General features: G+C 35.8%; 21 protein-coding genes and 1 pseudogene across 58 annotated transcripts; 15 read left to right on the top strand and 7 right to left on the bottom strand.

The window, feature by feature from the left end:
• The first annotated feature begins 29,868 nt into the window (after positions 1 to 29,868).
• LOC128212794 (transient receptor potential cation channel subfamily A member 1-like) lies at positions 29,869 to 63,181 on the top strand. Of its 2 annotated transcripts, XM_052918104.1 has the most exons (26): positions 29,869 to 30,264; positions 40,012 to 40,168; positions 42,627 to 42,802; positions 44,507 to 44,614; positions 45,387 to 45,495; positions 46,019 to 46,116; positions 46,523 to 46,570; positions 46,721 to 46,909; positions 48,645 to 48,845; positions 49,017 to 49,180; positions 50,551 to 50,715; positions 52,659 to 52,773; positions 53,307 to 53,476; positions 53,773 to 53,857; positions 54,121 to 54,180; positions 54,518 to 54,613; positions 55,197 to 55,267; positions 57,309 to 57,591; positions 57,805 to 57,894; positions 58,032 to 58,201; positions 58,521 to 58,650; positions 59,209 to 59,403; positions 59,937 to 60,005; positions 60,201 to 60,311; positions 60,659 to 60,768; positions 61,920 to 63,181. In XM_052918104.1, exons 1-26 carry the CDS (start codon positions 29,992 to 29,994, stop codon positions 62,137 to 62,139), a joined length of 3,663 nt encoding a protein of 1,220 aa, XP_052774064.1. In that variant the 5' UTR covers positions 29,869 to 29,991; the 3' UTR covers positions 62,140 to 63,181. The 2 variants fall into 2 exon arrangements, with proteins under 2 accessions (XP_052774064.1, XP_052774065.1); XM_052918105.1 differs by lacking the exons at positions 60,659 to 60,768; positions 61,920 to 63,181 and having other exon boundaries at positions 59,915 to 60,005.
• A 17,106-nt stretch (positions 63,182 to 80,287) lies between these two features.
• Positions 80,288 to 87,994, top strand: LOC128213039 (ethanolamine kinase 1-like). 4 transcript variants are annotated; one of them, XM_052918520.1, is made up of 11 exons: positions 80,289 to 80,612; positions 80,759 to 80,811; positions 81,395 to 81,560; positions 81,821 to 81,958; positions 82,142 to 82,263; positions 82,878 to 83,018; positions 83,455 to 83,597; positions 84,017 to 84,100; positions 85,800 to 85,963; positions 86,473 to 86,546; positions 87,558 to 87,994. In XM_052918520.1, the coding sequence occupies exons 3-11, from the start codon at positions 81,414 to 81,416 to the stop codon at positions 87,679 to 87,681; spliced, it is 1,137 nt and encodes a 378-aa protein (XP_052774480.1). In that variant the 5' UTR covers positions 80,289 to 80,612; positions 80,759 to 80,811; positions 81,395 to 81,413; the 3' UTR covers positions 87,682 to 87,994. The 4 variants fall into 4 exon arrangements, with proteins under 4 accessions (XP_052774483.1, XP_052774480.1, XP_052774481.1 ...); XM_052918523.1 differs by lacking the exon at positions 86,473 to 86,546 and having other exon boundaries at positions 80,288 to 80,612; XM_052918521.1 differs by lacking the exon at positions 80,759 to 80,811.
• Positions 87,995 to 90,324: 2,330 nt separating this feature from the next.
• Positions 90,325 to 100,772, top strand: LOC128214590 (N-acetylated-alpha-linked acidic dipeptidase 2-like). Its single transcript, XM_052921146.1, has 17 exons — positions 90,325 to 90,632; positions 90,821 to 91,109; positions 91,729 to 91,854; positions 92,190 to 92,376; positions 92,699 to 92,789; positions 93,072 to 93,161; positions 93,587 to 93,672; positions 93,854 to 93,973; positions 94,225 to 94,310; positions 97,193 to 97,256; positions 97,711 to 97,876; positions 98,090 to 98,180; positions 98,293 to 98,382; positions 98,738 to 98,903; positions 99,377 to 99,458; positions 99,614 to 99,706; positions 99,923 to 100,772. Exons 1-17 carry the CDS (start codon positions 90,352 to 90,354, stop codon positions 100,128 to 100,130), a joined length of 2,316 nt encoding a protein of 771 aa, XP_052777106.1. The 5' UTR covers positions 90,325 to 90,351; the 3' UTR covers positions 100,131 to 100,772.
• Positions 100,773 to 104,977: 4,205 nt separating this feature from the next.
• LOC128214243 (uncharacterized) lies at positions 104,978 to 108,577 on the top strand. The gene is made up of 3 exons (XM_052920617.1): positions 104,978 to 105,197; positions 105,714 to 105,918; positions 107,000 to 108,577. The coding sequence occupies exons 2-3, from the start codon at positions 105,742 to 105,744 to the stop codon at positions 107,318 to 107,320; spliced, it is 498 nt and encodes a 165-aa protein (XP_052776577.1). The 5' UTR covers positions 104,978 to 105,197; positions 105,714 to 105,741; the 3' UTR covers positions 107,321 to 108,577.
• Positions 108,578 to 112,548: 3,971 nt separating this feature from the next.
• Positions 112,549 to 116,118, top strand: LOC128214167 (uncharacterized). Its single transcript, XM_052920493.1, has 3 exons — positions 112,549 to 112,739; positions 113,256 to 113,460; positions 114,542 to 116,118. The coding sequence occupies exons 2-3, from the start codon at positions 113,284 to 113,286 to the stop codon at positions 114,860 to 114,862; spliced, it is 498 nt and encodes a 165-aa protein (XP_052776453.1). The 5' UTR covers positions 112,549 to 112,739; positions 113,256 to 113,283; the 3' UTR covers positions 114,863 to 116,118.
• Positions 116,119 to 119,830: 3,712 nt separating this feature from the next.
• On the top strand, positions 119,831 to 129,043 carry LOC128214168 (uncharacterized). 9 transcript variants are annotated; one of them, XM_052920495.1, is made up of 3 exons: positions 119,831 to 119,982; positions 125,228 to 125,432; positions 128,171 to 129,043. In XM_052920495.1, exons 2-3 carry the CDS (start codon positions 125,256 to 125,258, stop codon positions 128,489 to 128,491), a joined length of 498 nt encoding a protein of 165 aa, XP_052776455.1. In that variant the 5' UTR covers positions 119,831 to 119,982; positions 125,228 to 125,255; the 3' UTR covers positions 128,492 to 129,043. The 9 variants fall into 9 exon arrangements, with proteins under 9 accessions (XP_052776455.1, XP_052776454.1, XP_052776460.1 ...); XM_052920494.1 differs by having other exon boundaries at positions 119,838 to 120,014; XM_052920500.1 differs by lacking the exon at positions 119,831 to 119,982 and adding an exon at positions 121,671 to 121,905.
• A 3,778-nt stretch (positions 129,044 to 132,821) lies between these two features.
• On the top strand, positions 132,822 to 144,756 carry LOC128214170 (uncharacterized). Of its 6 annotated transcripts, none has more exons than XM_052920504.1 (3): positions 132,822 to 133,302; positions 136,963 to 137,184; positions 143,880 to 144,756. In XM_052920504.1, the coding sequence occupies exons 2-3, from the start codon at positions 136,987 to 136,989 to the stop codon at positions 144,198 to 144,200; spliced, it is 519 nt and encodes a 172-aa protein (XP_052776464.1). In that variant the 5' UTR covers positions 132,822 to 133,302; positions 136,963 to 136,986; the 3' UTR covers positions 144,201 to 144,756. The 6 variants fall into 6 exon arrangements, with proteins under 6 accessions (XP_052776464.1, XP_052776465.1, XP_052776463.1 ...); XM_052920505.1 differs by having other exon boundaries at positions 132,823 to 133,050; positions 136,959 to 137,184; XM_052920503.1 differs by having other exon boundaries at positions 132,826 to 133,302; positions 136,959 to 137,184.
• Positions 144,757 to 151,002: 6,246 nt separating this feature from the next.
• LOC128213552 (dual specificity protein phosphatase CDC14A-like) lies at positions 151,003 to 175,496 on the top strand. 15 transcript variants are annotated; one of them, XR_008257753.1, is made up of 18 exons: positions 151,003 to 151,330; positions 152,183 to 152,273; positions 152,481 to 152,556; positions 154,912 to 155,004; positions 157,934 to 158,013; positions 158,975 to 159,041; positions 159,444 to 159,506; positions 161,199 to 161,286; positions 163,856 to 164,086; positions 164,522 to 164,712; positions 164,990 to 165,112; positions 165,760 to 165,878; positions 166,919 to 167,107; positions 167,706 to 167,756; positions 169,361 to 169,412; positions 169,944 to 170,082; positions 171,210 to 171,260; positions 173,286 to 175,496. XR_008257753.1 is itself a non-coding variant. In XM_052919383.1 (17 exons), the coding sequence occupies exons 1-16, from the start codon at positions 151,282 to 151,284 to the stop codon at positions 171,219 to 171,221; spliced, it is 1,662 nt and encodes a 553-aa protein (XP_052775343.1). In that variant the 5' UTR covers positions 151,003 to 151,281; the 3' UTR covers positions 171,222 to 171,260; positions 173,286 to 175,496. The 15 variants fall into 15 exon arrangements, 12 of the variants coding, with proteins under 12 accessions (XP_052775343.1, XP_052775347.1, XP_052775341.1 ...); XR_008257752.1 differs by lacking the exon at positions 171,210 to 171,260; XM_052919383.1 differs by lacking the exon at positions 169,361 to 169,412.
• A 4,163-nt stretch (positions 175,497 to 179,659) lies between these two features.
• LOC128213554 (actin, cytoplasmic-like) lies at positions 179,660 to 183,210 on the bottom strand. The gene is made up of 2 exons (XM_052919394.1): positions 183,016 to 183,210; positions 179,660 to 180,796 (listed from the first exon to the last, which is right to left on the bottom strand). The coding sequence occupies exons 1-2, from the start codon at positions 183,142 to 183,144 to the stop codon at positions 179,792 to 179,794; spliced, it is 1,134 nt and encodes a 377-aa protein (XP_052775354.1). The 5' UTR covers positions 183,145 to 183,210; the 3' UTR covers positions 179,660 to 179,791.
• A 2,768-nt stretch (positions 183,211 to 185,978) lies between these two features.
• Positions 185,979 to 191,560, top strand: LOC128213142 (uncharacterized). The gene is given in 5 exon segments (XM_052918678.1): positions 185,979 to 187,451; positions 189,757 to 189,815; positions 190,050 to 190,246; positions 191,040 to 191,196; positions 191,199 to 191,560. Coding segments are annotated over 3 exon segments (492 nt in total). The 5' UTR covers positions 185,979 to 187,451; positions 189,757 to 189,815; positions 190,050 to 190,120; the 3' UTR covers positions 191,408 to 191,560.
• A 3,675-nt stretch (positions 191,561 to 195,235) lies between these two features.
• Positions 195,236 to 196,679, top strand: LOC128213377 (uncharacterized). The gene is made up of 2 exons (XM_052919025.1): positions 195,236 to 195,649; positions 195,876 to 196,679. The coding sequence occupies exons 1-2, from the start codon at positions 195,286 to 195,288 to the stop codon at positions 196,187 to 196,189; spliced, it is 678 nt and encodes a 225-aa protein (XP_052774985.1). The 5' UTR covers positions 195,236 to 195,285; the 3' UTR covers positions 196,190 to 196,679.
• LOC128213373 (peroxisomal biogenesis factor 3-like) lies at positions 195,647 to 442,504 on the top strand. Of its 3 annotated transcripts, XM_052919017.1 has the most exons (14): positions 195,647 to 195,650; positions 433,915 to 434,023; positions 434,951 to 435,035; positions 435,519 to 435,565; positions 435,898 to 435,979; positions 436,518 to 436,561; positions 436,692 to 436,834; positions 437,056 to 437,137; positions 438,014 to 438,068; positions 438,709 to 438,862; positions 439,698 to 439,762; positions 440,651 to 440,764; positions 441,689 to 441,785; positions 441,932 to 442,504. In XM_052919017.1, the coding sequence occupies exons 2-14, from the start codon at positions 433,951 to 433,953 to the stop codon at positions 442,028 to 442,030; spliced, it is 1,140 nt and encodes a 379-aa protein (XP_052774977.1). In that variant the 5' UTR covers positions 195,647 to 195,650; positions 433,915 to 433,950; the 3' UTR covers positions 442,031 to 442,504. The 3 variants fall into 3 exon arrangements, with proteins under 3 accessions (XP_052774977.1, XP_052774976.1, XP_052774979.1); XM_052919016.1 differs by lacking the exon at positions 195,647 to 195,650 and having other exon boundaries at positions 433,885 to 434,023; XM_052919019.1 differs by lacking the exon at positions 195,647 to 195,650 and having other exon boundaries at positions 433,885 to 434,023; positions 436,692 to 436,813.
• LOC128213374 (actin, cytoplasmic) lies at positions 201,905 to 219,928 on the top strand. 3 transcript variants are annotated; one of them, XM_052919022.1, is made up of 3 exons: positions 201,905 to 202,081; positions 202,832 to 203,573; positions 219,017 to 219,928. In XM_052919022.1, the coding sequence occupies exons 1-3, from the start codon at positions 201,956 to 201,958 to the stop codon at positions 219,754 to 219,756; spliced, it is 1,608 nt and encodes a 535-aa protein (XP_052774982.1). In that variant the 5' UTR covers positions 201,905 to 201,955; the 3' UTR covers positions 219,757 to 219,928. The 3 variants fall into 3 exon arrangements, with proteins under 3 accessions (XP_052774982.1, XP_052774981.1, XP_052774980.1); XM_052919021.1 differs by lacking the exon at positions 202,832 to 203,573 and having other exon boundaries at positions 201,919 to 202,081; positions 218,752 to 219,928; XM_052919020.1 differs by lacking the exons at positions 201,905 to 202,081; positions 202,832 to 203,573 and adding an exon at positions 217,685 to 217,892 and having other exon boundaries at positions 218,752 to 219,928.
• LOC128213380 (uncharacterized) lies at positions 227,918 to 229,660 on the top strand. The gene is made up of 2 exons (XM_052919027.1): positions 227,918 to 228,236; positions 229,046 to 229,660. The coding sequence occupies exons 1-2, from the start codon at positions 227,924 to 227,926 to the stop codon at positions 229,291 to 229,293; spliced, it is 561 nt and encodes a 186-aa protein (XP_052774987.1). The 5' UTR covers positions 227,918 to 227,923; the 3' UTR covers positions 229,294 to 229,660.
• On the top strand, positions 246,694 to 252,244 carry LOC128215083 (uncharacterized; annotated as a pseudogene).
• Positions 256,722 to 257,422, bottom strand: LOC128215085 (uncharacterized). The gene is made up of 2 exons (XM_052921808.1): positions 257,350 to 257,422; positions 256,722 to 257,192 (listed from the first exon to the last, which is right to left on the bottom strand). Exons 1-2 carry the CDS (start codon positions 257,410 to 257,412, stop codon positions 256,722 to 256,724), a joined length of 534 nt encoding a protein of 177 aa, XP_052777768.1. The 5' UTR covers positions 257,413 to 257,422.
• On the bottom strand, positions 286,305 to 320,830 carry LOC128213378 (uncharacterized). Its single transcript, XM_052919026.1, has 3 exons — positions 320,638 to 320,830; positions 287,305 to 287,429; positions 286,305 to 286,928 (listed from the first exon to the last, which is right to left on the bottom strand). Exons 2-3 carry the CDS (start codon positions 287,311 to 287,313, stop codon positions 286,305 to 286,307), a joined length of 633 nt encoding a protein of 210 aa, XP_052774986.1. The 5' UTR covers positions 287,314 to 287,429; positions 320,638 to 320,830.
• On the bottom strand, positions 323,681 to 355,433 carry LOC128215086 (uncharacterized). The gene is made up of 10 exons (XM_052921809.1): positions 355,178 to 355,433; positions 341,688 to 341,764; positions 337,223 to 337,238; positions 335,685 to 335,929; positions 334,923 to 335,068; positions 329,209 to 329,475; positions 328,796 to 328,887; positions 325,420 to 325,526; positions 325,047 to 325,167; positions 323,681 to 324,011 (listed from the first exon to the last, which is right to left on the bottom strand). The coding sequence occupies exons 2-10, from the start codon at positions 341,739 to 341,741 to the stop codon at positions 323,809 to 323,811; spliced, it is 1,251 nt and encodes a 416-aa protein (XP_052777769.1). The 5' UTR covers positions 341,742 to 341,764; positions 355,178 to 355,433; the 3' UTR covers positions 323,681 to 323,808.
• On the bottom strand, positions 410,550 to 413,530 carry LOC128213375 (uncharacterized). Its single transcript, XM_052919023.1, has 2 exons — positions 413,217 to 413,530; positions 410,550 to 412,397 (listed from the first exon to the last, which is right to left on the bottom strand). The coding sequence occupies exons 1-2, from the start codon at positions 413,390 to 413,392 to the stop codon at positions 411,494 to 411,496; spliced, it is 1,080 nt and encodes a 359-aa protein (XP_052774983.1). The 5' UTR covers positions 413,393 to 413,530; the 3' UTR covers positions 410,550 to 411,493.
• LOC128213376 (small glutamine-rich tetratricopeptide repeat-containing protein beta-like) lies at positions 420,146 to 430,909 on the bottom strand. The gene is made up of 12 exons (XM_052919024.1): positions 430,833 to 430,909; positions 429,931 to 430,062; positions 428,877 to 428,995; positions 428,317 to 428,398; positions 427,586 to 427,685; positions 427,261 to 427,365; positions 425,520 to 425,658; positions 423,943 to 424,020; positions 423,564 to 423,601; positions 422,870 to 422,941; positions 422,139 to 422,278; positions 420,146 to 421,318 (listed from the first exon to the last, which is right to left on the bottom strand). Exons 2-12 carry the CDS (start codon positions 430,028 to 430,030, stop codon positions 421,305 to 421,307), a joined length of 987 nt encoding a protein of 328 aa, XP_052774984.1. The 5' UTR covers positions 430,031 to 430,062; positions 430,833 to 430,909; the 3' UTR covers positions 420,146 to 421,304.
• Positions 442,505 to 442,916: 412 nt separating the features above from the next.
• On the bottom strand, positions 442,917 to 447,390 carry LOC128214511 (uncharacterized). Its single transcript, XM_052921015.1, has 2 exons — positions 447,252 to 447,390; positions 442,917 to 444,336 (listed from the first exon to the last, which is right to left on the bottom strand). Exons 1-2 carry the CDS (start codon positions 447,310 to 447,312, stop codon positions 443,858 to 443,860), a joined length of 540 nt encoding a protein of 179 aa, XP_052776975.1. The 5' UTR covers positions 447,313 to 447,390; the 3' UTR covers positions 442,917 to 443,857.
• Positions 447,391 to 447,635: 245 nt separating this feature from the next.
• Positions 447,636 to 462,818, top strand: LOC128214428 (mitogen-activated protein kinase 15-like). 3 transcript variants are annotated; one of them, XM_052920895.1, is made up of 13 exons: positions 447,636 to 447,777; positions 448,288 to 448,507; positions 448,795 to 448,925; positions 450,898 to 451,067; positions 451,712 to 451,851; positions 452,048 to 452,105; positions 453,099 to 453,339; positions 453,750 to 454,002; positions 454,191 to 454,288; positions 455,176 to 455,253; positions 456,329 to 456,484; positions 457,401 to 457,466; positions 459,471 to 462,818. In XM_052920895.1, exons 1-13 carry the CDS (start codon positions 447,709 to 447,711, stop codon positions 459,657 to 459,659), a joined length of 1,869 nt encoding a protein of 622 aa, XP_052776855.1. In that variant the 5' UTR covers positions 447,636 to 447,708; the 3' UTR covers positions 459,660 to 462,818. The 3 variants fall into 3 exon arrangements, with proteins under 3 accessions (XP_052776855.1, XP_052776856.1, XP_052776857.1); XM_052920896.1 differs by lacking the exon at positions 457,401 to 457,466; XM_052920897.1 differs by lacking the exon at positions 455,176 to 455,253.
• The last annotated feature ends 4,102 nt before the right edge of the window (positions 462,819 to 466,920 follow it).

Consider the following 466,920-nt stretch of genomic DNA (forward strand, 5'->3'; position numbering starts at 1 on the left):
GGGCGATCAAAGTGAACCAGGTATGTTTTGCGATGTGTTATACATGTATGTGTTGTTTCCTTTGTTATAGGTTTGCTGTTACGTTGACAGGGTTGTCATTATCAAACATACTATAAATCGCCATTCCTATATGTTGTTTAACCAGGAAAATGTTGAGTCAACATTAGGTGACTAATTATTATAATTTTTATATATATAAAGGCACTATACACAAGGTATGAGGACTATAATACATCACTTTGCACGTTGTAAAAGTTTGTTAACAGTTTGTCGCTGTCTCAGCTGACATTTTAAATAGCGCACAACGTTTTTTTTCTGTTTATAATTTGTATATTTAGCAGGGTTTGTCTACCACGTAGATACTAGTAAGTTTCAATATAGCGTCGGTATATGTATTTGTACTAATAATGTGACTTTCCCTGATAAATATACACACTATAAACAGGGAAAACCGTTATGCACTATTTGAAATGTGTAAACCAAGCTGAGACATTGACAAACCGACAAATGTCGAATGAAAAAATATTCGGTTATTATGATTCAATGCGTTGTACGCAACGATGTCAATTTTATGTAAGTTTTTAACAATTTCCTTTTTTTCTTGCAATTGTATCATCTGTTGTCTAGTCCCTTAAAACCCAGATTTATTATAGTTCGAGTGTCTCGTTATTTAGGAACTGTGTTCAATGCTAAGCATGGGACTACCGTTGATCTTTTATACTTTCTCTTTAGATAGTTCTTACGGAATTCTTATGTCAAATGAACAGGACATCTTCAGGATAAACACTTCAATGTCCTATGGATAAGTTGTCACTATATATAAAAATATGCTAGGTATTAAGTTTCTTCTATCAAGAGATCGGTGAGTTGTTGGGGAGTATTTGTAACGGAGTTTTCCAACGAAATATTTAAATGTTGATGGTTCTACAGATTTTGGTGTGAGATTTCATTTTACTGGTATAATATTGTGGAAAACATTAACGGTAGGCCATGCGTACAGTTTACAAAATATAATGGTTATTGGTAAATACAACAAATGTTTTATGACAATATGTTGCTATTTTTTTCAAAACAACACACATTTCTAATTGCAATAAATCTTTGAACTTTATCACATTCGCGTTGGTACGGTTATATCTAAGTGTTTGTCTTAGTTCTATGAAACATTCACATTCGAAAATAAAGTGAAATTCATCTTCTATAGAGTTACAAAATAAACAGAGTATTTCATAAACTGGAATAGGTGTAGGTTTGTTCCATCTACCTGTTTCTATACAAAGTCTATGTGACGAAACACGTAATTTAGTTAATGAGATTCTATACTTTTCAATATTAACAATATGTAAATATGGCTGAAATTTAAATCTATATTATATCAATTATTGTTAAACAATCATTGGTTATCCGTTTTAGCCGTGTACGATTGGATGTTAAAACCAAACTGTCACTATTTGACTTTTAAGTAACCCAATAAATATGTTTGGCTCCGAAATATCTGGTAATTATAAGAAAAGAAAAGAACAGAACAGAATAGGGACGTCTTAAGGTTTCGTCTTCGTAACTATAATATGATATACAAAAACACACTGGTGAACAAAGAAATACAAACTACGAAATAGAATTGATATACTAATCATATGGACTTGAAAAAATATGGTGAGGATAAACAAAACATTTTGTATTTCAACATTCAAAATTGTTCGTCTTAGACACCAAGCTTCCTTGATATATAAAGATATTGATTATTAATTATCGTCTGTTTTAAGTAGTTAATAGAACAAATACAGACGGAAGAAATATAATACCATCGCTAAATATATTTTCATCGAATAATGTCAAGACATGGTCAAAATCTTATAAAAAGGAATTCATATTCTATATATCTTAATTTGCAACTCAAACAGACTTTTTTTACACGTTCGATACGATTTCGGTTATATCTACATGTTTGATTTCTAAAAGGATGAACAAAAAGTCTACGGAAGAAAAGGCGTACACTTTTAGGTTAAATATTCAAATAGTCTTCACATTCAAATCTTGTTTAAAATTCTTTATACAAAAAAATCTTTACCAGTCTCGCTTAAAAACAGTCAACTAATGTCATGAAAAAACTTAACATTTGTTAAAATAACACTATTCAAAACAGCTTTTTACAATAAGATACCTAGTTATCTTTATCGTTTATACAATCAGATAATGTACATTGCGTACTACAGTATTATCACTCTTGACTACTTTGAACCAAATTGTATGATTCCAATAAATCCATGTACATAAAGAGAATATCTACCAAGCTCTCCATAACCACTAGCTGATGCATTTTTTCCCAACATTAAATACACGTTTTCAAATTGTCTAGTGGATTCTTTAAATATCTTTAGATTTGGTATAAACCCATATTTCACAAGCATAATTAAGAACAGGCACAACAAAAGCACCAAAAGGTTGACACAGTGTCTTTGGTTTGAGATAATAAATTTACATAATAATACTTTCAATGCTTTACATGCCTTATCGATTCAATGTTCCTGGTTTACAGCATAACTACCAGTGTAGTCTGGAATAGACTTTCGATCGTGTTGCTATGGTTTTTTTTTGGTTGTGGAACGAATGATTAAAGGGCATGTATCTCTGAGCATGGGGACCAATGCTCGAACATTAACAGACTCTGGAAATAGCCATACGTCCTCAAACCTGTATGATTAATGGACATTTTTAATTAAGCAGCAGTCCAGACTAAACTTTTGAGTTATCGTTTAATTCCCGGTTGCTCCGCTATGTTTGGCGTGCAAAAACAGTGATATCGTTTTTAATTGTATAACTTGAAAAGAAAATTTGCTAATACGACTGTGTCGCTCAATATGAAATGTCAGTCTATTAAGCTCTCCATAAAGTGAAAAGGAATTTGTAGAGTGTTTGACGTTTAGAACACACTTTTACAATTTTCCATGTACCCTTTTTATCACCTCCGCTCGAATATAGCCCAATACTCAATTGTATTTTAAAACAGACAAAACAAATGTAGCAGAAAGATTAAACGTTTATTCAATGAAGGAACCTGATTGTACCTGAACAGGGCCTAAAGAGAATCCATGCATTAATTTAAACTTATTCATTTAACATCGACTGTGAAACAAGTTATTGCAGCATTATATTTACATTCGCCTTGTCTTTGTATAGATAAAACTTGAAGTTCATACTGTATAACATGCAAGGAGTTATGACGTCATTGCTAATTTCACCCTTGCGCTCCGATTTGATTAGCGCGACGTCATTTAACTAATGATATACGACGTTTAATACAAAAATCAGCTATTTTTTGTTTTTTAACAAACGTATGTTTTCGGTTACATTTCTTTAAGAATAAAACTCAAATGAAGAAGATACTGCAAATGTTTAACCATAATGAATAATTATTTAAAATGTAAATATAAGTATTGATAGCGATTTCTTGCGTTTATGCTATATGATTCCAGAAGGGCTAGCGCGCTTCATGGAATTTGCTCGCTTAACATCGTATGTTGGCACGATGCTATGCGGGGATTGGTCTTGTGTTGTGGGGGAAACCTGAATACTTGAGGAAAAACCCACTAATCCCACTTGGTGACAACAAACCAAACTCACACACGCCCAAGAAATGTCCATAATTCGGTTTGAATTTGTCCCGGTTTTTGTGCGGTCCATATCTTCCTCATTCAGGGTCAGATGTAAGACTTATTTGGTAGAAGAGACCACCATAGCATGAGGATGTATCGCTCACAAGACTCCTATCACTACCTTCAAGGTCAATATCACAGCAACCTTCTGAACTTAGTATGGTCCGTTAGGCCGTCCGTTTTTGACCGGTCCATATCTTTCTCATTCTAGGTCGGATTTAATAAATGTTTGGTAAAAGACACCAACGTAGGATAGGATGTGTCGCCAATTAGACCCGTATCCATTCCTTCGAGGTCAATATCGCAGCAACCTTCTGAACTTAAAATGGTCCATCAGTCCGTCCCGTTTATAACTCGTTATCATTCATGGTCGGATTTTGAAATTATTGGCAGAAGTGACCACCATAGCATGAGGGTGTGCCGCGCACAAGACCCGTGTCCTTACCTTCGAGGGTAAGGTCATGGAAAACCTCTGCGCTTTGTATATTTTCATATAAAGGCCTTATCATAAAAGTTTGTATCCGGTCCATATTCTTTTCATACATTGTCGGATTTTAAAATTATTTAGTAGAAGTGACCACCGTATCATGAGGACATGCCACCCTGAATAATGATCTACCAACCTACAACGTCAATGTCACACCAACCTTCTGAACTTAGTTTGTTTGCTCTATAACCCATTCTGATAATAATTCGTGTCCGGTCCATCTCCTTAACATGCAATGTCGGATTCTAACAATATTTGGCAGACATGACCACCATAGCAGAAAGACATGTAACGCACAGGACCCTTGGTCCTTGTGTCAAGGTCAAGGTCACATCAACCTTCTGAACTTAGTATTTTTAAAATATAATGTTGGATGGTCGAACAGTGCATGTTTGTTTGTAATATGATATATACGCAATTCTGAATGAAATATTTATTCTGGTCTTTAAAATACTGCGTATAATATAGTATTCAGTATTGAGGATTAATTATGTGTGCCATGTGTAATGCTATTGAAGGCCTTATTATGTCCCAATCGTTTGTTTATTACTAGTAACATTGCATTATGCCAGTTGTAATTTTCTTGATGTCTTAGTATATATAGCTGTATTTTGTTCTTGCTTATACTATTTGCGCAGCGCAATACTGAGCGCATTTATCTATCCATTTATATACGGTATATTTTTCTGGTAGAATATTGCTTGAAACCGTTTAAACAAGCCAAGTGGCATAAGAAAGGGAGGGTAAGGCACAAAGTATCCAAGAACGGTTTGGCTCTCCAATCGCAGTTTTTTTGTTCTGAGACAAAAACCCGTTTATTACCTTTTATGCATGGTCAAGATAAAGCCCGGACAATGCTCATTTCAACCTTTGACCTTAAACTTTGACCTTTGAGGTTCAGACCTGAGTGTGTTGTGTACGACACTCCACCTCATCATGGTGATTCTTTATGACAAGTGTTTTGAATATCCTATAATGCATGGTTCAGATACAGCCTGGACGGACGGACAAATGCACGGACGCACACCCATACACGGAACCTCCATTGAGACAACAATGTCTCACTCAACACAAGCGGGCTTGACAATAAAACTAAAATCGACAAGACATACATAGTTTACAATTGGTACTGTGCTTCATATTTTAGGTATATTCGAAGGCAAAGGTAAATCTGAATCTTCGAATTTAAGTTTGTCTAATTGCATAGTTTTAAGATGATTTACAATTCAAAATATATAACCAATTACGATAATCATGATAACTAAATTACTATAATACATTTCATTTAATAACGCACTGTGTAATGTGATCATCGCATGTAATGCTACTAATCGTGACGTCAGCACAACAGTCGTACACCACTTAACTGAAATGTGTATTGCTTGAATATTTATAACAGGGGCGGTATTCATAAAACTTCTTAAGTCATATCCTAGCTTAAGTCACCTTCATATTTTTGTATCTTTTTAGTCATATAAAATAGAAAAAATAAGAATCCCCAAAATTTATTATTTTCATTGACATTATTGAAAAAAACACACGTTAGTGCCAAAAACACGATGAAAAATTTAAGAAATCGACTTACGTTAAGGAGTGAATTGCGGTATTGATGTCATTATCGGGGTATGAACGCAATTGGGGTGGTCAAAGTGTGTGGTGTCCGAAGGACTCCACGCGTACTTTGACCAGCCAAAGTTGCGTTAATATCCCCGATAATGACATCAATCCCGCAATTCATTACTTATATTTACACCAAAAGCACTTATAGCAACGATACATTTGATATATCACTATTTAACACTTTCTAAAATGTTGATTTATATTTTACGGCACCCGCTGAAACAATACAAACATCAACAAGATAAAAAAAATCCATGTATATTGTTATGCGATAAATTGCGATCCGAACATATCCGAAGATGTTGCGTTTATCGATTGATAAACGCAATTGCACAAAGGCAGTTCATTTTAGGAATGGAAGTTGAGGTGTAAATATTTAGGAATTGACTTAAGATGCTTTATGAACACGGCCCCTGCTATTATATAAATATTGACTGCCTTGAGGGTGAAAGTGCATATTGTCAACCTGAGGTAAATACTGTCGACCGAGGCGAAGTCGGGTAGGCGGCGTATTTGTAGCGTATTTTCAATTTTATGACGTCAGAGGTTGAATGCGGCGTAGGGTGATAGTGCGGGGTGATAGTCGAAAATATTGCCCTGGCGTTTTTACTATATGTTCTATAGAAGTGAGGTATAATAAATAATGAATATACACGTCTTCGCAGAAGACGCTGCCTAGCCATCGCTTATAGCGACAGCATCCAGCTAAACATCCTTAATTTGAAAATGTTAGCACTGCACTTTCGTATAAGTAAATTTACATCATTCGCACTGCCCACAAAAAATGGTACAGGAATTGAAAAAAATATATATATGTGTGAGCGTGTGACCGCTCGATTGACGATATTTGCTAAAAGCTCTCTGAAAGAAATCCCCTTTCCCTGAATGCTTTACTTAAACAGAACATAAAGGACCAGAACATATGTTATTACATGTTAACTTAACATTATTTTGTATTACATATACATTATTCATAAACATGTTAACCTCACATTTTTAAAATGTAATGAGCGGCATTAAGAAACTATTTTAACGAACATATGTAGAATAAACTGAACTAGTGTCTTTGGGAATCACCGAAGTACAATCTAACAAATCAAAAATACAAACGTTCGTTCAAGTGTATGTTGTACAATTGAGTGGAAAGAAAAGATTAATTGTAAACTTTGGCCGGTATTCATAAAGCATTATAAGCCATTTCCTCACTAATGTAATTTTCCTCACTAATGTTATTTTCCTAACTTAAGTCAATTTTTAAGTTCAGTCATTTCCTAACTTAAGTCATTTTCTTAATTTAAGTATATCACTTGTCATATGATATGATAACTTGATGATATAGATTCAAGATTCAAGATACAAGATTTACAGAATATCCAGAAGGCCATAGCCCATATGGACAAATAAATATACAATATAGTGTTTTCAGGTGATTCCATGTCAACAAATTACAAAACCAAACAACCAAAAAAAATAAATATAATATATACAATACATCTTTTTCATTTATTATACATTCCTTTATGCTATGATCGCTTGTACTTTTCTTTTAAACTGACTACGGAACTTTTAGGAACTCGATTTAAGTTAGGAAATGACATCAGATGATTTGTCAATACCGGTACTGCCTTTTCTCAAGCCAAATTGTGCCTCTGAAGTACCATTATTTTTTGTTTAAATCCTCTTTTTTCGCTGGTATACATGGAATGATTAATAGTTTTGAAAAAATACTTAACAAAGTAATACGTATATATAATGTGTTAATTTATATACGGATGGTCATTTTATGAGTTTCCATGGTAGCACACCAACCGGTTATATACACATCTCGTAATCTGACTCTGAGCATTGGAATAAATGCAAGTACATAAACAGACACTGGAAATTGCCAAACGTCCGCAAACCCAGATGATTGCAGGATAGTTTTTAATTTAGCGGCCCTAGGTCTTTGTGGGTTACCATGTAATTCCCGGTATTGCACTGTAATAGTTGCACTTAGAATACAATTATCTTGTTTCTCATTGTATAACTTGAGAAAATACTTGAGTGTGAATGTGAGTTCAATATATATTGGAAATCTGCCTAGCTTTCTATCACCTCCCTCTGGAAATAACCCCATACTTCTGAATTATAGTTTAATATAGACAAAACAAATGCATCAAATAGATCAAACGTAATATCAATAGGGACCTGGTTATACTGGAGTAGGGCCCTAAGATATTCATAGAGCGCAGTGCCTTCCCAGCAAGAATGCTAGCTGCCTACATAAAATATCCATCACTGGAAAATACAATATCAACAGCATCGTATCTTTGAAAAGTGTTTTTGCATTAGGTACTCTGAATTGTATTCCTTCGTCAGCAGATAGAGTTTGGATCCCTAATCACTGAAGTACTTGGGGTTGACCTATTAGTTTATCATTATTTGTTTTATTATTAAGTTTCCTCAAGTTCGTGCATACAATGATAAGATTTACCTTTTACGCTTTTAATTTTTTCAGGATTGTTGGGATAAGAGTGAGGTTTGTGCACGTTAACCGGTTTGAACCCCCAGTAAATTTACATTTTACTGACAGTTCCAAGGCGGTACCTAACAATCCTTGATAAACATACCTAGTTTTTTTATATAATATATATGCACTGTGATGTTTGTGGAGATTTGTGCTGTTGTTTCATTTTTCTTGTTTGTGATTCTTTGATTATGTGTTCTATGTCTTTGGCGTTTACCCGGTGCCATTAAACGGGGTTTATGTTTCAACTTTTGGCTACTGAGCTTGTTTCTGTAGTTTTTCTCATGAATATTGATCACTTTAAGTCCACTTAACATTTTTACCTATAAGTTTACTTTTTCTAAACAGCAGTATCTTTGTTTTTTTTCCACATTTGCTGCAATGACTACTTTAATTAGTGAAAAATGACCCCCCCCCCCCCCCGTCGTCTCTGACATAACTGCTGCGTCATCTGCAAACAGCAATACATATATTGAAATCTCATTAATTGTTAGACCTGCATTTTGGCTTTGTTGTAAATGACGTTCGATATCCTTGAGGAAGAGAGAGTAACAAGTCGGGTAGGTTATTCCCCCTGTGAGCTAATGTTACAGTCAATGAAATCAGACGAAGACCCCAAGTGTTTTATATACATTTTTACCTCGCTATACATCGACAGTAACAGGGACAAAAACTTTCCATCAATACCAAGTTTGATTAACTTTTACCCGAGACCCCCTATCAATGCAATCATATGCCTTACGGAAGTCAACAAAACAGCAATACATTTTCTTCTTCTTTTCTAATTGCCTTTGTATGATAGAGTTGAGTATAAATAGCGGACCCATCGTACTGTACTTGCTTTTAAAACCAAATTGAGCATCAGTCTGAATATCTTACTCTTTAGCGCACAATTTAGTCGGTCATTTAGTATAACTGTAAATAATGTAGCAAAACAGCTTAAGAGCGTGATAACGCGATAATTATTAGTGTCTGATGTATCTCCCCTGATGCCCATGGTCTGGGAAATAATTGGGTATTTACTATATCCTAGTGGATTAATTATAATAGGTATTGATGCCGTGAAATACTCTTTAAGTATGTTATCAAGAGAACATACTTTATTACTGCCTAATTCCTTAAAAGCATTTATAATTTCCTCTTCGCTTATTGGTTTATCTACATTATCAAACATAGTACCATTACAGGGATTAGTATCGAAATATTCCACATATTGTCTACTTTCGTCGTCTGCAAAGACAACATGAGCGCTTTCTAAATTACATGAATGCGGTACGCTAGATTTAATACTGTATCATTATTATTAAAAAAATTAGCTGTTAGCTGGTCAGGTATTGGCTTTTTATCCAATAATTTACCCAATATCACAATGTGTGAATTTTTCTTCAGTGGCTATTTTAAATGCGAGTTGGACACTATACGCCAGGGATCATTTCTAGACTTGAATCAAAATCAGGTTGAACTAATAATAAATAATCTACCACTCTTTAACCGCTTGATTTTAAAATTATCAATTCGCAATGTAAGTTTTTTCATGTTATTGCAATTGCTTATGTCACTTCCACGTGGTCTATTTAAAAACGAGGAATGTTGTTAACAATAAATTCAATGTGAGGAGGCAAGAAATGTCAGAAAACGGCGAAACATTAAAAAGGTATGTTTGTTTCTTCCTTACATTAATCGTTGAAAGACATACCTAGCTCACCGAACGCCACTTGATTTCGTCCTTCGTGGGGTAAAGTGTCTGTAATTCGTTGGTGTTGTTGTTTTTAAGAACATCCAAGGCTAATTTAGAAACGGCCTTGCAGACGACCATACATTTTGTAAAACTTGCGATCACAGTGATATAATGGCTATTTGTAACTATTTTTTATGAAAAAACATATCTTAAATACAAAATGAGATTCCTTTGCAAAGTGAAATGAAGTTTTGAAGAAAAAATGATAAATAATCAAACACTTGGAAATTTACGGCGAACGCCAACAATGTTTTAATCAACATTGACGAGATATCGCATAAAGTTTCTTAAGACTTTTGTTGCGATTTCGTTGTTATAATAGGAAGTAGGTTTTCAGTTCAAACATCTTAAACCTGAGTTTCAGATTTAGGAATGTGGTTTTTAAACTAAGCCTAAATAATTAAATAGATGTGTCACCGCGAACATGTGTATTCATAACCATTTTCTGACTGTTAGACCAAATCTTCTTACCAAAGAAATATACCTACAGCAGGGTCGACAACTTTGGTTGTTTTTATCACCTCATTTTGTAAATCTGTTTGTCAAATTTAGCGGTCCAAATTTTTGTGGTCCAAAGCTTTGAAAATTGAAAAAAGTATTTTGTTTACATTATATTTAGGATAAAGTATAAAACAACAACAACAACAAGAACAGCAAGTACTATTTTGCACATATAATAAAGAAATGTTAGCCAATATCAATTAATAAAAAACAATAACGAAAAATATATTCGTATCCTTTTTATTGAGACTGGTCACACGCAATGGTTATTTCCAATTGTCAAGGGAAAGCTCGAAAATCGTTTTATATTCACACGCATATCCGTCGTAAGTTTTAATGAAACACAGATAACATCGTATGTAATTATGTTTAATGTTTGAACTGAAATATTGTTCTGTTCTGTTCTGTCTAGGGCCCCGCAATAAAATAGACTGACGGTCTAGATTCGACCTTACGTGTTTCATTTTTCACATATCACCTCAATTGTCCCTCAAACATTTAAATCGGAATGACTTATTGGCTGCCGTTAGGGTTGTGGTGGGATACATGTTTTATCAGACTTAAACACTTTTTTCTGACAACATAGCGCTCTCTTGATTTTAAAGAAATATGTTTTACCGGTGCATATCAATTCATAACATTCGCGCTTTGTTTCATATTTTTAAGAACGTTTCAACTTATGTTTAACCTCATTTGAATTATGATAAAAGATATATATGTATTCACATTTGAGCCTATTCAGCCGCGTCTTTTTCATCGAAATTCGTCTTGTTATATAAGTGTAAAACAACTATTTGTTCCATATTTTAAATAAATATCATTTGTCCACCCAGATATGATTTTTTTGGAAAACTTTTCAAAAATACCTTTTTTATACATAACAACATTTATGGCATAAAATGCCCGCTTTTCATTCAATCTATGTGTTCTTTTCACTCCATACAAGGTTGACTATGCATGTACATATGTAACCTTGACCTTGAGCATTACATAAATATCCAGTTTGGTTTACTAAAGAAAGTAAAACTCATTATGTCGACGATGCGTATCGATACGTATCGCTTTTGGTTTGCATCGTGACATTATAATTGTTTTGCATTGATAATGTTAATATTTGTAGATTTATAGACTTGGGAAAAGTTATATGGTCTTAGGGCGTTGCCCGCGGTTTATATCAATTTATGAGGTCACGATAAATGCACACATGGATCAAAATTCAAATGAAACGCTTGCTTTTGAATGCAATATATAAAACTGTATCAAGTTGTAATAACATATATGAAATTGACTAATTGGCGAATAGTTTTAAATCAAACGCATACGGGCAGGTCAAAAGCCCGAAACTTGTGTTTGGAAAAATGACAAATTAAATGCAAACAAAGTATAGGGTTGGGAGGGGAAATAGGGTCTGTCTGGTTTGTGGAAACAAACTACTTTTTATTTCGTCTTTAAGTTATCATAGAAATGGTTCATTTCATTATCATTTTTTTTTAAATTAAAGCGAGATTAATTAGCTATCATTCAAAGGGTTCACGCTGATATTACTACCATTCGTAAACGTTTATCTTTGACAATATCTGTCACCAGGGAGACCTTATTCGCAAAAAACATCACGGATTGGGGTCGTTCGCCTTTTTTGATATATTTCGATTTGCTTCAAAAACATCATTTTGCCCTGCCTCAACACTAAATGATATATATTAGCCTTTTAGATATGTGTTGCAATTGCAAATAGCCGTTTAATCATTGTTTTCGCTGGTTATACAAAATGTGTCTTAGTCTACATTGCCGATTTGAACTTTGTTTTTAAGTGTTCTCAAATGTGTACAACACTAAGAATAACACAATGTTCCACATGAAAGCCGGAATCCATTGGCGTATGGTAGGCCTTTTTTACTATTTCTATCACCGTTAAGAACATATAAAACGACATGAATTTTATTGTGTCTAGGTCGTCCACATTTGCGGCCATGCGATATTTTCCTCCCTCACAGAATAATAACAAATCTAGTTCATAGCCTAGAAGTATGTCAGTACCTCTGTTATCCGGCTCATTTACTCGAGTATAATGATTTTTTCTGCGAGTAATATTTTTCTATACCCATTTCGATTTCCTCGAGATGATCAATATCAATATTATTTTGCGCAATACAGTTCTGTGGTGGAATGCAAAAACAACACACATTAACATCAGCATTGAAATGAAAAAGACACGGGAAATTGTTTTCCAAACTATTCAAAATTGTTGTTATTTAATAAAACTATTTATTTAGCACCGATTTCTGATGTGTAGCAGAAGTAAATATATTCCACCAAGAAAACCTGGGAAACCTTTCTATTACGTCAACCATCAGGTATTTTGCTTGAAATATAATTTTCATCTTTGTTTTTTACATTTACTACAGAGTACAGACTAGTTTAAACTGAACATCAAACAGATTCTTTTATGTATGTTTTAACATCGATATTCAGAACATTGTCGAATTTACAAACGATAACTTAACACCCGATCATTTAAAAAGTATATTATCATATGCTGCCTTCTTATATATATTTTTATTCTTTTGATACTATTATTGTCAGAGGTTACAAACTTGCATCAACATTGTATAATACGCACGTTTTTATATATAACGTGTGTCTGCCTAGATCTCCATATATACATATATATAATAGAGACAAAAAGACGGCACTTTACAGCTAATTATCTGCAAATGACTTAATGGCCTCGTTGTTTGCCTGCCTTCTTTTGTACCTGGCTCTTGGTTGACATGACCCCCATTTTTCTATACGGACTCCTATATATCTATCCATAAGTCTGACATACACTGCATCCTTCGCTTGATTCTACCTTATTGTCAAGAAATCTATTGAAATACATGAGTGTAAACAATTATACGGAGTTACTCCCTGTAGATAAAGCAGAAAGCCGTCAGACCCTGGCGTTGGACTAAGCGTGACAAAGAGCGAATATGAATATTGGACGAAATGATTCGTCGTTTTCATTTTCATCCAAAGATACGCTATTTGGGGAAAGAGTGAATGAATTGGTAGTTACAGACGATGTATTAAAATGTGTCAAAACAGCCGAACACGATCATTCGAAAAAGAAAGCCAAAAGGAGGGCGATCAAAGTGAACCAGGTATGTTTTGCGATGTGTTATACATGTATGTGTTGTTTCCTTTGTTATAGGTTTGCTGTTACGTTGACAGGGTTGCCATTATCAAACATACTATAAATCGCCATTCCTATATGTTGTTTAACCAGGAAATTGTTGAGTCAACATTAGGTGACTAATTATTATAATTTTTATATATATAAAGGCACTATACACAAGGTATGAGGACTATAATACATCACTTTGCACGTTGTAAAAGAACAGTTTGTCGCTGTCTCAGCTGACATTTTAAATAGCGCACAACGTTTTTTTCTGTTTATAATTTGTATATTTAGCAGGGTTTGTCTACGACGTAGATACTAGTAAGTTTCAATATAGCGTCGGTATATGTATTTGTACTAATAATGTGACTTTCCCTGATAAATATACACACTATAAACAGGGAAAAACGTTATGCACTATTTGAAATGTGTAAACTCAGCTGAGACATTGACAAACCGACAAATGTCGAATGAAAAAATATTCGGTTATTATGATTCAATGCGTTGTACGCAACGATGTCAATTTTATGTAAGTTTTTGACAATTTCCTTTTTTTCTTGCAATTGTATCATCTGTTGTCTAGTCCCTTAAAACCCAGATTTCGAGTGTCTCGTTATTTAGGAACTGTGTTCAATACTAAGGATGGGACTACCGTTGATCTTTTATACTTTCTCTTTAGATAGTTCTTACGGAATTCTTATGTCAAATGAACTGGACATCTTCAGGATAAACACTTCAATGTCCTATGGATAAGTTGTCACTATATATAAAAATATGCTAGGTATTAAGTTTCTTCTATCAAGAGATCGGTGAGTTGTTGGCGAGTATATGTAACGGAGTTTCCAACGAAATATTTTCGAAAAATTGGTAAATTTAGACAATGTTTGTACACTATAATGTCTTAATGTTTCAATATAATACCGTTTATGTTTTTTTATATTAAAGATCGTATAATTACCACAACTTTGCTGATAGAAATATAAGTTTCGGGATAACAATCAATGCAAAAATAGTACAAAGGTATGAGTTTTGAAAGAAAACGAAAATTGTAAACTACATGCTCTTTAAGTGAAGAAAGCAATATTGCGGTTGTTGATGGTTTTACAGATTTTGGTGTGAGATTTCATTTTACTGGTATAATATTGTGGAAAACATTTACGGTAGGTCATGCGTACAGTTTACAAAATTTAATGGTTATTGGTAAATACAACAAATGTTTTATGACAATATGTTGCTATTTTTTTCAAAACAACACAAATTTCTGATTGCAATAAATCTTTGAACTTTATCACATTCGCGTTGGTACGGTTATATCTATTTATAAGTGTTTGTCTTAGTTCTATGAAACATTCACATTCGAAAATAAAGTAAAATTCATCTTCTAAAGAGTTACAAAATAAACAGAGTATTTCATAAACTGGAATAGGTGTAGGTTTGTTCCATCTACCTGTTTCTATACAAAGTCTATGTGACGAAACACGTAATTTAGTTAATGAGATTCTATACTTTTCAATATTAACAATATGTAAATATGGTTGAAATTTAAATCTATATTATATCAATTATTGTTAAACAATCATTGGTTATCCGTTTTAGCCGTGTACAATTGGATGTTAAAACCAAACTGTCACTATTTGACTATTAAGTAACCCAATAAATATGTTTGGCTCCGAAATATCTGGTAATTATAAGAAAAGAACAGAACAGAATAGGGACGTCTTAAGGTTTCGTCTTCGTAACCATAATATGATATACAAAAACAAACTGGTTAACAAAAAAAGACAAACTACGAAATAGAATTGATATACTAATCATATGGACTTGAAAAAATATGGTGAGGATAAACAAAACATTTTGTATTTCAACATTCAAAATTGTTCGTCTTAGACACAAAGCTTCCTTGATATATAAAGATATTGATTATTAATTATCGTCTGTTTTAAGAAGTTAATAAAACAAATACAGACGGAAGAAATATAATACCATCGCTAAATATATTTTCATCGAATAATGTCAAGACATGGTCAAAATCTTATAAAAAGGAATTCGTATTCTATATATCTTAATTTGCAACTCAAACAGACTTTTTTTACACGTTCGATACGATTTCGGTTATATCTACATGTTTGATTTCTAAAAGGATGAACAAAAAGTCTACGTAAGAAAAGGCGTACACTTTAAGGTTAAATATTTAAATAGTCTTCACATTCAAATCTTGTTTAAAATTCTTTATACAAAAAATTAACTTCTTTACCACTCTCGCTTAAAACAGTCAACTAATGTCATACCAAAAAACTTAACATTTGTTAAAATAACACTATTCAAAACAGCTTTTTACAATTAGATACCTAGTTATCTTTATCGTTTATACAATCAGATAATGTACATTGCGTACTCCAGTATTATCACTCTTGACTACTTTGAACCAAATTGTATGATTCCAATAAATCCATGTACATAAAGAGAATGTCTACCAAGCTCTCCATAACCACTAGCTGATGCATTTTTCCCCAACATTAAATACACGTTTTCAAAATGTCTAGTGAATTCTTAAATATCAGTGTCTTTGGTTTGAGATAATAAATTTACATAATAATACTTTCAATGCTTTACATGCCTTATCGATTCAATGTTCCTGGTTTACAGCATAACTACCAGTGTAGTCTGGAATAGACTTTCGATCGTGTTGTTATGGGTTTTTTTTTGGTTGTGGAACGAATGATTAAAGGGCATGAATCTCTGAGCATGGGGACCAATGCTCGAACATTAACAGACTCTGGAAATAACCATACGTCCTCAAACCTGGATGATTAATGGACATTTTTACTTTAGCAGCAGTCCAGACTAAACTTTTGAGTTATCGTTTAATTCCCGGTTGCTCCGCTATATTTGGCGTGCAAAAACAGTGATATCGTTTCTAATTGTATAACTTGAAAAGAAAACTTGCTAATACGACTGTGTCGCTCAATATGAAATGTCAGTCTGTTAAGCTCTCCATAAAGTGAAAAGAAATTTGTAGAGTGTTTGACGTTTAGAACACACTTTTACAATTTTCCATGTACCCTTTTTATCACCTTCGCTCGAATATAGCCCAATACTCAATTATATTTTAAAACAGACAAAACAAATGCAGCAGAAAGATTAAACGTTAATTCAATAGGAACCTGATTGTACCTGAACAGGGTCTAAAGAGAATCCATGCCTTAATTTAAACTTATTCATTTAACATCGACTGTGAAACAAGTTAATGCAGCATTATATTTACATTCGCCTTGTCTTTTGTATCTAGATAAAACTTGAAGTTCATATTGTATAACATGCAAGGAATTATGACGTCATTGCTAATTTCACCTTTGGACTCCGATTTGATTAGCGCGACGTCATTTAACTAATGACATACGACGTTTAATACAAAAATCAGCTATTTTTTTTAAACAAACGTATGTTTTCGGTTACATTTCTTTAAGAATAAAACTCAAATGCAGAAGATACTGCAAATGTTTAACCATAATGAATAATTATTCAAAATGTAAATATAAGTATTGATAGCGATTTCTTGCGTTTATGCTTTATGATTCCAGAAGGGCTAGCGCGCTTCATGGAATTTGCTCGCGTAACATCGTATGTTGGCACGATGCTATGCGGGAGATTGGTCTTGTGTTGTGGGGGAAACCTGAATACTTGAGGAAAAACCCACTTATCCCACTTGGTGACAACAAACCAAACTCACACGCGCCCAGGGTGGGAATCGAACCCGAATCACATGGTGAGAAGCGAGTGCTCTAACCACTGCGCTAACCGGACTATGCATGCCTTGCTTGCCAGTGTGCTAGCTGCCTGCATCGTATATCCACCACTGGAAAATACAACATCCGGGTAGTTAAGCCTATCAAAATTGTAAAGAGCTTGAGCATTATAAGTCCACTCCTCATTTAATCTATACGCCCACCTGCTCTAAAGACCATTTTTAGTGTTCTGTTTTCCAAATTGGCCGTTAAATTCCATTTGCTTCAATAAATACTTCAATTCTTTAAAGCTTCTTGTTATCCCTCCCTCGGTCTGACAGCATAGCTGCGCCATCTGCAAACACAAATAACTATATTTAGATTTCATTAATTGTCAGACCTGAAATTAATTCCCCTTGAAACAAGCCAATGTAACTGTCAAAGACAGAGACCCAAAGTGTTATATGCACATTTATACCTCGCTGTACATCGCCCGAAACGGACAATAGATTCCAGTCGACACCAAGTTTAATTATCATTTACCAGAGGCACCCTTAGCAAAGCAATCATACACCTTGCGGTAGTCAATCATATGCCTCTATCTTAGATATCTTCCACAATTCTCTTGGCGTCTATTTTTTTGTACTTTTATTTTTAAAATTATATTTTCGTATGATTTATCTCTTTTAAACAAACGCAATGTCTTTAAATTCATATGATATGACTGAAAACATTTGCAATCAAACCAATCACTATGTTAAATAAATGTTACGGAGAAAGATATGGTTTGAAATTGTTATATTTAGACAACAATGTTTATAAAAAAAATGAATGATGTTTGAAAATAATTAACATCAACATTTACAGACTGTCTACTTTCATGATTAAGATTATTAACAATTATAAGACACATGACGCAAACAAACTGCACTATAAGTCAATGTAAATATGAACATGTACGTGGTAATCGATAAAACAACTAAGACTACATGGACAAGCCTAATCGTAGAAAAAAATGTAAAGAGGCACATGACAAGGGCCCAAACTGTAGCATGCAATGTTGCCTTTCTTGGTGAATTAGGTAGATCTCGGTACAAATGCAAATTGTTTTGTGTACGATATGGCATGGTTTGTATCACTTATAATGTAGGTACACGCACACATCTTTGGTGCAATTCATTAAAATTATTTAAAATATTCTTGAGGTTGTACACTTTTTAAAACTACAGATGTTGAATTCTGTTATTTGCCTTTGTTAATTGAACGCCTTAAGGATCAATAGGTTCCAAAATCGATGTATAATATCTCAAATTAACCCTAAATGGACTATTATAAGATGTTAAAAACTAATTTGAAGTAAACACAATACTTAGATTGTAGTAAGTATGATAAATATAGAAAGGTACTATCGGAATTTAAGTTAATTTCTCATTGTTTCGAAATTTAAATTGGTAGATACTGTATCGCCCAATATACACAGGATTTTACGCCACATATATAAAATAATAACTTCACCCTACCTAAATAAGTTCGCACCAGTTATTTTAAGAAGCTTTGTAGAGATGCGCGCGAGAATGTTGAAATATTTTGTTGAAGCATTGAAATTATGAGAGAAAAAAAAATCTTGCTTCTTCTTAAACAGCATTTCTTTAGATATATCATGATTTTAAGAATATGTATTCATACTATATTTGCTAAGCTCTATACTGTGTTCTCTAGAATATATGTTTAGGTATGTTTGATGTGTCTTTGCCATCATGTGTATATGTTTATAATGTTAATGGCCAATGTGCCAATTTGCCTCTTTGAAATTTGATAAAACATTTCATATTGTAGTATTGGTACAAATGATCCAATTATTGTCTATTGACCGGTTTAGTTGATCTATATATCGTCAACAGCCTTTTTAAATTCGCAGTGAAACTTCATGTATATCTGTATTGACTAATACCCTATCCATGTGCCTGTCCACATGTGCTCATTGTATTGCCACTACAAACCCAGGCTCTGGTTTTGATAGAAAATCATTAAACTCTACACGAACCCCTATATATAAATGCAAATATTTGCAATCAAGTTTATCTACATGGTTGCTTTTGCCACGGCTGCATCAATGAAGGAATATATTAAAATACATAAATAAATCTACATATTTATTCCGTGCTCAACACTGATCCTTCGGGGTGACAATAAGCTAAAATGGATTTTGAATCATCAGTTGTTAGTATAACCAGCGATTCGGGATTTGTGGAAAAAAAGATCGCATTGTTGGCAAAAGAGACACCAACACGAACCCTTTGCAAAAGCAAAACAAAACGGAAGATGATAAAGTTTAATCAGGTATGTTCTGCGTGGTGTTCAATGGTGTTGTTTGCGCTTTATTTATTTTTTTAAATTTTAAATGAGATATGATTTAGGCCGTTATTTCAACACGGTATAGAATCCTCCCATCTTTTGTCCTGATATACAAGAATATAAAAGTGTATACATTGAGTGTTTCATGTGATTTTGCAACCTAGACAAATTGTTGTTTTTTCTCCTTCTAATTAAGATTTAGATGCTGCTCATTGCCATGTAAGCCATGTTTTCAATTTGTAGTTCCTATCAAAAACCATGCAGTCTTGTTTTGGTCAAGACTAACGAAGTTCAATGATTTATTTTCAAAAACGATTGTTAAGCAACTAATAATTTATTTACGCATAGTTTAGGTTGTTTTCTTTATACACAGCCAATGTGAATGAGAAAATACTATGCATGCACGCATGCCGCGTTTAGTTGACCAGGCGTCCAGTAAAGGCAGGGTTTATCCATTGAATGTTCCTATCCGCCGTGATATTCTACAATCTGCACTTGTCAAGAGCGTGGTAATACTCTGTTATCCCTCCTCCGAAGATTCCGATGGTGGGATATAATTGCGATATATGTCCGTACTTCTGTCTATCTGCAATCATAATATATCTACTGGACAGAAATGAATGACATTAAGTATGTATAACCATAGTTGGCTGATGTACATGTAAGATTCATCTGGATTTGGTCAGTAAGAAAAGGGTGATTGCGCATATATTATTGAAAAAGCTAACCTTTGTCCATTCGGATCCATCACTATGTTAATTATCGACTAAAATTGGTGCAAAGTATGTGAATTGGATGTATCCATGGTGCGGTGGTGCACGCGCACGATCCGTCTTGATCAGGTCAGTACCAAATAGAGTAAGTGTCCATTTAGGAATGAAAAAAGGTACATTTTTCCGTCAAGAGCTAATACTGTGTACCTGAAAGACAGAAATTAATTAATCTAAAACGACATGTGTATAACTTCAGTGTGATTTGGGTGTCACTTCCACCCCTTTGGAATCTGGAATACCTCTCAAATCTTGCCCGAATCATGAATATATTTTTAAATGAATCCGGAATACCATTTAGTATCACTACATAGTGAAATGTCACAATACTGCTTGTTCTGTTTCTTTTCTTTTTCTTTTTTTTCAATTATTGAGTTGGTGTTTTCTTACTAAATAAGTTATAACACACATTCAACAAAACGAAAAGAAATGTGTAGTTCCGGTTTGAGTAGAGAAATTTTATAATTATAAGATGCGCGTAAGAGATTATAAAGACACAATGAATTATATTCCTGGTCCTAAGCAATACGTTACAATATAATGATTCTTTAACAAGAAACAAGAAAACTCTTCAAAAAAATAAATAAACGGCGATCAATTTGTCAACAATGTCATATGTGTATGAGTCAGCTGAATATACTTAACATGTGCATATTGTTTTATTTAAAAATCAAAAGTGTTATAAGTATTGCTGAGTCAAAATAAGTTTAGTTTTAAGGCAAAATTTCCTACTCAAAAATATGAATGGCAGAGTTATTTGTTTAGCTGAACATGTACATAAAGTATGTTATACAATATATATAATTATATAGTACTTTTCATGGTTAAAGCAAAATGTTTGCACAGCTAAGTAGACAAAATGGTAATCACAATTATATTTTTTTGACTTATCTGAATGATGAAAAAAGCATTGAAGTTATCTTATTTGTGTCTAGAGTGCCAACATTTATATTATTAGGATTAAAAACAGAAAACTTATATACATTAAAAATAAGTTTCCGATTCAGCAGAAGTAACTTTTCCGAACAGGAAACGGATAATTCGTCAATATGTAATTACTTGTTAATAATATCACGGACCTATAAACAGGTCCGTAATAGTTATAAACAATCCGTAATTTTGTCAACAACTCCGTTAGACTCGGCCCGCAGTTTGCATAGCTGAACACCTCGGACATTTTCCATCGAAACATCCTCGGATGTTTGCCGGCACATCGGTAGAAGAAATTCGTTGAATTTAAAATAATAGTAATCCTTAACTGAAGTTTAAATTGATTGCCAGTTAAGAGTATTATTGCACAAATAATTAAGATTCTCAAGAATAAAATCATTAAGTTTAACTGCTCTATTGAAATTACTACGCAATCTACTTGCAGCGTACTTTACCGTAAAGATTTCTAGTAGTAAACCGTATGTACATATTCCAGGTTGTTTTTAATGATATTCCGAATGAGTTGAACGAACAGACAACAAATTAATGTTTTATGGCTAAAGGCGTTTCTAATGCATAAAACATGAAATTTTGAATATAAATATGAAAAACTGCTATCTGATTTTTGTCGGCAGTCTTATATTACTGGTTCCCATGCATTTTCGCAAAAATTGTTCGGTTGTCAACACGTTCAATCTATGAGAGTGCGGCTTCAAGTGTTTAGCTGCTTCTTATTTCACTGAAATATCCGTTTTTGCACTCTATAATTGTATAATAGGCGATCCATTCTTTTTTAATTCTGTAAAGTTGTTGTCATATGCAGAAAAGCATCAATGACGCAATAAAAATGAGTAATTTAGAGCAACCTGTTCAATCCAGTTTGTACAAGGCACTGCGTCCACAACCCGTGTAATTGAAAATTTAACTCGAGTGCCAAGGTTTCAGCGCGAGTGAATGCTTTCAAACACTTGGGAAGTGGGTGACGTAACTGTTGTGTTCCATGTTGTTATGGTAACGTTCAATAACAAGCGCCCGGTATATAACCATAGTTATTGAAAGGTTAAGCTCCGTCGACTTGTTACCGTTCCGGTATGTGAGTTATTGTATAGACGAAAACAAAGAAATCATTATTCTCCCACCTAAGATAAGTAGATCCAGTAAGTTAACCATGCTAGAAATTCTTATCTTGCCCACGGGCGAAGATAAAATGCCCGTATGGAACTCCTTTTTAATGGTCACCACTTTGTAATTACCTCCCTTGTTGAAGACTGTCGTCTGTAGCATCATGGAAACCTTGTCTTGTGGCAATATTTAGAACGCTAATTAATTATTTCTCGCTTCAAATGTCACCATAATATAGTTTTCACGCACCTTTCAAGAAATAATGCTTCGCTCTCCTTAGAACTATTTAAAGACCGGTTTGACTATTAACAATCTGAATCACTGCGCGCATATCCATGACAACCACGAATTATCGCATATCCATACGCAACTATTTTCACTAAGCACCAAAGAGTTCCAGCATAAAATACTTTTTAAAAACACCCTACGCTCGGGTCGGAATGAACCTTTCTTGCACTCTCGGCCATGGAAGATACCTATAATCTAGCATGATACAAATACCGAGCGTTAACTGGTGTAAAACAATAACGTTATTTTGATATCAATGTTGTTTTTGTCTGTTTTTTGGCACTATGGTCTTGATGAGAGTGTTCTTAGTTTTGTCCGTGGGTCTTTGATTGTCAACGAAAATCCTACTGTAGTTCCCATAGTTGTATTCCCTTTTTATACCATATTCGTGTACATGAGTCTATGACCTTCTGGTTGATAAATGTTCAACCTTGTTATGTTCAATAACAAGATCAAAACATTCCACTTAGAATCTATATGGAATCCGGTGAAGAAAAATGTGTATTATATGCACTGCAGAATAAAGTGGAAAACTTTCTAAAACATTGTAATGAAAAGGAAATTATGGGGAAAAGAGACTGAAATCAAAATATTTTCCAAACCAGCATTGACTAGATCTATCGGAAAAATGACGTTTAAAAGCAGAAGAAAATTCCATATCTAATTGACATAGCTGCTGCTGGCAACAATTATTCACCAGTATCTGAAATTAACAGCGTAACGGCGTATACCGGTTCAGATAACTTATACGACCAAATGGACATTGGTTACTGGACACATATTTAATAATTTGATTTATCTCTTCCTAAGTTTTCATACGACGAAGTACAAACATGGACATTGGTTACTGGACACATATTTAATAATCTGATTTATCTCTTTCCTAAGTTTTCATACGACGAAGTACAAACATGGACATTGGTTACTGGACACATATTTAATAATCTGATTTATCTCTTTTCTAAGTTTTCATACGACGAAGTACAAACATGGACATTGGTTACTGGACACATATTTAATAATCTGATTTATCTCTTTCCTAAGTTTTCATACGACGAAGTACAAACATGAAGAAGAGTAATCCTAGTTTGCAGAGCATGGAGTCAAAGTCGATAGACATTGCAGATTATTTAGTAAACGGTGAAAGTTCATCGAAGAAAAGGTCTCGCTTTAAGTACGACGGACTGTTTTCCTTTACGCAGTCTTTTGACATACCCAGTGAAAGGCGACAGGAGAAGAAGTTGATACAAAAGGTAAGTACAATTAGCTGTTTGTGATGATGATGTAGTTTCGTATTCACGATTATTTAATTGCAAGACATACATAGCCTTTGTCAAAATAAACGTTTCTGTTCTTCAAAATATTCAAGCGTACACATGTCAAACATGTCTAAGAATAACTATGTAATTTCAGATTTCTTCCATGTCCAAACGAACGGTACAAAATGTAAAACCAGAATTTTGATTGATACCCATGAACAAAATCCCACTTTGGAATATTTTGTTACGTTTGTCTTTCATAGTTTTGCTTTCTTCACCACTCACCAATTTACCATGCATAGGTTAACAGTTTAACACGGTGTTAAGATGTTAAACGGTCTATAGCACCAAGCACGGATCTTCTGGAAAAATACACCGGCTTTATACAATTATGGTTCGAGTGGTACATACGTGGTAGATGAAATCGTCCATTTACTTGAACACTTCACACTTACAAATACAACGATTGTCAAAATAAGTTAATACAAATCTAATTTATTATCACATTAATTGGTATTCAATTTATTGTTTTAGTGTTTGCAATGCATATAAAGTAAAAAAGCGATTCTTTCACTGGGTTCGAGCCCGGCCTGTTCTTATCATGGCGAATGACAACATTTATATCACATCTGTTAAGAAAAACTTAGTATATATGTTTGCATTACATTTTTAATAGATCAGTTGACTTGTATCCATTTTAATTATTGTATGTGTATTGTATATATATTTTTTGTGTAACGTTTTTGATATTGTGAATTGAGTTTCTTAAGAATCATTTTACAAATCCGTACTTGATTTACAAAGATGTTTGAGAAATAACATCATGAAATATTTGGATTTAGTAATAATTATGTAATTGCTTTATTTGCTAATTCCTCATTTCGTCTTAGGTTTTGAAAACAGTTTTATTATGCAATATATATATGCATGAAGCCACTTGTAAACACTGTATTATATATGTATGTGTCCACATGGATAATGGTCTCTTGGATGTTTTTAAATGCATATTGGATCTTGAAATATATATCACAGTCATCTAATTAAACCCTGGTGACATGCTTTAACGATACGTTAAGTGACGTTGACCATTAAACCCTACTGACATGCTTTAACAACACGTTCATGTGATGTTGAAAATAAAAACCCTATTGACGTGCTTTGACGATGCACTCAAGTGACGTTTGCCATGAAACCCTATGCTACGCTCAAGTGACGCTGACCATTAAACCCTATTGACATGCTTTGACGATACGCTCAAGTGACGCTGACCATTAAACCCCATTGACATGCTTTGACGATACGTTCATGTGATGTTGACCATTAAACCCTATTGACATGCTTTAACAATACGTTCATGTGATGTTGACCATTAAATCCTATTGACATGCTTTAACAATACGTTCATGTGATGTTGACCATTAAACCCTTTTGACGTGCTTTGACGTTACGATCAAGCGAATTTTACCATTAAGCCCTATTGACATGCTTTGACGATACGCTCAATTGACTTGACCATTAAACCCTACGAGCATGCGTTAACGATACACTCAATTTACGTTGACCATTAAACCCTATTTACATGTTTTAACCATACGCTCAAGTGACGTTGACAGTAACACCCTTTGGGCAATAATAAAATCACGTGATATGCAAATTTCGTTTTGATGCTGTGCGCGCTATCTTAGTTTTTTTCTTTCGGTTTTGTTGCATTTTGTATTTGCGATAAATGCATTTCTTATCATCCTTGGGGTTAAAAATGTTAAGAGAAGTCATTTGGTATACACACAAAAAAAATAATATGTTAACAACACTAAACTTACTGGGACATTGACCAGGTGATACAATAGGTATAATGGCTGTTAAATATGACTGTGATAAAAGGTTTATATTGACTTCCAATTGTCTGATACGACTAGAAAATTATCGGGCGCTAGATTAGAAAACAAACAGTATGAAATCGTTAAGTGGACTACCAACTGTCCACTTTATAGCATCGATGTTGCTTTACATTTAGGCAAACAATGAACTATCGCAACCTTTTTGATGCATACTTTGTTTTCTAACGAGACATGTTAAGTTTCAATGGTTTTAATTGAATTACGGCTCATGCAATATAAAAATAAAATAAAATGACATAATTTCCGGCCAAATCCTTTATTTTATTTTAGGTCTAACTATGCTTGAACAAGTACCCCAAGTTCTTTATCTCCACAACATTTATGAAGACACGTATATCGTAGATTAAGCTGATCATAGGCAAACCTTGATTTTAATTTTATCTTCATAAATAACAAAGCGGAAGCCGGTTTACAGTATTAGCTGTACGCCGGTTTTCCAGGTGCACTCCGTCCGTGTCCGCAAGTTGCCCGCATCCAGTGCCGCTGTCCGCGTACGTGAACACGTCTGCTATTAATAATTCATAACTCAAATGTAAAAAAACAAGAACATTGCCATAAGGCGAGACATACGAAGAATTAAACTTCTGAATGTATCTGAGTTCGATTCGTACGTTTTTCCACATGGAGCATTTTTTGAAAGCCTATTTTCTAATTGCGTATCGCAATTTGTCTCTTTAAAGTTGGAAACAAATTAAGACTTTTGAAATAAAATAACTTTTTTTAAGTGTTAAATGATATTCCTACTTAGAAATACGATTTTCCGTTTCTTTTTGTTGACACATAGAATATGGTTTCCCATTTTTCAAATGCAGTCGACGAATGCTGACGGCGGATGCGAAAAGCGTGCATATGACTTATTTTTAAGACCTAGCTATCAGTAAGTTTATTGTTTATGACGAATGTACGAATTCTTCCGACGTTGCCGAACCTATTTGAGGTTGAACTATGATATTTCGTATTACCCAAACCGATAAATGTTTGCATTAGCCATGCAGGAGCGAGCCGTCCCGGTGTGATAGAAGCCTAAACGGCATATTTGGTGTATATCGTTCTCACATCTAAGAGTAAATTTGTGAATGTGTAAGGTCCTTATAATGACGATATTCTCAGAGATCTGCAGCATGAACAAAAATGATGATCTATGTTCGATGCCAAAACGAGTAAAAATTTCTAGCAATTTGAAAGAGAATACCTCATTTTGATAACATCGATACGAAGTGAATAACTGTTCGAATAGGATATGATTTACCTGTTAGTATATAAAAAACGATGTGGAATAAAATTTCGTGTAATAGACCTTTAATAGGCTAACATTCTTAAAAATAATAACTGCCAGTATGGAGTATTTAAATATATGGCCGACTTATATCGTAGCGACTTTGTTAAAATCGATGTGAAGTATCTATGAGAACGACAGTGTCGTCTATTTGGACTTTCCGATTGGGAAAATCAACGATATCAAATGTTGTTTTAACACGACAGAACGAGAACACGAGAATATAATTATTTTATTGTTCACTCAATCGTCATAAAACAATCAAAGAAAGCAGTAAACAAATGCTTCGTTTTGAAAATAAGATATTACCTTTCTTATTATTCTTTGCGGAATGAGTTTCGACGTCCCAGAACCGGTTAAAATTTCAGGGAATCGTTAACATTGCTATGGCAAATTTGTTTCTGATGGAGCACATGTTACTTTTTCAACGATTTTGAACCGTGTGTTTCTATACGTTAATTTTAGTAAAAGTGAAGATCGTATTGTGTGTTTTAATCACAGTTGTCACAATGTGAGGCATTGGGTCACTTGTAGAACTGCAATTTGTTAAATATCTGTTTAACAGAGCTTCTCCTTCTCCGAATATTCATTGCTTTAAACAGATGATGTATACTTTGTGTCGATAAAACAGTTCCTTCTTGTTGAAATGGTGGACTCTACCGTGGCTGATTTCTGCCATGTCATGTATTCGTTATTTCGCCGCGAAAATAGGATAATAAAAAAATACGCCAAGTGGCGGGGCGTAAAGAAGACAATACAAACAGATTCAAAATAACGGCGCGGAAATTTGAAATATATGTTTTTTTTCGCCTCAATTATAGGTAAATATCTCTTTTTTAGCTCTTTTTCACACTACAATTTTTTGATGACCTTGATCTTGACCTTAGATGACATTCAGAGACACCAGATGATACAATTGCAATAAATAAAGAAAAGTGTCAAAAACTAACATTAAATCGTTAAATTAACATTGGTGATGAAATTGATCGATGAAATCTTATAAAAACGATATACACTGCTGAAAATGACAACGAGTTGGCTACATCGCATATTGACAGACAAGTGTGTGAAACGATCACGTGACTTGCAAAGTGTTCTGAAAAAAATCATGTTTAAACAGGCAGGACATTCTACGCAATCTCTAAATGAGAGACTGAGCTGAGACAGCGTAAGAGGCGAAATGATTGTTGCACGTTTTCTGGAAATAATGTTAAAGGATGCATTATCGGCTACATACTAGATCGTATTAACAATGCAATAGATGTTTTGAGGAAAAACTGTATTTGCTGATCTTTGGACCATCTGGTGTCTAGTTACGTCCATTGGCAATATGTTAGAAAGCATGACATCTGTACATATCTTTCTTCAAACAGACTAGTCAATATAATTATGTTAAATAGTAATAATAATAAATTTGTGTGACCTTCCATGGGCTTAAGGGCAAATATCACTTATTCAGAAGTGCCTACGAATTGTAATTGCCTTATTTATTTTATCGACTCCTGACAGTGAATCAAAGCATGGTTATACCATCTTAGACCATTGGCTACTTTCCATATCTATAAGTTTTGAAGCTGAATGGTTAATGATTTCAAAAACTGACTGAACATGCTGAATCTACTTAATCTTTTATAATTCTTTATATTTCCATCGCATTGTTTGCACACCTACACAGGTTCGGTCACTTTATCAAATGCACAGTGGTTACGTTAATCTATTTTTCTTATATGAAATGTAACTTTTTTCTTACGTTGTCTTTTAATTTTTAGTTCACATTTGGAACTTTCTCTCCACACATGGTGTTGTGGGTCGTGAAGCACTAGAAATCAGTGTTATTTCGCGTACACACTGGTCAATTGTCTATAGAATATATAGGACATTTATTAAATAGTCTGTGACCTTAAACGGCGGCCATCTTGCTGTTGTCTTGGTTACCATGGTAATTTGCCAGCAGCCCATCCTCGTTAGAAATTTACTTCAGACACACTCAACACAAATATACCAATAAACGCTTAAAGGCGCTCAAATACCTTAAGGTGCTGTATTAATATGTAGTGTCGAAAATACCAAAAATACACAATTTGTATTTAGGCCACGCCACATGTCGTATATTCGCCCCTCCATTGGCCTTTTTCGTATTTTATTAATCATATTTTTTTATTGAATAGGTCTCCTTCAAGCTTTCACCCAGGTATGATCTAGCAAGTTGTTTATCTTTTATGGGTTTTAAAAAAATAGCCAAACTAGTTATCTTTGATTAAATCAATACTTTCACAACAAGTTGTATGTGCATAAAACAAAATAATCATGACAGAGTGTAGACGGAAGCTTTGACGCATATTCCAAATCTCACATTGGTGTTTACTATATTTATATACCATACCATAAAATACACTTTTTTAATGAGTTCATTATATGTTTGCCTGTGCTTGAATGCCTTTAAACTTACATTTCACTACCTTTGAATACAATCGGTGGTATTAGGTATTTGAATGAGGCTACACTCGATTAAAGATTTTAATGTTTTAAATAAAACAAAATCTAGAACACGTTTACCGTAGGAATAGCATACATACCTGTAAATAACAAAGACGTTCCACTTAAAATCGAGAATTAGTAATTCATAAAGATCGCATGGGATTTATTGAATCTACAAGTTTGTGATGTTAATGTGAAGAATATACGAGTAACACGGACAATATGACTTTTGAAAGGAAATTAAATTGTAACAGAGACTTAACAGATAATACAGAAGAATCTGATATTGGGTTACTGTGTAAAACCGTTCAACACTTAGACGATCACGATGCTAAGAGTGAAAATAGGCAGAAACAATCGTCTGTGAAGCGCAGGACTTGGAGCAGTAGGAAAGGCTGGAGGAAGGTGCTGAAGCGACAAGAGGCGGTCTCTCATCTTATGTCCATGCTCCACAACAACAGTTTTGATGCTATATCTATACACAAGTTGTGTGATGTGAGTTCAAAAAGTATTCATTTATTGTAATTAAACAAGGTAAGCAAACGGAATAACTATGCTGTTATGTTCGCTGTTAAACGTTTGTCAAATTGTCATTCAAATACCTTGATATTGCCGATTGCTCGCCTTGACTACTATCTTCTGCGACGTTTCTTAAATGATACGCTTTGATAGTATAAACACAACCTATTGCTGTCGGAGAGAACATTATCATGTCCATGATAAACAAATACTTTATTTTAGCTAATAGTATCTGTGAAGGTTATCAAATTACAAATAATACAACATAAGCTCATATGAACATTTGGACCGACTGACAGAACAACAGACTGGTGCTCATGCGCATATCATTCTGAACGAAAACGTCATAATTTTCTATACACTTTATTTAATTGAACACTAAGATAACTAAAGTAATTAGAACAATTAAACTGAAATTAAAAATGAAGATTTAAACAAACGTCTTAAGTCGGGAGAATCTTATTCGATTTACACTATTGTTATTATAAAAAGTTTAACGTGTGGTTATAATAATATGCACTTGAAAGAGTAATTGACTCGGTCTCGATATTGATTTTAGATAGGAAAGAAAGTTGAGAATATGTAATAAGATATGATAGAACAAAAAATGATAGTATACGTCTGTAAACCTGTCCTCACTCGAAATGCAGGGAATCGCGAGTCTGCCCCGCATAGACTGAGATTGTCTCTTTATGGAGGATATGAATTTAGTTTAAACATGTTTTATTCAACATATATATCAAATATCAGATCGCAAAACTGTATGCTTTACTATGATATATTGATATATTGAAACGAATTCAAACGTAAGCAGAGCTTAAAATATCTTCGACGATTATGAAATTGTAAACATGGCTTAAAATCAGGCATAATTATCGTGCACTCGATCTTAGGTGTAATTGTTAGTTCCCATCTAGCATAACTTGTTGAACGAAGATTTGACCCATTTTGTGAAAAATATATAAATTCAACAAACAAATATTAATACTTATGTTGATTTAAATGCATACTACATATAATTTAAACATGAATTGATAATATTGATGCCTTTAGTGTAACAATTAACTGACGTATTCCGTATCAATATGTTTTTTTACACTAGTCATTGTAGAACTGGAAGGTTCACAAATATATTTTGATTGTTCAAATAAGACGTGGCTACATGGAATATTTGTGCATCCATGGTTTACACACATTCGTTATCTTCAGTTGGAAATTCGGCCTGCGTCTTTGTTACATTACAGAATGATTCGATACTCCACCATTTAGTTATGGTTAAGATGCGACTCTAGTTTGATCTACTTCGACAATCATTCTTAATAGACATTGCAACAATACATAATTAACTACCGGCTTCTGTTGCGATCGAACACGCTGCCTATATGTCTGTATCGATGCGTTACGTTTCTTTATGATGCTTCTACGAAATAGCCTTAATCGCAAAGCTGTCACAGGATACAGAAAGCCTAATCTAGACTTATGTTCATATACTGCGTTACTGCTATGGCAATGGCTTGGTTAACCACACAGGCAACGACGTCTATCGTCGCCTATTTGTTTTGAGTCTAATAAATATGCTTGTTATAGAAGAGAACACAGTAGAGAAAGCGATTAGGACCAATAATGCCCAAGATCATATTTTTCGGAGACCTTGAACAAATATGATTTGGGACAATTATTGGTCATCATCGCCAGTCTTCAACTGTGACGTATGTGATTGACCAAAACAGGGGGAAACAAGAGAATCATATTTTCCACAGGTATTTTTTTATTTAAATTGCTATTTTTTTATTCATTTATTCAAATAGTTTTTTTTAGTCATGACGTGGATAAATTGGGAATGTATAAATAAACGAGGGCAATTTACTTTGCAACGAAGTGCCCCAGAGTGAAAAGTCTCTTATGTGCACAACTTCACATTGTCGTCTGTTCATGTTCTAAGTTTCGTTAATTTCCTACCGTGAGTTTCCAAGTAATGCTGCTTGTTTAATAATAAAGTACATAGAGTGATGACTCTGCACATATTTAAAGCTATTTGCACTGTGTACAATCGCACCATATATCCATGTGTAAAGTTTCATTCAATTTTTACAAGGAGATTCCACGTTTTAGTTTGTATAAACACTTTAAAAAAAATAACATGGAGTTAATTCCGAAACACAATTCGTGTGCACTGCTCAGCCGTGGTAATCTTCAAATGTTTCAGTTTCTATTTTTCTTTTAAACAGTTATTAAGTAATGACATGGACAAAGTTATCAGTAGTAAAATATCCAAGGGCAATTTATTTTGCAACAAATTGTCCAAGAGATATAGTTAATGTTTGAACACAACTTCACACATTGCTATTTACTATTTTCAAAATACAGTTGAAACTCGCTATGTCGAGCTCTGTTATCTCGATGTTCCGATTTATATATCGAACTTATTTTCGGTTAAGTTATAAACCTTTTGTCCGGTTATATCGAATACCAGTTATCTCGAAGTATTGCCGAGGCCCAAACGACTTCGACATAGTGAGATTTGACTTATCAAAAATCGGCTTCAAACGTGACATATGTGTTTGAAATGTGTAACAAGTGAGATCCCATTACTCCCACCTGTGGGGAATGTGATAATATTTTTCCCACCTGTGAAAATTGTGATCTTGGAAAATAATGAAGGCGTGCATCATCTTTTTAATTAGTGCTTACTGCGTAGCAAAATGTGAATTGTGCTTTTTTGAAACTATGGTCTAATGCATTGCAACAAACCTTAACTTGTTGATTTTATTTGAAATCTATGTTGTTTGTGAATATATATAAATTAGTTTATATTGATAGATTTTCTGTTCTGTTCTGATAAAAACACATTTTCAGAAACATCAACATCGCATTTAATATCACAAAACGATTCAAAAGTCTTGCATAAATTCTTATATCGAAAAAAACGCTTTTATTAATAAGCACACATACATTTTGGTGGCCATTTTATCGCAATCTCACCGAGTTATGCTCGTTAGACATCGACAGCTCTTAACCTTTTATTATTTTATGACTGACCTGTTCATAAGAGTCTTGCTCCTTTCGTTGTTCTTTTTTATGCATATAGCCATATAGCCATATAGCCAGTTTTTGGGTAAATCTAATCGACTTTAGTTATAACTAAGTGCGTACTTAACCCTGATGAGGCGATTTATAAAAAATAATGCTGATCTTTATATTGAAGGATATTATCCCTTTGATTTATGCAGCAAGCAAGTTAGTCATGTTCTGGTAATAAAATTTGGCTTCATAATTACCAAACTTATATTATTGTCTGGTTTAGCAACTCTGATTTTCTTCTTCTTATTTTTGCAAAAGGTTAGTTTTTTATGGTCATATCTTACTTCCTAAAAGGTTTGGAAGCATTTAACGTATATACTTATGATGTGATCATGAAGCATTGTTGGCTTCCGTTATGGAAGCATTTATCGTATATACTTATGATGTGATCATGAAGCATTGTTGGCTTCCGTTATGGAAGCATTTAACGTATATACTTATGATGTGATCATGAAGCATTGTTGGCTTCCGTTATGGAAGCATTTATCGTATATACTTATGATGTGATCATGAAGCATTGTTGGCTTCCGTTATGGAAGCATTTATCGTATATACTTATGATGTGATCATGAAGCATTGTTGGCTTCCGTTATGGAAGCATTTATCGTATATACTTATGATGTGATCATGAAGCAGTGTTGGCTTCTGTTATGGAAGCATTTATCGCATATACTGATGAAGGAATCATGCATTCTTGTCGAATTCTTCTTTGGAAGCGTATATCGTTTATGAAGATAATGAACGCATGTTGACTTGTCGACTTGTTAAATGGAAGCGTAACAATATTGTTTATACTAATTATGTGATCTTGTAGTCTTTTCGGCTTTAGCAGTTATACATCGACATTTTCCCAAATGAACGCCGTTTTATAATTATATAAACTGGATATATTGCCACAAGTTTTGTCGACGAACACTTTTAAAAACTTCATATCGACTTTACAATAATTTAGCACACATATAATGGTCAACTGTTTTTTGTACAAACATAAGTCGACACATCCATTTGTATATAATTAATAGATATTATGTTTCCACCATAATGTGCAATTCCTCGTCAGGTAGACATAAAACAGATCAACAAGACTACATGACAATATCATCAGTTTCTACGATATACGTTTCCATTCGTTAAAAAGATTGTACTGAAAGCATTCATTTGGACATAAAAGACTTTGAGATATTTCAGTGCTGATCTATTCTATACAAAACATCAGCTCAGCTACCTAACCACTTCTTTTAGAAATGATGTACCAAAAGTAGTTTTGTTCTTAATCCAGCTAACGAGTTTTAAATGGCGCATTCCCGTGATATGTTCAGGAACATTGAATTATTCCCAACCAATTGAAACTTAATTACAACAACATTCTAACAGCTACAAATCACACCTGGGACACTGATCTTACATCAGTACATCGTATAATATGTGTTAAATGGGAAAATTAATTAAAGCGCTCGTTTTATATGAATGATGTGTTGTCCAAATGGGCTACATCAAAACAGTATTATTCCCACCGTTGGAAAAAAAATTCCATCCTGGAAAATTCGCATTTTATATAATGATGAGTCCATTAATAAATGTTATTTCTATGACAATATGCACTTGGAAACAAGACAATACCGTCTGATTTTAACTGTTTAAATAGTAGTTATCACTTTTCAAAAATATTTCGTACAATGATATACTACTTGTTTACAACAAAGAATATGTCAAGAGTAATTCATTAACACAACTGTTTGAAAAATGACTCAACCTGTTATCTTAGGTTTTCCTTGTACCTTATTCAACCTTATTTGAAAAGAAACCGTCCTATGCATAAACACATCAAGTGGGAGTAACTCTTACACGTTTTTAGAGACTTAACACTACAGTGGCATAGAGAGAACATACGTGTTATTTTTAACGTTAAAACGACTAACATATCTCGTTAAAACGACTTACGTTTATTGTTAAAAAGACTGAGTATCTCGATTAAACGACTTACGTTTATTGTTAAAACTACTGAGTATCTCGATTAAACGACTTACGTTTATTTTTAAAACGACTGAGTATCTCGATTAAACGACATACGTTTATTGTTAAAACGACTGAGTATCTCGATTAAACGACTTACGTTTATTGTTAAAACGACTGAGTATCTCGTTTAAACGAATTACGTTTATTGTTAAAACGACTGAGTATCTCGATTAACGACATACGTTTATTGTTAAAACGACTGAGTATCTCGATTAAACGACTAACGTTTATTGTTAAAACGACTGAGTATCTCGATTAAACGACTTACGTTTATTGTTAAAACGACTGAGTATCTCGATTAAACGACTTACGTTTATTGTTAAAACGACTGAGTATCTCGATTAAACGACTTACGTTTATTGTTTAAACGACTGAGTATCTCGATTAAACGACTTACGTTTATTGTTAAAACGACTGAGTATCTCGATTAAACGACTTACGTTTATTGTTAAAACGACTGAGTATCTCGTTTAAACGACTTACGTTTATTGTTAAAACGACTGAGTATCTCGATTAAGCGACTTACGTTTATTGTTAAAACGACTGAGTATCTCGATTAAACGACATACGTTTATTGTTAAAACGACTGAGTATCTCGATTAAACGACTTACGTTTATTGTTAAAACGACTAAGTATCTCGATTAAACGACTTACGTTTATTGTTAAAACGACTGAGTATCTCGATTAAACGACATACGTTTATTGTTAAAACGACTGAGTATCTCGATTAAACGACTTACGTTTATTGTTAAAACGACTGAGTATCTCGTTTAAACGAATTACGTATCTCGTTAAAAAGTAAGTCGTTTAAATGAATTGCTAAGTAGTTTTAACGAGTTACTAAATCGTTTTAACGAAATAAAAAATAGCACGTATACTTATCAAAAACACATTTCTTTCAACTTCCCTTAATTCATTTTGCAAAGGAACCGTATTGATGTCCGTAAATATTTCAACTATTGATATATAATATGTCTTTATAAAGCAATGTTAGCCGAATACAAACGACAATCTACAAACTTAATTAATCACTGTCTTTTTATTTATACTGGTCGCTATTCACGCGCACGCCTGTCGGAAATTTTAACGATTAGAAACACAGGGTACAAACTTATGTTTGCTTTCATTCGAAGTATAATATAAAATATGTATTCATAATTAAACCTATTCAGCCGCGTATTTGGTGTCTTGCATTAACACTCGTTTGGTATATTTATGTGTGAGGCGATGCCTATGCTTGATAAAACGAACTATTTTTTGCAGTACGCACAAAATGGCATATAGAGGCATTCCAGTTATACCAATAGTATTAAACTCTTCTTGTTTAATCAATGTTCGAAGCAGGTACTAGAAACGGAGGTATTCAAACATTTAAAAACTACTTGAAAAAAAAAGAAAAATGTATTTTCCTTACTAGTTTGTCCGTATTCAGCCTCTGTCTGGAGAGTTCATAGGAAAGTCACGAGACAGGCAAACACCCAAGCGAGTTACTTCAACATTTTAATGCTATCCTATCCTTGATTAGCGCGATATCTCGACGGAATTTAACTGAAGGAACTGTCAGCTTAAGCCGTTTTGATCTAGGTGCCAGTGTCCAACTTTTACAATATAGACATAAAAACCGTTCCCTCTGCACTTGTCCCGATTCCTTTTATCGGGGGGGGGGGGGGGGGGGGATAATGCAAGAAATTCTTCTATGTGATGATGCAGCTAGTTTGTCAGAGACTAGGGAGGGCTTACAAGAATCATTGAATAGTTTCAGTATTTATTGTAGCTAATGTTATTTGACTGTCAGTGTGGAATAAAATAATATAGTTTTAAGTAAAGGTGGGTATTTAGTAGTGATGGGCAATCGGCTTGGATTTCATAATCGATTAATCGGAGACCCTGATCGATCGATTATCCGATTAATCGGCTGTGATCGGACAGTATCACAAAAGCATCATTTTCTGATGTATATATATCAATAAGGACCTTAGTTTTCATGTGTATTTTATTTCTAATGCTTCAGTCGGAAAACAGGTATTATTTCTGGCATATTGAAATATTCTAAAAATTAAAAAAATAGATATTCAAAGGTTTATGAAGTAAGGCAACATTTCATGGTGAGGTTTACTTAAGTTGATTAATAAATTAATATTATTAAAATTATTATTATATTAATATTATATTATTACCTAATTATGTTATTTATAAAATAATACGTAGTTGACCATGGCGTTTGGTTGATAATTGCCCAAGTGCGTAGAATAATTGCCCGAGGGTAATTAATTTTCACTGGGTCAATTATCAACCATGTCTTATCCTGTATGATACGTTTGTTTTGTCATTTGGACACATTTGTCAATGACTTGAACCGGTTTTGAAAATTAAATTGAAAAAAAATGAGACATAACAAATTGGTTTTGGATTAGCATTAGCTATTAGAAATAACGAGTAACTGGAAATTAAAATAGCAAAAAGTTTTCTCACGTATTTTCGGAGTTGGACGGCAAACATTTCCATTCTTCAAATATTTCTTGTTTTTACATCGACTGATCTTGACGTTCATTTTAATATGTGAGCATAGCTGGGGTCGATCTAGCCTAGTTTCATAAGAATCTGGGCTTGAATGGCCCTAACCATTTCGCTGGGATATTTTGCACTTTTTCAGCACCTGGACGACCGATTACTAGGGTAATCAAATCTTTTGAGATCGATGTTCCCCTGACCGTCTGCCAGAACGGCTAGTACACTTGGTGTCGTTGCATTCACGTAAAGCCTTGATTAAGTGTATCAAGGTTCTTTTTGTTTTAACTTAAAATTTGTGGTTTGTCTATTTTAAACTAAAATTCAAAAGTATGGGGTTATATTCAGGCGAAATAATGGAAAGAGCACATATTCAATTTAGCAAGTGGGCACTTACCGTCAAAAACTCTAAAATTTCCTTGTCTATTTATCTAGAGTAAGACAAAAAAAAACATTATATTTTGAGCGCCACATTCGTTTTATCAAGTGTTTTAAATGTTATACAATGAAAAGCGTGATAATTATTTTTCTATTCTGTAATGCGTATAAACAAATGCGTCTTGCGTTTTGGCAGGATAATACAATAAATGGCGATGACTACCTCATAAACTGAACTGCAATATTATGCCTTTGTTTTCGCAATTTCATAGGCAAATTTATTTGCTTATACCTTTATACTGTGTGGCAATGACTTATTAAAATCCTTTAAAGCCAAATACGACTTTGTTCAAACCTTCGAGAAATGCCAAGAAAAGATACAATATACACCAATTACAGATGGTAACTTGCGTCCTATGTATGCACATATACAGTATCTTTCATTTTTCACAGTAGTTTGGTCGAATAGGCTTACAATGATCAAAATGTATTTTAGGTTCCTATAATGAGATTGTATACCTATGCTATATCAATATGCAGCTGATTTCTCTATGCTGGTGGTAAAACAAACTGTTTTTGCATTGTGTGTAATATTGCGTTTAGAGGCATTCCAAAAGTATTAAACTCTCAAGATTAATCAAACTCTGAAGCAATATTATAAACGGCTGTAGTCCAACATTTAAAAACGACTTTATCACAGTTTAAAAAAGTATTGTTTTTACTACAATGTACGTAGTCAGCCTCTGATGGGAAAATTCATGGAAAAGTACTTAGGCTTAAAAGACAGGTTCAAGGTAAATCGAAATTACTTCTAGCTGTGATCATATCCTTCCTTAATAAGCTTACAAATACTCAAAACGGCCATGACTAAAAAGGTAGGCAGACAAAGAGCTCTCACTGTTGACGTCGGGGAGCTCACGCTGCTTTAGTCGCGAGTCATTTAATCGGAGTATTGAGGTGAAAAGGCTAATGATATTAATTCCAAACTAAATTCAAAAACATGAACTTATTTTATACATTGATTCAGTATGCGAATATAAATGTACTGATTACTGACCGTCACCAAGTTGACGTTTAACATACCTCTTTTTAGTTAATGTACACGGCACTTAGCAAAGCATTTCATACAGTTATAATAAGTGTGTTCTTTAATTGCAATAAGTTATTCTAGATGATGACGCACCAATTTTGTCAGAGAATACGGAGGGCATTGGAGAATCACTGAATAGTTTAAGTACTTATTGTAGTAAATGTAAGAGAAAATACTAAGGTATTGTGTAAAGAAAAGGAGGGCGTTAAGTAGAAGTGATTATTATAATCAAGCAAAAAGCTTTGAGGAATTCGTACTGATACCTTTTTGAAAATTTACAGGAGGACTCCACACACATTGACCAACCCAATTGCGTCATTTCTTAAATAGTTCTTTTATTACAAATTAAACAATCGTGGTAATTGTTTCATTCATATTCAGAGAATGTGTTGTTTTGATTCCAATAACATTGTCAAGCAATTAGCTAATAGATTTATTCAGAACAACAAAGAAAAACGACTATTTTATCAATAGTATCACGTACACATGTGTGAAGGTACCATCAGCCTTGGGTCAACGACCTAACAAACAATCTACAGGGACCACGCACGAAACCCATCACAGTCCGACTGTGCTGACAAGATACTCAAAATTAACATAACAATGCAAAGAATGTTAAATCAAATATTTCATATGTCTTTTTTTCAAGGCAGCAGCCAAGGGCAACTTGGATGAGTTCCAGCGGCTGTTTGAAGGGGACAAGACCCGACTAGAAGTAAGGGATGGCAAGGGGCTGTATCCGGTACACAAGGCAGCTGAGTTCGGCAGGATCAACATACTACAGTTCATCGTCGATCAGGGCGGAAGTAAGTGTGTTTTTCGAAATTCGAGGTTGTTGACATTGCTTCGCAATTTTAAATGACCTTTTAACTAATATGCCCATTAAATTAACCGTCCTGGTTAACAATTTACCAATGCATTTATAGTATTTCTGATATATTGAAGGATACCATCTTATTCACAACTAAAGTAACTATGAATATGTTTGAAAAAATATAGTGTGCATGTAAATATCGGAATAATATGGGATACATCAAGCCATATTTTACATAAAATCAGAACAAAACTATAGACGTATCTTTTTTCATTTTAAGTGATAATCTTAATGTTCATTGTTCACAATGTTAAGCGGTTTCATTCATAATCGATTAAAAGTATATCGGTCAATGAAAATGTAATTTCATGATTAACTCCTGGAAAAATGTTGTTCAATTTATGGACATCCAAATCAGCTAATATCATTTTCTAAGTTCATGGATACTCCTTAATCTCTGACCACGGAAAGATATTCGAGAGCTCGAAGCATGCCAATGACGATGGAATTATTGTCGAAAGTTACATGAACTCTCATGATGTTGTGCATGATTGATTTCGGCAAGGTTGCGCCACCAGAATGTTGTTGTGTAGAGCTGAAGACAATCATGTTCCCTTACTTTAATACATGTTAGGTTTTAAGAGTTTAAGTATTAACAATCGTTTTAAGTAAACATTGTATCAATGATATGAATTGTGTTGCTGAAAACATTTCAGTGTCTTATAATGTGCAGAACATTCAAGTTCATACATGCCAAGTATCATATTTTTCCACGAGTTTTCAGATATTTATGATTACAATGTTGGTAATTTCATTTAAATCTTTGGGTTTTAGATAAAATTGGAATTTTAAAAACAGATATCCTGGCAATGTATTTAAAAAAAAATGAGCATTAATAGTCAAGTGCCATTCACTTTATTTTAAGAAAATGAGCATATATTTGGATTATATTGTTTGATTAAAGTGTTTTGATTCTGAAATGTCAATTTTGTTACTTTGATAAAAGCAAGTCAGCAATTATTATACCGCATTTAATGGTGAAGACAAGAAAAGAAATTTAGTGGGAAATTGCACGTGTACACTAACTATTTGAATATCAATGAACGTGATTCATTATACGATTTGGAAGCATAAGTAATGGCTTGCTTTCAAAGCTGAACATGTGAGTTCACATAAGCTTTACAAGCCTAGCAGTGAGCTGGTGCGATTCATCACTGTGTGGTGTAGTAAACCCAAGAGTCCCTGACATTAATTTCATGACTTTTCGGCTTAAAATATTGTAGCGAAGTTTCTTTATATATATTTAACTCGCTCGCTTAATTTTTTTCTTGTTTTTATGTCAAATGCTTGCACCTAGTTTCATGTATTATAATTGGAAATAGGTGCGTTTTAAGAATGAACTTCTAAAGTGAAATAAAAGTCCTATACAAATTAGTGTCTTTGTCCTTGAAACCTAAGTACGCATTTTTCTTACTTCTTTACTTAGACAGCTTGGCAATAACATTTAATCGAGATACGATTTTCTTACATACACATGTGAAACCCTGTGGGTGCCTCCTAGCTGGGGGTGATCAAGATATTTTGTCCAACATAGAAGTAATCAGTAACGACTTTCAATGTCCTACGCAGTAGTTCGTGTAGTAACATTAGAATGATAGATAGATGTGGTTTTATTAATCAGCGGTAATATATCGTTTAAAGGAACTGATTGAAGGGCAGTTTCTTTCTCATTGCGAGGTTAGATGGTTGTGTGTGACCAATGTCGCATGCAAAAATCCCATCTATATTCCGGGAATAAGCTGAAAGAGGCAGTAATAACCAGACGGGACTAAGATTGTGGATGGAATTTGGTTCATGATTAATTATTTAACAAATAGTGGCATTAAATTGTCATCATAATTGAGGTTATTAGTATGGTTTATTCTGATATTACGGTCGACCATGATTGTTTCATTTTATTTTTAGTAACATTTGCGTAGGACTCTTTGAATTTTATGAACTTCTTTCGGCCAAATCTTTTGTTTAATGTTTTATATGACGTTCATACTTTCTACGTTTTTTTTAAAACTAAAGTATGTTTAATGAAATGCAAAGATTGAATGTTTAAACATGAGGGAGTGCGATGAAATGAATGAATGTTGAAACATGAGGGAATGCATATTACATAAATGTCATGGAAACCACTTTAGCAAACAATAGCTTCGTAGAAATGTGTGTCCCATTGCAATCATCTAGGACATTTACTTGCAAAGCTGTAATTATGGGAGTCGTTCAAATTGTAAAACTGCATTGCCGGAATCGTATCACTAACCTGCATTCAGTATATCAATAGATAGGCCGTTGTTTTATGACGATACACTTTTACAAGAAGAAGGTAGCACTTGTAGCCAATTTCCGAAAAGAAAAACTCAAACTCCACCTATTCAATTCAACTGATACTTTCCTATTAGATCTGAACGCTACAGACAAGCTTTTGAACACGCCCCTGCATGTGGCTGTGCGCACTGAACAGGTGGAAGCCGTGCAGTTTCTCCTCGCAAACGGAGCGGACCCAAGCCTCGTCAACGATGATGAAATGGCACCCATACACCTCGCCGTGGACATAAATGCTCGCAAGTCGCTCAAGGTAGGTGAATCTAGTAAGAATGTTACGATAATGATTACAAAGCGTAATTCGTTTATAGGGGCACAGTCGAACTATTGACAGTGGTCGATGTAAACGAAATAGGTTTTTCGAAATGAAATTGTTTTTATGTATGGAAAATATATATCTGGTAATTTGAATTCGTAAATTTTGAGAGCAAAATAGTGATATCGTTTCACTCGAAACAAAAAGTACATCTGATGTTAGGTATGCTCGCGTTTATGTTGTTCTGTGTCTCGTTTTGTGTCTATTTATAACTTCCGTTCAAATAGGATTTTGGTAATTTTGATTCAATCTTAAAACAATTGTTTCAAAAGTATTCCAAAATAGCTTCGTTTTAAAAAATCAAAATGTCAACTTTAAAGGTACTTTGCAGAGAGAAAACGCTAGTAGTTTTTGTCGTTGTGAAAATCATAGAAGTATTGGGGTTTAAATAGCAATGAATAATTTAAGGATTGGTATTTGCCTTTGAGGGATTTACTTTGAGTCATATATTTTTCGAAAATTCATCAGCGATGGTGAAACTTAAATGCAATTAGATTAAAATAAATGATATGTAAATAACTATAAGAATAATTCAATACGCGAAGTACACATTAACAAGGGAGACAACATTGTCAAATTCAAAATTATGTTGAAACTTCAAGAACCATTAATATCTGAGCATCTGACGTAGTAGAAATTGATCTAACTTTAGACGTCAATCTGATGTCATATAATTCCTTTATATGTTCGAGGTGTGAAGTACAGAAAATGAATTGTTTATAATATTTGTTTTGTTAAAATGTTTTGACTATAATTTGACAGCAAAGTAAACGTTTATATATCTATACACAATTATATATATATATTTAATGTTTTCAATTATTATTCATATATATATATATATATATATATATATATGAATAATAGATGAAATAGGACAATACTCCCCTTCCAAGTACAGCGTTGGACGTTTTTTTTTACAATAATTACTTTGCTCCACATTCAGTTTTATTTATTCTAAAAGTTAAGCGCATGTTTTACGTTTTCACCTCAGAATATAAACATCTTGAAAATAAGCGTAGTATTTGTCCATATTTGTCCATGATTCCTTCAGAACCTTATTTAAAGACTGTTTTAATGGTATTCAAAGTGTTGTCGCCTATTCAATAACTATATCTCTTAACAGCACGTAACTGTAATCTGTTTTTTTAACATGAACGTGTTATTAGGTTTAAATTTGAACGCAATTCTTGCGATTCCTGCAATTAATCAGTTGAACAACAATAACATGCAATTACATGTAATGCATTTCTTAAATTATTTTGTGAAATTGGAGCAATTCTCAGATGATAATACTCGTATAGTAACGACATTAAGTCATGAAAGGTTTGATCACATGTGTGCGCTTGGCGTTCATCACTGATGATTGCCTTTAGAATAATTGTGCGAGTAGGGAACGAATATAATAATAAAACTAATGATTCTTATACGCGAAAAAAATGTTTTCTTTCGCCCAACTAGCACATTGCCACATTGAATCGAACTCTATTAAATGCTCGCACCCTCATGCCATTATTTGTTTGAAGCAAAAAAAGTACCTTTAAAAGAAGTTTATATTGTCGAAAAAAATATTCTTGAAAACAATACAGTCGCTAATGCATCGTAGGATGTTACGAACGGTTTACGTTTCACTTTATGCAGGCATTGCTGGCCAGTGATAAGGTGGACTCGAATCTTCGCGGGGAAAAGGGCATGCGGGCGCTTCATTACTGTGCGTACAAAGACAGAGCCGAGTGTGCCAAAATGCTGGTAAATATTTGCACATTCAATACTTTTTTATTTAAGGAATGAATTGCGGGGTTGATGTCATTATCGGGGTATGAACGCAATTGGATTGGTCAATGTGTGTGGAGTCCGAAGGACTCCACGCGTACTTTGACCAGCCCAATTGCGTTCATATCCCCGATAATGACATCAACCCCGCAATTCATTCCTTATATTTACACCAATAGTTCATTATTTCATTCAAGAATTGTTATAAAAAAACTTCATTTCATTTAAGAAAACCTTTCAGTAATCCGTTCTTACCCATTCTGTAAATAGAACGACCCGACTATAACCGGAAACATTTTTTTCAAATGACGTCACGATAACGCGGGAAAAGATCAACCACTTGAAATCACTTTAAAACGTAAACTTGAAACACTTCTGGTACCGATATATTTAAAATATAATACACTAACACTTTTAGAAATGTTGATCTTTATTTTACGGGACCTGCAGACACAATACAACCAATAACAAGATCAATAGCTTTCATGTATATTGTTATGCAATGAATTACGATCCGAACATATCCGAAAATGTTGCAATTGCCGAAAGGCAGTTCATTTAAGGAATGGAAGTTGAGGTGTAAATATATCCTAAATGACGTCCAAGTCATTGTAATAACGTTATTATATATGGCCGAAACTGTTTTATAACAGATCTTATATTATTAATTCCTTATAGAATTTCCTCTTCTTATAAAAGTCTGCAATATGATCTATATATTATTATCATTACTGTTTTAAATTGCCAGTTGGAGAACGGGGCGAAGCCGTGTCAGAAGTGTGACAACGGTTTCTTTCCCATCAACATTGCCGGGAAGTGCGCTGCCGCAAAAACACTGGAAATCCTTATACAGCATGGTAACACAAAACGCGCACGCTCACTTGGTTTTTATACGATTTAGTTTTGTTTTATTTATTTATGAAGCTATTGTATGCGTATGATCTGTTTGAGGTGTATTTACGTCTTTTGTGGTGTTTTTTACGATGTATCTCTTAGTATACTAGTGTCGTTTGGATACATACTTGTGCCTCTAAATACTGTAAACATTTTATTTGTCCACTGGGCTTGTCTCTGTAGTTTTTTTTTGTTTATTGCGGCTGGTAATAAACATTGGTATTGCTGTATACAGCTTATCTCATTGAAAATCGTAAACAACATGCTTAAACATGTTTTGCACGTTTGAGCACTATAACTGTTTACTCTTAATATGTTTTGATAGCACGTTAAAAATCATATTTTCATTTTTATTTTCACTTTTTAAACATATATCTGTTTATGTGAATGCATACTATTTTTTCTTATAAATTATCCCCTAATGGTTTCAAATCGAACTTTGCCTAAAGATAATCAATCAAACGCCTATGTTCGTGTCATTCACAGTTGAAAAGCTCGGTTACAAGCGAGAAGACGTGCTGTCATTCACGGACAAGGAGAACAATATGCCACTACACGGCGCCGTAAACAGCGGGGATCTCAAGGTACTCGAGAACACGATACTGTCCATTAGGCGCCTAGGGAAAAACCGTTTCCACGGAATTGGACTTGTACATTTTAAACTGTACTAGTGTAGCAAGGGTTAATGATGATTGCATATATACGCCAGGGAGGGTTTGTAATTGGTCTTATTTTTTTCATCGTCAAATAAAACTGTCATGTCATAAGTAGAGCAAATTATTTTTCCATAAATACAATTTCCTGAAAGGTCAAGCGCTAAATCACTTTAGAGGTCATTGAACTAACTTTAACTTATAAATATTTATAAATTATTAAATGTAAAAAAAGTCTAAAAACCTTCTATATTTCAGTGCCACTTGGTAGTTTATGGCATAAACCACATGCTCATTAAAAACAACTAATGTTTTATATATATGCATATTTTTCCAGGCTGTGCAAGTGTGTCTTTCTGCAGGAGCACCTGTGGATGCCAAACAAGTAAGATCAGCACAGTATTTATTCTCTGCATTCCTAGTTTAATATATACCACAAGGACATACGTTATCATAATGAAGATTTACCCTTCCATGTTTGTGTTTATTTATCAAACGTGACCAATTCGTTATCGTATACGCGTACATTTAACAGGAGGACAGTTCGACGCCGTTGCACTTTGCGGCCGCCCAGGGTAGCTCCGACATGGTTCGTCTGATGCACGAGGCCCAACCTGAACGCTTCCAAACTGCCATCCACACGAAGGACATCCTCCACATGACGCCCCTTCACCGGGCCGCCATCTTTGATCACGTGTCCGTTGTCAAAGTTTTACTCGAACATGTATGTAACAGGTTTTGGACAAAAGCAAATTTGAGATTTCCTTGGACGTTATTTTTATTTTAGTTTTATCCTTTCTGATACCCGATGTACTCATATCGTGCTCGATCATTAACGGTTGATTTTTATCATTAACGAATTAATAGTATATAACCGCAGTAAAGCTCGGTTGAATATTGTTTACTCTGGTTAGCAATTCTTGGGATGGTCGAAGCGAGCGGTTTGTAAAAAAAGTTGAAAAGCGTAGTTTTCCAAAATTGTGTGAGTAAGGTAAAGAATTTACAAGTGCTAAAAGTAATTATAAAAATTTACTCTTAGTTTGAAGTTGAATTGAGTTTGAATTCTACGGTTACATACTACTGATTTGTTAATTACAACAATCAATCGTTAACGAGCGTGTCACATAACCTTTTCATTCCATTGAGTCATTGGTATTAATGTTAATTTTGATGCCTGGTGTTTCAATATCATTTTGGTAGCATTTTAAGGGATATGCGTACATATTACTCATATGTAAAATAAATGAATAAAAATACATTACAGATAAAGCTTCTATGTCTAAACAGAGTTTTAAGATACTTATATCGGTACAATATTTACATATTCTATCTCTGCACATTAAACCCATTTATATGATATAAATATAATGGTGGGACTCACCAGGAATCAAAATTTCGCATTATTGTACATCGAATTCCTCAACGTCGGCCATTAACAGCGGTAAGAGAGGAGTTTTATTTTGTAACAAACGGTATGTAATTCCGTTGATTAAGTCGATAGTTGTACAGATCATCAAGTTTGTACTTACAATCAAGGTACAATGAAAAGCAATAAAGCTGCCAAATTATGGCTACCATTCAATATCAAATTTTGTAGCTGCAAATATCTGTTGAGTGCCAGGCGTCAACATTTTGTATAATTAAACAAGGGATACCTTAAAGTCGACCATATACAGAATAACCTGCATGAGTTTGTAACAAGTAACGGGATGTTATTCCATTGATTAAGTCGATACTTGTACTGATCATCAAGGTATAATTTCAAAATACAATAAAGCTACCAAATGATGGCTACCCTTCAATATCAGATTTTGAAACCGAAAATCTTCGTTGGATGTGAATGTTGAGAGACATTTAAAAGCAAGATTTTGACGACCTTTACATATGTGGTACACATGCCAATATTTTCTCTGTATCCGATATAAAAACAAGAAGTATCTTAGATTTAAAGTAAAGACTTGCTATTGGATAAATACTTGTATAGGCAGTAGGTGATTCAGATGTCCCTCGACTTTTATAAAATACCAATATATTGCTTTTAAATCACATTTGTCAAGGTCAATTTTGATAATTTGTCAAAACCGACAGGCCGTTAAAATTCATTTGTTTCGACATGCATCTCCGACAAAAAATTAAGATGTAAAGATGTAATTTAAAAGCTCAATTTCGTCTTATCGCTTGAACTGCATAAATGTTGTGGCAGCCTGACTTCAAAAGTATTAAGTATTTGACGAAAGGATGTTTTGATATAATTAATGCATTCAGAAAACCATAGCTGTCTGGTATAACTAATGTCCAATACTGTCAGTATAAGTAACCACCGTATTAACCACCAATGAATATGCAAGAAGTATACTTACTGGTGATAATTTAAGTTTGGGTCTTTCAGCCAACTAAAATAAGTTTTACTATATAAGTATATGTCCTAAAAGTGTGTCAATCTTATTTTATTTAACAAGGGCTCAGATATCGATGCCCGGGACATCAATAACCGGACGCCTCTGATTCTCGCCTCAAACAAGGGTGGCTCCCGGACAGTGCAGCTGCTCCTGGAGGCCGGAGCCGACATCTCCTTAAAGGACAAGGAGAACCGGAACTTCCTTCACCTGGCCATCAAGAACGGCGTACCAATCAGCAATTTCGGATGCGCCATTATAACAGTGGGTTAAAATTAATATCATTATCATTGGTCGACGTCGATAACAATTTTATATGTTCAGGTAAACAGGTTTTTATTTCTTCGCTTTTCGTAAATCTGTGGATATGCAAGTTTATTTTAATGCATTATATACAGGGATGTATTAACAAAAAAAAATGCTTTTTTATGTCAGGGTCTAAAGAATCTGTTAAACGAGCGGGACGATAATGGCTGCACGCCGCTGCACTATGCCTCCCGTGAAGGTCATCTGGTTGCTATTGACGATCTTATTCGCCTTGGGGCTGTCATCAATGCCAAAGATAATGACAAAAAGTCACCACTTCATTTCGCCGCAAGGTCAGTTCTATATATTTAGCTTTACTATTAAATAAAAAAATGTCGAGTAACGGTCTGCGTTTAACAATTTAATGGAAATGTGTAATTGCACTTAATCTCGTTTGGCAACGATCCAGGTATACTTGTTAGATGACTACGTAGAAGTTGGCTTCATTATTTAGTTCATTAAATATAGCAACATAAAGTATATGTTATTTAATTTTGCTTAAACAACACTTTATCACGGAAGTTATTATTGCTTCGTGATGAAAAGGAAAAAACAACAACGTAATGTTGATGCGTTTGTAATTGTAGAATACACTTAAGGACACCTGCGACCAAAAAATCGCGAGAACGCCTCTTTGTAAAAGTCGTAAAATCGAGGTAAATCATGCGAACTTGTGTCATTCAAAACTCCAAAACTATTTGACCAAGTGTGTTGAAACGATAAGAGAATGGTGTTGAGATGAAAAAGTTGTGCACTTGGGGTTTCGTTGTAAGGAGAGAGTTAAGGCCATTTTATTAACAACATTTTGTGTCACTCTAAACTTCGAAACTATTTCACCAAGAGTCATGAAACCTTGGCGGAATGTTATTTAGGTGACGAATTTGTGCACTTGGTATTTCGTTTTCCGCCGCACATAGTAATACCGGAGTTTTGTCCCTTGAATTAACAAAAAATGGCTTTTTAAGAGTTGTTCAACTTGTGTCCCTCATAACTAGTCATACATTTACGACTTTTTTCAGGGAGGCATACATTTACGACTTTTTTCAGGGAGGTTTCAGATATTTTTAAATTGTGGAACTCATAATTTAATGCACATTTCGGGAGAGTGGACAAAATAATGGCCATTGCCTTTATGACAAACGCGGCCGGCTGGGTATCCGTGTCCTCTGTATACATTTCTAGTTATATACATATCTGGTACAATCTTTTTAAGAAAAGTAATACTGCCTTTATAAAATACATTTAGATCCGTTTGAGTGTTAATCATGATTACTTTTGAAACATATCACATGATTACATGAATGTAACTATAACGTGCAATAAATCAATTGTATGCACGTGAACCATTATTCTATTCATAAATGTATATACATGTACATGCTATGGCACGATGATCAAAATAACTATATGAACTTAAAAATACCCCATTTTTTACGAATGTGTGGATGGTCCATTCTTTAATATTTCTATAGAATCGTTTTATAGTGCGTGTTCCGTAGTTAAACATTCATCAAAATACCTTTAACATTCGTCAAAGTACTTAAACATTTGTCAAAGTATCTTTTCTGATGCATTTTGTTTATTTACCTTGCCATTCTGTGACAACGAATGCAATAGATATTCGTTTAAATTAAATATTGCATAAAGAGTCTTCTGTCCGTAGGTTCGGTCGGTTTAACACGTGTCGTCGGTTGCTGGACAGCGCAATGGGCCCTAACATCATCAATGAAACGGACGGAGACGGAATGTCACCCTTACATTTTGCCGCGCAGAACGGTCACACGAAAATCATCACCCTCCTCATGCAGAAAGGCGCGTACGTTACAAAGTAAGTGCACATTGGTGTAGTAGAGGATGTAGTTTCATATGACTTACACATTTAGTGACATGTGACCAGAAATAATGCAATTTCTCTTCAGACTTACATAATGTATCACTCTTAACAATGGTTGATCATAAAATAACTATGAATTATAGCATTTTAAGTGTGTCAGAAAATCTTGGCCCAATGGAATAAAAAGAGATGAGGAAACATGCCGTTTTCATTCCCACCCAGTACGAAATCAATACGAATCAAAATGTAACAAATTTAATCAAATAAACAGAATCAGCATGTACTGACTATATATCTCAACGACAATTGTTATTTAAGGATAGGGGAAGGAGTTCATTCCCTTCTCACAACTCTGTAATTGCGTCTCAATGCTTTATACTTATGTTGTTTACGCCTTTCCCCTTGACCTTGGTTTGAACTGTTCAAGAATGTGCCAACTGAATATTTTAGATAGCAGAATTATTCCAGGGACCTGTGCTATATGGGATTGGAATGGTGTAGCCTGTGATGAGTTGCTGTTAATCTGTATTCAATATATATTTCATGCAGGCAATGTCTATTGCTTGCTGGAATGGAAGAACCACGTATCTGCTTTAATTAAAATAAATAAAATAAAATACTTTAATTACATTCATGAAAAACCTATACTCTGCTCGTAGGCGTTGATTGAATAACTAAAAAGGTAATTGAATACAACCTCATATTTATTTTGTCAAACTACGCAATTCAAAAAAGAAAAGAAATACAAGTTTTAATTGATCGCGGAAAATTTTGACAAGACCATTATTTCTTTTAAAATATTCAAGCTCTAACTCTCTCAGTTCTCGTAAACCAGTAACCTTTGACGACTAAGTCAATAAATATTTCCCATTGAATGCTGAGTTCATTTCCCTTTGTTGTTTGTTATACTCTTGTGCGACAATATGAAGTTTATTTTAATGTCAAATCTACCCTAGAACATTCAAACTGCTAAAGGAGAAAATTCTCTGGACACTCATTTTCACTCATACTAGTATTACGTTGTATGAAATGAGAGAGAGAGAGAGAGAGAGAGAGAGAGAGAGAGAGAGAGAGAGAGAGAGAGAGAGAGAGAGAGGGGGGGGGGGAGAGAGAGCGAGAGAGAGACCGAGAGAGAGAGAGAGAGACCGAGAGAGAGAGAGAGAGAGAGAGAGAGAGGGAGAGGGAGCGAGAGAGCGAGAGCGAGAGCGAGAGAGAGAGAACGAGAGAGAGAGAGAGAGAGAGAGAGAGAGAGAGAGAGAGAGAGAGAGAGAGGGGGGGATGGGGGAGAGAGAGAGAGAGAGAGAGAGAGAGAGAGAGAGCGAGAGCGAGAGAAGAGGGAGAGTGGTCAATGCGATCAATGCGCAAATGAGATGTGTTAAGTCGTTGTCAGCACAATATTCACAAATTGCAGGGTGAAGACCTGTGACAACGTGCCTACCATAACCTAGTCATATAACAGTCACGTGAATGGGAAACAAAACACGACACTGTATTCTGTCAGCCAAGTTCTAGTTTTATTACACGCACAGGAAGTGGATACATTATCAGAACTTTATTTTATATAGAACAATACAGTAATATTTAAAGCAGCAATAAAGAAACATTAAAGAAGTCACACAAGTAGTAAACACTTAAACACAGTAACAATTAAACATACTTAATTGAAAATAATATTATTGTTCAGTTGAGATAAAGATAATTATTATCATGTTTGCTTATGAACACCACAATTTTCAAACAACAATACATCTTACTATGATTTTCGAAACCATTTTCTAAGCAGTGGTTATAATGTACCCGTGTAGTATTATCATGGTCATTGCTTCAATTGCAACTACATTGGCGAAATCCATTACCACCTTTGTCAAACGAACCATCAAGACACAAGTCTGTAGGACAAACACTGCTTAAAGGCTCACGTCACCTCTGTTTTTCAGGGACAACATGGACAACTCGCCACTACACCATGCGGCTGCGAACGGCTTCACGCGCAGTCTGAAATTACTCCTAACAGTTTATCCAAACCTTCTAGATTGTACCAATAAAGATGGGGTAGGTTAAGAAAAAAGTAGCATTTAATTCATTTCAAGAATGTTTCATTTCAAATTGAATTGGTGTCATAGCTTTTCTTGTTAGTATATGACAACCACTTGTTTGTGATTAATTTGTAATTATTCCATGTTTTGTTTACGTTTGATGTCATATATATATGTTAAAGAGTTTGTATGAGAAGTTGGGGAATAAATGGATTGTCATCGAGTTATTTCAAAAAAGGAAAAAGAAAGAGCAAAGGTCTGTTTGATTGTGTTCCTTTGTGAGTATAATGTTGACCATGCTCTTTTAGAATACTTCCTCATCACTCTGTGAGTTTGCATTTGATGTACTGCACATGGAAATTGTATACATATAGTAACATGGTTCTGTACCATAACCATTTCATTTCAACTTATTCATGAAACACTTCATTCTCACTACAAAATAAATACTTTCGACTTAACTACACCATGTGATTAGTATTCGGCAGGGAACGACGAACGTTCAAAACACATATTCAGTTAATTTTTCATTTACTTCTTACATGGTAGAGTACTGCGCTGCATCTGGCTTCCAAAGAGGACCATCCAAACGCAGTCGGGCTTTTGCTTTCACTGGGGGCTAAGATGATCACCATTGACAAGAACGATCATACATTTATGGACATCGCTCTGCAAGAGAGACATTCCGAGGTTGCTTTTGCTGTAATAAGACACGATAGGTACAGTAATTTCAATTGTTGTCTATTCAATCCATCCTCTAATTTCGAAAGAAATCTGAGCACTCTTTTATTGTGTTCACAACGTTCTTTCCCATAGCATAAATATCTGAGTTATTTCGTATATTACTACTTATGCAGACATACCTTTCATACACTTTATTCGTATATTACAATTTATGCAGATATACCTTGTCTGCATTTCATTTTAATGTGACTTATGAACATTATGTTAGATTAGTTTGTGTACAAATGACTACCAGAAACCATTTCCAAATGGAAAGACAATCTTTTTTTAGATGGGAGCAGGCACTGAAAATGTGTTCAAAGCAGTACGGAACAATAATGAACGGTTTGGTGCAATGTCTCCCGGATGTCTGTATGGTAATTGGTTTAAAATCGTCTGCATTGTTTCAAAATCAATAACAATAATATTATATATATATTTTTTTAATTTAAACTCAATATAATAATACCTTTACGTCATAAACATCATTCATCTGGTGATTTAAGTGACATCTAAACGCTTTATATAGTATTAAACTTCCTGTAATCAATTTTATATTCTTGGAGAATCATAAAGATCATGCAGATATTAGATAACTTGATTACACTTGTTTGTACCAATTTTCAATTTTAATTTCCAGGCGGCCCTAGACAAATGTCAAGTTTCATCAAAACATGACAGAAAAAGCCGCGATTTGAATGTACGTTGGTATTTGTATATAATAGTTACATCGTAGTTATGCGGTATCTTCTTATAAACGTTTAAAATCATACTTAGTTATAATTCGATTAATGGAACTATGTTTAATGAGTATGTATAAGGGTAGATTTGAATATAATGCATATATTTGTTTCGTTCTGTTGTATAGGTTATATCAATTACAATCTATTTGCCTTAACCAAATGCCATACTATTTGAATGCCCTCTTTAAAACGTAAAAAAGAAGGAAATTGTGAAGCTCAATTCAATATTGGAGTTCAATTGGCGAAACTCAAGTGTACAATTGTATGAAAAGCCCCGATGATGTTCCTTTCTAGATCCGCTACAACTTCAAGTACCTCCAGTGTCCGCTACGGTATCTGAAAGGCAAAGATAAGGACGGCCAGGATCACACACCCATGCTTGCCCTAAATGTACGAAAGTTGCACCTAGGAGCTACTGCTAAGACAAGCTTTGAATAGAATAATTAAGTTATTGCCAGTCTCCTCTTCTATATCTATGAATCATTTTAATATTTTTACCCATAAATTGCCTGTTTCGCTAACCTATACAAGACTGATACCCCAACAGTTATTATTCAAAGCAATTTGATGGATTTTTAGTCTGTTTCTGTCGTTCGGTAACGTCGTGTGTTTTATGTATGGTATCTGTTAGGCCTTAACATTGTGTCTTTACCAATAATCTTTGTGTTTGGCCACGTATTATTTGTAATAATACTTTATTGCTTATTCCGCTTCATGTTTGCATTCATTTCTCCATCACTATAATTGAATGAAAACATTTCTGATTGAATCATTCTTGAAGCATTTGAATAAAAGTCATTAGCCATTAATGGTAATTAAATGTGTTAACTTGTTCGCTCATTGAAACATTCATGTTCACCCTAACGTGAAAGCTTTGATAGTTACAATATTGGTATTAAAAGTTTATTTCAACAAATTGTTGTGTTAGATTTGACTACTTGTTATTAAAATGCACTCTAATATTATATTGTAGACAATGGTCAGACACGGGCGTGTACAGTGTTTGTCACATCCCGTCAGCGAAGCTTACCTTAACATGAAATGGTAAGTGTTTTATTCAAATCAATGTAGAGGGCATTTTATATGTGTTGCAAATCGGTACAAAGGCTTATCCTAGTACTTCAGTTACGATTAGTATATGTTTATTAAACAATTGGATAATTCGAATTTATTTATGCATAACAGGTATCAGTTTTCAATGCAGTGTTATCAAGAGTTCTTACAAATTTTTATCTCCATAATTTGAACTATTGCCCTAAATTAGGCAAACATTGTAACTTTTTTTAGCTCACCTGAGCACAAAGTGCTCAAGGTGAGCTATTGTGATCAGTCTATGTCCGGCGTCTGTCGTCCGTCGTCCGTCGTCAACAATTGGTTATAATCATCTTCTTCTCCTTAACCGCTTGGACAATTTGAATGAAACTTCATAGGAATGATCCTTGGTTGGTGCTTTTTCAACATTGTTCAAAGAAATGAATTCCATGCAGAACACTGGTTGCCATGGCAACCTAAAAGAAAATGTCAACTATTGGTTATAATCATCTTCTTCTCATAAACCGCTTGGACAATTTTGATGAAACTTCATAGAAATGATCATTGGTTGGTGCTTTTTCAAAATTGTTCAAAGTAATGAATTCCATGCGGAACTCTGATTGCCATGGCAACCTAAATGAAAAGCGTCAACAATTGGTTATAATCATCTTCTTCTCCTAAACCCCTTGGACAATTTTTATGAAACTTGATAGGAATGTTCCTTGGTTGGTGCTTTTTCAAAATTATTCAAAGAAATGAATTCCATGCAGAACTCCGGTTGCCATTGCAACCTAAAGGAAAAATTACAAAACTTTTTTGGGGAAATACTATGAAGCCTAGTGCTTAATTATTTGGTGTGTAACATTGTCGATTGGTTATCTACCATGTTTATTTGAATTATGCCCCTGGAGAAAAATTGGCCTCAGCCCGTGGACTAGAAGTGCATTATAAATACAATTTGTTAAAATCTGATAGTTATGTGAATGCTGCATACAAGGACATAGAGTATAGGTTGTCGTGTCCGGGCTGTAACTTTCTGTTGTATGGCCATAATTTAAAATGACTTGCCACATGTGTTTGACATATCAAGACGACGTGTCGCGTGCAAGACCCTGTCCCTACCTATACGGTCAAGGTCACGTGTTATTCACAATGGAATGCTGCATATATAAGTACATAGAGTATAGGTTGTCGCGTCCGGGCTATAATTTTCTCTTGAATGGACAGATTTTAAAATGACTTGCCACATGTGTTCAACATACCAAGATGACGTGTCGTTTGCAAGACCCGTGCCTTACCTCTAAGTGAAAGGTCACACTAAGTGTTTATTCACAATGGAATGCTGCATATAAGTACATGTAGTATAGGCTGTCGTGTCCGAGCGGTAACGTTCTCTTGTATGGACAGATTTCAAAATGACTTGCCACATGTATTCGACATACCGAGACGACGTGTCGTGTGCAAGACCCATGTCCCTATCTCTAAGGTGAAAGTGTTTATTCACAATGGAATGCTGAACATGAGGACATAAGAGTGAAGGCTGTCAAGTATGGGTGGTAGTTTTTTTATGTTCAGAGGCAATTTAAAATAACTTGCCATATGTATTTGACACGTAAAGGCAAGATCAACTTTTTATGTACTTGTTCATAGGACAAAGTCACATTCGGGGCATTTGTCACATATTGTGACAGCTCTTAATCAATATTCTTTGAGAAACAAGCTATATTAATAACAAAGGCTAAACTCTTTTAATCAGGTGAGCGATTTAGGGCCACCATGGCCCTCTTGTTTGATAAACTCGTACATTATAGTAAATTTAAATGGTTGGACCGCCATGTCCAAAAAACCCGGCCCCATATATCTAGAGAAGGACTAAAACATATGGTATTTTGAATAATAGTTGTATTTGCCGATAAATAAACGGGGTGCATTGACTTGTTGAAACATTTTCGGTGGCTGACAACATAATAGCACTTGCGCTCACTTCGCGGCGATCTTGCTTTATCTTCATTATAAAACTAATACAAATACAAAACACTCTTTTGAATTTCAGGCACGCCTATGGCGCATGGTTTCACATCACAAACCTGATCGTGTACGCCATATTTTTGGCCCTTGTCAATGTCTTAGTCACTACCTGTACATTCAGCCTCTCCGATGTGCCTTCGCCAACTACACAAAAGCCTACAACACAACTTCCCGCCAATTATGAACATTCCAACGTCACCAGTGATTATAATATCACATCTAATGTAACGTCAACTATCTCAATGACGTCATCGTCGTCACCACAACCATCAACGACTTATCATCCTATTAGAATTGCTTCATGTAACGTAAGTTTTATTTTTAAAGATGCGTTTTGATACAAGTAAATTGTCTATATACATAAGTTAATAAGTGTTGATAGCTATTATGTTGATGATAAATCCAGGGGAAAGTATAGTTTTGTTTCAATGTTAAGAGATAAAGCACACAACTAATTGCTTTACACATGTGGTGAATACGTTTATTGGTGCTCTTGATATAAAGTATTTAAACATTTGCAGTTTACCACCATGCACAAGATCTGCGTTTATGTGGTTTTCATCTTCTGCATCCTAAACTTTATAAAGGAAATCGTGCAGATGTTTCAACAGGTAAGTGCACGTTTTGTTTCGTCATCGTCCATGTATATATAGTAATAACATGGCCAATGTAAATGAAATCTGTTCGGTTCAATGACTTCTATTGAAGACCAAGCCATTAAGATATGTTTTGATATTTACTTTTCCAGAAGAAGAAATATTTCGCGGACATGACAAACCTGCTGGAGTGGATTCTGTACTTCACCACACTTCTCTACATAAGTCCGTTCATCTCTAATTCGGACGTCTCCTGGCAGTGGGCCGCGGGCGCGATCGCCGTATTTCTCGCCTGGTTCAACTGTCTTCTCTTTCTGAGAAGGTCTATTACTGCTTTAATTTTATAGATAAACATACTACGTTAAACATAATGATTACAAATTCGGACTTAACGATCTTTTTCAGAAGGCGGTGTAAAAAATTATGCAATTATGCTTGGTACTTATTAATATCCGATCGGCTGTTTCTTTAAAATGTTTTTATGTCATCGGTATGCTTTTGATTGGCAAGTATTTGTGTCAAACAAAACTAAACAAGTAAAAGAACAGTAATTATCTAATAATCTATCTAATCATTATCCTTCGATTGTACGTATAAATACACTATTAATCCATTTCACTAATGTCTGTATGTACACACAGGTTTGATTTCTTTGGGATCTACGTGGTGATGTTTCTGGAGATCTTGAGGACACTGATACAGGTACTCTGTGTGTTCTCCATCCTCCTCATCGCCTTTGCCATGGCCTTTTATACGCTTCTGAACGTAGAGGTATGACAACACATTCTAGATGTTAGCTGTTTAATAATCTATTAAAACTCCGGATTCATTCTTCGTTTGCAGGTGATTCCTGTATCAGATCGTAGATCTTGGATTTTGGAATTCTTGATAAATTTTGGGATAAGTGTGAGGTTATGGTACATATGAACTAGGTTAAACCATTGATTTCGAGTTTCACTGACCGTTCCAAGGCGGTAATCCTAGCGTTTATTGATGTGCGTTCGATCTGTTTGTGGTGCTTGTAGGCTTATGTCCCTGTCGTTTATGCCCTTACCTAGTGGCTCTAAACTCTACCTTAACAGCATTTAGGGACATCTGTAACGTCTCAATTTAAAACTGTCAAAGGTATGACATTCTATTGTTAATTCCAAAGCACGCGAAACTGTGGCATCATCTTGTCAAATCGGTAGACGATCTCTTATTGGTGATAAATGTGCTTCAAGAATGGTTTTGCCCAAAACCAGTATATAGTAATAAGTTTTTGGTAATATTTATTAACGAGTAAAGATGCCGGATTTGTTAATTCAGCTAACTCTTGTTTCATTTCAGGAAAATCGTGCGTTCTCCACTCCTAGTCAATCCTTGCTGCGTACAGCAATGATGATGTTGGAGCTTGACTTCATGGCGTCATTCAACGAGCCTTACACAGACGATGACGCCAGAACCCTTTACTTTGGCGGCGTCACCATACTCCTTCTCGTCACGTTTGTTCTACTTATGCCCATCCTGCTCATGAATTTACTGGTAATTTGTGGATTTTTTTGTACGCACGCAACTTTCAAGGAGCAAAACACCCTTCCAACAGGACCAAGTGAATATTAAAGATGCACTCTTATTCCCAAATAGTTTTTACCACAATTAATACAATTATTTTTATAAATCAAATAGGATAAATAAATGTCGAAAACAATGGATATTATGAAGGATACCGAGTTTAATTTGAAAGAAAGGTGCAGAAAACACGGTATTTCTACCTTATGAGACCATAGTAAATCGCAGTAAATCTTTAAGCATTCACCAATCATTTAATATTTTTGCGTTTTTAACTATTAAATACACATTTATAACATTGTTAATAGTAATTACTATTTTCTATGAATGCATTATTTAGTAAGTAGTTGAGGGTGTATCACTCAAAATTTATGTTTATTTTATATGTGTATGTATTGATTTTGAATAAGAGTGTCACTTTAAGAAATCGATGATAATTTAAGTGATTATTCTGTATGAACTATTTTTCATTTATATTCGACAGTTGTTTGTGTTTGTAATGACAGATTGGTTTGGCTGTTGGGGACATCGAGTCAGTCCAGAAGAACGCCACACTTAAGAGATTGGCAATGCAGGTAAACAAATTGGTTGTGTTCTGTATAAATTTTATTGACATTATTCAGTTTATATAAAATCTACATGTCTGATTTGTAAAATGAAGTTTAGAACACGCACAAAACGCTGGGGTAGTCATTGAATCGAATTCAAAAAATAATATATAGGCAACTGGTGGTATCAATGTAAAACCTATTTCTACACTTTCTCTTCAGGTTGAGCTTCATACGAGCCTGGAAAGGCGGCTTCCATTAAAGATTCTGGATATGGTCGACAAATCCGAGCTTGTGTACTTTCCGAACAAGTGCTCCGGACGTTTTCAAGGAGTATGTGTTTAGGAAAACTACAATTAGTAAACGAATATAGTTGCATAGATATAATAAAAATTGATCTAATACTGTTCCTAGCCTTCTGTTTAAAAAAAACACTTACCAGTTAAGTTGTCATCGTGTACAATTATAATGTTTTCTTGAGGGCCTTTTCATTAAAAATCCAACGATCGAATTCGTACAGAGCACATATTTCCAACATTAGAAGTGTATGTTTTAAACACTCCATAGGCATTGATTGCTCACAGGGTTCTTAACCAAAACGGCGCCCAAAATGTTTTTATTATTCTCCACAAAATTCATCGTTGCTAACAGGAATATTTTCATGCAATTGTACGTTTTAGATTTTGTCCAAACTGATCACGATAAGTGAATTGCCGGATGATGACTCTGGACGGATGCACCTTACCCACCAGAACCACATGTATGAGGAGCTGTACAAGCAGAAAGTCAGGTATGTGATAATGTCACAGTGCAAAGAATCACAACATCAGTTCACGGCCTCTAAACGCCAGCTCCACCACTTTACGGTGGTGCAAAGAAAAAGAGCTGTCAACACTTCCGTGGTGGAGCTGTGCCCTATGTTTACATGAACAAACGTGTGTATGGTTTATATTTTATTTAAAAATTCATTTAACGGACCTATTTCGAAAATCGGAGAATGTGGTACCGTGTAAGAACACTTCTACTGTAGGCTGGTTACTATTTCGTTTCAATATTGTGCAAAGTGTGGTGCCAGGAGCTTTTCTCCCGAATCGGACTTGTGCATATTTTGAGATCTGATAGTATAGCAAGAACATTTCGGTGCTCATTACCCCGTAAGAACATTCTCACGCATGCAAACATAACTGTTATGTATAGTACCTATGCTGGAACACAACAAAACTGATAAGCACTTCTTAAAAAGGAAAAGTGCACATATTTATAAAAGTGGTGGCGCTGTCGAGTAGTGGTGGCGCTATCGAGTATGGTTTGCGCTTGAAGTAATATAAAAAGTTAACGCATTTGGAATGAATACAAAAGTTGCTAAGTTTATCATTCATTGAACATTATGCTGGCTATGCATACTACTTGCGGAAACAAAACTCTTCGCAAACTACCTTAACCTTACTGAAAACTATTATGAAATATAAATCATACACACGTTTGTTCATGTAAACATAGGGCACAGCTCCACCACGGAAGTGTCGACATCTCTTTTTCTTTGCACCACCGTAAAGTGGTGGAGCTGGCGTTTAGAGGCCGTGTAGTTTCCTTTCGCATATCTGATAAGCTGTTGTTGTTGTTGTTGTTGTTGTTGTTGTTGTTGTGTGTGTGTGTGTGTGTGTGTGTGTGTGTGTGTGTGTGTTACATGGCTGCGACACTTTATTCAATATTAGTTAATTTTAGTTAGTTTATTAATTGATATGAACAAACAACACTCATTTGAGCGTGCGTAAATACTCCCATTAATCACAGCATTAAAAATATTTCAGCAAAATAAAAGATTTAATCTTTTTCCAATTTTATTCTTGTTTAATTCTTTCTTGAAAACATTTGTGTTTGCAATGCTCGCATCGATTGTCAGATCACAATAAATAGACACTATTTTGCCGTTGTTTTCAGAATTCGAGATATGTCATCAAAACTTAACAAACAGATGGACCTTCTACGTTTGATTGTCCAGAAGATGGAGATTCATACCGAGGACGACTTCCACGACGAGGGAAACTCTGCGACTCACTTGGACATGGACAAACCCACTCGTTGGGCGCCTGCCAAACACAACATCCTTCGCCAACAGGCAATTATGGCTCACTGGAAAGACAGCATGACTGATGATTAGATTGAAAATTATGGCATTCCGATTATAAAGATTCGAGTTTCTAATTATTAAGTAGTTGTCGTAACTATTGTGAGTATGTTGCTTAAATCGTAAGAAATCTTCATCAAAAATAAAAGTTTAATTGTTGCCAGTGTTTACAAGTGATATTATTTTGGATTTTGAAATACGTTTGTAAAAGGATGAAAGTTATTTGACAAAGTGGATTGTGACATATCCAAATCTTAACCTGTGACAATATTGTACAATGTTGTACGAAATGACTTTAAGAAGTTATGTAACAATTTAATATTTTATACATATACTTGCCATTTTACTTCAAATTTTGTATTTAAACACATCAGTAAACTCTTAAACTAATGTCTTTAAATTAAAAATCAAATTGCATTTTCAAGTTAACTCTATTAGGGTTTTAAACTCAATGATTTATTTAGAAGTTGTTGGGGGGGGGGGATCCTGTGTAATTACGTCGATGATTTTTTTAAGGTAATTTTTTAGTTCAAATATCATCATCAGTATCATTTAATTATCAGATGCCAGTTATATTTCTAGCAGTTTGTTTTATAAAATACTTCTTGGAAAACATTTAAAACAATATGTTGTTCGAATATTAAGTTTAAGGCTGCTTAGAAGAACTTTTCATAGTATTATGTTGTACTTTATAAGTTAAGCTAACATCAAGTTATTAAATGTTGTGACACCGTCGGGATTGTTTTAGAAGAAAAAAACGACCGTTACATTGTTATGTTTTTGCATGTGTTATTCTGGTTTCAGATGAACTTGTATGATATCATCATTATGTGAAATTGTAATGTCATTTATGCGATATTATCATTCTGCCAAATGGACAGTGAAAATGAGTCCCCTTTAGTACAACATGACGTTTAAAAACTGGCACGAATTTATATTTAATTCATGCAAATGTTTTCATTATATACTATGTAAGACTTTGTTAAATGTTGAACGTTTTCTTCTATTAGAAATAACCTTTATAAGACCAAATTCTGTAAATTTCGATTTTTAAATAAAACATACGAGTTGAGAATTGCTGTCATAATAATACCTAAAGAGACAATCGTGCTTGTGGTTATTGTCAAGATAATATCATATTGTGAATACCATGCTGTTTTCATATGTAAAATAACATACGGCGATGTACTTACACAAAACGTATATACAAATGTAATTGGTAAACTTTTGGCACATATTTAAATGCATACTACAAGGAGGTTCAACCTTAATTAATTTTGCGGGATTTCAATTTAGATACATATCCAGTGCGTAACAAAATAATAATAATAATAATAATAATAAAATAATAATAATAATAATAATAATAATAATAATAATAATAATAATAATTAATAATAATAATAATAATATTTTTATTTAGAGAAGGTATAAACACATTATGACAGAATTACAGGTTCAACCATAACGACATCATATTTACAATGTGGCCTTCTATGAAGACAAACAAACAAACAAAAACAAAATGCATTTGGTAAATCATAAAACATCTGCATCGCACTTATACATTCCTATACAAGAACTTTTGATGTTTTGAATATAATTATTCTATACAAATCATGTTTAATTAACGTAACAATTATTTCAATATACATCATGTACACGCCGACAGACACTCAATAAAACACAACAATTTATAAAACAACAGTTATTTCAATCTTTAAGATAATGAAAAGATGATATACCTTTTTGAAACTAACCCTATGCACATTTCAAGAGGTGCACTTTATAATTAAAAATGACGGATTATTTGGGTATTTTCTATATTTTAACATGGTAAGTTGGTTTACGTCACTGTTTTGTAATATTAATACGCCAACTCGGTGGCCAGACGTTAGTGTAAGCTCCTCTTGGTCAAAATGCCCTTCGAAAATACGATAAAACTCAATGAATCCGCGATTTTGTTTCACACTTAAACATCTGCAAAAACATTTTACGCTGAACAACCTGTATATACGCTTGAAATCAAGCCTTTTCGAAACATCAAACATCTTTCCTTCATGCTTTTCGATGGAATATGGAGTTTTATCAGTGTAATATCACCAGTGAAAATATCAATAGATACTTCCACTGCAAACTAAGGAGTGAAATATCAACTATAAGAACTACTTTTAAAATCCATTAAAGTTACTTCCCCTTGATCGAAACTAAACACGTGACTTTTATACCAGAATGTGTTACCAATTTTTTTTTTTTAAATTTAAAAAAGACTGCACAAGTTTGGATAAAGATTTATTTGGAAATAAACATCATACCATTTATTGGGAAAATGATAATCCTATTTTTCAAACGTTTTCATGAATTTTGAAGCTGAATGTTCGAACATTTGCTTTCATACAAAAATAATTTCAGACGAAAACAACTGCTCGAACATAATTACGATTTAATATTGTCGTTCAAATATCTTTTTGAACCGCTTGTCATTGTAATACGTAATACGAACTAACGATTAACAGATTGACTGATGATTTACTTACCCCATCCACGCCTCAACAACCTAGCGTGGTCTTCACTCTTTATGGATGATTGAATATTTATGTATCAAACAAATCTGAAACTAAGAAAAATGTTTTTATCCAATGATTATCCGCAATTGTTTTGCTAACACGTACGACCTTTCAATTTTTTTCTTTCTTTGAGTTTTTTTTATGAAATATAGTTTTTTCTATGACACTCATGACATAAAATACGATCTTACACTGAATCAACAAATGTCCTCTGTGTGTTTTTGGATAGTGACTTCACATTTGTTTTGATGACAACATGATTTTGATAGTATTATGACGTCACTGGTGAAAAATTGATAAAATACTGAACGTCTTAAAATAATTTTTAATAGTTTCGGTCTTTTTAAACGAAGATTTGACATTAAAACGAAGCAAAAAAACACGAAAATATTGTTTAAATGTTGGCAATAAAACAGATATTTGTTAATTTGTTTACAGCGAAGCAAATTTTTTTATGACAATTAGAAACACTAAACAATGATATAAAACACCTGTGCAATACGAATCAATACAAACATTGGGTAAAGCATGGTATAACGGCATATACCAGACAGTTCCAAAACAAGTCCATTTCAAAATGATTCATCTGTTTTGTTTAAGAAAATACACTTTCAAATCTAATTATAAATCTGCATCCTTGTAAACACCTGATCTCAAAACTTAACGAAAATATGTCGCTTAATGACTTTTATGAAAATGACTATAACATTTGTGTAAGTAAATCACAAGCGTTGAAATCCGCTTGATATTATGGGTCATATTAACCTTATTCAATGTATATGTTGTATATATTCGTATTGAATAAAGTATTTTTTGGCTTCTGTTTGCGTTGCTTTTAATGCTATTTGCTTCTGGTGTGATAGTAAATGGCTGATGAGTCAGCCTTTTTGCTACTGCGCATGTCCAACTTATTCAACGGAATTGCGCCTTTTTGGGGGGTAAATTTCCTATTTATCCGTAACACCTAATGTAGCCCTCTAATATAATTTTCTGAATTTTTAATCATATAACACACAGAACATTTATTATGTGCGTGAAGTTAGCACCGTAGCACCGTATCACCATATCACAGCGGTGTTGGGTGCTAGCACCGTATCTCCATATATTGTCAGATCAGTATACTAGTAGTATTAAGAGTCTCTTATTTCTGGATATGACACCTATAACACTGTGGGGGCAAGACCAAACCATAGGTAAAAGTTGCATGTGAATAACCTAGGATTTTAAGCCGGCAATGTTGTATTTGAATATAAGCACATAATTTGCCACATAGTCAGTAAAAAAAACACACGCCGAAACGTTGGTTTATAATTAAAAGTAAAGTATACGTGTTATTGTTTGTGTTACTCAATTAACCACATAGTCAGTAACTCATATACAGGGGAACCCTTAAAATCAGCGATGGGACCATAGCGATGAATGTCACCGTGTAGCCAAAACATGGCCATAGGGGATAGAACATGTTAATTTCCTAGGATTTCAGGCTGAATAGGCGGAATAAGGAGATGACATAGGTTCCAAATGACTATTTATCGCATAAAATGGTATAACTATGGTGCGGAAACCTCAAAATGAGCATGGAGACCATAACGACCTATGTCATCGTGTAGCCGAGGACTAGGCCTAGGTAATAGTATTTGTGAATAACCTAGGAGTTTAGACAGGCTTTGTGGTAGAGGAACATAGAATAGACCCCCAATGTCTATTTGCCGCATATTCATTAACTGGTTATGGCACGGACACTTTCAAACAAGCAAGGGGACCATATCGACATATTTCACCATGTAGCCGAGACCTAGTCCTAGTTGATAGTACATATGAATAACCTAGGATTTTAGGCAGGCTATGCGAGACATGGAAAAGGCTCCCATGCCTATTTGCCTCTTATAAATGACATGTTATGGTGCAAAAACCATAAAACGAGAAACGGGACCAAAGCGACCTATGTCACTATGTAGCAGAGACCTAGTCCTAGGTGATAGTACATATGACTAACCTAGGATTTTATACAGGCTATGTGAGATAGGGACTTAGAAAAGGCTCCAAATGTATATTTTCCTCATATCCATTACATGTTATGGTGCAGAAACCTTCAAACGAGCAAGGGGACCATAGCGCCCTATATCAGTGTGTATCTTGGACATGGAAAAGGCTCCCAATGCATATTTGATTAATATTCTTTTCATGTTTTGGTGCGGTAACCTTAAAACGAGCAAGGGGACCAAAGCGACTTATGTCACAATGTAGCAGAGACCTAGTCCTAGATAATAGTATACATGAATAACGTAAGATTTTAGGCAGGCTATGCGAGATAGGGACATGGAAAATGCCATCAATGCCAATTTGCATCATATTTATTACATGTTATGGTGCAAAAACCTTTAAACGAGCAAGGGGACCATAGCGCCCTATGTCAGTGTGTAGCTTAGACCTAGTCCTTGGTGATAGTACATATGAATAACCAAGGATTTTAAGCAGGCTATACGAGATAGGGACACGGAAAATGCTCCACATTGCTATTTGACTTATAATCATTACAAGTTATGGTTCAGAATCCTTAAAACGAGCAAGAGGACCACAGCGACCTATGTCAGCGTGTAGCTTAGACCTAGTCCTAGGTGATAGAACATATGAATTATTTAGGATTTTAGGCAGATTGTGCATGATAGGGACATGGGAAGGACTCAAAATGCATATTTTTACCTCATATTTATCAAATGTTATGTTGCAAAAAACCTTAAAACGAGCAAGGGACCGTAGCGACCTATGTCAGCTCGCTGCTTAGACCTAGTCCTAGGTGATAGTACATATGAATTATCTAGGATTTTAGGCAGGCTATGCGATATAGGAACATGGAAAAGGCCCCTTATGCCTATTTACCTCATATTCATTACATGTTATGGTTCAAAAACCTTAATACGAGCAAGGGGACCATAGCGACATATGTCAGCGTGTAGCTTAGACCTAGTACTAGGTGATAGTATATATAAATTACCTAGGATTTTAGGCAGATTGTGCGAGATAGGGACATGGAAAAGACTCCAAATGCCTATGTTTACCTCTAATTCATTAAATGTTATGTTGCAGAAACCTTAAAACGAGCACGGGGACCATAGCGACCTATGTCAGCTCGTTGCTTGAACCTAGTCCTAGATCATAGTACATACAAATAACCTAAGATATTAAGCAGGCTATGCGAGATAGGGACATGGAAAAGGCTCCACATTCCTATTTGATTTATATTCATTACACGTTATGGTTCAGAAACCTTAAAACGAGCAAGGGACAAAGCGCAGATTGTGCGAGATAGAGACATGGAAAAGACACCAAAAACCTATTTTTACCTCATATTCATTAAATGTTATGGTGAAGAAACCTTAAAAGTAGTAAGGGGACCAAAGCGACATATGTAAGCTCGTTGCTTGGACCTAGTCCTAGGTGATAGTACATATGAATTATCTAGGATTTTAGGCAGATTGTGCGAGACAGGGACATGGAAAAGACTCCAAATGCCTATATTTACCTCTTATTCATTAAATGTTATGGTGGAGAAACCTTAAAACGAGCACGGGGACCATAGCGACCTATGTCAGCTCGTTGCTTGAACCTAGTCCTAGATCATAGTACATACATATTACCTAGGATATTAGGCAGTCTATGCGAGATAGGGACATGAAAAATGTTCCAAAAGCCAATTTGCCTCACATTTATTACATGTTCTGGCGCATAAACCTTAAAATAATTAAGCTGACCATAGCGACCTATGTCAGCTCGTTGCTTAGACCTAGCCCTAGGTGATGGTACATATGAATTACCTAGGATTTTAGGCAGGCTTTGCGTGATAGGGACATGGAAAAGGATCCCAATGCCTATTTGCCTCATACTGTTACATGTTATGGTGCATTAACCTTTAAACAAGCAAGGGAACCAAAGCGACCTATGTCAGCGTGTATCTTAGACCTAGTCCTAGGTGATAGTACATATGAATAACCTAGGATTTTAGGCATGCTATACGAGATAGGGACATTGAAAAGGATCCCAATGCCTATTTGCCTCATACTGTTACATGTTATGGTGCATTAACCTTTAAACAAGCAAGGGAACCATAGCGACCTATGTCAGCGTGTAGCCTAGACCTAGTCCTAGATGAAAGTACATATGAATAACCTTTTATTTATTTATTTTAGGCATGCTATACGAGATAGGGACATGGAAAAGGCTCCACAATCCTATTTGACTTATATTCATTACACGTTATAGTTCAGAAATCTTAAAACGGGTAAGGGGACCATAGCGACCTATGTCAGTGTGTAGCTTAGACCTAATCCTAGGTGATAGTATATATGAATTACCTAGGATTTTAGGCAGATTATACGAGATAGAGACATGGAAAAGACTCCAAATACGTATTTTAACCTCGTATTCATTAAACCTTAAAAGTAGTAAGGGGACCATACCGACCTATGTAAGCTCGTTGCTTGGACCTAGTCCTAGATGATAGTACATATGAATTACCTAGGATTTAAGGCAGGCTATGCAAGATAGGGACATGAAAAATGCTCCAAATGCCAATTTGCCTCACATTTATTACATGTTATGGTTCAGAAACCTTAAAACGAGCACGGGACCATTGCGACCAATGTCAGCTCGTTGCTTGAACCTAGTCCTAGATGATAGTACATATGAATTACCTAGAATTTTAGGCAGGCTATGCGAGACATGAAAAAGGCTCCCAATGCCTATTGCCCTACATTCATTACATGTTATGGTGCAGAAATGTAAAACGAGAAACGGGACCAAAGAAACGTATGTCATCGTTAAGCCGAACCCTAGTCCTAGGTGATTGAACATATGAATTTCCTAGGATTAAAGGCAGGCTATGTTGGATGGGGACATGGAAAAGGCCCCCAATGTCTATTTGACTCATATTCGTTACATGTTATGGTTCAGAAACCTTAAAACGAGAAACGGGACCATAGCGATTAGCGACCTATGTAACCTTGTAAACGAGACCTAGTCCTAAGTGATAGTACATATGAATAACCTCGGACTTTAGGCATGTTATGCGAAAAAGGAACATGGAAAAGGCTCCAAATGCCAATTTGACCCATGTTCATTACATGTTATGTAGCAGAAACCTTAAAACGAATAAGGGGACCATACCGAACTTTGTCAACGTGTATCTTAGACCTAGTCCTTGGTGATACTAGTAGTACATATGAACAACCTAGGATTTTAGGCAGGCTATGCGAGATAGGGACATGGAAAAGGCTCCTTATGCTTATTTGCCTCATATTCATTACATGGTATGGTGCAGAAACCTTAATACGAGCAAGGGGACCAAAGCGACCTATGTTACCATGTAGCAGAGAACTAGTCCTAGGATAAAGTACATATGAAAAACCTAGGATTTTAGGCAGGCTATGTGGGATGGTGTCGTTGAAAAGGCTCCCAATGTCTATTTGACTCATATTCATTACATGCTATGGTGCAGAAACCTTAAAACGAGAAACGGGACCATAGCGAATTATTTCACCTTATATACGAGACCTAGTCGTAGGTGATAAAACATATGAGTAACCTATGATTTTAGGCAGGCTATGCGTGATAGGGACATGGAAAAGGCTCCGTATATCTATTTGCGGCATAGTCATTAATTGGTTATGTCGCGGAAAAAATAAAACTATCAAGGGGACCATATTGACCTATGACACAATGTAGTCGATACCTAGTCCTAGGTCATAGTGCATATCAATAACCTTGGATATGAGGCATGCTATGCTAGTTAGGGACGTGGAATATGCTCCCAATGCCTTTTGACCTATATTCATTACATGTTATGTTTGCCTTAAAACGAGAAACGGGACCTTAGCGACATATGTCACCTTATAGATGATACCTAGTCCTATGTGATACTACATATGAATAAACTCGTAATGTAGGAATGCTATGCGAGATTGGGGACATGGAAAATTCTCCCAATGCCTATTTGCCACATATTCATTACATGTTACAACGACCAAGTGGACCATAATGACCTATGTCAGCGTGTAGCTAAGACCTAGTCCTAGGCAGGCTATGCAGGAAAGGGACATGGAAAAGGCTACCAATGACTATTTCCCTCATATTCTGGCATTGCTATTGTGCGGAAACCTTAAAACGAGCAAGGTGACCATAGTGACTTACGTTACTGAGTAGACGAGACCTTTCCCCAGATTATGGTTTATGTGAAGATATAGGCAGGTTAAGCGGGATAGGGAAATTAAAATGACTCCCAATTCATATTTACCAAATACACAACTAAAATGGTGCGAAACCCTTAACACGAGCAAGCGCTCGAAAGGGACCTATGACACTTTGTAGCCCAGACCTCGCTTTAAGTGATAGCATCTCTGAATTACCAAGAATAATAGGCAAGTATTGAAGGAAAGTGGCATGGAATAAGCTCCAAATGCCTTAATTGCATTTATAACAAGTTAAGGTGCGAAAACATGAACACGAACAAATATACCGTAGCGACCCAAATCACAGTGTAACTGAGACCTGGCCATACACGGTCATGGAATATATGAATATCATAGGAATCTATGCAGGCTATGCGGGATAGGGACATGAAAAATGCTCCTAATGGATATTTAGTTATTTATATTCTGGCATTGTTATGGTGCAGAAACCTTACAACATGTAAAGAGATCATAGCGACCTTAGTCACTGTGTAGCCGAGACTTTACTCCAGATGATTTCATATGTGAATTAGTTAGGATTTACGGCAGATTTGCGGGAAAGGGACATTCAAAAGATTCCCAATTACTATTTAGCCAATATACAACGTTTATGGTGCGATGACATTAAAACGAGAAGGAACCTATGACACTTTGTAGCCCATAATTGGCTTGAAGTGATGGTATATGGATCAACATAGGATTTCAGGCAGGTTATGCCAGATAGGTACATAAAAAGACTCCCAATGCCTACCTGGCATTACTAACATATTATGGTGCGGACACCTTTAAACGAGAAAGGAGACCATAGCGACCGTTTAGCCGAGACCTGGCCATACTCGGTGTTGAAACATGATAATATCCTAGGATTTTAGGCATGCTGTGCGGGATAGGGACATAAAATATGCCCATTATGCATATTAGTAATTTACCCGATATTCTGGCAGTGTTATTGTGTGGAAACATTAAAACGTACATTGCGACATATGTCACTGTTAAGCCGAGACCTTGCACCAAATGATGGCATATATGAAAAACCTAGGATTGTAGGCAAGTTCTGCGGGATAGGACATGAAAAGACTCCCAATACCTAATATCCAATATACAACTGTTATGGTGCGGATGCCTTAAAACAAGCAAGCGAACCATAGGGACCATTGCCCTGTATAACCGAGACTGGTTTAAGTTGATGGGATATGTGAATCACTTAGGATTTTAGGTGATAATGCGGGATAGGGACATGAAATAAGCTCCCAACCCCTTCCTGACCCACATACTTACCCTTTATAATGCGGAACCCTTAAAACGAACAAGGGTACCATATCGACCTATATCACAGTGTAACTGAGACCTGGCCCTTGGTGAGGCCTTTTGTGAATAACCTCGGATTTTCGAAAGGCTATTCGAGATAGGGACATACATTTGGTTCGCAATGCGTGTTTATATGTGTGTATATAAATGTGCCTGTCATAGGCAATTAATTAAAAAATAAATAGGGCCAGCTATTATTTGTATTTAGGGTTACTACGGTGTTTACACCTAATTGTGTGATGTCTATTATTGCAAATATGAAAGCCATTGGATTAACAGTCTTTGAAATCTGAGTTAAAGATAAAAAATACCCCAAAATTTAAACCAAATTTTTAAAGTCGATCAAGGGCCATACTTTGTATTTAAAATACTATGGAGTAATGTAATCTAATTGTGTGATGGCCGCAAATAAGAGTGCACTTTGGTATTTAATTAAGGAATGAATTGCAGGGTTATCGGGGTATGCACGCATTTGGGCTGGTCAAAGTGCGCGGGACTCCACGCGTACTTTGATAATCCCAATTGCGTTCATATCCCCGATAATAATATCAACCCCGCAATGCATTCCTTATATTTACACCAACAGTTCATTATTTCATTCAAGAATTGTTAAAAAAATACTTCATCTCATTTAAGAAATCCTTTCAGTAATGCTTCCTTAGTAATCCTTACCCATTTTGTAAATAGAACGACCGGACTGTAACCGGAAACTTTTTTTCGAATGACGTCACAATAACGCGGGAAAAGATAAACCACTTAAAATCACGTTTAAACGTAAAATTGGAACACTTTTGGCAACAATACGTTTAAAATATAATAAATTAACACTTTCTAAAATGTGGGTTTTTTACGGTACCTGCTGACACAATACAAACAATAACAAGATCATTAGTGTTCATGTATATTGTTATGCGATGAGTTGCGATCCGAACATATCCGAAGATGTTGCGTTCATCGATTGGTAAACGCAATTGCCGAAAGGCAGTTCATTCTAGGAATGGAAGTTGGGGTGTAAATATATATATCAATATAAACAAGAAACATGAACTTAAGAGCGTATCTTTGGGTATGCGACGTGTACCCTGAAAGAAAATAATTTTGGATAATTTTAGCCCTAAAATGTGGACTTTGCTGTATAATTAGCATAAATAAAAAATCATAACAACATAACATTGACATAACAAGTTAGGGTGTGCATCGTCTTCCATGGAATCACAAAGTATGTTGCTAAAACTATAAAGGGGGTTGGGGGTACCCCAATAAGATTTGCTATTGCAGTCAGGGGCGGTCCACGATTTGATGTTTCCTAAGGATTACAACTTAGTCTTGATCTGTCTTCCCATTAAAGCATAGTATATGCTGCATAAATGAATAGGGGGGTTTGAGGGTTTTTACGCTTTAAAATTTGCCTAATTCAGTATTGAACTGTGCACTTCGGTGTAATATTTGCTTATTTATATGGAGATGAAACGTTAATTTTATGGCGTCACATTGGGCATGTGACGTCTTCCATGTTAGCCTTAAATATGTTAACCCCTAAACAAATGCGCGGCTAAAAGAATTCTAAAACATTTTGTAATACATACATTTGACAGAGGTTTTGAACTATCCCGGTATACGGTGAAGATGTTTGCCGTTACATAATGTCGTATCCCGGATAGCAATGCTAATTTGTGATAAATACATATTTATATACCTGATGTATGCTTATTAATGACAGGCTTTGATAAATTACTGCTTCAAATGGCCACATTCAGGAAATGATACTTACACATTCATAAGTTTACAAAATGTTACCATAGTTTTATATATAATTTATTCAAGAAATATATTGTATTTATGTAACATATGTAACGTTTATAGACCTAAACATAAAGATAATGCTACTTTTCTTTATCTTACAGTAAACATATTGGATACTCAACAACACTGCTTAACGAAAAACCCTCCTTTCCCCTGTAAGTAATCACTGTTTACTATCCTGTACCTCTTATACCATCCAAAATGTTACCCCTGTGTAACTTCCGTTAATATGGATACTCGGTAGCAGTCAATCATTTGGTCATCATTCGATTGTTCATCGTAAGATGCGAATCGGGGACCCCAAATTTCTATCTATATGGCATTAAAGGTAAATTTCGGCAATATCTGTCTCTAAAAAATATAAAGCTATTGTTTTTGTTGAACAGGTACTATGTTCCGACTGTTTCTTATATAGGGCCAATTTTAATTCGAAACTGTGCTAGAAACACCCTGAATTTCAAATCCGAAGCTAAGCTTTAAACCTGATGTCTGCAAGCCAGTGTTAATCAATCTCCAACGCAGTGTTCTCCAACAAGTAGAATTATAGATCACTGCATATGCCTGGAATGCATATATATTATCTTTCTAAGTGCGTTTTCTTCCCTCTCGTTTTGGTAGTTTTGACCAAACTTTTCAAAACTTTTGTTAAAATACAATAAAGTTCTTTATTTACAAATGATTTACATTTTATTTACCAAAATAACGTTTTTCTATTGGCACGGGATTTGCATGTTGTGTGCTCAAAAACCTTAGCGATGTATAAAGGAATGTTCATGTGTTCGTTCAATATGCTCAGACCAGTTTTCCCAGATCAATGGCCTATGTGAGGTTGAAGTGATTCCAAATTCCTACCACTCTGGTAATACTCATGGTAGTTGAACATACATGAATGCCTCGAATATGAGCCATCACAGCATATTGAGGCATAAGGCAATGTTCACGTGCTAAATGTGCTCAAACCAGACTTTTCCGAATACAGTGGTCTATTTGAGGTTGAAGTGATTCCAAATGTCGACCACTCTAGCATAGTGGCAATAGCCATGATTGTTTCAAGCGAACGTGTCAATTCCTAGAACATGAGCCATGAGAGCGTATTTAGCGAGTCATGCTCAACATTACACTTTTCGTTATTGTCCCCTTAGTCGAATTCTCATGTTTTATTTTCGACTACTCAAGAAAAAAGCTCCTCAGATCTCTATAGTTCATAATAGGCCCTGTACTTAGTTTATCACTACACTTTTTGTTATGGTCCCCTTAGTCAAATAATCGGGTCAGTCCGTCCCCAAAATGGCTTTTACAGCAGCAAAGTTCGATTTTCGAGCTGTATCCAAGGTAAACTTTTCAGGTCAGTTCGTCCCTATCCCGCATAGCCTGCCTAAAATCCTAGGGTATTCACATGTGCCATCACCTAGGGCCAGGTCTCGGCTACACAGTGACATAGGTCCCTATGGTCCCCTTGCTCGTTTCTGCGAGAACGAGTCTTACATGTTTCCTCGAGAATATTGCATGTCCTCTTATTGTATAGATTTGATGGTGATACGGTGCAAGCACCGCATCACCGCGGTGATATGGGGATACGGTGCTACGGTGCTAACTTCACGCACATACTTTTATTCCCAAAAAGGTCATAGACCCATCTGGCAAAACAGGTACATAATTATACAATGGCGACAAAAGTAGCAATAACGCAATAAACACAATTTATGAAAAAGAATGATATAAATAATAATAATAATAATAATAGATACATAATTATGCAGATATAGAGAGGTGCGCTAATTGTTAATATTTATCTTTATCTTCATAAGAGCACTTGATTCAGTTACTGTGTACATCTTAACAAACAAATAAATGACAATTACCACAAACCTATACACAATACATGGAATATAACGTAGTGTTTCTTAATTCAAATGCTTTAAAAATATACACACTTACATTTTTCAAAATAGCTTCATTTTCGATATTAAAAAGTTCCACTTATTAATGCATACTGGGACGTTGTCTATAATACCTAGGTAGATGTCTATTTCTGATTTCAGTATAAAATGTGCACTCTAAAACAAAATGATACTCGTCTTCTAATAAATTACAAATGGTACATATACGTTCGTTTATGGTGTTGATTGCGGTCTATTCCATCTACCTGTTTCAATGCTTAATCTGTGTGAGGATAGCCGCAGTTTAGACATAGACTTATGGAACTTTGTATTACACCAACAAATGCGGGTCTAAGCAGGACTGATTTAGAACTTCAGTCAGGATAAAACTGCTCGGACAAATGATTTGTGTGCAATGACTGAAATGCCTATGCAATAGTTAGATAACATTTTAATATTTAAGAATAGACGGAGTGGACGAAACGATCGAGCCCTTCTAAATGATTAAAAGGTTACTTCAGGTCATCTTTCTGTCTTAAAATACTACATTATTGGCTGACACATTGTCAACGCAAACTCTGACGATTGTAGGATTGTGTATAGGATGAGTGTCAGTAGGCGGACCTTTAAACGCCCGCAAAAGTTGAAATTCATAATGATTAAGCCTAGTACTTATGTACTTATTGATTGCCGTTCTTCAATTTCATTGGCTAAAAGTGTAGGTTGCTTTCTAAAAATATGTAAATATAGGTACATGTCTACATTTGGTAAATGTCAAGAAACAGAACAGAATACGTCTGATGTTATTAGAATGAGAGTAAATATAATATATTTTGAAAGGACATTTAACCAGGCAAAGTCATCTACAGGAAAACGTATTTGTATTTGTCCACATTCTACACCAGTTTTTAACATGTTTCACCGATTGAGCACCAAAAGCTATATATACAGCTAAAAAGAATATAAAATGACATCTAGTTTTTCGGAAAAGCACACCAAATTGTATGCGAACGTAATGTCATTTCTGAATTGACGTCATTGAAATTGTGTCCCAGCCCCGAGCGCACTGACTTTTGATTTTAATTCATAGCGGGCTAGACTTTCATAACAGTGAACACTTTCAAAATGTTATTTCCCTGATTGAAACAGTGAAATTTCACTTTTATTTAACTGATAAATCTATAAATCATCGGAAAGAATATAATAAATCCAGGATATTTGTTGATTTCAGGGTAAGATCGTATTTTGTTTCAGGAGTGTCAAAGAATAACATATTTTCACGAGTGGCGAAGCCACGATTGGAAATATAGTTTTTATATGATTACGAATGAAGTAAATATTACTGTCACGAGTCGTTATATAATACACAATTTTATTCAACGAGTTAAGCACATATGTAAGTAAGCAAGTCTCTGGTTAGCTTGCGGAGATACTTTCTCGACGAGTCGAATACTATTGTGTATTATATAATGGTGCGTTTCAAGTGTTTGGACCTTCCTGTCTAGGGCATAAACACCCATTCGCAAGTGCCTACACATTGCTACATGCCTTAATTGTTTTAATTGACACATGACAGTGACCCAAAGTATGGTTATAATACCACAGACCATTGGCTACTTTCCATATTTAATATATCTGTTGAAGCGGAATGGTTTGTGATTTCAAAAGCAGGCTAAACATGCTGGATCTACTTCATCTACTTTTTTGTGTACATGTTTACCGTATTGTCTGTACACCTACATCGGATTTGACCATTTAATTGAATAAACAGTGGATACATTCAACTAATTTTATTTTTCTTATACGAACCTTATTTTTGTTTGACGTTGTGTACTGTTTAGTTCACATGAGGAACTTTATCCCCATATATGGTCTTAAGGGTTGTGAAGCATTAAAAACAGTGTTACTGCTCGTGTCAATAGGTCAATTATCTTAAGAATATATACCGAATCGATTTGGTAGTCTGTGACCTCTAGTGATGAGCCGAGTACCAAAAAGCAATGCCATTTCCGGTACTACATGCATTGCAGTATAGTATCCGGAATAATTTAAAACCAAAAGTACGTCCGATCGTTTTAATTCTGTTTCTAAATAAAATGCATGTTTAGATAATATCAAATTGAAATCACAACAAAAATACTATACTTTTAACGAAGTTTGCTTTATTCTAAATTGTGATGCTATCAGTTAATTGTTTTGCGTGAATTTTCTTGGAGATCCCTTTTACAACGTCATACAGTGAAAAGGATATTTGATAGATAACATAACATGGAATTTATTAATTTGTTTGCATGCTAATGATTAGCAATTTGTAAGATATGTATGATAAAGGCATTGTGAAAATTTGACATCACCCGCTGGCTTGGTGAATAAACTGGAAATTAAAATGGTTGGGGTGCCTTTTCAAAATTTTGAATTCTGCTTACCACATGATACTTATTTTGCCATTTGGTATTGTTGAAACTGATATAAAATGTGGGTACGGGAAATATGTCTAATAAATACTCTTCTCTAGTGGAGATAATGTAGCAAAATGACAGCAAAGATAAACATGACTTTATTTAACGCATCACAGAAAAAGTTTTTTGGCCGGTCCCTTGAACATCGAGCCGACGTTATTTCGACGGTATATCATGTGTTCCAACTCGGATCGAAACATTCGACTCGAGTGCTGAAGCCGTTAACCAGACTAGCTAGCCTGGGCGTCTAGAATTATCTGTTGTCTTTCATATCGTAAATATTCCAGTTGTGTAACATTTACGTAACCAAATAGTTATCAACATTTCCCAAATGAGCACGTGCGACATCGTTTACCTCTTTTATTGACGGGTTGTTTTTTTAGTTAAATGTTGACGACAAATAACGAACAGATGGCCGGTCTTAAACATGTGATTAAACGAATAGCATTTCCATATAACTTTGGCAGCTGGTTCTGTCACGCTCATTGTAACCTGTCCTTTTCTTCTGGTACATCTGTTTTTGACAGCAACTGTAAATGACAACATCATTTAACTAAAGTCTTATTTTATACATCGCACATTGCGTGAGACTGAGTCTTGATCCTGTTTATGGTAACACGGAAAGCGTTATATGGTGGCCATGTCACCTCAACATTGTACAAACAAGTGTACGTGCCACAATCAGACGGCCACGTTTTGTTTTACAAGAAACAAGTTATAAAAACATTATAATAAGCAATATCGTTGGGACGATGTTACCCATGAGTGTTGTCTCGTGTTGTGGGGAAAACCGGAGGAAACCAATATAAAGTTTTTTTCTAGGGTTGAATGTGGTTCACCCCTGTTAAAACGTTATAGGATTTGTTGCAGTTTCGCATCAAGTTTGTCGTATTAACATTCTTATTTGCCGTTTTAAAACAGACGCACTTATATTTAACAAATGGTTAAATACCGACTAAATAAAAGGATCAAGGCAAGCACACTAATTTCGCTTTGATCAAGTTTTTGTAGTAATCTCACTTTGTAAAATCAAGTTCATGTTAGTAATTTGGCTAGATGAAAGAAGAATCTTTAAATTGTAACGCTTAAGGTTTTCGATAAAATGTGGCCTGACGTCCACACGCAACCGGAAATTCTCACTTTGCACCTCAGTGGTTTTACGTTTTGCTGGTATATTTTTCCTCGTCTTTTTCTAAGCAGTCCAATCGAGTCTTGCAATTTACATTTGATTTTCTGTTTAAAGGCAGGAACTGTCCAGCAGAAAAAAGTTCTCTAATTAGTTGGTAGATGTTCCAGTCACCACTGGTTTATTGTTGGTCCACACCAGACTGACTTTTAGGCTTATGATGTAGCTGATAGTTTCACTTCCATACGAGCATCAATTTGACCAAAATCTCTTTCACTGATGGTATTGGTAGTTTGGACTATAGCGCATTTCTCTGCAATGTTGCAAATAACATAATCCGAAATGTCCAAAAGATGATCCGTTAGATACTCAATGACACAGTCGAGTGTAATAGTTACATCACAGTAGTCACCAGAGAGAACCGCTAAAGCAATGATAGACAACTCTTTCAGCGATATATTTAAATGTAGGAAATACGTGTTCAGTAATCATGAATAATATGCTTGTTGTATGGGTCAGTGATAAACGAGTTAAACCAAATTCGGTTGTCATTCGGATATGGCCACTGCTTCAGGAAAACGTTCATGTCTTTACATTTGTGGTAGTTGCATCTTGTAGCATTGACCGAAGACTTCTTGTTCTACCTCATTGTTTTTTTCTTACCTTATCTTTTCTTAGCAGATATGAATGAATCGTTAATGGCCGTGAAAGTCGTGTCTTCGTCTGAGGTCCAGTGTTTATCACCAAACATATTCGTCTCCCGTTTCATTTTCCGGCTGGACGTAACCACACAAGAGCTTAGATTTATGAAGTTCGTTGAAGGCATAGTTTCTTAAGTGATTTTTGTTTTAGGACTTACCGGTACTTAAAATGTTGTAAATGACAACAATTAATGAATATGTTAACTTTAAACTTTTCTATTATAAGCCGTCAAAACTTCTCAGTGCTGTACCAAGTTCATTTTTTGTAACTGACAGAATATTCTAACTATTGTACAGATTATTATGGTCTGGTGGAATAATGTTAATGCTTTTGGATTCATTTTTGTGTTAAGTACAGGATATATCTTTAAGTCATATTTCAGTGTGTTTTATTTTTGTGTGTTTGTGTTTTCTTCAAGAACAGCATCAATGACAGCGGTGTGTAACATTTTATTTGATTGCTTTTTAGCTTCATTTTTTAAATATATTTTGGCATTTTCCATTATTTTCAGCTGAATACGTATTTTTCACACTATTGTTTGCTTCATTAACATTGTTTTGAAAGATATCTTTATATACTGTAGATAAAAGATTTAACTCATGCATACACTTTCATCTTGCACAACGTCACTTGAAGGTACTTATATATGTACTTGTATACGGGAAACTATGCTTCAGAATATTTTCATGGAAAATAGTAGTCCATTCTAAATGGGTTTTATTTTTACTGTAGTTTACTTTCAGCTATGCTTTCACTGTAAAGCTGTTTAATAAAGAAATTAAATCCAAATCCAGTTTCAATGTTGTTTTCCAGAATAATCAAATTAAAAACAACAACATTTCAATCTGTTTCTACCATAAGATGGAATTATCCCTTTCCACTATATACCGAATACTTCTACATGTATTGAGTGTAAATGTAGCTCGTATTCCCTCTAGAGTCCCGAGTATTTCAAGCCCACAAATACCGAGTACCAAAATCGGGGTTACAACCTCCTGTGTTTGTCAGATTTTCATTTTCATTATTTAGTTTCGATTCCTGTATTAAACTAGCAAGTTCAATAACACCCTGAATACAAAAGCTGCTATTCAGCCGCGAGTAGTGTGTAACCGAGCATGCGGTGTTAATATACATCATGTAGGTGTCAATTATTAGAGCATAATGTATATGTATGTTTGTGAACCGCATCGAATGTTAAGTTTTATGGATTGCACATCAGGCTAAAAACACATCTGAGAATGACGGGAGGATGCCTACATCACGATATTACTATTGATGTGGAACACATAAGACAAAATTATTTGTGTGATGATGTTAGAACTATCCTGAAAGGGATACATCCGGAATGGTTTACGGAGAGTATCGAACACAGGATAAAATCTAAGGTAGCTTTAAATTTTGTCATACATGAAAAACATAGAAAAATTGCTTAAATAAATACGGTACTGTATCAATATATGTCTATTAACTGACTAATACTCAATAACTGTCATCATATAACTGTACTATTTGCAAGAAACCCTGGCGTTGAGATAGCTATACTCCTCACCTTTGGCCATATTTTTTATTATTGTTATCTATATATTACAATCAACACCTATATCTTACTTGCTGACAAATTAGTTTTAAAAGTTTACATTGTAAGGTATTTAGCGGCGGCATTTCCAACCAACTGTACGGTTATTACCTGGACCAGTTGACAGAGGACGCTGTATTAATACGCATATATGGGGTCGGTACAGAACATTTCACTGACAGACCCTTGGGAAACAAAATAATTATGGTATTTATTAGACTTGATGGCGTCTATTACTTTAACTTCGCTACGTTAATCAGTTATTATTGAATTCTGAACTAGTAAATAATTACTGAACTCATTTGCCATGCATTTAACGTTCATGTCATCTTGTGCAGAATTTGAAGACTGACCATAAGTTTACATGATGTTCACTTCACCCAAATATAGATGTTACACGAACGTGGCCTTGGCCCGCCGCTTTACGCGACGTTCAACAACGGGAGTGTATACGGTTACGTTCCCGGAAAGACGCTGGACAACGACTCTTTACGGAAGCCCCACATACGCAAGTTGGTTTTGTTTAAAGTTTAATTTCGGAGCATTTGTGAAATATATTTATTCTCGATATTCGTATCAAAATCCCCGCAAAAATAACGAATGAAACAATGTTTGCGAAAGAGTTCTTGAGTCTGAAACTATTTGCTTGTGAACTTCTGGTGATGCACTACGTCCTGCAATATGTACATTATTCACGTGTTATTTCGTGGGGCTAATGCCAAAAGACACTAAAACCTTCTATATTGTAATGTCGCTTGGTCCTTCTGGCATAAACCATTAAATAAGCTTGCAAGTCAGTCCGAGCTTTAAAAGGAGTTCGACCTCAACTAATGAGTGCATATTAAGGTGTAGCTTCTTGTATCAGTACACGCACACGTAGTGCTCCAAAACATTTCTATTAATTACATATTTTAACAAATACATTATTTTTTAAACAAAATCGGTCTCGATAATACAATACAGTAATACATAGGTAAACTGTGTACACATGTTTATGCAATTTGTGTGAATCATAACATTTTACCAACTTAATGGTTAGATTTTAGTTTGAAAAAAATACAAAGTTGTAGATAGCCACCAACGTCATAATTTCAACCTCTCTTTTTTCACTTTTTTTGTGGTTCAGATTGATAGCGGAAGAGATAGTGAAGATTCAGAGTGTGACATTGGACGACCGCGACCGGAAGCCGGCTCTTTGGGACCGGATGTGGACATTTTGGGAAAACGGACCGGACAGCTCCGTCAACAATCCAGAGCAGAATGATAAGTAAGTACCTCGCAATATCTTTAATGGCAACCTAATAAAAATCGCTCTCGAGTCCGCTTTCTGTGCAGAATCCAGTACTGTGAGAGGACATGAGATAAGACGATTAGCGCAGTGGCTAGCGCACTCGCTTCTCACCAAGGCGACCAAGGTTCGACCCCTGGCCTAAGCGCAGGTGAGTTTGGTTGATGGTCACCAAGCTGGACAAAAGGGTTTTTTTCTCCGGGTACTCCGGTTTCCCCCACAACACAAGACCACACTTCACAATTGTTGTAAAATATGTATTTTTTAAATTAAAAGACGCCTGATGTGAGTCGAATTTAGACCTCTAACAGCAACAACAACAATTACATTCGAATTGAGGAAAAGAGCAGTATAATTTTTAGTTACGTTAGTTTGCGATAAAGCGAGTAATTCGATTTTGGACTTTTTCCCGCAGGCTTTGGGCCAGTATTCCGCCTAAGCACGTTCTGCTGCAAGAAATGAATGCCACCCGCGCTCACCTGGAACACGTTGATTCCCAAATAGTGTTCTGCCACAACGACCTCGTTACCCACAATATAGTGTACAACAAGGACAATGGTAGGTTCTTGACTGAAGCAAACTATTAAGGATCCAAATCGGGATACATTACTTAATGATACAAAAAAGCACTGCGGGGCCAAGGCTTGGCTGTTGTCTTTTCAGTAGATCCAAGGGCAACTCGACAATGAATTAAGCCAGAGTTCTAGGTATTGCTGTATATGTATGTTTTGTCTCCTTAAACATGTATACTTCGTTTCAATTAAATATCTAAAACGTTTTTTAGCTTTGGCAAAGGTTTACAGCATTGCCGACGACGACATTTAGCCTATGATAAATCCTCGCCTTTTTCATTCGAAAAACAGACGAGCCTGAAACGATGTTGTTGTTTTTTGTTTACCGGACTGTGTCACTCGTGTTGTTATTACTGTTTTATATGGGTGTGGTGCGGGGACATGCTTTTATTTTATTGATTTCAGAAACGGTGACCTTTATAGACTACGAATTTGCTATGTACAACCCCGAACATTACGAACTGGGCAACCATTTTAACGAGTATGCAGGTACATAGAACGTCGTATGTCTCGTAATACCTGCAATACATGCAACATTTTTGAGAAAGAACACCAAACAAAAGCATTTTTTACAAAGATACAGATAAAATGGTCATTTTCATTTAATATATCCCACAGCAGTTGTAAAAGTATTTGGTTTATAACAAAATATGACTCACTAGCTAGACTGCTAAGTTTTAGAAGTTGTTCAGTTGGTTCTTTACATTATAATTGTTTATTCTGGTAACGCCAAATGGAAGTGACACTTGCAATTAGGTGTAATAAGAATTTGTTTCTTATAACGTCTTCCAAAATTGGGGTATGTTGGTAGGTATAACCGTTTCTTTTTTTGTCTTTATTCCTATGACAGTGTGTGTATACCACGTGATAAATTACGTCATATATGCTACGTCGGAAGGCAATATTTTACTTAAAATAAAGACTTAAATCAAAGATAACTTTTCGCTTACTTCACCATTTTAAATGAAACAAAGGCCAGTCTATGCAGCTTAAGGAGCCCCACCTTTGTGTTATAACCGGAGTTTGATAAGGTGATTAGTTTCATCAAACACTTGGACAAACCTGTTTCCCAAACAATGTTTTGGCAGTGCTCCGTCAGACGGCCGTATCGTGAAAAGGTTTGTCGAAGTGTTATAAGAAACTAAACTCTCAATCAAAATTTGGTAAAAGACCGAAGGCGGGGCTCCCTAAGCTGCATAGACTGCGCTATGTTTCATTGAAAATGGTAAAGAAAATGAAAAGTTATCATTGTTTTAAGTCTTTAATCGAAGCAATATATTGCCTTCCGACGTAGCATTTATGACACAATTTATCACGTGGTATACACACACTGTATGATCTGTTTATATAATCATTCTTTATACATAAATGCATATTACCTTAAAGTTATGTTTCATACACTATATTATTACCATTTTATGTGTTTAATAAATTAACAAAAGAACCGAAAATACAAAAAAAAGAAACGAAAGTGTATCCCATAGACATTAAAAACATAAAAAAAGGAATTTCCTGTAGGCGAAAAGAACGTTTCACGCCTAGGTTGGATCATTCATTCATTCATTTTTTTCATTCATTTTATTTTATTCAAGTAAATAAAGGCCACCGGCCCAAAATACACAAAATGTACAAAAAAAACATAGTATAGTAGTTGCAACATACGATTTACACATTTATCATGTCTAACAGATGGTATACATAGATTGCTAACTTCAATATTGTATTATCATTTTCAGTAGACATTAAAGAGTAGAAATCATTTAAACTATTACCAGATGAATACCAATTGAAAAGATATTGTCTACGAATAATATCGAATTTAGGACATTGAAAGAATGCATGATATTCACAATCAATAACTGTCAAATTTTGATTCAGACAATATATACAAAGTCTCTCAACTTGTGGAGTATTTATTTATCTTCCAAGTTCCATATTCAGTTGATGGTTGGAGTAGCGAAACCTAGCAAACGCAACCTATTATTTTAATGGAATTTCCAGATGTAGGTACCTTTCTGTATTTAATAATGTTTTGTAATGTTTATAATGATGACACCTTGAGAACTCACTAATGTCGTTATGCCAGTTTTGGACGAAACAGCCATTTAACGTTGTCTAAATATCTAAACACTATCAACTCATTGACTATAGAATCACTTTATATGGACCTCTTCACTCACACTTTTAGGGCTCGAGGATTTAGACTTTAGCCGAATTCCTGACAAGGCTTATCAGATAGACTGGCTGAGACATTACCTTCAGCAGAAGGCGAAATGCCAAGGTCGCTCTCCAAATGACGTCACTGACTGTGACGTAGAAAGATGCTACGTGTTGACTAACAAGTTTACATTGGTAGGTACCGACGCGTGCTTCATTGACATAAATACTTTCAGTTGAAAGTCCTTTAAATCCAATTAAATTGCTTTGCGGTTGTTGTTTTTTCAACCTTCCCCCCCCCCAGACACTTTTAGAACATTCGGAACTCCTTGGCCATTTTCCATCGAAAAAAACAACGGATGTATGCCGAGTCTTCAGTAAAAGTAGTTTGTAAAATTGTGAATAATAGTATTAATTAAGTGTATTGTTCAAACGAGTAATTTGTATTACTAAGTTTAAATTGATTCCCAATGAAGTGTGTTATTGCATAAATGATTAAGATTCCCAAGAGCAAAGTCATTTAAAGTTTAAGTGCTAAATTGAAATTACTATGCGATCTACTTGCAGTGTAGTTAAATGTAAAGATTTCTGACATTGTAAACCGTCCATAAACATCCGAGGTTGCTTTCGATGGAAAATGGCCGGGGAGTTTTGAATGACTTTCAGAATAGTTATTTCATTTTATTTGTTTCTATACATTGCAGGCTTCCGATTTATTGTGTGGTTTATGGGCTTTGGCTCAAACAAAGCAATCCCTAATCGACTTCGGGTATTTAGAGTGAGTAATGTCTCTGATTATTACGGTTTTTATGCCCCCACCGAGTCCCCCGCACTACCCATCCACCCTTATAATGGTGGACGGAAACCAACTGGTAACACTATCTGTGTGTATGCGGATAAGACTCAAGTACCGAGTAATATTGACTCACATATTTGAACTCTGTTTAATTTATCATAACTTTGTGTCTTTACTTAAATTAGAAATATCTTGGTCGGAATATATAGTATGGAGGGGGACCAACGCCAACATTTTTTCTCACTAGAAATGATGTCTGTTGTGAATTGTTCAACAATGGGTTGTATCAAATGTATACATGCAGACACAATAAACTTCTTATACCTTTCATACAGCCAAGACATTTTACTACTGCTGGGTGTATTACTAGTAAATGAGAGCTAATGAGGCCTCTGAGACATTGCCTATTTTGGTGCACATATTCTACATCTTACAAGACACATACCTGCATACTCGTTAAAAAGATTTCACAGGGTTACACAATGGAGTCAGAAATAAGTACAATAACTTGAACAAAGCAGCAACAACCGCTGATGTTCTAAAGAGGAAGCACCTTATAGGCACAGGTGGAGGGTGGGCCACTAGCGGAAGAGCCCAATCATGAAGAATCCTTAGATTGATTAATATCCAGATAATGAAATAGATTTGTTTTCCATTATCAATGATAGAAAAAGATAAGCGAAAAGACGGCATTTATATGGACAGTGAATTAACGTCGTGAGATGGCCTTCACACGTCAACAAATGTCAATGCAGTGATTGTAATTGCCTCACGTTCTTTAACAGGAATTTCTTCACTTCATAAGAACAACCTCAGCACCTCTTTAATATGGCATTCTATCAATGTTCAGTATAGGTCGAAACGAGGTAGGGACATTGGTGTGGTTTTAAAACATTATCCATAGATGTATGCCACAAACGTACACATTTAGTCTTTGTATGAACAACTTTTGTTTCATTACACATACTAAACTTCTACTTATTTTTTCTTCAGATACGCCAAGAAGATGTTTGACCATTATTTCTCAAGAAAGGATGAACTATTCGCACTCTCGGTTCATGAGGATAAACAAGATCAAGGAATGTGCGATTTACGTTCAAAAGTGGAGAGGATTTAAGATAAACGATGTAAAAATTAGGACATATCCACTAAGTTAAATTTATTCGCTAATATGCTTCATTTGTACAGTAATTTCAAACATCTGTTTTTTTAAATCACGGTTCCGCCAGAGTCAAATAAATACTCTGAGTGAGCTTTATTTTTATTACGATGTCAGTCGTCCATATTTTTTTCTCCCACCAAACAGTTTCGATGAGGGCTTATATAGGAGTGTGCTTGTCTTGTCCGCCAGATAACACATGAAACGGTCGACGGATTCAAATATATTTTGGAATATATGTTGAACACCATACAATAAAGGTGAAACTTGACTTAAGTTTAAAAGACTGAGTATTGCGGAGTTGTTCCCTTTTCAACTTGGAATTTGCAAAAAATAGATACAGTGTCCTGACAATAACCAATGAAAGGGTTGACGGTGAACATATGTGACATTATGAAATAAAGGTCATATGTGACTTTGATTAAAAACTACTAATTTCCGACGGAGTTATGACCCCTAATCAATTTAGAATTTGCCAATATTGGAAAATATCTCGTAAAGGTGTTTACAGATTTAAATACTATTTCGTACTAGTGTTTTACACCGTCGGTCGACCTTTGTTAAAAACCACTATTTTTGCTCGGAGTAAAGTTACCTTTTAAACTTTGCAAAGGAAACAGAGATATCCGTACGATTACTTATGAAAGGGTTCACGGTTTGATCACTTGTTGGTACACCATAGTCTACATATCAAGTCTGAGTGTCTTTATAAACTTCTTATATTTAAGAAAGTCAAGACCCCTCTCCAAATCTGAACGAAAACGTATGTTACATTAAACAATGAAATGTATTAATTATTTTATCGGAATATGGCCCTTGAAATGAAGTATGTTCATGAGTTGAAATGTCTTTGAAAAACGTTTTAGGTGTCTGAAATGAAGCATCATTGACCTACGTGTGTTTGTGCAAAATCGTGCCTATTTGGAATTATAAGGTCAATAATCCATCGTCAGCTATCCGTGAACGTTAAAACCGAACCAGATCAATGTGGTTGATCTCTTCCATGTGTTCACATGCGTAACCAAACCTTGTTCGCTTGGTGAGTGAGCTTCGAGGCTGTGGACCAAAGGCGGGTAGAATATGGCTGCACAAATTCAGCAATTTTGTATCGGTGGCAAAACATAATTTTACAAACAAATTAGTTTAACTATGGCGTTGTCCAGTTTGAAAGTTTTTTCTACATTTATTACTATGACACATCAAAAAGTCTATTGTTACAGTATATTATTGTAATGCACACATTTGTTTCTGTACATGTGAACAACTATTGCGACTATCGACTTAAGTTCGCCAATCATATTTTTTCTAATACAAATTAGGTTTTCTTCCGTATTTTTGCGGAAATTTGGAATAAAGTTTTCCGTTTCGAAATACGGACACGTAGCACAGCTGCGGAATGCATATACGGACATCGTGTACATGGCTTGGACTCCACATGTCACTGTTTATTGTTTGTTGTTATACATGCGAATGTTATATCATCAACCAACTGTATTTTTAAACTTCATGACTTTGAAGTACGATTTTCCGGAGAATTCATACAACAATAAACATTTTTATCTAACCCACCACGCCTAAAATGTGTCAACAACCAAACGTGCTCTTCATTTTTTTATCTGGAAAACAAACCGTCTTTAAGCGAATCAAACTGATCTCTGACAGTGCGGGGTGATTGAATAACCATGTATCATGAAACAAACTCTCTTATATGGAAAACTGTTTTAATCAAATGTGTATTCGCAATTGTTGTGCTTACACTTTCCTAATTCCATTCAGTAAATGGCAAACAGTGTAATTTTGGCAGAAATTCACGACCTGTTCCTTTAAAAAACTTTCTTGCATTAACTGTTATAATTGGAACATTCAAAAAAATATTTACACTGTGTAATTAACTATGACAACACTCTCGAATAACTGTTTCTGCACGAGCCGGTGTAGAAAAAATGACAGCTACGTCATCAGCAATCAAAACTTTGGGTGAGGGCCGTCCAGCGGGTAGCAGCGTAGCAAACACTTTTTTACCACTCGTGAAAATACGTATGACAGTCGTGAAATAAAATACGAAATTACACTGAAATGCTACAGCGGTTGGATATTTTTTAAAAGCGTGTAGGAATTTTTTTTAATAGTTGGGGAAGGAAATCCTTACCAATCAAATGGGAATATTTGTATGTAGATGTTATACATCAGGGTGACGAGTCACTTCCAAAGGGTTCTCACATGGGTCATCATGGGTCACAACCGATGTAAACAAACAAGTAAGTGACGTTGATTTCTAAACAATTTTTTGACAGAAAAGATATGAAAATATTTCTTAGCCTATAAAAGACTTCTTCACGTTGGACCTTTTCAGATTTGCTTGTATTAAATGATGAAATCCGTTGCCAAATGTTTAACTTGACGGAATTTTGTAGAACGATGCAACGCTGAAATTTTGGCCAAGGTAAACCGTGGCTAATTACCTTTCAGGTCGGTGATAAGGATGATGTAAGCTTAATTTCGTAGTTATTTACCCGCATGATTATTGCAGTATAGGTCACACAAATAATATATATATATACATATAGATATAGTGGATAGTGGAGTCCTGTTAGGAGCTGAGTGCGTATCAAAGGTATTTCTTTCGATATGAAGGGAACTGTAACCGATTCTAAGGTGGATGGAGCTCCTTCGGCATCAACACCGTGCTGGATGATAGTTCTCGTCGTTGTATCCTTGATCATTGCTATTGCGGTAGGAATTGTGATCGGTAAGTTTGCGCTAGTCGGGGACAGGACAGATAGTTCATGTAACACCGACGATTTAGTGCTGAAAGGAGTTTCCAGGAAGCTCGTTGCTGAAGCGGACCTGGAAATATCGGATATTCTCATTAATGGCATGAGAGCTGAAAACATTCGAGACAACTTGAGGTATTCATATACTAGCTCACATGTTAAGATGACGGTGATACCCGTACAGTAAAGCATTGATCCCGGTTCGTTCTTTAGAACAGAGTTTAGCTTTTTTTCTCGACGTCAAATGATTGAAGTATAATTTATTTTTACCGTGAGTTTGCCTTTTGAAATGAAATTGCTTTTACAAGCGTTTGTTTTATCAGGATGCTAACAGAAAAGCCACATCTTGCTGGAACACAAGGAAATTACGAGTTGGCTCTAAAGATTAGGGACTATTGGGACAAAATAGGAGTTGACTCCGTTACGTTGACGCCTTACACAGTGGAACTGTCTTATCCAAATGTTTCCGACTTAAACTATGTGGAAATTGTGGATGAGAATGGCGTTTCCGTATACAAATCTGACCTGAAATTTCCGGTATTGAGGAATCAGGATAACAAGACCAACATCGTTACTCCTTTCAGTGCATATTCATCAAAGGGAGACGTCAAGGTTTGATAAAATACTTTCTATACTGTGATAAAACCACATTTGGATTCACCAAAACGGTGCAACTGTTATTATTTACATCGTTTCCTAGTTTTACCCGGTAAAATTAGACCCTTTTACCAGACTCAAAACGTTACTTTGATATGATTTTATTACTATTATGCTAAGGTATTTGACTCTTAGCAGTCTGTAAAGCAGACTAAGAGAAATATCCTAAATATTCCAGAATACGTGACAAATTTAATGACTGTATATAGACTATAGCATAAATGTCAAAGAATCTTTCCAGGACTATACTTGAAAGTTTCATATTTTAAATAGATATCATTTTGTCCATAAAATGTGATGCAAACCGTTGCATTCTCCCTCTTTTGGAACAAAGTATAAACCATCTAAAAACTTGAACTTGAGTATTTATAAATTGGTCTAAATTCAGAAAATATGGATCGTGTAGGAATTTAAAGTTATTGTCTGAGATATTAATTTAAGTGTTACATACTGAATGCATAGTAACCCAATCATAACTGTTCATACCAATACCATTTCTATAAGTAACGGTTAAACTTATAAATATGAAGTCGTTTAATTTTGCTTAAAACAAATACTTTTTTTTCTAAAACAGGGAAATATTGTGTATGTAAATTATGGGAGAGTTGAAGACTTCGACTTCCTTGAAAACAACGCTTCCGTGTCAGTGGACGGGAAAATAGTTATGGCAAGATACGGGAAAATATTTCGCGGAAATAAGGTACGTGTTGAAATAAATAACTGGCTTTTAAAGATCTTGATCTTTTTCTTTAAAAACGTATACCACAATAATATGAAAACTATAGTAACAATTTTAGCAATCAAACATTTACTGTGATTGTGTTGAAAAGTGCAATGGTTAAAGTGTTAACAGGCAATTAACGAGTAACACATCAGACAAAAGCAGATTATTATTAAATATCGTTACATAATGTTTGGATTACAGTCTTGGAACGTTCAGCGAATGAAGGGGGTCATTGTGGTGTAGGCGCTTACAAATGTAATAAATATTTGTAAAGCAATACGTAAAATTCTTCTTGTTCTTCACTGTTGTAGGTTCAGGAAGCAGAACGCCGCGGAGCCATTGGAGTCATTCTATACTCAGATCCAGGCGACATCGCAGCAGACAAAACAGACACCGTGTACCCAGACGACTGGTGGTTACCACCCTCGGGCGTTCAACTGGGTCACGTGAGAATGTCCAATGTCGGTGACCCTCTTACTCCGTTCTACCCAGCTACAGGTTTATACATATACTATGCATTTTTCTTATTGAATACACCCAATATGCTATACATAAAATAATAAGGAGCGTCTTGCGACGATTACTTACCAAATTTAAAAACAAAAACATTTTAGTTTGTGTTATATAGATTTACTAATATTATACATTTTATATGTTTCTACAGCCATGCAGTGTTAAAAGAGAATACCCATTTGATGTTTTTTTCTCAATATATTATCCAATCAAAACTTAACACATCAAGCATTGTTAATTTCGGCCGCCTTCACTACTGCAAATTAAACAAAATGTTAGCTAGCTCTTCGTTGATTATATTGTACAGCTACTGCTTACCACAAGAAGGACCCAGACGAGTATATGCCCAGCATTCCTTGTCATCCAATAGGCTATGGCGTCGCTGTGGATATTTTAAGGTGATTATCCTTTTCATTTAATTATTTTTTTTATAAAAGGTAATTGATACCCAGTCTTAAAACGTTCAGGATACTTAAATTGAAAAACATTATGAGTTATCATTTCGTTATAATAAGTTCGTAATTCTGATAAACGCTATCCTTTAAGCCAATATATTCATTCTAAAATTCTATAACTTTATAATTTATAATTTCGAAATATATGAGTGTCACAGTGGTGAAAACGCCACATCTGTATACTGGATTAAGTGGACAAACTTACTAATATTGTATCAATTACAGGAGTTTAAACGGGACCGAAGTTCCCTTTCCTTGGCGAGGAAAAATGAACACAACGTATAGATTTGGAGACAGCTTTCATAATAATGGATGGTATAAAATTGAATATTTTAGTACAGTATCTACGCCCACATATTGATGGCTGATTAACTCTTTTCGTGGCAAAATATGGAGGCCCCGGGGTGGTTTTAAATAGCAACTGATCAGTTATATGTGTCAGTGTATTCTTGATTGGTCGAATCAATGGCTCATTAATGTAATTTTTTGTCAATTATATTCAACACTTTTCTATGACAGTGAAAGTACTTTTTTCATATTTTAACATCTATCATTTAAATGTCAACGTTTCCATTTGAAAACCATCGGGTATGGCCATCTACGAGCAGTGGCCAAATGAAATTAAAACATTATTTCAAGCAAACCACACAATGAATTTTATTCGAATTGGTATAGATACTTGTTGCTGATAATGCGGCGTTGACAGTTTAGTTTATACTGCTAAATGCATTTTGTTTCAGGAAAGCTCACATACACGTTGCAACATACCCCAAACAAGCGCCACTATATAACGTCATTGGTATTATAAAAGGAGAGGTCGAACCTGGTATGTTTTATTACAGCGTATTTTCAGTCCAGTAAATAGGATTTGGTTTAACAGTACCATGTAACTATGGATACGTTACAAACATAAGTATGGCAAATTGTTCAAATTCATATGATGATATGATAATACAGTTTATGTTTCTAGAGGAATTATGATTGTACCCTTGAGAAATTCATTTCAGACCGTTACGTGATAGTCGGCGGCCAGCGTGATGCTTGGGTGTTTGGCGCCCTTGACCCGAGTAGTGGCACCGCCGTCTTTCTCGAGATGGCCAGGGTGCTGGCGGAACTCGTAACGTCCGGTAGGTTTAACTTCGCAGGCTGAAATTATTTGTACAAATAGGCTGTCACAATTGTTCGGATTCGATGCACTAGATTGTATGCCACGGGATAACCACACATTTCGTACACAAGCTATGATAATAAAATAAGGAATATTGTTACTGTCATTTGAACGAATTTATTAATCATTAAATGAGTATGGGAATTTCAACGATTCGTGAAGCCATAACAAATAAACCAAATTGTATCTTTGAAATGTTTTCCCCATTAGGTCGCTGGAGGCCTCGAAGAAGTATTGTGATGTGTAGCTGGGACGCGGAGGAATACGGCAAGATTGGTTCCATAGAATGGGTCGAGGTAAACGAAGTGTGTTCACTTCACTGAACGTTTCTCAAAGGCGTTAACCAGTATACTCTTACCAAAATACTTATACACCACCGTTGACTCCTGGTAGACAGCAATAAAACAGATCCGGAACATTGTCTTTTTCTAAAATTTTGTTACATTGGTTCCCTGTCGTGGAATCGAACCCCGGTCTACCGCGGGACAAGTGGGAAACTGTCAACTCTTTGTGAGCCGCTAAGCGGTCCAGAAAAAAAGCAAACCTGTCTAGAGATTGTAAGAATCGCATCACATAATTGGTAACGCTGTGTGCTGTTCAGTACGAATGTGTAAATACATATAAATGTATTATATTCGACCAGGTGCAATCGAGTCTCATAATAATAATAATACATGATCGTATAGTGTTGAACTTATATTGTTCCAAGAAGTCCGCGACTCGGCTGTGGCTTATAATTGTCATGTTGAGGTTTGATAAAGTTCACTGAACAATATATGGTCTCCGTCACATTGAGGGTATAACACTCTTTCTGTCAAAGGTTACGGGTTCTTTAAAAGGTTGTGTTAACGGGTATTTCAGGTTTATGTTTTAGACCGTTTTATTGTAAAGATATTTCCCCATAAATAGATGTCGATTTTCACTTGTGGTAGGCTGTTCATATTCATCATACGTGTTTATTGCATGCTTGCGTTCATACAGATTGCACGTACATCAACCTATAAATATTTATCATAGGGGATGTGTTACGTTTCTGCCTTATCTCGTCACTTTTACCCGGTCACTCGTCACGTTCGCTTTGCTGAACCGCTTTCAGAGGTGTCATCCCAGCCAGTAAACCCTAACCAATAGGACTCTAGTATACTGTAACCGAAAATACACTAGTAAACTCTTAACAGAGAATACTCATATATAATGTTAGTACGCAATATTATATTTTGATAAATGGTATGTATTGTTATTAGTTATGCTTTAATACATTTTCGTTATACCTGTGATACCTGAATATGTGTTTTTGTCTTGTATGTATTGTCTGGAAAAGTATGTAATATGCATATTGTTAATTGTTCCTGAATACGTGTAGTTGAAAACAAATATATCATATAGACTTGTTACTCGTCTATTCCTTAAACCCCGGTTACATAGCTTTTTTCAAATTATAAAAAGTGGTGTCAGTAATAATAACTACAAGGACGAGCCTAGAACCCAAAGTTTTACTTCCAGCTTGTTCAAGAGGGATAAATCGTTAGATACACTCAATGAGTGACATACAACGTCACGAGACAACAGCCACAAAGAACATAACTATTCAAAAATCGTTGAAAAATGTCGTGTATTGCTTTAACCTGAAGCATACATGGACATAGCTCAAAATCCGTCCAATATATTAACATGAAACTCGTACACACACTAACAACACACATTATCAAGGAAGTCCAATAACTCTGCATAAACTATATGTGTCGTTGTATCTTGATCTTGATCGATTGAGATATATGTACGACTGTTAGCATTCGATTGCTCTTGTTTATTAACCAGGTTTTCACATAGTGAAACCTGGTTATTAGAATGACGATAGTCGTTGTTCGGGAGGGCGGGCGGGCGGGCGGTTGGCCAGGCGGCGTCAAACTCACATATGAAACTGAATAACTTTAATTAGTGTTGACATATCTTGACCCAACTTGGTATAAAGGAAAAGTTTATGGAGACCTTTCATGGGATTGCGTTTGGGGCCCCTAGGGTCAAGGTCAAGGTCACTCTTACTAAAAATAGAAAAACGGTTGCAACTGAATAACTTTAGTTAGGGTTGACATATCTTGACCCAACTTGGTTTAAAAGAAGAATTTATGGAGAATTTTCATGGTATTGCGTTTAGGGTCCCTAGGGTCAAGGTCATTGTTACTAGAAATAGAAAAAAGGTTGAAACTGAATAACTTTAGTTAGTGTTGAAATATCTTGACTCAACTTGGTATAAAGGAAGAGCTTATGGAGATCTTTCATGATATTGCATTTAGGGTCCCTAGGGTCAAGGTCAAGGTCATTCTTACTAAAAATAGAAAAACGGTTGAAACTGAATAACTTTAGTTAGGGTTGACATATATTGACCCAACTTGGTGTAAAGGAAGAGTTTATGGAAAACTTTTGTGGAATTACGTTTGGTGTCCCTTGGGTCAAGGTCAAGGTCATTGTTACTAAAAATAGAGAAAACGGTTGAAACTGAATAACTTTTGTTAGTGTTAACATATCTTGACCCAATTTAGTATAAAGGAAGAGTTTATGGAGACCTTTCACGGGATTGCGTTTGGGGTCCCTAGGGTCAAGGTCAAGGTCTTTCTTGCTAAAATTAGAAAAACGATTGAAACTGAAAAACATTAGTTAGGGTTGACATATCTTGACCCAACTGGGTATAAATGAAGAGTTAATGGAGACCTTTCATGGGAGTGCGTTTGGGGGTCCCTAGGGTCAAGGTCAATGTCACTGTTACTTAAAATATAAAAACGATTGTAATTGAATAACTTTAGTGAGGGATGACATATCTTGACCCAAAAGGAAGAGTTTAAGGAGACCTTTCATAGGATTGCGTTTGGGGTCCCTAGGGTCAAGGTCACTATTACCAAAAATAAAAACAGACACAGACTGAAGTTCTTCTGTCAATCATTGAAAACCTGGTTTCGTCGCATTGCGGCGTTTCCTGTTTCAGTTGCTCTTAATGTAAAATACCTTGCATTGATTTTTTTAATGTTATGGTAAACAGTTTAACCTATAAAGGTAAATTTGAGAAATATTATAAACCAGGTACTGAATGTTTTTCTTAAATATCGTAGTAGTATGTGATTATTGTCTCTTTAATTAATTTTAATTGACCTTATTGTATAAATCACACCAATTTCTGTTACAGCAATATATCAAGCCACTCAGTGGAAGAGCTGTGGCATACCTAAACGTCGACACTGCTCTTGAAGGTACGAACTATGAACAATTATAAAATAAAGGTTCTAATATGAATCACGAAAACGTTTATACAATTACGAAGCATGATCATCTACATACCGCTACCTCAATATGAAAAGATATATGTACGCTTTGATAGTTGTTGAGTAGGAAGGGGATATTGTCATATTGAAAGATAATCGTACGTATTTGATCATAACAAAAACTACATTGTTCATTTCGCGTCTCATACATTGCTTAACATTAATGAGTTCATCAAATGATAACCTAGATTAAAACCGTACAGTAGATGTTAAAGAAAATAACATACCAGATAGATAGTTCCTGTATGGAAATCAAGCTGATGCACGCATGTCTGTCAGTGAAAACATGGATGTGGTGCTTAATATGCGTTTCCATCTGCTCAGTAAACAGCGGAAATGCATTATTTCATCGGAAGGTTATGTGGGTATGTTTGAATATCAGGTAATTACTCGCTGCGCGCCCTGGGTACGCCACTGCTGTATCAACCACTTTATTCGGCGGCCCAGAAAGTGCCCAATCCCAATACATCGGAAATAGCGGCTGGAAGATCAACGGTGTATGATACGTGGTTTATCACCTCACCCAGGTCGGATAAAAACGTGCCAAGGTCAGAATATCTTCATTAAAGTGAATAAACATCACGTGCGTCATGACGACATACACTTAAATTAAAACGCCAATTAAGCTCGTAACAATGATATAACAAATAATAACACTTCCGCCTATTTTTAATTCTTAGCGTTGATTTTAATGCTATAAAGCACACCGCGTATTATGTATGATACATAGTATAAGAATTTGTGTGAGGTTAATTTTACAGGATATCGCTACCCGGCTCTGGCAGTGATTATGCGCCTTTCAGAGATCGTGTTGGAATTCCCATTATGGACATTAGATATACCTGGGATAGGGTAAGTACATTAATGTACATATTGAACTATTTGTTTATAGTGCGTTTAACGTCAGGGTCCTTTTGATAGGTCCATGTTCTTTGTACGTTTATATTCATCTGATCTTTTTCAGAAAATGTGGAAGATATCCAAATGGCCTATGTATCACACTGTGTATGAAACCTTTTATCTTGTCGACCAAATCATGGACAGGGGGTTTAAGGCAAGTTGTTTGTTTAATAACAGTATTTTATCACTATCTTATTGAAAAAAGAAAGCAAGCTTTTAGCTAAGCCAACTCGCAATACACCAACATCCGCACGAAATTATTTTCCAAAACTCACATGACATTAGAAAAAATCGAATAAACACTGTTTATTTATAATTAAAATCCCGATTTCTGATTATATTTTTTGTCTTGTTGAAAAGGTCAATGCATAAACCTTATTGAAATGAGTATGCCATTTTGAGATGCAAAAAGAAATCGATTTTCCGATTAACTCTCATAGTGTCATAGGCGACATATCGCACTGCACTAGTGTGTAGTAATGAACGCGGTATCCACTGTGTCATTGCAGTACAGTCGAGCCGTTGGTCAGGTGTGGCTTGAAATGATTCGACAGTTGTCTGACGATCTCATCCTGCCTTTCAACGTTACAGACCTTGTCTCAACCGTCTCCGAACAAACCGCCAGTCTTCTTCAGCGCTTTGGGAAGGTCATGCATGAAAACGGCATACAAACAGGTCTAAAGCTTCTGTTCAGTTTAACAAAATGACGTAGAACTTAACCGATATATATATATATATATATATATATATATATATATATATATATATATATATATATATATATAGATATATATATATATATATATATATATATATATATGTATAGAGAGAGAGAGAGAGAGAGAGAGATAGAGAGAGGGGGGGGGGAGGGGGGGAGGGAGGGAGGGAGGGAGGGAGAGAGAGAGAGAAACAACCGTGTGTAGTGGAAACAACTTTTATTTGTTATATACATTTGAAACATGATAGTAATACTGTTAATCTGGACATTGCTTGCGATATGCTCGATAACAATTTTATTTGAGTTGTTTAGGTGGTGTGGCAGATGCGCCCCTCCCTCCAGCTATAAATGATAACATCACATTTTACACTGTGTTTCTTTAATAGTTATGAAACAATGCAAACATACAACATCAGTTGAACACTTTCAGAGATTTTACAAGAGGCAGTAGCTAACCTGACTGACAGCGTTAATCATTTCGAGCATGAACTACATACATTCAACAAACAAGAGTTCGTATCCCAAATCCCAAATTTTTTAACAATTTTCTCATTAACGACGTAGTAATTGTCATTGTATTTTTAAGTTTCAATTATTTATCTCGTCATAAAGATAGCTAAAATAAATTACATGGTTTACCATTAGCTGTTTATTGTTTCTTATTCAGTCCATATCTTGTTCGAAGAATAAACGACCAATTGATGAGTATTGAGAGATCTTTCATTGACCCTCAAGGCCTACCAGGGAGAAGATACAAACAGTAGGTACACGTTCTTGCCCCATATAATAGTATCTTCTTATGATACTTGATGCTGCCATTGTCACTTATTATTAATGTCATTGGGGTTATATTTCAAGGCTTTGTTCGATTGTAAAACACACTTGGTGAAAGGTAATTATCATTCCTGTTTGCTCGTTTCTTTCATGTTATGTCATAGAATCACAATAAACACAGAGTTATAAAATCTCATTTCAGCCACCTGCTGTTTACGGAGAGCAGTATGGACAACTACGCGGGGAGCAGTTACCCGGGCCTCACGGACGCCCTCACCCGCATTGTTCACGGAGAGAACGTGAAGGCGCAGTGGGATGTTGTCCACAAACACTTCTCCGTCCTGCTCTTCGTCCTCCAGTCAGCTCAGTCCGTCATTAAAGACACCACAGACTTTATGTTTAGCTATTAAGTACGTAATCCACGTACAGATTTAACTAACATCTAAAAAAATGAATTTATAAGTAAATAACATTGGACGATGAAATGAAATATGTGGTGGCTGCTGCTATTTTGAACTCTATTTTTTATCAATTGTATTCGCACATGTACATTGGAATTCATCGGATAATTTTATGATTATCCTTATATTTGTCTGTCTGTCTGTCTGTCTGTCTGTAAATAAAGTGATGACTTCAAACTGATAATATTGAAAGAGTATGTCATAAGGTATTTTAACACTTGCCTCATTTTAACAATAGTGCAAATCAATGGACTTGTTTGATAGTTTTGTTTCATGTAAAGTGGTCTTCATATTAATACCCGATACAGTAAGCGAACATAATGTGATGAAACAAATACAAACACTTGCCGAATTTACATGATCTAAAACTGACTGCAGTTGTAAGTATAAGTGCTTATGTCTTTTTAGGTATGTTATCATTATGACCCATCACAGATGTCTTGAAATACTTATCTTGAATGATTTTAAATGAACATGCATGCATTTTTGACATTGTGTGATTCATATTTATTTAAATGTAACCAGTATAAGAGGTTGTATTACAAGGTATTATTTATTGCTTGCGAATAACGTAACTAATGAATGCTAAGCACGGTCAGTTGATTTACATTATTTACCAAAGTCAATCATAATTTATAAAACACCATTTGTAAATGTTTGTATATTACGGTTATAATTTAAAAATTTAAATCAGTTAAAAAGCAATGAGTGTGTTGTTGCATCCGGGGTAACATGAAAATATTGTATCACATAAAAACCAAACACTTGAACAGAAAAATACGTTTAAAAAGAAACAGTCCTTGAACTCGTTTGCTTAGGTCATTTAAATCCATTTGTAAGTTTACCGCATATCTATAGCACCAAGCAAAGAGTGAGTAGTAGGCCACACTGTGGAAATGTTCGGGCAATTTAAGATACTTAATAAAACACACTCTTTACCTCATAACCATTAAAATTTCGTTTGATACCAGAATGTTCTTAAAGTACCATAGATGTCTGCAACATTGTTTTAAAACTCCATGGATCTTAAACCGACTGCAGTTTACATAAAATTGATAAGTATCAATATATAGCTAAGGACGAGGGCCATAATGGTCTTCCATCGCTCACCTGAGAACAAGTCTTAAAACTTTTTTTTTTTTAGAATAAATGAGTTTATTGGTTTATGGCAATGCAACTAGGGATTAAACTATGATCGAGTATTGTCAAATGTTGTAGTGGTTACGGTCATTCAAGCACAACTATTATATTTGTTTTCAAAACTGTACAAATGGTTCAAATTTCACTGCAATTTTGAAGCTTCAAGAGTAAGAAAGTAGGTCAAAAGGTCACAGTATTGCTCATCCGAATACAACGTTGACATTTGTTTGCAACTACACACGTGGTCATACTTTCCTTGCTGTAGCTTCAAAAATTGGACGGTATGTCAAAAGGTCGCATTCAAGATCATCCAAGCATAACATTGATACTTGTTTTCAAAAATATACACATGGTTCAAATTTCATTGCTGTAGCTTCAACAATATAAAAGAAGGTCAAAAGGTCAGACTCAAGGTCATCCAACCACAACATATTTGTTTTCAAAATTGTACACATGATCCAAATGTTATTGCTGTAGATTAAAATAAGAAATGACCCCAGGGTCATAATTTGGTAAAGGGTAACAGACATCAAAGGTTTGGGCTATATTTAAGTTTATAGGAAACTTGTGAACCAAAGTGCGTGGCCAGGTTTGTCACCATGGGCATAATTTGAACAAACTTGGTGGAGGACCACTGTACGATAATACATACAAGGGTCTGGCCCTAGCGCTTACAGACAAGAAGATTTTCATTTTTTTTCCTTATATAAGGATATAGAAAACTTGTAACCCTCGAGGCAGGGTCCGTTTTGATCCTAGATACATAATTTAAACAAACGTATTAGAGGATCACTAGAAAATGTGACCCAGGCCTTACAGATTTTGTCGCGAATACTTCAAATTTGTTTCCTTTCGGCTGCCATGGCAATCATTTTTTGAACAGTTTTTAAAGGGCACAATCCAAGAAACATTCAAATGAAGTTTTTACCTATATTGGATATACTATTAAGGAGGACATATCGTTTGGAGGAATTGTTGACGGACGCCGGATTCCGGACTTTGGATAAGGGAAAAGCTGAACCTGAGTACTACGTGGTCAGATGAGCTAAAACCGAATATTCAGAAATCAGTGAAATTGTAACTGAGCTTCACCTATATTGAACAAACGGTTATGGAGGACATGTCGTTTGGAGGAATTGTTGACGGACGCCGGACTCCGGACTTTGGATAAGGGAAAAGCGGTACCTGAGTACTACGTCGTCAGGTGAGCTAAAACCGAGATTTGAGAAATCAGTGAAATTGTAACCGTTTTACCAAATAGTACATCATTTGGCTGAACGAAAACATTGATAATGCATTCATTTGCAAATAAAGAAAATGGGTTGTTGTATACGTTAAAGAATGGCACAGTTCAGGAATGCTTTTATAGGTTAAAATCACCTTTATATACAGTGAATATATTGTGATGGCGTTATACAAACGAAATCTATTTCTGATTAAGGAAATGGAGAAATATATATCTCATGCTTAGCCTCACTGGAGAGTAATAGTTTCACAGATTTTCGACAGAAAGTCACAGCTCAATGTCAAACAGTGAACAGAGGGAAACTAAATCCATCAACCCAATCCAAACAGACCTTTGTCAAAGGGATTAAAGCTGACTTTTATGTAATACCCAGATAACTTTTGTGAGTGTTTTTTATTAAAACAACTGTGTGTATGTGAATTTACAATCCAGGGTCACTTTAAGGTTAGTATTGTACTTTTATGTTTTTTAATTCAAAACGTCACAGTAAAATATATTTTATCGTAAACAATATACACATCATTTTATTTTTGTTTTCTTAAAATTTGTCTCCGTTTGTAAATTAGTTTTTAAAGTTGGAATAAAACCGTGCAGAATGTTATTGTAAAAGAATGGTATTTAAAATGAATTTTCGTTTAATTAGTTGAAGTCTTTTGTTTGTTATATAAATGCTGATAAGGCTATAATCACGGATTACTCTTACTTAAACGCAAGGATATTGCTTATCCTGTATTTAATTAGGTATTTCGACATTTGGCTAGAAGTATTTAAAAGTCATGGTTCGCATTAACTTTAAAGTCAATCTTCAAACTTCAACGTCAATGATGTTCGTGGGATTATTTGATATGCACAGCTTGGTTAGTTGTTATTCAATTTTGAGGTTTTGTTCCATGCCATTAAACGACTGAATCATTTTAGCTTTCTTAATAGTTTGTTAACTGCATAAAACATTGTACAATAATAATGATATATAAGCATACAATTCAGCCAGATAATACAAACAAAGTTTCTCATTATCTCATGAGCAGAGATGATAATGGCCTTCTTGTTTCAAAAGAAAACAAACAAACTTGTTTTAAAGCCATGTTAGAAACGAATATTTTAAAGAAATATGTAAAACAAATTATTAAACGTTTACAGTTACACTATCAGGATGATAAAATCGTTGCATGAAGACATTAAATAACATCTATATATTCTACATGACTCTCGGACGTTACATTCATGCAAACTTTCGGTGTAAGCTTGACACGCGAGTACATGCCGACGTTGTCAAGGTCAATTAGTGATAATATAATTTGTTAAACTAAATATTTTCTGACAATTGTACAAAAGTATTTTCAGCGTTCATTTCTCTTCTTGTATGACTCTGCAAGAAATTAAGCTAAAATATATTTACATGATTGTTGAAGGTATTCAAAATAGTGTACTTTAGCTTTATGTTAGTTTGACTAGTGTCAAATCATATAAAAATTTCAAAGAAATATTGTGTTGAAGAGCTGCTTTCTTCGAAAACAAATTTAGAAAAAAGAACGTAACCATATTTCCGTGTCCATATATTGAGAGAATTTAGCTTTTGATATTTGAGGAATTATATTTTATGTACTCGTTCTTTTTATACTAGACAAAGGCGTCCATAAATATGCGGTCGTCATATTACATGCCAGGCTGTATGATAAATTATATTTGATTTTCATTTTAAATTTCAATAGCTTATTGATGATAAAAAATGATTAACTATCATATTTAATGCCATATAAATTTAAACATCGTACATTTCAACGATAAGGTGATAACTAGTATTCTAATACAGATACCTGTCATTATAATAAAGCCAACACAATTGAAACGGTGATGCATTGTGACTTTGCGAGTAAAAGATAATTGATACGATATCAAAGTAAAATAACGTATATTTGCGCAAGATCTCTATATCACATGCAATAAAGGAACTTATTGAATGAATCAAGGGAAATTAAATTATATATAAGAGCTAAAGTACAAGTCTTTGTAAACAATGAGCATTTGAGTGTCGATTTAAATTCCTTTACAACATAATGCATGTTTAACTATTGTTAATACAACAAGTATTTCACATGCCCCATGGCTTTTGCATGGTCCAATGCCAAAGCAAAATTCACTTCACTTGGATTAATAAATGATTTTACGAACAGTTTCAGCTTCACCATCGTTAACTGATAAGCCCCGAAAACACACTTCAGTATAATGTTTTGAAACGTCGTAAATTCTACTGATTGTAAAGTTATATACAGATGAGATTTCATTGAAAACAAACAAAGATAAAACTGTTAGATCTATAGAGTTTTAACCAATATCGGGTATATGATTAATAAATACAATACTCCTGACACGAGACGATACCAGTGCATAACAGGTAAAAGGTACAATATGAATGATGCTACTGTTGATGAGATATAAATTTTCTCAAAGTTCTTGCATCCTCGATAACTTATATCACCAGGACATCTTTTGTCATGATTCCAAACTCCACATGTGCGAGACTTCATGTGTTTGTTGAATGTTTCTCATGAATCCCTGAGTTTTGTCATAATTGATTTGCCCAGGAACAAGATATATAATTCAGTGTTTGGATATATGCTACATAAACTGTACGTATGCATTTAGTTTTTGCACAATCTAATCAGACTAAATGTGTTTCTTGTTAGTTGTATAATAACGCTTTCATTAACAAATCATTTTTTAACAACTTTGAATTAACAGATAATGTTCATTATCAGAAAAAACACACACAAATATACACGCGTACCAGAAGAGTTTAAGTGATACTTTCATTTGTTTTCGAGGAATTATTGATGTAAACGATGTGATTCATTTGGAAGATAATATTAGTGTAAATGAGAGCTTCCAGATAATTAACATTAATACCGACTTTACCCAAAATGTTCAATATGATTGATGACGTGGTACTGCAGATATTAAACATATAATAAATGATGGTATTAGAAAGCAAAGAAGTCATGTTTATGGTATAACAAAAACAAATCTTTCTAATGCCAATCACATGTTGGCCGCCATACTCGTAACACATCCTACAGTCGAACAAATAGATAGAACACACGTAAGATGCAAGATTCTTCTCGTATATTGAAAAAAAATAATTCTAGAGTGATGTAGCAGCTCGCATGATCGTCAATGGAGAATGGAATCATCCCGCTGCGACACGGAAGTTTACCCGGGACTCTGCGGTTACCAAGGAGATACGAACACTGCACACAAAAAATGTCATCCATTGGGCCTGCGTCGAACGAAAACGAGACAGAGCGTATGCATGACCTGATGAAGGCCGTCATGTGGGTTAAGCAGGAACTGGTAGGTGATTGAATTCTTGCAGACAATATCTAAAGTGTGTCGCATCTGTTATACGAATAATTAGAAAATTGAAAATTTCGAGCTCGACAGCGCCTATATGTATCGCCAGTTTTATTTCATCTCTTTCATAAACGCAATATCATCATAAATCATGGCATCATTTCAGAGTATTAAATGTTTTATAAACAAAGAGCGCATACCATATTTATACATGAATGATGTGATGATGAATCATTATTTGACTGTCTTAATAACATGAGACGATTGCGTTTAGTGCGATCGTTAAGACAAGTAATGTTCAATAAGCACCTATCCTAACTCCTATTAATTTAATTCGCATCGACGGTATTCAAAATTAAAAGTTGTTTTAGTGCCGATAACATCTAAATTCAATAACTTCAACGAGGTATGAAATCATGTCTACACTATCTATCCTGTACGCTTTTATGGGAACAAACTAAAGTTTAATGGACATACTTGAATGTCAATTATTTTACAATATTGTAAATGGATCCCTTTTATGAATCTATTAGAACAGGGGATGTGGTAATTCAGTCTTTTATAGACTTGTAATTATTCATTATGTAAAACCGGTTGGAAATAAGCAACATATGGTTGCTTTTACTGACTTGTTTACATTTTAGGTTAAAGCTTAATAGGTCTTGCCCATGGTCCTCCACTCCCTCCCTCCCTCAAACCCAAAGGCACACACGAAGAAATATAGTTTGGTGAACTGGTGTGGCAAGGCCATGTCGTATACCATATGTATGGACAATGTAGGGTTCTCATCCACAAGTAAAACATTTTATGCTGAAATGTGTATTTAGATTATGTGAGGTGAAGGTTGTTTGACCATAACTGGTAGAGGAACCCCTGTCAAGGAATTTAAAGTAAAAAAAATAAATAATATGGTAACACCTGATTCTTGTCGGATCTTGAGAAAGTTTAGAGATATCCTGTTGTGGTACATAATTGTATATTACAAAAGCATCAGCAATATCACTAACACTTTTTAAAATATCTCTTTAGAAGTAATAATATTAAACGTTTTCTCGTGACATAAACCAAGCTTTACTTTCAGGTTTTACTGCGGCAGCACGACATTCTCCTAAAACGGCAGTTCTCTGATATTCATGACACAATTAAAAGCATGTGTAAGTCGCGCCGCTACAAGGACGCCGTGTGCACGAGTAACACAAGCCTCCAGTCGACCGGGAGTACCGAGTTCGGGATGGACAACTACTCGGTGAGGTCAGCCTCCAGTGTCACTGCCCTTGACGACTCGGACGAAGAAGAGGACGAACACTGCGAACTCTTGTTCCGTCCAAGAACTTCATCCATGAAAACAACGCGAGATCTCGCCGCTCTCGCGAGAAGGCGTGGCAGCAAGGAACTTATTTAGTTAATTCTTTTAACTGTAATATATGTATATATGTATGCACATGAGTATATTCCCAAATACTGGTGTTTTTAATAACTAATTGGATGAATTAAATATATCATGTTACATGATTTGAGTGCAATCCACTTCTAACAATTAGTATGCCCAAGTTTCATGAATATTTTGTAAAGATGTGCTTTCTGGAAGGATGGAAAAATGGATATTAAGTGCTCATAGAGTGTAATGCATAACACATAGTTCCGGGGGGGGGGGGTGTCGACAAAGTAATGGCTGAAATATGAAACATTTCCATGAAATTATTATTCAATTGCTTGGATCTCCGATTGTGACTTTGCCTTTTCAGCTGACAGGAAACGTTATGCCATACGTTTGTGTGATTGAAATCCATTTAATATAACTATCAGTTTTATAATCGGAGACATGGGTTTCATACTATGAGCTCCCATTATATAGCACCGAAATCGAGTGTGACATTGATCCTTGTACTGACAACACCAATATTAAGCGCATACAAACATTAAATGGTGCCATATAATTCTGTGAAGTTTGATATGATGCCTTTTGACAGCAACAATATTGCTTAAAATTGCTTTGGACTAGATGTACCTCTAGATGAGAACCCCGAGATTAAATCATCATGATATGCGCAACACACCTTTTCATGCTGGTTTAATATTTTAATAGGTTTGACTTAAATCTCATTAAAGGTGATGTAGTTACTGCTAGGAATATGTGAACATCTTAAATGATTTTTCTTAATTATGACGGCGTCATTATGAGTCACCAAGACTATTGCAATACACAGACGAGCTTACAAAATAAGGCATTATATCTTTTACTGTCTTAATAAAGCAAGTGTTCTATGAATTAAGCAGAAGTATATGGTACTGAATACCCTCAGTGAGGACAATCATGCTGTGTCTAATGCATACGATGGATCTTGAGTGCGTTGGCAGGTTCAGACATGTGTTTTCGACAAGACACTCCAGATAGTTAATTACAAAATCTAAATCTGCAATTCAGGCAAATATCAATACACCTCTCCCTTCTCGTTATTTATATAGCATGCATATAAAAACTTGCCTTTATGCTGTATGTTTATGAAGTGACTTCTGGCTAGTAACACACAGTCACCTGTTCGAAACAAGGGTTTCCTATGGGCACTCTCTGCAGTTTTAAGACGGTGTGGTATATTTTTTGTATGTAGATCTGTGACTATGGTGTATCTGTATTTCTTTGAATGTATGTTATATGTAGTGTCATGACTGTTCGGTTTCTGTAGTTCTGTGACTATATGGTAATGTTAGCACTGTATGGTATCTGCAGTTTTAGACCTGCGTGGTATCTGTAATTTCTGGATTGTGTGGTATCTGTAGGTTAAGGGCGTCGGTGTGTAAAAGGCAGCACGTTACATACGGCAACAGCATGATACGGACTCAAAAGCGACAGAAAGTGTTTTAAACTGGAAATTTGGAATATGGAAAAAATGCATTTTTCGGTATTTTTAACATAACTGCATTACTAAACTCAATGCTATGATTTTAATTATGTCGTGGGCCATTACTTTGTTGGTCACAGCCACAAGGGATTAAACTATGATCGAGTATTGTCAAATGTTGTAGTGGTTACGGTCATTCAAGCACAACTATTATATTTGTTTTCAAAACTGTACAAATGGTTCAAATTTCACTGCAATTTTGAAGCTTCAAGAGTAAGAAAGTAGGTCAAAAGGTCACAGTATTGCTCATCCGAATACAACGTTGACATTTGTTTGCAACTACACACGTGGTCATACTTTCCTTGCTGTAGCTTCAAAAATTGGACGGTATGTCAAAAGGTCGCATTCAAGATCATCCAAGCATAACATTGATACTTGTTTTCAAAAATATACACATGGTTCAAATTTCATTGCTGTAGCTTCAACAATATAAAAGAAGGTCAAAAGGTCAGAGTCAAGGTCATCCAACCACAACATATTTGTTTTCAAAATTGTACACATGATCCAAATGTTATTGCTGTAGATTAAAATAAGAAATGACCCCAGGGTCATAATTTGGTAAAGGGTAACAGACATCAAAGGTTTGGGCTATATTTAAGTTTATAGGAAACTTGTGAACCAAAGTGCGTGGCCAGGTTTGTCACCATGGGCATAATTTGAACAAACTTGGTGGAGGACCACTGTACGATAATACATACAAGGGTCTGGCCCTAGCGCTTACAGACAAGAAGATTTTCATTTTTTTCCTTATATAAGGATATAGAAAACTTGTAACCCTCGAGGCAGGGTCCGTTTTGATCCTAGATACATAATTTAAACAAACGTATTAGAGGATCACTAGAAAATGTGACCCAGGCCTTACAGATTTTGTCGCGAATACTTCAAATTTGTTTCCTTTCGGCTGCCATGGCAATCATTTTTTGAACAGTTTTTAAAGGGCACAATCCAAGAAACATTCAAATGAAGTTTTTACCTATATTGGATATACTATTAAGGAGGACATATCGTTTGGAGGAATTGTTGACGGACGCCGGATTCCGGACTTTGGATAAGGGAAAAGCTGAACCTGAGTACTACGTGGTCAGATGAGCTAAAACCGAATATTCAGAAATCAGTGAAATTGTAACTGAGCTTCACCTATATTGAACAAACGGTTATGGAGGACATGTCGTTTGGAGGAATTGTTGACGGACGCCGGACTCCGGACTTTGGATAAGGGAAAAGCGGTACCTGAGTACTACGTCGTCAGGTGAGCTAAAACCGAGATTTGAGAAATCAGTGAAATTGTAACCGTTTTACCAAATAGTACATCATTTGGCTGAACGAAAACATTGATAATGCATTCATTGGCAATTAAAGAAAATGGGTTGTTGTATACGTTAAAGAATGGCACAGTTCAGGAATGCTTTTATAGGTTAAAATCACCTTTATATACAGTGAATATATTGTGATGGCGTTATACAAACGAAATCTATTTCTGATTAAGGAAATGGAGAAATATATATCTCATGCTTAGCCTCACTGGAGAGTAATAGTTTCACAGATTTTCGACAGAAAGTCACAGCTCAATGTCAAACAGTGAACAGAGGGAAACTAAATCCATCAACCCAATCCAAACAGACCTTTGTCAAAGGGATTAAAGCTGACTTTTATGTAATACCCAGATAACTTTTGTGAGTGTTTTTTATTAAAACAACTGTGTGTATGTGAATTTACAATCCAGGGTCACTTTAAGGTTAGTATTGTACTTTTATGTTTTTTAATTCAAAACGTCACAGTAAAATATATTTTATCGTAAACAATATACACATCATTTTATTTTTGTTTTCTTAAAATTTGTCTCCGTTTGTAAATTAGTTTTTAAAGTTGGAATAAAACCGTGCAGAATGTTATTGTAAAAGAATGGTATTTAAAATGAATTTTCGTTTAATTAGTTGAAGTCTTTTGTTTGTTATATAAATGCTGATAAGGCTATAATCACGGATTACTCTTACTTAAACGCAAGGATATTGCTTATCCTGTATTTAATTAGGTATTTCGACATTTGGCTAGAAGTATTTAAAAGTCATGGTTCGCATTAACTTTAAAGTCAATCTTCAAACTTCAACGTCAATGATGTTCGTGGGATTATTTGATATGCACAGCTTGGTTAGTTGTTATTCAATTTTGAGGTTTTGTTCCATGCCATTAAACGACTGAATCATTTTAGCTTTCTTAATAGTTTGTTAACTGCATAAAACATTGTACAATAATAATGATATATAAGCATACAATTCAGCCAGATAATACAAACAAAGTTTCTCATTATCTCATGAGCAGAGATGATAATGGCCTTCTTGTTTCAAAAGAAAACAAACAAACTTGTTTTAAAGCCATGTTAGAAACGAATATTTTAAAGAAATATGTAAAACAAATTATTAAACGTTTACAGTTACACTATCAGGATGATAAAATCGTTGCATGAAGACATTAAATAACATCTATATATTCTACATGACTCTCGGACGTTACATTCATGCAAACTTTCGGTGTAAGCTTGACACGCGAGTACATGCCGACGTTGTCAAGGTCAATTAGTGATAATATAATTTGTTAAACTAAATATTTTCTGACAATTGTACAAAAGTATTTTCAGCGTTCATTTCTCTTCTTGTATGACTCTGCAAGAAATTAAGCTAAAATATATTTACATGATTGTTGAAGGTATTCAAAATAGTGTACTTTAGCTTTATGTTAGTTTGACTAGTGTCAAATCATATAAAAATTTCAAAGAAATATTGTGTTGAAGAGCTGCTTTCTTCGAAAACAAATTTAGAAAAAAGAACGTAACCATATTTCCGTGTCCATATATTGAGAGAATTTAGCTTTTGATATTTGAGGAATTATATTTTATGTACTCGTTCTTTTTATACTAGACAAAGGCGTCCATAAATATGCGGTCGTCATATTACATGCCAGGCTGTATGATAAATTATATTTGATTTTCATTTTAAATTTCAATAGCTTATTGATGATAAAAAATGATTAACTATCATATTTAATGCCATATAAATTTAAACATCGTACATTTCAACGATAAGGTGATAACTAGTATTCTAATACAGATACCTGTCATTATAATAAAGCCAACACAATTGAAACGGTGATGCATTGTGACTTTGCGAGTAAAAGATAATTGATACGATATCAAAGTAAAATAACGTATATTTGCGCAAGATCTCTATATCACATGCAATAAAGGAACTTATTGAATGAATCAAGGGAAATTAAATTATATATAAGAGCTAAAGTACAAGTCTTTGTAAACAATGAGCATTTGAGTGTCGATTTAAATTCCTTTACAACATAATGCATGTTTAACTATTGTTAATACAACAAGTATTTCACATGCCCCATGGCTTTTGCATGGTCCAATGCCAAAGCAAAATTCACTTCACTTGGATTAATAAATGATTTTACGAACAGTTTCAGCTTCACCATCGTTAACTGATAAGCCCCGAAAACACACTTCAGTATAATGTTTTGAAACGTCGTAAATTCTACTGATTGTAAAGTTATATACAGATGAGATTTCATTGAAAACAAACAAAGATAAAACTGTTAGATCTATAGAGTTTTAACCAATATCGGGTATATGATTAATAAATACAATACTCCTGACACGAGACGATACCAGTGCATAACAGGTAAAAGGTACAATATGAATGATGCTACTGTTGATGAGATATAAATTTTCTCAAAGTTCTTGCATCCTCGATAACTTATATCACCAGGACATCTTTTGTCATGATTCCAAACTCCACATGTGCGAGACTTCATGTGTTTGTTGAATGTTTCTCATGAATCCCTGAGTTTTGTCATAATTGATTTGCCCAGGAACAAGATATATAATTCAGTGTTTGGATATATGCTACATAAACTGTACGTATGCATTTAGTTTTTGCACAATCTAATCAGACTAAATGTGTTTCTTGTTAGTTGTATAATAACGCTTTCATTAACATATCATTTTTTAACAACTTTGAATTAACAGATAATGTTCATTATCAGAAAAAACACACACAAATATACACGCGTACCAGAAGAGTTTAAGTGATACTTTCATTTGTTTTCGAGGAATTATTGATGTAAACGATGTGATTCATTTGGAAGATAATATTAGTGTAAATGAGAGCTTCCAGATAATTAACATTAATACCGACTTTACCCAAAATGTTCAATATGATTGATGACGTGGTACTGCAGATATTAAACATATAATAAATGATGGTATTAGAAAGCAAAGAAGTCATGTTTATGGTATAACAAAAACAAATCTTTCTAATGCCAATCACATGTTGGCCGCCATACTCGTAACACATCCTACAGTCGAACAAATAGATAGAACACACGTAAGATGCAAGATTCTTCTCGTATATTGAAAAAAAATAATTCTAGAGTGATGTAGCAGCTCGCATGATCGTCAATGGAGAATGGAATCATCCCGCTGCGATACGGAAGTTTACCCGGGACTCTGCGGTTACCAAGGAGATACGAACACTGCACACAAAAAATGTCATCCATTGGGCCTGCGTCGAACGAAAACGAGACAGAGCGTATGCATGACCTGATGAAGGCAGTCATGTGGGTTAAGCAGGAACTGGTAGGTGATTGAATTCTTGCAGACAATATCTAAAGTGTGTCGCATCTGTTATACGAATAATTAGAAAATTGAAAATTTCGAGCTCGACAGCGCCTATATGTATCGCCAGTTTTATTTCATCTCTTTCATAAACGCAATATCATCATAAATCATGGCATCATTTCAGAGTATTAAATGTTTTATAAACAAAGAGCGCATACCATATTTATACATGAATGATGTGATGATGAATCATTATTTGACTGTCTTAATAACATGAGACGATTGCGTTTAGTGCGATCGTTAAGACAAGTAATGTTCAATAAGCACCTATCCTAACTCCTATTAATTTAATTCGCATCGACGGTATTCAAAATTAAAAGTTGTTTTAGTGCCGATAACATCTAAATTCAATAACTTCAACGAGGTATGAAATCATGTCTACACTATCTATCCTGTACGCTTTTATGGGAACAAACTAAAGTTTAATGGACATACTTGAATGTCAATTATTTTACAATATTGTAAATGGATCCCTTTTATGAATCTATTAGAACAGGGGATGTGGTAATTCAGTCTTTTATAGACTTGTAATTATTCATTATGTAAAACCGGTTGGAAATAAGCAACATATGGTTGCTTTTACTGACTTGTTTACATTTTAGGTTAAAGCTTAATAGGTCTTGCCCATGGTCCTCCACTCCCTCCCTCCCTCAAACCCAAAGGCACACACGAAGAAATATAGTTTGGTGAACTGGTGTGGCAAGGCCATGTCGTATACCATATGTATGGACAATGTAGGGTTCTCATCCACAAGTAAAACATTTTATGCTGAAATGTGTATTTAGATTATGTGAGGTGAAGGTTGTTTGACCATAACTGGTAGAGGAACCCCTGTCAAGGAATTTAAAGTAAAAAAAATAAATAATATGGTAACACCTGATTCTTGTCGGATCTTGAGAAAGTTTAGAGATATCCTGTTGTGGTACATAATTGTATATTACAAAAGCATCAGCAATATCACTAACACTTTTTAAAATATCTCTTTAGAAGTAATAATATTAAACGTTTTCTCGTGACATAAACCAAGCTTTACTTTCAGGTTTTACTGCGGCAGCACGACATTCTCCTAAAACGGCAGTTCTCTGATATTCATGACACAATTAAAAGCATGTGTAAGTCGCGCCGCTACAAGGACGCCGTGTGCACGAGTAACACAAGCCTCCAGTCGACCGGGAGTACCGAGTTCGGGATGGACAACTACTCGGTGAGGTCAGCCTCCAGTGTCACTGCCCTTGACGACTCGGACGAAGAAGAGGACGAACACTGCGAACTCTTGTTCCGTCCAAGAACTTCATCCATGAAAACAACGCGAGATCTCGCCGCTCTCGCGAGAAGGCGTGGCAGCAAGGAACTTATTTAGTTAATTCTTTTAACTGTAATATATGTATATATGTATGCACATGAGTATATTCCCAAATACTGGTGTTTTTAATAACTAATTGGATGAATTAAATATATCATGTTACATGATTTGAGTGCAATCCACTTCTAACAATTAGTATGCCCAAGTTTCATGAATATTTTGTAAAGATGTGCTTTCTGGAAGGATGGAAAAATGGATATTAAGTGCTCATAGAGTGTAATGCATAACACATAGTTCCGGGGGGGGGGGTGTCGACAAAGTAATGGCTGAAATATGAAACATTTCCATGAAATTATTATTCAATTGCTTGGATCTCCGATTGTGACGTTGCCTTTTCAGCTGACAGGAAACGTTATGCCATACGTTTGTGTGATTGAAATCCATTTAATATAACTATCAGTTTTATAATCGGAGACATGGGTTTCATACTATGAGCTCCCATTATATAGCACCGAAATCGAGTGTGACATTGATCCTTGTACTGACAACACCAATATTAAGCGCATACAAACATTAAATGGTGCCATATAATTCTGTGAAGTTTGATATGATGCCTTTTGACAGCAACAATATTGCTTAAAATTGCTTTGGACTAGATGTACCTCTAGATGAGAACCCCGAGATTAAATCATCATGATATGCGCAACACACCTTTTCATGCTGGTTTAATATTTTAATAGGTTTGACTTAAATCTCATTAAAGGTGATGTAGTTACTGCTAGGAATATGTGAACATCTTAAATGATTTTTCTTAATTATGACGGCGTCATTATGAGTCACCAAGACTATTGCAATACACAGACGAGCTTACAAAATAAGGCATTATATCTTTTACTGTCTTAATAAAGCAAGTGTTCTATGAATTAAGCAGAAGTATATGGTACTGAATACCCTCAGTGAGGACAATCATGCTGTGTCTAATGCATACGATGGATCTTGAGTGCGTTGGCAGGTTCAGACATGTGTTTTCGACAAGACACTCCAGATAGTTAATTACAAAATCTAAATCTGCAATTCAGGCAAATATCAATACACCTCTCCCTTCTCGTTATTTATATAGCATGCATATAAAAACTTGCCTTTATGCTGTATGTTTATGAAGTGACTTCTGGCTAGTAACACACAGTCACCTGTTCGAAACAAGGGTTTCCTATGGGCACTCTCTGCAGTTTTAAGACGGTGTGGTATATTTTTTGTATGTAGATCTGTGACTATGGTGTATCTGTATTTCTTTGAATGTATGTTATATGTAGTGTCATGACTGTTCGGTTTCTGTAGTTCTGTGACTATATGGTAATGTTAGCACTGTATGGTATCTGCAGTTTTAGACCTGCGTGGTATCTGTAATTTCTGGATTGTGTGGTATCTGTAGGTTAAGGGCGTCGGTGTGTAAAAGGCAGCACGTTACATACGGCAACAGCATGATACGGACTCAAAAGCGACAGAAAGTGTTTTAAACTGGAAATTTGGAATATGGAAAAAATGCATTTTTCGGTATTTTTAACATAACTGCATTACTAAACTCAATGCTATGATTTTAATTATGTCGTGGGCCATTACTTTGTTGGTCACAGCCACAAACAAAACCCAGTATGCGAACGTCAAAGGCTGGTTAAACATATACAAATTTTAACTAAGTCAAGGGCCTTAAATTTTCTCACACTGGAGGAAACTACACAAAATTCACAAAGTGTAAACCCTCACATGTTGGTTAACATTCCTGTAAAGTTTCATCACTCTGGCCGTCTTTTCGAGATATGCGCGACACAAGATTAATTGCTCTTTATGTCATATTCTCAAAATGTTAAAGATTATAACTCAACAATGGCTAAGCAATAACAAACAGGTGCATAACTTGACGATATGCGCGACATAAAATTAATCAAGGACCATAACTCTCCACTTTTTGAGCGCAGGAATACTAAAAACACAAGAGTTATGAAGTCCCATTTCTGCCACCTGGTGCTAACAGAAAGCAGCGTTGAATTTAAAGTGACACTCTTATTTATAATCAATTCATACACATGTATAACAAACATAAATTTTGAGCGATGATCCTTCGACTCCTTACTGCATTTATGGAAAAGAATAATAACTGCTAACAAGTTTATAACCCTGTATTTTATAGCTGAAAAGGCAAACATATTAAATGATTGGTGAATGCTGAAAGATTTAGTGTGATCTTCTATTGACTCATAAGGTAGAAATACCATATTTTCTGCACATTTCATTCAAATTAAACACAGTATCCTTCGTAAGAACCATTGTTTTCGACAATTATTAATCCTTTGTGGTAAATTTAATCAATTGTTTCAAATATGGCAAATCTTATTTTGCAGTTATAGTGCACCTTTAAGAGAAGAACGTGCAGCAATTGGTGTCGCTCATATTCACTTCTCCACCACGTTATTCGTCAACCAGTCAGCAAGCCCGTCATTAAGAAAACCACATACTTTATGTCCAGATATTGGGTTTATGGACCACGCATATATTAGCTTTGAGAAATAATGGTGGACAAGGCAATGAAATATATGGTGGATATTTCCACCTTGACATCTGGTAATTGTTATCACATGTAAACGGAGCGAATCGCGTTTTATATAATAAAATAAAAAAGGAGTTTTGAACGAGATAAATCAGCGTATTGTGCTCAATCATTATCTTTATCTTAAACAAAAAGGTTTTTAAACACAAACAATACAAATGTATTACTTTAGATCGATTATATTGAACGAGTATCCCATCAAGTCTTTCAATCTATTGCCCTTTTACCTCACCACCTTTCGGAATCATTTGTGATATTATGTTATATGTGAACATGTCTTTATAATAAGCAATTATCCATATAGTACTGAAGCTCATGTGAAGAACCATACAAAGGCTTGCCGCCGAATTTGCATAATATTTTGCTCCCGCAGCAGGTGAATGCACCCTTGCACCCCATGTCTCTTCAGTTATGTCATGTGAAGTATTTACATGAACTCAAGTATCTGTTTCAAGAGGCCCGTCAAAGGCTTCTTTAGAAAGTCAACGTGCATGGCTTATTGTATTTGGCATGCGTTATAAAAATGCAAGCCCAATTTATATTTTATTTCATGGCACCAACGAAAAGAGTGCGCATTCAATTGCTGATTATTGCTTGTGAATAACGTTGCTTATGTGAGAACGGTCAGTTTATCTACGCAAGTGTACAATATATAAACCACCGACTGTATATGTTTTCTAAGGCTATAATTTACAGAAGCTATAGGCGCAATGAACAGGTGCATAGTTTGCACCCGGGGCTGCTTGAAAATAATGTATCAAATGTAGAACTAAACACTTAAGCCGAAATCGGTGTTCAAATAGAAAGAATCTTTGAACTAGTGTACTCAAGACAGTTTACTGCATATCTATAGCACCAAGCAGAGAGTGAGTAGTAGGCCACATATCGGAAATGTTCGGACATCTAAAAATACTTAATAAGACACCTTCTTTACATGATAACCATTCAAATTTTCGTTTGTTACATTAATGATTTTTCTAGTGTCATAAATGATTGGGTATTATCCCGGGAAATGGAATTTACGTATTCATAAGTAAAACCACTGCTGCAGTGAGCCATTATCGTTGTACCGAGTCGTGAATATTCATGATGAACATTGTTTACCCGCAGTGTATTCGACAATTTGAGAAATGTATCTTGTCAATATCTGTAGCGAATATTTGTTTATCGAATATATGAAATAAATAGCTACCAGCACATATAATTTCACAAAAAATCTTTAATGAATACTAACAGTTTAAGCAGACACCTCTCTATTAAACGAGTGCTTTATCGCCCTCTAATATTAAAATTTAAATGCTATGGGGCCCTACACATTTATGCTTCACAAATAACCTGAATAAAATGTACCTCCTTGCGAATGAAAAACTCACAGAATTGTTCCCATTTTGCTGTTAAGATTATCAACATTGTCTACTGTTTGAAGATTATATTTGGACATGTCAAGGTAAGGAGGTTCTAGGTTGGCGTTTGACATTTTAAAACCTTGCCGCAATGTAAATATCGTTCGGATATATTAAGGATTCATCGACGAAAAAAGGGAAAGTACTTATATTTTAAAAAGGCGGCTCGCAAACGCTTCAAGAGTTTTACCCTTTAGTTTTTATTGCATTTTGACCTCAAATATGTTTTGATTTGTGCCCCGAATTAATGGCACTGGCGTATTGTGCGTTACGGCAGCTACGCCACTGTATAAAGCGTTTCTATTTAAACTGCATGGATCTTAAGCGGATTTCGATTTCATTCCAAATGATTTTAACCATTACAAAGCTGAAGAGAAAGGAGGATTGAAGGAGTATTGCGACTTCAGTGAAATATGAAACCGTTTAACGCAAAATTTACATTCGTATACACATTTGGCTGAAATAAAAACTTGTAAATACATTCATTTGCAAATAAAAGGAAATGGGTTGTTTTGATACGTTGCAAACAAGCAAAAATTATAATTGTTGGTGTATCGTATTCGTGTAAACGTAATAGAACACTTTAGGAATGTTTTAATAAGTTTAAAGTCATGTTTATAGATATGTATTGTGATGCAGTTATCGAAACGAAAACAAATACATTAACCATGCTTAGCATTAGAGATGGGGAGTATTAGTTTAACAGGTGTTGATAGAAAGACAAAGCTAGATGTCAAAAAAGTGAACAAGAGGAGATCTAAATCCATCAACCCAATCCAAACAGACTTTTGTCAAAGGGATTAGAGCCGCTTTTATGTCATACCTACATTATTTTGTGAGTTTTTATATAAAAGCAACTTGTGCATGTGTGTTTACAATCCAAAGCCACATTAATGTGAGTTATGTCTGTGTATGTATGACTTAAAAGATCCAGTACGTTGCAAAAGAAATCATTTATCGTGAAAGTATACAAACCATTAAATTTTATTGCAGTTTTCTTACAAACCTTTTTTGAACGTGTTCTTCCATTTAAACTGGTTTACAAAGCATGCAGCATGATAGTGCACAAGTATAATATTTAAACTGAAAATCGTTTAATTAGCTTAAAGTGTTCTGTTTGTTATATAAGATCTGATAAGGCTAAAATCACGGATTACTCCTCATTAAAGGCAAGCAAAATACTTATCCGGTATTTAATAAGGTAAATATTAGGCACTGCGCTAGAATCAATTGCGATTCATGGTCCGAGTTAACTTAAAAGTCAATGAATTTCGTAGGATTTCGTAGGATTATTTTATGTGCACAGTCTTAGCCTAACGTTAGTTGTTTTACAACAATGCTATTTAAACGATTAAAGCATTGTTTGTTTCAAATTTTAGTTCATTCGATTATACAATATGCATAGCATTTACATATGACATACATGAAGAAACAAATTCTGGAGAAACTAAACAGAGATGTATCGCTTTCTTTTTTATCATAAAAACAACACTTTTTAAAAACAATATTAAAACAACTTTAAAGATATAACTGAAACAAGATATTGAACATGTACAGTAAAATATAACACTAATGATGATAAAGCGATGTATGTAAACAGCAGTAAATAACATCTTTATTTCTAATCTACACCATACTTTAACGTTATTTTTATGCAACCTTTCAGTGTCAAATGTATATAAGAGTGCATGCATTTAGTTGGCTGATATTGTCGAGTTCAATAAATGATAATAAAATTTCTAAAACTAAACCTTAAATTATTTCGGTTAATTACAGAAAAGTATTTCCTTTGTACATATATTTCTTGTGTTATGGTTTTATAAGAAGTTAAGAAGCGAGCATGAAATGCTTGTTTAAAATATTCTGAATGGTGTACAGTGGCTTCATAAAGTGTTTGGTCAGTTTCAAAAACGACATATATTAGAAAAAAATATTGTATTGAGAAGGCTGCTTCTCTGCGTATAACTTAAAGACAACACGTTACCTAATTACCGTATTTTACCGTATATCTATCTCACTCGAATTTGTGTAGTTCTTGAAAAAATAATATTGTATTTTATAAATTATGTTGATTAATGACGAAAGCTTTTTCACAATTTGTAGTCGTCGTATAACATGTCATGCTAAACTATAGATTATATTTGATTTTCATTGTAAATTTATAATAGCTCATTGTTGGAATATAAACAATTAAATGTAATATTTTAATGAATACACATAATCCCCTAACAAAAAACACGCTAATAATGCAATATAAATTAAACACAGTAAGTTTCAAAGAGTTTCGGAGATAACTAGTAATCTAATTTAGATTCATGTGATAATGAGAAAGACAACAGCATTAAAACTTTAATGCATTATGACATTGTGACGAAAAGATGATTGATATGTTATCAAAGTGAAACAACTTAAAATATATAATAGCCCAATATAACACATGAAATAAAGGAACTCATAAAAAGAAACAAGGGAATTTAAATAAAATAAGGGAACTTCACTAAAAGTCTTAGTTAATAATGGACAGTTTAATGTCGAGTTAATTTCCTTAACAAAATACTGTATTTGAAACTATTGTATATATACAACAAATAATTCATCTTTCTTGTTTTGTCATGGTCCAACGCCAAAAAGATATTCACTCAGATTCGACATTGTTAACTGATAAGCCCCCAAAACTCTTGTGTATTATTTCACCAAAAACTGATAACTATATTAGATATCATAGAAAAAAAGATTACACTGTTATATCTTTAAATTTTGAAGCAATATCAGGTATATGATTAATATACCGCTCTACTCCTGATACGAGACTGATCAGGGGAAAGAAAGTCCTAGTATAAATGATGCTCATGTCAGCGAGATATACATTTTCTTAAAGCCCTTGCAAACTCGATAACTTATATCATCACGATATCTTTTGTCATAATTCCAAACTTAACATGTGCGGTACTGCATGTGCTTGATGAGTTTTTAATGAATATTTGAGAATTTTCGAAAATAAATTCTCTGCTCATCTGTTTTTTTTTGTAATAATTGATCTGCAAAGGAACACGATTATAGAATTCATAGTTTGGATATATTCTATATGAACTGTACGTATGTATTATTTTTTGTATGACCTGAAACTTAATGATTTCTTGTTAGTTTTATAATGATGGTTTCATAAACAAATGATCTTTTAAGAAATTGTCTGTACACTCTTTATAAGTATGTGCAATTATCATTCAGATTAAAAGATTATGTTTAGAATATCAGAAAATAAACAATATACAAACGCACGAGAACAGTTCACATCCGGGATAACTGAAAATATTGAATCAAATATGAAACCAAACACTTAAACGGAAATCGGCGTTTAAATAGAAACAATCTTTGAACTAGTTTACTTATGTCACTTAAATCAATTAGTTAGAATGCATATCTATAGCACCAAGCCGAGAGTGAGTAGTAGGCCACATACAGGATATGTTCGGGCAATTAAAGCCTTACATGATAACCAGTAACCGTTTGTTTCAAGAATACTCTACTAGTTCAAAACATACATGCAACATTGTATTAAAACTTCACGGACCATAAACGGATTGTATTTTCTTTATAAAGATGCTTTGCAGCGAAAAGGGCGAATATTGGAAATTCAGTGATATTGGAAACTGTTTTTCACAAAAGTTACATAAGTATACACATTTGGTTTGGAATAAAAACATTGTAAATAAACTTATTTGCAAACAATAGAAAATGCGTTGTTTACGTTAAGGGCAAGCACACGTTATAAAGGTTGGTGGATCTTATTCGTGAAATGGAAACAGCACAGTCTAGGTATGCTTGCATTAGTTTAAAGATATCTTTATAAAATGTAATGAGTAGTTATATAAAGAAAACTATTTCTGATTAAGGACATAAAACAAATGCATACCTCATGCTTAGCCTTATAACTGGGGCGTTAATGCTTCACAGTTTTTTGATAGAAAGTCGCAGCTATATGTCAACGAGTTAACAAGAGCAAACTCAATCCATCAACCCAATCCAAACAACCCTTTGTCGAAGGGATAAGAGCCGCCTTATATGTAATACCCAGATAGATTTTGTGTGTTTAACTTGATGAAAGCAACTTTGATTATGTGACTTCACCAGCCAGTTTAAGGTGAGTTATGTGTTTCAGTAATACGGGCTTACAAAACCCGTAGATTGGAACTTTACGGGTATGATATGTTTAAACTGAAAACCGTTTAATTAGCTTGAAGTGTTCTGTTTGTGATATAAATGCTGATAAGGCTATAATCACAGATTAATCTTCATTAAACGCAAGAAAAATTCTTCTCCTGTATTTAATAAATTTGGCTGGAAGCAAATACAATTCATTGTCCGAATTAACTTTAAAGTCAATTAATTCCGTAGGATTATTTGATATGCACATACTTGGTCTAAGGTAAGTTGCTTTACATTTTTGACATTTTTTCAAACCATTGAACGAATTACATTTCTTATTTTCATTTTATTTATTTTTCCATAATACAATGTGATAGCATATAGATATAAAATAAATGCAAAAACATACAAATATAATTTTCTGGAGTAAAACAGAGATGTTAATGGCCTTCTTTTCTCCAAAAACAACAACATGTTTTGAATAAAATTAATATCAAAATAAATAATCAAAACAAAATATGGATGGTGTGAAGTTAGAATTTGAAATAATGATAAAACTCTGCTTGTAACATATTTATATCAAATCTAGATTATACTCGAACGTTAAATGTATGGAAACTTTCAGTGGAAGCTTTATAATTACAGGAGAGTATATGCATTGCAATTCTAGAGAGGTGTATTTTTTTCTTTTCTCTGCTCGTATTATTGTCCTACAGGAAGTTATGTTGCGAACATACATGATTGTTTCAAGTATTTTAAATAGTGTACAGTGGTTTCATAATATGCGTCGCTAGTATCAAATGATGTATAAATCTCAAATAACTTGAGTTTACGAGCTGCTTTCTTCGATAAAACAACAACAACTTGTTACCTAATTAGGTGTATAGATCTTAATAGTGTGTAGTTCTCGATATTATATTTTATTTTATTTTATAAGTGATTAAGGACTACGGTGTTTTTTACAAATATGTATTACCCGTATTACAAGGCGTATTTTTACACTTCATCCCAAAATTGAAAACGCTTATAATGCAATATAAATTTAAACATAGTACATTTCAAAGCTAAGCTGAAAACTAGTAATTCTAATTTAAATTCCTGTCATTATAATAAACCCAACATCATTGAAACGGTAATACATTGTGAATATGTGACGAAACGATAATGTAAACGATATCCAAGTAGCATTATAGTCCAATACCAATATAGCACATACAATAGAGGAACTTATTTAATGAATCAAGGAACTTAAATAAAATTAGGTAACTTATCTTCAAGTTTTTGTTAACTATGGACACTTTAAAAGTAGACTTAATTTCCTACACACAGTAATTTATGTTAAACTAATGTAAACATACAATAATTATATCACTCGCTGGTTTTTGTCACGATCCAATGCATATAAAGTATTTACTTGACTTAGATTGATAAACGTGTTAAAATCAGTTTAAGAATCGCCATTGTTAACTGATAAGCCATAAACACGCTTGTGTATTATTTTAGCAAAAAGGGATATTCTACAAAACACTTTTACATCTGTAAAGTTTTAAGCAACAACATATATATCATTAACATACCGCTCTTCTCCTGATGTAAGGGGAAACCAGGGTATAACAGCGGAGAGCAGTTGGAATGATGCTCATGTGGATGGTATATTCATTTTCTCAAATTTCATGCATGCTCGATAACTTATATCACCAGTCAGGACAACTTTTGTCAAGGTTCTAAACTCCACATGTGCGGGACTTCATGTGTTTGATGAATGTTTCTCATGAATCGCTGAGAATTTTGGAGAAGAAATGCTCTGTTCGTCTGATTTTTGTCAAAATTGATTTGCCTAGGAACAAGATATATAATGCACTGTTTGGATATATGCTACATAAACTGTACGTATGCATATTCTTTTGCCTAGTATACTCAGAATCAGTGTATTTCTTGTTAATTGTGTACACTAGTGACGCTTTTCTTAACAAGTTTAATATTAACAACTTATCTTTGTACAATGCAAACATGTGTAATGTTCTCAAAATTAACAGATGGTGTTTCATGAATCAGAAAAAAAATAAAATATAACGCGTACCTGAACAGTTAAAGTGGTGCTCTCATTTGCTTCCGAAGCATAGTTTGTGAAAACGAGGCTTTTTATTAAGCATATGATAATAGTGTTACTGAGAGATGCCAATGATTAATATTAACAGACGTATAGGAAAAAATGCCGGTTGCAAGACTCTTTCCTTAGTCTGATATACCTATACATTTCTTTTCCAGAAAGATGTAGCAGCTCGCATGATCGTCAATGGAGAATGGAATCATCCCGCTACGACACGGAAGTTTGCCCGGGACTCTGCGGTTACCAAAAAGATACGAACACTGCACACAAAAAATGGCATCCATTGCGCCTGTGTCGAACGAAAACGAGACAGAGCGTATTCACGACCTGATGAAGGCAGTCATGTGGGTTAAGCAGGAACTGGTATGTGATTGTGTTCTTGCCGACAATTTATACAGTATGTCGCATCTGTTATAAGCATACTTTGAGAATTCGAACTCGACAGTGCCTGTATATATCGACAGTTTTATTTCATCTAATTCCTCTATGTGATATTATCAAAGAATCCATGTCAGAGTATTATTTTTTTTATAAGCACAGGAAGCATTCCACGTATATACTTTCTTGATGATTCATTATTTGATTGTTTTAATAGCATTGGCAATTTATGTATTGCTCCACGTCAAGGTACTAAGTGATAGGCCGGGTCGATCTCGTATGGATGAAAGGAAAACGTAACACAAGCTTTGAATGAAAATAGGGCATTTATCAATGCAATAAAAGTGTTTTTACGAAATATCGTAAAATAAAACATAAGTGTCAATAGCATGTGTATAAGAACATTTCCCGAAATACATATATGGGTGGAAAAACCGCAAGTGCGATCATTGGGTTGCTTCCCGGCGACATTTAATTTTAAATAAGCACATATCCTAACTTATGTTAATTTCATTCGCATCAATGCTATTCAAAATTTAAATTGAAAGTTGTTTTAGTGCCGATAACATCTAAAATTCAATAACTTCAACGAGCTATGAAATCATGTCTACACTATCTAATTTGTACGCTTTCAGGGGAACAAAATAAAGTTTAATGGCCATCATTAGATGTCACTTATTTTACATCATTGCAAATTGAACCCGTTTATAAATCTTTTAGAACGGGGAATGTGGTAATTCAGTCTTTTATAGACTTGTAATTATTCATTATGTAAAACCGGTTGGAAATGAGCAACAGATGGTTGTTTTCACCGACTTGTTTACATTTTAGGTTAAAGCTTAAATATGTCTTGCCAATGGTCCGCCGCCCTCTCCCTTACATCCAATGGCATGCATGGAGACATATAGCTTGTTGAAAAAAATGTGGCCATACACTGGCGTATAACATATGCATGGACAAAGTTGGGTTCTCATCCACGCGTAAAACATTTCTTTCTATTTGATATATTTGGATTATGCAAGGACAAGGTATTTGACCATACCTGATACAGTAACCCCTGTAAGTGATTATAAAGTTGAAAAAGACAAAAGAAAAATATGGTAACACCTGATTATTGTCGAAACTTGAGAAAGTTGCGTGCTATTCTGTTGTGGAACGTATTCATTTTTCAAAACACTTACTGGTAGAACTGTTGCATAAATGGCATACTTTTAAAGTTAGGTTTGAAATATATCATTTATTATTTTTGACCTACTATTTTTTAATAGTTGTATATAATTTGTAATTAGCTTTCTATAATTAAAGCGCGCCAATTTTTCTTTCATGCATATAATATACATTATTTGTATTAGTTATATAGCATCCATGTTTAATATTTGTATTCATTGACGACATACTATGTATCGTATTTTTTTTTAAATATATTTGTAATTATTAGAAGATGATTAATATACCTCTCATAGTCATCACTCAGGCGCTTCTCTGCATGAGCCGATTGGATCAAATCCATACGCTGTGATCTAAGTAGTTCCACATCTAAAGTGCATATGTTTTACATAACTGTCATATGTATTCGCAGTTTATGTCAGTCAAAGTTTTATTCGTATAAAACTGAATCTTAAAATCTAATAAAATAACTGAATTAATGAATATATCGCCTATTGTAAAAATACGTGTTCTGAAAAAAACCTACCTTTTCAACATTGGGCCCTGTTACGATTCTGGTGAATGCACCGACTTGATGCTATGAATAAAGCTTTTTCTTTTAACAATACAGGTTGAATTTTTTATACTGGGTCCTTACATCTAAATGAGGTCGTGACCTTTGAATCGTGAACAAATCAGCGGAGAGTATTTACACATTCTCCATTAATATATTTGCATTATATTGAATAGTATGACTCTCGCCCTCGGATCAAGCTTTTATAAGTGTTGGTGTTATATGTGTCTGAGATCAGTGGGGTTGAGCTTTATCTCAAGACTTGTGTAATAGACCACAAAATTCAACTGAGTCCATTTGGAGTTGAAAATCATACTCAAAAGAACCAGATCGCATTAAAAATCAGTTTGTGAAACATACGTGAAATAATGTTGGTTTTTACAAAGTAAGATATGAGAGGGATATCTCCTATAAACTTGAAAATCTTAGTAATTCTTGTGTTGACCTCATTGGAACTATATTGCATATTAATTTTATAAATAAGATAATACAGGGGGATCGCTCAAGCCATTCAGCACTATAGTTGATTTGATTTTTCCTTTGAGAGTTGGAGCTATTTTTCAATTAAAAAAATGACCCCGACAACCCGATCCAACCGGTAATTTTTCATGGGTAATATTAATTTTTGTTACACCAGCTTATGTGGAAATATTATTTTCATTTATTCCTGGCACAATTGAAGTTTACAACGTTTTACAAATTTTAATGCAATATCACTCTCGCAAAAGGATCGTACAGATTTGAGCGAGATATGAAATTATGTGATGGTGTTGGTATCGTTGTTGACACATCTGGCCACATAAGCCAGATTATAGCTCTTTATGGAGCAGAACTGTCAGTGACGGCAACATTGTCACCCCTCGTTACGACTGAGTCAAGTTTTAGAAGTGTCAAGAAGATGTTCTAGTACGTATTAGTATATTGTATTCGGTTATTTAATAACCGACCGATTTTAATGATATAAAAAAGTTTTCTCGTGACATAAACCAAGCTTTATTTTCAGGTTTTACTGCGGCAGCACGACATTCTCCTTAAACGACAGTTCCGTGATATTCATGACACAATAAAAAGCCTGTGTAAGTCGCGCCGCTACAAAGGCGCCGTGTGCACGAGTAACACAAGCCTCCAGTCGACCGGGAGTACTGAGTTCGGGATGGACAACTACTCGGTGCGGTCAGCCTCAAGTGTTACTGCCCTTGATGACTCGGACGAAGATCTGGACGAACACTGCGAACTCTTATTCCGTCCGAGAACTTCATCCATGAAAACAACGCGTGATCTCGCCGCTCTCGCGAGAAGGCGGGGCAGCAAGGAACTTATTTAGTTGTAGGTAGCCGCGATTGCCTTAATTGGAATACATGAATATATGGTTGCACATGATGATATACCTCAGTATAAAAGTGTTTTGATAACTATCTAGATGTTTTAAACATGTTGCATGATTTAAATGCAATCCACTTCAGTTTCAGAACATGAAACATTCGCATAATTCTATCTTTACGAGTAGAAGGTGTTATGCATAACTGCAACATATAAACGGTACTGGAAGTGTGTGGGAACATGGGCATCATAATGTATGTTTTACTATGTGTACACATGTATATGTTGGTTTCTAGCGAACGGTGCTATAAACACGAATGCCTCGATTTTCGTGGCGTTGTTAAAATTGTGTACAGATTCTGGACTTATTTATCTGTTTTGTTTTCAAAATTTGTTGAGACAGCAAAATTGTTTGGGCGGTTTCTGATCGTGTATTGCTTACTCAAACGTTGCTTGATAATTTAGAGTAAGTTTTGATGATTGCATAATATGTTAATTATATATTATATCTAATAAATACAGCTGCCAACTGTTTTTACATAAATTATTGAAAATCGCCGTACATTCCATATGCTTACCACTTTCTGTAAAATCGTTATTATCCTTCCAGTAACAACAATTGTTTACAAATATATTTAATGAAACAACAAACAAGCATAGTATTACAAACAAACTATAGTAAATAACCGGAGAGAGGGATTTTAGAGCGGCGTATACAAATATCCAATACAATTTTTGTGAAACAAAAAGGTTACATTGGTGTTAAGATGGAAACCGAGACAAAATCGTACTGCACGGCTTAGCATTTGTGACGTCATATACCACGTGACATCTGTGCGACACAATATTAACTGCTTTATATGTCATATTCTCACAACGTACTGGGTCATAACTATGCACGTAGTTGGAAGAAGCAAACAACATGCAGATGCACAACTTCATACGCTGCGTAACATTACTGTGAAGTTACATCATATACTTTGTTCGACACATGACTGCATGGTTGAAATGCTTTTCTTACCTAAGTCAAGGGCCATAGCTTTCCGAGTCGCACACACCATCTAATGTGCAGAACTTTAAATGCTGCTTAACAGTCCTCGCAAGTCTCATTTCTCTGGCTAACATACTTTTGAAGATGCACTTTATGGTAGTTTTAACTAAATCAAGGCCAAAACTCAAAACGCACTTTTTGAGCGAAGCAATACACAAAAACTCTTTACACACAACTGCAGATCCTGGTTGGAGATGCGTTTGCAGTTTTATTACTTTGGCTCATACACCTTTGAAGAAACGCGTGGCACAAAGTTAAATTCTCTTAATGCTATTGATCCCCACTTACTAAAACACCCGATGCACAGCCTCGCATGCTGCTGAACATTCCTCTCAATATAGCTATTTCTTTGTTAGAAACCCTATACTATTTGATGTCGGACGGACGGACAAAGCCAAATCTATATTTCAGTCGGGGCATACAAAATTTTGGTGAAGAAAACGGTTAGATGATTCAAAATAAGATTTAGATAGTACTTCGTAAATCCAGACAGTGGGTGAATATCTCGAGGTAACTATTTAGAAGCTCCGTGGCCTATAATTGATCATATTCCCTTTAACAACTGTATCCATTAAACTGTTCTGGAGAAGAGTAACGCAGTCATTTAAGAATGTTTCACTTTTAAACCAGTTGCTATATCAAATATTCCAACTGTACAACTTACGGCTACTGACGGGCCTTCGAAGCATTTACACCATATTTTTATATTCTCTCGTAACGCTCAGACGCAGCAATTTATTAGGATGGCCCCTTCGATTGGGTGGAAGTGAGCAACGCTATCGTACCATAAGCTCGTCTGCTTACGACCAAGATTTGTTTAACACTTGCACAATTTAACTGTGAAGTTCATTTTTGTTTCGTGGATTCATTTTTCTTTTGATATATGACTTTTTGGTTTATGGATGCTGGGTACGTACTTTTTTGAGCCTGTGGCATTTGGCGCCCAACGTTGCTAAACGTCACGTGAAATGGTAATATTTAATTATGAGTTAACTACTCGCTGTGCGCCCTGGGTTTGCCACTGCTGTATCAACCACTTTATTTATCGATCCAGATCGACGACCGACTGTGAAACATACCGGCCGATTTCAAGGAATCTCAAATAATACACCCATTAGTCTGTTTAAATGGTAGATCAAATGTCATTTCATATATCTGGTACTCACATTTTTTAATAGTTATACGACATTTCTTAAGGGTTTGGTACATGTGCGATGACTTGGTATGTGATTTGACAGAATAGCGTTTGGAGGCTCTTCGAGTGATTATGCGCGAGAAATACACTTGGAACGAATGTCAATGCACACATTGAATTATTGCTACTACTTCGTAGTATGCCATTGGTTTAATTGGGTTACATACATATATGAGCTATTGCAGAGACATGACATACACGAAAGGACTTTAACTTCTGTTATCAGTAAAGCAAATTGACCACGCCTCTATCTTCTCTCTCTCTCGTATGCGACTACGTTACAAAGGGACATGTCGGTACACTAGCAACGGCATCGCTTGATATATTGAACATTAGTAACATAACTACGTGGCATAAGACCATAGGCATATTATTTCTTTGTTTGAACTTTTATATAATGAACAGCTTTTGTATATATATTATTTTATAGTAATATTTACTATTCCGAGTAGCTTTTTGCAGTAATCCACGTGATTTTACGTCGCATGTAAAGATAATGTTGATGGGTAATTCGGACATTTTCCAGCCGGATTTGAGTGTTTTTCAATTATCAATTTTCCGACAAATGACCAGTGCTACAAGAGCAAGCACAGGAGTACGAGTACGCAAAAGCCCATTATGAACCCATAAGGAACTATTTGCAACAAAAATGAAAAGGTGTGACGACTTGTGATAAAAAAAGTTATTCATTTGTCACATTTTTCAATATTCAAATAGTAGATGGTCTTAAGGAATGATATGCTTACGTTCACCTGAACGGGTTGGATTCCCAGGGCATCTTAGGAGGAGATTGTAAAGCAGGATGTGGAGTTCGTCCACAAACAATTTCATGTTAAGATATTGGGTTTATGAAGAACAAACAATTTCATGTTAAGATATTGGGTTTATGAAGAACAAACAATTTCATGTTAAGATATTGGGTTTATGAAGAACAACTTGAAAATTTTAAACCGCCTTTAATTGTTAAAACGTTAATAGTTTCGAGAAAAATTGCTGGACGTGCAATGTTATATTTTGTGGTTACTGCCATCTTCAACTCTGACCATTGTTTATGAATTATAATTAGAGCATGTTAAAGGGATACATCACACTTCATAAAAAGAATTGCAGCGTATTCTATTAGTTTTATGAGTATCTTTATGTTAAATGAAACGGTGATGTTGTTTCAAACACAAACGATACAAATGCATGACTTTAGACGGATTAGCCATGAAGTCTTTCAATCTATCGCCTATTCAACTCACCACCATTCAGAATCAGGATTTTGTTTGACACTATTGGAAAGTACCGAAACTTCATGTGAGAAGACATACTGTAACACTACTTTCCGCTGAATTTGCATAATATTATGCTTCCAGAGCAGGTGGCCCCTGTCTCTTCAGTTATGTCATCTGAAGTTTTACCATGAGCTCAAGGATCCGCTTGAAGAGGTCCGTAAACGACTTCTTAAGGACCTCAACGTGCATGAATTAAATGAATAAGCATGCATGTTTGAAATTCAACCGCGATTTAAGCTTTATTTCCTGTCACCATCACAAGATTTTGTATTGATTTGTATTGTTTATTGTTTGTAAAGGCACGTCGCTAATGTTAAGGATGGTCAGTTTATTAACACAAGGGTACATATTTTATAAACCTCTAGTTTATATGTTTATATATTTTACGGCCATAATTTACATAAGTTAAAAACGCAATGAACGAGTGCATTGTTTACATCGAGGATATTCGAAAAATTGTATCAAATATAAAACCAAACACTTAAGTCACAATGAAGTTTAAATAGAAACAATCTTTGAACTAGTTTACTTAAGTCATCTAAATCATTTTATCAGTTTACCGCATATCTATAGCACCAAGCAAAGAGTGAGTAGTAGATCACATGCAGGAAATGTTCGGACATTTAAAGATACTTCATAAGAAACCCTCTATACATGATAACCATTTAAATTTCGTTTGTTACAAGAATGTACTAATCGAGATCTATGCAAAATTGCATTAAATATAGATGGATCTAAAACGGATTGCATTTTCCTCTTACAAATTTATGTTTATCAATACAACGCTAAGGAACAAACGAACACAGGCAATTCAGTGAAATTGGAAACCGTTTTACACAAAAGTTACATCAGTATACACATTTGGCTAATAGAAAACATTGTAAATACATTCATTTGCAAACAAAAGAAAATGGTTTACAAGGACACGTTATAAATGTTGGTGTATCTTGTTCGTGAGAAGGAAATATAACAGTTTAGGAATGTTTTCATAAGTTTATAATCATCCTTATTATATTGTGACGGAAACTATTTCTGATTAAGTAAGTGAATAAATACATTCCTTATGCTTAGCCTTATAGCTTGGGAGTAATAGTTTCACAGGTTTTTGATAGAAAATCACAGCTAGATGTCAAAGAGTGAACAAGGGAAAACGAAATCCATCAACCCAATTCAAACAGACCTTTGTCAAAGGGATTAGAGCTGTCTTTAATGTATTACCCAGATTACTTTTGTGAGTTTTCTCGATGAAAGGAACTTGTGCATGCGACTTTACAATCCAGAGCCACTTTAAGGTGAGTTATGTCTGTGTTTGACTTAAAGGATTCAAATCGTCGCAATAAAAAATCATTTATCGCGAAAAATTAAACAAATCATTACATTGTATTGCAGTTCTCTTAAAAACCTTTTGTGAACGCCGAGTTCTTTCATTCAAACTGGTTTACAAAGCGTGCAGAATGGTACTGTATGAGTATGATATTTAAACTGAAAATCGTTTAATTAGATTGCAGTGTTCTGTTTGTAATATAAATCCTGATAAGGCTATAATCACGGATTACTCTTCATTAGACGCAAGCAAAATACTTATCCTGCATTTAATAAGGTAAATATTCGACTTTGGGCTGGAAGCAATTACAATTTATCGTCCGAATTACCTTAAAAGTCAATCATTTTCGTGGGATTATTTGGTATGCAAAGACATAGCTTAAGGTTAGTTGCTTTACCATTTTAACATTTCTTTCCATGGTAATGACTGAATGAAGCATATATATTTCTATCAAATGCTTAAGTTATTTCCATTATACCATGGTTATAGGAAATACATGTAGAATGCATGCAGATATAACAACATAATTATCCGGAGCAACACGACAGGGACATTTTTGCTTTTTTACAAAAATAGTAAAAAAAAAAGGAATATTCTAACGAAATATTTTTAAACGAAATATAACACGTGTATATTTACACTGCCATGCAGAGTCGCGTGATCAAAATGGACCAACCAACATTATAATTGTAAAATGAAACTATAAACTATGTTTGAATAAACAATTGTATAAACTGATTAAAGAAAAGGAAACATAAAATAGGAAAAAACGGGTATCTTGCACCGTTAGTACAAACCTTCGGACACATTTAATGGGTATTTAATAACTTGTCCACAAACTCGTAGGCTAAATGATTTTATAGCTTGGTTTACGAACCTTAGGACCCGATTCATCAAAGCTCAGAAAAAAATGTTTCGGAGAATGTTGTTTTGCTTATTTAAAGTATAGATGCAACTCTTTGTGAACTAAGTTCGATTTAATTTCCTTTACAAAATAGTATTATTATGTTGAACAATTGTAAACTTACAACAAATATTTCACCCCCATAGTTTTTGTCATCGTCAAATGACAAAAAGTATTCACTTGACTTGGATTGATAAATGAGTTTACAAACAATTTAGGATTCGCCATTGTTTACTGATAAGCCTTAAAACACACTTAAGTATTACTTTTGGAAACGTGGTAAATGCTTCTAATTTTTAAGTGTTGCTTCAAAAAGAGATAAAAAAATTAAATATCCTAGAAAACTAGCATAAAGATAACAGCTAATATCTGTAAAGTATGACGCATTGAGAGGGTATAATTAATATACCACACTACTCTTGATGCGAGGCGAATCCAGTTTATAACATTTTTTTGCAATCGCGATAACTTATATCACCAGGACATCTTTTGTCACGATTCCAAACTCCACATGTGCGGGACTTCATGCGTGTGTTGAACAGGGGCGTAGCTTGACGAAAGTATATGTGTAGGCCACTTTCTGAGGAGGTGGGGGGGGGGGGGGTCATGAGGGCATGCATCCCCGGGATTTCGTTTTAGCTAGGTGGTCTTGGGTGCGTTTTAGTGTATATTTCTTTGTTGTAAAAACATTAATGAGAGTAACGATATCAATATGTTTTACCTTAAATAAATGTTTTATGTAATGAACAGCGTCAAAGCGCAGTGCAAATTTCGACAAATTATATACGTAACATTAATGTCGTATGAATGTGTATTTTAGTGAAAGGAAAACGATAGATTTGAAATACCTGGTTTCCGATATATTAATTAAGTTTTTATTGCAGATATGGCTTTTTTTTCTGAAAATTGTGTAGGCCGCGGCCTACACGGCCTTTAGGAAGCTACGCCCCTGTTGAATGTTTTTCATGAATCCCTGTGAATTTTGGTAAAGAAATGCTCTGCTCATTTGATTTTTGTCATAATTTATTGCCCAGGAACAAAATATAATGCATTGTTTGGATGTATGCTGCATAAACTGTACGGATGCAATTAGATTTTGCACAATATACTCGGTTTTAACGTGTGTCGTGTTATTTTATTATGACGTTGTAGTAAACAATGTATCGTTTAACAAACTGTCTGTGCACACTATTGAGTATATGGGATAGCATTAAGATTAGAATCTCAGGTTTGAAAAAAATAAGAAAATAAACAATATACAATCGTACCAGAAGAGTTAAAGTGAAACTCTCATGTGTTTCCGAAGCATAGTTGACGAAAACGAGTCTATTCATTTTGAATATGATATAGATTAATTATCCCCCGTCGAACCGAAGTTTTTTCGGAGGGGGATATTGTTTTGGCGTTGTCCGTCCGTCAGTCCGTCCGTTCGTCCGTCCGTCCGTTCGTCCGTCCGTCCTTAACACTATTTTTCTTTCTTGAAGCATAATTATCGTGCTACGGATTGGTCTGATGATGTTCAAACTTGGTCTGAATGTCCCCCTTTATAAAATCTCGATCGCTTGTAAATAAGAGTCACATATGGGTCAAAAACTAGGTCAAATTTTAGAAAATCTTTAAAGCACACTAGAGACATCAGATTTGGTCCACGTTGCATTAAACTGAATCGGAATGTTACCTCTTAAACTAATTTAAAACTGAGTACCATGTGATAAAAAATAAGGTCACTAGGACAACTCTTAGATGTTTTGTGTGGAAGCATATCATGATATTGATTGCTCAGAATATGTTTAAACTTAGACAGAATGTTTCCATTGATGAAATCACACCGTATTTTAAAATTGGGTCGCGTGGCGTCTAAAACAAATCTTAGAAAACATCTTGATAATTTTAGACGCAATATATCTGGTCCAATATTTATGAAATTTAATCAATATGTTTTCTTTGATGAAATCAATGAGTGGTTGAAACTGTGTCACATGGAGTCATGAATTAGGTCGTTAGGTCAAATCTTCAAGAAAACTTGTAAACAAACAGAGGTAATATATCTGCTCGAATCTTCATGAAACTTATTCAAAACTTGTCTCAATGAAATCTTGGCTTAGTTTGAAAGTAGGTCACATAGGGTCAAAAACAAGGTCACTTGGCCCAATCTCAGAAAAACCTTGGGAATACTTTAGAGTCTATATTTTTGGTCCAATCTTCATGTAATCAGATTGTTTGCCTTGATAAAATAGGTGATAAGTTTGAAACTTGGTAACGTGGTGTCAAAATCAAGGTTACTAGGTCAAATCTAAATACTACATTACATACAATATTCTTTTATTTCAAACAGTTGCTTACAAACTCATATCTTATATCCAATGTTCATATCCCTATCAATCTGCAGTCGTATGGTATGTTTCGGTTGGAATATTTCACCAACAAGTCATTTTCATGCCATCAACTGTGCCTAAGTTGGCGGGGGATATCAATTCAACAAATTCACTTGCTAACATTAATACCGACTTACAAATATATGGCTTATGAGGTGGTACTGCAGATATTTAACATCCATAAACTGATTTTTAGGGAGCCAGTCAGTCATGTTTATTGTACAAAAAAAATCATTCTAATGCCAATGTAAACTTGACCGCCATATACATTGTACAACAGTCAGAGTGATAGAAAAAAACGTAGAATGCATATTTGAAAAAAAACAACAACACTGTATTTCCCAGAAAGATGTAGCAGCTCGCATGATCGTCAATGGAGAATGGAATCATCCCGCTGCGACACGGAAGTTTGCCCGGGGCTCTGCGGTTACCAAGGAGATACGAGAACTGCACACGAAAAATGTCGCCAGTATCAAAGCGGAACTCATCCATTGCGCCTGCGTCGAACGAAAACGAGACTGAGCGTATGCATGACCTGATGCAGGCAATCATGTGGGTTAAGCAGGAACTGGTAGGTGACTGTTCTTGCAGACAATTTATACAGTATGTCGCATCTGTTATACGTACAGTTGTAACCCGTTGGCTCCAACTCGCTTGACTCGAATACCTCGTTGGCTCGAACTTTCTATAAAGGAACGATTTCTTTATACTGAAAGAAAGCATTCCAGCTTGACCCGAATGTTGCGAATCTCGAGGTATTTTCGATGGTCCCTGTGAATTCGAGCCAACGAGTTTCGACTGTATTATAAGATATATAACTTTCTCTCTCGACAGCAACTATATACAATGACATTTATATTTCATCCAATCCTGTAAGTTATATCATCAGGAATCGTTCAAAACAAGTGAAACAGTATTAAATTGTTTATAAGCAAAAAACGCATACCACTTTCATAACTGAACGAGTTCTTTAAGATTCATTATTTGTTTGCCTTAAATGCATGAGAAAATTGCGTTTAATGTGATCGTTAAGTGGCTTCCCGGTGACAGGTAATATTAGATAAGCATATATCCTAACTAACAGTAATTAAATATGCATCAATGCTATTTGAAACTCAAATTAAAAATTATGTTTGTACCGATAGCATTTAAAATTCAATAACTTCAACGAGCTATGTGAAATAATGATGTTCTCTTTCATGGGAACAAAATAAAGTTTAATGGCCATAATAAAATGTGTACCATTTTACACCATTGTAACTTGAGCCCTTTCATGAATCTATTAGAAAAGGGAATGTGGTAATTTAGTCTTTTATATACAAATAATTATTAAGTATGTAAAACCGTTGGGAAATGGAGCAACAGATGGTTATTTCACTTACTTGCTTAGGCGGCTATTATAAGTTACGGGGTTAGTAGGTGACCCGATACGGGACTAACGTAACGTATATATCACGTCGACAACCTGTTTACATGTTTGAATGGTTCATTTATTCATCAAAATCGAAAAAAAAGACGCAAGATATAAATTTGGCGACCAATTATAGACAAATATGGGTTCACCGCGTGACCAGTCCTGGTTGTGTCATTTATGTTGGAGGCGTGATATAAATACATATCGGTCCAGTCGGCGTTTAGTCATGCCTACGGAGACGATGTATGATATTCACATGCAAAAAAGAATTGTTACGATCGTATTCGTGGTTCGACTAGAAACACATGCATATGACCCCTTACGCAATAGAAAGAGCATAAACACATGCTCAACAGTGAAATGGTCATTTATGAAAAATGAAAAATAAAATGTCACTCCCCGTCTCCATGTTTTAAAAAAAAAAGATAAAATTCTAACAATTAATTTATATTGGCCTTACATGTTAGGTTAAAGCTGAAATTAATCTCTCTTTTTTTCTCATTTATTTTTTACACAGAATACAAAACAATTCACATACATTAAAGCATTAATAGCATTTGAACTATTCTCTGTATTCTATGAAATTAATCTTGACCGAACCTACCAGGCAAAGATGTTGCCGTGGACCATATATTTGCACAATGTTGGGGTGTCGTCCACAAGCTAAACAGTTGCATGCGTCAAGGTCAAAGCTGAAGGGTTCATTAAGGTCATACATGTATAATGTAGTTACCATGACCATGACCATGGCTGATCGAGGAACCCCTGTCAATGAATATAAAGTCGAAAAAGACAAAAAAAGGTAACGCCTGATTCTTGTCGGTTCTGGAGAAAGTTGATGTACGTGAAGTTAGCGGCCTAGCGGCCTAGCGGCCTAGCGGCCTAACGGCGTGAAGTTAGCGGCCAAGCGGCCTAGCGGCCTAGCGGCGTGAAGTTAGCGGCCTGGCGGCCTAGCGGCCTAGCGGCGTGAAGTTGGCGGCCTAGCGGCCTAGCGGCCTAGCGGCCTAATTATTTTTTCTATGTCCAATCAATTGTTCATGCGTTTTTTTTTAAATCAATGATAAATCAAGGTTTTTTATTCATATAGTTACATAGCGGCCTTAAATTGTTATCTATTCAGAATATCTTTTTTTATCTTTTATTCTAAAACAATTTTAAAGAAGAATTTTGAGAAGGATAGGCATGTTTACATGCTTTGAAAAGCTGACTGCTTGTTCGACTTTTTGAAAAAAAGGTTGACAATCGCCTCAGAGTGATAGTCTGTGCATAAAAACAGTTAACGTATCATTGTTTTAGAAAACAATGCATGTATACATGCTTTGAAATAGGATGCCATTTTAGGCCGCCAGGCCGCCAGGCCGCTAACTTCACGCCGCTAGGCCGCTAGGCCGCTAGGCCGCTGAAGTGCCCGATCGACTTTTTTGGAAAAGAATTGAAAAACGCTTCAGAGTGATAATTTGTGCATAAAAACAGTAAATACATCATTGCTTTAGAAGAACAGGCATGTTTAATGCTTTGAAATAGCTGACTGCTTTATCGACACTTTTGAAAAAATCGCTTATAGCTTCAAAGTGTTAATTTGTGCATAAAAACAGTTAATATATCATTGTTTTAAAAGAAAATGCATGTAAACATGCTTTGAAATAGGAAACAATTTCAGGCCGCTAGGCCGCCAGGCCGCTAACTTCACGCCGCTAGGCAGCTAGGCCGCTGAAGTGCTCGATGAACTTTTAAAAAAAAATAATAAAAAACGCTTTAGAGTGATAATTTGTGCATAAAAACAGTAAATATATCATTGTTTTAGAAGATCAGGCATGTTTAATGCTTTGAAATAGCTGACTGCTTAATCGACGCTTTTAAAAAAAAAATGTTGATAATCGCTAATAGCCTCAAAGTGTTAATTTGTGCATAAAAATAGCTAAGATGTCATTGTTTTAGAAGAAAATGCATGTATTCATGCTTTGAAATAGGATACCATTTTAGGCCGCTAGGCCGCTAGGCCGCCAGGCCGCTAACTTCACGCCGCTAGGCCGCTAGGCCGCTGAAGTGCTCGATCGACTTTTTTGGAAAAGAATTGAAAAACGCTTCAGAGTGATAATTTGTGCATAAAAACAGTAAATACATCATTGTTTCAGAAGAACAGGCATGTTTAATGCTTTGAAATAGCTGACTGCTTAATCGACGCTTTTAAAAAAAAAATGTTGATAATCGCTAATAGCTTCAAAGTGTTAATTTGTGCATAAAAACAGTTAATATATCATTGTTTTAGAAGAAAATGCATGTATTCATGGTTTGAAATAGGAAACAATTTTAGGCCGCTAGGCCGCTAAGCCGCTAGGCCGCCAGGCCGCTAACTTCACGCCGCTAGGCTGCTAGGCCGCTGAAGTGCTCGATCGACTTTTTTGGAAAAGAATTGAAAAACGCTTCAGAGTGATATTATGTGCATCAAAACAGTAAATACATCATTGTTTTAGAAGAACAGGCATGTTTAATGCTTTGAAATAGCTGACTGCTTTATCGACACTTTTGAAAAAATCGCTAATAGCTTCAAAGTGTTAATTTGTGCATAAAAACATTTAATATATCATTGTTTTAAAAGAAAATGCATGTATACATGGTTTGAAATAGGAAACAATTTTAGGCCGCTAGGCCGCTAAGCCGCCAGGCCGCTAACTTCACGACGCTAGGCCGCTGAAGTGCTCGATCAACTTTTTTGAAAAATAAAATAAAAAAACGCTTTAGAGTGATAATTTGTGCATAAAAACAGTAAATACATTATTGTTTTAGAAGATCAGCCATGTTTAATGCTTTGAAATAGTTGACTGCTCAATCGACTTTTTGAAAAAAAAATATGTTGATTATCGCTTATAGCTTCAAAGTGTTAATTTGTGCATCCAAACAGTTAATATATCATTGTTTAAGAAGAAAATGCATGTATACATGGTTTGAAATAGGAAACAATTTTAGGCCGCTAGGCCGCTAGGCCGCCAGGCCGCTAACTTCACGCCGCTAGGCCGCTGAAGTGCTCGATCGACTTTTTTGGAAAAGAATTGAAAAACGCTTCAGAGTGATAATTTGTGCATAAAAACAGTAAATACATCATTGTTTTAGAAGAATAGGCATGTTTAATGCTTTGAAATAGCTGACTGCTTTATCGACTTTTTGAAAAAAAAATATGTTGATAATCGCTAATAGCTTCAAAGTGTTAATTTGTGCATAAAAACAGCTAATATGTCATTGTTTTAGAAGAAAATGCATGTATACATGGTTTGAAATAGGATACCATTTTAGGCCGCTAGGTCGCCAGGCCGCCAACTTCACGCCGCTAGGCCGCTAGGCCGCTGAAGTGCTTGATCGACTTTTTTGAAAAAAAGTTGAAAAACGCTTCAGAGTGATAATTTGTGCATAAAACAGTTAATTTTAAATTGTTTTAGAATAAAAGGTAAAGAAAAATATTCTGAATAGATAACAATTTAAGGCCGCTATGTAACTATATGAATAAAAAACCTTGATTTATCATTGTTTTAAAAAAAACGCATTAACAATTGCTTGGACATAGAAAAAATAATTAGGCCGCCAGGCCGCTAGGCCGCTAGGCCGCCAACTTCACGCCGCTAGGCCGCTAGGCCGCCAGGCCGCTAACTTCACGCCGCTAGGCCGCTAGGCCGCTAGGCCGCTAACTTCACGCCGCTAGGCCGCTAGGCCGCTAGGCCGCTAACTTCACGTACATAGAAAGTTGGGTGATATTCTGTTATGGTAAATATGCATTTACATGTACCAGAAAAGATCTTGCATGTTTTAGTGTAAGTGTGTAAGTGCAGATCTTGTATAAGTTATAAGTATGAAATTTAATCATCTATTAGTTTGGCTACACTATTTGACAATAGTATTATATCAACTAGTAAAACAGCTCTCAACAGCTCACGCATCGCCAATGGCATTTATTCGTATACACTTCCATTTTAAATTACTACCTTGTGTAATAGGTTGGTTCATACATATAAAGCATATTATGTATTATCTAAAGCATCCTTGTTCTCCTTTTATGCCCCCGAAGGTGGGCATATTAAAATCACACCGTCCGTCCGTCTGCCCGTCCGTCCGTCCGTCCGTCCGTGTGTCCGGCTCAATAACTCGTGTCCGGGCTATAACTTTCCCTTGTATGGACAGATTTTAAGATAACTTGCCACATGTGTTCCACAAACCAAGATGACGTGTCGCGTGCAAGACCCGTGTCCCTACCTCTAAGGTCAAGGTCACACTTAGTGTTTATTCACAAAGGAGTGCTGCATATAGGACATAGAGTATAGGTTGTCGTGTCCGGGCTTTAACTTTCCCTTGTATGGACCGATTTTGAAAAAAACTTGCCACATGTGTTCCACATACCAAGACGACGTGTCGCGTGCAAGACCTGTGTCTCTACCTTTAAGGTCAAGGTCACACTTAGTGTTTATTCACAATGGAGTGCTGCATATAAGGACATAGAGTATAATTTGTCGTGTCCGGGATGTAACTTTCCCTTGTATGGACAGATTTTAAAATTACTTGCCACATGTGTTCCACATACCAAGACGACATGTCGCGTGCAAGACCCATGTCCCTACCTCTAAGGTCAAGGTCACACTTAGTGTTTATTCACAATGGAGTGCTGCATATAGGACATAGAGTATAGGTTGTTGTGTCCGGGCTGTAACTTTCCCTTGTATGGACAGATTTTAAATTAACTTGCCACATATGTTCCACATACCAAGACGACGTGTAGCGTGCAAGACCCGTGTCCCTAGCTCTAAGGTCAAGGTCACACTTAGGTGTTTATTCATAACGGAGTGCTGCATATAAGGACATAGCGTATAGGTTGTCGTGTCCAGGCTGTAACTTTCTCTTGTATGGACAGATTTTAAAATAACTTGCCACATGTGTTCCACATACCAAGACGACGTGTCGCGGGCAAGACCCGTGTCCCTACCTCTAAGGTCAAGGTCACACTTAGTGTTTATTCACAAAGGAGTGCTGCATATAAGGACATAGAGTATAAGTTGTCGTGTCCGGGATGTAACTTTCCCTTGTATGGACAGATTTTAAAATTACTTGCCACATGTGTTCCACATACCAAGACGACATGTCGCGTGCAAGACCCATGTCCCTACCTCTAAGGTTAAGGTCACACTTAGTGTTTATTCACAATGGAGTGCTGCATATAGGACATAGAGTATAGGTTGTTGTGTCCGGGCTGTAACTTTCCCTTGTATGGACATATTTTAAATTAACTTGCCACATATGTTCCACATACCAAGACGACGTGTAGCTTGCAAAACCCGTGTCCCTAGCTCTAAGGTCAAGGTCACACTTAGGTGTTTATTCATAACGGAGTGCTGCATATAAGGACATAGAGTATAAGTTGTCGTGTCCGGGCTGTATAAAGGCAAGATCAACTTTTCATGTACTGACCTTGTTCATAGGTCAATGTCACATTCGGGGGCATTCGTCACATACTGTGACAGCTCTTGTTATATTTATAAACAAACCTAACATACACAAAGTGTATGTAATATATAATATTTTTACATCTGGGAGCTTGTGGTCTCAGTGTAAGGCATAAATGCTTTGTTTCTACGTGGTCAGTTTTATACATAGAATTATGACCCCCGGGTCAAACTTCAATGGGGTCAGTATTCTATCTGTGGGAGATCATTTTCTACTTGTGGGGGTCTTTTTTCTCTACGTGGTGGAGGGTGGTCATTAAATGACCCCCACCCCTCGGCCATTATTCTATGGTTGTCACGGATTAGTAGTATAGTTGGTAATGAAATGGTGCAATATTGTTTTGTTTTAATATGAAGCTTTACTTACAGATATTAATGCGGCAGCACGACATCCTCCTGAAGCGGCAGTTCTGTGATATTCAGGACACAATAAAAAGCCTGTGTAAGTCGCGCCGCTACAAAGGCGCCGTGTGCACGAGTAACACAAGCCTCCAGTCGACCGGGAGTACCGAGTTCGGAATGGACAACTACTCGGTGCGGTCAGCCTCCAGTGTTACTGCCCTTGACGACTCGGGCGAAGATGAGGACGAACATCACGAACTATTGTTCCGTCCGAGAACTTCATCCATGAAAACAACGCGAGATCTCGCCGCTCTCGCGAGAAGGCGGGGCAGCAAGGAACTTATTTAGTTGTGGGTGGCCGCAATTGTTTTAACTGGTAGACGCGTGTCAACGGTTGCAAACGATTATATACCTCAGTACTAAAGTATTCAAATAACAAAGTTGATGTATGAAACATATCATGATACATGCTTTAGTACAATCCACAGTTTCAGAAAATATATATATAGGGCTTCCCATAATTAAATCATCATTAGGAGTGTCTCGCGCAAAACTGCTAATAATAAACGTTTTGTGCATCTTGGAAGTGTGAGGAGACATGCTCTTCATTAATTTCGTTTTTATTCGTGTTCACATGTATAAGTATGGGTATTTATGTATTGACGGCGGACGGTGCTATTAACACGCATGTGTCGATGCTCATAACGCTGTTAAAATGCCGTATACAGAGTGTGATTTTGATTAGCTATTTTGTTTTCCAAATGTGTTGAGATAGCCAGCATAATTGCGTTGGCGGTTTATGATCATGTATTGCTTGTCTGATAATCTAGAGCAAGTTTTGGTGATTGTATGCATAATGTGTTCAATATATATTGATATCTAATAAAACTATTGCCAACTGTTCCATTACCAACTTCTGAAAGTCGCAGAACGTTCTATTCACGTACCACTATCTAGTGTATGTCATGTATGGTGTCATTACTGTCCTTCTTCATCCGACGGATGTCGTTCTATGTATGCATATCCGACGGATGTCGTTCTATTAATGCATATCCGACGGATATCCTTCTTCTTATGCATATCCGACGGATGGCCTTCTATTTATGCATATTCGACGGATGTCGTTCTATTTATGCATATCTGACGTATGGCCTTCTATTTATGCATATCCAACGGATGGCCTTCTATTTATGCATATTCAACGGATGGCCTTCTATTTATGCATATCCGACGGATGGCCTTCTATCTATGCATATCCGACGGATGTCGTTCTATTAATGCATTTCCGATGGATGGCCTTCTATCTATGCATATCCGACGGATGTCCTTCTATGTATGCATATCCGACGGTTGTCCTTATACTTATATATATCCGACAGATGTCGTTCTATGTATGCATGTTCGACGGGTGGCCTTATACGTTTGCATATCCGACGGATGTCATTCTAGGTATGCGTATTTGACAGATGGCCTTTTACGTATGCATATCCGACGGATGTGGTTCTATGTATGTATATCCGACAGACAACAGCAATAGTTTCCAATGGACCACTACCATCACCGATGAATACCTTGAATGCGGACATACGAGTACGATGTGACAGTCAAACGCTAATTAAGACCTTTAAGCGGCGTATATTTCGCATTGTTTGAATACAATTGGTAAAAAAATGTTAGATTGGTTATAAAGAGACTCGCTCATGTTTTTTTGTAAAAATGCCCTTTTTGCATGATGAAATAAAATGTGGCAAATCATAAGGGGTGTTAAAACTAAGAAACTGTCAGCTGGAGCCTTTCAACAAATGTTGATATATGCTCGAATATTGTGGTTTAAGTCCATGATTATGAAGAGCGGTAGTAATGCGATTCAATAAAAGGCTGAAAGGTTAAAGTTTCCTTCTGTTTGTGTATGAGTCCTTATGCGCCTGAGTTTTCTATTTTCCCTTGACTGTACCAGCGTGGTTTCGCACTCTACTTAAACAAGAATATTTGGTTTGTACTTTAAGTGCATTTTTCTGCAATGTCGGTATCAAAGAGTAATATAGTAATAATATTAGCGTTTTCAGATGCATTACCGGAAAAAATGGTGCCAAAACATGAGCGAGTCCCTTTAAGATGTAAACCGAACCATTTTTGCTGCGTCGCTTAGCATTGGTCTTAGACCACATGGTATACACACTAAAGACATAGTACCATATTCAACTATCGGTGTCTGCCTCATCGATAAATTTGACTTTACATAGCTATCTTTAGTTTAACAAAAAAGCTTTTATTACTTAATTTTACTAACCTACAACGAATTTTGACTAAGATTTCATTACAAAACGCATTATGATAAAGTTTCATAACAAATGGTGGAATAAATACATGTAGAGTGTTAACTATAGGGTTTTCGAGTATATGATATATTTACCAGCCTTTTAACCGGGCATTACCCTTATTCGACTTTGATAAAAACAAATATCATTACCAAATGTCATGAAAATTTTGAAGAGATGCGCTGTCTGCAAAAATATATATGTTCTTAAATGAGATACTGTCCTTGAGCTGAAAGCATGAACGTTGTGAACGTGTGATGTACTTTCATCACAAATTTCAGCGTTACAAATTTGACTTTGATTTAATCTATTAATAGTCAAAGAGTGATGACTAAGACATAAAACAGTTCGATGATATTTCTATTGAATCTCCAGTGTGACCTTGAAATTTGTACATAGTTCCGTTGTACATAGTTCCGTGTTGGTCCGGACTGGCTCGATGTCATGCAATTTCGCCTACGACAACCCCGGTTCAAGATATCTCTTGATCTGGGGTGTGACGTTTTAATGCGGTGAGGTCCGTGTTGGGTCCAGCTTTGGTAGCAATATTATTGCCGGAGACACGGAGTCCAGACTATAAAACCCCTTTTCAATGGCATCCAGTGTGACCTTGATCTTTAAGCTGAACGCACCAATGCACCGCATGCAATATCAGATACGAAGTATTGCTTAAACGCCTATTTAAATGGTATATTTATCTCTGAATGTTATCTTCGTGATGAGAACACAATGTTATGCGCGACACACCTACCTACACTGATCTACAATTCTAATAGGTTTGACTGAAGTCCCATTACGAGTGCCAAATTTAACCCCGACTACAAGTAATAATGCTGTGGAGAGGCGTATTTTTTGTTCATTTTTTCTTTTTGAAACATGTGATAAGGCAACAATTTAGCAGCTTGTCCTTTTCCATGTATAGGCTCAACTGTCAAAAAGAGTTTCTATGTTAGTATTTTGAAAAAGACCTTAAGACCGAAACGTCAATAAAGTGTATCCATCCAATAGTTTATGCTGCAGACAATGAAAAGTCACTAAGAGAAATAACTATGTAATTAGTCGATATATAATTAAGGTTCCTGCACACTGCATATCCATTTATCATGCTTAACAAAATTGTGTTGTTTTATCAAAATCCATTTATTGATTAAGAAGATATGCTCTTGAAATGAAAAAGTAACAAAAGGCAATTATTAAGTAATTAACTAAAAACGAGTTGTAGTTATTGTATAGTGCACTTCCTCTCATGATGCTTAACCATTATATGACGTTTTATCAAATCCCAACGTGTAGTTTGCAAGTTATGCTCCGGGCAAAAATTACAAAGGATAATAACTCTGTTTTTGGTCAAAATAGAGTTATCGTTCTTGTTTACTGCACTTCCTCCTGTGTGCTTTACAATTGTATGATGTCTCAATACATCCAATCCAATAGTATTCAAGTTACGCCCCTGACAAGAAAATGTAACATATGCTAACAACTCGACTGCTTTCTAAATTAGAGTAATGGTTATTGTACACTGCACTAGCTCTCACTATGATTTGCCATTGTTTGATGTTTTATTGGATTGAATCATGAAGTTTTCAAGTTATGCTCCGAAAAGAAAAAGTAACAGGGCATTAAGTCCGTAATTAGCAAACATAAAGTTATGGTTCTTGTACACTGCATTTCCCCTCATTATGTTCTATTATTGTATGAAGTTTAATTAAATTCCATCATGTAATGCTCCGGACTAGAAAAAAACTCGTACCGACCGACTGACATTCCAATATATCCCCTTCAAATTTCGTTTGAAGTATTGGGTTAAAAACTTCAGTAAGTGGATTGCTTCAGAGAGGACAGCCATGCTGAATATAATGCATGCGATGCGTTCAGGGTATATACATATTTCATTGACGTAAATAGACGTAACTAGACACTCCAAATAATATTCCATCACGGAACAAATTCGACAGTGGCCTTTCAACGATATGAAAACAATCTTCATCTTGATAGCAATCAAAAATTTCAATCCACCATTACAGTAAATGCCAAAACACATAAATGAATACAATTTCATGAAACCGGATGTGTCGTCGGTTTGGAGCGCTCATTTTAGTTAAATCAATTAAAATTCCAATTGTCATTGTAAAAGAAGTAAAACTTTATATTTTAAATTATTACTTTGTCCGATGATCTGTATTTGCATTTTATGTCAAAGGGACACAACTCTCTCATAATTGGGTAATGAATATTTCAGTATTTATCTGCACAATATTAACCTACACATGGTCTTTTGAACTAAGGCGATCAAACATGGCCTAGATATTAATGTGTTACCTTCTTAAAATAAAGTTGTTATTAGTATTATTATTATTATTATTGTTCCAACTAACACAGTCACCCAAGTTTCATCCGGATTTAATAAAAACAATAGAATAAAACTATTACTACGTGTGGCTCTTTGCTATCGTTTTCAACGGGAAGTTATTATTCCGGAGGAACTCCGTCATATTCATCGTCTCACAAAATAATACTTTAAGTCTTCTGATGTTATTCTAGATTTGAATAATGACTGATTTGTATTATCGTCGTAAAATAAATATAGACGACTTTATTGGATTAACTGTGTCATATTTGGGGAATGAGTGTACCCGAATAATAACGTGTTAAGTTGTTTCAAAGTAGGGCACAGTCATTTCGGCCCAGTAACCATTTCAACGGGCCCTTAGCGGTTTCTCGCGATTCCGAGTTTACCTTATAATATTGTAAAACAATCGTGAGAAACGCCTGTGGTTTTCGACAAATTATTTATGTCATTCCACGCTGATTCTTGTCTGAACATTGTTGTATTCGGTTATATTGTTCAGTGGCGGATCCAGGACTTTCTAAATGGGGGGGGGGGGCACAACTAATTATAAACATATCAAACTTTTATGATTGCATTATTTTAATCATATAATGACATGGATTTAACATTTGTCTGTTATTGTCAATAATGTTTGGCAGATCAATTGAATTAAAAATATTTACTGATCTAAGATAAACCTTTCAAATAACAACAACGATATATTGCCGGTTTGGGGAATCAAACCACGGATTAACAGGCTAAGTCGTTAACCACTCGTCCACCTGAGACACACATATTTATGCCGTAGAATAAATGCTATATAAACCTACAGTATATTGATTGCACTCAACGATACTGTATGTACTTCGGATGTCATTGTCATTTAAGTTAACTGAAGTAAAAACAACTTGACCACATATTCCAAAATGGTTTCAAACAAATTATTATGTATTAATTTACAAAGGCTCTAGCATAATTCCGAGAATTAGACGATAATAAAGGCCGAAATGGAAAGTTTCAATGCGGCAACGTTTTGAATTTGAACTTATTGCTAAATGCACGTTATGCACACGCGTATCTTGTTGACACATAATGACATTATTAAAAGCAATGACGGACATATAATGAGCACATGTTAACAGTTTAAAGCTACTTATATTTCTGATATATGATATATTCTGAAAAACAGTAAACTTACGCGTATAACTGCAACCAAATTTGTCTACTTTTGATCAGCTGTCTGTGTAAAATGCGGCGCCGATTTTTCATTATCGAATGTTCGGGCCCCGATGTCATTTTCAAGAGACTTTTTCGTGTCGTATACTATATTATAATCGATAATCAGGTTCAATTGTTTATTTGCTCAAATGCTTATATAAAATATAAATTGTGACAAAACAACTTATTTGTCAGTTATTATCAGTTAAATAAATAAATAAGTGCCCCAACAAACATTACTTGCCGGCCCGCTGGGAGGGGGGCACGGGCTGTGCCCCCGGTAGAATCGCCACTGTTGTATGAACCGTTTGCATAGCCATATGTTCATGACCTAGGAATTACTTCATCGAAGACAATGTGTAACAGTAAGGGGGTAAGAAATCTACATTTCAATATGTTAAAATAGTGTTTCAAGCCGCCTCGGCCGGGAATCGACCCTGGTCGCGCTAACCACTCGAAAAGCGAGCATATCAATATTTCTTATTGAGTCAGTTAAACAATATCAACAAGAGTGTGCGTTTTTCTCCAAATATATAGTTTCATTGAAAAAATACTGTCTCGTGAGATTTCATTATTATACTTTTAACTTATCTTTATAGTTTATAGTATATCTGTTTTAAATCTTAAAGTTGTTTTTTAAAACACACGTAACTGTTCCATTCCATTGAACAGTTGACTTGAACTGCTCCCTGTTTCCTCCTATATTGAAATCCAAAGTAAAGTTTGGTGGTTTTTCGGGTGTGTGTAGGAGAGTGGGGTGCCCTAGTGGACTTGTCGATTTGTTGAGTCCTAGCCATGATAGACATATGTTTCAAAGAATGGTTACAGTCTTATGTTAGCTATATGTATCCTTTACTATTTCTTACTTTATCAGAATGGCGTGAAGGTACACGATTTGAAAACAATTAAACTACTACTGAAACGAAAATCGTGTTTGTTACCAAAAAATACCTTTTCAATGTGTTGGTATACATGTCGCGTTGTCCACGGTGTCTAAGCGAATGTAAACATCATTTGGTGTAGAAAAATATCTTGTTAAAGTTCCTTTAGTACAGAAATGCGTTTTTGAATGTGTAAAAGTAATTAATTATATAATGCGAAGTACGAGGAAGAAAAAGGTAAATAACTTTATATTTATTTTTCTGTATTACTTTTCAGCAGTTTGCTCCCTTGTCAATTAAGTCGGACGTGATTGAACCTGATTGCTAAAGCGCTGTTTTTATTGGCTAATATTTGAATCGTCATGACGACTATTGTTATTCCTTAGACCATTGGTTAATAGCGAGTCATGTGACAAATAAACTAAACATGGCCGCTGTATACAAATATGTGAGATGACGGATACAGAAATCTCTTTTTTATTGTTTAAATTCAAAAGTGGTAATACCAAAAAATGGACGGAAATAACTAAACAAACATATTTTTAGTCGGAAGCGTGTTTTTAACAGAATCGCGTTGTGTTCTTTTGGATAGGAGGCGTAGTAAAGTTGATCATTTTGCAAACGGTTACGAAGTACTGTATTGCCACTCTATTTTGATTGTGTCTTTAAACAAATACTGAAATATGGCTGATGAACATGATATCATCGGGAGTGCTTCGGAATTCATAAAGGGTAAGAGAAGAAAAGATATAAGTTATCGAAATATTCAACTTCTAGTTGGCAAGCAAATGTTGACAGATTTGACAACGAATAGTTGGACGACCTTGGTTGTTATCGATTGTGTTTAAATATGCTTTTGACACACTGTTCATACCGCAATAAATTCATCACCAAAGCAGAAAGTTCAAATTCACTGCGAGCTGAGAAGTTAATGGTTATGCCATACTGTTTTAAATTTTGTCAAGTTCAGCCTTAGTTTATGAAACTTGTCCAAATAATAGTATGTCATTTGTGGACAGATATTTTCAACAGTTTTTAGGCAAATTCGTTAATTTTTTCATACATGACATTAAGTGTTTATTTGACTGTGCCCCCCCCCCCCCCCCCCCCCCCCCCCTGCAATTGTTTGGTAAAATTATATTTTTGCTCACAAAGTTCAACATATGGGCAAATGTGGACGCTAAACAAAATTACATAGTGGTATGGCCTTGTGCTTGTAAAATCAGCATGACTTTTTGGGCACCATCTTCCTTTAATGAATTGTCATATATAAAAAAAGGAAAGGAAATTTTATTTATGCCTCAAGGCCAAAAGTGCGTGTCATGACTATGTCTATGTGTTGTTGTTAATATATCTAAACAGTTACAGGAAATTCAGGTTAATAAGTACTAGCCCAGCTTTTTAAATCCTTGTGTATATATCTTAGTAAACCGTCTAGCCTGACTTTATACATGTATATCCCACACAAATTACAAAAAAATCTTAACTTTCAATCATTATTATATATGAAATCTATTTTGGAAAGGAAAACCATTATATAATTCAACCATAATATAATTTTAATCCTTTATCATTGTTTTGCAGATCGTTTATACTTTGCTACGCTGCGGAGTAGACCAAGATCTTCTGCACACACACATTACTTCTGCGTTGATGAAGAACTAGTCTATGAAAAGTAAGTATAAACCTTAAAGAACTTAAATAAACCATCTGTAGAATTGTTTGCAAAATGTTTTTGCTTCTTTATTTGTGTATAGCTGTTCATTCCACACGTACATTTTTGTTCCATATAAATGTACATGTACAATATTAACCAATATTAACCAAACACTTATATGATTTAAAGATCACTTATGATAGAATTACTTGTTTTTATTTCCAGTTTCTATGCTGACTTTGGACCCCTGAATTTGTCCATGTTGTACAGATATTGCTGTAAATTAAATAAAAAGCTTAAGGTAAGTTAAAGGCAGAATAATTTACACATTTAATATCCATAAACTTATAAAATTCATTGTGGGTTTATAATTCCAATTTAGGGATATCAAGTAAACTATATTAAATATTATTTATTATATTTTATCCTACAAACTTGTATAGTATTACTCTAATAAATGCACTAAAGTTGGCCCTAACCCAGACTTACATTGGTTTGTTTACATGGCCTTGACATTGTACACAGCAGTGAGCATCAGTACAGCTTGAAGTAGTGTTACGCCTCATTATCTAACCAGGTTATCTGCCTCTGGGGAAACAATTTGTCCTACCTAATCACTTTACCTGTAGCATACACAGTAAACATAGAAAAGAAACAACCATTACTTGATTGTTGGTGTTTCATACAAACTTTTCAGTGTTTTGGGTTGGTGTTCAATATCAAATACTTTATTGAGGTTTAAGGCACCATTAATATGTTTTCAGATTTATTTTATTGGTAACAAGTGCAAATGGGTGTATACCATTAAATCGTTCCCTGTAAAGTTGCTTGAAAAATTATTGATTTCATGACATGTCACCTGACTGTGAAACATGATTTTAGATAGATCATGTAAATATATGTATGATTTTGCTAAAAATAATTGATGTAAATCACTGCAACAAAATTGCTTCATATAATCAATTGGTAAAAGATCACATTCAATATGAACTGGCTGTGTGCCACCATGATCACTTTTTTACCTATTACTGGGAGATTTGTATTGATTACGCAATACAATAATTGTTAGCAGAGTGATATTAACTAACAAAAACATACTTAATATATACATGATGTTAAGGGTTACTTTACCTTTAAAGATATGTTTAATATTTTATGATGTATATCTTATTATCGTTTATTCTTTTAAATATGTCACATTTATTTACAAGTACATGGCAGTACATGTAACCGGTATATTCTTTAAAATAAATGAAATTTTCTTACATGTGACAAGCACCCTGGTCTGATATAAGGTTGGGAGAAAGTGCAATAGAAATAAGGCAACCCATTGTCTGCTGTTTCCATTTGTATATATATATATAGAAGGTGTCCACATATATTACAATAACCCGAAGCCAGGTACATGTAATGATTAACATTTATAATGCCAGGACATTTTGAGGGCTTGTTTTGGCAATAATTTCCGGCTCTATGCCTTCTGTAAAAGGTAGACGGGTTCCAATAATAAAGTCGAAGTTGCCAAGGTTCTCAAAACCTCTTATTCAAGAAAAATATCATAGTGTTAGTTAAATTCTGGCTATTTTTACACTTAAAATGGAACACATAATACTATGTTTATCTTGAAAAAAGGTGCAACTAAATGTTACATGACGTATGTGTAAGTGTTAAATATTGATTCAGACACTTAGTGTAAAATTAAAAAAAAAATGGGTAAACTAACTATTGATTCCCCATCCAAAGTGCACAAGCACTAGATCTCAAAGACTTGAAAATACCTGGAATGCTATTGTCTTTAACTAGTTATTGTAATGTTACTAACGGTTTAAGAAAAATGCATAAAACATCAATTTTGAACTTATATATATAAAAATCTGCTGTCTAATTTTTTGTCAGCAGTCTGATATAACTGGTTTCCATGGATTTTCGAAAAAAATGGCTCATTCTAAGACAATAAATAAAACAGTTGTCACAATGTTAAATTTTTGAGAGTGCAGCTTTAATGCACAAATAAGAGTGACTGACTACCAAATTTGTCAAGTTATGGTTCTGGTTAAACATAACAAAAACAATGGATAACTGTTGATGTCTGCTATATCTATTTTTTGGCTTCTTTAGCCAGTTATACTTGATGATTTTATGTATTAAACTGAAAATAGACCTGTGGTAAAGGCAATACCTACTCTGTTACATAAAACTGACCTCAGCTTTACCATTTAAGCACGTTAAATTCTACAAATGTTGATTTTACATTTTAAAATACAAGACCCTATACCCAAGGCTGTGCAAGTTATTGATGACCTTGTGACTAATAATACATATATGACATACCGGTAGTTAATTATCAATTAGTTATTTAAGTATATCAAAAGTACACATTAGTCTGTCTGGGTCATAAAAATTTGTAAAATTTATATGATATGCCAGGAGAAAAAGTATGGTGTAGTGGTATCTCTGTCATTACAACAAGGAGTATTTTCTCTTGTATTCCATTAACCATTTATTATATATGTATCTATAGTCCTTGTATACAGGGACTTGAAGTAGATTAGACTAAAATAAGAACATTCAATGATACATACAATTTATACATGTAGTTTAATGAAATAATTTATGTTTGAATTGGATCATTCATATCTTTATATGTTTTTTTCAGTCATTTTCACTAGCAAAGAAGAGAATAGTCCATTACACAAGTTTCGATGCCCGGAAACGTGCAAATGCTGCCTTTCTTATCGCCAGTTATGCAGTAAGTTTTGTCCCTGTTGTTTCAGGACTGTTTCATCTGAATGCTGTCTGAGCTTTGACTCGCACTAATTGATTTTATTGATAAAGTATATTATACATGAGTGCAAAATGACTTCATTTAGATATAATCTATCATGGTTATATATAGACCTTAACAAATGTTCGATCAATATTTGGTTAAACAGCCTATTCAGAAAAACTTGCACAAACAAGGAACTTTAACACACTTAAATGGTTGATCAGTCTGTCCATCATGGCATTGAAAAAAAATTGTACAATATAACTGAATATTACTCAATTTACATTGAGCCTAAATTTCAGAAAGTGAGTTCTTGGAAGTACAAAAACATCCAAACTTTTTAAGGAAAACTTGAAATCTTAGAAGTTGAAAATCAAAATCTGTTAACTTTAATATGGCAACATTTTCAATATCAGAAGCTTGAAGTAGTATTAATTGTTTGTATACATTGTATACAGATGGCAAGTTTAAGTTACAAATTACCGGTTACTTAATCTTTAACACAATAGTTAGACAATTCTAACTTCCATACTTCAGAGAAAAACTTCCAAATTGATGGCAAGGAAGTTTATACTTCTGTTTTTAAACTCTTAATGGAAGTGCTATATATACATATTGTTGTACAAATATGTTGAGCAGATGCCTCTGAGATATAACCCTGACATTCACTTAAGCCTTAGTGCTGCTTACCCCAAATAATAGCTAATTATTTACAATACCAGTATGTGCATATTGGTTAAATATATGATCTGATTATGCTTATGCAGTAAATGTCCTGATTCTGCTTATACATAGTGTGCTGTAGGGCATTTGTAATGTTCAAATTAAGTAACATTACCAACATTTATATAGCTTGTGTATTTTCCCAAATGTCAAAATAAATGTCCATAATCTGTTTTGAAATGGATCAGTGCACATTTAAGATAAAACTTAATCTCATCCTTTTATCCTTTCTGTCTACTTTTTACTCTATTCTTGTTCTTTTGCAACAAAATCGGAATTCATAATTTTTGTTTAAGTAATGAATTTTACCCTGTTCAAGAAAGGCCCTGACCTGCTTCCCAAATTGGTGGGAAAACTCTAATTTCAAGTAATACACCTAAAAAAAGAATCTGGTATCTGTGTCAAAGCAGTGATGATTACGAAATATTGATACTGTCAAATATAAAGGTTGATTTTCAGCCTATCAGTTTCTGCATATATTGAATATTTTTACATCTATATACATGTAGTATACAAAGCCATCATTGTCATTAAAATATGTTCCCGTTATTTGTCTCCTATTTTGAAACATTTTTTATGCCATCACTTTTAGAAATTCTATGATATTATTCAAAAAATGACTAACATTACCGTAATTTAATGCAATTGATTATACCATTATACCATGTCTTTCAAGTAAATTGCTCTTTAACTTGTTTTAGTAACTAAACTAACCATATGTTTTATACTGCTTATGTTACCTGCATTGCAGTTTTGCAGCTTCTAAGCTCACATACTGGACTTAACATATATCATTATAATATATGGTCACAGAACCATACTACCGTAAATGACCAAGCCCAGTAATAAAACATGTTGTTCCTTGTGTGAAGTTCTCTATGATATTGTGAGTTCAAGTAGTCTAATATATTGATTCTTAAACAGTATCGATTGATTTCCTTTACCATTAAATTCCAACAGATATGAGGTTTAAACCAGGCCTGCTTTACATTGTATACCGTACCATACCATGCCATTTAAGGCTTCGCTTAGTTGGTACTTAGACATGTATATAACATCAGCACTGGATGTACATACTACTAGGTCTGTATGCCTTATCAGAATGAATTCAATAATGAAGGGTGGTAATCCTTTCAAGAGTTAATCATACAGCTACATGAGCCAGTGTATACATGATAGAAGTGTTTGTACAGAAGCAAGTTAACTGTGATAAACTTCCTATCTTTTCTTCAAGTTCCAAATTAATAAAACTTTATGATCTCTGAAATGTGATAGATATATACCGTATATGTCTCAATTTAAACTCCTTTAAAGAAGAGCAAAAGTGTGAAAACATGATGTTACAAATTGATCACAACAATCGCGTTTTTAGAGCGGTGTGGGGTTTTTCAGTCCCATTCACAATGCTTAAACACACTTTTTCCCCCAGGTGTGGAAATTTCCAATTCTATGTTTTGAAAAGGAAAATAAGTTTGTTTTTATTTTATGGATCTTATTTCATTTGTTAAAAAATGACCTCTGGAAAGGCTATATTTAACAACATTCATTGATCTTTTTGTCTAATTTTATAGCTTTCATGTGATTTCTACACCAATATGTCCCACATTTAGCCAAGTTGACACATTTTTCCGAATTGGAAAGACCCCAGCCCCATGCCTATTAAAAATGCCTTATGGTGAATAAGACATGGCAGTGTACACAAAATGTATGTGGAAATGTTATATATATGTAATAAATAGGAGAGAAGGCAACTTTTATGTATGGTCCATATTTTTGCCCTCTGTTCAAAGCACTCAAACTAGGAGAATCTGGACACAACTGCATATACAGATAACCCTTTACTTCACATACTAAAATGGTACTAAAGTTCTCCATATTTATTTAAGTCACAAACAAAGGTACTTAAAAACTGGCCAAGTCATTTCACATCAGGGTTCTAAAATTCCAATATTTATTCACTGTGAAATAGCCACAGTATAGTGGTAGCATTCATTCAATATTTAATGCAAGCTTCAGAATTACTTGTACACAATGCATGCCAGCTAATGTCCATCAACGACACAAAACCATTAGTTAAATATTATTTTTAAGTGTTTATATCATTAGGTTTGTACAAACATCATCTGTTTAACTCCAATTGAGAATCATTGTGACCCTTATTATATGAGCGAGAGTTATCTTGTTTCAGATTATCTACCTGAAGAAGACTCCAGAGGAAGCCTACAGACCGCTTGTGGCCGGATCAAACCCTCCATTCCTGCCTTTTAGGTGTGTATGCTCACAGTCTTTGCATCAAAATTTTACCAAACAATCATTCTGACATCATTGTGCTTTAAGGATGATTCAATATGTAGCTCCATTCTGCACCACAATCATTCTGACATCAGTGTGCTATAAGCAGGGCTTCTAAAAACTGACAATTTGCCTGTCTGGACCGATTTTGACCACGTCAGACCAATATCAGTTACAGAAAACGGTTAAAAATTAGTCTGAAATTTGATCATTTTTGTTATATTTTTTTGGTTCAAAACAGCTAATTTAGTAAAAATTGTAAAAATCAAACCTGGTTTGTTATTCACACATCCCCGAAACACCCCAATGAAAAGTGACATGATAACCATCAGATTAACACGGTACACATGGTAGATCACTGTGGTGCCGGTTCGACGCGTGCCCGTACCGATTAAGGTCCAAACTTTTAGAAGCCCTGGCTGTAAGGATGCTTTAATATGACAAGATTGATGATGTAGAAGGGTGAGAGCAGATAGGTTCTCTTTGATTCTTTATTAAATGTCACGACTTAGATCATTTTTGCTTTCAGTTATCTTAGATAATCATATGGAATGTATTTCAGATTTAGAATCATGCTTCCTTGACAATTTGTTTATTGACTAGTTTTTTAATGAAACTGCGTTTGATGCCTATAGTGCCTTGGATTTGTCCACTGTTTGTCCATTTATGAAACATTTTACAAATTTTCAATAAGGAACTGGCTGGGTGGGGACATGTTTGCCTAGGTTATGGTCCTAAGCCCTCCTAGCTGGCAGCTTACTTTTCTTTAGGAGCCAGTTCCAGCACACATGATTGAGAACCCTGTTTTGTTAATTTTACAAATTTTCTATTTGATTACAGGAGGCAGTGTAGCCCATTTATATTTAACAATAATCTGCAGTTTTATCTTAAACATAATCATTTTTCAAAACATTTTCAAATTTGTTTTCTGTTTCAGGGATGCTTCTTTTGGTGCTTGTACCTATAACCTCACATTGTTAGACTGTTTGCATGGCTTAAATAAGGTACGGTTCGTTTCGTTTCTGTAAGAATAAACAATGTTATTAATGACTGGAGACTACAGTGTACCTATAACCATTCATTGTTAGACTGTTTGCATGGCTTAATTAAGTGCGGTTGGTTTCATTTCTGTGAGAATATTTTTTTTTTTAATAATGACTGGAGACTAACTTTTTTGCTGATCATTTATGATCATAGCTTGAACACTTTGTTTCACTGTTAAGTTATTTATGTTGAATAGTTTGTTAGGGAGTATTTGGAAAAATTGAACGGCTTTGATATTGTATGAACTGATTTGCATCTAAACATTACATTTGCTCATCACAGTAAAATGTCCATTGCAATATTGAGCAATGTGATGTGTGCCCTTGGTTTCTGCTAAGTTTTCCATTTCTTCTGTTTTTCAGGGGTTAGCAAATGGCTTTTTTAATTTTGACTCATTCGATGTAGATGAATATGAACATTACGAGGTTTGTACACACTTTTTTCTTACTCTTTTTATTTTACTTCTGTTCGGCGTTTGCATATGTACACAGTTATGTATATAAATGTAAATATCTTTCTTTGTTAATTATTCAGATTTTCATTTATATTCACTGATTATGATACGTCGGTCACACTGAGTGTTTAATAAATGGATTACTTGTATGCAGACAGAGGTTTTTCACATTAGATTTGAAGTTCATTTACATTTTGAAAACATCAACATTTTGGTTTGAATTAATGAGTAATTTGTCTGTTATCAGAGTTATCTTTTGAACAATTACATGATTTTTGAATGCTTTTTGAACCCATAATTTGTTGGTATTAATTTTAAATGTTTATGGGTAGAGCAAGAATAACTCAACTTGTATTTGTACAACGGGTACCTTAAGTGCCAAACCGGTTTATCAGACAGTTTCCATATTTTAAATGCTGATAAGCCTCACAAATCTTTATACTATATGTCTATAGCTTTAAGTGCTTACTATGGAAAACCAGACTTAATATAACACTTATAATTTTGTTTCAATTTTCTATGAGAATTTATCTCTTTGCACTCTCAAACTGTATGTATTTGTGGGAGTGTGGGTGTAGGAAGAAAAACATCCGGATGACACCATTTCACCAGCCACAACCTGTTTACAAAACATGGTTTGGAAGGTCTCCAGCTGACCTATGTTACAGCACAAACCTGGAAAAGCAATATATCTTGCTTCAAAGCCTTACTTTTGCTTTCTGTTACAGTTATATTTGTCTGATATCTTCAGAGGTTCTAGAGTTCAGGGTTAATGATTTGAGAGCTTTTAACTTCAGACTGATGTACAATTGTAAAGATTTGTTTATTATTTAGACATTTGCATCAAAATCAGTAGAAATTACATTGAAAATAAAATAAATGAATTTGGAAACAGTTTCAAAAGGGATCTCAGCGCCTTCACCATGCTTGGAACATGAATCCCTCATACTTAAAAACAGATCCCTTGGGTTTTTTTCAGAATTGTTCAGCTGTTAGAACAGTACATTGCATCTAGGACAGGCTTCTTTTTTGTTAAACTCTGCCTTTGAAATATTATTAAATGGAAAAAACTCAAATATGTGTCCTCAAAAGATGTGTGGATGACCTAAGTGCACTGTTTTTTTTTGTCCTTAAGCAAGATAAGGTTGTCCATGTCATAGCTATTTGCAGGTCTTTATTTTTTCTTTGATACTTTGTTATTATATTCTATGCTACTTTGTTTTTGTTTGTTTTTTTGTCACTAAATCAACAGGTCATTGTTAAGTTGACATTGATGGCAGACTGGTAGCTTTGAAGTTTCAGTACATTACAAATGCAGAATCCATCTCCTTTTGTGCTTGTTTCATTCTGTGTTATACAAATATAATAACATGCTCTGGAGTATTGATCATTTAAGTTTCAAAAACCAGTTGGCTAACATTTTCAGTAATTGAGGATATTTTTTTTAAATTTGTTATGAAGCAGATAGACTTCCCTGAACATCTTGTTTTCAAGGAAGTAACTTCTGCAACATAACAGCACTGCTTGGAATGACTGAACACCAAAACAAACTCAGTTTTCACAATCATTCACAATATTTTTGAAATCTGAGTTCATATTTGTATAACATTGCCATGTTTCATGTTGATATCATTTCATTCATCATCATGTTTCCCTGTTACAGAAAGTAGAGAATGGGGACTTCAACTGGATAGTGCCAAACAAATTCCTAGCATTCTGTGGACCACACCCCAAAACAAAGATTGAAAATGGTAAAGCTGAGGCGAGACCCCCTGTTGTATACATGTATTGCTGGATTGCTTCCCCCTGTTGTGGGTTGGGTTATGTGCCCCTTGATATACCGTCATGTTTATTGTAGTCATACATACACACATATAGAACTAATCATCAATCGTCCTCCAACTTGTTGCCTGTATATATATTACAATGCTTACAATAACACACAAATTGTGTTAGCTTTCTGCTTAATAGCTTTATCAAAAAATAAATACAGAATATCATTCTTAAAAAAAATATGCAATGTGAATCAAAGGTTCTTTTTGATCGGTAAATCTGTTAGACAATTATGTGGCGTGCATGCCATTTGCTTCCAGTTTCAATCGAGGCCAGATTTATGAGACCTTGAGGTAAAATTGGATGAAGGAAACTTTTCTTCAGGGTAACAATATTGTTAAACATTAGAGTTAACTTGAATTTTACTGCATTTGCTATTGAGGCAACAAATTGGATGATGACTTGCACAGAAGCTGAGTTGTAAAAAGTAATTCTTGCGGTTTGATCATTAGAGCGTGGCTGTGCATTTTATTAGAGCATGACTGTGCACATTTGTGACAGTTAATTTGGAAGGTTTATGGGTACAATAAGCTTCTGTGTAAGGCAGCATGTAGATCTAACCTTTAAGTTTTCACTTCATACCCTTCATCTTGACAATAATATGGTAGCATGCAACCTTCAGCACATTTTGAATCTTTGATCTTACATCAAACCTACATTGTCCTCTGTGTTAGGATGCATTTTCATACATGAGCATTGTGTCCTACACTGTACAGTCAGGAAGCTGCATGTTACTATATTTTGTCACCTACTTCTTTCTGTGTCATCCTCATTGCCCATGTTAACAGGAATCCAAGGCTAACCAGAGAAACCTCAACCCTAGCATCACAGGCTACATTGTACCATAAACGTATAGTAAAACCAAACTAACCTGAAAATTATTAACACTTTCTTTCCTTTCTCCCTTTATTTAACAGAGGGTAGAAAATGGAGATCTAAACTGGATCATTCCAGACAAGTTCCTTGCATTTAGTGGACCCCATCCCCGCAGTAAGATAGAGAATGGTAGGTACAGGGGCTTGTTGCCATGGTAACTGAGGATGCTGTGTCACTCACAAATCTCGCTTTCTCTCTGTCTTTTTCTCAGATCCCATACATACTGTCTTGAAGTTTGAGTTTTGCTTAAAGAATACTGAAATGTATGTTCATTGTACAGTGAAAAATAAGATATTACAATGCTAGAAATCTAAATGTGTGAACTGTTGCTCATGCTTCCAGTAATGTGTTTTTTTTTTCTTTTATGAATTACAGTGTTAGTATTTACTCTTTAAACATAAATTTATAATTTTGCTTATTGATAAAATCGCTACATGTTTGCATACAAATCCGTCATATGTGTAAAACATTTATTTTGTGAAATATGGTAGGGTTAAAAAATGCATCTTCATTAAATGTATGTTATTTTAATCCTTTTGACAGAATGTTAACTAAATAATCGACCCCACATCTGTTATGATAGATTGTTAATAGATACTAAAACATAGGTGAATCTTTTTTAAGATCTGATAAATCGGATATAAGTGAAAACTGACCTGTGCCAGTTGGAATGGAAAAGGTTGTTAAACTATGTCAACAGTAATACAACTGAAATATATTAGGTTTAATCAGTTTAGGTAAATAAACACCAGTTATCATATCTTGGATATGCTTATTTAAACTGGTTGAAATATATCATTGAGTGTTTATGAAACTATTGTGTTGATACATTTCCCCTCATGTATACATAATGCATGTAATGTACTAAAAACAGTGGTTTCTCTAGATTTGTTTACCCTTTATTATCTGTCAATTGATAATATTTTTTAAAATAAGATAAACACCTGTGCCGAAAAAGTACAAACTTGGCCAGTTTTTGTAAATGATTATAAGTCTTAACATAGAATTACATGATAATACGGAGAGCCTCGTAGTTTTTTTAGCAAATACCTTAAGGTTATTCCATACAATACATGAGGGACACAAAATGCCTCAAAACAACACAGACCAACTACACATGCACAAGACTTTAATGTTTCGTGGAGAAATGGTCACAAGCGCTGGGGGAAAAGGTCACTGACAGTACACTAGAACCGTTTTTTCCTTGGAGTGCACCCAATGTTGTTTTGTCTCTCCTGAAACAGGAAAATTAGGTCAACATAACAGGTGGTAAAGTACCCATCTTACCTGTTCAAGACAGCTGACTTTCTGGTTGAATGTATTAATGCAAGGGAAATAGTTACAGTTCTCTTCATGTACACTTGGTTTGTTGAACCTGTAAGAGTTACTCACCTTTATTTACTTTCCTGTTCTTGTTACATTTCTTGTGTTGTAAAAATATACCAGTAATTTAATATTCTATTAAGGATTTCAGAAATGTCTTCTTAAAACTAGAATTAGTGAAATATATCTAGACTTAATAACCATAAACATTTTTTCTTGTAAAAGTAAAGAAAATCTGTTATGCTTTTTATTTGACTTATTCTCACTTGCTGCATTGTTATATTACAGGGTACCCATTGCACGCACCAGAGGCGTATTTTCCGTACTTCAGAAAACACAATGTCACATCCATCGTGCGGCTGAACAAGAAAATCTACGACGCCCGCCGGTTCACAGATGCTGGCTTTGACCATTTTGATCTCTTCTTTATCGACGGCAGCGTCCCCAGTGACACAATTGTCAGGCAATTCCTAGAACTGGCCGAGAATGCTGAGGGGGGAATTGCTGTGCATTGTAAAGGTAACTATTAAACATGAAGAAAACATTCTGAATTGTCATGCATATCAGAAAGTTTATATGCCCAGCAATTGCTGCATACTTAATACACTTTCTGTAAAAGGTGTTTTTGTTCAAGATTGACTTTCATCACCTCATTACGACTGAAAACATGATATGGAACGTTTACAAGTTGGAGTTGATAACTGTCAAATGGTAGGAGTCTGCCTTTTAACCAAGTAGTTGTAAATTAAAATACACACCAGTACTGTTTCTATCCAGGAAAGGGTTGATTCATTTCAGCCTTAAGCTGTCTACACAATCAAGCAGAAATAAATTAGTGAAAAATACGTTACGAGGGTACCAGACTTTTGTTTTGGTATTAATATTTACAATGCCCTAGTCATCATCCTTGGCCACATGATTTATGTATCTACAATGCTTCATGTATCTTTACAGCTGGGTTGGGTCGTACAGGGACTTTGATAGCATGCTACATGATGAAGCACTACAAGTTCACAGCAGCAGAGTGTATCGCGTGGTGCCGAATAAGTCGGCCTGGGTCTATAATTGGGCCGCAGCAGAACTTCCTTGAGGAGAAACAGGCCTGGATGTGGATGCAGGGCGACCTTCATAGGGCAAAGGTCAAGGTGAGAAAGAGGAATCAATAATGGTATTATATCAGTACTTTAAGATATCACAGTATGTTGCTGTACAGTTTTTATAGATAATCATCATAACAAGTGTTTATAGATAGTCTGGCAGAAGACTCCTCCTAAAAGCAAGTTAAAGTTGACAATCTTGTCAAATCAGTTACCAGTTGTATGGTGACACAAGTATTAACATTGCAAACTTTCCGGAAATGAAAATAGTGCTTGGCAAAAAAAGAAAACAGATTTCATAATTCTGTCAAATGGCTGCTTGTAGGAGAGTGATCGTAAGCGTGAGCGTCACCACAGCGTGTCCAAGCTGCTTTCTGGCGTAGACGACATGCGGATACAGGACGCCCTGGATGCAGAATACGGCAATGCCTGGAGCAATGAGGATGATGTAAGTATAGAATGATCATTGAACATGAGAGGAAAATTGACAGTCACAGGTTCTATGTTGTTTTATGTTTTTACTTAACTGTGTTTATTCTGGTGTAACAGATTTAAGTATTATGTTTCATTTAACCAAATCATTTAATCTTGATTTTATAAACTAAAACATAGTTTATTATGATTATCTTTACCTTCTTGAAAAGTCCCCAAAACGATAAAAAACGATAATATAACTCAATTAAAACTAAAACAAAATTTGTAATGTTACTTTTATCCTTGTTATAAGGAACTTGATATTGTTTGAGTTGATAATAATGGCCTTGCTGTTACTGATCCAGGACTTAATTGTTTATCTTTGACATGTATGGGCTGTTTACATTTTAGGCTAGTGTAAACAACTTGTTTATACTTATTTATGTAAGCTTGATTGTGATTACAGCTGGAAGCTGATGTGAACTACTTGAATCCTTTTCTGGGGCAGAAACAAAAAATGATGTCCTTAGAGAAATCATGTGAAAGTATTCATGGTGTGGCTCTAACCCACAACCTCTTGCGGGAGAGGCGGACACCTTTACGATTGGATCTTGCCTATATTCATGGTAGTAAACCATTTCGTACTGTGATACTGTTTCATGAGAAATGTTTTGTTTACAGCGGATCTACACAGGTCCCGTCACGCGGGGAACCAGGATTGAGACCCAGGGGGACAAATTGAACCAGCTCAAGTTGTTACGAGGCAAACACACACGATCGGCCACCACTGGGGCGCTTGGGTAGGTCACAGACTGGGCTGTTTGGCCTGATATGTGGGTTCTTTTGTTGGTCGGAGATTGATTTTTCTATTGTTTGAGTGAGCAGAGCATTTTGACAACATGTTGTATGGAGAATCTTTGTGGAAATGCTGTGGTACCACCATTTAGTTATAGATTTCATATAAACCATTGAAGAATTATAATGAAACATGATTTAGTAAAGAAAATACTCTTAGATAACTGTGCTTATTTAACTCCATGCAACACAAGTATTTTAACAGCTTTGAGCAAAGTTATTGATTCTAAAACATTGAGTTTTCTTAATACTCCTAGTTTCATATGATAGGTGATTTTATTTTGTAAGAAAGTAGGACCTATTCTCACTGACCCTATGTATTTACCACTTTTTTAGTTTATTTATTTTCTGCCTTGTTATATTCATCTTAATTAACTTTTATTGAACATCAGGTTCTACTATACGTGCTGCCTTTGTCTCATTATGGTTATAAATAGCTATTCTGCAATGTGTCCAGATGTGAATTAATAAATTACTTTATCACTAAAACTGATTACCAGTATATTAGCATTATTGGGACTTCCTGTTCTTAAAATCAATAACAAAAAATGCTAGTAAAACAAGTGTGCACTGCTTTGAGAACAGCTATTTATTTGTTTATGACTCTGTTTCTATTTCATCTAACATGTTCCCATGTTTAACTGCTACTAAGAGCTCCATTATATGTAGAAGTGCTCGGAGGGACATAACAGACACTAAACCTGTGCTCAAAATCAAGGCTGCTTTGGAGAAGCACACTAGATGTTCATAAATTGTCGTCTTGTTTAAATTGAAATTGTAAATGGCTGTATAAACATTCATCTAAAGTGGCTTGAGTGTCATAAGATCCTCACTAGAACAAAAAATAACTATATCTAAGCAAAAGAAATATTCACAAAGGATACAGAAAATACACACCAAAAATCATCCTCTACCTTGATAACTAGTGAGGATGTTATAATGTTACGAGGCACGTTCCTGCATGACTCTACTCCCCGTTCCTCAGGTCAGACGATCATAAAAGCCACAAACGTTCTACCACCCAGCCGCTCCGACACTCCTCAAAAAGTGCCCATGGGTCCGTTATGTCCCCCTTGAAAGCCAGTAAAGTTAGTTCAGTGCCCAACAACCACACCAACGTAGGCTCAGTGAAGCGCAGTACGAGGCACCCCGGGACCTCACCTAGCGCCAAGAGGTCAGTACATGTTCACATGCTTTACAATTGTAATTGTTAACATGAATGGAATAATCCTCTTTTGGTTAACAATAAAAGACTACTGTGACTTTCATCATACTGTAGTTCGCTGCTGGTCAAGTACTGGGCCAACGTTTACTTTAGACTACACCTGTTTGTATTTGTTGGTTATATAAAGAACTCTGTTTTGCTGTGCCAAGTCATACCACAGTGGTTAGCTGTTGGTCAAGTACTGTCTTTATGTCTAATCCACAGCATGTAATTTTGTATAGTAGGAAAATTTGAAAAAAATCATGGAAAGCAGTATGTTTTGGCCAGGTGTTTGTTCACACAATGTGAAAAATGTATTCTGGATTTTGATCAAATATATGTCACATTTTTTTCTATTTAATTCCTAATTGTTTTAGGAATTTATCCGGTAACTAATATGTCTAAAGTTTATCGCTAGTTTCAAACAGCATCCTTAGACACCATTGTTTAATTTACTCTCTAACATGCAATAGTTTTTCAAACATGTTACTGTTTTTTCCATCATATAACCATTGTAACACAGGTAACCTATCAATGAGGTTTAAATGAGTGTTACTTACATTTTTAGAAAGCATACACACAATTATAGTTTGAGGAACACGAAAGGTGTCGCCCCTAGGTAGGCATCGAACGTTCTCTATGACACGATTGTTCAGTGTGCACCTAATTTCTCGAGCTCTAATCCAGGCAAATGCCTTCTGTAATCGGTTTCTTTTCGTTTTAATTGCAAAGTCATTTATTTTTTTGCTGCAGTCTGATTTTTGAAAGTTTCCGCTAGCCAGTGTATTAAAACTTAGTATTTTATCTACACAATGGTCAACCAGTAAAAAATAAATGCCTTTGCAGTTTAATAAAGTTTTACTAACTTTTGTTAAATTTATAAAGTTTATGTTAATAACCAACAGATGTAACAAAATTAACACAGAGCCATTAAAATGGAAAGGGTAGCCTAGCTTTTAGTAAGGTTGATAGAAAATAAAGCCTGGATTGAGCTCATTATGGTGGATTGCATATGAAGAGTCTTAGCTCAGATGTTGTTTTCCTTGCTGCATACTTATGATTTTGGCTTTGAGGAACATGATAGCTGGAAGCTTCAAGCAGCTATGTCTTCATATATCACCAAAATGTTGTCATCTTTTGTTGCCAAATTCTTGACTTGAGTTCAATCCTGCTTTCGTGAAATGATCTTCTTAAAATTATTTTTTATACAACTTCATTTTGTGATCCTTTTAGATAGATTACTAGCAAAACTTTGATAAAATGGTGACTGTAACACAGGTGCTTTTAGATATCACGAAACTTCTGTTGTATTTCCTGAGTGGCACAAAATAGAATATTAATTTGCCTTCAATTGAGGAAGAAAAACATTGAATTTAAAGTTAAGCCCAACTCAATCTTGCTGTTGTGGTAAGCTTAAGGCATGCTGTAACCACCAGTGAACTTCACTGGTCATGTAGAACGTAGTAAGAGGTGAGGGAGGCTGTGTAGTGTTGGTCACACAACCAGTCATGGGTTCGAGTACCTGCAGGGGAACATTCTCTTGTCCTCTCAAATCGAGCACTAGTACTGGTCCCTACCCAGGAATTATCCATATCAGCGTATAGCTGTCTTCATGTGCAAGTTAAGATATATTTGTATTAACTTGACTCATGTCGGCCTTGACATTTGATGGTTGGAAAATCCAAAAAATATAATGATTTCAAATTTTATGTTAGCTTTACAGCCCATGATCTTTAAATTAGAATCTGATGACTTCCAGAATATAAGCCCTTTTTTGAATTTGTTCAATCTATTATACACAGATTCTTCTATTAGTTTTTGGGTTTAAGGTGGCAAGAATTTATTTCATAGTATTAGCTGGGTGTTTAAAGAGTACTTTGTTGAATGTGTTTGTGTATGCTGTAATGAAATTCATTTGCAGTTGCATACCATAACAGAATCATTTGTTGGTGTTTTGCTAACATTGTATCTAGCTTATGTTCATGTTGTTGTTATTGTTTTGTTTAAAATTACCTCTGTTTATTTTGTACAGTAATTAGGCAATTTTATTGTGTTTTCTTCCAAGTGAATTAATGCAACAATAATATTTTCTTACCTTTGAATGGAAATCCCTTTTCATCAATTTTGAAAAAAAAATAGGCAGAATAAATAGCTCTAATTTTTTATAGAACAAGCGCATTTTAAGGTAATGGTAATTTACATCTTATGTTTTGCTTTGTCTAGGATGGACAGACTGATTACAAATTTTGTTGGAAACCCTCCTCCACTATTCTTAGCAAGTATTACTGTGCATATTTTATGTGCCGCTGTTTTTCCACTAAGTGGTGCTTTGTTTAATGCCTTATATAGCAAATGTATTGTATTGTATAGTTGTTTTTAAAAAGAAATTGCATACAGGTATGTCGTGTTTGTAATATACTTTAATTAAACATATGATAGAGCAAAATAATCCATATTGTAATGGTGTGCAGATCTGACTTGTAACTCAAATAATTGCCTCAAATGACCGTGGTTATGGGTTTAGGGAATATGTTAGATCATAGATATGTGTTAAACGTCAGTAGCCTAGTTGTTACTTTAAGTGTGTTGTTGTTTGTCAACGTTGGATTAAGCATTTGCCCAATTTCTGATTACGAAAAAATGACAGTAGATATTTAATGATAAACATACGCATTCACTCATTCTGATGTAATAAAATAAATGACTATTGAATTTCATTAAATCATTGACCAACAATACACACCAAAGTGTTGCTTTTACTATGTACCGACTAACAAATGTGTGCCACATGTTTATATTGCTGCAGTTTGAGCCACAAAGATCTCACGTACGGCCTGCGGTCAGGCTACTCGTCCATGGATTACAAAACGTCGGCCTCTCTCTATGACTCCCATGATTATTCTACGGGCACATGGCCGTACAAATATCAGTCGTATGTGACCACAGTAAGTGCCAGCGCCACGCCACTGCTCTGTATTCTACCCAGTATTTTTGTGCAGCCTTTAGACTGTATCACCCCTCTTATATTCCTCGGTGTTATAGCAGAAACAAGTATTGTAACTCTATTGTACTTACGGCACCTGTGCGTTCAAGTTATTGTTTGTGTACATTTAACTGTCTTTGTGACTGAGCAGACTTAACAAAACACTGTATCTAGGAATCTTCAAATGAGAACTGTACATCAGTAATCTAAAAAGTTTCTTTTAATTGGATACTTTGTCCGTGAATTATTGCATTAATGCTTTGTTTTTGATTCAGATCTAACTGTTGCTAGTTCACGTGTGGCTATTAACAAATTTGTTTTCAAAAGAAATTTCTTCATGAGTCTTCTACACTGAATATTTCACTGTATGTGATTGGCTAAGGTGTGCACTACAGGATGGGATTGGTGTTCTATTTATAGAAATGAATGTGTAGCACTTAATATGTTATTTGATAGATGTGTGTCATATTGTGGGAATGTTGTGTAATCTTTAGTTGATGCATAGGACAGTCGTGTGTGTGATGAATGCTTATTTAGATTTCAGATATCACTTTTTCAGATCCGCCTCAGAAAATTGCATGCTTGACATTTTCATGTTACTTTTATTTAGCATGCCTCTTTATGTCAAATTATCAGTGAAAGACTGATTTGTTAGCAAAACACCAACAAATGTAGAATTGAAGAATTCTGTTATCTTGTCTTTGGGTCTGGTGCCACATTTTGTTGTCTGTGATGTTGAATTGAAATTTTCACCGAGTTTACATCTTTTTCTGCCTTCATTGTGTTTGTATCATGATTTCATACTTTTATTTCATTATCTGAAGCAACAAGCATGTTTATCCTCAATATCATACATCCATTCCATAACTAAAACCTATCAAAAGTTTGGTTTATAAGCATGTACAAGAAGCTGTTATGAATTATAAATGGTCAACACTGAATCGTACTGTGTTATTTTTGTATAGCATGGTTTGTTATACACACAGCTTGCTCAATATTGTCATCAAGCAAGTATTTGTTGTGCTCAAGTTGTTGTATTTCATGTGTTCATCTCTCACTGTCATCATTTCATCTTCATTCTGTTCACAGTCTAGCATATGAGCGGTCCAATTTGCTGAATACTGGGGAACCAGCTCAGGGGTATGTAGGTTATACATTTAAAGTTTACATTCAGGAAAACTTGTGCTGTCTCAAATAACCTGTAATCAAGGGCACCTGCAGGATGATAGTGCTCGTCATGTAGCTTCAGTCTAACATATATCCCCTTTTTAATCGAAGGTTGAACTTGAAACTGTATTTTTCTGCTGATAAGTGATAACTAAAACCCTTTGATACAGTTTCTTATTCAGTCTTTACAGTCCTTACAAAAGTAGAATGTATCTTACGAAAGCATTGGGGAATGGTTGCTATGATAGCATTGGGAAAAGGGTGCTTTTTTTTCTCATTAAGATTACATTATTTTCTAGATTTTTTAGCAATGTAAGGGAATGGGTACAGAGGTACATAGGTAAGCCATTGATTATTTTACATGGAATGGTAGGGTGTCAGACTTCATTGAGGTAATGGAAGGCGGAAATATAGGTTACTATTTGTTGATATGCAGTTTTTCATGCAGTTTTTCATTAAAAACTGGTAAGTCCTGGCATCTCCTGGAGCCCACTTTAATTTTATAACTGCATATTAACAAGTTTACATTTACCAGCATAGTGTTTAAACTTATGTTTTGTCTACTGGCCCAGCCCCTGTATTTAACTGATATACATGATTAAAATCAATGACGTCTGACTGCTGACTTACAAAAATATAGTGCAAAATTGAAAAATATGTTGTGCTATTGGACAAAATATATTGTTGAACACTATACAGGGAAACATTGTTCGGTTGGAAATGGTATGACTTGTATGCTAGACTGGTGAGCTGCTTGTATGCCTCAATGTTCCAAGCACAGGACTTTTGAGGAAACATTATGGGATACATCATCTTGCTTCAGTGTCTTATTTGGATTAAATTTATTCTCGTGTATTAATGTGATAGCTTAGTGCAATGATTTAAACATAAAACTAGATGGCACTATCTACCTATGTAGGCATACGACCTAAGAAAGCTTACAAATGGCCTCTCAAAACCATCTAGTTTCCTTATTCTTGTCAGAATTTTGCCCTTTTAAAGCATTACAGGAATGATAAAGGACTGTGAATATTCCTGAAATCAGCAGTGAGAGCTAATTTCAGACTAATGTATAGTCCTTACATTTTTATGGCTGAATATTTACAAACAGTAAGAAACATCTTGATATGGATATTAATTGGTTTTGATGGACTTTGACAGGGGTCTTAGCTGGATTTTAAGGATTTTGTTCTGATGTCATCCCTGGAGCATATTTTACCATATTCTACCGTACAAAGGATATTACTGGATAATTGTTTAAAGGAAATGTCAGAAATTGTGAAAGATGTCTTTAACTACAAATATTACGGTCTAACTTAGTTCACTACTAGCACATCCTCATGTTCTTTCACCAGCAGTGTACATGCATGTCACATCTCTCTTCATATGTTCAGTCATATTCTGCATGTTTTCAAGTAAATAAATCCCACATATAATTAAACTTTGTATCAGAAGTATAGCTTTCTGCATGTATTATTGCACCTTAAGATAACCCAACAGCATTAAAGAGTTTATTTATCTCCTAAATACCATATAATGTATTGTCTTTTCAAGACTGACTTTCTGTTCGGAATGTTGCGTGACTTGCAAGCTTAGTATCTCAGATTTTTTAACTTTTTAACTATGTAAAAGAATATATAACCAGCCTTTAAAACACATATTTATTATAAGCCTTTAAAACAGAGATTTATAACAAGCCTTTAAAAAACAGATTTATTACAAGCATTTAAACATCAATTTGAAAAGAAGTTACAATTACTATTACAGTTTGGGATCTAAATTTTAATGTTGTTTTTTAAACTATAGAATAGACATCCAATGAAAATAGTCATTGAAGCTTAATATACAAACTTTACTTTTACCTTTACTTTAACAATACACCGGTCAGGCTACAGCTGCTATCACTGTAGCAGATATGACATGTACATGTTTAACTTTAAACCAACTTCCAAAAAATTCCATCTTAATTATTCATGCTCCTTTGTCTTGTCGTTGCAGGTCGGGGCCACATACCCGCAGTACTAAGGCTTCATTGATCCGATGACCTTCACCCTGACCAACCCTGTGTGTTACAGCCTTAAATGCTGTGTTGTATTGAAAACATTTTACACTGTGATGTGATCGTAGGCTTTATCTATGCACACACTTCAGGAAATGAAAAACTTCACTTGCGTTTTCTTTTCTTTTTTAAGTTTTCATTTTACAATAAAATCATGTTTTAATTAATCAAATTCATGTTTCTTTTTTTTTGTTTTAATTCACTTTTCATATTAACCCAATGATCTTAATGTAAAATGAAATATAGAAAAACAATTACGATGAGATGTTATTTATTGATTTTATTGGAATGTTTTCTTTAAAGAATTAATTACAGATTTCTTCATATGGCAAGTTAAAAATGTTAAAGTAAATGAAGTCTATCAACAGAAATATTTTATATTGCTTCAAAATCAAGTTCAATCTTTTACAGTTTGAGACATTGATTTTAGATATTCATATTGTCAGTCTTATGTTGTTACATTGTTTTAGAACGTATGTACATACAGAAATAGTTATTACACCCCTTTTTGAGTCATAACTGTATAATATTTACATGTTCCATGTTTGTAATGTGTATAAGAATATATACTTTTGTTTGTTAGTCTTAATTTTAAATTATTTTTAATATGTTACTTGGACTGTTTTATACATTATATTTCGACTGGTTTATTTAGAATTGATGTACAGTTAAGAGACAGACTGTGATATGCATGTCAGTAACTTTTTGTTGCTGGCATTTATAATGTTCGGAAGTGACTGATGAATTACAAGCAATATAAAACATGTTCAAAATCCTAATATATGTTTTTTTCTGCCAAAAACTCACAGCATAAAGCTCTGTACAAACTATCACAAAAGTTAACTTCAAAATTGTTACAAAGAAAACTGGTCTGTTTTGCTAATAAAGGGTATATTATGATTAATGTTATCTTTTTCATTCAAAATTGGAATTACAACTAATTATAACTTGTACAATTCTTTGAATGTGCTACAAAATTGAAATATCACTGTGAAGGTCACATTTGTTGTCATTTTGTACATAAATGAAGACATCTTTTGGTGTTTTGTACAAAGTATGTAACATATTGTCAATATTTTTTTGCATTTATAACACATGGAATAAATTTGGCCTACTAAAGTCCCAGTAAATTCCAACAATCTGGAAATGTTGATCATCAGGCATGTGTTCATTTCCTATGGAAGAAACCATGGCCACAGTTCCAGACTGGTTTTACAAATTTCTTTCTTGTGGATTGGTTACCATTAAAAACATCTATAAAGATATTTCATTTTTATATCCATGGAGGATTCTACAATATTGATAAGTGAAACTGATCAGGCCAAATATATTCAGTGTGTTAATTCATGTGCCAACAAAGGTCATAGCTAACTGATTGTCCGAGTGTGTGTTCTATTTCATGGTTTATACTATTTCAATAAAAATGAGGGTAAATATTTATAATGGAGCAGAAAACTGTCTGAATTTGGTGATAAATATATCTATAAATATGAGAACATTAATATGTATTGTAGAATAAAGTAGTAATACATAAAAACATAAGTATAACTCCTCTCATTTTATTTCATGTATATATAGGTAAGATTTGTTTCAGATCTTATCACTGTTTATACTGGCTCAGAACTATCTTAATATTGACATATCTGCAACTTGTATTGATTTCCTTTGTGTTTGAAGTTTGAATGGAAACTTGGCCTCTATCTTTGTAGTTTAATCCAGCGCTTACATCAATAAATTAAGGAAATAATGCTGTTTTAATTTAAGAAAACATTTTATACATGAATTTTACTATTTTTCGAAATGTACTTTAAACAGTTTTTCCTACTGACTTGATGTTAATGATGATTTTATTTTGATACTCTATGGCCTATACCGTTTTTTGCATGAAACGAATGTAATAAGTCATTTACTAGAAATTGTGTTTTTATGGAGTTTGTTGAAACCCTGTATAACTTTGCACAGACATGCCCATTGTAGGATTTTACGAGTTCACACCGTTTTGTTGCTGTGTTGTAAGTTCATGTATATAATGACCATGGCATGTAGAACAGAGAGGTGATTATTAATATAGCAAGTATTTCTATTTTATCCACATTTTCTTATATAGTATAAATAGTGAAATAAGCTTCTCAAAATAAAAATGATATTAGTTTCTGCGTTTTCTTGTTTCTGATTTATCTTTGTAAGTTTATCCTTTAAAACCGGTTATTAGTGTACAATTATCAGTTTACAATTGTTATAAAAGTCGCACAATGTTAGTGGAGGAGAGTGTGTTCTTTGCTGTGGACAAACATGAACTATCCAGAGGAAACCTAGTTATATGGCTTAGTGACCACCAACCAAGCACACTTGTATCACTTAGTGACCACCAACCAAGCACACTTGTATCACTTAGTGACCACCAACCAAGCACACTTGTATTGCTTAGTGACAACCGACAAAGCACACGTATGACTTGGTGACCACCAACCAAGCACACTTGTATAGCTAAGTGACCACCAACCAGGCACACTTGTATGTTTTAGTGACCACCAACCAAGCACACTTGTTTGGCTTAGTGACCACCAACCAAGCACACTTGTATGGCTTAGTGACCACCAACCAAGCACACTTGTATGGCTTAGTGACCACCAACCAAGCACACTTGTATGGCTTAGTGACCACTGACCAAACTCACTTGTATGGCTTAGTGACCACTGACCAAACTCACTTGTATGGCTTAGTGACCACCAACCAAACACACTTGTATCACTTAGTGACCACTGACCAAACTCACTTGTATAGCTAAGTGACCACTAACCAGGCACACTTGTATGTTTTAGTGACCACCAACCAAGCACACTTGTTTGGCTTAGTGACCACCAACCAAGCACACTTGTATGGCTTAGTGACCACCAACCAAGCACACTTGTATGGCTTAGTGACCACCAACCAAGCACACTTGTAAGGCTTAGTGACCACTGACCAAACTCACTTGTATGGCTTAGTGACCAGCAACCAAACACACTTGTATCACTTATTGACAACCGACCAAACACACATGTATGACTTAGTGACCACCAACCAAGAAACTTGTATGGCTTAGTGACCACCAACCAAGCACACTTGTATCACTTAGTGACAACCGACCAAGCACACATGTATGACTTAGTGACCACCAACCAAGCAGCTTGTATGGCTTAGTTACCACCAACCAAGCACACTTGTATCACTTAGTGACCACCAACCAAGCACACTTGTATGGCTCAGTGACCACCAATCAAGCAGCTTGTATGGCTTAGTGACCACCAACCAAGCACTCTTGTATCACATAGTGACCACAAACCAAGCAGCCTGTATAGCTTAGTGACCACCAACCAAACACTTATCACTTAGTGACCACCAACCAGGCACACTTGTATGGCCAAGTGACAACCGACCAAGCACACTTGTATGGCTAAGTGACAACCGACCAAGCACACTTGTATCGCTCAGTGACCACCAACCAAGCACACTTGTATGGCTAAGTGACCTTCAACCAGGCACACTTGTATCGCTTAGTGACCACCAACCAAGCACACTTGTATCGCTTAGTGATCACCAACCAAGCACACTTGTATAACTTAGTGACCACCAACACTTGTATCGCTTAGTTACCACCAACCAAGCAACTTGTATCGCTTAAGTCACCAGCACAAGCACACTTGGTTGCGGGTTATCGAAGACGCATGTGACAACTTTACATCAGCGGTCAGTGTTATAGGTTTTCTAAGATAGATGTGACAAGTGTCCATCAGCTTTTAGCGTTTTAGGTTTTCTAATATGGATGTGACGACTCTCCATAAGCGTTCAGCGTTGTAGGTTTTCTAAGATGTATGTGACTGTGACAACTTTCTATCAGTGATCAGTTTTGTAGGGTTTCAAAGAATTATGTGACATCTGTCAATCAGCTGTCAGCATTGTCGACCTTTTTATAGATAAATATGACAGCTGCCCATCAGCGGTCAGCGTTGTCGACCTTCTTAGATAAATATGACAGCTGCCCATCATTGGTCAGCATTGTAGGTTATCTTAGATACATGTGACAAATCGTTTCTCCCCATTGGCACTGAAACACTGTCAGAGTGAGCCAACATTCATCACGTTTACGAAATAACATATTTCAGGGCATTTTCAAGCTTGATCATTTAGACAACAAAAGACAACAAAGACTAATGCCACATGCTGTATGAAATACACACGTAGTGGTCAGTTGTCAGTTAAGCCGTGTTCACTCTGGTTTCAGGCTATTGAAACTTAGAAATGTCTGTACGGTATCTCACCAGAACATGTTCAAAACCTTGCATATTTTAAACATGTAATATAATCTCAAATATTAAAACTGTGTAGTCGTGCCATCAGAATGAACAACTAAACATGGAAAGAACTCTCCCCTTTGAGGCCAAGTATGGAACAGCCTCCAAAAAGAAATACGATGCTCTCAAAACTACCTGGAATTCAGAAGGCTGATCCGCACCTGGACAGGTCCCTCTGGTGAATGCTCAATGTGCAAATAATATTGTATAACTTAAGAAGTAAGAAGAAATAGGGAATAATAAGGTGTTTCACTGAATAACTTTTATCCTATGTCTCAAGGGAAATGAGTTTTGTTTTCAGTGGGATGGCCGACACCCGTCCATAGACAAGACGTTCAGTGGGATGGCCGACACCCACTCCATAGACAAGACGTTGTGGGATGGCCGACACCCACTCCATAGACAAGACGTTGCATTCAAATACTAGAAAATATTTAAGGTGACATTTTTTAATATGAATGCAATTTTTAAACTGAATAACAAGAGTTAATATATTCATGATCGTTTTAATTTACACACGAACACAGCTACTTGTGCGTGTTTTTTGGCAAGTATTGATAAGGTGTTAGGTTTCGGCATTTTCAATAAACATACTTACACAGTGGTACTGGTGCTGATGCTGTCAGGACGGTGGCCGAGCAGGGATTTGGAAGGTTGCCTGTAGGTAGGGATTGACCTAATCATAGGAGCAACCATGCCATTTGTACGCTTATGTTTCTGATAATAACAGCAAACTCTAGTGGTATTTAAAACACATCATACATTAAGTACCTCCTCTTAGCAATACATTCCAAAGATTTTTTCTACCAAGTTCAGTTAATTATAACACCTTGACCAGCTACATATCACTGTACCATGCTGTTATTCCCATGTGTGATACTACTTACAATTTTGCTGTTTTAAATGAATACGATTATCCTTAATTTACTTTATTGAAAGAACTAATTATTTTACAATATCCTTAATTTACATTATTGAACTTATTATTTTACAGTGGTAAGTTTTTGTCAACTAGAGGGACCATGCGTGTGTGGATTGCCCGTACAGCCGGGCTAAACTAGTTGATGTTATTTCTGTATGCAGTGCTCTAATCCATCTTACTTAATACTTTATGCATGATATATCAAGAAACGGCTTTTGTAAACAGTTGTTTCAATATTGTATCTATTTTAAACCATAGGCTTTTATTTCAAGGACACCATGGCGCAACTCTTTGTTGTTTGGATATGTTATGTATGTTTGTTATCCATGTCGGAAAATAGCGCATTGAGCTAAAAGTTTTTTTTGTTAACATATACCCAGCTTAAAATAAAGATTCTTGTATCTTGTGTAATACTTCGTTTGGATTCCAAGGAGTGTGACTTTGATCTTAAGTAAGTCAAGTATAGTCATAATTTATTGCAGGTATACAATTATTATACAAATGTACTAAGGAGTATTTGAGGTCGCTCTTGCTTAATAAAGGTCAACTCAATTGGTCAGTTGCCATCAAGGTTGCCAATCACATGATAGATATTGTGTGTTTGATCAACTGTTGACAATTCAGGTAACGATGGAGGTGAAATGGTGTTAACAGCCGATTGTCTATTTATTGTCCCCCATTTTGGCAAAATTTTATACCGAATTTCTAAGGATTTTTTTTAACTTGTCATAACTATCGAAGACCGCAACTCCAGATTCAGAAGGAATATTCAACAGTTACTGCTTAACAAACGGATTCAGAGTGCCCTCTCACTCCTCGTCAAGCATGGAAGACATTTATATGAAACAATATACATAAGCTTGGACATATTGGACAAGAAATGCATTTAGAGCAGCCACAGGTGTGATTGATACCCGTGGACCACCCGGAAGACGCACACTCGGACACAGGCACAACATGACAACTGAACATCATGATCCGTGGTCACATAACATGAAGTGGGAACTTTCTCCTGTTTGTTGTTGGATAAGTAGCAACAAATAAACATGGGAATGGATAACGTTTTTGTGTTTATTTTTTTATATAAAAAGTAGAGAAATACGTGTTAAAAATAACAATTGCACAGAAAGGCTACATCAAGGTACGATCACAAGCAAATTTCAAGTCAATAACCTAACACTGTAATATCTTAGAAGCATTTCCTGTGGACGATGGATGGGCCGGACTCGTCGTATTCCTGCTTGCTGATCCACATCTGCTGGAAGGTGGATAGGGACGCCAGGATGGAGCCGCCGATCCAGACGGAGTACTTCCGCTCTGGGGGAGCGATGATCTTGATCTTCATGGTGGGTGGGGCAAGCGCGGTTATTTCCTTCTGCATCCTGTCTGCAATACCGGGGAACATTGTTGAACCACCAGACAAAACGGTGTTTGCATACAGATCCTTACGGATGTCGACGTCGCACTTCATGATACTGTTGTATGTAGTTTCATGGATGCCGGCGGATTCCATACCGAGGAATGATGGCTGGAACATGGCCTCAGGGCAACGGAAACGCTCATTGCCAATGGTGATTACCTGGCCGTCGGGGAGCTCGTAGCTCTTCTCGAGCGAACTAGAGGAGGCGGCTGTTTGCATTTCCTGTTCAAAGTCCAGGGCGACGTAACAAAGCTTTTCCTTAATGTCTCTGACGATTTCACGCTCGGCTGTGGTGGTGAAAGAATAGCCGCGCTCTGTGAGGATCTTCATCAGGTAGTCGGTAAGATCTCTGCCTGCCAGATCAAGACGGAGGATGGCGTGGGGCAGGGCGTAACCCTCGTAGATGGGGACAGTGTGGGACACACCGTCACCGGAGTCCATCACAATACCGGTGGTACGGCCGGAAGCGTACAGGGAGAGTACAGCCTGGATGGCCACGTACATGGCGGGTGTGTTGAAGGTCTCAAACATGATCTGGGTCATCTTTTCCCTGTTGGCCTTGGGGTTGAGGGGGGCCTCGGTGAGCAGAACGGGGTGTTCCTCGGGGGCAACACGGAGCTCGTTGTAGAAAGTGTGATGCCAGATCTTCTCCATGTCGTCCCAGTTGGTGACAATGCCGTGCTCAATGGGGTACTTGAGGGTGAGGATACCTCTCTTGCTCTGGGCCTCGTCTCCCACATAGCTGTCTTTTTGTCCCATGCCAACCATCACACCCTGAAATACACAGAACAAAAAACGAATGTAAGTTTTATAATGAACATATATTGTACGTGTACATGTAACACGAGATATATTCCACTTATAACAACTAGCGCATTAGCGCATTCGGGGGGGGGGGGGGGGGCGCACCCGGCGCCATCCCCTTGAGGGATCATGTCAAACGCATGACAAAAGGTAACGCCTTTAAGTTACGCCCCCTGATAACGGCAACAATGCATGACTAGGTAACTTGAACCCACAAGAATGTACGAACATCACACTTCGATTGTCGCATACCAGAATCATTTTACATCCAAGTTATGAAAGGTTATGTCCAAAATGTACAACCAAGCGTTGTCAACAATCGGACAAGCGTTAACTTTTTCGGTAAATCTAAACCGTTTAAGGATGTATGGGCTTGACTTGCTATACATATCAAATACATGAATCTTTTACATCGTTGTGCGTGTACTTTTAAGGCTAATTATTGTAACTTATTTACTAGTCCTCATTTATCAGAGGGTAATATGTGATATCAAACATCATTCAAATAGTATAAGCGAACGTCAGTGCGCGGGGTGTGACCAATCAGAAACCATCGTGTAGTTCATTTCAAACTCAATTTTTCATGAATTTCTCCTTAAAACTCAACGAGTTGTGTCGCATTAAAATATATGTTTATTTAGCCTGCAGTGTTTTTATACGGTACACTGAATACTTATAACGCAACTTGTGAATCCAGTCAAAAATCATCGACATTTATCACTGCCAAGGGCTTAAACTGAGTAATTATGTTGGAATGTTGCTGATCGTGCATGGTAAAAGTTAAGGGTTATTTCATGAATGTAGATGAACGCAGGTCTGGATGATTTATTTCCGAATAAACTTGTAACCCTCGAAAAACTCAAGTGCGCGTCGTACGATACTCATTTGTATCTCGAGTTTCGTTATGAGTAATTGTATAAAAATCTACATCACTCATAAGGAACATATTGTTTTCTTTATGTTCCTTGATACGCTATAATCAGGAATGCGCAAGTTCGAAAAATGACCATATATGGGTATTTGACAAATATGGGTGTAGGATATGTTTAAAAAGTGAACATAGTCTTGGTTACGCGGAAATGTATGCACTTTAATATTAACGCTTGCATTGCGTTTGATTAAGGAAACAGTAGCAAAAAGTTCAATATAGAAATTGCCCGTTGTTTATTAATTATTCATATCTTCCGTGAATAATGAACTGACACATCATTGCATCTATATTGACATGTTCATTATTATATAGTAAAAAGATTATGATTGCCACACACACACTGATGGAGGAAAACAAAAGGAAGATAAACTCCCTTTTAAGGAAATGCTTGTTATCAACAGTTGAAGTATATTTCAATGTATTTCATACATATAAAGGCATATTGCATCCCTTGAATAGAGAGACGTTTTCTCTCTCAAACCATATATTCGCTTATCGTTGTGTAGATGAATTAAATGTAACCACTTTGAATAGGTTGTTCAAAGTTATGTCCAATTCTAAGTGAATTTACGTTCAAGTAGAATTTTTTTCAAACAAATTTTTAAAAATACAAAAGGAACCCTTTCCAAGGCTGAACCAAAATACATACATGGTTTCAGCCTGCTATACAATCAATAAAGTCTACCACGACAACATCTAGCCAATGATCAACATAAAATGCTAACTTATATACTACATTATACATAGGGCCAAAAATGGTTTAGTTAATAGGGTTACGTCCCTTTCAAAACTAGGTAAGGTAGATTGCCGTTTTTTTGTAAGGCTTTATATAAGACCGTTATTTTCATCATTGGAATATGGTGTCAATGTAATCTTCTGTACAAAGCGTTTAAGGTTGTATACTACATTTTAAAACACATTTAAAAACATTTTTTTTTTAGTTTTCCATTTTTTTTTACAAACTGACTATAAGAACGGTTGGACCTGCGTCTATTTCGTAGTTAGGGTCGGGTAACCCGAACCAAATGTTGTTGTTTTTTGCTTAGTGTAAAACACAGGGGAAGAGTGCGTTGTTTTGACACAACCATTTGACCACGCCCTTCCCCCTCCCTATTAAATTAAAATCCATGCCGAAAGTGTTTAGGTCGTGAAATATGCATGACAATATAGACTGTATTCTTAAACAACCGATCAATGCTTATACTAAATGATGCCATTTCAATAAGTAAAATAAATGAAAAACAAAATTGTTCCCTACCTGATGCCTGGGTCTGCCGACGATGGAGGGGAAGACGGCCCTGGGCGCGTCGTCTCCGGCGAAGCCCGCCTTGCACATTCCGGAACCATTGTCCACTACCAGAGCAGCAACATCACCTTCATCAGCCATTGTTATTTAATGAATTATAAAACTGACTACAACCTTACTTGAGACGTACCTTAAAGCAAGTGAACGCAGACGATATTTTACAAATAGTTATACATCCATACACTGACCCGAGTAATTATTCATATGAACTTTTTCCCTTCATCTGAAGCGCATGCTTTCCCATACTTTTTACCATATATGGTGTTGTTCTATTTATACGTGTAGCTTTTTCATTATTGACATGTATACATTATTAATACAGTGTTTTATGTTGATCACGTGACCAAAAAGCGACCAAGGGGAGAGAGATCGTATTACGAGGCAGTTAAAGTACACCAATAGCTACTTTATTACGAAAGTATCTTAAATGTGTGGATATCATCTTGTAAGAAGAGAAGAATGTTAAGCTCAGCATTTCAAGCATTTAACAGTTTCATTTGGCCAAACTTTTTTGCATGAATTGATAATATCATTCTCGACATATTTTCATTTATTTTTATATATAAACATGTATCTTCCATTTAAAAATAAGGACGTTGCATGCGAATTAAATCATACGGAGTACTTTTACCAGAATGTTTAATAAAACAAAATAATTAAATAATTCAAACTATATGTAACTGCTTGTTTATTTTAGGTAAATGTATTATAGTTATTATACATTTAAAAATACAATAAGAAATCATTCTTTTTTTACTACCATTATTATTAACGTCGATTATATTTTTTAGATCGGTGGAATGGGCCTTATTGGGGGGCGGGGGGGGGGGGGCATGCATTCTTCTTTATGTGAAAATATAAATATTGAATCTATATTTTACATTCCAGCGTTCTTCTACCAGGATGTTAGACTGTTTGCAAAACTGGAAGAGATTACATGTAGTACATAAGGAAGACAACTGTATACAGTTTTTGTTTCATTACTACGTCCGGGTTTGGAATTTTGTACTGTGTGTGGCCAAACAAATTATATTGTTGGTCATCTTTTTATGTCCAAATTTAATTGCAATAATATATGATACAAGTAGTAGTGTGTTTGAAAAGAAGTCCAACAAATAAGACTTCATGACATTCCCATTCTTCTGCAGTATTTATCAGCAGAAGAAAACAATGGACATATAAACATTACTGTACAGTGGTACGACTTGAATATCAAACTACATATTCGTATAATAACCCGTTCGAAAGCACCATATAAGGCCCGATTCAAGGGTTGTACGTTAGAGGGGGTGTATCATATAGTGGCATAACTCTTTTCTTTGCGCCCCTTCTTCAGAACCGAATTGTATTTGGTTTAAAGTGTTGACAATTTTTTTAACAATTTCTACTCCGAAATGGTGCGTTTTGAGCGTGTTAAGTTATTTTTTTTCTCTTCTATTAAATAAAAAAAGGAAACTTGGACGAATTTAGAGGGCGGATCAGCCCCCGCCCCCTCTTGGGCCCGCTAGTGCATATAATAGCGTTGGTTTAGACGTATATGTGTGTGCATAAAACAAAAACCTCATACTGATAAAATATATATCACAATTAGAAAATGAGCTTGCAATAACTTTTGAATTATACTATCGATGCATGTAAAATATCAATAAATTGGTAGAGAAACGCGCTTGTGTATCTTTACTTGAACAAAACGCAGCTCACTGTTTGGGGTAACAACAGGCAAGAGGTAGCACAAAGAGCATGCAGTTGATAGGGGAAACTTTGGGAACAGGCAGTGGATGAGGCAAAAGCGGGAACAAGAAGTGGATGGGATAACAGAGGGAATAGGCAGTGGATGGGATATCAACTAGAACATGCAGTGGATGGGGTAACAGCAGGAACACCGGAAACAGGCAATGGATGTGGTAACAGCGGGAACAAGAAGTGGATGGAATAACAGCGGGACCAGGCAGTGGATGGAGTAACAGCGGGAACAGGCAGTGGATGGGGTAACAGAGGGAACAGGCAGTGGACGGGATATCAACTACAACACGCAGTGGATGGGGTAACAGCGGGGCCAGGCAGTGGATTTAGTAACAGCGGAAACAGGCAGTGGATGCGGTAACATCAGGAAACCGCAGTGGATGGGGTAACAGCGAGACCAGGCAGCGGATGGGATTACAGCGGAAACAGGCAATGGATGCGGTGACATCGGGAACAGGCAGTGGATGGGGCAAAATTGGGACCAGGCAGCGGATGCGGTAACATCGGAAACACGCAGTGGATAGGGTAACAGCGGAAATAGGCAGTGGATGCGGTAACATCGGAAACACGCAGTGGATAGGGTAACAGCGGGAACACGTAGTGGATGCGGTAACAGCGGGAACACGCAGTGGATAGGGTAACAGCGGGAACAGGCAGTGGACGGAATATCACATAGAACAGGCATTGGATAGGATAACACCGAGAACACCGGAAACAGGCAATGGATGGGGTAACAGCGGGAACAGGCAGTGGATGGTGTAACACCGGGAACAGGAAATGGATGGGGTAACAGCGGGAACAGGCATCGGATGGGGTAACACCGGGAACAGGTAGTGGATGGGATACAACTGGGAACAGGTAGTGGATTGGGTAACACCAGGTACTGGAAGTGATTGGGGCGACACTGGGAACACGCATTTGATGTGATAACACTTTGAACAGGCAGTGGTTGTGTAACACCGGGAACATGATGTGGATGGGATAACACAGGGAACATGCAGTTGATGGAGAAACACTGGGAACAGGCAGTTAATGGTGCAATACTGGGAACAGGCATTTGGATGGCGAAACACTGGGAACAGGCATTAGATGGTGCAACATTGGGAACAGCTTATGGATGGGGAAACACTGGGAACAGGAAGTGGATATGATAACACATTGAACAGGCATCGATAGGGGTTACACTTGGCACAGACAGTGAATGGGGAAACACTGGGCACAATAATATGATGAGATACCACTTGGAACAGGAAGCGTATGGTGAAACGCCGGGAGCAGGCATTTGAAGTATTAAAACAGAGAATGTAGAGGGATTTTTTGTACTGGTATTTATTTTAAAATACCGTCATATAAAACTGAAACGTTCAGAAATGATTTACCTTGCCCTCAGGTGACTTTTGGACATAATCTTCCGTACAAGATTTACATGTAAAGGCCATTGTTGACTTGACAGTGTTTATTGTTATACTTCGATAAATATGCAATTTCTCCACTTGAAAACAACCCGACACTTATTATGGTAAATTGATCGATTAACTTCGTCACATTATTGTAATTAGATACAAGATTGATGGATATGATTCGTCATCCATCATTTTCCGTCGTAATGGACAGTTTTCCTTTAAATGACCCAAACAATACCATATTCTATTCCCTGTAATTGTCTTAACAATGTTTTGATTACACATTTCCTGTTCGAAGAATACTCTCTTAATCATCAACCACTCTCACAAACAAATGCTTATTTTCATGGACGTTATACTGTAAAGTAATACCAAAAACTCTTAAAACTGTATGAGGGCTTCAAGTGTACGTGAAATAAGATGCATTGGTATGTTTACTCCTGAATTAAGTACATGACGCATGATACATGTAAACATGTTTGCATTTACAAATGCATGGTGTATCTGTTTCATTACTACAATCTTATAATAACAGCTGAATATAAACAAAAATTAAAAAAAGTACTTATCTCTAGGGATGGAAACCGGATACGAAATCGGTATCCGGATATTCGTATCAAGTATTCGAATACTATCCGGATACTCGTATCAAATTGTTTTCATAATAAGTAAATTTCCTATCATATGTCACCCACCTTCTGTTATTTGACATTATTGTCCACTTAATTTATAATTCGTCATATGGCAATTTCACTTTTTGATTCATTCTTTCTCAGTCTTAATAATTTATAATGTTATAATCAAAGCTCAACAACTCATTTTACGTCATAAAACTCATGATGAATACCACATAAACACCTCGCGAATTTGATAGTCACTTCGGCCGAGGTGGTTGCTTGGTTACTGCCACTTGCTTTCGAGTTTGTTATTTATCAGCAGGTTTCATGTTAAATGACGCTTTGATTATTTGATAGTCGATTGTAATTTTATTTCATAACATTGTTTGATTTAATGCAATACCTACAATTTCTGCGGTGTTTTGTAATGAAGGATATAATTGCGGAAAAGATAAGAAGACAAAAAGACGACAACACTTTTACCATCCTCGGATTTTGTGAAATACTTCCAAACACTCGAAGTCAATGTTGGAGGCATATATTTCCGTAGTCGTGATACAGGAATAACGATTAATTATTCAAAACACATTTACAAGATGCGAAAGGATGGACATTTGATTGAAAAGTGAAAAGATAAACAAATTTGTATTTATTGTTTAGATAGCAATAATTTCTTCATGCATATTCATCAAAAATACGATTGGTCATTAATAGCTTTGCACGACCCTTAACTTGTGATTTGACGATCAATTCCTACGGATTAATGATCAATCCGTTTAATATCAACTAGTGCCAATTAGTGTCTATTAAGCACATCTGAGATTATAAAACAACACTTGTCATTGTATACAAGGTCATAGAACTTCACAGGGTGCTGCACAAGGACACAATATCACGCCTTTTGCAAACACCCAATTAGCAGACGATTTGTGACACATACCCGCTTCGCGACAGACACTGTTGATCACCTGAAATATTTCATCTGAAAAGTTTTATAACAATTGCTATGTCCCTGCTAAGCTATTTCATTTAAGTTTTAATTCTTAACGAATATTCGAATACCCATTTTGGTATCCGAATACTTGCGTGATATCCGGATACTCGGATATTCGCTTCCATCCCTAGTGTTCGATATCTTATCTCATATCGAACACTTTTTAAAAAACTGTTTTGTCTAGTGTTACCCCTACGTCTACTTCTACTGCTACTAGCTACTGCTACCCCTACGTCTACTGCTACCCCTACTCATACTGTTACTAGCTACTGCTACCCCTACGTCTACTTCTACTGCTACTAGCTACTGCTACCCCTACGTCTACTTCTACTGCTACTAGCTACTGCTACCCCTACGTCTACTGCTACCCCTACTCATACTGTTACTAGCTACTAGCTACTGCTACCCCTACGTCTACTGCTACTAGCTACTGCTACCCCTACGTTTAATGCTACCCCAACTCATACTGCTACTAGCTACTGCTACCCCTACGTCTACCTCTACTGCTACTAGCTACTGCTACCCCTACGTCTACTTCTACTGCTACTAGCTACTGCTACCCCTACGTCTACTTCTACTGCTACTAGCTACTGCTACCCCTACGTCTACTGCTACCCCTACTCATACTGTTACTAGCTACTAGCTACTGCTACCCCTACGTCTACTTCTACCTTTACTGCTACTAGCTACTAGCTATGCTACGCATATGTGTACTTTTACTTCTACTGCTACAAGCTACTAGCTACTGCCACCCCTACGTCTACTGCTAACCCTACGCCTACTGCTACTAGCTACTAGATACTGCTACCCCTACGTCTTCTGCTACTAGTTACTGCTACCCCTACGTCTACTGCTACTTCTACTGCTACTGTTACTAGCAACTGCTAGAGTTCTACTGCTACCAGCTACTGCTACTCATTCGTTTATTTCTACTCCTACTGCTACTAGCTACTAGCTACTGCTATCCCTACGTCTACTGCTACTACCTACTGCTATCCCTGCTTCTACTTCTATAGCTACTGCTACCCCTACGTCTACTACTACTAGCTTCTGCTATTCCCTACGTCTACTGCTACTAGCTACTGCTTCCCCTACGTCTACTACTACTAGCTTCTGCTATTCCCTACGTCTACTGCTACTAGCTACTGCTACCCCTACGTCTACTTCTACTCCTACTGATTCTTGCTACTAGCTACTGCTACCCCTACGTCTACTGCTATCCCTACGTCTACTCCTACTTCTACTGCTTCTTTCTATCAGCTACTGCTACCACTACGTCTTCTGCTACTAGCTACTGCTACCCATTCGTCTACTTCTACTGCTACTTGCTACAAGCTACTGCTTCCCTACGTCTACTGCTACCCCTACTCCTATCGCTACTAGCTAATAGTTACTGCTACCCCCTACGGCTACTTCTACCACTACTCTTACTGCTACTAGCTACAAGCTACTGGTGGTGGTGTTAGTAGTTTATACTCCGGGTCCCGGCGTGAGCACATTGAAGGGTCCCAGAGTGACAGTTCAACCACCGCACACCTATCCTGAGCGGTTAACCAGTACTAGGTGCCTTGCGAATGGTCGTAGAAAGGATTTCATAACCAATCACAACAGAAGTGACCTGGTCCGCCCGGGAATCGAACCCGGGTTGTCCGATTAACAGTCCAACGCTATACCGACTAAGCTAACCGGGCGGACGCTACAAGCTACTACTACCCCTATGTCTACTTATACTTATACGAGCGGCCCTGGTAAAAGCTTCCCTCCTCTCTTTATTCAATCATTAATGTTTTAACACGTTTTATATTGAGTGCATCCTAAAGCATTATTCATTCCTCTTAAAATTCGATATATTTTCGGGGATTCATAAATTTACAAAAGGTAAACCCTGTGTCATATCATTCATATGTATTGAAAGACCATGTCGTTCACCTTTCAGTTCGTCAGTCATCCAAGGAAGCTCTGTAAAACGCACTCTCACTCTTGCATGAAATTAAGGTATATCTCATACAAGTATATGTAGGTCGCTCTATTCACTTACTTAAAAAGAATGCTTTAATAAACGGACTCAGTCAGCGAATCTATGGAACAGATGATCTTATTGAACTGATTGGTACTACAAATCAACAGGCGTGCCAACATAACTATACATGCTGTAAAGGATTATGCCTTATTCATAACATAGTCAGCTAATTTACCGCACATATTTTACCCCGTCACATAATTATTCAGGTATATCACATTTATCCTGACCATTGGGCAGTGTGGACGAAAGTATTAATCTTCCAAAACCATAACCAACAATGGCTGATGATGATACTGCGGCTTTGGTAGTGGGCAATGTTTCCGGATTGTGCAAGGCGGGCTTCGCCGGCGACGACGCGCCCAGGACCGTCTTCCCCTCCATTACCGGAAGACCCGGGCATAAGGTAGAGAGCTGTGGTTTTTGTAACTTTAGAATTTAATTTCGCATGGATCATGCAATGGCGTAATATAAATAAGTTTAATAAACTACATACACATACTGACGAAAAAACGTGAGAGAATTTTGCCTGATTTCCTTAGAAATTATATGCAAAGCGATCTATGTGATTATTGATGCATATAACTAATATAGAATTAGGAGAATAATTTTTATTCAGAAACGATATCATACACATTAATTGTTCAAATTAGGACAACAAGACATATGATTTAAACATTTCAATTCATACAAATCATGCATTTAAAACAATCATATGAACTGACATAATAATTTTAATATTGACAAGTCCAAATATGTGGTATGATGTGATATGGACTACAGTGTTTCCGTACAAGCGTTTAAGGTAGTTCATCCATTATAAGGATACTCAGGTATACCACGTAACTTTACCAAAATTATGTAATTAACTTGTTTTTTTTGTTTTTTTGTAAAATTCGATGCTTTCTGTTTAATTACAAAAGAAATGTAGATTTTTTTTATATGCCCCTTGAAAATGATACTGTAGTTTATTTCTTTTAAATAATTGTTCACATGTTCTCAATCAACTACCTTACAGGGTTTCAAATAATAAGGCTATGGGATTTCCAGAAACAAAGCCTGTTGTTATGATGATTTTAATAATTTAAACTGAAGAAAAGTTATGAACTCGTGAAACGTTTTGATTCATTAATGAATAATATATTTAACATGCTATACGTTTTACTACGTCTGTCATTTAACTCTTCCTTATTTTTCAGGGTGTCTTGGGAGAGAAAGACAGCTATGTTGGCGACGAGGCCCAGAGCAGGGGAGGTTTCCCCACTCTCAAGTATCCCATCGAACTCGGCATTGTCACCAACTGGGACGACATGGAGAAGATCTGGCATCACACTTCCTACAACGAGCTTCGTGTGGCCTCGCGGAACACCCCGTCCTGCTCACAGAGGCCCCTCTCAACCCCAAGGCAAACAGGGAACAGATGACCAAGATCATGTTTGAGACCTTCAACACACCCGCCATGTATGTGGTCATCCAGGCGGTACCCTCCATGTACGCTTCCGGGCATATTGTGATGGACTCTGCTGTGTCCAATACTGTGCCTATTTATGAAGGCCGTACACCATAATCAGATGAGATCTGACAGGAAGATATCTTACTGACTACTTACATGTAAATAATACGACGAGTCTGGCCTCTACATCGTCTACAGGAAGTGTTTCTTACATGTCAAATTAGAACACAAGTTATTATAAGTGTAGTTTTTCTTTGTGAATAAAAAAGCTGAAAATCAATGAGCTTGGTTGTTTTGTTTTTCACAAAAAGAACTTTAGCAATGACTTTTCCTGTATGCCTTTGAACCATGAGTTATCCAAATGACCTCGATCAATGATTTCTTAAACACCTTTAGCAGAAGGTTTACCCGTTTCATATTTGAACAAGGAGTTTTAGCAATGAGTTTTCCCGAAGACCTTCAGCATAGAGTTTTCCAGAAGACCTTTAACCTAGAGTTTTCCCAAAGGTCTTTAACATTGAGTTTTCACTAAAATTTCAAACAATAACTATTTTTGGGGAATTTGATATATGAATTTCTTCACATACGTTGGCAAATGAAGTTTCTCTTTGACTTTATTATGTGTTTTCCCGAATAGTTCAGTCAATAAGATTTCCGTAATACCTCGATCGATGAGGTTTTCTGAATCCCTTATTCAATGAGGTTTCCCGAATAGTTCAGTCAATAAGATTTCCGTAATACCTCGATCGATGAGGTTTTCTGAATCCCTTATTCAATGAGGTTTCCCGAATAGTTCAGTCAAAGAGGTTTCCCTAAGGCCTCGTTCAATGAGGTTTCCTTGAGGCCTCGGTCAATGAGGTTCCCTTGAGGCCTCGGTCAATAAGGCTTCCCTAAGGCCTAGTTCAATGAGATTTCCCTAAGGCCGCGGTCACTGAGGTTTTCCTCAGGCCTCGGTCAATGAGGTTTCCCTATGGCCACGGTCAACGAGGATTCCCTAAGGCCTCGGTTAATGAGGTTTCCCTAAAGCCTCGGTCAATTAAGTTTCTATCAGGCCTCGTTCAATGAGGTTTCCCTAAGGCCTCAGTCAAGGAGGTTTCCTTGAGGCATCGGTCAATGAGGTCTCCTTGAAGCCTAGGTCAATGAGGTCTCCCTAAGGCATCGGTCAATGAGGTTTCCTTGAAACCTCGGTCAATGAGGTCTCCCTAAGGCATCGGTCAATGAGGTTTCCTTGAAGCCTTGGTCAATGAGGTTTCCCTAAGGTCTCAGTCAATGAGGTTTCCTTGAAGCCTCGGTCAATGAGGTTTCCCTATGACCACGGTCAATGAGGATTCCCTATGGCCACGGTCAATGAGGATTCCCTAAGGCCTCGGTTAATGAGGTTTCCCTAAGGCCTCGGTCAATGAGGTTTCCTTGAAGCCTCGGTCAATGAGGTTTCCCTAAGGCCTCGGTCAATGAGGTTTCCCTAAGGCATCGGTCAATGAGGTTTCCCTATGGCCACGGTCAATGAGGATTCCCTAAGGCCTCGGTTAATGAGGTTTCCCTAAAGCCTCGGTCAATTAAGTTTCCATCAGGTCTCGTTCAATGAGGTTTCCTCTAAGACATTTCATATATGCTCTTGTACTTTCCCTCTTACGTTTACCAATGAGCTTCGCCGAGACTGATCAGCGCGTTTTTCAAGTAGATTTGGACAATTATTTCTCATCAAATTTACATTAAGTTTAACCCTCTTAGACTTTGCCTGATTTATTTTCATCAAGACTATTATCAGAAAGTTTTCCTTGGGACTTTAACAATGACTCTTTCTACATGGCTATGAACAATGTGACTATTTTATACTTGTTAAATGAATTTTCTGTAAGACATTGATCAATGAGGCTTTCTTAAAACGGCAAATAAAGAGTTTTCCCTCACACTTGAGCAAGTAGTTTTCCTTCTTACCTTTGAAAATTTTTCTCTTGGGCTTTGAACAATGCGATTTATCTAAAACATTTGGACAATGAGTTTATCCTTATGACGTTGAACAAGACAAGTAGTTATCCTTCTGCACTTTGAACAATGACTTTTCTCTTAAGCTTTGCACAATGAGTTTTCTCTTAAGCTTTGAACAATGAGTTTTTCTTAAGCTTTGAACAATGACTTTGCTCTTAAGCTTTGAACAATGACTTTGCTCTTAAGCTTTGAACAATGAGTTTTTTCCTAAGCTTTGAACAATGAGTTTTTTCTTAAGCTTTGAACAATGAGTTTTTTCCTAAGCTTTGAACAATGACTTTGCTCTTAAGCTTTGAACAATGAGTTTTTTCTTAAGCTTTGAACAATGTGTTTTTCTTAAGCTTTGAACAATGACTTTGCTCTTAAGCTTTGAACAATGAGTTTTTTCTTAAGCTTTGAACAATGACTTTTCTCTTAAGCTTTGAACAATGAGTTTTTCTTAACATTTGAACAATGAATTTGCTCTTAAGCTTTGAACAATGACTTTGCTCTTAAGCTTTGAACAATGACTTTGCTCTTAAGCTTTGAACAATGACTTTGCTCTTAAGCTTTGAACAATGACTTTGCTCTTTAGCTTTGAACAATGAGTTTTTTCTTAAGCTTTGAACAATGAGTTTTCTCTTAAGCTTTGAACAATGTGTTTTTCTTAAGCTTTGAACAATGAGTTTTTTCCTAAGCTTTGAACAATGAGTTTTCTCTTAAGCTTTGAACAATGAGTTTTTTCCTAAGCTTTGAACAATGACTTTTCTCTTAAGCTTTGAACAATGTGTATTTTTTAAGCTTTGAACAATGACTTTGCTCTTAAACTTTGAACAATGAGTTTTTTCCTAAGCGTTGAACAATGACTTTGCTCTTAAGCTTTGAACAATGAGTTTTTTCTTAAGCTTTGAACAATGACTTTTTTCTTAAGCTTTGAACAATGACTTTTCTCTTAAGCTTTGAACAATGACTTTGCTCTTAAGCTTTGAACAATGACTTTTCTTTTAAGCTTTGAACAATGTGTTTTTCTTAAGCTTTGAACAATGACTTTGCTCTTAAGCTTTGAACAATGACTTTTCTTTTAAGCTTTGAACAATGACTTTTCGCTAAGCGTTTGAAACTAAAACTTTTAACCATTAGTTTTCTCAGAGATTTCGATCATCGAGTTTTTCCGTATGAACTTGACCTATACGATGTTTTGTCAAAAATATCCTAAAGGTTGTGTTGAATTAAATATATTCTGAGTGTATAAAGTACCGAAAAAACACGTTTGAGACATTCGATCATAGCATTAGCATAGCAGAGTATATGCCAAATGCCAGGTTTTATTTCAATTGCTTATATAACCTTAGACCTTCGTATCTGTAAGAATTATCTTGCAAAAAGGAACTTTCAAGGTTTATATCTGAAATCAAATAAGAATTTATCTTTTCAAAACCAGAAAAAAACAAGGTTGACCTCAATTCCATTACACCTGAATTCCTCTATCTCGCCGTCATTAAAGGGTGGACGCTTGTTTCCGTAGCATTTTCGTCTTTTCTCAAAGGCTTTTTCGTGTTTTGTACGGCAATCGAACTATGAACTGACTTTAATCTAATCGTTAAATTGTCGATTTCAAAATCTGTAAAAATAGCTGGCTTAATATGCTTGTCATACGTTCTCATACTTTTCTCTTCGTCAAATTCTCACCCCTTTCATGTTGAGGAACACGATCAAAAATTAAACATGATGATAATATTTAGTTTGAAACCCTTTTATATGATGTATACGCATAGCAGCTACTGAACAAACGAATACTATATTTTATGAATGCCTTAAAATGCAAGGTAAAATTATACAGAATGCAATAACAACGAAAACAGCGTTCTACGAACATTCTACTTTAACTTATTTTTGAATCAAGTCATTGTTACAGTATGTATCAAATCTGGACAACTACCTTGAATCGTTCATGCACGGGCTTTGACTCTGACGCGGTCAACATCTGCAAAATACTTTTGAAAACAGGAGCATTGTTAGCAAAGATGCGTCGCTCAAGGAACAAGGTTCGTGTTGTGTTTATGTGCTATTTGCTAGCGTTGGCCCAGAGCCTGGATTCAGAACCCAAATGTTCGCGGTTCGACTACGAGGAGAGGCTTTTGGAGAAGATGGTCCGACTGGAGTGGCAGTTCGAACGGCTCCAGGAGGAGTGGCGGGAGTCACGGTCCGCCATGGTGGACGGGCGGGCGAAGGTAGAAATTGCGCTGCAGGGGCACCTAGAACGCCTCGTGGACGCGGAGGAGATGGCGCGAGTCAGTGTGTCTGTGAGCGAGAGGAGGATTGAGGAAGTGATACTTAATGTTACTGAAACAGCGAACAAGGCACTTCTCAAACTGGATGAGAATATTGGTAATGGTATCAGTTGTGTTTTGGAAATCTTTGCAATGTCCTTCTTTACTTTTTGTTCGTGTTTTAACCAAAAGTAAATTATTTTCCGGCACATAATAGATATGTTTTTTCCAATGAAATCTTGTTAAGCATGATCTCTTTATGTTTAATAGCATTGCATAGCGGCCTTTACATAGAACGTACCAAATACTTTACAAAGAATCTCATGACCAAATCCTCAATATAGGCGCCGGCTACACGCCTTCTTCAGGAAAGTTCACGTCTCCAACTTCCGGTTTGTACATGTTTACAATCCAGCTTTGTGTTGAGAAGGATAGCAGTATGTATTTTGAGCTTATCAAAGGTGGCACAGACCGCCTCCAGATGTCACGAATCTACAATGCCGGCTCGAGCCAGTGTAACACGGCAGACGCCTTTGTCATGTTGGCAATGAACGAAACGGTTGCCGTCCAGGCTACATCGAGCTACTCCATTAATATTCAGACTGACGACTCAATATTCTGGAACACGTTCGCGGGAGTTCTTCTGCATCAGAGTTAGACATAATTGTTATTAGTCTCGATCTGACAGTTTATCATGAGATTACAGTGACGTAGCTAGCCCTCTTTTCATGTGTATTCACAACTGTGCTAGGATTGTCCGGGGGCATGCACCCTCGGAAAATTTTGAAAACCATGGTGCAATCTGGTGCGCTCTGGGCGATCTCAGGTGCTTTATTTAGTACAGGAAAATGGAAAGTTTTAGGATCATGAAGTCACTGCAACTTTGGCTGATTTGTCTTGTCAGAATCATGTGGATTAAGCCGCGTAGTCGCGTATAGGCAGCTACGCGCCTGGATTACTATATCATCGGAATTTCAGAACCAATACATGAAGTATAGTAGTGAAGTTAGTAATGTGTACTTGAATTGCTAGTAGCACTATTTCTTAACTGGATCTTACTTGCTTATATCGACTATCATGATAACCTTGTGATTATCTATCTACTTGCTATTATACATGTTTCGAACTTATTATATTATCAAAATAAATACTGGTGAACGAAGTATAGTTTGAGGGTTTCAATTAAAAACTAGAACAAGCTTCATGAAGCATATAATATTTTTCCTGTTTATTGTTACTTAAAACATGAAAGAGAGTAGGAAAGTAAAATGTCAGGGGCGTAGCCAGCCCTCTGTTCTTGGGATTTATAATTGTACAATGGGGCGGGGTTCGCGGGTTTGCCCCTACAGACACTTTTGAAACAATTGTGCAATCTGGTGCATTCTGGGTGTTCTGAGGTGCTTTTAAGTAGCGAAAAATGGACAGTTTTAGGATCGTGTAGTCAAGAACGCATACTGCCACTTTGATTTTTATAAAAAAAATATGTCAAAATCATGTGGATTCAGCCGCGTGCTCGCGTATATGCAGCTTCGCCCCTGAAAGTTGTAAATATTATAAATATAAGTGTTGTAAATATTGACATCTTACATCGAAAGCAAATTAATTATACACTAACCCCACTCCGCATAGAGTTTGTCAACATTGGGAGGGTAAGAACATCATAAAATAACTCTAGATTTGCATTTGTCAAAAGTGCAGTTCAGATAGACTTACCCCAACCCGTAATAAGGTGCATATAGAGAACATGTATTCAACATATAATCTTAAACGATGGACTACAGCTTCCATCGATATATCGCACATGCGACCTTATATCCATTTTCCTGTATCAAAGGTCAAGATCAGCCATGAGGGCATATAAGTATCTTTCACATGAATGAGGAGCGGATGGAAAAATCTGACCAGATGGTTCGTGTGGAAGCCGTTAACGAGGCTTTGGGTGTTAACTGCCACGCAGCGTGCCCGATGGTAGGATTTATTTCATCCGCCCTGCAGTGTTGACGCAATAGAAAACGCCATATACTAGTTCCCGATTGACGTCGCCGTTTTCAGGTTTTCATTGTTCTCACTCAATCTTTATAAATCGTTATATTTTTAATTAAGTATCTTATTCCTTTAAACTATTATTCTGAAATGACGCATAGATGCACGAAAGTCGTCTAACCCGGAGTGGGTTCTTGAGAGAAAATTCCAGGCCCGGTATAACTCGGAAACGAATGTCCTTTATGCAAGAATACTATTTCCCTGACTGGTCTCAGCCGGTCTCTGTTTGCAAAAATATAAAGTAGCTATCGGCCTTGAATTTTGAATACCGCCAAGCAAATCTATAAACCGGGTATAGGACCGAGAACCCAAAATAAAAAGGTAAGAGTTTCTTTAAGTAAATTCTTCGTGAATAATCAAGAAATTAATTAATCAATCAATCAATCAATGAGTCAAACAACCAATCAATCAATTAATCACATCTCCCACTAGAGGGCGACCTTTATGAAACGCCTCTTTCTCGTGGCCGAGTAATTAATAAAATTCGTTTATTTAATCGTTCATCGATTTTGTTAAAGTTTCATGATAAAGAAAGAAAATAAATGTGTCTTTCCCTAACATTTTTCAAGATAACACATAAACTCTTATAATGCATATTAGCAACTTATCCCGTTGTTGTGAATGTATCTTTATTTAACATGTCTGTTTAATAATAGAGAAACGTAGTAGACAACTTCTTCGGCGGTCTGGTGTTACCGATATCGCTGAGTTCACGGGTCTTACTCCCTTACTCTTACTTTTACTCTTACTTAAAACATGTTTTAAAGCTTTCACCTTTGCTTATTCTTTATAGTTTTCCGAACGACTGGCGAGTACAGACATAATGCAAATGAAACATATAAATAGTTAAAGCCAAGACTTAATTCATAAACAAAAGTTATTGTATATTTATAGTGCTTCATACATCCTATTTGACTTTTAACACTAATTACAAATAGCCTTGAATAACTTTGGTATTGTATCGCCGTTTGCAACGAATGAATAATACTGTTGAACATTCTTATTCATTTATAGTCAAGCTTACCTGCGTATCTGCAATTACTTGCATACAATAAAATATACGTATTACTATATACACATTGATTGGACGAGAGTAGTCACGTGTTTGTAATTGAAACCCATGTAATAATATTTAAAAAACGTATCGCAATATATCGTGATACAGATCTAGCGTATCGCAATATACATCGTGATACAGATCTAGCGTATCGCAATGTACATCGTGATACAAATCTAGCGTATCGCAATATACATCGTGATACAGATCTAGCGTATCGCAATATACATCGTGATACAGATCTAGCGTATCGCAATGTACATCGTGATACAGATCTAGCGTATCGCAATGTACATCGTGATACAGATCTAGCGTATCGCAATATACATCGTGATACAGATCTAGCGTATCGCAATGTACATCGTGATACAGATCTAGCGTATCGCAATATACATCGTGATACAGATCTAGCGTATCGCAATATACATCGCGAACCATTTTTGGCGTATCGTTACAACCCTTATTGTACACGTTAGCTGGATGGGACCCATTACGTGGTGTTTACTTGAGACTGATAAAAGAATATTTAAAAAAAATGCATATTTAAATTTCTTTTTTTTTTTTTGGGGGGGGGGGGGGGCACAACTACTTATAAACATATCAAAAATTTTTGAATGTATGATTATTTTAATCATATAATGACATGGAATTAACATTTGTCTTCACTGTCAATAATGTTTGTCAGATAAATTGAATTAAAAAGATATCATTTACTGAGATAAACCTTTCAAAAAAACAACAAAGATATCTAGCCGTTTTTGGGGAGGAACCAGGGTCGAAGGATTAACAGGCTAAGTCGTTAACCGCTCGTTCACCTGGGCACTCATATATTTGCTTTAAAATTAGTGCTATATAAACCTATATATTGATTGCACTCAACGATACTGTGGGTACTTCGGATGTCATTGTTATAAATTTAAGTTAACTGAAGTAAAAACAACTTGACATCCAATTCCAAAAAGGATTTCAAATAAATTATGTATTAATTTACAAAGGCTCTAGTATAATTCCGAGAACTAGACGATGATAAAGGCCGAAATGGAAAGTTTCAAAGCGGCAACGTTTTGAATTTAAACTTTTGTTAAATGCACGTCATGCACACACATATCTTGTTGGCACACAATGCAATGATGGACATATAATGTGCACATGTTAAAGCTGCACTCTCACAGATTGAAAGTTTTGACAACTTTTTTATTTTTGTCTTGGAACGAGCCAATTTTTACGAAAATGCATGGAAACCAGTTATATAAGACGTACTCCTGACAAAAAATTAAATCACAGATTTTTAAAATTCTGTTCAAAAATAATGTTTTATGAATTTTTCTTAAACCGTTAGTAACGGTCTAAGCCATAACACATTAATTTTTGAACGGAAATATGAAAATCTACGATCTGAGTTTTGTCAGCAATCTTATATCATAGGTTTGAAGATATATACGCAAAAGTTTGCTCTTTCTAAGACAAAATTAAAAAAAATGTAAAAACGGTACATCTGTGAGAGTGCAGCTTTAACAGTTTAATACAACTTATCTTTCTGGTATAGGATATATATGAAAACAGGACACTTACGCGGATAACTGCAGCCATATTTGTCTACTTTTAATCAGCTGTCTGTGTAAAATGCGGCACCGATTTTTTTATCGAATGTCCGATGTTATCGATCGGGCCCCGATGTCATTTTTCAAAATATTTTTTCGTTTCGTATACTATATTATTTATACTCGATAATCAGGTTGTTTATTTGCTCAAATGCTTATATAAAATTTAAATTGTAACAAAACAACTTATTTGTACAGTTAAATCAATAAAGATGTGCCCCAAAAAAACATTACTTGCCGGCCCGCTGGGGGGGGGGGGCACGGGCCCTATGTGTCCCCCCGGTAGATCCGCCACTGACCTACGATATAACTATATGACTATTACCAATGATTATGCAAGATTTTAAATGACAAAACTGATTTAGTCAATACTCTTATACCGAGGCTGTGATGCTTTATAAGGTTGAATATATGTACATTTCATTGTCATTACAATTCTTCCATATAAGGCCTGTTCTTGTACTGCTTTTGTAATGGTTTAAAATAGATCGGTCAATGTGCATACTTTAACTTATTTATATCGCTGACTTTAAACTAGGCGAACAACGTATAAGAATAATATCTCTTAAAGATGTAATGTATGCATTTTAATATTATCTATATATAGTATTTAAAGCTGCACTCTCACAGATTGAACGTTTTGACAACTTTTTTATTTTTTGTCTTGACACGAGGCAATTTTTTTGCGAAAATCCATGGAAACCAGTTATATAAGACTGATGACAAAAAAGTAGACCGCAGATTTTTATATTTGAGTAAAAAAAATAATGTTTTATGCATTTTTCTTAAACCGCGTTAGTAACGGTTTTAGTCATAAAACATTAATTTTCTAACGGAAATATGAAAATCTGCTATCTGATTTAGCAGTCTTTTATCATTGGTTTGCAGATATTTACGCAAAATTTGCTCTTCCGAAGGCAAAAAATTAAAAAGTTGTAAAAATGATATGTCTGTGAGAGTGCAGCTTTAACTTAACGTATGTCCTCTTAATTTATAGAAAATTCGCATGTCATAATAACTTATGTCTTCGACCATACATTATCTGTTTCACAAGGACATTCGAGTTTTCTGCAAGATTATTAATGGATCAACAGATACTTACGAATATAATTTGATCTTAATAAAGTTTATTTCTAATAGTTTCATTCCATATCCAATACTGTTACAACATGTTTTGTATTGATTGCACTTGTTACCTAGTATAGCATGCAGACTAAATCAGTTATTTGTTCTTCTTAAATTTTGATATATATTGTGGCTGTTTTTCATAAATTTACAAAAAGTACACTCTTTGCCCCGACTCATATGAATTGAAACACCATGTCCTTCATATTTTAGTCCGTCCTAATACATTTACCTCCAGAAGTCCTCCAATGAAGCCTTATCAAACGAAATCTCTCTTGCGTGAAATTAAGGACAATCTCAAGTTTTATGAAAGTTGTCCAATTTAATTACTTTAAAAGTGTACTTAAACTGACTCGATCTGCGAATCAAAAGGAAAAAAATAATCTTATTGAACTGATGGGTACCAAAAATCATCAGGCGTGCCAATATTGCCATATATGGTAAAAACGACTATGGCATATTGAACAGTAATTGGCAAAAATAGAGTCAGTCAATTCACCGCACATATTTTACCCGGTCAGATATTCAAACCGCTCACAATATTTCTGGGACTTGGGCAGTGTGGACGTGAAATATAATCTTAAAACCATAACCAACAATGGCGGATGAAGATGTTGCGGCTTTGGTAGTGGACAATGGTTCCGGAATGTGCAAGGCGGGCTTCGCCGGAGACGACGCGCCAAGGGCCGTCTTCCCTTCCATCGTCGGCAGACCCAGGCATCAGGTAGAGTGTTTTTGCATGAATTATGCAGTGGTGTAATATAAATGACATACAGATACTGACAAATGAACATTGCCTGGAATTACGCGTGATTTCTTAGAAATCATTTGCAAAACGAAACATGTACAAATGCCCAAGAAAGCTTTAAATGTGGTTAGCTTATAAAGTATATATTTTTCTTAATAATGAGATTAATTTTCGCACGGTAACTTCAGCGTTCCATAAAAAAGGGTTTTAGGTATTCATCCATTATTAGAATGCTTTGGTATATCAAATAACTTTTGTATCATACGAAATCATAAACATGTTTTTCGAATGACCAAAACTATATTATAAACTGTTTAAATCTGAAAGATTCAATATTATTCTGCTAAAGTACAAAAAACACGCTATGGGATTTGCAGTTTTCAATTAATAAAACATTGCGTATTATTATGATGACTTTCATACTTTGAACTAAGGAAAACGTGTGCAACGCGTTGACTTATTACCGAATAATATAATAAGGTCAACAAATAAATGGTTTGGTTAAGGTTACATTTTTCAAAACAGGTATGTTATGTAGGCTTTTTATATAATATTATTTCAGTAGGCGTTATGTAAAAACCATATTGATATCATTTGGGAATGGCATTGATGCGATCCTCTGTATTAATCCTTAAAGGTTATAAACTTCGTTTTTAAACACATACTTAAAATAAGCAAGTGTTTACTTCTACTTTGTTCATAATTTAACTCTTCAATTTATTTCAGGGTGTGATGGTTGGTATGGGACAAAAAGACAGTTATGTGGGAGACGAAGCCCAAAGCAAGAGAGGTATCCTCACCCTCAAGTACCCCATTGAGCACGGCATTGTCACCAACTGGGACGACATGGAGAAGATCTGGCATCACACTTTCTATAACGAGCTCCGTGTGGCCCCCGAGGAACACCCCGTGCTGCTCACCGAGGCTCCCCTCAACCCCAAAGCCAACAGAGAAAAGATGACCCAGATCATGTTTGAGACCTTCAACTCGCCCGCCATGTACGTGGCCATCCAGGCTGTACTTTCCCTGTACGCTTCCGGCCGTACGACCGGTATTGTGATGGACTCTGGGGACGGTGTGTCCCATACCGTCCCGATTTATGAAGGTTACGCTTTGCCGCACGCCATAATCAGATTGGATCTGGCAGGGAGAGACCTTACGGACTACTTAATGAAAATCCTTACAGAGCGTGGCTACTCATTTACAACAACCGCTGAGCGCGAAATCGTCAGAGATATTAAGGAAAAGTTATGTTACATTGCTCTTGACTTTGAACAAGAAATGCAAACAGCCGCCTCTTCTAGTTCGCTCGAGAAGAGCTATGAGCTCCCCGACGGCCAGGTCATCACCATTGGGAACGAGCGTTTCCGTTGCCCTGAGGCCATGTTTCAACCTTCATTTATTGGCATGGAGTCCGCCGGCATCCACGAAACCACGTATAACAGCATCATGAAGTGCGACGTCGACATCCGAAAAGATCTTTACGCCAACACAGTACTTTCCGGTGGCACCACGATGTTCCCCGGTATTGCTGACAGAATGCAGAAAGAAATAGCCTCGCTTGCCCCACCCACGATGAAGATCAAGATCATCGCTCCCCCAGAGCGGAAGTACTCCGTTTGGATCGGTGGCTCCATTCTGGCTTCCCTGTCCACCTTCCAGCAGATGTGGATCAGCAAGCAGGAATACGACGAGTCCGGCCCCTCCATCGTCCACAGAAAGTGCTTCTAACATGTCCAATTAGAACATGTGTTTTTATATTTTACTTGTGATTGAAAACAATAAACATGTAATTTAGTTGAAATATCTTCTGTAGCTTTGATATATTTTATTATTGGTTAATATTTAGAGAGATTAAAAGCCGAAAACATACCAATCATCTTGGTTTAATTGTTTTATTCCTAAAACAGTGATCTATTAGTGTTACTTAACTTGTTGATTAATGAGTTTACCTTATATTAACTGAACAATTGGTTTCCTTAGACTTTTGTCGATGAGTCATAAAACTCGTAACAATAGACTTTACATACATGACTCTGAACAATGAGTTTTACCTAAGAATTCGAGAACCTAATAACTTCAGATAACTTTGGACAATGAGCTTCGCCAATGAGCTCGATCAGTGAGTTTTTCTAACACCTTGAACAATATTTTTACCGTTTTCAAATTTAAACAATGAGTTTTAGCAATGAGTTTCCATTAGACCTTTAACATTGCGTTTTCATGTAAAACTGTAGACAATGTGTTTTTCCCGTGGAAATTCGATGCATGTATTACTCCATATACATTGGTCAATTAATTAAGATCTTTAAAATTGAGTTGTCCCTAAAGCCATAGATCGAAGCGGTTTCATCCAGTCTTCGGTCAATAAGATCTCCCTATGACTATAATTATGCAATGTGTTTCCCTGAATAGAACAGTCAAGAGGTTTCCCTAATGCCTCGGTCAATGAGATTTCCTTAATGCCACGGTAAAGAAGTTCCCTAAGGCTTCGGCCAATAAGGTCAATGAAAGTTCCCTAAGGCCTCGGTCAATGAAGTTTCCCTAATGCCTCGGTCAACAAGGTTTCAATATGACGTTATTCATTGTACCTTCCCGAAGATTTCGACCATTTTCGAGGTTTCCATAAGACCTCGGTAAATGAAGTTTCCTTAAAGCGTCGGTCAATGTAAGTTCCCTTAGGCCTTAGTCAATCAAGATTCCCTTATGCCTCGGTCAACGAGGTTTCTGAGGCATTATTCAATGTGTTTTCCCGAAGACTTCGAGCAGTGAGGTTTGTGAAATACTTTAAGCATCGTGTTTTCCCGAAAGACTTCGATCAATGCGGTCTCCTTAAGGCTTCAATTAACGTGTTCTTTCGAAGACTTCGGTCAATGAGTTGTCCGTAAGACTTTGATCAATGTGTTCTCTCGAAGCCTTCGGTCAATGCGGTGTCCGTAAGTCTTTAATCAATGTGTTCTCTCGCAGACTTCGGTCAATGAAGTGTCCGTAAGGCTTTAATCAAGAAATGTTCGTAATGACCTTTAGAACCGAGTCAAGTACTTTCATAGTTATAGTTATGCCAATGAGTTACCGTCTAAGACTTTGCTCAATGAATTTCCATTACGACTATCGAAGAGTTTCTTTGGGACGTAAACAATAAATCTTTCTACATGGTTGACATTGCTCAATGAGACTTTCTCAAAACATTGAAAAGTATGGCAGGGATTATCCACCAGATCACTCATAAAGGTTTATGACATTCCAATTTCAATTATTCTTTTGCTAATTAGATTTTAATTATTATAATGACTTAGTTAATTTGTGTAAATAAAGAGGTATTTTTAAAAATAATTTTATTTTTTGCATACGTTTTTGTATTTCGTTTGAAAAAATATATGTAATTTCCCTTGGAGTTTGTCTCGTACATTTAAATTAAACATGAAACATTAGGCAGTCAGTTTTTAAAATCAACAAACTATGTGTTAATTCGTTTGTTCTAAATTGTTTAATATATATATATATATAACATCATTAGCGCTATAAAATGCTGCTTAACATAGACAAATTAAAACAATGACGTCTGCATAAAAAAATTCAAACCAAATTTAGCATTGCGTATTCATAAGACATAGGTATAACGATATAATAAAAGCAAAATAATCAATAACACAGCTGGCAAACAAGAAAACTGCAATTCTGAAATACATCATTCGAAATGAAAAGCATGTTAGAATGTTTTAAATCACCATGAGTGATCATGAGTGATCTGGTAGATAATTCCCTCCATAGAATAATGAGTTTTGTCTTAGACTTTGAACAACTCGACTCAACTCAACTCAACTTATCTTTATTTCCACCACACGTGATGATATTCATATTATATACAATAGTAATTAATAATGACAATACTGTACAAAATAAACAGATTAGCGTTTCACTTGCAATAAATACAATTTTACAGTGCAAAAGGCATTTTGTCTCTTACGTGTTTTAAAACTTAACTGTATGTCTTAGACATTCAGACACTTATATATAAACATATACGATCGCCTCAAGAACTGTTTGCGAGTCAGCTGGTAGGTAGTCAGGAACTATAAGTTCTGCGCCAAGAAGTGCGAGAATTTTGTTTCTCCGTCCATTAATGCTAGTTCTTGGGCAAGGTTGACGCCAAGTTTTGTAAGGTCATCGATGAAACACCACCTATCCCGTTCAAGAACACTTCATTCATATACGCTGTGTATTTCTACGGTATTAACGTCTTTGTCACAGTTGTAGCATCGTTGAAGACAGTTCGTTGATATTTTGCACCAGACCTTAGCAATTAACATTCGGATGTGTTTGAAATAGTTCGTGTCAAAAATATAATATACTGTTGCTTTGGAAATATTTGGGTGTAACACTTCTTCGTCCGACATAGTTCTATCTGCCCACTGCAATGTTTCTTTAGAGCGCGGGAGACAGTTCAGAGTGGTTTTCCATTGGTGTATTGATGGTATTTGTTCAGGGTGTATTAACGCATGGTTAATAAAGTTATGAAGTCCAAAGGCACATTTAATTTACAGATGTCAGGTATAAAACCTTAACTTTTTCATCTTGGACGTACTTGAAGTATCGTCTTAAAAATATATTTTTACTAGTACATTTAGAGTCAAGGCACAGAAGTTGATGTAAAAACAATAGTTACCTATTTATATTTAATTTATAACCGAAGAATATAACTTGTAAAGTCCCAGCATGCACTCACACATATCAGATCTAGTTGTAAAGTGAAATCGCTGGATTTTCTTAACAATAAAAAGTCGGAGTCGATTGATTGTTATTATGTCACTAGCCGTAATATTACTCCACAATTCGCTACAATATAGAACAATTGGCATAATTATTTTGATATACAGGTCAACAGACACTAGTGGATTTAAACCATATGGATGGACCCCTTGAGTCATTGCGTAAAATGCATTTTTAGCTTTCTGGCATCTCGTTTCTACTGTAGGTTTACATTTCATGTTGGAAGTTTGCTTAACACCCATGTGAGTTGCCGAATTAGTCTGTGTGATAATATTGTTTCCAAACATAATCGCGGCATAAGGAGGTTCACGTTTCTTGCTGTTAACAATTACTTCAGATTTGTTCACGTTGATATCGATTCTCTATGACTGACAGTATGTATATATACGATATACATCATTCGCTGTAGGTTGAAGGGTGACAACGCTATCAGAGCTATGTCGTCTGCGTTTGAAGGGTTGTCGGCCTTTGTTGATTGTACGGTGCAGCCATGGTTATTGTTTTCTAGATCTTTTAGTAGTTAGTCCACGTATAGTAAAAAATAAAACGTGGAAAGAACGCCTCCTTGGCGGACTGATTTTCGTATAGTAATATTCTTTGAGGTATTACCGTTCATTTTCACAATACTTTTTAAGTCACGATATGAAGACATAAGGCAGATTTCACAAAAGGGTGACCATAAAGTTCCAGGCAAATATTGATTTTTAAAATTTATTGCAGATTTGTGATTTCAACATAATCTTTTACAGCAATTTCTTATCTATCATATTTTAGAACATTTGCAATGATTTATTAATGCATTTTAATAAAAAAAAGAATTTTGCATCACCATACCATTTGTGCTAGTGTTACAATATTTCCGGTAAAAACTTGTTTTTTTTTAATATTTTGATCCAAAGAAGTATTTTGTCTTGCACTAAATGGTTCATTTATCTATAAAACAGATTGTACAGACAAAAATAAAGATTGTTTTGTTTTTCTCAAATAAATTTATTGAAACAAACCCAAATTGGACAACAAGACAGAAAATATTTTCTGCAAACATAGGTTTTCTTTTTATATCAGATCAGATAAGCTATAAACATAAATAACAATAAAATACAGACCTACCACAGACTCTTTGAGCTTGATACAGTATAAAACAAACTATATCAATGATTGATAAACACAGTCAATTGATAATCACATAAAAATCATAATAATCAGACAAGATTTGACAAATTTGCGGTGTGACAGACGTACACATTTTATAACCTTCTACAGTTGAAAATAGTTTCGTTGACTCTTCATTTAAGTTTAAATGTTGTTATAATGTTTTACTCATTTGAGATTTGAATAGCCTGTTGTTACAATATAATTCTATTGCTTCTCATATAGTTCCTACTAGTTTTGTTCATGTTGATTTATAAATACACTGTTGACCTAAGTTTATATGGTGTCAGTCTGAATGACGAATCATTGAAACACTGTTCCCGCAGCAGTTTGATTAAACAATCTCGTAAAAAAATATACCAATCTGGATAGAATAACTTCCAATACGAAAAACCAACAATAGAACTAAAGATCAGACTGTTGTGTGTCTTAACGGCCTAGTTTAAGCCTTTTAAAAGTGACCCTCCCCCTTTTAAGGCCTAGTTTAAGGAATATTTGGCATGATAATCCACTGCTGTGCATCTCCTTCTAATCACACTGGTTTGACAGTAGGGGCCTATTTCCTGTGTTTACCGGTAGGTTTATCGGCTCAGGGCCATTTAGGGTCCATTTCTATCTTAAGATATCCCATACTGCGCAGCAGGATACTCAGATCAGAGATCTGATAAGACAATTAGGAAATTATGCACAAATCAATTGTAACCACGGCCCCCCAGGTCCGAGGGTATACTGGGGATAGCCGGGGAAAAGGGTCGTGTTTTTTTACTTTCCAGGTGGCCCCGCAGGGCCGTGTGGGTGTGGAGGTTTTGTCTTAGTGCCAAATTTAGCGGAGATATGGACTTATATAGAGTCTCTGGGGTGCGGGGGTCATTTGGCCGGGGTTTTACCATCAGTTCGTCCCCGCAGGCCGGGGATTTTACCCGGGTTGGCTGGACCGAAAGTCAAAGTCCCCGCTCCGTAATTCCCCAGACCTGGGGGGGGGGCGTGTGGTTACAATTGACTGGTGCATTAGATTAAGATCCATTTATAGAGGTTGTGTACAAATTCACAGTGTCATAAGAGATTGATCAGAAATCTTTACCCTGAACTGTATATGCCTACACAGTGACATGGACACTGATCAAAAGATCTTATCATAAAAAAGGCAAACGAACATCCAGAATTTTAAAACCTGTAACAAGAACCACCCGACCTGCAGTAACCTTGCATAGAATCCAACCCGACACAGCGAAAGACAATTCTTATAAAATAATGTTTAATGTAAGTAAATTGCAACTGTCAAACAATTCAAACGATTTACACATCATCTTCTTGTCTTCAAGGGTATGGTTCTGAAAAAGAAATTAAATTGTTACATACTTTCTGTTGAGATATGAGAGTATTCTAAGTTATATATGTCTGCCTCTTACACAAGAAGTCGTGGGTTTGGTTTGATCCCCACCAGGGGTACTTTCTCATTGCCTCACAAAACTAACACAATACATAATGTTTTCTACCAAGTGAGCAGATTTGATAGATTAAATTCACAGAGCTGTCTTCACAATCTGACAAACTAAAACAAAACACTCAAACGTAAATGCCATAAATTCAAACATTTTAAATTTTTAGCAACAGATCATTTTAGATACTACTTTTACTAACACTACATTCAAAAAACAGTTTTGTTTGAAAAACTAAAAGAATACAACGTCAATTATCTATTCATCAGACTCCTTCCACATGGAACAACATTTAGTTCGTCAACTTGCGCCACAATGCCACTGGTCATAATGCACCAGTCAATTGTAACCACACACCCTAGGTCGAGGGGTGGGGTTCAGGGAAAATAGAAAAGGTCTTATCAGATCTCCAGAGGTGGGGTTCAGGGAAAATAGAAATATAGGAAAAATAGGAAAATCTCCAATCTGATAAGACCTGCTGTGCAGTTTTCAATGTTTTATTATGAAAATGGACCTAAACTAGGCCTTTAACTAATTTATCGTATTTTTTATTGTATGTATATATATATATATATATATGGCACTGGCATTCAGTTAATTTAATCTGGGACAGTTTAAAATTGAATAAAAAACAGTCACTAGATTGAACAGTTTTAGAAGCACAGAAACAATGTTCTTCAACTTGTATATGCTCGGGAAGGGGGGGGGGGGGAGGGCGGGTCAATCAGGAATCTAAAAGTAACACCAGGGGAGACGTCCTTTTGTCATACAATAGCACACATTGTTCTGTCCAAAATGTAACACTAGCATTCAGGTGACAAAAATAAGGTAAAGATACAATATATAACACAAGTTTGTGTCAAAAATAAGATTTGTCTAATAAGAAACACAATGAATCACAAAATAACATACAAATATTGACTTTCATCTCAAGCATTCTCTCTTGGTGATGTCAAACTCTGCTGCTGTCCTATGTAACATTAGGGGAAAAGTCCTTTTGTCACATTAGCAAACATATTTTTGTCCCAATTACAACATAAGCATTCAATTTACTTAATTAAATTCAGATTAAGTATTAAACAGTTAAGCTTGTATCAACAGCATAAAATAAATCACAAAAAACAACAACACATAAATATGTGTTTTTATAAAAAAGAAGGTTTCTGTCCAATGTAACATTTCCAGTTATGTCCATTTGTCACGTTATCATCTATATTTCTGTCCATTTTATAACGTTTGCATTCTTAATTCTGTCCAATAAATAACGATACCAAACACAAAAGCGATATGAATTCAATATAAACTACGTACCTAATGAATGAATACTTACAAACGATAGTTTACAGACGACATTGTTGTGTTCGAATAATTGACTCTGGGAAAGTCATCAAATTTCAACGATTTTCTCGATTTATTACGCACTTGTCTTAATGCTAGCGTGACATAATGTTAACGTTACATCGAAGGACAGAATGAGCCAAACTTGGATTAAGTTTTTATCAACAGTATTCACCACTATTTTTATCATTTCAATGTCAACTGTGAACCAGTCCAATATGAAAGTAATTGCTACCCGGATGTTAACCCTCAGTCAGTGTAATTTATTCACGAATAGAAAAGGTGCTATCGTCATGCTAAAATGGGACAGAATCAATTTTGCGTAACATTAACACTTTTTTAGACCTAAAAAACTTTATGATCGGGAATGACCAATTTCTTGTTACATGCAATACTGTTTTTATCCGACAGGTAGTCTTTGTTTTCAGTGATTTAATAAAGGTGTGTTTAGGCTTAAAACAGTTAGCAGTGGATCATGTCTGCTAATGTTACACAACAATTGGCGGACAGATTACCGTAACGTTATCACCATGCGCAATTCCCGAAAATTTAAGTATTTTACGAACGAAATGCAATCATTTTAGATATATTATTGTTTTTATTAACATTTCTTGCAAACATTATTCAACAGACAAGAATGAAATACTTACCAGATGTTACTGAAAAGCATCCTCAAAAAAGTTGTATATTGGTACCGGGAAGATTTTCTATCTTTTTTGTCCTAAATGTCGGCATTTTTTTACATTTTTTTACCTTATTTAACACAATATTTTCATTATTTTAATATAAATCACTTCTATAAGGTGTTCTTAATGGGTTGGGAAAGGCAATTGCTGTATAAATGACGTTGACATGCAATTACAATAAATGAAAGAAAATGGGCCACATAATTGCCTCTTTTGTGAAATCTGCCATAAGTGTTCGTAATGCTTTTCCAACTAACCCAAATCTTCCCATCTTAAGAAAGAAGCCTTCGTGCCATACAGAGTCAAAAGCAGCCTTTTGGTCGAGCATACCTACGAATACGTCGCTGTAATGTTTTTATTTGCTGATAGATAGTTTCCTGCAGGTTGAACACCGTCGTAACACAACTAAGCTTTTTTGCGAAATCCTTGCTGCTGTTCGCATGGAAACGCGATGTGTTTATTTTTTATTTGAGTAATTGAGTCTGTTCAAAATTACTTTTTCAATTTTTTTGCTGAGACATGGGCTAAGAGTTATTAGTCTGTAACTGCTAGGATCGGTTTTAACTTTTCCCTTTCCTCTATAGATTGGAATTAGCAAACTAGTGTTCCACTCGCTCGGCGTCCTCTCATTGTACAATATGGAGTTAAATAGAACAGCACAACTATAATAATAACTTTCCCGCCATGTTTTACACGTTCGTTTAGAATATCATCGACTCCGGGGCTTTTCCTCAGTTTAAGACATTTTATTGCACTTTTAACTTCACTGTGCTGTATAGTATTAGTTATTTCTTTTGTTAGGTCATTATCTTTCTTATTCGCTAATTGTTTTAATTTTGCATTTACATATTTGTCGTTCTGTGCAAGGGGATCGGCAAATACATTTGGGAAATAAGCCTTTAAGCCTTGAATAACACGATCGTTAAAATAGGTTTACTTTTCAACAATGATTTCATTGCACACATCTAATTTCCTACCGTTTCGTTTTCGAAAGAGTTTCCAGAATATTTAACCAGTTTATAATCAAGGTCGGCGGCCTTATTGAGATCATCAATTGTCTTTTCTTCTTGTTTGCATTGTTTAGTCCGCTGGATTCGTCGGAATGTGCGTTTGGCCTCTTAAGTAGGGGTCATGAAAGTTACCTCTAGGACGACCCTCGTCTATCCATTTCCGGCGTAAGTGTCGCGCTTTGGTATGAGCCGCCTGCCTTTATTTCATCGCACCAAAAGACTTTAGCCTTCTTATTGAAGCGACTTACAGGGAATACACTACTTGCTGATCGAATTGCGTGTATTAATCCTGATAAGAAAATCAGGGCAACATTTCGAACTGTCACATAAGAGAATACAATTCAATTCATTGTCTAGGATTTGTTGATAGTACATTAAATGTTCATTTGTACACTTATTCATTCCATGCCAAGTTAATGCGAGGCGGTAGCTCTGGCTTTATAATGGACGTCGCTGCTATGCTGTAGATAATCGTGGTCAAAAGATATAATATCTGAGCTATCTGCTACGATGAGGTTATGAACAACCTTTATAGATGAAGATTACACAAGAACATGGTCGATAATCTTTCCAGTTGGAATAAAAGTGCATCAGTTGCTTTCGCTTATTGAAATCCCCGGCCAACATAACGTCCCCCACCTTGGTGTAATGTGAGAATAGCGATTGCAGCTCGCTTAAAACTGACTAATAGTACTCAATATTATTACACGAGGGCATATATACGCAAAACATATACAATGGCATTCTATCCGTACATTTATATTCAATTCCAAGTATATGATGGTTCTCTTTAAATGGTAAATGGCATTTCCAGCTATTCCACACTTAAGAGGACCATAGCCATCAACATTTTACGTCGACATAAACGAAACAGTTATAATTTATGTGAATACTATTCATGAATACAGCAGATCTAGGTTAGAGCTTGTGTTCGCTTATAAGCGCAATATCAACATTATATTTATCTAACATATTTGCTATGTCTCTGTGTTGGTAGTGGTCATGGTGTTGGGAGCGCCGATATGGCTTGCGCTATTTTAGATGTTTCTCTTTCGACTTTCATTTCCGGTTAGCTACGCCGTCCGGCCTGAAATATTCGTTGTCTGTGTTCTATTTCTTCAGGAACGTTTACTTTGGCAGATGACCCATATCGGCTCTGAAAAATGCGGATGTAGGAAACATATACGTCACTGTCCTTGTTTGCCCTTAGAATTTGAACAAACAATTTGCACTACGACTTTGAACAAACTGTTTGCCCTAAGAATTTGAACAAACAATTTGCACTACGACTTTGGACAATCAGTTTTCTCAGAAAGTTCGCATCAACGTGTTTGCCGTCATGCGATTTTTGTCCCAAAATATCCTAACAGCTTAATATATTCTTGGTCAACGAAGTACTGGAAAACAAAGACATGACAAATGCCATGTTTCAATTAAAAAACAATCATCACATACGTATCTGTAAGAACCTTTATATGTGAACTTTATTTCAGTAACACCTGAATTCCTCTATATATCACCAGCAGTAAAGGCATCTGTTAAGCATGTTCGCCCCTTTTAACGGCTATATCTAGTTTGTGATTCGAACTATGAATTGAATTAAATAGTGAAACTGCCGATATCAAAATCTCTTAAATTAGCTGGCTTAACATTATGCTTGCCATATTTTCTCATATTTTTCTCTTCCTCAAATTCTCACCACTGTCCTGTTGAGGAATACAACCGTAATAGTAAACATGTTAGTTTCCAAGAACAGTATCTTGGAATTTATGCATTCATACGTGAGGCAAAAAGGTCTATGTCAGGTATGCCCCATGTGTTACAGATATGCTTAAATATATTTACATCTAATTCCCATTCTGAATTATCGCTGAATACTCTAGATTCTCTGTCGGCTATATGCGAACATGTTAGCCAGATGTCATGTTGGACACACCATACCGATATATTAAAACTGACACTATCAGCCTTTTCAGAAACAATACCCCCATGCTGTTGACATAATTGACAGCGGTTGTATTGTCACACAGAACTTGAATATGTGACCATCAAAGTCCTGTTTAAATGCTTTGAGTGTATACAAAATTGCAAACAATTCTACGACATTGATATGATTTTGTTTCTCTACTGTTGTTCAACAGCCGCCTGTTGTTTGCATACCAAGTTTTGCACCCCAACCTTGCAAGGATGGATCAGTTTCTAGGACTTTTGTAGGGCTAGGCCGACATATTGTCCCATACTGTATGCATATATTGTCTATCCACCAGTTAAGTTCGTGTTTCATTGAATGGTTGATATACATACTTGCATTATAATTGCCCTTGTGTTTCTTCAAGGCTTCAGTTGTACTCTTTTTCAACTGCCTATAGTGCATTTCGGCTAGTTCAACGGCTGAAAAACTGGCAACCAACATGCCGATATCTTGTGCCTTTCCGTATTGACGACCAAATTTTGCACGACAAATTGTAACATGCGTCAGTAATCTTTTTCTGTCTATCTGATGGTAATGTGACATTCATTTTCTCTGAATCAATTACATATCCTAAATAGGGTATCTTTTTGCATGGGCTGAACATTGATTTCTGATGATTAATAATGAATCCAACATTTGACATGAGGCTAACTGTTGCATTAACATTTTTTAACATTCATCAAATGTATCTCCCATAAGGATGCTGTCATAAAAAACCCGAGTTAACATAGCCTTCATTCCTCAGATTTGAATATACAGAGTTTGATAATTTTGTGAACAAGCGGGGACATTTACAAAGCCCATTTGGCATACATGTTTATTGGTAAATGTTTCCTCTCCTTATGAGGCAAAAATATTGTTACTGCTCTTCAGCCAGTTGGACTCAGTAACAGACATGGCGCAAATCAACAAAAGCCATATAGCATACTTCTGTAACAAGTGTTAATGTATTTTCGAAAGTTCCCATTTTAAAATGTATGTATGAAATACATTCCTTCACTTTCTACAGATTTGTTACTAATCTATATTTTCCATTACTTTTTTCCTTGAGTAATATTGGAGAAAGTATCTGCCCTTGTTTTGGGCTCTACATTTAAAATTACGTCCATTTCAAGTATTTTTTTTCTATTTCTTTGTCAAGTATGCCCTCTTTAAGTGGTTCAAAAATTTATACTGTACGAAATTACTTTTTATATCTTAACATGTGTCTGAGTCCATGTGACAATTTTGCATAAATATTGAATCTATTATTGTAAGGCTATTCCTCGGCTCTTCCTTTTGTTTCGGCAGCCTCATAATCATACCCATCGTTGTAATTTTCAGTTTCGTCCAATCGTTTAGCGAACGTATTCAAAACCTCAGAATGTTGTTTTATTGTACTTTGAATACTATTTAATGCCGAGAGCATTTTGTCCTTAAACTGTCTGCATATTTTGTGAGATCGGCGTTTGACCATCGTAACGATTTCTTTTAGTGGTAGCTTTCCCTTTTTTCGTACTATCCGACAAATTTGCCAAACTACGCTCGGTTTTGTCAGCGTCTTTCCCTAAAACGTTGGGACCCACGTCAGCCATTTTGAAAACACGTTGACCGTGTCTCAATGTAAAAACATCCACTCCTCGAAAACCCGAAAAAAATAAAATTATTTTTTTTGTAGATAAAATGAGTTAACAGCGCACCACTGTACATATAATTTATACTCGTATAATTCCAAAAAGTCTACTTATCATTGGTACAGTATGTATCAAATCTGAATAAAAAACTACCTTTCATCATTGTTAAATGAACTTCATCCCCTGCAATTTGTTTTTGAGAACTGGGACATTATAAGCACAGATGCGTCTCTCTAGTAACAAGGTTCGTGTTGTGTTTATGTGCGTTTTTTCTAACGGCTTCCCAGGGCCTGGCTTTAAAGCCCAAATGTTCGCTGTTCGACTATGCGGAGAGACTGTTGGAGAAAATGGTCCGACTTGAGTGGCAGTTTGGACGGCAAAATGACACCAAATGAACCTTAAAGTTCGGGAAGCACTTTAGTAGTTCGTCATACTTTAAAAAGATCGAAAAAGATATTTATTCAGTTACTTTTGTAATTGTTAATTGTCATGTTATGAAATTGCTACAGTTTTTTTTTTTAAATTCGTTCCTTCTTAATTACAATGCATGAGCACCACAACCTATTTATTGGCACTACAACGTTTAGAAAATCGAGCATAGTGCACCAATTATAACAAATAAAGTTCTAACGTTTGTAACAAGGCAACCTTTAATCAATAAAAAGGCCACACACATGTAAAGAAATTGCTTAAACCTAAAGGTATGTTTACAATTCTCACACAAATCCAGATTTTTACGTTTTCAACACTGACCTCTAGCAAGTTATGCAAGTTCTAAACGATCAGATTAATTTTTTTATTGAGAACTTTTACATTTACAACAACTCATAGCCAATCCTATGTGGAACTTTATTCTCTATTTTTTTAATTTACTCGTATAAACCTCTAAAATGAAAAGTAAGAAACCATACTCACCGTTAACATCCATATTCCACTGATTGGCACTGTAACGGAAGACGCGTTGGAGCATTTTTAACACATAACAAAATGTTATGGCTCCAATGATTGCTCGTCGTGATTTCATGTTTTACAAAAATATGCGAGTTTTCTAGATATATACTTATGGATCATCATATACTTAAGAATATAAAATTATCTTAATGAGGTTTATTTTATAATATTTCATGCCATATTCACTAGTGTTTAGCATGTCTAAATATTGATTGCACCTTATAACATGCAGGCTATATCATTTACTTGTTCTACTTTAATTTCGATATATATTGTTGTTGGTTTACATAAATTGACAAAAGGTAAACTATATGCTCAGATTCATATGGATTAAAATCCCATATCGTTCATCTTTCAGTTAATCGTAATGCCTTAGGCGGTCACACAATGAAACCTTATAAAACGCACTCTCACTCTTGCATGAATTGAGGAGAATTTTATAACGATTTATGAAAGTTGTCCTTTATACTTACTTTAATAGTGTACTTAAACCGACTCATTTAGCGAATCTATGGAAAAATCATCTTATTAAGCTGACGGGTACCAAACTCATCAGGCGTGCAAACATTACCATATATGGTAAAAACGACTATGCCTAATTGAATTGGCAAAAATAGAATCAGACAATTCACTGCACATATTTCAACCGGTTACATATTCAAACCCATCACAATATTCCTGGGACTTGAGCAGTGTGGACGTGAATATTAATCTTGCAAAACCAACAATGGCTGACGATGGTGATGTTGCGGCTCTAGTGGTGGATAATGGTTCCGGAATGTGCAAGGCGGGCTTCGCCGGTGACGACGCACCCCGGGCCGTCTTCCCCTCTATCGTCGGCAGACCCAGGCATCAGGTAAAGTGTTTGTTCATGAATTATGCAGTGGTGTAATATTAATCAAATACAGCTACTGACAAATGAACGTTGCAGAGAATTTCGCGTTATTCGAAATTATGTTCAAAACAAAAATATGTGCAAATTTCTAAGTAAGCTCAAGATTTGTTCAGCTTACAATGTACTAGTATATCTTTTTCTTAGTAATTTTCCCACGGTGACTTCAGCGTTCCATAAAAGGGTTTAAGGTATTTCATCCATTATTAGAATGCTTGGGTATATCAAATAACTTTTGTATCATTTGAAAGCATAAACATGTATTTCGAATGAACAAACTATATTATGAACTGTTTTTATTTCTAAAAGATTCAATATTGCTTGATTCAAAAGAAATGTACCGGTAGTCTAAGAGCAAAAGTATGCGCCTCAGAAAAAAAGTAGTTTTGGTCATTAAATGTATATCCACATATTCTCTATCAACTTCCTATCAAAGTTTCAACTAAGATCGCTATGGGATTTGCAGTTTTCAATTTATAAAACATTGCGTATTATTATGATGGTTTTAAGACTTTAAACTGAGGAAAACGTATGAAATTGTGTAACGCGCTGAATCATTACCGAATAATATAATAAGCCCAAAAAACAAATGGTTGGATAAGAGTAACATCCATTTCAAAAACAGTAAAGGTCGGTGTGCTTTTTTATATAAATTATTTTATAAGGCTTTATGTAAGAACCATATTGATATCATTGGGTAATGGCGTTAATGTGATCCTATGTATAAATCTTTAAATGTTATAAACTACATATTAAGTCACACACTTAAAATAAGCATGTGTTTACTTCTACTTTGTTCATTTAACTCTTCAATTTATTTCAGGGTGTGATGGTTGGCATGGGCCAGAAGGACAGTTATGTGGGAGACGAGGCCCAGAGCAAGAGAGGTATCCTCACCCTCAAGTACCCCATTGAGCACGGCATTGTCACCAACTGGGACGACATGGAGAAGATCTGGCATCACACTTTCTACAACGAGCTCCGTGTGGCCCCCGAGGAACACCCCGTTCTGCTCACCGAGGCCCCTCTCAACCCCAAAGCCAACAGAGAAAAGATGACCCAGATCATGTTTGAGACCTTCAATTCGCCCGCCATGTACGTGGCCATCCAGGCTGTATTGTCACTGTACGCTTCCGGCCGTACGACCGGTATTGTGATGGACTCTGGTGACGGCGTGTCTCATACCGTGCCTATTTATGAAGGCTACGCTTTGCCGCATGCCATAATCAGATTAGATCTGGCAGGGAGAGACCTTACGGACTACTTAATGAAAATCCTTACAGAGCGCGGCTACTCATTTACGACAACCGCTGAGCGCGAAATCGTCAGAGATATTAAGGAAAAGTTATGTTACGTTGCTCTTGACTTTGAACAAGAAATGCAAACAGCCGCCTCTTCTAGTTCGCTCGAGAAAAGTTATGAGCTCCCCGACGGCCAGGTCATCACCATTGGGAACGAGCGTTTCCGTTGCCCTGAGGCCATGTTTCAACCTTCATTTATTGGCATGGAGTCCGCCGGCATCCACGAAACCACGTATAACAGCATCATGAAGTGCGACGTCGACATCCGAAAAGATCTGTACGCCAACACAGTACTTTCCGGTGGCAGCACAATGTTCCCCGGTATTGCAGACAGAATGCAGAAAGAAATATCCTCGCTTGCCCCACCCACGATGAAGATCAAGATTATCGCTCCCCCAGAGCGGAAGTACTCCGTTTGGATCGGCGGCTCCATTCTGGCGTCCCTGTCCACCTTTCAGCAGATGTGGATAAGCAAGCAGGAGTACGACGAGTCCGGCCCCTCCATCGTCCACAGAAAGTGCTTCTAACATGTCCAATTGGAACATAAGCTATTATTAGTGTATATTTTGCTTGTGATTAGAAACAATAATAATATTATAATGTTATTTGGTTGAACATTTTATGTAGCTTAGATTTTTTTATAATTGGTTAATATTTAGAGAGATTAAAACGCGAAGAAATGAATGATCAATCAACTTGGTTAATGTGTTCTTGTTTTTTTCCATAAATCTATGAGTGCTTCCATGTTGATCAATGAGTTTACCCTTTTTAACCTGAAAAGTTGGTTTCCTTAATGAGTCATAAAACTCTTAATAATAAGCTTTACATACAAAACTCTGAACAGTGAGTTTTACCTAAAACCTCGAAAACGCAAGCACTTAAGATGACATTCGAAAATGAGTTTTTCCAATGATTCCTATCTGTGAGTTTTTTTAACAAGGCGTTTTAGCATTTTGTTTCCCTAAGACCTTTAACATTGCGTTTTTGTAAAACCTTAAACAATGATTAATCCCGTGGAATTTGATATATGAATTTGTGAAGTTGAAGCGTAGCTCGTAGATCGTACATCAACATACCTCATTGACCAAAGTCTTTCGGGAAAACACAATGATCAAAGGATCTCAATGATCGAAGACTTGGTGAAAGCGCTTCGATCTATCTCTTTCGGGACAACTGAATATTAAAGATCTTCTTTAATTGATCAATATGTGGAGAAATTCAGGTGTGTGAAGTTGGCGCGTAGCTCGTATATCGTACATCAACATAAAAATAAATAAATTGGTCGACCTGGATCGTTGATCGTAGATCGACAATGCATTGTTGACCTAGATCATTAATCGTAGATCGACAATAAAACGGAAATATGAATCGGTTGAGCTGGGTCATAGATCGTAGCTCGATAAACTAAAATACATGAAATAGTGTCGACCTGGATCGTAGATCGTAGATCGACAACCTGTTATACATAAACCTATTGTTTACCTGGATCGTAGATTGTAGATCGACAACCTGTTATACAGAAATATATTGTTGACCTGGATCGTAGATCGTAGATCGACAATGCATTGTCGACCTAGATCATAACTCGTAGATCGACAATAAAAGTAAAACAACATAAAAAAACGTTGACCTGGATCGTAGATCGCAGATAGACAATGCATTGTCGACCTAGATCATAACTCGTAGATCGAAAATGCATTGTCGACCTAGATCATAACTCGTAGATCGACAATAAAAGTAAAACAACATAAAAAAATGTTGACCTGGATCGCAGATCGCAGATCGACAATGTAATGTCGACCTAGATCATAACTCGTAGATCGACAATAAAAATAAAACAATATCAAGCATATTGTTGACCTGGATCGTAGATCGTAGAACGACAATGCATTGTTGACCTAGATCATAAATCGTAGATCAACAATAAAATGGAAATATGAATCGGTTAAGCTGGGTCATACTTTTCTGTATTAGAGGTTGTCTATCTACGATCTACGATCCAGGTCAACAATATTTTATGTATAACAGGTTGTCGATCTACGATCTATGACCCAGGTCAGCAATATTTTTCTGTATTAGAGGTTGTCGATCTACGATCTACGATCCAGGTCAAAAATGTTTCATGTATTTTAGTTTGTCGAGCTACGATCTATGACCCAGCTTAACCAATTCATAATTTCATTTTATTGTAGATCTACGATTTATGATCTATGTCGAAAATGCATTGTCGATCTACGATCTACGATCCAGGTCAACAATATTTTTGATGTTGTTTTACTTTTATTGTCGATCTACGAGTTATGATCTATGTCGACAATGCATTGTCGATCTGCGATCCAGGTCAACATTTTTTTGATGTTGTTTTACTTTTATTGTCGATCTACGATTGATGATCTAGGGCGACAATGCATTGTCGATTTACGATCTACGATCCAGGTCAACAATATTTTTTATGCTATTTTACTTTGTCGATCTACGATCTACGATCCAGGTCAACCAATTTTTATAATAAACAGGTTGTCGATCTACGATCTACGATCCAGGTCAACAATATTTTTATGTATAACAGGAGGTCGATCTACGATCTACAATCCAGGTCAACAATATTTTTATGTATAACAGGTTGTCGATCTACGATCTACGATCCAGGTCAACAATATTTTATGTATAACAGGAGGTCGATCTACGATCTACGATCCAGGTCGACAATATTTCATGTACTTTAGTTTGTCGAGCTACGATCTATGGCCCTGCTCATCCTATTCATATTTCCGTTTTATTGTCGATCTACGATTTATGATCTAGGTCAACAATGCATTGTCGATCTACGATCCAGGTCAACAATATTTTAATGCTGTTTTACTTTGTCGATCTACGATCCAGGTCAACCGATTTTAATGTGTAACAGGTTGTCGATCTACGATTTATGATCCAGGTCAACAATAATTTTATGTATAACAGGTTGTCGATCCACGATCTACGATCCAGGTCGACATATTTTATGTATTTCAGTTTGTCGAGCCACGATCTATGACCCAGCTCAACCGATTCATATTTCCATTTAATTGTCGATCTACGATTTATGATCTAGGTCAACAATGCATTGTCGATCTACGATCTACGAACCAGGTCAACAATATGTTTGATATTGTTTTACTTTTATTGTCTATCTACGAATAATGATCTAGGTCGACAATGCATTGTCGATCTGCGATCTACGATCCAGGTCAACATTATTTTTGATGTTGTTTTATTTTTTATTGTCGAGCTACGATTGATGATCAAGGTCGACAATGCATTGTCGATCTACGATCTACGATCCAGGACAACAATATTTTGATGCTGTTTTACTATGTCGAACTACGATTTACGATCCAGGTCAACCGATTTCTATGTGTAACAGGTTGTCGATTTACGATCTACGATCCAGGTCAACAATATTTTTATGTATAACAGGTTGTCGATCTACGATCTACGATCCAGGTCGACAATATTTCATGTATTTTAGTTTGTCGAGCTACGATCTATGACCCAGCTCAACCGATTCATATTTCCGTTTTATTGTCGATCTACGATTTATGATCTAGGTCAACAATGCATTGTCGATCTACGATCTACGATCCAGGTCGACCAATTTATTTATTTTTATGTTGATGTACGATATACGAGCTACGCGCCAACTTCACACACCTGAATTTCTCCACATATTGATCAATTAAAGAAGATCTTTAATATTCAGTTGTCCCGAAAGAGATAGATCGAAGCGCTTTCACCAAGTCTTCGATCATTGAGATCCTTTGATCATTGTGTTTTCCCGAAAGACTTTGGTCAATGAGGTTTCGGTAAGACTTTAATTAATGTGTTCTCCCGAAGACTTCGGTCAATGAGGTTTCCGTTAGACTTTAATTAATGTGTTCTCCCGAAGACTTCGGTCAATGAGGTTTCCGTAAGACTTTAATGACTGTATTCTATCGAAGACTTCGGTCAATGAGGTTTCCGTTATACTTTAATTAATGTGTTCTCTCGAAGATTTTGGTCAATGAGGTTTCGGCTAGACTTTAATTAATGTTTTCTCTCGAAGAGTTCGGTCAATGAGATTTCGGTAAGACTTTAATTAATGTGTTCTCCCGAAGACTTCAGTCAATGAGGTTTCCGTAAGACTTTAATGACTGTATTCTATCGAAGACTTCGGTCAATGAGGTTTCGGTAAGACTTTAATTAATGTGTTCTCTCGAAGATTTCGGTCAATGAGGTTTCCGTAAGACTTTAATTAATGTGTTCTCACGGAGAATCAATCAATGAGGTTTCCTTGAGGCTTTGATTTATGAAGTTTCATAATAACCTTTTATACCGAGTTTAATACTTTCATAATTATAGTTTATTATCGTTTCCTTAAGACAGTTAATGTGTTTAATATATGGTTTCATACATTTCCTAATACGTTGACCAATGAGCTTTCCCACTACGTTGATTACCGCGTTTTTCTTTGGAATATAAACAATCGTTTCCCAGCAAATGAGCATTCAGTTTACGACCCCTACCACTGAGCTACCGTCTAATAAGAATTTGCTCACTGATTTTCCCTTAAGACTATTAAAGAGTTTTCCTTGCTACTTTAGCAATGAGATTTTATACATGGCTTTGGACACTTGCTAATTTCTGTATGACATTGAACAATAAGGCTTTTTCAAGACGTTGAATAATATGGAAGGGGTTACCCGCCAGGTCGCTCAGTATGCTTTATGACTTTTCAATTTCAAGTTTTCTTTTGTTATGCTGGATTTACGTTTTATTTAAAGAGTTAGTAAAATTCGCAACATTATAAATAAAGAGGTATTTTGAAATATTAGTTTGTTAAACGTTAATTTTATTTTTTGCTTACGTTTCTGTTTGCGTTTGTGAAAATTGATATGGTTTACCTTAGAATTTATCTAATACATTTTAATTAAACATAAAACATTAAACATAAGGCATTCATTTTATGAACTCTACAAAATATTCATTAATGTATATGTATTAAAATGTTAAACATTTAATAAGAAATGAAAACATAAGTGTCACTATATAATGCTGCTTAACATTGACAAATTAATACAATTTTGTCTGCATAACAATTTGGACATTTTCAAACAATGAAACGCGGAACAAAGTTTAGTAGAGCGTATTCATAAAACAGAGGTCGCTCGTAAATATTTTCTTTTCCCTTACGGTACGGGCGTTGCATCCACCTCAGGCGTACTGGAGATTATAACATACTATATTATCGTTTGCTCCATATTTCTAAATAAACCTGACCATGTTCATATTAGTTTTAGAGGCATTTCTAAATTTTCACGTATACACAATGTTATATTCTGACTGGTAAATTGTTTAACAAATTTTCTAAGCGAATACACCTTGACACGGTGTCAATTTTGGTCAACCTAACCCCAAGCTGACCATTATTTGTTGGTAACATGTATGAGCTCCAGGTGTACCTAACGTGCCAGTACCCACTTTTCCGGCGCCATATCACCTCCGTCTCAAAGTATTAACCACAGCCAAAATCCACACGCTGGCCTATAATAGCAAATATGTTTTTCTTGAACATTGGAGTCATTTTTTGGTCAGCCTGAACATTAAATCGGTCCTATTGGATTGTAAAAGGCGTTAGCCCAAAATGTCCCCTTCTTGTTAGTACCCGGTCTTCGGGTGTTACATCACCTCATTCTAGAAGTATTAATCCCTTCTTAAAGTAATAACCCCAAAGTTAGGCATGCTAATTTTATTCTTAAAGTGCTTTTTTTTTCATTTGTCACGTGCTTTGCGGCTTTTTTTCTAATTTGTTTGGTAATCTGCTTTTGTATCAATTTTTTTTTGCATTTTTGGATTTTAGTTCAAACTACTTTTTCAATATAAAATTCATACATAAGCACATCATCTGAATAATCTTGTAAACAAACAAAGTTTCTATTCAAAAGTGATATTTCTTATATTCTCGAATGTTTATCATGTTCTGTCTATTTAGAATCAATGTATTTGTAATAATTTAATATGATTTATTTATGTGTTTACTATTTTGCATTGATATTATTTGAATGCATTTTTTTTATCTTCCAGGTTCTGTGCTGTATTATCAATATATTATTTGATTAGCATTTTGTCGGAAAATAGGTCTGCGAGCTAGTTTTGTAATTTATGTATATTCTATGCGAAATAAATTTTCTTGCATCTTGTATCCTGCATCGTGTATCCCTATTTCGTTTAATTATTTATAAGATAACCCCCACTGATACCCTTCTCGCCTTTTTTCTGAAGTAATGTTTGGTCGTAGACAATTGAAGCATAGATAAAACATTTATTTTAACTCTTATTTAGAAGTAAATCATTTTAAATTGCAATATAGTTTTCTTATTTGCTACTACGGTAATATCATTTTTTAACACTTTGGTCATTTTTTGTATTTCGGCGTATCTAGTTTAGTTACTTATTTTTGACTGTTTCTTATTGACTGTAAACTCAGAAACGTTTATTATTTTCTACATTTTACCTGTTATCCCCCGGTGATTAAAAGGGTTAATTTTAGCGAACAAAGCTATTAAATTCTAAATTATACTTCGAAACTCTAATTGTGATATGCAATCTGCTGTTTCAAATATACAATACAAAATGTCGCCATACGACTGAAATTACCATGAATGTTGTAGTTGAAAGCCTTTTTTTTAATACTGTAAGAATAAATGTGTATATATTTTAGAAAATAAATTCAACAAAAGGAAAAAATAATAGCTAGCAAATGCAACGTCTAATTATATTTTGCATGTTTACGTATTCATGAATACTTAGAACAGTATACAATAAGTTCCCCAAATAATGCTCCCATTTTCATAAAGAGCTAGAACTATGTAACCATGCCACAATATGATAACAGCTTAATCATTAATAACACATCTGGAAAACAGGAAAACTGCAGTTCTGAAATACATCATACGAAATGAATTGCATGTTAGAATGTCATAAAACATAATGAGTGGACTGGTAAATGATCATTTCCATAAAATAATAAGTTTTCTCTTAGACTTTAAACAATGAAACAAGTTTGCCCTAGGACTTTGTACAAACAGTTTGCCCTAGGACCATGAACAATCAGTTTGCCCTAGGACTTTGTACAAACAGTTTGGCATAGGACCATGAACAAACAGTTTGGCCTAGGACCATGAACAATCAGTTTGCCCTAGGACCATGTACAAACAGTTTGGCCTAGGACCATGAACAAACAGTTTGCCCTAGGACCATGAACAATCAGTTTGCCCTAGGACTTTGTACAAACAGTTTGGCATAGGACCATGAACAAACAGTTTGGCCTAGGACCATGAACAATCAGTTTGCCCTAGGACCATGTACAAACAGTTTGGCCTAGGACCATGAACAAACAGTTTGCCCTAGGACCATGAACAAACAGATTGGCTTAGGACCATGAACAAACAGTTTGATCTAGGACCATGAACAAACAGTTTGGCCTAGGACCATGAACAAACAGTTTGGCCTAGGACCATGAACAAACAGTTTGCCCTAGGACCATGAACAAACAGTTTGATCTAGGACCATGAACAAACAGTTTGATCTAGGACCATGAACAAACAGTTTGGCCTAGGACCATGAACAAACAGTTTGGCCTAGGACCATGAACAAACAGTTTGCCCTAGGACCATGAACAAACAGTTTGCCCTAGGACCATGAACAAACAGTTTGGCCTAGGACCATGAACAAACAGTTTGCCCTAGGACTTTGAACAAACAGTTTGGCCTAGGACTTTGAACAAACAGTTTGGCCTAGGACTTTGAACAAACAGTTTGCCCTAGGACTTTGAACAAACAGTTTACCACAGGACTTTGAACAATCAGTTTTCTCAGAAAGTTCGCATCAAATACATCACCACACGGCCGAAATATCCAGCAAAGGTTTATATCTGAAATCATATTAAAGACATGCCACATAAAGAATCTGCAAATAGAAGAGTGTGCACGGGTGACCTTTAAATCAGTAACACATACATTTATCTATCTTTCACCAGCATTAAAGGCATCTGTTAAGCATGTTCGCCTGTTTTTAACGGTTATGTCATGTTTTGAGATTTGAAATATGAATTGAATTAAATAGTGAAATTACCTATTTCAAAATCTGTAAAATTAGCTGGCTCAACATTATGCTTGCCATATTTTCTCATATTTTTCACTTCCTCGAATTCTCACCACTGTCCTGTTGAGAAACACAATCATGAAATTAAACATGTTGAAAATGTTTAGTTTGAAAACCTTAACGGTAAATTTAATAACTGAACGAATCACACACACACACATTCACACACACACACACACACACACGCCCGCACGCACGCACGCACGCACGACACACACACACGCACGCACGCACACACCATCGAACAAGCAAATAATCTACTTCATGAATGCCTTTAAATGATATTAGAAATTATGTAGAACGGAACAACAACAAATAAAAAAAACAGCACGAATAATCTACTAATCATTGTTGCAGTACGTATCAAAGCTGGATAACTGCCTTTCATCATTGTTAGATGGACTTTGTCTCTGACGCCTTATCCTTTGCAAAATAGTTTTGAGAACTGGAACATTGTTAGCAAAGATGCGTCTCTCGAGTAACAAGGTTCGTGTTGTATTTATTTGCGTTTTGTTAATGATACACCAGGGCCTGGCTTCTGAGCCCAAATGTTCGCGGTTCGACTACGAGGAGAGGCTGCTGGAGAAGATGGTTCGACTGGAGTGGCAGTTTGGACGGCTCCAGGAGGAGTTGCGAGAGGCACGGGTCGCCCTGGTGGACGGGCGGACAAAGGCGGACAGTACGCTGCAGGGGCACATTGAACGCCTCGTGGGCGCGGAGAAGATGCCGCGGATCAGTGTGTCTGAGAGCGAGAGGAAGATGGAGAAAGTGATTCTTAATGTTACTGAAACAGCGAACAAGGCACTTCTCAAACTGGACAAGAACATTGGTAATGATATTAATTGTCTTTTCAAGGTCCTTCATTGCTCTTTTAAACCACAAGTTTAATTAAGGAATGAATTGCGGGGTTGATGTCATTATCGGGGATATGAACGCAATTGGGCTGGTCAAAGTGTGTAGAGTCCGAAGGACTCCATGCGTACTTTGACCAGCCCAATTGCGTTCATATCCCCGATAATGACATCAACCCCGCAATTCATTACTTATATTTACACCAATAGTTCATTATCTCATTCAATAATTGTTAAAAAATACTTCATTTCATTTATGAAAACCTTTCAGTAACCCTTTCTTACCCATTCTGTAAACAGAAAGACCCGACTGTAACCGGAAGCATTTTTTTTCAAATGACGTCACAATAACGCGGGAAAAGACCAACCACATGAAATAATTTTTAAACGTAAAATGTAAACACTTATGCCAACAATACATTTATATTTTAAAAAAAATAACACTTTCTAAAATGTTGATTTATATTTTACGGGACCTGCTGACACAGTACAAACAATAACAAAATCAATATTTTCATGTATATTGTTATGCGATGAATTGCGATCCGAACATATCCGAAGATGTTGCGTTCATCGATTGATGAACGCAATTGCCGAAAGGCAGTTCATTTAAGGTATGGAAGTTGAGGTGTAAATATCCTGATTTAAACGAACGTATATCATTGGAATATGATAATTATGTGGTTTACGTTTAATTACATGGTATAGCCGCCCCTACTTGGAACTTCAATAACTAACTGACAAAGAATCTTATCACGAAATTTGTTTATTAATTGTTTTCTTTCAGACAACCAAAAAAGCGCGGTAGTTGTGTTTCGAGCACGCAGTCCATCGAATACTGTCGTTGCCGAGAAGAATATCGTTGTTTTCTCGGAAGTCATCCTCAATATAGGCGCCGGCTACGCGCCTTCTACAGGAACGTTCACGTCTCCAACTTCCGGTTTATACATGTTCACAGTCCAGCTTTGTGTTGAGAAGGATAAGAGTATGTATTTTGAGCTAATCAATGGTGGCATAGACCGCCTCCAGATATAACGAATCTACAATGCCGGCTCGAACCAGTGTAACACGGCTGACGCCTTTGTCATGCTGGCAATGAACGAAACGGTTGCCGTCCAGGCTACATCGGGCCACTCCATTAATATTCAGAATGGCGACACAATGTTATGGAACACGTTCGCAGGAGTTCTTTTGCATCAGAGTTAATCTGCAAACAATTTGCCGTGAAATTACTTTTTAAAATAATATTATCGATTCGTAATTATACAAACATTTATTTGCTGACCATAAATGAATTATATCGTGTTAGTACAACTATAGTTTGATAAAGTGTCGGGTTATGACTTGACAGTGCTGTACATTTAATTTTACCAACGCCTTTTGCTTTTGCAGTACCAATAAACAAGTGTTTTTTTTGCTTATAAAACAATCACACTACGGAGCGGGAGGTCGTGGGTTCGCTCCCTGGCCGCGTCATACCAAAAGACGTTAAAAATTGGTACAAGTAGCTCCCTTGCCTGGCGCTCGGCATTTAAAGGGTAGTGCTTGGAAAAGTGGTGTACTCAGTACTGGTTTAACCCAGGAAAGTTGTACCCCGTGTATCGGTGCTTTACACCGAGCACGTAAAAGAACCAAGGGGTCTCTACGAAAAAGAGCTAGGGTATTGCACCCGGACTTCCTTGTATCCCACCACTGTCTCTTCAGCGTGCTGTCCCTTCAGCAAAAACAAAGGACCCCGTTGGAAATAAGTGCTTGCACTTTCACGGGTTATCCTTGACCGCAAGGTCTAAAGAAATACATACATACATACATACATACATACATACATACATACATACATACATACATACATACATACATACATACATACATACATACATACATACATACATACATACATACATACATACATACATGCATGCATGCATGCATGCATGCATGCATGCATACATACATACATACATACATACATACATACATACATACATACATACATACATACATACAATGTCTGTATTTATTACGCATCGAATTACACGTTCGTAGTAGGAGACAAACGTTGCACTTTTCAATGTTTATATTTGTGTGGTTAAATGTCATTCATATGTTGTAAATTTTTAATTCAAGTTGTTATATTATATGTTTTTATTTTCAGTTCGTATCTTCATTATAACAATATACATATTTCATCCTTGTTTTTTATTCATTCTGTTACGATAGATTTCATTGGATGAGGTATAAATAACGGTTATCGAACATCTCGACCCATTGGTTCATTGCCAATAGCGAAGTTAACAGTAATCACTACTTTAACTCCTGGAATGCAAGCAATAAAGTATTTTTGATAAACAATATATGTATCATTACGTTTACTATTCAAAATGCCAAAATGTGATAAGTGACGGGCGGAAAGACGACGACAATGCGAAAATGTACCAAGTGGCATGACAAAAATGAGAACATTCGTGGCATACGCGTTTTCGGCCTATCACTAGGCGAAATTTCGCATTTTCACATATTTCGATATCGTTTCGAACAAGAAATGGCAAAAATCAGCCACCATACATGTCATACAAGATGAGCCCATTTACTTTTAAATACGTACAACAGTTGCTCTGCCGAAATATTTAGTTCTACCAAAACACGTAGCTCTACACAAACGTTCTTTTATTAACATACACTACCAGGAGGTAGTGAATATGCATGTTTAGGTTTCTATGAAAACGACATTTGTCTAGGAATTAACACATATTACACGACTTTATACGTATACTATTTGTGTTGGTTAAACTCAAGGTCTCCGAGTAAATGTAACCATCTTTAAAGAAATGTTTATTTTAAGCCCCATTCTCTGCATAGACCAGTGCATTGTTTCCTATCTACAAATAAGGAAATAAATTTCTGTCTGATTGCCAAAGTGTACACAAAAACAATAAAACTCATTTAACATTTAGAACATAAACATTTGAATGGCCTCATGTAATGTTTACAAGGTCAGCCACAACAGCAAGTTGTTTTTATGTTGTTATATGCGAAATTATAAATCTATTGTGGGGCAGTGTACCGGGATCTGAATGCCCAGAAAACCAAACATCGAATATGGTCTCTATCAGCAGGCCGGGAGAAACAAACATGGACTAGGGTCCCAATCTGCAGGCCGGGAGAACCAAACATGGACTAGGGTCCCAATCTGCAGGCCGGGAGAAACAAACATGGACTAGGGTCCCAATCTGCAGGCCGGGAGTAACAAACATGGACTAGGGTCCTAATGTGCAGGCCGGGAGAAACAAACATGGACTAGGGTCCCAATCTGCAGGCCGGTAGAAACAGACATGGACTAGGGTCCCAATCTGCAGGCCGGTAGAAACAAACATGGACTAGGGTCCTAATGTGCAGGCCGGGAGAAACAAACATAGACTAGGGTCCCAATCTGCAGGCCGGGAGAAACAAACATGGACTAGGGTCCTAATGTGCAGGCCGGGAGAAACAAACATAGACTAGGGTCCCAATCTGCAGGCCGGGAGAACCAAACATGGACTAGGGTCCTAATGTGCAGGCCGGGAGAAACAAACATGGACTAGGGTCCCAATCTGCAGGCCGGTAGAAACAAACATGGACTAGGGTCCCAATCTGCAGGCCGGGAGAAACAAACATGGACTAGGGTCCCAATCTGCAGGCCGGGAGAAACAGACAGCGCATGGGGTCTATCTACAGGTCGGGAGAACCAAACATAAAAAGGGTCTCTATCTGCAGGCCGGGAGAACCAAACATCGAATAGGGTCCCTATCTGCAGGCCGGGAGAACAAAACATCGAATAGGGTCTCTATCTGCAGGGGGGGGGGGGGAGGAGAACCAAACATCAAATAGGGTCTCTATCTGCAGGCCGGGAGAACAAAACATCGAATAGTGTCCCTATCTGCAGGCCGGGAGAACCAAACATCGGATAAGGTCTCTATCTACAGGCCGGGAGAACCAGACATCGAAAAGGGTCCCTATTTGCAGGCCGGGAGAACCAAACATAAAAAGGGTCCCTATTTGCAGGCCGGGAGAACCAAACACGAAATAGGGTCTCTATCTGCAGGCCGGGAGAACAAAACATGAACTAGGGTCTCTATCTACAGGCCGGGAGAACCAGACATCGAAAAGGGTCTCTATCTGCAGGCCGGGAGAACAAAACATCGAATAGGGTCTCTATCTACAGGTAATGCAATTTGTACACTGGTTCTTATCGTCAAAATTCCGCGCAAATCTTCCACGTTCAATGTCAATGTCATGACGTCATTTCCGTAAATGTCATCATAGTTTACTACCATTCGGAACTCCTCGGCCATTTTTTTTAGAAAACAACCTCGGATGTATTTGGACGGTTTACACACTCAAAAAGTGGTACGTTTAAGTCCGCTGCAAGTAGATCGCGTAGTAATTTTATTTAGCAGTTAAACTTTGTGACTTAACTCATGGGATTCTTCATTATGTTTGCTATAATACAATTCAATGACAATAAATTTAAACTTAGATCAATAAATACAACTCTAAAACACTACATTTAACTAATGATATAATTCAAAATTTTACGAACTACTTCAACAGATGTACCGGCATACATCCGAGGTTGTTTTCAATAAAATGGCCGAGGAGCTCCGAATGAGTTTACTACATCCGGTTTGAAAATAGCAGCTTGTTTGTTTGAAGAGTCAAGGAAACCAAACCTGCGTCATGACGTCAACTTGAGCCGTTGAGTTATGGAGCGTCATTAAATTTTGTACAAATCAAACCACAGTACTATTTCATGTCTTGATAATTGTAAACACTGGAAAGTCGATTCTGACATAACTGTTGACGTCCATCTGGTACAAGTTTTTTCACACATCATTTTGTTAAGCATCAATATTTAATTAGTCATGACGAATTAAAATGTTCCATTTCAAATTATTATTTATTTTGTTACTAAATTTTCTAAATAAATACTGTTTAAACCAAACGAGACAGGGTAATTTTGCTCATTGTTTGGGGACCGATGCTTGGCCCCGTTCTAAATCTAAAAATTCATTGTCCCACACCCCTTCCCGCACCTCTACTTATCAGGTCAAATTTCTCTTCCAGGCTCTCCTTTGCGTATATTTAAACCGCCACTTGCGTTCACAATAAATGAAAATCTGAAATAGTCATAAAGTTTTAACATATAAGTTCATAACACTGATAAAAAATGATATAAGATAACACATAAAGTCCTTCATCTCGCACCAAGTTGGTTGGGACACTGTAGTAAAATGCTATTTATTGACGTAAAGATCTTTTTTACAGATCACATTGAACGCATAGACTTCAGGAAATGACAGTAAAAAATAGCGCAGAATGAACGCGAATAGGCACGTGCACGTATAATTTTCGCTTAAAGCATCAAAATTGAAAATCTGACCTGGAACAAAAACATTTGACGTAAAAAACCCGTAGAAAATTAATCATAGAATAACATGTTCTGATGCAAATTAATAATGTGTTCCCATACTCCTTATATTTCTAAGCTTGTAATTACTCGAAATAGACAGCACATAAAAGCACGGAGGCTTTTACCGAACGTTTGAAACTGATTTAAAAAATGGACATTGTATTAATGTAACGTACAAACGATGACAATATCGTCGTTATACATGGCATTAGATAGCAGGTCGACATCAAAGTGGGAAAGTATCTCCAGTCCAATTTCCCATGCTGTATCACATTGTATTAACAAGGTAAATCCCAGTTGCCATAAATGTTTCACTGTTTAAAGATGCACTCTTACTCCCAAATAAGCTTTACCAAAATTAATAATATTGCTTTAATATTTTAAAGAGGATGAATAAATGTGGAAAACAATGGATCTTAATAATTCTTATAAAGGATATCGAGATCAAATACAAACACGGTCCTGACGTTAGGTACAAGTATGAATTACATAGCAAGACCACATGTATAGGCACTAGGATTAAACAAAGGCACGGTCGTTGATTAAGGCACAAGAATCAATACACTAGCAAGACGCTTATTATAGGCACTAGGATCAAACACAACCACGGTCGTAATTTAAGGCACAAGTATCAATACACTAACAAGACCCTAAGTATAGGCATCAGGATCAAACACAACCACGGTCGTAATTTAAGGCACAAGTATCAATACACTAACAAGACGCTTATTATAGGCACCAGGATCAAACACAACCACGGTCGTAATTTAAGGCACAAGTATCAATACACTAACAAGACCCTTATTATAGACACTAGGGTCAAACACAACCACGGTCGTAATTTAAGGCACAAGTATCAATACACTAACAAAACACTTATTATATGCACCAGGATCAAACACAACCACGGTCGTAATTTAAGGCACAAGTATCAATACACTAACAAGACCCTAATTATAGGCACTAGGATCAAACACAACCACGGTCGTAATTTAAGGCACAAGTATCAATACACTGGCAAGACCCTTATTATAGGCACTAGGATCAAACACAACCACGGTCGTAATTTAAGGCACAAGTATCAATACACTAAAAAGACCCTAATTATAGGCACTAGGATCAAACACAACCACGGTCGTAATTTAAGGCACAAGTATCAATACACTGGCAAGACCCTTATTAAAGGCACTAGGATCAAACACAACCACGGTCGTAATTTAAGGCACAAGTATCAATACACTGGCAAGACCCTTATTATATGCACCAGGATCAAACACAACCACGGTCGTAATTTAAGGCACAGGTATCAATGCACTAACAAGACCCTAATTATAGGCACTAGGATAAAACACAACCACGGTCGTAATTTAAGGCACAAGTATCAATACACTAACAAGACCCTAATTATAGGCACTAGGATCAAACACAACCACGGTCGTAATTTAAGGCACAAGTATCAATACACTAACAAAACACTTATTATATGCACCAGGATCAAACACAACCACGGTCGTAATTTAAGGCACAAGTATCAATACACTAACAAGACCCTAATTATAGGCACTAGGATCAAACACAACCACGGTCGTAATTTAAGGCACAAGTATCAATACACTGGCAAGACCCTTATTATAGGCACTAGGATCAAACACAACCACGGTCGTAATTTAAGGCACAAGTATCAATACACTAACAAGACCCTAATTATAGGCACTAGGATCAAACACAACCACGGTCGTAATTTAAGGCACAAGTATCAATACACTAACAAAACACTTATTATATGCACCAGGATCAAACACAACCACGGTCGTAATTTAAGGCACAAGTATCAATACACTAACAAGACCCTAATTATAGGCACTAGGATCAAACACAACCACGGTCGTAATTTAAGGCACAAGTATCAATACACTGGCAAGACCCTTATTATAGGCACTAGGATCAAACACAACCACGGTCGTAATTTAAGGCACAAGTATCGATACACTAACAAAACACTTATTATATGCACCAGGATCAAACACAACCACGGTCGTAATTTAAGGCACAAGTATCAATACACTAACAAGACCCTAATTAGAGGCACCAGGATCAAACACAACCACGGTCGTAATTTAAGGCACAAGTATCAATACACTAACAAGACCCTTATTATAGACACTAGGGTCAAACACAACCACGGTCGTAATTTAAGGCACAAGTATCAATACACTAACAAGACCCTAATTATAGGTTCTAGGATCAAACACCACCACTATCGTTATTTAAGGCACAAGTATCAATACACCAGCAATACCCTAATTTTAGGCAGAAGGATCAAACACAACCACGGTCGTTATTTAAGACAGAAGTATCAATACACTAGCAAGACACTAATTTTAGGCACTATGATCAAACACAACCACGGTCGTTACTTAAGGCACACGTATCAATACACTAACAAGACCTTAATTATAGGCAAAAGGATCAAACACAACCAAGTTCGTAATTTAAGACAGAAGTATCAATACACTAACAAGACCTTAATTATAGGCAATAGGATCAAACACAGCCACGGTCGTTATTTAAGGCAAAGGTATCAATACACTAGCAAGACCCTAATTTTAGGCAGAAGGATCAAACGCAACCACGGTCGTTATTCAAGACAGAAGTATCAATACACTAGCAAGACCCTAATTTTTAGGCAGAAGGATCAAACACAACCACGGTCGTTATTTAAGACAGAAGTATCAACACACTAACAAAATCCTAATGATAGGCTTTAAGATCAAAAACAACCACGGTCGTGATTTAAGGCACAAGTATCAATACACTAACAAGACCCTTATTATATGCACCTGGATCAAACACAACCACGGTCGTTATTTAAGACAGAAGTATCAATACACTGGCAAGACCTTAATTATAGGCTTTAGGATCAAACACAAGCACGGTCGTTATTGAAGGCACAGGTATCAATACACTAACAAGACCGTAATTATAGGCACCAGGATCAAACACAAGCACGGTCGTTATTCAAGGCACAGGTATCAATACACAAGCAAGACTATAATTTTAGGCAGCAAGATCAAACACAACCACGGTCGTTATTTAAGGCACAGATTTCAATACACTAGCAAGACCCAAATTATAAGCACCAGGATCAAACACAACCACGGTCGTAATTTAAGGCACAGATATCAATACACTAGCAAGACCCTAATAATATGCACCAGGATCAAACACAACCAAGGTCGTAATATAAGGTACTGGTAACAATACACTGGCAAGACCCTTATTATAGAGTCTAGGATCAAACACAACCAAGGTCGTAATTTAAGGCACAAGTATCAATACACTAACTAGACCCTAATTATAGGCACCAGGATCAAACACCACCACTATCGTTATTTAAGGCACAGGTATCAATACACTAGCAAGACCCTAATTATATGCACCAGGATCAAACACAACCAAGGTCGTAATTTAAGGTACTGGTATCAATACACTAACAAGACCCTTATTATATGCACCAGGATAAAACACCACCACTATCGTTATTTAAGGCTTAGGTATCAATACACTAACAAGACCCTAATTATAGGCACCAGGATCAAACACCACCACTATCGTTATTTAAGGCACAGGTATCAATACCCTAGCAAGACCCTAATTATATGCACCAGGATCAAACACAAGCACGGTCGTAATTTAAGGTACTGGTATCAATACACTAGCAAGACCCTTATTATAGACACTAGGATCAAACACAACCAAGGTCGTAATTTAAGGCACAAGTATCAATACACTAGCAAGACCTTCATTTTAGGCACTAGGATCAAACACAACCACGGTCGTTATTTAAGACAGAAGTATCAACACACTATCAAGACCCTATTTTAGGCAAAAGGATAAAACACAACCACGGTCGTGATTTAAGGCACAAGTATCAATACACTAACAAGACCCTAATTATAGGCTTTAGGGTCAAACACAACCACGGTCGTTATTTAAGACAGAAGTATCAATACACTAGCAAGACCGTAATTATAGGCTTTAGGATCAAACACAACCACGGTCGTTATTGAAGGCACAAGTATCAATACACTAGCAAGACCGTAATTATAGGCACCAGGATCAAACAGAAGCACGGTCGTTATTCAAGGCACAGGTATCAATACACTAGCAAGACGATAATTTTAGGCAGCAGGATCAAACACAACCACGGTCGTTATTTAAGGCACAGATTTAAATACACTAGCAAGACCCAAATTAGAGGCACCAGGATCAAACACAACCACGGTCGTAATTTAAGGCACAGGTATCAATACACTAACAATACCCTAATTATATGCACCAGTATCAAAACCAACCACGGTCGTAATTTAAGGTACTGGTATCAATACACTGGCAAGACCCTTATTATAGACACTAGGGTCAAACACAACCACGGTCGTAATTTAAGGCACAAGTATCAATACACTAACAAGACCCTAATTACCAGCAGGATCAAACACAACCACGGTCGTAATTTAAGGCACAGGTATCAATACACTAACAATAACCTAATTATATGCACCAGTATCAAACACAACCACGGTCGTAATTTAAGGTACTGGTATCAATACACTGGCAAAACCCTTATTATAGACACTAGGGTCAAACACAACCAAGGTCGATATTTAAGACAGAAGTATCAATACACTAGCAAGACCCTAATTTTAGGCACTAGGATCAAACACAACCACTGTCGTTATTTAAGACAGAAGTATCAATACACTAGCAAGACCCTAATTTTAGGCAGAAGGATCAAACGCAACCACTGTCGTTATTTAAGACAGAAGTATCAATACACTAGCAAGACCCTAATTTTAGGCACTAGGATCAAACACAACCACTGTCGATATTTAAGGCACCAGTATCAATACACTAGCAAGACCCTAATTTTAGGCAGAAGGATCAAACGCAACCACTGTCGATATTTAAGACAGAAGTATCAATACACTAGCAAGACCCTAATTTTAGGCACTAGGATCAAACACAAGCACGGTCGTTATTTAAGACAGAAGTATCAACACACTAGCAGGACCCTAATTTTAGGCTGAAGGATCAAACACAACCACGGTCGTTATTTAATACAGAAGTATCAACACACTAGCAAAACCATAATTTTAGGCAGAAGGATCAAACACAACCACGGTCGTGATTTAAGGCACAAGTATCAATACACTAACAAGACCCAAATTATGATAGACACTAGGATCAAACACAACCAAGGTCGTTATTTAAGGCACAAGTATCAATACACTAACAAGACCCCAATTATGATAGACACTAGGATCAAACACAACCACGGTCGTAATTTAAGGCACAAGTATCAATACACTAACAAGACCCTAATTATAGGCACCAGGATCAAACACCACCACTGTCGTTATTTAAGGCACAGGTATCAATACACTAGCAAGACCCTAATTATATGCACCAGGATCAAACACAACCACGGTCGTAATTTAAGGTACTGGTATCAATACACTAACAAGACCCTAGTTATATGCACCAGGATCAAACACCACCACTATCGTTATTAAAGGCACAAGTATCAATACACTAACAAGACCCTAATTATAGGCACCAGGATCAAACACCACCACTGTCGTTATTTAAGGCACAGGTATCAATACACTAGCAAGACCCTAATTATATGCACCAGGATCAAACACAACCACGGTCGTTATTTAAGGTACTGGTATCAATACACTAACAAGACCCTAGTTATATACACCAGGATCAAACACCACCACTATCGTTATTAAAGGCACAGGTATCAATACACTAGCAAGACCCTAATTATAGGCTGTAGGATCAAACACCACCACTATCGTTATTTAAGGCACAGGTATCAATACACCAACAAGACCCTTATTATATGCACCAGGATCAAACACAAGCACGGTCGTAATTTAAGGTACTGGTATCAATACACTAGCAAGACCCTTATTATAGACACTAGGATCAAACACAACAAAGGTCGTAATTTAAGGCACAAGTATCAATACACTAGCAAGACCCTAATTTTAGGCACTATGATCAAACACAACCACGGTCGTTATTTAATACAGAAGTTTTAAAACACTAGTAAGACCCTAAATATAGGCACCAGGATCAAACACAACCACGGTCGTAATTTAAGGCACAAGTATCAATACACTAACAAGACCCTAATTATGGAACCAGGATCAAACACAACCACTGTCGTTATTTAAGGCACAGGTATCAGTACACCAGCAAGACCCTAATTATGGGCACCAGGAGCAAACACAAACACGGTTTTTATTTAAGGCACAGGTATCAATACACTAGCAAGACCCGTATTATAGGCACTAGGATCAAACACAAACACGGTTGTTATTTAACGCATAGGTTTCAATACACGAGGATCAAACACAGCCACGGTCGTTATTTAAGGCAGAGGTATCAATGCACTAGCAAGACCCTTATTATAGGCACTAGGAACAAAAACAACCACGGTCGTTTTTAAGGCACTGGTATCAATACACTAGCAAGGCCCTAATTATAGGCACCAGGATCAAACACAAGCACGGTCGTTATTAAAGGCAGAATAATCAATACATAAGCACCATTGTTATAGGCACTAGGATCAAACACAGCCACGGTCGTTATTTAAGGCGCTGGTATCAATACACTAGCAACACCCTTATTATAGACACTAGGATCAAACACAACCAAGGTCGTTATATAAGGCACAAGTATCAATACACTAGCAAGACCCTAATTATAGACACCAGGATGAAACATAACCACGGTCGTTATTTAAGACAGAATAATCACTACACTACCAAGACCCTTGTTATAGGCACTAGGATCAAACACAGCCACGGTCGTTATTTAAGGCGCTGGTATCAATACACTAGCAATACCCTTATTATAGACACTAGGATCAAACACAACCACGGTCGTTATTTAAGACAGAAGTATCAACACACTAGTAAGACCCTAATTTTAGGCACTAGGATCAAACACAATCACGGTCGTTATTTAAGACAGAACTATCAATACACTAACAAGACCCTAATTATAGGCTGTAGGATTAAACACAACCACGGTCGTTATTTAAGGCACAAGTATCAATACACTAACAAGACCCTTATTATAGGCACCAGGATCAAACACAACCACGGTCGTTATTTAAGGCCCAAGTATCAATACACTAATTATTACGCAAGACCCTAATTATTACAAGGGGGGGGGGCGTAATTTCGTTTCATGCAAATATTAAGTTCGAAAAATGTTTTATGGCAAACAAAAAGGCGGATTTAGAATGAAAAGTACCGATTCTGGTACCAACTTTTGCCTGGTAAGTGGACGTTTTCTTTAAATTTCAAAAATTGTATGCGTCCAGTATGTGGCGAAAAACATATTCTTTGATCGACATCTTAATTTGGTAGCATAACTTTTAAAATAAAAAAAAAGTTATTGAACAGATTGTGACTTAGGAGGCCATGTTTACAAATAAACGTGTCGATTTTATCCATAAGTTTTCGTATTTTCTCGGCAAATATGGCATATCTGTGCACGTTGTCACTGTGCTTGAATGTATATATTCCTATTTTCCAAACTTCATGGTTATTACTCGACTGTTGAAATCTAGTGTTTTTCCTCCAAAACCTCACAGTAAATAGCTATCTTAGACGTACTGCTAAAGAAAACTTAATGATTGTATTCACAATTAAACCTCTTTTGTTTTGAAGTGTGCATAGGAACTTTGGTATTTGTGTAGTTAATTCCATCCAAAACATGCAATGAAGTAGGGAAATAAATGTTGTTTAATTTAATACATTTTATTCATGAATTTTACTTTTTTAAGAATGTACTTATTAATTATTAATGTATTTTTCTTTCTCTAGCTGTGTTGTAAGTTCATGTATATTAAAGGCCATGGCATGCAGTACACAGACTGACAGTAGTGATAATATTAATAAAGCAAGTATTTCTATTTTATCCACATTTCCTTATATAGTATAAATTTTAAAATAAGCTTCTCAAAACAAAAATGATATTAGTTTCTGCGTTTTCTTGTTTCTGATTAACTTTGAAAGTTCTTCCTTTAAAACCTAATAGTGGATACTGATTTCTCTTACAATGATTGTGAAAATTATATCAACTACTCGCATGAAGTTAGACGAGAGTGTTATCTTCTGCTGGGGGTGGAGGTTGAAATAGGTACATGCAAATGAATCACATGTTTATTTTTTTCGCTCCGAACCAGAATTATTACCTGTTGATATGAGGTTTACAGGCCCCCAGAAATTTGGGCCGCCTCCCTGCGCCACCCCCACATCCGGTTCCTTTGACCTTAAACTAGTAGGTACCGGTTTTTCCCTGCGCCACCCCCACATCCGGTCCATTGGACCCGAAACTAGTAGGAACCGGTTTTTCACGAGCGTTCTAGTTTTTGGCCATTGATTGAGACGGGCCGGAAATAAGTACTTGAGGTTACACACCACCATTGTCATTTCCTTTATAATTCAATGTGAAATGATTATTTTTTAGACAACATTTAAAGGCATTTCGAGCGTATGCAGACTATGATAAACATAATATTCTTAAAGTACAAGCTTTAAATTACCTTTTAAGCCAATAAAAAAGGGGGGTCAAGTTATTCCTAAGAAAAATCTCTCCACTTGAAAAACAAGCTCTTAAAAATTGCACAGTCCGCCATGACAGTTCTTCCAATATGACCTTTTAACTACAGGGCAGCAGTTAATGCTAAATCTCTATTCTAAATGATAAATCAAGCAATAATAGATACTCAAGGTATAAAAGTTTCAGGAATAATGATATTTTTGATTTACAGTGTATTGAGCATTTGAAAACATGTCTATCAGTCATAAAAACATTATTTTTTATTGAGAATTTTCCACACAGCGGAAGTACATATGACGCAATGGTGACGTCATACCTTGAGAGTTTCCATGAACGTAGCTTGCACACGATACCTACGTTTTGGCACCGGAAATAAGTACTTGAAAAGGTTCGTACATGTTTTGACCTGTTCCGGGAACTGGTTCGGACCAGTTTTTTAAAAACGATTTGAGTAAGTATAAAAAAAACCTCATTTTCTAACGTTTTACCCCAGTCCAAGTTTGCATTCTACAGTCACAAGTCTACGAAAAGTAAGATTTTATTTTCATGCTTTTTCGATGTAATTATTATTATTTTATTTTTTTTCCTGAATTGTAAATGCTTAGAAATATAGCACTGGATTTGAGATATACTTGTTACAACGCGTGTAGCGTGAATAGGTTTTTTTACTGTTTTAAATATGGTTGTTAAGTTTGGGTTTTTATATTTACGAAATGGATTGTGAGCCATCTCACCTTATTCTTCAGGATAAAATGTATTATAATGCTAGACTCGCAACGTTTGAATTGTGGTCAAATCAAATAAAGCCCGATACATATTCGTTAGCTAAATCGGGGTTTGTTTACACAAAGTGTTCGGATAAAGTCAGACACCTAGTGTGTAATGTTAAGCTTCACCGGTGGCAACCAACAGATACTGCCATGAAAGTACACTTCAAATGGTCTCCCGACTGCGCATTTTTTAAAAAATGATTGGGTATGGACCTCTTCACCTATTCCTTGTTACAGCCAACGAACAAGTCTAACAGTCACCTAGAGGGGGGCTTTGTCTTTGGCGGAAAATCACAAGTGGGCGGATACAAGTTCGGATCTAAGACAGGGGCTACCTTGTTTGGCGGACGACCCTTATCAAAATAAACCAGGTATGTGACAACAGTTTTTGTTTACATAAGATATTAGACGGATTTCATGATTTATTGAAGAATGACCGTGGTATGGCACAGGGTAAACGCAAAAAACATAGAACAAAAAAGCAAAACGGAACAACAACACAAAACTCAACAAACAACACAGATCATATATTCTATGTAAAAAAACTAGGTGTGTTTAACAAGGATTGTTAGGTACCGCCTTGGAACGGTCAGTATAATAACGGGCATTTACAAGTTTAAATAATAACTTATATGAAGCCAAGTAAGAAACAAGCACATGTAAATCACAAGGTAAAACTCTATGTTAATGGCCATGATTGATGAATATTACATTAATACTGTCATTGCTGAAAAATCATAACTTGTAATAATTATTAATTATATTGTACTCCTTCAACTGAAATGCCAATGTCATCGAGTTCACTTTTTTCAATTAGTCTCCAAAGATAATGGAGTGTTTGTTAAACCCAAAGTTTATGTCACACATTGTGTTACTAAATTTTTCTCAACAAGAAGTATTTCATCAACGTATGATACGACTGGCAAATTCCACTACTCTCCAGCCATGTAAATGTCGAACAAGTGAATCAGATGGTGATACCTTGAACAATCACAAATTGAATTGTTTGATTTTTTGAAAGGATCAAAATGACAGCATAGTAAGTAACTTTCCCATGGGAGGGACTCGGGTTATGCATTTTTAATATTTGTATGAGATTCATTTTAAAATAATAAAACATCAATTGGTTATTTGCTGTACCAGGAATGTTCAATGCCATCGGACTAGTGAATGGATCACATATACAAAGCAAAGCCCTTTATTGGTATGAGTAAGACTCGTTCAACCGTATTGGGTATCACTTCATCATTGTCCAGGTGAAAAGTCATTTAAGAAATAAAACAAACTATGTGGTGTTATCAATAGCTGTTTTAGACAGAATGTAATAATATTTTTTTGTGATGTAACCATTTAACCATCGTCAATTTCATTACTGTACATGCTTATTTTTTCGGTAAATTGTTTTTGTATGGCTTGATTAATATGAGATTTTACCAGTATCTGTTCTGATCCACTTACTTAGACATTTCTTTTAAATCATGCGGAATTCCCTTATTCAACAAATTCCATTGTATACGTCATTTTCTACGTTTTTGGTTTAATGTATAAAAACACACTCACACCTGTTTCGAGTGTAAATTTTCATTTATTGGTAAATTGCATGACGTAGGATCACATATTCATATAATGGGAAACAGCATGTCATTGTCTTTTCAGATGGTCTGTGATGCCAGTTTCTCGATCCAGAATATGGTTGTTAAATCGACAGACAGCTTGCATGACCCCGATGTTCCGGAAAACATCCCTCTGCCAGAATTTAGAGAACTATAATTGAAAACAATTTACATGGAAAAATGATGGCAATGACCTGATTAAGTTCTAAATTGGAAGAACTTATCTTACTCCTCTGACTGGTTTAATCTTATGAAACCCATACAAATACACAATTTATATTTTTTACAAAAAACGTAAACGATTTTGCTGGATGAAGTTTGATGCAGCGTCTTAAACTAAAACGCTCTCTGTCTATGATTTCATGTTTGTGGTGGTGGATTATACTGCCGTTATTGCAGTGTGTCAGTGTATGTGTCTGTAAGGTCAGTTTATCTCTGTAAATGTTATTTAAAGCCATTGCTTTCAATTCGATGCTTTTTCAGTTCTATTAGTGTAAGGTATACACAACGATTTATTGCTGAAAATATTTGTGCATTAAACATAATTGTTGTTGTTTTACCGGTAAAAGCCTTTATGGGAGGAATATTTTTATGTTAATTTTAATCGTTTTCTTGCTTTTTTGATGTTTTGTATTTATTTAAATGAACAGGTGTTATTGATGGGTACTTACCTCGCGACAGTGGCTGCGCATCCCGCTGTTACCGTTTGACGCTCTGTCTGAACATACAGTCACCAGAGGGGTGAGATATCCATATCACAAAGGGTTATTGAAAGAAATTAAATAAATTTACATTATTCTTATCACATTTTAAGGTCCCGGATCACAAATAACCAATGTAATTGAAATGTATCCAAATAATAGGTCTTCAATGCTTATATATACTTCTATGTCACAGTAATTAGATATTGAAATGTTTTAGTGTGGGGTTTTTGAAAAAAAAGAGAAGATGTCACCTGATTTCAGATATGCTCATTTTGAAATGAATCATGGGAATGCACATGGTATTGTTTAACAATATTCTCCTTGTACATGTTATTGTCCATAATATGACTTCTGTACCAAATTTTAGATATAACATAGCCCTCGCAAAGACACGTGTTATCATTTAAACAACCTTTAGAGTTCTTAAAAAGCTGTTCCATTGATTGTCCTAGGTGACAGTAGCCAGGGGTTTCAATAAGACCCAAAATCAGAAAATTAAAAAAAATCCATGTCTGATTTTTAAGAAATTTTTAGGAATGTTCATAGAATTTGTAGTTAAAGTAACGCGTTTGATGTACAATTCAAAAATTTTATATTCTGTATAAAATGTGTTATATATATACTGTAGCGTATTAATACGTTCACAGTGGCAAAGCACACCTTTTGGGGATCAAACTACGTTTAGAGTACAAACCAAGATTTTTAGATAACGGATCGAGTTTGTATGAGTTTAAAAAAACTGACTAGAAGTATGTTAATAGGACGGGAACAAAGAAAACGCCTTCAGAAAATTGAAAGCTACCTTAATCAATAACTGTTTATTTACACTCCGCATCGCCGCGTGTCGCGTCGGCTCGACGCGGTGGAAGAACGCGGTAAGCAATATGCTTCAATCGCCGCGTATAGTGAAATGAGATCGAAATGATCTCCGCGGTAAGGAAAAAACGCGGCGATGTGCAAAATGAGCAAAAAACGCGAGGTTGGTAGTGTAAGTAGCTGTTGTATTACATCAGACCATTATTCTAGTAAAATGGTTCTAATTGCCGCTCATAAATACTGCTTCTTAGTTGACATTGCCCAAAGAGGGAAACTAACAAATGGTTATCGTTTACAGATTTAGATATCCATATTTTAAGCATTCAGAGTTATAGTATAAGCTTTCGTTTAAGGTTCCTGGTCAGAGGTCTAGGAATTTCAATAAATTCCTATCTTCAGGCTCAAGCACCCACCCAATCGCGTCAAATGCAAATATGGACATTATCTTAGGCTTTATCAAACGATCGAAGGAAACGCTCTCCAAGCGTTTCGGGATCAAGTTTCTGAACTTTATATACGATAATCCCATAGTTTTGATCTTCTTCATGTACAACATCGGGGATGGCATGTAAGACGCTGTTTTGTGTCCAAACATTCCGAAAATCGCTTGCATCAACATGTTCCGGACAAGTGTATGAATCTAGAAACAGCACATGAAGACGACGTTCAAAAACAAGCAACGAACTACAAAATCTTGTCCAATGTCCCTGCGCTGATTCTTGGGTTGTTTTGCGAAGCATGGAGTGACAAGCATGGAAGAAAACTCCCAAAGGTTCTACTTTCCATAGGAACAACTAAAGTAAAACAAGTAAATTGTTATGTACATGCTAGCCAATATATCTGCCACACAGACATATGTTGCCCTTTTCCTGATCGGTTCATATATATAAGGATGCTTTGGAAAATCTTCATTATTCTTAATGGCTGTTCACAGCTACGTGGTTGACACAACTGGCCCAAGTGAACGGACTAACAATCTAGGACTTCTTGGGGCAATGCGGTTCTTTGGGATGTTTATTGGAACGCTTATTGCGGGACTATTATTAGACAATACGAATGTTTTGACTACATTGTACCTACTGCACAGCATCAGCTTGTAACGCCATAATTATTATTTTGGCACTAACTGTATTAAAAGAATCAGTTTCTGCCAATCAAAGTACTGAAGCATTTCCGGGCAGAACTATATTAAAACCTGAAAATTTAAAATACCCTTTGATGGTTTTAATCAAGAAGAGAGAATTCAATATTCGGAGAGGTATATGTGCGCTGCCTTTCGTAAACGTCTTGCACCGAACATGTCTTACTGGCCTAATGGACGTGATCTTACTGTATACAAAGCTACCGCCCCTATCATGGCCTCCATCTTGGTTTGCAGAAAATGCTGCAATAGTAGTGTCTTGCTTACCACTTTACCAATTTTATCTAACGTCATTAATCTCCCCGATGCAGTTATTACCATAATTGGTCTAGCTTGTTATAGTATTCGGTTTTTCGTTCTTACCTGGAGCAAGCATACACGGATGGTTTGGACGGCAATAATAATAGGAAGTTTCGGAGGTATGATCAACTGTCCAGCGAGGTCACTTCTGAGCAACCTGGTCCACGAAGATGAAGTAAGCAAGATTTTCTATGTGCTTGGTAGTTCAGAGACGATAGCGAAATTCGTGGCATTGCTATTCACCGCGCTTTATGGGGCAACATTGGATATATTCCCAGGAATGTCATTCCTAATTGCTTCTGGACTTTATGTCACCATGTCATTTCTGTTTTTCTATATTCATTTTTCGACACGCGGTTATCTAGAAAGAGAAAACTCAGAAAATGACTCTGACAGCAGTAGCCGGTCTGATGAGTTTAAAGAAATGAATAGGAATTATATATAAATTAAACACAAAATAAAGGACAAAAGGAAAGCAGATAAAAGACGAATGCATTATATCTTTATAAAAGATAGATGTATATAACATTATGGATGTGCTTTGAAACTGATATGTAAACAATTAAAATATTGATTTTTTATGGACACGATTCTATTTAACATATGGATAAAAACAAGTTTGTGAAGTGTATAAACAAGCAACACCTGAAACAGATGTGTTAGGTTGTTTTTTTGTTTCATGACAAACGTTCTTGCCGACTAAATATACATATATACAGTCGAACCTCGTTGGCTCGAACTCACTTGGCTCGATATCCTCGTTTGCTCGAACTGGATCAAAAGGACCGATTTTATTATACTCAATGTTATAATTCCCGCTTGGCTCGAACTCCCCGAGGCTCGAGGTATTTTTGCCGGTCCCTTGGAGTTCGAGTAAACGGGGTTTGATTGTACATATATCACAGGTCAAAGATCAAAGGTCATATGATAATGAAATGACTGTTTCGTTTCCGATGTTAACCATATTGAGACGATGTGCAGAGTGCATGGAAGAACCAGCTTGGTTCTAGTTCTATGTCACACTTAGAGCTCAAAGGTCATATGACTACATTTCATGTCCAAATTCTTGAAATGGTTGCTCAGGAATGTATTGGTTACGTTGGATGTAGGTAGTGACTAAGGAAACAAGAGATTGCTCAAGAAGTTAGTGGTCGCTTAGTACGTCAATGGTTGCCAATGAGGTGATTGTTTTTAGAAAGTAAGTGGTTGCTTAACAAGTAAGTGATTGCAAAGAAGGTCATTGGTTGCTAAGAAAGAACGTGGTTGCTGGAGATCTCATTGAATGCTTAACAAATAATTGGTTAATTGGAAGGTCAGCTCGATTCCAGAGAAGATATTCAAAATTTTAAAGTATACAAGTGTAGAGAAAACCTGAATCACACTGGGCGAGGCCAGTCTTGGCATAATTTGAACAAACTTTGTAACGGACCACTAGATGAGCTTACACAGCAAATATAAACTAGCAGAGACAGGGGAAATAAGTTAAAATCATGCCAAATGAAAGTGATTCGTAACAGTCATATACAGATAAAAAAAGTATTTTTCTACTTGTTTGGAAGACCAAAAATAACTTTGGAGTTTCCATCGGGAAAGGCCTTCATGTACATGCTGAAGTTTCTAAATAACTCTCTATATTAAACCAATAAATAACTAAATAGAAAGTAGATTTTTGTTTTCGGTCGTTACTAAATAGAAATTTGGCGGTTTTATAAGCTACTTAATGGATTTTGGTTGTCAGAGAACTTCATGACTACACGTGAATCTGTCCGGTTATACAATTGGCGGAGAAATGTGCACGAACACTTAATAGTGGTATCGTATAAGAAGCAAAATGTATGAAGTGAAAACCTTGAAAGTGAAAGGAAAGGTCAATTATCTATGACCATTGTCGTAATGTCGTTTTGATTTCTTTGGGGCAGCTATCAGGGAATTGATATTTTGGCGGTTTGCGTCAGTATGAATAAATGTAGTCGTTATTCTTGATGAATCAGGTTTTCTTTTTTTTTAATTCGTGGTTCTAAGAGAAAGTTTGGATCATCTTTTCCCACTAAAAAAAGAACAGCAAATTTTAGAAAGAATCTTGTAAGAGTGACAATGTAGTGTTTGCAGTTTGTCTGACCGATTTCCACTGCAAACAATGTTTATAATGACAGATTCCACATCGGCGTCGGATAGAACCGCACGCATGCACGTTCGCATGCACGCACACACGCACACACACACACGCGCGCGCGCGCGCCTGTTTCGAGTGTAAATTCTCATTTATTTGTAAATTGCATGTTGTAGGACAACATATTCATATTACGAGATATAACATGTCATTGTCTTTTGAAATGGTCTGTGATACCAGTTTCCGGATCCAAAATGTGGTTGTGATGTGGACCGGCAGCTTGCATGACCCTGATGTTCCGGCAATCTTCTCTCTGCCATTTTTTAGAGAACGGTAATTGAAAAAAAATGCTTGCATGGAAAAATAATGGCAAACACCTGATAAAGTTGTAAATTGTCATAATTCATCTTAGTATACTCTTTTAACTAATTTAATTATATGAAACCCATACAATAACACAAAACATTCACGTAATATTACTATTGAAAAGGTCCGCTTTAGTTGTTCAACTGGACTTTTTAAAGAAAAATGTGTCATATGTCAGCGAAGGCTGGTAAAATGTTATACAATATGTTACTTAATACTTGTGAAATATGCTTTAATATGGACCGAAACATCATTATTTACCGAAACGTTATATTTTGTTAATATAACACCGCTCATAAGTAACTAGCTGTTTTATAACATAAGACCATTATTATTCTAATCGCCGCTCATAAATTTAAGTTGAAACTGCCCCAAGAGGCAACCAAACAAATTGCAATGGTTATTGTTTACAGATTTAAATATTCATATTTTAAGAATTCTGAGGTTAAGTTAACAACCGTATAAGTTTTCGTTTCAGGTTCCTGGTTAGAGGTATTGGAATGTCAATAAATTTCGAGCTGTCAGCTTAAACACCCACCCAAACGTGTCAAAACCAAAAATGGGCATTACCCTAGGCTATATCAAACGATCGGAGGAAATTCACTCCAACCGCAACTCGTTGTTGAACTGTCTTAACGGTTGCCCCATATTTTTATGTACAGCATCGGAGATGGTATATATTGGACGCTGTTTTTTTTTCAACATGTTTTCGGACATGTGTAGGGACCAATAAGCAACAACTTTCCTAGAAAACGACGTTTGAAAACAGGTCATAAACAACATAGTAAGTCCTGTCCTATTCCCATACGCTGATTCTTGGTTTGTTTTTCGTATAGAAGAAAACTCCCGTTGGTTCTACCTTTTATATGAACAACTTACGCATTTGTCTGTACATCCATAGTCAACTTTGCTCTTTCCTTGAGCGGTTTGTTCATACTTGGAAGTTTTGGTTAAGCCCAAATGATCCTAATGGATGTTCACAGCGACGTGGTTGGCATCACTTGACGAAGTAAAAATAATAACAAACTTGGACTTCTTGCAGCAATGCAGGTCTTGGGAATGTTTATTGGATCGCTATTTGGAAAATTTTATTAGACACTACGAATGTTGTGACTACCTATTGCACAAGTTTAAGTAAATTGTTTATTATTGTGACATGTGCAATTCAAACAAAGTAGTAATAATATATATACAAACATTTGCACCCGACCCGTTGGGTCTATAGGTCACCATATCTAAAGTGTAATGTAAGTAACATAAGGTATATAACATAAATTGACTAGTATCATAACATAGTTGGTATAACAGATACAATGTGAGTTCCAGGAGCGATAGAAAATGATTAAATATCACATTAAGAGTACATAATAGTTCGTCTTTTCAGGTAGGCATTTACAATATATTTTGATAGTTTCCTAAGGTATGAGGACATTAGAATGGATAATTACCTGTCAATATCATGGTCGACTAGGTGACGTGAAATTATATCGTTCAGGTGTTACAAACGTTGATCACTGATTGCATTCAAAAAGAAAATGTTCCGCGTCCTCAATATGATTTTGCTGGCATAATCTGCATATTCACAAATCCAGTGGTTCCCCAATATAACGTCCAGTTTCAACTCTCAATGGCAAAAATCCAGTACTAAATTGACATAGTAATGATATTTCATTCTTTTTCAGGTTAAGGCTTATGTATTCCTCTAATCTAAATGACGTTTTGAAGAGTCTATATGTTCGTAGTTTGGGGACGGGCTCGATTTCTCTCTTCCATACATCTGCATAATGGGAATGTATTAAGTCTTTTGCCTGAGGTAAATTCACAGCCGATATATTGTCAAACGTATTTGAAAGTCCCACTGCATAGAATATTTCCTTTATTTCTTTTGTCCAATTATTCCTATGCATATGATTGTTGTAATCAGCGTTAAACACTTTTTTTGGTAAGTCGCGTGTCATTCATTAGCACAAGCCTGTTCCAGAATCTGAACACAGAGTATCAGCGCCGGTACAAACTTGGGAGCCAACCGGTGTCACCGACCATGGCGAGTACTGGCGTAAAGCCATGAACACCAAGGAAATATCTCATGGCCCTATGTTGGACGTTGTCGATAGGATGGTACTTCTTGTAGCCCCATATCGATGAACAATCCATGATTCGAATGACGCACGAGTTATAGAGCTTTTCATATGTTTTAAAACCAAGGTCTTTCAAGTGATGTACTTTGCTGATAATGCCGCCTACCGCACGACCTGCGGCCTTACCTAACGCATCACAATTGTAGAAAAAGTCACTTTTCTCGTGAAATATGTCCCCTAGATACTTGAATCGATCGTCAGTTTCAAGAATATTATCACCAATTTTAAATACGACATCGCTTTTTTGTGATCTGCCTTGACGAAAATGCATGCACTTTGACTTTTTGCAATTAATTAAAACCCTCCAGCGCTTACACCAGCTATATACCGTGTCAAGCATAGTTTGTAGTGTTTCTGCTGTGTCACTCATGGGCGCTATATCGTTCGAATATATCAACATAGCGAGTTTGTGATCAACAACTTGTATTCCAAGGTCAAGGTCATTCACCTCCTGTACAAGGTCGTTTGCGAACACGGCGAACTATGTTGGCGACAAATTACAGCCCTGTTTCACGCCAGTAACACAGTCGAACCAGTCTGTTAATTTATCGTTGAAGCGTATGGTTGACATTGAACTTGCGTATATATTCTTTATGGAGTTGTATAGTTTCCCGTCTATTTTGCAGTGCATAATGTACCGGCCTAATGGACGTGATCTTACTGTAAACAAAGCTACCGCCCCTATCATGGCCTACATCTTGGTTATCTATGGATATCTATCAGCCGCTGACAATGGTTCAATTGTCATCTTACTAATCTTATTTAACGTCATTAAACTCCCAGTTGCAGTGATTAGAAGTATTGGCTTAGCTTGTTGAAGGTTTGGACGGCAATTACTATAGGAAGTTTAGGAGGTGTTATAAATTCTCCAGCGAGGTCACTTCTGAGTAACCTGGTCACAGAAGATGAAGCAGTCGAGTTATTTTCTTTGCTTTGTATTGGAGAGACGACAGCGAAATTCTTTGCATTCATCTTAACTGCGCTTTATGGAGCAACATTGAATATATTCCCAGGAATGTAATTTCTAATCGCTTCTTGGCTTTATGTTATTATGTCATTTCTATTCCTCTTCATTCACATTTCAACACGCGATTATCTAGAAAAAAGACTCGGAATATGATTTTGACAGAAGAAGCCTCTCTGATTAGTCAATGAAAATGAAAAGCAATTACATATTAATTAAACACGAAATAAACGATGAAAGAGAAATAAGTTGATTGACGAGTGTATTATATCTTATATATATAATAAATTAAGATACGTCGACACCGATATATACAACAATTGAAAACGATGCTATTTTCTTAACTTATCTATTTTTTCCGTGTACAAATGGTAATTGTTTTTCAATTTTGGTGTACTGTTTCATAAGAACATAATATCCATAATAAAATTGAACTATTTATTCACTAATTTGAAATTACGAAAATCAATACAAAAACGTTTGTAAACTGTATGAACATGCGACACCTCAAACATGTTTTCTTTTTGTTTTATGGAATAAGTTCTTGCCAATTAAATTATTCATATATATATATATATATATATATATATATATATATATATATATATATATATATATATATATATATATATATATATATATATATATATATATATATATATATATATATATACTATAATCATCATCATTGAGATTAGTAAATTATTTATCATTGTATCAATCACACTTTTTGCATTACATGTTAATACATAATAGAGTTCTATTAAGTCTGTTTCATTTTTTAACAACACTAACAATGCATTAATGTCGGACTAGCATTCCTCATAAACTCTTGTAAGGATGAAAGACGTGTTAAACAATATAATATAAGCGTTCGAAACTTCACGTTACTTCTCGTCACGTGACTACAATGTTGTGTCACAGATACCTCAAACAAACTTTATTATATTTTATTTCCATTTGGGTAGCATATTGTTGCGAAATTCAAATGCCAGTTGTATAGCCAGCTATCGAACGTACTCTATATAAAATACATCGTATTCCTCATAAACTCATTTATTGATAAATGGCGTATCAGCTGTCATTATTCTCACAGAAAGAAATAACAAGGGGCTTTATAGGACTTTCATTCGACGCGTTACGTCATGTCACATCATAATCAAATTGTAAGGAACTCCAAAACTATTGAACATAGAAATGGTAGTCACATGAGTATCGCTCCTGATATGTTTTTTTAATTTACATTGTCTTAGAAAGAGTACAATACCAATCAATTCAGATGAGGATGAAGGACTTGATGTTTTAGTTGAGGAGTGGACTTTTGGGGCACACAAAAGGACGTTCGGATGACGTGCAGGATGACTGCTTGTACAACTGTTTTAAATATTTATACAACATAGCATTCTTTGTTATAGCAATTTCATTTTCTTGCAGAAAAGGGTTGAAACGTTAAGTTTTTCTTATTTGTTAAATTAGATGATTTTTTTTTAAATTGTGTTTCTCTTGAGACTTCCCTTGCAGAAAAGTTGTCTAAGCTTGATTTAAAAAATACGAAAAATGCTTTCAAGACAATGACCCTGACCTAAGTGATGTGAGTTTATGCTATTCTCAACAAACCTTCCCATGTTGCTATACAATTTTGTGTAGTTTGATTAAACTTTTTAAATTTGATACGTTTCAGCCATGAAAAGACGAACAATGTGTATATATATACTTTCTATGACCACGCATGAAATCAAAAAACGATCTTATGCAGAAAATCAAACTGAAAACATGATGTTTTCACCGAAATCATTCTATTACGGACAATAGATAACAAATATTATCACGTTTCTACTTTAAACTATTCCATTTTCAGAACTTTAAGTGTTCTGTTGTCATGCGTTAAAATCGCGTGTACTGTTTTGTTGTAAATGTTTCTGTTATTTTGACAAAATTCACGAAACCTCTAAATCGTAAAAGCTTTTAGCAAAGTGAGAGGTCATATTAACTGCGAATTATATTTTAACATTATTTAATAAAAAGTATTAGTGCATACATGCACGTGTATCGACATGTGCTCATGGAGACTACCATTTCTATGACGATATATGAGAGATGCTGCAATGCACTTTTCCGGACCTTTTTCACAAATTAAGGGCTTAACATATGTGAAATGTTAAACAAATCGAAAGTGTATAAGCACCTATGAATATCAACATTTATATGGAGTTGTATGCGCAAAAGCATATTGAGGTATCTGTGACACAACATTGTGGTCACGTGACGCGAAGTATTGTGACGCTACGAACGCTAATATTATATAGTTTAATACGACTTTCATCCTTACGTGGGTTTATTAGGAATGCGAGTCCGACATTAATGCATTCGTATTGTTGTTAAAAATGGACTTAATAGTACTTTATTATGTATGGACATGTAATGCAAAAGGTGTGATTTAAACAATGATAAATAAGTTACTAATCTCAATTATGATGACAAGAACTACTGTTTCTACTCGTATAGCTTTGAATGTCATAGCAATATCAAAATTGACAATCAGCTATGAAAAGTAAGCTACAGTGATTTAAGCGTGCACTGTGGCTTTTAAATACTAAACTACTCCAAACTGTATGGACAGTTTATACGTAACGTTTATATAAAAATGTACCCGAATACTGATGATAGGTGTCCAAAATATACAGCAAATGTCCATATTTATTAAATGTGCGTGAACCGTAGTTTTTTTTGTATTAAAATAGTGTCGAAATGTTTGCATGGACCGCGTTGAAAACGCTTAGACGAGAGGAAACAGAGTTTACTGGCTATATCGCATTTTAAAAATAAAAACAAAATGTTAAAAGTAATCACTAATTATTTGCTGAAATATGACCATTGGCATCGAGCAACACTCGTTCGCATTTGTTGTAAAGTTGCAATCCTTTTGGGGTTTTTTACAGTGAGTGTATTGGATATCTTATTAACATCTTATTAACTGTATTATATTTTTTGACTATTTTTTTATTCTTGAAACCTGCAAATAATTGACCAGGTATGAAGACGGTTTACGTGTCCTTTCATCTAAGTACAAAGACTAATACTTAATTAAGTTTGATCGTAAATTTTATATCCTTTGCTGAAAAAAACAGTAACTTTTCTGGCAAGCAATACGCAATAAAAAATGTTGTAAAATATGTTTTTGCAAATGGACTCTCGCTTAAGATTTCACATCTCAAAGCAATCCATATCAGAAAATGTAAGCTTAAAACAAATTACACACAGATAAGTGGTCAAAGTATGCATTGTGTACAATCATGCACGTATATAATTTATAATACTCAGCTCTCAGAATGGGGTATTTTATTTGATAAATTATATTTGAATGAATGGTCTGACGTTAGCTCTGTTTACAGAGTTTCCAGTTCCGATGACGAATCCATTTTTGGAGTGAATGAATCCGGGTTTCATTGGTATAAACAGTCGGGGACTGTGTTAGAAGGCTTGCCGTACGAATCTTCATCTGCTTCACCTGTTAGACGGGTAGATGGAGAAGGGACTTGAATTGTTCTGTCTATCCGTTTAATGTCTTGAAAGGACGTCTCTTCATTCATATGTTTGGTAATGGGCGTTAAGGCAGACCTAGTTGCAAGCTCATTCATATGTTCTAACAGTTGCTCGCGTCGATTTTTCATTCTCAGCGCCGCCATCTCTTTTAGATACGACCTCAGCTGGCCGTCTTGCTTGTTTCGTCGTATGTGTGAGGCGATCATCACCACAATGGATAAACCGTAAATAAGCACAACTGCGACCACGTAATACAAGGCCCCGGTATCGTCATAATCTGTGGGCTGCTGCTCCACGTGGGCGGTGTATGAGTCATTCTTGGACGTCTCTATCCTAAACCGCAGGTCTCGGGTCAGGTCCATCATACGATGCTGTAATAAAGTAGCAAATGATTTTCAGAGATATACAAAAATGATCTATATAACTGCTAGGCAAAAGCGCAAATGCAAGCAAATGGCAATTACAAACATTTAGCATATATTTAGAGAATATATAAAGAACATATTTGTGGACGATCAGGATACCAACCGTTACTGTAAGCAGTTTCATAGAATGAAAAGGCTGCACGTTTTGTTCTAAATCTAAACACATTTCCTCTAGGATGTCTACTCCGAAAAAAACAAATATTGCATCATCAGCATGTTGAAACAAAATACAAAACAAAATGTAATTACAACATATAACTTCTTAATAAAATTAAATTACAGTTATTAATACCTTTGGCATTTCAAAGAGATGGTATATTTATAGATATATCCAAAATACAATGTGTCTTAATCCATGATTGAGGCCTTGCCTTCCAGATCCAACACAACGTTCATAGTAAGACACCGCAAAACAGAACTAGAAACAGGATATTAACAAGAGATCCACTGAGGCTCTTATACGCTCATCACAGCATCAGAAATTTGCATTTTTACTAGCTTAATAGAAAACATAAATTCAAAAAAACTTTTTAAACCTGTAAGGCATATGCACACACAGACCCCCCCCCCCCTTCTCCCACTCCCTTTAAAGTTTGACAAAAAACAACAAATTGAACACTTTTTGTTAGAGGGTCACAGACAACAATTTCTTGGTATTGCTACAAATCAACCAACTAGTTACTGGTTTATATCAATCCATTTACGCTATATATGTTTTGCAATCATGGCTACCAGATGCGATATTTTATGGCGACTCGTGCTGATGAGTATACATTGTTTGCGTGTCACCTAAGATCGTATACTAGTAGTTGTCGTAAAATCAGAATGACATCATGGACTCTCAAAGAGGACATAGAACTGTTTTCTAACCAGCTGTCTTTACAATCGAACAAAAAAAGTAGTTTACAATTAAAGTAAATCAGAATGGTAAAAAATCCTGTCCGGTACCATTACTGCTGTATGGAATTAAATTATTTACACAATTCAAAGTGACACTCTTATTCAAAATCAATACGTACACAGGTATAACAAACATCAATTTAGACTGATGATCCTTTAACTTCTTACTAAATAATGCATTTGTGGAAAATATCAGTTACTGATAACAACATTGTAACCGTGTATTTAATATCAGAAAGCGCAAAAATATTAAAGGATTGGCGAATGCTAAAAGATTTACTGTGGTCTACTTTAGTCTCATAAGGTAGAAATACAGTGGGTTTTTTTTTTGCACCTTCCTTTCAAATTAAACTCGATATCCTTTATAAGAACCATCGTTTTCAACATTTATTCATCATTTTTGAAATATTTAAACAATATTATTAATTGTAGTAAATCTTATTTGGGAGTAAGAGTGCATCTTTAAACCAATGGGTAATTAATGCAACTTGATTTGCGCTGAAAATGGCAACGTCGATAAGGAAGTGAAGATATTTGAAGTTGTCAACGAAATATTGACGACGGAACAATGGACAGGTGAGCTTAAAATAAAAAATAAAGGAATACGTATTACTTCTTGTGACAGATCGGAGACAGAAACGGAACATTTATGTAAACCTGAGACGTCTCGTTAAGAGCAGTTGTATATGAGTAATGGGACAATATGTCTGTGTTGCTGTGGCAACAAGTAAACTGATAAGAACATTGGATTAAACATATGATCTTTATAGGTAGGTCTACTTTACCGTGAATTATTCTAAGACATCCTATACCAATAAGCATCTCAATGGTATTCTCTTGTTTAAAGTGATGTTGGTATTGTATATCGTTACAATAGTAAAGATTTGTCCTTGAACATCGTTATTATTCGTTATCATGATACGGGTGTACTAGACCATAAATAAATGAAAATATTAATTTCGAATTAAATGCCTTGATTCACGGTCATTTCGTTTTTGTTTGCAATGCTTTCTATTTGACAGTAAAAAAATAGTTTGTAATGAATATGACAATGGGATCTTATGTACTATGCTTTTTATCGTTGTGTCAAATTTTGTTCCATTAAATGCTTACAAAATCAATGAGAAAATCGGCCAATGCCGTAAACAATCATCGTCACAGTCGAATCAAAAATTGAAACACAGTTTACATTTTAGTGTGATAACTCATCGACTCAATCCTCCCAATGGTCGGGTGACCCGAAACAATAGTTAAAGGGACTAGTTCACGGATTATTTTTGGGGGGCAAGTTTTTTTCAAACGTTGTTAAATTGAGTTTTTTTACCGAAATTCATCTAAAAATAAACAACCTCATTTTAACAGAATTTGATTAATCCAAGGAGGAAGTCGGTCATTTTAATAGCGTAACTAACGCTTTTTGGCAAAATATCTTATTTTCTGTAAAAAAATATAAATAATATAGTAAAAGTGACACTCTTATTCAAAATCACTACATACACATGTATCACAAACATCAATTTTGACTGATAAACCTTAAACTGATTACTAATCATGCATTTATGGAAAAAAAAATACTGATAAGAAGGTTGTAACGGTGTATTTAATAGCAGACAGCGCAAAATATTAAATGATTGGTGAATGCTAAAAGATTTACTTTGATCTACTATACTTCTCTATAGTCTCAAAAGGTAGAAATACAGTGTTTTATGCTCATTTCTTTCACATTAAACTCGGTATCCTTCATAAGGACCATTGTTTTCGACATTTATTAATCCTTTTTGGAATATTAACACAATGTTATTGAATGTGGTAAATCTTATTTGGGAATAAGAGTGCATCTTTAACAATATAACCTTTCTTTCATTACAAGCATGTTATTCACATTGCACAATCACATTTCTGACACTTTTAAACGTGAACGTGTCCCTTTCAGCTAATACAAGTCTTGAAATCTGAAATTTGTTTGCGGATGAGTTTTGTGCGATGGGGAATAATATTCGGGATAATTTACGACCATTATCTCATAAAGAATTAAATTCACCAGTAGATATCCATTATTCAGTCCGGTTTTGACTACGTGCGTAGAAGTGTTTCCTTCTTAAAGTAAAATAAATCTCGTTGTTTATGTATGCTATTTGTAAGAATTCAGAATTATTTTTTCCCTGTTCTTTCGTCTTTATTCGTATTCAAAGTTATAAATCGTGATGAATATTATTGAAAATTAGTTAACTTTTGCATTATAACTTGCTCACACAACATACGTAGAAACAGTTTTATCACATGTTATGCCTTATGTCCGCTTTAATATAACCATAACGTATTAAACATGTGTATATAACAATTTATCCTGCATTGTTGAAAACAAAATAATTTGAAACAAATATTGTTCCATTGGTTACATTCCAACAAGTCATACGTTTATCTTTTATATAGTTTAATGATAAAGACTTTTTTAAATAAAGTAGTTCATTTTTCATCTAAAGCTTAAGGGGCAAACGTGCTATTTCCTCTTGTATTCATACAAAAATAATTATTAAAACGCTCGCCGCTTTCTCTTTACAAACAGGAATTAACGTCATGGACATGAAACAAAAATATATGTGTTATCCTACCGGATGTGACGTCATCATCTTAAAGAAAGCATTTTTATTAATAGTTAAGCTGTATGTGGTGTTTCACTTTGATATAATTTCATAATTCACTATAAGCGTGTTTGTTGTTTTTTTAAATACGATCGGATATTGTTCATCATTTTTTTATTCCGGTTTCTACATTTCTGCAAGCATGTAGGGCAGGAAACGGCATTGCTTTGTTAGTTTATGGTGTTCGGCTCATCATCAGCGCAGTTAAAACAGGTTGGAATTTTAGGTATTGTTTATTAGGAAAAAGACGGTGCTAAAAATAATCTGACACTCGTCATCGTATAATACACAAGTCTATTCAAATCGTCCGATTTTTTTTAATAAACCTTATTCTTCGTCCAGAAATTATGTTAGTAACAATTTTCCAGAATTCGTTAAATGAGTTTATGTAATATGTGACGACTCGTTACATATCATTTATACAACATAAACCAAATAGTGAACACAATCAATACTCATACTAAAGATAACATGTCATTACAAAATATAGTTCTAAAATATACTACTATGTGTTTCCCGAGAATCAATGTGTTGTTTGGTTTTGGTTTTTTTTTTGCTTCATTTAAATGTCATTAAAATGTGCCAGTCTGAATTACCTTTAAACGGCAAATAACATCTGAAACACTTGATAATAATAAGTTTCATTGACTTTATTTTATGTTATTAATAAGGAGTTATTCACGTTATTATAATTAGGAAACGAAGCTGAAAAAAAGATGAAATACGTAACAGAAATGACATGTGATGTTTTATCTCTGATCAGAGTAGATATGTCCAATATGAACGATTGATTAATACCAGAAGATCTGCTTTGTTCCCTTCTGAATGCAGTCAAGTCCAGTCTACGCATAACTTTATGCCAAATAAATTTAAGAATACACATGTGAATTCGATGCACATTCTTAACATGTATGATTGTAACCATAGGAACTAACCGCGGATGTCTTTCCGGAAAACTGCACTCTATTTAGGATGAAAGGTTTATCATGAATACTGTTATGACTTCTGATGTTTTTATCTTGATAGTATATAAAAAAAATCGTTTGTTGACTTGTATAAGAGTCCAACTACCGATTACTATTGTATATTGACTTATAAAACAAATTCAAACAAAACATCTCTCATGCTATCACTGTGGATGTCAGTAAATGAAAAATGAAGCTGATCAATGAGGACGTCCTATTTTCTTGTAACAACATTACATTTCCCTTAGCTACATATTACATACAGAGAGAAAGACAATCTATTATAACTATCAAACTAGGTAATTCCGAAAAAAACATTTTTCGTCATGATATGGTGTTGGCAAGTGAACCTCGAAAACGTTATTTACACCACAGATGTCAATCAACAATAAAGATGTATTTATAACTTGCCACCTTATAATTTATGAACACAAATGAAATTTCTTAAGGTTTATCCTTTTCAAAAATCCTTAAGTTATAGATATTTGACAGTTGTTCCTTTATAATTCTGTCAGACAATTGTTAAGCTGCACTCTCAATTTGTCAACAAGGAAATGTCCTTTGTGTCAAGCAAACAGTAGCATTGGAGACGAATATCACTATTAACTTGAATGTATAGCTTTAAACAATAGCAAGAAGCAATTTATTGATAAAAAACTATGTTAATCCGAATGTCATCAAATTTAAATCTCTAATGTGTATGTGTAACACTCAAATGTCGAACTATAAAAAGTTGTGTCAATTTGTGAAGAAAATAGTAAAACTGTTCTAAAATGTTAATATATCTGTACAACAACGCATGTATCCGATACTCTATAACTCTCGACATATTCATACAAAGCATTGTATAACATATATCTTGTATGTTTTCTTTTTACAACAGCCTCGTTGTCATTATGTATTACTTTTTCACATGCTCATGTCATATTATAAGAACTGAGTTGTTTTGGCCACTTTTTAGTTGTTTTTTTCTTGGAATGAGCCATTTTTTTGCGTAATATCTGCACACCAGTGATATATTAAAGACTGCTGACAAAAAAATAACATCGCCGATTTTCATATTTCCGTTCGAAAATTAATGTTTTATGGCTAGAAGCGTTATTACCCGTTTAAGATAATTGCATAAAACATCAGAAAATCTGCAATCTTTTTGCCAGACGTCTTATACCATTGGTTTCCATGCTTTTTGCATTAATTGACTCATTCCAAGACAAAAAAAGGAGTCAGAACGCTCAATCTGTAAGAGTGCTGCTTTAAAGGAAAATCGCTGAGACTAAACCAGTCTTCTATATCTACAGAAAACAGTGTATACATTTCTTTCTCTGTTATATGCACACATTCCGTGATTGTTTGTATTGTCGTTTATTTTGTGAGGACCCCAATGGAATAGTTCTCTGATAAACTTATTCTAGAATCAAACTATTGATTCCTTTTGTGAATTGACTTATAAAACAAATATGAACAAAACATCTCTCATGCTCTCACTGTAAATGTCAGTGAGTGAAAAATGAAGCTGATCAATGAGGACGTCCTATTTTCTTGTAACAACATTTCCCTTATGCAAGACTTTTATGTTGTTCATTACTCTGAATCTCCATATGGTAATTGGTCTATAATGAAACCTGCCAAGAGTAAACGGTGGCAATTAGAAGCAGTCTTCGATGGAGTTGGATATCTTTTGTACAAACATGTTATCTAATAATTTGATAGTATAGTTTTTTCTATCGCAATCTACTCGAAACTGTTTTATCAAAACGGAATTGAATTTTCACTTCCATCATTGTTTCATAGTGCTCATTGTTGTATGGAAATCAGTTTCATAGAAGAAGAAGAAGGTTTATTCATCGAAAAAGTATATACAGACGATGTGTTTGAAGTAGGTCAATATGACCCCTGATCAAAACATTTCAACAAAATACTATGCAAATAACACAACGACGAACAGACATATACATGAACATTGCATTTACAAAATGGTTATTTGACTAGTGGCACATTATGGTTTAATTGCCTAACAAATGTGTAATAACTAAGTTACTAGTGAAAATATCACAAAAATAAATAATAGTGGATGTTGACCTAATGCTTCGTTTGATTACTTTTTCTTTTGGTCACATGATATTGTTTACTTCCTGGTATTTAAACAAAACACGTGGATAAACAAAAACAACAAAGGAAGACAATGTTAACAGAGAGCAAAATACATATTAATACACATCGGATATATAAAATAAATTCAGTTACCGTATATATATGTGCATTGACAAGTATTGGATATTTCAGTGAAATCTTAAACATACGTAAAATTTAAAGAGAAACGACTCATGATATGACAGTGCACACTGATGAATACTCAGATAAGTTAATACTATGTCAATCCTATAATCATAAGTGTGTTCTTATTCAGTAAAATAACAGTTCTTATTGGTATGAACGTATGTCACGTAAATATTTCTTTTACATATTTTGTTGTTTAACAGTTTTTTAGGTGAATGGTGAAAGGAATTGCTATATTGCAAAACTTGGTCATAAAATATTAAAAGAGTGTTAGTTCTTTTTTAACTTTAAGGTACAATATATCCTTTTATAAAAGCTAAAAGGTTTAGTACACGTATTTGCACTCAAACAAAAAGTGTTAAATGTTTTGGATGCCCGACACTACCCAAACGCCAATGCATTATGACACCGCAGTTACTGCTATTTTTGGGGGTAGAATGATATTTAAATACGTTGTTTATTCTTAAATTATTTTATGCGTAATACGAGTCTCATTTAAGTAATTGTTATTATTATGATCAAATACAAAAACAGAATAGAAATACTTTACTTTGTGCGGTAATAGAATGCAAGAAGCGGAGTTTTATACATTGTTGCATAACTAAGAAGCATCAATTCTGATTGGCAATGAAAAGGAAGTGTACGGTGCCATTTTGGATTTTAGTGTACACTGTCACCGTGGCTTTTCAACATTTGTTTCATTTCGAGACAAAACAAAAGCTTTTAAACTATTGCAAACTGTATGGGCAGTTTAAACGTAACGTTATATGAAGACACACCCGTACACTGATATTCACCTCAAAATATTCGCCCAAAATTCCGAGTGAATGTATTGGTCTCATTATGGTTCCAGGTGTTATTTTTTTCTTATTTTGAGCATGTTTGTAACTTTTCATCATCCGAGTATAATCCTTTTCGTTTTAAAACCTTTCAACAATACATTAATTTGTTGGCTGCTGAGTAGTTTCCAAATACATCCTTACGCCAGACAAAATGTAATAGGGGATTTAACGTTTACATATTCTGACTTGTAAACTGTACAAAGTGAAAAAATATACGACCTAACTATTCCTACCAGGTAATAAGCAATAATATGCATGGTAAAATTCTTTCGCAAATAGTCTCTCATCTCAAAACTACCCATTTTAGAAAATATAATCTATGAGTCAAATAAATACGCAAACATAAGTTGTCCTAGAATACATAGTGTACACACACGCACGTTTATGCAGTACAAGTCTTCATTCATATGCATCGCTTATTAATCGGCAAAAAAGAGAAGTGACTTCAATTGTGCTGTCCGTCCGTTTCATATCTTAAAAAGACGTCTCTTCATTGTTCAGGTTGGGTATGGGTGTTTAACCAGACTTGGTAGCAAGCTCAGAGATCATTTATAACAGTTGCTCTCGCCGGAATTTCATTTTCAGCGCTACCTTCTATTTTAGATAAGGCCTCAGCTGGCCCTCTTGCTTGATTCGCCGTGTGTGTGATGCGATCATCACCACAATGGATTAACCGTAAATAAGCACAACTGCGACCACGTAATACAAAACCCCGGTATTGTTACTGCTGCTACACGTAGGTGGTATACGAGTCGTTGATTGTTGTTCCGGGTCAGGTCCATCATACGGTACTGAAATAAAATAACAATTGCTTTGAAGTGATTTACGCCTTATACATTTTTACCGTCAAACTAGGCAAAGGCGTAAATGTAAGCAAATGGCAATTACGAAATGTTTAGCATTGAAAGTAACAGAATACTTTTCTTATATATTTGTGTTTCATCAGGATACCAGACTTTTCATGAGGCTGCAAACTCTGTTTTTAATAACAACACATCTATTTTGGATGTCTATTTATTAATACAGATCACGCATATTCAGCATGTTCACCAAACAGCAAAACAAATTGCAGTCACCACATATTACTTCTTAATATAATAGAGTACAGTTATCAAAACCTTTGACATTTTAGTAAATTTATAGATTTATCAAAATCAAATGTTTCTCTATCCCAAAAGATTGACACATTTCCTTCCAGCCACAACACAACGTTCATTAAATAAGACATCACAAAGTAAAAAGAGAGAGAGGATACCAACAAGAGATTCCATGTGACTCTTATTCGCCCAGCATAGCGTAAGAAAACACCGGACTTGTTTTAAGACCTTAATATTAAACTTTAATTCAAAAAGGCTTAGGCAAATGCACACCCCGCACCCTCATCAAAGTTAGACTAAGGACAATAATCTCAGCACATTTAAGACAGTTACATATGGTAAAATAATAAGCAAATCTAATTAAATATATGATATACATATTAGGAGCTTCTTATCTATAAATTACTCTTAGAAACCCTATACCAATTAGTATCTCAATGGTATTCTCTTGTTTTTAATAATTTTGGTATTGTATATTATTACATTATTAAAATGGTTATCATGGGCTATCATGTTTCTGTTGTACTAGTACTTCAATAACTAAATATAATAATTTCAAATGAAATTCATTTATCCACGTTGATTTCATTTTTGTTTGCAATGTGTTCTCTGTAGACAGTAAAAAAAAACACGATTTGATCGTTGTTGTGTGTCAAATTTAGTTTTATTATATTTTAAAAATGAAATGAGAAAGATGAACAAGTGTCGAGGAAAATGTCAAAATAATTCTCTAACACATTCCAACCACAATTTACATCTTAGAGGTCAACGTGCATGATATTCTCCCTTGATTCCATATAAAAACGCATGTTTAGAATACAAATTACATCTAGAATACAACCGTCTTTTTCACTGAAATTGCAGGGATGCAATAATTAAGTTAAGGGCTTTCTCATTAGGAATTCCAACTTTCGTGGATGTTTAGAGGCCAGTCTATTGCCACTCATCAGATACACACCCACTGCGTTAGGTTTAGCATTGACAATGTATCAGCTAATGAGGTTGTATTCTAAGTCAGTAAGATGACATCAAGTAATATGTTGATAAATATAAAGAATACGATATGATCTCAGTATTCACACAACCTATAAGTGGTTTGTAAAAGCGATCGTTTTATTTTTAATTCTTCGGGGTACTACATTTCTGCAAGCATGTAGCGTAGGCCTTGGCAATACTTTGTCAGTTTGTGGTATTCAGCTCATCATTAGCGAAGGTGACACAAATAGGTATTTTGGGGGATTTTTTTACTGGAAAAAAAAATGATACAGAGAATAGCACTTGTCATCTAATTGCACGAATCAATTCTAACTCGCCAAAGGCTCGCTTACTAAAATATTGTCACTGTGCATATTTTATGTGCAATATCATCAAAAATTGAAAGTAAAAACTTATAAACACCTTAGTTCCATTGTTTTAGCATTTTTAATTAAAGTTTCCTCTGCATTTTATGTCCTTTCATAGCATTCAATTCATTAACACTCGCTTGGCACAGGGCAAAACAGCCCTAAAGGCACTATATATGGGTGTTCAGGTTAAAATAGGGCTATCAATATCGGGTAAAAAATGCTGTCCCTGGTGCAACCCATGCTTTGCTTTTATTAAACGTCGCTAATGGTAGAATTCATCACCTATCTAAGACAAATGTAAGCTTAGGACAGGTTAAAATAAAATAATGGCACACTTAACGTAGAATGAACGATAACCAGCCCTCGTTAAATAAATGTGTGTTTTATCCGACAACTCCTTACATATCTTCTATACAACATATACCGTGTAGACACGTTACAGATCCTCTATACAACATATACCGTGTAGACTCGTTACAGATCCCCTATACAACATATACCGTGTAGACACGTTACAGATCCCCTATACAACATATACCGTGTAGACTCGTTACAGATCCTCTATACAACATATACCGTGTAGACTCGTTACAGATCCTCTATACAACATATACCGTGTAGACTCGTTACAGATCCCCTATACAACATATACCGTGTAGACTCGTCACAGATCCCCTATACAACATATACCGTGTAGACTCGTCACAGATCCTCTATACAACATATACCGTGTAGACTCGTTACAGATCCTCTATACAACATATACCGTGTAGACACGTTACAGATCCCCTATACAACATATACCGTGTAGACTCGTCACAGAAGCTTTATACAACATATACCGTGTAGACTCGTTACAGATTCTCTATACAACATATACCGTGTAGACACGTTACAGATCCTCTATACAACATATACCGTGTAGACACGTTACAGATCCTCTATACAACATATACCGTGTAGACTCGTTACAGATCCTCTATACAACATATACCGTGTAGACACGTTACAGATCCTCTATACAACATATACCGTGTAGACTCGTTACAGATCCCCTATACAACACATACCGTGTAGACACGTTACAGATCCCCTATACAACATATACCGTGTAGACTCGTTACAGATCCTCTATATAAAATATACCGTGTAGACTCGTTACAGATCTTCTATATAAAATATACCGTGTAGACACGTTACAGATCCTCTATACAACATATACCGTGTAGACACGTTACAGATCCTCTATACAACATATACCGTGTAGACTCGTTACAGATTCTCTATACAACATATACCGTGTAGACTCGTTACAGATCCTCTATACAACATACACTGTGTAGACACGTTACAGATCCTCTATACAACATATACCGTGTAGACACGTTACAGATCCTCTATACAACATATACCGTGTAGACACGTTACAGATCCTCTATACAACATATACCGTGTAGACACGTTACAGATCCTCTATACAACATACACCGTGTAGACACGTCACAGATCCCCTATACAACATATACCGTGTAGACTCGTTACAGATCCTCTATACAACATATACCGTGTAGATACGTTACAGATCCTCTAAACAACATAAACCGTGTAGACTCGTTACAGATCCTCTATACAACATATACCGTGTAGACACGTTACAGATCCTCTATACAACATATACCGTGTAGACTCGTTACAGATCCTCTATACAACATATACTGTGTAGATTCGTTACAGATCCTCTATACAACATATACCGTGTAGAAACGTTACAGATCCTCTATACAACATATACCGTGTAGACTCGTTACAGATCCTCTATACAACATATACCTTGTAGACACGTTACAGATCCTCTATACAACATATACCGTGTAGACTCGTTACAGATCCTCTATACAACATATACCGTGTAGACACGTTACAGATCCTCTATACAACATATACCGTGTAGACTCGTTACAGATCCTCTATACAACATATACCGTGTAGACACGTCACAGATCCTCTATACAACATATACCGTGTAGACACGTTACAGATCCCCTATACAACATATACCGTGTAGACACGTTACAGATCCTCTATACAACATATACCGTGTAGACACGTTACAGATCCTCTATACAACATATACCGTGTAGATTCGTTACAGATCCCATATACAACATATACCGTGTAGACACGTTACAGATCCTCTATATAAAATATACCGTGTAGACACGTTACAGATCCCATATACAACATATACCGTGTAGACTCGTTACAGATCCCATATACAACATATACCGTGTAGACACGTTACAGATCCTCTATACAACATATACCGTGTAGACACGTTACAGATCCTCTATACAACATATACCGTGTAGACTGGGTACAGATCCCATATACAACATATACCGTGTAGACACGTTACAGATCCCATATACAACATATACCGTGTAGACTCGTTACAGATCCTCTATACAACATATACCGTGTAGACTCGTTACAGATCCCATATACAACATATACCGTGTAGACACGTTACAGATCCTCTATACAACATATACCGTGTAGACACGTTACAGATCCTCTATACAACATATACCGTGTAGACACGTCACAGATCCTCTATACAACATCTACCGTGTTGACTCGTTACATATCCTCTATACAACATATACCGTGTAGACTCGTTACAGATCCTCTATACAACATATACCGTGTAGACTCGTTACAGATCCTCTATACAACATATACCGTGTAGACACGTCACAGATCCTCTATACAACATATACCGTGAAGACTCGTTACAGATCCTCTATATAACATATACCGTGTAGACTCGTTACAAATCCTCTATACAACATATACTGTGAAGACTCGTTACAGATCCTTTATACAACATATACCGTGAAGACTCGTTACAGATCCTCTATATAACATATACCGTGAAGACTCGTTACAGATCCTTTATACAACATATACCGTGAAGACTCGTCACAGATCCTCTATATAACATATACCGTGTAGACTCGTTAAATATCCTCTATATAACATATACCGTGAAGACTCGTTACAGATCCTCTATATAACATATACCGTGAAGACTCGTTACAGATCCTCTATACAACATATACCGTGTAGACTCGTTACATATCCTCTATACAACATATACCATGTAGACTCGTTACAGATCCTCTATATAACATATACCGTGTAGACTCGTTACAGATCAAGTGAGGGTTTGTTCTTTTCCATTCAATTGAACTTCTGAATAATTCATTGACTTATTTAAGAAAAAGGTTTTATGTTTTAAGACTGTTAAACCTCTTGAAATAGTACAATTGCAATAAAACTGAAATAGAAAATGACTTGCGTTATAGAAATGGCATTTGATGTTTTATCTCCGATCAGAGTACATTTGTTTATTATATAAAATAGCGCTTAATTCCAGAAGATCTGCTGTGTTTTCTTCTAGTTACAGCCAAGTCCATCCTACGAAAAACTCTATGCAACGGAAAAAAGAATAAAACAAATAAATATGTGAAATGTATGCTCATTCAAAACATGTAGTATTGTTACTTGGAGAAAGATTGGGGAGATTTTGGCGGAATACCCAGTTCTTGTAAAGACCACTAGAGTTGGTTGGTAACAAGAACTATACTTAATATGCATATGTTTTGTTGGTTTACATATACATTTTTTTTGTTTAGTAGCTGTTTAATATCCTGTGATATGGACCGAGGCGATATCAGTAAATAACTGTAGTCTATTAGGAGGAATGATTTTACGGACACTTGAAGTTGTTTTTTTATAGTATATAAAATTTCACTTTAATAACTCGCTTTGTTTACTCTTTATTGTGATAGCTCTCACATTAGATAATTTCATGGAAAACCATTATTTGACAGGTGTATGTTGTTGACAACTAAGCCTTGAAGACTATGAATACTGGTGGCAATCAACAATAAAGATATATTTGGGCACTCGTCATTTAATAATTTATAATTTTATTCATGGACATTGCAGTTATTTTTAAAGGTGTATTTTCAAAAGTCTATAAGCTTCCAGTAGTTGACAGTTTGTTCTTTTATAATAATTTTCTGTACCATTATCGAGTGGTTCATCAATTTTTCAAAATATCTGTGCAACCCATAACTATGAGTAGTGTTCATTAGTGGTACTGCACTGTTTGAAACATTATAATTAAGTTGAGCCATTGGTAAATAACTGCCCAGACAATTGTTAAAGGTAAATATCAATGCGACTGCTTTGTCTTCTATATCTACAGAATACAGTGTATGCAATGCTTCCCCTGTTATATGCACTAATTCCGTAATTGTATGTATTGCAGTATTCTTCTCGAAGCCTCAATGGATTTTCTTTTCTGATAATCTTATTTTAGAATCAAACTTTTGATTCCTATTGTATATTGATTTATAAACCAAATTCAAACAAAACATCTCTCATGCTCTCACTGTGAATGTCAGTGAATGAAAAATGAAACTAATCAATGAGGACGTCCTAGATTCTTGTAAAAACATTACAATTCCCTTAAGCAAGTCTTTTATATTGTTTATTACTCGGAATCTGGATATGGTAATTGGCCTATAATGAAGTCTGCCAAGAATACACGGTCGTAAATAGAAACATTTTTTGATGGAGTTAGATATCCTTTGTAGAAACCTTAACATTAAAAAATCGATATTAAATCATTTGCCAGTATTTTAATAAACAAGAAACTTGAATCACAAATTGAAAAAAAGATACAGATGTTCCTCAGTTTACCAGTTACGTTGTTTTCACATTTTCGAGATATATTTATATCTTTAACTTCAGAAATGAATTAACAATTCCCCAAGTCTTCCAAAATGTCATTGTGAATGTACAAAAAGCAGCCCGGAACAACATATGTGTATATGGTTCACACGCCTTTTAATATCATGCAATTAAGAGGTGTAAAAAATGCTTGCCAATTATTGTCAGTAAAAGTGCAGATTTTTACTCCAAAGGACATATATCCATATTTATATGAACGGCCTTTTTGAATATTTTCAGATGAGCGCATCATCTTCGGATATGTTCGGATCGCGGATAATCGTCTATTGATATAAATTGAAAAATGTTTTTCTTCTTATTGTTTGTATTGTGCCAGGAGGCCACGAACAACTTAAATCAACATTTTAAAAAAGTGTCAATTTATGATGTGTTAAATGTATTGGTGTCATAAGCGTTAATAAATTATTTAATTTATCAACTATGAAGTGATTATTTTCCCCGCGTTATTATGACGTCATATGATACACCGTTTCCGGTTACGATTGGGTCATTCTATTTACAGAATGGGTGAAAAATAATAATGAACTACTGCAGCCAATTGTATAAACAATGGTCAATATTTACCTCGGTAAGTTAAACCACAGGTAAATTCCGTGGTAATATTACCATGGCGGTAATTACGTTGTATAAAAGAAATTACCAAGGCGGTAAATTTACCAGGGTAAATTTTACCAAAATGTCCCATAATGCAATTGAGTGACGTCATTTTCCCGCACAGCTGTCAGATTGGAGGGGTTTTTTTTATAAAAAAAAAATGAACGTCCACATTCCATTTTTATAAAAAAATAATTTAAAAGGCAGGTTTAATGACAAAATTCATTAAATCAGTCCAACAAGTTACATGGTAAATATTCAACAAAACAGTAAAAAGTATTTATAAGCTACTCCCGTGGCTGATCAATAAAACACATGCAACATTGCAAGGGGTAGGTTTATTCTGAATTCAGGGATGTTACTCTTTACTTCATACAAAACAGTTTACGAATACCGCAGAAAAATGCGAACATTATTGCAAGTCATAATGACACAATATATCTGAATAAATTTAAAACAGAAATTAACTTACAATAAATGATACTTACATAAAATACAAAAAAAAATATCTTTGAATAAAATTTAATGGCATCGTCCGTTTTTCTCACGCTGACACCTAAGGAATTTATAGTCAGTTTCAACTTGTCATAGAATTTATGCACTTAGTTTCATTGAATTGATTCTCATTAAAGTGATCAATAATTCATATCTCTAATCTAATATGTACCATTGTTTCAGTATTCCATGTATTTCTTAATTAAAGCTGGGGGTCCATTGTTATTTTAAACTGAATTATTGCTGAAATTAAGAATATATGTCAGCAAACACCACTGATTCTTTTAGTGTCAATACAGACACATACTATATGTGTACTAAGTCTTGATCTTTTCTATATCTCCTTTCTCGTCATTTCTTGAAGAATTCCATTTATTAAATGCTGCATCCAACCACTTTGCAAATTTATAAGATTATTAAACTACATGCGACATTTGTATATCAGTTATGTTTATTATTAATGACCAAATGATCTTGAATCTTTTTCTTTGATCTTGTTTGTAGCATATATATATGTTTGTATAATTATGTTCCTACCCATAGACTTGCAGTAGCCTCAACTTGGCACTAAAAGTGTATATAAACTTAATGAAATTCTTTTTAGTGTCTGCTTATTTATGTCATCATTGTTTCTGTTTAAAATAGAATGAAACATGATCTCTTCAGTTATTGTCAGCACTATTTAATAATATTTTTTAACTATTTAAAAACTAAGCTGTCCCATTGTGGATGTCAAATTTAAGTGTTAGAAGTACTTACTCATATAGTCACCATATTTCCATTTTACAGGAGCATAAAGTCAATATACAAGGAGTGTAACATTTATTTTCTATTTTCATTAAACTATAAATGGTCTTAAATTAAAATCAAAGTCAATTCTTATGTAGATACCAATAACCAGAATCAGCAATGTTAAACAGCATATTATACACTAGCGGCTCCATGAAGTTCATTTTGTGATGTTTTCTTGACGACACATTTGTCATATAACCTTGGTCCTCCACTGGTAGCAATCTAAAGAAAACAAAATTATTTTGTACTCATTAAAATGATATGCTGTCTGTGAAAATCAGCTTCATATCTTAAATGGGGGGGGGGGGGGGAGGTGACGCCGTTCCCTAGAGACCAATGTTTCTATAAATTTGAAAGGTAAGTTAACAAGAGCGTCGGTAAGAGATGATGGCTTTCACAATAAACAAACCAGTTATTAATATTTTGCTTTCACTAAAATGACAATATTCTGATAATTTACAGAAGAAAAAAAAACATCTAATTATTACCTCACTGCTCTTGGTGTCTTTAATCATGTGTCTTTTATATGTTCTAACATCACACTGGCTCTGCTGGCTTTCGCTGATGAAAAGCATAAAATATTTTTTTTTATTCATTATCACAAATATAAAATGGTTGTGTACAACTGAACATAAACATGTTTATCACGGAACTGTACTAACTGTATATGCAATAGTATAATTTATATAACAAACTCAAAATATCATACATGGGTATGTTGTCATACCACAGCTGTTGTTGTTTTTTTCAAATATACAGTAAACTTTTATATTATCAATGCACTTTACAGTATTTGGTCAGCAATCACCCTATTTTGTGCCTCTATATAAAAGAAAACTGTAGAAATAGACAATAGTCTAGACTGAGGTATTTTTCATAGAAAATGACGTCATAGCTGTCATTTATTGTTCAATGTTTACAGGCGGTTTAATTTGATTGTAAATATTTATGTGCAAAATACTCAAAATATGTGCAAAGTGGGATACATTTCAACAAAGTAAGGTCGAGACCTGCAATCAAGTGTTGGTCTCGAACCATTGCATTGAATTTTGAAAGATTTTGGAATTATTTAAACGCAAAACAAGGTAATTACATTCTTAAACTTCAGATTTCTTGTGTTACTGTTTTTGTACATGAATGATGAAATTTGTTCGTGGGAATATTTTTAATGCATTAATTTGTTCACACAGTGGTTATTGGCGATTTCTTACCTCTGAATTCCTGTCTTCTATTGATATGGATGTAATGGAACAGTTTTCTATTTACGAAGTTTCAATTGTCTTTAAAATCGACAAAATGAGTTGAGAATCGAGCGTTTTTTTATGTCTGGTCGGCCATCTTGATTCTGGTAACTGAGACGGTAAATCAATTTACCCACCTCTTGGAGGAGGGTAAATATTACCGCGGTAAATAGCTTGGTAAAATCTTAATTTTGTTTTATACAATTGCTTACCGCCAATTTACCAGAAAAATTACCGCCGGTAAAATATTACCCTGGGTAAATCTGTTTATACAATTGGCTGCTGGTGTAAATATAAGTAATAATTGATGTCATCATCGAGGGTATAGATGCAGTTGGGCTGTTTGAGTCGGACTCCACAAATTTTAATCAGCCCAACTGCGTTCGACATCAATCACGCAATTATTTTCTTAAATAATGTATTATGCCTAAGTGCAGGTCTAAAAAAATAATATCACAAAAGCTCGTTGGCGTACCAAGTGGCTTGTTTGGGGTATTAATTAACAGCTCTAGCTTTATTTATATGTTGTTCCAAAAGCTATACCCTGGGATACAACAACAGTTATTCAGTCGAACCCCTTTGGCTCGAACTCCCATGGACATGCGTAAACAATCCACGGTATAAAGAAAAATGTCCTTTACATCGAACCTACGAGGAATTTAAGCCAATAAAGTTCGAGCCAACGGGGTTCGACATTAAAAGCTGTGGCTATATTTGGTTTGTCACTTTTGTCAGGTGTGCATTTAGTCTGGTCTAGACCCTGGAATTCCGAAACATATCTTTATATTGCAAGTAACGTGAAATACGGAGATTGAATCTCACCACTATTATTGTAATGACAGTATTCATTGTTTCTTGAATAGCACTTTGCATAAATGTGTTCTCATTTCGTTAAAATAAGTATTGATTAGATTTAACATATGTCACTAACATATCCCTTTCACGCATAGTGTGCTGATGTAGTTTCTTGATACTGCTACGATAAAAAGAGTGGGTCACAAAATAAAAACAAACAAACTCATTTACCTTTTAAGGCTTCAGTATATCTCACACAAGGTTTTATACACATACTGTAGTTAAGACGCCTGCCTTTGTACTAGAATCAATAAGTGCTAAACGTATGGATGCTCGATAAATTTCCAAACAGCAATGTATAATGTCTTTGCAATTATTGCTTTTAATTAAGAATATACATTTGCACATTTGAAAACAGGAAGTCAAACAAGTTTCCAAAATAGTTCTTGTTCGAAAAACTATCAACAAATAGCCACACGACTTTGTTGATTGCATAGTCTGGAACATTTTGACACAATAAAGATTTCATATCGTTGAAATGCCCTTCTGTTTGACTGCAAAATGAAATAAACATTTGCAGACAGCTGAAGATTGTGTTAATCACTCTCAAGTCAGTTTCCTGGCCGGAAACATTTTCTTTGTCATTTTTGAAAGGTTATTAGGACTAAACGTTTGTGATTGAACCACGACCTTTTGGGTGCAGTTGAAGGTATGGGGGCGAACCCAGCAGTCAAACATGAACTGTCATCTAGTCTCATGTACACACTGAATAAAAATAAAAGCGAAATAGACGACGAGCTATAGACACACAGGCCACAAGAAAAGAAGACAATTTTATTTCCGTTTGACAGTCGACATATACGAAATTTAATTTTTGATTTTAGGTAAAAGTCACCCTTAATCATTGAGATCGGTAAGTTCATACCTGAAATAAAACTGAATTATTGAGCATTTGAGCCTATACTCGACCTTGTAACCAAACACCTTTATTTGTACTTTCTAGGATGTTCATACTTTTTCCCGTGGAAACGTTTCCAATTAACCTCATATTTTTCTATCGCTGTCTTAGCTCTGTCGACCTCGTGATTCACGAGAAAAATATATGGTTTTATCAGAAACTTCAACTTTCATTGACTTTCCAACTGTGCGACATTCGTTAAAGAACGTGACATACATTCTATTTACATTTTTATGCTCTTTCCATTGTGTATCTCTCCCTGGTTTGTACAAAATGATACACTGCTACTTTCATTATTAGACTATGAGAAGACACAGCTTAAAACCGTGCTTAAGCAAGCTATGTTTGAATAAATGTAAATCTGATATAATCAGAGGAACATACTTACCCGCGTACCTGTTCCATATAACGCTAATATATCTTTTCGCTTTATTCTTACGTTTTCTAATGTTTCATCAAACAAACTAGTATTTTAGCCTAAGCATAATTCAAATTGATCCAAGATGTCATTATATGATTCATAAAGCTTGTGTTCAAAGCATTCCTCCCCCTGTGAACCAGGCTTTCCTTTCCAATATTTTAATACAAGGAAAAATTTATTGAAACGGCGTGACTCATATTTTAAACTACAATCAGTCATCTCAACGTGGTTGTTTGAAAACATACTATATTGAAAAGCACATACATTATAAAAGCATCCATTAAAAACGTATGGAAATGTCATTTGGTCATTCAACATACATGGTCTAAATATGCAAATATACAGCTTTGAAATTATATCAATGTTCCATCGAATGTTTCTTTAATGTTCTGCAGTTAAAAAAACCTGTTTTATCTTTAATTGCTGTAATAATCACTAAAAAATATCAGTTTGGATATTTCCCTAATCAGAATGACTTCGTTCCTCGTACTGCTTCATATAAAATGTAGAGTTCACAATTCTGGGATATTTATTCCCTAATAATGCACGATTCCCCCACCAACGCCAATTATACTGAATTTTTATTAAATTTTATAATAAAAAAAACATATCGTTCGTTAAAGTTATGTGTAAAATCAAAGTTTGATCGAAGACAAGTATAGTTTCTTTTGCTGCTGCCCAATTCGTACAAACAATGCTTTACTTGGTAGAGTTTTTTTTATTAAACACTGAAATTCAACAACTATGCATTTGTCGTTCATGTGAATGATAGTTTTATGGTTTGTCCATGAACTTGGTGACATATCTTCCTAAGTAACTTGTTTTTCTCTTATGTTAAACATGAGATAAATACAATCATATCAAAATATGACATGTTTATTTGAAACAAACAACAACGACAAAAACATCAAACAACATATAAACAAAACTTAATTAGATAAAATCGTTTCATGAACATAAAATGTTGTAATTTCAGTTCGGAGCAATTTGTATTCTTATGATACATTTGGTGTTGTTTTTTTCTCGTGGTACAAAAAACTGATTTCCAACTGAACTCTACAGACAATTCGGAAAGTGAATGATTTAGGTAAACGCATTCGATGCTTTAAATGCTGTCCATATCACAACATTGATCCATCGTTTTAAATGTATTGATTTAAAAACAAATTGTGCAACTTATAACTCTGAGTAATCGACAATATGTTCAGTTGTGGTACTGTCCTGTCTACAACATTATGAAATGGATGAACCACTGGTAAGTAACTGTCAGACAATTGTTAAAGGGAAATATCACTGAGACTGGTTTGTCTTCTAAATCTACAGAACACAGTGTATACATTGCTTCCCCTGTTATATGCACAAGTAACATGCTTTTGTTTTATTATCGCACACTTCGTGAGGCCGCAATGGATTTTCTTTTCTAATAGACTTATTTTAGAATCAAATTATTGATTCCTATTGTATATTAACTTATAAAACAAATAAGAAAAACAGCGCTCATGCTCTTATTGCGGATCTCAGTGAACGAAAAATGAAGCTAATCAATGAGGTTGGCGTCCTATTTTCTTGTAACAACATTACATTTCCCTTAAGCAAGACTTTTATATTGTTTATTTACGTTGAATCTCCATATGGTAATTGGCCTATAATGAAATCTGCCAAGAGTAAACGGTGGTAATAAGAAACAGTTTTGGATGTAGCTAGAAGACCTTTATTGAAACCTAAATAAAAAGAAATTACATTATTTGCCAGGATTTGGTACCTAAGAAAATTGGAAATGATACTGATAGCTGATTCAACTGGCATATGCAATGGATGAGAGATCTCTGTGCGTGACCTGTTATTGAATGGCCTTGTTCTATGACAACAAAATCATACAGTTAAATCATAGATGATTCGATTGACGTGTCTGTCGTTTTAACAGTAACGTAGTTTTCACCTACTCGAGTTAAATTTAAAACTCTTACTTCAGAAATGAATAAACAATTTCCCTTAATCTTACTAAATACCATTATGAATGTACAAAAAGCTACTCAGAGTAACATATGTTTAAATGGTCCACACACCCTTTAAAATCCTGCAAATAAAAAAAAATGTGTATAAACAGCTTGGCAATTATTGCAAGTAAAAGTGCAGGGAACGCAGCATCTCGGATATGTTCGGATCGCGTATTGATATAAATCGAAATTGATTATCTTGTTATTGTTGGTATTGTGTCAGCAGGCCACGAAAAACTTGAATCAACATTTTTAAAAAGTGTTAATTTATAATTTGATAAATGTGTTGTTGTCATTAGCGTTGATGAGTGATTTAACGTATCAACAATGAAGTTATTACTATTATTTCCCGCGTTATTATGACGTCATGTGATAAACTGTTTCCGGTTACGTTCGGGTCGTTCTATTTACAAAATGGGTGAAAACGAATTACTGCATGGTTTACTTAAATGAAATTTATTATTTCTTAACAATTCTAGAAGGAAATAATGAATTATTGGTGTTAATATACATATTAAATTATGTCATTATCGTGGGTATGCAGTTTGGCTGGTTAAAATACGCGTGGAGTCGGACTCCACAAACTCTAACCAGACCAACTGCGTTGACATCAATCACGAATTCATTCCTTAAAATATGTATAATGTTTTAGTATGGTTCTCAAAATAGTATCGCATAAGCCCGTTGACGTACCAAATGGCTTGTTTGAGCTGTAAATGAACAGCTATTGCTCTATTCATTTATTGGACCAAACGCTATACACTGGGAAACTTCAACAGTTATAAATTACCCCAATAAACATGAAGATACAGCTGAAGCTATATTTGGTAGGTCACTTTAGTCAGATTGTAACTTTTGAGTCACTCAGTTCAGACCATAGCTGGCAGTCTTGCGACTTGCTGTAAATAAGCTGACACTGACATGCATTCTGCCTACAGATGTACAAATTAAGATTGGTCTAGATCTTGGAATTCCTAACCATATCTTTATATTGAAAGAAACTCGAAATAGTTTTAAAACACGGAGTTATAATCTCACCACTATTATTGTAATGACATTATTCATTGATTCTTGAACAGCAATTTGCATATATGTGTTCTCATTCCGTTTAACACAGTGTTGATTGAAACTAACATATTCCACTAATATATTATTTCCACGCATATTGTGCTGATAAAGTTTCCTGATTTAGAAATTGCTTCCATGCAATGAGTGGGTTACAAAAAAAGTAGTTTCGTTTTCCTTTAAAGGCTTCAGCATATACCTCACAAGCATTTTCTATGGGAAATAAAGTGAAGAAGCCTTTGTACTAAACAGTTTCATACCGTTGAAATGCCTTTCTGTTTGAATACAAAATGATATAAACATGTGCAGACAGCTGAAGATGTTGTTTTTCACTCTCGAGTCCGTGTCCTGGCTAGAAACGAGTCAATTTTCCTTTTTGAGAGGTTATTATGAAGTAGCGTTTGTGATCGATCCACAATCTTTTGGATGAGGTTGAAGGTATGGAGACGAACCTAACAGCCAAACACTAAATTCCATCTTGTCTCCAGTACGCACTGAATTAAAGTCAAAGCAAAACAAACGATCAGCCATAGACATACATTACAATAGAAAAGAACACATTTTTATTTTGGTTTGACTGTCAACATATATGAAATTAAATTAATGAGAATGGCCCTTGATCATAAAAAATACATACAACATTTAAATATATAGTAAGTCCATATTTGAAATAAAAATAAAAATAGCATTTGAGCATTATACGGGATATCATTATGAAAACATAAATCTGAGTATATTAGATTTTAATGTTTTGTACATAAAACATATATTTGCTCTTCACACGACCTTGAAACCGAAAAGCTTTCTATGTAATTTCTAGGATGTTCATCCTTTATCCCGTGTTAAACTGATATGTTTCCAATTAGCCCCATTTTTCTCGATCACTATCTTAGCTGTCGACTTCGTGATTCGCGAGAAAGATATATGGCTTTATCAGAAACTTGCAATTTCATTGACTTTGCAACTCTGCGACATTCGTAATAAGACGTGCCTTAGGTTTTATACATATTTTTATTCTAGTTTCATTGCGTATTTCCCCCTGGTTTGTACAATTCTACTTTCATCATTAGACCGTGAAGACATAGCTTACAGCTCTAAAAATCGAGTGTTTAAATGACTATTAATCTGACATAACCAGGGCAAAATACTTATGCCGGTGCTGTAATACAAGCAACTCACCCGCGAACATATTTCATTTTGGTATATCTTTTCGCATTTTTCGTCCGTTTTCGAAAAAATCAGAAGCAAACTAGTATTTTAGCCTGAGGTTAATTCAAATTTATCAAAGATGTTATTATATGATTGATAAAGATCGTATTCAAAATTGTTCTCTCCAATGTTAACAAGGCTTTCCTTTCTAATATTTTTATACAAGGACAAAATTGTTGACTCGGTGTAACTTTTTTAAACATTCTTTACCGTGTTTGTTTAAAAACATACATTAAATTCACTTTATGAATGGCACCTTTAGGTTTATTCGTATTACCAATCATGGTTTAAATTGTCATTATATAATTTTGGCCTAATCTGACAGAATAGTATCAACGTCTTTTAACAAATAAAAAAAACACAATAAAACAGTTTTAACGCGAATTTATTAAATAGATAACTCCATGATAGATATTATTTAAAAGTAAAATACAAATGAATATAAAAGCATGCATATAAAACGTATGGAAATGCCATTTGGCCATTCAACATACATAGTCTAAATATGCAAATATTCAGCTTTGGAATTATATTAATGCTCAACCGAATGTTGCTTTAATGCTCTGCGGTGAAAATTTTTGTATTACTTTTCACTACTGTTATTATCAATGACAAATATCGGTTTGGATATTTTCCCTACTCGGATAGACTTTGTTCCCCGTATCGCTTCATAAAAAATGTAGCGTTCACAATTCGGATATTTTTTGCCCAAATAATGTCAAGATATTAATTCCTGAAGCGATTCTCCCCATCAACCTTAATTTGACTGACTTTTTTTATTAAAGTTTAGAATAAAAGAAATAAAACGTATGTTAAAGTTAAGTGTAAGAGCAAAGTTAAGTTCACCTATGATCACAGACAAGTATATGTCCATTTGCGGCTGCGCCAATCGTGAAAAAAATGCTTTACTTAATTAAGTTTTTTTTATTCTACACTGAAATTGAACAACTAAATTTATGATTGTGTTGTTCGTTTGCTTTATATTTTAATGGTTTGTGACCATGAACATGGTGACATATCTCCATTAGTAACTTGTTTTTCTCTTATGTTAAACTGAGATAAAAACAATCATATCAAAATATGACATGTTTATTTCCAAACAATCAACAACGACAAAAACATCGAACAACATTTAAACATAACTCAAATAGATAAAATCATTTCAAAAACATATAATGTAGTTATTTTCAAGTCGGAGCAGCTTTATATTCTTACGATACATTTGGGGCTGATTTCTCCTCGTTGTAGAATAAACTGATTTCCAACTGAACCCTACAGACAATTTAGGTAAACGCATTCGATGCTTTCAATGCTGTTCATATCACAAACTTGATCCACCGTTCTAAATTCGTTACCGTTTTTCAAACAATTTTCATATAATAATTATCGAACCTAAAAACTTATCGCTTAAGGATTGTTATGCCATACAATGCTAAACATATTTTTTTATTCGCAGAAAAGATAAACAATAGCACCAATTGTGTACAATGTTTATACATAGTATAATAGTCGCAATGCTAATATTAATGTTTACTGAATACTTAATTGACTTTATTCAGAATAAACACGTTTATGTTGAAAAGATGTATCGACGTCTTAAAACTTAACCATAAAATTGTAATAGAAATAACTTGCTTTACGAAATGACATGTGATGTTTTATCGCCGAACGGAGTAGATATGTTCAATATAAACATCGCTTGATGTCAGTAGTTCAGATGTGTTTCCTTCTGTTTGCAGTCAAGTGAAGCCTACGCAAAACTTTATGCAACAAAATTTGATTAAAGCAAATTAAAATGTGAAATGGATGCACATTCCAAACAGTAAGTATTGTAACTGGGTGGTAATTTGCGGAAATTTTGACGGAATACATAGTTTTTGTAAAGACCACAGGCTTTGGTTGGCAGCAAGAACAATACTTAATTTGCATATGATATATTAGTTAACACATACAATTGTTTTTTAAGAAGCTGTTAAATTTCCTGTGATACGAACCAACATGTTATAGTTAACTGAGGTTCTTAGGAAGTAGCGTTTGTGATCGAACCACGACTTTTAGGATGCAGTGGTACGTATGGGGGCGAACTCATCAGCCATACATAAACTGTCATGTTGTCTCAAGTACACACTGAATAAAAATCAAAGCGAAATAAAGGACCGGCAATAGACACACGGGGCAAAAAAAAAGATCACAAGTTTGTTCCGGTCTGACAGTCGACATATGCGAAATTTAATTTTTAAATTTCATTTAAGAGTGACCCTTTATCATCGAAAATAAATATAACATTTAAATAATCATGGCGATCGGTAAGTTCAGACCAGAAATAAAAATGAAAATAGCATTTGTAAACTATTATATATATGAAAAATTGTTATGGAAACATAAATATGAGTATATTAGATTTCTAGTGTTTTGTAAATAAAACAGATATTTGCGCTTTAAACAACCTTGTAATCGAAAACCTTGATATGTACTTTCTAGGATGTTCATACTTTTTTCCGTGTTAAACTGATACGTTTCCAATTAGTCGTATTTTTCTCGATCGCTATCTTAGCTGTCGACTTCGTGATTCGCGAGAAGGATTTATTGCTTTATTAGAAACTTCAACTTTCACTGACTTTGCAACTCTGCGACATTCGTAATAGAACGTGTCGTAAGTTTTATTTTTATTCTAGTGTCATTGTGTACTTTCTCCTGGTTTGTACAATGCTATTTTCATAATTAGACCATGTGAAGACATAGCTTACACCTCTAAAAGAGTTTAAATGACTATTAATCTGACATAACCAGGGCAAAATACTTATGACGGTGCTGATATGCAAGCAACTCACCCGCGAACTTGTTTCATTTCACGTTGTTATATTCAGTGGCGGATCTACCGGGGGGCAAGCAAGCAACACACCCGCGAACTTGTTTCATTTCAAGTTGTTATATTCAGTGGCGGATCTACCGGGGGGCAAGCAAGCAACTCACCCGCGAACTTGTTTCATTTCAAGTTGTTATATTCAGTGGCGGATCTACCGGGGGGCACATAGGGCCCGTGCCCCCAGAAAATATGAAATGTCATATGGCCATTCAACATACATAGTCTAAATATGCAAATACTAAGCTTTGAAATCATATCAATGCTACACCGAATGTGTCTTTAATGCTTTGGACCTTTCATTGCTGTAATCAACACTGACAGATATCGGTTTTGAAGTTATTACTTTTCAAATAGATCTTATTTTCCGTATTGCTCCATAAAAATTACGTAGCGTTCACAAATCTGTGATGATTGTTTCTCTCCAAATTAACGCCACGATTTTATGAAGCGATTCTCCCATTAATGCCGATTAGGTTTACATTATTATTAAAGGAACTACACACCGGATGATACAAGTGCAATAACAAAATCATTGAAAAATATCGTCGGTTAATGTATCTGTTCTAACTCGTGAACTTAGAAAGGTATAATATACACACTACAAACAATTTTTGAAAGGGTAGACTAAGCCGATGTAAAATGAATGTATTATCGTCTTCATACAAGCTTGTTTTGAGAATTCTAGGCTTGTTTTGTGGGAAATAAATGAATTGCCGATTTTGGGACCATGTCTAGCCACTTTAGAGTTTAGATTAAAAGAAACAAAAAAGGGTTGAAGTTAGTAGTAAGGTCAAAGTTTAGTTCAACTGTGACCACAGGCAAGTGTATTTTCTATCTCGGCTGCGCCAATCATGAATGTAATGATTTCTGCGATTTCACGATGATTATTTTTCTTTTTATCTTACAACGAAATTCAGCAACTATGCATTTGTCTTTCGTGTGAATAATATTTAAATGTTATGTGGCCATGATCATGTTTACGTATCTCCTCAGTCGCACATTTGCATATGTTAAAACATGAGATGAAAAATAATCAAATCAAAATATGACATGTTTATTTGAAACACACAACAACAAAACACCAACTGAACAACATTTAAACATAACTTAAACATATAAAAAAACAATTCATAATGACATGACAGTTTTTGGAGCTTAAGTGAATCCCAGTAGGGTAAACAACAATTAAATACTACATTTATAAAATTGTTAAATTGTTTATAATCATTTTACAATGATTCTGCCCTGCTTATGGCTTTTTCTGCTGGGAATATCCTTTTGCCAACATTGTTGGTAGTTTTAATTCGGAGAAGCTTGATATTCTTACGATACATTTCGGGGTTGCGTTTTTTTGTGGTAAATTAAACTGATGTCCAACTGAGCTCTACTGACATATCTGAAAGGTCAATGTGAATGCTTTAGGTAAACGCAATCGATGCTTTCCATATTGGCAATATCACAAACTTGGTCCACCGTTTTAAGTTCATTAATTAAAAAAAAGGTTTTTGAAACCGTTTCATATAAATTTGTATCGAACTCTGCCAAAAATAACCAATCGCTTAAGGAGTGTTATGCCATACAATTAAAAAGATATTTTTCCTTGTCAGAGAAGATAAACAATAGCACCAATCGTGTACAATGCATATACATATATATATATATATATAGTATACATTCGCAGTGCAGATATCCACGTACAGTTTATTGATACAACCTCTCTGTCCACAACGCATCAGAGAGGGGCATTTTCGTTTATAACCTGTATTTGAAAGAACGGTCTGCCGTCTGCTCTGTTTAACTTGGGAGTCAACAGTTTGGATGGCGATATCCGCGGTGTTTTTGGCGATTCCGTGTTTGGTGTGAGGGCATCCAGGTTGAGTTGGAACACTGAGTCATTGTCGCTGTAGCTTGTTTTGGAGATGTCGCGCGTCGACTCCTCATCTGCGTCACTTGGTAAGCGGGTATACAGAGAGGTGACTTGTTTCATGCTGTTTGTTCTTTTGATGTCTGTAAACGACGTCTCATCACTTTTCTGTTGGGTATTCGCTGTAAGGCCTGATTTAGTTGCAAGCGTTGTCATCTTTTCAAGCAATTGTTCCCGGCGATTTTTCTTTCTTAGTGCCGCCATTTCTTTTAGATACGACCTTAGCTGGCCGTCTTGCTTGTTTCGTCGTATGTGTGACGCGATCATCATAACAATGGATAGGCCGTAGATGAGCACAACTGCCACCACGTAATATAAGGCCCCAATGTTGTCATAATCTGTGGGCCGCTGTTCCACGTAGGCAATGTACGAGTCGTTGTTAGTGGTCTCTATCCTAAACCTCAGGTTCCGGGTAAGGTCCATCATACGGTACTGAAATATATTACAATTGTTTATAGTGACTCGTGCATGCCAGGGGATCACTTTGAAAATATTGCAAGCGAGCTGTCCGTGCAATTTGCTTCAGAAGTTGTTCTCAAAATAGAGATTGCAACGGGATTCTTTTTTAAAGTTGCCAAATGTCGCGGTCAGAGATTCACTTTTTGTTGTCAAAATGCTACCGCCAATTAAATTGAAATTATGGAAACAATTATATTTTATCTTTGCGTGAAATATTATTTGATTTCACAGTTTAATTTCTCATTTCATTTTGTATGAGTAGAGTATTTAACTAGACTCGCATTTCTTATAATGATTCGTAATTCAACCTTGATCTCAACATATCAAATGAAGTAAAGTACGGTAATACCTTTGACATTTTTCCCAGTAGATATGTCCAATATAAACGATCGCTTAATGCCACAAGATCCGTCTATTTCCTTCCCAGACAATCCCAGCCTACGCACGACTTTCACACCAAGAGACGCCACGGAACTAGAAGAGAAATAGAATAGAAATGAGGATTGTAAACGCATTTTTACATGTTTTTGTCACTGTGGGGATACATTGCGAATTTCGATATAAAAGTGTTGTTACACATGGTGCGAGCTTAATGGTTTCAATTTCTTCCGTTATTTTTTTTATCGGCGTTGAAAGGCTTTGTCTGTTTAAAGATAGTAGTGTATGTATGTATTTGTACAATAATTTAAACTTTAAATGCAGACTACAAACATACATTTTATCTAGCAAACATTATCGGATAATGAGTTTGACAAATAACATGTTTTATTGGATGAATTTATCTTCAAATTTCTTTTTGTTTTAGGGGAGGTAAGCACCTTAAGGGGAAGATGAACGCTTAATACTACATGACGTCCAGATGTATGTTGCATTAAAACACGTATGTTCTATGTCATAATTTTATAATCACTCAGGGAGAGCCATACCATGGGCTGGTTTTATAATCACACAGGGAGAGCAAACCAACGAGCAGGTTTTATAATCACACAGGGAGAGCAAACCAACAAGCTGGTTTTATAATCACACATCGAGAGCTCGTGTTAAAGAGCTGGTTTTATAATCACACAGGGAGAGCAAACCAACAAGCTGGTTTTATAATCACACAGGGAGAGCCAACCAACGAGCAGGTTTTATAATCATACAGGGAGAGCAAACCAACAAGCTGGTTTTATAATCACACAGGGAGAGCAAACCAACAAGCTGGTTTTATAATCACACAGGGAGAGCCAACCATCGAGCAGGTTTTATAATTACACAGGGAGAGCCAATCCACGAGCTGGTTTTACAATCACACAGCGAGAGCTCGTGTAAACGAGCTAGTTTTACAGTCACACAACGAGAGCTCGTGTAAACGAGCTGGTTTTACAGTCACACAGCGAGAGCTCGTGTAAACGAGCTGGTTTTACAGTCACACAGCGAGAGCATATATATATATATATATATATATATATATATATATATATATATATATATATATATATATATATATATATATATATATATATATATATATATATATATATACAAGCTAGTTTTACAGTCACTAGGGGAGAGCATATACACGAGCTGGTTTTACAGTCACTAGGCGAGAGCATATACACATGCTGGTTTTACAGCCACACAGCGAGAGCATATACACAAGCTGGTTTTACAGTCACACAGCGAGAGCATATACACAAGCTGGTTTTACAGTCACACAGCGAGAGCATATACACGAGCTGGTTTTACAGCCACACAGCGAGAGCATATACACGAGCTGGTTTTACAGCCACACAGCGAGAGCATATACACGAGCTGGTTTTACAGTCACACAGCGAGAGCATATACACGAGCTTGTTTTACAGCCACACAGCGAGAGCATATACACGAGCTGGTTTTACAGACACACAGCGAGAGCATATACACGAGCTGGTTTGACAGTCACACAGCGAGAGCATATACACGAGCTGGTTTTACAGTCACACAGCGAGAGCATATACACGAGCTGGTTTTACAGTCACTAGGCGAGAGCATATACACGAGCTGGTTGTACAGTCACACAGCGAGAGCATATACACGAGCTGGTTTTACAGCCACACAGCGAGAGCATATACACGAGCTGGTTTTACAGTCACACAGCGAGAGCATATACACGAGCTGGTTTTACAGTCACACAGCGAGAGCATATACACGAGCTGGTTTTACAATCACCCAGCAAGAGCATATACACAAAATGGTTTTACAGTCACACAGCGAGCGCTTATACACGAGCTGGTTTGACACAGCGAGAGCATATACACGAGCTGGTTTTACAGTCACACAGCGAGAGCATATACACGAGCTGGTTTTACAGTCACACAGCGAGAGCATATACACGAGCTGGTTTGACAGTCACACAGCGAGAGCATATACACGAGCTGGTTTTACAGTCACACAGTGAGAGCAAATACACGAGCTGGTTTTACAGTCACCCAGCGAGAGCATATACACGAGCTGGTTTTACAGTCACACAGCGAGAGCATATACACGAGCTGGTTTTACAGTCACCCAGGAAGAGCATATACACGAGCTGGTTTTACAGTCACACAGTGAGAGCATATACACGAGCTGGTTGTACAGTCACACAGCGAGAGCATATACACAAGCTGGTTTTACAGTCACACAGCGAGAGCATATACACGAGCTGGTTTTACAGTCACACAGCGAGAGCATATACACGAGCTGGTTTTACAGTCACACAGCGAGAGCATATACACGAGCTGGTTGTACAGCCACACAGCGAGAGCATATACACGAGCTGGTTGTACAGCCACACAGCGAGAGCATATACACGAGCTGGTTTGACAGTCACACAGTGAGAGCATATTCACGAGCTGGTTTGACAGTCACCCAGCAAGAGCATATACACAAAATGGTTTTACAGTCACACAGCGAGAGCATTTACACGAGCTGGTTTTACAGTCACCCAGCGAGAGCATATACACGAGCTGGTTTTACAGTCACACAGGGAGAGCATATACACGAGCTGGTTTTACAGTCACCCAGCAAGAGCATATACACGAGCTGGTTTTACAGTCACACAGGGAGAGCATATGCACGAGCTGGTTTTACAGTCCCCCAGCAAGAGCATATACACAAAATGGTTTTACAGTCACCCAGCAAGAGCATATACACGAGCTGGTTTTACAGTCACCCAGCAAGAGCATATACACGAGCTGGTTTTACAGTCACCCAGCAAGAGCATATACACGAGCTGGTTTTACAGTCACACAGCGAGAGCATATACACGAGCTGGTTTGACAGTCACCCAGCAAGAGCATATACACGAGCTGGTTTGACAGTCACACAGCGAGAGCATATTCACGGGCTGGTTTTATAATCACACAGCGAGAGCATATACACAAGCTGGTTTTACAGTCTCACAGCGAGAGCATATACACAAGCTGGTTTTACAGTCACACAGCGAGAGCATATACACAAGCTGGTTTTACAGTCTCACAGCGAGAGCATATACACGAGCTGGTTTTACAGTCACACAGGGAGAGCATATACACAAGCTGGTTATACAGTCACACAGCGAGAGCATATACACAAACTGGTTTTATAATCACACAGGGAGAGCATATACACGAGCTGGTTTTACAGTCACACAGCGAGAGCATATACACGAGCTGATTTTACAGTCACCCAGCGAGAGCATATACACAAAATGGTTTTACAGTCACACAGTGAGAGCATATACACGAGCTGGTTTTACAGTCACCCAGCGGGAGCATATACACGAGCTGATTTTACAGTCACACAGCGAGAGCATATACACAAACTGGTTTTACAATCACACAGTGAGAGTATATACACGAGCTGGTTTTACAGTCACCCAGCGGGAGCATATACACGAGCTGATTTTACAGTCACCCAGCGAGAGCATATACACAAAATGGTTTTACAGTCACACAGCGAGAGCATATACACGAGCTGGTTTTACAGTCACACAGCGAGAGCATATACACGAGCTGATTTTACAGTCACCCAGCGAGAGCATATACACAAACTGGTTTTACAATCACACAGTGAGAGCATATACACCAGCTGGTTTTACAGTCACACAGAGGGAGCATATACACGAGCTGATTTTACAGTCACCCAGCGAGAGCATATACACAAAATGGTTTTACAGTCACACAGCGAGAGCATATACACGAGCTGGTTTTACAGTCACCCAGCGAGAGCATATACACAAAATGGTTTTACAGTCACACAGCGAGAGCATATACACGAGCTGGTTTTACAGTCACACAGCGAGAGCATATACACGAGCTGGTTTTACAGTCACACAGCGAGACGCAATTCACGAGCTTGTTTTAATGTCACAAGAATCAAATCCTTACATACAATCAGCGAGATGCACACAACCTTACGAGACAAAAGACACGGTTAACATAAATATTGCAATATCAATAATATTAAGATAATCGCCCTTGAGCGGTTAATGACAAATCAGTCCATTTTTTAGTTGGCTTAAAAACGGATAACGAGATCTCAATCTCAGATTTGTCCCAAACATTTCAATCACTAGGTGCAAACCTAACCTCGCAATCATATAATGCATGAAATTTCAGGGACAGGGACAAGCCCAGTAGTCAAACAGTTAACGATGACCGTGTTTAGGGGCACAGAGTTCAAGAAATCAAAGACACCCAACGAGAGACAAACACCATCACAATACAAGAAGAAATATAACACAAAAGTCAATATATCGTTATTAATAACTGTTGTAAGCGCCATTGGCACCAACATAATCTATTAAGACAATTAAGTAAAAAGTAAACTCATATTAGCTTTTATTACTCATCACCCGGAGATACCAGGCACAGGAATGTTACAGCCATTTAGTGTTAACCTGACTAAATGTCAATGAACAAATGGTTCAACCATGATTAACCAGTTTCGACAATGAAAAAAATATTAATAATATGACAAAACCAGTTGTTTTCAATATGCTACGCTTCGTACATATCAATTAATCTAAGGGTGAAACCGTTTGTTATTGTTTTCATCGCAAAATAACACAAATATCGACTTTTTTTATATTTTTGACAGATGGTAAATATTCTATCTAGAAGAAAACAGTGACCCACGGTACGACATATAATTAGTTTGGAGCCAACAATTTGTTTACATGACAGATGACAGACACTCGTTGTCGTTTTTCGATACACCCACCATGCAGGTATAAACATTAAATCTAAACAATTAAGCCCGTGATTAGTGACGTCAGTTAACGGGAGACTTTAATCACTTCTGGGAATTCTTTACTGGCTTTTAGATTCACATCGCTGATTCAATAAGTAATGGAATTAACAATATGGAGTCTAGTTTTTAATCAATTAAATGAGATTCTCTATATGTTCCATAATTGTAACGGCAAATAGCACATTTACGGATAATTCACAGACGAGGAAATACAAATAGTTTGATTTATATTTCCAAGTTTAAACCTATTTTATAGCCCTATTAGAGAAAAATATAAACCTATGCAATGAGCAAGCTGAGTAAACCCGAACCTGCTGCAATCTTGTAAACTGGCACAACGAACAATGGCATACAAGGGACACATACATAGCGCTTTTCTGAAAATAAATTTCTTAAGAAACATACAAAATGACGGTTAATTATAGCTTATTTTCAGAAAAGCGCTCTGATAGTATGCGTATGTAGCGTAATTCCGGAACTGACCTCTTTTTTAATTGTGTTCCAGCCCTATTCGCGCTGGCGTTTGATCTGGAAGTGAGGGCAGGCTTAAGTTGCAAAAATCAAAATTGTGAATGTCAACAAAAGCTAATGAGCGAAAATGTAGCTTCGAAAACAAATTCAGCCACAAAACTGTATTCAATTGAAACCTAGGAATGCAAAGAGGCTGTTTTAGTGAGATCATGGACTGAAACAGTGACTGTAAAATTAAAAAGTTCCCGATTTTGTTTCTGGCCACTTCCTTGAATATTACATACTATTTGCAGAAACAAATTTTTGAAATTCCTAATGTTAAGTAATAACTTAAAAAGACAAATTCGTTTTAACATTGTTTCCGTAGTAATTGTACAGTCACTGTTTAGGTCGACATAGACAATAATAAAATCAATTGATGCTAAAGATGCGTAAAACCTTAGACCTTTTTTGACATAAGTAATTTCCCAGGTTCGCAATTAGTATTGAGTTATTGTCATTAGTTTCTGATCTTTATTTCGATGCTGACTCCGTAATTCTGGAGAAGAAAAGTGGCTTTTTGTAGAAGTCAACATTGTGAATTCCCAGTGAATTCTCTATATTGCTTATCACTTCAAGACGCTAACACGACAATGTATTAATAAATTGTTTTTATTGACTCAGTTTGTTTGCCTCTGTGTTATAGTGTTACAATGTTTTTCTCTGGTTAAGTGCATGTTAGGTGACTACTGCGACTAAAGACGTTGTTTTATAGGACACTACTGCCACTGAAGACGTTGTATTTAGGACACTACTGCCACTGAAGACGTTGTATTATAGGACACTACTGCCACTGAAGACGTTGTATCATAGGACACTACTGCCACTGAAGACGTTGTATTATAGGACACTACTGCCACTGAAGACGTTGTATTTAGGACACTACTGCCACCGAAGACGTTGTATCATAGGACACTACTGCCACTGAAGACGTTGTATTATAGGACACTTCTGCCACTGAAGACGTTGTATTATAGGACACTACTGCCACTGAAGACGTTGTATTATAGGACACTACTGCCACCGAAGACGTTGTATTATAGGACACTTCTGCCACCGAAGACGTTGTATCATAGGACACTACTGCCACTGAAGACGTTGTATTATAGGACACTTCTGCCACCGAAGACGTTGTATTATAGGACACTACTGCCACCGAAGACGTTGTATTATAGGACACTTCTGCCACCGAAGACGTTGTATCATAGGACACTACTGCCACCGAAGACGTTGTATCATAGGACACTACTGCCACTGAAGACGTTGTATTATAGGACACTTCTGCCACCGAAGACGTTGTATTATAGGACACTACTGCCACTGAAGACGTTGTATTATAGGACACTACTGCCACTGAAGACGTTGTATTATAGGACACTTCTGCCACCGAAGACGTTGTATCATAGGACACTACTGCCACTGAAGACGTTGTATTATAGGACACTACTGCCACCGAAGACGTTGTATTATATGACACTACTGCCACCGAAGACGTTGTATCATAGGACACTACTGCCACTGAAGACGTTGTATTATAGGACACTTCTGCCACCGAAGACGTTGTATTATAGGAAACTACTGCCACTGAAGACGTTGTATTATAGGACACTACTGCCACTGAAGACGTTGTATTATAGAACACTACTGCCACTGAAGACGTTGTATTATAGGACACTACTGCCACTGAAGACGTTGTATTATAGGACACTACTGCCACTGAAGACGTTGTATTATAGGACACTACTGCCACTGAAGACGTTGTATTTAGGACACTACTGCCACTGAAGACGTTGTATTATAGGACACTACTGCCACTGAAGACGTTGTATTATAGGACAATACTGCCACTGAAGACGTTGTATTATAGGACAATACTGCCACTGAAGACGTTGTATTATAGAACACTACTGCCACTGAAGACGTTGTATTATAGGACACTACTGCCACTGAAGACGTTGTATTATAGAACACTACTGCCACTGAAGACGTTGTATTATAGGACACTACTGCCACTGAAGACGTTGTATTATAGAACACTACTGCCACTGAAGACGTTGTATAATAGGACACTACTGCCACTGAAGACGTTGTATTATAGAACACTACTGCCACTGAAGACGTTGTATTATAGGACACTACTGCCACTGAAGACGTTGTATTATAGGACACTACTGCCACTGAAGACGTTGTATTATAGGACACTACTGCCACTGAAGACGTTGTATAATAAGATACTACTGCCACTGAAGACGTTGTATTATAGGACACTACTGCCACTGAAGACGTTGTATTATAGGACACTACTGCCACTGAAGACGTTGTATTATAGGACACTACTGCCACTGAAGACGTTGTATTATAGGACACTACTGCCACTGAAAACGTTGTATTTAGGACACTACTGCCACTGAAGACGTTGTATTATAGGACAATACTGCCACTGAAGACGTTGTATTTAGGACACTACTGCCACTGAAGACGTTGTATTTAGGACACTACTGCCACTGAAGACGTTGTATTATAGGACACTACTGCCACTGAAGACGTTGTATTTAGGACAATACTGCCACCGAAGACGTTGTATTATAGGACAATACTGCCACTGAAGACGTTGTATTATAGAACACTACTGCCACTGAAGACGTTGTATTATAGGACACTACTGCCACTGAAGACGTTGTATTATAGGACACTACTGCCACTGAAGACGTTGTATTATAGGACACTACTGCCACTGAAGACGTTGTATTATAGGACACTACTGCCACTGAAGACGTTGTATTATAGGACACTACTGCCACTGAAGACGTTGTATTATAGGACACTACTGCCACTGAAGACGTTGTATTTAGGACACTACTGCCACTGAAGACGTTGTATTATAGGACAATACTGCCACTGAAGACGTTGTATTATAGGACACTACTGCCACTGAAGACGTTGTATTATAGGACACTACTGCCACTGAAGACGTTGTATTATAGGACACTACTGCCACTGAAGACGTTGTATCATAGGACACTACTGCCACTGAAGACGTTGTATCATAGGACACTACTGCCACTGAAGACGTTGTATTATAGGACACTACTGCCACTGAAGACGTTGTATTATAGAACACTACTGCCACTGAAGACGTTATATTAAAGGACACTACTGCCACTGAAGACGTTGTATTATAGAACACTACTGCCACTGAAGATGTTGTATTGTTCTTGTATTTTAGGACACTACTGCCACTGAAGACTTTGTATTATAGGACACTTCTGCGACTGCAGACGTTGTATTACAGGACACAACTGCCACTGAAAAAGTTGCATTATAGGACACTACTGCCACTGAAAACGTTGTATTGTTGTATTATAGGACACAACTTGTATTGAAGGCGTTGTATTATAGGACACTGCTGCCACTGAAAACGTTGTATTGTTGTATTATAGGACACAACTTGTATTGAAGACGTTGTATTATAGGACAGTACGGCCACTGAAGACGTTCTATTATAGGACCTACTGCTACAAAAGACATTGTATAATAGGACACTATGGCCACTGAAGACGTTGTATTATAGGACACTACTGCTACTGAAGACATTGTATAATAAGACACTGCGGCCACTGAAGACGTTGTATTATAGGACACTACTGCCACCGAAGACGTTGTATCATAGGACACTACTGCCACTGAAGACGTTGTATTATAGGACACTTCTGCCACTGAAGACGTTGTATTATATGACACTACTGCCACCGAAGACGTTGTATTATAGGACACTACTGCCACTGAAGACGTTGTATTATAGGACAATACTGCCACTGAAGACGTTGTATTATAGGACACTACTGCCACTGAAGACGTTGTATTATATGACACTATTGCTACTGAAGACGTTGTATTATATGACACTACTGCCACCGAAGACGTTGTATTATATGACACTACTGCCACCGAAGACGTTGTATTATAGGACACTACTGCCACCGAAGACGTTGTATTATAGGACACTACTGCCACTGAAGACGTTGTATTATAGGACAATACTGCCACTGAAGACGTTGTATTATAGGACACTACTGCCACTGAAGACGTTGTATTATAGGACAATACTGCCACTGAAGACGTTGTATTATAGGACACTACTGCCACTGAAGACGTTGTATTATAGGACAATACTGCCACTGAAGACGTTGTATTATATGACACTATTGCTACTAAAGACATTGTATAATAAAAACACTACGGCCACTGAAGACGTTGTATTATAGGACACTACTGCCACCGAAGACGTTGTATCATAGGACACTACTGCCACTGAAGACGTTGTATAATATGATAATACTGCCACCGAAGACGTTGTATTATAGGACACTACTGCCACTGAAGACGTTGTATTATAGGACACTACTGCCACTGAAGACGTTGTATTATAGGACACTACTGCCACCGAAGACGTTGTATAATAAGATACTACTGCCATCGAAGGCGTTGTATAATAAGACACTACGGCCACTGAAGACGTTGCATTATAGGACACTACTGCTACTGAAGACGTTGTATAATAGGACATTACGGCCACTGAAGACGTTGTATTATAGGACACTACTGCCACTGAAGACGTTGTATTATAGGACACTAGTGCCACCGAAGACGTTGTATTATAGGACAATACTGCCACTGAAGGCGTTGTATTATATGATACAACTGCCACTGAAAAAATTGTATTATTGAACACTGTTGCCCACGGAATACATAGATGAACATACATGATTGATTCATTATTTGTTTGAAATAATTATAAGAAGATGTCTTCATGTCGAAAGCAGAGTAAATAACTCATTATAATTCTAGTCTTACCGATCATTTTAAATCAACTTTCGTTTATGAGGTTGACACCCACCCCACCTTGTTACCTTGGATTTTGGCTAAGGTTTGGTAGTAAATTTGGTGTATTTTTTGTAAAAGTCGTAAACATAAATGACAGAAATATAAATTAATTCTGTTAACAAATAATCTGTCAATCTGTCGTAACGTCCTAAGATGGTGTATTTTAAGCAATCTGGGCTAAGTACCAGTAATCCCGCCTTCCCAAACCTGTAGCACATTAACACCTTCAAATGTGAAGTCATGTGACTTGTGTTGTTCTACGAAGAACCGTCGCTGGTCACTCCCATGATTGGATATTCTGGTAAAATCTGATCATATTGAAATAGCATGTTTCATTTTTGGCAACACCATCAATTTGATTGAATTTACACATCATTACAAAGAAAAACAAAAAACAACAACATTTTCTTGAATTCCCAACTGATATTGCTTAAACTTCCTAGCCCCTTTGTAGCTGTGTAAAGTATGATAGCCCGCATACTTCTGAGAAATTGCTAGGCTGACACGGAAGTGTAGAAATAACATCAAAAAGGAATTACAACTTAAGTGTTACTATATTTTAGTGTGTGATGTGCTAACATTTTTGGTCACAAACTATATTCGCTTTCCCAAGTTTTCTCGCTCGCTTCCCTTGCTCATTGGTCATGTACTCATTGTATTATTTTATCCGAATAATAGTTTAACGTAGACATTCAAGACCAGAAGATTACTTTATGTCTTGCCAATGCAAGAACATACAATATCCGGATGATTCTTTCATTTAATGTGTCTTTATTTCTTTCAAGCGAGTAAAACAAAACAAAAAGTGTGGCTATTTATAGTTGAGCCATTATGGAAAGACGTATGCCCAAAGTTGCATAATGCGGACAAAGGTCGCATAATAATCTTCAATACCTACCATTGCGTTGTTAGTATCTATGGTAACATACGCGTAAAACATTTATAAGAAAAACATTCATTAGTCAATCTTAATTTTTTGTAATTGCCCTTTAAATTTATAAATGCAATGTTAGGGGTCAACATGTTCTTTTGTCAAATGAGAGGGCTGAATTCGTCATTTTTTACAAAACATATAGTTCAGTAAATCAGAAGTCAGCGCCGTTATGGATTTAACACATGTGAATCGATAGATATAAACACTGACAGGCCCATTTAGCGGATAATTTTCACAATAAAATGCAGACCACTAAAAAGTAAATGGTTATTAACATATACTTATACAAAATAAAAGGTTTTGCGACGCATGCAGTTGCATCAAACCATCTATTTTATTAGTACAAGTACATACTAACAGCGTATACCCATTACTTGCCCGAAGCATTGCCGACATAATGCATAAGGTATTTACGCTAAATTAATTCCGAAAACAATTAAACAATAGGACCACATAGACCAGCCGATCGACGGTCAGTTTCAATAACAGCTTTAAAATAAATATGTAATAAATGTAACTCATATAATGGACATTTAATGGACATGTCGATATCACTGCGTTATATTTCACTTGCAAAATGGAACCACTTGGAACAGAAATTACTATCGGAAAATGACATCTAAAGCTGGCATTGCAGTGTGGCGGTGAAATCTATGGGGATGGTAATTATTTAGTTGGCAAATGCGTTCGCAAACTCTAGTACGTATATCAGTACATTTATTTGATTAATAGGTTCCAGAAAATGTTGATAATAGCTAGCTGAATCAGCAGATGTGATGTGTTTGCGTTGTCAAATTGCTTATCCAGATTTATTTGATGATTACTTCAATAAACACAACGTTTTTGTATTTGTATAAGATTTACTCTTCTCAGTCAGTTTCCTTGCCACCACTCCAGTCGGTAACAAGCGATGAGAATACCAGTATTTCTTACTTGTCGCTCTTGTCATAAAATTTGCGTACAAGAGAGGCAAGTAAAAATATATATATATTGCAAATTTGAATCAGTTATCTATTAAGAACAAGGGTCAAGCCAACAGCTTAATCTTAGAATTCAACGAATTCATATTAATATGTTAAAAAGTAATCAGGTCATCGTCTTTTAGCTATTTAATTGTAAGGTTATTAGACGCGGCAGGTGACTATGGATGACTTAGATTGTAAGAAAAGTGAATACTCATCGATAAGATATTTATTTGAACTTTACTTATACTTTGTTGTAATGAAATAGTTTAAATGTCCGTAAACAGATAAACATCGTTATAAAATATGTTTTTTTAAACAAATGTTACTCAGACGGCTAAAACGAAATCAACAAAATTATTCGTTTCTTTTTTAATGTGACTGGTCGCCGGTCAAACACAGTGGTTATTTCCCTTTGTCAAAACGTTCCTTATTCAGGCGAATACCTGTCGTTGTCTTTAAAGGCCGTGGTGCATGACCCCAAATATCCTTCCGGACAGCCAATAAGCCTATTTCACAGAGGAGGTGTGGTTAATCTGTTTTTGAGGTGTGCTTTGGTCAGCAGTTTTGATTGTAGACATTTACATGGCTTGTGGTGTCATATGCTACTGATAGAGTGGTGCAGAATAATATGTTCATTGGTTTCTCATTTGAGAATAGATAAATAAATTTCATATACTATGACAAATACTTTCACAAGTATTTGTGTAATTATAAGCCATTTGATTATATATTTCAGCCGAGTGAAATTGCGTTTCAGCCGAGTCTCATGCATTGCGATCCTACATAAACAATCAATCCGTAAGTATATGTTTAGATAAGTCTCATTATAAATGAAATGCAGTTAGGTGTTTTAAGGTATACAATTTATTTAGTCCGTTAAATATAGTTTTTAACATTTTTTAACTTTAAAGGCTTAGCCGTGGCCAGTTTATTTGTAGCATATATCAGATAGCAAAGAACATACAGCAGAATAAAGCTACTTTAACGATTTTAATTATCCTATTAGCTGAAAGCGGAATCGTCGATACAACTAATAACGTAAAGTATGTTATCATTGAACATAAACTTTCAAGTGAATTTTGTTTATTTCCAAAACCTCATCTGTTTGTTTGAAATGTATCAAAAATAGTAACCTTTCAAATAGCGGAAACATGTTTTGAATGAATGTTAAAGTTGTATTTCTTTTCTATGGCCAGTATTGAGCGGGAATGCATGAATATTATCCGGATATTAAAGACGATCAGTATCTTCAAAGTAATGATGAATGTTCCCCTCTTCAGCTGAAAGGATGCATCAATTACCGCGTAAGATTATTACCGTAAACCCGTACACACTGTCGATGCCATTGCAAGATTGTGTATACACTATTTGAAATATGCTTAGACGAAACATCACATTGTTGATAATCGGTTAGCCTTTTCAATGGAATACCTAACCAGCAGGGGGTAAAAGAAGATAAAACTGATCATTTCATTGGAGGTATTTCGTTCCAAACCGTATGCAAGGAATCGTAAAAGATGTTTTCTTCATTGTATATCTACAGCAAATACGTTATGTTATGGTGGTTCAAACAGAAAGGTCTATGTATCTTAAATGCATCGAATGATTATTGCCCCTTAGCGAGCTTTGTTTCACGCAGAAAGTCACTCCTTTTGCAATAAGAAATGTCTGCTTAGTTATACATGTAGTCATATATTTACAAGGAACATTAGCCTCGCTTCCATTACGAAACTCGGTCTAAGTTTCCCATTGCAGTAGAGGCATAAATCCTAGATGTGGTTATCATTATCACGCAATTATCTAACCAATCCGTCTTACAAGGCATTATATTTCACGAATAGAACTGACTGAGGTTTTCTAAGCGTGTAATATTAGCTTTGATTCATGTTTATCATCCCTTCTCTTATAATTGAAGAAAATATCAAGAAGAAGTACAAATCTGTTACCTAACATTCGGAAAACAAATGAACCAATTTAATTCAATTCAATAATCTTTATTTTCACACCCCTCCATACCCATACAGACCCTATCATATACTTTGTTTATAGTCTACGTAAGGACATAATGTTAGTCAAATTACTCGTGAAATCCTGGTACCAATTTCTCGAAACATCTTAAGTCTCGTATTACAGGATCAGTAATGCTCACTATTTGTGTTTGTATTAAGGTATACTTTATATTCTCATTTTGAAAGTTTCTGTGGCCAATAAAGTGTTATATCCTTATGATTATCATGATAAACATTTTTTTATTTGAAAATCAAGTTTAGAAACTAACCTTTCTAAATGAAATAAGATGATTCTTATGAAAAAGATTTATAAAGGAATTGGTGCCTGGTCTCGCCCCAGCAGAGTTTCCAAATATAATATATACGTCATAGAATTGTTTGTTTTATTTCTGTTTCTTGAGATTCATGTAACACTAGTTTGTATCTGTTGAAATAAAGAAACAATTGGGGTACCATGAATCGCCATTAACTCAAACAAAACACTCTGGAACATAGTCTACCATGAGTAAACAAGCATTCCACCTAGAACTTAATTTAGCTTCGGTCACAAGTGATGAATAGTCACGCACGGTGTTTTGCTTAAATGCAACTGATGATGTTATCTTAATTATGGTTCTCAATAAGGTATCTCAGACAAAGTCTTGACATATCGATTTCAGTTTGTCTTATCATCTCTGGACAATAATGTTCACAGAATATTGTTAAGTTTACTTCGGCTTCAATACAGTAAGTTGTGCAACATGGTAAGATGAACCATTACTTTTGGATGGTTAACACGGTCAGCCAAATCACATCCCTAAATGTTAACGATGCATTTATAGTACTTGCAACTGTACAACCGGCAGTTTACGTATTGTAATTTGCGATTATAGACCGGGGAGTATTGAGGGTGGGGTTAAACTTTAGTGACAAGCTTATAGACCGGGGAGTATTGGGGGTGGGGTTAAACTTTAGAGACAAGCTTATAGACCGGGGAGTATTGGGGGTGGGGTTAAACTTTAGAGACAAGCTTATAGACCGGGGAGTATTGGGGGTATGGTTAAACTTTAGACACAAGCTTATAGACCGGGGAGTATTGGGGTTGGGGTTAAACTTTAGACACAAGCTTATAGACCGGGGAGTATTGGGGGTGGGGTTAAACTTTAGACACAAGCTTATAGACCGGGGAGTATTGGGGGTGGGGTTAAACTTTAGAGAAAAGCTTATCAGCCAAACGTTTTTGCGTTTTGCACTTCTGCAAAAATCACACATTACAATATAACGCATCGAAACATTTAACATGGCTGTTTAGTAGGAAAAATAAATACAACATAAACCATTACGTTACTGAGAAATTCAAACCTATATACTGTTTTTATAAAGATAAAAAACGTTGAAAGATTTATACGATTTGATTTAAATATTAATAGTTTAATGCACAACAAAGCAACATTTGAATTAGAGCATAGGCGTCATTTTGTAAAAATCCCTTGACAGATTCCTTGCTGAGCAAACACAATTTTAATGACTCAGACGTCTTTTCCTCCTCAATACAGACTAACGACATGCAACGTGAACCGTGAGCAACCGGCTATGCTTCAAATGAAGTTTTAAAGAAAATTATAACCATTGATTCATTAAATTCTGAAAATGGCCTTCAAAATGGCATCGACAGGTTTAATATTTGGTCACGCGTTTCTTGAAATAAATAAAAGATAGTGTCGCTAAAGTAGAGGACAACATTCGTTTATTTACTAACGACAATAATATTGACATTATCGCCGAAGCATCCAAAACTACTACAACTCTAGATTACTTTCGTGGTCGAATGCATAGTGAACTTTCTTTTCCATTTGGGGACAATCCCAAAATTCATGGATTAAAAAATGTAATCTCGATGTCGTCTGTTCAGTATGTTTAATACAATGTACGAAAGAAATTATTGTTTAAAGTAAAAATAACAACAGAACATGACAATAAGCGTGCAATCTGTTCAGCAAATAATGTTAAAGGTATAGCTGCTGTAGATTATTATTTTCTTTTACATTTTAAACGATTTGGTTGTTTTTGCATATTTGATTTTACACTTGAAAACGACTCAGTTGCTTATTTCGTACTTATTTCTGACACTTGTATTTAAAGGTACTTGCTTATGTTAAGGCACCATTTCTTTCCGGGCAATGCATCTGAGAACACTTATATATATAACTATTTTACTCTTTTATACCAAAGTTTCAGAAAACAAATACACTTAAAGTTAAAATAAATATTCTTGTTTTGGTGGGTGCGAACCCACGTCTTTACAGTCAGGAAAAAATAGAAAATTGACAACATCTCACGCCCACTTGGATTCAATTTTTTAGGATAACTTGACTTTTAAGCATTTTGTTGAATCCCGTAACTAACGCTTTTCAAAATCGTGTACTTCAAAAACAATATTTCAGCATATATCAACATTCGATGAATGGTTGTATCCGTCAGTTTAAGTTTTAACACTCCTAATGATCTACCACACTTTATTTCTTTATTCAAAAAAGAGCATTTTACAAAAACATGAGCGAGTCCCTTTAAAGCAAAGGACAACAAATTTCCAATCCTGTTGGAGATTGTTTGCGGATGGAAATAGCAATACAAGCTTTTGAAACATGAATAGAGGTTTACTCAGCTCTAAATCAATGATTATTTCTGAATCTTTTAAATCGAATGACTGCAAAGATGGACTTAAAAAAATATCTCGTTCAAAAGCGCTTGATATATGCAAGACGGCACTGAAACTAAAATTAAAGGCTTATGGGTATGCAACTACTTTGATTGACAGCCAACAACAAGCAGAACTGAGAATGCCAACCCGTAGTGGTTACTTAGACGCAGGATCTGATCCAGGATTTGACGTTAGAGGGGGCGTAACCCTTTTGACTTGCGCCCTTTCCTCCGAACCGAAATTTGGTTGAAAATGATTGCCTTGGGGTAATTTTAACAATTTCTAGCCTAAAATGGTGCATTTTGGGCGTATTTTATTACTATTTTCTCCTATATTGAACTTAAAAGTAAACTTGGACGATTTTAGGAGCGGCGCCGATTGCCCCCTCTTGGCGCCGCTAGTGTAACGCACCTGCAAACCGGTTTGAAATGTTGAGTGTTACCCCGTATTATTATTGAACACAACAGAACATTAAATATATATATTGAATTACTATTCGAAAGTCGTTTACAGCGGCGGTCAGGTCTTTTGATGTGTATGATCGATTTTCAAGATAAAGCCATTTCCCTAACGTCAAGACTTTTCGATGTTTCGTAACTATGAAATGATAATTTTTATCTGCAAATATTAATAAAAGTAATGAAGTTTTCATTCGTAGACATAAACACGTAATTTTGAATCCATACAACAACTATACTGTGCTATGGGGTATTATGGTGTTTCGAGCACTCAAACTCGGACTTGATTCAATGTTTATTGATTAATTTATATTCAGTTAAGGAGCTTACATTATCTTGAAGAAACTATTGTTAGTAAAATACCTTCAGATGCTAAAAATTCATATCAATATGTTTCCAAGTTCATAACGAATAGATGGTGACACCCATTCAATTGCGTGCATTGTGTTAAAGCAACAGTCAGACACCTCCAAGAAAGTGAGACAATCGTGTTTGTAAAGGCGCCTTATCTCTATGTATAAAGGCATTCATTACACCATCGTTAAGTTCCGGAACTCCTCGGCCATTTTCCATCCAAAACAACCTCGGATGTATGGAAGTACTTCAGCCCATATACATCAGGCGCTGTTTTCGATGGAAAATGGCCGACGATTTTTGATTGCGTTTGGTGCATGTTAGGCTGTGATATATCGTTAAATTATTGGCTTCTGGTGGGCTTGCCCTTGTGGTTTCCAGTATACATTCAACACTGTATTGATAGTTGTTGAAATCACTGCCGTTAATTTTTTCTATCGCGCACTAGTTGATCAGATGTTTAGATGCCTTTGATATAATCAACATGAACTGTCATTGACATATTCGTCCTTATATATCATTAACTAAAATACCATGCAATATCTATCCTTCACATTATTTTCCTACGTATAGATAGATCATTATTCCCACCATCTGTCAGTGAAAATGGCACAATTAAAGGATTCATCAGTTCATCAAGAAAAATACAGGATTCAAAGAATATTCCATTTGTTTCCTCGTAAATTTCCGCTTGCCATCCTTCTGAAGCTATGACCTTGTAGAAGCTTGTTACGAGATCTGACAATGTAGTGGAAGAAAACGGCATATATTTCAAGCTCGATTGCAGCTTGAATACAAACTATTCAAATACAGCAGAAATGGATTTGTCTTGCACATTAGAGATTTCACTACAAATATCTGAAAACAAAATGTAGTTGTTTTATATGTATATAAATAATTATATATGCGTTCTAAATGGGTCAATATATAGAATATAGAAATGCAGCCAATCATATAGAACTTGGATAAGTTGTTCACATGTTATGTTTTGGTTAGGTTTCACATTGGAATGATTTCATTGGTTAATATGATTGTCGGGATAATTATTGACTAATCAATAAACGTTCCGGCTTACTTTGAAAAGGTTAAGGGTAAATTACAAAAGTGTTACATGTGTTGTTTTTTTCTTTTTTATTAACACACATTCCATCTCATCTACATACCTACATCCATTACCGTGACCTATTTTTCCTGGGATTGCTCGCTCTTGCTAGCAGATGAACAATATGTGCCACTGTATGGCTTTTATCTGCAGGCAACAATCTGAGAAATCATATTCAGTTTATGAGGTCATATTCATTTTCTATAGAGATTACTCTGGGATAAACTAATTACTTATGGTCATAACATATAAACTTATAATGCTCAGTTTCTGGCAACGAATGCAAGTATTGGAGTTGGTTTTGCTGCAAATAACATAGATTCAGTATGAATAACTCTCCTACTTAAATGAATCACGCCGGAATTGGATATTCACCGTTATATCAGACATTGGGCGAGTACGCACCTGATAACAATCTTATGTGTATGGAACATCATCCACATTATTCATAAATTATCGCTTATTTCAATCCCTTTAAAGAAACTTTGAAGCCGTGTTTAACTTCATTCGAATTATCATAAAAATATAGATTCGCATTTAAAACTATTAAGCCGCGTCTTTGATGTCTTGCAGCAATATGCGTTGTGTTTATGAAGCATAATACTCAGAGTGAACACACAGTTCTATCTCATAGGTTGCGTAGCTACTTTTGGATGTCAAGAGGTAAAATGAAATGAAGACCTACATGAACAATCTGTATCTGAATTATATGTAATATCTTAGGCTCATTATAAATGAAATGCAGTAGTGTGTTTTTAATGTATACAATTTATGTATTCCGTTAATATTGAGTTCGTTTCAACTTTTTTAGGCTCAGTCGTGGCCAGCTTATTTGTAGCATAAAACAGATAGCATATACTAGAATAAAACATATTGAAGAAAGCGTCACTAACAACGATTATTATTATCCTTCTTATAGATAGCGAAATTGTCGACACAAATACCAACTTTGGTCAAAGGATGTTACCAATGAATATAAACTCTCAAGTGAATGTTGCTTTTTTCCTAAACCTTCGTCTCTTTATTTCAAATGTATAAAAAAACGGTAACGTTTCAAATAGCGGAAACCTGTTTTGAATGAATGTCCAAGTTGTATTTCTTTTAAAATTTACGTGTTATTCTATGGCCAGTATTGAACGGGAATGTATGGATATCATTGATCAGTATCTTCAGTAACTAATGATGAATGTTCCCCTCGTCAGCTGAAAGAATGCATCAATTATTGCGCAAGATTATAACCGTAATCCTGGCGTCAAAACTGTCCAATAAGCCATTGCAAGATTTTGCGAACACTTTTTGAAATATGCAACATCAAGTAAACGCGATATTGAGTTCCTTGTAGTTAAGTTTAGTTTATCTGGTTCAAACATTGCAAAAAAGTGCATTACTCTTAAATGTATCGAATGATTATTGAACCTTAGTAAGCTTTGTTTCAAGCAGAAAGTCACTCCTATAAATAAATGTTTGAATACAAATTGTTTGTTATCTTTTACATGTAGGCATATAATAACAAGGATCGTTAGCCTCTCTTTCAGTTACGACGAAACCCAGTCTAAGATTCCCATTGCAGTAGAGGCAGAAATCCTAGAAGTGGTTATCATTATCACGCAATTTGGATTTCGTCTAACCATTCTGTCTAACAAGGCATTATATTTCACGAATAAAACTGACTGAGATTTTCTAAGCGTGTAATATTAGCGTGTCAACATTCTTTGATTCCTGCAATCATATCTTCTCTTATAATGGAAAATGTCAGGAAGAAGTACAAATTTGTTACACAACATTCGGAAAACAATCGGAATCTTTAAAAACATCCTTATGCCATTCAAAGGCTCGAAAATAGCATTAGATCAAACTAAATTGCATGTGATTTTAACGATTTTGCTTTAAACGTAGTAATTGTTATATTTTCCCCATTCATTTTGCCTCCCTTCTTCATACCCTGCAGACTCTGTCAAATACCTTGTTTATAGTATACGTAAGGACATAATAATTTTCAAATTACTCGTTAAATCCTGGTACCAATTTGTTGAAACATTTTAAGACTCGTTTAACAGGATCAAGTTAAGCTTACAATTAGTGAGTTTATTTTGGTATACTTATATGATATTCTCATTTTAAAAATTTCTTTGACTATCAAAGTGAAATCTCTTTATAAAAAACATGATATTCAATTTTTTTTGGAAATCAAGTAAAGAAAGTAATTATCATAAATGAAATAAGATACTTCTGTTGATGAAGATTTTTCAAGGAATTGGTGATTGGTCTTGCCCTAGCAGAGTTTCCTTTTCCTTAAATAATATATATGTCAAAGAATTGCAATTACCCCAAATGAATCACTCTGGCACATAGTCTATAACGAGTAAGCAAGCATTCTACCTAGAACTCGGGTAAATTAATTTAAAATATAAAGCCTCACGGGGGGGGTTAAGACAGGGTTTCGCCATCGCTAGTATAATTGTGTGACAACATTTGGACAATTTCATAATGAGTACTTAATTCATTCAGCTTTGGTGGCAAGCGATGAACAGTCACGTACAGAGTATTGCTTCAATGCAACTGATGATGGTATCTATATTATGGTTCTAAATAATGTATCTCAGACAAAGTCTCGACATATCGATTCCAGTCTATCTTATCATCTCTGGACACTAATGTTCATAGAATGTTGTGAAGATTACTTAGGCTTTAACTCGGTTAGCTGTCGAACATGGAAGATGAACCATTATTTTTGGATGGATAGCCCGTGTAACCAAATTCCATCCCTAAACGTTAATGGGAAATTCAAAACTATTGTGTTCTTATAAAAGAAATCTGGGGAATACACGATTTTGATTGAAATATTAATAATTTAATCCACAACAACCCAACATTTGCATCTTGTAAAAATCCCCGGACAGATTTCTTGCTGTAAAAACATAACACAGTTTTAATGCCTCTGAAGTCTTTTTCTCGTCAAAACAGACTAATGACATACAACAAGCTTAAACACATTGAACAAACAATTATGCTTCAAATGAATTCAAAACCGAGTTTTAAAGAAAATTAATACCATTGATTCATCAATTTCTGAAAATGGCCTTTAGTAAAAGTCGTTGCATCGACAGATTTATTATTTGGTCCCTCGTCTAATATACACGACAGCATTATTAATTACTAACGACAATAGTCTTGACATCATCCTCGAAACATCCCAAACTACTACAACTCTAGATTTTTTTCCGTGCTCAAATGCATACTGAGCTCTTTTACCGTTCGGAAACAATCTCGAAATTCATGGATATAAGCTTTTGAAACATGAAATAGATGTGTACTAAGCTCCAATTCCATGGTTATTTTCTGAATCATTTAAAGATGGGCAAATCGAATGACTGCACAAATGGACGTAAAGGTATCACGTTCAAACTCGCTAAATCGTCATGGCAAGACGGTGCGGAATTATGCATATGGGTATGCAACTAATTTGATTGACAGCCAACAACAAGCAGAGCTGAGAATGCGAACGCGTAGTGGTTACTTAAAAGCAAGTGAAAACCGGTTTTAAATGTTGAGTGTTACCCTGCATTATTATCAAACAGAACAGAAATACATATTAAATTACAATACGAAAGTCGCTCACAGTGGCGGTCAGGTCTTTTGATCAGAATGATCGAGTTTCAGGATAAAGTCCTTTCCCTAACGTCAAGACTTTTCTATGTTTCATACCTTTGAAATAAGAAGTTTATTTGCAAATAGTAATAAAGTAGTTTTCATTCGTACATATATACACGTAATTTTGAAACCAGGCAACAACAATACTGTGCTATGGGATATTAAGGTGTTTCAAGAACTCAAACTCAGTCTTGACTCAATTTTTATGAATTAATTCATATTCAGTTAAGGAAATAGCATAATCTTGAAGAAAACATTGTTAGAACCCTCATATGTTATAAATTCATATCAATACATTTCCAAGTTCATAGCAAATAGATGGTGACACCCATTCAAATACGTGCGTTCAGTTAAAGCAACAGTCTCGACACCTCCAAAACGGTGAGACAATCGTGTTTGTAAACACGCCTTATCTCTATGTATATAGGCATTAATTACACCATCGTTAAGTTCCGGAACTCCTCGGCCATTTTCCATCGCAAAAAACTTCGGATGTATATAGAGACATACGTAAAAGTAGTTCGATATCAGTAGTTGTTAATTGTAGTGTCTAAACGTTTTATTTGTATTTCTAAGTTCAAATTGCTAGAGTTAATATTTATGCAAAAAGCTACAGAAACAAGCTCAATAGCAAAACGTCGAAGTCCATAAGTCTAACTGCTTTTAGAAATAACTACACGATCTACTTGTTAATTAGTGAAATATAAAGAATTCTGACATCATTAACCATCCATATACATAAATGGCTGTTTTCGATGGGAAATGGCCAAGGAGTTCCAATTGGGTATGTGCATGTTAGGCTTTTACATATCATTAAATTGGCCACTGGTGGGCTTGCCCCTGTGGTTTCAAGTTCACATTTCGTACTTTATTTATAGTTATTCAAATTATTGCCAGTATAAAATGCTATCGCGCAGCGCACTAGTTGATCAGATGTTTAGATGTCTTTGTTATAATCAACATGAACTGTCATTGACATTCGTCCTTATATGTCATTAACTAAAATACCATACACTATCTATCATTCACAGTGTTTTCCTACGTAAAGATAGATCATTATTCCCACCATCTGTCAGTGAAAATGGCACAATTATAGGATTCATCAGTTCATCAAGAAAATTACAGGATTCAAAGAATATTCCATTTGTTTCCGCGTAAATTTCCGCTTCCCATTTTTCTAATGTTATGACCTAGAAGAACCTTGTTAAGAGGTCTGACAATGTAGAGGGAGAAAACGGTATTATATTATAAGCTCGATCGCCGCGTCTTTCAACGTTAAATAAATACGACAGAAATGGGTTTGTCTTGCACATTAGAGTTTTCACTGAAAATATTCTGGAAAAAATCTGTAGTTGTTATATATGTTTATAAATAATTATATATATGCGTTTTAAAATGCCAATATATCGAATATAGAACTGCAGCTAATCATAATCATGTTTTGGATATGTTGTTCACTTGTTATCCTTTGGTTAGTTTGCACATTGAAATGATTTCATTGGCTTATATGTTTATTGGGATAATTATTGACCAATCAATGAACGTCTCGGCCAATTTTGAAACAAACAAAAAGTTAAGGTAAATTTGGATAAAGTTACATGTTGTTGTTGGGTTTTTTTATTTACACATGACAGTTATACCATCTCAGGCCATTGGCTACTTTCCATCTTATGGGTTTTGAAGCTGCATGGTTTGTTAATCCATAAACAGGCTGAATTTTCTGGATCTAATTGATCAACTGTTTTGTTTTCCTTTACATCTTCACCACATTGTGTGTACACTTGGTATGGTTACTTTATTCTTTACACAGCGGTAACGTTCAAGCATTTTTATATTTCTTATTAAATACGTAACTTTTTTTCTAACGTTGATATATTCTTAGAACACAAGTGACACTAGAAATCTGAGTAATATCGCGTGCAAATTGGTCAACTGACTATATAATAGATAGGAAATGTATTAAGTAGTGTCTGCCTTTAACAGTTTATTAAGCTGCCGAACTCATTGCACCATTCTTACCATATGAAGATTGCTATAGCACGCCTTGCAATGTTCTTTTATTAACAAACCATTAAGTGCCATCATTCTCCGAGACGAAGCATTCGTAAACCCTTATTTTCGAGAACACACATTCCATCTCATCATCATGCCTAAATCCATTACCGACACCTATTTGTCCTGATATCGCCCGCTAGTCGATGGACAGAATGTGACACTGTACGGCTTTTATCTGCAGGCAACAATATGAGGTAATTATTCAGTTAATGAGGTCATATACATTATCTATAGAGATTGCTCTGGATTGCTTTATTTATGGTAATAACATATAAACTTATAATGCTCAGTTTCTGGTACTTTATGCAAGCATTTAAGTGTGTGTTGTTGTTGTGTTTTTTTTTTCAAATAATAAAGTTTCAGTATGAACTTCTTTCCTACTTTAATGAATCACGCAGAAATTGGGTATCGGCCACCGTAATATTTCTTTACCCTAGGGTAACGATAAATGGAAACTACGTTTTCGATGACCGTTGTCTCCATTCTTGTTTTATACGATATACTTTTGGAATGGTATTCATGAAACATATTAATTTTCTAAATCAAGTCATTTCCCGAAGTTAAGTAGGGTACTCGTCATATGATATCATAATTAAATATTATCTTAAAAAATATTTTCTATTTATTTGATGTAACATATAAAGGATATTTGTTGACTTCAGTGTAAGATCGAATTGTATTTCACATATAAAAACACTATTTCATGAGTGGCGAAGCCAGGAGTAAGCACATATTTTTTCTCAAATTATAAATGAAATGAAAAAGAATTCTCTAAACCCGAAGGTAATCAAATACAATTTTTACACTGAAATAAAATTATGCCTATTTTCTGAGTTTAATTTGTAGGCTATATTATTGTTTGTCTAAGTACCACCTTTTTGAAAAGAGGGCTGGCTACGCTGCTACCCGTGGGACGCCCCTCGCCCATTGTTTTGATCGCCGATAACGAAGCTTCAATTTCTATACCGACTCGTGGTGAAATGGCTTTCTACAAGAGTTTTTTTTATATTTAGTAACTTACTAGCATTTTAGTTCGACCAATCTATCTATAAACATAAAAACTTTATTTATGCATCTTTGTTCCAAACAATAGCAGTGAATGCATGGATGTACTGTAACATTGAACAGAGAGACTGTTCGCCATTTACTGAATGGAAATAGGACACCAATCACTGTCATCGATCAGTCTGATAAGAGTGAAGAGTGAAGAACAGGCTTGGTTTTTAGGCGTGGTATAGTTAGAAATATCAGCTGAGTGTTGTGTAAATTTTCCGGGAAGTTCGTACTAAAAATCATATAATTTTATAGATGATATGACATCGATTTTATGTTCAAGCAGTTCTTTTCGTTTGTATTTCTTTTGTAGAAAGTAAATGTTTCAAGTCTGAGAAAATGTTGTTGAGGAATTTGTCAACAATTTAATGAACGTTGTCAACATTTGAATGTTTATTTTTGTTGTTTTGGTTAAACCAACAAACTTAAGGCCCGGTCACACCGCCCGAACTTTGTTGGAGCGATCCTTGAACGGTAGGGAGAGGGGACCGAATTTCGACAACGCTCGTCACCGCGCACAAAATGGGAAATAAATCGAAAACACGGACGTTGCCTTAGCGGTGCACCGCTGAAGCCGGCGTTGCTAAAGCGTTGGCTTAACGGTAGCGAGCGGTAGCGGGCGTTGGTTTAGCGATGACGCGAGCGTTGATAGAGCGGCGTTCTGCGCATGCGGGCGGGGGTTTAAAGTTGGTTTAGCGGCATACCGCTTTTGACTACGGAGCTGAACGGAGCTGTACTCCTCAATGATGACCTTTACCACTTCTCTGACTACCACACTGATGGTGTTGTGGGGAACCCTCCAGGCGTATTGCATGTTTCTGTAGGTGTTACCAGAGGCCAGGTGCCGTAGGGTGATTGCCACTTTGAGAACAGGTTCCAGGCTTGCTCGGTTATTGGTGTCTTGCTTGGTCAATCTGGGGGTCAGCCTCTGTACAACTTCATCAAACATGGCTGGTGGCATCCTCATGAAGTGCTGGAAGGCTCGTGGATCCTCATTCCTCAGCTCCACCATCAGCTTGTCATACAGTCCATGTTCAGGCCTTTTCAGTATCCACTGTCTGACCCACACAACTCTGTCTCTCCTTCTTCTCTCTCTTCTTCTGTCAACAGCTTGTTGCAATCTGAGGATGTTCTGATTCTGCTGCTGGACTAGTGCACCAATCATAGCAAGTCTCTCAGCATCCATGGTAGTACAGTTTTACTATAACTTTGAGCAAATTTGATGTAAATGAGGTCTGCACTCAACGGTAGCTCGATTCCAAATGGGCTCCTGGTCCATTTCTCCCCGTATTTATAGCCAAATTCTGGTCCCGCTCCGACACCTCCATACCAACGCCAAACGAAAGTTCATCACCGCAATGGATCGCTGCTTCAACGCCCGACACCGTTCCAGCAATCCCGTGTCCGCTCGTAAAACGCTTACAACCGCTCCACCAAAGTTTGTGCAACGTTTAATCACCGCCCGGGCAAAGCTGGTGAAGCAGCGGTGGTCCAGCGTTCAAGATTTCTGCGTTGGCCTGGCGGACCCAAGCGTCCACGAACTTGCGTCTAGCGGTGCCAAACTTTGACTGGGCGTTGTTAGAGCGGTGGTGAACTTTGCCGGAGCGAAAAATTGCCCGCTCCTCACCGCTCGCAATATTTTGTGCAGCTCAAAACTTTCGGAGCGGTAGGAGGGACAATAAGCGGTGGCCGAGCGTATACGGCGTTGCCTTAACGGGGGCCAACTTCTGGTGAACGGTAACGAGCGGTGATGAATTTTTTTCACCGCTCCAGGAACGTTCCAGCAAAGTTCTTGCGGTGTGACCGGGCCTTTAAGTACAAGCTACCGGGTAGTGAAGCAATGAGAAGCGTTCACGCGGTCTATATTCAACCTGCTATCAATGTCTTTATTCATAAAGATAAACAAATATACTGGCCATAACAGTGACAGGCTTTAAAACGACAATCTCATTAGAAAATAAGAATAAAAATTTTGTTGTTGTGGACAAAACGTAGCTCAAAAAGTATCATACGTTTTTTATTCGAAACGGACACAAATCGCTCTTGGTGAACAATCGAAGGAAACGGCCGTTATCTGCAGTGAACTACAATAGCATACAGGTGGCATGCGTGTTTTTTAAAGCGACAAGACACCAATTGATTGCAAGAAGGAAATAAAATGGTCAACAACTAGCATACAATTGATAAGGCTTTGCACAACACATTGAATTACATACATCGCTTACGACATGACACGATCATTCACAGTTTAACGGATTTTTCCAATTCGAAATTTAATTGGCTGGTCTATCACGTAATTCCCAGTCAATTTAGAAAAGGCGTCGGTATATGTGTCTGTATTTACTACCTGACTTTCACATGCTAAATATTGTTTAATGGCACTGGGTTAACGCCAAAGACATAGAACACAAAAACAATAGCTGATATTTCTTAAACACTTGTACAACATATTCTTTGTCGTTTCCGGAATAAAAAAAACCCAACCAACTGTAGATCAATCACCAAACTGTCATTGATAATGTTAGATTATCAGCACACATACATGAACGTTGCACAATACCGCACACTAGCAAGCAATACAAAAACATACACGGGACAAATATAAACCTATTCAGGTCACGAATATGCGTGTGTAGACCTAACTTGGTGGGGGCAGCGAAATTTCACTTCCGGAAACAAATGATCCTTTTATCTCACGAGGAGCCCGCAGGCAATCTTCGTTAAACTATTTCCATAGTATTTTAAGAAATATAATAAAATAAATAGCACACAGAGAGACAGGCCACCACGTAGACGATCAGTAAATAGCATACACAGAGACATGCCCACCACGTAGAAGATCAGTAAATAGCACCTACAGAGACATGACCAAAACGTAGAAGATCAGTAAATAGCACCTGCAGAGACATGCCCAACACGAAGAAGATCAGTAAATAGCACCTACAGAGACATGACCAAAACGTAGAAGATCAGTAAATAGCACCTACAGAGACATGCCCAACACGTAGAAGATCAATAAATAGCACCAACAGAGAAATGCCCAACACGTAGAAGATCGGTAAATAGCACCTACAGAGACATGCCCAACACGTAGACGTTCAATAAATAGCACCTACAGAGACATGCCAACACGTAGAAGATCGGTAAATAGCACCTGCAGAGACATGCCCAACACGAAGAAGATCAGTAAATAGCACCTACAGAGACATGCCCAACACGTAGAAGATCAATAAATAGCACCAACAGAGAAATGCCCAACACGTAGAAGATCGGTAAATAGCACCTACAGAGATATGACAGCACGAAGAAGATCAGGAAATAGCACCTACAGAGACATGCCAACAACGTAGAATATCAGTAGATAGCACACACAGAGGCATGCCGAACACGTAGACGATCAATAAATAGCACCTACAGAGACATGCCCAACACGTAAAAGAGCAGTAAAAAGCACTTACAGAGACATGCCCGATATGTATAAGATCAGTAAAAAGCACCTGCAGAGACATGCCAAGCCCGTAGAAGTTCAGTAAATAGTACCTACAGAGACATGCCCAACACGTAGAAGATTAGTAAATAGCACCTATAGGAACATGCCCACTATGTAGAGGATCAGTTAATAGCACCTACAGAGACATGCCCAACCCGTACACGATCAGGAAATAGCACCAACAAAGACATGCCAGATACGTAGAAAATCAGTAAAAAGCACCTACAGAGGATTGCCTAAAACGTAGAAGATCAGTAAATAACACATGCAGAGACATGCCCAACACGTAGACGATCAATAATTAGCACCTATAGAGACATGCCCAACACGTAGACGATAAATAAATAGCATCTACAGAGGCATGCCCAGCACGAAGAAAATCAGTAAAAAGCACATACAGAAACATGCCCAACACGTAGACGATCAATAAATAGCACCTACAGAGACATGTCTAACACGAGGGAGATCAATAAATAGCACCTACAGAGATATTCCAACTACGTAGATGATCAGTAAATAGCACATACAGAGACATGCCCAACACGTAGACGATCAATAAATAGCACCTACAGAGACATGCCCAACACGTAGAAGATCAGTAAATAGCACCTACAGAGACATGCCCGACATGTAGAAGATCAGTAAAATGAACCTACAGAAACATGCCCAACACGTACAAGTTCAGTAAATAGCACCTACAGGAACATGCCCACTATGTAGAAGAATAGTAAATAGCACCAACAGAGACATGCCCAACACATACACGATCAGGAAATAGCACCAACAGAGACATGCCAGATACGTAGAAAATCAATAAATAGCACCTACACAGGCATGACCAAAACGTAGAAGATCAGTCAATAGCACCTGAAGAGACATGCTCAACACGTAGAAGATCAGTAAATGGCACATACAGAGACATTCCCAACACGAAGAAGATCTGTAAATGGCACCTACAGAGACATGTCCCACACGTAGACGATCAATAAATAGCTCCTACCGAGACATGCCCAACTACGTAGAAGATCGGTAGATAACACATACAGATATATGCCCAACACGTAGAAGATCAATAAATAGCACATACAGAGACATGCCCAACACGAAGAAGATCAGTAAATAGCACCTACAGAGACATGCCCACCACGAAGAAGATCAGTAAATAGCACCCACAGAGACATGCCCAAGACGTAGATGATCAGTAAATAGCACCTACAGAATTATACTCAACACGTAGAAGATCGGAAAAAAGCACCTACAGAGACATGCCTAACACGTACAAGATCAGTAAATAGCACCTACAGAGACATGCCCAACACGTACAAGATCAGTTAATAGCACAAACAGAGACAGGCCCAACACGTAGATGATCAATAATTAGCACCTACAGAGACATGCCCAACACGTAGAAGATCGGTAAGTAGCACCTACATAGACATGCCCAACACGTAGAAGATCAGTAAATAGCATCTACAGAGAGTTGCCCACCACGCAGACGATCAGTAAATAGCACCTACAGAGACATGTCCAACACGTACACGATCAGTAAATAGCATCTACAGAAACATGCCAAACACATAGAAGATCAGTAAATAGCACCTACAGAGACATGCCAACTACGTAGATGATCAGTAAAAAGCACATACGGAGACATGCCCAACCCGTAGACGATCTATAAATAGCACCTACAGAGACATGCCCAACACGTAGAAAATCAGAAAATAGCACCTACATAGACATGCCTAACACGTAGAAGATCAGTAAAAAGCACCTACAGAGACATGCCCGACATGTAGAAAATCAATAAAAAGCACCTACTGAGACATGCCCAACACGTAAAAGCACCTATAGGAACATGCCCACTATGTAAAGGATCAGTAAATAGCACCTACAGCGACATGCGCAAAACGTACCCGATCAGGAAATAGCACCTACAGAGACATGCCAGATACGTAAAAGATCAGTAAGTAGCACCTACAGAGGCATGACCAAAACGTAGAAGATCAGTAAATAGCGCCTACAGAGACATGCCCAACACGAAGAAGATCAGTAAATAGCACCTACAGAGACATGCCCAACACGTAGAAGATCAGTAAATAACACCTACAGAGACATGCCCAACAATTAGAAGATCTGTAAATAGCACCTACAGAGACATGCCCAACACGTAGACGATCAATAAATAGCACATACAGAGACATGCCCAACACGTAGAAGATTAGTAAATAGCATCTACAGAGACATGCCCAACACGTAAACGATCAATAAATAGCATATACAGAGACATGCCCAACACGTAGAAGATTAGTAAATAGCACCTACTGAGACATGCCCAACACGTAGAAGATCAGTAAATAGCATCTACAGAGACATGCCCAACACGTAGACGATCAATAAATAGCACCTACAGAGACATGCCCAACACGTAGAACACGTAGATGATCAATAAATAGCACCTACAGAGACATGCCCCTTCAGGGACATACCCACCACGTACAAAACCAGGTAATACAACCTTCAGAGTCATGCCCAACACGTAAAAGACCAGGTAAGAAAGCCTTCAGAGACATGCCCAACACGTAGAAGATCAGGTAATAAAGTCTTCAGGGACATGCCCAACACGTAGAAGACCTGGTAAGAAAGCTTTCAGAGACATGCCCAACACGTAGAAGACCAGGTAATAAAGCCTTCAGAGACATGCCCAACACGTAGAAGACCAGGTAAGAAAGCCTTCAGGGACATGCCCAGCATGTAGAAGACCTGGTAAGAAAGCTTTCAGGGACATGCCCAACACGTAGAAGATCAGGTAATAAAGTTTTAAGGGACATGCCCAACACGTAGAAGACCAGGTAAAAAAGCCTTCAGAGACATGCCAAACACGTAAAAGACCAGGTTATAAAACCTTCGGAGACATGCCCAACACGTAGAAGATCAGGTAATAAAGTTTTAAGGGACATTCCCAACACGTAGAAGACCAGGTAAAAAAGCCTTCAGAGACATGCCCAACACGAAGAAGATCAGGTAATAAAGCCTTCAGGGACATGCCCAACACGAAGAAGATCAGGTAATAAAGTTTTAAGGGACATGCCCAACACGTAGAAGATCAGGTAAAAAAGCCTTCAAAAACATGCCAAACACTTAAAAGACCAGGTAATAAAACCTTCGGAGACATGCCCAACACGAAGAAGATCAGGTAATAAAGCCTTAAGAGACATGCCCAACACGTAGAAGACCAGGAAATAAAGCCTTCAGGGACATGCCCAACACGTAGAAAACCAGGTAATAAAGCCGTCAGAGACATGCCCAACACGAAGAAGATCAGGTAATAAAGTCTTCATGGACATGCCCAACACATGGAAGACCAGGTAATAAAGCCTTCAGAGACATGCCCAACACGTAGAAAACCAGGAAATAAAGCCTTCATGGACATGCCCAACACGTAGAAGACCAGGTAATAAAGCCTTCAGAGACCTGCGCAACATGTAGAAGATCAGGTAATAAAGCCTTCAGGGACATGCCCAACACGTAGCAGACCAGGTAATAAAGCCTTCAGAGACATGCCCGCCACGTAGCATCCAGGTACATGCCCGACAACCAGAACCATATTTTAACTTAGTGGCACTTAGATTAACAGCAAAATGACAAAAGAGATATGAAACAAGGCGCGTGTTTTCATATTAAATACAGTGTCCTTAAACAATTTCACAGAAAAATAAAACGTTGTACTGAAATAGTTTATTGCAGATGCTAAAGACATGCACTGTACAGCATTTATTGTACGCAACATGATGGGTCTAGGCTCATTCAACAGCCGTTCAAAATAAAAATAAAAATGATGTTTTAAGACTGAAAATATAGCTAAATTAGTTCAGCTTAATGTACTGTTTATTACTACAATATTTTTCCAAGACTCCAGAATCGATTTTGTCGTAGAGTAAAATATGTGAAAAATACATCCATACTGATAGTATTAATGTTGCCTGTGGCACTTACACGCTATTACATATTTTTTATATCGTATTATTCCCTATTTGTGTACGAGCTTCTCTTCAATAACAAGATTTACGATGAAAACACACGAAACAACATTATTGCCACGCAGGTGTTTTTTTTTTAAAAACCCGACTTTTAGATTACGATGTAAAGCAGCTAATTAAACTTGTCGATGTAAACAGCTATAAGTTTATATGAATAACACTGGAGTCATGAGCAGAAACCAGTATCAGAGTTCTTTGATGGACAAATGTGCCAATCTCATACCTTAGACTACTTTTAACTTTTGTTATTCAAGAGATTAGTACATACCGATTTAACTCTCCATCGACTCTGTACGTGTGTTCTTGCTCTGGTTGTTTCTTCTACGCATTCGAGGTTACAGTTGCACATTTAAAGTCAAACGTACATCCAAAACTGTCAAGCAGTTATGTCAACTCTCTCCATCCAATCAGTAAGAAAAATGCTAGAAACTCAAACCACCGTCTGTCTAACTAAATATGAAGTCCCAAAATACCGAGACGATGAAGTTTAATTCGTACTCTACGAGGAAATGCAATACTAAGCTCTATTAATTCTTGTCACAAGAAGCGGAGAAAATGGACAACAGAGAGGGAATTGCGATTTAAAACGGTATTGACAAATTGTGGGAGACAGACGCTAGCTGCTCGCAGGGTGAACAAATATCTGACAAATATCTGTCAGCTTCCATACCATTGTTTTGCTAACGTATTAGGTTTAGTAGCGAACTGAGTATTCTCCTAAAATATAGCTGGGATTTGGAAAAGCTAAGTTAAGCTAAGCATTATGTTCAAATGATGTCATGGAAACGCATAACTAGCAAAGCACTATATTGCTAAACGTTTCTCACAGTTGAAGCTAATAGTTTTAAAAGCTTTTAATGTGTTTGTTTTGTGAACATTTCAAATTTGGCTACAGGGTTTCTATACCTATATAAGTTTCATGCACATACATATCGTCATTGTTGTATTTATGATAAAAAACTCCTACCTCATGTCCACTGTATTTTAATTTGACTCGAATAAATTTTAAAATGAAAGCTGGAATGTGTCGGCAATGTTTTGTAAGGTTTCGTTCAATGAACCATTAATCACTCGTGCATTCTCCGGAGACAGTGATTTATTATCAAGAGACAGCCCTCCCGTAATATTAGTGCCCTTGGTGCCATAATGTTAGACTTTAGTAGAGACCACTCGATATGTTACCTTCCAATAACTTGATCCCCTTGAACAATTTATAAAACTTATTTCTTTAAATGGACACGGGGGGGGGGGGGGTTAATAAGTACTTAACATGAAACACTTCAGTTCTCGCCGTAGCGAGATTTACAATCATAACAAAGGGAAGTTATTGTTGATAGACGTTTGTTTTATTTCAATGATAGTTATGCGATCCTTTCACCCGGAGATACCGGAGTACTTCGGTTAATATCACAATGCAAATGCAATCTACAGAGTGCAGCAAACACGCAGCTGTACACACAGTGTACATAAATATCAAAAGAAAACTATCAATATGTAGTCGAGTTACCGGAGGGGAATCCGATTGAGTAAGCCGGTTTGCAGTCGTTCAACGTTGGACTTTCCCCCATAAAAACACGAATATTTACAATGACAAAGTATTTAGGAACCACCAGCCACAAATTGAACATCATCCTGTAAACTTAAGTTTATTCGTCTGTGTGATTTGAAAGTGCGTTGTACTCTTAGTTAATTGAAACATGTGCAGGGACGTACCTGAAGAATGTTGAAATAAACGCACGTATACTTATGTGACGTGTCTACATGTAAAGCCATTTTATCTAGTTTGATATTATACATTTGTATGTAGTGGGACACCAGACCCGTAGGATAATTTTCTAGCATATAGTAATAGAAGATCCATTTTTTAAGCATTTTGAACGCAAATGATCAGTAAATAACGCAAAATTATAAAAAGTAAAACGTTTCATGTAAAACAGGCACTAAGCATGTGATTTTCATTTCAGGTTTCAATGGGAAATCAAAATTGATTCGTACGTCCGGGCATACAGCACTATGTTTAGGTTCGCTCCTGGTGTGGTGTGGTGTGGTGTGGTATGGTAAGTTAGTGTGGTATTGAGTACTATTCATTCGTTCAACCCCATCTTCTCCCATTGAACACTTAGTTAAACCGATCGTCCCAATGCGGTAACTCCCAACATTTATTGATAACGATATTTTAAAGTTTATTCTATGTTTGTGGCAGTACCTCGATGCCATCTAGACAGTTTGCCTGCTGAACCCTCACTGCAGTATCCATTGCGTATACTTACAAAGAGGGTAATAAATTGTGCGTGATCTGAGCAAATCCATTACATCACGTTGTTCGTAAGCCTCGTTAATGGTAAAGCTTGCTTCGCGTAAAATTAACTCGTCATCGATTTAAGACAAAAGGGAGAACAGAAGACAACACAGTTTTTAACTAAAGAATTTTAATGAAAAGTGAATTCTAAATAACTATAAAATAGCACAACAATGTTCAAATAAAGAATTTCAAAAATCAACGATTAAGATTTAAAACAAAGACAACCAATAATACAATATACAACAGCTGTATACGTCGTTTATAATCATATGTAGTTCAGCGTGATGTAACAAGCTCATATGAACTGAGGTTTTTTTGTTGTTTTTTTTAAAGTTTGACAAGTAACATGTTGAAGTTATGATGCACACTTGGCACTTGATATCACGTACAGTATTACATAAATTAACAAACGTAATACCACACTTGAAAGGACTACTTTGCAATGTACGGAAGCAATATAAATGGTAACAACACAAAACACATAAGAAAACTGAGATTAATACAGCTAGTGGAATATTTATCATACAACACCTTAGTACTCGAAAAAAAACACGCTTGATGTTCTAGGCCCTATAAACGTATAATTATTACGCAATACATGGGGCATATCTTTTCAGTTAAACAAACAAAATTTAAAATCAATATTTGAAGGCCATGTATTCAAATAATGAAACACTTTACCGAAACAGACAGGGAACACCATCTGGTAAATTTCAGACAGAAAATGCTTCCAAAGCTTTATCTCGATTTTATTTGGAGGAATTGCAAAACAATGCAATAGTTATGATTGATCTTCTTGAATAAAACAGACGCATGATGTTTCATTTTTATCTTAATTTGAGATTTGGTGAACGGTAACTGTAGGAAAAGGCATTTAAGTAGACTTACTGTGGATAATATAATTTTCGGCTATGTCTTTTTTTCAAAAATATATGCTATACCAATAACACATTAAATATGTAATGAGCATCGTATTTGAATACGTATTACAGATAAGATGAAACAACAACCCTTGTTTCCTTAAGGTCATAGGGGAAACACGCATGCCAAAGGACTTTGTTTTGTTATAGATAAATAGGGGATAAATACAAAAAAATCATCACTGTCAGCTTCATTGAACGTATTAACGTTTTCTTTCTAGAACGATGGATTTGTGACGCCACTTTGTGACCAAGCTCTCTCCTTCTTATCGTTTCTAATCTGCTCTCTTCGTAGCCGGTAGAACACGTACAGGGTTACTATGACAACCAGGACCAACATGGCACCGAGAACGATAGAAAGAATCCAGAACTTATCGTTGAAACAGGTCTGTTCTCGGTTGTCATTCGGTGTATTTTGTCCTGAAAAGACGGCAGATACAGCGTGTGTGACATGTTAAATATCGAATACCGAATTAGCAGTTTACAAAAATGAGTATTAAGTATGCTTTCTTCATCTGTAAATCGACTTTAACGCCAAAGGCACTGACATAAATGAGTATGTATGAACTTATTCTTTTTTTATTCATATTAAGAAGGCTAGTTTCGAGAAAGAATGTCGGAATATCGTAATATGGTGGTGATGGCGGTCATCTTGGATTTTGGCGTCAAATTTCGACGAATTTAAGTTGAATCCAGAGCATTTTTCAGCCATAAAATACATATACACTATACCTTATATATCCATAAAAAGTCGATCAGTCCGTATATCAGCGTATTTTAATTTAAAATCCAGTTTTATGACATCAGCGGTCCATACCATGTTTTTGGCCGGTCAGGACTTCGCCAAAAATAATATGGACCACTGACGTCATAAACATTATGTGAACGACTTGCGATTTTCACAACGGCGAACAATTATCGCAAGTTAACATTCATTGATTTGTTCAATAAGCACGTTAAAAGCGCTTTCAAAATATTGAAAGGTAATATAAAATGTTCGGTAAAATATAATGAATATAACACACGAAGTTGGGCCATATGGCATTATAAGGACCGCCTAGGTACATATTCAAATTCGTCAGCTGACTGGCCGGTCCTTATAATGTCATATGGCCCTCAGTGGTGTGTTATATGTCTTTAATACCATCAGGCAAAGTTTCATAATTTTAACCCGAAGTGCTCAATTCAGTAAAGTTTTGTCACGATATAACTGGATTAATAGCCGTGACGTCATCGTCGTCGGTGCCGTAGTTACATTTATTATAACTCAACTTTCAAATGCAACTTGGCTAAAATGTCTCAAAGACAAGGCGCATCTTAAGTTAGGCCCATAACTCTGGCTTTGATTTCTTTTGAGTAATGCCCCTTGATCGACTGAGAAAAACGTTGAAACGTTCGCTCCCATTGGTACGTGATTGAATAGCCATTATTATATTGCCGTCATACAAAACATACCTTGTCCGTCTTTGCTGCCAGTTAGTGCCACTCTGACATTGAGATCGTAGGTACCGTTTACCTGGCGCTCATCTATGACGTCTACTGCACGACGTTTCCGGTTTAAAGAGGCACAGTAGGCCTGCCAAAACAACGTGTTATGGATTGGTTCTACATTGGAATTAAAATTATGCGTACCAAAATTGTCTCGAACATATTAACAGAGAATATGTTTTGAATATCTGCCTTTCGAATGTGTCTTATATAACCTTACTTATATAAATGGCTGTGCAAGATTTAAAAAACCCACAGTGGCATATCAAGCTACTGCAAAATATACCATGATCTTATAACGTACATCGCATTACTTTCTCGCTTGAAGCAACATACTTACAGTCTGATCAAAACATTTCTCTTCCGATAGTACGTAACATGCAAGTTTAAAGAATCCCCGGAAGGACAGTACGTCAGATGAGCGGAATAAGGCGACTCTGAATGTTCCTGAAACAATTAATGTATTTCGATACTGCATATTTTCTAATTCCTCTCAATAACCCTTCTGTGCTCATTACCAAACCACCCAAACTCACTACCAAACCACCAGAGCCCATTACTAATCCACCAAGGTCAACTATCAAACCACCAGAGCCTATTACCAATCCACAAAGGCCCACTACCAAACCACCAAGGCCCACTACCAAACCACCAAGGCCAACTATCAAACCATCGGAGCCCATTACCAATCCACCAATGCCCGCTACTAAACCACCAAGGCCCACAACCAAACCACCAAGGCCCACTACCAAACCACCAAGGTTAACTATCAAACCACCAGAGCCCATTACCAATCCACAAAGGCCCACTACCAAACCACCAAGGCCCACTACCAAACCACCAAGGTCAACTATCAAACCACCAGAGCCCATTACCAATCCACAAAGGCCCACTACCAAACCACCAAGCCCCACTACCAAACCACCAAGGTCAACTATCAAACCACCAGAGCCCATTACCAATCCACCAAGGCCCACTACCAAACCACCAAGGCCAACTATCAACCCACCAGAGCCCATTACCAATCCACCAAGGTCCACTAACAAATCACCAAGCCCAACTACCAAACCACCAGAGCCCATAACCAATCCCTAAAGGCCCACTACCAAACCACTAAGGCCAACTATCAAACCACCTGAGCCCATTACCAATCAACCAAGGCCACAACAAAACCACCACGGCCCACTGTCAAACATCCAGGGCCGACTGTAACATCACCAGGACCCTCTGCCAAACCACCATGTCCCACTATCAAACCACCAGGGCCAACCACCAAACCACCAGAGCCCATTACCAATCCACCAAGGCCCACTACTAATCCACCAAGCCCAACTATCAAACCACCTGAGTCCATTACCAATCAACCAATGCCCACAACCAAACCAGCGAGAGCGATAACAAAACCACCAGGGCTCACTGTCAAACCACCAGGGCCCACTGTAAAATCACCAGAACCCTCTGTCAAACCACCAGGGCCCACTACCAAACCACCAGGACCAACCACCAAACCCCCGGGGCCCACTACCAAACCACCAGGGCCAACTGCCAAACCAACAAGGCCCACAACCAAACCACCAGGGCCAACCACCAAACCACCAGGGCCCACTACCAAACCACCAGGGCCAACCACCAAACCCCCAGGGCCCACTACCAAACCACAAGGGCCAACCACCAAGCCACAAGGGCCCACCACCAAACCCCCAGGGCCCACTACCAAACCACCAGGGCCAACCACCAAACCACAAGGGCCCACTACCAAACCACCAGGGCCAACCACCAAACCACCAGGGCCAACCACCAAACCCCCAGGGCCCACTACCAAACCACCAGGGCCAACCACCCAACCACCAGGGCCCACTACCAAACCACCAGGGCCAACCACCAAACCCTCAGGGCCCACCACCCAACCACCAGGGCCCACTACCAAACCACCAGGGCCAACCACCAAACCCTCAGGGCCCACTACCAAACCACCAGGGCCAACTGCCAAACCACCAGGGCCCACTATCAAACCACCAGGGCCCACTACCAAACCACCAGGGCCAACCACCAAACCACCAGGGCCAACCACCAAACCCCCAGGGCCCACTACCAAACCACCAGGGCCAACCACCCAACCACCAGGGCCCACTACCAAACCACCAGGGCCAACCACCAAACCCTCAGGGCCCACTACCAAACCACCAGGGCCAACTGCCAAACCACCAGGGCCCACTATCAAACCACCAGGGTCCACTACTAAACCACAAGGGCCCACTGTCAAACTACCAGGGCCCACTCCCAAACCACAAGGACCCACTACCAAACAACCAGGGCCCACTACCAAACCACCAGGGCCCGCTTAATAACCACCAGGGCCCACTCCCAAACAACCAGGGCCATTAAAATTGACAAAGTGAAATTCAAAGCGATTCTTAGCCAAAAGTGATCATTTTATGAGATGGTTATTCTATTGATCATAATAAAAGGCTTACAAAATAAAATAAATAAATAAATAAATAAATAAATAAATAAATAAATAAATAAATAAATAAATAAATAAATAAATAAATAAATAAATATATAAATAAATAAATAAATAAATAAATAATTTTTCAATGCATTGTGTGAATACTTCAATATCCTATTGACATAAAAGAAAGCGTTGCTAAACTTGCATGCGTTGCAACAGCATCAAGCGCTAAAATGTTCCCTATTATATATTTTTAAAGAATGATCATTTGGTGTCTCCGAACACATCCAAGGTACCAAAAGTAGAAAGATGTTTATTGCAAGGATACATGTTTACAAGTGATATTTAAGTAGATTTTAAAGTAGAACGCGATGGTAAAGCTAAAAAAATCGTTCGGTTTGATATGCCATTGATCGAAATATTGATATATTATCAAAACAGTTAACGTGAGAGATTGTTTTGCATCGAAATGGTATAAAGCAAATCCCGTCGAGCTACGCGTTATTAGGACCGTTATTCAGCTTAATTTCGAGGGGTGACAAATGGGTTTGCTCGTTCGTCTGTTCATAGTGTTATACTTCTGTCGAAAATAGTTCCTACATACTATCGAAACCGCTTTCAATCTGTGTGTGATTCTTGATAAACTTGCCCCAGTTGACAGATGCAGTCTCATTTAAGTTATTATACTTTCGTGTTCGCATTTACAGTGACCGTTTCTGTGTGTATTGAATTTCATTGTTTATCTTATTGTTTGTATCAGAGCTGTATGCTTCGATGGCTACATAGAAAAACACTTTTGTTGCAAAGCATGCAAAACAATATCATCAAAGCGTACAGTTCGGGCATCTTACGTATTGAGGAAAACAACACACAGTGGAAAGCTTTTTGAACATAGTAGTTTAATTTAACCATGTAGATGACATTTAAGGTCGAAAACAGACGTTGTTGTAAATAAGATTTTCCAAACCTCGTGACAATATCGACCAGAAGCCGTGACAAGGATTCTCCCGAAACCCTGGTCGCGTGACAAGATAAGGCAACATCGATATTTCAAATATATATAAACGAAAACTAAAGAGATACAAGAGTTATAATGACATATTAACAGTCTTAGGGAACGGCATATTGATGAATCCTGGTGAATCCCCAAACGAAAGTCGCATATTATTAGCCCCATTTCGTTGAAAAACTTAACAGAACCAGAATCACTCATTCGGTTGACAATATATTAAAACAACTTGAACTACATTATTTTAGGTGTTACCTGTTTCGAAAACGTATTTATCGACGCTCAGTGCAGCATTATACGCCCATGTAGAAGTCAATTGAAAAGGTCCCGCTGGTTGTGCAAGACACCTAGAGAAAAAAACAAGTTATGATATAAATCGTAGATATTAATTTGTTAAGCCTGTAAAAACTATTGTAGAACTGCTAAGGATGTTTTTATACGATTTGTTATTGAAACATAACTGCTAATGAAAGATCTCTTTCGACACGCATTTGTAAGTGTATAACCCATTAAATTACTATTCTTTTGCCCAACGTGTTGTATGACAATACAAGTCTTTAATCGAAATGAGTGAAATGTTTTAAATAAACATTCTTTTTTTTTTGCAAAATCATCTGTCATTTAAATTTAGTATGACAGAAAGTATGGCGTTTTTTCCCAGAACGTACCCAACCTCATCCACCAGAGTTTGTTCCAAGGGCGTTTCGGCAGTGAAATCTGGAGAAACTTTGAGTAGAGTGTTGTACATGCCCTTTGGCCATTCGCCCTCAACCAGTCCTGCTGGGGGTGTATATATTGCTCTTAAATAGTACTCCCCTCCAAGTTCAAGTGAGGCAGTAGAGGTATCGACTACTTGGTCCGTTGTGCCGTCGACCAACTCAAACGCGAAACTATTTGTGCGAGTTACAGCATCATTTGGAGTATTCATATTGTCGCTGTAAATATATATACATGTAAATAAATAAAGAGTATAGGAGTTCATATATCGGATTATTGTCAGTTGGTTACAATTTATTTCTATACAGACATCTGCATGGTTAATTTAAATTGAAATGAAAATGAAAGAGTTTTTATAATCCAAAACGAAAGCTTTCCAATAAACGCACATATTCAGCCATAACACAGAGTTGAATGCAATGGTAACAGAGTTGGCTACAATGGTAAAAGTGTTGACTGCAATGGTAACAGAGTTGACTGCAATGGTAACAGAGTTGACTGCAATGGTAAAAGTGTTGACTGCAATGGTAACAGAGTTGAATGCAATGGTAACAGTGTTGACTGCAATGGTTACAGATTCGAATGCAATGGTTACAGTGTTGACTGCAATGGTAACAGAGTTGAATGCATTGGTAGCAGTTGCATGCAATGGTAACAGAGTTGACTGCAATGGTAACAGAGTTGAATGCAATGGAAACAGAGTTGACTGCAATGGAAACAGTGTTGACTGCAATGGTAACAGAGTTGAATGCAATAGTAACAGTGTTGACTGCAATGGTAACAGAGTTGACTGAAATGGTAACAGAGTTGACTGCAATGGTAACAGTGTTGACTGCAATGGTAACAGTGTTGAATGCAATGGTAACAGAGTTGAATGCAATGGTAACAGAGTTGAATGCAATGGTAGCAGGGTCAAGTTCAATGGTTACAGCGTCAAATGCAATGGTAGCATACATTATTTCTTATTTTTATGAAATTGCCTTAAAAAAAGTGTGCAACAAATATATGCGGCAGCAAAACATTGATAACTTAATGTTGTCCATGTGCATGCCTTTTTCATGTTGCCTTTTCATGCCTGATCATTTCGACCCTTCTTATGCCTTTTTATTTTGACCTTTTTACATGCCTTAGTCTTGTTGACCCTTTTCATGTCTTATTTATGTTGAGTTGTTGACCCTTCTCATGCTTTATCTATGTTGACCCTTTTCATGCCTTATTTATGTTGACCCTTTTCATGTCTTATTTATGTTGAGTTGTTGACCCTTCTCATGCTTTATTTATGTTGACCCTTTTCATGCCTTATTTATGTTGACCCTTTTCATGCCTTATTTATGTTGAGTTGTTGACCCTTCTCATGCTTTATTTATGTTGACCCTTTTCATGCCTTATTTATGTTGACCCACTACATGCCTTATTAATGTTGACCCTCGACATGCCTTATTAATATTGACCCTTCCCATGCCTTATTAATGTTGATCCTTTTCATGCCTTACTAATGTTGACCCATCACATGCCTTACTTGTGATGCCCCTTCACATGCCTTACTAATGTTGACCCAACACATACCTTACTAATGTTGACCCTTTACATGCCTTACTTGTGATGCCCCTTCACATGCCTTACTTGTGATGCCCCTTCACATGCCTTACTAATGTTGACCCAACACATACCTTACTAATGTTGACCCATCACATGCCTTACTTGTGATGCCCCTTCACATGCCTTACTAATGTTGACCCAACACATACCTTATTAATGTTGACCCATCACATGCCTTGTTAATGTTGACCCATCACATGCCTTACCAATGTTGACCCTTCACATGCCTTACTAATGTTGACCCTTCACATGCCTTATTAATGTTGACCCATCACATGCCTTACTTGTGATGCCCCTTCACATGCCTTACTAATGTTGACCCAACACATACCTTACTAATGTTGACCCATCACATGCCTTACTTGTGATGCCCCTTCACATGCCTTACTAATGTTGACCCATCACATGCCTTACTTGTGCTGCCCCTTCACATGCCTTACTAATGTTGACCCAACACATACCTTACTAATGTTGACCCATCACATGCCTTACTTGTGATGCCCCTTCACATGCCTTACTAATGTTGACCCAACACATACCTTACTAATGTTGACCCTTTACATGCCTTACTTGTGCTGCCCCTTCACATGCCTTACTAATGTTGACCCAACACATACCTTACTAATGTTGACCCATCACATGCCTTACTTGTGATGCCCCTTCACATACCTTACTAATGTTGACCCATCACATGCCTTACTTGTGATGCCCCTTCACATGCCTTACTAATGTTGACCCAACACATACCTTACTAATGTTGACCCATCACATGCCTTACTTGTGATGCCCCTTCACATGCCTTACTAATGTTGACCCTTCACATGCCTTATTAATGTTGACCCATCACATGCCTTACTTGTGATGCCCCTTCACATGCCTTACTAATGTTGACCCTTCACATGCCTTATTAATGTTGACCCATCACATGCCTTGTTAATGTTGACCCATCACATGCCTTACCAATGTTGACCTTTCTCATGCCTTACTAATGTTGACCCATCATATACCTTACTAATGTTGACCCTTCACATGTCTTACTAATGTTGACCATTCTCATGCCTTACTTATGTTTGATCTCCACATGCCTTACTAATGTTGACCCGTCACATGCCTTATTAATGTTGACCCTTTACATGCCTTATTAATGTTGACCCATCACATGCCTTACTAATGTTGAGCCATCACATGCCTTACTAATGTTGACGCAACACATACCTTACTAATGTTGACCCTTCACATGCCTAACTAATGTTGACCCTTCGCATGCCTTATTAATTTTGACCCATCACATGCCTTATTAATGTTGACCCATCACATGCCTTACTTTTCTTGACCCATCACATGCCGTATTAATATTGACCCTTCTCGTTCCTTATTTATGTTGACCCTTCACATGGTTTATTTGTTTACCCTTCACATGCCTTACTAATGTTGACCCTTCAAATGCCTTATTAATTTTGACACTGTTCATGCCTTATTTATGTTGACCCATCACATGCCTTATTAATGTTGATTCTCCTCATGTCTTATTTATGTTGACCCTTCACATGGCTTATTTATGTTGACCCTTCACATGCTTACTAATGTTGACCCTTCATATGCCTTATTTATGTTTACCGTTCACATGGCGTATTTATGTTGATCCTTTTCGTGCTTTATTTATGTTGACCATTTTCATGCCTTATTGGTTTAAACAATATTTATTTCGATATAATATTTACAATTAGTTTAGTTCTACAAATTTGAGCATAATCCAAATTAACAAATACCAAATACGTAATGCATTGAAACAGAAAAACATGTAAATTATGCACAAAATAATAGTGTACACAGAATTGAGAAGAAAGCCTTGAGGCTTATACTATGTCTCTCTTCTGTAAGTCATTCACGCTGCTAGGCTGGTGCGCAAGTTGAAGTGACTCGAATAAATATAATCTTATAGCCGTATGGTGCAAACTATTCTGTGTAAAAACAAGTTGTTTTAGTTTGTAATCAATTAGTTAGAAGGAAGAAAGGATAAAGGTTGAAGAAAAAGAAGGTGTGATAAGCAAAGTGGTACAGGGACTGGTCAGATCGGGATCGGGATAGGGTTTGTTGGAAATTGTACTCAAAAACGTTTAGATTGGCGTATATAGTTCTGGACGTGGTCAAAGATAAGTTTGTTCGTTTGATTTGAAGCTTCCTTCGATCCAAAGAGTAATAGTGGAAGAGACAAATGACCAACGGTGGATAACTTACCAATGAGATAATTTCGTTGGACGTTATACAATGGACAGGTGAAGAAAAAGTGGAAAGTGTCCTCAATTTCACCGCATTGACAATTAGGACTGTTGACAATATTTTTTGAGAATAGATGCTCGTTAAGGTTGCTACAGCGCATACGCAACCTCGCGTGATTGGCACAAGATTTGCTGTCACCTTCGTAGTAGAAGTCAGGAACTTGTTTTATGTTCTTATTAAGTTTGTATTTGAAAGAAGGCACGGATGGCGATAAACGAACTTCTTCCGGGAGTGCGTTCCATGCGGATATAGTTGATGGCAGAAATGAACTCGTCAACAACTGTGATTTGCATGAAATGTTTCGAAGGTTAGCTGCATTTCGAAGGTTATACGAAGTAGTGTCACCAACTCTTGTTGGAATCAGAGTAGTTAGATATGCTGGTGCAAGAGAGTGAAACATCTTGTAAAATAGGATAAGATTATGTTTACGTCGCCTTTCTTTGAGTGGCTCGATTCCAGTTTCAACATAAAGCTTTGTCAAAGATACTAAACGAGTTGCACCGGATATAATTCTGGCCGCCTCATGTTGAACTTTTTCTTAGTCATCCTCGTCAGCTAGAGTCAGATTATTCCAGACAACATCGGCATATTCCAACAAAGGCCTAATGAATGTGAAATACAGAACCTCAAGCGATTTACGATCAAGAACGTATTTGAATGATCGCATGAAGTGAATTCGCTGCCAAGCCTTCTGTTTGACGGATTGAATATGATCGTGCCAGGAGCAGGTGCTAGAAAGCGTGACGCCCAAGTGTTTATGAGTTGTAACTTCAGATATTTCTGTATTATTCATGAATATTGAGGGGTGCATATGCCTATTAGACTTTCTGGTGAATAATAGCGATTTGGTTTTTGTAGGATTGAATGTAACAAGCCATCTCTCAGCCCACATATGAATTTTGTCTAGGTCATTAGTAAGTTGCTGTGCAGCAGATACGGGGTCTTCGACAATTATATATAAGGTTGTAGTATCATCTGCGAAGAGTCGAATATGTGATTGTATATCACCAACAATGTCGTTAATGTAAATAAGAAAGAGAAGCGGCCCAAGAATTGAGCCTTGAGGAACTCCAGCTGATATTGTAACTGTATCAGACATAGAACCAGAAAGAACAACACGTTGTTTACGTTCACTGAGATAATCACGAAGCCATAACAATAAAGAACCGGTAATGCCACTTTCACGAGGTTTATGGATAAGACCGTCATGCCATACTCGATCAAAGGCTTTCGAAATATCACAAAATACTGCTCTTATTTCTTTACCTTCATCTAGAGCGAGGCAAAAAGAATGATAGATCGATACGAGCTGGTTGACAGTGGAGTCTTTAGGAACAATACCATATTGAAATGATGATAGATAGAGTTTTGTTGACCCTTTTCATGCCTTATTTATGTTGAGTTGTTGACCCTTCACATGCTTTACTAATGTTTACCCATCACATGCCTTACTAATGATGCCCCTTCACATGCCTTATTAATGTTGACCCTTCACATGCCTTATTAATGTTGACCCATCACATGCCTTACTAATGTTGACCCATCACATGTCTTATTAATGTTGACCCTTCACATGCCATATTAATGTTGACCATTCTCATGCCTAACTAATGTTGACCCATCACATGCCTTACTAATGTTGATCCTTCACATGCCTTACTAATGTTGACCCTTCACGTGGTTTGCAGTAATTTAGCCACATAAAAGTACGCATATTGATGTATTATTCATATTTCATTTAGTTAAATGTAAAATAGAACAATGATGCCTTAGCATATTCACTTACACATTAACTGCAGCCAATGTCTGAAAAGTGGGGCTTAACGAGGCGAGGTCACATTCAACATTATAGAAGTCATCTGATATCTGGATGAATCCGATGTCCTTTTGGTCAACTATTTTAGCTACAAGTTTGTTCAATCCGGAATCATACTAAAAGAGAAAAGAAACGGAATTAATTTATATTCAAACATTCATCATTATATAATAATAATAATAATAATAATAATAATAATAATAATAATAATAATAACTTTATTTAAACATTTAATGCTTTAAGCTGCACTCTGACATACATACCATTTTTCAACTTTTTTGTATTTTTTGTCTTAAAAAGAGCAAATTTTTGCATAAATATCTGCAAACAAATGATATAAGATTGCTGACAAAAATCAGATCGTAGATTTTCATATTTCCTTTCGAAAACTAATGTTTTATGACTTAAACCGTTACAAATGGTTTAAGAAAAATGCATAAAACATCAATTTTTAACTTAAATTTAATAATCAGTTTTTGTCAGCAGTCTTATATAAATGGTTTCAATGGATTTGCGCAAAAATTGGCTCATTCCAAAACAAAAAAATAATAAAGCCCTCAAGCAATTATTCCTTCCACTGGGGCAACTATCAACCAAATGCCATGGTCAACCATGTATTATTCTATAAATATTAACATCTTAGTTTTTTTCAGGGCAATCATCGAATTTATAAAACTCCATATTTCACGAAAATATGAACAAATGGTATAGTCGTATTAATATGAGTTTTACCTGTACGCTACAATCATCAGTCACTGGTAAGGTCTGAACGTCGTTAACGTAGTCATATTTGATTATCAGCACGTTTACATCTCCGACGCCATCGAGGGTCACCACTGAGCTATAACAGGGCGTGGCTACGTTGTTGGGGTCAATTACCACCAAGGATTCAGATACATCGGCGGTGTTCACTTGGCGTATTTCTATTGTAACCACTTCTGCTAGATCGTCGGGATCCGAGAAACATCGCTTTTCAACTAAATAAATACATTTATACAGATGTGTTTGTTTTATATTGTTTAAGTTATGCCAAATTCATGCTTGGTGCACTCCGTCATTATGCTCAACGAACAGTCGACAACAATGACAGACTGAGCTAAACCTGTCATTTTTTAAGCTTCTTTCTAAAATATAGTTAAGGCACTCTATATACCTTTTGTTCTATCCATGGGTAACGTTGACGCCAAAGCCAACAGCAAAAATATAAACAATGGTGTTAGCTACACATAACATTGATCCAATGTTTTCTTTACATGCCCTTTATTAATGAACATGATCCAATGAAAAACGAAAATATTTTATGTATTTGGGGATTGTAAACTGTTATACATTTTGTGCAATTATAGTTTCATAGTCATAGATTAAAATATAATCGGCGAAATGATATAGCGGTTATCTGTTGACTTCAGTTTAAGATCGTATTTTATTTTACGAGTGTCATAAAAAAGCATAGTTTCACGAGTGTGAGATTTAATACAATAAAATCAACATTTTTTCTATATCTTTTATGCCTATATTTTTTAGTTTTACTAATATTCAATTTATTTTTCTAAATACCCGTTTTTGAAAAGGGTGTTTTCTGCTCTGCTACACATGGGAACCCCTTATGCACATTATAGCTGATCGATTTTCTGTCAATGTATATAGATCTACTTTCGGTTCGTGAGTAAAAAATAAATATCTCATATTTTTGAAAAAGGGTATTGTTCACTCGTTTTTTAGTGAAAACCTTTTATGAAAATTAATCAATGTACTTTTATCATTGAATCTATGTTCCAAAAATAGCGAAACACTATTAAATTAAATAGGGCATTATAACATAATCAAAATACTATTTGTACTCCTAATCTTGCAATAAAAATATAGAACTGCTATTTTCACTGTTGTTATTCCACTGAAAAAACTCAGTATTAAATCGAAAAGCATAAAAGAAAAAAGGACATTTCCTAACAATAAAAATGAAATAAATAAGTGTCTGAAAATCGAACTTATATAATATTCACAAAAGTGTACGACATTTGGTACATTTGGTAGGTTTTCCAATTTACTAACCAAAATCGACATGTGAAATGAATTCACTATCAAAATAGTCTTTCAACAAAATTATCAAAACTTCTTGAGGAACACCAACGTTTGTTTTGATTAATAAGCAGATTAGGTTTGAAAAATTTCAGTTAATTTTGAAAGCACTAAAATAACTTATCATATCTCTTGATTAACGCCTAATAATTTAACTCTTTCCCAAAAAATAAAAATTGATTTGTACTTACATGCCTGGACAGCGACCTGCAACGAACATAAATGTTTGCGTTACACATATAGTTTACCACATATTTTAACGTACACACAAATGCACGAGCATTTCCACAGCGTAGAACATGCAATTGCTTATGCTGACAAAATGGTTGAAAATAAACATATACTCTAATGATTCTAATACCTTCAAAGTTTCAATGTCGTAGAACTAACGTAATTCACACTATAGCAAACGCTGTTTTGATGAAAATGACATTTCAGGATCAATAAATGAAGGATATATGCCTCATTTGTGTTATCCTGCTTATATAAGAAGTATCAAGGGCATAACTGGTACTGAATACATAAGTTATCGTTAATGTCTGCTATACATAACTATATTATTATGCAAATGTGCTAACAACGGTAAAAAATAGAGCCCAAGTTTACTGGGAAAATTATTTCAAATCTGCATATATTTGCTACTTCAATGGATGTAGAAACAATTACTAGGCATGGAGACAATCTAGTGGGAATATTATTTCAAAATGTCATATATGTTCTGCTTCAAGAGATTTACTAGTATTGATATGATTGGCTTTGAAGTAATGAAGACTATCGAGATATTTCTGACAATCGTTAACATGGCTTTGCTAAGTTTAAAGCGCAACTTAAACCGAGTCGGAAGTGCCTGCTTATTGTTCCATGCCGTTTTTTTCTTTTAATTAGCACATGCCAGTGGTTGTACCATCTTGGGCTATTGGCTATCTTCCATATATAGAGGCTTTCAATCTGAATAGTTTGCGATTATAAAACCAGGCTGAACATGATGGATCTACATTTCTTGCTTACATTTTCACTGCATTGTTTGTCCTTAAAAACCAAATATGGTCATTTTAACGAATACACAGTAGATACGTTCTACCAATTTTATTAATCTTAAGAGAAACGTTACTTAAACGCTACATTGGTACAACGTTTAGAACACAAATGAAGCCCAATATATGGTATTTGGGGTGGTGAAGCACTTAATATCAGTGTTATCTGTAATGCAAACTGGTCAATTGACTATGGAATATATAGAAAATGTATTAAGTGGTGTATGACATTACAGTCATCGTTCTTGGTTATCGACAAATGTTACATTAGAAGGTACAGTTTCAGCCAATGAAAAAGCACGTCTAAAGACTGAGAAACTTTTCGGTTGGTAATCAGCCTCCATCAGAAAACATTATTAAAGTAAATGTATTTTCAAATATCCATCAATTTAGTTGAACGAACTTGTAAACATATAATATGTTAAATTTCTTGTCACAGTTTAGTATTTGTGAACAATTTGGTGTATCATTCAATTTCAGAGAGATCAGCTGATCAACAGATCATCATTTTTATAGACAAAAGTACGTGAACACTGGATTTTCATTCCGTATAACATCACGTTAATAATGAATGGATATCTTTAACTTTAAAACTTGAGCTAAAAAACATTCTCTTTGCTTCTCTTATTTCTAAGCTTCTATTGTTTTTAAAAGAGAACTTGTAGAACAACAAAGCAAATGCAAGGGGTAATTACATTGTTATAGTGGGCAACATCCCTGTCTAAACCAAAATAACGATTGAAGAAGTCCCTATTTGTATAAACCAGTACGTACATTTCGGTTAATTTCGATTATATTTAACGTGTTAAGAATGATATTCAAAGTACAACTTACTTCTTAATTATTTTCATCACGTCTATTTTTAATGGCAAATGTAACATCTTGTTTCATTCGTTCTGTTTCTACTGACTGTTCATTCTGCTTTCACCTTCCGTTCATTCTGCTTTCACTTACCGTTCATTTTGCTTTCACTGACCGTTCATTTTGCTTTCACTGACCGTTCATTTTGCTTTCACTTACCGTTCATTTTGCTTTCACTGACCGTTCATTTTGCTTTCACTGACCGTTCATTTTGTTTTCACTTACCGTTCATTTTGCTTTCACTGACCGTTCATTCTGCTTTTACTTACCGTTCATTTTGCTTTCACTAACCGTTCATTTTGCTTTCACTGACCGTTCATTTTGCTCTCACTGACCGGTCATTCTGTTTCCACTGATCGTTCATGCTGTTCTCACTGACCGTTCATTTTGTTTTCACTTACCGTTCAATATGTTCTCACTGAATGTGCACTTCTTCTCACTGACCGTTCGTTCTGTTCTCACTGACCGTTCATTCTGTTTCCACTGGACGTTCAATATGTTCTCACTGACCGGTCGTTCTGTTTCCACTGACCGTTCATTCTGTTTCCACTGTACGTTCAATATGTTCTCACTGACCGTTCATTCTGTTTCCACTGACCGTTCATTCCGTTCTCACTGACCGTTCATTCTGTTTCCACTGACCGTTCAATATGTTCTCACTGAATGTGCACTTCTTCTCGCTGACCGTTCAATATGTTCTCACTGATCGTTCATTCTGTGTCCACTGTAAGTTCAATATGTTCTCACTGACTGTTCATTCTGCTTTCACTGACCGTTCATTCTGTTCCCACTGACCGTTCGTTCTGTTTCCACTGACCTTTTATGCTGTTCTCACTGACCGTTCATTCTGTTTCCACTGACCATTCAATATGTTCTCACTGACTGTTCATTCTGCTTTCACTGACCGTTCATTCTGTTCCCACTGACCGTTCGTTCTGTTTCCAATGACCTTTCATGCTGTTCTCACTGACCGTTCATTCTGTTTCCATTGACCGTTCGTGCTGTTCTCACTGACAGTTCATTCTGTTCTCACTGACCGTTCATTCTCTTTCCACTGACCGTTCATTCTGTTATCACTGACCGTTCGTTCTGTTCTCACTGACCGTTCGTTCTGTTTCGACTGACCGTTCGTTCTGTTTCCACTGACCGTTCGTTCTGTTTCCACTGACCGTACATTCTATTATCACTGACCGTTCATTCTATTCTCACTGACCGTTCATTCTGTTCTCACTGACCGTTCATTCTGTTCTCATTGACCGTTCGTTCTGTTTCCACTGACTGTTCATTCTGTTCCCACTGACCGTTCGTTCTGTTTCCACTGACTGTTCATTCTGTTCCCACTGACCGTTCATTCTGTTCCCACTGACCGTTCTTTCTGTTCTCACTGACCGTTCGTTCTGTTTCCACTGACCGTTCCTTTTGTTTTCACTGGACGTTCAATATGTTCTCACTGAATGTGCACTTCTTCTCACTGACCGTTCGTTCTGTTCTCACTGACCGTTCATTCTGTTTCCACTGGACGTTCAATATGTTCTCACTGACGGTTCTGCTTTCACTGACCGTTCATTCTGTTCCCACTGACCGTTCGTTCTGTTTCCACAGACCGTTCGTTCTGTTTCCTCTGACCGTTCATTCTGTTTCCACTGACCGTTCGTTCTGTTTACACCGACCTTCCATGCTGTTCTCACTGACTGTTCGTTCTGTTTCCACTGACCGTTCATTCTGTTCTCACTGACCGTTCATTCTATTCTCCCTGACCGTTCATTCTGTACTCCCTGACCGTTCATTCTGTACTCACTGACCGTTTATTCTCTTCTCACTGACCGTTCATTCTGTACTCACTGACCGTTCATTCTCTTCTCACTGACCGTTCATTCTGTACTCACTGACCGTTCATTCTCTTCTCACTGACCGTTCATTCTGTTTCCAATGACCGTTCGTTCTGTTCCCAATGACCGTTCGTTCTGCTCTCACTGACAGTTCATGCTGTACTCCCTGATCGTTCATTCCGTACTCACTTACCGTTCATTTTATTATCTCTGACCGTTCATTCTATTCTCACTGTTTAAGATCGCTGTCTGGTTACCTTTCATTTCTATCCTTGAATGTCTTATGAAAAGTGTGTCTCTAAATAAGGTCATATTAACTGATTGATAACGTGGCTTAAAGTTAACCCTTAAAGCAGCACAATATAGGATGACGCAAAAGAAATTTTGCTTCTTCATTTAATTCGAATGCATTATTATGTTTAACTCAATCGACTTTGATCATAAAAACAAAAAAGACAAATAATTTGTTTACAAATAAAAATATGTCCTTTAAAAGGGTGTTGTTGTTTTTTTTTAAATAGCAACGTGGCCACAAATTTTCAAGTTTAAAAAGTGCCACAATATCGCTTGTATTTATTTTGTCTGTTCACAGTCTATCACAAATAAAATGTTTGGATCACTTAAGTCAAATGAATTGAACATATTGATGAATTCGAATTAAAAAAAAAATGTTCGCATCAGCTTGTTTTGTGCGTCTTTCATATAAATATGTATTGTAGACTAATAGGTTGAAACTAAAGTATGGCAGAGATGGTAAAAGTTGGTCCTATTCAGGGGATGTCAATAAAGATAAAAGTGCTGTCTTTGAAGAAATCGAATGTGTACAGTGTTAGAAACGATACTAAATCTATCCATATTCAAACATTTCGTAATTTATTGCAACAGACCAATAATATGTTGATTAAGGGTGAGCGTGCAGTTGGTGTACTTACGGAAAAGAGACCCAGCAGAGTGAAGGCGGTGAGTACCGGAAATCGGGGATACATTTTTCTCGTTAGGAACGATATAACTGGAAAAAAAACATCCTCATATAAAATAAGTTTGTAGTGTTTTCAGAAACATATAGATTATTGTGATTGTTTTAGCACAAATTGTGAATTACAAATGATAAAAGTTAACATGAAAAATCGTTGGTTATATATGAGTACAGACAAACCTTAATTTGTTTGTTGTTATAAAGACTGTGCGCGCTGAATGCAACAACGCCTTTATGGCCATTTAAAGGTGCTCACTCACGTTTTTGAACCAAACAATAGTTTTCCCGGTAATGCATTTAAAAACACTTATTTCTTTATTAATTTACTCTAGATGCTATCGAAATTGCAGGAAATACAATTATAGTATAAAAAGAATTTTGGTTTAAGCAAGTAGGACCTTATTATTCCCAGATCATATTCTTCACAGGTCTGGAAAAAACAGGATCCTATTCTACACAGTTCCAAACTGTTATATATATGATTGACCAAAAGCCATATTAAAGTGACCATAAGCGTTATCAACGCTAATGAAATTTGTGGTCTTCAAAGACGATACTTAAACAAAGAAGGGTTCCAAATTTTGGTATGTTAGTTTTTACACTCTTTATTATTTGCCCCACTTGATTTCGTCATACATAAAACCGCAATTTACAAAAACATGAGCGAGTCCATTGAAAACACCCTTAATAATTGCTGATATAACCAATAAACTGAAACTAATTAAACTGATTAAGCAATTATAATTGCTCGACAACACCATTACATCAACCTGTTGCATTAATGTCCATTATTGTAAAAAAAATGTTATATATAAGAATAATATTTTGATTTTTCGAAATTGCAAAGAAAACTTTTGTAATCATTTACACTCAATAGTGTGTTCAAATGGGTGTAGCTAACGAAGTACGAGCATTTCGAATGTGCATGATATAATATAATGTGTTGTTTTTGTGTATATTATGAACTTCTACAATAAGCTGGGGCACAGTAACGTAGTTGGCAACAAACCATATGTTTTATGTATACACGATTGCTGTAAATAAATCAAAAGACATTGCAGTTTAAATGTAGTTTTCTTAAAAATCGTGCAATATACATCTATAATCAAAATAGAACCCCCTGAATGTTGATTAAATCTGTATATACGTTTTCAATAATGGGTGATATTTTATTATCTACTTAACGTCAATGTTACGCCGTGCCACAATTACTTGTTCCGTTGTTATACAACATTACCCCATTAGCCATATTGCTCTTAGTCTCAATTAAAGTAATCATTGAGCACCATCCTCATTGAACGTTTGTACTTATATGGATATATGTCGTCATTGTTTTAATTATACTCATACCATAAATCAGATATATTGTATATAAAAAATCAATAATAATGTGAAAAAGAACATCTTACAAGCACACAGAAAAGGGCGATTTGTGTTTGAGGCATAGATGACAAAGGAAAACGAAAGTACTTAATGCCCAACATATCAGTCATTATGAGGTATTAAAGGGGCTGTACTCCGTGTGATAAAATAGCGGGGAAAAAAGAAAATTGTCGAAAACTGACATAAACTTGTTAGCAGTTATTTCGTATATTTCTATTAAAAAAGATTACTGGGTATGTCTACCAGGTAGAATTCATTCCTTATGCGTGATTGGCTAGTCGGTGTTATCACGTGATAATACCGAGGTGGGTGTATAGCTTAATCATGTCACCTTATTAGAGTAAGCCTTCGTAGCTCAATATATACGACGCTGGATTGCAATTTTGGCGACACGGGTTCGAACCCGATCTCCGACATAAATTATTTTTTATATTTTGGTACTTTTTTTACTATTATGATATCAAAGCGTAACACATTCTATAAGATAATTGTCCTGAGATTCGTTACAGAAAAAAACTTTTTTTGGTGCCAATCTGGTTTACAGTCCCTTTAACGGCTGTGCTGCAAGGACAAAACAGATATGGAAAACAAGAATCAAACGAGAAAAGAAACTGAGAATGATTTTGGACCAGCTATACCATTTGCTTTTGAGTCATTGACAAATTTCACGCCGTCAAATTGGTATCCGAAAGAATAAGAAAGGCATGAGGGGACAAATAGGTGTTGTCTGAAGGACAAAAAAAATGGCAAAGATGTATGTGCTCTTTACACTTTAGAACAAACATGGTCAAAGGAGTCAGAGTTTTGGGCCATGTCACCTTCGGTGGCTGACTGGCCGGTCCTTATAATGTCAAATGACCCTCAGTGGTGTGTTATATTTCTTAAATATATATCATATCGAGAACAGCAAAACAATCAGTTAAATAAAATCAATTACACACTCATTTGAACAAAGCCAGCTGGGATCTGATAGATCAATGTGTATTTTTATGTTAGAATAACCGGCATTGCCAGCATTTTAATTCAATCTTGTGCAGTTGCGAGATGGTGATACTAGAAAGGGAAATGCACTCACGACAAACACATTCCATTACACCTGTAATTAAAAAATAATAGATGGGCAGTCGTGGGCATCCAACGATGAGAGCAAACTAGTGATGGGCTATACAAAGAAGACAGCGATATCATGTCATCAGCAAATGACAATCCGGTAGCAAAATATCAATAGTCTATGCAATGCGTCCAATGATGTTATACATGTAGTTATATCAATAAAAGCTGAAAGCAGGTCGTACTAATATAAACAGTAACCAGACAAAGATATATCTTTACAGACTTTCTTGAACTTGATGACACTTCAAGATCTACCTTGTAACTTAGTCAAAATATTCACTAAAGTACACGATCTTTGCTCTCGATTTCAATAAAACGTTGACCCTTATCTGTCTCGGGATCACTCAAACCAGAAATTGCGCTCCATTTATCAGAAAATAAAATAATGCTGATCGTACAGCACCATAATATGTTATCTATGGGATATAACGTCCTATGTGCTGCTATGGTAGTTACAGAAATATGAGACGATTTTTGGAGCGAATGGTGTGTCATCTGTAAGTTCAACCTACATTTAGGAAAACTGATGTTAGAGATGATTTTTCCCGCATGGAATACTCCAGCAAACCTGGTGTACAACATGTGGACAATTACCACACATAATCGTCTGACGTCATTGGAGTGTAGGTTCCCAGTTATAGTGTCCCATCCATCTAAATGAAACAGGAACTAGTCATCGGGTGCAGGTGTTAAAGGTAGGGAAAATATAGGGAACTAAGATGTAAGAGATGGCAGATATAAATTGTTTAAGAAGTCACATTATTTGTGTTGAACAATGCACAATGTAATAACCATGCAGATTTTTTTACATTTATTTACGCACGCATACATACTACGCATACATACTATAAAAGGATGTTATAACATTCCAATCATTAGCTCCAGAAAATGGGTTGTTTCCTCCATTCATTGGTTTATTTGTTTACATGCTATGAACATTGTATAATGTTTTTTAGACAACAGCTACCTCCAGCCGGCCAATCATAGGCCGCAAAAGTGTTTGATAAATCTCACATACAACAGTTTTTTGGTCGGATATTTCAACTGGTAAATCTCGTGCAAATCGTGCACCTACTTATGTTACAAGGACTTTCTTAATACTACAGAAATGTTTGTTTCCTGTTGTCACGTAACGCCAACGCTCACTTAACTTTCGTGATAGTTCGTTCAGTAACCAACCAACAACTGTTCAAGTGTTCTAAGTCTTTATTGTTCCGCGTTCTTTCTAAGTATAATAATCAGTATATAATACAGCATGGCATTTAAGGTAATCCCGCATCCTAACTGCCGTCCATTAAGGACCCAAGGCCGGTCTCCTTCCGTGCCTAACAAACTCTGTTTTCACATCCCAAATCATCTCTTTTATACTAATTTGTACTAATTTGTTGTCTACCTATGACAGCTTTACAACCACAGGAATACACGTTTTTGTAATTAACATGACCATTTTGTACATTTGTACCAGGTCGGCTGTCAACCATCTTCATATTCAAATGACAATCAAATATGCCCTACATTACTAAACATGCAGTATGTAGACACATATCCATTTAATTAAATCTTAATTATATCTTAATTATAACGTATTACGTCACATTCTATAGTATTAAACTCTGTTACGTGACATTCGTCCCTTTTTTATCAAGATTTTTAAGAAAATCTTTGCGTCAACCCCAAACAATGGTTATAATTGAATAGATAAATAAAATCGTAAGAAACTATGTTTCTCAACCCCAAACAGGTAAATTAAAAAAAGTAATTCTGACAAAAAAAAAAAATACGCAAAAGAAAATCTGTGCCTAAATCTCAAACAATGATATCAAATTGTATTTCCGACAAAAAATACGCAAAAGAAAATCTGTGCCTAAATCCCAAACAATGATATCAAATTGTATAGATACCGTCCCTTTTTAATGCAAGATTTTCTTTTCGTAAGCAATAGAAAGTAAACTGACACGTTATTTGTCAAAATGTCGGACATAATATAGACTAATTGGTAATTAGCCCTCAGGTAATTAATAAACATAGTTAACAATTAGAAAATAACACTGCAGATTGAGTACAAGTAATTAACACTGACAGTACTGTTGTCAAATTTGGTAATTAGTCAATGTTTTATGTAGCGCTGTTTTTCATGTTATCATTCTGAAGACAGGGAATCATCGTTGTTGTTGTTGCTGCTGCCGTGTTGTTGTAGATGTAGAGTTTATAGCCAAGGGGTTGTTTGATTGTAGAATGTCCCCACCGACTCGAAATGTTCTGCCATTATACGACTGCTAATTCTTGAAGTGTACTTAGATAGATGTGTGCAAGTGTTCATGTTATTGAAGATACTAACGATCTCAAGTTGGTGTTGTCCATCACACAGGAATCATCACGGTCCTAAAGACTTGATCATGTGACGTCAAGCCGAGCACAGGTCATACGAGAATGTGTGCTTAGCTCCTCTGGATATTCCGAAGTGTAACCAATTGGTTAGCACATCACATACGCAATACCAGAATATAGTTCGATCCTTTATGAAACACCGATGACCACTTAACACGATATCGCCACTAGGTATATTATCTCGATATCCGCTGAAGAAGTATGTTGACATTGACTGTTCGTATCACGTGACATATTACCTGTACTTTTACCTTTCATTGACTTAGGTGTTGCTATTACCATGAAATTTTGTGTTGATATTTTCAAGCAGGCTTATATTTTGAAAGTGGCCCCATTTATAATTAATTACTGTATCTGTGCGTAAGTATTCGTATGTTTGATTTAATGAATGTTTGACCTAATTTTTTTTTTTGTGAAACGTTTTGTTTTTATGAACAGCATTTTATTTTATTAAGAACCTTTTTATGCAATATTTTACAAAGCTTATATGTTAGCTCATAAGTAGTCCATTATTTTAAGAAAACTAATACCTAAGTGATTCAATTAATTTATTAAATAACTCACACCCTAATGTGACTTCACAGGAGTCCAACAATTTTGTTGAAATTCAATATCTTGAACGTATCATCTCCAATCACTTTTAAGAAACCTGGTCTTTCTTGACCACTATCTTTGTTTATCTTTGTACAACTTTGTACATCTTCATAGTTATAAGAAAGCTAAACTCTAGCTTAACATGTTACCATCATGCTTATCATCGGATAACTTACAACTTTATAATTGATTCATTAGTTTTACCAAACTAATCTGTGAGGTACTTAAATAATTTAATTAGATTACTTACTACCTAACAAACAATTTTATTAGTGATTTCGAAATTGAAAATTACTTGCCGTATTCAGGCGATACACTTATATCATGACATCTAAGAAATTACTTTTCGTTTTGCACGCTTTCTCTCTCAGACCTTACTATGATCCAAACAATGATTTATTTATATGATTTTTACAACTTTAAAACCATCACCAATTTACTCAAAATTATATAAAATGATATATTGACAAAATACTACAATTATTTACAAGACTATAAACTTACTTAATTTTAATGATTTCATATCATTAATGTCAAGTTAATTACAGGTAACATTGCATTCATTTACCTATCTGATGTGTTTGACAATTATTTACAGTTACATGACAACTGAAGTAATGAAACCTGCCATTTGTCTCCTTCTTCGACATAAAAAATATTTCATTTTGTATAATCTTCAGTGTTTGCACTAAACCCTGAGTATAAGTCATTATTTTTTTGTATTTATGCAACTTTCATTAATGTTAGACCTGCTAAATAAGTTTACTCAAATTCTTTTAATTACATTTCTTTCCATGTTAATTATTCAATTAATGTCCTTAAATGACTTAGTTTTCTTTTTCATCTAGTTATTCAATAATGTACTTAAATGATTCTTCGTTTGCATTTAACAACGTTTTTTTTCACACCTGTTTTACTTTTTTTTTTATCGAATTTCTCAATATTTTTATCTTTGTTACCTTAAATACTCATTCTTTAGTTTATTCTTATTTAAATCAAATGGTTTTATTGTACTTAATAATGTAGAACGTTGTTAAGTCAGAAATTAGATTACTTAGGGGTTCTTTCAAAAAAACAGCTTTGCTCTGATTGCATTTATTATCCAAAACTTTAAAATTTTGCCCCGTTAAATATCCCAAAATTATAGCAACACATGTCATATCTAGGCAAGAAATACAAAGTAATAAAATGTCACTAACTTTTGTCCCGTGGCCTGGTCGCGCTGCAATGTCCATAGTCACTCGAACCGCAGTTGTCATCATGTATCTTTTTCTTCTTCATATCAAATGTGATCCAATAGTCATAAGTACTTCGCCGTTGTGTTCCACGTCAACCCTGTTCTTGAATATCTTCGGTCAGCAGGCGCCAAACTTTTACGTGTCACGTAACGCCAACGCTCACTTAACTTTCGTGATAGTTCGTTCAGTAACCAACCAACAACTGTTCAAGTGTTCTAAGTCTTTATTGTTCCGCGTTCTTTCTAAGTATAATAATCAGTATATAATACAGCATGGCATTTAAGGTAATCCCGCATCCTAACTGCCGTCCATTAAGGACCCAAGGCCGGTCTCCTTCCGTGCCTAACAAACTCTGTTTTCACATCCCAAATCATCTCTTTTATACTAATTTGTACTAATTTGTTGTCTACCTATGACAGCTTTACAACCACAGGAATACACGTTTTTGTAATTAACATGACCATTTTGTACATTTGTACCAGGTCGGCTGTCAACCATCTTCATATTCAAATGACAATCAAATATGCCCTACATTACTAAACATGCAGTATGTAGACACATATCCATTTAATTAAATCTTAATTATATCTTAATTATAACGTATTACGTCACATTCTATAGTATTAAACTCTGTTACGTGACACTGTGCTTTCCTTTCCTTTCAACACCTGCACCTCGCTACGCTCGCTGATAAATTCCATATCAAACGGCTACTTGTGATCTATCCTATACATGCAATAAACGTATCGTATCGTATCGAATGTAACAAAACCTCAAAGACGGGATTTAATACGCATAATGCAGAGAACAGTTTGACAGTTGAGTACATAGACAAAAATACATCACTGGTGATACGGCTGTGGTGTTTGAGAGAAAGCGTGTAATAGATATTGCCAATGAAAAGTTAAAGTACTGGCAAAACTTACCAGAGTAGATATTGACAGTCCTTTAAATGCCAAAAATGGCAATTACATGTATGCCTATTAATCTTGTGATTTATTTTGGGTGGGATATTTTTATGCAAGAGTGGGCGTGTTACTCATTATCGACTGAATTAAAATAGAAATATTTTTATTATTTCAAAGGTATTTTATCTTATATAATATCGGCCTGCGTTAAAAGCATGTATCATTTAATGTTTGCCGCGCCATGTTGCCTTCGGCCATCGTGTCACAAAATACGGGTGTGAACATAATGAAGATTAATTCAGACGCTTGTAATATAGTATACGATTCACAATATAATAATCATACTTATTGCCCGCGTACGGACTTTCTCGTTGTTATTTATATATCGCTTGATTCAATGCAATTAGTTTTGGGAGTTTTTAAGATAATACAACATAAAGTACAGGGAAAGTCCCCATAGTAAAAATAATTAATAGCAAAACCTTTACCAAACGAGACGCACGACGCCACGATACAACAGAATATAAAAATATTATAATATCTTTACTATACAAAATGTTCGGCAAGCCGCGTTTGTACGGGCAGTGATAATACTACTGGGGAGTCCGTTAAATTGCGCCTTGGGTCTTATTGGGGTTTGTAAAAAATAAAGGGTAATTACCGTCGTGATAGTTTTTGAAATTACTGGTTATATTTTATTCACAGTACATGTATAATATCTGAAACAATCAGGCTTTTAACATATAAATATGATCTCTATTTTTGTACATAAAAGGCTCAATGTATTCCCAAGTTCGTCTTAAGAATGGTAAAAATAGAAAGAGAAGGGTCAACCTTTGTGTCACAGACAAAATGTGCCTTTCTATGCTGTTTTTGGACTTTAATCATGTTCGTCTTAAAAAGTTTAAACTTTCCATATTTCAAATAAGCTGCGTTTAAGCGATACCCATAATGAGACATTGTGAAAGAAAGTTCATTTAATCAAAAACCTTTCAGCGATTGATCTTGATTGTTATAGCTTAATTTACAACAAAAGTACAAATTGTTCATGCATGAATAAACATGAGAAATAAGGTGATGAAATAAGCTGTTTAAATGCACCGCCTAAATTTTGGATTTTTCGTCTAGGAAAGAAACAAAAATTGAATTCAGGAAAATATGAAGACACGTGTTGACATTTTATTTGCGATATTTCACGATTTTACGAGTTCAAGATTTCAATAAATTTATCATTTTAAAAGGTTCAACTCCAGAGTTTACTTCGACCTACTGAATATTATTAAGACAACAACAGAGAAACAAACAACAACAGCAAGATTGATTAACTAACAGTTTAATAAAAGTATTTTAAAAAGAGAAAAGTGAAATAAATGAAATGCCATCAGCTGCAGACGTCTTTGGTAGTATATACCTGTCTGTCAATATCTATTGTTTTGCTGAAGATTTCTTACGTGTATCGCTTATTGCAAAGATTCAACAAAAGATATATTTGACAGCCATTTAAGATAAGGGTAAATTCACTGAAACACAAAGCCTGGTATTTCGAAGTCAAAAATTGTACTTTTCAAATGAAATTTCCCTCCCTTTCATTAGCTTTTATTTTGCATGTCTACCAAGGACATTTGTCACGGACTTGATTAACATTTGTCACGAACTTTATTAGTTATCAAGGACACTGTGACACACCTGATTAGTTACCAAGGACACTTGTCACACGCCTAATTAGTAACCATGTTCACATGTCACACACCTGATTAGTTTCCAAGATCACTTGCCACATACCTGCTTAGTTCCCAAGGACACTTGCCACAGACCTGATAAGTTACCAAGGGCACTTGACACAGACCTAATTAATTGCCAAGGGCACTTGTCACAGACTTGATTAGTTACCCAGGGCACTTGACACAGACCTGATTAGTTGCCAAGGACACTTGACACAGACCTGAATAGTTGCCAAGGCCACTTGACACAGACCTGATTAGTTGCCAAGGGCACTTGTTACGGACCTGGTTAGTTACCAAGGACACTTGTCACGGTCCTGATTAGTTACCAAGTTCACTTGTCACAGACCTGGTAAGTTACCAAGGACACTTGTAACATACCTGGTTAGTTACCAAGGACACTTGTTACATACCTGGTAAGTTACCATGGACACTTGTCACAGAACAAGGATACTTGTTACGGACCTGGTTAGTTACCAAGGACACTTGTCACAGTCCTGAATAGTTACCAAGTTCACTTGTCACAGACCTGGTAAGTTACCAAGGACACTTGTCACATACCTGGTAAGTTACCATGGACACTTGTCACAGACCTGGTAAGGACACTTGTCACATTGCTGGTATGTTACCATGGACACTTGTCACAGAACAAGGATACTTGTTACGGACCTGGTTAGTTACCAAGTTCACTTGTCACATACCTGGTAAGTTACCAAGGACACTTGTCACATACCTGGTAAGTTACCAAGGACACTTGTCACAGACCTGGTAAGTTACCATGGACACTTGTCACATACCTGGTAAGTTACCAAGGACACTTGTCACAGACCTGGTAGGTTACCAAGGGCACTTGTCACATACCTGGTAAGTTACCAATGACACTTGTTACATACCTGGTAAGGTACCATGGACACTTGTCACAGAACAAGGATACTTGTTACGGACCTGGTTAGTTACCAAGGACACTTGTCACAGTCCTGATCAGTTACCAAGTTCACTTGTCACAGACCTGGTAAGTTACCAAGGACACTTGTCACATTCCTGGTAAGTTACCATGGACACTTGTCACAGACCTGGTAAGTTACCAATGACACTTGTTACATACCTGGTAAGGTACCATGGACACTTGTCACAGAACAAGGATACTTGTTACGGACCTGGTTAGTTACCAAGGACACTTGTCACAGTCCTGATCAGATACCAAGTTCACTTGTCACAGACCTGGTAAGTTACCAAGGACACTTGTCACATACTTGGTAAGTTACCATGGACACTTGTCACAGACCTGGTAAGTTACCAAGGACACTTGTCACATACCTGGTAAGTTGCCATGGATACTTGTTACATACCTGGTAAGTTTCCATGGACACTTGTCACAGAACAAGGATACTTGTTACGGACCTGGTTAGTTACCAAGGACACTTGTCACAGTCCTGATTAGATACCAAGTTCACTTGTCACATACCTGGTAAGTTACCAAGGACACTTGTCACATACTTGGTAAGTTACCATGGACACTTGTCACAGACCTGGTAAGTTACCAAGGACACTTGTCACATACCTGGGAAGTTACCATGGACACTTGTTACATACCTGGTAAGTGACCATGGACACTTGTTACATACCTGGTAAGTTACCATAGACACTTGTTACATACCTGGTAAGTTACCATGGACACTTGTTACATACCTGGTAAGTTACCATGGACACTTGTTACATACCTGGTAAGTTACTATGATCACTTGTTACATACCTGGTAAGTTACCATGGACACTTGTTACATACCTGGTAAGTTACCATGGACACTTGTTACATACCTGGTAAGTTACCATGGACACTTGTTACATACCTGGTAAGTTACCATGATCACTTGTTACATACCTGGTAAGTTACCATGGACACTTGTTACATACCTGGTAAGTTACCATGATCACTTGTTACATACCTGGTAAGTTACCATGGACACTTGTTACATACCTGGTAAGTTACCATGGACACTTGTTACATACCTGGTAAGTTACCATGATCACTTGTCACAGAACAAGGATACTTATTACGGACCTGGTTAGTTACCAAGGACACTTGTCACAGACATGATTAGTTGGTGCAGAAATTTCAGTTATTTCTTCAAATATTACACTTAAACGAGCTTCAATCTCAGTACTTTCTAGATGCCCTTTAATGTTGATGTCTAAAAAAATGAAACAAAGTGGTAAAGTTGTGGGATCATGTAATGTGAAATGTCATCATTAATACCGGTTTAAGTAGATTGGGTTAAGATTTCGGAGAAAACAGATTTATACACCGTGTATCGTACGATCACTTACTCAAATCATTGATTTTGGGTATTGAATAAGAATTGGTTTGAAAGAACATTTGTATTCCATTGGTCATTTTAATCAACACATGGTCAAATATAGGGTGATTGGCTTACTTGTTTATTGAATGTCAAATTATAACATAAATATTCCAGCACGAGATTGTGTAAAATCTAAATGGTTAAGAAGTGCGGGTTCAAGTTTACTCGCTATTTTATGCAGCGCATTTTGAAGAGAATTTGTATAACTCGGTGATTAAAGAGATATTGTACCAGCTTTTTGATAAAATATCGATTTTTATCTGTGAATTGACAACAGCTTCGCTCCTCGTGAAAATACACTGAAATTAACAAATCCCCTCATTGTGTGTTATGAAATCGATGTGTCAATGTTATATGCAGCGAATATGTCAATTGAATATTTTTAACGAAAACAAACCGCAGCACACACAAAGCCGGGACATAATTTCAACAAAGTCATTTCTGAAATGACGTTACATTCGCAAACAGTTAAGTGCGCTTTTCTGAAAATCTACAATCAAATATCATTTTATATACTTAAAAGGCATTGATAAAAGATGTCTCAGATTAAGACAGCAAAATAGTTCACCTAGTGAATATAACTGTTGGTGCCTAGTGGGTGAAAAATATTACGATCTTTCACTGAAACAAACAATTATCCCCTACGCAATTTATCATCTGTAAATTTTTAAAACGAAAACAAACGCCACTTTTTCTTAAATGATTCAAATCTAAATATCATTTCATTAAATCAACAAAAAAAGTTAATTAAAATTAAAATGGGCGTTTGTTTTATTGGCGTGTAGACGATATTTTGAATACAAATGATTAAGAATGTCCCCATACTATATTGTATTTAAATGTAATTTTACAGCATTGCCCAATCAGGTGGCTGGATTTCAAATAAAGCGTTAATATCATTTGCCGAGCTGATTTGTTTTTGAATTTGTGTCGATGTGTTTGATGTCGACTTGACGAGACATAACACGACATATTGTCAGAATTGTATCCACTTGTCCATTTATTTACTGGATATTGTTTTCGTCGACAAAAAGATCAACCTCATTATGTAGACTGTATTTACAATGAACTCATGGCCACATGGTGTTTCTAACTAGTTGTTGTTTTAATGGACTAGATAAAGACAACACATTCAGTTGATAAGTGAACAAGTCGATATATATTTGGAGCATTGTCACGTTATGACTCGTCGACAACAACAAAGACAGCTTGGCTTTCTGTCATTCTTAAAATATGTAATATAATCAATTTTTTTTTAATGTTCCACCTTGTTCAAGCCCCGACACTATTAGGACGAACTACTTCTTGCGGAGCATGGCGTAACAATATATATATATCGAATATAACGAGGACATTTGAAGTATTATTACTTTACTTCTTACTTTCTAATTTTGTTGTTGTTCTTTCGCAATAAACAGTTTATTTTATTTTTAAAAATGATTTATAACATCAATTGGTTAATTGAAAATATTTAGTTGATGCAATTTAAAACTAATCTTTAGTTGATGTAATTTAAACCTAATCTTTAAGAGGTTGTTATAAAATTCTTACCCGAAATTATACTAGCGGCCGAATGGTAGTAAACTGTTAACAGGCTCATGCAATCCTAGGATTTTCTTAGCAGACTACGTTCAATTTTGATAACTTTGGTGAACAACAAATGGCACCCCAATTTGTGATGCATAAAACAACATTCTTACAGCTAACAAGACAATCATACAATATATAAAAATGGCACTCACCTTTGTGTCAAAATAATTATCTTCTTATCCACGAAGTAAAACAACAGCAAGATCAGCAGCCGAGAAAGTTAATGAAATATTATATTTTTATTCCATGAAGATTGACCTGTACTGAGTAATATTGCCGTGATTAGTGTACAATTATCACACACCCTTACATGTGAATGCGCCACAAAAAAACAAGCTGTTACGACCCGCGCCAAGAACCTTTATACTGGATGCCCTTCATTAATTTCCTTACCAACAGACAATGTTATCAAACAAAGCTCTCTACGGACGTCATGTTTGTGAAACCTGTTGCGTCCGGGTGTGTCACTTCTGTTTTTTATATTCAGATCAACAAGTAAGCGTAACCAATGATTATAGATACTAACCGTTTTCTACCTGCGCATGAGTAGTCAATACAGTTTAGTTAATTAAATACTATATTGTTTCGTAATGTAGTCATAGCAAATACTGTCACGAGAAGATCAAACATAAATGCACCAGATCATTTCAATAGTTTGAGGCTGATGTATATGTGGTTGATAGTTTCGTTCCAATGCGCTTCAGCGTGTTTCACCCTGTATAGCACTGTTGTGATTACAGAGAGCTTTCAACATGAGTTAAATTATACTACGTACTAGTTTGCCTAGGAAGACAGAGATAATACGAAACATTACTTGTACGGGTACATATGTTAGTGTACTACGTCATCCAGATATCGGTATATTGTTTACGTTTATGATTCCATGTACGATAGCATGAGGAATGGTTCAAGTTTAAAGAGAAAATTCGCAAACGACTTTTATATTCGGCTGCAGCGTTTAATTGCATGTGGAGCGATACAAACATGTACACATACGTGTCGTGTTACCCATCCCCTACATTCTGAGGACATCATGTTGATGATGTAGATGTAGAAATGTCCCAAATTAGAGGATGACTTAAAGCTATGGTTTTACCTGGAAATAAGACCGAAACGTTACTTTTGTCAGTAAAACACATATTGCTAAACCTGTCTATACATAGCAACATCTAATTATTTGAATACTTATATTTGCTCAATTCATAGATGTACAGCTTGAACACGTGTCATTTTGGTAATCTGTCGTAGTTTTAACTTTCTGTGTAACCTTTACCATTCACCTTAAAGAGGTACAATAAACATGATATAGGTTGATGTAAAGAATAAAAAATAAAAATATTCATCATTTTGTTTTACTTATTTGACTTTAATGATAAAAGCATCATAGACTATGAAGGGGGAAAAGGTTTTGCTCCCCCACCCCCCATTTGTACACCATGATTTAATGAAGGTGTGTCATCTTACAAACATTTTAAGACATGTTTACGCCTTGACCTTTGGAACGTTTGGAAACTACAGCATTTTAAAGTTCGTTACCAAATAATTTTAAACTTTCGCACATAGCTTTCACTTGTAAAATACTACCGTTTTAAAACAGAAAACAGTGTAGAAAACTGTTTTAATTCAATAATATATGACGTAATTAAACACCACAATAGTTTTTCAGCTAAAAAAGATGTTTCATGGCTCACTATACTGTAATTTACGTTACTGCAAAACTTGCAATATTTTATGGCGAAAAACAATAAATAAAAATCTGCATCGATTTGATGAGAAATATTTAATGAGACATTAAACTTCAAACAGTACTGCTGAATAAGAGATAATACCAAGTTAAACTTTCACATTTAAATTACGTTTCATCATCAGAAAGGTATGTTACCTGTTTATACATATTAAACAAATAATGCCTACAATGAGCATTTATCGGCATTTCGCATTCCTATCTATAGAGTGATCTCAATTCATGGCACAAAAGCAAATTACAAATATTGTTCAGAAAATCAATCTGATGAATGCTCATGTAGAATACGTTACTTTATGTTGACCCTTCTCATGCCTTATAAACGATGACCCTTCTCATGCTTTATTTATGTTGTCACAGACTTGATGATATTGGCACTATATCATGTGTGGGTATTCGATGTCAGTCATATTATCAAGCTCCAATTCGTTATCGTTTTTCCGAGTCATTGTAATTTTTCTTCTTCCCTATTACACAAACTTAAAAAAAATATTGTGAAGCAATCTTACCACACGTCCACACGTTTTTGATACTACTTGTTCCTTTTATCCAACCACTTCATTCTATATCTCGAAGTTGTAGTAGGTAAGTTTCATGGAAGTGTTGCCAGACAGTTGATAGTTAACCTGGTGAGCATGCATTTTAAGGGGTGCTCATCAACTCATGTTGATACTGTAATACAAGTCCAGAGAGAAACCTTAAGAAACTTGGTTCTTCTTTGCAGAATGTGTCATTTCTCAATTTGTTCACCTGTGTATATTTTGGTTTACCATTCAACAGAGAAAGCATTCGATTCCTTCAAGAAGGTGACCAAGTTTATACAGTGAAGCTACCCGGTATATGGAACTACCAGCATCAATCGTTATTATGCAAAACATAACTAAAAGTAACGTAGATTACACACGCGTTACCTGCACAATCATTAGAGAGTTTAGGGATTTATTGATGAAATCGTCTAATACGTATTTAAAATATGGCATATATCTTTCATCAAGTATAATAACATGACTTTATTAGTGCACGTATAATCACTCTGTGTAACATATTATTTCTATTAAAACGTTGCTTTTTATGTAACGTTAAAACAATAAAGTAATTTACACCAATTCGTGCGGTATGAATTATTGGAAAACCTTCATAGAACTTCATAGAACTTTAGAACGATGATTTGGGATTACGTAGTTAAAAAGTCCGTTTCTCACTTATGCCCCCTCCCTTAGAGTGTAAACATATCTCATTTTGTGGCGTTTTGCTTAAGCTTTAAGAAAATCATAACCTTCAAAATTCCCCTTGGGGAATGGCACTATATCATTACAAGACACCAGACATCATAAGCGCGCATTGAAGTGGATGGCACTATATCATGTGTGGCCACAAGACATCATAAGCGCGCATTGAAGTGGATAGCACTATATCATGTGTGGACACAAGACATCATAAGCGCACATTGAAGTTGATGGCACTATATCATATGTGGGCACAAGACATCATAAGCGCACATTGAAGTTGATGGCACTATATCATGTGTGGGCACAAGACATCATAAGCGCGCATTGAAGTTGATGGCACTATGTCATGTGTGGGCACACTACATCATAAGCGCACATTGAAGTTGATGGCACTATATCATGTGTGGGCACAAGACATCATAAGCACGCATTGAAGTGGATGGCACTATATTATGTGTGGGCACAAGACATCATAAGCGCGCATTAAAGTGGATGGCATTATATCATGTGTGGGCACAAGATATCATAAGCGCGCTTGAAGTGGATGGCAACATATGACGTATGGGCACAAGACATCATAAGCGCGCATTGAAGTTGATGGCACTATATCATGTGTGGGCACAAGACATCATAAGCGCGCATTGAAGTGGATGGCACTATATCATGTGTGGGCATAAGACATCATAAGCGCGCTTGAATTGGATGGCAACATATGACGTGTGGGCACAAGACATTATAAGCGCGCATGGAAGTGGATTGCACTATATCATATGTGGGCACAAGACAGCATAAGCGCCAATTGCAGTGGATGACATTATATCATGTGTGGGCACTAGACACCATAAGTGTGCATTGAAGTGGATGGCACTATGTCATGTGTGGGCATAAGACATCATAAGCGCCAATTGCAGCGGATGGCACTAGATCATGTGTGGGCACAAGACATCATAAGCGCCAATTGCAGCGGATGGCTTTATATCATGTGTGGGTACTAGACATTATAAGCGCCAATTGCAGTGGATGACACTATATCATGTGTGGACACAAGACATCATAAGCGCCAATTGCAGTGGATGGCTTTATATCATGTGTGGGCACTAGACATCATAAGCGCCAATTGCAGTGGATGGCACTATATCATGTGTGGCCACAAGACATAATAAGCGCCAATTGCAGCGGATGGCTTTATATCATGTGTGGGCACAAGACATCATAAGCGCCAATTGAAATGGATGGCACTATGTCATGTGTGGGCACAAGACACCATAATTGCGCATTGAAGTGAAGGGCACTATATCATGTGTGGGCACAATACATCATAAGCGCCAATTGCAGCGGATGGCTTTATATCATGTGTGGGCACAAAACATCTAAGCGCCAATTGCAGTGGATGGCACTAGATCATGGGTGGGCAAAAGACATCATAAGCGCCAATTGTAGCGGATGGCTTTATATCATGTGTGGGCACAAGACATCATAAGCGCCAATTGCAGCGGATGGCACTATATCAGGTTTGGGCACAAGACATCATAAGCGCCAATTGCACTGAATGGCATTATATCATGTGTGGGCACAAGACATCATAAGCGCCAAATGCAGCGGATGGCACTATATCATGTGTGGGCACAAGACATCATAAGCGCCAATTGCAGCGGATAGCACTTTATCATGTGTGGGCAAAAGACATCATAAGCGCCAATTGCAGCGGATGGCACTATATCATGTGTGGGTACAAGACATCATAAGCGCCAATTGCAGCGGATAGTACTATATCATGTGTGGGCACAAGACATCATAAGCGCCAATTGCAGCGGATGGCACTATATCATGTGTGGGCACAAGACATCATAAGCGCCAATTGCAGCTGATAGCACTATATCATGTGTGGGCACAAGACATCATAAGCGTCAATTGCAGTGGGTGGCACTATGTCATGTGGGGGAACAAGACAACATAAGCGCCAATTGCAGCGGATGGCTTTATATCATGTGTAGACACTAGACATCATAAGCGCCAATTGCAGCGGATGGCACTATATCATGTGTGGGCACAAGACATCATAAGCGCCAATTGCAGCGGATGGCTTTATATCATGTGTAGACACTAGACATCATAAGCGCCAATTGCAGCGGATGGCACTATATCATGTGTGGGCACAAGACATCATAAGCGCCAATTGCAGCGGATGGCTTTATATCATGTGTAGACACTAGACATCATAAGCGCCAATTGCAGCGGATTGCACTATATCATGTGTGGGCACAAGACATCATAAGCGCCCATTGCCGTTGATGGCACTATATCATGTGTGGCCAAAAGACATCATAAGCGCGCATTGAAGTGGATGGCACTATATCATGTGTGGGCACAAGACATCATAAGCGCGCATTGAAGTGGATAGCACTTTATCATGTGTGGGCACAAGACATCATAAGCGCCCATTGCAGTTTATGGCACTATATTATGTGTGGGCACAAGACATCATAAGCGCCCATTGCAGTTGATGGCACTATATCATGTGTGGGCACAAGACATCATAAGCGCCCATTGCAGTTGATGGCACTTTATCATGTGTGGGCACAAGACATCATAAGCGCCCATTGCAGTTGATGGCACTATATCATGTGTGGGCACAAGACATCATAAGCACCCATTGCAGTTGATGGCACTATATCATGTGTGGGCACTAGACATCATAAGCGCGCATTGAAGTGGATAGCACTATATCATGTGTGGGCACAAGACATCATAAGCGACCATTGCAGTTGATGGCACTATATCATGTGTGGGCACAAGACATCATAAGCGCGCATTGAAGTGGATAGCACTTTATCATGTGTGGGCACTAGACATCATAAGCACCCATTGCAGTTGATGGCACTATATCATGTGTGGGCACAAGACATCATAAGCACCCATTGCAGTTGATGGCACTATATCATGTGTGGGCACAAGACATCATAAGCGCGCATTGAAGTGGATAGCACTATATTATGTGTGGGCACCTTACATCATAAGCACCCATTGCAGTTGATGGCACTATATCATGTGTGGCCACAAGACATCATAAGCACCCATTGCAGTTGATGGCACTATATCATGTGTGGGCACAAGACATCATAAGCGCCCATTGCAGTTGATGGCACTATATCATGTGTGGGCACTAGACATCATAAGCGCGCATTGAAGTGGATAGCACTATATCATGTGTGGGCACAAGACATCATAAGCACCCATTGCAGTTGATGGCACTATATCATGTGTGGCCACAAGACATCATAAGCGCGCATTGAAGTGGATAGCACTATATCATGTGTGGGCACAAGACATCATAAGCGCCCATTGCAGTTGATGGCACTATATCATGTGTGGGCACAAGACATCATAAGCGCGCATTGAAGTGGATAGCACTATATCATGTGTGGGCACAAGACATCATAAGCACCCATTGCAGTTGATGGCACTATATCATGTGTGGGCACAAGACATCATAAGCACCCATTGCAGTTGATGGCACTATATCATGTGTGGGCACTAGACATCATAAGCGCGCATTGAAGTGGATAGCACTATATCATGTGTGGGCACAAGACATCATAAGCACCCATTGCAGTTGATGGCACTATATCATGTGTGGCCACAAGACATCATAAGCGCGCATTGAAGTGGATAGCACTATATCATGTGTGGGCACAAGACATCATAAGCGCCCATTGCAGTTGATGGCACTATATCATGTGTGGGCACAAGACATCATAAGCGCGCATTGAAGTGGATAGCACTATATCATGTGTGGGCACAAGACATCATAAGCACCCATTGCAGTTGATGGCACTATATCATGTGTGGGCACAAGACATCATAAGCACCCATTGCAGTTGATGGCACTATATCATGTGTGGGCACTAGACATCATAAGCGCCCATTGCAGTTTATGGCACTATATCATGTGTGGGCACAAGACATCATAAGCGCGCATTGAAGTGGATAGCACTATATCATGTGTGGGCACAAGACGTCATAAGCACCCATTGCAGTTGATGGCACTATATCATGTGTGGGCACAAGACATCATAAGCGCCCATTGCCGTTGATGGCACTATATCATGTGTGGCCACAAGACATGATAAGCGCGCATTGAAGTGGATAGCACTATATCATGTGTGGGCACAAGACATCATAAGCACCCATTGCAGTTGATGGCACTATATCATGTGTGGGCACAAGACATCATAAGCGCCCATTGCAGTTGATGGCACTATATCATGTGTGGGCACAAGACATCATAAGCGCCCATTGCAGTTGATGGCACTATATCATGTGTGGGCACAAGACATCATAAGCACCCGTTGCAGTGGATAGCACTATATCATGTGTGGGCACTAGACATCATAAGCGCCCATTGCAGTTGATGGCACTATATCATGTGTGGGCACAAGACATCATAAGCGCACATTGAAGTGGATTGCACTATATCATGTGTGGGCACTAGACATCATAAGCGCCCATTGCAGTTGATGGCACTATATCATGTGTGGGCACTAGACATCATAAGCGCACATTGCAGTTTATGGCACTATATCATGTGTGGGCACTAGACATCATAAGCGCGCATTGAAGTGGATTGCACTATATCATGTGTGGGCACTAGACATCATAAGCGCCCATTGCAGTTGATGGCACTATATCATGTGTGGGCACTAGACATCATAAGCGCCCATTGCAGTTGATGGCACTATATCATGTGTGGGCACTAGACATCATAAGCGCCCATTGCAGTTGATGGCACTATATCATGTGTGGGCACAAGACATCATAAGCGCACATTGCAGTTTATGGCACTATATCATGTGTGGGCACAAGACATCATAAGCGCCCATTGCAGTTGATGGCACTATATCATGTGTGGCCACAAGACATCATAAGCGCCCATTGCAGTGGATAGCACTATATCATGTGTGGGCATAAGACATCATAAGCGCCCATTGCAGTTGATAGCACTATATCATGTGTGGGCACTAGACATCATAAGCGCCCATTGCAGTTGATGGCACTATATCATGTGTGGGCACAAGACATCATAAGCGCGCATTGAAGTGGATAGCACTATATCATGTGTGGGCACTAGACATCATAAGCGCCCATTGCAGTTGATGGCACTATACCATGTGTGGGCACAAGACATCATAAGCGTCTGTTGCAGTAGTTGGAACTATATCATGTGTAGACACTAGAGATCATAGGCTTTTATTGCAGTGAATGGCACCATATCATGTGTGGGCCCCTTACATCATAAGCGCGCCTCATAGTGGATGGCACTTTAGAATAGCTGCTTTATATTTTTGGTCGATTTACATAATTATCCGTTGAGAGTTAATGATTTTAACTCTCAAGCCCTTTAGTTGTCAAAGAAATTAAAGGATAATAATACGTCCATTTCTTATGTTGCAATTTGTTTAATTTTCAAGCACTAATTATATTCTCCTTTTAAATATATCTTAGTCTGAATTGCCAAATGGCGGTGACCATGTTAATAAACGAAAAGCATGTTCTTTGTAATGGTGTCCATGGTACAACATGTGATTGGTTTAAACAGTATGTATTCATATGACAAAAGATACATCAGCATATTACAAACCCTGATCAAGCTTTTGTTTGTGTCACTGGTATCATGTGATGTCAAAAAAACATGCCTAGATGGGTTCATGGCTTTCTCTCGGGGGCCCGGCTGTCCCCGAGGTTTATTGATTATTGGCTTATCCAACATAAATATACTAGGATGATTGCGCAGTTGTTACAAAAGTATACATGATTGCTAAATTACATTAATACAAATAATCTCTGTCTGTATAAATATTTGTATACGCTGAATTATTACATGAGGTTGTCAATATTGAAGTCATTTGTGTTAATGCTTCTCAGAAGTTTTTAACCAACACAGGTTTTATGGATAATTGCTTATATCACAATCATTATTTGTAACAATTGTGATATATATCGCATGGCAATATACCCACAAAATAAAAAAGAGACAGAACATGTATGAGAAGGGGAATGCGGCCAGACCGGGGCTCGTACCCGGGACCCTTTGCTGATAGGATGAGTACTCTACCTACCAAGCTACTGGTACTACAAACCTTCTCAACAATATGACTAGATATGTTTATGTGATTGAGGATAGATTAAATGAACATGAACGGAAAATGGCTCTGAAAAAAGAACGAACAGTGATAAAGATAGATAGGTGGAGCAGATTCACCAAAATATGAAAGAGCTTAAATTTCTAAGAGAAAGTTTGAATGAAGACAGGCAAACTTGCGGGATTATTGCAAAGTATGATCCTAACCCAGCGATCAAGTTTAATTTTACTCCGTTCCCGGTTACTGAACCTGTTCCGAAGAATGAAGCATATTTTGACGAGTACAAGCTTGAGATTTAAACAATGAAGTCATAATACACTGAACATTTAATAGTTCAAGGAATTAGGAATTCGTTGAAAGGTAATGCCTAAAGAACTATGATGCAGTTAGGACCGAACGCAACCCTTGACGACATCCTAAGGAAATTAGAGAACTCTTTTGCAAATATAGCTGGCAAGGATTAGATTCTTTCAAGATGGGGAACTCGTCTTGAAGAAATTCTCAGGTCAGAATGTTTAACATGTCAGCAAAGCCAATGTTAATTCAGCCAAAGTGTTGATTTCCTCTCATTAAAAACACAGTGAAAAGAAGCACACAGTGGATTCAGGATAAGATAAGCAGAAGTTCATTGAAAACATCAAAGTAGATTTGAGCCACCTTAGCGTTGAAAACATAGACGCACTGGAAGATTTCTTTTCGAAAGGGAAATATGTTTTTCGAGGGGCCATTAGATATAGGGAAAACTGACCTCGACAAACACAATATTTTTCTTGATAACCCAGATCCTTTTAAAGAATCATACAGACGATTTACCCATCGTATTAAAAACTAGGTAAGAGATCACTTTTAGGACATGATTGACATAAGACCATCACGTGGCCCTTTAAATTTGAACGTCGTTATAGTCAGGAAGAAGGATGGGTCGAAACGCTCCCGCACGCACAAGGATGTTCACCCCCTACCACGTATTAATGACACTCTTCATCTCTTTACGGGCGCAAAGTTCATTAACTCGACATAATTGTGGTTACTGACAGGTTGAGATGCATGAGTCAGATAAGGAAATAACGGCGATCCAAGTTGGTTCTCTCGAGTGCTTTGATGCAATTCGGATGTCATTCGGACTACGCAACGTCCATGCGAACTTCTAGAGAATGATGGAAAGATGCATGGGAGAGTTGACTTTCAAAGAATGTCTGGTATACCTTGATGATATAATTATATTTTCTTATAAACATCTCAAAAGTTGGGATCAGTTTTTGAAAGGTAAGACAGGCATATTCTAAAGTTAAAGCAATCAAAGTGGGAATTTCTGCTGGATGAGGTTACTTTTTTGGGCATGTGGTGCTTAAGTCTTGCATAAATAATCCCGCGAAGACGGAGGCAATAAAGAAGTGGTTGGTTCCCAAGAATGTGAAAGAGATTAGATAGTTCCTCGGTTTCACCGGCTTTTACCAAAAGTTTATACAGTATTTTGCCAGCTTTGTTCGACACCTAAATGGCCTCTTGGTTGGTTTATCGGATAACAAGTCATCGAAAACCAAGAATATCGACCGGGGAAGCAGGGGATCTCTGATTATTGTTCTAGACTCTTGCTCAATCTGTTTGTATTTTAATGATGCAATCCTTGGCCAAAATTTCAGCTTTGCACCGTTCTACAAAAGTCCGTAAAGTTGAAAGAGAACGGTATAAAATCGTAGTTTTGAAGAATAAAGTGCATTGAGTGAGTCAATAAGCCTATTAGTAACGTGCAATGTTTTCACGAGATATTTTAATACAGATATGATTTTCATCTAAAACATGCGTCATCGTAAACCAGCAATTGCTCTTCGTTCGGTGAACACAATCGTTTCTAAAAAATATCGTTGAAACATATATAAAACTAATGTGTATACTCGAATTAAGGACGTTTTCACTACAATCAATGAACCAGGATACCAGGGCGCACCTAACATTACTGCGCTTGGATACCGTGACAAGATAATGCGATGTGTTTTAACAGCGAAATCAACAAGTGAACAAAAAGCCTGTCAAAGAGTCTGTATAGTCTTTTATAATTCCATTCAATTCAGAAGAAAATTATGAGTTTTCAATGTCTGTACCACATTACAACATGGTTAATAATGCAGACGTTGTTCGTCTGTTGTAAATTGGTATAATAACGGAAAAGATATGGACTTCATTTTTTCCATTCTCTTTCAAATATAATTGTTCACATCTATTAGTTTATTAAAGACTTTATTATATTGAAAATATAGTCAGGACTGAGTACGAACTGAGGGCTTTCTTTTTTCGTTTAGCGGTTGTCATTCATATATTCAGTAATCACGCTATCTTCATTATTGATGTTTTGTTATCTTAAATCCATACTATTTAATGTATTTATCATTTTCTCTTTTTTCAGTTAAGCACAAACAATGAAGGAGGTCGCGTTGCGGATGCAGTACTTTTGAGTACAGACCACTAACATGTAACTGTATATGTCTCCTTTTGAATATAATTCAAACTTTTTTTATCAACATAATCTATTAGATAATGCATTCTTAAAAAGACTAAAATCGACTCTAAGTTTTGGATTCATTTTATGCTGCTATGTGGTACAATGAGAAGAGTTTGGGGAATGACTTAAGTTAATTAAGGATATTTCGGGCCGCGTGTTTTTATTTTTGAAATATAGTGAATGAAAATTACACGTAAATAACTCAGCCGAAGTTGGTTGTTTGCGATGCCAGTTTCCTGTTTATAACGAACAATATGGGTTGCCACGCTAAACGTCCGTCTATGTCCAAAACATATTATGACATTTCTCTGTGTTACACCTCGATGACGTTCATTTCATGTGTTCAGAACAAAATGGTTGCGATAGTGATTTTCTTTTGCGTGTAGAAAGGCATTGCTTTCACTACAATGCTTTAAACCAATTCACGGCATGCGGACTATTCTAGGTTATATTATGATTGATGGTTCTGACGTCACGTTATGGACGTTGACGTGAAATAAACACAAACTGGCCATTTGTTATGTGCTGGAATATCTCCTCAGATACCAGATGGGTAAGTCCTGGGTATCTGATGATGCTGAAATATTTATGCTATGGTCAAAATTAAAAATCTCATTTAAAATAAAAAGCTACGATATGACATTGGGCTAAAACCCTATTTTCACTCAACATCTAGAAATTATATCTCATTTCTGTCTTATCTTCATCAAACATGATCAAAACATGTTCAAGTCTGAACATACCAGGCAAATAACAAGGCAAACGGTCAATTGTTTCTCTTGGTTGTTTGGCAATTGCATGTTATACCCAGCTAAACCCCATACCATATATCGTCACGGGGCAGTCGTGGACAATATGAATATTTAAAATTAGGTTACATGGTTTTATATTTAAAAAAACAACGAATATAACCATACCCCGTGTTGCTTGTCTTGTTGATGGAAGCACTTCTATTTCAACTTCAATCAACATGAGCTGTAGATTAAATGAAAAGAGGATGACAATTTGTCACCATGGCTGCAATACAACAAACAGACGATGTATTCACTGTAACCATGTCTGATGTCAACGTGTCCTACTTTAGTATGCACTGTTTGAAAGAAATGAGTTACAATAGAATAGCACGGTGTCTGTAAATTGTTTCAAGCCGGTATCAATTTTTCAATTATATGACCCGTTATAGATCATTTATATTGCCACGTTGGTCTTTTTGTATGATAAAATGTTCGATTACAGATAAATTGAGGCATCAATGGATTTCGCCAACAAAGCAAACTTGATGGAAAAAGATAAAATTATTACCTTGCAAATTAATTAGAAATATTGAATGAACCGAAAATTGTTCATGATTGTATTTTTTTCAACTGCTAGGAAGTCATTGTTTAAAATAACACCTAGAAATACCTTATGTTAGATACAATAGCATAATATTTAATTGTATTTACATAATTGGACAGCATTTGTGCAAAAAGTTAAATCGAAAATGAATTATTTATTTCAGCACGTTCTTCCGACATTAAGTTTGTCAAAGTAGAAGGGTCACACTTTTTGTTATACTCTGCATACTGAAGAAATTTGATGCAAGCAGCACTCTTTTTCTGTTTGAATGTATTATGTTTTATTGTGTGTGTTTTGTTGTTGTTTTATTTGCATTTAAATACACAGATACTATGGGTTTGTAGAGAGATTTTATAATGTTTAAAGGTGGATTAGTTTTCAAATAATTGTGATTAAAAAATTGGTTTATGTTCCTTTTTTGGAAGTTCTGGTTTACTCCCTTTGACTTTAATGTTAGTGCGATAAATGATCGCTTTTTACGTCATTACAAAACTTTTGACGAAGTTAATGCCTTTTAACATTTCAATTGTTCTGCCGAAATGCTTTTCATTCAAACCTCAAATCTATGTTAAAATAAGCAACCTATTCTGCTTATTGTCTCTAAGTTTAATACACATTTCTGATTGATATATTTTTCATTTCATGGTTTGACTTTTGGTAAAAATAATGTTTACTTATAGAAATTTTAAAAATGTTATTTATTTCAAAAATGACCAAGCAGTACGGTTAAAGTCGTAGAAGTGTATTTACAAACGTTCACTGACTGGGGTGTTACGAATATTTGTTATTACATGTATTAGAATCATTATATAGAACAATTGTTGTAGATATTTATGCCGTTTGATAGCACAAACGTGCATCAGTCTGAGTATTAAATACTAACATTGTCAGGTCTTAAACAACCAAACATCTACGGTCAAGCTTGCAGTTCGCCGTATAACACCATATGCAAGTTATAGTTTTCCTAACATTTCAGTAGGGAGTTGAAAATGATTCGCCATGTTCAACTACATGGACCGCCCATTATAGAACGTTTTTAAAACAAATATCACCACGTGTTGCTTGATATGTTGATGCATTTTAAGTTCAATTTTAATTGCCGTCAGCTGCCATTAAACCATTTGTCACCATAGCTGCAATACAACAATCAGACGAGCAATATATTTACTGTAGCCATGTCTGCTGTGGACGTTGCCACTTCGAGTTGCTCTGTTATAATTAAACACTGTTTGAAAAGAAACGGGCTGCAATAGAATAGCATGGTGTCAGAAAACTATACCGAGGCGGTATCTGATTTTCAATTATATGATTATATATTGCCAAGATGATATTTTTTGTATAATAAAATGTTCGATTAGAGATAACTTGAGGCATCAATTGATTTCGCCAACAAAGCAAACTTGTTGGAAAACAGATAAAATCATTACCTTGTAAATTAATTAGAAATATTGAATAAAATCGAGAATAGTTATTGATGTATGTTTTCAACTGCTATGAAGTCATACCGTACAAACTACCACTAAACATTCCTTATGCGCGACCCATTAGGTTGGTATTATGTGTTAGTAATTTAAAGAGGCACAGGCATGGTTGTCCGGTTAGTGAAGTAATTAGCACACTCGCTTCCGAGCCTAGTCGACCGGGGTTCGATTCCTGACCTGGACGCATGTGAGTTTGGTTTATGGTCATCAAGCCGGACAAGGCGTTTTCCTCCGGTTTCTCTCACATTACAAGACCACACTCTTGCGAAAAATCGTGCCAACGAGAGTGATTAACATAATGTTGAAATAACTTGTTTCACAATCATAAAGGCCACAACATAGGTTGAAGCAAAAATGAAAATACTGAGTTTAATGCATTATTATATTTAATTCATTTGAGATAAATGATCAAAACAAACACAAAATATACTATTTGTGTACCGACACAAAAACATAAGCCTTTGTTTACCCGTATATTCAATTGAAAAGGAGCCAATATAACGCTTTTATGTTCTATCTGTGCACAAATAATATGGTGTTTTTTTGTTTTGATCATAAAAATAAATTTGTATCCTGTCAGGTAATTGGGTAACTGTTGGTAAAAGTACAGATCAGTATGGTCCCTCAAAATGTGGACAATCCGGGGTTGCAATAATGTGTAAAAATCTCTCTCATATTATATAGAACGAATAGAGACTATTATGAGCGATAGAATTATTGGCATAGAAGTTAAGTCTAATAACTCGACGCCATCGTACATATTTTGTGCGTATTTGCCAGCATGTAACGATTTAGATCTTTATCAGTTTGAATTGAGTAATTTAGAGTCAATATTATCGCATAATACCAAGGTGGGGAACGTTATTGTCGCAAGTGACTTTAACGGACAGTATATAACGAACGGATGCAATGGGAACGGTAAATCACGGCTTCTTACAAATTTCATTGGCAAGAACAATCTTTTATTTGTGCAACTGTCATGTAGAAAAGGATATGCTGTCACATTTGTGCCCAACCAGTTTACATTCTTAGAAAATGTCAAATCATTCCAAACAAGAGATGTTTGTCAAACATTATGCCCCCCCCCCCCCCCGCTGAGCGCCATTTTGTCAGGATTATATGGACAATTGAATGAAATATGCATGGACCCAAATGACAGCTGAATTGTCACAGACATTTGATGCTGTTAAGGCAATTTTAAGATTATGACCGTTCAAAGTGTGAGGAAAGAGTGTGTTATGACCTCAAAATTCAAAGGAGTCATCAAAAACCTAAATTTCAAGTTTGAGGGCCAAGGGTGCAAACATTGACAAGTTATCACACAGACAAGCTTTTTTCGTTCAATGTCACTGTGACCTTTGACCTTTGACCCGATGACCCCTAAGTCAAGTTTGAGGACCATGTGCGCAGGCATTGTCGAGTTATCACTCGAAACATTTTCGCATTCAAGGTCACTGTGAACTTGACCTTTGATCCGATGACTCTTAAAATCAATAAGGGTCATCTACTTGTCAGGTCCATCTTCCATGTCAAGATCGATGATCATAGATACAGGCATTGTTGAGATATCACTGGGAGAAGATTTGTTAACCTTTTTTGCGTTAAAGGTTACTGTGACCTTGACCATGGCCGAATGACCCCCAAAGTCAAGATCAGGCCCAACATTCATGTCAAGTTCGATGACCACAGGTTCAGGAATTGTCGAGTTTGCTTTCAAGGTCACTGTGGCCTTGATCTTTGACCTCAAAAATCAATAGGGGTCATCTACTGGTCAAGTCCAACCTCCAAGTCAAGTTTGAGGGCCATGGGTGCAGGCATTGTTGAGTTATCACTCGGACAACCTTTTATTATTCAACGTCACTGTTACCTTGACCTTTGGCCCAATGACCCCTAAAATCAATAAGAGCCACCTTCTGGTCAGGCCCAACCTCCAAGTAAAAAATGAGGGCCATGGGTGCAGGAATTGTCGAGTTATCACTCAGACAACCTTTTACTATTCAAGGTCACTGTCACCTTGACCTTTGGTCCGAAGACCCCCTGAAACAATAGGGGTCATCTACTGGTCAGGCCCAACTTCCATATCAAGTTTGATGACCAAAGGTCTAGACATTGTTGAGTTATCACTCGGACAAGATTTAAAATTATTTTACCATTTAAGGTCACTGTGACCATGACCTTTGACCCGATGAGCCCTAAAATCAAAAGGGGTCATCTATTAGTCAGGCCCAACCTTCATGTCAAGTTTGATGACCATACGTCCAGGAATTGTTGAGTTATCACTCGGACAAGATTTGGTCTACCGACGGACCGACCGACATGTGCAAAGCAATATACCCCTCTTCTTCAAAGGGGGGCATAATAACGAATAATGCTGAGATAATGATGTTCGACCATCTACCGATGATAATGAAATTTGCAATTTAGCCGCGACTGCATGAGATAAGGCTTAACAGGTCGGGTATAGCATGGAACAAATGTACAAATGAAAAAATTCAACGCTATAATAGTTCAATTCAAAATGGCCTTAAGTGTATCTTAGACTCAGAAAGCGACAATTGTAACCCGGACTTCTTTAATGCACTTATCACTGACACGTTACATACGGCATCGTCTTGTCTTCCAAATTTAATAAGCGTGCGAAACCGTATTGGGATCATGAAGTAAAGGCCTCTCACACCGCTGCTTGACGATTACGAAGAATTTGGATTGCAGCAGGGCGACCAAGGGGTAATGAGTATGATACCTATCGTGAATATAAGCAGGCTAATGCAAAGTTCAGGATCATTCAGAGACAAAAACACAGAGAAAGTGAAAAAAATACTTAGATAAACTGAATCGCACCGCAGAACTTGACTATAGACAGTTCTGGAAAACATTAAAGAGTAAGAGTGGGAAAAACACTTAAATTTGCAATGAACTGATATTTGATGCTGTGAAATATTCTGATAGAAATGTCGTTTAATGCTTCAAAAATTATTTTGAAAATGTGTTCGATTACAACTATCAACTTTCGCATGAGGATGAAGCAATAAAAATGCGTGTACAAGATTTTGCAAATAATGACAGTCGCCAAGACATAATGCTTTTGCGCGAAATACTACCATTTGAGGTTGAATCAGTTGTGAAAACGATTAAGAAGCAAAAATAACCAGGAATCGACAATATACTAAGTGAACATGTCATACATGGAGTGAAAATGAAACAAACCGCCCTCTAGAAACTGTTTAACTCAGCCCTACGTAACGAAACAATACCTGAGACGTGGAAGACAAGTATTGTAATACCTCTTTATAAAGGAAAAGGAAAAGCAAAGAATGACACCAACAGCTTCCGGTCAGTGTAGCTTTTGCCTTGCTTTTGTAAAATCTTTGAACGAATCTTATTAAATAGAATAAATAACCACGTCAAATGCGTCGCCTACAATTTCCGTCGCCACAGCAACAGGGTTTCCACACAGGACTCAGCTATCTCGCAACCGCCTTTAACTTCCAGGAAACAGTGTACACGCAGACAGAAACCGGAAGTGTTTGGACCAGAAGGCCGCCTTTGATTCTGTATGGCACACCAGTTTGTTTTACAAACTCGGTCAGTTAGGAATTACAGGAATCGCACAAACAGACTAAACTCAGATATCATTAACGTTCGCAGATCAGTACGCCAATGAGGGGTATTTTCGACATTTCTCTATCTAGTTTACGTCGATCAGTTGTTATTGGACTTAAAGAATAGCAATTGCGGTTGCACGGTGATGTCCGTAAAGGCGGAAAACCCATCCTTTGCAGACGACATTGCGCTAGTCGCTGTAGCCCCCCTCTTTCTTCAGATTATGATTGACATTGTTTACAAGTATTGTAAAACTTGGAAGATGGACATTAGCGTTGACAAATCAATTATCATCTTATTTTCAAAGCGCAGGTCCATACCTATCGCAGGGATCATATATGGAGACAGATTATTACAACAAGTACATAACGTGAACCACTTGGGTATAAGGCATGACTCGAATTTGAACTATACCATGCGGATACAAGATAGGATACAAAAGGCCAGAAACGCCTTCTTCTCTATTGCAGCTCAAGGTGTTAACCTGTATGGTGCAAACCCCTTAATTTGTGTCAAGTTGTTTTCAAAGATGGTAAAACCAATAGTATTATATGGATCCGAGCTATGGTGTAATTTAACTAAACACAACGTGTACTTGATTGACAAATCCCAACATTTCATTGTTAAGAAAATACAGGGGTTCCATGTTCGTACAAGGTCAGATATTTGCGAATTAATGGTTGTGTTGCACAAACTGAGTTGTGATGTTACGTTCAGGAAGCTTCTAATGTTCTTACACACATTTTTTACCCTAGATTGTAAATGCACCTGTCGTAACATCTTTATTCGACGATATTTGTTATTTCTATCATGTAATAAAAACGTACGATACGGATTCGTTCCCGATATCTGTAACATTCTTTGTCAACTTGGTCTCCATACTTTTATTAATAATATTCTCATCAATCCTTCTTCGTTGCCGAGCAAGTTGTTGTGGAAAAGGACTGTCGGACAGCTTGTGTACTCGGTGGAAGCTCACAGTTGGAAACATAGGGTAATGACGGAATCCGACTTTGCCTACTTCAGGGTACTACACACAACAATCATTCCATATGTTGTATAATAGGGACACGTTGCATGCGATTGCTAAAATATGGTGCCGTGGAAATCAATGGACGGACTTGGTCGTTTGTGAACGCTGCAGCCTCCAGATATCAGACACAATTGTGCATGTTATTAGCGAATGCTAATCGACAGCCTTATTGAGGTCTCAACTACTGAGCGGCAGTTTGTTTTGTGGCAGTGACTTTGTATCAGGCTTATTGAATTTGAGCCAAACTATGTTTTCGTTAAGGCTCATGGGTGCTCCGTTACAGGCATTACTTGAAGATGACGTGAACACGACATTCTTACTGATATCATTTCAGTACATCTCCAAATGTGTTCAAGTTGAATGTGACACATATGTGACTCAATGAAGAGTACAGATGGTAGACTAATCACTCTACTTGGGCACATGTTGTTCATATTTGTAATGCTCCATTTGAATTTTGAATATTGTCTTTTCTTTTTGTATATAAAATGCATATCTCCTACAAGGAGGAAATAAAGATATTGAATTGAATTGAATTGAAAAATGCAATCTTAAATGTAAAAGTCATATATTATTTACAAAACCTCTTTGACTGATTGTCACATTCTCAAGAAGTATATCTCATAAATCGAGTGCGAACTCTAACAGGCAGCAGAACCAGAACTATGAAACAGTTGACGGAAAGGCCCGTACCAATGGTAATTCATGCAGGGTATCTTCATTGTAACCCACGCTAGGCGGGGTTATCGGTCCTTTTATTGCTGTTGACGTTAGGTTAAAGTTGATATCAGAAATATTAGTCAATGGTATTTTTGTGGTGTCTGTTAATCGGAGACACTCAATTCTAAAGCAGGACCGCTCGCAATGTTTTTTTTCCGGAGCGCAAATTAATTAGGCTTTATCTAACGCGTTTTTACTACTTACAATGTAATTTATCTTGTAGGTAGGTAAAGGTTGATGTTAGTGTCGTAAAGTGAAAACCAAATGTTTTGGAACAAGCGTCGTATATTTCGAACGATATTAAAGTACGTTTAGTTTACCTTTCAAAATTAAGTTATCTCCCTTTTGCTTTGAGTTTTAAGTTTTGAAGACAATGATTTATTGAACTATATATTGAATTATTTTAAAACAAAATGTTATCAAATAATAAATAATTGCCCATGCACAAATACGAGGAATAATCCGAAATATATAAGACATTATGCGTAATCGAGCAAATCTCCATCTAAAAGCTACAGAAAAGTAAATATAATCGATATGCCGGTCCGGCGAACGGTCCCACGGTTTCAAAATCAAAAAGACGTTATCATGCAGGGTATTTCTGCTTAATGACATGCGCAATAAATCCAAACATAGTTGTTTGCTCCATTTTCTACCCATTTAATAAAAATGAAAAAGTAAGATCTCAGCTCATAAACCAAATATACCGTTTCCATAGTTGAACCTTTTATTGTTTATTGCTTTGCCGATTGGCGTCTTAGAGACTTTTTTGAATTATGGATACTGTTAAGTCAGTTTATTACTTTTTGGTATCAAACTAAACAGGGTTGTTTAGTTAAAGCCTTATTAAATGTTTACTTATTTATCATAATGATTTTTGTTTCGAAACCAGCTGTGAAATATACCAGGTATAATTCTGGTTGGCCATAATGTCAGGATGAGCGTCAAAATGTTATATGCACGATTCAGCTTTGATAATAAAAAATCCCCTGGAATGTGACTGCAATTCCAAGGAATTCTGAACAAATTCACCTGGGGAGCAAAAATATCTCATGTATGGAAGTTTTATAAAAATCATAAAACTGTAATATTATAAACATGATATATATTCTTCCTTATGGCTGAAATTGATTTGAAATTCAAGTATATCTTCATGTATAATATCATCAGATTGGACTGCGCCAAGTATGCGCCACCATGGCATTCCTTTTATTCCATTTCTATCATTTTATCAAGCCCATTCTAATTTCGATATACAGTGGTGTTTATCACTGGACCTTAGCTATAAAAATGTAGGTTTTGGAGAAAAAGACTAAATTATTTTGGATCATCCATCGTATATACCAAGTTATTCGTATTACCAAATACATCTAAATGCTATGTATGAGCATTCAAGAAAGTTTGGTAAGTCTTCAAATTGCATGTGACAAACCCGCAGTCATAAGGTAAGAGTTATGTCAGAATGATTACCATTTCAATTTGTTTTCGTTAACTGAAAATATATTCATATTGTTGCTTATTAATGGTTGCTTAAATAAATGCAAACAGCTTAGGGTTTATACATATATTATCGTATAACTGATTACAATAAACGACTGGAAACACTTGTGGCTTGACGTGTATGCCGTTTCTTCCTGTTTGCTTCTGAAACAAAATAAAGAATTCCTTAAGTAGACGCACGAAATACACACAACCTTCAAAAATCGTGTTGATATATCCGAACAGCAAGGAAAGTGACAGCAGCTAATTTATGGGCACCCTGATGGCAACTCGATGTCGTCTGCTTCGAGGTAAGTTAAGTCGACAGGTTCTCAAAAGAAAAGACGACAAGTCTCCATAAAACATATCATGTTATCATACCTCATTTTTGTCTACAATGGTAAAATCCCATTACCCGAAAAGATATATTTTGACTATCAGAAATACTTTCAACCTATTTGACACGTGATCAAGCAAAAATTCAGTGTCAGGTCATTTGACCGCAGTGACATTTTGAATGTCATATAAGGGCAAATAACTGCTTCAATATTTTAGCTAAATCATGACGTGATTGCCTCCCTTATACACATACAGCAGTGATGTCCGTATTTAATGTGTACACAAAACATCAGACGATAGGAACTGTCAGCCAGTAAACATGTCTCGTTTACCTTGTGAAACTTGCTTAATTAAATTAATTAAAAACATAACATTTTATTTTTTTGTATGCACTTAATTTTGTTCGGTAAAATAAAATAAATATCATATGGCAGCATGTGTGACATTGATAATGTCTCGCATAACGCCTCGGGTGACATTCTGCTCTCGGGTTGACACTATCAATGTCACACATGCTGCCATTTGATACTTATATAATGTCAATACAGAAGTGCAAGCAAGTTTGATATCATTACGACATAAGTTAAACCTACAAAAAACTTAATAACAATGTCCAGTTTCACCTTCTCTACAAGGGACCATAAATTATGTTGACAAACAGTCCCAATATACGTGTGTTAAGAAGAAAGACTGATGGATTTCTTTTTTTCTGAAACACGCATTTCCATCTCCGAATGTAATATGAAGAAAATTGGACATGCTTACTTTTTTGGCACAACATTAGAGCACTTGATTGCATCTGAACAAAACTTTTAGAAAATGTTTTATATATCATACTTAAACATTTTAGTCATACTCTCATAACATGCTAATAGAATAATAGCTCACCATTTTATACGTATAATGACATAAGTATTATATTGTAACCCAACATTTCAATTGTGTTCATCACAAGCAAACAATGTGTATGGATGACATCCGATACTTTCATTATGGGAGATATTTAAAGATAAAGTCTTAATCCCAAATAAGATTCTCCACAATTAATAATTTTGTTTTAAAATTTCAAAAAGGATGAATATATGTCAGGAAAAAAAATGTTATTATGAAGGGTACCGAGTTAAATATGAAAAAAATGAGCATAAAACAAGGTATTTGACTGTAGTAGACTACAGAAAATCTTTTAGCATTTACCAATCATTTATATTTTAGCAGTTTCCGCTGTTAAATTCATGGTTACATTCTTGTTATCAGTAGTTAATATTTTCCAAATATGTATTATTTTGTAAGTAGTTTAAGGTATATCAGTCAAAATGTATTCACAGAAGTGCTAACATGGTCCTAGAGTGTTTACCAGAAAAGCATTGCTATTAATAACTTGATTCGTAACCAGATGTATCAATGCAAACCCATTTCTGAAACAATACATAACACAAGAGCATAGTGATGTCAAAACTCTTGGTATAGGTGCCAGGCTACCTACGCATCATTGGCGCCAAATATTATATTTTTCAAATTAGACATAAAGAATGTTTAAGATTTCTCTCTACCTCCACCAACTGGGCCTTTCCTCTACAACTATTACAATTATTTAACTTCATGGGAAATACATCATGTCATATCACTTATTGTCTAACTGAGTGATCTCATAAAAAAGGGTCAACATTTTAATACAATAAATTGGTATGTCTTTGAGTTACGGCATTATACTTTGTTCGCAAAGATTGCCAATCAGATATGTAAAAAAAAATTTAAAAAAAACGTGCAAGCGGTTTCAGACAAAAATAAGTTGGATAGATCTACATGCAAAGAAAAATGGTCCGACCCCTGGCGGCCATATTTTCTTGACTGGATGGAATTATTCATTTAACTTTAGTAGAGGAACACTGGGTATACACTACACACCAAATATAAAAGATGTAGCCTTCCTGAAAACCACATATGCAACAGACAGAACCATTTGTATAACTTTGAGAATATAATATTCTTTGGAAGTTATGTGAACATCCATTGGGCAGTTAAGGTTGAGATCTTGAGATCAGTTTAAAATTTAGTTTGAGTTAAAATTAGAATACGTGATCAATACATTGACACCGTTTGTCAACATAGCTCATACTCCGTTTGTAGAGTACGTATGTATCGACCTTTGTATTATGCTATTTTGTCTCAGTAAAGTGTAATTACTCAGTACTTGCTGAGTTGTTTGTGTCATGTCGACCTATCTTATCTATAATCATACGACATCAAGTGGCCACCTGGATGCCCCTTATACGTGTCCGAGAATACATGACTGTTTGAATGGAAACTAGGCTTTCTATTTGTTGCTTACTGTGTGATTTGTAACATGCTGTATACAAGCGTTGTGTTGATGCTCGATTTACATGTTCAAACATTAACAAAAGCAGTTTATGAAATAATCACAAGTTAGAAATATGCATTTCAATAAATCTTTCCGTTAGGATTAACACAATATGTATTTTGGGACTGTATTTCGCATATATAGATGCTGTGATCATGTAGTCTTGTCGACTTAACAAGTTATAACGTGACATGCTGCCAAATAACTGTCAACTCGTTCACATAGTCAACATATCTGGTTGGACAAGTGACAAGTCGATAAAACATGGTCAACATGTCGTGTTATATCCAGTGAAGACGACATGACACAAGCCGAGAAAACTACATTGTAATATTTCTAGTACATACGATTCCATATAACGTATCCGACTATGTAAGTATGAATAAAAACCAAAAAGAATGGACACTTACCGATAATATATGTATCTTCCCGAAATGACAAGTCTGCTCCTAGAGAGTGGCAACTGCAACTAAACCGACAACAATACATATTGATAATTGGACAAGATAATTGGCATTTTTATATTGAGATATGTTTTCAAACCATCCTGCATTGTCTCGAGAAAAATAGTATAATTATTTAGTTCTAGCAAAACATTAAAGATTAGACTTTAACTTAAGAATGTTATATTGCTTTGAGTACCAAGGGACAATACCACAAAAACCTACATGGTCTACGAAGTGCAGTTCTGGCTTGTCTTGGTTGATGCGCAACACGTCTATGTCTGCGAAGGCTAATTAACCTGTCAATTCCACCGTGCTCATTATCTTGCACTGAAAGAGTATAATGATATAAAGCAGTTTGCATTAATTTAAAAGAACTATCTCTGTTTAAGAACTGAAAAACGATGTGTTAAAGATGGCACTTAAAGCAAAGAATAGAGGAGCAGGAACATATGGCATTAAACTGAACGATAATTGGTACGAACAGGTTTCGTACATGCAAGATAAGCTTGCTGAGGCTATGTTGAATGATTTGGACAGCATAAAATGCAATAATGAAACCGACAAGACTGCAGTATGTGTTGCCAGGCTGATAATCACGATAGTCTCCAAGTCGGTAAAGTGGGCTGTAGATTCTGCCAGCGTTAACCGCCAACAGCACGAGAGAGTGAAGGCTAACGCACATCTTATAAGATATGAGACCGATTAGCTTGAAAAGTATTACCGCTGTGAAATGTTTGAATTAATAATCTTGCGCATGCTGACACGTTGTCGGAAATGTATTGGCTATACTGAATTCCATGATCCAGTATAAGGCCCCTGTAGACAACCTCCCTCCTATGCATGAGACTAGAGACATAAGAATTTGCCACTTTGCTGTGCTAAATGCCGGCATTGGTCCGCTGCGTGTCTCGGTTATAGGTCGGTATGGTCTACAAACACAAGGAGAACCTTGAGACAAGGGGCAGTTCACGAACATAATTAACCAGGAGCTTACACCTTTTAGCCTGAGGCTGAGAAATATTGTGATTAAGAATGATATAATTACCAAAGTGCACACTCTGGGTGGGAACATTCATTGTTATAAAGACAACAAGCATATTGTCATAGCGGGTCCTGACGAGTTGTTTGCCTTTGGGTTGTATGGAGATCTCGAGAAACTGAGACTGACTCATTTTATTTAGGAAAATTTGGATAATGCACCCTGTAGATATCGGCATGTATCTGCTCCAGAACTTTTAAATGACAATAATTATTGCCAATAGTGTACTCAAAGTATAAACAAATCAATAACTGTTTGTGGACATGTTACTTAGTTGTGTAACCCAGATTTTATGAATCTTGTGGTTGTTTTTTTTTTTTGTAAAAGCAAATCAGGAGGTGTTGGTTTTTTCAAAAAGATATTGTTTGTTACCATTTACAGACGTTTTAAATGTTTCTCATGATACTTGTTTGTCGTTCAAGCATTTGATTCAAAAGATTGATGGTATTTTGGTGTTATCTATAAACCGTCAAATGGTTCTAAATGCAATAATATTGAGATCTTTGATGGATTATAGAAAGATTATAAGTATCTTCCATGGCTGAGAGTGTAAGATAGGTTCATCCCAACCCGAGCGAATGGTGGTTTGCGGAAACGAACGGCTATGGTAGATGTTTTTCTCCAAACTCAGTTAAAACAAACTAAGTAAAAACGTAGTTTTGTTCTTTTGTGTGTAGTGAAATTAAATGCGTATGGATATGTGATAATTCGTGGTTGTCATGTTTATGGGCGCAGTGATTCAGATTATATTAATAGTCAATTCGGTCTTTAAATAGTTATGAGGAGAGTGCAGCATTATTTCATGAACGGAGCGTGTAGTACTCACCCCTTGTACCCCTCGAATATACCAGGTTTGGTCTCGGCAAACGATTTTGTCGGTCTGAAAATAAAGATTATTTAAAAAAGGACAAAATAAAAGACATATAATTTGAGGTAAGAACACAGTTTACAGCTCCATAGTCATACATGTATACCAAATATGACAGTATGCCAATGCATTGAATGCTTACGCCTTGGATAAAGCAGGTTCGGTGCTGGTAGCAGACTCGAGCTCTCTGAAATACAGAATAATGATATTAAAACATTTTAAAAGCGTTTATTTCTTTATAAAAATATTACACCACAGATGTTGTGTGCCACATCTAAATTGAGTTTTGTAAAAGAAACATCTATAATCGAAGATAAGTTCAGTTTATTGACGCGTTTATATTATTCTGTTAGTTATCACAAAATCCCCGACCTTAATCCATGGTTGAAATTGCTGTTATCATTATATTACACGTGAAAAGGATGAGATGAAAAATATACAAAGTTAAATTTTACGCAATTTAGAATTCTATTCGTGTGTGTTTAAAATATCATCGCTGACTTCTGGCTCAAAACACATTTTTCCCCGAGCCCTCCTCAGTCATGTATATTGCAAGTGCAAACAAAACAATCATTTGCAATACAGTGAAAGAAAACAATAGCCTAAATACTTACCCGGTAAATATCAGGGATATTACCGGCTATTGAACAGTATCAGTATATCTAAAGACTAACACAATTGCAACTGTTTCCTGTTTTCATTTAATACCCTGTTCAAATGGGCTCTAATGTGCCACTTCAAACAACCACCCATCCAGTAAACTTACAATATATGTTCATGCTCTCTTATCATGATATCCAAAAGATGTTCACTTTCTTGAGTGGGTCTTTAAATACATTTATTTATAAATGCTATTGTCGAATATGCCTTCCTTTAGAAAGTGCAGCCACTCAGAGATGAGGTGACGTAGATGAGGGTCAAGATGAATCACTAACAAAGTGAAATGGGTGCTGCTTACCAATACAGCAGGAGAAACCGTGTGCTCATTAGCAATGTTAAGGAGGAGACTGATGAGACCATTGACACTATTGCTCAGCAGATGGCTTAGGAAGGTGGCCTTGATATATCTCGTACGGATATTGACAGAACCCACAAAAAATGTAGGTCTGCCCAGGATAGGTGTGCGGTGGTTGAACTGTCACTCTGGGGCCCTTCAGTGTGCTCACGCCGGGACCCGGAGTATAAACTACTAACACCACCAAAGCAGCACTCTGCTCCAGAACGTCCTACTGACAAAATCTTAAAAGAAGCTCAGAAGGCTGTCACCAACTTTTACCTTAGAGGTGTGCAGCAAAACTGTGTCATTTTTTTTATAACAACTTGAAGAACTCTGAAGATAACAACTAGATTGACATCTACCTTAAAAGATGTATATCTTACAAATTGTTTAGCTGATTTATCAGCACTATTGGTTGTCTATGAGAGATTGACCAGGTAGTCCTATTTACCCTCCGGGTCGATGGTGGTCAATTGATGGCAACAGCCTCAGTTCAATTTTAACACCAGTATTCACCATTACAAATCATGTAAGATCTAAAACAGCACTAACATGTGGCACTTTGGACTTGCCCAGCTCAATCTCATTTTTAACTAGTTCATTTTGACTACCATTCTGATTTCATTTGCAATTATTAGTATTCAGTCATACGTTCTTCAGACTTGGCTTGCCATTAACAAATTTGTTCTTCACCGTTATATCACTCCCCCTTTTTGGGGTTAGTTTTGTTGATCTGCATTGAGCACCAACATTTTTCATACATTCTCTGTAGTTCTTTATATTTGGAAAGTTTTCTAAAATAAAGTGACTATTTTTTGCTGTTATTTCTAGTTTTCTGTTAAGTATGAATCTGGCTGGTCATTTTTAAATTCAGTCAGGTTGGTTTAAGAAAAATAAGGTCATAGGTCATATGGTACCTTTCACATTAGGCAATAATTGACACCACGCCTATTACAATAAGTCCACGCCTACAGTGTCACGTGACCACTTAGTCAGGGCCCTCCGACATGAACACAGAAGCAGACGTTGATATGTTATGTTTAGGTAAAACATAGAAATAAAAGCAAGTATAACATTAAATTAGTTAATTATTTTTTATTATTAATTAAATGAAATGTTTGATTCAGGTAGATATAATTTAATGTCTGAACTATAAATAAATTACAATAATTAATTTCTAAATAACATCTGAAATTTGTTATTATAGAACTCAAATTTAGGGAAACAAAACATGTGTTTATTTCCTTTACGAAACTTTAACAATAAACGACCTTTGTTAAGATCAAATGGATTTTGTTGTTTTTCTTCCTTTCTCTATTAAAATCACCTTTAATTCAAGTTTAGTGAATTATCATTATTTATATAACTACCGTAATGTTTATCTCAATGAATTTATATCCGTATTAAATGAAATGCAAAACTGTTTTAACAAGCAAGATACATCTAGGATATAAAAAAAATCATCATAGTCATTATAAATGCATAGGTTTATACATTAATTTGCGTCATTTACGAAGATGATTTTGTTTTATCTATACGTATATACTTTGTGTGACCTTTAGCTACATGATATAAGATCTTTTATCTAAATTAAATAAAACAAATGCAACTCAAATCAACTGAAATGTTATTTTCACTAACAGTATGTCCAAACAAATGTATATGCTTCGGATTTAAAATTTGACGCACAAGGAGGAGAAAAAATAAAAATAATAACAAATCGCAAGATGTCGTCAATATTATATACTAATACTCATAATGATATTTCTTGTTTTAAGACTAACGGAAAAGATACGTATATCATGTACAGTTACATTAAGAATTTGGAGGGTTGTAACAGTATACTGAGAGGTCAATTTGTTATCATCCAAATGCCCAAAAAATGCATAATTTGAGCAGCAATAAGGGAAAATGTCAGTGTTATGGATTTCCTAAATTGTCTTTACCATCTCTCAGTTATACGAAACATAGTTTGTTTTAAATATATAGAAAACAGAGTAATTACACTACTGTTGATAAGTGCAGATTGTCGGAGGTCATGGCGGATAGAAACGGGCAACTGATAAGCCCCGCCTAATCTGGACGCTGATTGGTCATTCGGGTATCGTCCGGCCACTTTGACTTACAAGCCGCGTCATGTTAATTAATAACATAGCGTACCATCTGAAGTCTAAGTGCAAGGCTCGTAATAATCTATTTTACTTGACTATGTATTACATATGTAACATATATTTTTAGCCAAATCTATCACTTCTTAAACCCACAATCCATGCAATTGTTGCATTTACAATATACCTACTACAATAACATCGTACTAATAGCTCGGTTCCAAATCAATTGTATTTTTTTTGTGCTATTTTCTATGCTTGTTACTCTTCAAACCCATTTCCACATTTGTAAATATGCTGGTTTAATGAATGCTGAAAATGTGTTCATTGTTCACCATCTTTCTTATACATTTCCTTTATAGTTCCTTTCTCTAAATTAAAGCTGCACTCTCACAGATTGAACGTTTCGACAACTTTTTTTTGTCTTGGAACGAGCCAATTTTTGCGAAAATCCATGGAAACCAGTTATATAAGACTGCTGACATAAAAATAGATCGCAGATTTTTATATTTATGTTAGTTTTTTATGTTTAATGCATTTTTCTTAAACCGTTAGTAACGGTGGGGTTACACGGTTTCAATCACAAAATATCACTGAGCAAGATGAAAAAGGTATGATGAGGGAATGTTAGAGTTATTCTTTTTCCTCTACCTACATATGGCAAACAACCACAGGCTATATATTTCGGTGCATTCACTGTTAACTAGAAAATAAATGCTCAGAATGTCGTGAAGATTCATGGAAGACGTAAACATAAACAATTGTATCATGTTAACGTGTTGAAAGAGTTCATACACAGAGATAGTTCTTATACCAAACCAGTGTCAGTTATAAACTATCCCCTAAAGGAAACATGTAGGTGACGGAGTCTGGTCTTCTGAAAGGGTTTAAGCTAGTTCTACTTACAGACCGAGCTTACGAGATGTCAGTCTTTTTAACACCCAATGGCTCATACCATTACCAGTTTTTGCCGTTAGGGATAAATAATTCGCCAGATACATTTCATCACCTTGTAAATACGGTGATATCCGGTCTTCAAAGGTGAACTTTATCATTTAACTGCATTAACTAAATGGGGTGGAACATCCAATGTGTTACTTTTCTAAAAGGTTTAACATAATCAAAGAAATAACTCTATAGAAGAATATGTCTTGCTCTTATTCTGGCAATTCAACCTTTTGAAGTTTATTTGTCTTCTTCACATTCACCCTCTGTTGTTTTCAGTGATCACATTCCCCTTAGATTCTTACACAAATTGATACAACAACAAAAAACAAAGGTTGCTGAGGTGGTATTTGTTGTTGCAGGAACATAAACTTGAAACATAAGAACATAAATAAGAGAAATTATTTAATTCCAGGTGCACTGATTGTAGTTTGTTTTAGCTTTATCAACATCTGTTCATTACTTTAAAGATTGATGTTATTCTTAGTGTGTATGCCATTTGATACAATAGTGTGTTGTAACTCATTCTCCATAACATGTAGATTCAAAATATTTTAGTGTAGTATTTCATTACATATTAGTACACAGTGTTACACTACAGGTAATTTAATAAAGTACACCATAGTTAAGCATTCAATCCATTTGTATTTGTTATTTGTTTAATAATATTGTTTCATTTGCATTAGAATAAACTTTGTTTTCCTCTATGATATGTGTTTGTCAGGATTTGGTTACAATATTCTAAAAATATATTTATTGCATGTATTTTTTTTTAGAATAAACAAGCTATTTAGAGAAGTTGAAAGAAAGTTCTTAATGATTTTTGTAGAATTCATTTTAAATATATGGGCAAACTTCTCTTATATGCAGACTTGCAAATTTGCACAATTGAGTGCCAACAACCCAAGTATTCAATAAAATGTGTACATTTGATGTCGTTGCTGATATAGAATTTAAAAAAAATAAAGCTTCAGTTTCTTAGTACCGTTTGTTGAGTTAGATTTTGGTTTTAGCACCATTTCTTGCCATAAATAATAGTCGGGAGTCCATCAGAGGAAAATGTGACGAGCCATGGCATCTGAGAGTAGAATGTGGCATGCGTGCTATATCTTAACTTTGATATGTTAGCAATCTGAAACTGCCCCATGCCACTCGAGATTTTGCCCTATATGTTCAGAGTTAGGTCAAAGGTCAACTGAGTGCACTTTATATACATGGTAATTGAAAAAAACACCATATCTTTGTCAATTTTAGGTTTACAATAACCCACATGGTATCAAAATGGAGCTTAGGATTTGGCCTTCATTTACCACTTACTAAATTTTATATACCTTATTTGTATACTTATGAATATTAATGAGAATGTCCGAAAAAAGGGGTTTTTTTTAAGAAAATAATAATTTATGGACACTAGTTTGGCAATATCTTCGTTATTTATGTTATTTATATAGCCAGACTTTACCAAAATAAGGATGAGATATTCCTCTATCAGAAAACATATACTTTTTAATATTTTGATGTATCGTTTACATGCACAATTACTGCTTAAAGTGGGTGGGGTAACTTGACACCAACATCTTGAAAAATCCAAATGTTATAAAATTAAAAATTCAGATGTTGTTTTCTATTAAATATGGTTTATGTTTATAATGTGTATTAATAACCAGTATTTGTACATTGATCAATAACAATTAAATAGGTCAAAGGTCATTCAAGTGCAATAATAAGTAAATTTAAGTCATTTATTAAAGTATGCATGTATTAATGCAAAGACATACATAAAACACTAGCAGTCATAACTATTATGTTTTGCACTGTTAACCAAACTAAGTTAACAATGTTTAGTGTGTTATTAATGATTTTTCTACACAGAAATGCCCTTATCGCCACATTTGTAATGACTGTTAAAATCACAGTAGAAGATGAATCGTTTGCTTAATTGTTTCGAGCAAAATCTGTATTTGCTGAAATGATTTCAATACACTTAAAACAGGTCTATGTTAACATATTTTTCATCAGACACTTTCCTTATCGGCAAATCTTGATTGTGTTAAAATGAACATGTTAACATTTTACAATTTTCTACGAAGGCTTTTGTAAGAATGATCCACAAGTTAAACTCAAATGAAAACTATGAATATATTGGCATTACAAATTATTTGTTTTCTTATTTATTGAAACCATTTAAGGATATAGAGCGTTTGCTCGAGCAATCATTTATGTCCTACAATGTTTTCAATGTTATCCAATGTTGAGGCATTAATAGACGGCGCTTCTGTGTGAGAAAGCTCTATAACATATTACTGGTACAATCTTAATGCGTCTGATATGACGCGGCATAGGATTAATGTTTAGTGTTTAACCATTTACTCATCAAGCTATGCTTAGACCTATCTGTGATGAAAAACTCTAATAAAAATACTAACAGTTAGGCAACTGAAACTTCATTTCTTGTTTACTGTAATTAAATCATTTTAAGAAATGAAGCGTTTGCTCGCAACTAGCAAATGCTTCATATCATACAATGTTGTCAATACATGTAGTCTCAAATATAATGGCACTTTACAGTACTTATTTGGAAGAAATACCTATTAGATATTACTGTTAGCATATTAATGCATCTTTACTGAGATGCGGCCATTAGTTCAATACTCATCCACACTCATTATTCTTTATCAGATGATTTCCTTGTTGGTAAATCTAAACATAGCTTGCCGAGGATAGTATGAACAGTTAATGTATTGCCCACAATCTATGTAAAGAGTATCCACTAGGAAAACTTGATAAAAATCAAGGCAAAATATAATTTCCTTGTTTAATTGCATTGCAATCACTGTTGGAAATTGAGCATTTGCTTGTCAAGAGCAGTTGATTCATTCCCTACAATGCTGTCAATAGGCGTTGACTACAATTGCCTATGTGTAGGACATGTGTAAATTCAAATGCATATGCAGAGTTTTCCAACTTCTTACTTAAAGGTGCATAGTTAATAGACTCAAGTGTCAATTGGATTAGTGCAATTGATGCCATCACACCCACATGCTGGTGTACATTTCAATGACGCTTTAAAGCATTTGCAGCGGATAGATTTGCACTTGGTTTTACACCCACAACTTGTCAGTTCAATACAAGCATCAGGTACTGTTGGTAATCGTTTCCAGACAACTTCTAATCCATCAGGACCATCTTGCCATGCCTTAGTATCTACAGGCCTGATCTCTGTATCAACAATTGGTACATCAGCTGTGATCCAAATTGCTGCTTGATAATTTGCTCTTGCAATGTGCAATTCAAGAGCATCAGTTGTTGGTGGGAGCATTTCAAGCGTTTTCTTAGCTTTAACAAATAGCGAATGCCTTGCATTATCAACAGAGGTTGCATTGGTCCCATAAAGCAAGCATACAAACTTCTCTGCCTTATCTGACTTTCTGTCTCTTCCAACATCCGAAAGTAGGTCAGGACAAGTAACATAAGTCTTCCAACAGGTCTTCTTACTAATGCCACTAAAGGCCGAAGTTGTGTCGCATCCAGTCAACGCATGAACTCCCAAAATGTTAAGGTGCACATCTCTGGGTATTTTCTGAGCGATACTATGCACGGGGTATAGTTTGGTTTTCTTTGAAGTCCCAGCCATCATCCATATTTCGATGTTTAGATACCCAAGATGGTATATCAGTAGGAGCAGTACATCTGTATCTTGACATTTGACCACTATTCTCTCATAACCTTCTCTTACAGCATCTAAGGCATGTATAAAGATCCTCGTGTCTGCCTCTTCCTGGTTCGATGACAGTTGTGGTACTTCACGTCTGTTGGATGTAGCTTTGAGTACATTTTGGTAACCTCCTCCTGTTACAAGCTCTTGATCTCTCGGTAACGAGTCTGCCCTTGTTGCCAAATTCTCGGAAAGAAACCCCGCAATATCTGCTTTGTTCTCATCCATTGCTAGGAAGGTATCCCATGACTGCGGCAGTGGTACATCTGGACCAGTAATCATTCTACGAATTGGGCGTCGGTTGCCGGATCGCTTGCTCCTAGCACTTGCCTTTATTGATGATTTTCCGATATATCTGTCGAATGCCACGTCTATTCTGCGTGTAGTTGTGTTAAAATACCTCAGTACACACTGCACAAACACGTCTGCATACTCTCCAAATGTAACACAGCCATCTGGTTTACCTAATGCCTGAATCATTGCATGTCCATCAATCACTATAGCTGTTTTCAAAGTAGCCACTGGAAGCTCTTCCTGGACAAAGACTGCACTATCTGTAGTAAGGACCGCAAGCAGATCAGATTTGGCTGTTGGGTTCATAATTCCGCCAACTTTTGCAAGTGACAGTGGTACTGGAGACAACTCATGTTTTAATACAGATGCTATTTCGACAGTTCTGCCAGCATTAGCCGCGTTGAAGAGTCGTTGCATCAATCTTCTGTCAGCTTTTATTATCTGTGTGGTTTGCTTTGCTTTCACTGGCACTTGGTAAAGCGTGGCAAAGGTTTTCAATTTCATTTTTTTCATTGGGTCAAAGAATTGTTTTTTCTTTGAAACTAGTCTCTCGTGAGCATTTTGTAGTACACGTGCTGCACCTTGATCCCTTGCTTCAACTAGGTCCTTGGTTATTTCGGTAGTGGCTACATCTTTTGTTGCAATTGAGACTAACTTTGAGCACTCCCTTACTGGTAACACCAGGTTATTATCAGCATTATCGGTTTCAATGTCTACTTCTGTCAGTAAGTCTAGTCCTTTGCAACAAAACACGTCCCGTATGTCGAGGTATTGAAGCAGCGCTTGAACATGGCTTTCATCAAGATCTACCCGTGATCGCTGGAAGTCGGCCCTTGTAGATGTGAACTCATCTTCATCATCTCCACTAGTGTCTGTGTAGAGAGCTCTCATCTTTTGTGAGATGTTTGAGCGAAATGCCCAAGTTATACAGAACTTGTCCCGTGCTGAGTCATTTCGTGTTATTCCTATGATTCCATTGTTAAGCTTGCAGAGTTTATTTATCCACTCGGTTGATTGGTCTGTTGGAATCTGGCTGAAGTGGTTGTTACTTCTCTTGACGACGAAATTCCCATTCATGAACTCAGTGTAAACTTCTGGTGCTCTGTTCTCCAGGTCTTTCATCTCGGCCAAATACACAGGTCCCCATCGAGCATAGTTTAGGTGGTCATACGCTGATATTGGGCAATACGATTATGGAATTGAATCAGTTATACTCTATGATGCCATGGGCCGTCAAAAATGAGCGACTTTTCCGCTTATGGTCTCCCGACGTAACACATTGACTTGAATTGACTTATTATTGCACTTGAATGACCTTTGACCTATATAATTGTTATTGATCCATGTACAAATACTGGTAATTAATACACATTATATACATAAACCATATGTAAAAGAAAACAACATCGGATTTTTTAATTTTACAACATTTGGATTTTTCAAGATTTTGGTGTCAAGTTACCCCACCAACTTTAAGCAGTAATTGTGCATGTAAATGATGCATCAAAATATTAAAAAGTATATATTTACTGATAGAGGAATATCTCATCCTTATTTTGGTAAAGTCTGGCTGTATAAATAACATAAATAACGAAGATATTGCAAAACTATTGTCCATAAATTATTATATTTTTTAAAAAATCACCCTTTTTTGGACATTCTCATTAATATTCATGAGTATACAAATTAGGTATATAAAATTTAGTAAGTGACAAATAAAGGCCAAATCCTAAGCTTCATTTTGATACCAGTTGGGTTATTGTAAACCTAAAACTGACAAAGATATGATGTTTTTTCAATTACCATGTACATAAAGTGCACTCAGTTGACCTTTGACCTAATTCTGAGCATATAGGGCCAAATCTCGGATGGCATGGGGCAGTTTCAGATTACTAACATATCAAAGTTAAGATATAGCATGCATGCCAAATTCTACTCTCCGATGCCATGGACCGTCAAAAATAAGCGACTTTTCCCCTTATGGACTCCCGACTATAAATACAAAAAGGTATAAACAAAACCAATTTCAAGTCTCAGTGCCTGTATTTCCCAAACCATAAATCGTTATGACACAGTGCTCTTTCTACATTTATCAAGGACAGCTCTTTGGTCAAAAGGTATTGTACCCCATTATTTCTTCTCCAAAGAGTCTATAACGCTCTTACTATTAAAATAGAGTTTTCATTTATTTACCAATTGAAGCCATTTCAACAACGTGTAGTCTTGTTAGCATTCGCAATATCTCGGCCATTTTCATCGATTTTCGTTTTCGAATGAAAATGGCCGAGTAGTTCCGAATGCAAACAAACGTTAAAATAATAAAAAATTGTCCAATATATTCTATAGCGAATTTACCGATTTGCACAAGAGTTAAAGATTTATATTCTATAGTGTATTTATGCATTTATACCCCTTATCTTGAGCTCTGGCCAGACATGTACATTAAAATTATCCAAAGGCCAATAATTAATCTTGTTTAAAATGCTATGAAATTTAAATTGTTTAAATCAATCAAAATTTACAATATTTTTACTAAAAAAATGTTAATAACATTTAAATGTAGGACCAAAGTTTTCTAATTTACTTCAATACGTTTGTTTGGTTGTTCCTTTTAGAATACTTAGAAAATCCCATTTCATAACCTTTAACCCCATCATTTTTTTTATTGTTTATTATTAAAAATAAAACGTTTCTCATTTCCTTAAGTTAACTGAAATATATTCATATAATTCTATAAGAGTTCGTTCAAACTAAAAATGTATCCAAAAAAATGTTCTTGTCGTACAACTTCTCTCACTTATTTCCATTTGACCACATGACCCTGGTATACGCCTTAAGACTTATGACTCACTATATATATATAAATGATAAATATTTTTAATAACTAAAAACGAACAGCAATTTAAGAAATACATTTACTGTATTTGAGTAAGCATCTGGAAATTCAACTGAATGCGAATCCAAATACATAATACACACTTTCTGCAAAAGTTCACACATATTAAATTGTTAAATATGTAAATTCATTTCATAAATATAAAATAACAGTTACTTCATATAATCCAATTATATCATTTTCATATACATCAACATTTTAAATATGTATACAAAGTTATTCAAATTTGTATTATATATCCTATACATATAGGCATTCACACATGATCAATGTGCACACAAGGTCCATAAAAATGTTTAACTTTTTAAAATTACCCTAGTCTCGCCAGTCTGACTGTCCAACGCTGAATGACCAATTCGCTGATCAATACTTATTTCCTCGTGCTGACTTACAGCGCAACTTAGCGTTCGTTACATTTAACTAAGGAAATTAAGGTTCTTTTAATTCGTAAACTCAAACTAAGAAAATTACATTATCTTCATTCCGACCGTGCACTATCCCTTGAATATATATTTTAAACTGAGTGAGTCGTAAAATAGTTTATCTGTATGAGGTTCGGGTTACGGCCTACAAAATTATCCGTTTGTTTCACTGTCAAAACGTCTCTCCCCCAATTTTAGAAAACATCTTGGTTGTAACTGACACTGTAATAATTTCGTGAAAAATGTAATGTTAAGATTTTCAAGCTTAAACAATTTTAGATAGGGAAGTTTATCAATTTTTTTAAACAAGACTATATTTATATTTAAAAAATGATGTAACAATATCAATAAATGCAAACTGCCCTTTTTCGTATTTATCTCGGCCTGTTAAGGGAAACGAACTGAACATTGTCGTGGCCTAAAATGCGTACGTATGTATATTATCTGTCCACTTAAATAGATATATGGGTTTGTTTTCTTCAAATTATGCAGTGTCATATCAGTATTATGCCTTCCTAGAAGCACCGATAATACAACTATGACCAGGTATACCCGATATAAGCAGTAAGGTTTAATGATCGTAATTCGAGTGGGCTCTTCCGAGACGAGAGGTTAAAATAGATGTAATTACTGATCGAAGACGGCAGAGAATATTAATCGTTTATGAATGAGATGATGTACTAAGCCATATTTGTACAAACTATAAATCCCCAAAAATATGATGATATTTACTACTAGTTAATGGTAAAATCAAACAAAATGACATTGAATCCAAAAGTTTCTGGTTTTCTGAAAAACGATCATATTTCATAAAATAAATAGTTTTAATTGTAACAGTTTTGGCCTCCTTATTTGACTTTATTGTCATATTGGATCATAATTGCACGTCTCCCGCTAATTTACTAAACATTCAATGACGCCTCTTCAGTGGAAGACCGCCAAACAAACAATTTCGGAAGACCGCAACCATATTCAAATTTACCATTGCAATATATTTTGTGTGTTTTTTTTATAATTTGCTTATATTTAAACATTAACTACTTAGAACAGTTGTCGGTAATATTCATAGACAGCCTTCGTAAGATAAATACTTGATTTAACTGATAAACCCTATACACCTGTAAGTTATCAAGTACAGACAGATACCCTGAACATGGCACGGCGATATATATGTGACGTTGCTTCTCTTAATGGGGGGGGGGGGGGGTTCGTAAATGTGCACGTTTTTTGTTAAACAAGTGTGAGGTTGCAGGGGTGGATCCAGGATGCGACGTTAGATGGGGCTTAACATAGGGCCTTTTGACTTGCGCCCCTTCATCAGAATCGAAATTTAATTTGTTTAAAGTGTTGCAAGGGTGGTTTCAGGTACTCCCCAAAGAAAAAAAATATCAATTTCTCATCCGAAATGGTGCATTTCGTGCGTATTTTATTACTTTTTCCGCATATATTGAAATAAAAAGTAAATTTGGACGATTTTACGAAGCTTGGAAGATGTTTGGCGGCTTTAACTCTACAAATGATTTATTTTAGACTTTATTTTACACCGACGATGTTTATGATAACCAAATGAATCAAATACTCAAGTGCATGTTTTAAATTGAACTATACGATATGTTTACATCTAGTTCTATTTTTATCATTGGGTTAATTCACTGATATCGTATCGTACATTTAGTCACGAATAAATGTTTTGGAATGGGTATTTCATTGTACTTTGACGTGGGGTATAAACATAATAGTTTGATGTTTTGTTTTTACCTGAGAAAATGAACTATTGAGTTAATTGAGGCATGAGTAAAAACAAATATTATAATACAACCTATATTAACAGCCAATAAAACTGCAGATAGGCAGTTGTTAAGTTCTAGACTCAATCATTACGAATTTCAATTCTCGTCGGTGTTTAAAGGACCGCCCAATGCCACTCATCCTATACTCAATCCTGCGTCAGATTTTGCGTTGACAATGTGTCAGCCAATGAAGTTATATTCTAAGTCAGTTAAATGACCTGAATTTAAAATTTATTTATTAAGAAAGGGTTCGTTCGCTACGCTTGCTCCGCCCATTCGCATAGAAGTTTTGTGACCCAAGTGTAACGTTCACAATTATGTTGGTGTGACTTTTCTCGGATTGTGTACCCACAAAGCATTTCAATCTTTAAGCAAAAAACAATATTTTCTATAATTTATGCCTGTTTTAAAAGTCTATGCCATGGACCAAGCCTGACTCAGCAGATCATGCCTTCCTATGATTCTGTGGGAAAAGGCCAAACTAGACGTCATCAAATACTCATCGAGTATTAGCGATGCCTTTGATCTTTAGCAGGGGATGATGGTAGCATAATTTAAATTTAGTTTTCTTTTCACCACTGACACCAATGCCAAGATTGAGTGTTATGCATGTGGTTTGATTGACTGTTACCAACGAATAAATCTCAAAGCGGTAAATATATTTTTCATATAAGATAAATAAGAAATTATTTTGTGTTGAAGGTACGCTTGGTTATATGCAACAATTAATCAGTGAGCTATGATAATTACTTTTTATTTGTGTTTGCCCAATGTCAGCATATACCAGTATGCATTTGAAATAATAAACTGAAACATAAACTTAACCATTTACAAGAAAGCTTGGTAAGGAGAAATGTTGGAGTAAGTAAGAGTCCTGCCGCAAACGAAGATGCGGACAATGGACCGCTGTATTTATGTATGCCATGCTACACGCGCCAATGAAACGTAGCTAGTCCGCGGTGCATAACATTTTTTTGTTGCGTTACATGGGAGGAGCCATATAGCTAAGTTCTACATAAGTTGATAAATTGGACATAATGAGGCATACATCTGTAAATGTTTATTTTGTCATTTCAATTTTGATAACAAAGTATATGTCATTGTTTTATACTTCTGAAATGTCTGAGCGGGAATCACAGATTTTATGTTGGCAATAACTTTGTTGAAATTAAGTTCTTTTACAGACGCAAGTTACTGTTATGAACAAACACCAAACTCGCAAGTAAACATTTGCACAGAATCTTGTATTTACAAGTCTTATAATAATTCAGTTTTCGATAATTTTACTAAAGCGTTTCAGCAAAATGAGCATTATTTTCGATGGCCAACGGCTCTAATAAACAAACATATCACTTCAGTGGCCCATGAGTTGTCGCTTTTTATAGGTAAAAAAATACCCGATATCGCGTGACCCTATCGTATATAAGCACGAGACTTATGTGCGCATCGCTTAGTTATTTTAGCGACCCAGTCGCAGGTATGTTTACATGATAAGTCGTGTAAATATATTGGTAAATGACCACGTGTCTTTTTGGAAATTTCTCTATTTTTTCTGCAATAGAGTTTGCGTCTTTTAATGCTTCTTTTCTGTATTTATCTGAATTTACTTTATTTTTAGCTCTATTGTCCGTGTCTTTTAGACTTAAAAGTTAGAGTCCTTTGCCTTCCTCAATAGCTTTGACAATGTGAAGGCGTGATAAAAAGAGAAAAGGCAAACAAGATGATGTCTTGTCTTGCTCCGATAGCCAGAGTTTTTCGGGGTTTTCATTTTTTTCTGAAGTTTCTGTCAATGAATCTTCTATTATCCCTCAAAGGGCCCCATTGTAATATGTTGTGAAGAAAGTAATAATAAAGACCGAGTGGTCCCAAAATAACAGTCACGTAATCATGGCGAACAAAGTGAAGCTTCATAACCAGGTAATTTAGTTGATTTAAATAGACTCACGCCAGAATGTATTGAGAAATTAAAATCTGTATTGGGTTTACAGAAACAGATATCTGGGATTTCCATGCACACATATATCTCGGATATTAAGCCTGATTAATCGCTTTATGATGATGACCAAGACCAACCTGAACCAGGTCATGAACATGAAAGTGATAATCCTGACTATAGAGCTCAGTTGTCGAGTGGCTCTATTGTAAATACAATAGAAATTCTGTGTTTGAGGAGATAGACCAAGGTCACAACTCAGATGATGATGAAAGTGAAAGCCCCTGATGTGGGAGAACCGAATGCAAATTACTTGGCCAAATTGATAAGTGATTCATGCACTCAAATGTGTTCAGCCAATGAAACTGTGGAAGAATATAACATTCCATCAAATTGCGAATTCATGTCGGCCCCAATGGTAAATGAAGAGATCTGGGGTGACCTTGTTCGACAACGCAAGGTAAAACAAATAACAAATTTCTAAGGGAAACTAAGAATCATGTTGCGGCTGGTTTGATACCAATTTTGTAAATGGCCAAAATACTGATACCCAACATCGCCCAAATAATTGAGATTATTGCTGATTCCTTGCTCATTCTGGATCAAGTTCAATTCAACATGTTTTCGGGACATACAGGCTGTTGTCCAATTTTTTGAATTTTACGTCAAGCAGGAAAACCCTGAATAAAACTGAGTCAATAATGAAACCAAAGTAAGGTATTATCTGTGTTGGGATTTTTATAGTTTTTTCGTCATTGATGATAAATCCTTATGGCACTTGTCTGTCATTCATACCCCCACCCCATTGTTTATACAAATGCTCTATATAAATGGTGTCATCAATATGATATGAGCACCGTATACCCATTTTACGGAAGAAACCATATACAGGTTTTAACACTTAAGTAGAACAATAAAGTGGAGAATTAAAACAAAAACAGAGACAAAGAAACTATGCCGTTGATCTCTCCATTCAAATTTGAGGTATTTGAAGAAACTTTCATCAATGGGAATAGACCAATACGTTTTTTTTTTTAAATCGAGACTCGTGTAAAAAAGTACAAGCTGTAAAACAAATAGAAAAAGTATTCATAATGTACAAACTCATACTCAAACTCAAACTCACCATTTGGAACTAGCAATATATAAGTATATAATGTAAAAGGATGGAGAAAAAAGTACGTATGACTTGAACATCGGATCATTTACTACTGAAGGTTTAAAATCATGCGTTAATGAATCTGAATTTATGAAAGTATTTCAATCTGTTGTATTTTATCTGAAACGTGGTTAAAAGATAATGGCTCTATAAATATTAATGGTTATCATACTACATGTATACTATTTCTGTACAAAGGCCGAAAAGTAATAAATTTAGACAGGGGCAAACAAGTTAGCACAATTGCAGGGAATAGCCGTATGTGAAACCGACAAAATTGGATGTATATAGATGGTGTGTTCCCACTTTGCCAACCGTTAATTGCCTCCATTTAAAGTAACTACCAATTTTGTCCTCCCAACTCCAACTTACCTGTTTTTTCACCATTAGACTGGCACTCAAATTTATTTGAAGTTGAAATTAACTTCTTATCCTTCCTTATCAGATATAAAAAGTTTTACAAATGTAGTATTAAAATTTAAAAGTTAGTTTCAACAAAAAACAATGTTGATTCTGACTTGTGCATTGTAACACTAATATATCATACAATAAACCAGATGATCTTTATCATTAATCAATCTAAATTAATCAACAACTTTAATTAATAAGCTTGTACAATTATCCACTTTAAACTTGGAATGTTTATAATTAACAATTACCATTCCATAGCATTGTGATTAGTTATGTTAATTAAGAATAGCAGAGGTCGAACACTGGTTTTAAATGGTTTCATGTACAGCCTGAAAACCAGGGAAAATGAGAGTAGCCATTGTCGCTGTGTAGACAGAGTCTGTAACGCTAAGATAAACACTAGGAATGATATTCCTACCAAAGTATCTGGAGAACACCCTCATCCCAGAGATGACAGTGCCATTGTTGCTGCGGACATCATGAGTGGTGTCCGAAAGCAAGTCAGGGGGTCAGCACAACCTGTTCCCTCTATCTTCAATGATATGTTGGCAGGCACACGATCCATGGAGTGGGATGATTCCACCCAGGAAGTTATGGCTAAACCACCAACATTCTACGAGTCAAAATCTAGCCTAAACAGGTAACTATCCATAAAATAAGTAATAACCAAATAAAAAATAATGCACTTTCTAGTGTCTTAAAATTACATATTTATTTCTGCTCTATATGCAGACAATATTCACTCTCTTATGCATGTACATTTTCTGTTTTCAGACAGCGGTCCAACACTAGGCCAGTACTACCAAAGAAAAGGGCAGACGTCAACTTGGAAGGAAAATGGACCGAGACGCCGGCAGGAGAGCCATTCCTCATGGCCAAAGATGGTGATTTGGAGAGAATCCTCGTCTTCGCCACAACAGACAACTTACGCCTCCTATCTACTGCGGACACCTGGTACATGGACGGTACCTTCTACTCATCACCGTCATACTTCTGCCAGCTGTACAGCATCCACGCGAAGGTCGACGGGTACATGTGTCCCCTGGTGTATGGAGTCCTACCAAACAAACAAGAAAAACCTACCCAATGTTGTTTAACCTCATCAAGGACTTCGCTACTGAGAATAACATACCCCTGCCGCCAGACACTGTGATGATGGATTTCGAAACAGCAGCATGGCGTGCGGTCAGTGGTATATTTGATGTAAGTGTTCATTGGTGTTTCTTCCACTTCACACAGTGTTTGTTGAGGAAAGTTCAATCACTAGGTCTTGTTTGTGAGTTTAGGGACAATTATGAGGTCAATAAGTTAGTGATGCGTACTTCGGCACTGCCTCTGGTGCCATTGGCGTCCGTAGAAGATGTGTGGTTCGAGGCACTCGAGAATTGTGACTATGACTCAGCGCAAGTGCTAAGGTTCAAGGACTATGTCACAGAGCAGTGGGTAGAAGGAGACCGGCAAGCCTGGAACCACTTCAACAACGACGGCCCTAGGACGACAAACCGTGTGGAGGGGTGGCACCACAAAATTAACAATCAACTGAAACACTGCCATCCCAACATCTACACCCTCCTAGACATCATCAAGAAGGAACATGCAGCAAATGAGGCCAAAATATTTCAGCATGCTAACGGTGGTAAACAGCGCCAACGAAAGCGAGTATACCGCCAACTTGAAGAAAGGCTCGCCCGCCTTAAGGATCAACCGAGTATGGGTGAGATGGACACTATGTCCTATGTTGATGCTGTCTCACACTTAGTTAAATTACATTGAATGTGCTTTATGTATAAAACTGTATAAATATTAGTAATAATACCTTGGACAATATGTTCCTTACTGACATGTACATATATATAAACTGTTGTTTTATTATGTTGTGATGTTTTTCAGAATGTTTAAAATAGAATAAAAATTAAAATGTTTAATGAATGAAATATTCAATATGTCATGCTTATATATTGATACCAATAAAATAATATACTAATGTTAAATGTCCATTGTATTGATGTATTGATTGTATTGAATATTCTTTATTTAAAAACAAAGAATGAACACTCGTTGTGACATTGTGATTTAAAGTCATTTATTATGCATTATGATACTGTATATGGTAGCAAAAATGTTATAACGGCTAAACTGTTTTAAATATTGAGAGACTGCATAGAAAGTTTTTAAAGCAAAAGTTAGGTGTTAAAATGGCAACCAGTAATAATGGACTGTATGGTGAAACTGGAAGGTTACCATTGATAATCGGCAGAAAGATACGCATTATTAAATATTGGTTTAAGCTTATAAGTTGCTATGATAACAATTGTATTTTGTATGCTATGTATGTTAATATGTTACGAAAATGTGATAATAACGAAAGTAATTGGCTTTCAAATATTAAAGAAATGCTTCGGCAAACTGGTTTTAATGATGTGTGGTTATTTAGGGACTCGGTAATAAATGTTAAATGCTTTATTGCTCAATTTAGGTTAAGGCTTAAAGACATTTATACTACCCAATGGAGGGAAACAGTGAACACGTCAAGCGGATTATCGTTTTATCGTGAAATAAAGACTGTCTTTGAAATAAGTGATTATTTAGCAGTGTTAGACAACTTTAAGCACAGACAAGCTATTTCAAAAATGAGATTGAGCTCACATAAGCTAAATATTGAAAGGGGCAGATACACACGAATACCAAGACAAGATAGAAAATGTGAACTGTGTAACAGGAACGATATTGAAGATGAATATCATTTTATGAATGTATGTGATGTATATAGTGGCTTAAGGAGAGACTATATCCCTCCGTATTATACAAACTGGCCTAGCATGTTCAAATTTGTTAAACTACTAAATGTAAAGAGTATACAGCTCCTGCATAAAATAGCTGTATATATTATTAAAGCCTCTAAATTAAGAGATACTATTATTAATATTGTGCAATAGAATATTGTATCATTTCCTTCTCTCGTGTAATTATATGAGATGGTATTGTATGCCATTCTTTGTGTATGTGTACATTTGTGATCTATTAACATGTAACTGATGATAAGCTGTATATGCTTAATTCTTAATAAAATTATGTTATGTTATGTTTAAAACTTTTTAAACAAAAAATGGGGCCAGTCTAGCATTTTCACCAATTAGCACTTATCAACTCCATTGTTACCACAAACAATACATCCACAAACCCCACCTACAATTTATATAGGAAAAATTATCGGTTGGCAAAGTGGGAACAGATTAAAGCCGATAAATTCATTTTTAATATGGATAATGACGTGTACATATATTTTATGTACATACCCCTTAGCATATCAGTGTAATTTCAGAGACGTATATTTTTTAACTGTTAGAATCTCTCATCTAGTAGTAATGATATTCATGATATTGGTGGTAGCATCATAAGTGGAGTGTCGTGAACAACGCGAAATATCAGATTATTTATAAAATATGACAAGTCAACTTCAAAGACAGCCGATTGATCCAGCTTCAACCAAAGAGAACTCCAAGAGTTAACAAACACTTCCGACATGGCTGATACACTACCAACGGAACAAAAGTTCACTTCCGTCGAACTTTTACTGGAAAATGACTATTATCTTGATGTGATTTAACCACACAAACACAAAGTACGTTCTGGATTATACCTTCTTGGGTCGAAGTTCGGATGGATCCTTACCAGACGTACAGTGAGTGAAAAGTATCCAAGAGATGAACAAAGCATGTTGATAGTTTCAAATAAATGTGATATAAACGAGTCAAGTGTGTCCGCCCAGTGTGATAAGGTAATTCGGTCGAAACCAAATTTAGAGGATTTTTGGAATGTTGAGTCCATTGGTATAAATGATGAACCGACAATTTCACATGACGAAAAAGTCATGAACCATTTCAAGGAAACGGTTTAATTCGAGAACAAAATAAAAGTTGACAGTACCGAGGTAACATTTAAAATACCTCAGTTAGTGCCGAATGGAGGAGCAATGCACTCAAACCCCCATTTGGCAGAGTAGCAAGCTGGATTTTGAGATTTGTGAATTCAATAAAAGGAAAACGAGCCGAAAAAAATCCTTACTAGTGAGGAGCTCAAAACCGCCGAAACAATGTGGATTTCTTATGTTCAGAGAAACAATTTCCAAGACGTTTTTGATGCGATTTCAAACCAGCGTTCAAACAAATTTCAGAAACAACTTGGATAATTCATTGACGAAAATGGTATTTTGCGATGCCGCGTACGTGCTGGTGCAAAATATCCCATATTGTTGCCGAAAGAAAACACATTCACACGTTTAGTGATCAGAATACCATGGACAGTCGATAGGAACCGATACAACAGATGGCGAAATATCTGAGTTATTGACGAAATATGCCAACTATATCAAAGCAAAAAAGTAGATTGAAAATCCTCGGCTCGAGCTTCAAGTGGCGAGAGCTTAACTGAAAATAACAGTGGGGAACTACAGAATGATGCTTGAAAGGATTGATGATGCCACCCGACGTGAAAAGGTGAAAATTTCCGATAAACAGGAAACTCTTAAGAAGACAGAAGTTAAGAAGACAACCAACAAGGACGCATATAGACGATGTGAAATGTAATGAATTTGATGTAATAGAAATATAATATTGGGAAAAGGAAGTTTATCGTGGAACTTTTTTTTTGTGGCGTAAAGTTGGGCTTGTAAAAAGATCGTTTCAAAAAGCAGTTGGACGTAAATTGTTATCACAGTGCAACGCAGCACAGTTGTAAAGGAAATCGAATCCGTGATAAATTCGAGACCGCTTGTGTACATTGACGACATAAATTCAACGTTGACCTTGACACCAAATCATTTCTTGAGCTTAAACTCTGCGACTGGTATACCCGACATAGAATGTGATGAAACGGATCCGGAGTATTCCCCAGTGACAAGTTCCTCGCAGAAAAAGTCAAAAACTGTTGAACTGTTTCTTGAAAATATGGCGTGAGGAATACTTAGCAAGTCTACGAGAGCGTACGCGCTACTTTGCGGTCCGGGAGGATTCATTTTAAAAGACGATATTCCTCTTGGAAGTTGGGAAAAGGGGATGATTGTGCAATTGAATATAAGCATTGATGGTGCGGTTCGTTCGGCAAAGGTTCGCATTGCTTCTTGGCGTATATTGGAACGACCGTAAAATTTGTTGTTCCCCTTGGAAATTTCGGAATGTAATTATTCTGAAAATGGGCACAGTGTTACAAAAGGACCTCAACCGTCTGACGTTATAAGACTATAACCTCAAAGAAAGGCCAAGGAACAAGCCAGAAGAAACATTAAAAAGCAAATTTGACTGTATAGAATATTGAACAAAAATGGTTTGTTGACATTTCATGACATTTTAAACCTTATATTATCTTTAATAATGTTCATCTAGGTTCAACTAGGTACAGTATAATGATTCCAAATTTGTTTCAACACTATTATTTGTGATGTAAAAAGTATTACCACAATTTCCTTAATTTGATTTACAATCGTGTCCCGGCGTGATTGTCGTGAACAAAGCGAAATATCAGATTATTTATAAAACATAATGTTATAAAATGTTTAACTATTTGGTACAATCAACATCGTGTTGATGTTGTTGATGAATGTAGTTTTCATATGAATTATGACTTATTAGACGTAACTTACACCAGTTTAAATTGGATTTAAGATTGGAAACATCTTTAATTAAAATACACAAAATATAGTTGGATTATTATTTACTTGCTGGATGTATTACTTGAATAACAATATATCTGTGTTTGGTAATATTGGACCCAATTAAATTTACAAGACAGTTGAAAATGTGTTTGTGTCTCCCAAACTCCATTGAGGCAAGTTAGGGGCCAAGTAAAATAAAAGTGAACTTCGCCACATTGAGAGTGTACCTTTGATGATAGTATTGTTTTACATTCTAGTATTTTAAATAATATGACTTTTGCTTTCTGTGGTAAAAGTGTAAAAAGATGTTGGTTCTAGATTAAGTCGAAAATATAAAAATACTTGGTTCAATAATGAATGTGAAATCGAATGGCGTGAATGTAGGTTTGCAAATCAAATGTAAAGAAAGCATGACACTAATGAATTGCGTACATTGTTGCTTATGAAACGTAAATATTCAGTTCAGTTTACAACAAAAGAGTGAATAACAAAATTGGTTTAAACAACGGTCACATAAATTTTGGAATGAATACGCAAAGACGTTTTTAAATGATATTGATAACTCTAAAAATGATACGAATGTTAATATAGATCAGTTAGATAATGATTTTATTTTAGAAGAAGTTGTAAACGCTATTAGTTCATTTAAAGAGTTAAAGTGGAACAGAACAGAACGGAACATTTACTCGTCTTAAAATACAACATTTTCCCGTCATGAAATATTTGTATTATAAGACAGAGTCAATATATGTAGTAATAAAAAAACAATAAATAAAACGTTGTCAATGATGCTTTAATGCCTAAGGATTTTATTGAATGCACTGATATTTTTAACCTATCTTAACGATGTTAAAAATGATAGGGGTATACCACTTACTTATTGTTTTCTAAAATATTGATTATATTGCTGGATATGGTAAGGGCAAAGGGCAAATGATTTTTCACATCTTCTCACATATTGTCAATATGGCTTTAGAGGCAAAAGAAGTATAGAAGTATTGTAGACTGTTTTTAAGGTTATACACAATAATAAACGGAAGTCGGATTGTGCGTTTCTTGACTTCCTTAAGGCATTCGATGTTGTTTTAAGAAATGTTATAAAATATAAATTATAACAATATGGTGCTTTTACAAAATTAATATCAATGCTTAAAAAGACTTATGAAGAAGTGAAGTCATATTTACTTGTTATATCGCAATATAGTAATTTCTTCGACCCGTCAATAATTGATAATGTCACTTTTGAAGAAATTTGATTATTTATATTGTTGTTTACATATCATATTTTTGTTGTCATATACGGAATATGAACTTCAACAATTATTTAACAAATTAATCGACTATTGACATATGCGGAGTTTATCTGAACATATAGACAAAAGCTCTGTTATGGTTTGTAAAAAGTGAAAATAATCTAATATGTTAATTCGCTTAATTCAACACAACTCAATATCCTTTTATTAGTCTACAGTTTACATTTATAATTTTTATTTGTCCTCACACAGTCGTTCTCTAGGAAACTTACTGACAGTGTCCACACAGTTCTAGCCGCTGTTGGGATCAAAAATATCATTGAAAAGCAGGTTTCGTTTAAACAACCTGACCTCGCTGTCTACTTTTTACTTCAAAAGACGAAGGCGGCTGTCAATGACGTCGGTAGTATAAACAAACATTGTTCAATATTATCAAGTTTGTTGTGTATTGGGCTGCTTTATGATGGTCATGAATTGGATATAGTTAACAAATTTACCTATCCAGATATTACTTTTTTACAAAATGACACCCACTTGCAAACGCAAAAAATATCGGAACAGGCACTGCCTGCTTTGTCTTCATTAAATATACTTTTTCATCTTATGCTTTAAGATATACGTTATAAACTATTTGATGCTATGATAAAACCTATTCTCAATCATGGTTCTTGGCATCGTTTCATTAAAGGCTTAAGATCATAAATTTCCAGGCGTAACCCCGTTTTTGGCGTAAAATGCGTTTCAATAAAAAGTAATCGTAAGAACATTAACCATATATAGTCTATCCGTAGATGAAGTATGGGGTTATCATAAAGCACAGGGTATCGAGGGAGTACAACATATATTCATAAAAATATATATTTGTAGGACAGTGAGAAATTATATACCATCTGATGATGCCTGTTAGTAGTATCCATCGCGACCTCAGTGGGTCAAGGCCGAATTACCACGAATTAATAATCAATCGTAAGTTCAGTGGTTCTGAAACATTTGCAAGAGAAGCAAGTGTTACTGACATTGTAATCTATGTACAGAAGAAATCCATTCAAACCACTGCTAAACCAGAGTCAGTATTACATAACATGGGAGATTAAGATTGATACAATAAGGTCAAGAATTCTGAATGTAGAATTAAGGAAATGTATTCAGAATTTGGAAAGGAAAGATTTGTTGAGGAAGCAAGATATCTGATACAATTCACAGCAACAACATCATATCCTTCAATCATGACATATAACGATAAGACGGAAAAGCGAAATGAAAGATCATGAACGAATCTGCTGGCAGGAGGACACGGAAGACTTGACCTTGAGGATGCGATACAAAAGAGTTGTTTGAATATGTTTTTGTTCCAAGTAATTATCTGTTTGATAATGATGTATTGATGAAAAAGACAATAAAAACGTGCACTTTGTCATGAACTGGAAAGGAAACTAAACATGAATGTGTTACAGACATAATTAAGATAGACACAAATAAGAACCGTGTTTTGGTTGATGCTGAAGATTTTTCGTAATGAATTGGGAATCGATTTTGTGTTTGACTTGTTAATAGAATGTTTGGTAAAAGATACCGATAGAACCAGAAGGACAGACGTGAAACCAACAGTGATCAATTGAGTAGAAGAGTACGTACACCCAACTATCTGTCAACACGGAGATTTTCATGGGATCTATTGTTAACAAAGCCAAGCTTCAAAGTTTGTAGAGAAAATGGATGCAGGAAAATAAATCATATATGTGTCTAGGGATTGAAATTGGCCTCAGTGCAGTAGCGGGAAATCGAAATGCCAGTCTATCAAGGATGGAAAACAATGCTACTATGCCAAGTCAAATTTCCGTACTGAAGAACGATCGATACCTCATTCAATACATGCTACAGTCAAAGGAGCAGATACAATCATTCTTCTCGTGATCCTTTGTTTGTATTACTGGCATACTTCGAAGTCCTGTGATTTGCACAAGATCTGTGTGAGGGCTGGAATCGACAGTGTAAGATCAAAATTTCTCTCATGCTTTGCGATGAAATTTGATATTTTCACTGCAAAATAAGGAGTGAAAATATCAACTTTCAGAACTACTTTTAAAATCCATTGAAGTTACTTCCCCTTGATGAAAAAAACTACTTCAGTTAGAAACAGAAAATGTTTGCAAATAAAATATTTGAAATTTAAAGAAATAAGTTTAAATAAAGATATATTTGGAAATTACTAACTTACCATTTATTAAAAAAATGGTTATTCCGTTTTTTTAACGTGTTCTGGAGCTTGAACCTGAATGTTCGAACGTTTGCTTTTATACTAGACAAATTACAGACGAAAACAACTGTTCGAACATACAAAGAATGTTATGTCATCGTCCAAATGTAGTTTGAACTGTTTATCGTTGTAGTACGTAAAACGAACATCCCGGAAAATTCACACAACCCAACCCAACCCAAAATTTGTTTTGTGGTCCTCATCATTACCTGGAAATCGACCTGTCTTTAAGCAAAACAGACTGGTCTTTGACGGTAAGATGGCTGAATATCCATGTATCATAAAACACACTCTTAAACAAAGAAAAATGTTTTATATCCAATGATTATCCGCAGTTGTTTTGCCAACACATTCGACCTTTTTAATTTCCTTTTAAAAAATGGCGGCGTAGTAAATTGTTTTCGTTATTTTTGAAACATGGACGCACGTATTCATTGATAACTAATTGTTCAAAAACATATTTGCACTAAAAAACGAATAAATAATAAACTATAAAACAGAATATAAGAGAACTCTTTCTCAACAAACCGGAAATAGAAAATTGAAAGTTATAATTTTGCATGAGGGGCGCCTCATGGGTAGCGGCGTTAATAACACCCTTTTTCAAAAAAAGGGGTAATTAAGAAAATAAATTAAAATTCTAAAAACTCGTAAAACAGGCATAAAAGAAACAGAAAATGTGTTTATTTCAGTGTAAGATGGAATAGGCTGATTTTTTTTCTTTCAAAAATGAAGTTGATTGGTTTTAACGACTCGTGATCATAGATATCACTCGTGATATAACATACGATCTTACACTGAAATAAACAAATATCCTCTATATATTTCACCGATTGAGCACCAAACTTTATATTTCACGAGTGGCGTGGTAAATTAAACACTTTTGGTGTTCATGAGGTGAAATATAGTCCTATCTTACACTGAAACAAATCATTTAATTACACTTTTTTAGAAAACACGCAAATGTGTATGCGCACGTAACGTCATTTCGGAAATAACGTCGTTGAATTTGTGCCCCAGCCCTGTGCGCGCTGACGTTCGACACGAGAGCGGGTCCAAATTTCAAACAGTGAAAATATCAAATATTTAATATCAAATTTGTATTTTCACTGTTTGAAACAATAAAAAAACATGTTTCACTGATAACACTCTATAAACCACCGGAAACCATTTAATATTTTAATTGGTTTTTATTTGATAATCTGAACATGAGAAAATTCCCCGTGCACGGAATTATGCCTTATGGTCCGTTTTCACAAAAGGAACTAAGAGGGAACATTTCACTAAGTGGAAATTGCCAGGTTTGTTACATGAAATAGGTTGATTTTTTTTTTCAAAAATGAAGTTTATTGGTTTGAACGGGTTAATAAGACCAGTAAGTTAGTGTTTTTCACTGTTTTAGTTTATTGCCATTAATAGTTTTCTTTCAATCCACTTCCAAACATCCAAGTTTCACGAAGTTGTAGATGTACTCCTAGGGGCTTCAAGTATATATGCCCTGATATCATTATTCCCAAATCATATTTAGTATCATCCGGGTACTTTCCTAGCTTTATCTAAATTTATAAGACGAAGGAATTATAAATTGGTTCATTCGTATCGTTCTGGGACTGAGGCACTACCGATGTGGGCGAATCGTGCTATGATCGTGCCGTGGAGGTTTCTACAAAAAAAGAAGAAAAAATGGGAAAAGACGGGGGTCATATTTTAGTTGATTCGCTGACTGATTGGTTCGCGGGCATGATTGGTGAGCCAAAGCCAAACGAGAAAATAAGGATTTGCGTGGATTACTCAAAACTAAATAACAAAAAAGTATTAACATTAGAATAGAGAAGTTTCCTCTGCCAGTTATAGATCAAAGTTTGGGTAGTCTTACGGGGTCGAAATATTTCAAAACGTTCGATGCAAATTCAGGATTTTTCCAAGTCAAAATTATTAAAGAAAGCAATTGTTGACAACATTCTTTACTCCAACAGGGAGATTTGCCAATAACAGGCTACCGATGGGCTTATCAAGTTCATCTGAGTATTTCCAGAAAAGAATAGCTGAAATATTAGAGGGCCTAGAGGGTGTGATATGTCCAACTGATGATGTTTTAGTCCTTGGGCGTTCAGAAACGGAGCATGATGCTCTTTACTAGATGATGTTCTTAGGCGGTTGCACAATGCAAACGTTACCAGAGAAATGAAAATTCCAAAGGACATCAATAAAATTTCTTGGTTTAATCATAACCGGGAAGGAATTTACTTCTATGGTATCTGAAATTTCAAAACCATTGCGAGATCTCTTGAGTACCAAAATAACTTCTTGTGGGGTCCACAACAGCAAAGTGCATATAGTCAATTCATCGGGTTATTTCAGACACACCGGTGCTTGAACTGTAAGATCCAAATGCATACGCACTTTTACAAACTGATGCAAGTAATCATGATATATTTGCTTTGCCTAGAAATCACTCTCGGAAACAGAGAAAAGATACTCTTTTATCGAAAAAGAACCATTGGGCATAACTTATTGCCTGGAAAGACATCGTGATTTCTTGATAGGTATAGACAGTTTACATTGAAACAGATCACACGCCTCTTATTCCATTGTTTAGTTCAACGAATCTCAATGATTTGCCTGTTAGGCAACAAGATTACGGCTCAGGTTAATGCAGTTCTCTTTCACCATTGCACATGTACCAGGGAAATCATTGGTAATAGCAGAGTATTTGAGCAGAAATCCATTGCACAATGCTCGAAATGATCAAGGCCTTCAAATTGATACAGACAATTATGTGCGGCAAATAATCAACAGCCGTCCAGCATCCAATTCTAGTCCAGATGAACTTACTCAAAAACACGTACAGTTGGACGTTCTTTACAAAGCCTTGATATATAATTGGCAAAATGGGTGGACTGATAGCAAACGAGAAGCCTGTGAAATATGGAAAAATCCTGGGCATTTCGTTAGGAGTTATCAGTCAACATGAGCGAGTTGCAGGCAAAAGAAAATCAAAGCACTGATAGTGCTTAATGGCTTGAGCGATGATTCCTTTAACATGTGATATCCCTGATAGCATAACACTCTATACGATTCCCTTTTAAGCAAAATATCACATCACTGTTGCCATCACAGCAGCAGCAACAGCAGCATCACCATCACTACCATCATCATCATCATTACCACCATCATCACCATCATCATGATCATCATCACCACCACCACCACCACCACCACCATCATCATCACCACCATCATCACTACCATCACCTTAATTATTTTCTTTATGTTCATTTTCATCATTCAATTTACATCAGATTTAATTTGAATTTCATATTCAATTTTTGTTGGCAATATTGGCAATAGAAAAGTCAGAGCAAAGAACTGAAATATATTATTATATTCAATGAGATGTACCCAAGTACAAAGATTCCAACAATACCGAATACAAATTGACGCAAACATATTAATTCATTAAATAAAAAAATAAAAAAGGTATATGACTGTGAACAATCGCATCAATGGTAACAGAACACATAAGCATACTAAGTATTGTAAATGTTTTTTTCGACAAACGTCTTACAGTGATTTAATTTTTAATTAACAATACAAATTGATTTGTTGTGTTCCATTACATAGCTTATTACGAATAATTAACATATTTAGACCGTTTATCCGTGACAATGCTATATGCAAATAAGTATCATTAAAATGCTAACATAAACATAATACTTACATACGCAAGGGTGGAGAATGTTTCAACATGTACAAAAATAAATAGCAATGCAGAGGAAAATGACCCAGCTTTTTATTCTAAGAAGATAAAGTATGAACGCATTGAATGAAATTTGTACTGTATATCTGGATTCCCTCCCCTGTAATATGTTGTTCTTCGTTTTAATATAATTATTATGGAATATAGTTCCATTGAGAAAACATATAGTTTTCGAGTTCATTGGAATTTTCCATTTCACATCAGTATTTCAAAAGTTTGTTGACTGTTAAAATACCCAAACTTTAAAACATTCTAACTTCTGAATAAACATGAACATAATTTGTAAACCAAATATAATTGTATGTTTCATAAACTGATTCGTATTTAAATCTGGTACTCTCGAGTATAATTTTCAACTCCACAAAGTCATGGACTTAAATTGTGTGGTCAGTGTGGTCAATATATATAAGTCATGGACTTAAATTGTGTTGTCAATTACAAAAGTCTTGAGGTAAAGCTCAAGCCTAATCATTTGCGTAACAGAGCCGAGACATACTAGCCAGATACCGCTAAACATACTCAATTCGGTGTGGCCTTATGTCACATGTATAGGTTAGTATTCACAATTGAACCAAAAGCACCGTGTCGCCGGTCTGTGCAACCACCAGTTTGTTTAACCGCTCGTCTATCCAGACCGCATTGGGCCCAACAACGCCGTCGGCTTCACCAGCGAGTGTCGTCAACTCCCCACCAGTTTCCGGAAACACCTGCACGACGTTCTTAGAGGCAATACCACTCATAAAAACACGGCCATCCATCCCTACAGCGATACCAGAAGCTCCGTAAACCAAATCTTCGTCCAACACAAGTGTGCTTAGTTGTTGGCCTTGGTTGTCCAAAATGACCATTCGATTGTGTTTCCAGTCCGACACATATAATTTGGTTCCGTCCTCAACGAGTTTAAATTTGTTGACTGAAAAGCTGTATGCGCCGGATGGCGAATCTTCGTATATTTTGCCAATAAGTTGATCTTTCAAAACGTACTTGAAAATCGAGTCTCGTGATCCTACGTAAGTGTGTTTGTCAAAGTGTGCAATACCAGAGCAAAAGTGTTCCATTTTTATCTTCTTGCTCAGTTTCAAATGGCCGCCGGTGGTGCTTACAAAATGTACCTCGCCTGGCTTGTCAAGCTCTCCTATTGTAACCGCAACCTCTGTGTTGGCGATTGGAGCGACGCATCTTGGCCAGGACTTGAACTCGTGCCGGGCCAGAACTTTGAAATTTTCACCATAAAGTTTAATATTCTTGTTGCTATAGTCGACGGCTACATATTGACCATTGGCAAGCTGGCAAATGTCCGAGATATTGCATTCTTTGACATCTTTCTTCGACCGTACTTTAAACTTCCGGATGCGGGGTGCGGTGGCATCTACATCACACGACTTTTTGGCTATGTCAGTTTGTTCAACCTCCGCCCATCTGTGGAGAAGGTCCATCCCCAACAACGGGTGGTCCGGCATCAGTCTGAAACGAGTGCCCATACATTCTAAGCCAGGGACCCAATACAATAAAGATCTGAAGGCTTTAGATTGCAAATTTCCAAGTGTAAACTGCGTTTCAATAATACCCCCTTCACATACACGGTATTTATTTACTTACGAGACTTACGGATGACCACTTCGTAGTAAATCACAAGCAACCGTAACTAACTGGCTGGTATCTGTAAATAACTCGCAACAACTCACAGACACTCTTTATGGTCCGTGAAGGGAGAGACAATTTTTGACATGTCAGAAATCTTCTTAATACGATTGTCCACGGATTGTTTTCCGCAAATTACTCTAAACAACCCGTAAGTATTGTAAACAGCTCGCAAGAATCCGTAAATGACTTGTTATAATTATTAACCAACATTACAGTCATTTCAAGGGAATGTACTCCTGGTCAGGAGTACAGTCCCTCTTAAATGTACATAGTAAAAACTAATCATGCATGTGAAGTGGGTATTAAAATATCGCAAAAGGATTGATCTTATAGCGTATGCCCTTATATTTTTAACGGGTGTACCTGAGCACTCTGAGGCAGTGTAAGGTTTATGGCTAAGATATCTTATTGAAATTAGACCCAGGAATCTCAATATTCCTACATAGAAGAGATTATCGTCCTAAATACGATTGATAAAATTGTTGAAACGACCCTCAGATTCTCTATACAGAAAATCATGCTGTCCAAAATTATTCGCGAGGGAGGTTGGAGCATACTGAAAGTCCGAATGTTATTTCTATATTAAAAATCTTCTTCAGCCTGGTGTCGACACAGACGAATGATCATGCTGCAACTTACGTGCTGTGTGCCTGCGAGCACGACTGGCAGTAGTTTTTCACACACGACGTACACTGAACTTCCGCTGAGTCTGCACGACCCTCCTCAGCGCACCTGCTGCACAGGAACCCCGTTCCATCCACATCCGGATGTGAAGATCCACTCTCGGTTTGTAAACTTGTAGATCCTTCTGCCATATCCACTTTAAAGTCGATGTGATTTATAAGAAAAACAATTCTTCAGTCTCAAATATTCTACACTTTTTCTAATGGTCAAGTACATAGTATAAGCCGTTAAGGTATATGAATGAACGATTTGTTTACTCTTTAAACCGTAATGAGACAATTTTACCTCTATACATGTATGTAAATTCAATACTTTGCACTGTATATGGATTTTCGATCACGTATTGAACAGTATAAACAGGTCTGCCATAAATATTCTGCTCAAGGCGAATCTCTATCTTTACAATGGACTTCATGAAAATGCATGTACATCAGTCCTTTACTGTTTAATGATCGAGTTCTGAGAGGATGTTTTTATATAAAGGCAGCAGCGATTCCTGAACATACCTTAGAAACACTTTACCGATCCGTGTAGATTTGACGGTGGCAGGGTACTGTCGATTTTGTTAGGAAACAAATACGAGAATTTGGTAAAAACTTAAATGCTATTTTGAGATGATATTATTCATTCGTATTGGTTTCGTTAAGTTATATTCAGCAAAACAATAATTATGGCTTCAAAAGTACATAAGTAGACTCATTTCATTTATCAAAAGGGCCTAAACTCTGATGGTACTGATTCAAGGCAGACAACAAATGCGATTGAACAAGCACTACTGATGTACACACGTCAATTGCTCCCATATTTTTCATTTATTACAGAGCAATAAATCTTTTATAACAGACCCAATTCATACAAATATTGCGCTAAAGATATACATGTACATATTTCTTACATAAAATGTATATAGCTTTAATGTGATTGCGCCATGCGCAGGATTTCTTATATCCTTAAGTTACAGAGTAATAGCCTAGGATGGAAACATTTAGGTTGTTATTCATTATTTAAAGGGCAATAACTCATGTTAGTCTAATCTGATCAGGGTGAATTTTGCGCGTGAACCTCCGCACTTTGGTTATACACAGTTCACAGTTTCAGAAAGTTTCCTGTCTATTAGTAACCTAGAGGTGCACCCAGACTGGCACATGTACGCTTGCCCATGCTGGTAATATTTCTGTTACAAGCCCAAACCAGATGAATTTTGCGCGTGCATCAGCCCACCACGGGGAACCTGACCGACCCGGACACTGCAAGGATTGACAGATTGAGAGCTCTTTCTTGATTCGGTGGGTGGTGGTGCTGGTTAGGCGTAAACAAATGTTTGTTTCCACTAACCCGACCAACCCTATATATTTTCATTCCGACCCTACACTTTTTAAACATTTTTAAGAGAACATATGAAAATGTCCCCATTTAGATTTAAAGTTTTAAACCTTTCTACAATAAGGAATATTCTGATACAGGTCGGTTTGGTACAGAATCCCAGTGATCAAAACAATAGAAAACAAGTTTTGCCAACCAGCCAACCCTTTTTCTTTGGAGATGTAAATGGAAAGAAAGAACTTTTGATTTGCCACAATTTTCAATAATTTATTTCCAATAGAAATAACAATGACTACTTCCAACGGACGGACAATACCAAATCCATATATACATGTACCTCCATCGCAAACATCGGCGGGGACTAATAAAAAAAGAACAGCAAAATATTCCAAGCTTCGCAAACTTCCTCTGCGGTTTAAAATATGTGCATTCACATCCACATGTTAGTGTGTTGGCAATATTTCAACGGTGTGCGAAAAAAAGATAATGAGAAAAAAAGGGTAAAGTAAGAAAAAGTATATCTCAAAAAAACTGTAAAATATCTGTAGCAGTTGAAATAAATATAAAGAAACGTTACACCCAGTTACTTTTCGACCATTAGATCCCCTGACCTGTCCAGCTTCCGCGGCGTTACCTGGGGATGAGTCTCCGCCGGCATGGCTAACACTAATATGTTTTACTTCAACTGGACAAAGGTGACCTTATATCATGCAATAACTGGAGGTCAAACAACTGGGGTATAAGGTCCATAGAAGGTGATCTTGGATCATATAATGACTGGAGGTCAAACAACTCGTATCTGGGGTATATGGTCCATAGAAGGTGATCTTGGATCATATAATGAATGGAGGCCAAACAACTCGTATCTGGGGTATATGGTCCATAGAAGGTGATCTTGGATCATATAATGACTGGAGGCCATACAACTCATATCTGGGGTATATGGTCCATAGAAGGTGATCTTGGATCATATAATAACTGGAGGCCAAACAACTCATATCTGGGGTATAAGGTCCATAGAAGGTGATCTTGGATCATATAATAACTGGAGGTCAAACAACTCGTATCTGGGGTATATGGTCCATAGAAGGTGATCTTGGATCATATAATAACTGGAGGCCAAACAACTCATATCTGGGGTATTTGATCCATAGAAGGTGATCTTGGATCATATAATGACTGGAGATCAAACAACTCATATCTTGGGTATTTGATCCATAGAAGGTGATCTTGGATCATATAATGACTGGAGGTCAAACAACTCATATCTGGGGTATAAGGTCCATAGAAGGTGATCTTGGATCATATAATAACTGGAGGTCAAACAACTCGTATCTGGGGTATAAGGTCCATAGAAGGTGATCTTGGATCATATAATAACTGGAGGTCAAACAACTCGTATCTGGGGTATAAGGTCCATAGAAGGTGATCTTGGATCATATAATAACTGGAGGCCAAACAACTCATATTTGGGGTATATGGTCCATAGAAGGTGATCTTGGATCATATAATAACTGGAGGTCAAACAACTCGTATCTGGGGTATAAGGTCCATAGAAGGTGATCTTGGATCATATAATGACTGGAGGCCAAACAACTCATATCTTGGGTATTTGATCCATAGAAGGTGATCTTGGATCATATAATGACTGGAGGTCAAACAACTCATATCTGGGGTATATGGTCCATAGGTGATCTTGGATCATATAATAACTGGATGCCAAACAACTCATATCTGGGGTATAAGGTCCATAGAAGGTGATCTTCGATCATATAATGACTGGAGGCCAAACAACTCGTATCTGGGGTATATGGTCCATAGAAGGTGATCTTGGATCATATAATGACTGGACGCCAAACAACTCATATCTGGGGTATATGGTCCATAGAAGGTGATCTTGGATCAAATAATAACTGGAGGCCAAACAACTCATATCTGGGGTATATGGTCCATAGAAGGTGATCTTGGATCATATAATAACTGGAGGTCAAACAACTCATATCTGGGGTATATGGTCCATTAAGGTGATCTTGGATCATATAATGACTGGAGGTCAAACATCTCGTATTTGGAGTATATGGTCCATAGAAGGTGATCTTGGATCATATAATAACTGGAGGTCAAACAACTCGTATCTGGGGTATAAGGTCCATAGAAGGTGATCTTGGATCATATAATAACTGGAGGCCAAACAACTCATATCTTGGGTATTTGATCCATAGAAGGTGATCTTCGATCATATAATGACTGGAGGCCAAACAACTCGTATCTGGGGTATATGGTCCATAGAAGGTGATCTTGGATCAAATAATACCTGGAGGCCAAACAACTCATATCTGGGGTATATGGTCCATAGAAGGTGATCTTGGATCATATCATAACTGGAGGTCAAACAACTCATATCTGGGGTATAAGGTCCATAGAAGTTGATCTTCGATCATATAATAACTGGAGGTCAAACAACTCGTATCTGGGATATAAGGTCCATAGAAGGTGATCTTGGATCATATAACAACTCATATCTGGGGTATATGGTCCATAGAAGGTGATCTTCGATCATATAATAACTGGATGCCAAACAACTCGTATCTGGAATATAAGGTCCATAGAAGGTGATCTTGGATCATATAACAACTCATATCTGGGGTATAAGGTCCATAGAAGGTGATCTTGGATCATATAACAACTCGTATCTGGGGTATATGGTCCATAGAAGGTGATCTTCGATCATATAATAACTGGATGCCAAACAACTCGTATCTGGGATATAAGGTCCATAGTAGGTGATCTTGGATCATATAACAACTCATATCTGGGGTATAAGGTCCATAGAAGGTGATCTTGGATCATATAATAACTGGAGGCCAAACAACTCATATCTGGGGTATATGGTCCATAGAAGGTGATCTTGGATCATATAATAACTGGAGGTCAAACAACTCATATCTGGGGTATATGGTCCATAGAAGGTGATCTTGGATCATATAATAACTGGAGGTCAAACAACTCATATCTGGGGTATATGGTCCATAGAAGGTGATCTTGGATCATATAATAACTGGAGGTCAAACAACTCATATCTGGGGTATATGGTCCATAGAAGGTGATCTTGGATCATATAATAACTGGAGGTCAAACAACTCATATCTGGGGTATATGGTCAATAGAAGGTGATCTTCGATCATATAATAACTGGAGGCCAAACAACTCATATCTGGGATATAAGGTCCATAGAAGGTGATCTTCGATCATATAATAACTGGAGGCCAAACAACTCGTATCTGGGATATAAGGTCCATAGTAGGTGATCTTGGATCATATAACAACTCATATCTGGGGTATAAGGTCCATAGAAGGTGATCTTGGATCATATAATGACTGGAGGCCAAACAACTCATATCTGGGGTATATGGTCCATAGAAGGTGATCTTCGATCATATAATAACTGGAGGTCAAACAACTCATATCTGGGGTATAAGGTCCATAGAAGGTGATCTTGGATCATATAATAACTGGAGGTCAAACAACTCGTATCTGGGGTATATGGTCCATAGAAGGTGATCTTGGATCATATAATAACTGGAGGTCAAACAACTCGTATCTGGGGTATATGGTCCATAGAAGGTGATCTTCGATCATATAATAACTGGATGCCAAACAACTCATATCTGGGGTATAAGGTCCATAGAAGGTGATCTTGGATCATATAATGACTGGAGGCCAAACAACTCATATCTGGGGTATATGGTCCATAGAAGGTGATCTTCGATCATATAATAACTGGAGGTCAAACAACTCATATCTGGGGTATATGGTCCATAGAAGGTGATCTTCGATCATATAATAACTGGAGGCCAAACAACTCATATCTGGGGTATATGGTCCATAGAAGGTGATCTTGGATCATATAATAACTGGAGGTCAAACAACTCATATCTGGGGTATATGGTCCATAGAAGGTGATCTTCGATCATATAATAACTGGAGGCCAAACAACTCATATCTGGGGTATATGGTCCATAGAAGGTGATCTTCGATCATATAATAACTGGAGGTCAAACAACTCATATCTGGGGTATATGGTCCATAGAAGGTGATCTTCGATCATATAATAACTGGAGGCCAAACAACTCATATCTGGGGTATAAGGTCCATAGAAGGTGATCTTGGATCATATAATAACTGGAGGTCAAACAACTCGTATCTGGGGTATAATGTCCATAGAAGGTGATCTTCGATCATATAATAACTGGATGCCAAACAACTCGTATCTGGGATATAAGGTCCATAGTAGGTGATCTTGGATCATATAATGACTGGAGGCCAAACAACTCATATCTGGGGTATATGGTCCATAGAAGGTGATCTTGGATCATATAATAACTGGAGGCCAAACAACTCGTATCTGGGATATAAGGTCCATAGTAGGTGATCTTGGATCATATAACAACTCATATCTGGGGTATAAGGTCCATAGAAGGTGATCTTGGATCATATAATGACTGGAGGCCAAACAACTCATATCTGGGGTATATGGTCCATAGAAGGTGATCTTGGATCATATAATAACTGGAGGCCATACAACTCATATCTGGGGTATATGGTCCATAGAAGGTGATCTTGGATCATATAATAACTGGAGGTCAAACAACTCGTATCTGGGGTATAAGGTCCATAGAAGGTGATCTTGGATCATATAATAACTGGAGGCCATACAACTCATATCTGGGGTATAAGGTCCATAGAAGGTGATCTTCGATCATATAATAACTGGAGGCCAAACAACTCGTATCTGGGATATAAGGTCCATAGTAGGTGATCTTGGATCATATAACAACTCATATCTGGGGTATATGGTCCATAGGTGATCTTGGATCATATAATGACTGGAGGCCAAACAACTCATATCTGGGGTATATGGTCCATAGAAGGTGATCTTCGATCATATAATAACTGGAGGTCAAACAACTCAGATCTGGGGTATATGGTCCATAGAAGGTGATCTTGGATCATATAATGACTGGATGCCAAACAACTCATATCTGGGGTATATGGTCCATAGAAGGCGATCTTGGGTCATATAATGACTGGAGGCCATACCAATCATAACTGGGGTAAAAGGTCTCTTGTAGGTGATCTTGGGTTAAATAATAACTTGAGGCCATACCAATCATAACTGGGCGCAAAGATCGCCGGAAGGTGATCTTGGATCATGCAATGACTGGAGACCCAATAACAAAAAAAGGTATAAACAACCACTAAAGTCATAATTTAATTTACTGAATTTACTAAATGCATGAATTTACAAGCTATGAACACTTAAATACTGAAAACTAACATATCACCATTTACAATTGATTGTGATGATAAATTCCAAGTTTGTATAAATTATAATCTTTATTGGTAGGTATTTCAGTTACCTGTTCATTATATACAAATATATTTCAAACTCTCACCATCTCTTACCTACAATTGACAACAGACATGTTACTCAAGATGGGGAATATATAGATCCACGTTAAGTTTTCTGAGGCAAAGGAAGTAATATTGTACAAGCATGTACTCGTAGATTACTTTAATATGCAAAAATAGAGCATGTAATGTGCAATTTTACAGCTTTTTAGCATAACAGTTTAGAATCAAATGTACAACACCATCCAAGAGACTATTAAACTTATAAATCAATCTGTTTATTCACTTATTGACATTTAACAGCACAAATACATAGACACTAATACAATATGTATATTAACTAGTGCTACTACCATTTGTAAATATGGACATTCTTACACAGTGAACATGAGGATTTTTAATAAGTATAGTTCAAGGAACTCATTCACAGATTGTTTGATGGCAGAAACTTTTTTTATTTGGTTGAAATTGAATTATTTTATTAACATTAATGAAGTTACACCAAATAGCAGCTTGCAGATATAAAGTTTTGTAAATACAAGCCTAAAATCAAACAATTTGCATGTTTCAGAGAAAAAAGCATCATGTCACATTTAAAAAAAAAATAGCTCTTATTTGAATTTTGATTATGATATATCTTTGAATCAAGCATTTTGTTCACATTTCACACCAAATTTATTTTGTCATTGTCTGTCATGATTGAGTCCCTTTTACAATCTATTTTGGCAAGGAATCAAGCAGAACTCGGAGGAGACTGGAAGAAGTCTCACGGAAATGTCAAACTTTTTTTTTTATTTAACTGTACGGAGTTTTTATTTTTACCCATTATAGAAAATGATAACAGACAGATGGCCTAGACCTGTCGATTTTTTTTTCAGCCAAATAGATCCAGGTTCATCTAACTATTTTTAATGCAAATGTCCAGAAGAACGATTTAAAAATTAAATCTGAACTTTACCTTCCCTGGATTGAACAGTAAAGTATTCGTAGTGTCAAAAATTATCCTTGTATTCAAAGTCAAGCTTGATCCCTACTTTCATTAGATGGCATTAAAAGCATCGTCTAGAATATTTTAATGACAAAAAATCACAGGTGTACTTTCCCAGTAAACATACACATAAACAACTAACAAATCGAGCACAATAGTTCTCCACAACAATTAATCTTTAAAAACAAAGGATCACTTGATAAGTTCAGCATTGATAACAAAACAACAGCTGTATGGTTGGTCCTATGGCTGGAGGGTTGGTCACCAGGTATATGAAGAGTTGTTGTGCTTGGTGATAGATTGTTCCATCCCCCGTAACATCATGCTTGACCATCTGAAATTAACAAGCAAAACATGATCTCTTGAACTGCTCACACATGTCTGTATATGTGTAAATGTGTACATCTGTTTAACAAGTGAACAAATAAATGTAGGAAAAAAACTTACAAAAACCTTACGATCTCAAGGGGGGGGGGGGGTTATCATGATTAAATACCAGTTTGTATTTAAATGATTTGTCTGATTGCGAGGAAGTAAACGAGCTGTTTCATGTACGTGTCCAAGTCGTTTTGCTAGTTGGTCAAGAGGCATCATTCAACAATTGTTAAAGGTAGATCATTGGCCCTTGATACATATAAAATAACCATACTGCCTTTGCTAAAATGTGTACACTCAGTTCCATTTGAATACCTTCAACAATTATTTTAGAATTGCATCACTAAACTGATCTCACAACAAGGCTTGAATATACTGGGATTTATTCTTAAAAAACAATACAACAACAGACAACATAACAAAAGCACATGGAGCAAATTATTAATGCTCACCAGTTGTTTATCAGTTGAAAAAGTGGAAAAACTCAACAATTTTTATGCCGCATGCTTTACTTGTCTTTTGCATTTTCTCATTTGATGAAGGTTAATTGGAAATCTTAAATTATTTTTTTTGAGTTGTGGCCTTAGTTGAAGTTCTTGCACGCAATGGGCAACGAACTAACAACTACATGACTATGACAATACCTTATTTTCTTTCTTTCGAAAATACATAATTTCACACAAACATTCAACACAGGTCAATTTGTAACTTTATAATATACTCATACTTGTTTAATCTCAATCCGAACAATGATTTGCCTTCCCTTCAACTGAACTTACCTGCAGGTGGTGGTGGTTGTTGGTCGTTGTTGGGGTCCTGGTCATTCCCTGGGGGGTTTGGAGGCCGGCCCATCTGTTCGCGTAGTTGGTTGACTAGTTCAGGGTTCTGGGACTGCATCTGCTGGGCCAGCTGCTGACCCCTGTGGTATAAAGTGTTAGCATTTTGTTTTACAGCTTTGTAAAAGTGGAATGAAATAGGCTATGCATGTTGAGGATCATCATGATGTTTTTATGATAAAAACATTTCCTCTGGCAGTTCATTTCAAAACCTGAAAATTACCATAATCTTACTTTATATTTGTAGGAGCATAAGTGAAACTTGATGATTTAGTTGTGTGTGTATTCATGAACAACTGCGTAAATGTATGTATATGCATGAACATGCATTTATTCTATTCTATTTATAACTTTGGAACAAAGTTATTTTATCTACATTTCTATTTATACTTATTTAAATGTCAAGGTTGAACATAACAGAAACAGATGATAAGGAAACCTTATACAATGTAATTGAAGTGCCAGTCATTAGTCATTATATTTATAAGATATATAACAGACCTCTGTTAAAAGCTTAAGTGACAGAAATTTCCCACCTAGGTTAAGTGGTCACCTGTCTTAAGCAGCCTCTTTGACATTTTCTAAAAGATTGCCACTTAATACAGGTTTGACAGTAGAGCACAATGAATCAAATTATTGCAGCAGAAATCTAACATTTATATTAATGAACTTACATCTGCATGATTGAGCTGAAATCTCCACCACTGCCACCACCCTGACCCATACCCTGCATCATGTTTGCCATCCTGAAATAGGGAAATATATGTTTACATTGTATCCGAATGTTCACTGTGTGAGGGACTCCTCAACTCTCCAGAGATAGAAACAATACATATGGTGTAGCACTTCATCTCAGAAAAAAAATCAATATTATGTTCCTTCTGTTCAAGTTTCAATCTCAAATTAAAGTAAAGATGATCAGGGACAGACATGCACATCTTCTAAACATCTCTGATACTACAACGAATACACTTCCCATCTGGTCTAGCACTGTTTAAATGATTTAAACAGTGTTTGACCACATGGCATTATAATGTAGTAAAATTAATGTAATGTCAAAGAAAAAAATAGTCACTGACACACTGCTTCATTTTGAGGCATGACTTTTTTTACTGTTGTAACACGATTATCGAAATGAATATTTACAAATAATTAGCGTAAATATGATCATTAAATATATTTTAGGGATGGCATCCATCTGTGTATGAAAACATTTGGTCTGTGCAATGTCTTTCATGAAGCCTTCAGACTTGTGCATTAACCAAGTGTTTTCATACACCATCAACCCTAACCTTAAACCTACCATCTTTAAATACCAGATAAAATATACAAATGATAGAGTGATAGGACTGTTCCAAATGAACTTACATATTCTGCATGTCCGGATTTGTCATCATTTGTTGTGCCTGCAAATATAAGCCTTATTCTTTAGACAAGATGATAGTGAACTGATGTCATACACTGGTAAATATTACATTTTTAGCATACCAGGTAATCCTCAAAATAGACCTTAAGCTAAGCATACCTTATTATCATAATTGTTGATTTACCAAGCTGATCATTTTCAACATAAAACAAAACAATAAATTCTTAAGGAAATTCCAAATATCTTTTTTTTAAGATAATGATACCAATTGTGTCTACCAGAAAAGTTAGTCTCAATGTTATAAAAACCTCACAAACTTGCAGGGCAAGTCCCTATTGTAACAGAATAAACATTATGGAAAGCAGGCCAGCAAGGACTCACCATCTGCATCATGCCTGGGTTGTTCAGCAAGTTCCCTATACCCGGCATTCCTCCGCCCAGTCCCATGTTGAACCCGCTCTGAAACACAAAGATAGATTCAATCAGAACCTGTATAAAGAATATTCATGATAAATGTTTTGTTAATTCAACCAGCTAGTGGTCTTGCTTGGGAGTTGTGTGTGATATGGCCTGGTGACTAAATGTCTCAAAATAATTATTTAATTTCTCAACCTCAAACTGAAACATTCATATATATTTATCATAGAAACAAATAAAGGGTATAAAATAACCTGAAAAACTTTGAATACGAGCAGAAACTAGAAGCCCTGCAATGCGACGAAACCAGGTTTTTGTTATGGGCAATCAGAAATTATAGCCAATTAATTTGTTGTATGACTTTATCTTTACTTTTATCAAAAAAGATACGTAACTGAAAATTACTCTAATTAGCTACCTACACCAAGTTTTATCAATATCTATCAATGCTAACTAAAGTTATTGGGAAGACACCATTTTTAAATTTTTAGTAACAGTGACCTTGACCTTAGCCCCACCCCCCTCAAAAGCAATCCCAAGCTAGCTCTGTACATAAGCTACCCACACAGCAAATTTAATCAATATCTATCAATGCTATCAAAAGTTATTTGGCAAAAAACATTTTTCTATTTCAAGTAACAGTGACATTGATCATAGCCCCTCCCCACTCAAAAGCAATCCCAAGCTAGCTCTTCACATGCTACCTACACACCAAGTTTCATCAATATCTGTCAATCCTAACTAAAGTTATTGGGCGGAAACCATTTTTCTATTTTTAGTAATAGTGACCTTGACCGTAGCCCCTCCCCACTCAAAAGCAATTCCAAGCTAGCTCTTCACAAAAGCTACCTACACACTAAGTTTGATCAATATCGGTCAATGCTAACTTATGTTATTGGGCAGAAACCATTTTTCTATTTTTAGTAACAGGCGACCTTGACCTTAGCCCCACCCCCCTCAAAAGCAATCCCAAGCTAGCTCTACACATAAGCTACCTACACACCAAGTTTCATCAATATCGGTCAATGCTAACTAAAGTTATTGGGCAGAAACCATTTTTCTATTTAAAGTAACAGCGACCTTGACCATTTTTTCTATTTTAAGTAATAGTGACCTTGACCTTAGCCCCATCCCCCTCAAAAGCAATCCCAAGCTAGCTCTTCCCATAAGCTACCTACACACCAAGTTTCATCAATATTTATCAATGCTAACTAAAGTTATTGAACAGAAACCAATGTTTGACGCCCGCCAGCCAGCCCGTCCGCCCACCCAACGACAACCTCATTCTAATAACCCGGTTTTCGTTGAAAACCTGGTTAAAAAGAAACAGTACATGCAAAAGTATACCAGTTCTGAAATAGCATTTCTTAAAGATGACTAAACTCTGAAAATCAGATTCTGCTTTGATATGTATCAAAGTAACCTTTCTGTCTCATATAGGTGAGGTAAACATTATGTTCTCACTGGAAGATTTGACATTATTTTAGACCAATTTCATAGTAGACACAGCTTCCTTTATTGCACTAGTATATAAGACTCACATTGGCAGCACTCTCTTGCAATTTTTGTTCAGCAATTTCCAGGTTGTTTTGGTAGCTCTGGTTACCAGGGTCTAATTCAAGGGCTTTCCGATAACACTCGTATGCACTTTCATGGTCATCAAGGGCTGTGTATGCTATTCTGTAAACACATTGTATCTGTTAGTGGTTTAACATATATTGTAGTTTGTGAAGCGATTTAAAACTTGTTAATTGCATTTAGAAGAATTGAATTTAAAGTTTATCACAATGTTTCAGTTAGTATTTTATATGCAAACATGCCTAAATAAAATGATTGGGATTGATAGACTCTAGGTATATTACAGATCGAAGAACACCAAAAGTTTATACTACTACATATAAGGTTCAGAAGCATGCCCAATTTTGCCATAAACTTTGCTGTAACATTGAAGGTTTTGGAACATACACCATCCTACTATAATCCTTGCTGTAACATTGAAGTGCCAGGAACATACCCCATCCTGCCATAAGCCTTGCTGTAACATAAAAGTGCTAGGAACATACCCCATCCTGCCATAAGCCTTGCTGTAACATTAAAGTGCCAGGAACATACCCCATCCTACCATAAGCATTGCTGTGACAATGAAGTGCCAGGAACATACCCCATCCTACCATAAGCCTTGCTGTAACATTAAAGTGCCAGGAACATACCCCATCCTACCATAGGCATTGCTGTGACAATGAAGTGCCAGGAACACCCCATCCTGCCATAAGCCTTGCTGTAACAACATAACCCATCCTACCATAAGCCTTGCTGTGGCATTAAAGTGCCAGGAACATACCCCATCCTACCATAAGCCTTGCTGTAACATTAAAGTGCCAGGAACATACCCCATCCTGCCATAAGCCTTGCTGTGACATTAAAGTGCCTAGAACATACCCCATCATGCCATAAGCCTTGCTGTAAAAACATACCCCATCATGCCATAAGCCTTGCTGTAACAACATAGCCTCATCATGCCATAAGCCTTGCTGTAACAGAAAACCCCATCATGGCATAAGCCTAGCTGTAACAACATACCCCATCATGCCATAAGCCTTGCTGTAACAGCATACCCCATCATGCCATAAGCCTGGCTGTAACAACATTCCCCCTCATGCCATAAGCCTTGCTGTAACAACATACCCCATCCTACCATAAGCCTTGCTGTGACATAAAAGTGCCAGGAACATACCCCATTATGCCATAAGCCTTGCTGTAACATTAAAGTGCCAGGAACATACCCCATCCTACCATAAGCATTGCTGTGACAATGAAGTGCCAGGAACATACCCCATCCTGCCATAAGCCTTGCTGTAACATAACAGTTACAGTGCCAGAAACATACCCCATCATGCCATAAACCTTGCTGTAACAACATACCCCATCATGCCATAACTCAACATAAGCCTGGCTGTAACAACATACCCCATCATGCCATAAGCCTTGCTGTAACAACATACCCCATCATGCCATAAGCCTTGCTGTAACAACATACACCATCCTACCATAAGCCTTGCTGTGACATAAAAGTGCCAGGAACATACCCCATCATGCCATAAGCCTTGCTGTAACATTTAAGTGCCAGGAACATACCCCATCCTGCCATAAGCCTTGTTGTAACATAAACGTGCCAGTAACATACTCCATCTTACTATAAGCATTGCTGTAACATTCAAGTACCAGGAACATACCCAATCCTGCCATAAGCCTTGTTGTAACATTAAAGTGCCAGGAACATACCCCATCCTGCCATAAGCCTTGCTGTAGAGTGGGTCAATCATCAAAGCCTTCTGGCAGTCCTCTATAGCCTGCTTGTGTTTACAGATTTTACTGTATGCAGCTGCCCTAAAAATACAAGAACAATAACATTATCAATTTGTAAAAGTGATGAGCATTTGGTGTGTGAGAGAGGGAGAGAGAGAGAGAGAGGTTATGATTTAACCTTTTAGTAAGTAACTCCAGTAACTCTAGTGAAGTCTTTAAAGAAAATGTATGTGTAAAAACAAATTGTATGATTATAAAGCATATTTTGTTAAAATGAGTCTTATCTTACAAAAACTATTACCTGTTACAATAGTATACAGAGTTTTTGTTGTCCAACTTCAAGGCTTGTGAGTAACATTCAATAGCATCAGAGAACTGCTCTGCCTTCATAAAGTCATTTCCTGAAACCAAACATGGATATAAGTGACTTATAAATGTTTGAATCATGCCTGTATTATTGTACATGTAAATATGTTATATTATAGTATCATTTTAAATGAATAGACAGAATCATTTATTTTTAAGGGACAATTTTCACCCAATCAATTGTCATAAATTATGCTGAGAGTATAATAATAATTGGTACATCATTCAAGGCTAACAAACTGAATAGTGAACTGCAGAGAAAACAGTTTACACATCTATACATTTGATTCATTATAAGCGTTTACACAAATAAACAAGCATTTAGTTATGCACTTAAGACTGGATTTCTTGTGAAGATAACACTAAGGCCATAACCATCCAATAGGGTTTGGCGTACAGATAAAAGAAATTGGTAAATATATTTGTTAAATAAAAAACATACAAGAACAAAAAAGTGATAAATGAATAATGGTAAGTAATGCTATTCCATGTCAATGAGAGAAAAATATCACATACCTAGTCAATAACTGACCAAGCTCAACCAATTTTGAAAAAGATTGTTGGAAAAAAAGTGCTTGATATATATACATTTAAGTATTTAGGAAAAAGCGGAATAACAGCTATCAAAACAGATAAAGGAAGCATTTTACTATACAATTCACCCACCCTGGTTTTTCAGGACCTCTGCCTGCTCCTTTTCTTCAGGACTGGCTTCATGCAACGACAACTCAGAAAACTCTGCATCTGTCTGCAAATCAAACATGTAATGTAATAAACCAAACCTTGCAAGAGGTTTTCAATTTCAGTGCATTAAGTGCTTACGACAAAAATAAAAGTATACCATAAAGTCATACATGTGAACTATAACCTTAAAAACAATGGAATCCAATATAATAATTAAATTATCTTCACTTCGCAGAAGGAAAGAAGGCAAATATGAGTGAAAAAACATTAAAACTGTTATGGATTGCACAAATTGCTATGTGCATCTTTTAGGAATCGAACCCATGTCCTCCCAGTCCGCAGGCGGACACTCTACCACATTGGTATAAAACATAGCTCAATAGCAAGACAGTATAAGAGCAGATTTATATTCAATACCCAGTCACAAAACAATGGCATTTAAATGTATTTTTAGTATGAAAAGGTTTTAGTTAAACAATCAGAGTACAAAGCAGCAATCAATGACTTTATGAACATTATGAAAATGTTAATAAAATGTTTACCTCTATACTAAGCTGAGCGTTGAATAAATCAAGTAGATTTTTCTGCACTTGGTACTTGGCTACAGTTTGTTCATCAGAGGTGTCTATTCCGTATGAAGATTCTAGACACTGTATAGCCACTGTAAATGTTGAACAGAATGTTCATAAAAATTGGAAAATTTTACATTTAAAAGAAAAAGCTTTTATGTTTCCTGCAAAAGAGGAAATTATTAGAATATTTTCCCTTTCAAAGATCTGAAATAGCTGAAATATCAATCTGTGTGAGCATAAATATCTATTGCAATAAATCATGCCAGTCAGCGCTTGAAATTGCACTAGCAAATTTTTGCGAGTGCTTAAAATGCCAACTCGCAAATTCTGAAGTTGTCTCGCATTATTTTTGTTCACCCCTATGTTTTTCATTGGCTTCCCATGATAATGGGCTGCATCTCAACATTGGAAAGATATTAGCCAAATACTGTCGCCTAAAATCTGAACACCAAGAAACAATGTCTACAACAAGCGCTTAGCGTAACACTCTTTGGAAAATGTCATCATTTTATGTGTGTTTACTAGAAAAAGAGAGTTAGAAAACTGAAAGTTGTTATTATTTAAGAGTTTTCACTCCCAAAATTTAAAACTCGACCCGCAAGTTCCAATTTTCACTAGCATTTTGCGAGTGTGCGAGTGCTAAATTTGAGCCCTGCCAGTTTATATTGCATAATATTCTCTGAATGTGATGAAAACCAACTTTTTTTATTTCAATAATCCCGAAAACTTTTAGGATGTTGATTTAACAATTACACCCAATACAGGTAAACAGACCAAGAGAGTAAAGAATCAAGATTTTTCATCCAGATTGGGATAGATATCAATTATTTGGCTACGGGAATGGGTCTGATAGTTGGACCTGTGGAAACTATAGAAAAAGCCTGCATTATGAATTTCATTCTGTTAATACTGTCTGAAATGCATGAAGCTATTTAAGGCTTAAATGCACAGCAGGTAAAGAACATTTTGGGAAGAAAAATAATCATTTCTTTATTTACAGTATGTACATAATGTACATTTCTACCTTCGAGACTTTCAGCTTGCTCCTCCTCTAATGTATTGCTTGTTCTTTGATCCTGTAGGAAACGTATGATTGAAAACACGAGCTTCTTCACATCTGCCATAATGGTACTCACAGTCACTTGATGCTTATCGTCTAAAAAGAGACAATGAAAAGATCTATTATCATTTATTAATTAGGTATATACATGTATATAATTCAGATCTATCATCATGCATTAAGGATAATCTGTGAAAGTACACTGAAACTATTTCAATGGGTCCCTTTGGTTGTGGGACATTTTGTGCATTATTCTGGATGCTGAGCTTAGGTATTGCGGATTCAACTTATAGAGCAAACTAGATTGATCAGAGTACAGCTTGCCTAAACAAGTGCGCTTCATACCAATTCTCATGATTGTCTGGGTTTTTTAAGTAAAAAAGGGGCTTATTACGACAAGTAAACGTTATCAGCAATATTGCTATGCACATCATCTGTGGATTGTTCTGGTAAACTGGAAATGTATACCAAGTTGCACTACATAGGTTGGGTCTGTCAACGTAGTGCAGACTGTGGGTCCGAATGACAAACACTTTCACAGAACTTTCGCAATGTCTGACACAGAGTGCAATTTTCTGAAAGGTTTACATTACTGGTGTCAAAAGTAAAAGTCATGAGTGACGAAATCATCTTTGCACGTGTCTTCCAATCGTCGTGGCCTCGATCCCTACACCGGTCGCACTTTACGCCTGGGGCGAAGGAAATGTGTACGAAAGGGAATCTCATTAAATTTCTTGTCAGCACTTATTTAATAAAATTATATTAAATATAATGAGCAAGCCTTAAGGAGAAAACATTGTTTAAGTATCTTGCTCATAATTATAGTTATATATTACAACAATAACAAAGAAAAAATTAAAACGTACGTGTTCTTTGACTAACGTGCAGTAGGATAAACTCCAAAGTTTCCAAATGCACAACAAGATCCGTCAAGACACCAAAATGAGGCTGCTTTACACCAATTATTCGGATTACACTGCCCATTCCTGCGAGGCAAAGTTAGGACACTTTTTGTTTGAATGTTTTTCGGTTGTTTATTTAAAAAAAATAACAGTGGATTAAATCCTTTTACCATCAAGGTATCCTTGTATCCCACCACCGTCTCTTCAGCTTTCTGTCCCTTCAGCAAAAACAAAGGACCCCGTTGGAAATAAGTGCTTGCACTTCCACGGGTTATCCTTGACCGCAAGGTCTAAAGAAATACTACAACAAGGTTTGATACAGTGTTGGAAAATAACGTTCACGCACACACTGCTTGGAATAAATCATAGTGACGCCATTCCATCCTGACTTTTTAAACGAATGAAAATTAAGAAATAAACAAAAAGTTTCATTGTAAGATTTGTTTCATCTTTAAAACAACAATAGTAAATGGATGACTCGTGTGCCATAAAAGAAATATAACTGGCGGCGCCATAAACATTCTCTGTTAAATTTCATACCGACTGAAAATAAGATTCGATTTGATTTGATTTGATTTATTCTCACCTTCGGTGAAAACATAGACCCTGAGTCGTCTTTTGGGATCATCATCTGCACCATGCAGGTAGCATGCATACTTGCCATTCTTTCTTCTTTCTAATCGTTTTGCAACGTTTTAATGTCGGTAATCGATGCAGGCACTCTTTCGACTATTATCTACAGCTTTACACCTAAAAAACTGAGGAAGGTAAATTTCCACGCCCTCTTTAGTACTGGACGGGGGAAGGAGGGCTGCGGTGGAGTCAACCCATAATACCGCCAATGTATGCGGGTATAGGTTGTGCAGTAAACAGGGACATAAACGGTAAAATACGTTAAGCACCACGTGACGATGATTATTTATTCATTTATATATCGGATCTGCCACGAGTCGGGGCATATGATGACTAGTGTCTCACATTTTTTTCCAGTAAAAACTTACAAAAAATACCTTATGTTTCACCTGGGCTGACATCCAGAAAGAATCACTACAAGTTTAACAACATTGGTTTTGTTGTAAATGTTGCCTGATATTTGATCTGATTAAATGAAGTCATTTTATTATTATTATTATTATTATTATTATTATTATTATTATTGTATTATTATTTATACGTATACTCTATTTGAACAAAAGTTATATCTTGGCCATTATCTTTTATGTTGTATAAAAATCCGTATTCATCACTTCCGGCCCAGATCAACATTGTTACAGAGTATGCCAATAAATGGGGCTACAAACTTAATGAAACGAAATGTGTCTATCTAGTATTCAAAGAAAGCAGATGCTGTAATGACACTGTACTGATTAACGAAACTGTCCTTCGCTAATCAGAAAGTGCAACTCACGTAGGACTAGTTCTCCATAAATCGTCCAAATGCAGCCTTGCTGTTGAAGCAAGAGCAAGAAAAGGACGAGCTTCAATATTTTCCTTAATGACAATTTGTGATTCGAACTTCGACGTTAACCCTCTAGTTCTATCCGATTTAGTGCAAAAGATTGCTGTTCCATCACTGTTATATGGGGCGGAGTTATGGTCAACTCTTACGCAAATTGACATTCTGAAAATAGAACGCGTCTTAAGGCTAGCAGCGAAAATGTGCCAAAATATGCCCTCACGAACTCGTACTGACATGGCACTGGGGCTTCTTGGCTGGTACCCAATGATACTCCATATTGACAAAAGAAAACTAATGTTCTTCCATAAACTTTGCCGCATGAAAACACATAACTTAACCAAGCAAATATTTGACTATAGACTCAATCTATTCCTGATACGCAATACCATCGGCCAACGAGGTGTAATACCAGATCTCTGCAACATTATCAAGAAGTATGACCTGTTAGAATACCTAACTTTATACAAGGATACCTCGTCTCTCCCGCCCAAATCAGCCTGGAAACGTCTAGTCAATAGCCGTGTGGTTGAATATCACAAACAACAATGGCTTACCCGCATCGCTTGCGATCCGGACTTTGACCGGTTTAAAGTGGTTCATCCTCTTATACGCAGATCCGCTCTTTGGGCCGCCGCCGAATCCTCCGTCGAACTATACGACGCCACAGCGGTTTTTGACGGACACACGTGTCCAGAATCGAACTATTTGCAGACATGGTGAAACAGAGACAGATGACATTCGAGTTCACTATATTGCCATGTGTACAATTTCTTATGAGGCCAGAAACAAACTTCTTAACTGCTATCCCTCATTACGTCCAGCAACAACGCAAGACTTTGTTACGCATCTATTATGTGAACAGACATTACATACATTGGGACATAGTGAAGAAAAAACATACATCAATGACGTATGCAGTTTTGTGGCTGCTTCCCTTTGTGAAATAATTGAGTGACGCAACCATAAGCAACACTAACTAAGCGATTTAACCTAAGGGCATAATTATTTTCGGCCCATTCAAATAACTGTTACTCCGTTATAACTGTAATTGCCATATTTATTTTCTCCTTATACGCTATTCTTTCATATTTATTTATTTATTATTAATGTATCTGTTTCCGTTTGTCTTATAACAATTTCATGCTACCATATATATATAAATATCTTAATAACTAATAAATTGCATTTATTTAATTCTGTATGTATATATAGCCTGTCATGACATGTTTGTATTGATGTATATATTGTATAATTGTGATTGTTTAAAATATTGTATATGTTGAAATCACCCTCGGGTGGAAATAAAGAGAATATAAGATTAAACATGAATGTAACAATAAGTGTGTGATTGCAATGCAAAGGTTGCGCGCTAGTAATCTTCATTATTTTATACCGGATGAGAATCTAATAGTTCTTCAAAAGTATTAAATTATAGCATTATGTTCTTCACAAAATGGAATACAATCGCCAAGAATCAATGGATTCCATCAATCGTTCTGGTTGTTTATAACCTTAAATTGTTTGTACTGTTTCGTGTACATTTTAGACATAATTACCTCCCTTGCACAACTCCTACTAGCAGAATATTTGTACATTTCGTACATTTCTTTATTCGCTTTTGCAATGTTTGGCAGAGTATGGAAGTTTATCAAACGTCACAAAAAGAAGCTTATTTTCACAGGAGTTCTTCTTTACGGTATGTAATGATCTAAAACTGTAGGAACGGCTATGCGCACGATTTCTTTCTATTTAGCTTTCACCGACTAGCACACATGTCATTGGAACTTTCTGTCTTAGTGACATGTGTATATGACATATGTGCGACTATATTGTGTGCTGCAGTACAAATCACAGTTTTTACCCAAATATTCATTATTTAGTGTGCACGAGTAAAGAGTCGATACTGTTTGATGGTCCAAACAAAACTACTCAAATTCTGAACACCTGTTGAAACAAGTGTAACTGTGATCAATGTTTCAGCAATTAGATTAATACAGATAGCCTATTGCCATAGCAAAGAGGTTCCATTTTGTTCCGTTAAGTATTTTTCTAAAAAATTACATGCATTGTTCTTAACTGTCAAAAAGGTCAAAATGTAGCACATGGGGAATGACGTCACAGGGCACGTGCACGTTGAGGCCACTCAGTTATGTTCACTAACCATTAAAATATTTATAAATAAAAATCATGCTTACTATATGTCAGTTGCTTGTTCCAAAAAACATCGGAAAAAATAGAACTTGGTAGCTTTTAAGTGGTAAATAAAGATGCATAATTATTAATCGTAATTTCATTTCGATGAGTTGTCTTTTGTCCCATTATTACCAATCAAGTTTTGCATGCAAGTTTGTTTTCTTTTCTAATCAAACCATTATCACTGGTCTGTTTCTACATCCTTATGTGATTTTTTTATATAGAATGGAGTATTATTTTAGGAAAAAAAATCCACTTTTTAAAAGTGTTTGGGATGTGTGCCCTCCTAGTCTAAAATAATAGACATGTTATACAGGATTCTTCCAATGCCTGAAGGATTTGCCATGTCAAGAATTGTAAAAAATACAAATATACAATTATTTCGACTATGTGCTGTATTGATATTAATTCAATTTTCATCATGATTTAGGCGGACATCACCTGTACCGCTATGTTTCCAATCAACTAAAGGAGTTCCAGGAAAAGGAGACTGCTGATTGCTTAGAGCAAGCACGGTATTGCTAATGATTGATTAATTCATAGTTGTTAGAATAGTTAAGTTTCATGAATGTAGTCCATTTGTTATATTATATATACTTAAATGATGCTACATCGACATGAACATATAGTTTGTAATAAAATATACGTTTCAGCTGTGGTAAATTTTGGGTTTATGACTGGATCATTGATAACTTTTGACAGAGATTGCGTCAATATTTTAAACCCTTGTTAAAGTCAACACCATACTTAAATGCATTGGTGTTAACTTTAAAGTATGAAATATTTTTAAATGTGCTTATAATATTATTTAGATAAATTAAAAGTTGAAAATACTTGAAATGTTAACTTTTACAAAGCTCTGGACAATCAATTTGACATGCCATGTTTTGATACTCATGCCATACTTGAGCTTCACTGCTTCTCTGTGTTCTCTATGTTGAATTGTTCTTGTAAGAACATTCTGAATCAAATGATTACTGACCTTTGACAATTTGCAGGAGACAGCATCACTTTGACAGTAATCAGAGGACTTGCAATATGACAGGTAGGCTTTTGTTTTCATGGTTTTGAATTCAGAATGTCATGGAGTCACAAATATTACATTAACTTTCGAACAGAAATATGAAAATCTGCAAATTGATCTTTTGTCAGCAGTCTATTACTACTGGTTTGCAAATATTTACGCAAAAATTTGCTTATTTCAAGACAAAAAATAAAAAAAAGTTGTAAAAACAGTGAATCTGTGAGACTGCAGCTTTTAAGTTATTGCTGCAAAGAGTCATTCCCTGTTTTCTTTTCAGTTTTCAACCAGTCATGAAGTAAATCTATTTTATAAATTTGTTGAAAAAATACTACAGTTAATGTGGTTATTTTCAGTTCTATCAATGCTTCCAACATTAAGAGAGAAGTTAGTGGCTCTGCTCAATACAGAGAGGATCACAGAACTCTTGAAATCAAAGTAAGTTCCATATTTGTGAGAAGAAGGCCAAATTAATCATATACTTACCTTAAATTTACCAAATGATCATTACAGTTAAATCATTTTTTTATTTACATATATTTACATTCCCCTAGTCCTTTGTATAGATAAAACTTGATATTCATATTGTATTATACGCAAAGAGTTATGATGTCATTGTTTGTTTCAATATTGTGCTCCGATTGGAGTAGTGCGACGTCATTTAACCAATGATATACTACTTAACAAAAATTAGCATTTCTTTCATACAAACGTATGTTCTAGTTACATTTCTGAAAGAACAAGTAGGTACTCAGTAGCAGAAGATACTGCTATATTTTAATTGAAATGAATAATTATTTAAAATGTAAATACAAGTATTGATCACTTTTTTTCTTGCGTTTATGCTGTATGAACGCAGTAGTGCATGCGAGCAAATTCCTGTATTGTAAGCTTATACACACAGTCAAAGTAAAAAATGATAGTAATGTTGTGACTTTAAGATTTTCACTAACATATATTCAACATTTTTTTTCAGTCCACAAAATAAACTTGAACATTGGGAAGATTTGAAGCTGTTAAGTAAGTATGCTGAAGATTTCTAATTCAGTAATTGTAATATTAAAATGTCTTGTATAGTAAATTATGCAAATGTTAGAGAGCTTGTATGTATATGAGTTATTAGCGGACACTTGACAATGGTGTATTTCAGGTATAACACGTGTGATATGTACTGTGTATGCTTGTTGCCTCATGTGTTTGCTGCTGCGGGTTCAACTCAATATCATCGGAGGCTACATGTACGCTGACAATGTCCGGCAACACAAGAACATGGTACAGTATCCATCTCACATGGTGCGAGTATAGTACAGTATTAAGCATGCTATAACTGAAATTACTGATTGAGAAGCATTGTGCTAATATCATTTGATTCCGTTTAACACTTTCTCGGTTTTCAACTTAATGAGAATTTTAATTATTTTTATTAGAGCCATAAATGATAGCAGTACTATGCTTAACATGTATCTTAGCTTTTAAAAATATGTAGTGTAAGTTTTGTATGCTTCTCTGTTTAGAAATCCAACACCATGCTTCCCGTGACCCCGACTGAAGTGCAGGAGAGATATCTGGGATTAGTGAGAGAGTTCTTTGATAAAGGTGAGATACCATAAGTGGAATATTATAAAAGCCACACTGACAGTGTGCTGGATCTTCTGGCAAGAAATAAGTGAACTAAGTATAACGTTACCCCTCTGTTTTTATTATAGCAAAAACACACAAATTGAAACCTCCAATGTATAAGTTACTCTTAAATCACTGAACAAAACAGAACATCTATTTCCAAGAAGGTCATTGACCCACCTGGTCAAATAAGTACATATATACAATTGCTACAAAAAGTGGCACTAACACAATACACACATTTTATGCTAAAAAATATAATAAATACATAATGATGCAGACATGAAGAGGTTTTCTACTAGTTTATATTTTACTATGGTTTCATAAGAATGCTTGACTCACAACAACAGTTTTACCCAGTATTTAATTATAGTCATAAATCTAATTGTTATCAAACTTAATCACTGGTATTCTACGTTGATAAAATCTTTATTGTCTTCTTGACACTGAGTACCAGGGTAGATGTTTGCAAAATTGTAGATGAACTCTTTCAGCTGCATTACCTTAAACAAAACCCAGAACGTCTCCTGCATAGTTAAAAATTCGGGCAATTAGTTTGGTGAATAGATCGAGTCGATGCTTTACTGATAGACAAGTGACTTATTTGTGAATTATTATCTGTATATTTTACACTAATTTTAATCTACATTAATGCTGCAATAATGCATATATCTCCTTTTTGGTATGAAATGAAATGGCAAACTTAACTGTTTGAATGTATATACTGGTATACAACAACGCAGATTATATGTTCAATGTTCATTCCATGTTTATACACTGGTATACCAGTAAGACAGTCTTGTACAATGTTTACTGTTTCAATGTGGTTTATATGTGCTGTGTTCATTCCAGGTTTAGAAAGTTTAGTCCTAAAGGTTAAAGAAGCTGTGTTCAAGGAAACCAAAAGGTACAATGTAATGAAGGGTGTTTAATGACTAAAAATGAGGTAAATAAACATACAAGTATTATACAGAAATGGCCAAGTTGTTGGTGTTTCAGATTCTTGATCAGGGGGGTCTGTGATTAGATCCTCATCCAGAGCTTCATCAATTAAAACAGCAGTGCATTCAGAAAGGCAAGGGTTTACCAAGTGCTAGCAAATTATTTGTTTTTCATCCCTGTTGCATCGCAGCGCATACACTGCAAGCAGGGAACCAAACAGCAAACATTTGCCGCAAATATGTTTCCTGAATGCATGGCTGGTTACCACCAAGGAAAATTATTCTTAATCATGTGTCGCATACCTAGCAAGTTTTCATTCATTGACTTGTTCATCATTGTGATGTAAAATGAATGCTTCCTGACTTTATAATGAAGACACTGACTTCTTACAGTAAGGAAATGTGAGTTTACTGAGTGAGAATGAAACTTCTATTGTGGCATTATGTTATATCAATTAACACAATACATAGTCGTATTGTTGATAATCATTGGCATGTATTTTGTACAGTTGTGCTAAAAAAAATGAAAGACGAAGGGGATTTAATACAGAATGATTTCTTTGATTAATTTCACTCAGTGGCCTTATTTTCCACCATTCTTTCCAGTATGTCATTAAAAGAAAAGTTATCACTTGGTAACCTGGAGACTATGCTGAAGGACATTAGAGGGCGCGTGGAGAATGGCCATGAGCGGGAACACCACTTACCGGCCACCGCAACCCTCACTGACCTTCTCATATGCTGGAACACAGACATTCAGGTACACCAAACATACGCTACCTGCTTTAAATTAATTAAATTTATCTTGTTTGTAATTACAGCTTTAAGCTCACAAGTCTGTTTAATTCTTGGGGCTATTCCATTTAAACATATTATCCCCGGAGGGAAGGCATTTTTAAAATATACCCCCCCCCCCCCCCACAGAAGCAAATTTACTCTTTCAGGGTTCAAATTGGCTAAAAAAGACACCTACTCATATACTATGTAAATAATTGCCTTCCCTCCGTGGGTTATATGTTTTACTGGAATAGCCCTTGGCAGAAACTTGGATTGTTGTCTGTTTTGGGAAGCTAAGGGTATGAACCTCTGGTAGGGCTTATACACTCCAGCAGTTGGTAAGGAGACAAGCACCTATCCAAAGTCTGCTCCACTGCTTTATGTTGGGTTTAAAATCAACCACTGTCTAAATTTTCAGATACTCCTACACTCATGTGAGAGTCAAATTGTTTCACAAACTATCACAAACAAAGAAATAAATGACAGTTTAAATAACTCTTAATTGCTTTTTGTTACCAAACTATCAGATAGGGAGATCATCGAATTAAAGATAACCTTGTTCACAGGCATGTTATGCCATTCTCATAAACAAATATTTTAAATGGATATGTTTGAAGAATTGGGTATTCACTGCATCATTAAGGATAAACCCACCTCTGTGCAGGGTGATCCACTTTGACATCCTATAATACTTATTTCTAAAGAAGATACATAATTTATAATAAAGTGTTGTATCATATTTAAGAGGACAAAACATTATTGGGAAACCAAATATTTTGATTGCCTAAGTGTAAAAACATATTAACTTGTACTTTCAGACATCAAATATAGAAGACGAAACTTACAGTAAACTTCTACAAGAAACCAAAGATATATTGGAAAGGTAGTACACTTTATAAACCTGTCCAGATAATTGAACAGTTATTTTTGGTATTTCTGGTGTTTTCCTGTAGCAAAAAAGGTTAAATTTTCAGGAAAATGATTATTAAGTACACTTTTTATCTGTCAGTACAAATATTATATTAAGGCCAGACCAAAATAAGATTTTGTTTGACAGAATTTTGAAGAAAGAAATTTTAACAAGCAGGCTTTTTTTGTTTTTAAGTAAAAAATCTCCTTTTTTCATTCCATGGGCTCAAGAGCAGCCATTTTCCCAAAATAGTAGATATTTAGAACGAAATATTGGACAACTATATCTTTTTCTTCCTGGTTCTATTGTGAAAAACTTGGTGTTGTCATTGACTTTGTCAACATTTAAAACAATTCACCCTTAGCACAGTTAAAAAAAATGTTGAAGACCTTCAAATGAGACTTGGTACACATGTTGCCAGAGACAATTGGCACATGTCAAACAAGGTGTTTGAATCTGGCCTTAAATAATTATTGAGTTATGCCCCTTGACTGACTAAACAGTCAAGAACCAGGAACAAGCATTGCATTCACTCGACTGCCCTCTTGTATAAGTATACATCTATGTCAGCCTCCTGAAACTGCAACTGACATTGCACCGTTAAGTGCAACATTGTTAAACAATATGGCTTCAAATGTTGTCAGAAGACCTTTTTGACTAATAACTTTTTATTTGACTAATAACTATTTATTTACGGTGAAAAACAGGAGCAGTCGCTCAAATAAATGTGCTTTTTTCTGAAAATGATGCATTAAATCTTTCAAGCAAAACAAACACTTGGTGTGGCTTATCCTAGCGAGAAAATAATTTGCTTCTGCCTCTGACAATATTCTTCCAAAACTTTGCTGCTTTTTTTTCTAGTGGTGATTTTCATGTAGTGTTGGGTTCTGCATTAGATCGAGGATTTTCCAAGCTGCAAGACTACTTTGCTGAGCACTACAAGCCTTTACAGAAAACAGAGTCCACAATACTACAGTATGTTTCTGTTAAGTTTACATAGAAGACAGAGAATTAGATTTTCAAATGATTTAATATATTTTGAGAGAGAGCATTATTGATCGACCAAATTAAGCAAAACATTATTTTGAAAACAAATTTTATTAACAATGTCTTATCTTCAAGGATTTTTGGTCCCTTTATTTGCAAATTCTTAATCGATCAGCAAACAAAACACTTTTTAAATTCCATCAATTTTATGTATGTTTTTTTGCACTGTAACTTACTGATAATAAAATGTTTGCTCTCTCTCTGCAAATATTGAAGCCTACTGTATTTAAAAAAAGTTCACATATTTTCTCATCTTAAAACCTGGCCAATATTGACCGAGATTGCCTACTATGTTGTAAAACGTGTCTAAAATCTCTCTCAGCAAAACCAGGTACTATTTCCTTGCAGAAATCTAGGCAGGATTTTTTTCTTTTGTTAAAATATTGTTCAGTATCTACCGCATAACAAAACCATTTTTTCTACCTTTCTGTATGTGCTAAATATATGACAGAGAACAATATATGCAGTATGTTTTCATATGTCTGTAGTGTAAACTCAAAGTTGAAAAATTACCATGTGAAACAAATAAAAACATCACTGAAATTACCGGTATATTAATGCTTCTGCATTAAAACAGCACTACAGATGCCCGTTGTGGTAGTTTTTTACAAAGACTGCCCTGGTTTTCACAAGAGTAAATTTTGTGAATACAGGTAATTAAGTTATAAGCTTGCACTCTAAATATTGAGCCAATGTTGAAAGAATTTTGGGCGACCAAGCAATGGCACTAAGTTCTACAGAATAAGAAGCTCATTTATGGGCGAAGTAAATATTCTTAAGTTACATCTAAGAGGCCTGCAGCTTGCAGGTGTGACACTACAATAATAAAGCTATATTATCTGTATATTCCAGTTTGCATGAAGTGTCGGTACCTGTGGCGAAACTTATACCATACATTAACAGCCTTCTGTTCAAGCTAGGCAGTGATGCTCCAAACCCACTAGTGCAGGTAAAAGACTATATTTACATTCTTTTTCTTTTATATTGACCTCTCTATTTTTCTTTCTCATGAAAAATCCTTTAAATGTTGTGCGTGAGTGGTACAGTGGTATAAATCAACTCTGTTTCTTTACATATTAACTTTTTTCTTTTTAGGAACTTTTGTTACTTGAGCAGACAAAGACCCTGGCTGCCAACATCTATGAAGCGTTCAGCCAGATCGAGGATACAGAAGACCCGCAGTTCGCTCCTTGAACATGTCAACATCATATATGATGATTACCAGTGTAATATAAAAACTGTGCCCGTGAGGCTGATAAACGGTGGTTGTAATCCATACATACAATAGTGATAAGGATTGCATTATTTTAGGGTTTTAGCTAAAGAGTTATGGAAGGTTGATGCACCCTTTATGGACTAAATATTAGTCTCAAAAATATGTGATTAGAATTATAAATACATACTGCTTTATATACGGTATTTGATGGTTTAAACCTAAAATTCCTTCAATTTTTAACATGCTTGGTGAAGTTCATAAAAGTGTTCACAGCCCATTACGTTTTACCCTTTTCTTCCTTGACACCCTGTCCTTTAAAAACCTAGCTAACATTCTAATTATTTTGACTTTTAAAGGATTTTGTATCAAATATGAGAAAAATATTTGTAGTTACTGACTGACTGAAACATGTTCTTCATGACTTAGAACTTTAATAAATTATTAAAATTGAACAGTTTTCATTTTATGTAACCTGCCTAGCAAGAGTGACAACCATATTTCGGGATCGCTATCTAAAGCAGCATTTTCCATTATCAGTCACTCAAAAACCATGATTATATTCACGTATATATGATAGTATCATGCTTTAGAGGATTTTTAATGACTGAGCACAAATGTTCACCACATTAGGACAATGTGTAGTACTCCAGAACTTAATCTCTAATAAAACTTGTTATGAACAAAATGTTATCATCACTTTTTGCTGCATGGGACTTTGTGAAGCTAGTAACATTATCATTATGAAGCCTTTAGGCAGAGGAGTAGTTGACATAAAATTGAATCATTTTGCTCAAAAGGTTAATGCCAGAGGTACCATGTGGTATATCATACCTCATATAATATGATAAACAAATAATATTTCATTGTTTATTTGTACAAAATTTATATCACAACACAATATTTTAATCACCTCTCAGAACATTTCTGAACAAATATAAGTTTACACTTAGAATATGTATAAATCATATGGCCCATAGAAGCCCCCTGAAGCTGAGAGACAGCTGTTACGTTACCACACTAAATTCACATGCCCTGGTTGATTTCTGAACAAATATAAGTTCATACTTAGAATATGTATCAATCATATGGCCCATTAAAGCCCCCTGAAGCTGAGAGACACCTATGAGGTTACCACAAACCAAATTGATATGCCCTGATTGAGAATCCATCCCATGAAGCATTGAGAGTGAGTGTGCTAAAAATTGCACTAACCTGACATCCGTGTCATTAAAACATAAAATCAAGAAAAAAAACTTTAATATTTAAAAAAACAAATCTTCATAATGTACAACCTATCATTCTTAGAGTTTACTAGTTATGTAACTAGTATTTATGATTGAAAAAAAAATATGCTCAACAACAAAAAATTGTATGAACATAATATTTTCAAAAAAAATTCAAACAAAAATGGTATTCGGAAATGAATAACATTTTATATTACAATTTTAACAAATGAGAAATTACTTTCATATGTTGTTAAACCATGTTCCAAAGCAATCATAATTTTTAATATTGTATATATTTACGAACTTGCATACTTTGTATATTTCTTTCAGTAGACCATTAATGTCAAGCAATCAGCAATTATTATTAGTAGCAATTTATGCTTTCTATTCTTAGAATTAATACATATATTTTTGTGTTATAGTTTTAGTTAAAAGATTTTAAAACAACAAAACAAAGGGTTTAAACAATAAGCACCAATATTTACAATTGAACACAACTGATGGAAATTTATACATTACACTCATATTTACACAAATAATAAAAACCTTGAATATCCATATGATATAAATGAGACATTTTCACTGCATGTCTAACTGCATATTGACCAATGTTTTAAACAACCTTGATCCACAATGCATCACATCAATTGGCTCTCCAACTATCTGGAACCCACATTTCTGGAAAAATGTTACTGCATCTTGTGCACTTTGCAGTCTTACAGGCCTACTTTTACAATGATTTTTTACAATTTTCAACCCTTCGTTTAACAAGAGTGTTCCAAAACCCTGGCATTGAAAATCTCTATGGACAAATAGGAATGAGATCTGGGGATAATACTCAGAGTCAAACATTGCTTCTGGACTCTCCATCGAAAGGTCAGCAAGGGAGAAAGACATCTGTCCAGTCTGGAAAGTTTTCATGTGCTGTTTTGTGTATGAAAAGATAACCTGGTTCTTTTCAGGAACATCAAACACCTCCCCAGACACCTGGCGGGCAAAATGACGGAATTTGGATCGGTTTTTGTTGACATTCCCCTCTAGCTTAATACATGTAGGGCCTAAAAAACACAAAACTTTTCTTTACACACATCTAGATAATAAAATGCTAACTGCATTCTTACATTATGGCCCACGACATATGAGAGAATTCAACCTCCTGTGCTTCAGTACTTCAGCTCAAGATTTTCTTATCTGACCACAGTCATGTCTCAATTGGCATTCATTTTTTTGGATTGTTTCGTGTGTTTTCGTTATTTCCACCAGGAAATATTTATATTTCAAATAACAAACTGATTGAAGCAATGGATTAGTAGAAAAGTGGCAAGATTATCCAACTGAGCACTTCTAAGAAAGATGGTAATCATTTCTATCTAATTAAAAACTTTTTTTCTCTTATTTTTATCAATTACTGTACAACTTCAATTTTGTTCTGTTTCTTTTTTATCATCAGTTCATACACCAGTCAATTGTATTAAACCACAGCCCCCCAGGTCCAGGGAATAGAGGGGACTCTGACTTTTGGTCCAGTCAACCCCGGGTATAGCCACAATAATGCGTGTAAGGAACTTTTTTAACATTTGGATATTCATTTGTTCCCTAAATACCACAAGTTGACTGATTCATACCAATGCAGGGTTCTCAATAACTTTTCAGTGAACAGGCCGTTTATAAAAAGTAACAGGCCCAAATTGGGAAGGGGTCCGGGCGTCCTCCCCCGGAATTTTTTTTATGTGAGCGTGTCATTTCCTGCATTCTGGGGTTATTTGAATGCCTTTTAAATCACCCCTTTCAAGTGCAATTTTATAAGTAATATCCCCTAAATATGCAGATACAAGTACTGCAGAGCAATAGTTGTATCAGGATCTATATATATCATAATGCAATTATATTTATTTACCAAATTTCAACAACAAAATATCCATTTGAAAATTGTATTTTCAACACCATATACAGTGTATTAACAAAACTACAATGCAATTGTACTGTGAAAATACATAAGGCACATTGAATTAATAAGAACAGTATTCATTACGCTTAACCCTATTATTAACACATGTCACTGTCCTCATCTGATGAACTGGACGAGTAGTAGTCCCCCTCCCCCTCAACAAGTATCTCCTTGAGGACTGCCCGAATTTCCTCCCTACAAGGTGTGACTGTGTCCACCCAGGAGTCTCAGTCTGGCCACCAACACTTTGAGAAGCAGTCTTACTAGACTCGGTATTGGCACTGCAAGGAGTGTTATCACCATATCCAGCAGCTGGACCAGTCTGGTCATTGTGAGATGTTGTACTGCCTGAAATAATATAAAAACGCAGGAAATGGCACATTTTACATTTCATTAATACCACTTTAACTTGGTACTGACATGACAGTTTTAAAATGTCAGTAAAATTTACATCAATGTCTCTTAAAATAAAAAAGGAAACAATTCACTTTCAATAAAAAATTAGTCAATGATTAGCTTGCTGCAAATGCAACTGAAATCAAAAGTACACTATCTTTTTTACATTTTTTTGTTTTGTTCAAAACACTTGCAATCAAAATGTTTTCTTATAAATGGGACACACTGTCTAATTTTGACATCATGTAGTTGCAAATTTGTATTAAAATTGAAGTTTAAGCAAAAATTTAAAAATTTACCTTACCCAACCCACTTTATATTTGGTGAGTCTTTAATATTGCTACGATTTTTTCATACAGAATAATGATAATGATAATAGAGTAAACTTACCTCCTTATCAAATCTTAGTAATAATGCATCTTGTACGGAATAAACAACGATCAAAACTTCAAACAAAATAAACGGTGGAAATCGAACGTGAAACAATAAACAGAACAAGAAATTCATAAATGCAACTGTTTTATTTCATTTTTATCTTATACTCACTCGACACAGGGTGAAAGAAATCGTGTATTTTTCTTTTCTTCATTATAACTAGATTGAGACGCTTGCTTCCAAGCGTTTTATCAATCGTCTATCTACACGGACTAGTGAAGTTTATTAAACGGCGCCGTAAAGAAATATGCGGGACCGGGCGAACGCTAATCAAGTCGTCGTATTTAAAAGGCAATAACTTTTTTATTCGTTGACGGATTTTAAAAATTTAAATTGTAAACGATTTGGGAACTTTTAATTTTTGTTACTAGGCGATTTTGAACCGGCCCAAATGCCATTTGAACCAGTCATTTTGGCCGGCGGCCGGTTCTTATTGAGAACCCTGCAATGTAAAATATAATCTTCAACTGCAACTCCACAATGTTTATCACTGCATTGTTAAATAAAAACACAAAAGTTAAACATAAATTATTTTTAGCCAATACCTTTCTCTTATTACACTTAAGTGTTTTATGAAACACAAATTCAGATTGATCTGTCAACAAAGCATCACCATTTTTTAACTATCTAGCAGTTTCCCGTTATCTTTCCACACAATATAATTAGCGCTGGGATCTGTCATTCTTGGCTAGGAAAACAACAAGTGGGAAATAGACGCATAGAGTTGCCAAAAAAAAATTGTCAAAGACTGTTTATATGGACTACCCCCACAGTGGCTTGATGACAAAGGCTAATTAAAGTCACAATAAATAATTTCGACTAGCCAAAATTATATATTTTATACATACTTGAACATGTATATCATCAATATAATACATTGCCATAAACATAAAATGAGATTTGACAAAATTCAAAAATACCCTAAACTGTAATATGACAGTATAGGGTATTTTTTTTAATTTTGTCATTGTGGGTGGGGGGGGGGGGCGTGGTAACAATTGACTGGTGCATTACAGTGTACCTCACTGTTGCGCCTGAAGTTTTGAGTACTTCAAATGCTCTAAGTTATGATCTTAAATATTGCATTAAAATTATAATTTCAAACACCATTGCCTAAAAGCATTTCCTAAGCTTCAAAATAAGTAAAACATAGCACTTTTTGGCATTTGAGGTGTTCATTAAAGACGTATTTACCTGAGTTAAACAGAACTTTCGCGGCCATTTCTTCTGTTCGAACGTCAATTTGTTTGTTCATCGCAACCGCGAAATTACATGACCTGACATTTTAGACAACATCCTGTGTACCTTTTGGTTCCACTCCCAAAACATTACATTTGGCCCAATGTGTCTCTCTAGAAACGAATGTAAATACTCAGGTTTTGATGACGTTTATAACAGGTGCTTCTTAAAAGTAGTTCAGCGTACTAATATAGTAAAAATTGGAATTATTATAATTCTACAATATCTGAAAACTGTCTCGTAAATTATATACTTGTTAAGTATTTTAAAATCAGTCTGGTTGTTTATCTACTCGGTTATTTTCTACCATTGCCTAAACCAATGGATGTTATGGAACTACATTGTAAAGCGGACGTGGCATTTTTTGGTGTAATTAGGTTATGGCTGTCATTGAAGAGAAAAAACAGTCGAAATGAGTACTTCAGAAGTTGAGCCCCACATTACAAAGAAATATGAAATCAAAAAGAGACTTGGGAAAGGGGTATGCAATTTAGTTTTGCTAACTAAAGTATATGCCTACTGTTGGGAAATATCGTTTAAGTTCTTGGCCTGGAAGAAAACAAAAGATAAAAATAATGTGTTCGAGCATGATTCATTCTCTGAATTTAATTTTACAAATTTCCAAGTATAATTGTTCAGTTGCAAGTTAATGAATGACATTTTGTTACTGGTTCTGTAAAGCATGTATAAATAAATATTTTATATCTAAAGGCATGTAGAAAATTTAGAATTTAATGCATTTTACTTTCAAATATTTTGATATGGACGAAAGACTTCTTTCATGGATGTTAGTTGTTTGGCAAACAGCTATGCCAATATGCAGCCAAAAAGTTATCAAATATAAAAAAATTGAAATGATTGTTATGTACTAAACTCAGTCAAAAAAACTGTAGAATGTCGACTACACGGTAGCTCAATACTTATAGATTTAGGTTTAACTAGTCATTTAGCAATTAATTTTATAATGTTGATTTTGTATCTCTTGTTTTAGGCATATGGCATTGTGTGGAAAGCCATTGATCGTAGGACAGGGGAAGTGGTTGCAGTCAAAAAGATATTTGATGCCTTCAGAAACCAAACCGATGCCCAGAGAACATTTAGAGAAATTATGTTTCTCCAAGACTTTGGGGACCATCCTAATATTATAAAACTTCATAATGTGATCAAAGCTGAAAATGACAAGGATATATATCTAGTCTTTGAATTTATGGGTATGTTTCCTAATGAGGCTGGGAAAAGAGTATCCTTGCATAATGCAGAGGCTGTTTTACTACTAGAACGAAATCTTATATTTCATATTTTGTGGCTGAAATATTAGTTTTTAGTTAAATAAACTGATAAATGAAAATGAGTAACCATATGTAATGGAGAAAGAGAATGATTTTTAAACACTTGATAACCAGCTGATGTCACTTCAATAATTTGTCATTCCTAAATTTCATTAAGCAGAAACCTTTGACATGATATATAGTAAAACATTGACATTTAACCTTTTCAGAAACGGATCTTCACAATGTTATCAAGCGCGGAAATATTCTTAAAGATGTTCATAAGCGATATATAATGTATCAGCTCTTCCGTGCAACTAAATACCTCCACTCTGGAAATGTTATACACAGAGATCAGAAGGTGAGCAAACATAATGTTTATGTCTGATTATTAATTATTTGATTTAATAAACATCTGTTAATATAATTTGCTATATACTGTTTGATTTTATAAACATCTTAGGAGACTGACATTTATTATTATGCCCCCCTTCGAAGAAGAGGGGTATATTGCTTTGCACAGGCATGTCGGTTGGTCGGTCCGTCCGTCCGTCGGTAGACCAAAGCTTGTCCGAGTGATAACTCAACAATTCCTAGACGTATGGTCATAAAACTTCACATGAAGGTTGGGCCTGACCAGTAGATGACCCCTATTGATTTTGGGGGTCATCGGGTCAAAGGTCAAGGTCACAGTGACCTTTAATGGTAAAATAATTGTAAAGCTTGTCCGAGTGATAACTCAACAATGCCTGCACCTATGGCCCTCAAACTTGACATGGAGGTTGGGCCTGACCAGTAGATGACCCCTATTGTTTTTGGGGGTCATTGGGCCAAAGGTCAAGGTCACAGTGACCTTGAATGGTAAAAGGTTGTCCGATTGATAACTCAACAATGCCTGCACCCATGGCCCTCAAACTTGACTTGGAGAATTGGCCTGACCAGGAGATGACCCCTATGGTTTTTGGGGGTCATCTGGCCAAAGGTCAAGGTCACAGTGACCTGGAATGGTAAAAGGTTTTCCGAGTGATAACTCGACAATGCCTGCACCCATGGCTCTCAAACTTATCTTGGAGATTGGGCCTGGCCAGAAGATGGTCCCTATTGATTTAAGGGGTCATTGGGCCAAAGGTCAAGGTCACAGTGACCTGGAATGGTAAAAGGTTATCCGAGTGATAACTTGACAATGGCTGCACCCATGGCCCTCAAACTTGATTTGGAGGTTGAGCCCGGCCAGAAGATTGTCCCTATTAATTTTAGGGGTCATTGGGCCAAAGGTCAAGGTCACAGTGACCTTGAATGATAAAAGGTTGTCCAAGTGATAACTCAACAATGCCTGCACCCATGGCCCTCAAACTTGACATGGATGTTGGGCCTGCCCAGTAGATGGCCCCTATTGATTTTAGGGGTCTAAGGTTAAGGTCACAGTGACCTTGAAAGCAAACTCGACAATTCTTGGACCTATGGTCATCAAACTTGACATGAAGGTTGGGCCTGCCCAGTAGATGACCCCAATTGACTTTGGGGGTCATCAGGCCAAGGTCAATGTCACAGTAACCTTTAACGCAAAAGAGTTAACAAATCTTCCCCCACTGATATCTCAACAATGCCTGAACCTATGATCATTAAACTTGACATGGATGTTAAGCCTGACCAGTAGATCACCCTTATTGATTTAGGATTCATAGAGCCAAAGGTCAAGGTCACAGTGATCTTGAATGGTAAAAGGTTGTCCGAGTGATAACTCAACAATGCCTGAACCCATGGCCTTCAAACTTAACTTGGAGTTGCATCTGACTTGTAGATGACCCCTTATGATTTAAGTGGTCATCGGGTCAAAGGTCAAGGTCACAGTGACCTTGAACGAAAAAAACTTGTCTTGTGATAACTTGACAATGCCTGCACCCATGGCCCTCAAACTTGACATTTAGGTTTCTGGTGACCAGCTGATGACTCTGGATTTTGAGTTCATTGAGTCAAAGGTCATGACGGTCATAACACACTTTATCCTCACACTTTAATGGTCATAATCTTAAAACAGCAACAAATCAGCTGTCATTTTGGTCCATGCATATTTCATTCAATTGTCCATATAATCCTGACAACATGGCGCTCAGGGGGGGGGGGGGGGGGGCATAATGTTTGACAAACATCTCTTGTTTTAAGTCTGGTTGCTATGGCTATAAAGATTTTAACTATAATATGCTATATATTGTGTATATACTGCAAAATGGATTTATTTCTAAATTAATCTATTGCTTCATTAATAGATTTTATTTGATTATATGAAAATTATTTGTACAACATTAAAGTAATTTTACCATTTTCATTTCTAGCCTTCCAACATATTGTTAGACAGTGAATGTATGGTGAAAGTGTGTGACTTTGGTCTTGCACGTTCATTGACCCAGATCAGCATAGACGCTGAAACTGGGGACCCTAACCTCACAGAATATGTTGCAACTCGTTGGTACAGAGCGCCAGAAATATTGCTAGCATCTCACAGGTGAGCTTAATATTGTTCAAACTGTTAATATTTCATATAAACAAAGACTAAACCATTGTTTAAAAGCACTTATTTAATGAGTAAAGCTTTTCATGACAATAGACAAAAATAATTTAAATGTCTATCATCAGAATTTACATGATTCTTTCACCCAAAAATTCTAAGATTGTCGGCCTTTTTGCATAAATGTTTGAAGGTCATGTATAAAAATATTGAAAGATTGGCAAATAATTAGGAACAATCACAAATATCGGTATATCATTAGAACAGATAATGATTAATGATTTTAAAAAAATAATATTTAATGGAAATATTTTGGAAACAAGTGCCAATAAATTAGGGAAATATATGCTTTTTTCAGTTGGAAATATCGACTCCACTAAGGAAATTGTAAAGGTCCTGCTTTAGAATTTGCTGATTAAACAACAAGATTGAATCCTTAACTTGAATTACAATTTGACATGAACATTTGGAGTTGTGCTAAGTCATATGCCTGTCATGCATTTTTACAAGTGTCAAGTAGGCTTGCGCTGTATGTAGTTGGACCTTTATATTGTGCGATAGGTTGTATTGAATTACAAATTAAATGGGAAGTTATTCATGCTTTGCTTATGAAGTTTAAAGATCATATTTTAATTGTGCAGGTACACAAAAGGTGTGGACATGTGGAGTTTGGGATGTATCCTGGCCGAAATGCTGATAGGCAAGCCCCTTTTTCCAGGATCTTCCACAATCAACCAGATAGAGAAAATCATGGCCACCATTCCTAGACCATCAAAAGAAGGTAAAAAGTTGAGAGTACTTGCTTATTACATCACAGATATTGCTATTTACATAAAAAAATATGTATAATTACTTTCAAATTCTTTTTTTATGAGTTTTTACATCATCTGTTATGTAAACTAGTTTTAAGTGTTTGAAATATTGACCACTAGTACTTTGTTGCATTATATGATATAAAAATAAAACCTTTTTTCCAGACATAGCCAGCATTAAATCAGCTTATGGTTCATCAGTATTAGACAAAGCAGCTTTAAAGTAAGTCAACATTTATTTATATCTCTTGTTTATATACTGCCTTACTTTATTCATACCTAACAGTAAAGACAATTTGATGAGAGGTAAAAGCGAAGAAAAATACATGTTTTGACTATTTTAAAGAATTATATCAAACGCCTGTGTCCTATTGTACTGTAATCACCCTGTCAGTCTACCTTTTGAAAAGTAACTCATCAGCAATTCAAGATATCAAATCCATACTTTCTAAACTTCCACACAGTTACAATACAGGCTTTTGTGACAAATTATGTAATGAAACACTCTTTTGTGATAAGTTATGTAACTTATTAAAACATATTGTCACATTTATAGCCATTTGTAAACATAACAATTTATATGGTTTAATAACTTTGATAATAACTTAAAAAACTATAAAGGTATTAAGTTCAAACTTTCTTTACTTGCTCACAGTAATAATATGCTCGTTTTATAAAGATAACAGTTTTACTTAGGTTGAAATATTGTTGCATTTATGGACCATTGTATACTATGGCATTTTTGGGAATTTTGTTAATAACATAATAACTGTTCAAGATATTAAGTGTAAACCTTCTGTACGTAGTCACAGTTATAATATGCTCTTTTAAGACAAGTTGCTTAAGTATTGTCACATTAATGGTCCTTTGTATACATTGAAATTATAACCTTTTTTTGTTGAGTATTTTAAGTTCAAACTTTCTTTACTTGCTCATAGTAACAATATGCTCTTTGTGACATGTTATGTAAGTCATGTATATATATTGTCAGATTTAATTAATATAATTTATGCTTAATAACATGCTTTCAAACTGTACCCCTTTCAAATATGGTATCATTCGGGGCCCTTATCTCTCCTGTGATATCTCTTGTTATTTTGGTTATTACTAGTTTTCTGCTAAACTTGCATTAGCAATGAGTATTGCGATGAACCGTTTACAATATCCAGCAGTGTATTAGTGGTATCATTTTATTTCTCTTGTTTCTCATTATAAGGGCAAAAAAGACAATGGAGGAGATGATGGGAGACGCTCCTAAAGATGCAATAGATCTGTGTAGAAAGTTACTGCACTTTAACCCGGACAAGAGGATAACAGCAGACGAAGCCCTGCGCCATCCGTACGTGGGCAGGTTTCACAATCCTAAGGAAGAAATCAGCCTAAACTATGATGTGGTACCTCCATTGTCAGATGATACTCAGTTATCTGTGGATGAGTACAGAACTAAGTTGTATGAGGTGGGTTTTACTTGGAATACTGTAGTCCCTAAAATAGTTTTTTGCTGGTTTGCTCTACTCCATATTTTGTTCTTGTTTATTTGAAGCGTTTTCTTGAAACACAGAGTACTTGCTTATATACTGGTATTTTTTGTATTTTTCTTGAAATTGCACATGATGTATTAAAAACTTAAACATTGTCTGAAGCTATATTGCTTTACAATTGCATTTAAGTACACAAATATATTTGCACTGATATTCTTGTTGCATATCATGTTAAAAAATGAAGGAATTGCTTGAAAAAATCAGAATACTTTCATTTTTGCACTTTTGGCTACAAGATGAAAAGTAATTTCGACAGAAATCAATTTTGTGGCAAAAAAAAGCAAAGCATCGTACGCAATATTTTTTTACAAAATCTTCCTTTACAGATGATAATGCAAAAGAAGGCTGATAGACGACGCAAGAGACAGGAGATACGGAGTGCCCAGCACATCGCTGCCCAGGCCCGGGAGGCCACACCCCCAGATTACGAGGAGGAGGAAGAGATGCCTCCAGGGGAGCCTTTGGGTCACTATGGCGCCCAACAGGCGAGGGAACGGGAGCAACAGAAACGTTACGATCGACGGGACCCAGAAACCCCGCCACAAAGACAACATCAGTCCTCATTCTCAGCAGGCCATGGTAGTAGAGTGGTTGTGTAATTTACACTTACATAAGGTTTTTTATGTTTGAATTTTATATTAAATTAACAGATTCATAAAAATGACATTTTGACAATATTTTTTGTTTTTTTACTTGTTGTTTCTTTCACCTAGGCTATCTGGTCTACAAATGTACAGAATGGATTTTTACTGATATTCATATTTCAGTTGCATTTGGGCGAAGTACTGCGCAGGCCCCACCTTCCGCTCCTGTCACCAAACAGAGATCCACATATGCTAGACAGAAAACCTCTGACAACATGGGGGTAGGTGATCATTGATATTTCTTAGCAAATTATTGCATACTGTCTGTGAAATCAGAAGAAAACAAAGTTTCAGTCAGTTTATTTCTTTAATTCATATTTTTTTAGCTATAAACATTATTGCAGTTTTATATGCCCTTTATAATTAAAAAATGTTTTTTTCAAATGTAAAAAAGGGAGTATTTTCTTTGATTTCATCCAGATATTCTGCATGTATTTGTGGGACATAGTGGAAAATTCTTGCTATTGTTTAACCCTTGTAGTGTTTTCTTATAACCTTTGATCATATAACATCCTGGTTCCTTCCTAGCTTTATGAACCACTTCAACAAATGACCAAATGATCTATCAAAGTGCACACAAGAACAGATATTTCATCGTCATTAAAGCAGTAGCAATGATTTCCTTTATGTCCATATTGATATATCTATTTTTATTTAAATTCAATATGGTCATTTGTTGAAAGTACTTGCAAACATACGGTTTCATGAATAATGTATTAATCGGAATCTCAGCAGGAATCTCAAATAAAATATGACAATAATATGTTTCATAATAATTATCTTGTTTTCTGTAGATTGAATACATCTTATAGCAGTAATCGAAATTATCACAAGCCCCCAAGCTCATCGCCTTCAAATGCTTCAAGGGCATGTTCAAAATCCTTCTGCTTCATAACTCTGCATGTTATAACTTTCAATGATTCAGACTTCTGCTACAAATTCTAGTTTTGATCACTGCTTTAGTTGGATGAAGGGTTTGAAGCTTTTTCTAATATTAAAGATTATTAACTTCATGTATATACATGTACATGTATGCGATAATAACAGAAACTATGTTTAAAAAGTACATATATCCGAAAGTTCATAAAGCTAACTATTGTCTGTACAGAGATACTCTTCGCTGCTGAACCGAGAAAGAATGCCATATGTTAAGTCTAGTCCAACTTACTATTCCAAAAATTTCCAGGTTGGTATAAGGTATAAGCTTCATCATCTTGGTCATATATTAACCAACTCTGAGGGAATTTTAACCTTCCTACTGTTCCTAGCCTAGTAATAAATATAAACACATTAACATACATGGAAGGCCTATATATTAATCAGAAAGGCAGTGATTGATATCAATTTACAAATTAAAAACATCTAATATCTTTGTTAGTTTATTCTTCCATGGAATTTTGAAATGTCCATGCATATGAACATCTTTTTGATTGATTGATCGATTTTACCGTTCAAAGTAAAAACTGCACAAATACTTGATTAAGCTTATACCGTAGGATTGGATGTACATTGTGGTGTCTAATATTTTAGAACTCATGCAAGAGTTTGTGCCAGTGTACATGTGTATATTGCTAGATAATAGTGTGGCTTTGGTAACTGTAAAAAATGAATTTTGCCTTTTACTAAGATTGATTTCTAATAAGTAATAGTTTTGTTTCATTTTAAAGTTTAGTTTACAATTTTGCATCTCAGATTTTAAGCATGACCTGTTTTTGTTTTAATTTTATAGGTATAACTAACATATTGTAGAAGGTCCATAGACTATTTAATAATACTTTATAATACGTACTAATTATTCTTTAAAATGTACATACCGGTAGATATAGAGTAGAAAACTGGGATATCTCGATGTGATGTAACCAGAGAATAATCCAGAGCCTTGGATCATGCAATTATAGAATCTGAAGAAGGGGCTAAGTTTCTGAATGTATTAAACTATTAATGCAATATTGCTAAATTGTTATACATATAAATGCATATTATTGAAATATTTTTGTAAAATAAAACATTTGGCACAATATTTATATGCAGGTACTAAGAGAGTTTTCTTCTATAGGCAATCTTCTGCATATTTTAGTGGTGGGGAAAAATGTAATACCGTGCATTAAATGTTTTCATTTGCTCAGATAAAAAAAACTTATTTTGACATTTATTATGCATTATATCTACTCAGGGTTAAGACAACTATGGATAGTCCCTTATAACTGGATCTTACTGTATGTTCAACTTTGTATTCAATTCTTCATCTTTGTCCACTTCAGGATATGTATGGACAAGGACCCCGTGGGCGTCAGGCCTCTGCACCTGCAGGCTCGAGGGGCCCGGGTCGCCCAATTTCTGGCGCATATGGTAACCCCAGCAATCCGATAATTACTCGTGATGACAAAACGGGACTCACAATCACCAGTTCCAGAATGGTAGGTCCTCGTGTTTTGTGCTAGAGCCAGGCTGTGGAGGCTTGTTTGCATAGGTGGCTCAAATATTTGTTACTGTTTTGTATCCTCGTAAGTCAGACTTAGTGCAGAAATATTTATTTTTGAATATATTTATGTTGCCAAGTTAATTCCAGATGTGTTTAAAATAAAAATACACTCTAAATACAGGTATAACTAGACATGAACTATTCAGATGGTTGTAGTAAATGTTGATTCATACAAATTCAGATACTGATTCGAAATCTGACTTCATTTTTATGAACTTCACTTAAATACTTTTAATAAGGTAAAGCTTAATGTGCATGATTACCCTGTTACCCAGTTACTGTGGTGCACATGTGTTTATTGAGTTTTCTTACATGTTTGTATTAAAATGCAAAAAGGGTGTAACAAAAGACATTGTCAACCTTTCACAAGACACTTTTATTCCTGCTTTATCATAGTCTTCCAATGTGAATAATGACAATTCTTCATATGTTCGAAAGGGACAATTAAGTTACACAGTCATTGAAATCAGATTTGAATGCATACATTATCTCAGAGGTCAAATTAAAAGGTATTTAATATGCAAGTGTGTTGTATATTGCTGTCCATATAAAGTAATCACTTTTAGTTTCTGGTGAAATTAATTGATCTAATATCTGTTTTATAAAGTAAAAAAAAGAGGAAAAATGCATGTTAATATATGGTGTAATTTTGTATGAAAATGGTATGATTTAAAAGTCATTCTAGTTGAGCAAAAAAAGATTAGGCAAATTTCTATCATCAATACTTTGAAACATACTTAAAGCTCAACCTGCAACAGTGTAAAAAAGCCATATACCAAACCCATCTTGCCAAAATCCATTATGACTGGCTTCAGTGACTGTGTGTACATGTTGTTATGTTTCCCCGTCAGTTGAATCATGGATGGGTTTGCGGCAGTCCTGGGGAGCCCCTCCCCCCTATAGGCACCTACTACCATGTAAGTCTCCATCACCTGCTCTCCCCTCACCCTCTTCTCCCACTGCAGTGGTGTACCATGTAGCCACCGGGCTCTTACAGCACAGAATCACACAGACGGTGGGGCAACATGCCTGTATGGCCTTCTGTTCTTGGGAATGTAAGATTTGATCAGTGAGACCTGAACAGTAATGGTTGTCAGGAGTTATTTGTTGCCTTAACACATTATTTTAGCTAGCCTTTCTTGAAATTAATTGGAACTCTTGTCATTGTATAAGTCAAAGTCAGTTGGTTTGAACCTTTTTCGTGTAAACAAACTGAAGACTTGAAGGTTTTGACAAAGAAATAAGTTCAAAACATTTATTGCTCTAAACTTAATATAGAAATGTACTTACTTCCATTTCTCTGGCTAAAATATTTGTTGAGTAATGTTTCATGCTTGATAAAAAAAATGGCATCTGCTTAATTTACAAAAGGGCAATTATTATTATGGTTGGTTATGGAAAATGTTAGGCACATTGCAGACTTTAAATGATATTTACTTGTTACCGACTTGAGAAAATACATTGGTTTACGGTATAAACCTTGAAAAGATACTTCAGCTAATTAGTATTTCAAAAAAAACAACGATAGGTAAAATGGTTTTTCCCCATTCTGGACATTCTTTGCTGTAAGGTCTAGTCAAATTTAATTTTGCTGTTACACCTTTATATCATCCTCGGCACCCCAGCGTATCATAACCTATATGATACCTTGGCCAAATTGGCTAGGGAAACTTTGTAAATCTTGAATATTCATAAGCCGCTAACAAAAAGAAAAAAAAATTGTGAGCTATAGGCATATTTAACAATATCCTGCCTAAAATGATTTGTAAGCTGTGATCTCATTGGATTATTTCGAACAGAGATTACATCCGTATTTCTCGGCCATTTCAGAACCGCATGAGGTGTGTCTCATGTGACCAATCAAGAGGCTGGATTTCACCTTATAAATTATTCATGAGTATGAGATTTTTACAGCTGATTTGCCCAGGGTATCATATAGGAAATGATAGGCTGGGATGCCGAGGATGCTTTATATAGAAATGGAGTGTCCGCTTAGCTGTACATTTTCTCTCAGATTTAGTAAAAGAGAAGATGCTTTTTGCTTGAATTTGAACAAAAATCATTTGGGTTTGTACCTGAACTTATATACTGGTACACAGATTTTCTCCTGCTTGACGTAGAAAAATAATTACCTTAAGCTTTCTCAGCATTTTTCTTATCAAATTTCAAATGACCAATACAAGGCAGCCACAATCATTGCACATACTAACATGATGATATTTTCCAACTGAATTGAAAGTAATAATGCACATGGACTTTGTTCTTCTCCTAATATGTTGTTGTTGATAAAGAACCCGTAAAAACACCTTTCCTTTACAGTCTATGTATTATTGGCTTGTCTGTTTTTAAAAGAAAAAGGTCAGGGTATTATGATAGACTTGGTGTTATGGGTGTCGGCATGCAAAACTTTTCACCTTGCGTGGAAGATATGTAACTTGGTACACATGTTGCCACATGTTGCCTTAACTCTGGCTTTAATTATTGTCAAATTATCTTTGCATTCTTGAAAAAAAAAAACAGACGGGCGTTGGTGTTCGCCTGCAGCGCTCTCTTTACTCTAAGCATAGATAGATGCTTAAGCTTCAACTTTTCCATGTTGTACAAAGTATTCAGGTCTCTGTCTTTTGTTACACCTATTGCAAACATCACCAACATGTTGGGTATTGTTCAGGAATTATCTTTATAAATTGTAGGGTAAAGTGAAAAATGCTATAGATAGACAATATATGAAACACATTATTTTACTTAGTGTTATTATTTATGCACTTTAGTAGACTTAATTAAAAAAAAATTGAAAACAATTGGACATTAAAGTGTTATTAGTGGTAAAAAGTATAAGGGGTCAAGGCATTGTATAATCACCACAGTTGAAAGAACTGTAGTCAGAAACGTTGTTTACCTTTGTATATGATTGCTCACAGACGCCGGGCCAGAGACCCAATTCCGCCTCCCAGCCAAGGCCCAAGCCTGTGTACGGCCGTAAACAGTTCAACAATGCAGTCAACAACCCGTCTAGCGGTGCACCCAAGGCCGTTTTTGGTAGCTACACACAGAACTTTGGAACAATCACATCCAGTGGCCTCGCTGCCATTCAGGGGAAAAAGTCATGAGGATTGAAGCCGACAGTGGTATTCGGATGTATGGAGGCTTTATCAAGGGGGATATGATGATACAAACTGTGATTTAGTATTCTCAACCATATTTGGGAACACAATGCTGGGCACACTGGATGTGGTTCAGTCTATATATGTCAGCAACATTTGATTCGTGTTCAGTTATTTGTGACCATGACATTCCCATTAAGTGTCATAATATGTGTCTGTCAAATTGTCATGTTATTATTGCACTCATTGGCAAGAAGTGTGCCTTGTATGTGAAACATTGAAACTTGGGGTATCACTTGTTTCATGCATGATTTCATGATTAATGTAAAATAAACCGAAATCTTTCATTATTTTTTACAGCACTTTTTTGAGGAAAACAAACCCAGAACATTGTCATTTCAAATTGAAATCATTGTCATAGGAACCATTTTGTATGAATAAACAGACACTTAATATTTTATACGATTAGTACTCAAGAAATCACAGATTTTATGTTATTGGTGCATTTCTCCTGTAAGAAACTCTGAATGTTGAAAAAAATTCAATTTTTCAAACATTGTTGACATTGTTGCACATGTTTGGATTTTATATACTAAATTGATCTGAAGTAATAGAAACACTACACATTTTTGTTGATTTTATAATTACCAGGTATTCCATTCTGTTTTTGTATTTAACCATATTTATTGCATGAAGATACAACCAAACAATGTGATAACAAACAGTGCAATGTACCATTGTTGTTAAAGTTCATATAAAAAAGGACATGATTTTTTTCCAACATCAGTGAGAGCTGTGTCCAAATACTTTATCATATGATAAGAAAAATGAAACTAATTAATGGTTATGCTTTCATTTAAGCTAAAGGTACAAAGATTTTATATAACTATGAGAGTTATGATCTGTTTATGATATCATTTATTTTAATAAATTTAATGCATTTTAATTTTACATTGTAAGATTCAGGGTTTTACATATTACATTAAATGTATCTCATGTGTGTTTATATATATAACTGATTTATATTTGATTATAAAAGAAGATCTTGAACTATTTGTGAATGTTTCTTGGCCCTTTTTTCATTCAACTTGTACATGAAGTCATTCTGTCCCAAATTGGCTTTTTAACAAAAACTTTCGACATAACATGCTATCTAAAAACTTAGTATGCAAATTGTAAATATAAACATCGTCCCAATGTATATATGTAATTATTTATTGTGTTCTTAGATCTTAGAGACCTTTAACATGTTATGTAATGTTTCAAATTTTACTAGAAATGTTATGAGCTCTGTTTTTCAGTGAACAAATTTGAGGTATTGTCATAGGTTTGGCTTCATTGCTATCACAAAGTCCAAAATCTTTAACCTTTGACCTTTCTTTTTTATTGAAGATATTTAAATGAAACTTGGCACACTTTTTGCCTGTGACCATTGTGCATGTATAGCATGGTGCCTAACTCTGGCTTTAATAATTATCAAGTTATGTCTTTTATAAACTCATGAAAAAAAGAACAGACCAGTGTTGGCATTTCCTGTGCAACACTCTTGTTTTATGCTACTGTGATTGAAACTTACTTCCCATGTGATTATTCTGACATTTTTTTAATGTCAATTGTATTATAAATACTTTTTTGCTTGTTTTAATTGTTTTATTCTTAATTGTTCCATCCTGTTGCTATTTCATCAAAACCATATTGTGCAGTGTTGGCAAACTTTATCTCGAAATAATATGATCCATTTTGTCCTTACTCATGTAAATGATGGGCTCACATCTTTTTTTACAGCAATGTATTCACAAGCAGAGAGTACCTTAATATATAAATGTCAAATATTTGTGAATGTCATAAATATTTTTCACTTCATCTGCTGCATTCCTTCATATATTTTTATATTTGTTAAAAGGGAAATAACCTGTGATTTCAAGGTTACAGATTTCCAGGTCATGTGGTAACGGTTTATATCAGAGTTTTATAGAAGTAGGAAGTCATGTAGATATAGTTTTTTATCATTGACTTAACGCCAAAACTGGTCCATTTCCACTATTTCAGTTCAGTTCAAAGAGATTAATGTTAGATTTAGATTGTACAATGTACCATTCACTTGTTGTTTAGGTTGTGTTATGTTTGTTATCGTTTCTGCATTAGATTCATAACTGTGGCAAAATTTTCTTGCATTTATCTTTCACCTTTCAAACAAAAACTAACAACTGAAATTGGATTTCTTTTTTGAATGGTAATAGGGTCTTTATAAAAGTTTGTGTTTATTTTTGGTCTTGGCAGAGCCCATCGTCGACTAATCTTGAAGAAAACCAAATGTAAGCACTAACTTTCTTAGTGTTCATGGCTATTGAATGCCTCTATATTAGCCAGTGCATATTCAAGAGCTTTTAAAAATATCACTTATTAAAACAAATAATGACTTAATGGAAATTGTTGGTTGTTTTGGAACTGAATGAAAATTTGGTTGTAATCTGCTTTATGGACTTCAGGTTTTCAGAGCTCTTCTGAATCATTAAATGTGAATATGTCAGGCGACCCCATTGGTGCAGATATAAGCTTAAACACTAATGTGGTTTTCTGATGGAATTCAAGCAACACTAATTCAGTATCTCGGAAAGATCCAAACTTAGGAATTAAAAAAATGTTTCCTAGGAATCTATAATGTCAAAGTAACAGTTATGGTAACATTTGTAAATTTATTCATGGCACATGGGGCCACTCTCATGAAGTCAGCTGCAATTTCATCATTCCAGTTCATAATTGCCAAATATTTTACTTGCATATGGGGAAAACTAGATAGTCTACTTTAAAGAGTACATTTTCTTGGCATAAGCTCGCTATTTTAGCATAATTGCCAAATATTTTACTTGCATATTGGGTAAGATAGATAGTCTACTTTAAAGTGTACATTTTCTTAGCTTAATTGCTCTATTTTAGGTCAGTTCACTACAGTTTTTTTATTTTAATTCCACTTGATTTCTTTTTGTCCATTTTTGAAAATTGTCACAGATTAAGTGTAACATTCTATACATAAGTTATTCACTCACACAGCATTGTAAATGTTCATTTTGATTTTACTGTTGATTTTAATCATTGCTAGACTGTTAACAACATGTAAGAATGCCATTAAACACACAAAATTAAGTGTAATAAAAATAAACACTACCCAGTTGTGTTGATTACTTGATTCCCTTTAATGTACATATATGAAGGCATATCCTACATTCAGATCTAAGGATAAAAGACAACACACTGATCTTATTTCGAGTTCTTCTTGAACCCATTTGGATTTTAAAATGTGCCTGGTCTATAGCACCGCTACCAGGAACCAGTACGTGCTTAATTTCCCAGTGCTACCCTTTTTCACACTTTTTGGAAGTCGAGGTGGCGACAGATACAATTTTACATTGTCTTGTATACTGATATAAAGCCAGACTCCAGGAACTGAATCTGGGACCTTCCGTTATAGAAGCTGATGCTCTTCAGAGGAGCTAATTGGGTGCGCATTCTAAGTATGCCATACCGAGTCTAACTAAAACACCATAAAACGCACCATTTAATTCCAGCTCATTCAGACCAGAGGCACTTAACTTTCATCCAAAATTACTGATTTGATGAGCTGTGTGAAGTTAGCTAAACATACGACATTGGACATTGGACATTCAAAATCGAATGTTGTGCTGGCACGACATTGGACATTGGACATTTAAAATCGGATGTTGTGCTGGCACGACATTGGACATTCAAAAGCGAAAGTCGTGCTGGCACGACATTGGACATTGGACATTCAAAAGTGAAAGTCGTGCTAGCACGACATTGGACATTGGACATTCAAAATCGAATGTTGTGCTGGCACGACATTGGACATTGGACATTCAAAGGTGAAAGTCGTGCTAGCACGACATTGGACATTGGACATTCAAAATCGAATGTTGTGCTGGCACGACATTGGACATTGGACATTCAAAAGCGAAAGTCGTGCTGGCACGACATTGGACATTGGACATTCAAAAGTGAAAGTCGTGCTAGCACGACATTGGACATTGGACATTCAAAATCGAATGTTGTGCTGGCACGACATTGGACATTGGACATTCAAAGGTGAAAGTCGTGCTAGCACGACATTGGACATTGGACATTCAAAATCGAATGTTGTGCTGGCACGACATTGGACATTGGACATTCAAAAGTGAAAGTCGTGCTAGCACGACATTGGACATTGGACATTCAAAAGTGAAAATTGGACATTTGACATTCAAAAGTGAAAGTCGTGCTAGCACGACATTGGACATTGGACATTCAAAGGTGAAAGTCGTGCTAGCACGACATTGGACATTTAAAATCGAATGTTGCGCTGGCACGACATTGGACATTGGACATTCAAAAGTGAAAGTCGTGCTAGCACGACATTGGACATTGGACATTCAAAATCGAATGTTGTGCTGGCACGACATTGGACATTGGACATTCAAAAGTGAAAGTCGTGCTAGCACGACATTGGACATTGGACATTCAAAATCGAATGTTGTGCTGGCACGACATTGGACATTGGACATTCAAAAGTGAAAGTCGTGCTAGCACGACATTGGACATTGGACATTCAAAATCGAATGTTGTGCTGGCACGACATTGGACATTGGACATTCAAAAGTGAAAGTCGTGCTAGCACGACATTGGACATTGGACATTCAAAATCGAATGTTGTGCTGGCACGACATTGGACATGGGACATTCAAAATCGATTTTTTGCTGGCACGACATTGGACATGGGACATTCAAAATCGAATGTTGTGACTATAAAAAATAAGTCGACAGGCAGTAATAGGTTACTTAATCGGCTCATTGACAATATTTCGTGTTATAATACGTAAAACCAGATAAAGTAGATGTAGGAACGATTACATTTATATTTTTTGGAATCATCAATGCATGTGTATATTTTCCATATGTCATCATATACTGTGAATATAATTGTCTTCACTTCGTTATAAATGGTACTGGATGTGTAGCAGTGGTGTGTAAACAATAAAGCTTATTAAAAGTATGCCATTTCGAAAGCATTATCACTGTTTGTCTACATTTAATCCACGACCATTCATAAGTATATTCATTTGAATCTTTCTCTGCATATATGACATCATGTCTATCTGAATCATGCTTAAGTTTCAAATATTGCGATGGAATCGTAATGACAATGCTCTCTTGGTGTTTATAAATTTATAATGAGTCATTGCTTTTGTGATCTCTAACCCTTTTCAAATAATTTTAAGACAATATCTCAAAAAAATTAATTCCGAAAATTGAATGCATTCCGAATTAATTTAAAGTCGGTAGAAAACATTCATTCATTAAACACGTCATACATTAATTTGAATGTGCCAGCACGACTTTCATTTTTGAATGTCCAATGTCGTGCTGGCACGGCATTCATTTATGACTGTCGAATGTCCAATGTCGTGCCAGCACGACTTTCAATTTTGAATGTCCAATGTCGTTCCAGCACAACATTCGATTTTAAATTTCCAATGCCGTGCCAGCGCAATATTCGATTTTGAATCATTTTTGAAATCCCAATGTCCAATGTCTAATGTCGTGCTGACACGACATTCATATTTGAATGTCTAATGTCGTGCCAGCACGACTTTCACTTTTGAATGTCCAATGTCCAATGTCGTGCCATCACAAAGTTCGATGTTGAATGTCCAATGTCCAATGTCGTGCCAGCACGACATTCATTTTTGAAATACCAATGTCCAATGTCCAATCTCGTGCCAGCACAACATTCGATTTTGAATGTCCAATGTCCAATGTCGTGCTAGCACGACATTCATTTGTTAAATTCCAATGTCCAATGTCGTGCTGGCACGACATTCATTTTTGAATGTCCAATGTCCAATGTCGTGCTAGCACGACTTTCATTTTTGAATGTCCAATGTCGTGCTAGCACGACTTTCACTTTTGAATGTCCAATGTCCAATGTCGTGCCAGCACAACATTCGATGTTGAATGTCCAATGTCCAATGTCGTGCTAGCACGACATTCATTTTTGAAATACCAATGTCCAATGTCCAATGTCGTGCCAGCACAACATTCGATTTTGAATGTCCAATGTCCAATGTCGTGCTAGCACGACTTTCATTTTTGAATGTCCAATGTCGTGCTAGCACGACTTTCACTTTTGAATGTCCAATGTCGTGCCAGCACAACATTCGATTTTGAATGTCCAATGTCCAATGTCGTGCCAGCACAACATTCGATTTTGAATGTCCAATGTCCAATGTCGTGCTAGCACGACCTTCACTTTTGAATGTCCAATGTCCAATGTCGTGCCAGCACAACATTCGATTTTGAATGTCCAATGTCGTGCTAGCACGACTTTCACTTTTGAATGTCCAATGTCCAATGTCGTGCAGCACAACATTCGATTTTGAATGTCCAATGTCCAATGTCGTGCCAGCACAACATTCGATTTTGAATGTCCAATGTCGTGCTAGCACGACATTCGATTTTGAATGTCCAATGTCCAATGTGTGCCAGCACAACATTCGATTTTGAATGTCCAATGTCGTGCTAGCACGACTTTCACCTTGAATGTCAAATGTCAATGTCGTGCCCGCACAACATTCGATTTTGAATGTCCAATGTCCAATGTCGTGCTAGCACGACTTTCACTTTTGAATGTCCAATGTCCAATGTCGTGCCAGCACAACATTCGGTTATGAATGTCCAATGTCCAATGTCGTGCCGGCACGACAATCGTTTTTGAATGTCCAATGTCCAATGTCGTGCCAGCACAACATTCGATTTTGAATGTCCAATGTCCAATGTCGTGCTAGCACGACTTTCACTTTTGAATGTCCAATGTCCAATGTCGTGCCAGCACAACATTCGATTTTGAATGTCCAATGTCCAATGTCGTGCTAGCACGACTTTCACTTTTGAATGTCCAATGTCCAATGTCGTGCTAGCACGACTTTCACTTTTGAATGTCCAATGTCCAATGTCGTGCAAGCACAACATTCGATTTTGAATGTCCAATGTCCAATGTCGTGCTAGCACGACTTTCACTTTTGAATGTCCAATGTCCAATGTCGTGCCAGCACAACATTCGATTTTGAATGTCCAATGTCGTGCCAGCACAACATTCGATTTTGAATGTCCAATGTCCAATGTCGTGCTAGCACGACTTTCACTTTTGAATGTCCAATGTCCAATGTCGTGCCAGCACAACATTCGATTTTGAATGTCCAATGTCCAATGTCGTGCT

This window comes from Mya arenaria, chromosome 13 (genome assembly GCF_026914265.1).
Source record: "Mya arenaria isolate MELC-2E11 chromosome 13, ASM2691426v1".
Lineage (NCBI taxonomy): Eukaryota > Metazoa > Mollusca > Bivalvia > Myida > Myidae > Mya > Mya arenaria.

Bases quoted from the DNA above. Each gene is read 5' to 3' on its own strand.
- LOC128213377 (XM_052919025.1), top strand. From the start codon at position 195,286: ATGCGTCGCTCAAGGAACAAGGTTCGTGTTGTGTTTATGTGCTATTTG. The intron at 195,650-195,875 runs GTAATGGTATCA...TCCTCAATATAG, and splicing joins CAAACTGGATGAGAATATTG to GCGCCGGCTACACGCCTTCT.
- LOC128213373 (XM_052919017.1), top strand. From the start codon at position 433,951: ATGTTTGGCAGAGTATGGAAGTTTATCAAACGTCACAAAAAGAAGCTT. The intron at 436,562-436,691 runs GTAAGTATGCTG...GGTGTATTTCAG, and splicing joins GGAAGATTTGAAGCTGTTAA to GTATAACACGTGTGATATGT. The intron at 437,138-438,013 runs GTGAGATACCAT...TGTTCATTCCAG, and splicing joins GAGAGAGTTCTTTGATAAAG to GTTTAGAAAGTTTAGTCCTA.
- LOC128213554 (XM_052919394.1), bottom strand. From the start codon at position 183,144: ATGGCTGATGAAGGTGATGTTGCTGCTCTGGTAGTGGACAATGGTTCC. The intron at 180,797-183,015 runs GTAGGGAACAAT...TGTGTATTTCAG, and splicing joins TCGGCAGACCCAGGCATCAG to GGTGTGATGGTTGGCATGGG.
- LOC128213375 (XM_052919023.1), bottom strand. From the start codon at position 413,392: ATGGCAGAAGGATCTACAAGTTTACAAACCGAGAGTGGATCTTCACAT. The intron at 412,398-413,216 runs GTAAGTTGCAGC...CACTCGTTTCAG, and splicing joins TGCTCGCAGGCACACAGCAC to ACTGATGCCGGACCACCCGT.
- LOC128214167 (XM_052920493.1), top strand. From the start codon at position 113,284: ATGGAGAATGGAATCATCCCGCTGCGATACGGAAGTTTACCCGGGACT. The intron at 113,461-114,541 runs GTAGGTGATTGA...CTTTACTTTCAG, and splicing joins TGTGGGTTAAGCAGGAACTG to GTTTTACTGCGGCAGCACGA.
- LOC128213552 (XM_052919381.1), top strand. From the start codon at position 151,282: ATGGCTGATGAACATGATATCATCGGGAGTGCTTCGGAATTCATAAAG. The intron at 158,014-158,974 runs GTGTGTATGCTC...TTTCTGTTTCAG, and splicing joins CCTCCATTCCTGCCTTTTAG to GGATGCTTCTTTTGGTGCTT. The intron at 165,879-166,918 runs GTAGGTCACAGA...CCCGTTCCTCAG, and splicing joins GCCACCACTGGGGCGCTTGG to GTCAGACGATCATAAAAGCC.
- LOC128214428 (XM_052920895.1), top strand. From the start codon at position 447,709: ATGAGTACTTCAGAAGTTGAGCCCCACATTACAAAGAAATATGAAATC. The intron at 451,852-452,047 runs GTAAAAAGTTGA...CCTTTTTTCCAG, and splicing joins TCCTAGACCATCAAAAGAAG to ACATAGCCAGCATTAAATCA. The intron at 453,340-453,749 runs GTGGGTTTTACT...CTTCCTTTACAG, and splicing joins ACAGAACTAAGTTGTATGAG to ATGATAATGCAAAAGAAGGC.
- LOC128214168 (XM_052920495.1), top strand. From the start codon at position 125,256: ATGGAGAATGGAATCATCCCGCTACGACACGGAAGTTTGCCCGGGACT. The intron at 125,433-128,170 runs GTATGTGATTGT...CTTTATTTTCAG, and splicing joins TGTGGGTTAAGCAGGAACTG to GTTTTACTGCGGCAGCACGA.
- LOC128213374 (XM_052919022.1), top strand. From the start codon at position 201,956: ATGGCGGATGAAGATGTTGCGGCTTTGGTAGTGGACAATGGTTCCGGA. The intron at 202,082-202,831 runs GTAGAGTGTTTT...AATTTATTTCAG, and splicing joins TCGGCAGACCCAGGCATCAG to GGTGTGATGGTTGGTATGGG. The intron at 203,574-219,016 runs TCCGAAAAGATC...CCTTCAATTCGC, and splicing joins CATGAAGTGCGACGTCGACA to CCGCCATGTACGTGGCCATC.
- LOC128214511 (XM_052921015.1), bottom strand. From the start codon at position 447,312: ATGAACAAACAAATTGACGTTCGAACAGAAGAAATGGCCGCGAAAGTT. The intron at 444,337-447,251 runs GTAAATACGTCT...TGTGTTTTTTAG, and splicing joins GAAAGTTCTGTTTAACTCAG to GCCCTACATGTATTAAGCTA.
- LOC128212794 (XM_052918104.1), top strand. From the start codon at position 29,992: ATGACTTTTGAAAGGAAATTAAATTGTAACAGAGACTTAACAGATAAT. The intron at 45,496-46,018 runs GTAACACAAAAC...TGTCATTCACAG, and splicing joins GGAAATCCTTATACAGCATG to TTGAAAAGCTCGGTTACAAG. The intron at 46,571-46,720 runs GTAAGATCAGCA...TACATTTAACAG, and splicing joins CACCTGTGGATGCCAAACAA to GAGGACAGTTCGACGCCGTT.
- LOC128213380 (XM_052919027.1), top strand. From the start codon at position 227,924: ATGATACACCAGGGCCTGGCTTCTGAGCCCAAATGTTCGCGGTTCGAC. The intron at 228,237-229,045 runs GTAATGATATTA...GTTTTCTTTCAG, and splicing joins CAAACTGGACAAGAACATTG to ACAACCAAAAAAGCGCGGTA.
- LOC128213039 (XM_052918520.1), top strand. From the start codon at position 81,414: ATGACGGGAGGATGCCTACATCACGATATTACTATTGATGTGGAACAC. The intron at 81,561-81,820 runs GTAGCTTTAAAT...TTACATTGTAAG, and splicing joins AACACAGGATAAAATCTAAG to GTATTTAGCGGCGGCATTTC. The intron at 82,264-82,877 runs GTTGGTTTTGTT...TTTGTGGTTCAG, and splicing joins CGGAAGCCCCACATACGCAA to ATTGATAGCGGAAGAGATAG.
- LOC128214170 (XM_052920504.1), top strand. From the start codon at position 136,987: ATGGAGAATGGAATCATCCCGCTGCGACACGGAAGTTTGCCCGGGGCT. The intron at 137,185-143,879 runs GTAGGTGACTGT...CTTTACTTACAG, and splicing joins TGTGGGTTAAGCAGGAACTG to ATATTAATGCGGCAGCACGA.
- LOC128214243 (XM_052920617.1), top strand. From the start codon at position 105,742: ATGGAGAATGGAATCATCCCGCTGCGACACGGAAGTTTACCCGGGACT. The intron at 105,919-106,999 runs GTAGGTGATTGA...CTTTACTTTCAG, and splicing joins TGTGGGTTAAGCAGGAACTG to GTTTTACTGCGGCAGCACGA.
- LOC128213376 (XM_052919024.1), bottom strand. From the start codon at position 430,030: ATGGCAGATGTGAAGAAGCTCGTGTTTTCAATCATACGTTTCCTACAG. The intron at 425,659-427,260 runs GTATGTTCCTGG...ATGTGTTTACAG, and splicing joins AAGGCTTATGGCAGGATGGG to AATAGCATACACAGCCCTTG. The intron at 422,942-423,563 runs GTAAGTTCATTT...TCCCTATTTCAG, and splicing joins AATCCGGACATGCAGAATAT to GATGGCAAACATGATGCAGG.
- LOC128215085 (XM_052921808.1), bottom strand. From the start codon at position 257,412: ATGTGTTTAGATTTAGAACAAAACGTGCAGCCTTTTCATTCTATGAAA. The intron at 257,193-257,349 runs GTTGGTATCCTG...ACTTTATTACAG, and splicing joins TGAAACTGCTTACAGTAACG to CATCGTATGATGGACCTGAC.
- LOC128214590 (XM_052921146.1), top strand. From the start codon at position 90,352: ATGAAGGGAACTGTAACCGATTCTAAGGTGGATGGAGCTCCTTCGGCA. The intron at 93,974-94,224 runs GTAGGTTTAACT...TTTCCCCATTAG, and splicing joins GGCGGAACTCGTAACGTCCG to GTCGCTGGAGGCCTCGAAGA. The intron at 98,181-98,292 runs GTAAGTACATTA...GATCTTTTTCAG, and splicing joins TTAGATATACCTGGGATAGG to AAAATGTGGAAGATATCCAA.
- LOC128215086 (XM_052921809.1), bottom strand. From the start codon at position 341,741: ATGTATCCCCGATTTCCGGTACTCACCGCCTTCACTCTGCTGGGTCTC. The intron at 335,069-335,684 runs GTAAAACTCATA...TTTCTCTTTTAG, and splicing joins CTGATGATTGTAGCGTACAG to TATGATTCCGGATTGAACAA. The intron at 324,012-325,046 runs GTATGTTTTGTA...CCGTCTTTTCAG, and splicing joins TGGCAGCAAAGACGGACAAG to GACAAAATACACCGAATGAC.